Genomic DNA, 517,230 nt, shown 5'->3' with positions numbered 1-517,230 from the left:
GATAAGGGATTTCGCCATCTGGAACGGCTTCGGGTTTCTTTTCGGGTGCCTCCTCCCCTCTCGTGGCCTCCACTCGGGCTCCCCGCGGCTCCCCGAGAGCGGAGGCCGCCTCCTTTTGGCAATTAATCCGGGCACGCTTCATGCTAACGAGTCTCCCCACTTTAAATTATAAATGGCCCTCGGCGTGTGTGCACACAGACGCACGTGCGCACGCGGAGAATCCTTTAAGGCCATCATTAGCTGTAATTAGCGGGCTCTGTCACTCATCTTTGGCAGTTCACGACGAGCCCCGAGTCACAGGAATCCGGCGGCGGATAAAATAAACACGGTTTCAAACAGTTTGGAAATAACAAGCCCTCATTAATCAGACAAGCCCCAAAGGGGAGCGCTGGGAAGAGCGGCAGCCTCTCCGCCATCCCCATGAGCGGGGCTTTTGGGGCTCGGCTCCCCCCATCCCTCCCCTGCCCCGAAACGCGGGATGCGCTCTCCCTTCTGGGCTGTTTGAGCCTGAAACTGGGTGAAACCTCCCCAAAAGGGCTCCTGTATGGTTCTTCTCTAGGGGGGAAGCAGCTGAGGCGGCGCAGGGTTCGGGATCTGGCCCTGGATGCACATTAAGGGCATGGGGGAGGCAGTGGGAGCACCTGTAGGGTCCCACAGCATGGGGCAGGGCAGGATTTGGGGTCGGGGCTGGTGCGAGGGAAGTTTCCCGGGAGGCAGGGGGAAGCGGGGAGGTTTTCAGCTGTCACAGCTGCAGCTAAATCACCGCGAATAGGAGGGGAATGGGACACACGAGGCTGGATTACATTACAAAGGAGCAGTCCATCATGGGGTATTTAAAATAAGCCGCTTAGATGCACAGTAGCAGATTTGGAGTGCTAAGGGAATTGAAGGCGCTGTGGCTTTGCGAGGCTGGATCAGATCTGGTGAAGATGCCACTTAGGACAGCACATCCCGTCCTGCCTCGCTGCCCCGGGGGACACGCACGTGGCCCCGCAGCCCCGCCAGGCAGCCGCTGGGGACAAGCCCAAGGTGACCCTGGCTGCGCTGGGGTGGGTGACAACGTCCTGTGGCATTTTCCTGGGACGCACGGTGGGTTCAGCCCCTCTTCGGGTGGCGCTGAGCCCCGTGGATAGATGTACGGTGAAACAGCTCCGGGATGGGGATGCCCAGGAGGGAGCCGTGCCTGCGCTGCTCCTCTGAGCTGGGCTGCAAGCTCAGCCCAAGGGAAAGGGATTTCAGCCCAGGCAGGCATTTCCCAAAAGAGCATCCTTTTCAGAACAGGCATTTCCCACCCTGGTCCCACACCTCCGGGCTGCTCTTATCCCAAGGGTTCACCCGTGGTGGCCCCGCAGAGACAGCCCCCATGGCATTGCCCCATCACCGGCCGTGCCCCCGGCCGTCACGCTGCCCGTCCCTTTGCACCCAGCGAGGGCAGGGCACAGAAACATGCCCACAAAATCCGTGGCCACATGTCCGATTAGGCTGTGGGACCGCCTGCCCCTCTCCTTGCCCTTCGCCTGCGCCCTCTGTCCCCTCCTCACCCCGCTCCGGTGCTGCGCTCCGGTGCTGCGCTCCTGCGGGTTTACCCGCTGTCCCCAGCTCCCCCCAGCATTAATCCAGGGGAGGATTAAGGTTAACAAGCTCCTGGAGCCACCCAGCCCTCGTGCCTGCCTGGGCAGACCACTCTGCCCTGGTCCCAGGGAGGGCACGGCGCCCTGCTGTCCCCAGGGAGCCGCCTGATGTCCCCCAGATCCCCCCATCCCGTGTCCCCCAACCTCTCCTCCACCAGCATGCATCTCACCCACTTCGCACGGCGCGCACTCGTATCTCCCCTTACTGGTGCTCGTTGCCATCCCTGCGGGTTAGGGGCTCCAAAACCTCCCTGAGCATCTTCCCCCACCACCTGCAAGCCCAGGGAATGGAGATGGAGGGGGGGGTCTTGGCCTCTCCTCCCTCTTTCCCCCATCCCCTGGCTGCTCAGCCCCAGGTCTCTCGATCCTAGATAGCTCTGGGCTCCTGACAGCCAGTTTGCACACACAGAAAATATCTTAATCCCCTGATCCCTGCCTCACGCTGCCCACCAGAACCCCCGCTCTGGCCGTAATCCCCGGGGGGACGTGGCCGGGGGACTGGGGACCCTCTCTGGGACACCCACATGGTGCCGGGGCCAGCACCAGGGGACTGCATGGGTGAGGCTGAGCCCCAGGGAGTCCTGTCACCCGCGGGGAACAGCGGGGACAGGGTCCCGGGGGTGCTGCTGCTATGGGACGGGATGGTCCGGGCAGATCTGCCACCCTCCTGTGCCCACCTTAGTGCCAGCCCCCTTGGGAACAGGGCTTTTAGAGAGAAGCAGAGAGGTGGCGTATTTCTAGAGTAATTTTCTTAGTTTTATCTGGGATTCCTACATGCGTCACGCTGAGTGTAGCCCCCATCCCCTGCCCCATATCCCCCCGCAGCAGCTCACCCACGCAGGGGGCACGGCAATGGATCCTCCCCGGCGTGCGGGGTGGCGGAGCGCCCCGTCCCCAGCCCCAGCCCCATTTCCACGCTGCCTTCACCTGCGCTGACCCGCGAGCCGTAATCCCCCTCCTGCTGCACCTGCAGGACGCGGCCGGGTTATCTCAGCAGCTGGTCCCGGCCGGGTGAGCTGAGGCCACCGCCGGGGCCGGTGGCTGCGGGACGAGGGACGCGCGGTGTCAGCCCCGGCGGGGGAGCTGGGGAGGACGGGCTCCATCCTGCGCCAGCCCCCGGCTGCCAGCACCAAACCCATCCCCGAGGGAAGAGGGCACTGAGCATGGGGGAACCCGAATGGGACCCCATGGGGAGGAGGAGGAGGAAGGTGAGGGGCTCAGCACCACCTCTGGGGTCTGTAAATAGGCAAAAGGAACAAAAAAACGGCTGTTTGCAGCCGCGTCTCCTGTATTTATAAGAAGCAAAGAAGATGCTGGGATAGCGGCTGAGCTGAGCTTTTAACCAGGCAGATTACACTTAGCAGGAGCATTTACCTCTGCCTCTAATCCGCCTGCCACAAAGACTTGCTAACTCCTTCCCGTATTTAACCGGGAGGCTTTGAACTCTTCCTGCCACCGGTGCTCCCGGCACAGGGGTCCCGCAGCGCCCGGCACCCACCCAAGGGGGAAATCCCGCAGGAGCAGCCACTTCTGATTTTCCTGTGATTTTTGCTCCAGCTTCACAGGCTGGCAAATGGCTTTAGAGATGCTGAGGGTAAATCGTTCCCCGTTGGCCGCATAAGCATGGATTTGGGGTTGGTGCTGGCACCGCGGTGGCGTCCCCATGGGCACCAGCCCGGCGATGTCCGTGCAGGTGGCACCAGTTGGGGTGCACCCGGTGCTGGCTCTGCTGAGAGGGGCAGGGGAGCTGAAACCTGCAGGGGTAGCTGAGCCTCAGGGCAAGTAATAAATGTCCGCGAGGTCAGTGACAGGGGCTCAGGGACCTGACTGCCCCAGCTGGTGCTAACTGGGAGGACTGGTCCCCAGCGCCCGGGTGGGTGAGGTCCCCACGACATGGACGTGCTGTGGGTCAGGGCTAGAGGCACGAATCCAGCCCTCCTCTGACGAAGGGCTTGGCACATCTTTGTCGTTGCACGCTCCAACAGACCTTTCCCAAAATTCAGGGTGGGGAAAGGGGACGAAGCCACCACCCCACGGCCCCTGCTTGGGACATTTCCGATCAAAAAATCACCGCTGCTTAAACACAACCGAAAGGCATGAGGAGAGCCCTGCAAGTAGGTGTCTGGCAAGCAAGGGCGGGCTTATTTTCAGCTGGATTTCTTGCAAGAACAGAAAACGCTCGCGGGAGGGCAGGGATAGGCATGGGGGGGCTGCTGCCAGGGACAAACCCCTGCGAGGGACCGGCAGGGCCATGGGAGCCCGGCCGCGGTGCATGGCAAGCGTAAATCCCTGAGTGCCAGGTCTACGGGCTGCGACGGGAAGGAAGCGTGAGCCCAGAGAGCAGGGCCAGGGCTGAGACGTCCTCCGGCTTCTGGGAACCGTTAGCTGTTGGAAATTCCGGCTGCTCCCAGCCAGGTTTCGAGCCCACGTCCTGCTTTTGTCCCCAGCGGTGGCCGAGCTCTGCGGACGTCACCGGTGGGCGAAGGCACCGCAGCGTGCGCCGTGCCTGCAGGAGGGCTGTTGTTAGAGGATAGGAATGGGAGAAAATGCGATCTGGTCACCAAAGCTTTGGGGTTATGAAGACATCTCCCCTTGGGACTGGTGCCTTGTTAGTTGGTGCCTTGTTGAGATGAGCAGTGGTGCTCACGGGCAGGGGTGATGCTCCCAGGCAGCTCTGACCCAAACCCGTGCACCCTCTGACCATCAGAAGCTGCTCTCTGCCATTCCCACCAGCTGCTGCCTCACCCCAAAGCCCTGCCAGGGGAAAAACCTCCTGAATTTCCCCTTGGAAGCCAACAGCATGGCACACAGGGGAGGAGGAGGGGAAGGGAGGGCAGCTGCTGGACCACAGGTCAGCGACGCAGCCGGCTTTTCTTCCTCGTTGGCAGCCCGGGGTTCTCAGTGCCCCAGCTGCAATGCGAGCAGAAAACCGGACATATCCAACAGCAAGCTCCTTGGGGAGCAGCAGCAGCCTGTGCCCACGTCCCCATCCCCACCACCCAAAGGCTCAGATCAGGGCAAAAAGCCACATCGGGAGGCTGGGAGGGGGCAAGCACACCGGCACTTCTCTGCTGCTTATTCCCCTCCTGCAGCCTTTGTAACAAGAAAACCACAAAATTGCAACAAATTCCCCCCCCCCAAAAAAAACAGCAGCAGCCTCTAGGAAATGATTTTTCCCGATGGGGACAGGTGGGGTGAGCAGGGCTGGAGACGGCCGGCCACTGGTTATGGTGAAGATGAATGAGTTGTTTTGGGAGGAGCATCTGAAGTCCCTCGGGAGGAGCATCTGAAGTCCTACCGGCACCAAACTCGCCGTGTCCTCTTGTTACACTCCTATCCCTGCCCCCAGCACCTCCCCCTGGCAGCACACCCGTTCCCTTTCCCAGCACAGACACGTCCCGGTGCTGGGACCCCAGCAACCTTTCCGCCCCCAGCAGCATCGCCCCGCGGCGTGGGCGAGAGCAGCCCCAAGGCAACGGTGACGGGCAAGTTTCTATTCTGACCGACGGCTCGTTCAAGCACCCGTAACTCCCTCTAATGTGTTTTCCTTTTTCTCTCTCCTCTGGGGATGGAATTATTCTGGCTTTGTGCAAAAACGGCTCTGAAGTGCTTTGGAAGTGGAAACCTCCCATTACACTTTTGAAAAATAATATTAATCTTCCCTCTCCTTTTATGAAGTGCTCTCTCTCCCCAACGGCTCGGGACTGGAGGTAGGCATTTGATGTGGAAATAACCCTTGCTGGAGGAGCCCTTTTGATGTCTGTTTGTCACGGGGCTCGTGGGAGGCGTCCCTGCCCGTGGCACGGGGTTGGGATCGGGTGGCCTTCGAGGTCCCTTCCACCCAAAGCATTTTGTGATTCTGTGAGGTGGATACTCATCTCTTGGGACCCAGCATTGTTCAACCAACCCCGCGTCAGGTCTGGAAATATTCAGTAGGGCGAGGATCGTAATAAAGGACAGACGAAAAAAAAAAACTGAAAAAATCAACCTTAACCTCTCGTCCTACCCGGTGAGGGCATCGCAGCCCCGTGCTGGGTGTGAAGCCATGACCCAACGCCGCGTCGCTTGTTTTGTTTCTCCTCTTCGCGTTCAGAGGCTGCTCTCCCTGCGCTTATTTACCGTTAAGCAGAGAAAGGCAGGGAAAGCGATCTCCAAAGCAAACAGAGCCCTGTTTCCATCTGGGAAAAGTTGGAGGGCAGGCGCGTGTAGCTCGGCAGCCATGCGCGGTGGTAGAAGGGTCGTTTTCCAAGGCACGGGCTGCACGCGTGCAACTGCAAGGAAAAACCGTGCCAGCCAACGCGCCTTCCAGCTCCTGGCCTCGCCTGCTGATCACAAGTGAGATGGCTCCCCAACGCTCCCTGCTTTGGGTTGGGTTTTTTGCCTCTTGCTTTTGTTCTCCACCCAAAACCTGGGGTCAGAGCCACGGCGCACAGACCCGAAATGTAATGCTGGGCCCCGCCGCATCCCAGGGGTGGGCACAGGGACGTGGGGAACCACCGAGAAGCAACTGGAGGTGGCTCCGCTCTTACCCGCCCAGTGAAATCCGACAGGGGATGGCAGCAGGGCAGGGACGGGACCTCCGTTTTCCCGCATTTGCCACCGATTTCCCGGCGCTCGCATCACTGGCCGCGATTAAAACACGCGCTGCTCTGTGTATGAAAGAGGAAGAGTTATTGCAGGAAGGGGTCGGGATTATTTCGCTCCTCCGTGAATAACGTTGCACAGCTCCTCTTAAAATCGGACCTGAGGAATTTACAGAGCGGTTATTGTGCATTCCTTGGAAAAAAAAAAAATCTGAGCAAGTAGTGCCAGTGCACTAAAGCAACGAGCAGAGGAAGTGAAAAATATTTTAAATTCCTATACAGTGTTACATTTCAAAAACGTCCTGCTTTCAGAATTAGGAGGGGGTGGCTTTTTTCTCTCCTTTTTTTTTTTTTTTTTCCTAATTTCTCTGAACTTGTTACAAGTCTCCTTCCATTTTGCTCACCATTTCCGAGCGGCTAAAGAAAGGAAGGCCTGGCACGCCGACAGAGATGCGAAGTGCACAAAAGGGAGCAGAGTGTGGGCCGATAATTCTGTAATTGGAGCCGCTCGAGGCGAAATTTTTTTTCTTTTTTTTTTTTTTTTCGAGCCAGCCTAAATGGGGATCGCTGAAACCCTTCACAATCGCTCCGCCAGGGCTCTTCTTTAATGGATTGCTCCGTTTAACTCTCTCTGTTTGTCACTGGCAAGATGACAAGAGGAATTAGTGTGCTGGAAAATAGAAGGTGAATGGCAGCTCCCCGGCCCGGTTCCACGGCCCCGCGGTCCCCGGGGTGCCGTGGTGCCACAGCCGGCTTGCAGGCAGCTCTGCGGCCCCGACAGAGGAGGAGGGGAGCTCGCCTGCAAAAAAAAAAAACAGCAGCTCCAGCACTAAAACGAGCCTGTGGGGGGAAAAAGGGAGACTACATATTGGGCTGGGGGTCCTGGAGCACCACGCGTAGCTGCAGGCTGGGGTCAGGGTGGGGAGGACCTCAGTGTCCTGGCGAGGCCAAGTCCCAAACCTTTAATGGGCAGCAAACTGGTTTTGTATTTTGCTTTTACAGCCCGGAGGTTCGGTTTTTTTAAAGCACTGTGGATTAATGTCAGTCGGGGGCGCGGGGCGTCTCGGTGGGGGCACTCGCCGGCGGAGGAAACGCAGCATGGGCGCGTGCGGGCGCTGCTTTGGAGATGCTCGGACACCCCCATTGTCTGCAGCCAGCCTCCGAAATTTTGGCAGCGACGATGCCCCGAGGCTAGAGATGTACCTTTCGCTTTTCCCATGAAATTCCACTCCGGTTTGGCCGAGTTATAGAAAAAAAAAAAAAAAGTTTGAAAATCGCCATTTCCCTTCTGCTGCCTGCATTCCTCAGGAAGGCTTTGGCAGCCTGTCAGAACAATAACTGAACGTGAACTTTCTGAGGAGCTGGCCCTGCCAAAGCAGCGAGCCGGCGCGGCGTGTCCTTTCCCTCACCCCCACCCTGTGCCCACCCCTCGAGCACCCGTCCTGGGCACCCTTGGGTGCAGACGTGCCCGCTCCAGGCAGCAGCAGGCAGAGCGCGGCGGGGCAAAGCAAAGCTCAGGTCCTCTCCCCGTGCAGGAGAGCAGTGCTCAGCACCCATCCTGTCCCATTACTCCTGTGGATTTGGGGGCAAAACCCCCCCGGAGCAGCGAGGAAAGGCTGGGTCAGGTTTTGCCCAGGGATACAGTAGGTCCAGCTGCAATAACCTACATTGTAGAGATTTATTTAAAAGATCCCATTTTATTTTATTTTTAAAATGTTGTTATTTCCTATGTGAAAAGAATGTTGTTTACAATGCAAAGCCAAGTGCTTTTAAGTTAGGAAATGCCTGATGTATGATTCCTTGCAAGCTCAGCTCCGTGTGCGTGCACTGTGCTGCGACCCCCCCCGTACGTGCGCCCTTACTTCGGCCTCGTCCACTGTAACGCGGACAGCGAGGACACGAGCTGCTCGGGCGGCCGTAAATAAGACACTTCCTAGCACAGAAGCGTTCCGTTTTAATGTTTTTGCAGACCGCATATTATTCCTTAATACAGGTTTTTAACGCAGTGTGTAATTTTCAAACCAAAGCACCCTACTCGGGCACGCTTGCCGAGCTTTTCCTCACCACAGAAATGCAGCCACATCTGGGGTGGAGCAAGGCAACGCTTTCGCAGCCTGTGAGGACACAAACCGACCCCGTAAATCACAGGGGAGGAAGCCCGGTCCCCGTTATAAGCGGGCGGCTCCCTCCGGTCCCGCTTCCCGTGGAGCTGCAGGGGGACACGGGGAGGGGAACTGCTGTCGCCTCACCCCGTCACCTCAGCGCAGCGCAGGGGTTGATGCTCTTCATCTGCTGGCGAATGCTCCGCGGTCCCTTGGGTATTTTCGGGAATGGGACTGTCTAATCCCAGGGGAAGGTGGAGCTTGCACCATCCTCCATCACTTGCTGGAAGCGCCCGCCGGTTAGGGCAGATATTTCCCGATCCCCGGTGCCTGAGCAGCGCAAGCAATGCCATGGAGTGTTTTCTACCAGTCAGGGGGCATCCTTTACATCTGAAAAATCACCCTGCCTTGTGCCAGCTCCTTGCCAGCAGGCCCTGAGGTTGTGCTCTAACAGTGGTGGTCACATTCAGGTCTCAGGAGCGGCCAGGAGCCTCCAGCCTGCCCCAAAACCTCTTGTCGCGTTAGCACGTTTGGCTGGCAGCACTGCGGACTCGGCCCCCCCCCCCCTTCCTCCTGCAGTCCTCCGACTCTAAAAGCCTGTCACGGCCTACATTCGGCTGTCGGGTATCACGTTATCATGGCTCGGCAAAGAGGAGAGCGAGCAGTTTGGCACAAATGGCTTTTCTGTGTTCAGCCTCCTCCAGCGCGGGTCCGCTTGGCTCCGCCTGAGGCGCGCGGAAGCGCTCAGCGCTTCAATATTTAATCTTGACTTGGCATACAACCTGTCAGGTCGGGGTAAATGGAAGGGAGCGAACTTGGGGCTGTTGACACTGGGGTAGGAGATGCGTTGGAGGGAGAGCACACGAATGATGCTCGCCTTTTGGTCTCGGTTTGCAGCAGAGCGGGTGGCGAGGGCTGGTGCTGCTCTGCCATTTATTTTGCTGCGGTGCTTTGCCACACGTGGGGCAAGCTGGTGTCCAGCCAGACCCGGATCACCCCTAAGCGCTCAGTGCCCTCCCAGCTTCGTGTCTCTTCTCCGGAGAGTCGCGACGTGTTCTCTTGCACGCTTTGCACAAGCAGAGGGGCTGTGTAAGGCAGCACACGTGTGTGCCCCTCTGTCCTGGCACGCCGACGGCCGCTCGCCCCTGCTGCAAGGCAGTCGGCGTGCGGGGAAAGGGAGAGCCCCGTGCGTGTGTGCTGGGAGCCAAGTAATCCTGGGCATATTATAAGCTCAGTTTTGAGAAATAAAAACACATTAATATTCCGTTCTCTCAAGGCATTATCCTACTGTTTACCACTACACGCAATCCTCTGCCTTAAATTGCATCTTTGATTAAAGCAGCAATGAGAGAAACCAGGGCTAATAACAAAATGTATTCTGCTTTAAATCACTAAAGTGAAAACATCAATAAGCTGTAACCATCAGCGCCGCCATGAAAATGAAGGCAACCATCATGGGAAACAGCAAGAGTGAAATCCACTTTACCGGCATAAAAGCCAAATAATTAGGTCTTATGTGGGTGGAACTTGTAACGAGGTGCAGGAAGGGGGAAAATGAATTTCAGCCCTGGCCTCTCTCCTCCTCCAGAGCCGCTCATCAAACTTTGGGGTGGCAATGGGGCCGGCAGACCTGTTCTCAGCTCAGCGGGGTCTGCAACGGCCCCATCCCCTCCTGCACCCTCGGACGCCCCGCACCATCCGCGATGTCAACGTCTTGAGCGAGCTTGAGGCGGCACGGCGTGTTAGCACGAGAAATTTAATTTAAAAATTAGAAAGAGGAATCATATCTGGTTATCGCGGATTCATCAGAGTTTGTAGATGAGGATATGAAATTAATTTATCTGCAGCGGGCTGTCTGAACCAAAGCCCTGTGCTCCGGCAGAGCCCACCGGGCCCTCGAGGAGCCGTTACCGGAATGGGGCCTGCTGGGGAAGGTCGCTGAGAGGAAACCAGCAGCCCCCAGCCCCACGCACCCAGACCCCTGGTTCATTCGTGCAAGGAGAACCCTGCCAGGGGCCCTCCACCTTGGGCCGGTGTGTGAGGAATTAGTAATAACGAGCCCTCCACGCTTTAAAGCACAAAGGCGCTGGGTTTCTAACGCAGCCTGTGCCCAACCGCGGAGGATCCAAGCGTGCCTGTCCTTGCCAAAGGGTTTTTCCCTCATTTTCGTGTGGCTGCCCCCTTGGCCCTCCTCTGAGGCTGTTCTGCTGAGCCCGGGCCCCAGGACGAGACCCGAGACCCCAGGACTCCCCCCCCCCCCCCCCCCCCGCAGCACTGAGGGGCAGCGGGCAGGCCCGGTACCGGTGCCGAGCCCACCGCCAGCCGGTGCCGCGGGGCGCAGCACAGCCCCGTCCTTGCCCCGAGCCCGCCCGCGCCCCCTTTGTCCCCCCGCTCCCCCTCAGCGCCCTTCTCCCTTTGTCCCGCTTAGTAACCGGGGCTGCCGGCCAATCAGCACCGAGCCGGCCGGCTTCTCCGCCAGCCGATTGGCCAGCCGGTTCGGAGCCCTCCGCCAATCGGCGCGCTCGCCGCTCGCTCAGACAAAGGCAGCAGCTCTGGCAACGGGGCTCTGCTCCCCCCGCCCCCCGCGCGTGCCCCTTGGCGCCGGGCCAGCGGGGAGAGGCGGGAGGGGGGAGTGGGTCGTACCACCTCACGTCCTCCCCTCAGAGCGGAGGGGTGTCTGCGGGGGGGGGGGGGGGGGGGGGGGGGGGCGGAAAAAGGGGCCAGAAGAGAGGACAGCGGGAAAAATTGTAAAAGAGGAGCGAGCGATGCATGTTTAGAGAATTGTTTTTTTTAAGGGTGTATTTGGCGCAGATAAAGAGGACGCTGCCCGTTATGCTCAGAGAAACCCCCCCCCCTTTTGGTTTAATGGATCCGCCCTCCCTCCCTCCACCTGAAGCCTGCCCGAAGCGCCGCCCTCCCCGCGCTCAGGGAGAGGAGGGGAGGGAGCAGAGGAGGAGGACGGGGGGGGGGGGGCGTGGCATGGCGGCGGCCAAGAGGCGGCAGCCGGCGGCCGGGCCCCTCAGAGCCGCTTTAAAATGACGCCGAGCGGGGCCGGCGGCGGCGCGCACAGCCTGGGGCCGCCGCCCGAGCCACCCGCCCGCAGCCGCCGGCCCCGCAGCGGGATCTGAGGCCGCCGCTGCCGCCGCCGACGAGGGGCTTTCCCCCCCCCATTTTGGCCGTTTCCCCTTCGTTTTGTGTGGTATTTTATTTTTTTTAGTTTTTTTTTTGTTGTTGTTCGCCGGCCGGCGGTTTTTTGAAAATTCCCTGGAAAATGGCAAGGGCTGGGGGTTCAGGAAAGTGGCTTTTCTGTGGAAAGGTGTCTTTTTAAACAGAAAAAAAAAGCGTTTTAAACAAAAAAGAAGCACTCTATATTATATATATATATATCTCCATATATTTTATATATATATATATAAATACCTATTTCAGTTCCTGCAGGGCAGCTTCTGTGTGGCTTTTTTTTTTCTTTTTAATTTGAATTCCGCGATTTTATTTTCCGAGGGGGCGTGTTATCCTCAGAAGGCTCCCCCCCCTTTTTTATTTTTTTATTTTTTTTTTTTATTTTATTATCGATTAAGCTCGAAGGGAGGCAGGCTGCCGCCCGCGGAGCCGCCGGGAGCTGCCCGCCGCGATGTACAACACGGTGTGGGACATGGACCGCGATGACACGGACTGGAGGGAAGTGATGATGCCCTATTCCACCGAGCTGATATTTTATATAGAGATGGACCCCCCAGGTACGGAGCCGGGGCTGCCTGTGCCCGTCCCCTGCTGCTGCGTGCTGCTGCCTTTCTTTCCCCCTGCCCGGTGGAGGGGCGATCTGCAGAGGGAGAGCCAAACCGGGGGGGGGGGGGGTTCAACCAGCTACGAAGCCTGCTTGAACTTCTGGGTGACCCAAACCTGCTGGTTTTGGAGCAGAAGTGCTTAACGCCGGGGTTTTTGGGGAGCCGGGGGTTGGGGGGGGGCAGCAGCTGTTGGGGAGGTGGAAGAGCGCAGCAGGAGGAGAGCTGCGCCCAGCTCCTCTCCTGAGCATCTTGCTGGCCAAAAAAAACCCAACCACCTTCTATTGAAAACCGTGTATTTCAGCTGTGTTGGTTTCTGGAGCGGCGGTTTTATTAGCCTCTTCACCTGCGCGCCTTTATGTGCCTGTAACGCTTTGATGGCAGTGATCTACCTCGCTCGGTTCAGTTTCGGTTTAATAGTTTTTCCAGTTCCTGAGACCCTTTTTCTCTCCAGCTCTCTTCCAGCGCTGACAGATTAAGTGTGTGTTGTCTCTGGGTTTTGTTCTTGTGGGGGGGAGTGCTTGGGAAGAGGCTGGAATACTTTCCTTGAGGCAGCGTTATTGCATAGCATTTTATAACCTCCTTCAAAAGGTTTTGATGCAAGGTTGTTGCTTTTTTTTTTTTCTCATTGATTGCCTGTACTGGAAATGGAGAAATGCATTGTCTGTTGCCTGCCTGAAGTTTTTAGATGGGATAGAAAGTTTCCTTTGAGTCAGAGCGAGGGAAGACTGGCGAATGCAAGGAGAAGAGTTCGATTCTTTCTTTGGTAATGAATTAAAAAATGCACGTATAAATGGTGGTGGAACTATTTGTATACCTCTGAGAGTGTAACTGGCTGTGAGCAGTAAGGTAATGAAGGATCTTTATGTGCTTGGCTCTCTCATCTGTGTATTCAGGGTGTACAGCAAAATATGCACCCAAAATCCCAGCCTGTTAAGAAATTGATAGCAAATGAGTACTTGCAAGTGGTGTCTTCTGCGTAGCATGTGCCGCTGGAGTTTCAAAATGCGTTTCAATCTGTGCTTGAATTGTGGCTTGTGTCTCAAAGTGGGGTTTAGTCTCTTTGTTTCAGCCCGGCGGGCTCTTATGTGGGCCCTCTTAATTAAAAGGGGAAGGGGGATCGTCATACGATGTTCTTGGATCCCAAGGACCTGTAGTCACTTCCTCCGGTAACTCTGATGCTTTCAAAATTGGACAGATCTCTGCGATACTCAGTACTGGCCACTGCTCGTTAAATTCTTGCAGAGCTGACGCTGCCTATTTTTAGATGCTTCTCCTGAAAGCGTGAAGTTCAGTCAAATCTGTTTGCTCGCCTCTATGAATTTCAAAGAGTATCTTCTTTGTAAATGCTTTTAACTATTTGCACAGTTAATATTTGTTTCGACTTGTGTTGAGCAAACAAAAAAAAGAGTTCCATTGTAGGTGACTTTAAAGAATTAGCATTGGGCTTTTTCAATTAAAAAATTAAAGCCAGGACTTGGTGTAAGGAGGCTGCTGAAAGGGACTGGCCTAACTGGACTGGTCAGGAAACGCTTCTCAATATTTCTGCAGAAATTGCCATGCAGCTTTCAGAAGCTTACATTAAGAAGCAGTGCTTCTGTCACTAATAATATCAATATTTCCATCGTTGGAGCGGTATTGTCAGGGATCAAGGCTCTGCATGTCCCAAACGCCAGCTAGTAAAAGGACTTAATGTTGCACGCAGATCCCCCGAAGTGTTCGGTAACTTTATCCTTGATTTTTCTAAACGAGAAAAGTCAGAGCTGGAAATGATGCATGGGATGGTCCCCATGTGCACGTCCTGCTTTGGTAGAGCTGTAACTTCTAAACTGCAGGGGGAGGGAAGGGAATTGAGGCCAAGGTGGGCTGCTTTTTTTCCTCTTGATAGGGTGGAAAAGCGTTTTCTGGTGTGGGATGATAGGTCATCCCTAAGGGGAGCGTAGAGGAATTTGTTTGGAAGACTCAGACGCCGCATGCCTTGGGATAAAGTCACTGCGTTTGCACCCAGTAACAAGCGCAGCTCTGCCTGGCCTGCTTCCAAGAAAAATTCGTGAAGGTTTTCGGTACAGAATTCCCCCGCGCGGGGACTCGAGTTCCTGAGCAGCTGAATGGTGGCAATGTGTTTTCTCACCGGCGCGCGAGCGAACAATACACGGTGAATTTCCCCGCTGCCGGAGGAAGGCAGCGCGTTCTTTTGTTCGCAGGACTTGCGTGGAGAGTTCCCCGGTTGGTCTTTATGCTGCGGTACCGGGTGCTTACAGATGCTGGGAGCCGAGCGTCTCAGATCATGCATGGCTGCTCGTGATTACGCTTTTAGTGCCTGAACTTCAGGCAGAAGACAAAAGCAAGGTGAGCGTAATGCGCAGTGTCACCTGTAACCTCCAAGTCAAGGCTGCGGATACTGTTTCTTGTTAAGAGCCAGCAGAGCTTTAATTTGTCTTGGCAGGCTGTCTGAATACCCACCTTAGTGTTGCACAATAATAATGCAGAAGCTAAACCCTGGGATAGCAGGCAGGCTGAAGCCGTTCCTTCAGGCCTTGGTGCATCTGCAGCGGCTTATCGGCGTGCTGCGGCTTTCAGTCGGATGTTGTAGGTGTAAATGGATGCTCAGAGCAGGTCCTGAAGCACGTCTGCTAAAAGGCTTGCTCCAAAGTTTAAAACTAACAATCAGGTTGGTGCCTCTCCCACTCAGGAGTTTTCTCCAGCAGATGCAAGGTCGGGCAGCGAGCGGTTGTGTTGTGGTCTGGTCCCAGCAGGCAGCTCAGCACCACACAGCCACTTGCTCACTCCCCCCTGGTGTAGGATGGGGGAGAAAGTCAGGTCAGCAAAAGGGGGAAAGCTCGTGGGTTGAGATTGAGACGGTTTACCAGGTAATGCAAAAGCTGTGTGTGCAAGCAAAGCAAAATAAAGGATTATTTCACTCTTTCTCATTGGCAGGCAGATGCTCAGGCATTTCCAGGAAGGCAGGGCTCCATCTCAAGTAACAGCTCCTTGGGAAGACAGACTCCATCGCTCCAAATGTCCCTCCAGGTTTATTGCTGGGCATGGTGTCATGTAGTGTGGGATATCCCTGGGGTCAGTTGGGGCCAGCTGTCCTGGCTGCGTCCCCTCCCAGCCCCCTGTGCGCCCCCAGCCTACATAATAAAAGCAGAAACCGTCTTGGCTCTGTGTAAGCACTGCTCAGCAACAGCTACCACAGCGGTGTGTTATTAACACTGTTCTTCAGCACAAATCCAAAATAAAGTGCTGTATGAGCTACTATGAAGAAAATTAACAATCCCAGCCCAAAACAGTATAGTATCCACCACTTACTCCCAACTGTTCACATCATACACAAGGCCTGTGCTAGCTGCCAGCCTTCCCATCCTCTGGTTTGTACACAGGTTCATTCCCTTGGTCCAAGGGTCACCCACGTAAAATGTGCATTAAAAGTCCCCTGGGTTCATTTATTCCATGACTTAGGCTCTGTCTGTTACAGTGGCTACCCAGGACAGTTGAGGCAGCGTGCGTGGAGTTACTGGGTGCCAAAGCCAGCTCACATCAGGTCACTGCTGCACGTGCACTGCTTCTTGTGAGGCTCAGCCTCTGGTTTGAGTGGTTCCTGCCATAGCAATTCCTGTAACGTGCAACCTGGATTGTGGGTTACAACAGATTAAAGGTAGATCCGCTGCAGTCTCCATCCTGGTCCCTTTGAACTGAGCCACGGGGTTTAACGTTGCAGTGATCTCCTCCACCATGGCCTTGTCCGTGGGCCGCAATCCCTTGGGGGTGTGCCTGTGTCCCTCTGTGGCCTTACCTGGGGGCCACAGTCCCTTTAAAGTTCTGCCTCCTGTGGCCTTATCCATAGCCACAGACTCTTTGGGATATACGTGCACCCACAGGGACTTACCCACAGTCACTCTGACTCAGGTTCACGCTGGCTTTCCAGCCTGGCCAGGACAGCAGCAGTGCCCTGGCCAGCTGTCAGCCCAGGTGCCTGGCCATCGCTGTTACCAAACTGTTCCCAGCACAGCAGGGAAAGATGATAAAGACTACAGCAAAAGCAAAAAGCAGCTACTAACAAGCGCTGGGCTCTTGTATACAGTAAGGAAGCAAGCCCTGTGGCAAGCACAAGAGCCTGCCAATTAATAGCTAAACAGAGATAACATCTATAAACTCTGTCTAGCACACTCCAATTGAACCTGTCATTATCTCAAACCCTTCGAGCCCTACATTGGGTGCCAAGAAGGATTCGCTCGCTCTCTGCCAGAGTGGGATGGGGGAGCGAATCCAGAAGGTTAGGAAACTCGTGGGTTGAGATAAAGGTGGTTTAATAGGTGAAGCAAAAGCCATGCATGCGAGCAAAGCAGAATAGGGAGTGCACACAATCAGAGAATACCTTGAGTTGGAAAGCACCCATGAGGATTACTGAACCCAACTGACTCCACGGAGGACAACCTAAGAGTTAAACCACGTATCTAAGACTGTTGCCCAGTGCTTTGTGAAACCACACGGCTTGGGGCTGTGACCGCTTCCCTGGGGAGCCTGTTCCAGCACCTGCCTGCCCTCTCGGTGGTCAGGTGGTGAATTCAGCCGCTGCTCCCATCGGCAGGCAGATGTCCGGCTGTTTCCAGGAAGGCAGGGCTGATGGAGCACGAGGAACGGTTCCCAGGGAAGACAAACACTGTAAGCCAACGTCCCCCGGCTTTTATTGCTGAGCATGGTGTCCCGTGGAACATCCCTTTGGTCAGCCGGGGTCAGCTTTCCGCTCTGTCCCCTCCCGGCTTCCTGCACACCCCAGCCTCCTCCTGGCGGGGCGGCGTGAGAAGCGGAAAAGACCTTGACACCGCGCAAGGGCTGGTCAGCAGCAGCTAGCACATCGGGGCGTTAATCAACACTGGTTTTCATCACAAGTTCAAAACATAGCACCAGAGGAGCTACTAGGAAGAAAATTAACTCTGTCGCAGCCTAAAGCTCTACAAAAAAAGCTCTCTTTGTTAGCTTTCAATCCATCCTGAACATAGGAGTGGGGCAGTTTCCTACAAAGCGGAGTGGAACTGCAGATCCACGTCTGTCAGCTCTGCAAAACGTGCCTTAGAGCAGTACAGCTAGCACAGTGAGAAAAGCACTGACAACCAGCAGGGTGACTCCTGTTTCCTTAGAAGTACCTAATGCTTCTGCTTGTGCACCTTTTGGCATAATAAAAAGCATCACTGATAGAAGGTAGCATCTGCACGTAGGCAGCTAAATAACTTCCAGTGTCTACAATAAAAATGGGATCCATAGCTTGCAGGTAGCTGACATGGTAGCTTCTGAACTTTCTAATCAGGATTCCTTTAAAATATTGTGGCCAGAACAGCATCACAGGCTGGCGTTAGGAAACTGTCAGTGGCTTGTTCCCATGTCTGTTCTTGCTGTGGGACTTGTTGTCTGAAAAGACAAGGAAATAGGTTACTAGATATTTATTTTTTTTTATGACATCTGTTCAGGTCTGCAAAAAGCTGTTGCTGCCAGAAGTTAAGTTTTGGAACAGAGAATTGACTGCAAAAACTACCAGAGTACCTAAAGCATCACTGCCTAATTAGCAGGACTAAATCATGCCTTTCCCTTTCCCTCTGTAGATCTGGGGTGTATTATCAGTTGTGTTGATGATAAAATGCGTAATCACGGAATACATTTTGTCACAGTTGGATGAAAATCAGTGTGAGTGTTCCGCGGGGATTTCAGATAGAGATGTCGGCAAAGATATTTGGCTCAACTACAAATTAGAGGTTAGTTTCGTTTGTGTGGGTTATGAAGAGAACCGCAAGTTCAGAGTAGGCTTACTAATGCCAGATGGGCTCTGTCTGTTTGCGAGCAGGTGATAGAATAAGTGTTTGTCCTGAAGCTGTAGGAGAGCTACCTTGTTGAAGACTGTTGGGCCAAGTGTGGCTGACTGCGTTTATAACTTGACTCAGCTGGCTTTTTCAAGAATATTACTCTTCCTCATCTCCTGTTACAGCTCAGACCAGCTGTAACAATGCTGTTATTACAAAATCTTTTAATAATCAAGGTGGGGAGAGGGCAAGAATAATCTCCAGGCTGCTTAGGTTCATCTGCTTTGCAAAAGCAGCACTGCCGTTGTATGAGCGAGACGAGTATTCAAGGGAGAGCAAGTATTTATTCATTACAGTTCCTATTTTCTTCCCCTATATAATTTGACAACCCTTGTTTTAGGGGCCCGATACTATAATTGTAATTTGGAAAACACAGGACTCTGATGTGAAGGGCAGCGTTTGCGTGGATCTGAGTCGTGCTGTATCATTATCGATGTCAGAGCGGAGACTGAATGTGGCTTCTCAGATCGGGCTTGTGGTAGGCAGCAGCCAGATGTAGGTAACGCAGCGTGTCTATGCCTGACTAGTTTTCCAGTGGGAGAACAGATGCAAATTTTAATAGCGTTGTCAGTATTGTCCTTCAGCTTATCTGAGCTGACTCCAGAAGCTTATCAAAGAAAAGTTCAGCTCTCGCACGTCTTAAAAAACGGGAGTAGTTCTGCGAGTGCGTGCCATCAACACCGCAGCGCTCCAGCAGCAGCTGCCTTCACTGCAAACTGAAGTCCTGCTGAAGGTCAGGCTTCCAAAAGCATGGATGCAGGAGGGTGAGAGTTGCTTTATTGCAGGAAGGAAGTCTGTGGCGACTGTTTTGGGGTAGCAGAAGGAATCAATAAAGTTCAGTCACTTACATTCTGGAGGTCCTGGAAAACGGTTTGAAAGAGAATCTCAGCCCCTGTAGGGAAAGTGACATGAAATGTACAGATCCCATTTTAGTTATACCTAAATTTCTCTACTGGCCCTGTCATTTAATGACTGCTGTAAGATTTTTTAATTTCTGATTGCATTTTCAGGCTTGCTTTTACATTCTTTGTCTTTGGTTTTCATTTTGATGGCTCTAACTGTTAAAGAATATCACTCAGCAGCTTTCAATTAAAGACATGAATGCAAAAAAATAACATCATTAATATAAAGTGAAATGATTCCTTGCTTGAGATGGGAGAGAGCCTGCCTGTAAAGGCTGACATTTCGTTTATCAGTAGGCTTCCAGATGATACAGAAATGGTTGGAGAGGGGAAGGTTACTGAAGGGGGTTGTTTGACTGCACCTTCTGGAAAGTCGTAGATTTATGCAAACTGAAAAATGGAAGAATGTTCTGGGAAGAAACCAAGCTTTTCACCACTTGTTTGAAAGCAAAACCTGCTCTAGTCCCAGCAAATGTTATTTCTGCATTGTTCTGAACAATTCTATATCTCGTTACGAAGCCTGACAGGAGTTAATCACCGTGGTGCTTCCTTCTACCTCACCTGTTAAAAGGAGAAGGCCCTTCTTGGAGTTTCCTTTGGGGAATATCATTTTCCCAAGCAGCAGAGTTGAATTCTGTCTTCCCATTGCCTGCGTGATATCTTATTCCAGAATGAAGCTATTCAGGCTTATCTTTGCTCTACAGCTTGGGAAAACTGAGCGGCATAGTTGGTTGTACACATCTGCGCCCATTACTGAAAGCAGTTGGGTGCCTTACATCATCGCACGCTGATTGTTTAGTGAGTCACTTTTTGGGCAGAGAGCAGGAGAGCGCTGGAAACAGCAGCATAAAGAAAACTTTTATCAGCATTTCCCCCTAAATTTTAAAGGGTAGGTTTTACTATTGTCAAAAAGACTGTTTCTGTGTTGAAACAGGTTGCCCTACAACTCGGGGTCCATGAAAGCAATTGGTGTGCTCTAGCTGGATTTTTTGGGAACTCATTTTTGTGAAGTAGGTTGCTGAGTAATGCTTAAAGAGCAGGCTCTGCTTGTGTTCTAAATGCCCCTATGGAAATGAGTCAGATTTTCTTTTTTCTTCTGCTTTTTATCTCATTTCTTCTGACAGGTTAAAATCTGCACAATAGCTAAGTAAGCAAGAACTCCTTTCTCCACATAATCTAAACTACAGCATAGGAGCCGGTGCCAGGTCCCCAAACAATGTGAGCGGATGTTACCTCTTCTAAAGAGACTGTTCTAATTGTCCTTCATTTCTGCTATGCCCTCTGCTCAGTAGACAAAGGTTTTGCAGTGCTCTAGTGAATATATTCCAGTGCTTTAAGTTCCTCCAGTGCACTTTTGCAGAGAAGTGGCTGCATACGGGGAGTTTCAGAAAAATTCATACCATTCAAAAGGAGCAGAGACCAAGCGATTCCTGTTGGAGCCCTTTCCAGGAGGACCCCAGCTGCCCTGCTGGACATCCACCAGCTGCCTGGTGACTCCTGATGCCAAAGCCCTGTGTGCTCCAAAGCTTTTCTGTGGCTGATCAGGATCCCGGTTCTTCTCTGGCTTTGAGTCCAGCAGCACACTCGAGCTGGCTACCTTCCATCCAGTGCTCTTTTTGAAAGAGGAGACGAAATACTTCAAATACTTCAACCTGTGACTGCTTCCAGCGTTCGCCCTTTCATGAACTGGAAAAATGTTATTTTAATGATAGTTCATATGTGTGTTATTGCTTCTAAAATCAGATACCTCTCTAGCTGATACATGGTTATTTAGGAAAGGCTTGAAAAACGCCGTGTTTCTCAGCACAAAAATTTGTGGGTTTGGACAAATCAAAAACATCAATCTGTATTCCCTTCGTCTGTTTGTTCTTTCACTACGGAGTAACTTCAGCTTTGGGTTGGCATCACTTTGGGGCTCTTGTACTTCAGGTCAGGTTTCTCCTTCAAAGCATAAACTTCCTGTTTCCTCCTGCTAGCTACCACTCGCTCTCTGTTACTTTCCACATCTTCCCCATGAAAGGAAAAATCCACAGGAGCCATTTTTTTTCCTTTTTTTTTCTTTCTTTCCCTAACCTTATCTTAAGTTTTAGCCTCTGTGGTCCCTAAAATCCAATGCTACATGCGATCGTCTTTACTTTTGGAGGATTTTTTTCCTTCCTTTCATCCATCCCCTAAAAAAATATATTAAAAAAAGCCACTGCTCTGGAGAAAATTGTTTTAACAAAGAAACACAGGCCTTAAGTGTGGGCAATAAGGCTTGCACTCCATCCTGCCCCAGGAAAATATTTTAAAGGTGAGATGACGAGATGTTCATTGACGTACAGTGTATGTAAATTCTGTTGTCTATTACAGCAGGAATCTATACGTTGCAATTAAATTTCCAAGGTTGTCAGTACTCATGCTGCATCATCTCGTGGATGTTAGAGGAATCTAGATTGTTGGCCCTCTGGGGAACTACTCCCAAGTGTCAAATTAGTAGGCTGCATTTTGTGTCATCTTTACTGATTCATCTCCTGTCTTCTCAGTAGTCTCTTGAAGGATTTAAGGAAGCTTGAATCAATGAGACGAATGCTTAAACCTTTCTGTTTAGAAGGGTACGGTACAGTCTCACTGATCAGTTTGGGGAGAAGGAAAGAAGTCAGGCTGCTATTTCATTAAAATATTTTGAAGATCACGGTGTACTTGTATGAGGAGGTTGAATCCGTTTCTTCTGCTAGTCCTTGAGATCTCAGCGTGAGCAGTGACTGTGAGATCTGAGCTCTGCTGGGTAGGGATGGCAGCTTCGTGCCTTCTCTGAGTCGCAGCTTCTGCTGAGGGCACTGCACAGGACTCCTTGGGCTGGGACTTCTGCCTCGGTGCAAGTTTCTTCGGGAACAACATTCTTGGAAAAAAAATAATGGTGGTGTTGAAATCTCTCTGTTTTGGTAACTATAGAAAATAGTTTGACAGATGGCAAGGACAGGTACTGTATGAGAAACGTTTTTACATACTGCTGTCAAAGATCTAAGCTAGTGGTAAAGTGAAAAAAAATGCTGCTTAGAGCAGCAAGAGTCACATGTATTTACAGCTGTATTATTATTATTTTAAGGAGGCTCATGTGCAGCTAACTTCTCGCTAGCACCAAATTATTTCTGTTCTCCAATGAGAACCAATTTCTCCCCTTGGACCTGCCATCTGGATAGATGGTTGGTCTTTGAAGTAGCTGGGCATAACAGCCCCAGGCTTTGCTTTCATGTGAAATGACGTTTTCTTTGGGCTTTGGTAGGCCTTCTAGCTGTAGTGTGTCAATATAGGGCGACCTCATTGTCCATCATCCACCACGAAAGGCTGGTTCTTTGTTCTCTGTCCCTGTAGGTGTATGCTTATGCAAAAATGCTGCCCTTTCCTTACTCTTATCCAAAATCTATCTCTATGGAGTGACCGAATATTTTAATAGTTATTTGAAGGCCCTACCTGTGGAGGGATAGAAAACATGCTGTGGTGTTTCATCTGTGAAGACAGATGAGGAACTGCTTTAGTTAAGAAGCAATGAGGAGGATTTACTTGCTTCTTCATTTTCTATCTACTTTCCTACTGTAGTCTTCTAGATCTGACATTGGATACTATAAAGTACAGTTGTTTCTATCACACATTTCAGATTTTCGTGGACAATAAAATGTCTGCCACTGACTGACCCAAGGAGTTAGTAACTCCAAAGAGACCCGTAATGGTTAGCAGGTGACACTACTCCTTTCAGAAGTGAGCCAAGCATGTGATGCTGGGTAGCAACAATCCTTCCAAGTGACTGAAACATGGCAAAACTTCCAAAGCATTATTATTGATTTGGTATCCAGCTATTGATAATGTGCTAATTATGCTTGCTAAGTTAAAGAAGGCTTGTCCTTTTTATCCTCCTTATGTTGCCTTTGGGACTGTCATCTCAACCCTGTTGGTTATGGAACTCTTGACACTGCTGGAGCTTTGCAGCTGTTATGCAGTGGCTTGGGTTGAAAAGTAATCCATTTTTTCATTGAGCAGTGAAAATAATTGGGAAGTTGGGGCTTTTTTGGCATTGCAACTTCATGCAAAAGGTGGAATGAAAAGGAAATGCTGTGTTACTTTATAATAGAGAAGCCAAAGATCCTCAAGTCATTTATCTGACAATGAGCATCCTCCATTTCTTCCACGTGAGTAATGATAGTTGCTTATAAAATGCCAAGAGAGAATATTGAATTTGAGCCAGCCTCCTTTCCTTCACACCCCCTTGTTGTTTGCCATTCTGCAGGTGTCCCGTACCGGGTAATCTTTAACCTGTGCAGTAGCTGCGGATCCTCACAAAGAACCAAGTGCACCAGAAGTTTGGCAGGCTGTAGGAGGAGAAACTGTGGTTGGGAGGTGTGGGAGAGAACTGGATAGCTGGGGAGTTTTCAAACAAAACAGATCTTTATCAAAAAAGCCAACTAATCAAAACTGAAATATTTCTTAAAGGTGTTGGTTTTTATGAAAGTTCACAGAAACACAAGCAAAGCTATAATGGGAGTGTTTTTGTTGGAAACCTGCCTGGCTTTCTGCCAACTTGTCTGCTGTTTTCTGTAATGAGATATTGAAAGACTTCAGTTCTCTGAATATGTTTTAGTCTCTGGCGTCTTGCCTGTTTTGGGGGAGTAGAGCAAAAAATGCGAGCATGTATGAGGTTCTGTGGCCAGCAGTAATGTGATCAAGTAGCTGCCTTCTCTGTCCCTTGAGGAGTTTCCAGTGCGTGTTAGCTGCCCTTTGGGGAAGGGCAGCTCGGAAGGACACTGGGCTTGGAAAAAAGGGGTCTTGGCAGGAGAACTGACAAGCGGGGATGTGCAGCTGCCGAGATAAGGTACCTGTCAGCGGTGGAGGCTGAGCTGCTGTCAGCAGGTGCGCGTGGTCCTCCTCTTTGTCAGCTGGAAATCTCAACAAAAGCCCAGTGCCGTACTCTTGCTTGCGCTCAGAGTACACAATTTCACTGAAGTGAAGTGCAAAAAGCATCTTTGTTCAGCGTATGCTTTTATTCTCGAGTTGTAACTGTCTTGAGGGGACCTTGTGTAACAGTGGCGAGTACAGGACTGCTGAGGGAGAGAAAGATTTTGAGTCTTTGCCTTAAAATTGTCTGAGAAATTGAGTAAGACTAAAGAGAAAGGTTAAAGATTTGGGGGATTTTTACTTAAAAAATAATAAATACATTAAAAAGCTGGCCTTCATTTCACTCCAAGTCCTCATCTATACCTCCAAAGGGAAATCTTTGTCCTTGAGGAGTATGTCATTAAAATGTTAGCTGGTCTAACCATGGATTACTTGCACGTTTCCATAGTAATGACACTTTCCAGAGCTTTATATTACGATCTGTAGGGTATTTACTGTATGTCAGCCTTTCTGAAACCAGGTAACTGTCTTAAAAATCCTCTGATCTGTTACCTGCTTGTCACAATGTGTAGGGAGAGTAGATTGAACACTTCAGCAAGGTTACTAAACAATCTTGTGGAAGTGCTGAGTGACTTAAAATTGACTATATCACAGTGTTTGATGGTTGTGGTTATTTGTAACACTAAGATGGAGTTTATCCTGCATTTAAACCTGCTGTGCTTTTACTTATCTGGCCTGCAGCCCTTGGAAAATACTAGAAGAAAAGAGTTAAGTTATGGAGACATTCTTAGACTAAGTGGCATCTGTCTTAAAACTGCAGATGAGAGTTTAATTAACTGTCAGGTTTATCTTATACACAAATACTGCTTGACTCGCTGCTATTTGGGACGTAGCACTTGGAGACCCAAGGCATTCTTGTTTTTCATTCCTCCTGAATTAGTGCCATTGAAAACTCACACATAGGGCTCAGTGGCTCTTAAATCATGCACACTTGTGAAGTTTTTGATTAAAAGCCTAACTGGGAAAAGTACGTATCTCGTGGAAGTCACAGTGTACTTCACTGAAGTTAAAATCGGGATTGGTGTAGCTTGTTGTTTTCTACAAAAGACCTTAATTTAAAAAATAAAAATACACCAGTGCTAAACTTCAGACACTTGCCAGCTCCCTTTGTTGTCTCGGTGTTGGAGGTGGCTTGAACTTCAGGGAATCATGCCTGCTAAACCTTGAGTAGCTTTTTTTAAAGAAGGCAATTCTATGCAGCCAATAAAACATGAAAAACATTCCCTGGCCAAAGGCCAGTCGATCGGCCTGTCTCTCCAAGGACCCGCTGGGCTGAAGCTACCTGAGGAGCAGGCCCGGCGGCCATCTGGGCCTGACAGCATCAGGCGATGGCGGGCCCTGCCTCCATCCAGGCATCAGCTTGCTTGTTTCCCCCTTTTCAGTCACAATGATCTGGGATTGGGATTTAGCTTGAGCTAGGCTGCCTGGGGAAGCTGGAGAGAGGGGCTCGGGCTGCTAAAGAAAGACCAGAGGTGGTGGCTCACACATGAGAGGCCCTGTCATGGCTGCACACGCACCAGCCGTTGGGATTGCCCTGCGGCGCTGCGGGTGTCCCTGTGGCTGTTGCCTTTTGGGTTTTGGGAAGGTCCCTGTGGTAAAGCAGTCCTGAAGACATCGTTGAGGGCGGGATGTTTGTGTTTCTGGTGCTCACAGTCAGTTCTTTAATAGAACAAATAGGCCCATTGTGCTGTTAATCACTTCAGGTCAACGTTCTCTCCCAAGAAAAAGGAGAACCACCAGGATAGCTGGCGCTAATCACGGCTCGTTTGGAGACGTGTTGAGATTGTGCCTGTGACTAGATCACAGTTGGACCCGGCGACATGGAAAGAAACACGGCTGCTCTCAGAAGCATTTCTGTTGACTTCAGGCCAGCCTTCTTTATTGTAGGATTTTAGCTCTCTAATGTTCATCAAGCAGAGTACATCAAACTGCATTTTTAAAATTTAAATCAAAATATGGAGACTCTTTAAGGCTCTTCATCATTTCTCGTAGAAACATGTTGGGATTTTTACTAGCAGGGATGTGCACGTGTCAGAAACCCTGAAATGGATGGGCACGTTAGCTTATTGGGCAAAGCAATAAAGGGCCTGCTTCTGTAGCAGGGAGAGGAAAAAAACCTATTGCTATTCTAAGAGCTCAAAGTATTGAAAGTAAAGAATGATATCCGTGGCTCTCTGGAAACTGAGTATCCACCTTTTGTATTTTTAAAATGTGCAAGCTATTAAAGGCATTTTTTAAAAGTCTATTGTGAGAAGGAGACTGGCTTCCATGAGTCAGGTTTTACAGGAACTGGTCCAAGCCTTGTTCTTCTCCCTGAAGAATTTCCTTCCAGTTTCCTCTGCAGAATAAGGTTCTACAGGCAAATGGGATATCGAGAACTGATACCCACCTATTAAGGAAAAGAAGACCCGCCTGTAGTAAGGACACTTGCTGAAATGTCTAGTGCTCTGTGTCCGTGCACCAAGCGCTTGTTCCTTACCTGGCTTCTGGTCCTTGTTAGTTTGCTTTTCTGTGCCCAGTGCTTTGGAGTGAGCCCTAACAAAGCTGCTAAATAATTCCACAGTGTATAAAGGAGCAAGACTTAATCTTACAAGAAGGGCTAGAGAAGTATTCAAGTACCTTAGAGAATACTTGAAAGCCTCTTCTGGAAAGCTCCTATTACCAGCGTAAAACAGGCTCTTACACAGTAAAATACCTTGAGATTTTTGGTCCAAGCCTTAATTTGCAAGACCCAGTGAAATCATTGCTTCTGCTGGTATCATTTTTTAAGAAGTCTCTACACTGTTATATGTTTCTTTCACATAAACTTTCATGCACTTGCTGATGATTCAGAATCTACAAAAGATTCTGTAGCAAATAAAAATCTGAAGGTTTGTAAACTCAGATTTATGACCATGTGCAGATACTGATGAGACTCAGAACGACTGCTTGTCTTACTGCTTGCTTAGAGAGACAGACCCCAAAAGCGAGGTGGAGAGGAGGGAGGACTTGAAGACCCTTTTGATTCAGGAGCTTTGAGTGGGGAAAATGGAACAATACAGGGCACCATAAGTAAAATTACATGTATAGGCTGGGAGCTTCAAGCAAAGTAGGGTTAGACCTGTCTCCTGCTCTCAATGGCACTTTATACAAGTGCTTCAGTGCTGCACAAACAACTGCAGTAGTTGAGCTGGGAGTAAATGAAGCCTCCCGACCAGGAAGCGACTTCACTGAATCCGAAGGTTTTCACCTTCCTTTTATAACAAGCCCAGTTATTGCCTCACTAGATATGTGCACACCTGAAAGTTCCCAGCTCGCCCCATAAAAGGAACCTGTATGCTGGGCTTTAATGCCCCGTACCGCAGCATGAATGCTGCTATCTGAATCAGGTGTTTGGTCAGCAGCCCCAGGGTGCAAATGTCTGGGTCAAGGTTCAGATTTAGTTTAGATTGGCTCGATTAAAGTATCTACTGGTTTGTCTGAGAACAGTGAAGTTACTGTGTTGGATATTCAAGATGAAATGGTATTTGGAACTGCAGTTGAAGCGGTGTTTTCTCTTCTTTAATGTGGGAGGTGTGGCCGGGAGGTGAGCAGATGGCTGGTGCCAAGCAGCACACCTCTCGGTGCTAAGCCACTCTGCGCTGGGGCTGGAGATGAAACTCTTCTTTCTGCTCGTTTTATTTGTGTTTCTGCTTGTGCGCCGGGATTGCGTGCACCTGAAAGGTGGCTGTTGTCGGCGCACATCGGCCCTGCTCTCTGGTGCTGGTGTAGTCTGGTGGCTGGGCTGCAGAGCTGGGAGCGCAGATGTTCAGCATCTCACTTGGAACGTGTTGGCAAATCTCTCTGTGTAGCTGCTTGCCTTCTCTGAATTCAGATGCTACCTGTCCCTGCAAAACACCCCACTTGTCTCCTGAAATGCCTCAAAAACGCTTGGTTTCAGCGGTAGCGTTGGGAAGAGAACCTCAGCCTCTGCAGAGCAGAGGAGGGCACTCGAGATACCTTCCCTGAAGAAAATAGCGTAATGCGTTTCTGCTGACAAACACATCTCTGCCGATACATCAGCGTCCCTCTGGTTGATGAAATAATCCTGGTGTAAGGCTTATGATCATGATAAAGTTGTTTGCATAGCTGTGAAAATTGACCAGGTAGAAAGAGCTTTAGTGGGTTTTATGCCATTACGTTGTGTAACGTATTTTCAGAACAAAAGTAAAAGCTTGTTTGCATGGATCTCAGATAGGGGAATTTCAGGCAGGTATGCACTGGGCCTACACTGGGGGATTTGTAGCACCCTCTTTCCTGTGGCAAACATTTCCACTGTGTAAAGAGGTGCTGCCACTAATAATGCGCTGATGTCCCTTTTCCCATAAGTAGCTATTCAGAGAGTCACAGCTTCTGTTCCTAACGGGGAGCCTGAACAAATCCAGCAGGGAATACGAACCTCGGGCCTGAGATGGATGTGCTGCTGCCCAGCCACCACTTCTTTCAGCAGCAGCGTTTTGCCCCCTGATGGAGAGCTCACCTGTTTGCTCTTCTGGGTTGCCATAAGGATTTGTGATGCCTTAGCAACTGCAGCTTTTCCATAGCTGTGCACCGTGCCCTGCAGGCTGTGGCTGTCAAACACAATACGCCTTTGTAACTTGGTTTTGGAGGTTTAGGCAGGGATAGCACTTGTAGTTACGCCTGAGACAGTCTTCCTTTTCACAAAAACTCATGCTTCCCCTTACGCCTTCCCCTTATTCCTCAAGCACATTTGGTTTGAGTACTGGGAAATCTAGGATCACAGTGCAGCAGCTGACTTCAAAATTCCTTAAAATTTAAGAATTCCAAGTTCAAGATGCATATTTTGTGTCATTTTTTCACTGTCATGTAACATTGTAGTGATTGTTTCCCCCTGCTTACCTTTCTTTAATCTGTTCTTCATTTTCAGCTCTTCCTCCAAAGCCCCCCAAACCGATGACTCCGGTCAATACAAACGGAATAAAGGACAATTCCAGTTTCTCTCTGCAGGAAGCGGAGTGGTACTGGGGGGACATCTCAAGGTAAGTAATATTTATTACTAAAAATAGAATGAACCTGTTAGACATCAGGAGAAAAAGAACATGCCTATTTTAGACAGCATTTTGCAGGATGGAAGTGCTTCAGGACTATGCTTGGCAAAGCACCTAAATGCTAGAGCATTCAGCTGGACTCAAGACTTGTGTTTAAGTTACTATTGGTACAGATATTGTCAGTCCTGGTGACAGTTATTTTGGGTTTTTAACTTTCTGCAGATACACAAACTCTTTAAAAAAGAAAAAAAGAAAAAAGTACTTAAGAGTGTGCTGGCTAATAAGGTTTTCTAAGCCTGTGGTGCTGGGGTGCATGTAGTTCAGCAAACTTTCAGTAGGAGGCTTGTTCAGGATAAAAAGGCTAGCATTTTTATTTTTGGTTTCTTGAACATTTGGTTAAAATTGCATCTGTATTAATTTCTATTACATGGTAGTATAAAAATAGCTCTTAAAAGTGCTGTCACCAGCTATCCGTAGCAGATGGTACAGACACGTACCAAATAAATTAGGTTTTGCCTCTTAAGGAAACACCTTTCTGTGTGCTCGAGAACATAAATGGCTTGGGTTAGGTTCAGAAAATGAAGTGCAGGTTTTTATGTAATTAATTGTGTAAAAGAACTGCAGTGTTCAGTCAACTCTTTCCCTGTTAAGACGCTTCTGAAAAGTCTAGGATTTGGGACAGTAAGAGAAGACATGAGCAAGCTGGGATTGTGATCAGAAATTGCTCCAACTTGTGCACATAATACTTTGAAACGCTGTCAGATAAAGGCAAGAACAGCCTATTTGCCGCAGTAGTTCAATGAGGTTCTGAGAAGGGAAATAAAGTTTTCATATCTTTATTGTACCACCCTTATCTCTATAAAGCAAACCTGCATACATCTTGTTTTTGAAGGGCCTGAGCAATGATATTTTTCTGTTAAGATGAAATCAAAGCAGAGTGGCGAAACCTGATCACAAAACCCACTTGGCAGGGTTTGTTTACAACACCTCAATACTGGTAGTTCATTGACTCTGGATTTGTTCCTTGTTTACCAGTGCACGTGATGGCAGGAGCTAAGGCAGCACAAATCATTTGGAGTGGCTATATTGGATTAAAATGGGATACACACGCATAAAGCTGGTATTGTTCGTAGCCTTAATTTGGCAGCCACCAGGTACGGACTGCATTGGGCTGTCAGGTCAGGAACCACGTTCTTCAGTCCAGTACTGCCTTGAAAATTATGTTCTGAGCTCCAGGATACAAGTTGCAGGTATAAGCCCCAAGCCCTTAGACTGTATTTATCTATTCAAAGAGTCAGGCCTAATCTGTAAAACGTTCTGCGAGAAGTAAGCCGATACGCACACGACACTTAGCAGGAGCCAGGCTTACCAACAGAGTGGTTTTCTTCAGGTAGCCAAATCAAAACTGAGGCTGCTTGGTAAGAATACTTTTGTTCCTTAGTATTTGAACAAAAAAGCCACTGTTGGTTTTTCTTTGTAAAATTCAAATAGACTTCCTACCTCACTTAGATAGTGTTGAGGCTACCTGATAAACCCTAGTTTCCAAATGATTGTATTAAAAAGTGCTTAGTGCTCTTAAGAACCTGTGAGGGAGCTGTTACAAAGTGTGATATGTAATCTGGGTGAAATGTTCAAACCTGTCAGGACACTTAACTCTTCAACTGAAAGCATTTTCTTAGTGCTTATAGGGACTTGCTTTCACTACCAAGTTTCTCGATTTAGCGTAAAGCTCTGGGCTGAGTATTCCTTTTGCTTCAGCTGTAAATAAGTAAAAGTTGCACTGAAGCTAGCGAGGTTGTAGTGGTTTAAAACTGCTGTAAATAAGATCAAGGTTAAGCCAATAATGAGTCTCCTGAGACTAGAACTGTGCTAAACTCTGGGCACCTTTGAGAGATGGTGCTAGAGCCCATTTCTTAAGAGGTCAGGACTGGCTTCTCAAAGGGCACCTGTTTCCAGTGTGGACTTTAAAACCTGAGCAGATTACAGTGAAAGGTTGTGAACTCTGAGACACAGCTGCTACTGTTGCTTAAAAACAGACTCCTTCCTAAGCGGCAGTTGACTGCAGCTGCTATTTTTTACTGTAACTACACAAGTTCAAACTTCTTTTAGATGACCTAGAAGACTGGAGAGCCTGAGTGTGAAGAAAGACTGCCTGATATTTTGAAGACTGAACTCCTTATGCATGCTGGTGTTACTGGCCCCAGTATCGATACCCGTGGTGAAGATGATAATGTCCCTAACGCTTTCTATTTTACTTTCCATTCCCCAGGGAAGAAGTAAATGACAAATTACGAGACATGCCAGACGGAACATTCCTGGTGCGCGATGCATCGACCAAGATGCAGGGAGACTACACTCTGACGTTACGGTAAGCACTGGTTAGTTGTCATCCACGCAGTAAAACCCTGAGCAACTAACTAGTTGCTGTACCAGTGGCAGCCGTGCCTTCAGGTTGAGAGATGTTCCCCAGGTGTTGTGATCACAGAATGAGCACATGAATAGCCAGGTCCGACAGCCTGTTCTGCTCTGTGCACTGAATCCTGCCTCTCACTGAGCAGTACTGTAAGGATCTCTCCGTAGGTAGGACTTGGGGAAGGGAGCCCCTCAGTAAAGCTTCATCGTTTCAGAACTGTTAAGGTATAAGGTATTTATAAACTACGGCTTTAATTTATGGGAGTGAGTGGAGTATCCCATCAGCATGCAGCTCTGGAGATCTGAACACAGTGCCTTTGTAAAAAGAGTATCTCGTGCTTTCTGATCTAAAGTTTAGGAAATATTGAATTGGATCCATGTTCCTTTCTTCATTAAAATCGTCTACAGCAGTGAGGCAGCAGACCTCATGTGACTAGCTGCTGGGTCCTTGCCCAGCCGGTACAGCCACTTGCCTCTGCCAGGCTCTCAAGCCTGGCTGTTAGAGGCAAACAATCGAGACACATAAGCCACTGCAGCACGCCTTTGGGAGTTGCTGTGATATGGCAGATATTTGTTCTTGCCTTGAAATTCAGTTGACTTACGGCAAGTGTGACCCCCTACCAAGGGTGTAGTTTAAATTCTGCTCTGACTTCTGCTTTGACGTTCAAGACTTGTATGCTCAGGTCTGGCATGATTTGGTTATTTTGCTGAATGCAGGTGTCTTTGGGAACAAAAACTGAGAGTGCAAGAAGGACATAATATTGTCCAAACAATCTGTTGGGGAAAAAAATGAAGAAATGAGCAGTATTTGTGGGAACTGCTGGGATGTATAAGTCTGGATAATGTAAAGTCCTAAATTTACAACCATGTTGTAATCTTCAGAGGATTTTGTTTAGGTTCATGTATCCTGTATTAGCATCCATAACTCAAAAGACTTGTTAATCACCGTGTGACTGTATACTCAGAAGTATACTGTTAGTGACCCCAAATTGCAGGAAATTTTGATTTGGTTTCAATATGGCTCCTTCACTCAACCTTCGGCATCCATCCTTTCCTTTTCAAAAAGTCTGGCTAAGGTATGTCTTAAATATTGTAAGCTGACTCCAGAGTGAGCACAAAAAAAAAAAAGAATTACTTTGGGCTTTGCTCCCGTTCAAATAATAGCTGATGATAATTCTGTGTGCATTGACTCTTAAACTGCCTAATATCTGCTAGTATATAAAGAACCATTATAAAGGTGCACATGTTAAACTGTCCAGCTTCAAAGACTTGCCCAGGAACTTCACTGGTGTCATTGTTAGCAGCCCCAGTGTTGAAGGGGATGGGAGGTTTGCAGTAAAACCTCTAAATGACTGTACTGCTTTACAGGAAGGGTGGCAACAATAAACTGATAAAGATCTATCATCGGGATGGAAAATACGGCTTTTCTGATCCACTGACGTTTAATTCAGTTGTGGAACTGATTAACCACTACCGCAATGAGTCTCTTGCTCAGTATAACCCGAAGCTTGACGTGAAGTTGATGTATCCAGTGTCCCGGTACCAACAGGTAAGGTCTTTACAGGACACAAGTAACTATTAGTGCAGACAAGAAAAAAAGTGCAACTAGTATGTTATTCTGTTTTCTCTATGTAAAGATTTTTTTTCATACAAGGTTCTTTTTTTGAAAACTTGAAAAATGTGAGTTTTCATATTTGACTTCACTTTGCTCGTATTAATGGGTGTTCCATTTAAGCTGCCGCTTCATTTTATCAAGCAGTCCAGTAGAGAAGTGAAACCCAAGCAGGCAGCTGACTTGAGTCTCTGAGAAGTTTTTTATTTTTCCCCTTGAGCCCTTGTAGACCCAAAGGGTACTGTTCTAGACAGTGTTGCTCTTGAAGCACATATGAGCACATGCAGCTGCTTGTTCTATGCATAGCCATCTAGATTTTTCAAAAATATTTGAATATATGGTATTCCATAGGCTGAGATATTGTCCTGCTTTAAGGAAAAAGAATTGTGTTTAAAAAAAAAAAAAAAAGTGATCTTTAACTTTGGATTCCAAGCAATTCAATTCCTACTTTCTCCAAGAGTGAGGAATGCTAGCCTAGTATTTTGGTATAGTTCTTGGTGTCCCATAGTTCCAGTTCCCGCTGTCTGTAAACTGTGGAACTTAGTGTGTGGAGGAAGGGATTTACACGTGATGTTTGTGTGTTCTATAGAAACATGATGATAAAAAAGCTCCAATAGCTGTAAAATGCAAATACACATAAGTGGACAAATGAAAATTCTTAAGGAAAAGCTGCTTGTTTGAAGACTTAATAGATTTTTGTATGTACAGGATCAGTTGGTGAAGGAAGATAACATAGACGCAGTAGGTAAAAAGCTTCAAGAATACCATGCTCAGTATCAGGAAAAGAGTAAAGAGTACGACAAATTGTACGAAGAATACACCAGAACATCACAGGTTAGTTCCACTTCAGCTATCTATAGAGTCTGTTTCTTGTTACCTAAAAAGTAAAGAAAATGGTTTTAACTTGCTGTGGCTAGCAAAGTCAATCCAAGACCCGAAAATACAGGGAAGAAACTTCATAAATTGTGGAAATTTGTAAGGTGGTTTGAAGGTTGATAGAAGCACAGCGAATGTTTCTTTTTGCTGATAGCCAGAGAGCTGTGGTGTGGGGTGAGGTAGAAATAGGAGCTGAGCTTCCTAATGTAAGATAGAGCAATGGAGAAAGCCATCACCTGCAAGCCTTACACTGCAGACTTCTTCCTTGGCTGCTGAATATTTCCAGCTGCTCCATGCTGCAGAGAGAATTTTAGAAGGGTTTGTCCAGGTTCTGTGAGAAGTCAAGTTTAAATAAGATTCCAGATATTATGCATTAAGGAAGTGTGAATACAGTATTTGGACTGATTCTTGTAACATAAGATAGTTCATACATCAGGAGGTTTGCTGGCAGTCTTCCTGCATGCTAAGATGGAAAATATGACTAAAATATTTCTGAGGGGTTTGCAGCCTAACAGAGAGCATCTTCTGGAGGGGGGGTCACTAGACATGCAAGGAGCAAGTCTTCCCTGTACTTCTGTGATGCTGCTCAGGCATTTGTCTAAATTTAAAACTGATTAATCACGTTTTGACTCGGGGCTGACTGGTTCATCCTCCCAGTCAGTTTAGGGAACATAATAAGAGTCTTGTGTTGTCTGTTTCGTGAACAAATGATGAAGGACTCTTTCCTCACATAGGAAATTCAGATGAAGAGGACCGCAATTGAGGCGTTTAATGAAACTATTAAGATATTTGAGGAACAGTGCCACTCCCAAGAGCGATACAGCAAAGAATACATTGAGCGATTTCGCAGAGAGGGGAATGACAAAGAAATTGAACGGTAGGCTCTCAAGTCATGTTTGCTTACGAAGAAGACTTAGTGTCCACGCTGGCACTCCTGTGAAGTTCATCTGCATTGCATCTTATAAAACACTTTGTAAACTTAAGTATTGTCACTGAGACATTTCCCCAAGGTTTCTGAACCTTCAGTAAAGCCCTCTTCTCTTGGAAATTGCAGAGAGGAGATGTGAGAGATTTCTGGATTATTCTGTCTCTAACTTCACATTAATCGAGATACTGTGATCAGGACTAGAAAATAATAAGTTCATTTGCTTATCCCAGTTCTATTTGGATATGCTCAGAATAAAACTCAGAAAAATCTTTACTTGTAAACTGTGCAGCATTAAAATGAACATATATCTGGTAAATCTGATAGTCCATAATTGGTTTTAGTCACTTTTGAAGGAGCTCCATATTTAATTGCCACTACTTGATAGTAGATATTAATCACCTGCAAGAAATTCAGTGAGGACCTTGTTTGAATTTGCTGTTCTGTGAAGTTACTAGCAAAAAAAGGTTGTACCTGAACTTTTGAAGAAATGCCAAGTATAATGCCTAAGTAGACACAGTGCTTTATGAATATGGGTGGCCGTGGGGAGATTTTTAGGCTGGAAACATTTACCTGAAACAATCGTATTGTGCCACGGTGGTGCTTCATTCTGACTAAGGATCAATTAACAGGGGAAATATGTTATTTTCCTGAAGTGTAGAAACCTGCAAATTAATCTTGGATGAGGAGACATGCAGCTTTACTTCCTGGTAGCTCTTAAGCAGTAATTGGAGTCTGCATTTGAAAACTTGCTAGCAGTAATACCTGTGGAGGGATTGCATAACTGATATACCAAAAAGTAAACCTGAGGGTGGAGAAGAAGGAATCTGTTCTAGCTTACACTTCTTGAGATAATTTGTTCCTGTATCTCTGCCAGAAGGAAATAGTTTAAGGTAAACTGAAAGCTCAAACTTTGCAAAAGGGTGGCAGGCCTTCTGGCAAGTGGTCTCGCACTTTTCTGGCATTCTTCCAGTAATGTTCGTGTTAAGATGTGGCAGTCAAAGGGAGGAGGTGCTGCTACAGTATGGCTCGTGATACTCTTACATGCAGTGCTACTGGTAAGGTTCAGTCCCTTTTAGACTGGGTTGACCTCACCGCTCGAATACTACACTTATTTGCAGGATAATGATGAACTATGAAAAATTAAAATCACGCCTGGGTGAGATCCATGACAGTAAAATGCGTCTGGAACAGGATTTGAAGAAGCAAGCTCTGGACAACAGGGAGACTGATAAGAAAATGAACAGTATCAAGCCTGACCTAATCCAGCTCCGCAAAATCAGAGATCAGTATCTTGTGTAAGTAAGACTGACCTGTACCTCTGAATAGTGTCTCTGATGAACCTGGCTAATTACTGTTTCCATCAGGGTAGTGGGAATTCAATTTTCTTTTCATATCCAAAGTTCCGTTAGTGCTAAGGTACTTTACTATGCCAGTAAAGGGATCATCATAGAAGAGTATGGAGGGAAGCACAAGTTCTCTTAGAGAATCTGTGGTCATTCTGTGGCTCTTGCTACTGGTGAACAAACTAAGCTCCAGACTGTTTCTTTGTGGGATTTTTTGTCTGAACTTTAGCTTGCTCAATATGAAAACCCCCATGCGTACTCTGAAGTAACATACTAGTGCTCTCTTCTTCTGGCAGATGGCTCAATCACAAAGGGGTGAGACAGAAGCGAATAAACGACTGGCTGGGGATCAAAAATGAAAACATTGATGAGTAAGTGTCATACATATGATTTCACTGAGCAGTGTTCCATTAATAAATGGTATCTTTTGTGGAGGTTGGTAATACGAAGCACCGATTTCTCAGTAAAGGACTGCAGACAAAGGAGGGCATTCTGTAGGGGAGCTGTATGTCATGTGAGGCAGCAGCTCTGCTGAAGTGTTTAGGATCACAACTAAGTTGGAACAATGAGGTACTGAGTTGAAGCCTGTAGTATGAAAGGCTGTCAGCAGATACCAAACGATTGTTAGGAGCCTGGACTCCCAACTTGGGTGGCTTTATATTCCTTTGAATGATTTCCACAAAAATAAATCACTCAGTTTATTAACTCTTTACTATGCACTGGCTAAGTTAACAATTATTCCCTCTCTCAGCACATACTTTGTGAATGAAGAAGATGAGAACCTGCCACATCATGACGAGAAAACTTGGTTTGTTGGGGATCTCAACCGCATCCAAGCAGAAGACTTGCTCTGCGGGAAACCTGATGGAGCATTTTTAATTCGAGAGAGTAGCAAGAAAGGATGTTATGCTTGTTCTGTGGTGTAAGTCTATTTTCCCTTTTGTTAAAACTGTTCAAGTCACAAATCTCTACCACAGCTCTTTATTCCAGAGAACAAAAGCAAGGCTTACTCTAGCCCTACCATTGAAATGTGTGGCTTGTTTGCAGGATGTCTAGCATAGTAGAAACTTGGCTGCAGAAATCTGCCGTGAAAATGCAGTACCTGTAGTCCAAGCAGTCTCTTTGGACACCACAATTACCAGTATGAAATTCTGAAGTATCCTCACTTGAAGCTTTACAGTCACAAACAAATTAAGGCCAAATTCTCCCATGTTCTTCCCTGCCAAGGAGCACATGGGAAGAATTAAAAAGGGGCTGTAAGCTGTAACGTCTTCTGTTCTCATTTATAGACATGCCAAACTCCAGGTGTTTTCTGTGTTTAAGATAACAGCGATGCTTCAGAGGAGACATAATTCGTGAGCAGTAGTTTTTGACATTCACACAGCCTTGCATTGATTTCTTGCGTTTCGCTTTGTTTTATGCTGTTGTAATGGAGGTCAGAAATACTCTGCTTCCATTATCTAAAAATCCTTCAAGCCTGTTCTTGAGTGCAAAATGGCTTTCACTGATTTATTTCACATGAGGTTAATTGCATCTGAAAGCAAGTCTGGGAAAGGAATACGTGAAGGTTTGTCACCTCAAGGTAACTGAAGACTGTAGTACCTGCTGGGTTCAGGGTACCTGTTTGTCACAGTCACTGAAGTGACAGGTTCATCAGGCACTTTCACCTGGTCGGTATCATACTACAAGATAGCAAAGGGATGGCATAACGTAACCTGTTCCTACATGTGACTTGGATTGTAAAAGGCTCCAGTACAGGGATTACATAATACTTGATCTTTTTGGCAGATAAGTTATTCTAGCAGCTTTGGAAATACTGTGTTCCAGTAAATGCTTTGCCAAGTTAGGGACTCAGTCGCTATGACTTCAGATAATGAACCAGCTTGAACCCATGCCACGCTCAACATTAGAAAATGAACACTGAAGGTTAGTGCTGTATTTCACGAAATACTCTGTAGATCCTAAGGACGTGTGGGTTTTGGCTTTTGCGCTTAGTGGAAAGGTTTCCAAAGAAGCTGAGCACAAAGTCTGTTGCTGACTTCAGGTGCTTATCTTCACGGTTAAGCTCTTGACTTTTTTTCCAAGAAACGTTTGGAGAACAATGCAGCAGGGAATTGTACTGCTGGGATAGAAGAGCCTCCTTGTGTGGATATTATGCAAGAGTGTTTAATCACATGCCCTGAAGCACTGTTTCTTCGCAGACTGTTAATCTCCTCCGCTCGCATCTACTGGGTCCTCCATTATGTAATTTAGTGACTGGCAGGGTTGCTGCATTAGTTAATTGTTAATAGACTGTCACTTTGGGTTTGCTCTTTGATGTCAAACTCCCGTTTTCTTTCCTTGCAGAGCTGATGGAGAAGTGAAACACTGTGTGATCTACAGCACTCCAAGAGGTTACGGGTTTGCAGAACCATATAACCTGTACAGCACGCTTAAGGATTTGGTTCTTCATTACCAGCAGACGTCCCTCGTCCAACACAACGATTCCCTAAATGTCAGGCTTGCCTACCCTGTCTACGCACAGATGCCCCCCTCTCTTTGCAGATAAATTTTGGGGAGGAGGAAAGTGTTGGCTATCTTGGATTCTTTTCTACGATTTTTATTAGAACTTGGAGGGCATTCTTTCTCCTTAGACTGCTTGTTTTGCACAAGAAGTGATTCTGTGAATGTGAATCAAAAAGAGGCCTAGCAGCAACAAGACGACAACTTGGGTGTAGGTGTCCTGGTGCTACCTTAAAAGCTCAGCTGTGCTTTTACACTGATACTTGTGTTTCCTTATGAGGGGAATAAACTCAAGAAAATGCATACAAAAAATACTGGAAGCAAAACATTGTTTTCTGGAGATAATTTTTTGCCAGGCACCTTCAGTGGAACTTCTAATTGGATTTTGTTTTCTCTTGTTCTAGCAGAGGCGATTCGAAGCCTCTGCTCGAGGCATCAGTAACGTCTTTCAGTCTTAAACTCGCGAGAAACTAGGGGGAAAACTCTACCACAGCAATTCTTCTCTGTTAATTTTAGCAGCTTCACTGCGATTCAGCCGAACTTCCAAAAGAGGGCTTGTCTTGAGGTAGCGTGGAATTTGGTGAGAGAAGACCAAAGGAATTACAGGAAAGCTTCAGGTTTTTATTTAAATGGAAAAATGCTTGTAAAGAAAAGTCGCTTTATTTTTTTGCCAACAGTGACAAAGTTTTGGTTTCAATGGCACTACAGGTCTTCACTTAAAGGAAACGTTTATAACCAAATTGAACACACCAAAACTTTGTTTGTTGCTAGATCGAGCACTTACGGGGAAGGTTGCGTTAGCATCCGCACATACTTTCTACACCAAAACTTGAAACAAATAAAAGGAAAAGCTAAAACATTGTGTGGCTTCAAAACACTAAATTTGTCTGATCTGATGTAACTGCTCACTCTCCTCTTTTCCTCCTCCCCCCCCTTCCTCCCGTTCCTCAGCTTGGGATTCTGTTTCCAGTTTTTAAAGATGCTTCAGAATGTAAACTAGAACGAAGCTTGCACTCACATGTTGCTGTTCTCTTGCTGAACAACGACAGACTCTCGTAATGCTTGATTTTGATATAAAAGAGGTAGGTGCAATCTAATGCTTCTGGATGGCTTACTGTACCAAATTATTTCCTGAGGAGTAGCCGCTTCTGGCTGTATAGAAGTGTGTGAGCTAATTATAGATCTCCTCTGATTTGTTCTTTGCAAGCTAGACTCTGAACTTCCACACCACTGCCGCCAAGCAAGATTTTACACCGGTGTAATCTCAATTCCCTTGTGGTTGTTTTGGACATCGTGCAAAACGGGAAGGAAAGAGCGCTGTGCTCCTCGATTACTGGGTGTCTGGTACCATCCTTTGGCGAGGGCTGCTGTCAGGTACTGGAGCAGGTAGTCCTGGGCTTTGTCAAGTGTAACAATCATCCGATAAATCCCCTCCCTGGAAAGTATACAGAGCAGCTTATTTCCATTCCTTAAGCTTCTGAAATGAAAAAGAGCTAAGTTTGGCAAACTGAGCCGCTTGGCATCAAAGCGTAACTGGCAAATTAATTGTTCAGTGCGCAACCTTGAAAGTTACTTTTGTTCCCATTACTGGAAGCGGTTCCCTTGAAATGCACCCATTGTACAGGACAGGAAGCAGACAGTCGCGCGGATCTGAGAATGTTCTAGACCTGTTTCTGACCCTGTGGCTAATTTCCTGTTTAAATGTGGGTTTTCTGTAATGCCTGGGGAGGAATGCCAGGCTTGTTGGTGTCTAATGTTTACACTAGAAGTATTATTTAGCTGAATGTCATGAATTTGCAAGCAGGGAAACGACAAGCCTGGAGCACTGATAGCCATTGCAAGGAGGGGAGTCCAGGTGCCTGGCGTGCCCGTGAGATGTTTTATTTTGCACTAATGACCCCGACGCTTCCCAGGCACTTTCCGATCAGCCGGAGTGCAGTCTGCTGGTGAGGAGCTCTGTAGATGCCACTTTTCCATGAAATGAAACACCACAAGATTTAACCAAAGCTTGGAAAGCGAGAAGAAAGCTCGTGCAAGCTGCTGTGTCAGAGTGACCTGCATCTGCTCGTGTGTCCCTTCTGTCCCACTTGCACAAGAAAAGGAAAAAACAAAAACAGAGGTACCCTTTGCTTGTAGTGAAAATCTGGAATGGATTCCTCTGTTGTGTGTAGACGTGGAAATTTTTCTTTGTAAAGACCCTTGCCCTACCTCTTGGAGAATTTGCGGTTCTAATCTGGTAGCTGTGAAGCCATCGCTTTCGCACCCGTGGGCACCTGGCGTTCCCGTGGCGCTGGGCTCGGCCCAAATGCCCGGTGAGGGAAAGCAGTTCAGAGGCACAAGTGACAGCCAGGTGCCTGATTCCTGTGGAAAATCTGTGCGCGAGGAGCACCCGTTTCCTGTGCCTCTGGGACCTCCTCTTACCCTGTTAACATTTGAAGCTGGTGGGACACAAATTTCTGATCCCTGCTCTTGTGAGAGGGACGCTGGCTGAAGCGCTTCACATCTGCCACGTTTTTAGATAGCGATCGGGCTTGGCTTTGGTTTAGACAAGCACAGGTCTGCTTCCAAGCTCGTAAATCCCGGCACACCCTCGTGGTCCTGACAGCGGCGGGGTAGGGAAGCGGGGCTGGCTGAGGTTTCCCCGCAGAGGAATCCCACTGATCCTGTGAGGTCTCGGTGCAGGCTCCGGCCCCGGCCGTGCCAACGTAAACAGCGAGTAATTCCGCTGGCGTCTGGCGGTGCCTCGGCCGCGCAGTGGTGTGAGCGAGTTCAGGCTCTGGCCCCTCTCCCCGAGATCTCTCCCTTTATGGCAGGTGATGGATTCGCTGTGAACAACGTGCTCAGAGCCAAAAGCCATCCCGAAGTATTTCTGAGAGGCTGCTCTGCCCAGGCCTCCGAACCAGGGCAGGTGGAGCCCACGCTGCGCGCACTCGGCTCCTTTGCCCTCCGCAGCCTTGCCGAGGGTTTGTTTTGCCTCTGCACATTTCCGCATTTGCTTTAGGCACCTGAGGTCGCAGCCGCCGGCGTTGCTGCCCTCGACCCTCACGTGCCATTGCACAGACTCCTTTCGCGTCCTCTTTGCACTCGTATGGTATGTGAAATGGGCACAAAACCGCCCGGCACGGGCAGCTGCTGTCATCCGCAGGGCGAGGGCTGGGTCCTGCTGCTTCGGCGTGCTCAGCCCCCAGCAGCACCGGGACGGGGAGAAAACCCCTCGCGGCCCGCTGCGGGGTGCGGGATTACACCCTAGTGCAAAACCCAGCTGCTAAGCCTAGAACAAATACAGGAAATGTGAACGCAGAGGCAAAACAAAGGGACTCGAGGTCTGTTAGAGCAGGAAGGTGCAAGAACGCTTTGGTTTCAGGAGTCGAAATGTCGGGAGGAAAGGGGGGGAGAGCCCCGCTGGCGTGGCAGCCGCTTCGTGTCAGGCTGCGGGTCGCCCCTCGTTGTGTTAAATATATATGTAGAGTTAATTAAGTAACTTTTGCACAGTGTTAAAGGGGTTTTGGGGGGGGGGGGGGGGGGGGAATGCTGAAACTCTAATATGCACAGTTTCTTCTAATCTGTTTTGAAGTATATTTGCAGGGATCAGGGGTGAGTCAGTATTTTGTATTCGGATGGATGGGAAATCAGGTCGACTTCCACAGTTGCCATTGGCCCCGTTACGTCAGCCAAGAGTGCCATGTTTCTGAAGTTAGTAAGTCACAAATCTTTTCCCACTCGTTTCTTTACTGCTTGATCTTAGAACGGAAGGAGGCAGCCTGGAAGCAGAGGGGTGTCTCGGCAGACACTCGGGCTGCTGCGCGGCGCTGTGCGAAGCAGCAGCTGGTGGCTGCCCGCTGCCCGGATGCTCCAGATCTGGGGCTCGTAGTTCTTTTTTTTCTTCTTTTTTTTTAATATATAATTCTCAGCTGCTTTGCACCGCTGGTAGTTGCAGTCCAGAGTTCAGATCCGGTGCAGCCCTCTGTCTTAGGCCAAAACCAAAATGCTCTTCCCACCCCCAGCTCTCGGTGTGGCAGAGCAGCGAGAAGTTTTCCATTTAATGTGCTGGGCCTGAGCCTTTTCTCGCTGACACTCGTGTAAGCAAGAGTCCCACAGCAGAAAGCCACGGCCAGAAAAAGAGCTCCTATTTAATCCTACCCAAATTCATTGTAGCTGGGTGAAAAGCAGCCTTTGGCCCTTTGCAACGCCAGGCAACTGTAATGGGGACTGTGGCAGGGCTTGGTGACAGGGGGGTGCCCCTCGGGCGGCCGCAGCTGTGCCAGGCAGCAGCATCGCTGCAGCAGTGTCACAGCTTCAGTTTGGAAAAGCCCCTAATTTGGTACTTGAACAATCTCTTCTGGTTTTGAATGTCTGTTTCTTTTTTTTGTTTGTTTTTGTTTTTGTTACACTACCAGGGAATAAAGCTCTGAAACGTTAGTGAGTCTTGTACGTTCGCTGCGCTATGCAGACACAAAACAGGTACTGGTTGCGGGCAGGGAGGGGTACGAGGCAGGTTTAAGTGCAGCTTTACAAAGCACTACGATGCGGCCGGTTTGTTTTGTTTCAAATCAGACTTTTTGGTATGTGTAGTTCCCTCCTGTTCCTTCGCAACATCTGCTTTTGGACCAGCAAAGTGACAAAGCCTTCCCAAGGGCGAGCGGTGCAGGGGGGCAGCGGGTCAGGTGCCCCGATGCAGCACTCCAAGCACGGGGAGTGAGCCCTAAAAAGGGGAAGGGGAGGCACCCTGAAGCTTCAGGATGCGGTGACATCCCGAATCTCAGCGGCTGAGGCTTCTGCCAAAAGAAAGCGGCGATGCCAGAGCAGATCCGCACACGGTGCGCGGCTGGGAGGCGTTGGGTGAGCTGGTTGTGCTCCTGCGTGTGCAGGAGAGGCAGGCAGGAAATTAATAGAAGTCCGTACGGCCTCGCTCCGGCCTGGAAGGAAACTCGCCTCGCCGAGCCCCTGGTTTTCCTTGGCACACCTCGTGCTGCCAGCAGCAGGGCCCCGCGCCGCCTGCCCAGATAAACGCAGGCCTGTTCAGCTCGGCCGGCTCAGCACCGAGCGAGGAGCATGTTTGGATGGGGTGAGAGGAAGTTTGGCCAACATTTTTGTGAATCTTGCGTTCTGCGGGCAGAAATACTTTCCACCAAGTGGGAAGGGAAAAAGAAGGAAAAAAAAAAAATCTCTTTTGAAATCTTTTCAATTCCTTCCTGTTTGTTCACGGGGCAGATAGCGCGCGTTAGCCCCGTGCTGGTTAACGCCCTGGGTGACGGCAGTGCTGCGGGTGCTGCGCTTCGGGGCTGGCTCCATCCCATTAACGTGGAATTTGCAGTTTTTCTTGCCATCGGCAGAGACTCGCTGTGTTTTGAGACTCGAATTGCCATTTGTTCTAAAATTTGCCTTTACAAAAATGTAACGTGAGCATCAGAGGCAAAAAAAAAAAAAAAGAGAAGAAATGTACTTGTTATTGATAGAAAAAAAAAAAACAACAACCAGTGTTAGACAAAACAGCTTTAATTCGCCCCCCTCCCCAACCTTCATCGTGTATCGCTTCCGCAAGGCTGGCGGCCGCTTGCCTCCGGACCCAGCGGTGCTGTACCCGCGCCTGGTTTCAGAGCAGTCGGAGCAGGGGCTTAGGGATCACTTGGAAAAAAGGATTGTGTCCGGAGACAAGGCTGCCCGGGGGGACCTCGCCCCGGCATCGCTCTGGTGGCTTAGGAGGAGCCGGGCAGTGCTCGGGCTGGCCGCGGGCTCAAGCGCGGCTGCGGCGGGGACTCGGCTCGGTGGGCCGGGGGGGGTTGGGTCCCCCCTTGTTTTCCTGAGCGACTTCTGCGCCGAGCGAGGAGACGTTGGACTAAACCTGTTAATTTTGTATATCTGGCTGTTTATTGCACCACAGGATTGTAATGGTCTGCATCATCTGTGTGTGTGTGTGTGTGCGTGCGTGCGCGTGTCTCTGTGCTGTGTGTATATAGGTAGAGGTAAGCTGTAGTCACACGGTTATCGGCGTCAGCTGCAAGTGGCACTGCCCCGCGGAAAGGAACCAAAACTCACCGCTAGCACGGTCGGACATGCGTTTGGGCGAAGTTGGGCTTGTTGCAGTCAAACGACGAGGAGTTTGTTGCGCTCATCTCCAATCTGTGCTTCTGAACCCCCGGCCTGGGGGTTTCTGGGGGGGCGTTAGCACGCTGCTTTAACCTGCTCTGCACCTGGGCGTGCCAGGGATTTGCTCTGGGACAAAGCATTCACAGCCGCTGAAAGCAAAGGTTTAGGACAGGAAACCCTCTTGTTCCTCCGCGATGCAGTGAGCGCCTGCGGGTTCCCCATGAATCGTCCCGGCTCCAGCCAATGTGCGCGGGGTGCTGGTGCTGCTGGTTCTGGTGCTGGTGGTGCTGGTGGTGCTGGTGCTGGTGTGTGTCCCTTGTGAACGGGCTGCCCGTACAGGTGCGGTTCGTTGTACAGCGTGAGTGGGCGTGCGGTCTTGTAGCGAGGGCTGGCATAACAGCGCGCTCTTTGTACAACCTTTGCGTTCATGTTTCTTCTTTTTTTTTTTAACCTTGAATTCTATTTTCTTTAAGGGAAACTGCATCTGTTAGGAACCTGCTTCTCAAGAAGCTGTTGAATTATTTTCTTTCCGTATGAATTCCAGCATGTAACTTTGGTACTCTTGTTTGTTATTTGTGTAAAACCTGTTCTTCTGTCGTTTATGGTGTAGTCAAAAAAACAAAAAAGAAAAAAAAAAGGAATTCATGTAGTTTAACTTTTAAAAAAGAAACAAACTGCTTCATAAGGAAACCAATTGTATGTTAGTGTTTTCAGACAAGTCATACTGTAGTTTCTAGATCAGTAATGCAACACTGTACTTGTCACCAGATGTGTTTCGATTTTGCTGTACTTTCCTTTCATAGATGGTTGGGCTTTTAAATCCCAGACACTAAGCATCCTGGGCCTACTTGCTCTAGATCAAACATGCAATAAAGAGTTGCAATAAAGCACATTGACATGTAATGTTTTAGAAGGATGTACTGACAGCTGTTTCTAATAAATTCAGAAATGCAGCGTGGTCGGGCTCTCGTGGTGTTCGCTGCCTTCGTGCCTGCCGGCCGCGGTGCCGGGCCTCGCCTCCGGCAAACAGAAAGCACAGAGCTGGGACTGCCCGGGCTGGGGACAGGGGCACGGACCCCAGGGACAGCGGGGACCCCGAGGGCTGGCGGGGGCAAACGGGGGCAGACCCTCGGAGGGGACACGGGGAGCGGGGCCGGGCTGCGCCGCTGGGCGCGGGGAGGGCTGCAAAGCGCGGAGTCAGTGTTTTCTGCCCGCTGTTGAGTCAGCGTTTTCACAGACTGAGCTGATGGATCCCAAAAACGCCATGCCAGCGTTTCCTCAAACCGCTGAGTCGGCCTTCCCGAGTGCTGAGTCAGCATTTCTCCACTCCCCCACCCCACCGGCCCTCGGGGACGGAATTGGGCACCGGAGGCAGTGGGAAGAGGCTGGGGGACGCTCCTGGGGCCTCGCTCTTTTGTTTGTTTCACTCCTTAAATTTACTTTGTTGTACTAAAGGCTAATGAGGTAGAGCTACAGGAAAGATGTAAGCCGCTAATTGGCAACTCATTTTTTTCAGGGCTTTGCCAGCCGGGTTGTTTCATTAGGAAAACATCGCAGCCGGGAGCCAGGGTAGGAAATTTCCAAGCGGCCGCGCTGACTGGATGGAAAGAAAAACAGCACCCGGCTCGGGCAGCTTCTCGCGGAAAGGGCAGATCCCAGGATTTTTCCATCCTCAGCTGCACCGCGGAGCTTCCTGCAAGGCCCTGGGTTCGCCCCCAGTCCCTGGCAGGAGCTGGGACAAGGGGCCTGGTGTCCCCAGGCAGGGCAGGGGTGCAGGACGGACAGATGGGGATGCTGTCACAGGATGTTCCCCTTAGGGCCGGAGTGAGAGATTCCTGGGGATGCTCTTCCCCATATGGGGAGAAAGCCTGGAAACAAGGCCTTGGCCCAGCCTCGAGCCGCGATTCCTCCTGGCACCTCGCTGCCGGAGCTCCGGGGCCAGCCCGGGAGCAGGGGCCAGGCGCTTTCAAGTAAACGGGTGGATTAGGGTTGGATGCGGACGCAGAATCCCCACTGCAGGGGAAAGCTTCTTGTCTCACTCGATGGGTTCTGTCCAAATTGGAACAGAACGTTAAAATACAAAATTTGACGCTGGACACTATTTTGTGGGGAATAAAAGCAATAATTTGGGTTCAGCTGGGAGGGACTCGCTCCAGCCTCAGCCTTTCCCTACCTCCCCAAGTACAGCACGCAGGCAGGTTTGGACCAAGGCTTCACCCTCACCGAGATGAACCACTTCGGCTGTTACTTTCTCCCCGAAGTTCCACCAAAGCTGCCCTTTGTGACCACCAGGCTCCCTCCTGCTGCCCCCAGCCCCTTCTCTCTGAGCCCCCCCAGCCCTCTCCCCCTCAGCTCTCCCCTCGGGGCGCTGCAGTCCAGGAAAACGCAGGGGAGGGATCCCAGGCGAGGGGTCCGGAAGAAGAGCGCTAACTCCACGGACATGGCAAGGACGGAGCATCTCCTGCGGCCGGGACCGGCCCCAGAGAGCTTCCCCACCTTTTCCTTTCCTCCACTTTCAAACGGATCAGGGATTGGGATGAGCACAGCCCGCCCGACCGCCCCGGGCAGGTGCTGCACACGCTCCCGCGGCCGCTGTGCCAAAGGAAACACAAACATCCTACCCAAAGAAAGCACTTTTCATCGGCAACACAGTTCCCATTTTTGCACAGGGCCGGCCTGTTCTCGGCAGCTTTCCCCGCTGGGCTGAGCCAAAGCCCAGCCGAGATTTCCGGGCTGGGGCTCGGCCAGAGCCACCCAAACCAGCCCCAAACCAGCCCCGTGACCGCCTCGGAGACCTGGGGAGGATTTAAACTGGCCCGAAGGGAAATAAAGCTCACCCTGAGAGCCCCTCCAGGAGCTCGGGGCATGGGGCCAGGGGATGTGGGACAGTGGGGATGCAGGACCCAGGAGATTTGGGAGCTGGGGATGCAGGAGCTTGGGGCGGTGGCACCTGGGTACTTGGGACCTCGTGGTGTGGGACCTGGAGGATGCAGGACCCCAATTCTCCTTAGTTTTGGACAGGGGACTTTTGTCCAAACGTGGTTGTCCCCAGCACTGCAGAGACCAGGGGCCCTTGTACCTAGAAGCAGCTGTCAGGGAAATTCCACTTTCAGTGATGCATCTCGTGAAACAGGCCAAGTCAACAAAAATAGCTCTTAAAAAGAAAAAAAAAAGGAAAAAAAAAAAAAAAGAAAAAAAAATAAAGCACGTAACTTTGGCCTTAAGTTTGGGAAGAGATGAGAAGACAGGAATCGGGGCGGAAGAGGGGGCGAGCAGGAACGTCAGGGCACTTGGCCGCACATCACTCGCGGCATAAATAGCGCTGGGCGTTTGTACCTGACCTCAGCGGCGCGGGGAGCGGGCGGCGAGGAGCAAAGCGCTGCCGGGGGGCCAGGACCCCCGCCCTGGCACCTGCACCCGTGGCAGCTGGTGGTGAAATTGGCCCCCGTGGGGACCGAGCCCAGGGAGGCGAAGGCGAGGACGAGCTCGGGAACAAAGCGGCCGTTCAGTGCCGCCGCTTGGGCAAATAAACCCAGGCATATTCCTGTCGGAGAGCTTCCAGACGGCGCGGGGCTTTGATCCCGGGCACAGGGCGCTGGGGTTTGGGTGTTTTTTTTTCTTTCTTCCCCATGTCACGCTTGTGTTTTTTTTTCTTCCTGCTTCAAGGCATAATTTTCCTTGGTGTTTGTAATTTCTAGAAGGAATTTCTCGCCGCTGGGACAGGAGCTGGAGCTGCTCCGGGGTTGTGGATGCTCAGAGCCCAGGGCGGGGGGGGGGGGCAGCTCCTTCACCCCAAAGGCTCGAGCCACCAGCACCAGGTCCCCCCAAACCCACCCAAGGGGTGTAGGGCACATGTGGGAACCCCCCGGCGGGGCAAAGCCCGCTGCCCACATCCCGAATATTTTCCGGCAGGAAGCAAGGCTGCGCCGCCGCCAGCGGGAATGGGAGGAGACGTGGAGAAAGGGAGTCAGTGCTGCTGGCGTGCGAGCCGGCGGCCAAGGGAATAAACCCGCTGCTGCTGCTGCTGCTCCTCCTCCTCCTGGCCTGACGGATGTTGCCTTTGGCCGGGACCCTCTTGCAGCGCAGCTGCCGAAAAAATGCGCCGGGCTCCAGCGAGCTCCGTGCGCCCGCGTCGGCCCCGGCCAGCTGGAGCCCATCGCGGGCTGCGCACAGGGACGTAGCCAAGCCCTGGCACTCCCAAGGGAGCACCTGCGGGGAAACGGGGCCTTTCCCAAAGGGATGGGGACACGCAGGGCGTGGAGGATGCTCCTCGCCTGCAGGTGCTCCCCGGGGGGCGATAAGCCGCTTGCCCCTAGATTGGAGGTGCCGCAGGTCTGGGATATGCCACGCAGCATCCAGGAGGAGCATCCCCCAGCGCGCCGGGGCAGTCCAGCGGGGAAGTGGCAGGTCTGAGCCCCAAACCCTGCCGGCTCCAGGGGCTGGACAACGTTAAAAGGACTTCTTAATCTTCTCCCTCCCAAACCCGTCAAAGCGGATGCGGCTGTGTGCGGAAGAGAGGACAGGGACGGGGAGGAAATGGGCTTTTAATGCAGCCCTGTTTGCAGAAGGCGCGCGCTCGGCTTCGCTCTGTTTTTCTTGGGGACGGTGGTAGCTGCTCAAACAGCCTCCGAGGGGCCGGCAGCGCCAGCCCGGCCCGCTCCTGCTGCAGGTGTCTGCCCACGGGGCCAAAACTGGCAGCCGGGACACCACGCCTGATCCTGCTCCAGCCAAGAGGGTCCCAGCACCGATCCTGCTCCCGGCACCAGCCCCAGGACTCAGCACGGGCATGGGGAGTCGAGGCCGGGGGCAGCCTCTGGTAATGGAGGCCGTAACCTCCCGCTGCCCGCGACCCCGGGCTCTCTTTCCCAGAACCCTTCCCCTGTAGGATTAACGGGGTTTGCAAAACCCAGACCTCTTCCCAGCCTGGCCGGATGCGTGTCTTCCTTCGAAGGACCCCATAGGAAATAAGCCCCCAGATGAGACCCGGGGACGCTGCCAGCAGTGGGGATGCTGCTGAGCTCCGCGGGGGGAGGTTTGGGGCAGCCTCAGCCGCCGCACGCCCACAGGATTAGCGGGCAGACGGACGTGACTGCGAGGCCGTCGCCGGGGCTAATTGCAGACCGGGTATATTTAGGTGCCTGTTATCCTCTGCCTTTCGCTTATTTTTAGCCCTGGGGGGGCAGCACAGCCCCGTCCCTGCCCGGAGCTCCCCAGCGAGGGGCAGCGGGGACCTGGCCGTAAGCACGGGGCCAGATCCGGCGCTGAAGCAAACCAAATACCCAGAGACATCGAGCATCTTCCCCCCTGCGGCACCTCGCCCAGCCCTGCCCCACGCCAGATTCCAAACTCTGAGCTCAGCTGCAGCCTCAAACCATACAGGTGTGGGGTCAGGCTGTGTCCAGAGGAAGCCAGGTGAAATATACCAAATTTTGTCTTTTTTTTTCACATCTCTGGCTCCACCATGCCGGCAGCGGGCAGGGCCCTGGGGACCACAGGCTCTGTCACCTCGGCCACCCCCGGTCTGCCGCCCAGAAGCGTAAGGCAGCCCCTCCGAGCACTTGGTGACAATCATCCCGTAACTGGTTCGCTGACAGCGTGTCAGGCTGAGAAGACTGCCTGAGCCTTCGTTTGCTGAGCGCTAATTAGCTTAACATTCCTAATCCCTCATTAGCGACGATGAAGTAAGCTCTGAAATATGAGGTCAGCCCTAATCAGCGTTTAAAACCCAAAGCCCACTGGCACGGGATGGAGGCGGGGGCCGCCAGGGGCCAGCCCCAAGGGTTTCACCCCAAAACTCGGCTCCTCAGGCCCGTGCCCCCCCCACCCTGCAGACGCCCCCATGCCCGGTGCAGGTCCCAGCTCTGCGCCACCGGTGGGCGCAGGGGGTGGCATTCGGGGAGGTAGCACCCTAGGGGCACCCCAGGTCTCTCGGGGATCTCACCGTTAGCATCATGTCCTCTGGGATCGTGTCCATCTGAGAGCCTTCTGGGGCTCTCTCCCGAAGGCAGAGATGAGACGGGGTTTTAATAGGTCCCGGGTGCCCCCGCCCTGCCAGCAGGACGCTGTCGGTGCCACTTGTTGGGGCAGCACCCGGCTGCTCGCACCCGTACACGCGCCACGTACCTCCTGCCTCTGTGCCACGGCAGATGGCTCCTCTTCCTCCCTGGGGAAGGAAAAAATGCAAAGCAAAATGTATTGGCTCTTCTCGTTGTTTTTAACGCACACAAGGGCAGGACACTTCGCAGCCCCATTCCCCGCTTCAGCAGCTGCACCCGGTGCCCGGGCTGAAGTGTGCCTTGGCGCACGTCGCTCCTCGCAGCCCGGCCGTGGGGAAACGAGCACCATCGGGAGCAGGGGGCAAGGCTGAGCCCGATGCCCCCAGCACGAGCACGGCCCCAGCTCCTGATTTCCGAGGACAGGAACAAGCCTTAGAAGGCTTTTCACACGGAGCGCGCACGTGCTAACGTTAGGAGCAAAGGGCTGCTTTTGGAAAGCTTTGGGGTGGTGCGTTATCAAGAGAGCCTCAACAGCTGGGGGCACAGGGGGGCTGCAGGGGGCTGCTGGGCCAATCCAGGCCAACGCCGGACCTGCCACCGCTCCCCTGGGTGAGAAAACAAGCAAGCACCACGAGTTGGAACTTATGTAAAAAAAAAAAATTTATTTCGGAGGAGGATTTGAACATCGACATGCAGGTACAACATGAATAAAAATTATTGCACCGCTATTATGTGGCAATTGTTCAAGTTTCTAAAAACACAGAAATTCCACACACGTCCTCTTATCTAGCTAAGTGCTGAGTGACACGGCTTGGCAGAGCCCAGCTTCGGGGGTGCTCTCGCAGCCACCTGGATATGATATCGAACACAATGTAAACACACACTTCTGTCAAATCTTCTACTAGAAGTACAGAATTATCCTTCACATCCAGTAAGAGAAAACCAGAGAAAGACTTTATCCTCCCCTCTTCGGAAGAAAAAAAAAATAAAAATACTCCAAATCACACCTTAATGCAAGTGTGGCAACCAAAACCACTGGTCACTCCCACCCTTCCCCAGCAAGCGCTCTGTAGTACATTAGCAGCCAAAGGCCTCTGACATTCGGACCCAGGAGCGGCCGTTACAATGCTAACGTCTAATATTTACAATAAATATCATCCATCTCTCTTAGTCCGCAACAGTAAGAGACAAAGGGAAAAATAACACTGAAACGAGGCAGCGCGGGAAGGCGCTGGCCAGGGGCAGGAGCAGGGGAGAGCTGCGAGGGGAAATCAATCGGGAAAGCGATGTATGTTGGTGGTTGTATGCACGGCTCGTTCACCAGTGAATTCCTCCCACCTGTCTGACTCAGTGTCACTTACGGAGGCCACGTTCCCGGCTTGCTGCCTGCTCTGCTCGGGGCCGTGGGCCCCATCCTGCACTGGGAAGGGCTGCGCAGCGCGCCCGTGCGCATGGACACAGCATTCCCAACATCTCCTTCCCCTCCCCAGCACACGAATTTTGCAATCCGAGCAGGTATGTAAGTAATTCTTGGAAGAGCAAGGACTAATTCCTGGTCTCCACCTGGTTTGTTATCGCAATTTCACCAAAAAAATCTTTCCGCCTAAACTTTTTGCTAAGGTGCCCCAATAGGAGTTGGACAGGTGGTGGATGGGGAAGGTGGTGCACCTGGCACACGGAGGGGAACTGCAGGGTTGAGGAGGAGCAAGGGACCCAGGGTTTCACTAGGATGCTCTCCTGGTAATGCTGTTGGGCTTTGGCTTCCAAAAAAAGCAGGGTTTTGAAATTGCACTGATCACTTTCTGTACCTTAGCTACAAAAGAGGTGACTGAGCACATACCTCACCTCTTCTTTGGCCAGTTCAGGCAAAAGCAGCAAAAGCCGTGACACGACAAAGTTTCCACTCCTCTTTCTGTGCTCAAGAAAGGATAACTTCCCGATTCAGCACTGGAGGTACCGGCTGCAAAGAGAGGGAGTCAGCAGCTAATGGAGCTGGTACCTTCAGACGGTCACCTCCCAGCCTGCGTCTCCCACAGGAGGCCCTGTGACCCCGACGTACCTGGCACAGACATAACCCAGGCCCCCTTACCGGGCTCGGTCCGACAGGACCCTCAAGTACGCCGCTGGGAAGGGGTTCAGAAGTGCTATAGTACACCACAGATCAGGGAAAGCCAGCAGCTGCCTGCTCTCGCCGCTCCCCCTTAAAGCCACTGCAGCTAACGGCCTAGGCTGGCTGCTTCGAATGACCCCGGCTGCAAAGCCCCCTCCTGCTAGGGCAGTGGTTTGGTTTTCCCTTCAGGTTTTTTTAATGCAGACCCCTTTGTGGACGCCCCTGGGAGCACGCTCGCAGAGCAAGGTGCCTCACCACAGGAGATGCAAACAGGGACCTGCCACCGAGGGAACAGCAAGGCCAAAGCACGTCCTCCTGCACTCACTGCTCGATTTATACCGGGACGTCCGTCTCGCCAAGGTTAGGTGCTCCCTGGACGTAATCTTGAGCCTTCTCTTCACAGTTGCCACGGAATTATGATGCTGAATCAATTTCTCATCATTCCCAGGAACCTTGGTTTATGCTGTACTGCCAATTGAACGTTGTTGCTTCTCAGTAATTTTTTAGGAGATTTCAGTAGGGAGAAAACTAGCCAGATCAAGCACCGGATCCTGCCAAGTCTGTTCCTTATTTGCTACCGCTCCAAATCAGCACAGAATGATATCAACACGAGGGCTTTGCGAGGCTGGAGGCTCCCAGGCCCGACAGGGCAGTGGAAATGGGGTTTATAATCACCAGCCGAGTGCACACAGGTAGCCTACGAATTCCAGGAGGAAAGAGCAAAGAGACAGTACGGCAAGGCCCTGCTCTCAATACCGTCACAGCAAGATTTATTCAGGTGTTATCTGGGAGCTTTGAGGCTTTGGCTAGTGTATTAACAACACCATACATGTTCACACAGACACACAGAGTAAACACTCATTTAAACATGGTTAAAAAAAAAAAAAAAAAAAAGCTCAAACCAAACCAAAATTGGTCCAGAAATGAAGAAATGAAATCCAAGCAGCCAAAAATCACGCACATGATGGGGAAAAAATGGTTATACAGAAAGAATCAGGGCAAGATTACAGAGACTTTTGTGACTTGTGGATTAAGCTGAAATCAAGTTGAAAGAGATGAAGAAAATACATTCCTATATAAAAACATATTTACATTTAGGGACAGTGAATCAAAACTTCAAGTTCAGAAAAGGCCAAGACAATGAAAAAAGGCAGCAGTAGAATGAAACAGACCAACAGGTGCGGGTTTTAGCTTGAAATACTGTTGCACAGTCATTCTGCTTCTAACAGAGAAAGCCAGTGAGCAGGACACTAGATAGCGCGGGTGATCCGCAGGAGGATATACTCAGACAAGACTAGAATAAGAGCTGAGCACAATCTGGGACAAATGACGGGAGTGTTCACTGACGGTAACCTTTAACTGGATGAAGAAATGGCTTACAGTGCTATAGGTATCACCAGTCACAGTTATTGGTGTATTGGTATCTAATCCTCAGCAAAGAGCACTGGTACCCGGAGTCGGTCACACCTAAAGCAAAGCAATGTCTAAACCTAAGAGCCGAGAGTAATTTTTAATGGAACCAAGTGACCTCTGCAGTGGAAATGCTCTAGCTATCACAGCTGAAACCTTAAAATATCACATGTGTTTTGAAGTCTGCTTGCAGCTTGTCCACAGAACTCAAGGAGTCAGAACTCTTCATAGTTTTCTGGTTGGTTGTTTTTAAAATGGGCAGATATAGAAAACTCAGCGAGTTTCCCAAGCCCCAGTTCCGAAATGTTAAGGAACACCTTAAAATCCCTACCTATTTAGACTCACCAAGAGAAGGAAAAGTCTCCGAAGGTCATTTATCAATTGAGATATCTTCGCCCAAGACATACTAGAGAACACGTGACTACAAATTTCTCTACTTTAAAATCCACCTACAAGGCGCCCCTTTCCTGGGGTCATTTATTCTGAGGCAGGGCAAGTTACAAATTGAAACCAGACCAAGGAAGATAAAACATCATTAAAATTTTAAAAACAGAAGGAGAAGTTGCCACGTGTCCTATAAAGGATAAATAAAAACAATCCCTCCCAAAAAAAACAGCTTAGAGATTTCTCTGATTGAAACAAACAAACAAAAACACTTTTACTTGGTTTAAAGAGAAGATAGGGATATCTCTCTGTCCAACCCCTCCATCCAAGTCCCTTCTTTCATATCCTCTAAGGATGTGTGCAGAACTGTGAGTGCACACAGTGACAAAGAGACCTTACTTGTACTGAAGAAGATTTGCTCCCAAACTTGTGGACCAGAGAGTACTTTCTTCTCCTTGTCAAAGAAAACTACATTGTAAATTCAAAGACAATATTCAAGACCTGTGAATTTCAAAGACATTTGAAAGAAGTTTGAAAACCAGAGATTTTGAAGTAAGCTGCCTTTTTTTGTGTTGAGAGTTTTTGGGATCTTAAATAAATGCAGAATTGGAAGGAAGAGCACAACAATCCCTAAACTCAGGCAAAACAAAAGGTCAGGAAGGGAAAAATCAGCAAACTGTTTCCTAAGCCCTGTTTTAAAGATACCCTGTTCTAAAGAGACCTCAAACAGCAAGCATTACTGTGTACAAAAATAGAATAGCAAGGATGAAAAAACACAAAAAACAGTATGAAAAAAACCCTCCCAAAAATAGATGTACACAAGTTCTATTTTATATTAGTGTATATTACAAAATTCAAACATGCAGTCTCTATTCTGAATGCAGAATGCTCCAGTCCGTGTGTACCAGGGATGCTGCTATGTTTTCTTTACAGTACCATCATGTGACAGGGGAAAGTCTTGTATTTTTAACTGACTTCCAACCTCTTTGCTTTTTGCTTGTGTGAGAGTCCCTTCTTTACAGGGCCTCGTGCTGCCATCTGGCAGAGGAGAGGCTCTCAGAGGTGGCTGTCCAAGAGCATGCGACAGCTCCTTCGATGGAGCGATTTTGCAGCTACCTCCCAGTACTTCAGATGCTTTAGCACTGCAGAAAGTTGCCTCTTTTTTTGCCACCACAGGACACGTTGCCTCCCAAGGTTTTGCTGAGCTTAATGACTCTGTGCAGGATCCACTCCTCGTGGTCGGACTGTCTGTGCTAGATAGTTTGGCTTTCTCTTGACACGCTCCTGTTTGTGAAGTTTCCTGCCTTTTTTGCTTCAGATCTCTCTCTTCTTTACAGGAGGCACCCAAATGGGGGAATTCCTTTTTCTTTTCCACCTCTCCAGAACCAGGCATGCCGAGCTTCAAAGGGCCCAAGACACTCTGAGCTAGTGGCATTAACTGAGACATGGAGAGTGCCCTTTCGATGGCACTGGGGACGAGCAGTGTGGAGGACACAGTACCTGCTGGGCTGCCCTGGCTCGTTTTGCTTGCCGTTGAAGCACTCTCTGCCTGGGACGAGCTGGGTCGCTTTTCAGCGCTAGAACTTTTTTGGGATGTTTCACTCACACTTGCAGGACACAGAGATAAGGTGCTGTGCTGTTCTACGGGCTGAACTGTGCCCTTGTGATCCTTCTCACTGCGATCCACAGGGCTCACCAAGCGAGGAGTGCTCACACTTGCTGTGCAACAAGAAGAAAGTGCTAGCAGAGGTTTTGAATCTTGTTTTTTCTGGCTGATTTCTGTTAGTGGGGTGTCTTTCAGGTCAAGTTTACCACATGAGGCCCCTAAAGAGTCACTTTTTTCAAGTTCAGGGAGTTTGATAGACGGGCACGGTATACTTTCTGTGCAATCTGTAGGTTTTTGAGTACTAGTAGTTCCCCTTTGATCTCTGATTGCTTCAGAAGACTTGTCTTTTGGACCTAAACACTGAAAGGCTTTGTTTTCTGCCAATTTATGTTCCTTTGCAGTTGTTCCTGATCTTAGGAATGGCTTTTCTGAATCAGCTAAATTTTCTGGAGAAGTTCCTGGGAGGACCTCTGATGAGGAAGGGTGCACAGCAACTTGCAACGATTCTGAAACAGTCTTGGCTTGTTGAACATTTCCCTTCTGCAAATCTTCTGTACCTTTTGGATCTTCAGGTAGAAAGGCATCATCTTCAATACTATCCTTGCTTTCCAACTTAGAGGAAAACTTATTATCTTCATTAAAAGAATCTGAGCCTTGGTCTCCACTGTCAGGGGGCTTGTCCATTCTTCTCCCATCCTGACTATCCTCTGAACCATCATCTGTCTCATCTTCAGAAGAATCTACCTCTCTGATGGCCTCCTGCTTTTGCAGAGACTCTCTCCTCTCCACCCTGTCTTGTCGAATAGCACCCAACTTCCGGGAACCTGGCTTCTGCAACATTCCTTTTTCCGCTAGCCCAAGTTTGCCACCCGTTGTTTCATTCACAGATTCTTGTAAACTCTGTAGACTTGGGTCCCTCTGTAGCATCTCCTTCTTAAATTCAGAGTGAGAGATATCCAAGCTATGCTTACGTGAGGAAGCCAGCTTCTTCTCAGAAGAGGACAGCGAGGCAGCTAGTTTCTCAGCCGACTGTACTCTCTTTAGCAAAGGAGACCTAGGGGGCTCAGCACTTTTGGGGCGAGAAATTTGTCTCACCAGTGGTGGAGAGGAGTGTAGTTTTACTGGGAAAGACTGAATAATACTGGAGCTGCCAACTGAGTGTCCTGGTAAAGGAGAGGGGGAGCGTTGTGGTGACGTGGACTGTGGGGTTGGTGATGGAGTGTGAGCTAGTGGTGACAGAGGAATATTTCCTGCAGACTTGCGCCTTGGAGATCTATACTGTCTTTGAAGCTTTGGTGCTAGTCCATGCAGAGAGCTGGGTCGGATGTGTCCAGAGCTGGCTGGAGAATTGGGAACACTGGAACTGGGAGAGCTGCTCTGGGAAGAATTGCCACCAACTTAGAAGAGATGAAAAGAAAAAATACCACGAAGATTATTACATGTGATCATTAAAACAAGTTACTGAAAATAAGACATGCAAAAGCAAGACAAAATGCCATATTACCACAAAGCACTGCAGTAATATTATGAGATAATATTCCATGGCTTCTGATTGAAAAATCACACCATTGTCACAACACCAGAATACAGTAAGAAACATTCTGCTATCAGAGCATTTTTTTGCAAAAACAACAACAAAAACAAGTTAAATAAGCCATGTGTTCCAATGCTATTCTTGTGAGGCAAATCTCTATTGTCAGCTAATTCAATTTTCAAATATGACTTTTCCACACTGTTTTGATTCCTTTTCTCTGAACTAATAGAGAAAATGTCTCAAATGGCTACAAAACCACTGCAACTTACAATGTACTTTTGCATCAAAGTGAAAGGATGCTACTGTTCAGTAACTGCATTCTTAAAAGGGTGTATGGATCTTCATTTTTAAATGAATATATGAATGAGAATACATCCATCCTTAAGGTAATCAACATTATAGCTGTCATTTTACTCCAAAAACAGATCTACTATCTGCATTTATCAATGCAAAAATCTTTCCCAAGTTTTTCTGTTTGCTTGTTGTTTTGTTTTCTTTTGTTTTGTTTTTTTACCTGAGTGTACAGACTCTGGAGTGGATCTGTAACTCTGTGTAGGTGACCGAGGAGACAGGTTGTGGGTTGGAGAGCCAGGCACACTTTCTCCAGAAGACAGAGAGCGGTTCAGCGAAGATAAACTACGGCTGGTGTGAAGCAGTGATGCCTGTTTAGTGATCTTCCTCAACAAAGAACTCTTCTTCTTACTGTGGAAAAGTATTGAAAGTTGTTCAGAAGCCCAAATGATTTATTTACCTTTATTGGCATATTTCAGTCAATTTTATGACACAATTAAAGAGAAAAAGAAAACAAAAAGAAAAGAAAAAACACAGTATGTGCAGGCTGATACACACATTATCTGCAAATTGCTCTGACAAGATCTCTCTCACATTATCCTGGTTACTGCTTAATTTTCACAGAGAAACAACAAAACAAACCTTTCCTGACCATCCTTAGTTTTGCTCTTCTTGTTCCTACGAGCCATCTTGGATTTGTAGCTGGCCTTTCGAGCTGGTCCAACTTTTATGGATGTGTTCTCAAATGGCGTAGTGGAGATAGACACTTTATTTCCACTCTGTCAGAAACAAGACACAGACACTGCTGAAAACATGGCTTTTTGAAGCAAATCTGCAGGCTAAGCAGGTAGGCTGCTAGTTTATTACTGACTGCCATTTTGTAATCCTTTGTCAAACTCCATTTCCCTCTTTGCATTTCCACCTATCATTTATTAAGGAATTGCTGAGAGAGAGCTCTCTTTAGTCAGGCTTTCACAAATGATTAGATCAGATCCCAGCTGGTAGGTAAAGCTTCCCAGAGCAGAGAGAACACAGCATCTGACCTCTCCCATTGAGATCCCAAATGCCTCCATTTAATACTCGTAATGCTTGGAAGCTTGAACAAAGTGATATTCTGTCACCAATCCTATTCCCTTTGCTCTGAATGATGACAGGTGTGAGCATATCAGGCATCTATCATGATGAATCTGCAACACACAGCATGTCTCGTCTAACTCATCTTAAAAAATATATATAAATAAATTTTAAAAAATCCTGATTGCTCCTTTGTTTGCAGTCCCAAAGATTTCTGTCTATTGGAACAGTCCAAAACTTTGGATTTTATTTCCATAAATGGATTCAGCTCAGAAGGAGGTACCAAAATGCAAGTCATTTAACTGGATAATTTTAAGACCAACCATTACAAAGCTGCTTTTAAATACCACTGGGAATAATCCTTGAGAAAGCAGTATTAAGAGATAATAACATTAGCACAGCCTAAAGGCAAAAAATAAAAGTAATTTGGACTTTTTTAAGGTATTTTTCCTAAAGTGTTGTTTGAGGAAAGGTATACTTGAATCTTATTAATCTTTGTCTTTAATACTGATAAAAATGTATCTGACAAGCCCTTATTTCTCAAATAGAGCATCTGAGTTCAGCCTAAATTACATGCAGACAATTTTGGAGATTTAGGAATTAAGCTACAGCAATGAGTTTTGGCAAAACAAAGGCCAGGTGCTGTGTACATACTTGTATTTCAGACAATGCCAATTAGATATCTGCAACGTTTTAAACAAGCTGTCTCATAGTCTGCATATTACCTATTTTCCAATATCTAACAGTGCCGAGTCCCTACCTTCAGAATTAGCTCCACCACTTCGGTGTGCACCAGCCCGTTGACCGGCTCCCCGTTGACGTGGGTTATCAGATCCCCTTCACGCAGACCTGCTTCGTTCGCTGGACCGCCTTCCTCCACATGCTGCCAATGAGAAGGGGATGACTGATTTGAGAAGAGGAATGTACGAGATAGCTGGCCAGATCAGACACAAAGCCAGCTCATCTCTCGCTGCAGCCAGCATTAGCTGCTTCAAAAGAGGGTGAAAGGAACCACTGACTGGCACAGCCAAGCACAAAAATTTGCACTCTTCCACTCCTCCCCCAGCTCCTGACAGTCTTCTCCTGATCCAAGGCAGACAGCCAGGATGGTTAAGCTGATTGAGAGACCAGCTCTTCCCAAAGCCAGAGACTTAATACTCTTCCAAAATTTTTCAGCACTTGGGTATGTTAACTAGATGCTCTTGATTTTCAGGCAAGACTTTAATCTCTTTCAATTTCTTTGCCATCCCAACTGCAACATCCTACCATGTACATGCTGGTACCCAGGAAGGCCAACAGACTTTTAAATTAGATTCTGCCATGCGTTTAGGTTGCCTATGCTGCATCTAATTCCAAACAGAGTTTCTTTTTCTACTTTCCATCCTTCATTGACCTATCCAACGTCACATCTTTTCCCATGAACACACTGCCCTTCCCCATCGCTGTTCAGAAAGGTAACCTCCTTTCCAGTGAGGCGACATTCATGCTCAAGAACTCTGCAACTCTCCCTCTAACCAGAAAAAATTACCAAGCAGTATCTTGGTAAATTTAGCATTTTTCAAGGACAGCAGAGAAGTGCAAGGGAAAAAGGCAACTTCAGATTATTTTTCTAAGTAAGAATGAGCGTTAAATTATGACCAAAACATATGAAGTCCAAAATGTCTAATGAACACATGGATATTCACAGGAAAGGAATAAACCATCTTTACTCTCTGTTCTCTCTAACTACACAATTCAAATTACCCTGCTTCAGGGAATGGATCATTCCTAGAAGTCACACGTTAAGAAAAAAAGGAACACGGAGATCAAGTACCAGCACTAAAGGGAAGGAATAGATACAGGCATGGAAACCAGACCTTTTAGCACAGCACACAACTAAGCCAACAGCTAAATCCCTAGGCAGACAGCATAGCAGCAGTGATGCTTTAAGGCTTGTAATCAATTCCAAGCAACTGCTTGGAAAATCCCAGCAGAATGAACTGATCCAAAGCAGGCTACAATCACTAACACTGGTCCGAACAAATTAGCTATAACTCGCTCTCATGCAACAACCCTAATATAGAGAAAGACAGTATGTACACAGAAACATGCTTTAAAGTATGTGTTAAAGGTGGAAGGAGTGGATTCATGTAAGCAGGGAAGAAAGAAAGAAGAAAGGTTGCTGTGGTTCTGTGATGGGCTTGAAAATTGCTATAGTTAAAACACAAAATGCTGTTACTTGTTTTTAAAGGGCTTCCCCCACCCAAAAAAAAAGATAACTTTGGGTCCAAGGAAGGAGAGAGAAAACAGGGCAGCAAATTTATATATTTATATTACAATTTATATAAAGCTAAATCCCACAGTCCCAGCTAAATGCATTTCTGGACCCAAGGGGTACTCTGTTTAGAAAAGCGGAGACATACCCAGACCATGTGATGCACAGTGTAGATATCACTGTCACCCATATAGACGCGAATGGCACGGAGAGTGAAACCGTATTTCTTTCCAGCCCGATGGATGATGATTGGTGGTTTCAGGTTTGCGATAGCAGGAGAAAAGTCACGGCTGGGTGAGGAGTCCCTCGAAGATGGGTTTGAGGATAGAGAATGAGGTGACATTGGACTAGCCAATGGGGAACACGTGTGGTGATCTACAGTGATGACACAAAGGTGAGCAAAAATTAGGAAACCAGGCCTCAAAAGAGAAAAATTCTTGTTAGAGAACAGCTAGGAAACCATCCTGCCCCATGCTCTTAAAGCTGGTCTTCACCAGAACAGAGCTTGTCCTGCAGCTTCAACTAATTCATGCTTCAGCATGCAAAAACCAATGGAGTTTCCAGAAAGCATATTTGGTAACGTGTACATTGTTCGCCTAGAATTAGAGTTGATTCACACTGCTTATTTCTCCTGTTTCAGGGATTTATAACCCATCACAGGTATTTGTTCTAGGCACAAGCCAGGGACACTCCGTTTCAAGGTTATGATCTAGTACCACCCTCCAGAAGATCAGATAATTTCTAGATCTTGGTACAAGTTACATATTGGTGTTGTGATAAATCAAAAACAGTATTTTTGAAAGAAAAATCAGTTATCGGTCAGACAGCTACATGCAGATAATTTCAGTAGTGTTTTAAATTCAGAGGGGCAAAAATACTTAACTCTAAAAAGCAGCCACTGCAGGAACTTTGGTACTGGAGAACATCACAAGTGTATTTTAGAGTGCGTTTCCCAAACCAACAGCCTCAGAGCTAAATTCTCACTTATGTGGCTGTGACTTAGCTGGGCAACTGGCTAAAATACCTGACTGCTCACAAGTGTAACAATATCTGCTTCTAAAAATACAAAGCAAATACAGAACTCTCATTTTAAAGTGAAGCTGGTCAACATCAGTAAAATAATCCCAAAAAGTAGGAATATTAAATGCAGCTGTAAAAGGTAATCCCCTAAGAAACACCTGCTGAGTTACCCAGCATATATTTACCTGGAAGATGAGAACAGCTCTGGAAGAACCTTTGCTGGGTGATTAAATACACATTTTAGAGATTTTCATGAGGGTGTTTGTGGTTCAACAAGCAACCAACAGGCAAGGCAGAAGAAATGAAATGTGCATCACCATGATGGTGCCAAGAAGCATTTCCATACGTGCCTCCAGCTCCCCAGCTGAGACGGGCAGACCGGTAATGCTCTGCCAGCAGGTTCTGCTGGGTCAGCACCCACGGCCCAGATACAATTTCCTGCTCCAATCTAGGCAGGAATGGGAACAGCCCTGGAAGTACAGCAAGGCCTTATCCTCTGGAAAGAGGGACAAAGTCCTCGCAGGGAGAGCCTCCTGCCAAACCGGTCTGTCGTAGCTCTGCCTGGTTGGGCTGTTCACTAGAAGTCAGCCACCTGGCATTAAGAATTGTCAGGGTATGGCTCTACACAGAGACAGAGCTGGGCCAGCAATGTAAGATGTTCTGCAGTAACTACCTTTGTTAGCTATTTACACTACTGAATTCTTGAACTCTCAGTCTCAACCAAGTTATTTGAGTTACTGAAACTTTCTGGTGCACAGACGCACCAGACACAAACAGTTCCCAAACAACACAGAAGTCAGTATGTGGAAAAATAAATAAAATAAAACAAAATAAAATAAAAGCAGCATCTTGAGGGTTAACAAATGTTCTGTGTCGATATACCTCCTTGCTGCACCATTGTCTAGAGAGCAGCTTATGCTCCAGGAGCCAATTTAAACAGAACAACTCACGGAAAGCTGCCACTTACAGAAGCTGCAGTCTGACCACACACAATACTCCTGTCCGGGGCAAAGCAATACTATTATCCTGGTGAGCTGTAAACATTCACCAATTGTAAAAGCTACATCGGTCCCTTCCTGCCAGCTAAGGCATTATTCCAGGAGAGCGAAAGGGGGAGGATCTGTCTGCAAATCTTCTGTTTAGTGCTTGCAGATTCTCACAATGCCTAACACAAGGCATTTCTTACCTGAGGGAATCATGAGAGACAAGGCAGTAGCGGATGCTGATTTAATCACTTTATTGACAGGTCTTGAGGTACGTTTCTCCCCGGATTCCCCAGAGAGCAACCTGTGTCGTGCCCGCCGCACTGCCAAATCGCTGATGGCTTTTGGAGTGGTAAAGTCTGGGCCTTCATTGCTATTACTGCGAGCGCGTGGATCAGAGAAATCTGCAGTGCTCCCAGCTACAGTTTAAATTAAAACAGATTAGAACCACAGGGAATTCCTAACAGTCTATTCCCCTACAGGCAAAATACATTAAATCAAAGTCATGTTTACATGAAGTCCAAGAGTAAATTTTCCTAAGAAGAAACCCCAGGGCTTGAATTTTTATTTACAGAAATGGTGTTATTCTGAATACAGAAAATTAGCAGTTTCTATTCTGTTGGAAAAGCTTTCTAATGAAATCACATTGCTCAGTAGCAGAGTTGCACGAATCCTACATCTGTGCTGCAGTTCTGAAAGCAAGCAAGCCTTTTCAATGGAATTGTTCATAGAAGTAAACATGTTTATGGAAAGTGCTCCACTTTTACAACCAGCAAGAATCGTCAATCTTTGAGTTAAAACCTGCCACTAATAGAAGAGACAGGTTTTATTGGAGTCATACATAAAAAAGCCACTTTAAGAGAATATTAAGGTACTAAAGTCAGAGAAAGCAAAAATGTGGTTGGAAAGACAACCTCAATTTGCCCCCTTCTGTGCACCATTGCAATTTAGGCTTGAATTACCTAACCTTCTATAATTATATATAAAATGCAAAGTAATCTTGAAAATCAGCCTGGGCATAAAGCATTAGCAGATGCTGGGGCATAGGGGGTGTACACAAGCTCTGTGCCTCAGTTCCCCATCAATACCTTAAAGGGGCACTGTGAAAATACATTAATTAGAATTTACAAGGTGCTCAGAAATTAAAGGGGTAAGCATCACAGCAAGTCCACATGGGAAATTAATCATTCTGTCTTCAAAAGCAAATTTTGAGCAGCATGCAATAAATAAAGCCTAAGGGCCACATTTTGAACAATGAGGACAGAACAAAACATTGATCATTGTTATTTAAGTGGGCACCACGGCTCTGCATACTAAGTAAAGCAGGAAGTACCAGGAAAATAAAAATTCAGAGCACCGGTCTCAAAGACTTCATTACCAGATGCCAGTTCAACATTTAACAGCCACAGAGTCTCAAATAAAGCTTCCAGACAATAAGGAACCCAGAATCAGAGGCTGCACATGAAAAGGCTGTGATATGCATTAGAAGAGCACTCTGAGGCAGCAAGTTGAATGAAAATCTTTTCCTACAGCCCCCTGTCTCTAACTTAACTTCCCAGGTTGGGGACACTGAAGCAATGGTACCCCTGAATTCCACGCACTGTATTAAGTCTAATACATCAAGCTCATTGAGCAGCCTGCCCACCAAAGCTTCGGCTTTACATATTTCAACTTGTAGTTGCTCAAATTTACAGTGAAAATGTTCTTGCAATTTCATTGGCACATGTCTAAGCTTTCAGTACGAATTCTAGAAGCTGAGATTTCTGTCCCATGGTTTCACTATGGCACCAATGTCATCCAAGTCCGTGGTAAATTACTTCCTTCATTCCCACACGTTTTTACATGGGTTAATGGAGCAGTGATAGCTGTACTGGGCCTCTTTTGGGAGGATAACCCTTGGAGGGGAATGGGACAACTTTGGAGTAAATTTCACAGACTGGATTGCAGAAGAGGAATAATGAGACATGGAAATCTTGGGCTTCACTACAGTCTGGAGACAAATTTGCTCTAAGACCTTTCTTTCCACCTCCAAACAATCCAACATCCCATCTAAGCAGTGCCCTTCATCTCGTCCTTGTCCAGTCTCACTGCCACTCTGACTCCTTGCTCATTACCCCTTTCCTTTCCATCCACAACCTCTTTGCCTTTACTCTGTTTCCCCCATCAATGGTTTCTTACTTTGTTACCCCACTAGTCCTTATTCTTATTCTACGCTCTAGCTCTTCCCCCAGCTGTACCTCCCTTCTCAAATATTATTTTGCCAGCCTTCATTTCAACTTCCCTGCTCCCCTCATTGGCCCAAATTTACTTTCTCCCCCAATCCTTCCTCCTCGCTACTTTCCACCAGTTCCCAGCTCTGGCCAACTCTGTACCCAGAACAGGAGAGCTGGAGCCTCCCCAGCACTGCAGCAGCCCAGGGCACCACTGCAGGAAAAGTTCTGCTCAGCCCAGTGTTGGAAAATGACCCCACGAAAGACACTGCTTCTGGGAAGTCAGACACTGAGTTCTAACACCACTCCACTACACCTATGCAAGATGCATTTTTAAGGACTGTAACTTGGCTAAATTTAGATATATTTGGCTGAGATATCAAGTAGCAGGTCCTTGACACAAACCACACACCCTATTAAATATCAAGTCTCTACTCAAAACTAGAGCTTTCAGATAAATAAAATCATAGGAAGTGGCTATCTTTTAGTATGGCTAAACAACCATATTCTCTATCCCCACCTCAGCAGTGATCTGCTCTGAACTAATGCTTAAAACATACGCATAATGGTTTTAAGTAGACATAGATCACATGGGTTTTAAGCATAAGACCTTTAGTTTGAAATAAAAGATGTAATTTTGAAGAGATTAAACTACTGATGCTATTTCAAAGGCAAGCACAGCCACAAAACTATGCTAGAAAAACTATTTAGCAAGAGACATCCACTTCACCTGACATCTAAACCCAGTTTTATGCAGTTTCTATCTGTAAGCTAACACAGCTTTCTTGCAGAGCACGACATCATGAGGCTGAGCACATACCTGCCAGTGTCGAGGTGCTGCTGACAGCTGTGGAGGGGGTGGTGGATCCGGCATCACCTTCCAGCTGCAGCTCCTGCTCCACGGGCTGTTCTGGAATGGGCACCGGCAGCCCCTCCCGGGACTGCACAGCAGATAGCAGCATCCCCTCCGACTGCGGCCTTTTGAGTACAGTTCCCTCGTCCTCGGTGGAGATGGCAAAACGGGGCATGTCGAGAAGCCCTGAGCAGCGTCGGCGGACTGTCAAGGGTGGACTGGAGTCGCTCTCTGTGTGCGAGGACTCAGACATGGACAAGCGCTTACGCAATCTGAAAGAGAAAACAAGACATAGCCCCTCAGTTAAGTTAGCAGAATGATGAACTTTAAAGGACAAAAAGAGTGCACAGACCCAACTCGCACATCTGAAGCCAATTTAAGGTGAAGATATGAGACCAAGCTACATCACTAGGAGCTAAAACAGCAAAGCTTGGGGATATCACCTGAGCTTAGATTTCCAGCATATCCCTTCTAAGAAAGAAATAGAACAAAAGAAAATAGATATAGTGCAATAAATATGATACTAAATATTATAAAAATCACAATTACAAAATGCAAATCACCATCCACTTTTGGCATTAATTTCTCTTTCAAAGCGGCTGTAAATTTCAAGCCAGGAAGGCCTGATTCAAGAAGAAGAGAACATCAGTTGAAAGCATAATCTATAAAATGTTTTTTGAATGGAGTCATACAGACTAGATCACAACCACATTTTATGATCTTTCCAATGTCAAATTTTAGTGTAAAAGCTTTACAGGAGTTGCACAAAATGAGAGAGCGCCCTTTTTGAAGACAAGTTTGACAATTATTTCAGTTATGCTGGAAACATGGTAGTTATCCAAATTCTGGGCATTTGTATATTTTCCTGATGTTTTTTATTAGAACAAAAGATTTGGGGGGAATATTCTGAACTTTGGAAACTTTGTACTGTCCTAATGGTTTCTCTAATTTGTGACAAATGGCAAAAAGACCAGACTTTGGATTCTCTGATGTTGAAGAAAATACTGCTGTTGGTACATGTCCAGCAGAACTAGCTTTTCCACAAATGGAAAGCTTTACTGAAGGTTAAAATTCCTTTAAATTAATTTAACGTATTTGCTACAAATTTAGGAGAAATTAGTACTTAACTGGATACATTTAAGGACTATATAATTTCTACACATTTGTTTTCAGCTATCTCTTCCACTTGTCAGGTCTCACCTGTGGAAATACCACATGAAGCATTCCTGACCTAAAAGCGGACATGGAACATTTTGGAACAGATCAGCCCTTCTCATATGCTTTGAGAAAACAAAAAATTTAGTTCTACTTAACTTACATTTCAGGAGACCCAATCACCCAGCTGCGGTCTCGGCTTTTCAAGCCACCAAGGCTGTCCAGTCGGTCATCTTTTTCTTCACTCAGACTCCGTTTAGTTGGTGGTGGAGTTTTCCTCTCTTCGTGGATGGAAAGACGTTCCATGCTGCTGTACACCTGCGTACAGCAAAAGATTCTTCTGTACAGAGAAAACAAACCTACATGGCCTCTTCTGACCAAGGGGCACAATCTCTTCTCAAGATGGAAGATATTCCCTGAAAGTATGAACTTGGCAATGCTCTTTGACTAAATAACACAGTGCAGATGTGACATGCTCAAAGAGTACCAGGGAGAAAAGGAAACAGGTAAAATTCAGAAACATTGAATATGCTTTTCTACAACAGCACTCAACACCTGTCCTCTGAAAACAGCCCAACACACCACAGAAATACTAAGATTTTTCTAGAAACTAATTACTATTTTATGATTATCATTATTATTTTAACAATTCTCATATCTAAGAAGAGATATTGCTAAAGCAGACTCCACAAGTCTTGAAGGCTGGCATCTGAATCTTGAAATCTTACTATACAAATTCAATTCAGTGATAGGCATCATGCTCATGACCCCATTTCATTATCATCAGTCTATCAGCATTGCCCCAAGCTTATTTCAGAACAAAAAAGTCCTGCCCTCCTCAAGGAATCTACTATAATGCTGACAGCTTAATGAAAGTGCCTTTCTTGGTTTTACAGCCGTCTTTAAATAATTAAATGATTAAGCAAAAAAATCCATCCTTTTAAAACTACACTTGACTGTGGACCTAATTTACATAAGAAGAGATTAATGAAAATAATGTTATTAAAAATTCAGAGCATCAACAAGATAACTATTAATAAATCATATGGCTGAATTGTCAGGCAAGAATTTCAAAATATAATGAGTCTTTTATGCCTCCCACATTACAAATGCTGTATAATTTTCCAGATCTTAAAATAAATTCATTAAAAGTGAACTTTTTCTCTTTGTGGCAAAAACATTGAACCCTAAAGAAAAGCTTCAGTCTAACAGAAGAATAATACTCATGGTGAGAAAAGACAGAAGAAAAGAAACCCTTACATACTCATGAGAACTTTTTCAAAATCCCAACTAATTGTCAGGTCCAATTTTAAGCATACTTTTGGTGATTCAAATCAGGAGCAAATCCATAAAATTCATAGTAACTGTTACTTAAGCTACTGTAGCCCATCTAAGGACAAAGAAGAATGAACTGGTGCTTCAAAACTGACTTCAGTAGAGGAAACCTAGAGGAACTGTCATGAAAAAATAAATCTTTCAGCAGCTCTATATAAAATGCATACTCCCTTCTCAACAAGACGTGGGAAATATGCTCTACTGTTCATAGAGAGGGCTGACCTCAAAAGAGCGATTCTTCTCCCTTCTGCCTTTCTTCTCTCTTCTGCCTCTCCCTCAAACATACTTCATTTAATCTAAGCTAATAGTGGAGTTGTACAATTTTGAAATGTCTGGAATAGCAGTTTATTTCAGATCACCTGAATCAGAATTAAGAGACCTGCACAGGCCTGAGTTAAGGCATATTGAATCCAGAAAGTGCACCACTGCCTAATTAATTTTCAGAATTGGAAACTTCTTCTTACCATCTAATCGATAACTCCTTTTTGCTGATGTTTCCATACCTATTTTGGGTAGAACAGGAAGAGCAACATATACTCCCTTCTCTCTAACAGATATGTATTTGGAAATCTTTTAGGTTTTACACTTTGTAGATCTCAGATCACTTTTTTTTGCTTTCCTCTCTTTTACTGTTCCACGTTTACTTTCAAGAACATTGCCCAGAACAGGACAGAGTACTCCAGCTAAACCCCATCTACTGTTAAAACAGACGGAAGGGATTTCTTCATTTACCTTGCAGAACATATCCTTGCTTGCTCTCTATGATAATTGCCTTTTTGCCTCAATAATCAGGCGTATTTACCTCATGGTGCACGATGTACCCCAATGTGCTATGATCCTTCTCTTTCAAACTGCCATGTCACCTTTTGTTAAAAACAATGAATAGCAGAGGTGTAGAACTTTGCATTTGCTCTTACTGCATGGGATCCCCTTGAGTTTAGACCATTTTTCCAAAATGTCAAAATCAATTTTCATCCTAATACCATCTTGTCACCTACTGGAATATCTTTTTCAGAATGACAGTGCTCAAATCAAACAATCTTTGGGCACTCCCTATGCCAGCATCAAAGTCATTAGTAAAAACATCAGGCTATCAGATGCAGGAGAGACCTCGGCAGTAACTTGCGTATTAGTGAAACACTGAGAAATACAAAACGTCATTCTCCTATTAACCTTGCACCCACCTTCTAACAGGACATAAACTATCACAGAGCAAACATATGTCCATAGTTCTTTCTTTCCTTAGTCAATAGTAAACATCATGCAATTCCCACATATCATCTGCATGAGTAAAATCTACCTCATATGAAGCATTGAAGGCCTCTGAAATGGTGTTCCTCTCTAGACTTTTTTCTTCCAACAAGCTAGCATGCTCCTACCTTGCTGAACCTTGGTGAGCATGAGGAGAACTGACGTATTTCCACATGATCATCATCATTAGTGTCCTCCTCCTCTTCTGAATCCAGGTGTTGGTACCGTTCTGAGCGGGCTGTAAACAACACATAGCAGATTTCACCAGTGCACTGAGCTTTGATAGCTCTTACACCTCAAGCAGTGCATGCTTACCCCAGAACAGCCTTTACACCAATTCCTACTTGTCTACCTACAAAGAACTTGGAGCATTCATACATCATAAAATGTATTTTCTTTAATATTGAAACACATTCATCTAGTTTTGCTCATCCTGTACAATTAGCAGTGAAGAATACCTCCTTCCAACTGAATTTATCTTATATCATCAGCCATACTCTAAATGCTGATACTCAGCACAAATTTTATGTGTGTCTAATTCTGCAGACCCTTTGTAGTAAGAATATTTCTTCCCTAAGGCATACCAATCCAATGGAAGGAGACAAGGAAACAATTCACTGCCCCAATTTCCAATCAACAGCTTTATGATTGTACAAAGTCTGCCCTGCATACATAGATACAAGCCCTCTTTAAAAAATAAAAATATTTACCCCCCAAAATATTTCCTCTTTTCCCTCCCACAACTAGAAAAGGATTAGGTTTTGTGAAAGAAAATGGGCAAGCAGCCAATATGCAAAGCTATTTTTAATGCAAAAATCTAAACTGCTTCCAAAGAGATTTTGTGCTATGAGATTTGCAGCACTGTAATTCTAAGCCAGCCACATTAGATTTTGCAGAAGGGGATGTTAATAAATTTGGCTACAGAAAGCCGATTGCTACGCTGAGCCAAATTTGCTGTACTGTATCAGCCAGAAAGATACTTTTATAAATTCTAAAATTTTCGGCATTATAACAGCAACGCCAACCCTTATCAACGCCTACGTGAGATACTTCTGGATGTGAGAATTCCAGTCCTTACATAGGGCTTGCATTAAAGTCATCCTGATAACGTGCTGAGCATGCCTGGATAACTGGGGAGTTTGTTGTTCCCACATGATAGACCCACTGACATGCACTGCTGAACATCATGTGGTGCTTCTACCCAACAGGATGCATTCAGAGCTGCTGTACTGGGTCTCTCTTATCTGGAAATGCCACGAATCTTGCATAGTATTCATACCATGGCAATTCACATTTGTCTTCAAGGTTTGGGTGGTGGGTTTTTTGTTTTGTTTTGGTTTTGTTTTTTAGAAAAGAAACATTTACTGGCTGAAAACAGTCACTAGGGAAATATTCCTCCATTCCTCAGAAACTCAAGGAAGTTGGATACACCAAATGCTTTGGAAGACCTGTAATAAAGCCAGCATAACAAATACAGCATCTCTCACTGCAGGGTCGAGGCTGGCAAGTCCACAGGCACCAGTGAAAGGCCAATTGACTTTAACAGACACATTTTTTTCATTTAAAATTCATTTGCTTTCAAAGAAACCTTATTTGGCATTCAACAGAAACTTTTAAAAGGAATTTCCATCAAGCGTTCTATTCAATTTCTAACAATGACTTATCTTTGACAACTTCAGAAATGAAGTACACACAAAACACACAATGCAGTTTATGCCTAATCTTTAGTCTTACTGTCAAAATAGCTTGTGTCATCCTCAGATTCCAACTGTGGGATGAATTCAGCTTTCTGCCGAAGTAATCCATTCCAGTCCAAATCTTTAAAGAACCGATGCTGTTTCACTTCAAAGGCACTACCTGAAATAAGCATCATTTATCGCAGAGTATTTCTTTCAGCATTTGCATTAACAAGAAAAGCAAACCCTAAAAATATCAAGAGTCTGTAAGAATGTACCCAAGTACATTTAAATCACACCTTTTCCAGGAATTTTGAGAAACAACTCATCCTTTTACCAAAGTGGTGATATAGGATAAAATCTGACCAAGATTTACTCCTTCCTACCTCTTCTTCATATTTAATGACAACACATGACTAAACTGGCTGGAAGACAGCATCTGCTATTACATTCCACAGCAAATTGCAAGATTAAGAACTAATTAACATCTTAATTTAAAATTTCCAAATTCTAAATACCACCTTGTTGATAGCTAAATAAAGAGAGCAAACTAAGAAAGGTACTCTGCATGTGAGTGGCTCCACTCTCATGAATAAACTCATCCATTTGTTTAAATCAAGGTAGAGGCTTACATACCTTCCTGAATTAGTATCTTTTAACTAATATATTATGAGTTACCAACCTCATGGGTACCCAGAAGGAAAAACTAAGGATTATCTGTCTGCTAGCATGTGGGATTTTTTTTCAGATGAAATTAATATTCATAAAAGATGTTACTGTCATTATAATAATAATAACAAAAAGAGCATAGCGGAGGAAAAGAGATAAAAGGTTTGCTGACTGCCCGTAGCAGTAAGAGATGCCAAGTGGAACAGCAGTCTCAGCATTACACGTATGTAAGGAATCAAAAAATCAGTCCATCAACTCATTTTATAAGGCAAAAAACTCTACCTCTTTTCCATGACAGCAACACCTTTCAAGTACGTGGATTTGAGATAGACAAGAAACATGTGAAGATCATCTGATTATATTATTAATTTATGTTCCATTCATCACCCTCGTATGTACATATGTTAAGTTTGCTAAATACTTGCTTTTGGAAATTGTTAAATAGTTTTAATTTTATCTTTTTTTTTTTTTTAATTTTATCCTTATCAATTGAAAATCCAAATTTAAATCAAACAAATGATATCTATGAAACAGACAACCAGTCCTGTGAAGCCACAGTGTTGGAAAAATTACTTTAAAACAGGAGGGCAGCTAAAGATTATTTCATTGTGTTTTTGTTTTTACTATCAGGAAATGAGAAGTGTTGGCTTGTAAAACTCTAAATCTGACATTGTAATACAAAAAAATTGGCATACACATCTGACTTTGCCAAAGGGATTGTATCAAGAATTTGTTGTATGTTTGGAGAATTCTACAGTACAGGTCCCTATGAATGGGAAAGTTTTCATTTATTTTATCATACCAATGAGTTCACTTCATTGTAGGGGATTAAGCCCAGAGTTGAAGGGAACTGAAAAGAAATCTGATTATACACTTCTCAAATCAAGGCACAACCCTCAAGCCTTAACTAGAATAGCACAAATTTGAGAAGTTTTTACAAACCTGATTGTGTCTCTTGTTTTCCAAACAAAACAGTAGTACCTGTCTGACACATGTACAGTCTACACTAATTTTCAGAGCTTCATAAAACCCAGCACAAACATTTTCTCAGCTCTAGACCAATATTTTTCAACAGGGATTGGTGTGTCTTACAGGCAAGGTAGCCTCTTTTACTGCTTCTGGCTAGTACTTTGCCTCAGAGGCAAGGTAGCCTCTTTTACTGCTTCTGGCTAGTACTTTCCTATTCACAAGTTTCCTACCTGTTCCCATTCTTTCCAGAGGATTTTGGCGAAGAAGCTTAGAAATGAGATCCTGGGCATCTGGTGGCAGTGCATCATCACCTTCTGGCCAGGCAATTTCATCTGGGGACAAAAAAAGACTTGACATTTTCTACCTGCTTCACAACCAATTTGAATAACCATTCACATTCCTACACTGTAAAATGCAGTGCTCAGTCCTTCCCCAGAATTGCAAATACCTTAAATTCAGCAGCTTGCATACTTAATATAATTCAAGCACTGACATTTTCCAAAATGCATAAAATTCAGCCTCAGCTAGAGCTGCTGTCAATCCAAGCACTGCTTGTGGAGGAAAAAAAGCATTAAGAACTCTATTAATAAAGTCTGAAATTGGACTTCCATGACAATCCATAAACAATGACACTGACAATACTGTAGCTGTATCTTGTGCCCGCACATTCCACACTAGTTATACTTGGAACAATTCATAGGTAAGCATTTCATGCATCAAATTTAGTTCTTCACTGAAATCTGCTTTTTGCTAGGGATATTTGCCAAGTGTGTTAAAAATTTACTGTTTCAGAAAGCATTCCCAACAGGAAATGTTTTCACTAGCATATTCACTGAGAGAACACAAAGCAATTGTTCGTCCAGCTCCAAGCAGGAGTTTTAAAAATCCACAAGACATAAAGGTACCAAGTACAATGGCATCAATTTCTTTTGCTTAGAATTTCCTTTTTACTTCATTTCTACAACAATTTCTAATTGGCTGACATTTACACCTACAGAAGAAACAACCCAAATCGGAGTGAATTAGACTAGTTGGCAGCTGCTCCATTCATATTCTCCACCATTTACGTTAAAAGAGAACAGAAAAAAATCCTCAAATATTCTTCCCCAGTCCTACAGGGACTTGCATAACTCTCACGCCATGCGTACTGGCAGAACTATCTAGAAAGATAGTACTCAACAACGTTCAATGGCTGGAATCAGATGAACGCTACTTTGACGCAAAGATAAATACCTAAAAATTTAGAAAGAAAGAAACGTTGCCTAATATATCGCCTATCTTGAGTAAACTACAGATCCTCAATACTTTTAAAGCTATACTTCAGGGCACACTTTGACATCCCTCGAGGACCAGAACAGAAACATACCACTGATCACTTGTCCGAACAGCTCTTCAGGCGTGTCACCAAAGAAAGGAACACAGCCAACTAGAAACTCATACAGGATAACGCCCATGGCCCACCAATCCACGGGCTTCCCATAACCCTGGCGCAGGATCACTTCTGGCGCAATGTATTCTGGAGTCCCACAGACCTGAAGAGAAACATACAAGAAAGCAATCAGCCTACAGAGTGCCAAATTCACATCAAAGTTGATTTAAGTGTATGTGTTAGGTTTTCTTTTGGTGTGTTTTTTTTTCATTTGATTTGTTTTAACCTCAGAGCTTTGAAAGAAGCTTAATGTTTTGTCACTAATCACTCTAGGCTGTAAAGTATTTCCATGTAGCAAGAGTCTGTAGAGGGAACACATTACCTGCACAGAAATGATACAGAATCATAGAATATCCCGAGTTGGAAGGGACCCATAAGGATCATCAAGTCCAACTCCTGGCACCGCACAGGTCTGCCCAAAAGTTTAGACCATGTGACTAAGTGCACAGTCCAATCTCTTCTTAAATTCAGACAGGCTTGGTGCAGTGACTACTTCACTGGGGAGCCTGTTCCAGTGTGCAACCACCCTTTCAGTGAAGAACCTCTTCCTGACGTTTAGCCTAAACTTCCCGTGCCTCAGCTTGACACCGTTCCCTCGGGTCCTGTCACTGGTGATAACAGAGAATAGGTCACCTGCCTCTCCACTCCCCCTCGCGAGGAAGTTGTAGATTGCGATGAGGTCCCCCCTCAGCCTCCTCTTCTCCAGGCTGAACAGGCCCAGTGACCTCAGCCACTCCTCATATGTCTTCCCCTCTAGGCCCTTCACCATCTTCGTCACCCTCCTCTGGACACTCTCCAACAGTTTAATGTCCTTTTTGTACTGTGGTGCCCAGAACTGCACACAGTACTCGAGGTGAGGCCGCACCAGCACATATCATATACTGTGAAGTGTTCCTAGTGTGGATGTACCAGCTAAGTCGTTCTCTGGAGCACTAAGGCATATGGAAAAAATGCAGATTCTGTCTGAATATGTCTGTCTGCCTGATGGATTTCTACTGGCACAGCTACAGCTATCAGGGACTGAATTCTGACAAAACTCTTACATCTCTGCACTAGCAGAATTAGCAACACAGTATGATGACACACTTCAGCATTTAAACTTGAGATGTACAGCTGGCACAGGCAATGGCTGAGGACGTCAGGTTGGAAGAACTAGGTTGCCTTGGGCTTGGAAGCAACAACAATAACAAAGTAGCTGTAAAAATATAATGCTGCAAAATGCAAGACCATGATCTAGTGACCAAGGAGAGCTCCTGCTGCAAAAAACATTATGACTCAGAAGCAAAAGAAGACAATCCCTTGTGTGCTCTTAGTTTATCATAGGATGATTATGAATTAACACTTGGCACAGCTAAAAAAGAAAATTCAGCTGTGATCCTAAGTATTTTCAGAAGAGATAAGAATTTTATAATCCCATTATACATGGCACTTGTGAGCCTGTATCCAGAATACAGTATATAGTTCCTGTCAACTATGCCCAGGAAAAATCATCTCAAGCTGAAACAGGTGCATGAAAGAGCTATTAATTCATCAACGTAAAATTTATCTCTTTACCTAAAAGAAAGTAACTGGTCAAGCCTAGCAAAATGAAGACTAGAGAGGAAAGTAACCTTTAGGAAATACCATGGTGATGAAAATCAATGTTTAAGCCAGCATACAAAATTATAAGAAGAAAAATATTGGAACTTGCCATGAACTTTCTAAGCACCAGAAGGGGGAGACTGTGGAATAACCTTCCAGAAAAAGCAGTGTTACATCCCTAAAAAAACCTGTTCATGCCTGCACTGTGGTCAAGGACACCTTTGATATCCTGAACTAAGAGCTCAAGTGCATCACTTCAAAATGAGAAACTGAAAAAAAGAAAAAAAAAAAGAAAAAAGAAAAACATAGAAATTTGTGTGCAAATATGAGAATGGACTCGTATCATTTCCTCCAATTATAAAGCACACAGCACAGCATCAAGGTAGACAGGGAGTGCTACAAACTCTGATTGAAACCCAAGACAGAATCCTGGACTGGATCCCACATCAACAGACAAAATTATCCAAGCTTACCTGCTTGTCCAGAAATTCCCTGGTATCCTTCTCAATGTGTCCCTCATAAAGATTAGTTGTAAGACTCATTAACCCTATTTTAGACAGTCCAAAGTCTGTAAGTTTAATGTGACCCATGGAAGTTATCAGGAGACTAGAAGAAAGAGGAGAAGCAAAATAATGCAACACTCAATTGTTTCCCAAAAGGAACTAAAAATAAAAAAAAAAGAAGAATACAAGATAATGCTAAGCACATTCTCAGCATTACAGCTCCATCAAACACCTGCAACCTCCCATGCAACTGAACCTCACAGAGCTGCTAAGGCAGCCAGAAATCAGGCTGCCTTCTGCCATATTTCACCAATGCAGCAATAGCGTCAAGATAATATTTGAAAATATTCTTCCTACTCTTTCTCAGTGCCTGTCTGGTTCTGTATATCAGTAGCAAATCCCTAAAACTTCCTGCATGTTAGATACCATCGAAAATCTCCACTGTCTCTAGCCCCCACATCCTCCTGCCCATGTAGAGAGCCTCCAAAGAACTGTCTCTCTTCCTCTAGCTTCTGAAGAGCTGAAGACTTACTTATCAGGTTTTAGGTCACGGTGAACGATCCCGTAATTGTGTAGGTACTCCAATGCTAGAACAGTTTCAGCAAAATACATCCTCGCCATGTCAACAGGTAGGGCACCAATGTTCTTGAGAAGTGTAGCACAATCACCTCCTAGAAAAAAGTTGCAAATATGGCACAGTGAAATAGCAAATACCAGTAACAAAGAACAGCTATGGAACTACAATACTAGGTGACTAGATTGAGTTTCCTAAAGGCTTTGTATCTCTACCCCATTACCCCAAATCCTAAAACTGTCTCTCAACTCTGTCTTGAGCTTCAAATAAACATCAAAATCTTAGGAAAACTGAGATGCAGGTATGCTTGGTATGCCTGTTCTCCTCCAAAATGGCTCAACACAAAAAACACCAATGAGTGTTGAACAGCTGAAAAAATAAACTGTGATTGAAGAGTAGAACTGAGATTCCTCTGGCCTCATCTTCATTATCAGTAAAACACATCAGGATAAACCTTCTCTCCAGTGCACTTCTGTTAATTTCTGTATGGCTCAGGAAAGCAAGAAATATTTATCTCAACAATTGTACAGATGCCGTTTCCCAACTGTAAGCAAGCCTTGAAGGAAGGACTGTTCATGACCATTTTGCCTCTGTATAAATTTCTTTGCTTTCCACCACTGTGACAGACACTACTTCTGATATACAAGCTTCTTAAAGTAGTAAGCAAATACTAAGACTACTACCTGGCTCTTCCCATGCATGGAGAAGCAGCCACACCATTGGACACAATGGTACCCATGAAAATAAGTTTGTGAGTCCTCAATTCAAGTTTCTGAAGGAATACTGCCCACACATTTCATTCAACCTTCATCTCTACTTGTAAACAGGAATTAATATTTTTTTTTATGTCAATACATCTGTTGTCGTTGCATTAATTTATCTGAAAGAGCGCTAACACGATAACTACAAGTTTGCTTCCCACAAACATTCAGTCAAGCAAGCCAGGCATAAGAAATTAGTTCTGTTCACCAGAGGAAATAAATCACTTGCAATAAAAAATTTTAATAAATAAATAAATAAATAAATAAAATAAATCAAAACAAATCAAATCAAATCCAGTAAGTAAGGAAAAAAAGCAAACAACAAAGCAGCACAGTATTTTTAAAAGGCTGGTAAGGAACAAAGACTGTGTCACTTGGTGATGTTTCTTAACTACCTTTCTCTAATGCCAAGCAAGCATGCAATGAATCTTGCCATGCCATCACACAGGAGAGCAGGAGAATGTCTTTCCAGTGAGGACTGGAAAGCTCACGATGACTTCTGACCCCTACAACTTTTCTACATGTGGCTTTATGTTTCCTCAGTTCCACTGCAATCATGCTGTGTTAGTCACAGAGATTCACAACTGGAGTATCTCCTTATACAAAACCATACTAGGGGCAGAATGACTCACATCTCTCCAGCTCAGCCCAAGCAGTCCATATACTCCTCCCTAAAAGGGCATCATGATCTCCCCTGCTGCTGCAGGGCCGACTGACCTCACTCGACACGAAGAAAGAAATAGCACACACAAGTTGTTCTTCCTCCCTATTGCATTCAGAGCAGTGTGCTCATCAATGTTACACCCAAAAGTACACATCTTATAAGTCGCTTAGAAACTGCATCTTTTATAATGAGACTCATTACATGTATGTGCTTTGCAGGTGTAGATGGTGATAAACATACCTTCCACGTACTCCATAACCATGCACAGATGGCGCTTGGTCTCAAAGGAGCAGAACATGCTGACTACAAAGGGGTTCTCAGCAAATGTTAAGATATCTCTCTCGACAAAAGCCTGCTGGATCTGGTTTCTCAAAATTAGGTTCTGTTTGTTGATCTTCTTCATGGCAAAACGTTGACGGGTGGTCTTGTGTCGCACCAAATACACCGCTCTAGAAAACCACATACCAAGAGCAAAAGTTCCATTTTCAGTTTGAACTATTTAAAAAACAAAAAACAAACAGTTGATGGTATCTGTTTTGAATGGATCCTGATAAGACATACCTGTGACTCTATAAAATCCCATCTCATTGCCAAACTCCCCTCAAAAAGGAGACCTATCATGCTTCCTTCCAAAAGCTACTCTGCCTTTTTGAATTCAGGAGCATTTTTGTTGATGTGACTAACAAGGAGATAATTCAGGCACAAATGTCACAGATTTCCTTAAGTGTCAACGCAATGAGGCTTGTATTGTTCAATACTATAGTCACTATTTCACTAAAAAACATCCAAAATATATGAAATCAGCATAATTTCTTTCCAAGCTCCATAAAGTTAATTGATGCAACACTGTCACGAGGGATTTCCTTCAGTATCTCTTACATTTCTATCATTTGCAGATCATTAGATTCCTGCACATTAGTAACACAGTTCGCAAATGAAATTTTCATCCGGTTTGCCTGTGTTTCTGAATCAATGCTTGCTTCCTTCTCTCTGGAGTATATTGCATTTAACATGGTATTGTGTCTCACAAGCAGCTGACTGTGAAATACACCCAAATATAAAGACAGGAATGAGTAACAGGAGAACTACAACATCTCCCCACATTTTACAAAGTTATTTTTAAATCACGGGGGCTGTGCAGAAATGTGACTGAAAACATAAAAAGCTTCTTGTCTAACAATACAGTGCTTCAAACCTGCTCCATTGTGTCTTCATAGACTGAAAAATACACCTACACTTTTTCCACAATTTAAAATAAAAAACAAGTTGCTGTTAACTAAGCACCCACTTCTACAAAACACTCAAGCACATGCTGGCTTAAGTTTTGTTGTTATGACCTACTGAATCACTATTCATAGTTATGGCCTAATCAAAATAATTCACAATGATTTATGAACTGCAAGGAGTTCAGGAATCATCTTTAAAATTCAGGATAGGTTTGGATGATCAGTTACAATTTTAACTGACCAGCTTCATTCTGTTTTCTTCAATGAATAAAATCTAATAGCACTCTTACCTTATTACTTCTCACATTTGCCCCAATATAATTTTAGCATTTATCTTGGTATTTCAAGTGCTCACAAACAGCCATGTTACATATATAATCTGAACACATGGAAGAATGCAAAACTATAAACAACTTCTTTCTCAACATTCCTGCTGCTTGAATGAGTCATCAAAAACATCTGCAACTACAGAATTTTACCCTCACTCAGTTAGGTAGCCTTTATACAAACAGAAATCACAGGACTTAAACACTCAGCATGAAAGGAACTGCAGGTAGGGTGCCTTGATATACAATAAAGAAAGGGGTACAAAATAATTTTCTAAGACTCAAAACAAACTATTGTTTAGGAAATTCCAAAATAAACTAAGTGACGATATTTCTCCTAGAAACAATGTTTTGGGAAAACATTTTTGTCATCTCAAGCCAAGGTACTGAAGTGTCTATATTTTACCTACCTACCACAAAAAGATGCTGCAGGAATAATTACTACAAGAACAGATTTGAGGCCACAGCTTGGAAGGGCTTCAGCAAATTTGTGCCACAAAGGGATTAGGAATACAATATTCTGAAAGCTTTAACGTGGGGCAATTTATTTTTACAAGCAACCAATAATCTGGAAGCTGGGTGCCAGTTCAGCACAACGTTAAGACCTTCACAGCCAGGAAATACTTCCAGGTACAGGGGGTACTGCCTAAGAAACCCTGAGAACATGAAAGAAATGGCATCTCTCACAAGAATGCAGAAGACATCACAAGTATGGAACCAAGACCTAGGCAAAATTCTTTATACTTTGGACCCAACAGAAAACAGTAATTTGTCTAACTTTGTAATAACCCTTTACTGGGTAGAATGATAATAGTATTTTCTTTTAAAGCAAAGCCTAAAAAGCCCTACCCATAAGCACCGTTACTGATCAGTTTAATAGTTTCAAACTCTTCTTCAGATGGAGTTTTCTTTGACTGGACAGAGGCTCCACGGCTCTGGGGAAAGAAGAAAAAAAAAAAAAGAAGGGAAATTGAGAACAGAAGCGACTTCATTCTATACTTCACTCTTTTGTCCTTTTCTTCTTTAAGCAGCATTTACCCAAACTCAAACCATTTCTAAAGCTCTGGAGTCCTCAGTTTCAGGATAATCATCTGTATCCCTAGCAGCCTTGCAGATTTCCTCTGCAAGTACTTGCACAGAAAATCACCGGACTATAAGATTCAGACCTTTCCATAACTACATATTTAAAATACCGATAAACTAAAAAACTAGGAATCTTTGAAACCTATTGAGTTGTATAACTACATTTTTCCAGCAGTTGTAAGTAAATTCATCTCTTTTCAATTCCCATCATGTTTTACAAATGCAAATGTAAAGAGTTTCTCCAAACGATTTTTGTTTGCAACGCCAAAGAAACATCAACAAAATTTGATGATAAACGTCTGTTTGCATCTTTTATGCATTTCACCTCCACAGTAAAGATTTGCACGTTGTTATGAGTGTATACTTTAGTGCTTTTGAATGTCAGCGCTTTTTTTTTTAAATTAAAATTCCACTGTGTTATAATTAATTCTTTATTGTAGACTACTTCTTTCCAGGGGAAAAAAAATGTGCTAGACAGTATGAGTGTATTACTGCTTTACCTCGACTGAATCATCTGTCTCAGGAGTGTCTGGGCTGTCATAGCTATTCAGCTGGGCCATTTCTGAAAAGAAAGGGGAGAGATTACTCCTAATGATCTCAATCAAACACTATTCTCTTTGTTTGTACAAGACAAACAGGATTTTAAGAGGTGCTTGTAGATTATGAAGGACATACTTCCCCCCTGTAAAAAGTCACCCCAATTATACAGTGCTAACCTTTAACATCTTGTAAATTGTAAGCGGCATTTTATATAAAGATGAATATAATTAATTGTCCTAATCTCAGCATCACTTACTGTAGATGGTTTCTACAATAAGTAAAAGCAACAAATGCAAGTTTAAGGAAACTGCCTGCTAGTTAATGTTAAAACCTACTCCATGCAAAAAGATGGTGGCACCTCTGTACTCCAGAAAAGAAAAAGAATTACATTTCAAACAACCTCTCCCCATGAAATGTATACGATTCTGCAAAATGCTGAGCAGCAGCAAACTGTGAGAAATTCAGTTAGTTTAGGCTACTCAGCTGTCTTAGGAGATGCTATAAACTTTGCAGAACCAAATCCTACATTAACTACTAGTCTCTGAACAGACATCATTGACATTTCTGGGTGCCCTCCTTACAGAAAGGAAATAAGGCACCTTGACATCTCCACACATTTCTAAAGAAAATTTGACTTTAGTAAGGGGAATTAGTGATGGAAAGGTTCTCTCCCATGACAGGGATCAAAGGAAAATTTCCCTTTAATGTCAGATTTCAACAAATGCTATTAAATTGCATTTAGCAATCTTTGGTAGAAATTTTCCCGAAGAGCTCTTCACTTGAAGTCAACCTGTCACTGTCATTCGAGTAAACACCGTAGAAGTTAAACTAGTCCTATCCAGACTACTAATTTATGGTAAAATTATGCTCTCTAGGGAAAACAAAAAGTACAGTTCAATCACTGAAATATTCTGCAGCAATCTCCAATCTCTGTCACACTTTCTATTGTTGCTGAGCAAGCCATGCATGCTCGTAAAACTTGTCATAGGAGAAGAGAGTAAGCTAGCAGAGTGCCAGACAAAAATATTAACTCACGAATTCCAAAGTCGGGATCTTCTGGGGCTCTGTACATTTACAGCATATTCATTTTACTATATATAATTCTGGGACCTAGCAGAAAAGCTGCTACTTTCTTCTAAACTTTACTCATACAGGGCCTAAAAAGCACTGTAATTTCATAGACCATATCCAACTTTGTAACAGGTAGAAAGCAAATGTTTATGGCCCCTTAAAAATGTATCAAATGTTTAAGTGCAATATCCAACATTTCTAAAACCCATAAAGTGTAAAATAAATCCTCTTCATCACAAACTAGATTTTCTCTGAGTATAAACTTGTGTTAATTATCATAAACTGTTTGGAAAAATATCTTTTGGGAGCAGAAATAAAAAATTTTATATCCAAGTGAACTACTCATTAACTGACATTATGTTTATAATGCATCTACTTTAGAAAATTGAAAATATATGCACTCTTCAGTGAATCATGCACCAATATTGTTGCTATTTTCACATGAAGTATTCAGTTATCAGGCAGTGCAACAAGGCACTCCTCCTCCTACTCTGATGACATACTGTGCTGGTTATAATTCACTCTTTTTTGGTTTCACTGCTATGCAAGATGTAAAAATACAGGCATCTCCACTTAAAAAAAAAATCATACTAGTCCTGGTTTCATGGTCCTGGTCCCTGGGAAGTCACAACTTTTCCCAGTGAGGCCAACAAATGGGATGACCAAATCCTTTCCAACCAACCCACTAGTAGTCAGTCAGGCAGTGGCTGAACAGAAATAACAAGTGACCTTACTTTTACTGTCCAGCAGCACAGAGAAAGCAGTTAAACCATAAAGCCATTTTCTAACATTTTTTCAGCTATAATACAGGGAGACATTATTAACACTATAAGTAAAGAACTGTCACTGTTGATGTGTGATCCTTACCCCAGCAATGCTCCTTTGAGACAAGGGGCTGGAAAAGACAATCTAGAATTTGACAACAAACAGGAAGATAAGGACAAATGGCTTAGAAATTAAACCAATAAAATAAAAGCTTTCTTTAGCTATGTAGTGGCCAGGAGTTAGTATCTGGAGATTTGGTTATCGTTTCAGTAGTTTGGAGAGTACAAAACAGGAGTTCTCACCCTCCAGGGGATCCCTGGTAAGTCCCAGCTGGCTGATAATATAACGAGGAATGTCACATTTAATTCCTTGCCCTTCCTTGGCATGGCCTTCTGCAGCTTCTAACAAATGGTAGAACTCCTCAGGATCAAACTCCTGCAGAAAGGTGGAGAGAAAGGGGTAGGGGGTGTAAATGGTACAGCTTTACAGTTATGAAAGGTTTCTCTGACATTGGAGAGAAAGAGCACGGGTTGAATCATCTGGATTCCTCAAAAACATCCAAAGCTAATTCTGGGTTGAGCTGCAACGCTAAACATTTATAGTACAACAAGCAAGTCAATGCATTCCAACCTGTTCTGCAAAAATGCTGTGCCTTTACAGCCTGGTGGACATCCACTGGCTTAGATTTGCCATTCAAAACATGAGGAGGATTGTAGCAATTTTATGAACCAAAACCAGATTATCGGATAATGAGGTCATAAAAATGCAAACATTAACCTGGATCCACCTCCTAATTTTGTCTCTGAGCTGTGCCATGAAAGGTGATGAGGACTGAGGTGCCCTCTTCTGCTGCCTCTGTCTGACAGAGGAGTTAAGCCAATACGAACCTCGCCTGCTTTCAAATATCACTTCTGATCAAACCATTCACCTGTCCACCTCACTTTTAACTGTCCCAACCTTAGAAATAACTAATAGAATTGTTAATAAAATAGTAATTATTAATCTACCAGCAGAGAAGATTTCACTTTCTACGTAAGAAATACTATTAAAGGGTAAAGAGTAGATTATATCAGCTCAGGTTTGGTGTACTGGATCTCTAAGGAAAGCAAAGGTTATAAGCAGGTATGATCATTTTTACTACACATTTTACTTTACATTTACATTTACTACAATAGATACAATTGGAAATAAAAGACAATATCTAGATGCAAGAGCACTGCTGCTTAGAAGTAAGATCACTAAATAACCTTATTTCTGCCCTACAAACTTTATTATTTATCAATGAGCAAAACTCAATGAGCAAAAATTTTCTTGTGAAATGTGAGGGGAAAAAGAGAAGCAGCGAAGGTTATCAGAAAAGAATGGATGTGAGTATGGTCAGCGGTATGACAGAAAAGAGAGTACAGAACTGTGAGCAAGAAAAAAAATCAGAGAAAATGATGATATAAAGATATTTGAATGGCTAGAGAAACAGAGAAGATGCTTTTTCATGATTACTCTAAGCAATGCTGCTTCGATACGTCCATCAACCAAAGACAGTAACAATGCAAGAAACAAAGTTCTCTTCTAAATTATCTAGAAAAGAATTAGTCAACTATCTGAGAGGCGGAAGACAGCAGGGATCACAGAGGACTGTGAGAGAGATGTGATAACAGCACTGCAATATAATTTAGAGAACAAGGTGGGAGGGAAGGTGGAGTCAGGGAAGGATTTTTCAAGATACAACTGTAGGGCATTCATTGGTGAGTAAAGGACAGAAGAAAATAAATGTCTGGTGACAAAAAAAAATCAAGCGTACAAAAATGAAGTAAATTCCACTTCTGCCTTCTTTGTAGTACATTTATTTTATTATCTGTGTACAGTTTTAGTTAAATGGAGAAGAATGGTCCCTACTAAGGGGGGGGAAGTGCTATCGAAAAACAATATGAAAAAAACAACAGATTACATACTTTTCCCAAAAGGTGGTTTCAATGATGCACAAAACACACGATTTTCTTGAAGCCCCAGAGACTCATTCCATAAACAAACATTTCACTGTCCAACATGTAACACAAAGACTGAAGCCAAGTAGCTGAAGTTTAAAATAATTACATGCCTTCACTCCCATCACAACAATCACATCCATCCCAACCACTGCCTATGTGGTCAGTCACTTCATTTACAAGGCAGAATTAAGAACAAGCTGTGTTACTGAAGTTAACATTAATAGTAATTCTTAGAACATGTGTCTATAAATTCACAAACAATGAAGTTAAAGACTAGATTACAAAAAAATTATGCTACAAAATAAAAATAAAATGTAGTTCACAAGCTATTTAAATGGTAGACAATCCATTGCTATAGTTGTTGCTCTTTTATAGGATAAAAGGAACATTAATGCTTAAGTCTTCATGTCAGCAGAATTACATATATGGAAAAAATTGCTAGAAAGCCAATAAAGCTTAAAAAAATTTAAAGACTAATATATAAAGCCAAACATTATTTTTACACTTTAAAGACCAGCCACTGCATTTTCAAGGTTGTTACTACGTGCTTTGGAGTTCATTACTCAAATCTCAATGACTTTACTGCTCCCACCTGCTCTCCTGCACTTTGCAGAACATGGGGTACAGAAGATAGTGGATGACCCTGGAGACCTATTGATCTGCAGCTAGAAGCTGACTTGAGTTTGAAAGTGGTTCCAGATATAAAGATGAGTTCACAAAACTTACCAAGGCTTCCTGCCTTCCTTGCACTATAGGGTTCCCAGCAAAGCAATCGCTCTGATGGCCATGGGTCAGGGCAGAGGAATTAGGGAACTCTCTGAAGTCTACCGGTTCACAGAACCTCAGCAGGTGTTTACAACAACTGGTATCACTGGAAAGGTTGGCCCACTCCGGTCCAACTTGCCAAAGAAAGCTCTGCAAAACTCATTTATCTTCTAGTGACGCCAGTGAGAAATGTCAACTGCGGGCACACTGCTGCCCTCAACCTGTTAACTACACATCTATACCAGCCACAGATTCCTAATTCAGCCACCTTGTGTAATGTCTCAGTTGGATGTAGCTTCCCTGTCGTTTTCATGTCCAGAAAAAACAACTAGATTGTGCGCTTGTACCTCTCACATAATGCAGACCAGGGAATTTCATCCTGCTAGTTCACAAATTTCAACTGTAGGTTTGTGATACCTCCTCCAGCCCTCAAAAAATTTTTTTGTGACTCTTCCCTACACTCTCACCAATTTTTCAGCATCCTCGTGAAATGCAGACACAGAACTGAGCTCTATAATCAATAATCACAACAATGTTGTCTACACAAACCATACACTTATACACTCTTCACTGTACCTACTAACACCCTGAGGAATATCAGGTGGTGTGATGCTGCATGAAATGATGCCAAAAGCTACATCTGGCCCCTCAGACATAACCTTTACACTAAAACCCTACTAGCCACTGTTGCAGCTGACACTCCAATGCGAAGATAATTCCATATTAATGCAAAAGACGGGACTTTTTTTTTAAAAAAAAACTTATTTATTTTTCATCAATATTTTCATCAGAATTTAAAGTTTTCTCTTGAAGATCTTGTGTTCCTTATCTCCCCAGACACACACCAGACTTCAGATCACACGCGTGCTCTCCTGAGAACCACACTTACCAGGCACTCCAGCAGCCGAGCGGGTCGTGCAATAATAATCATCAGCTTCTTCACAAGTTGGGTAACAAAGGCAACCTCTGAGCTCTCCGATCGCTCGTGGGCCTGTGGAGAGCAAAGGATCCCATTATGGTCCTAGCAGTGAACTCTTCATTTTTATATGTCAAATGCTGATCACAGAGGAATAAGTAACAATAATAATTGTAATAAGTAACACAGTAACTGCAATTCAGCAGCGAAGGCATGGCCGAGTCAGGTCAGGCTGCAATCTCAGCTCATTCAAGGATACCAAGTTACATACAGCTTTGCCATTACAACTGACTGTTTTTATCACGCAAGAGAAATTTCAAAGGCTCTATTTGCATTATATCACCCATCAGTTACATTAGATATGATGTGGTTTTTGTTTTTTTAAAAATGAAAACAGGAATACTGATTCTTCCAATTTTACCATCCATATGATACCAAAATCTAGAAAATGACCAACAGCTACACATTTTTAGGGTGTGCTTTCAGATGGAATTTGTACTACTTTCGTTCATATTCATGAAAATCCTAAATTTATTTTCTTTTGATTTAATTTCATAAATCCTGCTGAACAACTACAGCATTGTATTGAATGCTCTGTTGTACCAAGCACACAAACAAAGCAAAGAACATATAGAAAGCTAATTCAGAGAATTTATTCTCACCCACTCTTTTTAATTTACTGGACTTCAGTACAAATTCAATGCTTAGCTTCAAGGTTAATGTGTGTGTGCGTGCACAAAGAAGGGATGTCTTTTTTATAACAAAAAATGCATTAAAATGGGTAATGTAAGAAACATGGGCAAATTTGACCAACAATAGCCACCCACCCTTCAAATTACTCTTTTTTGCTCAAAAACAATATTGTTACAAGTCCTGGAACACAAGTAAAATGGTATTTTGTTATAGGGTGATAAAAGATAGTTCCAATGACATGAAAAAAATTCTGAAATGAAGTAGAGCTATTGCTTTCCAAGGTCAAAAAATTAGGCTTTAGCACAGACACAAATGTAAAGTTCTGAACTTCACCAATGTGTTTATACTGGCAATGAGCCAGTAGCTGCTTGTAGGAATGATATTTTATCAACATGAATGCAAGCAGCAAGAAACTTAAAGGTTCATTTAGCATTGTTCATTAAACCATCTAAGAAAAAGAAATATATTGTTGAGAAACCAAAACACAGTCAGTCACCTAAAAGAACAATAAAAACACAGAAGCTAGAAAAAGGCAGCATTTTTAAATATATGCCAATTTTGTCACCAAACCAACAAAATTATTATTTCTCATTTTGACAAAGGTCAGAACAAGAAACATTACTTCAGCGGTGATAAGGTAGTGCTAGAATTTTAACCTTGAAGAAAACTACATAAGTGCTAGTTCATCATCTACAAACAGTATCAGAGATGCTTCCCGGTTATAAAAGTCTTACCAAGAATATTTTGAAAACACTGAAATAAGTTGAGATTTTTTTCTAAACAGTATTTTCTCATTATAAAATAGAAAATGATGAAAATGAAGGTGATTAGTATTCACTCTGTGCCCCTTAATGCATTACCCAAACTTACGAGCTAAAATATGAATTCTATAAAGAAATTAATGCTTTCATAGCTGAAAAGCCATTCCAGATCACCAGGGGTTAGCTGCTTTGCCATGAATAAATAAAACATCAACAACTTTGTATTATTTGAAATATGAGCCATGCAATTGGAACGTCCTCTTTCTCCCCCACATAGTATGCAAAAAATAATATTTTTATTTATTGCATCTGTTTATACTGTTGAAGCAAACTTATCCTTTTAAATCAAGTCCTTTTGCTTTCTCTCTTTCTCATCTTCTGCAATTTAGGCAAATAATTTAAAAATTGAACTAACTTAATCAGGTGTCTGTTTTGAAAATGAAAAGCTAGACCATGGCTGCCAAATGAGAAAGAAAAGCAAAAGAAAAGGAAAAAAAAAAAGAGCAGAGTAGAGGATTACAAAAATCAAACACAACTTGTAACAGCCACTCAGCCATCATCTCTGCACAGCGCTGCTCTTCCAAGATCCTCAGCAACACTGCCTCTTCTTGTTTCCTCCCCTCACAGGATAGTCCGGACATCTCTACAGACGTCTTGTTTACCATCTGTCCCGATGACAGTATCTCGAAAGCAGACGGGGTTATATAGCACGGCTCTGCCCGCCGCTTCCATGTGCCTTGGGATGATGCGTGCCACCTAATTAGCAGTTCCCAATGACGACATGCTTGTCTGAAGGTTGCTGGTGTCATTTCAGGGTTCCCCCCCCCCCCCCCCCCCCCCCCGCCGCCTCCAGAGGGGAGGAGGGAGAAGCTATGGGGTTGTGGGTAGAGGCTGATGCCATTCCTCCACACATTGCCAGTGACACATGTACAGGAGGTAGCAACGGGTAATTTACAAACCGATTCCCTTATCTGAAAGACCCATCCGTCACTAACTGGAGCTACTGGGGCATGAAATTAAAATCACTGTCCTCCCCTGGGGTTCAGCAGGACCAATAACTGGGATATGCAAGTCACAACACTGTAATTGAGCTAATATACTGATGGAAACCAAAACAATAGACCTGCAATGCCAAGAACCAATAAATTTACGCTCAGGCTCATATTAAGAAAGCAATTCCAATCAGAATATCAATTTTCCAATGTGCTGTATCAGTCAACATAGTACAATACTAATTCCCTCCTCTTTGCTTTTGTTCCATGCACAGAAACACACCTGTAATTCTTCATTTCCTTACCTCCAACTGGCTTAACCTACACAAAAGCCATTCAACTTTTGGCTAGTTTTACCTTGTCTTTGTCATTTAGTCAATGGAGCCAAGTAAACAACTGACTATAACCTTTTACTTCAAAGGAGCTTGAGCTCCTGTTCCATCCCCTAACCCAACCCCTAAGGTAACAGATAAAGAATCAAATGCCCTGTTCTTTTTCATAAGTACTTTCTGTTATTTTTTCAGTATCTTTTCTTTAAATGTGAAGTGTGGCATCCAAGTTCACGCTTTCCAAAATAAAGAAAATCTATTAAATTCATTTTTACTTCAGGATCATTTCAGTGATGCAATAAGCAATAGGTTTCTCTGGCTAAAAGACAATATTTCACACTCCAAACGAGAAAATATCTCATTTGCCAGAACTAATGAGATTTGTTGGTATTTTATTACAAAAGCCAGGATCTAAAAACTTTAAAAGCTCTGTGGTTTGGTATATTTAAACAGCTCATTATTTACATACCCAATTACTCTATTTTATGAATACATTTTTACAACATAAAGTAGCCTCAAACTGCAACACATTAAATAGTTTTTTCTTTCTGTGGCTTGAAATTCCTGTGTGAATTTCACAGTAAAACTCTATGAAAATCCATGGATATTCCTGCCAGTTCCTGGCCCAGTGCTGCTTGTTTCCTTAGTGACCAATAAATCATCTTCCCAGTCTTTCTGTATCTTGTAAAAATATAGCATAAAACTATACATCCTACTGGAAAGGCCAAAACCTATATATCCTACTGCAAAGGCCATACTACTGGCCAAGTGAAAGAGATTTTTTTTTTTTTTTGAGATTCCAGATGGTCTTATTTATATAAAGTACTGCTCTGCGTGGTACCTTAACAAGATAATCACAGCTAAGGACCCTGCCCTAAGTTTGGGATACTCTAATTTCAACTCCAAGCTTCTGGTGTTTTAGGTGAGTCCTCAAAAAAAGTTTCTTGGGGTGTGGGGGATGGATTTTAAAGTATTAGAATATAACCAAAAGACAAGAAAATATGCACAGGAAAAAAAAAGACATGGAAGGAAATCATGGACCTTCCTGTGCTGGCGTTCATTTCTCTCTCCTTCTTCCTGCCCTGTTTTGCCTCCTTTGTCTCTCCAAGCTTTCCTTTCAATCATCCCTAGTCCCCCTTAGTTCCTAAAGTAAATTAATTACACTTGAGAACAGGCCCTTCTCTCACCCACACCCTGAAGAAGATGTTGAGGAGGAAGAGGTCAGAGCAGCCCCGCTGTCGATTACTGAGCAAGCAGAGGGATGACTGCTGTACCTCACGCAGTAACCGTTCGGTGTCCTTCTCCCCTGTGCTTGGGAGTAGCAGAATAATGAATACAGCACCAAAGGGAAAAGGCCACTTAAGAAGGTGTATATTGAGGACTTGTTCTGAAGGAGAGGAAAGGAAAAAGCATGTTTACCTGACCCACACCTTCTCTGAAATCCTGATCAACCTCTTCAGGCCAGAAGACAGGCCTGAAAGGGCTGAGTGGAGTGGCCAGACCTAACCTATCACTCTCTCAATTTCTTAGAGTATAATAAATCACAGTCCACATACAAAGGAGGGAGAAAAGTCTGGGAGCAGGAGAATTTCAAGCTTAAACGATCTGTTATCAGAAGATACTTTAAAAGACACTGTAAAATGCTCTGTGGACCCTTTGCACCCCTTGAAATGTAAGCTATTTTGCAAAACATACACGTCCACTTCTAGTGAAAGCTTTCCAACTTACAGACCACTGACCAAAGGTGCCTGGATTCCTTATTTCATAGCTTGTGTGCACAGGTACCCTGCTTCCAGATGCTGGAGATACAACATGGACCTAATGACACATGCTCATCTGGCTGCAGGAAACCCCTGCACCCTGCTTCCAGCTCCTCCACAGCAGCTTCAAGTCTTGTCAGCAACATGCAGCAGTGCTCACGTGCCTCTGTCAGCCCCTGCGCCAGCCAGCCCTGGATCCAGCAGCAGTGCCTGCGTGCTGCTTATGCTGTCCGAAAAGGCTCTGCTGCCACGCTTTCAGACTCTAGAAAGATTTTCCTCCTTTAAAAACCATGAATCCTGAACAATTTCTTTGACTAGATGCAATTTCTCCAGCCCTGTATGCTCGAAGCTACGGTCAAACTCCCGCACCGCATCCAAAGAACTCTATTTTTACTAGGAAACACATTTTTTACTATAGAAATGCATCCGCAGTGGTTACTGATATGCCACAGGCAGACAACCATGCAGGTCCTTGAAATATATTCTCTTCCTCTCTTGATCTGTCAAAATCATTCCTCATTCAGGCTTAGCACCACAGGAACAAACAAGAGTAATTTCTTTTTTCCCATGCATAACAAGTATCAGGGAAATTGCAGCCACACTCATATAAATGTGGTAGCTAAAAACTTTAGATAAAACAAAGGAAGATTCTGCAGTTTTCACAAAGCTTTTAAATACAGTAGTAGTATATTAAAACAGTATTTTAATCTACCTACCACTTTCTAATGTCTGGAAAGAATGGCAGAGGTGCACAGACTAGTGCAATTCATACTGGAAAACTGATCAACGACATGTAAACACATCTTCATTAAAAAGATTAAGAATCATCACAGAAAAATTATTTCAGGGTCTGCGTTTCTTGGTATCTCAGTGATATTTGTTATCTGAGCCTGTGATCTTTATAAATCTTGTACTTTCAACTTGCTGTCTACTTAAATCAAAGCAGAGGATTAGGAAGATGATCCCAAACAGAGGTCTGGACCCAGCAGTAAGTAATAGCACCAACTCTTCACAACAGCTATAGCATAAATTCTAAGAGATTTTTTGAAGTTAATATTATTTTAAAGGAAAAGAGTGATTTTAATGAGTAGCTGAAGCATACTGAGCACGCATTAAAATTGTGCCCCCTTGTGTATTTTCAAATGCTTTGAACACCACAAAACACATCGAAGTAGTAAAAAAAAAAAAAAACAACCCCACAACTGGATTAGTTCAGCTCAAGAAAATCTTTTATGAAAAATTTATAGCAACACTACAAACTATGGTGTTTTCACTCCTTGAAGGCACTATTGTAATTAATAAGTCATTCAGAGTCTTGAAGTACATGAAAGAAAAGTTCAGTAATTTCCTTCATCTGTATGAACCCAATTTTCATAAATGGCAAAGACTGCCTTTGACTTACTCATATGCATATTTAACTTTCATACAAATGAAGTACACAGGTGAGGTGACTTGCTCAAATCTGCCCATGGTAGATCAACGACTCAGGTCTCCTGATACCCCCACCTGCTGCCCTTCCTCTGGAATTCATCCTGCCTCTCCTGAAATCAAAGCTCTGCCTTATTTTTTCAAGTTTCAATCAAAGTAATATATTCTACTTCTAGAGTGCACTTACATCCTGGAGAAGTTTCTCCAAGTTTTCCTGCAGCTCATAAAAGTACCGAGAAGTAATGAGACCTTCACGTGATTTATCTAGGCAATCTCTGGCCAGCTCAATAACTTGATGATGGATGAAACTTAGGACCCCATCTGCTAATTGCAGCACGTTCTCTGGAGCATTAGAGGCAATAAACTCAGCCAGCCGTTCTTCCATCTGCGCTGTGGCCTAAGAGTACAGAATAAACAAATTATTCTTAAAATTTTACTATCCCAAAATCTAAACATGAACAAGTAGGGTACTAAAGTAATATATTCTCAATCCCAAAATGCACTGGATTTAGAAAATAGTCCAAAATACATTGATGGTGTTTTGCCTAGAATAAAATTATTATACCATAGGCAAGAATTATGTCCACAAGAACAAACAGCAACATTTAATCAGGACACACTTTTTGAAAATGGAAATGACTATAAAAATAACTTGATTCTGAGGCTGCATTCCTCCCTGGGTCTCCACAATAAGGATGTAAGATCCAAGGCAGCTCTCATAACTTGTAGGCAAGACCATGAAATCTGAAAATCATTGCCCCAAGCAATAGACAGACGTCATTTCTTTCAGCATAAGCCCCGATATCCTGCCACCAGAGAAACATCTATTTTTACTAGTGGTAAAGCAGAAAGGAATGACTTTATCGACAGCTCTGGGATAAACAAATATCTATGTTCATTGCAGTGAAATGTTAACTCTCAGAACTTGATTCCAAAGATTTTAATATTCAGCTTTAAAACAAACAAACAAACAATTGGAAATCAGAGGTGAGACATGAGATCCTTCTCAGTAAGTACTACAAATAAATACCGAGCATTCTCACAAGTTCATTGAATGCATTATTCAAAAAGTGATTCCTTACCTTTGGAAACCTTTCTTTGTACACATGATTCATCATTATTATTTCACTGTCAAAGGAAATTGGGGAGCGACCCGGGCTAGAGAAGAAAAGAAAGTACATCATCATTTACAGATATCACATCAAAACCCTCAAAAATCCAGTGCTGGTCACTGCCACACTGACTGTAGCCCTTTGACTTCCTTTCAGTAATGGCTATATGTAGAACTTCAGAGGAAATCTTACCAAGCAATGGCCGTTCAAAGCCCCCTAGAAGTGACAGCTAACTCATCTGAAAACTGCTCACCCTCCTGTCTGCACAAGAACTCAGGCAGACAACCCACCTATTTCCCTGAAAGCAAGCCCTAACACACTAGCATGTTTAAAAAAAAAAGTGCATTCGTTAAAGGTGCTGTCACTGCCCATGTTCTCTTACTGCCCTCCACGGTAATGGCAGCAGACCTGTACAGGAAGAAATCCCTATTACCTCCAGAGTCTCTAGTGCTGGAAAGGAGCGGAGTAAAATGCAACAAGGACCTTGAGAAGACTCGCTTTCCTTTGTCTGAAGAACACCATGCTACTGGAGGGATGCACGAACAGTGTTATTCAGCTAAATCTTATATATAAATACCACAAGCAGGAGGAACAGAATACTTTCATGAGAACTGCACTCCCTTGGGCACGTTACACCATGGATGCATATGCATGTATGCATAGGTTAGCAAGCAACTTCAAGGCACACACACACGCACACACAAAAAGGACAGTAAATCTTGACAAACTGCATTTATATCACTGTTTGGGTGGTTTTTAAAGAAGAGTTGCATCTCATTTCATCACATCTGATGGTATGCAATGCTCTGACTCATTCCACCACTGAGGACAGCCGGAGTGAGGTAATGCAGATAATCCCCAGCTACAGGATCGCCTACAGCATCTCATTTTTCTGGTGATGTTGTTTTAACATTCAAGACAAGCAAGAGCTTCAATTATTTGGACCAATAATACGATTATTGTCTTCATGATTTTAAGAGCACCACATATTGCGAAAAATATTTTCTCTCTCTATATATAAAAAAATGCAATTTTATTTTGAATCAGTTCAAACATTTTAAACTTTCTTGTGAAAGATGAAATGGATCTCTCTAAATGGAATAAATGCATTTTAAACTCTGAATGCATTACAGTTACTACCTTGCCGCTAACCTATTTAAAGGAAAAGCATTCTTTTGGGAATATATATTTACAATTCAGAGAAAATTTAACTCACTGGCTCACAGAATATAGCAACACCAATCTCTTTTTCATGCCTGGCACTGGAATTCCATGAATTAGATTGTGTCTTGTTTTTATTAAGGTTTATCCCTCAGCTTGGGAAAATGCACTTCAAACTAAATGTCTCACTGAACTCACATTACACGAGAAAAACTGACTTGGATGTTCAGTGGTTACTCATAACAAGTAAAAACACATTTTTATTGTTATTTTTTTCAACAAGAATATATCCTCTTTGATAAAGAAAAAAATTCTGTATAAAGAAACTTACATTTGTATTTGCACAGAATGTGTGACAATAAAAGCAAGGGTAAGAGCTTTCAAAGAGTGACATAAAAAAGTGTCATACTTAGGAGCAAATCTCCCTACATCTAGCTAACTATGTTTCTTCTTCTTTCTCCAAGACTAAACACATCGGTACAAGCACATGACACCTTTTTACTGGCAGTTCATCGGGAACTAAAGATTTGGTGAACATATTTCTCAAATAATTTATTTTTCTATAATGAATTGTTGCTCTGTGTGATTTAAGTGAGGTATAAATTACAAGGATACATAAGCCTTTTTGATACTAACTACAGAACTATGTAGGCACATATATATCTCATTTTAACTCTAAAGTAGTCTTACGAAAATTTGTGCATGCTTAAGTGTTTGGTGTCTTAGCACTACAACAAAACGTGAATATTTTTTCGTGAATATTTTTTCCTTTTACTTTCAAAACACTTTATTCGTACAAATATAGGAAGTTAATAGCTATACAGAAGACATGCTTCTTGACCTGTCCTGCCAGCAGCTGGAGTATTTCCTTAAGAACAGCCAAAATTATTTGAGTGTGATAGTGGGTTTTGTTTGTTTTTGTTTTTGTTTGTTTTTTACAATTCTGAAACAAAACAATTCTTATTTTCTTTGTAGAAGAGTCTACTGACTGGCAAGTAAACTCTTATAATTCCTTAGCCTTCTTGGGCGCTGGCAGTTTTCGCTCATTTTATTTTAAATTTTTTACCACCTAGAATGAAAGAGCATTCATGCAACTGAGAACAGAACACAGGATGAAGGTTCAAATTGTCATTCTAAATAAAATTCACCTTAAATAACATGTTAAATTAAATGTCTAGCTGACTACAGCAAGAAGTGCAACATAATATAATGCACCATAACTTTTTAAACGTTGAGCTTTAACCTAGGAAACTACAGAAAAAAATATGTGGGTAAGTGACTAACTAACCAAAGGCTGGCTACCAGGCACTTCTGATTACTGATTTTATAGCATACTGAAGACATAACCAGATGAAAAAAAAAAAAAGAAAAAAAAAACAAATCAGGACTGGGCAGATAACTGAATGCTACCAATGGAGAATGTAAGAGAATTTTTAAGGAAAAAAAAAAAAGATCTAATATATTTTATTGGCATGACAGCTTTTCAAATGCAAAAGCTTCGCACATCTACACAGCACAAAAAAATCATATTTGGTACAAAACCAGTCTAACATTTCAAGCCTCACAAAGGAACAGATACTTTTCTGTAGAACAGGACACATACTGTGCACGTGCATAACATTTCAAGACAAAAAGCAGGCTTCTTCTCTCTTCCTGGTGTAGATGGGTAGGTCAAAGAAATTATTATTGTCAGTGAGTTTTTCATTTCAGCAGAGCAGACATTAGAAGAATAATATCTGTCCCCTTAAGCTTAACAGCAAAATGAAAAACTACTCTGTTCTTCCCCTTCCCTCCACTTCATGAAATGATGTGGTAGTAGACTTCCAGTGACATCTTTCTCCCACAAAGGCTTCTAGACTTCAGCTTGTCAAAACTCACGTGTCTGTATCTGATACTAGAAAGTAAAAAGAGCTAATAGACAGCTATCTCAAGAAGTAGTGTATTAATAAATTAAATCTTACAAAAAGCCAGCTGAGCAGTGACTAAATAAAACTGAGCTGTTTATAAATAGGTATTTTTCCTTCACGGTGACAGCTGTATTTACTAGAAAAATGCAGAGAAGTTAAAAGCTCTGTTCTCCTCTCTGCTTTAACCCCACATGGAGGTTTATTTAGGATGAATGTATACCATATTATAGAAGCCAATGTCCACAGGAAAATTAAAATCATAGGCCTTATACTTTTGTCATTTCCAGACACAAAAAACAAGTAATTGTAAAACTAGAGAGCTGAAGTTGTATGAAGTAGAAACTATAAATGTTTTGCTGAAGCTCAGCAGTGCCAGCCTCCATCTTCCCCCAAGAATTAAATACATAAACATTTGTCCTCAAAGAAATTACATTAATATTAGATGCCAGAAAAGTCCCCCTGGAAAAAAAAAAAAAAAAAAAAAAAAAAAGAGAGAAGGTAAAGCAGAATCAAATATGGCCAATCCCCATCTGCTGGTCGAACTTCAGAGCAGAAAACTCTGATTCAGCACCTCACACAGACCACAGCAACTAGGCCTTGGGGCCTAGTCCTGTTCCCGGACGAGCCAAGGAGCAACAGAGAACTGAACTCAGTAGAGCAGAAATCATCTACTGGAGTCTGAATTTAAACAACACACATGGTAACTGTGAAATACAGTTTTCCTGAGAGTGAAAATCTATACTGCAGAGGAAGAAACTGCAGAAAGTTAAACGTCCAACTTTACATTATTTGTCAGTGTTTTTTCAAGAATCCTTCTTTCTGCATAACCAAAACCAAACAGCACAGAAAGTCCATGCTGGGCAGTTATTCTAGTGCTGTTAGCAAAAAGGAAAACTGAGGCAAAGTAAAATAAACAGCAATCAGTCTTTTTAAGGAACAGGCGAGTGATGAAACAAAGCAGTAAGAACCTTTCTCACAGAGCGCTTTGAAAAGTCATTTCTGAGCTTGCAAAAGGATGAAATTGTTTACACACTTTCTGAATCATTCTTTTTTAATTAATTTTACAAACACTGAGCTTCTAGCTACCTTTAGTCTGGGGACAAATGCTATTTGCAGCTGTTTTTGTATTGCAGAACTGTTTTCCACAAGCCTTTAGTTATACTAGGAGTGCCTTATGAGTGTAAGGGATGGGTGCGTGAGAGTGAAAATTAGGGGACAGAGAACACATTTCAATCTCAATCACTTTGAAAGCAAGGACTAATGATTTTTTTCTACAGTCTTACACAGGAACTGCAACTAGCTCTCTTTCCAACACACATTTTTTTCCAAACCTTTTTTTTTTTTTTCATTTCTTCTGTGCATGCCAACAAAGACTGGAACTGCTTTAGACAGAAAAGACTATAAAGTAAAGTAAAAAGCAGCACAGAGGTCAAGTAAAAATACCCACTTTTCCTCCCAAGAGGAGACCATAAAGACACAGAGTGAAACCCAGTTAAATTTAAAACTGATCACCGCTCTGAACAACTTCAAGTTCACAAAATTCACTGTCTTGAGAGAGAAAACAAATGGGCCAACATCGTCTTTAACACAGTTAGAACGCATTTGGGTAAGAAATACATGCCTTAGTCTTAGGAATATAAAACTATTATCTTTCTGTGGTGAATCAGTGGCTGCGTGAACCCCTGCTCTGCGTGGAGCACCGCCTTCTCCTCTGTAGCTTGTGGCATTGGGCACTTTGTGAAAGCAGCAGCATCAAGTGCTGAAACCACGCAGATTACTCACATGGTTCAAGCTGGTGCTTCAGAGATGAGAGAACTTTATATCCTGAAAGATCAATTCTTAAGACAAAAAATGGACTGTATGGGCCACCAGTGTGGTGTTGCAACTTTGTTCCCATCTTTGTTCCCATCTTGGATACTTTTTGTCAGAAGCTTCTCCCAGTAACTGGCATTTTCTAAGAATTGTCTCTGTATATTCTCAGTGGCAGGATCTAGCACATTGAAAGTCAGACTGGAGGACTGCATTTAAACAGCACTGCCCAGCAAACTGATGAAGGAGCACATTTGATTAAGGGTGATCTCATCTACTTCAACTATATAAAGATTCACTGCTGCAATCTTCGATCTTTTTTCCCTAGACAGCATTACACTGAAATATGAAATGAGATCAAGGAAAACGGGCAGATTGGGGGGCAGAGTGAATGCACAAAAGCAGCTGTTGAAAGACTTATTAGTCAGCCCGACTTTTAACTCCAACATTTCCCACTTGTTAGCAACTGTTGAACGATGACAAGTAAAAAGAACTGGGAAAAGATGGAGTGCAGCACCTCTCTAACTTAAAAAGAGTAATGATGCCAAGTTTGTGAATTCTCACACTCTCCATGCATTTTACTCCTGGGAAAAAAAGATCTCCTTCAGGTAAAGCCCAGGATTGTTTTAAAAGAAGTGAACATAGTTCTATCTAGTGAAAAGTTCTATCTAGGCAATACTCTAGCTAGGACCATAAAAGGATGATTTGATACTTCTAGAAAAATTCTGGGGTTACAGAGGCCCTCAAAAACAAAACAAAACAAAACAAACAAACAAAACAACAACAACAACAAAAACAGTCCCAGCATTTGACAGCGGCTACCCCCTGCCAAATGGAGTACTAAACTCATGCAAACACTGATACACCAATACAATTAATTGGAGCAATTTTCCTTTGAGGTGCAAGGGCCAGTATGGATGTTTGGTAGTAGTAAAGGTGCTTTGGAGTCACACAGCATCACAGTACTAGCAATAAGCAAAATGAAAAACAAATCTGGAACAGTAAGCTTAAAAAAAAATTTGACTCTAAAATTTGGAATACCAAAAGGGTTGGCCATTATCACACTGAAAACCCAAGAAAGCTAGAGAAAGCATTCGAGAAACGAATATTAATCACAGTCATATGACATGCTGAATTAATCTTGTCACAAATTGTAAACTTGATAACTCTGCTTTTAAATTGGCTCACAGAGGAAAAAATCTCAAAAAGCTGATAATTCATAATAACAAGAAAAAAACAGAATTAGGCTCTTCATGTCTTTGTTTACGTCATTCTTGCATTAGGAATAGTGTTTTATACTTCATTATTCCAACAGCAATATGTCTGTGTTAGGACAATAAATACTTCAGTGATGGGTTGTCTACCTATAGTAGCTGTCTTATCTACGACAAATTAGTACTACCACAGCTACACTGATCAGTGATAGCGTTAAGAGTGACAGCAGCAAGACTGAAGTAGGACTACCGTTCAGAGACTTGAACAATTTAGTACAAATCATACAGCTACTCTTTTTACTACATGGCAATTTGTAGAGATCACAGGCTAAGTGCGCTACTACTACCTACAGTACTTACCTGCTCTTGTAGATTACTGTGTAACTGCACTTAGCAGTTCCATATGCAATTACCATGCAGCCTGCACTGCAGTTTAGAACACACAAATAATTATGAATAATCATGAGGGGTCAGCTCTGCCATGACACAATACTCACCAGGCATTTTGTCTTGGACTATTTGACTTCTATTACAAACCCCAGCATAAGTCCTGAGCTGGGCACACTGATTCAGTGTTTCCAGCTGACAGCTACTCAATTGTGTCCATTGATTTAAAAGTGATATCTGAGAGTGTCAGATGATGAGAGCATAAAGGATACTTCACCTCTTTGTTCCCTGCTTGTAGAAATCCTTTTTGTTTCATAACAAAAGGTTATGTAGATGCTGTGGAAGGTAGGCATCCCTTGATTTTTATTTACTTGGTCCAGCACCAAATACATAAAAAACTTATGGCTTGTGGATTTTTGTATATATTTTTTTCAAATAATTGTTAGAGAACTGGAACAAAGCTTGCCCAGAGAGTTTGTGGAATACTCAAAAGCTTCCTGAACATTTTGCCTAAGGCAATCTGCCCGAGCAGGGGTTCGGACAAGACCTCCAGAGGTCCTTTCCAACCTCCATCATTCTGTAATTCTGTGAAAGATTAGGTTCTAGTTGCTTCTATTTTTAAGTATGGAAAAAAGTCAACTGCAGAAATAACCACTGGATTGCTATCTTTGAAGAACCAATTCTCTGAAGCAACAGTAAAAATTATTCAACTGCTAATGCAGAAGAAATGTTTTCAGTGCTATTACAACACTGCTCTGGGTGCAATTCTGTTTGAGGTTTTGACTTCATCGACTCCCGTTTTCATACTCTTTTAGAAGCACTGCTGGAAAAGTTATTAACTGTGACTGTAATAGCTTCCTTATATGACTGCAGCAAAATTCTGAGAAGAAACTTCACTAAAGGAAATCTACATCCTACAGGCTTAGTCTGTGATGCTTCTGGATCACATTTTCACAGAGTTATGGTGAAGATACAAAGCAGACTACACTAACCATTTTGCAACTCAAATCCTTAGTGTTAAATGCAAAATAAAAAAACATTTCTTTCTGATTAGGTGAGGTGGAGTCAATGCTCAGTAAAGTCAAGAACATGCAACAAAAAAAACAAAACCACTTTTTCTTACTCTTCTTAGAGCTGAAAGCACACATGGAAATGCAATACTTGTGTCCAACATCTTAAATATTCAATAAACATAACCTGAAGCTCACCTGAGACTGCGAGATCGAGGTCTCAAGGCTGGAGAATGGCGCCCTTCTTCATCAGTGATGCTCTCAGTACTGAAATGCTTTGTCAGGAAATGAAGTTCATCTGCCGTGGGCTGAAAGGGCAGCTGGTGCAGCTTCTCCTGAGATGAGCATGATGACTGAGTACAGAAAAAAATACAGAAAAGAAATGCACTAAACGCATGCATAGGGGTCAGCTAATGAATGGAGGAGGAACGGATTCTGCCAGACACTGCACACTCCAGCGGAAAAGAAAGCTACTTATCAGACCAGGTGCCTCTTTTTAAATGTTCTCTTTAGGCTAAGCCAAACCTTGTGTACAATGACAGAGCTGGTGAGATCAGGACAACTTTGGGAACAGGCTAGGGAAGCAATACATCTAATTCTGGAACTGTTACATTTGATCACGAAGGTAATTTACTCTTAGGAGACAGAACGGAATATACATGAACAACAGTGCTACTCTGGAAAGGACAAGGAGGTTCCTGGAGTGGTGAGCAACTTTCCTTTTCACTCATGCTCTCTTAGCTCAGGAGTTTCACTGGCATGCAGAATGCTATGGAGCTGTGTAGACACAGGAGTTTTTACTGATTATTGGCTCTCAATTGAAATTGCTACTGTAAATGGTCTGGATTTTATTTCTCCATGATCTCAATTTTATTTCTCCTTTTCTTTACCCATCAGGCTTCTTTTCTAACCAGGTAGGAAATAATAAAATGAAAGCAGCTGACTTTGTAGAGTTACAAGATTAATAGTTTCCTTTTACAAACAGTAAAGCAGCTCATTCATTTTTAAATAAGTCGATAAATTTATATGACGTGTCCTGTGATAATGATAGACATGAAAAAGATTTAATTCTTGAACCTAAAGAAACCTGAGCTCAAAACAAGATTTGTGGGAAGTGTTAATAACATCAAATGTTGGATGTTCCAGGGGAAAAAGCTGTGGGTCAACTAAAAAATGCACTTTTTTGTCTGATTATTTTCAATGTCCCTTTCCATTTTTCAAAAATAAGTAAATATATATGTAAGGACAAATTTAAAATCCTCTGAAGTGCTAAATAACCAGAGCAGCACTGAATAACACCAATGGGCCTTATGAAAAACACCATACTAACCTAAGTTCTGAGGCTTCTTATCAGTCTGATGAAATCATTTGTGCACGTTTTTCCAATGGAAGAACTTCTCCTTTTGCTACAACGATCCTCACTCTAACTAGTAAGCAAAGCATCCTAATACCAGAAGTATTGGTAATAAGGAATTATGCATCACGTGATATGTATGACCCAAGTTTTAACTCACCTAGTTTGCTTTTCTAGACTTATTTGCTGTTGATGGTTTTTGGAAAAGAAAGCTAACAAGCATGGCTGAGCAGTGAAAGCCAAACGCTAACAAGGCTGCTCATTGAGTCCTGCACGTTTGTACAGCTGATAAGGAAAATATTCTGAGATCACCTAAACCAGGTGCATCCAAATTTGCCGACAGAGTTACAGTTACACTTGAACTGAAGAAAAACTAAACAAGATTGTTGCAGATCCAACACTCTTATCTGTAGAGAATTCTAGCCAAGACTGAGATGAAGAACTCAATGTGAGAACGTATAAACCTAAAGATCTTATTCTTTGATAACAATATAATTTGCTCCAGAGCCCAGATCCACTCCCTCTGCATTGCACAAAAAAGAACCTGCCTGAAAGCCTCAGGGAATCCCCAAGCACAGCTGGAACAGGGAGCCACAAGTTCCAACTTCAGGCAGGTCTAGAAGGACCATGGTGGGAAGTCACACCCAGCAGTGTCCGCCTGGTGACAATTACCCAGATGGTGCATCACCTTACACTCGTCTAATCCACACTGAAGCCAAAACAGAATCTGAGTAATTGACAGCCCTTTGCCCACAGCAATTCTGCTGCGCACTCTGCTTATGCCTATCTGGCAGGAAAGATTCTCTCTCTGTATTACAGAATTATGCAAGCCCTTCTTGCCTTTCAGAGCTTTCTTTGATCACCTGTCTTACACAATACAAACAGTGGGAAGAAGCACCTGCTTATGCAAAAACAGCAGCACTTCTCAAAGAAAAGGTGTGTGTCAGATGACATCCTATTTGTGATGAGTAAAACCAATCCTGCAGAAGAGCAGGAAGTACTAAAGACACTGGCTAATGAAGTGCTGCATTAACAGGTACTCGAGCTCTGGCATTATGAGTGCATCTCTTATTCAAAACAAAATTAAACTAAAACTCTAACATTAGGAAAATTAGCACATATCAAGTTATTAGTTACTAGAGTTAGAAGAGAAAAATCAAACCTGAAATTCTAGAAAAAAACACATTTCCCAACAGCAAAGTCACTGGGGAAGCTGTGTTACTCAACTCATGGATGACCCACCAAAATCCTCCTTCCACTTTCTCTCCTTAAAAGCAATTAGATCGTAAAGTTTGTAATTCCAAGGAATAATTAAGGACAGCTCTGAAGATAATTTCAGAAATAAATTATTCAGAAAAAATAATTTTGGAAGAAATTCTTTACTTTGGAAGAAGTTCTTTACTCAAAGGGTGGTGAGGAACAGGTTGCCCAGAGAAGCTGTGGATGCCCCAGCTCTGAAGTGTTGGCTGGATGGGGCTTTGTGCAACCTGGTCTAGTGGGAGGTGGCAGGGGGGCTGGAATTAGATGATCTTCAAGGCTCCTTCCAACCCAAAGCATTCTCTGATTCTACGAAGACCATGCCGAGAAACCGACTTTCTTCTGCCAAGGGCTTTCTCTAGCAACCTTAAGGCATACAACTTTTCAGTGAGAAAGCACAAGAGCAAAACTAAACACTTCTGAATTATTGATTTTTATGTAATCACATCAGTGTACTCAATATTTACAGCAGCCTAACACTGCTGGTGTCTTAATTACAAATGCAGAATTAGCTAACTCTTCTTCAGTAAAAATAAAAAATACAATTAAGCTAATAATAATATAGTATACATTTACTCTGCATCTAGAAAATTAATAGCAAACTAGATGCTTAAAAATCATTGTATATGGGCCCATTCAACTGACTATTCCATATACATCTTACTTGAAAGGTTTTCTCCAGCTTTTTCAGTGTCGGCCTGATGTATGTGGTCTTTATGATTGATATGAAGTATGTATTTTTTTAAGAAGTGTCATCCATCAATTGGAATCAAAAAATAAAGCAGAATCTACAAGTTTCCACTGACCTTAAAACAAGTGTGTGCCTTGGTTTGTTCAGCTGGTTGGTTGGTTGGTAGAATAGCTGATCTATGACCACAGAGATGCAAGTCAGTTCTAACTGGCAGACCGAAACTCAGGCCAGCAGAACGCAGAAGAAAAGAAACATGATCTAGAGGACTTTATCACACCTAACAGAAGCCCAAATTTCTGTTATGTTCTCACCCATGGCATTAATTCACTGTGCGCTTCTGAAAAACCCCTTGCATCTTCTTACTTCAGTTTTAAAGTCTACATAGGAATAATTCTGCTTATCAATTTCAGAATTGTTATTAAGATCAATTCAAATTAATTCTAATCTAAGAAATACTCTGACAATAAGCAGTATTACATTTCTAAGCCTATCCTAAGTTTAAAGCCTCCAAGACTGCTTCGGAACTTACTAAACAGCACATTTCAATGTCTTTCTGAGAGTGTAAAACTGAATCAGGAAAAGGAAAAGAGAGTAAAGATTCATCCATTTAGGAAAAAAAAAGTCTTGGAATACAGGTTTTATTCCTTTCCCTGCAGGAAGGTGAATTTAGCTCCACATCCAACTATCACCACATGTTTCTCATTACCGTCCTGCTTTCTGTTTACAGCTTTACAAGACTTACAGAATTTGGACTGATGATTTCTATGTGACATGTCTAAGTTGTTTTTTGTTTTTTTTCCTGGAAAGGTTCAATCAAAATGATCTAGCTGTTTCTGGGAACACGACAAGACAGGAATATTCTTTCTTTCCCATGTCAGAAAACTGAGAACTTTCTAAAAGTAGCTTTCATGTTCCCATTTCAAAACGAGGACTGATATTTCCAATAGATTTCTTTTGTTAGTTTTGCTCTCTCCATGGACATATACCCCAAGGCTGGTCAAACTATAATTTCTTGAAAAACTCAACACACCAGGAGATAAAGACTTGGACACTGCAGGCAGCTTGGTCTCCAAAGGTGTCATCTTCACAAGCATCTGGGAAGCTCTCACAGTGATTATCAATCATCTGACTATTTGGATGCTACCCATTCTGAAAGTAACAATACTTGCTCCATGCTCTAATAGCATGGTGCTTGTACCCAGACAAGAACACAACCATGGCTTCTGCTGATAGAGATTTAACCTACGACTCCAAAGGCAAAAGCAGAGGTCCAAAAGCTGTTCTCAGGTGCTTGATAAATAAGACTGCTTGGCAGTGAAACCAGGACCGTCCTTTTCCTGTGTTGCTATTGAAATTTTCTCCCACATTTTTCTGTTCTCACACCTACCGATCTGTACACACCCTTCTCCTACATGGGGAGACAGAAATCAAGTCACCTGCTTTCTAAGGAGGCAAAAAATAAGAAAATCCTGTCCTGAAGGACAAAAGATAACAAGTTGTCGAAATAGTGTGAACTAGAGTCTAAAGGAATGTCTGAACATATGAAGCAATACAGACAATATTCATGTTGCAAAAAACAGATTTTAATCATGTCAATTTATACCTAAGAATTTTGACTCCAATTTCTTCACCTATCTAGAATGATTTTAACACTCATGTCCCAAGGAACTGTGAAGATAAAATTGCATTTCAGAGGCACTAAAAAGTTTATGGATGAATTTAATAGAACATCTCAGAATTAAAATAATGATGCTGCATTCAGAGTAAGATTATTACTCATTCAGATTTATTGCTTAGTAAGATTAATACTCATGGAATACTGAGTCCTAATTAAAGCAGGTATTACAATTATTAAGAACATAATCTAAACAGTAGGTATAAAACAAATGATCAGTAGAAATATTATGGAAAGAGGCAATGGTATTTGACCACACAGTTTAAGACACTCACGGTAACATAAAAAAGCATGTTAAATTACGTCTGTACAGGCAGCCTTAGTGTTTCTAGTCTCTTTGTAGGATTGCTTTGTGGATAACCACAACTACTAATTTGCATAAACTAAAGAATAGGATTCATTGTAAAAAGTATCTGAGTTATAAGGGTTAAAATGGTGTTAGTGCCTTACTGATATTAACAACGTTAGCCTTTTCAAAGCACTGAAGAAGTCATGTAAACTGCAGCCAACCTTTCTAATGACAAGTGAGAAATTCAAAGCATCACTGGGAGATTCAAATTATTGAAGTTGAGTAACAGATGTGGATTATCAGTTTTTCCTCCCGCTAGCCTGTTAGCAGGTTTTAACACAGAACTTGAACGCAGACAAGAATTTCATTTCCCAGTTACAAAAAAGCTGAGTGCTTGCTAGTAATTATGCACTGTCTCAGAGTCCTGACACATTGTGCCTCTCAACTGATCAGTCGAGCCAAGTGCTGCACTGGGATTTCACCAATGCAAAAGGCAAAGTGCAAGATGATAGGAGCTGGGAAATGGAGGAAAAAGCAGCAGAACCAATAATTAAAATAATTTTAAAATAATTAGTATATTTAATAATGTTAGCAAAACAATGAAGAAAGATCAGATATTTTAGTAAAGACTCAGAAGCTGATTTGTTAGGGTGTGTTCATACAAACTGAATTGCTTGGAAAAATCTGGGGCACTTACTGAAACTGTTGAACTGGGAGTGTTCGTTCCATATCCTGATGAGGGAAGGGAGGCCAAGGACCAGCGGCGTCCATCCGTTCTATGGAAAGGAAGCAAAGGAAATTACTGTGATAGATATATTGTGGTCACTACTTGGGGGAAATATATCTTTCCCCCAAATCTCTTAACTGCACATTTTTATTCCAGTCTTAAAATACTCAGGTAAACCAGGTATCCTATTTAGAATCGTCTTTGTGAAAAAGCAGCTAGGGTAAGTTTTAAGAGCAAAATTAAGGGACCTTGGAAAAGACAAAGCAAATGGGCATCAGATTCCTGCATTAAGCATATGCTTTGCAAATATTGCCAGTTGAGCAAAAACTGAAGTTTCAGGAACAGACAAATGAAATCAGCTCATTTCAAACTTCTTTGAAAAGAGTCTCGCCTAAAATTATTATACCTATGCAGTTCCTTGTCTCCCAAATAATGCTGAAAATTGTAGAAAAAAGTTTTCAGATCAAGAATCAAGTGAAAGCAGACTCATTTGTTTACCTAGTTTAGTGAGTTTGGCCCAGCTCAGCCACTGACACAGCTGTGAGTCAAATCCACTACAGCAGATCAGAACAGAGCCGACAGATGCATTTGAAATACAGAAGAGACAGAAATAACACCCAGGGTCTCTTTCTCCTCTGAACAGTATAATGTTAGTAGTTATTTACTTATCATAGCCAAAGAAACATGACTATCAGGGAAAATAGCCAAAACATCCCTGAGATATTGCAGAACAGATCGTGTTTTTACCAACATCAGATGCTTGGTGAAGAACCCGTACTATCCTCCTTGAAGCCCTCTCCTACCCCTAAAATCCACCTCAGTGAGGTTGGAAATTGTACTCAGTTCTGCTCAGTCTATTGTGCTTTTTCTGCCTCTGATTTCACCTCAATCTTGAATGCATTTTGTTTCCTATAATTAAAAAACATACCCTGTTACATGTCAGGATGAGCATTAAAGAAGTCTCCCTCACGTCAGTTTCCCCTTGCTTGTTTGTTTTAGTAGGGCAGATCATCAGTAACTGGTCATAAAGTGAAACTGAATTAGAACAGTTCATTGTTCTAACTGGCTTTGGAAAAATTTGGGGGTTTTGTTGTAATTTCATCATTCCATTTACGCAGAGCATTATAAAATAGGATGCTTGGTACAGGTTTTACATAGTGCTAATAAAAAACTTGTTATCATCTTCACAGTAGTATTTCTCATCCTGCTATGAACAATGAACACACAAAGCCTCAATCTTCAGAAAAAAGTTCACTGCACACCCACAGATCTGTTTATATTTTTTCCAGATCTTGTTCCTTTTATTATCAGGTACTCATATACCTGAAAATACCTATACCCTTCCTCTTTGCCACCTATTTTAGAACAATAGGGAAATAAACCCACTGTACTATATTACTAAAAGAATATTATACCAAGAGTGTTGTTAAAAAGATTCATGCTTCATGCATAAAATATATCAAGCTGTAATGCAGATTTCTATGCATGCATTCATTATAGCTAAACCCCATTTAGCCACAGGTGATGTTTTCCTTGTTAAGACAAATATGTGTAAAAGAACAATCTCAAAAAATTCCAAGAGAAATGAAATTCCTTTCTTAACCCTGAAAAACAACAAAGGCCAGCATTACAAAGTCACTGTGTCCTGCATTCAGGGACTAAAAACCAGCTGTCAGCTACAGAGATCTTCATTCAGCTTCTTCTAATGCACAGGGGTACTGGGGAGATCTTCTGGTCAATGATTCGACCTCAGTTTGGACCCTGAGTCCCAAGGCAGGACAGTATGTTCCCATCTTCTCAAAGAGTAGACAGGAATGTATAAATCACTCATTTTTTGTGAAAGGAACGCCTAACCCCTCTTTTACTGAGTAGCCTAAGTTGTGCATTGAAAATACTTCAGTATTTTCATTTTGACAATGTTGAAAAAAAATCCTTCTCCCTTAGAAAATTACAGCGCACCTCTTCATGCTTGGGCTATTTTCTACTGATGCAATCTAGGCAAGAAATGTGCTAAGCAGTCAGGACAATGGATATCAACTCTGTATCTAGCAGAAGGAAGTGGGACAAGAGAAGAAATCTTGCAAATCAAAGGCAGTGGGAAAAAGACTTACTTTAAAAGAAAAGTCCTCCTTCATTTATCCAAAACATTTAAAAGCTACTTCAGTGTTTTGTTAATAAAAATTTATTTTTAGAGAGACCTTATGCAATATTGCTTCAGGAAAAGATACTTGGAAAGAAAATTTTTGGTCTTTTATTATTTATTGTAAAATAAACTTAGCTAGAACAACAAAAGCATGGGAACAATGTGTTTTGCCTTTAAAATGCCATTTTAATAAGTTAATTAACAAGGTATTTTTATGGCAGCTATAATGCTATTTAATGAACATAAATTCATTTCCAAACAAGGTGATAGAAGAACAAAGCATCTTCTCCCAGAGCACTACCTGTTTAACATTTTAGGTCAAAATAAAAAGATTTTCTGTTTTGATTACCAAAGAATAAAAACTGAATGCCTAAATGGGGTTATTACAGCATGAACTTGTTAGGAACACAAGCTAGCGCTCAGCTGCACAGAAGCTTAGCTCACAAACACACATACGCCAGCAATATGATACACGTTACCTGTCTGCTCTGTGTCCGTGGCTGTATGGAAGAAATTGTACAATGACAGTGAGGGAGGGAGAAGTAAAAGATGCACATGTGATTTTGGAAAATAGAAACAAACTCATATTCTGTTACTAGTATTTCAGTGAGATCGCTTTTACTGAATATGGACAAAATCAGTGATACATTACCTTAATAATACAAGAGGATTTCTGAACATGCTAATTTTGTGGAGACCAAATAGTCATTGAAAGGGTATCTAGTAAGAGATTTATTATGAAGCACTAGCTAAACTAAGGACAATCTTGCACAGTCTATTGTAGCGAAATTGGTTTTAAAATAAAACGAGTTTTCCAAATGTGATCCCTACTGCTTCGCAAGAATCAACTCATGACAGGGCTATAATCAAAGAACGAAAATCACAAGAGATATCCAAACAGGATAACAAAGGAAGAAATTGCAACAAATACAAAAGGCAGAAAACCAGCAACAAATCATTTATTTGATGGCAATGGAAGAAATCAGGTAAGAACTCTGTTAAGACCCAAACAATGCTTATCAAAAGGGTACAGCAAAATATTTGTTTGTCTGGGGTAACAGAGCAAAACATTTTAAATTACTTAATACCATACTTGAAACAGAAGTTATTCTGATACTACAGCTTGATAATATAATAGGTATGTATTGTTACTGCTGGCATAGCTATTCAGGGTGTAATACAAGTAGAAAATAGAAAAAAGGTTCTAAAACAAGCTGTGCTTACGTGTTCTTTTCAGTGACAGATAAAGTATACAGAGTAGCATGCACGCTGTAAAATGAACCACACCACTTATTAGGACAGGCTTAACCTGTATTTGTCTATTTCTTTAAAATCAGGTAAGAAAATGGGAAAAGTAGGAAAGGGCACTCTTCAGAGTTCTAGTATTAAAACTTATTTTTTGTTTGAAAATTTAGAATGCAGTAATACTGAAGTAGCTGAAACAGCCAACAAATGATGTTAAGCTTTGACAACGGTTTCAGCTGCAATTTTCTTCCTCTAATCCATTGTCCAGAACACTCCAGAAACTGAGAAAACTGGTAAAAATTCAGTTGACTTCAGCAGAACACAGAGAATACACCCAAATCAGGCCCAGATACCTCTTTAAAAATAAAAGTGGATGTAGTGAGTCCATTTGAATTATTCTAACACCACCTATAACTGATTTTTTCCCCTCCAAGGCAACATGAAAATACATACCCAGCTCTTCACATTTTACATGATTTTATAAAGTTCTTCTAATAATGTGAAGACCAAAGTCTACTTCAAAGAGTATTCAAAGACACCAGGTCTTCTAGCAATCACCTAGCTGGAAAACACTCCAGGATTTACCTGCCTTCCCGACAAAGTGTATACCTGCAGCTTCTCTCTTCATTTCATAAACCCAGCATGCTTCCAAATCCTAACCCTTCATTATTCTTTAAAGTTTTGAGACCTACCCTTTCTCTAACTAGTACTTGAGCTAAATTTGTCTTTCTCAGAAAACTTACTTCCTCTGAGAACGACACTTCCTCGGGTAATCTTAACCCAGGTAAGAAACTTCGGCTGAAGGAGAGTTTAGCAATTCTAAAATATCTTCCCCACACTTGAATCTAGCAATCCTGCTTCCTGCCCAAATACTGTTTGGGATCACTTTGTTGTTGTTCTTTATTTCTCAACTAAATTTAACTTTCTGTATCACTATCCACTTCTGCCTACCTGCTAGGATACGAAATTCAATACTCCATTTGTTTGCTTCTCTCAGCTGTCTTTATTCTTTCTATCCTATTCCTTATACTAAATTGGTCACTAACAGTATCAGATTTCTTTCCACCAGTTTGATATACAGTGTGACCAGCATTTGTCTAACATTCGCTACTGGACAGATGATAGCTTTGCATTCAGGTCTTTCAATACTGCTCTTCTTTTAGCAGTTCTTATAGACTTGCAATTTCAATTATCAGCTATTTTCCTCATTAGAGCAGTAATGTACCCTTGACACCAATGCCCAAGACAGCAGAGAAAACTAAGAAGTTGTTACCACTCAGAAAGCAGTGAATGAATGCAGTAGTGCATGCCTAATTTAGGTATTTTTGCTAGGTCTGCACAAAGACAAACAAGATCAGCACACTTACAATACACCTCAGTTACTCAGTGTGAAGAGGATCTAGGATTACCACTGAGATACAGTTATTTTAATCATACTTGGCTTTTACATCATTATGACTAAACTGCTTGTTATCTTACATGGCCTGTATGTCATCTTCCTGGGAGAACACTGCCTTCTCCCTAGAAACAGTATTTACTACTTTATATACTTTATCATCTTCTATGTCTGAAAAGCTCCTGATATGTTCCAAGTGTTGCCAAGACCTAAACAAAAAAGAATAAAATAGAACTGGAAACATCAGAGAAAGTAAAACACAGCCCAAAAACTTGTAACCTGTAGGCAATTTTTAAGTTATACACTATTTTCCTGCCAATCCAGACTGAGTATATCCTCACCTACCTTCGGGCAGGAACAAAGGAAAAATGAGCAGGTGCATTTGGTGAGAAGTTTCTGGGACTGTCCAAAGGGCTGCTGCCTGTTTGAGAAAGCAAACAAAAATTAATTCACACTTGCAATAGAGTAACTTCAGAGTAACCATGCAGAAACACTTTCAATTGCAAGTTGTAGCTATAAATAACTGACAATGTGCTCCTTGAGCTCTTCATCATTTACACATTAGTTTGCTAAAGAAATATTATGGTATAAATGTATCAGTAGTCTCCCTCCTTTTAAAATAAGTTAAGGTGTACATTTTCTTACTTGTTTTTAAATAAGTAGTGCATCATGTATACACACAATCAATATGTATTTTACATATTTTGTAATAATTCCCACACACAATCGTTACCTGACACTTCTCAATGAAAAACCTAGGTTAGAAATGGCATTGACAACACTTCCAGGAATAATAAATAGTAAGAAAGCATCTTCATGCTTAAAGTGTTTATTACTGCTGAACGTAAAATTCACTGAGGAAAAAAGACATACCAAAGGAACTACACATGATAATAAAAGGAGTAGACACTCAAGGAAGGTAATCAGGCCACAATGTATAGCCTTAAACCTAACCACCAGTTTGTTGAGATAATGTTTCTACTACGAAAATGAAAGTTCTGTTGAATTCATACACTGAGGAAAAACGAATGCTTGATTTTTACTTTGCACAAGAATCTTTTCTCCTGGCTTTGTTCTATGATGTGTAAGCATACGGTTGGTAAGTAGTATAAGCAATGTCTTTTATTTCTAAGTAAAAAGCAACAACCTTATAAAAGCCCTCCTGAAAGCCAGAGTCATTTACAGACTAGCTGCAGAAACCTTTGAAATTTAGAAGATAAATTAGTAGCTTCATGTCAATGAGTTTACTGCTTCTATCAGGCACATTCTTAAGTGGTTTGCTCTTTCAGATCCTTAATACAAGCACAAAAGAGAAACTATCCATAGTAAACATACGCCAACAGTGATTTCTTTGAGTACAGACAATAAAATAACATCAAAACGTGAGCAGGAAAACAAGCAGATACTGGACAAACAATGCACCGCACGGTACATAACTGTCATCATCAGAAATGTCTTCGGGCTTAGATCCCACATAAAATGCATTTATTCTAAAAGTCACGTTAGACATGAGCAATAGGTCAAACATCAGTGATGAGTCACCTGCAGAGGACTTGCCTCCACTTCAGGAGAAGCACTAGGTGCCCAGCTCGCCCCCCCGGCCAGCGCTGTGTGTGAGGTTGTTTCCATCCTGCACTGTGCTTGAGCTTACACTTAACTTGCATTCATTTCACCACAAGTTATTCAGGTACCTTAACCGTTATGCTGAGCAGAAACTGAAGACAAGCACCGTGCTCATTCGAAGGTTTGCATTCTCTCACACTTCAGCCACAACCGTGGTTCACAAAAAACCTGCAGCAACATCACTCCACAACCTCTCACGAGCGAGGTGTGTGCAGGCAGGGAAGGGGAGAGGGAGAAGGAGACGATGCCTTCTGCGGCGTGGGGATGGCCGCGGCACCGGCCAGCACGCTCCATCTGGCCTCCAAGTGTACAGGGGAAAAAGAGCAGCTGGTTGAGATTAAAGCAGTCCCTAGCTGATCTAGCACGTGCCAAGGGGCGATGAGAGAACTGGAGAGGGAAGAGAAATCCAGAGCACTGCACAATCTGCTTCAGCAACTAAATTAAAAACAAAGGGTTTGAGCAACAAGTTTGCTCTCCTTTAGGTTGGTTTTGTTTTGTGTTTTAATGCATTGTTATAAATTATTAGTTAAGAACTACCAATAGTTGAGCGTAGTAAGACACAACGCAAGTCTTCACCCAAAAGTGAACACCACCAAACCCATTCCCAGTATATCCCGGGTGGCAGGGGGAGAACAGCCATCAGAAATTAGTAACAAGATGATTTTTGGTGCTTCATTTATCAAGCTTGGACTCACTCTCTCTAATTCTTATGGGCACAGTGGAAAACCAGAGACATACTGCTGCCGAACAGAGAGAAGGCTGAGCGGTTTTCACAGTCTAGATGGCACTGCAAGCTAACAAGAAAGATGGAAAAAAGCTAAGAGAGCAACAAAACAACTCAACAGTGCATAAACACACATCCCAGCAGCAGCACACAGCTAGGGTTAGGGTTGCCATTTACTTGCTAGCAGAGCAGAAAGCTGAAGGAACAATTTAGATCAGAAGGGGGTGCAGTAGTAGCAACATCTTTAAGCAATAAAGCAGATATTCTGACATAGCAAGGAAGTCTGCCAGGCTTGGTAGGACCTGGGTGTTTGCGTGCACACCAAACCTTTGCTGCTGATGAATCCTGCTGTGTCAAGACAATTTTTCTGAACAAAAAGCTTGTTGCCCAATGCTGTTATGAACAGGCAATGAACTGTCATCGCCTTCTTAATATCTTCATCAATCTTTTGCAAACTTTCCAGATTATGATCAAAATAGGATTTCAGAATAACTGAACAAATTGGGTAATGACAGTTTTTAAGTTTTGAAATTAACTATGTGGGTGTTCGAAGTCTTCTGAGCCTGCACAATCTGGTACAGAGATACTATTAATTTTTAAGCAACAACTTTTTCAGATTTATATAGCATATTTCCTTCCAGACACTGGAATTTTAATTAGATCCCCCGTGATTTGCTTCAAGTTTTAAAATGAAAAGCAATTAGTTTTTCTACTCAATTCAAGTCTGGGTAAAGCTTTTAAAACAACAACAGGGAGAAGGGGAATTACTACTTTCCCTAAAATTTCCCAGTACTGCTGCATCTGCTATAGCTGAAGGAATTTTAATAAGGAAAGCCATAGTGCAGTGGTCTCATTCACCAAGACTGATCGAAAGACGATTTATTCTGTTAGCAAAGGTAAATTCCCCTGTTGCTCAAGGGTTATAGTTGGCTACTATTGAACCTGAAACGACTCTGTCTGAAGGGAGGTTGTTACACAGAATGATTACCCATTAGGTAAATCAACACAGTTACATGAATGTTAACAATTCAGGCATGAACCCTCCCTTTTCCTGGACACACTGAAAGGATGCAGCCAAAGCATCTGTACATCCGCTACCCTGAAAATACAAGAACGGACCTTACAGGCGAGAGATAGGCCAAAGTCTCAGCTGTCATCTACAAACATGATATTCATCAGACAGGTTAATAAGTCCAAAAGCTCAGACTAGAATCCTTTTGTAAAGCCTGCTTCTGAGATTTGTAAAAATAAATAAATACAAAGTTGTTGTGGTCTTCTACAAACAATATGCTAACATTATTTGCTGAATATTAACAGAAGCAGCTAAGGATCTTATTGCATGATACAGAACTATCTGCCTTCTAGCACACACAAATCTTAGAATAACCACAATCATTTTAAGAAACCTGTGTACCACCTCTCTCAAACAAAGCGAATGCCGTGGCTCTGTCACAGCATCCGAGCATCACTTACACAAAATGGAAATGAACGACAGCTTTGATAACCAGGGCAGGATCTGGAGTGGTACATGACACACTCTGCTCACTCTGTACAAGATTTACCTTCTCTTCACAACATTGCCTGGTCACTGCATAGATCCACAGCCCAGGCCCTTCGAAACAGACATCCCCAGCTGCACGCTTGGTTCAGGAAGCTGGAGAATCTTGCCCTTCTGTATAGCACTGAACTTTTCTACTGATACAGGGAAAACGGATACATAAATGGGACTCTGAAAAATATCTTTTTTTTTCTTTTTAGCCAGAAGGAAGAACTGAACTTGCAGTGAAAAGAGCAGAATAATTTAATTCAGTACTACAGAGCTGCCTGCGAGCAGCTCCCTCCACATGTTATTATAGATGGGCGCAGAGACAAGTATCTGCACTGGAAGTCAGCAGTGTGGAAAGTAAACTTTAAAATAGTCTGACCTTTCTTATCCAGCTTTAAGAATCGCTCTTTCCTACTGAATTATAAAGATTATGTTGCTTGTCTGATTGATTTTAAGCTTCACATTTAAAAATACAATCTAACAGTAACTTAGTAATCCATCTCACAATGTGCACACCTTCTCTGTACCACGCACACCTTCTCTGTAATTTTCAGATTTTTTTAAAAATGATTCAAAGAAATACAAACAAACATAGGGAAAATATGTATGCATATAGACATACCTTATATATGTGTGTGTGTATAATAAATGTCTGTGTACATATAGGGAACCTGTTTTGGCAGTGGGGTTGGACCCGATGATCTCTGGAGGTCCCTTCCAACCCCTACAATTCTGTGATATATAATAAATGTATATATACATATATATATACACAATAAATTTAAATTTCTAATTTTAAAAGAAAAAAAATAGAATAAATGGAAGGTTTGCAAACCTGTATTCCTAAAGTTCTCCCCTTCAATCCAAGTTTGAGTGACTAAATAAGAAGGGTGATTTTCCCATGAAGTTAACAAGCTGTGGCTTTCTATAACGAGGTCCCAGGTAATTTTGGAAAACATTATTTCATACAGCTTGAAAAGTGAATTAGCACACTTCAAATACACTAAGAGTTCTTGAATCAGAAGTGATTCCACACCCGAGTTAAAAATTGTTTTGATATACTTCCATCTCAAATGTTTAGATTTCTTAAGTATTACTTTTCCTCTCAATTTTCTAGGATATGAAATTGCTTCACATCCTATCTCGATGCTGCTTCAGATATTAAAATGTGTATTTTTCCAGGATCAGTGTTCATTAGGAGCTAGGTCTGCCTGATGGACTGTCAGCTGTGATACATCACATCCCCTGACTTTTACATTACATACAGAAGAATAACTCCTGCAGCAAGTGCCATAAGGAACTCCATTTTATAGTGGTTTTTGAACAGCGGTTTTGAACTTTTTAGAAAGCCTCCCTTATATTTCTGCATGCTTGCTGCTCTTTTGACTGTAAAAGAGGTTCAGAATGGCCATGAAGAGGAGCATGTTCAAGACACAAGAAGCCAGGAAGAGGCTGCAGCTTTTCCTAGTAACTTATCAGTGTATGTGTCTGAACAAACAGATTGATCGATTCTGTTCAAATACTAAACAAATATCACAGCCTGTTCTCAAATTCACATCTCATATATGATATTTCTTAAGAAAATATTTGTGATTCTACTCTAAATTTCATCTACTTTTGTCTTTTGAATAAATAATTATTCTCAGGTAAAACTAAATATAGTACTGGCAGAGAATTCAGCTTACAAGTAATTTATCTTCCTGCTCCCCATTTGCAACTCTTGGAGGTCACAAAGGATGTCCTTTTTAATTAATAGTTTTAAATCCCATGTGACACATTAGAACAAAAAGTAAAAATATTTGATGAATTCTGCTAAAGAAAGATGCCATACCACTGATTAGCTACTCTAGTTCTCTAGACAGTCACATATTTCTAATAAAAGGTAAGCTTGTAAAGCCTGAGACAGCATCAAAAATGCTAAGACCAATTTTTCATTTTTGAATCAGACAGTGGGGAAAAGCAAATCAAAAGAAAATACAGGTGTTTTTGTTGTGAACATTTCTGCCTTTGTTTTCTGAGAATGACATCAACATCTTGTTGCAATTTGCCAATCACAGATACTTCTTTCATATTCTGAGGAGCATCTTTCTGTATCATTTTAGTTAAATGTAGAGCTGATTTAGAATTTTCTAAATCCAACATAAGTATCAATTCTAAGAACAAGTAAAAAGCACAACGTAACTAAGCAGAGAATCCCTACCATGAAAAATGCCTTCTTCGGGCCACATTTTACGAAGCTATCACTATCATATTCACACACGACAGAACCAAGGGAGTTAGAAGTGAAATGGAATTCCTCTAGCAAATGCAAGCTTTTGGTCCTGTAAATTCAAACAAGCTACAGCTTTGAGCAAATTTTCATAAAAACTTGAGTGGTTGAGGCTTTCTCAGGTATCCCTGAACGACTTTTGTCTTCTTTTTCCTTTCAATTGGCTGGATGTTCCCTCTCCAGACGCAATGCTCTGCGAACAGAAGCAGATGGCTCCTTCTTGCCGAGCTCCTACCAATTTGCTGTACTTTCTCAGCATTTCCTTAGTTTCAGTCTCCCGAAAGTATTTACAGAACATACTGCCATGTAGGAGAAGGAAAGTCCGATTCTAATGAAAACAACTGTTACTTGTCTTAAACACAACTGTGATGTGCTTCCAGACAGGCTCCACTGTGGATGGGTATGTGCCACAACTGTTCAAGCTGTTTTAAGCTATACACTTGAACCCAATTATGGCCATACTTGAAACACAACCGTCTTTCCTGGTGTTCTGAAATATTGAAAGCTACATAGTCGTACTTCACCTACCTCCCTCAGCAATAAAAACATCAAGGGCAAGCTGTTAAATCCTCATGCATGACCCTTTCTAAAAATCTGTGGCTACCACAGGTTGAATAAACATTCTTTCTTTTTCTTTCAAAAGAACATCTCCACGCACTTCCCCCTGATGACTAACAAGCAGTTGCCCATTTGCTTTGAAATAAGCATTTCATCGCTGCTGACATGATAAAACTGGCAGAAAATTATAATTTTTTTTTTAAACATCTCATGTTGCTCTAAGTAGGAGATAAGAGACCATAGATGGCACACTGCACAGCTGATGGTCTGCCAGAGGCACAGAGACACAAATAAGGATGTTTCTTCTCATGAGAACTACGGATAAACCACTGGCACAAATAAACTGTACTAGGAGACTCAAAATAAGATATCTGCTAAAAGGTATACATTTAACTTTATTTGACGTTGCTCTTCCTCTGTTTCTTTTGCTGGACATAAGAGGACTGAAACCCCAAGAAAGAGTGGAGGTCAGATACAGTAGAGAAGGAGAAAGACAGCACAGAACAGATGAGGAACAGAGTCCCAGATTTTAAGCACGAAAAACATTCATTTTGAAACTGTACGAACCCTGTTATGAGTTAGAAACGATGAAAAACTGTGTTCAGATTAAGTTTCAAAGCACATATCTTGATGTCGATACGTTCAAACTCACTGCAATGTTTTTGTTAATGATTCCCAAGCAAACTAGTCACCAGGATTTACCTGCATGTCCATGAAGAGGGGAATGTGGTCGCGGGAGAGTTGGAGATGTGCTGGATGTTACAATCAAACTCTTTCTGTTGCTTGTCCGACAGCTGAAAGAAAGAGATATAAATTATAAGGCATAACCAGACAAAGAAAAGCACCTCAAGGCAGGTTCTGGAGATTGGCTTTTAGCTAAAGAGAAATCTCTCATATTTAGGTCGATATTTCCTCACACACTCTATTTCAGTATTGACTGCTGGGAAGTAAACACGCAGGGCCAAAAGGTACTTTGTCAGCAACAAATGTTTTAATATGCTAGAAGCAACATAAAACCTGTATCTCACAGGCCACTCATGGGCCGCTAGAGATAGCCCACAAAACATTCCTGATTCACAAAATATGCGCAATTTGCACTTTACAAATCACACAAAAAGCAGAAAACAGTGAAACACTCCAGTGCTTCAGATATTCTTACCAACATCCAACACAGCAAATAAATCTGTTACAACTATGGGCTATCACTATGAGAAACCAGAGCATATTCTTTAGGGCAGAGCTAAAATTACAAAGTAAAGCGTTAGCACAACTCAGCAGATGAGCAAGATTTTATTAATAAAACTTAAACCCTGAGACTGAAGAATCTTCACAAACACATGCAGCAACACCTATCAAAAACCATGCAGAGCGAGTTCCCAACAAGCCCTCTGCTGACTTCACGCCACTCACTGCCATGACTTTGCTCCATCCTTCTTTGTGAGCGAAGCTCAGGCTTTTTTTTGCACTGGCGTTTCAGAATTTAGCCAAAGGAAGAGAACAATGTGTACCTCCATTTGCTTCCCAGCCTGCAATTGTTAGTAGCAAACATTTTGGTCTAAAGGTGATAAAAGTTAATTGTAATGAACAAGTGAATTATTTTCAAATCATGGGAGCCATGAACGAGATCAACTGGATATTAAATTCATTTCTCATCACCCCTTTTCCCTGTCGGAAAAGTGCATACAAAATACAGAATAAACAGCCCAAATTCCGTAGCAAAATCTCACAACTAAATATTAACAGTGCTGTCATTTACTCATCGTACTTCTGACTTGCTTTCTCATTTCTGCTTACTCCAGCAATTGTCAAAGCGGGTGCTAAAATCGTGTTGCTCTTGACATGGGGTGGGAGCAGGCAGGAGCAGGACGGCCGAGCAAGGAGCCGCGCTGAGCAGCTCCACGCCGGGTCCCTGCAGTCGCAGACGAGGCGCCTTCGCTTGCAAGGCTCCCGGTGCTGACATCTGCCTCCGTCCCTCCTGCACCGCCTGAGCTGGAGCAGCCAAGGATAAATGCACTCGGACTGCCAAGAACTGCAATTTAATGCAAAGCTATTTTGCTGCCACAGGATACTGTGTATCTGACTATTATTATTTGTAAGCCTTTTTATTGTTGTTCTATAGGAAACTGGAGAACTCAAAGCAGAGGAAAAAAAAAACACAACTAAACTGCCAACCATAATAAACAGTAATAAAGTTGAAGCCCCATTAACTGCTATTCAGGCTCTCTGGTGTACTTAAAGCATTCCTCAAAATTATCCAACTGATTCCATACAATCTTCATTTACATTCATGTATTATTCAACAACAGTCCGTCCAAAAACTGATTGCCATTGTGTACATCCTATGGTAAAACTAACAGCCTGATGTTAAGAGGCTTAAAATCTCAGTTTATGGATTTCTTTTTTTGTCCTCAGTCAGTCTATTCCAGTAACTGTTGAAAAAACAGAACACTTGATTCCAGTATGAGTAGCAGATAATCATTATGTTGACATTACTGGACAACATCACAATACAAAAATGCCGAGTGTTCTAATATCATAGACATGAGTATTTCAGAAATTAAAAAATCCTGAGTTTTTTAATATAAATTGCTACATAAAAATTTTAGATCTTGTCAATATGAAACAGTAGTACTCTGAGAAAAGAGAGCTCCATCCTCTACAGTCATGTTCTTTTGCTAAAAACTGTTCCTAAAATACACTTTACCACAGCAATGTCTGGAGCTTGCCATGGAAACTCGGTGTATTTAAATCGCGGCATAATGGGGAACACGAACTGTCCCAAACTCAGCTTTTTAACTGCTTGCCTGCATCTGCCAGATTGGACCCATTTTAGAAACCCATTTTCTACGGTATACTTGCAGAGATAAGGAACCACAAGAGAAAGGGTTAAGTGGCTGGAGAGCAAGCACAGCTGAGGCCCATTAAAATAGGTCAGGTTTACCCAGAAGAGGGAATGGCTTTTGAGTGAAAGCCTAGCCCCAAGTTGGGAATAAAACATTATTCTTTTTACAGCCCCCAAATTTGATACTTTCAATTTCACTGGATCTCTAACCAGGGGAGGAGGAACATCACTGAGGCCCGCTCAGCCATGTACACGATCCATGTGTGCTGGCAGTAAGGCAAAGCTTAAACACAGAGGCTAAGCCCAGAATTTCTGATTTCCCAAATCCACGTTACAGATACAGCCATACTCTCTACTGGTTGAAGAGAGCTCTCTCGATAGATATATAAAACTTTTTAAGAGGCCTTGGAATCACAGAGGAATTACAGAACAGCAGCGATGAAGTCCCGGTAGTCGCAAAAATACAAAAAAAAGAGGAGAGGAAGGGTGAGGTAATGTGCAGATCTCAGTTGGGCAACTAGCCCCAGGAAGCCACTATGACAGCATTTGAGCACCTCCTCAGGAAAAACAGTTAAATTATTGAAGTAGTAAAGCTAGCTTCAACTAGAAATTTGTGCCAAAGAAATCCAAGTAAGTCGTATTAAGTGTTGGCACAAAGTTCACACAAAGACAAAATACTTTCCTGGAAGATGCACTTCAGCCAGACGCACGGTACTGGGCCCAATGCTGAGCCACAAGGCCAAGAGTAGAGAGGAGATCGTATTATTCACTTCTTATACTGCATTATTGCTCATTACTGGTCGCGAATTCTGCAAACAGTTCGCTAAAAATAATTCCTTTTACATAAAAACAGGAGTAGAAGGAGAAAATAGAAAAGGTTACCTATACCTCTGAGTACTTTAATAAGAAAAAAAATCTTAACCAGTCCAGAGAGATTGCAAGCATTATTGTTTGTTTATAAGCCAAAGTTTTGCTATGTTCATTAAATGCAAGGCGAGCCTGACCCTGACCCTCCCTTCCTCTCCCAATTTGGTAAGGGTCTCATTAACGTGTTGTTGTGTTTTTTTTTCTCAGATCCCACTTCATAATTTTAGAAGAGCAAACCCCCTGCAGGTCCTCCCAGTTTAGGCAAAACCTGATCTCGACCTGGGGGGTTTTGGTTCTGCCCCGGCGCTGCAGGGCAGATCCCCAGGCGTGGGGCTGCAAACACCTCTGTGCTCCCCTGTGCCACCCAGCTCGCCCCCGGCAGCCTGCCAAACCCCGGGCTGCGAACCCAGAATCCAGAAATCTAGGAAGGAGTTACAGCAACTTGATTTAATTCTGACCAAGAACAGCAAAACGGATAGTTTATGTTGAAATATTTGAAACAATGCCTCTGCCATCACTACGGAAATAGCGCTTTTACTATCGCTAGAGTTAACTTCTCTCCCGGCAGTAAAAATAACGTTTGTTACGTGTACCGAAGTGTTCCAAGTGCATTCTTGAAACTGAACACTGCAGGACATCGGACGTGGAGCTGGTAACTGGACACTGTTTTTGGACCCACTGAAATGTCCTCTGGAGCCAGCACCCTCGTCCAGACGTATTTACAAGAACATTTGGGAGAGTACCTGCGAGCTGCACGCAGCTTCAGCACTCCTCATCTCCCTCCTGACAAACCTTCGGCTAGAGACCGACAGATGATCCAGTGCTGAGCCTCTAAACAAGTAGTTCACCTTCTTTTGTATTCATGTTCAGTCTGAGAGTGTTTTGGTTCGAGCGTAAATCAGTGTTTCATTCTTCATTTTAACAGTGTGCTCACAGAGGTGTCAGTTTGGACATCTCTGACTCTCACTGCTGCACGTCTATCATGTGTTCGTGTAATGAAAGCAAGAGCCACAGAAAAAAAAATAATTAAAAATAACCAGCCCCCGATTTCTAGTAATATCACAGCATTGCTGGTTATTAGAAATGAATAATAAGGAAGTTTCTCAAAATTTAGCTAAATTTATTGGCCTAGAGAAAATTCTCATAGCCAAAAAATCTGCATATGCAAGTAAACAAGATGCACTGAAAAATCCTAGCTTAAACCACTTTTTCTTTTGGTACTCATTCATTTATATGATTTCTATTTGTGACTTCTAATAGAATTTTAGTTTTGTAAACTACTCCAGGTTGTCAGTGCCAGACTAACCCTTGCATTAACTAAAAACTCTTTCCAAAGCAAAATTTCAGAGGTCAGATGTGCTCCAGATGTGATGTTTAATTCAGTGATCCCAAAGCCATGCCTACAAAATGGGACCCACAGCTTAGTGACCACACCTACAAAAGGTATCAGCGATAACTTATTCTCCCCAAATGTCCTATCACCTAACCAAATTTAACAAGATTTTCCTCTGATGTTACAGGAGTTTAGTTTCGCTTGATTTGATTTACAAAGACTTCTTTATGAGAAACAGACATTTTGGAAATGAAAATAAGTATTTAAAATTTTTATTCACAATGGCAGAAAATTTAAAAAATCCAAAATCTGCATGTCAATGAATGCACCAGCTGCACAGCAATGTTAACTAGATGTGGAAGTTATCGTCTTAATTATAGTAATTCAAAGATGGAAGCAATTTTGTAAGCTTTAGCACTACCAACAACAGGAATAATTAGTTCTCTAAAATAGATAAGAATAAGTAAGCATCTGGTTCAACTGATATTTTTTTTTCCACATTCAGAATAGTTTAAAAGTTATTCATCCTAGAATAACTGGAAAAAATGTATTATTATTCATGGTGTAGGTTTGGTAGTTCACACATTCCTACAATAACCACTTCTTGTCTCTTAAGGAAACACAATTATGCCGGTTTAACAGATGAAGGATGGAAGCACAGGGCCAACAACACACTTTTAAAATATCACAGATTCTCCATTACAAGAGGCACAGAACTTTTGTCTTCCCAGCACCACCTTCAATCAGTGACGCAGCGTGCGCTGCCTGCCACCAATGTGGATCCCTTCCTGGGTTCCCCTCTCAGCTGCTCCACCACCCTCATCCCTAATCTTCACAAATACAAACATTTATAGTAATCCAAAGTGCTACTACATTTTTTTAGTGTTCCTTGAAAAAAAGCCTTAGGTGTAACTCCTTTATAGAGTCAAACTTGTGTGACCCGTGCATGTTCCCAGTCTCACTCTGGTACCAGTGAATTAAAGTCACTGCGCACATGATGGGGGAAGACATGAATTCTGCACAACAAGGAGCATCGGGATGAAAGATGCAGTCCATTGCAAAGCACCAGCTATATTTCTGTACAGATATCTAGAAGGAGCACGGGGAGTAAACATGAAGAACATCTCATTCCATAACACCACGGGTTTCAGCACACTAACAAACACAGCAGCTGAGTGGATGAAGTGCTGAGCAATGCACATCGTAACTTGGATGTAGACTGCTTCTGTTGTTTTAAGGAAAATTAACACCTAAATTTTAGGTGTTATTTTAACTTATTGTGTGAAAGTAGTTCCATTTCATCTCAGATGAGCTATTTGTTAGATAAATCATTTTACTTCTTTATTTACAGCTCAAATTTAAGCAGCAGCATCACCTCAAGTTAAGAAATTGTGAAAGAAAAGGCTGAAATTGCCAGTTAACATCTAATTCACGTTTAACTTGCCTAATGTTTGTGGCTGTTGCACACCTGCTTACACCCTGCTGTATAGTCCAGACCTTTTGTATTATTAACAACACAGAACCATGGGAACAACTGCAAAGCCAAACAAAATGAAATGTCACAACGAATTACAATGACTGGCACAGCCATTCCCAACTAAATCAAACCACTTTATTCTGAAACGTTCCTCCCTCCCAAATATGCTCCAAAGCTATTTTCATCCTTATATGAAGAGGAAAAAAAAAAAAGCAAAATGTCTCTGATTACAGAAGACACTTCCCAGAAGAAAAACAGGCAGTATTTAATGGGAGAAAACATACACGGACCTTCTCAAGCATTACTGTCTCCGACTTCAGTTGTGTTATGCATTATACTTCCATGAAGTTACATCACCAAGTGTGAAAGGATGATTTAACGAAAACTAAACATAACTGCATACTTTCATTTTCCATTTCCTCTGACTCCATTATTAAATGCTTCACATAGCATAACTGCTTTTTAAATAGGTGCCTCCATTGCAGTTGTCACAGAAGATAGATTATCACATTTTTTGCTTGCAAAAATTCAAGCAAACAAATTCAAGAATGAAATGACAAAGTGAATTTATATCATTTGAAACATTTTTTACCGTGTAACTTCTAACGATATATAGGTATGTAATAAAACAAACCCATTCTAAACATGCTCCCTAAAGATGCATCCTGAAAACTAAGCATATGAGCCAAAAATGAAAAGAAACATTTTCTGAGATTCCAAAGCGTAGGGTTTAATGGAAATCCCGTGTACCAGAATAGGAAGAGGCACTCAGTTGCTATGTAGCACTCAACATGAACAGTTCCCTTTGTTTCAGAGCATTTTCTTAATTTAAGTATCGAAAAATGTTCCAAATTATCTCTTTATCAGCTAATTGCAGTTTCAAACCGCAGGGTGACAATAAATTACATATCTAATTTTAAAACCATTCTAACAGTACATTATTGTGGAAATAATCTCCATATCAGACTGTCTCAGTGGAGTTGCCTTTTCTGCAGAGAGCAGAGAGATTCACACAGTTGTATGGTTGTGTTCTGCACACACAAAAACGGGGGGAAAAAATACAAGTCACCCACGTGAGTGCTAAGGTAGGCTGATAATAGTCTAACAGAGGTATTAGGACAATAACGAGGCAGAACTTCCAGCACCCCCTCAGGACTAAGCTACCTCAGAAAGGCACATGCCTTCGCCCATCTCGACCCACTAGGGGCCGAACAGAGCTGGTCCTGACCAGACCAGGATAAAGGCGAGATGTGTGTGGGAGCAGGTATTTCAGGCAAAGCACTGAGAAAGACCAGATTCTGCTCCATTTGTTCTTACCAGCCTTGCTAAAGAAATGCCACCTAAGACCCCTGTCATCAATACACTCGCATCCAACAGTGGAGAGGGAAACACAGCCAGGTAAGAATTTGCTCCAAGTGTGATAGAAGGTGACAGGCAAGAGCCGGAGTTCTGTGGGCACAGAAAATGCTCGGTGTAGCAAGTAAAACTGGTGAAAACTCACGTACAGAAGTACACTGCACTGTTGCAAATCAAGTGTTCAGCTATTTGGGCTTCTCTTGTTTACATGGCAGGTCTGTGGACAAACCTTTGTTTCAGATAAACACAACAAACTTGGAAAAATACATTAAATAACTACAGTGCAGCATGTATAAGACCAAAGAAGCAACCTTCTGTAAATAAAGACAAGCCTCCAGAAGCCATTTCATGCTAAGGAAGCCCTGAGGCCGTGACAAGAGACCCCAGACCCACAGCAACGTGAAATTTCTGCAGCAGCCCAGCCAGACTACAAGCACCACATCATTCTGCTGTGTAAAGCTGAGTTGCTGCCTGAGCCAATTGTTCATTACCCAGTTGCTATTAATTTTTCATACAAGTAAGGTTGCTCCGGTTTAATAAATATACAAGCACATGCTACAAATAGACACATGCAAACTGTTTTGAAATTTTAGGAGCTTGCAGCTGAAACAATCTTTCACAAAACCAAGCAGAATAAAATACAAACATTAAAAGCCAAGAGCTAAGAATTAAAGCACGCTGCACCGCATGCCAAAGGCAATGCAGTTTGGTCATCGTCTGAGAAGCGTCCTTGTTTTAAAGGCTATTCTACCTAAGAAGGATGAAAATTAAAATCAATTCTAGTTACAGTAAGATCATTAAGAGCAGCATGTATGACTAGACGAATGTATCAAAAATAAACGGATGGTAACAGTGATGACAAGAAGGAATCAAAAGAAAATAGGAAAAACTAAATCCTAGTAAAATCATAGACACAATTTACATAATTGTTAAAAACACTGATATCTAACAAAAATACCTGTTCTAAAATTGGACTGGAATATAAATTCAGAAACCACTAAAAGCTTTTTGAATGCTCAGTGTGCTTATTCATAATTAAAGGAACTAGAAACAGATAAGTTTTTATTTTTATTTTTTTAAAAGTGATGTGCAACAAACTTTACTACAAACTCACAAGTACAGGCACATATGGCCCAAAGTTTCTCCGAGACAAAGAAGGAGAACATGGGACTGTTAAAATTAAATAAAATTAGCCTATCACTGTGTAAGTAATAGATTGCAATAAAATACGCTTCTGGGAACCACATATCACCATCTCCCAGCTTTCTTGCCTTCTCAGTTTTGTTCCACCGTGAAGTCTGAAACCAACATGGCCACCATGAAAAGAAACAAGACCTGAAAAAATTGCAGGAAGTACAGAAATGAAGACACAGAGGAAGACAAATGCAAATACCTACAAAAGTCAGGTCTTCAAGTTCCATAGCAATCACGCTTAATTTAAATTAAGATTGCTAATTGAAGCTGATAATAATTTATGATGCAATTAAGACTAGAACAAAACTGAAAGACAGGAAAACATGCAATATCCTGGAAATAAATCATCTCAAATGCCATGTCAGGACTCAAGCTAGATTCCTTAGAGATCAAATATTCAGGGAAAGACCATTCTTGTACGTGCTTGCAGAACATCTCCGTCTTCAGAGGCTCACTTCTCTTTGGGTGCAGGGGGCTCTCCAGTAGTACATGCTCCCAGACATTATCTTATGATAGCAAAAGTAACTTTTTCAGCATGAAATAAACCATGTGAAGCACCATTTATATCTTCTGTTAACTCTGAAGTAGTTTAAAAGATATGCTTAGTATAGCAGGCAGATAAGGGAAGAATAACGTCAGCACCGTATCTCTATGTAAGCGGAACATTTGCTTAGATTTTCAACACATTCTTAAGCTTTGTCTTCATATAAAATATCACAGTGGAAAACCTCTTCAACTTGAGGCATCCTGTGGAAAAGATCACAATGTATTAAGCCTACAGCCCAAGAACACGTCCAATTTACTGGACAGTATTGCCAAGAGGCTGGTATCAAGTGGCTTGGGTTTCACCTCTGCTCTAAGATTTCCCCTCACAGGACCAGTAAGCATTGTTCTCCTAAATGCTGCTTCTCTGGATCCTTCTGCCTTCAGTCCATGAAGTATCTAGAGCCAGCAAGCCAGCCCAGGCAGAGGGGTGAAGCTGGAACCATGAGTGCTTTTTTTTAACATCTTCCACTAACGATGGAAGGGGAAAAAAAATATAAGAGAAGGGATAAGAGAAGGGATTAAAATGAAAGGAAGTAGAAACAGAAGATGGAAGAGAAAATGACTGAAGTATTCAGACAAAAAGGGCAAAAGGTACCACCTCTCTGCAGGCCTCTCACCCTACTGAACAGCTGGGAGAGTCAACGGTATAGTTCATGCAACATGAGACAAGCTGCAGAATTTAATACAGAAACAATACATGTATCTGGATATGGCTGGCATGTTGGTTAAGTCCCTAAAACCAAAATCAACTTCTAAGACTCTTGGAATAAACGGGGAGCTTTCATTACTGAAGTGCTTATTATTTTAACTGCAAATCTACTCTAAAGAGCATTTAGATAGGTATTACTCTGCAGTCCTGAAAATAATAGCAAAAAGATTAAAAATAGGTCAGGCTATGGACTGGGAAAAACAATGCAGGGAATACCTGATAATTAGGTACAAGCACGGAATCAAAACACTTCAAAGGTGTTTTCCTTATGCTTTGAAAAAAAAAGTATACTTTCTTACTCGGATAAATGAGATGGTTGCCAGAACTATGTGTTCAGCACCTGACCAAAAGCTAAGTCATTTGCCTCCAGGAAGGTATAAGGTCATAGAAGATGACAAATCATATACTGTTCCTCTCAGTTCTTTAAATAAGGTCTTTTTTATACCAACATCTTGCCCTAAGGTGTTTACCATTCCTTGTTAACATCGGCATTCAGCTGCCACTGAAATACCAGGAATCCCGAGTGCACCGGCAAGCACATCTCGTGGTTTGCTCCTTACCCCAGCCCGACGTCTCTTCAGAAAGCAGGCGCATGGATCTGCAAGGAGGAACGTCACCGCACAGCTAAAGCTGCCTCACAACTGGATATATCTATAAGGTGTGCTGTTTACACCCCAACACATTAAAAGTCCATGTAATGCCTCGCATGCACTGCCACCTCGGCCTCTCCAGCCCCTTCCCTAGCACAGCCTGTTAACCCTTCACAGAAGCAAGGCCTGAAGAGCCAACCATGGAGCTGCCCAAAAACCCAGCGTGGCCCAGCCTCAAACCATCACTCTCCAGCTGTTAATCATGAGCTATTCCTGAGCTTTAAGCTGATGGACACTCTGGATTTAAAATTCACTTGTCAGAGACAAACAACAGTTGAAATAAGCAGATGCACAGACTTTGTAAGGATTCCAAAACCCCAATGTGTCTCCTTCAATTAAACACGAGAACTGCACATTTCCAGGCCAAGCGCACGCCAACGTGTGCTCCTGCTGCCTGGCCCTGCGTAGCGCTGCTCCCCCAGTGCCCGCTGCCCACCTCAGAGCCTCCCTTCTCTTCCAGTCCCTTCTGAAACCAGACTCTTCCCAACAGCCATTTTTCTGCTCTCTTAAAACGTCAGCTTAAAATTATGTTACTTTCAGCTGTCTCCTTCACGAGAAGGATCCAAGCGCTTCACAAAACCGTCCATAATTTGTGCGTTGCACGGTTTCCGCTCCACAAAAGTTGTGACTTGAAAAACTGGTTTGTTCTGGGCAATAGCCAAGAGGTTGTACAAGAGGTTTCCATCTGAACAAAGGGCTTCCAGGGCTTAAAAGTTCAGTGTTAACCCTGTAGGAAACGTTGGATTTTAGTCTGACAGAGAAACAAGCAAGTCTATCAGACAGAATCCCAAATAAACTACAAATTAGGGTGCATAGCCTTTATTATTACACTTATTTTTGGATAGCAGAAGAACCTTTGTTCTGTTCATGGGATCCCAGTGTCTTCCAGTGCACTGAAGCAGCCCAAACATCCCACAGGCACTCCCCCAGGCCCCGCGGGCACTCTCACCTTCCTCACCAGCAGCACGAAGCGCCCAGCTCTCACCCAGTGACCGCAACGCCCGTTACATCTTCGCCCAATGCAAAAATCGATTCTCAAAGAGCTTTTCAGGAGATAAGGTTGATTTTTTTTCTCCCCCAAACGCTGTCAGTGCTTTTGTCCCAAGGCCATTCGGAAATACTAGCAGAAGTAATTGAAATGAAATTTCCTCTCCTATTAGGAGTGTCAGTTGGAGGCCATTTAATACACTGGGCTAAGTACAAATTGGACCTAAATATTATCAAAAGCATCACATTTCCAGGTCTTTCACATCCTTCCCAACACAAGGGAAACGTTTCTTATTTTACACATTTGAGCAAGGAAATTTGTGGCGTGACAGCTGTCACTTTACAGCTAATTATAGCACAGACTCACATTTTTAAGCTTAGCTTTATGTTACCACAAAAAAGTAAGTATCCTGCTAGTGTCAAACTAATCGTTTTCCTTCAGAGTGACAATGTATATACGGAGGAGGTGGCATCCCTCTGACACACACAGCTTTTAATGTCAATCTAGATGAGTCAGCATTAAAAAAAAAACAAATACAGTTAAAAGGACCCAGCCTCACAATCCAGCACAGCCCTTTAACAGCAGCCCCGCAGCTACCAGGAGCACACCAGTGCATCAAACCTCGCTCCTGGTCACCGGAGTATTTTCCCATCACTGGTTTACACCCCAGGAGAGGTGGTTTCTCTTAGAGCTGTGAATCTTTAAATAGTTAGGAGCATTTTGTTAGTTACCAAGGAAACGTTTACAATGAAATATGATGATTTTTAGAGAATCACTGATTTTAGAGGGGTCTTGCTACTTAAGGATTGCTTCACACACTGATGATGCTTAATTCCAGTGGGTTTAACCGATTATGAAATCCCTGAGAGCCCTTCATCACAAAGAAATAAGTTTAGAGCATCAGTGGCTATCCTATGAAACATGACATGAAAACAGCACAACTTTCCTAACAGAAATCCACCTTTGTGATCCCCCAGGCAGCTTTCAAGACACTTCAATACACCTGCCCAAATACTTCCCTGCCCAAACTTAGTCAAAAAAAAAAAAAAAGTCACTAAACAAAAGTCAAGATCCTAAGATCCATAGCCACAGCCTGTCCATCCAAAGAGGATTAAACATTGCTGAAAAAAGAAAAAAAAAAATAGAAATCATCATCCTAAGTCAATCTTTCAAAAACCAGCGCACAGCCGCTTGCGCAATGATGCTCCACTGCTGTTGCTACACAACAAATTTTAAGAGCACATCCACGAAAAGTTATTCCCAAAGCACAAAGAAACAAAAGGATTTAAAAACAGAGACATTTAATTTAAATATGTCAAAATAACGCTTTATCTTTCCATAATCCAACTTCAATAGGCAATGCTTCAGTACAGCCGATACGACAATACCTCCCCACGTGCCCTTTGAACCAAGGAATTCTCGTATTTATTCTGTAGCTTAAAATCATAAATATTTATACAGAACAGGTTTGACGGGTAAATCTGATTTATGTTTATGTCACCCCTCCCATGACAAACTCTTATGTATTTAGTTTGCTCTTGACTTTTTCTATCCTTCCGGGAATAGGCTCAAGAAGAAACAAGGCAGCTACTTTGACCACAGGAGCAGATGGCTCGCTTTCGCAGTGCCATTAGCTGCACCGAGAATCCCACCAGCTGCACGAGAGAGCTCGTTTCAACATAATGTACCGCGGAGAAAGAGGAGCCCTTCTCAACATTTGCCTCCTAATGTAGGGAAAGCCATCTGGGAGTGAAGCCCTTTAGGATGTTTAGTACATATCAGAAGGCATCATTACGGAGCACAATGGCCAGAATACCGCCAGTGGCCCCTTCTGCGATGCCCCGAACGAAGAGCACACAAGATGTCATAAATGCAGTAGGACTGTCCAAAAGTTTTACAGACCGATCACAGGAAAACTGTGTCAAATATTTCATACAGCAAAATATTCTCTGGCTATAATTTCAACTCGATAGAAGAAATTTAAATTGCAAGAACAATTTTTAAAAGTAAGAAGTTTACTAAAAAGTACTTGGGTACGATGGGAGGACAATGAAAATGGAGAAATATTTATTCACTTAATAATATACTTCCTTCAAAGTGTATAGATGCCATTATTCAGAGAACATTAACACACAGGAACGTGATGGCCCTGACACCACACAGACCTGGATGTCCAGTGGCTTCTCCCATAGCCCAGATGCTCCTGGGAGCAAAGTCACCGCATGTGTACGCATGTTTTCAGGACCCATGCCCTAACAAGAATCACAATCCTACAGTGTGCTGTCGTATGAACTAGCCGATTTATTACAATCCACACAGCACCGATCCAACCTGCCTCCCCATCTCCCACAAGACGGTAGTCAAAGAGCTGGGCAGGCTGCCAGCGGAGCATGGCAGAAGGTGATATTCCCAGCAAACTGTCACACATGCTCAAATATTTTATTTCTGAGGCTGACTGAAGCCTGTGGTTTCTGTGCTGTGCGAAATAGGATTTCTACCACATGACTGGGTGCAGCACCTCTCTGCTGTGAATTCTCATACAGCTGTTTGATCATTTTGAAAAATCTAATATTCATTTGTGTGATTAAATCAATAAAAAGTAATCTCTTTTCCATCTAGACGCGCAGCAGATTTACAGATCAATTTCTTTCTTTTTGTACTTCAAATACTAACAAATAAATGGAATTGTAAATTTTGAGGGGGAGTTTTCTGACAAAATATTGCACCTGAAACCTTGGTAGTATCTCTGAAATTGTGTCAGTACTTCACGTCTAATTTTAAATTCATAATAGCACACCAACAAGGTATTAAAAAATAAAAATATCTTATTCTTGTTATGCAGAAACACTGTAGACATCTATTCAGTATGGAAGTCCGCTATTGTTGAATTTTCATTAAAAAAACGTACCTTTTTGCATGCAGAACACCATCCAGAACGGAGCAAGCTTTCCAAAAGCAAAGTTTGGCAAGCAGGGGGAATAAACAGGTTGCTCCAGAAGAGCTGGTGTAAGAAAAGTTAAGTTCTTACAGAGCAGTGTCCTCCTGCACCAATGCCTCCTCTCCCTCACCTGCACCAGCCCAGCAAGGCAAGGCTCACTGCACCTTGCTGCTGACATGCTCACCAGTTGCCCAAACAACACGAAAGCCAAGTCCTACCTACCTTGTCTTTAGCGAAACAGAGGCACAGGACATTATTTACATCCCTTTCCTCTCCGTAGCTCAAGAAACTCACATGGAAATAATGAGCGCTACCTCTGACACCCCTGTTCCTCCTGCAGGCTACTGGTGCCATTGCTCAGTGAGTTTGAAAGTTACTGCTGGGAGCAAACAGATCAACAAACAACTTGAGATCTAAATTTTTTAAGCGAAATCCTTCTTTGTCCCCAGAAAAAAAAATAAATCTAAAAATCATTGTTACACGGAAAACAACTTTAACGAAATTTAAACCACAAAAAGGGAATCATAGCAGGGTTAATCCTCCCTGCCCCTGCCCCCCATCCAGTATATTTGTATGTAGGAGCAGCAATCTCCTAAAAAAGATAAATTCCATTTCTGATAGCTCATAAACAAAATTCACCCTAAAATCAAGTCAAAGTTTATATTCTGAGTCTTACATAGATTTTTAGCTCTATCAGCCAATCAATGAAAAATTCTGATTCTAGCTCCAACCACTTACTCATAAACCCAAATATACTGAATTAGTCAGTCAGGATTACCCACCTACCTTACTCACCCAGTCTATTCCTCCAGTAAGTTTTCAGGTTACCTGAGTTAAGCTCCACAGAACACCTGATGAGCAGTAACTATGTTGATATTTCCCGATCTTGAAGGGATATCACTGTACTGCATCAGATCCGATACCGTTTATTAGGTCACAGAATTCAATGTAATTTTATCAAAATCCGAGGAGTGGTGTAAGAACAGCCATCCTACTAATGACTACAGTAGCATATTTACATCTCCAAGAAAAAAAATGCTAGAACTATTAAAAACAATTTTAAACGTAAGGTTATGCATATCCCTATGAAAATCACGTACTATACGTCAAAATATTTGCAAGCCCTGCCCAGTGCTGCCTATATCATCATAATACTGTTTTGCTACTTTGAATACTGAAGCAGCTTGTTCTTAGTAAGGCATCAATCCATCATTTTGTAGAAACAAACCCTTATCACATTCACATACTATGAGAAGGGAGGAACAATGCATTTAAATAAATATCTGTGAAAAGAACGAAGCATGGATCTGCACAGTATGATTTTTACAAGGAACACAACTACAAATCATTAAGGAATTAAGAAATCATACCTAACATACTACAAATATGATTTAATCTGTTAATAAAGGAAGAAAGCAAGCTCAAAGAGTATTAAAACAAGTAACTTGGAAAAACATCATAAGAAATACTCGCAAAATCCTTAGATTACCTTTTGGATCGTCTCAACATGCTGGTAGCAGGCAGAGAGAAATTGGACAGCACAGTCCAAAAGGAGTCAGACATGATCTTTAAAAGCTTTCATTGCTGGGAAAATACAGCACAATCAAGCCACTAGCAATAAATAAGGAACTAAATAATACCAGTGACAGAGCCAATGCAAATTCCCTGTAGACCTTGCAAGCTGTTCCATTAATGCGAGACAGGCAGGCAAGCGTACATATTGCTGCTGTTTCCACTGCCTCCGTTTTCTCCTGCCTCCATCCCTGCCTGCCTCTCTCTACCTTAGGAGGCAGTGCAAAATGAGAAATTTATTCCCTTCCCACCATATACACTTTAAAACGGGAGCTTCTGTAAACATAACAAACATGATTTCTGTACGCTTCTCCACGTTCATCCAACTACAATCAGAAGATTTTCAAGCAAAACCATAAGCAGGGCTCTATTCATAATCCTGAATAACACACTGCTTTTAGGCTGTGTCTGCAGAGAACACCACTAACTGCCTAGTTTGTGGTTTTATTTTGAAATGGAGGCCCTTCTGCTTTGTAACCACACGAGGGGCATTTCCTTTATTTTTTACATTAATCTTCAGTCTTTAAATGAATCCTACCTTTGTCTTTTAAATGTCCCAAGTGGATTTTAGATAATTTTTTTAAAAAAGAAGCACGCTTACAATGCCACCTAAGATCAGCTTAAAACCAGATCGTGCCTCATAGACGTCATTCACAGTAAACACAAACTCCTACACTGCACCTGGTGCCCACAAAACAACTCGAGCGGCTGAATTGTGACAACAAAACACAAGCGGGGAATCACGCGTGATGAACATCAGAGGTTTCCCACACACACCCTTGCACATCAGCCACAGGTTCACGCTTTTCCCTTTGTGCCTGTAGAAGCTCCTTGCCACGTTTTTGCTTTTTCCAAGGGCTAAACAAACCCTCGCTGTAGCTGCCTTTTTTTTTTTTTTAATTTCAATATGCAATCTATTTTCTTTCTATTGTGGCTTTTTTAAGCACTTCTGCCAGTAGGAAAGCTAATGACGTTCTCATATTTCAGCCTTCTTGAGTGGCTTTTTATCACAGACATGAGAAAGATGACAATCAACAGCTGGCACTGCCTTCCATGCACAATACATAAAAATACTTTAAAATACACAGAAATGCCTGGGAGAAAGAAATCCCAGTAGGTACCCTTTTATTTTCCACAGAATCATGAAAGAATTAGATGACCTTCATGACTTCCCATAAAAATGTACCATGTTTAATATATACATTTATCAAAAATCACAGTATCTGATTCAGCAAAGCATCCCCTTCCATTTGAGCTTCAAACACAGAAATGTGATTTTGCATGCTGCAGGAACCAGATTTCTGTTCCATACAGCCAACCCTTGCAGCGCTTTTAAACATTTGTATCAAATGATCTACATCACATTCTGGTTTGATTTCACAAAGTTAATTTAGAGTGCAACCAGACAAAACTCTGCCACTATCTGCTAACTGATCAGAAACATTAATTTATGTATCTACATAATAGCATATACCAGTCAAGTCTAGAAGCCAAAGAAGAGCACTGTAGCATTATATTCAGGGTATTGTGTGACCTTCCAATTCCAATAAACCCTGCTTTTGAAAAGGTATAAAAATATTCAGATTTACTCTGTCAACTGAAACATGAATTGAAATTCCCAAGCAATAACAGGGTAAAAGTGCTTAGTTAACTATCAAAATAAACCTTACAACAAAAATAAATTCCAGACTGCTTACAGTTAGCAAATAAGCCAAAACCTGCTAAAACCCCCAATTTTATATTGTGTGGTGCTTGTTTGTGTGTTTTTTTTCCTGAAAGTGACCGAAAAATGAGCAGCTGAAGACACAGCCCTCAATAAGATCACACTCAACACCATCGCTTTTACATCCCTTACAGAAAGGATGCAAAAAGGAGAAGCCATTTTAGGAGCCTATTCTCTAAGGACACCAACGACTGACTGCTCGAGGGCAGCGTTAACCAGATGAAACACTGCCCATCCTCGGCTGCTCTTGGGGAACACCGAGCACCCCAGCTGCACTAGGGGACTGGATACTCGCCATCATCTGAAACCCAAAGGCCCATCCTGCTGTTGTTTAGCACGGTTCCGCAGAGCACTTACCCAAAAATTGTGAAAATGTTTTGGGAATTATGTAACACTGGTTCACAAACAGCGGAAATTTCTTTAACACTTCATATGCCTGCTTTTCAAAATGCATGTTCCACGTGCCAACAGCAAAACCTAGCCTTGGAAAACATCATCTGCAAAGTGTGTATTTTGGGACAGTCCCCAAACATTAAATACAGATAAGTTCAAAGTATTCTGAAAAATACAGGAATGCCATACTCAAGATGCAGTGTTCTTACAAGAATAGCAAAAGAACACAATGAAGCCATCAAACATCTTTTAAAAATATGTCATGTCCTAAAATACAATGTCAACATTTGAAGGACTTGCTATAGTAATACAAAATAAAAAGCGTAAGGATGTTCAGTTCTACAATGACAAATGAAATCCCTCTAAGTAACTATATTACTGTCTCCACATGATAAGCAAAACACTGTACAGAATTCAGTCTAGAAATTTCTCACTTGTTCAAGACTATAGCCTTCTGCATGTCAGAAAGCATGTCAACAAAAATGCCACATACACAAATGTGTTACAAGAGCAACTTTCTATTATATTTAGCCCACAAATCAGTTAATATGTTTTTGTGAATTCCCAGTCCTGTTGGGATTCCCACACAAAAGAAACCACCTTCCTTAAAACTCATCCACTTGCCTTTCAGGGTATTCAGTCTCCATCAGTCTTCGTCACTCACTTCACGTCCAGCTTGTCCTCGGAAAAGACCACCTGCAGAAACGTTCTGCAGCTCCTGCGATGATGGAGTATTTCTCTGCTGACCAAATCTGTAGTTTCCAGGGCCCTCCCAATGACACTGCATCCTCTGGGCAGTTATAAATAGCCATGTCAAAGACCTCCTTAATTTCCCATATTTACCATTACCTAAGTGGGACATTAATTAAGCCTGACATTAACTGAGAATACAGTTAGGCAAACAGTCCACGTGAAATCCATGACTTTCTGGACTTTTTTTCCTAGCAGCTACACTTCTCATTTGTAAACAATCAATGAATTCGCTGAGAATAAGACCATCTTCTTTTAAATAAAACCTGCCGTTTTAAAAGTAAGCTGAACTCCTTATAAAGTTTAAAGTGGTACCATGGAGATCACTGATGTCATTTTGAAAAAGAACATCACAAAGGTCAAAACTCTTGTGACAGACTAGATTTTGACTATTGTTCAAGAATAGTTCCCACAATATTTTTTATTATTATTTTTCACTATATTTTTGAGATATTTCAGCCAGGATGAAACATGTAGTAGTCCAATAGTTTTCAAGTGAGAATAACTCTTGAATTGTACCATGGTAAAGGAAAACTGTATCACAAGAACCAGTTGCAATACTTCTCGGGAAAAAAACTACCTAATTATTCAATCACTTGAATAGTTACATGGTATTAAGTGTCACATAAATAAGTGGTACTTTCAGACTTAACATTTTTGAGTAGCTATATAACTCAAATACACAAATTAGCCACTAGAAATACCTGAAAATTAAAGCTGTTTTACTAGCAAAGCTGAATTGTTCGGAGGAGTCATAAATCAGAAAATACATAAAGAGAATATCAGTTTTATTTTAAACTTTAAATGGCATATTTGACAAGAAAATTACTGCCATATAAATAAATATAACTTAACACAAATAAAACTGATAATGAACTGAAGAAGTAACTGCTGTATATCACCAACAATGTAGTCAAAACTTTGTAACGTGAAAACTCCAGTGGAAAACTTTGAGCTTTCAACATGAAGAAAGGAAAAAAGTTCTTCCTATAAGCTTCCAAAAAAAAAAAAAAAAAGCAGGGCATGGTTCCTTTAAAAAGAAAAAAGAAAAAATTACATAGAAGATGTGTGAGCTATTTGGGGCATCATTATTATTTGAACAGTGACCTACGCAAATGCAGAACAGACTGAGCTGACTGCCATCTCAAGCCATGTAAGTAGCAGTGAGAGAGAGGACATGAAGTTGAATTTATCTTTAAGGTTCACTTTTCTATCATTCGTCACTTCCTTTCACAATCTTACCTTTCTCATTTCTTTTATTTATTTATTTCCAGAGACCAACCAAGCTCCATGCGCCCCAGCTCCAAGTCAATACAGAACCAGAGCCCTGCACTCTTCTAACTGCCATGGCTCGGCCAGATTTCAAGTACTGGCTCTGTATAAAAGGACTCCAAAGGACACATTTGCTTAAGATTAAACTAAAAAACGATAGCCAGGTTTTCTGGGGTGAAAAATAACCAAACGTCCCTCTGGTGAGCATTTCCCATGCAGATAACAGCCCAGTGACTGCATTAGTTTAGATAATGATTCAAAGGATCAGCAACATTTACTGAAGTGAAGCTGAATTAGCTATAAGGCATTGTACACTCATATACTAGAAGAAAAGCTGCCAACTTCTCATGTAACTTTAATCTGGCACAGTTACTGAACTAACTGGGGTTGTCATCATAGCAAATAGCCTGAAATGCTATCTAATTCACTACAGTATCACAGCCCAGGTTAAGCATAAGCAGCTGCCCTGATACCTTAGTCCTAAAACAATTCTTAGGAAATTGTACTCACTTAGATATAGAGGATGCTACCTACAGCTCTGTTGTCATAATTTGTATTTTCTATATGAAAACTCTACTGAAGAGTGATAATAAGCCAACATTGCTAAACGCCAAGTTAGTTGTGCTGCAAATCCTACAAATATTCAATGAAAATCTCTCTTTGGATTTCTATTTATAAAAATACTAATTAGTTTGCTAATATTCCTTACAACATTATTCACAAATAGCACTAGTAAGATATTGGCAACTTCAGTACAACATACATTTAACATGATTTCAAGTTCACCAAATTGATGACTGGGCTCAAATGCCATGGAAAGGTCAAGTAGCCTCTTTAAATAAGTTACTAGATCTCGCATTCTTTCCCTGGCCTGTTTTCTTCATATATGATTCAAATGTCAGTTATCTTATTTAATCAAATGTCCCCTTGGTATGTGATTCAAATGCCATACAAATGAGAAGACATTTGAAAAATAAAAATACTGATCAGTTTTGAAAATCTCACTTCGCATTCATACAAAATCCTTTAATGCTTTATCCAAAATGTTCTTGAAACCACTCAGTAGCGCTTGTGAGAACACAGCATGAGATGCTATAACCTCGGCATCCTTCTGCCAAGCTCTTCCCTCTCTACCAGCCAAAACTCAGCCGAAGGAAAACATAAATTGAGCCTGCTGTCACCACCATGGCATTTCGTCATCGTAATCATGAATTATTTATCATGCTGCACTTAAAAGATGCACTTAAAAATTTATTCCTAACCTGTAGTACAGTGTTAATGAATTAACTATGCAGCCATACTTGCAAACAGGAAGACATCTTCATCTCTTCTCCGGCCACTCCACCCTGCGTCAGGCTCTCCACAAAGCAGCACAGCTATTGCTAAACGCTCCCGTAATGGGGTTTTCGTATTTTGCACCACGTCGAGGACCCAAATGGAGCACTGAGGCTTGGGGCTACCCTTGGCAGCCAGCTAGCAGGGATCGCATCGTCTGGGTGGCAGGATGGTACCCAGAAGAGCAACTCAAGCCTGAGCTCCAAACTAAGCAGTGGCGTCTGATTTGTTCCTAGGTATAATTCCAGCTGTTTGCTCCGACCTGCGTGTTCAGAGCCGGCACTTCCACCCTGCAGCTCATTTCCTCATTGCTTGTTTAACTCATGAAGGATACCGTAAAGCCCCTGCATTTACCATGCCTTTTCTGAGACAAAAGGCTTATTTTGTAGGATTGTTGGCTACAAAGTTATTCTGGGAGCAAGGGGAATGCTAATGTAGTGAACAGACTAAGAGGATGAATTTTACATTTTCAAGCATAAATTCTTAATGAAGTTAGAGCATGGGATAAGAATAGACTTTACAAAATAAGCCATGGTACAGACAAGACATGAGAAATCAAAACCATGCTAGGGAACATCATGAGTGCTGGTATTAAAAAAAATAACAAAAAAAAGAAAAAAAGGATAACAAGTTCATCTAGTTCTAAAGACGGAATTAAATCCTAATTTGGCCATGAATTTTAACAGAAACTGGTCCCTATTTTAGTTATTCCTTTGGAATAATGTGAATCTTCACAGCACAAGCTTAGCTTTTAATCTTAAAGTCTGGGAAAGCAGTGATAACATATCATCAACCAGCAGGCAAACAAACTACTCAAACTTGTGTGCCTCAGAGAAACACAAAATGTACAGGACAGAATGAACATGAGAACAAGCCTGGAACACTGATTTTTATATAATTACAGATTGATACATCTCTATAAACTGTTTTACAGTAATTCTGGGGAACCCATAAAGCTGATATATTACTAAAGCAACATTTCCTAAAATTTACATCATGCTTACAGGCTCTTCTATGTTCTACATATGACTTCTAACATGTATGTCCCCCTGTAAGTGTGTATATATTTCTATGTCTGTGTATATATATATATATACACACATATATATAAATAAAAGTAAACAGGGAAATACATGTTATAATTTTGGAACACTGAAGCAGATTGAATAATTTATGATAAATTGTCCCAAACTGAATTCCCTGCTTTGAAATAAAGTACTGAACAGACACGGAACTCTCAACCATTTCTGCAGTCTCCAGTGAAAAATGTATTTCAAAATACTAAAAACGGTATTTAAAATTTTGCACTGCTAAATTGTATTATACTCTACTGTAGCACATTACAAAAGGGCATAAAAAAACTAACCGAATATAACTAGCAGCAAAAATATAAAACAACACTGCTCAGACATTTTAAAAATAAATATAGCCACTTTTAAAATACCTCAGATAGAAAGAAAAAAGAAAATGTAGATAAATAGGAATATTCACCTCGTACTTTACTTTCTTATTTTCTAAATTTTGACTAGCAGAGGCAGCATTATGCAGATTTGGTATATCAAAAAAAATGTGAGCACATTTTGGACTTTTGATATTTTCAAATGAAAATAATTTAGGTTTCTGTCCTACCTATAAAAATAAAACTAATAAGAAACACAAATAACAATTTTCAGCTCTTCACGTTGTTTTGTACAACATTAAACTACTTCACAAACACGCCAAGACAGCACAAATCACACACGCAAATGAACACCACCTGCATGTCCAAAGAATGTAATTTCTGCAGAGAAAACAGAACCTGCAAAGCTATTTAATCAAGTACTTCTCACAACTTTGATCACTTACAACAACAGTATGTAAAAAGCAGATTGTGACGTCCTACGGCGTACTCTGCATCTGCTCTTATATCTAATAAGAAGGGAGAAGTTGCAGAAGCGACAGGTCACGGTTTTATGATCCATCTTGGTGTCAGAGGAGGCTGCGCACATGAAGCCATGGGCTGCAGGCTGGAACACGTCCCCTTGGGCTGCTCCTCTATATCGAAAATAAGTGCAGCTGCAATCATCTCCATTTTGTTCAAACTAATAGCAAGTTCTCTGTGAGTGAAATGAAGACACTTGTGACTTAAAGTAACACTTCTGGTAAATATTTTTGTGTTGATTCACTTGGAAAATTGGGCATTTAATGATTTTGGAACGTTCCAGTATCTCAGAAGCAGAATGGACAGTCATATTGAAGTGACACACGGAGGAAAGTTGATGTGGATTTTTGCCACATTTATTTTGGATTAACTTCTTTGGTGCTAAAAATTTGCTGAGAATTATAACCTGACCTGCTCTGTTATTTTAAATTTCTCATCTATTGTCAAATAAAAATGAGGCTCATTTTTAAATTCTCATTTTAGATCTAGAACACAAACTAGAACATAACAGGACAAAAAATATTGTCCACCTTCTCAGACAATACAACCCATTATATCACTTGTACTTGTGCAGCAGATCTTCTAAAAGAAATGAAGTATTATTTCCACAACTGTTTTTTTTTTTTTTTAAATGTAAATAAATACCAACTCCAGGCCAGAGATGTGCTAATGCGACTGTCACTGCACAGCAAGTCTTTTCCTGACAGCGAGATCAGTAACATACCTACTGTAAAGAGCTGGGGCTCTAAAGAAAGGAAAGGCCAGCGAGGGGAGGAAGGAATACAAAGGCACACAGAGCTCTTTCACCACTGCAAAGATTACGGTTTGAAGACTTTATTTTAGAACGTTAATAATTCATACTGACAGTGTAATGTAAACTAGGTTAGAAGATTGTGCTCTCAAGTACCACGCCAGGGATTGAATGACAGAATAATAAACGCTAGCCAAAATAGCAAAATTTTAGTAGAAAAATGAGGGTAAGAGAGAACTTGGAGGATGAGAACAAGTGTATTTCAGATGAAAAAATAACAAAAGGAAAAGAGAGATGTTGAAAAAATGAAGATACAGGCGCAGCCTGTGGAAAACAGAGTATGAAAGGATATATTGTAGATGGTGAAGCTGTATTGCAGACCTTCTGGCATGGTATTCAAACAAGAGCTTAACTTTGACACAGAAGTTCAATGTAGATCAGGGTGGCTAGACACAGCTGAAATCTGATACAATTTTAAAAACCGATGCAATGTCTCCTTGAAATGATTTAGAATATAAAAAAGGAAAAACTTTCTGTAAGCTTTCAGGTTAATATTGATCTCCTAAATGGCTCATCCATCTAAATCAGAAATTGCAACTCATGGCTTCAAACGGTAATTTTTAAAGAAAACAAATCCAAAAGGAATCTCCTGGTCATGGGCAGGAATAATCCCATGCAAATGCAAGCAGCTGTGTCATATAATCTCTGTTTCTCTCTAGCTCATCTGTTAAATTGACACTGGGTACTTGCTATTAGTACTTGTCTACTATTAGCTCTTTGGTACGGGATGTAAACAGGCCTGTTTGCACGTTCACAGATTTCCAAGTCAAAACAAAGTAGAACCTGGCTGCCTCACAGTGCAATTAAAAACCAAGTTGTGGAAGATGCATGGAATTGTCTACAGAGACTTCAACGGTAATAAACACATGACTGCCTGGTTAAGAATATATTTGTCTTTCTCAGAATGATTCCCTTGCCAGGAGTCTTTCCGTGTCCATGTTGTTTCTGTATCTGCATTCAAGATCAAAAGGAAGAGGCTATACGGAAGGAAGGATCTTGCACAGACTGAGCACACTACAATTTCTTGGAGGAAATCACTGTCATCTGAGGATGAAAACAGAAAAAGTAAAAACTCAGTTTTTACTACAGCATTTTAAGAACCTTCTGAGCTTGTAGTTTTTCACTGGAAGTTGCTAGCTTGCTCCCAGCCATGTCAAACTCTTTGGATACTTCAGGGGCAGTAAACAAGCCGACTCATATGCCTGTGTGTGAGCAGATCAGAGCCTTCAAACACAATTACATAGAAAAAAAGTTATGAATCACTCAGTTTATAGGTGAAAAGGCTAGCAAACATTAAAGCACTCCAACTTCTCAAGTCAGAGGTACATACTCCCCTCTGGGAGCCTCTGACTCGCCAGGTCAAACCACCAGGTTATGCTTTACAAGTGGTTATGGAGGGCAGCCTGCACGGTGAGCCTGGAACCGGACAAGAATTCACACCTCGTGCTCCAAACCCCAGTGTTTAACTCTTCCACTGCTGCAAACCCAAGCAGGATGTGGTGATTTTAGCATTTACATAATGTCTCGACATGAAAAAAATTATACAGCCAGACTGGGAAAAAGATGAGCAATGCTCCTCCTGACTATCGTAAGGGAAGCCACGCACCTCCTCTACTGACACCACCAACCCAAAGGGGCAACCCTCAGGGCACAAGAGGAGAGAGTTAAGAGAGATGCCAGAAAATCAGAATGTTTCACTGGAGCGATCAGAGGCTATGTCTGGGGTCCTACTTCTTAACCACGATGCAGCCAATGCTACAGACATTGCCATACAACACGATACAACTCACTGAAATTGCCAGTTTCACAGTTCAGCCCTCAGCTGCACATTGGTGTAAGAAGGCTACGGGGCCACAAGCAAGGCAAATGAACTCTGCACACAAGACTCCATACCAAAGGCCACCATGCCTGAATATTTCCAACCACGTGGCAAACAAACCGTTTCCAATCAGCATGAGAAATCTGAGCCAGGTGAGTTCTAGGCATCACCAATATGTCTCTTCCCTGTAGTCTCCATCTCCTAGCTGTAGCCTCTGTCTCCATCTCCTATTCCCAAGAATAACAACTGATACAGAAGAAAAGGAATAAAGAGAAAAATTTCCATTAGAAAAGAAATGAATTCTGGGAAGCTCATTCATTCAAAGTGAGATGTAGATTACAATTCAGTTGCCAAAAGATTCCCTACTCAAAATTCACCATTTCATATTATGCATAATGACATATTCACAAAGTTGTTCTGTTATTCATTATAACTGAATTGCTTATCTCCATTGCTTCCAAAAGTGTCATTACACTGTATTGCAGTAAAGGCTGACCAATTATTTAGCACAGTTAAGAAAGGAGAACCTGTACCAAATCAAGCACTAAAGCAGGAAGGTATCACTTGCTACAAAAACAGAACAGTTTCCAGATGTCATTCAATCTGAATACAGCCCTTTTCATTAATCCTCTGCCATCTGTCAAATAAGATACTAACCAAAATAAACTTTTAAAAGCTGTATCAAGTGACTTTAAACTAAGAGGAAGTTTAAGTAGAGAAAGGAAACTATCACCACGTCTTGACATACTTGGAGATATTCCAAAAATAAGAATATAAAGAATCTCATCAAGTTTGAATTCTGAAATGTTTTTCACCTTCTCTAAAAATATGGAACTTCTGTTTACAGGTGCTGCCCTGCTGTTGTAAAATACATGTACGCTTCAAAACAAAAGCTTCACTGTGAATATTAAATGAATTTTGTTTTCCTAAGAGACTTCGCAATAAGGGAACTATGGTGCTGAAGGTCTTTCGTGTTGTTATTGTATAATCCAAGCAGCTTCTTTGTTCAGGTATCTACATACTATATACACAGCCATCAGCTCTGCGCTAGTTATGTTAACAGAAGTACTGACACATTTTAACCAACATAGTTTTAGGCAATCTAATTAAGGCAGGTTTATTTAAGTGTTTTGGTGGTTCTGCTGAGGGTATGAGTTACAACTGGGACTGATTAAGTTTATATACTTAAGATGTTTATTATCAGTTTTTTAGCTAAGCTAGACACGTGGCATTTTAAGCTGATTAGCGAATCCTATTCAGCATACCATTAAATTAACTCTGGTGCAGATACCCAGTCAAAACCCAGAACACAGGTACTGGGGGCAGGGAGAGGCACAGACACACAACACCAAGAACACATCCTTATACCATGGGAGGGATTTCTACACCTGCCTTGAAGTAAAGGACTGGAGTTACACAACCTTCACCAAGACACACCAGCAATCCCAGCACATAAAATGAGAGAAAGAACCAGGCTCACACGAGATCCCACTCAACAAAGGCAGGTTTCTCCATCCCCACGCTCTGGTGAAGCTGAGCTGATGGGCACACTGCAAAGCCCGGGAAGCCCATCTGGTCACGGCAACAGAAGAGACTGGCTGGGACTGCGCTCATACACCCGAACAAGCCGTAGCTCTAAATATAGGTGTCCCCTCATCCACTGCAAGAGCTTATACGAGAAAGGCTTTAAATAAAGGCAGGCAATCCTCCCAGCACATTTGTTAAAAGACTACGTATAATATATTCTTGTTGCTTAGCACAGTTACTGATTAAATGTTTCTAAGAATAAAGTTCTTAAGTAAGTAAATTAATATATTCTTAAATTATATCACAGATGTCCATAAAATCCTAATTATTTGAACTCATAACATAGTAATTACACACTGATTGAGTAATTATGTACTGTGCTCAGACACAAAGTATTCTGGAGCAACATCAGGTTTCCCGTTTTGTTTTACTGAAGACAGCTAGGATCTGAGCACCAGCACATTCAGAAATGGTGACCAGATTTCATACAGGCTAAAAAAAAAAATCTGTAAAGCTATTCTGCAGAGCTATAAAAAATGAATAGCTATTATCAATAAACTTTATCAAGGCTAGAACCTCCAAGAGAAAACATTCCTATAAAAATCATCTCTACCATATATCCCTATATCAATATGTTCCACAATTGGCACGAGTTCACGAAATCAAAATAGCACAAGAAAGCATCCCTGGAATAATGCAACTGAACTCAACTCTTCCCTTGACTGGTTAGGATAAAGGAAATTTCTGCTGAGATTTCACCTCACCTGCAGTACCCAGAGAGGCCAGAACTAAGAGACCTGAACACTTTCACCCTTGTTACCACCGACAAATGAATCCATTTCTAGAAGTATTGAAACTAATTTATCTCTTGCTGAGGGAGTTACAGGGTGTAATAATCTGTGAAACGGGGGGAAAGTTCATGTTGCTTTAGTCTCAAGGCCCCACACTTCTAAGAGCAACTAATTCGTGGCATCTTTTAAGCAACTTAATATCAAGAACTGCAGTAAATCCATGTTTTGATTAAATTAAAGGCCAAATCTGGGTGTACAAAGACTCACCCATATTTACTCAACTCATAAAGAGGACCAGCTGTGAAACACGGCCTCATATTCTTCAGTAATTTGACTTCCTTGCTACCCCCAGAAGTACACAAGCCAGAACCCAAATATGAGACCCACTCCTTGAGTTTAATTTTGGACATCATTCTCTTTTGTTCCTAAAGATACACAAACTGAATTCCAACCCATGGTTGTATCAACTATAGCAATCTTCTTTCACCCGCTATCCATTTATTTTTGTTGTAATCGTGCCACCTCACATCTTTTATTCTTAAAATGATTTACATTATTTCCAATTTTGCAGAGATTAGTATAAAACATTTTTGTTCTCAACTAGATTATTTCTTTCAGAAGCCAGGAACTTGTATGCTAGCTGTAGAACACACCTGATACCAGATGCACGAACAGCTGTTCATTTGTCCATTGAAAAATACCAAACACACCATGCAAAAGACGCAAGAAGGAGGAAAACTATACAGATAATTGAAATGCAACACACTGATGATGAAAAATGAGAAAGTTAACTTGAAGGCATACACCTTTTAGTTATGTTTCCCACCAGTTCCTAGTATCATTTGCACAGCGATGGAAATGAACCACTGCCTGGCTAACCTGAGGGTGTTAAGCCTTGTAGATCAATGACAGCAATAGCTTGCCAAGATGAACCTTTGCTCTAAGCAAGCAGGAATGGCTGTCGCTGGTACTGTAACCAAGTAAACACAGCTACAACAAAGAAAGGCAGCATAAACCAGGATCAAGAGCTGCACAGGTGAAAGCAACAAGGACAAAAATAAAAAGTTATTATAGTAGACCTAAGCTCTTACAGAGAACCACGTCTCTGTGAATCATCAACCATTCAGCATTTAAAGAGCAGATGGCTGGAAGGTCCCCATATGTGAAAAATATCATCATCAAGAAGAGTCCATAGTAACAGCGAAACATAACTCGATATCATGTCTTTTATATGAACTATTCTTAAAGGTAAAATTATTCAATGACCCATGTCAAAAGTCTGAAGACTGGAGCATTCTCAGAGGAAAAAAAAAAAAACAGTACCAAAAAGGCTTTGGAAAATCAGTAATCATTAGATTCCCTCTCAAAAAGAGCTGTTCTCAACCTACTTTAACAGTGATCTAATTCTGATAATTAATTACTACTTACCAGACCGTTAATTAGCCCCAGCGCTAAACAGCATTAAACCACATTTAATAACCCTTGTACAGGAACATTACCCAATACCAGCTTTTAAATAACAAAAATTCCTTTTAAATGATATTGGTGGCAATGACATTAAAACGTTACGAGACGGCTCTTTAGTCAGTGCCCTTCCCCTCACTGCACGTGCTGCCAAAGTGAGCAGCACACCAAGAATTTTCATCACCTGTTGCCCAACTTGCAGGGGAAGCAGCAGCATGCTGGGTGACCACCTCTCTCTGTGACAATGCACAAGAAGCCAAGTACAGACACACACAATGTCTCTATCCTTTGCTGACAGCCTGATTTCCACTCAACTGATGCAATATACTTTACTCTCCATTAGAGGGAGAGGTGCCTAAAATAGCTAAACTTCACATTTTCTTGTTCCTCCTACTAGAGCTGGCCAGCAAGAGCACTCTCCCTCTGAAATAACAGCCTGCAATCAGGGGCGATTGCATTACCACCTGATGAGTAACTGAAATTTGACCAGCTACATCCACACTGCAGTATGCGAACTTCAAAACCAGCCCTCTGGCTCAAGTTTTAAGTAGGCACCTTTTAGCTCAAGTTTCATAACTGCACACACAAAGATCTCTACCTTGCGCTAGGCTTTGTGACAATCTCAGTAGGTATCATGAGTGAATAAACCAGAGGTTTCCACCGGGGTCTTGCATGTTCCATAACAGCACAGTGTAGAGCAAGAGCTGCTCCTGAACATGAAAGATGCCAGCCAGGCTCTCAAGCACCTTAGTACAAACTGAGCTGTTTTGGAATTTTTTTTCAGTTTATGAACTCCTGTAGCCCATATCTAAGCACACTACCAACAAACTTAAACTTACTCGTTATCCTTTGTGGACCCTGTGTTGCAGACAGACCTCAGACTGTTAGCTTCAGTAAGAAACTAACGAGGATTTGCAGTGAAAAGAACAGAGTGCAGTAGGTTAGCACAGACCCACAATTCAGTCAGGGCTTCTTAAGGACCAGACTCCAAGCTGTTTCACTTTCAAGTTGGTTTTCTTGACATCAGTGATCCCTGTGAGGCACCATACAAGTTGCACACGCATACAGAAGCCACCAAAAGGTTTAGCCAGGAATGTGCATGCACACTCAGGTAGACAGGACTCCATTCTTCCCTCTGCAGGGCCTTCAACTACAAATGAACTAAAAAATGTGTACAAACAAGCAACACCAACCAACACTACAAGGTTGGAGGTAAATTACACGTTACTAGGCTCCCACTTCTGTTACATATTATTCTCCTGAACTAAAAAGCTGTTAAGTTCATAAATGGTTACACCAACACCACACTGTTAGAAATTCCTGGTTGATACCTCTCCTTACCTCCACTGAAAAGGATGGCTGTAGCATGGACTAGACGGATTGCTCTGGACTTGTGAGTTCAGGTAAAATACTAGAGGAGAAGTAACAAGTGCACAGTCAGCACTAAATGGGAATTTAAGGTGCTGCAGACCTGGAGCAGATGTAGGAGAGAACATGTGCTGATGAACATCACTTCCTCGGCAGTGGGAGAACAAAGGAGAGGAGATTCTGACAAGGTACCACGGTAGAAAAAAAAAAATAAATCAGGGTCAATATCACATCTTCTATTTATCACATCAATACAAAGAAAAACAGCTTTCAAAGCATATCTTCTTAATAAATGTAGTGAACTAAGTGGACAGAAGTCACTCAATTATCATCCAAACCAAAACATAATTTGTCAGTCAATACAGTACCTATTAAACGTTATTTTTCCACTATGAAAAATCTTCTCATCTGGAATTATCCAAATCCTTTTTTTTTTTAATTATTTTTTTTACAGTGATTCCCAAGGTTTCTGGATCACACACCATTGTCAAACTTTTAGTTGGGAAAAATTAACAAAGATGCCAATGGTGCCACCAGTGACTGACATGAGCCATTCGTATCACAGCCTTCACAGGTTCCAATTTGGGAGCCCTGGTTCCATACCACAGCTACGGCAACGACAAAAATACTCAGTGAAAACATGAATTACATGAACCATTAACTAGAGAACATCTAGCACTGAGAATATCTTAAAACATCAACTAAATTAAGCGTGAAAGCAGCACTGCAAAATGGGTTGATTCTAATTTAGCAGTGGGGAAACTGAGGCACAAAGAGGTTAAGTGACCCATCCACAGCACATCCATGGTAGCATTAGGATTACAGCTGAGAAAACTGATTCCCAGCTCTGTGCTCAGCTCTGCAAACTATCCTGCTTTTGTAGAGTTAGCAGCCAACAAGTACTCTTACAAGCAGAGAGCACAGAAAATTTCTCTAAGTAGCTGCTTTTCAAGAAGCTGCAGGCAGACTTGTATATAAACGTAAAAAAGTTTTAACACCTACTGTATTGAACTATACACGATGAGATGTCCTTCACTAGAAATAAAGTAAAAGTTAACTTACAAATATTGGTATTATAAAGAAATCATGGGTAGCCAAAATAATGTATCGTGAAATAAATACACATTATGAAAGCCTTTTGCCCAGATTCTTATACAGGGATAAGAAAATAGGTTTTGAGTTCTCAGATAAGAAAATCATATACTGAATATACTCCTATGTTGAACTGTATCAGGTGGACATATCAGCTCTAAATACAAAACTTGAGGCCGTCACCAAGTTTTAGGGCAGTGTTGCATCACTGATGAGCTCAACCCTTCAAGGGGTTATTTGAAAAAAATTAAACCAAGTGTTTTAGTACAACCATCCCTCTGGAAAAATTATACAGCTTATTACCTGGTTTGCCTGACAAGTGACATTTTCCTTCCTAAGTGGTGACATAACAACTTTTGTTTTTTCTGTATAGGGAATCCAAATAGAACAATCAATTTGACTCACAAATACATCACCTCCAGTTGAAGTCCTTTGGACTTTGCACGTAACTACTATGTTCCAACCATGCAATTTTACAGAAATTGCAAAAGGAAATATATTAAGTATTTAACATCTTACGATTCACCTACGATCAGTACCAGAAAATGCAAAGTTCCTTACATCTAATCCTCAAAACTCAATGCTTAAATGTAACGTGTACATCCCTATACTTTGCGTAGGGAGTCACGAACTGCACAGGGTATTGTCCACATGTATGCTCTCTGGTATCACTGTACATTCAGCCTTTTCCTTTTTAAAATTTGGACAATGCTTAACAATGCAGTCCCACGCTATGCTTACCGTGCTTGTGTTTTAAAACACAATCTAGTGCCACCATATTTTTACAACTATAACTGAATTTGATGGAGGGATGAAAGTTGTTTCTATTTATTGTACTTAAACATAAGCTTTCCTAGCAAAAGGTAAATCTGGGATGTGCTTCAGCTTTTGTTTGGTATTCAGACATGCTATATTGGAAGTCCTGAAGTCAAGCATGTTTGTTAATGTTCCCTGCTTTTAATTTCCTACTGAATCCAAATACTTCTTATCAGTAAGCAACCTTTACATATTGGAAATCCTCCCCACTAGCAACCTCTGCTTAAACAGCTGATGAGCTTTACAGTCTGCAGACACAAAAGGTTAAGCCTGCCTCTTACCCTGCTCCTCCCTTCACTGTGTGACAGATTCATTTAACTTCCCCTATTTATTATCCACATAGCATTAAATATACAGCTTCCTTCATTTTAACCAATAGAAATAATAACGTCATTACCAACATCAGAAAGAGCAATTTTCTATAGCAGATTTCAAAGCATTTCTAAAGACTACAGTATTAAAAAGGAATTTTTGATATTTCAGTTGTAGAAATATGTGGCGATGTAAATAGCGACTTTTTTTTGCTTAAAATTTAAATTAAGAACACATTTGAAAACCTTAAGAAGATGGCAAAGGTAGTAAAGGTTTCGTTACAGTGGAGCCCTGTGACAGTTTTCTGGCAGATTATTAGAAGCACTTTTTATATTTAAAAGAGTGATCTAACTAGAAAGACAGTTACAAACATTTAGTTTCACTATATTAATTAATGCTAGGTATAAAACTTAACCACAATGTACCCCATTTAAAAACATTTAAATATTGCTCTTTTTTGGCTATGCTTTATGGTAAATGCTCCACAGAAACAAAACATTAAAGTTCTCAAAATGAAATTTTGTGTACAGCCACATAAGCATGACAGATAAAGTTCTAACAAATAAAAGCAATGTTTATTAGCACAGAATATTCTAGCTTGTTTTCTTCATAGTTTCCATTTGAAATGTTTAAGTGCAATTTATTTTTCACAACAGTCCTTACTGGATCCGCAGAGATGGGGCTCCAAGCCTCTGTTTCCTCCGTTTCATCATTGTGCTGATGATACACTATGTTCCTTCCCAGAATAAGAGGCTTAAAGCCAGAAAGGAGAGCCCACTCTTATCACTCCAACACAGAGCAGAGAACAATCAGTGCAATCCCAAGCTCTTCGCGTACCCCCAGTGTCACAGAGACCTTAGGAGTTCAGTAATGGTCCAGATTAATCACACGGCTCGTGTCAAAAACGTCATTATTTATATATTTAAAAAAAAAAAAATCTTCTACAAGTCTATTTATAGCATCCAGAGAAAGGAAACGAAGCCCACCAGTACGCAACGAAGGCACAGAAAAGTCAGAGAGACAAACCAACGACCTGACCTGCCAGGCAGACAGCAGCGTGCTCCGGACACGCTCGGGCTTAGCGCTCAGCAAATCAGAGACAAACTTTTCCTGGGCTTCAAGGAGCAGGAGCAGTCACTCTCACCAAATCAAAAGGAAAGCGTAAAAGCCAACGGGAGCGATGGCACACTTGAAAGGATTCTGGCAGAAATCTCACATAGCAGCTGGCAACCTCACACTGCGATAGGAATAGAGTCACCGCTTCCACCCAAAGCCCTTGCAGAGTCATCCGCGGCGCACGGAGCAGCTGTTCTCGACCGCTGAGCAAACACGTGAACCGGCCCTTTTCGGAAATCAATCCACTTAAGAACACGCACAACTTTATTCTCAAAACATCCTCAGGCAGCTACCGGGCCATGTTTCAGCTGCAAATTTCATGGATTCTGGCACTGAAACGAGAGCAGCACAGAAGCAGTCGCTGCGGCCAGGTGCTGGAGGAGGGCAGGGGGCAGGGAATCGCCTTCCGTAGGATACAATGTTCCTGGTACAATGCAAGTCTTGCAGTTTTGTTTGCAAATGGTAATTGCAATCACCTCCAAATCAATACCACGCTATTACGGAAACCACCATAAAATAATGACAAGTGTTCCTAAAATGTGTTATTTGTCAAAAAGTTAGCTTTCCAAATAAAATTTCCAAATATGTAACTCTTTAAAGTCTCTCCAAAATACAGCAATTTTCTTAAAGACCCTATTTAGGTATGTGAAGCCCGCTGCTGCTCTGAAGCACTCGTCAATCAAGCCAGATTGCAGATGACAACCCTTATCTACAGCCCCTCCCATGATTCACATCGCAGCAGGAGTGCCCCACACAAGCTCACAACCTCTCGACAGCCACGTCCCACCCGGGAAACAAATTGTCGGACTCAAAAGCCAACCCCAGGGTGCCCGAGTGACTTTCCTTTCTTGGGTGGTTGTTCCTTCAACAGCCAGTGCCGCCCCCCCCACACACTGCCTCCAAGGTAAGAAAGCGCAGCAAGCAGCCAAAAGTATGAACACAAATTTGATGTTTGTTATGTATAATTTTATTATACTTACTAAATGAAAATCTGGATTAAAGAGTGGAAATTTGATAACAAAAGCTGCACAAAAAAACTTTTCTCGCTTTTAAATCCTTGGCAAAAACCCTCCCTAACCTCATCTCTGAGATTACAACATATACAGAACACTAAAATCCTCCTTATTCACTAAATCACTTCTTTTATAAAAAACGACGCTTCCAAATTATTTTTAAAGCCTAACATACAAACAGCAGTGTTCCTACAGAGTCCTGCAGGAGGAATTCAGCACGTTCCTCCTCCAGAGCCAGCCCCACATATCAGTTTAGGAGCACCGGGTTATTTTTGATCTACTGCCTGTGAGCTGCTCCAGTGCAGCTCAGAGGATGGAGCAGTTGGAATATACCACCTCTCTCTCTCCTCAGCTATAAAGATATCGCAGGCAGAAAGCACTCAGAGAAGGCATTATTTCTTACTCTGTTTCCAGAGCCAAGACAGTACACTGTGCAGAAGTAGCTTAACTCCTTTCCAGAACCATTTCTTTCCCCATTTCTTGTCCTCACTCGAGGCACAGTGCTTGCTCCTAGCAGGGAAATGACATCGATCCCCAGCAGAAATGCTTACCCTCCAAGATGAACAGCAACTGAATGATATACTCCATTTCTCCGCAGATAGGGAGGAAATTCCCATGGCACCTGAGCACGGCAGGATAAAGGACATAAACCAGCATTAAAGCTCGGGGTGTTTTGTTTTTTTTTTTTCCTGCTATTTGTTGTTGTTTCCAAGGTCCCAGCATTACAGTTTAAAAAGAAATTGATATAAACTTGTATTCAGCACATCCTCCCAATGAAATGCCTTGGTGTGTTTATGCGTTATTTCACCATCAAGAAGCTGCGGGAAGTTTAACAAATTATTATGAAGAATTGCTTAATGAAACTCTACAAAAGTTCTACAGCCGCAGGGACTTGGTACCTTTGGATGGGGCGGAGAGCATGAGCCCCACAGTAGGCATAAATTGCCTTAAAGATCGATTAAAAGGAATAAAGACCACCATAAAAGCCTTCCACATGTCTTTATCAAACACTATTATTTTGCTTACCATATTTCATAAAGACAGACACAAAAACTTACAGTGAATACTATTTCATATCAGCACCTACCACCACCAAAACAGCAATCTGTAATAGTTCAATTTGTTATTCCCCCCCATCTAACTGTAATTTATTTTATATAACAACATAAGCATTTGGTCTTTGATGCCACAGATATCTTTATGACCATCAAAAACGTGGGATTTTTTGGTGAAACAACTATTTTCACTGGATATGTTCTAAATTATAATTATTTTTAATGCTTCTTACATCGCCAAGTTCTTTCTCCCTCAGGCATGCACTCTAAAAGAAGAACTGTATTTAATACAGATGTTTGATGACAGGAAAAAAAAATCAAAAAAAATCTTGCATCTGAAATTAAAACCAGTGTCACAAGTTTACTTTGCTGAGGAAATTACTATTGATGTAGATATAAACTGGGAAAGCGATATTTTCTTTTTATAAAATTTTATGTTTGGACAGTACAAAGATCACAGCAATCCAATCTAGTAAACCTACCTCAGAAAACATGAGGAGTTCAAACAAACCTACGCTGTTCATAAGAAACCTTTATTGAGCAGGTCAATAAAGTTCATGTTATATACAAGTGGGTTTATTAAAAATGGGATACTGAACAAGAAACCAGATGGCTCAAATGCATCCCCAACTAGATTTAGTGACTGATGATTAGCTGGGAGGCAATCAGAAGAAATAGTGAGCTGCACTATTGTGTTGTGTATCCTGAAACCACAAAGAAAACCTGCACTTTACAGCCTGCTTTCTTGGAAGCGGCGTTGCTGTTATGCACATGAACACGAGCGCTTCAGCGCGAGCCTCGTCTTGCTGCGCGGCCCTCACCTTTGTCTTTCAAGCCTGGAATGTCTCTAGTGCACTTCACGTGCAGGTGCACATCAAAACCATTTGAAAGCTGAATCCATCGGTACAAAAACCCATCTCTGTACACACCGTGGCACCAAAAGAACAGAACAGGGTAATGGCTGCAAGTAATTAAACCGCTTCCGCTAATAGGAAGGAGATCAAAGTTTGGGTCTATCACTTTGCATTCGCTGTTTGATATTAAAGAAAATATTCATAAATGGTAATTATTTTTTGTGAACAAAGCATGAGAAAACATAGCCAATACATTTATATGCATAATTTATTAAAGAAAACTTTGAACTCAGATTATTGAGCCACACCAGAGACAGAATGCAACTACTTGTTCCTCTTCTAATACTTGTATTATTCAACCTCTTTGCAGCCTACAGCTCAGTTGGGTATAATTTCTTGTAGTGTTTTAAACGTGCTTAAAGTCTGTGTGTTTCTGTGGAAGGTTATACTGACAACAAATTGGTATCTAGATAATCAGGCAATGTCACCCTGTGTACAGTTCCCCCATCTTACTCACCCTGTGATGATTATTTTAAGATTAGACTGCAAGACCTCCAAGGGCAAAACCATCTTTTTATGTTGGGTTTGTGTTGCCTTCTGCTAATATGGAAGAGGAACTGCTAATCAAGGGACTTCACAGGCTCCATCCAACCATTCATTTGGTTCTGCTTTTACACATAACCTTCTTTATGTGGGAAAATTCCTCATTCTCTCCTGCCAAAATACTGAGATATCTCACTCCTCTTCCTTTGTGCGAGCGAGAGTAGGAACATTGTCCACGCCTACAATCAATTCCTGCACAAAAACAGAGTCAACTAATACAGACCCAGATAAACATGAAGCCACAAGTCAAATAAAGAAAAAGAAGTGTTGTCACGAAGAGCTTGCTACTTTGCATTGGTGAGGCCACACCTGGAGTACTGCATCCAGTTCTAGGCTCCCCAGTACAAGAGAGAGACATACGCACACTGGAGAGAGTCCGACACAGGGCCACCAAGATGGCAAAAAGACTGGAGCACGTCTCCTGTGACAAGAGGCTGAGCGAGATGGGACTGCTCAGCCTGGAGAAGGCTCAGGGGGATCTTATCAATGTCTATAAATACCTGAAGGGAGGGGGCAAAGAAGACAGAGTCTTCTTTCTTCTGCTCTCATCTGTAGTTCCCAGTGCCAGGACAAGAGATAATGGGAACAAACTGGAACACAGGAGGCTCTGTCTACACATCAGGAAGCACTTCTTCATTATGTGAGTGAGGAAGCACTGGCACAGGTTGCCCAGAGAGGCTGTGGAGTCTCCATCCTTGGAGATCTTCAAAAGCTACCCAGACGTGGTCCTGGGCAGCCTGCTCTGAGTCGCCCTGCTTGAGCAGGGGGTTGGACCACCCAGCCTCCAGGGGTCCAACCTCAACCCTTCTGTGATTCTGTGAATAATCAAGTCTTCCTTCCACTTCTGGTTTGCTGGGAAATAATGACTTCCTCCCCAGATGTGATCTTTTTACAGTAGTTAATGTATCCCAGCCTCCTGACTAGCACACAGAGAAATGCTGAGTGCCTATATATTTCTATATAATACAATTAGTCCTGAACTGCTACAAAGGCTGGAGTTTGTGCAGAAAATGGATGCACCTCTTGAGGATTTCTGGCTCCAAGCCAGAGGCTCCATCCATCTGTCAATTCCTGCTTCTCCTCCTGTCAGTGAAGCAAAGTCAATGAACGGCAGTCAATGACTCAGGACCTAGCTACATCCATAAATATCCCTACTCATTAGCCACAGTAGAATACCTTTCCAAAATAAATTTTGATTTCAGAATTTATTTTTCATATGATGTTCATTGTTAAGTTGATTCAAGCAGAAGAAAAGCCTCCAAAAGAACGGAGAAATGCCTACAGTATGTATTTAAGTGCACATTATTAGGCCACCCTTTTTGACAGAATGGTTTAATACATTCATAAATATGTTTATTTATATATATTTATATACACACTATAATTATTGCATTTCTTGATATAATTTTCTCCAATTCCTGATTCAAAGACTAACAGCGGATTTTATTTTTTTTTAAAATCAAGTAAGTACTCTGATACTGGAATATCTGAATCATCTCCACAGGATCTACTTCAATGAGCCTATATGCTTATCAATATATGACATCAACACAAATATACATAAGCTGCAATGCACTACTGACTTCTTAAATAGTTATACTTTTCAAACAAACAAAAAAAATCATTTGGTAGAATTGACAACAGAATCTATAATTCTAGAAAATATAAATAATCAACTAGATAACAAATTCAACTAACGGAATACATTTCAATTCTCCCTAGACTTTTAGTCTCACTAGTCGCTGCAACCTCGTTTAAAATTTATAGCCTGGATCTTCTCAACACAGGTTGCTGAATTTCTTCACATAATGCTCGCTTAAAAGGCACTCACTTGTGGAAGAAAACGAAAGTAATAAAAACTAAAGGTGTTAAATCAGTGTAGAAACAAACATTCAGTCATTCAGTTTAGTTACAACTAAATAAAATGTTACACATTTGAAGGATTTCATTTACATCTCAAATATTTCAAAGGTAAGCGTATGAGTAGTTTTGTGTCATACCCACCTCCACACTTGACTGAGGGAAGGGAAAATCTCTGGCATCGTCAATTTCAATTCCAAAACTTTTGTTACACAAAAATCTATGTTACATTAAACAAACAAACAAAAAACCCTGTTGGTAACTCTCTACTCCAGCAATTTTTCAAAGCAACAATCTTAAACTCCTGAACATCACCATTCTTACAAATCTAGCAAATATAGCTAAACTAGCCTTTAAGGCATGCTGATAAATAAATAAATAAATAAAAGCTGTCAGAGTTTCATGTTCTTCTTTACATAACTCACTGAGTGTTTCACCACTGTCATGTGAACTAAGTAAAAAGGTTTGGTCATACCCCATTTAAAAGAAAAAAAAAAAAAAGCCCTTTTGATCCCTTGTATTGTTCAGCACTGAATTACTGGCACTACACAGCATTTTCCAAATGCTGCCTCTTATACAAAGGAGAGAGCTCACATTAAAAGATTGAAAGTTTTTTCTCATTAAAACCAGAAACCTGAGGAAGAAAGGTTATATGCTTTTGTGAGCTTTGTCTAGTATACAAGCTTTGGGAAGCAATTTTAAATCATAATGCAACAGCAGCCAGTTCAAATGCCTTCTCTTTTATACAATGCAATCAATAATTCAATTTGTTCCACCACAAATCTGTAAGTATAGTAAAAGCTAAGTTCTCCTACTATCACTGAAACATTTGCTAAAATTTTTAAGCACCATGTACTAAAAAAGAAAAGAATATACATATTTGTTTAAACTTAATTTTAAAAGCCTACTTTTTCCAACATTTGCTACTTTATTAAAATATCTCTATTACACTGACTGCTCCACAAACACCTGACTCAGGAACTGTGTATGGGGATTTCTGTCCTCTCAGAGCGTTTGAAGAGCAGTGATCGAAGTTGTCCTTATCACATAAATAATAAGTGACTGCTGTGGAGTCACTTGAGGGATGTCAGTGCAAGCAACACTCAACACCACAGCTACTTCCATATGGGGGTCAGCTGAAGCTGGTAATTAGAAGTAAGCTTACACTACTACTGTCTTTCCTACTACACTTAAGGAAATGAATAGGGGTTTAACCTCAGAGAAATGCAAGCTGTTTCCATGTGTATGACTGACTCTGTCAGAGAAAAGAGAGTTAGCTGTCTGTTTATACGACTTCCACAAGGGAACAGCTATATGTGCTCAAAACAAAGAAGCATCAAATAAAGAATAGCTGTACTTACAAGCTTCCTCTTCTAGGTAGACTGAGCTCCTTCTGGAAAACAGAATGAAAACACAGAGTTAATTTTCTGTGCCAGTACGTATTACCCACCTACGTATCAGCGAATGGCCAAGGCCGTGAGAAAACAGCGGTTTGCACCCAAGCAGCAGAAGTGAGGGAAGCCTGGGGCTTTCAAGGCAAGGGTTTCACTTTGTGCTGTGATTCTGTGTTAGCCAGCGACCCGTCTGTAACCCGGGTCAGCCAGCAGGCCGCAGCAGGCCGCAGCAGCCGGGCAGGCGCAGGAGCAGGCCGCGGCCCGGCGCCACCAGGTGGCAGCAGGCGGCCGCGGGCAGCGGGAGCGCGGCGGGGTCCCGGGGCCCTCCCGTCAGCCAAAGCCGGGGGGACGACAAAATCGGTCCTTCTCCTCGCCAGTCTGCCCGGCAAGCCAGTGCAGGCTTTGCCTGGGCCGCGCTAGTGGTGGGCGGAGGACAGGACGCCTGAACGAGGCCTCACAAACATACCCAGGCAGGTTCTGGGGCTGCTGAATTTCGGCTTTTCACACCAAAATGACAAGTACGTGGCCAGGTTCAGTTCCTGACTTTCAGGGTACTGACCTAACTGATGCGTTTTTCTTCCCCCGGAAGAAAAAAACTCATTTTTTTCCCACTGAATATTGAAGAAAGTCAATGGAAAAAAAAAATCCATAAAATCTGGTAACCACTTTTCCATGTTTGGATACGGCGTACATGCTGATCTAAATGATTAACAAGGTTCCTGACAAACCGGCAGTGACTGCTTTGCTAAGTCATACCCGGGACATCAGTTCAAGTTGTTGTAAGGTACCAAAAATTCGCAGCTACTAGAACTAAAAAAAAATCAAGTCCAAAAACATGCTCCTCTTATTTTCAAGTATGAGTTCTCTAAAGTTTGAGATTTCGTTACAGCTTAACAGCACCGAGCAAATTTCATGTGTGAATTATCACAAGCCTGACAGCTTACAGCATCAAGAAATAAATTCCTGTCATCAGACAAACTTGTCAAGATCTAATCAAAACATTTCAAGTATGTAAGATAATAAATCATTAGCATCGATAACAGGTTGTATGTTTTATATTCTGAAAGGTACTTCTTCCACTCTCATTTGCTCAAAAGAATTAAAGTTTCCAACTGTGAAGTCTACATAGCAATGACTGCTCTCTGCCACTACAAATGGAGAGATACGTATAATTATTATGTGCCGTATCCTATGCTGTGTTTATGTACAACAGACATGCATATATATATGTATCATCTCTCCTGTGTTTTTTTCATTTATCCCCTTTAAAGAAGACCTAACAGAACAAAGGTGCTTAGCAGGGTGTGCCTTCTCTAGCCAAATGCTGTGCTTCCATTTCTTCCCAAACAACCTGCCCCAGAAATTCTCCAAATGGATGCACTAAGCTCTGAAATTTCACGGTACTGGCTGAAAAAGGAAAACAGCGACTTTTAAGTCTCTTTATCTACCTTCTAATTTTTGAGCCTTTAGGTTCACGTTTACAAGCTGTGCTCTGGTCATGAGGGCTGAAAGAGATAACACTTCTTTGTAGCAGCAAGGCTCCAGTAATTGAGACTCTGACATACAGACAAAATACCACGGGAATCATGATCCAGTAATAGGAGTGGACGAGCCATTTCTTTCCTCTACTGGACATTTGTTTTACTCGCATAATAAAAGCTTTAATGCTCCTTATATTGTAGCTGTTTCTGGAATAAATATACACAGGGTTAAAAGAAGGATTTGGGCTTTGTTCATGAAATTAGCTTTTTGAAATCTGTGATCAACTCAGTTTCCAAATAAACAAGAAAAAGTACTACCAGATGACATCTCAATGCGGTTGAACTATTATTCTATCCATGTAGCAATCGTTTTCACTCCGTACCTCCACCTTGACAAATACAGTGCAGCTGTGGGATCAATAGGCAGTAGTTCAAATTTAATACCTCTGTGCTCTAGACAACAAACAGCACAATCAAAGCAATCCATTTTTATACCTGTTGTTCCACTATGCCTCATCTCCTATTAGTCTGAAAATCCCCTTCAAAAGCCCTGTCAGCCATGCACCAAGCCGTGCCCCCACTCCCCCAGCACTTTCCCTTCCCTCTGGAGAACCACCAAGCTTCCACCCTCCCAACTCTTCACCTCCTTCTGCTTCTCCAAAGCAGAACTGGTAGCAACACCGCTTATAATCCTCTGAATTAAATCGTGAATGGTGGAGCCGAGGCCAGAGCATCAGAGCTGGAGATTACGTGATCGTGAGCACCAGAATTATCAGCTTTGCTCCTCCTGAGTCACCAGTGAGTAGGTGTCTACAAAAGTCACTTCTCAGCAAAGATGACAACAGACAATGCCCAGAGGTGGCAGCACGGAGGGAGCAGACCGCAGTCAGAACTGATGCCCTGTTTCAGGAAGCTTACTAGGGGCTGCCGCCTCTCAGGAGAACATTGCAGATCTCCAAGGGATGGAGTGAGCAATGAAAATGCATACCAGGGATGGGGACGTGTTCACAGGGGGGAGACTCAGCTGGATCTTAAAATGGCTTAACAGTTTAATGCGTGCAACGGGACCAACTGAGAGCTGAAATCTAAAAATGATAGGGTAATTTCAAATATATGAAGTAACTCTACAAAAACGCTGATTAAATAATTACGCAAAATATAACAGAAAAGTACAACAGCATTTCACAACTACCCTATAAAAGCAAAATTCTGCTCAGAACCAGTTTTATAATACAGACTAACTGTTTTAGATACTAAATGATGAGGGAGGAGGTGTGATTTGACTGGCTTCCACCCACTCCACAGAGGAGTCTGGCATTACATGTCCATGCATCCTTTAAAAATAAATCCTATTTAAAGACGTAAGATAGCCAATAAAAGAGTGTTGAGCTGTGACTGCTTGGTCCGAAAAACTATTTACAAGGTGCAGATGTAACCCCTTAAGTAAACATGCTATTTTATCCTAAAAGGCATTCCCATACTGGAGCACCCTTCCAGTGAGAACAACACATGAACATTGGGGATTTCAGCTGTCCTTTTCCAACAGCACTCCTGCTTCCCTCAGCACTTCAGGTGCCTGCACCTATACACATCACCAATATTACTCCAGCCAGCCTCCTTGCTGCCTGCTCTCTAGGTTAACAAAATAACCCTCTAAGTAGAGCCTTACTTCTTACATTTGACTTACGTGAAGTGATATATACCGTAGGAACATTTTAAAACATTGTTCCACATTATTCACAAGGAAGTTTTGGAAGTGGAAACAAACAACCACTTTCACAGACCCTACGTCACTAAAAAATAAGAAGCATATTAAATCTTGCAGTGCCCAAACGACAACAACAGGCTGTTCTGAAAGTTAATCTTTGCATCAGTTCTGTATTTCAAGGCATAGTTATTAAACACGCAACCTGATCTCTACATGACAAAAGAAGCAGAAGATTTTCCGATGACTAGTTAAAAATGAATCTTGGGAAAGAAATAAAGCATCATAGAATTATCAAAAGCTGGGTCTGATGCCCTCCTTCAAAGGAGTTCTTTATATTTGTTTCCTCCTATCTTACCATCTCAAATAATGTAGATATAAAATCTGTTAGAGGCTGTAACACACTAGAGTTCAGGTTTCACAATAAAACTAGATCCTCACTGGCCCTGTTATTTTTCAGGCAGCAAGCCTGAAGCAAAAAAGAGAAAATATATTCGCCATTTTAAGCATTTTTTGTTTACATAATATATAGTTTAGTGAATATATCCTGAAAATTTATTCTATAGTGACCTCTTGTATACAGAAACTGTTTTAAAACAAAATTGTTTCACGGAACAGAACGAGTGCTGGCTTTTTGCATACATATATATATACACCACGTAAATGGAACTAAAGTCTGGAAATCTATTTGTTCATTGACCTACAAGACAACCCATATCTTTTAAACAGATATGTTATAAAAGTGTGAAGAAAACAGGAGCCCATCACTCAAAATTGTCACTTTCTCTCAATCTTGTAATTTGTCCTTGAATATGTAACTGCACATATGGCACAGACCCACAGGCAAAGTTGGATGCTAGAGCCTGCACTGATGGCAGCTTAAATGTAGTCCTTTCAAATTACAGTGAGGCCCATCACTACCTTCAGGATGTTCCACATTTTTGCCAGAGCAGACAGCATGATTCCTGAGATTCCCTTTGACCTTGGCTTTCTTGCATGGTAGCTCACTATCATACCAGTTGGGACAATAGGCAAATATTTTTACAGCTATAACAGTAAATACATTTCAGTTAATAAGTTAATATTTCACAGATGATGAAATTCCACTGACACTCATTGACCTAGTACCATGCACTCATGTTTTAATTTTTTTTTTCCTTTGCTGACTATGTTTGCTTTAGGGTATCTACCAACCAGCAGGGGATTAATTAAATCTCTTTCTATACATAACCATTTGCATTACAGAAATGATATAATGAGGGTTAGAATCTCCAGTTCTGATGGAAAATACAACCTGGCCAGGCAAGGACAAACTGTAATCCATCCATCAGATTAACAGGAAAGAATTTTTCATGGTGATTAAAAATAAACCACCCCACACTAAGCTTCTCTTTCTCCTATCAGAATCTGTCAAGAAAAATAATTTCCTTCCTTTTACCATATCATTGTAAATGGTTATTAAAACCAGTACTTCTCAGTTTCTCTCTCAAGTAATGATTACATCTAAAATTGTTTGCCAAACTCATCGGCAAAGAATTTCAAACAGTAACACTAAAACCATATCTGTACTGAATGTCAGATTAACCTATGAAGTATACTGCAGATATTTTCTATCATATATTGTCTTTTTAGAAACTAAATTCAGAATCATGTTGTTAAATCATCTGCTTAACTACAGAGATATTTAAAATACAGAAAACGAATACCCAAACACTTTCCACTGTCATTCAAAATATAGGGAGGACGCTGAGTTTAATTCCCAGATCCTTTTCAACACAGTACAGGATTTATACCTGGAATTGCACAAATCCTGAACTGCCAAGCCAGTGGTACACATCTTCCCATATTCCCAGTACTAGCCAAACTGCCTGGAACAGACCTTTCCTAAGAAATCTCACCTTCATGGCCACAGATGCCAGATCCTTCAGGACAATGTGCACGGCACTAGAACAGTTACTGGTATACCTGTTCACCCAGGGTTATTCTAAAATACCCTACAAATTCAAAGCAAACAATGTATTCTTTGGATTAGTTCTCTACCTCAACAGAAGTTACCCGTCGGTAGAAATATCATTTGCAAAGCACATTAACACATAAAAACAACTGTGGGGAAAAAAAAACACACAGCTGTGTGGCTGACAGATGACACCCCATTTCTCTAAATAAACTCTTTATATCAGTCTTCAGACCAGTGGGTCAAGAATCAGCCAATGATGCATTTAATGTCTGCAGCATCTTCTGGCCTTTTCCTCTCTTCAGGTAGAAATCCCTTGCTAGGCAGCAAAAAAAGCCATTGGGTTTATTTCAAATTATAGCTAGTGCAGAGGAAAATAAAGCTAAAAGCTCCTTTAAACATTAAGAAAATTCTCAAATACAGCAAATTATTTCCTCATCCCCATGAGCCCCCCTGCCTGGGTAACACAAAGTTCTTCCTTTGTAGGTAAAGCTAAGGGTCCAGGTCACATCTGTGCATTAACCTCTCAAGAATATATGGCTCCAAAAGTTGCCCCCTAACCTTTCAGATCATTTAACCTCAGGGCTTTTCATAAGATTAAGACTATTGGTTACTTGACCTAAAGTAATTACAGAATACATCTCAAAATAGACAAGAATTCACACTTTTCTCAGAATATTTTCAGTGTCTCCCCTCCTCTCCTGTGCGGGTGTGTGTATATGTATATAAATAGTTATTTTTTAAGTGAGCTGGAGTGTCTACTCCATCTTATGTACATTACATCATGTTTTGAAGCCCAAAATATAACATTGCACAGTACACCACAGACCTGACTGAACCCACTCATGGCAACAAACACGTCTGAAACCACACATCATGGCCTGGATAGGCAGATGACAATAAAAATGATGCATGCAAACCACATTCCCAAGTGGGTGAGCTGCCCAACCCCAGGAAGAGGGCAGCTGCCACAGCTGAGCTGCAGATAATGTGCAGAGTAGGCGTTTTCAGCCAAGGACAGGGTGGTACACATCACTCGCTAAGCAGAACAATGAATGACTTGCAATTCTCCAAGTCTCATTTCCTCCGCAGGATTCATTCCTATCTCTTATTTGGGACTAAGACCATGGGGTCAGTCTAATTTCATGCTATCAATAAAGCAGCAGCCTTTCTTTTCACTCTAAAGAAAATAGCCAGTTTCATATTTGATCCCAAGCTTTTCATCTGAGGTTAAACAGTGAATGGTTTCTGAAAATCAAAGACACCTGAGAACCCTGGTCAAATTAAGAAGAGCGGGTACAGTAACTCAGCTGTTCAGCCCTAAGATGTCAGCAAACTAATTTACTATCAACCTCATTGTTTTCCTCAAGGCTAAAAAAACCACCAACAAAAAGCCACTACAGCAGCAGCTCTCTTCAACTACATTTGCCAAAGTTACTTTCAAACAGCATGTAGCACATAAAAGATCATGTTTTCAAGTGTAACTTCATTTGCAGCAAAAAGTAAATTTAAAGATTTAAATTTTGTAGCCCAGAGAATTGTAGATGATGCAAAAGCATGAAACAACAGCAGAGTAGAAGGCATATTTGCTGTCATAACAGTCAATATATAAATTGCAACAGCAATAGATTCAGAAAACCATGATGGTAATGAACAAGCCACCCAAAACGTATGGATGAACTACATAAAAGGCGAGATGCAAGGTAGTCCCATGTAAATAAAAGGCAGGTTATACTTTAAAATCTGAGAAATAACATACTTAACAAATGGTTTGTTATATACATTACATTTTTGCACAAATTAGCCTGAGGAAGAGGCAATAATAAGAGGGAATAAAGCACACAGCTCCGACAGCTCATTAATCTTCCTCATTACTTAATTCTGCTTTTCCAAGGCCACAGAGCAGATTACTGATCTACCCGGTGTGTGGAACAGGCTGCCCAGCACTGAACAGACGTCCAAAACAAGGGGAGCAACTGTTCAAAATCCTCTTTCTTTTTGCCAGACTACACCAGTTCCAGAAATTTAAGTCAAAAGGTCATGCTCTACAAAATTTTGGAAAATGCAGAAAAGAAAACAGTGTCATTTCAGAGACATACAGGACTGCAGTTGTAACACTATTGTTAGAAACTGCTCTTTAAATTACTCTGTCTTGACTTGCACCAAAAATTCCTTCAAGACTGGGCATGCAATGATCACAAGGAAACAGCCACAGCTGCTAAAAATGCCAAGAGCATTACAAATAAACAAATCCGCTTTTATTCTCTCCCTTGTTGGCTCGTACTAATATTAATCTATGATTAAGTCAATTGTCATTTCTACTACACACACATCTACTCCTTAAAAGGTTGTTTCTAGAAGAACTGACAGCTGACATCAAGGCTACTGACCACTAATTTTACTTAAAATCTTTAAGCATCTTTTATTGATTTTAAAACTCAGTATACTCAAGCCCAGCATAATTTTGGTGAGTTGAAGGTTTACCCTCCATAAAAGTTGTATAAAACAATGGGCATCTCATCAGAAAACCGGACCTACTCACCAGCTCTTATCAATTCAGTGCACTGGTAATAATACATGCTGTGAACAAAGACCAAAGGTTACAAAGAAAATTATATTGAAATACGTAGGTTGAGAGAATCTCTGACAGTAACTAGAAAGAAAAGGCACATTGTCAGCTCCATACCAACGTTATCATCAGGCATCTCATAACAGTCATGAGCCCTGTTTATTCTGTCGGGTTTCTCGCTGACTCCCCAGTCACAGAGTATTTGGGAAGCAGACAGGCAGAAATTAAGTTAGTCTTTTTTTCTTGAGAGGCGTTCTGCACGTCTCCATTTGCTTTGTCAAGTTAAGCTAAGACTTTTGACACATCACCAGAACTTTATCTTTACAACAGCATATTCCTCAACTAATTTAGACAAAAAGGAAATCTGTATTGGATCAATCTCCCAGCTTAGCAGCCCTGAAAGCAAGTTTCTTAACGGCAAACCTCTGAGAGAAAGTCCTAGAGAAGAGAAACTTCTCCGTTCCTCAAAAAGCCTCCACAATGGAGGCGTCTCCCATCCTGCCCTAAAGCTGCACCAAGTCTGTTCCATATAGATCATGTGAAAACACTCTCAGAAATTGGAAGCATAAGCAATCAATTTTAAAGATATTTAGTAATTAGCCCTAAAAGGAATTCCAAGCATATAAAACTCCCTTGCCTTCATCCAGTGTATGACTGATAGCATCTGTAACCTCACGAGGCATCCATTAAGTTTAGTAGTTAATTACATCTGCTCTGAATGGACATTATTTACAGAACAAGCAGATGTAATTTTTCATTGCTTAGCTAGTCGACACGAGGCCCTTCAGCTTACCCCTCTCGAATCACTGCTTCTCAACAGAAGCTGGGAAGGAGGGACAGGCAAAAGGACTTGTGATTGTTTTTGCGAAGGACCAGTTACGGACAAACATCAGCTTTATGAAGAAACCCATGTACTGGGCACCATAAGAAAATTTGGAATAGGCAGGTGCCTGCAAGTATTTATTTGTGTCTTTGTAAGAAGCCAACAGAAGTCTAACTTCTCCTTTTGCCCTCATTAGTGAATGGCACAATACTGCTCATGTCCACTGGGCTTCAAATTGCAGCCAAACTGAAACGTAAATCCTTCACAGAAGCGATGAAAGAAAGGGCTCTATTGCTTCATTCCCAGATAATATTTACAGCAAAAGCAAATAGCCACAGAAGTTTTGTATTTGGATTATGTATATAGGAAGAGATTAATCCCCCTGGAAATATGAGGTGGTTGTATGCTTACTGTGACTCACTTCAGAGTTACAACATGAAGCATTTCCACAATGACTTTCTTAAAATTAATTCTGGAAAACAATATTTTCAGTGAAAAACAAAGATTAAAGTGAAACAGGCTCTCCTATCAGCTTTCACATGTACTTTTAAACAGATGTTTAATTCGCTTAGGAACACAAATTACCATAAAGATTTTTTTTTTAATGGCAATTAACTACTCTTCTTAATTTTGATCAAGTAAATAACTGTAGCAACCACCAACCTTATCCTAATTTTAAAATGACAATCTCGAGCTACCTTAATTTCAAGGGAACAACACTCCCTGTCATGTTCATATGTGACAAGACTCTGAAGGTGAAAGATAAAATGCAAACCTGCAAAGTAGAGCTAGGCCAAACCCGAGATTAATTCACGGATCAAACTGAGTGTGGTGAAAGGTTTGTACTGGTGTAGGTAAGACAATCTTCAGGCTTAGAGGGGGCAAAACACATCTTGGGAAAGCAACAGCTACTGCTTTCAAAATGAAAGCCAGCAGAGCTGGGAATCATAGGCACTGGCTGACCACATCCCTCAGTGTATTTTTAAATGACCACATGCAGGCCTGTCCTTCAGGAATATCACAAATTGCGTCAATGTCATGTGAATTCAGGTTTTTGGATCTCTGATTTCTTGTATGAAAACCCATTTGATCTTTCATAAATTTGTTTCTGAACAACTTTACATTTAATACAGTTGGATATTTCAGACCTACTCGGTGCCAAGAGATCTGTTTCAGAGCAAAGGAAAATTCATCCCCAATTACAGGACTGGTAAAATACAGACATGCACTCCCAAAGCACAGATTTGAGAAACTGCAGACTGTGCCTAATGACTTTTAGTTCTGATGGGTGATTAGTGGGCTCTGTAATGGACTGACAGAAACAGCTGATTCTATTACGAGGACATGTTCTGGCCAGGATTTTCTCTCTGTTGCTTTTAAATTATAAATATGGACTCTCTTGAAAATAAATGAGGACAAAAGATATTAATCAGTCTCTAAAACTTCTGTCTTCTGTCCTTTACAATACTTCAAATTAAAACAAACAATGACTTCATCACTGGGAAAAGACTCTTAGGTATTCTGGACGGTCTGTACTGCCATTACTCTTCCATACTATGAAGCACACAGGTCTCTTCATCTTTAAGCCTACAAGCCTTTTGGATGAAATTGCAAGGTTTTGGCTCATCCAGATGTTGGCTTCAAAGGCAGAATTTAAGGAATATTCCAGTTTGTACCTATGGGCAAGCAAGGGATTTGCAACACTTGCACATTCATCAGAAATTGTCACTGAACAGTTCTTTTCTCCAAACAGGACTGAGAATGGGATTTTGCCTGAAACTGATAGATTAAATACTAGCTGATCTCATCAATGTCCCTGTTGATGCTTTTGGGTTCAATTCAATATATGCTTAAAGCATTCAGCTTATAATAGCTTCTGGGTAGTGAGCACACAATGGCTTTATTTCAAAAAGTCTTTAATGCACTGTTTTCAATTCAATGTCTTTAAGATACTGTGGAAACACTGGAATACCAGAGCCTACACCCATGCTTCTCTGGTACACACCTCACGTAACCCACAAAAAGAGATATGCACCGGAAAGAAAAGTAGCATGTCAAGTGTACACCACAATACAGGCCAACTTCTAGGACATCTAAAATATGAGCTACCGAAGTGGTGCAAACACCAAAAAACCAGCCATGTATCTCTGTATAAGCTTTCCCACAGCTGTTTTTCAGCAATTTTCTTGCATTTTTCTTTTACCTATCCCATTCCATCAGCCCAATCCAATAGCTTTTCTCAGAGTGGAAGTTACAGTTCTGATGTGCTTACCTCATATGTTAGAGGATGTTTTGTACAAAAAGTATTTGTTATAGATCTTTAAACTCTTAATTTTCATTATCTCCCCATTAACAAAATAAGAACATTCATAAAACTTTTTGTATTTTTGATTGAGAGGAACCACACTACACAGAAAAAGCTAAAAAGCTGTAAGTTTAGTGACCATCTGTGAAGAAATATCCTGAATAGCTTGCAAAGAAAGACTCAAGATTTAACTTTTCAATAGCCACCTTCTACCTATATGCTGTTTGGCATAACGCACTTTCTCCATCAAGAAAATTCTTACTTATTTGTTTAAATGTTTAACTCCTTAATCTGTATTTAGATATTAATGTTTGCTCTCAGCCACCCTGGCCACGACACACCTGCAGGCTGCGTGACTCACCGAAGTCTCACAAGAGAAATGCAACCTCAGCAGCCAGAACAAAGGATTATTAAAAGAATTAAAAGCGAGCCTGTAAAATCACTCATTGCCTACAAAAGCACACCTGAGTTCGGCTCATTAATTTCCCTCTAAGTTTACAAGCCCAAAGTAATCCTAGCGCAGCTTCCAGTGTTATTGCAGATTTACATGCGTTAAGTGGCATTCTGGACTCAATATCTGAGTCTTTCCTCATTTATTTGAAAAAAAAAAAAAAGATCTTATTAATTCTCCACCATCTTCTCAAATAATGAATTAGACCATTTTTTCCTGCCCATCATTTACTTTGATAGGAGTATTCATCTTTAAAACAATTTAAAACATTAGCTTGACATTTAAGAGAAAAACTGAGAGAGCTCACACAGACAAGAAGTATCAGAGAAAGAACACAATATGTATCTTCAGAGGAAAAAGCAGGTTTTCTGATGTAGCGTGTCCTCTGTCTCGCTAGTAGATGAGCTCCTGTGAAAGCTCATTGCTTTGTAAAGGTGGTGTTGGCAGATACTTCAGTGGGAGGTAAAGCACCTCAAATCACGCTCCCCCCCTCTCCTGAGGCTACCCAGCATTTATGCCTACTCAGTTTAAATTGTAATGGCACAACTTGCATAAAAAAATCAATAGACATTACGTCTATTTATTTAAAAATCAATATGTGTAATAGATTAATAAAATATTCTATTAGAGATTAATAAAATATTATTTAAATTTTCCCAGTAATTATAACCAATATTTATAGGCCTCTTTCTACTCAAGTTTAACAACAAATGCAGATGTACACAGAGCATTTGGATGTATTCTGCTGCTAGGAAGCAGAAGTTACAATGTAAACAAACTATAGAGAATCCATTTGCAAAACACCTACTTAAGAGTACTAAACTTTATTTTTCAGTCTAAATACTTTGATTTTTGCTAATTTCAGTATAATTAAATATACTCAAATATGTAATTCCACTGCCTGTTCAGTCTTAGAAAGAAAATGAACAGGACATAAAACTGACAAAGCAAATGACTGACAAAAAGAAGATAATACTTCCAAAACAATACAGGGACTTCAACGTCTGCCCTTAATTTCAATGAAGAAAGTGGGAAATCAAGTTCACTGCACTGTCTGAAAATGTCCATCTGTGTTTTTCTTCATACAAGTCAGGATTTTGCCTTCATGGATTCAGGACTCCCTACTGAGGTCAGTCAGTCTCTGGAGCCTGAGGGATGCAGGAGGCAAGAAAGAGCAGGGGAGGAAGGGAAAAAAAAAAAAGAGAGAGAAAAAGAACAAAACTAGTTAAGAGCAAGAGATACAGAAACGGCAGTTGAGACTGCCTACAATACCAGTTACCTGTGATGTCAATGCTGAGCAACAGTGCAAGACGGAACCTAGAAGTGCTTCCACATTAATTGTAGAAGCTTGAAAAACAAACCAAGTTATACTTGGCATCAAATAACCACCCTCACATAGCAGGCATCCCAAACACCTGCCCAAAGGAGGACAACCTACGGGAAACAGCACCATCAGTATAAACTTTCCAGGAATAATGAAATAAGATACATGGGTAGAGAGGTGGCTCCATACACGTTTATCAGGATGAAAAATATTACAGCAGAGAAGTATTGTTGAATCTCTGTGGTTGGAAAAGCCAAAGCGTAATAGTAAAAATGCAGTCTTAGCACTGTGTTACCAAGCCCCTGAGCAGGACAGTGACAGCAATCAAGAAATACTAAATAAAGTTAGGGAAGCTGTGAAGTCATAAGAATGGAAGATTTTAGTTGCCCACACAGCCTGGGCCCACACCTCATTAGGATACGGCAGAGAGAGAATGTTTTGGGCACAATAAATTATTGTTTCCTGCAAGACTACTCTGAATTCCAAGAAGCAATGCTCTTTTGGATTTGTCCTCTGCATTTGTCCTCGAGTACTCTACGTTCTTTTTAATGTTTAGTGCCCTCAGTATGATTCAGTTGCGAGGTGCAGCATTCCTCCTAGGCAGATGCCGTCAGGTCCAAAAGGCTGATCAGTTCCCATCACATCCAATCCCTCCTTTTCACACCATCATCCTGTCTGCACATTCGGGCTGCCCATCTCTGCTGGTCTGCAGAGCCCCACATGTGGAGCTGCCAAGTTTTACGAAGTGGTATCACAGACATTGTGGATCTCAGTGTCCTGCTTGGCAACCTGAGTTCAGCCTCAAGAGCACCCTTCCTCTAACATCCCACACCACAAATCCAGCTAACTGCATCTGCTAGCAGAATCTCCAGCTATTACAGTCCACTTTCCTTAACCTTTTGGATCACCTCTGCTGCAGAAGCCTCCTCAGTAGAAGATGCAGCTACATCGCCTGGAGAATGGGTCTTGTCTAAAAGACTGGATCCGTGCTTCTGAGCAGGTCTGCCCTCTTTTTCTCAAATGCACGTCCTCTTCAGCAGCACAACCACAGCTAAGATGGGAATACCCTATAATGTCCCTATAGGTCTCGTCTAAAAACCTCTCTACTCCTTAAATTGCTCCAGTTCAGATACTCTCAGCTTAAATGAACAAACCTGTTCTCTTAGTGCTGGAAGCTCCATGAACTGCATGCACACACAGAAGGCCTACTCCTAGATCACGTAATCCTATACATTTTGAATTTTCTTTAATAGCCAGAAAACCCCCTACTTGGCCACTAGATTTCTACACGTAGATATCCAAAAGCAAGGGTATTGTTCGTGTTGTTTAAAACGATGACTTGAGGCACTCTCTCTCTCTCTCCTGTGCCAGCCAATCTTTTTGGTGTCCCTTGTTCCCTGTATAAATTAGAGAATTCTGCTACTTCAACTCTTGTGTCTCTGAACAGGCTCAGCATTCACCATATCCCATATGGTAGACAAAGCTGGGTAATGTTTTAAGTGTATGATATGTGTCAAACTAACAAGTTTAAAAAATGCAGAAGATCAGAAGTAAATAATTGATTTTATTACAGCAAAATGCTAGACAGGAGACTTGAATGTTTTCCATTAATTCCAGCATACAGTACATTAGCATATACTGCACAAGAGCAAACATGTAGATTTTCTATACTTCCGTGGCAATTTGAGAAATGTATTAGGTGAGTGGTCAACACAATGCCAGCACCAATATATACACAACTAACTTCTCATAAACCTATCTAAGGCCAAACTAACACTAATTTCAAAAAGAAAAGGTGAAAACCTGTGAACAGTTCGCTGAAGACAATGTACAGCTGGAGCTTGGAAAAAATGCAAGCAAGCTGTTAGGCAGCATCAAGGACAGGATGGAGCATAATATGGAAATTACCATAATGCCATTAACTCAGTCAGAAACACAGCAGCAGCCATGCCTGGTTCTGGTCATGCCATTCACAAAGACAAATCCCAGGCTTGTAGCTGAGACAGCTTGCTACTATTCTGAAAATTAATTTTGCTGTGTAATATATAATTGAGCCTGAAACTAGAAAAAATGGGACAAAACTATCTTCAGGGCTCCAAGCGCTGAATTTAAGGAACGGCTTTTTAGAAGAGAGTAAATAATTTGTCTTTCTAGACAAAAGAACAGAGGGATCTTCGAAGGCCTGCAGTGTGACAGCACAGGCAGTGCTTTCCATAGCCCAGCACCGGAGTTTCTGCAGTACAGCAAAAAGAAATCAAATTCCAAATGCTGGCAGCCCGCATTCCAGCTAGTAGTCTCCGAAAGTAGTCTTTGGCTGCAGTGATGACAGTCTCTTGGATTCATTGAGTAAAATCATATGAAAATTCCCATGGAAGGAAAGCTACTCAGAACAAAGGACAATGCTGGCACGAGAACTGATTCATAAAATGGGTGCATTTAAATGTGCTGGAAATCGAAATAAAAAGTTTCTGATTGTCAGCTGACCACATTTCTGAAACTATAGCAATACAGATTATGAAGTACCAACACTCCCTATGGTCCTAAGGAGACCAAATGATAAAATTGGACAATATATACATTATTCCATGCGCGTGTGTACACACACAACACACACACAATTTCTATGAATAAACATGCATAATACAAAGAAATTCTATTTCCTAGGGGTATATGGAAAGTTCACACACTTTAACTTGGACATATGCAAGCTTCAATGAAACAAGAAGAGCAAATCTTGTTCCAATGCACTGATGCAGGACAGACTGTTGTATTATTTAAAACACACCTTCTTTTACAGCTGACTATTTTCTTTGGAAAACAAAAGACTTCAAAGCCACAGGTTTCTGGAATGCGATTTTTAGATATGCGATCTATGGAGGCATTCAAAACTGGCCTACAATATATTTAGCAAATTGTTAAATCTCAGTACAGAAGGAATTCTCCTAATCTTCTTAAGGACAGGATTTTTTCAGAGTCAACATGGCCGCTGCTTTATGCCTGTGTTTCTCTGCATTAAGCCTGTTTATTTTTTGTTTTCTGTTTAGTTTGATTCTCTGGGGGGGATTAATTGTTTTTTTCTTTTTTGTCCTCATGATAGGATCGCTTTATCATCTGATTTTACGGCTGCCATCGCCATTTTCTGTTGGGGCACTTTTTTGTTTGTTTTGTGGCTCATCTTCAGTGAATCCTCTCTAGCCAAGTACAACCTTTATGGCTTTTGACTCCACTTAATACACTACAGGATATCTTATGAGAGAGAAGCTGCAAGAGTATCAGCCCCTATTTTCACCATGTGAAGACTACAGGAGGATCCGCCTGCTGCTGACAGAGCAAGGTCCAGGTGAAATACTTCTTAAGCCACAAATGTGTCATTTGGGATAGATGAAGGTAAATCACCACGTCTTTTTACTCTAGGACTAGGAATCAAACTGTTGGAGAAAACACAGTGGATGGATCAGGATTTTCTTCCAGAAAATCCAGAGGATTTTTCATCTGACTGATTCCACCAGCAATTACTATCAATGATTATTTAGGGTTTTTGCATCTCTAAATAAAAAGGCTTTCATTATTAAAAAAGAAAAAAAGAAAGAAAAAAGAATTAGCACCTCCATGTTAATTAATTAAAATATTTCATTTAATTTTGGCTTGGTTATTAAACTTTGGATTACACTTTTACGATACAGACCTTGGAAATACACTGGTTGATTAATCTCCACTATTAGAGCTGCAGTAAAAGGAGAGTGGCAGATCTCTCCTGATCAGCTTCCAGACGTGAAGATGCAAGCTCCATAAACTGAGAAGGGATTATTTCAGATCTTCTAACACTGATTGCTGGGTGTATTGTTAATATATTATCATCTCATATTACTCCTAAAAATTACAATTCTATGTACTCTGGAATAAAAAAAATCCATGTTGCCTACCATCGAGGACAAAGGGAATCTATACAATATGTGGCAGTTCTTTTAGCATCAGGTTGGAATTACATCAAATTTGTATCTATGTCTCTAATCTTCCAGACCAAAATAGGCTCTATGATTTTTTACCTAGACTAAAAACAAAAGACCTTATTAACACTAGTAATGTTAGCACTTCTCTTCTAATGTTTGCATTAATGCTTGTATTTTTCATCTTGAGTTAATGCTGGCTACTGTCCCCTTGTGATAGCTCTACTTTGTTTATAGTCAATCCTGTGGCATTAGGTGCTTTAAGTATGATAAATGTTCTGTTGCTTACTTGAGACTCATATTTTTAGTTTAAAATTTTCATGAGCTGAGCTCTGTATTATGATTTTATATTTCTACTCAGATAGCTATTACACAAGTTCTTTAAGGAATTATAATTCACATTCTGATCTCTCTTACACTATTTAACATGTGTCAAAATAAATAGTAGAAAAATCCTTTTGAATTCAAAAGAGTATCTGCATGGATATTGCACAAACCTTTATCAAGTAAAATACTATTTGAAGATTTCCATTCCAAAGCAATTACCACTCCTGCAGAAGAAAGCAGCTGATGAAACAGGGGGCAGAAAAGATCAGTACTTAATCCATTATCACATTGCAGTAATGCTAATCTAGGTGTAAGATTAATTTGGACTTCAAACGTATTAGAGCAGCAAAATAAGATTTGCTTCCAGAAATGTTCAAAAGACAGTATATCCATATGATCAGATTCAACATTTATTGCAACCTTTCTTCCATAATATGCATTTCAAACCAATTCATTCAGTTTATAATTTCTCTTGGAAGGTAAGTAAGAGATAATACCAATAGATGGTCTTTGGAAGCATTTTGAAGACCCAAACATGGATTTTAAGGTGTGAAACAGAACTATTAACTAGATCTTCTCTGGTGGGGCAATTAAAAGACAAGGAATACATTTCCAAAGCAACCCCTTCAAGTGTTTCTCTCATATAAACTTATAAAATGATTATAAATAAAACGGTTTTTCTGTTCTTTTCAATTCTCTTTATCATGCCTTCACTGGCTTTGAATTTTGCTCAGTTTATACAGGCAAAAACTGCTTAGCAGGTTCTGACAAATATCTTTCTTATTTGGGATTTCAAACTGCTCAACTGACCTACCATTGAACCAAGACAGAACTCATTTCAGTGTCAGAAGAATTAACACCGAGTATGAAGATTCAGAGTTGAAGGCACCGTGAGAATCTCGTCTTCCATGTCCTTCTGAGTTCTTACAGTACCTACTAAGCCTCACAGCTTCCAGTAGTCATCTCCCAGCCTGCTGAAGGTTTCCATCACTTACCAGAGCTCTCATCTCACCTGGCCAACATTGGAACACAGGTTCTGACATACACCTGTTTGTTTTTATTTTTAAACACTACACATATTAGAAGTCTTATTCACTATATTGCTAATGATTTGCTTGAGTTTGGTTTACTTTCTACTCCTTGTGTTTAATAAAGATGCAACTTGTTGATGTTTTCAGGGTTAGCAATGAGTGGCTGGGTGGTCTGTTTTCTTCCTAAAACTAGCTGCTAGGTGCTCTTGGTTTTACATTTCAATGCTCTCATTATTCTATTAACTCATTACCTCATTTTTAATTAAATCAGATTTTCTCTGAATTTCATTTAAAATTTTAAACTTTTAAAAAAAGAATATTGATTTTGTGAATGTTTATCTCTGCATTATTGCTCCCCCAGCAATCTTTTATGATTTTTGAGTTACTTTGACTGTCTTGCCTGCATTTTCCAAGCAGTCATTAAGTTATCCCATTTGGGAAATCTTTACCCTAGTCAAGGAATTAAGAAGAGTCTTCTCCTACAACTTCAAATACATTTACAGATATTTCTATACTTTGTCTGCATCGTTTCTCATTTTCTGTTTCTAAGTGGTTTTCTGGCTGCTATGAAGCACACAACAGTTTAGCACTAGACAAGTAATCAACAACACATATCCCAAACAGAAGATTCAGAAGCGGGGAAAAAAAAAAAGGAATAAAAATTCACCAATAAAGTGGACATTACTTCAAACTGACCAAAAAAATATCTTGTCCAAATTCCAGTGTTTGCATGGTTAAAAGACAGTGAGAAAGGGTAAATACAAGGAGATTTGTAAGAGAAAATAAGAGCCTACAGTGTTGCTCTGTACTCTTCCAAACTGTTCCAAAATGTTGTGTTTAAAAGCAATTTTTAGCCATAACATCAGCTATCAATCACTGTTATGCTAATAAAAGGATTTCATTCTATTTTTCCTTTTTTGAAATTGACATGCATCCAAGACAAAGTGGCAGAGAATGTGGGACATAGCTGACATTTAGGAAAGAATCCCCATTCATTTCAAGAATTATAGAAGTTTTTTTCTTGTACTTATACAGGATAATACAGTTCCTAAAGCTGCTTGCTACACAAGCATTAGAGAGGAATTTAATTTTTTTTCTCGAGAGTTCTATTAGAACCAACAACACATCTCAAGCTGTTTGAGCATTTACAGTTTTCACGTACCAGGGACAGGGAAGAAACAGACCCCCAGACAACCATTTGTTTCATACAAGACAACAACAAATTTATGCCAGTCTTTGGTTCTAGCAAAGTGTTAATTTTTTTCTCTTTTAACAAAATAAAAAAGAGCCCAATCAATTAACTTCATAAAAACACTCAGCAAACACCCAAAAACCCAGCCCACATACAAGGGTAGCCTATTTTTATTTTTAAAGCTAAACGTCTTTACCTGTTTTGGGTGGGTTTTTTTGTTTGTTTTTTTTCTTCCACTTCAGGAGAGCAGGGATGCTCTTGAAATACCTAACCGAATTATTTTAATGCTTTCTCAAATCTGCCTCCCTGAAGTTTAGGAGCACCAATCCTTCACCATGAATACTTGGGGAGAAATTGAGTTGACTAGCTAAGAAAAAAAAATATATGCAACAGTGTCATTTAAAACATCACTTCTCCTCTCAAGTGGTCAGGTTTCATTTGCAAGCTGCACCCTGCTGCCAATAATTTAGCAGCCCTCTAATCAAGCCGTCTTCCTGAAACATCAGTAACGAATGTTGAAATTATTGTTGTTAAACTCCAAAGTTTTCAAGTCTTAGCACATCAGAAACCAGAACAAACGCAAGTATGAAGCCTCTCTTCAAGTCTGTTACATATATAGTCCCTCAACAGACACTACTTTAAGATGCTATTCAATCTCACCTGTAGAATACCAGCATCTGCACATCATGGCCTACAAATAAATGAAAATAAATGGAGACACAGCCCTCATCAAAAGGCTCTAGCTTGCCTACAGTGTGAAATTTTTGTAAATTCAAAAATAAAATAATAAACGAAACATGTTTCTTGATATACTCACTTTCACCTAATGCTAGTAACCTGTGCAAAAGAGACCCAAGAAAACAGAAGTTCCAAGAACACAAGACACCAATACTCAAACGATTTGTTTAAAGTGTTGGTGTCTACACTAAGGGTATTTAAAAATAATTTTACTTTAGGAAGAAACTGGGTCACCTGAGAATTAAGGAGAGAAATGAATGAAAGAAACACCAACTTTTTAAATCATTAAGAACACAAAGCTGTTTCCAGTTGAAAGATGAAGGTAGTAAAAGTGTTTGTTAGCATCATATCAACTTTAAAAAAAAAAACAAAAAACACAAGGAATGGAAATCAATTCATCCAGTAATTCACCTAATAAAGACCTAGTAAAGAGAATTCCCCTAGTAAGGAGAATTATTGCCTATCAGAGAAGTCCAAAGGTTCCATGCTATGCAGTAACTGAACTAACCTCCCAAAAAGTTATTGCGAGTTCTACTTTACCACAAGTGCTCTCTTGTTTGTTTGTTTTTAAAGCAGGAAAAATTTGTTCATCTTGTGGTACAAAAATGCTATGTAAAAAGATCAAGTTATTTGTGTGAGTGATACAAGGAAAGTTTTACCCCAAAATTCTCTTATGCCAGTAAATGTCTGCTTCAATTCTAGGCAAGTAATGTGAGGACTAACTTTCAAGAAACTTATCTTTTTAAAAAGTACAACAAGTTAAGAACATGGAAAATTGGCAGTTCCCAGCAACAGCACATGAAGTATCTCTCAGCTCCCCATTTAGACATCTAACTGGATTTTATTTTTTTATTCTACCTAGCTACAATCATCTCCCCATCTCTATCAAAAAGAAGGAATTCTCTTGCTGTCCCATTTTTAGGTAACTCATTTCACTAAGATTGCTGCAATCCATACAACCAGGCAAGGTAAAAGCTATTTCTCTTGATTCATGGTAAATCAATATTATGTTTCCAGCACCACACAACTAAATTACATCTATTGCGTCTGCTGCTGAAAGCTAGATGTAAGGGCATGGTTTTTCTTTAGTATTTCATTTTTATCAGTCCCAATGGTACTACATTGCATTCTATGTTATATTATGCCTTAACAGAAATGATTTTACTACATCACTCCATCATCTGTCTAAACTTAATCAAGCACAACATTGCTTTCTGAAAGTCCACAGGAGTCCCATCTCCCTGAGGGGCTTTCTTTGTGGTAGCCACTTTGGAAGAAAAATATCAGCTCAGCACTGTCAAACTATTAAAATTTACAAGGAAGCAATCAGAAGCACACAGAAAAGCTGTTCCCTAACACGCAGCTTTTAAAAAAATGAAATCTTTAGTATTTGCTGATTTAGGTACAACAAGTTTTGGATGCTATTTATGAAATACATGTTCTGAGACACCAAGTGCAACGGAACTGATGGGGTTAAATTTGGCCCTCAGAGTTTTACAGTAGGGCCAACCAAAACAGTCAACAAGAGAAGAACGCGAAGGTGCACAGCATTCACATTTGAGAAGTGAAGATAAAAGTGAGAAAAATAAATAGTTAATAGCTGGAAACTGTTAGAGAGAATAAACTCCTAGTCCACACTCCCTGTAATCCTCGCACCCACCTGAAATGTAAAACCACTTATCTTCCTGCTTAACTCATATCCAATCTTTTCCTTGTCCTTAGCTCCCTGCAATCCACTCTTCTGGCCTTTAAACGTATCCTGGTTAAGATACTAATCCCCTCCCAACTGGTACCCAACAACCAGTGGGGCTCTCTTTTCTAGTCAGTGCACTTTCTGCCACTTCAGCCAAACCATTCAGTATGATTATGAGAAATAAAGCTCAATTACACACATTTTGGCAGAGAAGGAGATCGCTACATATACCTCAAGACAAAAGCTGGCATAACATTGGAAATACTTTCTTATAGGTTTGAGTCCCCCCAGATTTGCTGTGGAGGAGAAGGCCATGGACTTGGCTTGTTCTGTTTCAGACCAACATAGCCTACAGTCATTGCCAGCATGTGCAAGCCACAGCTCACAGGACAACTGGAGCAGAAAGGACCTCATTCATGGAGTATGCTAACCTACCTCAATGATATCTGATATCATTTCATTTTTTTGGCTGCCAATACAAGTGACATTTACTAGCCTATGCTGATATAAAACAAGTGATAAATGTCAAAGTCAATTAATACGTTCATATTTGATGAAAGTACTTTAAAAGTAATTATATGAGGTTTAAGCTATGCCATACAATAGGCAGTAATTATATTCATTCTCATTCCAAACATGATTTTATCACACTAATATCCAAGAGCATTTTGGAAAGAGAAATCTTCGGCTACAAAAGCATCTGTTGTGCTAAAATGATCTGAATTAAAAGGAGCATTGCCATTAGCAAAATGAGTCATTTATAGATTTGACCAAAGACAGGTAAAAACAAAATTGAACCACTTTCCATCCAGAGAATTCCTTGTCGGTATTGGTAGACAAAGTGCTGCTAACTCCAAAGCCCCTGTTTTAATGATATATCTCACCTCCAAAGAGAAGCAAGAAAAAAAAAATGAAATCATTATTAAATAAAAGAACATATCCCTTAGAAGGACAGCAAGGAATATTGCTATAAGCGGCATGAAAGTGGAAGACTTAAACTATTTATTCACTGTAGTATAGAAAGCCTGCAGAAGAACACTCCACTCAAAGGCCCACAGCAGAAAACACAACGGGATATGTGGGAGAATGGCCCTTATTATCTTCCAGACATAACTATTCTACCACATTTATTGGTAAGGACAGCGAGGTTGAATGTTAGACAATCAAATGTTAGAACCATCACATATTAGAACATAGATCATCAAAATCTGAAACAACTTAATACTTTTTATTGGATATTATTCTTGATCCTTAAAGCAAAAAAGAGAAACTTCAAAGTTTAATCATATAGAAGCATTTATGGAAAATGTCATTTAATAGATATTTATGATATAGTGCAATAATTGAATTCAAACTGAAACTAGCTTTCTAATATGGAATGACTACGACTAACAAATTCAAATGAATAGCTGCATAAACCTACCAGTCTTTTTTTAAGCTCTGAATCACAAAACTACAAAAAGTGATTTGTCATAAATTTTCCAAATAGAGATTATGATTTCAAAGCTCATAAGCCAAGTTTAAGGAAGTCTGCACTGCATTATTTACAGTACAAATGCAATGTTTTCACAAAACATGAGTAAAGTGAAAATGCATATTTCTAAAGCATGCCTGGCTCCATTAAACCTAATCAAATAAATCATTTCCGTACCACTTGAATTTCCTGCATTCTTGGTGCTTTTTACTTTGTGTATCAATTTTTTTCAAATGTGCCACTAACAGACAGACAGAAGTTACACTATTCACCTGCTCAATAAGAAAAACCTCTAACAAGCTGAAACACGACCACTCATAGCTAGCAAGGTCTCAGTAGGTCGACCAAAGCCAACTCCGTCTCTTTGATTCCTGAAGGAGTACATAAACTTTAGACAGTTTACTTTTCCTCACAGTTCGTTCCCGTAAGGAAAAAGGCTGCTAAGGTGTATCCACAGGCTTAAAAATTCCGAGTTTATCCAGACAGCTGAACACCATCTATGAGGAACACCTGAACTGCCTTAGATGTTAAGAGCACAGTAGTTGTACTTCCAGAGTGCTCTGGCAGGTAAAAAGACCCTGCTCTTTGCATAGCTGCTGAGTAAAGTAACCCAGACACCTACATCTCACATTTGCGTCAAGTATGCCTGTGAAAAACATCTAGGAGATGCAACTCTTAAAAATAACCCCCATTTGAAGATTCAATATCATATACTTCAGAGACTAACATAAGAATAGCACAGAGGCATTTTGCAGAGGCATTTTGGTGTCTACCAATTACTTCATATTTTCTCAGTAATGGCTTCTAGATATCAACATCCGTCAGAAGCCTATTGTGTCTTGATCCCAGAAATGTCAAGATCCCACCAACTTCTAGAACTCCCATAAATACTAATGGCTTCTGTAAAGCAATTTAATTTAAAGTAAAATAGGAACAACTACTAAATTGTACAGGAAATTCTGTCACATGTTTACAACTGACTGTAAATGTCTCTTGATATTTAAGAGAGTGTTTTCTAGGTTCTATTAAGACACCACAATTGATAATATACTTTTGTCATTTATTTGACCAGTAGCCAGAATTTATAAGTATTCAAAATGCAAAGATATTTCATATTTATTCCTTGAAAATAGTAGAAGACTACCTGCCCCCAATCAATACTGATAGATTTTCAAAATTAGATTTTCACTTGGCATGTTTTAATTAGGTTTCCTTTTACAACAACCACTATCTTTTAATGCATTAGAGAAACTGAAGAGGCAACCATAATCAGCAGAACTGACAGGAAAATAAAAAAGTGCTTTAACCAATTTCAATTCCTAGGCTGATGACATAAGCCTAGAAGCAAAATACATGCTGCCTCACTGCAGGACATATCTTCTCATTAAAGAGGTAAGTGGGTCTGTGTAAGCAGCGAAGACTGTTAAAGATAAGCAGATTAAACACTAGTCTTGCAGCACAGTAGCAGCATGTTATGTAGCTAGGTTGGAGAACAGTTTGTTTTGTTTTGTATTGTGTTTTTGGTTTTGTTCTTAAGATTTGGGATTTATCATTAAGCAAGAACAAAATGAAGTGATATTAACCCAAGTGAGCACACTGAGCGGCTAATGGTTAGGGAAAGAAACAAAAGCAATGGCAATCCCTGCAACTATCATCAGCAGCAAAAACTTCACAGCCTCCCGGCAACAAACAAGTCCATCAAGAAGGCAGTTTCAAGACAATGAAATGTATGAAAAGATGTCACCATTTATCTTTGGGAATAACTCCTTAGTCCAACACCTACTTGTACTCAGATGCACGCGCATAGAACCGTTCTTTCATACAGTCACCTGCTAACAAAATCTTTCTTCCTGAAGCTGTAGAATTAATTACTGGCATTTCACCTTTTCACACAAGCTGAAAATAAAAAGTTTAGTTCAGCTATACAAGCATTCATGAAGTCCTTACTGACAAACTGAAAGCACTTATTTAAGCATAACTATAGCAAATTATCAGAGCAATTTAACAATACCCTGAAGACAGCAGCTAAATACTATCTTTTCTGCCTGAGCAAACCATTTAACCTTTTATCCTTGTCCATATCTCAAGGATTTTTTGTTCTGACAAGCTTTCACATTTTTCCCCTTGGTATATTTTCTATGTGTTCAGAGCGAACGCCATAAGCATATGCTTCTCAAACTCAGTACCATTTCCTACTGCACTGCAAAGCAGACCACAAGCACCAGTCCTGAAAAATCAAACCAGTGTGCAAGCTCATGTGCCAGGCAGATAACCACCAAAATTAGTGATGTTTCTTACCTCTCCAACCATGCATCCTCAGTTCTACAATGAGATGCAGTACACTCACACATCATAATGATCCATTTTCCTATGGTCTAACATATGGCATCCACACACAAGATTAGAGCAGACCTGCATAACAGAACTTCACAATTCATTTCTGCAGAACGAGTTTAATCAAAACAAGTTGCTTTTGACTAACCTAGCTAATGAATTCTGGTAGACCATGAATATATTGTCAGTGTTTCCCAGTCCCCCTCCTCATGCAAGTCTCTTCAGACACTCCACCTGAGCAAAAGACAGTGTACGCTGTCCAGCTAGTCTGGAAACAGCCAGGTAGTGACCAGCCAACCGATGTGTAACAGGAGGTTCATCTGGTCTTACCTGCTGTGCTGACACTAACGTAGGTCTCTGTCCTTTTGTCAGCTGCTGATTTTCACAGAGGTTAAAGACATTAAACTACCTTTTGAACACTTCGTACAGTCCAAATTTTTATTAATTTACCATGTAGAAAATTTATTGGGAGAATAGGAACTACATCCAAGCAAAAAAAGCTTGGTTCTTTTGGGAATCAGCCTAAAAATAAGATTTTTTTAAAACATCTTTTTAAAAAAAAAAACACAGCATGGAATTTCCTGTATCCTAAAATAAGCCCATAATTTCAGTATCTACATAAATTGTTTTTATTTATCTTCTTGCATTACCACCTCTTCTTCAGATGTCAGTAAAACTCATGACTGCCTACATCACCACAGTTGGAAGCCCTTCAGCAGACATCTGACCTGAGGATTCAGTTATGTTCTCGGTAAATCTGTAAGCAGTATAAAATAAATCTTATCAAAGCAAAGAACCTAAATTAATGTGATTATGTTCCATAGGACATTTGTTTATTCTTTCAGTCTTGAATTCTTCAAGTACCTAAAACAAGTTAACTACAGAAAACCACCCAAAAATGTTCGACTTCAAATGTAGAACTTCAAGTTTCTAATGTTATCTTTCAGAAGTAACTCACCTAACTCAAAGCAATATCCATGTTTTTTCTAGACATAATTTCAATATTTTTTTTTCTTTTCAAACCTAAGCTTGAGCTTTCAAATCAGAACTGTCAGCTTTGCTTTGATACAAACATAACACTGTCATTCTTCTGTTGTCTTGCATCAAGAACAAGGCAAAGCCATTATGCCACATATACAAAAAAGCACTACTGGTAAATACAAGAAGCCACTATGCAGACCAGTATTTGGACTGAGGATGAGAATTTTTATCCAATTTATAACATTATTCAAAGTTTTTAGAAGAATGCTATCTAAAACAATCCCTTCAAAGATTATGAGGAGATATGCTCAAACTTTTCTCTCTCAATTTATGAGTTTTTTTTTTTTTCTTTCTTTTATACAGATCCTATGTATCCCAAAAGAATATAAATCTCCAGGATGGGAGTGAAACCAATCTCCTTCATAACCCAAAATTCTCTTTAGTTTCAATGTGCATTCCGTTGTCTCCCACCAGAAGCACAAAGAAAATGATACAGTCCAGGCCAAACCCCAAAGCAACGTGAACAACATCCGTGACCAGTCCAAATTTTGTGTGTGGAATTTAGAAGTGAGGACCTGGGGGAGTGGAAGGAGTTTAAAGGAGGGTGCAGAATTACCAAAAGTGTTCAGATGGTTTGCACAGCTCAGCACAGCACTAGAAAACACATAAATCAAGAAAAATATGAGAACCAAAGGAGTAAGGATGAGAGCAATCTATGATTTCAAAAAGCTGCTCAAAGTCTAATTCCTTTTAAATGCTTCTTTTAAATTTTAAATTTTAAAAGCAAAGCCAGATTTCTCCTGCAAGTAGGTGCCAGTATTTCCCATGGCAACATACATTCTAGCAGGCAGTTCCAAAACCACAAATCCAATAGACCCAAAATATCTGAAAATGTTCACATGTGCATGTATGCATGTATCTCCACTGTAAATTTGAAGTAAACTGTTAAGCTTAATTTAGGTATTAACTATTCAGTTCAAATGTATTTCACAAGTTTGAAACAAGCAAAAAAAATTGAACTTGAGTGCCATTTACAGTCTTCCCTTACTGTAAACAGATTCTTTTTCTTTATAGAAAACAATTTCCACTTTTAGATTTTTACAAAAATACTGTAAAAAGCAACATTCTTCTGTCCAAAGGTGTCCCAGAGAAGGTTTAAACTGTACCGAAAACTGAATGGTAAAATTAGCATTTTCTTGTTAAATATAATGATGCCTAAAACAGAATGAGATTGTGTATCCACTGATTCCCTTTCTCCATAAAACAAAACAAGTGCTCAGGCCTTAGGGTAAAATAAGCAAGCTCAAAAGTAAGTCCACCAAATATTCTGAGATGGTATTTTCCATGCCCATTTTTTTTCCCCCAGGAAGAAAACAAAATTTATCTTTAGAATAAGAAATATAATTCTTCTGGGTTTTGTTTGTTTGTTTTTTGTTTTTGTTTTTTACATTTACATAGATTATAGTCAAACATGCAGTGTGGTAGAAAACACACACCAAGATAAATACATTCTAGTACTGTGATGCGCTTTGTGTTTCACATCTCTACTGAAACCAGGACAAAAAGGGTCGAATAAAGTAAATTAACAAGTTGAACTTAACCCAGATTTAAGCAAAAAAATAATAATAATAAGTGGGGGCTAGCAGTATGTAGGAAAACAGAGATGCAGAGAACTTTGTTGATGATAACATCCAACCACCTCTGAATACCACAGATACAGAAAATAAGCTCCATGACAAGTATCTGAAATTTGGCATATCACTTTCTCCATTACTTTCCTTATTTACACTTCCTAGCAAGGATTTTTAGGATAGAAACTCTAATTTCTTGCACATATGAGAAGAGTAAAAGCATATCCACAGCAGCTAGTGTAATGCAAAAAAAATGCCATTTTCTAGTACAAGACGATGTTGAAGATAACAGCTCATTTTCACTGGGGCTCGTGGGATACTACTATTCACCTGTAGAGAACTAACAGGGAAAAGCGAATGATACACGTATAGGAGGAACTGCAACAAACCCAGATAACCTCATAGCATCTGTAGTGTATCTACACTGCACATGTATCACAACATACATCATGATCTATTTCACATCATGATATATACACCAAATAATAAAAAAGATCTCTTCCCAAAACAGTAGAAGCAGCTCCACACCTGCGTTACCACTTGTCCCTAGGCAGTAAGTTTTGTCAATAGTCCAAGTTCATTAGTCAAAGTGAAAGTGTACAAATTAAAAGAATATTCCATTATTAGAAGCACTTGCCCATTCCTCTGTCAGTATTACTGCACAACTATGTCAAACTGTGTGCATGTTATGTGTATGTACATAAGTACACACACACACATATACATACATACACCAAGAAAATCCGATTTGCCCCTCCTAGATCTTCATTTCCACATTATTTCACTGTTACTAATTAGCAGTTAGCCTTCACTGTTTGAGACCAAACAGGATGCAACAGACCGAAGACATGAGGAAGGTGATATAGACAGGTCACACCCCAATATATTGATTTAGCCTATAGGAGCAATTCCTGACTCTTTAGGTCATCTGCTTACACAAAATGTGGCTATTTACTGCACGGATCACAGCAGAAGAGGGTCCCTAGAGAAGGGACAAAGTACACAGCAGGGATCTCAAGTGTATTTCAGGGAATGGAAGTAACAAGAAGCATGAGGGAAAAGTATGTATGCCTTCGTCAGAACTGGGTGAGCTAGTGATAGTGAATGGCTTGTTTAACTGGGCAGAAAAGAACAGGATTTGAAAAGAATAAGCTGCCTGTGAGAGATGAGCACGAGGAAACTTGAAAGTCATGCAACCCAGGTCCTTGAACAGGTAACCGCTGAAAACGAGAAAGGAACAGATCAACAGTATTTTCAAAACAGTGAGATAAAGCAAAGTGAAAGAAACTTCAGAAGCATTAGAGAAGAAGAGTAACAGTCTAATTTAAAAATTCTGTTGATTTGAACAAAGAGCAGGGAGATAGGAAAAGCACCTGGTAATTCAGATTACAGGCTTATGAATAGTGCTCTCAGTAGTGACAGAAAAAAAGGAAAATAAGAAATCAGTTTGCTTTTGTTAGCCAGCAGGAGGAATTTTGTTAGCCAGCCAGCAGGAATAACACACACCAGAGGTATATTCATCACATTTATGCTGAGATCTCAGCTACAGGAAGCAGTGGGGAAGTAGACAGAAGGAAAGGAAGACAAACACCACCAAAAAATAAAAAAGAATTCCACCAACTAAGATGTCAAATGAGCAGGAAGAGATGAAAACAAAAAGAAGAACAAAACCCCCAAAACATGGAAGTATCAGGGAAGCCAGTTCAGTACGAGTCTAAATCAACTCTGTTAAATAGTCAGAAGTTATCAAGATAAGACAGAAATACTGGTTAAGATAATTCTGGTGAGGACGATTCATTTGTTCATCACAATCAATCTTCAAAAGTTGATTTCTGCATGAAACAGTATCAGCAGGTTGAGGAAAGCATTCTTCTAGATCAACTACATATAAAGGAAACAATATTTTTCTCAGTGCAAGTGGTTAAGTACCAGAACAGGTGCCAAGAAAGGCTGCAAATTCTCCATCCCTAGAAATACTCAAAACCAGTCTGAACAAGACCTTGAGTAACCTGATCTCACTTTGGAATCAGCACTGCTTTGAGTGGGGACTTGGATTAGAGGGCCCAATTTAGTCTATGATGGTTATTTTAAAAGCCATTGACATCCAGTTTGAAATTGGAAAGTAATTTATTTTCTTCAGTGGCTTTCCAACAGCAAACTATCGGCACCCAGTCCCTCCAAAAGTAATCATCATGTGTTGCTTTGGTACTGCCAACATAAACCAACAACCTCTTATTTTTTCCTAGGGACCATTAAACTAGAAATTTTCCATAAAATAGTCACTTCTCTGAGTCACAATTTCTTCTAAAAACCATCCACTTCACAATACAGGGGAAAAACAACAAAACCATTACCATGTTTTCGGAGTTGCACATCTGCCTTACTACTTCCTGATGTCCTTTTCCTAGTTCCCCAAGCATTTTTGGTGTCGCTGTCAATAATACCTACATAAATGCACATGCATTTTACACATAGCTACCCAACTACATACAGACACTACACCACATATGGATGGAAAATACTGAAGACTACTAAAATTATCAAATTCTAACACACTACACATGTTAAATGAGGGAAATGCATTCCCAGTCTCAGCACGTCTTTTGCTGCCACTGGTAGACATTTGGACTTTTCCAGCTTCACATCCTTTTTCAGTAACCCCCTGAAGCATCATCATGAAATTCACAAAGGAAGAGCCCTGTCTCTCCAGCTGTCACACCGCCATCTATGTTATCAAGGAGGAAGGATACACTATTTATGTTCGAGGATGCTTCACCTGGAATTCATCATCGGAATTATTTTAAAATCCATTAATACGAGGACTTCTTTTTCTCTTTTATTTCCTCTCTTCCCCCCCCCCCCCTTTTTTGTTTTGTTAATGACATAGTGAAGAATTCTTTTTGATCACTAACTGTCTTTAGAACCTTCTCTGTGAAGCTTTTAGGATTATTTTGGAAACTAATTCACATAATCATTGGCATAGTATGAAATCCTTTGCATTACATTTGCTCCTCGTTATTATTATTATGAAGATGACTGGTTTTGCCAATAAGGTGCTAGCGTGCTAAACCTGTCTAGCACAAGTGAATGCTGAATTCACTTTTATCGTCTCTTCCTTCGCTTTAAGAAGACATTAACCTCAACTTACATGTGAAAGGTTGATAACAGGAGAAGCTAAACATCACTTGTAGCACTAGAAACTCCAGAGAAGCCAAGGGGATCTTAAGTCTAACATAGTGGTATTCTCCTCTTCCCAGTACCTGCCATATTCACCTCCACCTGAACAGGACACTAACACAATAATCACTCTTCAAGAGCAACAGAAATAAGGGTTTGGGTGAGTCAGATATTAGAAAAGTTGGGGCCTTTATCTGATTTGTGAGTGGGGCAGAGATAAAGGACAAGTGGCACATTAACTCAAATTCTTCATTAGACTTGCAAAATCCATGGGTCAGTTCTACGCTTACTGCTTATCACAAAAATCCTCATACTGGGACAGTCCACAGGTAGCAACTACATCCAGAAGCATAACAAGCTGGCCTAGAAGATGAAAGGAACTAGAAAAAGAAAAGTGGTGTTCTCCAAGAGCTTTATTTGAAAAAAAATAAACTACCCAAACCTAATACAATACTCTATTTGATACTTTAACTAAATAACATCATACTCTACCTTCAAGAAACAGCATGACCTATACGAGTTTTTTTTTTTTGTTTTTTTTTTTAAAGGTTGCTCTCCACATTCAAAAGTTCTGGTTGTGCTCCAACTAGCTTTCCTTAAAAAACGTTGGACAAACTCGTTTACTCAACTTTAATGTTTTTCTCTCCATGTTACAAAAATAAAGATTTGAGTAAAACCATTACTTTTGCAATTAACACTATTCTACAATTCAGTTTCTATCTACATTGTCAAAATATCCTCTTATTATATAAATATTTCTTCCCAACTCTGTGGTATCATATAGTGAAGTACAAAAGCGAAGCAGAAACATAATAGACTAAGTCTTTCATATTTCCTGAATGGATCCCATTTCTTAGATAGCATTTATTATTTGGGAAGTTATGAAACGTTCATTTTCGGTAGGAAAAATACCCCCAAAACAAGCCCCCACAGGCCACACAATTGCAACATCTCAGTCATTCTAGGTTCAGAAAAGCTCTAAAGACTCAGCATATAGAACTTGAATAAATTCCTGTGGTCAGAAATAATTTTCTTAGTTACTAAGTTCCAACTAGTTAACATATCATCACTGAAAACAAGTATCTTAATCCTATATTTAATTTTTCATTAACTGAAGTATATAACTAATTTTATGATGAGCAAACAAACGAGCATATCATACCAGCACCATGTTAGATGCAGCACACTATGTCAAACTAAATTTCAAAAATATTAATAAGCTGGCATAGAGAAAAATCAAGACATACAATTACTAAAGAGGTGAGACAAAGCACGTTCAGATAATGCAACAGTAATACCCTAATTACCCTAAAGCGTGAGTAAGGTATGAACAGTGGTATGTTAAAATGGAAAATTTATTTTCCTCAAAGGAAGTTAAATTAACCATGCTTGTCATCTGGTTTGTTTATTGTTTAATGGGCAAGATTCATGGTTTATAAACAATTATTTATGCTAGTAAATATGTAACAGGCTATATCACATTACAATGTAAAAAAAGGAATATGATGCTTTCAAGCAAAAAACGATTCAACTTCCAGATAGCACAAGATTTGAGAGCTCTCTCACTTCCAGCTGTTTTACTCAGCAAGAATCAGCTCAGTCGTCACACGCCATTGACACTAACACAGATTACCATACTTGTCATACCACTGCAATTTAATAAAACTTCCACAGCACCACTACGAAATAAAACTTCTCTAGTATGTTAAACAAAGCTTAGAAAGAAAATGCAGGAGTATCTGTTTCAACTTAACTACAATTGTTGAAAAAAAAATCTATATTATTTGCATTGAAGAATTTAATTTCTGTTGCATTGCATCTGCTTTCGGATTATTGTGCATTTGAAGTAATAAATAAGCATAGCACTAAAATAAATTACTCTGTTTTCACATTTATTTTTTAAATAATGCTTAGCTAAAATGGCTACTCTAAGGCAAGTCAGAAAAGTCACTTAAAAGATTTTACAAATATCTGTAAAACTGAAGTTTCAAAAATAAGGTAAGCTTTATAGTTTGGGCATCACTTCTTTCCATAAGAATATTTGTAAAGGCTTCCACAAGCCTATTGGATTTAAATCAGAAACTAACAAGATGTATTTTATTACTTTATACAAAATCCTACTTATAATTAATAAAATATATATTAGGTGAAAACAAAACTCAAATTCTAGCATCACTGTTATGTACTCGGTCAACTTGATTTCATTTGAAAGACTGTCATTTTTAAGAGACTGTCGACATTGCGAGCGTAGGAAAAAAAAGATTGAAGTTACACTTACCTGCAGCCCTCTTCTTCGAAGAATACTTGAATCATCCATATCTTGACTCTGCTGATCACAAATTCCTGCTAAAGCTCACTTGCTTCTGGCTAGCTTTGCTCTCTAACTGTTAAAGAAGTCCATTATTTTCAAACTTTTTCTCCCCCCTCCACCCCTCCTCCATCCACTCTAAAAATAGGACATGGTCTTTCACTTGCCTGTCATGAAGAACTGCAGCCAGGGTTTCTGACTATTTGTACGTAATTTTGCCTGCCTCTTTTGTGACAGATTTAGCAGGTCACATTGGAAAAAATCTGTTCGACTTTCCTAAATCTTTTCAAGGTTGGATGTCTCATTCCCCTCATACACACAACTGTCTAGAAATATAATAATCCACGCCTCCACATACAACCAAAGACTGGAATTTAATTCAGATCCCCCACACACTTATTTTTGCTTTATTTCCATTTACTTGAGCTACATAAGGGATCAGCAAACTACAGCAGCTGCTTTCATTTACTGTTCATAATAAGCTCAAAATCCAGGTCACATTTCCTTTAAAAAACACATGCTCACACTTAACTAAAAATCAATTCTGTAGACAGACGGGGAACAGTACTATTTAAAATTAGAAAAAAAAACTCACTATGAAACAATAGAAATTTTATTTCTCCAAATTCTGAAAAATTCCTTTACTTCTCTGTATGACAAAGCAAATGTCAGACTCTTCAGATACTGTCGCACATTCTTTTGTTTCTGCTATCTCTGAGGTATGCTGGTCTCCTTCTCATATGCAGCAGACACGGCACATTCTTTAGTTCATTGCTGAGATCTTGCGACTCTTACGTGCTGAAGGGTCTGGAACACATGTTGCAAGTTCTGAACATATAAGAAATCATTCATCTATTCATCACTGACAGAGCTGTCTGTAGCAGCCCTTCCCTCTTCGTCATCCATGGCAAAAAGGCAAAAAAAAAAAAAACAGTTCAGCTGAGGCTTTTGCAGTCTGTCCTGCAGTTTCTGTTTGCCAGCTACCACCTTCGCACAGACAACTCCAGCAAGGTCAAAGGAGGCTTTGCCCCTTTACGTATATTATTGCAATCACGTTTTAAAATATGAGCTGTTAGCCTGTGTTGAAAAACAAATGATGATAACACTTCTAGCTATACGAAACACCATTTCAATAAAAATCTAGTTACATTCATCCCAGCATTATTTAAATTACTGAGCATCTGACGGAATCTTTGTTCTATGCACGTCCTTTCTACGTTAGAAAGGAAAAAAAAGAAATATTGTAAATATAATCAACAACCTACAGCAGCAACAGCCTACAGTTTCTTAGCAGAAAGCTAAAGCAACAGATTTCATCTCCTGATAAAAGCTTAGGAAGAACCTATTTATAACTTCTGAATATAAATACCATATCTAAAAAGAACCTAAGTTCAGCCTCTAAAGGATTTCACTAGATACATAAAAGAAACCAAACTTCATGAAGAGCTGTGTTTATGAGGGGATTTCAGCCAGACATCCTGAAGTGTGCAAATGCAGCAACAAGGAGAGCCCAGACCATCGGCTGCCTACCACAGCTTGATGAAATGTTCCTGTTCCCACAGTTATGACAGCTGCAAGCCAAAAAAGTCTCCATAAAAGCACACAGGTTGACGGTGCTTAGAGGAATAGATATTTACATGGAAATCTTTAGCTGATCTTCACGCTAAGTGACCGAGTCACATGAGCTAAACACATCATTGTAAAGTCAGCTGAAAGCAGATACAACTCAATCCCATTCACCAGGCTTTTTCTGATCCTCTGCAGAGCCAGTGTGGTCTTTTATTGTGAGTAGCTAATAAATCCTCATCTTGCCGATACCTCCTTCCATCTGCCGTTTTAAACAACTGAATGCTGAATTAGGTCTGCAGAGTCTTTGTGAGCTCCCCAACAGGGCAGGCAGCCACACAGCGGCTGAGCAGGCAGCTCATTTGCATGGAGTATACTGTACCATATAAAAAGCAGGGCGCTACTGAAAACAACTCAATGAGCCACTTGATTTTAAAGGCACAGGATCTTCTTTGGCGAATCGAAGGGGGGAAACATCAAGCTGCACACAAAACTCCGCGTGCCAACTTGAGAACATGGCACCGGGAAGAAGAGCAGCATAAAAACACAGGTAAAGCTCTGGTTAAAAGCAGACCGAACCATAAGATGATCGTATTTCTCCACTGCAGTATTTTTGATGGATTTCTGCATTACTTCCTGCATTTTGCCACCAAATAAGCTTCTTCGGAAAAGGAATCCTAACACTATGACTTCACTTACCAGAAATTAGTGTCAAACAAATTTTAGTTTTACTAGAAATCCCATAGAAATGAAAAATTCTGGCATGCATACTCACCTATATTACATGCATTTTGCCATTTATATTTAGTCTATAATACATTTTAGGAATATTCACATTAAAACACGCACTAGCTGGATCGTTGATTTTACCTCTAAGGCCACCAGCATTAAATAACATATACTGTGAGAGGAACCAAGTAATCTTATGAATTAGGTGATACCTTTCACATGGTATTTTCTTCCTATATCAACCACTACATGAAACGATTTAAGCCTGATAACACAATAGTATACAGTTCCAATTATTTCTATAATTGAAAACATTTCCATTAGCACATATAAATCTAACCCTTTGTGGGTTATTTACCTTAATATTCAGGCATTGGCAATTCTCAAAATGTCTTCACAAGTGACTTATAATTGATTGAGGCTGGCACAAGTCTCAGAATACCAGGAGAATCATCTGTTCTCTTCCAAATTTCAAGCTTTCTTGGGGAGAATGCTTTCAAATTGGCTGCCTGCCACACTTACCCAGTTTCTGGGGTTGAGAAGCCAATCGGAGCTACTGCAAAAAAACAGGCATGGTTTTTCCTCCAGCTTCCCTCTCTCCTTCCCTTCTTCTGAGCAAACAATCCTTATTGAAATGGCAGATCAAAAACTATCACAAAAAAAATCCCAAATGTGATGACTACCATTTTCTTCCCTCCTATTTGACTATTAACAGTCATCCACTCTCCCTTTTCATTCCTTCAACAAAATCTACCCTTCAAAAGCAATCACGAAAATGGGTGGGAGAGAATACTCAGTACCAAACCGAATCAAGTGAAGGACAAATGGAATTTAAAAGCAATTCTCTCACACTGATTTTTTTCCTCATGAAACATTACCTTTAGAAATTAATCTGAAATTTTGTCAGGCGACTACTCCATCCTTTAACACTCAGTTGAGCATCTTAAGAGATCTGCAGGGTAAGTTTCCAATCAAAGACGAGAATGTATGTGTATAAAAGATTTCACTAGGAGATATAGTACTGAAGTATATTAAAGAAACTGAAGTACATAAAACAGAATTTTATCATTTATATAAGAAGTCATAAAACAGATTTTCCAACCGTTCTCAGATGCAGTCACTATTTATAAAGGGTCTAATAAAATATCTGTTTATCAGAAGAAAAATTCAAGATAAGGAGTCATGTAATCTTTGAATTCTTTAAGAATCACAGTATCTACCTTAGCATTCAGCCTCGCTAAGGAAAAATGGAATTAGAAAGGGGGATAAAAAGAGGGAGACTGATGTTACCAGTGAACAAACTGACAAGCTCCTAACTCAATTCTTCCTTCTTCCATCAAACGAAAAGAAACCTGAGGTAGACTTTGTTTTCTCCTCAGCAAGGAGAGAAGAAGAAAAGGGGCAGTGTGATACTGGATCATTTGGACATAATCTAACCAATTCCACTGCAGAGCCTTCCTACCCTCACGCTAAAATCCAAACTAAGGCACAGCTAAAAAAAAAAAAAAAAAAAACAAACACACAAAGTACGAAGTCCATGTAGGATGATTTACATTCTTTGAGACACTGTATAAAACAGACGTACGCTTGCATTCCCCTGTTGTCCTTCAGGAAGGAAAGGCATAGTTGTGCCAAAGGCTTAATTCTCATCATTCTGTAACTTTTCAACTAATTAAGAAAAAAAGTGCTTAAAAAGAAAACAAAACTTACACATATATTTTCTACCACAGTCTGAAATAGCTGTCATGTGTCTTTCTGTATACACAGAAAGTTTTCTCCAGTGACCTTTTACATAGAGCCCCAAATAAAGTATTTGGCTGCAGCACTCTCTGAGAAGCTATTCAATCTTGACTTGAAGGCATCAAAAATGGAAAAAGTCTGGAACTTCCAGTAAATGTGTTCCTGCAATTGATGAGTAGGGAAGGACAGCTTATAAGCTTGCCAATACCAGAATGAATTACATGGGGCTATCAGCAATTTCCAAACAAACAAAAGGAGGTACTGCTCTGCACAACAGTCACATTGTGACATTTGTTACTGTAAAAGGCTAAAAAACATTCACATAAACATGGCTAAAAGTTTTCGGCAAATTCACTGAAGATTCATGAAGAAATACAAAGAATTCTCAAAACAGAAAAACACACTGAAGACAACTCCAAACCACAAATAGCTGCAAGTATTCAGGAAAAGGATTCTGCCTTAGGCACCTGCAATCAGCTGCTATCAGAGTGAAGCTAACCCAGTATAATCATTCTATCTTCTTATTCATGTAGAAAGAGCAAAAGTAGTCCTTGGTGAAGACTGCATCCTAAAAGACGAACTCTACAAAGGAGCTAGGGGTAACAGAAAAGTTAGAAACTGAAAAATAGTTCTAAAAAGCATGTGATAGCTCTGACAGTTCATGTAAGCCTTGAACAGACTAAAAGAACTTAATGTCATAAATGAGCGGTATGAGTATCATGGTATTGTCTCTGTATACAACACTGATGAGACCATTACAGAAAATCATGTCAGGTCCTACATTTCAAGATGAGCATTGATAAAATGGAAAGATCTAAAATAAATGTTTTCAGGGCAGAAAACCAGATCAGAGTTGGACTTCAGGAACATTCCTTATCAGGAACTTTACAGGAAAGTCAGTAAGTATGACAAGACATTCAAAAACATTATGAGGACGTGCAATTTTACTCCATACAGGCTAGGCAGCATCCAACCCTACCCAACAGTGAAAAAAGGTGAAACATCTCGTTGGTTGGTGCAACCACTTTCTACTCATGTGCCAAAAGGCAAATAAACTCTAAGAAGGATCTTGCATTCAGGTTTCAGTCAGAACCTTCACTTCACTTTACATAATATGGATATACTTCAAGAGCCTTTCATTTCTGTTGGTAAAAAGAAATCTTTTCTCAACCATGCTGATTCAGACCTCACCCTACTGACTGCTACCAAACTCTATTACACTTCTGTCTTGTAGAAAAAGAATCTGAAAGGTTAGAACAGTTGCAGTAACTACATCTGAAGATTACTAGAGTTTTCCATGTTAACTTCAGTATAATCAAAGCAACAATTCTTTCAGTTGTTCTGTAACCCAGTGGTATTTGAGTAGCGTCAGTAAAAGAAGACCAAAGGCATACCATTTTCACTGATCGGAAAGCAATGACCACAAAAGACACCATAAAGTAGTTCCTATGTACAATGCATCTTGCAAGAAAACAATTGAGAAATTGTGAACAAGCTTTTATCCTATTACTCACATTTTCTAATCACCAAAGAAACTGAAAACAAGGGAGATAATCAAGAAAGGAGTCTGCATCTACTATATTGGAGTGTGCATGTTCAGATGCACAGTGAATCATCTGTACAGAATCACATGGTTCATATTTTAGCTGTGTTCAGTTAGTTTGTTATATTATCTATGCTGAACATAAAATACCTTTTATATATCCTAAACTGTAATTGAAAGTGGAGGCAAATTTCAGGAATCGCTCAATATTCACTCAAAAAGTTTCATCCAGCTTATTCAAAATGAACTAACACATGAAGAGCAATTCGTTTTGCTATGACTTTGTGGTTCTTTCAGGTCACTGCATCCTGCCATCTTCTGCGGTCTGTACCGTCGTATCAGAATGGAGAACTGCCCCTACCATAAAAGCAAAACCACTAAAGGCTATCTTGGCAATCAAATCATTACACTGTGGATCAAAGCTTTGTGTACTCTCCAGGGTAGTTTAAGTGAATTCAATAAATAGCTGCACACCTTACACTCGTAAGGCTAGATGTCTAAGTCCATCGACACTGACAGCTTATACAACATATAACGCAGCTGCTTGTGATATTTAGTATTTGCTACAGAAACACCAGAAATCCTCTCAACACAACTTGGACCCTACTTATGGGGAGATGTGGTGTGAAGAAAGTCCACGATACACAATAGGATGATCCAATGATGAAGATCAATTTATGGATCATTTTCCACACAACAAGAGCACTCACATTCAAAATCAGGCTACAACAACCACAGCTTTTCAGTTATCATCAACATGATGTAATGCTTTTATCACGTTTTTATTATCAAGGAACTTTGAAAAGAACAATACCTTAACCTAGCATACCGAGATTCAAAACTCACACTTTTCATGAGTCAAAACTCATTATTTTTCTTACTCTATTTAGCAACAAATAAAAACAACAGGACATCAGTTTGCAGCAATCTTTAAAGATACAACACTTCCTTACATAACACATCATCTGCTGGGGAAAAAAAGATCACTTTCCGGAAGATTATTAGCTGACAATTTCAATGGAATGTTTTTCTTAAATCTTTGGTAACATTTGTCTGTGCAACCAAATGAGCCAAATGTTTCACTGTCAATCTGAAACTGAAGTATTTGGGGATTTTTATTTATTTATTTTGATCAAGCTATGTTTATCCAGAGATTTATAAACCTGTCCCTTTGAGACAAACTGACAGACTACGGAAACAAGGAAGGTTGATGAGGTAACTTGTTTAAAAACACACACACACACACACAACTTGGCAGTCAACCTAAGGAAACTTGCCTGACAGCTTGACTGAATTTCTTCTGGATTTCCTGCCTCTTTGCAGCATTCAATTTGAGAAACTAAGACCTGCAGAGCAAAGCTGTGCGTTGACAATGAATTGTAATAGGAACTCATTCTGAACCACAACAAATGCTGCTTATGAGACTTGGTCCTAAGGAGAAAAATGCTAAGAAAATGCCTAAAATCCTCCAGTTTTCCACAAAACTCGAGCTTTCACAGTGAATTTTCTGTTTCCAGTTTGTTAGGTTTAGATTCCTGTGCAGAAATGCCCCATCCCCCAAACCCAATCCACTATGGAAGGCGGCTCACCCACTCCTCTGCCATACAAATGTAAATTTGCTGTCGATAAGGGTGGAGGAAAGGGCTCATTCGACTACAGCCCAACTGTTTTCATACTGTACCATAGAAGGTATATTCAGATGAGACACCAGCTTCCAGGCAGAAACAAGTTCCTTGGCTCAAGCCACCTAGAAAGCTAACATCTTTGGAAAGGAATCTTCAATTAAACTTTAATATTTACATAAGCTGTTGTATTCACTATGTAAACATTCTTGTTCTGAAGTTAAAACTGGCATTAGAACAGAATGGAAACTAGCTTCTCTGATGTTACATTTCAAATACAATTCCATGTTTAAAGGAAACACTTGTTCTGATAGGTGGAAAAGTTATTGCTGCAAATCTAAACCTGAAGGAACAACTGTTTAGTATGTGTTTAGATGACATGGCCAAAATCAGGATTCTGTTACTTGATTCTGGGATAGGTCTCATGCTTTAGAGACATTTGGACTTGAACATCAGTAATGAATACCTTTAATGGGAACGTGAACAAAGCCAAAACTCAAGGACCTAATACCAACTCCTGTCCCATTTCCCTAATGAAAGGTATTCATATTTACTGAAAAGGTGATAGAAACAACAAAATCTGTAGTTTCAAGAATCCCCACAGAAAAGAACGCTTTAAAGCCAGTTAGCCTGTGATCTATTTAGCCGCAGAAACTGGTTCTACAGAACGGAAAACTTGGGATGGATCTCATATCTCACGCAGGCACACCCTGAGAAAACTTTACTATGCAGAAGGCTTCCTCAACTGTCCTCTTCAGTTCTTCCACATTCCTGGCTAATGGCACTTCTTCTGCAGCCCCCCACAGCAGCAGTGGTTCTCACATACTTACTTCCCCTATCTGCAAACTCTTCCTAAACTTCTGCTTCTGATCTTTACTTCATCATGAAAGCCACATTTGACTTTCAAGACCAAGCAAGACAAGTATTTGCATAGCAATGGTGCTTTCTTCCCAGAGTTGAAGAGTTATAAGGACAAGAAATCACAGAGGTATACGACTATACCAAGCTGTATTTCACTTATTTTTGTCATTGTGAACACTAAATTCTTCAGAACAAAAATGTGATGCTTGGCAAAATAGCCCCTTCTCTTATATCACTAACTTAACATCTACAAATAAGGAATTAAACTGTTGACATACCCATTCGGAAAAAAAAAAATCAGTTAACTTATTTTTCTTTGATCACTCCACTCAGAACAGAGTCTACAGCACTGAATATATTCTTCCAACTTAATCCACACACAGTTCATTTCAACATACCTTAAATACGTGCATGGTTTTACCCTCATTTCCAGCTGACGTTTAAAGTGCTTAGACATGTCTCCATGTCATTAAATCATATCATTTTGTCTGCTTAAGACCAATGACATCGATTCAAACACTGTCTCTGAAAGAAATACTTGAAGATAAGCCAACACATTTGAGGCTAGAGGATTTTACTCTCCCCTGCTGTCCTTGTCCACACTGGACTAAGCGTACATTGATATGCAGGGAAATGCCTAACAGGCAGGTTCTTGGCTGATGGCTTGTCACAGATTTTTATTCTTCTCTTTTTGCTGCTATAGAAAAACTTCTGCTATCCATTTCCCAAAATTTTGTCATCCTCCCTTAAAATGCTAGATGACTTAAAAGTTTGTTGTTTTGTTTTGGTTTTTTTTTTTGCAAATAGAAATCCTTTTTCCCAACATTTATTCAGTACACACACACACACACAAAAAAAAAGCACTGATAAAGCAATGAATTCATTCACAATTTCAAAGGTTTGCAAGTGCAATGACGATTTTTTTCTTCTTTTCCGCCAGGATCTGTGTCAGACCTCCCATTTTTAAGAGTTGTGTGTATTTTTCTTCGAAAGCTATTTTTCTCAAAAAATCCTAGATGCATAAAAATTCGGCACTCTCTCACACTTTATTTTTTTACTTTTGCTCAACAGAACCTATTGCATTTAGTCATGGGAGAGGAAACAAAAAAAAGAGAGAGATGTTGACTTAGTGCCCCAAAGCATTTTCTCAGAGGAAAAGTGTGACATTCATTATTTTAAAAGGTGTGCGAAGACAATCTCTTTCCATAAAATTAGCAGGAAAAAGAAATTGTAGGGCTTCATGTCAAAAAGAAAAAAAATATTTTACATTTATTGCAAGTTACAGTTACATTGTATTCCAAATTCAAGCATACAGTCATTATGCATGACGTTACAATACTGCCACGTCCAGCAACCAACACTTGATAAAAAACAAACGTGCTTTATTTCAACAGCAACATATTCACAATATATGATCTTTAAAGTGTTCAGACATCCTACTGAATTAATGCAACATTGAGCTTTGTAGTTACAATCTTTCGTTCTTTGTTTAAAAAAGTAAATAAATCAAAGCTCACCAGTACAAAATTAAAATATGACATTCAGGCATCGTTTGAATTGTCACCTGGGCTTTTGTCTCAAGAACTGACAGGGAATATCAATGTGTTAATTGAAACAAGCAGTATGCAATCCACAGGACATCTTTAGCATATGTTTCCTTCTAAGGGCTGACAAGAGCTTTCTTGAATTTTTCAGCACTAGAGACTAAGGTTTCCATTTTCAAGCTAAAAATACGAACAAAAATGTTGCGTATTTACATAAATATATATTTTCTCAGCAGTATCTTTCCACAGAAATCACAGACAATATTGTATCTGTTTTAAGATCTCAAAAAAGAAAACAGGAGTATGGCAACAGTTGCATGAAAGTGTTGAAAAAAATCTTTAAAACTGTATTTCTCTCTGTAATTCAAAAGGCCCAGAAAAATAAATCAAATCAGAAACCTAGCTCCATAATGGAACGTTCTTACTGATGAAGGAGAATGAGCTACTGGATGTAACAAGGCAAAGCTCAATACTCAAAGCTATCATAATTTAAAATTAGATATAATTATCCTTAACAAAACCAGGCACTGTGGAAAGGGGCTTTGGAACAGCTGCTCCTCTTCAATTTAAATGCTCATTTGTTTTACATTGACCTAGAAATCAGTATCCTCCTAACCAAAAGCCAATTAGATAATAGTCTCTCTTTGAAGCTTGTAGAATGCAATTTTTTTAAATGTCTTTAATACTAAAAAGCAAAGAAATAAAACCACAGATGATGCCACAAGTACGCTCTGCTTCATGATGCACAACCAAAACCTGAGGGTTCCCCTCCTCGTGCTTTCTTAAAGGTCAGATTTACAGCCCAGGAAAGACAGTCATCACTTCCTTGTGCTAACCTTTCAGTGCAGTCTCAGGCTGGGACAGTCACAGAACGCTGTGAAGAGGACACATGGAAAGACCTTCTGTTTGCTGCATCAGCTTCCCATCGTTCCCTCCACAGATAAGAAGTAGTACGCCAAACTGACAGCAAGGAAGTATTACGAGAAGTGTTTCAAAAGCTGTCCTTCCAACCTTGTCAGAGTTAGGTCACTAACATCTGTGCTTCTAGAGACAAAAGGATGTCAGATTCTTTCAGGACTACAATACAAATAAGTTGCTCCTCAAGCAACAGAATTAAAAACACCTGGTTTCCTACAGACTCAATTTTGCCTTTTGTCATCTTGCTACCTCCTGTGTTCTTTAAAAGCAGCTTCAGCTCTCCTATTTTGCCTGCACCCAAAGGAGACAGCATGTCCCCCAGCTAATCAGCGAGCTGTGTGCTCTGCGATATTTGTGTCAGCCAGCGCTATCAAGCCACAATAAACAATGAACTGCGTCTCTCTCAGAGAGAACTTGCGGGGGTGTCTCCTACTCGGCTCCAATTCTTATGAAATTGCAATTACAATTATTTTTGACATTTCTTCCTCTTTTCAAGCCTGGATAAAATTGGCCAGAGGCTTGGAAGTTGCCAGGAAAGAAGGAACAATTGCGCTAACTTTGATTCCCTACCACTGTTCAATGTTTCTTGCAATCATAATCATTTACGCCATTACTTTCAAATTTGGCTAAAGCCAGTGCCAAAAATACATGTGCACCCATAGATCTCTTCCAGCTCTGGAGAGACAAAATGATGTTGAGAGACAGTTTGATTACAGTCAAATACAAAGCCATAATTTCTTGGTCATGATTTCTTGGTCTTCTGAGTCTTGGCACCATCCAAATTCTTTCCATGAAAAAGAAGGAGAGCCTTTTCTCTATGCATCAAAAAGAAAAGCTTCTCAAAAAGCTGGTAACGTACCGAGTCTGACAGGATCCAGGACAAAACTAATTACGGTAGGAAACTACATTAGAAAACAGAGAATTCAATTCTACCACAACATTAGGACTTCAGAGAAGAAAACCGGCAACCACCAGTAGCAATCCACAGTTGCATGCTGAAAAATTATCCGCTAATGTCAAAGGCTTAATATTGAAAGGAAACTTCAAAAATAGCCAATATTGTCAAGTAAAAAAAGCTTATATTGGCAGCATGATCTCATACCAGAATGCAAATCAGTACAGTCAAGGTAGAATTCAAGGGAAGGAGACACTCTTTCCAAAACAGGTGGTGAAGCTGAAACCTCACTCTCCTAAGGTTTCCTTCTGAAGACACTGAAATGGAAAGCAACCAAACAGAAGCGTGAAGTGGGATGAAAAAAACCTCAAGTGTGACAATAGCAGCATGATTCTAAATATATCTCAAAGTTATCTGGCATCAGCATCAGTTTATTGTAGAAATTTGCTCTGTTCCATGCTACATGGAAGAGCCTTGCTCCTGAACTTCCCACACTAGCAGTCCAGTTTCCTTCTCAGTACTGCCTTCAAAGCTCTTCTTGTAACAGAAAGAAGAGTGGAAAAGTCCAAAAAAACCATTCCTGCCCAGCCAAGCTAGAGTTAAGGAGTAAACAGACTACCCAGGAGGTTTCAGTGCAACCAGCACAATGTCAAACCCAGGCAAAATAATTATTTTAATCCTGTATCAACTTTTCCAAGTAAAGTGCAAAAGTAGAAATAACATCAATTGTTGAGACTGTTATGGAAAATAAGGTTCCAAATAAATCGCTGCCATTTCTGGGAAGAGTTCTTAGGTGCTTTTGGATAGGGGGAGCGAGGGAGGATTAAATTACTGCCTCTGCTGATGAAGTAAACATGTAAACATCAGACTTAGAATTCTTTGGAGCCTTTAACTTGCCAACAAACTACATTTCTAAAAAATGTATCTCTGGGAAACAGCAAAACTGTCTGGATTAAGAACCAGCCAGTCAATTGAATTTTAAAAAGTAGCTGTCAGAAGAAGAATCAGTACTGAATAGGACCGTTTTGTGTCGACAGAACAGTCATGCATATAAGACTATTCAGCATTTTAATTGATGACCTAGAAATAAATATAAAACCACTGATGAAAAACTTACTGTAAGAGCAGAGTATAAACAGTGAGATCAGCACTGTCAGGGTTATCTGAATGACTCGGTAAGGCTGATCTATTCAAATGCTGTTTAGATACAACCAAATGGTTAATTGCACTAGTAACAGGCAACTGTAGCACAAAGGGAACACCTGCATGTCTAACTCCACAGATCTCTTCTTTTTAAACATTGGTACCACCTTTGCCAGTTTCCAGTCCTCAACTACTGAAACTATTTTAAGCAATAGGTTACACAGCACAATTAGTGGTTCACGTTTCATCCCTGAATTGTGTCGAAAGCTGTGTCATTATCTCCTTTTATTCACTGAATTAACAACCTCCTTTATCCTGTTTTTAACCACTCCACTTTCCTTTTAACCATTCTTAACTCTCCTTTGCAGGTGGGAAGAGGAAACAGCATTTCTCTGTGCCTCTAACAGGAGGTTCTTAACTAACTTCCCTAGAGACTATAAATGAGCAGGTCTCTTTGCTGAGGTTCCTCACTCTTTCACAAGCTTTCTCCTAAATCAGTTCGTCTTCTTGAAACTGAAAGCAACTTTAATAGGTTTTTCTGATTATTTTTAGTTCTGCCTGCATATATTTATTTCAGCTGCTATTAAAGGGTGGCTTTTTGACTTACATTTTGAACTAGAACTGAGCGCTGCTAAGGATAAAAGCAATGCTACCTGTATCTCTGGTCTACACACAAGTAACAAATCTCCTCCCACTAAGATTTCATTCTACAGTGCCCAAGTCTCCTCAGCACACTGCCGTTGGCACCGCTTACCCTGGTCACGTAGTGGGTAAGACAGACCCCAGATTACTACTACTTAATCAGATCCAGGTTTCAACCCTGATGCAGCTGGGATTGGGGGTTCCTTTAAACATGCAGCACCACTCAGCCACAACCCCAACACATTTCATCTTTCCCACTTACTTTTCTTTGGGGACAAAATACTTGGACACAAGAACTTGATGTAAATGAAACAGTCAGTCCTCAGCATAAAATGCTCAAATTCTGACATGGTTATGTGATTAAAGTAATTACCCAAAAAACAGATAGCAAAAAATATAATTTTACTTAAGGCTAGTGAGCATTATTATACACTTCCCGCTCCTCTGGACTGAGGTATTCAGCACAGAGCAACAGCTCCGAACAAAAAGGCTGAGCTCAATTATGTAGCTTGGGTGGAATCAAGTTAAATCAACTTCCTCCATTTTAGTTAACACAAAACAGAGTTTAATCATCCATTCACTACTTGCTCCAGAATGTGAAACTGTGATTACCTACTTTTAAACCCTCAACCAACCAGAGAAGTTTCCTGATGAGCAAAGAAAAACGGAGCTAAAAATTACTTAAGGTTGTCCACAACCATTCTCAGATGGAGATTTCACACAATACAGGCAAAGCTTGATGCTAAAAGCCTTGGTTAATAATGGGACAAAAAAAAGAAATCAGATAGCAGATGGAAGGTCATGCATCATTAACGTACTTAATTGAAGAAGATATGCACCACAATTCTTTTCTCTTGAAATTACTATAATTTATAGTATAGTAAGCCAATCTTGTACCTGTGTTTTAAATTCAAAGCACCCTACATTTTAGTTTAGTTTGAAAGTCAAATTATTTGGGTGAATTAAAGCAAAACAACAAGAACTTACCTAAAACAACCAAATGGTTACTTAAATTTATGTTGCGAATGGTCATTTGAGCAGAATTGAAGAGCTCATGGATGAAAAGCTCATGATTCAGAACACTTCATTTAGCAAGAAAATACTACAGAAACAAAGGTTGTACGAGAACTAGTTACTGTATGATAAAAAAAAGTTTGGTGCAAATTTTGACCAACAATAGATCTGTAATATAGGATACATCACTATAGCTTTCACCTTAAGATCTCCAGACCAGTAGCCCACAGCCCAAAGAATGTAGAGTGGAGAAGAATTAAGGTCACAGAAGAAGTGTACTTGTACACAAAGCAGTCTAACTCATAACTTTTCTAGCTACTGTCAAATAATGAAAATGAATATTTGCTGGGGAGAGTTTTCTTCCTGTTTTCTGGAGATAGGGGAAGCCACAGAGAAAAATAAATATTTATGGGAGAACATAGTAGGAACACAAACTTAGGGACATCAAAATAGTCAGGAGTCTTTAAAAGGATCCGGCTCTCACTAGAGATAGCACAGTATACAAAGCTGCAGACAGGCAACCAAGGTTGGCAACCCTGATGAAATGAAAGCAGTAATGAACACTTTGACCTTTGCCTCCGACCCCTGGATTCTTGACACAGTGATAAACACACTATGTATTTTCCTTGGCAACACTCATTAAGTAAATTAGTTCAATTATCAATATTCAGAAAATTCAAGATGCAAATTTGCCAAAAGTATCTCTGCAGAGTTACCTGGTTACATTTGCTTCTACTAGAAGCCAGTGTGAAAACTTTAGTGTGTGCAGTGTAACCATATCTGTGTAAACTAACAACATAGCTGCATACCTTTAACATAAGACTACCAAATACTTCCTTCTAATTGTGAGTGAAGACAAATACAGAAACCACCTTAGATTTAAAGTTGCATGTTTTATTTAAAATCCAAGGCAGAGAATTTTAATTTCAAGTTTCACACAATACTTTGCTTCCATGGGCAAATTATGCAACTCTGCAATAGGGGTTCATCGTGTAACTATTTTTTATTGTTGCTATACCATATGACCTCATTAAAATAATGAGGTTTGAACATTTGTATCTTCAATTAGAGCTTTGTGGCTTCAAGCAGTTAAAGAACAAATGCTGCCATTAACCTAGACAATACCCCTCAAATACACACCAAATATATTAACAACGTTACTGAATCATGAGGTCATTGCGAAAATGTAAGTCTCAGTGGATTCCATCACAAAGCAAAATCTTGAGGATTTTAATAGGATATTATTTAAGGTATAAAATTAAAATCTCTCATTAAGTTATCTCAACAGCTCATTTAATTTATCAGGCTCAAAAATATTTTAAAGGTTATTTTAGGTTAATTACATTTCACATCCTTTCATGACAGATCTGAAACCCTGTACTTCTTTCAGTCCTCTATTATAAACATTTTCCCCTTGCCAATAACTTAAAGTTCACACTGACATACATTTTTGCATACTTGCACTACAGTTTCAACATGACATATTCATGATGTACGCAGAATCCATTTTTATTTTTTTCCCAAATGGAAACTTGGTCACTGAAATAAACTACAAAAGCAAGAAGCAAACAAAGCTTCAGAAGAAGCACAATAAATTTTGCTTTTACATTCTTAGCCAGCCACAACTGCTTTTCAGTGAACAAAATTTGGATCAGTCCAAAATGTTGCAATACAGTAATCTTCCTCGTGTATTCCCAATAATAAATGACGCTTTGAAAAAACACCCTGGTAATTACTCCTAGTCTGTAAAGGAAAGAACTATATGGACTCCAAATCAAGACTGCAAGTGTAATGGTTATTCTGATTTTAAAGCTCATATTCTCACAGACCAAGGACTCTGCAGTTCCCACCTTTGAAGAGTTAAAAACTGCAGAAATGCTCAGGTTAGCAATAACAATGAAGTAAAGCCCAGAAAAAAGACCAAGGCATTTCCTGCTTTGAATAATTGACTTCAGAATCTGAACAGTACCTTTAACAGAATCAGTAATAGGTGAGTGATACAGGTACACTATCTATAAAGTGACTGCAGGAATAAGTTATTTCATAGCCCTGTCCATCTGAGTTTTCCTAACATTAATAAACTGAGCTTCACAGAAAGTCTGTGAGGTATGCTTTCCTCCCAGTTTTACTGATGACCAAGTGATTTAACCTCTCTGTATCTCAGTTTATCAAAGTTCAGATATCAGGATTGTTGCATAAGCCTCAGGCTTTAGTACTGTTTCAGTTACAAGGCTGAACTTATCTCTGCCAAGTGATAACACCTCTCCCCCTCTAGTAATCTCAAGGTAATAAGGACTGTAGATTAACTCTTAGGCAAGATTCCGAGCTACAGCTGTCCAGAGATGAAGCATATAAACAACTGTATTCCCATTTTCCTCAAAGCTGTAAAATAAGCAATCACCGAGTCTCTAGAGCTGTAACTGTTTTGCTGGGAAGATGCACTGCATGGCTTGGATAAACCAAAATAACACAGTACAGTTAAAACACACCAAACAACAAAATAGCTGCCAAACACAGGGGATTACGCTACTAATTTCTAGAGCATTTCCAAAGCTTTTGTTAGTCACAGACTTATGAGGGTTTTTTTATAGATAACTTAAAGCTCAAAACAGTGTGTATTACTGGAACAAAGTAGCTTGAAACTCAGGCAACCTAACTATCTCATGCTTGAAGACTGACCTTCTTAGTACCTACCGCATCCTAGGAAATAGTTACCAGATGCAGAAAGCAGCTACATTAAAATACTAAACATGGACATCTCATGCTGCCTACAGTAATACCTACCAAAAAAAATAAAATAAAAATCAAAATATATAAGGAAACTTCTGAATACTTTAGATTTTTCAAGTTTGTTTGTTTTTACTGTCTACATCCGTATATTCTTATATAAAGGCCAAAAGGAATCACAGAACACTCTTATGGAACAAAGCATCGTTCCAGTGACAATGTATATTCAAGACTGTCTGAATAACTCTTTGTATTGTCTTAAGTTCCTCACACCTCCCCAAGAAAAAAAAAAAAAAGCTAATTTTCCATGCACACTACAGCAGTTTCTCACTTTACACCTACAATAGTGCTGCTGTCAGGAGCAGAACTGACTGCATGTGCCAAAAATCAATTCAACATATTCATAGACAAAAAGTAACACACAGCATCTGAAGATAATGAGAACTGCAATCATTCAAACTGACAGTCTAGTGCCTAACAATTATCACAAGGCAAGTTTTATGAATTCATATTTCCTATGATGACAAGCCTCAGGTTACACAGAAGGGTGTTCAAATCTTCTTTCCAGTATGAAAACCTCCTTTGAGCCAATGAGTCCACTCCAAAATGAAATTCACTTAACTGAAGTTAAAAAAATGCTGACCTGAAAAGACTTCATAGCAAGATGCTGACTGTGTTCAAGTACTATGCACTATATATTAAGCATAACTTTGGTACAGAATTTGTCACAATTATTTGCTGTTCTTTATTCAGATACACATTCATTATTTAGAATGAAATTCCATAATGAAAATCCTAACAGGACTATCAGTTTTGAATGCCATTGTGAAGCATATGTTCCTGAATATATCATGAAAATATGCAGAATTATAGCATATGCATTTTACTTTTCCCACCAGAGATGCCTTAAAGCTGTGACAAAGGTAAATCTCTGAAAGCACTCTAGGCACTGCCTAGTGCTCAAATACTCAATTATGTTCAAAGAAGCTCTTCTGCAATTTGCTTATAATGGCATTTACTCCTCTGCAAAAGGCCTGATTCTCCCCTTCTCCACATTATCAGATCCTTGTCCTCACTTTCAAGTCTTATCACTCAGCCCGTGCCAGTATGTCCAACCCTCCACCCAGAACTTGCTCCCCACCTCTCCCTCAAATCCAGTCCCTTCAAGAAAACACAAGTCTGGACAGTGCTTTAGTTCTTCAGGCAACACTTACCTTCTATCTCATCTCCTCAGTGCCGCATCTTCCAAAATCCGTAATTTACCCAAACTCTCAAAGATTCGCTCACAGACTTCACAGTATAAGCAAATGTAAATTTTTAATTAGTATGCATAAACTTAGGCTTCACGTGATCTTAATCTGGAAATCCATTTACTTCCCAACTCAGGCTATTACTGCTATTTTAAAACACAATTTCCATGACTTCATGCAGTAATAAATTTCATTCATATAACCATAGTCCTCTTCTACTTTTCTAATAATATGAGACTCGTGAAGTCAAGTATTAAAAGTTCTTTACACCCCAGAACAAGTATATGGTCTTCATGAGCTGTAACTTTAATTATTTTTTATTATTTTAATATTTTTGATCATTTTTCAGTTAAAAATATTTTCAAATGTCTTTAGCAACATTTAAACAGTCAACACCTTATCTCCTAAAACACAAGCAAAAAGTAAGGTTACCTATAACAAAACATTTTAGAAAAAGAGCAGCTGCATGTTTCAGAACACACAAATGTAAATGAAGTTTTCTCATCAGACTCAAATGTCTGCTCCTGTGATAAGTACGCAATCAATCAGCAGGAGGTAGCTCTACACACAACTGGCATTAATGACTTGTCCCCCAACTACTGCTGTATTTTTCAGTAAAAAGACAGAGATTACATCTAATTCTTTTGCAAGGAGGTAGAAGTCTAAGCTCTGTGCACTCACATCACTGTGAGCATTCATATCAAGCAGCAAGCTAGAGAGTGTAGTGGAAGACCAGCTTTGCAAGCTAATGCTTAATTTGTTAATCAGATACCTGCAACTCACCACAAACTCCATTCCTTCCAAGGCCTCATCACTGTGAAATTAGTGAATAATCCTAAATAATACACAGCGAGTCTGTTAAAGCACTGCAAACCAAGTAGGAGACCCAGATATAGAATTTCCTTTCAAAACTAATAGGGTTTTGGAAGCAGAACATAAAAAAATGGAACTTCTAACTACGCTGCATTTCAGCTGGATTTTTCAATTGTTAATTTCTGTAGCAAATTTGCAAACAACACAGCATTAATGTCTCCTCCTAGCTGCACTATACAGGAAAACATCTCGCTCTCTTCTTTAGGTTGGCCCTGTAGCAATGGTGTCATTTTGTGTTGAAAATGCAATTCACTATGCTGAGATGAAACCTTCAGTGCTTCAGCACCACCTAGCAGGTTATAGACCAAAACACAGTTAGGCAACACAGCTTTTGACCCCAAAAAAATGCAAAAAACAATGATTGATCTACTTGTCTCAAAAAAAAAAAATCTTATTTTCTTCTTAACTATCCTAATCACCAACTTTCTGTTACCAGAAAACCACTGTTGCAAGCCATGGTACATTAAAATATGAAGCTAATTCATACTCCAGCTAAAGAAGAAGCCAGATTATTAGCAAGTGGTTACTGTAGAACAAAATCACACAAATAGCATTCTTGTGCTGCAAAATCACAAACAATTAATTACCAGGATCTCTGAAAACCTTTTACTAAAAGTTACTTAGATCTCAGGGTTAAATTATTTCTCTCCATTGCTACATGCCCACCAGCAGATGGCAGAACACCACCGCAAATTCCTCACCAGGCTTTACAGACATCAGCAATTGGTTTTAGCCTTAACATGAATGTAAAAGGAATTATCTAAATTGTGTCATTACAAACCCAAACCTGTAGCCAACTAGCCACTCTCTCTGGTAGCCAAGAACGATACAGAGGTGAAGTACAACATTTTGTAATAAAGAGCAGAAAGAGCAAACTGCACAGGGGCAATACACTGCCACAGGTTTATATATTGGGTACAACTGATTCTATTTCTAATACAGCTAAACTAAATCAAAAGCAGAGGAATAAAAACTTAGAAAATCAACAGTGAATATTCTCTCCTAAAAAGCACACCTCAACTTGAACATCAAAACTCATATGCCACAGTGTGAAGTCTGTCTCAATTACCACGTTTCCAGCACAGGCTCCCTCCCTGCCCCAAGGATGACTGCTTGCCCCGTTCTGCTCAGAATAACCTAATCAACACAGCTGTAGGTAACTGAACGGTCAGAATAGATGAGGCTGAATGGGGGCTGTCACTGGCTTAGTGTAATTCAACACAGGAAGTTCTTCAGCGTGTGAATAATTTCAAGGCCTTGCATCTGAGACATTCTGTCCTCCGGATTGTTATTCAAAATCTAAGAGGTTTTGTTGTGTGTGTTTTTTTTTAACTACTTCTTGTAGAACAAGACCAGGGAAAGGCAAACTTTCTGATGCACTCTACAACATGATTGTCTCATTTTAACCATTACCTTGCAAAGCGGATGTAAAACCATAAGTCATTTGAAATTATTCTCTGAACAGGACATCGATTCTGGAAGGAAACCTTAGAAGTCTGGCATCAGGATTAACAAAGCACCAACAGAGTCACCAGACTTCATCTCTGAAAACAAAAAAATGACCCAGACCATATGTTGTGTGGTACAGAATACAAGGAAGAAAGTTTATGCCAACAAGAGACCTGCCGCTAAACTAGAATCCTCAACTTTATTTTCGAAAATGATGCTCAGTTTTCGGTTCAAGGAGTACAGGGAGCAGTTCAGAAAACTTAAGTTTTTAAGAAGGAAAGGGAAAAAAAAGGTTCAAAATTTCTTTCACAAAAGTATCAAATTTTCCAATGACAGGCTTCCTTCAAGTGTTTTCCCATCACCACAGCTGGCAACAGGAACATGCATGGTTTCTTATTCTTGGACCATCCCTAATTTTTCCAGGCACTAGATAGTGAGCAATGCATGAGAGATGTAGCCCAGGAGTTGGGCTCGATGATCCTTGCAGGTCCCTTCCAACTTGGGATATTCTGTGATTCTAATTTATGGGTAGCACACTATCGGATGTTCTTTCACAAAAAGCTGGAGACAGTGCTTGAGATGTGCTATGTGCAAAGGGAACACGCACGCACGCACACTCCTCCTTCTCCACAAATGTAAATACATATTTGGCGATGGTGTGGTACTCCAGTTGAGCAGCCTATCCTTAACAATAAAAATTAAGGAAAAATCATCCCTTGTCCACCCATACACACTCCAACCCTGGAATATTAACTCTTGGTGGCATTGAAGTAAATTGCTTTCGGCAATGAAATTCACTCTATGAATTTTGTCAGAATAACTGTTTGCAAGAAAGACCCTCCCAATCCGCCTCCTCTACAATAGTGTTCTCTTCTCAAGCTTTTTCCTTTCTAAAATTAACAAGCCCTGACGCTTTTCATGTCTTTTTTTCAAAAGAGAATGCATCCTTATCCCCAATCATTCTCATCAGTTGTCTTCAAAGCACAATCCAAATCCTAACTCCTTTAAGACAGGGAGTCTGCAAGCCAAGTTTTCAGATAAATGAATCCCCAAACTAAGTCATGAAAGATTTTCCACATTATTATCCTTCTGTTCCTTATATACAGTTTTTCTATCCACCACCCTGTATTTTTTTTCCTTCATTTTTACTACATTTGAGTCTTGACAGCAGAAAATATCAGAGATGCCCAGAACAAAGCCTGTGTCTTTATTCCCCCCAATTACTTTTTTCAGCACCACCTTAGGGAATTAAATTCTTAAATATGGAATAAAAATCATAGGACACTCCTCACCAGAAGTCCATCTACTACAATCACAGACGTGTCTTAGAGTTCATGATGAACTGAAGGTCACGGCATGAAGTCCTCACATATTTAGAAGGCACACAGATCTGATCAACATCACAAGAGCACTCGGCATTCAGGCTATGATGGCTTCCTTCTCAAGTCAAGGATCTAGTGGCAAGTGCTATGCAGGCACATTAAACCAGATTATCACACATGTAAAGAGCTGAAACGTTCTAACAATAAATTATGCTTATGAAGTTTAGCATGTTACAATGTCATTTCCAATTTGTGAGCTGTTGCTAGTAAGTAGCCTGGCTATCAGTCTTGTTTCAGAAGCTACAAACTAATTTCTAAGGAGTTGCTACCATTAATTTATTGTTTCACTTTGTAAACAAAGTTGAAAAAAATCAATTTAAGCACAGAAAAAAAAAAAAAACACCACCGCTGAATACCAACAAAGCAATTTGGCAAAGGAAAATACACTGATACCTACAGTACCATAAAGTGGAAGCAGAAATAACGCACGTAGCTCTGAGTATTATGCCTTCCCAGTACCACACTCTCATTTCTCCCTAGCTATCCTTCTATTGTATTAGTAACGAATAATAGGAGAATTAAATGCTCTAACAATCAAGGCTGGCACATTAAAATGACACTCTGCATTACTGAACCTACTCATCTCTTAATAGAGCTATTCTTCTAAGAAGATTAATTATACTGGCAAGAAACCCTTTGCTGTTCTAATTTGTGAAACATATTTCAATACCACAAGCATATTAGAAGAGCTGCAAACACGTAACTAGCTCTGAGATCCCAGGACTCACTGCATTTAATTAGGTGTTCATCCTGTGACCAGCTCTTTAGTCATTGCTTTAGAAGCCCATTTCATATAAAAAAATTTAATTTCTAGGCTTAATTAACTGCAACTGCAATTAACATACAGCCCACCATAAACCATACAGAGGTAGGAAAACGACCATATACTTCAGTACCTAGCAACAACACAAAAGGACAAATACTGGATTTATAGCTGAATTTGTCTGCTTTAATTAGAAAGATGATTATTTTAAAATAAATTATTGACATTGCATTTCATATCAGAGCATTTGATAGACAGCACAAACACTGCCATGACAAACTGAAAATACATCACATTAATATGCAGCACTACCATGCAAACACATCTGCAGCCCACTGAATTGTGCAAAGCTGTTAAACAACAAAGCAGGATTCCAAATTAAATATCTGAGAACTAGTGCTTTGGTTTAAAGCACAGCTATTTTCATTAAGCTATAAAACTTCAAGGTATTTGCCTACCACCAGGCAATAAATCTGTATTTCAATGTTTTGCTTTTTCCCTTTTTCCTCTTTTTTTTTTCCTTAAGTCCCCACCAGATATGTACTCGGATGCCATGTACATGTGCCAATTTTTATTTCTATTCATACAGAGAAATTACAACCACTGCTAAGAATAAATATTTAAGACCAAAACCGATAGAAGAGTATCTACTGACAGGCACCAAAGACAAGACAATACAATTACATCAAATCAATGTAGTAGCACATCTAAAAATGCTAAGACTACAAACACTTCATTGTGAAATCAAAACACAAACACATGGATTTTTTAATATCAAAGATTTTAATTTCTTTTCAAATCCTGGTGGTACCATACTGCCAAGGATTCCCAAAAAAAGTCTAACAGGTAGCAATCTAAGGGCTACTACATACAAGGTACACCATTTAACCTAAGGGGTCATTGCTTCAATAAACTAGAAGCATTAGAAGGGGTCATTGCTTCTTACAATATAAGAAACATTTACCCAGTTCCTTACAGCCCTATAAGATGGTGCAGTTGACACACCGAAATTTCCTCATTTCAGTAACACTTGCTATAGGGACAACACTACGGAAACTCGGCAAAAAAAATAAGCTTCTAGCTTTGCTTTTAGTTTACCATTTATGTACAATTTATGTTGCATGTAAGACTGCTCACAAATAGCTGATAGCTGTCTTTTCCTACTCTTAAACTTCTCTTCTCCTTGCACTTCAAAAATTTAAAATAGTTAGAGGGAATAAGGAACATCAAAAAACAGAAGTTATGTTCCTTTTGGTTTGCAATTCCATCTTGACTATAGCCAGTTGAATTTCTTTCCCACATATAACATTCTCTTCTTAGAGAATGCTAATTTAACAGATGCAACATTCTGCAAAAATATATTCATTTCTACTAAAACCGTTTGACAGAAACCATGCAGAACAGCAGATGTCAGTTCCAGCTTTTCAATTCCATGGACAGTTATTCCTTTCAGCTTCATCCCCCTAGCTGCTCTCTGGGGAAATAGGCCAAGGTAGCTACTCAGAAAGCTGCTTCCCAATTAAACTTGTTTCAGACGGTCAGGTTCCCATACTCACATCTCTCTAGACTTCCAGTGATATTTTTTTTCTTTCGGGAATCAGGCAGCTTAAGTAGCATCAAAAAAGAGCTTCCCACAAAAAGAAATAATTCTTTGTACGCACAATTTTTTCCTTTTCATTTTTTTTTGTCAAAAAACAGGATGAATACATTCTCCTCTTAATTCTCCTCCAACCCAAAAAAAATGGGCACAAAATGCAGCTTTCAGTGAGAGGGAGGAGAGAAAGCAAGGTAAAAACCATAGCACGGGATCACACCACTCTTGATTTATAGCATGAAATCATCAAGATTATTGCCAGACTTACTCACCAAGCCAGCAGTAAGTGAAGGAGCAGATTGTCCTAGAGACTGATTTCTCATGCGGACCAGGTTTGAGGTATCTCCAGGTGGCTGCCATATTGTCTGTCCCACTCCACTGTGGACACTATTTGATAAGGGAAGTAGCTGTTTTCCTTTAAAAACAAAACCAAAATACTATCAACTTGTTTTTAAACAAGTCTGCAAGTTCATAATACCATGCTGATAACAAATGTTGCATATGTAGAAGAAATTGCTCATAAAAAAGCAATTTAAAAGTTTTGATTGGTTATAACTTGTAAAAGTATACTACCTGTGAATTCATTCCCTTTATAATTAAATATTTTAAAATTATTTACTTTCATTATTAGGTAATGGACAAATCAAAAATCTTATAGAAATTGACTTTCATCCCTTCATACCTTTCTGTAATTTGCACTGCTTAAAAAGAAAACAGCATTTGCTGCCAATTAAACCCTTTATTGCCCTACAGAGAGGAAATGTTCATGTTACAAAATCTTTGAAGTATAACTTTAAAAATTCTCATGAAAATACACTCAATTTTACAATATTACCTCTTCTCAATAACTTAGCCAATCTGACATCCCTGCTTTCCCATACTACTGCAACATTCAGCAGCAGATTTCGTTCAGCTCTGGTCAGAAAATAGTGTATGTTTAACCATTGTTTTGCTTTGAGCCAGGGATCAATATTTTCTCTTTAAGAGAAAATTCACTGATCAGCAGCATCACAGTATCCTAAAACTACGTTCTGTATTTTTTCTAAGCCTCCTCTGCATCATATTAGTACAGATGCTGATCTCCCATGCTGCACACACAGCGAGAAGAGTAGTTCCTATCTCAACAAGCTCACACCATTGTGCCTTACTACAGGAAGTATACAATAATCATTTAAGAGGATCTGCTCAGTACATTTTTTTCTAGTCAATATAAAACTGTTTTGAAAATGACAAACAGTAAATTTCCAGAACAAGAAAGAAACAAAATAAGTCCAATTTTGACTGTATCAGGCTTGACAGTGTCCTTTTACGTACGTCATTCACAATAAAAAGAGAAGACAGTCTAGCAGTTAAAACACAAGTGAAAAAGCATTTAAATCCTGATTCCACTATTAGCTTCCAAATGACTTCCTCTGTAACTCCAGTCAGACTCTGTAATTTAATTTCACCATCTGCAAAGTGGGAGCAAATAATACCTCTTTTCTTTAAAAATTAAGATTGTCAAATTAAATTATTTCAATGTCCAAAGCTCAAAAATGAAATATGGACTGTTAACAGTAAACTATCCTAGACACTACCTCCCACATTAAAACAGTGCAAAGCACTTATTTATATATGGGAAAAGGAAATAACGGTGTGTGCCCTCCCCTCCTTCTCCTTCCAAGCACAGTGAACATGGTTGCATTCAAGAGATTACTACATGCTCAGATTCTACAACAGGAATTACAGGAGGCTAAGAGATTCGTTGCAATCAGTAGCAGGAAGAAGTCTGCATCTTTCATCATATATACTGCAGAAAATACTTTTTCTCAGCAGGCTATTCTTTTGCTAATTCTTCAACTTGACCTTAGAATTAAACGTGGAATATTACATTTGTTATATAAAAGCAGTTACAAGATTTGGAAAACTGTCAATGAGATCATCCACGATTCCATGTGGGTGATGGTGGGGTGTTTCTGGTTTGTTTTTTGTTTTTGTACCTTGTACAAATTTTGTACAAAATTTTGTTTTTGTACCTTGGTTATGTTAATTTTCAGTAAAAGTTAAAAGTAATGTACTAACCATACAGTAACAGAATGAGGCAAAGTATGAGAGATGAGAAGGCTCAACTTTGGCAAGCAAATAAAGATCCAACATATTAGTACCTTTTTCTCAGTCCCATTCAAGCTGCTTGCAGCTATGGACATGATTTTTGTGGTTTGTTCATTTTCAAATTATGTGTAAATACAATGACTGCTTCTCTGCAGAGGTCTAAAACTACAGAAACGTACAATGCTGTATTTATCTCAGTAAAGCACTAGCAAAGTATCCTATAATAGCAATTCAAAGCATGTAATTATCTGCCCATTCAAAATGCCAGTACTCAAGAGCAAGAATAACATATGATATAGTTATCAATATCTCTTTTTAGTTCCACAAAAACAGCTCACATTTAAGCAAAATACTTCTTTCAGGGAATCAAGAAGTTACCTACTGCGTAATCTGAATCCAGGAAGACAGTTTTCCATCAATAGTCAAATCTCAGCCATCCAGTTTGCATGCACAACCATCTATTTCATCTATAAGCATGTATTACTCAAATTGATTTGCTGCTGTCACTAAAATAAGGTGGAATTATTTTCAGGATGGAGCTTGAAGCTAAAGCCTTTCCCTAACCATGCCTCGAATCCTGCATATGTTCCCAACACCTGCATTTAAAATATATATCTAAACATCTACATTTCCTTTATCCAATTGAGTTAAAATTATCTGGCTGGGGCTCTTTTCCCCTTCCTGTATCAGGTTATAGCAGATTGAAAATTCACTAAGATGCAGCAACTAATTATGGAGGACATTATCATTTCAGACACAAAATTTACAAGAATTTTATATCCAAACAGAAAAACATATATTTTTAAAAAACCATAAAACTTCTCATTTTCCTGCTTCCTCTTGCTTACTTCTTCTTTTATTCTCCTCTAGTGATTAACCTACCCTAAAGAATAACCTTACTTGCATACAAAACATGAGTGAGTTTCCATTTTTCAAAAACAACCCTTTTATTACAAATAAAACTTTAAGACAAGGCCAACCCAAAATAAAATGTGCATACTTTACTGCTTATTTAATTCCATTACACCCAGCACCTCAAACATTAGTATATTTATCTTTCTCCAGATAAAGGACGGAGGGAACAAAGCTTTTTGTATTTTCACAATCATATAAGTCAAGCCCATGCTACTGCCAAAATGAGTGGTTCCGCTCTCTTCCCCTCCCACCTGAGAATTTCAAGCCCTTCTTGTTCTTGCTCTAACATGCAAATAGTCAAACAGTCAGCCTAATTAGGGAGGAAATGGGCTGAAAGTTAACCCTACAGAAGAACAGTGGTATTCAGGCAGATCAGCTATTTCATTCTAGACTGATCATGCAGCTAGCTCTGTATGGTCCAATGCTGGTATCACAAACTGATACAAGATCTAAATAATTGTGCAAGCATCCCCTTGTCCACGTATGAAGTGTCTGAAAAAGCAAACTACTGAACTTGGTCCAACATTTTTGACTCGTTAGTAGATTATGCTCACTCCATGGTTCTAGTAGTCATGAACTAAATTTTCTGATAGAGCTGAAGACTGTGTTCAGAAGAAAAAAATTATATAAACTGAAAAAATATTTTTTTTTCAAAGCAGCATTTTTACTTTGAATCACAAACGTTTACAGGGCTTTTGAATCCAAAAATATATGAAATAATTTCAACATGATATAAAAGTCAGGTTCCCAATAAGAAACAATATGGCAAAGTAGGCAAGCTTACAGTCAGTGATGACTTTAGAAGCAAAAGAGGTAAGAATATATCACTGTATTGCCTGAAGTCCCACCACTCCCTTCTTTTAATTTTGCACATCAAATCTTAGCTTTTAACTTTTCACTCTGGCCAATATGCAGAATTTCATGCCAAATACAGCTCTCTTTTTCATTCTTTTCTATTAATACCTCTTTCTGAATCTTCCTCTTATATAAAAACTTGTACGCCTTCCCAACAAGAGGTTGCCTCTGGTTTTAAAGAAATGTCCTATCAGTATCTTTTATCACAACTGCTATGCCAACAACACAGAGTATTTTAATAGTAATGAATTGTCATATGGTCTTTACAAAATGGCATACCTGACAAAGAACTTGCCAAACTACCTCTGCGTAGCTTGCAGTCATCTTGACTTAGCTGACGATGGAGCTTAGTTTTCCCAGCAGATGAAAAGATGTCAGGATTGCTGAGCTTTCTGCAACGCAACGGAGTGGACTCTGTTACTGTTTCCTGTACAATGAAGAACAATTAGAAACCTGTAAGTGAAACCTATTGTATCAATTTCTGAAATATACTATCTCCAAGTATAAATGAGACCTGATTATTTACGTTTTATTATTATTATTAAGCAGACTACTTAAAAATGTAAATCCCCCTCTTTTGTGCCACTTTTCTGTGCTGAAAGCACATCACAAGACCCCAGTCAAATATGCTTCTTGAACATTATTGTTGTAAGGCTTACCATTAATATGAGTCAGAAAACGGCAATTAGGCTACAGAAATTATTAGCAGTTACAGTATGTAGGTAAAGAGGCCAATGAAAAATCATGTTCAGCTTTGATTTAATCTATTTCCGACTAAAGCAAAGAGGATTATCTCTGGATTTCTTGAATATTGAATATTTGAATATTGAATATTTGTTCCTTCTAGTCTACGAGTAATATACATACAAAGAAACAGTTCAGATGTCTAATTGCAACCCAAATCTCCTAATATAAGTTACAGTTCAGCAGCTCTACTACAAGAACATATGTATCACTATATAATAATTCATTAGGATAGAGATCATTCTTTGTGGAATGTCTTTGTTATTACTACAAACAGAATTAGACATGTATTTGTCAGAAACACTCCCACACATGTAAATTCCTTTCACAGCATACAGCAAACTTTCAATCAAAATGGAAATAGGTAGAAGAACAGCGGTGAACACAACCACAGCTTTTCCCTCATGCATTTAATTGTTCTGGAGGTGTCAAAGTAACTCACATCATGTGCCTAAAGAAAAAGTACAAGCATAGCTATCATATGTGGTTTTGAAGAAAATGTGACACTTTCCATTATAGGCTACATAGATGCACTTGGTCCAGTCTTCCCTTCTCTGCAGCTGTGCAACACATTCCACATGTCTTAATGGATTGCTCCATTTTATTTCAAATGCCTCTCATTAGCTACTTCAGGTCATGCTTATCCTTACAAAATCTCATCTGAGGCAGAAAATAAGCTGCAAAGAACAATTTCCCTGCATGATACATCACCACATAGCTTAGCAGTTTTAAATCATGTCTTTTAAGTCATGTTTAAATCAAAAAATTCATCTATCATTAGTGGCTTTTAATTAAGATTTGCAGATTGCAATCAAAATCAATTTCTGAAGTCATTAATTCAAACCTGTTCAGTCTACAGTTATGCCTCAAACTGTCAAATCCAAACCAGGACTGCACACTCTAAAAGCTTCAAGAATTTTTGTGGAGAAAGGGAAAAAAAGGCATGAGTAAAGTGGTTTTACATGAAAAAGAAAACTGAATGCGGACTTGAAATTGTATCCTCACTTAGCTCTGACTCACTCATTCTTGACCTTTCTTAAACCCCATCTCTTTTTGGCACCTCATAACAGTAACTTGGCTATTTGTTTGAGGAGCAGGAATGCTTTGCTCTACATTTGCTTCAGCGGTGAACATTTCATAGGTTGAGAAGTACTGCTCTAAAACAATTTCTTCCTCCAGTTACAGTTAGCCATTCACAGCTGCCACACCGTCTAAACCAAATCAAGAATGAGACCTGGGTAACTTAGAGTAGACCAGCTCACTCATCCAGTTCATCACACAGCTGCAAGCTGTTGTGTTGGTGCAAGAGGGGGGAGAGGCACAAAAACAAGTGACCTGGGGTAAGCTGCGTGACCTGAAAACTGCTTTAATCATACCTTCGGGTTCTTCACATCTTGAAGCAGAGATGCTCACATTTTCATCTGCCTCTGAACTTTTCCACAAAGGTACTGAACACCTTTGTGTGCAGCAGCCTATACTTCTGTTTTTCTGTCATTTGGAGAGCTGAAAAGACACCTACGTTCATGCTACCACACTTTCTGGTTGTACTTAGGAGTAAGCTAAGTAATTTTAAATTGCAACATTAGCAGTCTGCTAGCACATCTCTGAAAGCTGCAGAGGCCCAGGGGAGAAAGAGAAAGTCTTTGCTGTTTCTATTTGGGATGGCAGAAAGTGGTTACACATACATACATGTCTGTAAATAGATAGAGATATACACAACTCTTTTAATATGACCTGTCCTAAATGCCTGTAACTTCTAAAAACTGTCATGTTTTTCCCAACAATGACAATCAGAAACTAATGTACACTCACCCCCACAAAAAAAACAAGGACATTCCAACTTACAAGCAGGTTCATTAAAATTTCACCCAGCCTACCCCCTCACAGTCCATATGCTTCAGTTCCACCAAATATTCCCAGCATTCTACAATATGTAGAATACATATAGAATATGAAATATTCTATTTCACTGAACCTAGTCATAACCCTGGTGAAAGGCCCTACAAACAAGATGCTACTGGTCTCCTTCTCAGTCCATGTACTGTGCGCTGTTAAATACATCCTTCGAAGAGACAACTTTTTAAGCACCCTCACCCTGCACAGGCCATTATCCTGCCTTCACCAGCACAGGAAGGGGAAGCACAGTCCTGCTTGTAAGGCTGATGCAGCAACTGTCGTTGCTCTTCTGCCAAGTCCAGCCGCGTTTGGATGGTTGGAGGAAGAATGCAGCCAGAAGACACGCGGCAGCCAGCAACAGGAGCAAGGGACCCTGCCCGTCACCACCCAAATACTCCCCACACCCAGAATATAGAATACACCCCCTCCTGAGCTGGGGCTCCGAGACACCTCCTTTGCACCCCGTTCCTCCCACCCAGTATAGACACCAGAAAAGAGGATTTGGGGAAGACAACCCGGGAAAGAGCACCAGGGATATACAGCTACATGGAATTTCCTCAGCTGCTGCTTTTACTTCACTTTCATAAACATCTCACACATTTTGATGATGGCTTAGTGTGACATCCTTAGTTTGGAAGGTATACCTTACAACATTACTAGATTTATTGGACATTAGTTAATTTAACTCCAAGTCAACTGTTAATTTAACATTCAAATCAACAAAAGGAACAAGAATCAGCACGTGAGAGAATAGAGGACTGTTTCAGGAAGAAAGACAGGTATTACTTTGTCTGCAAAAGATTTCAGCAGAACATTACTGTACAAAAACAATCTTAGGATTATTGCATTAGCAAGAATACCCATCAGCAGGGCAAATTAAAATTTTCAGATTAACATGAAGAAGTGTGCCCTGACCAGAGATTCTCTGTTCACGGTTTGCCTGGGGTGCACGCTCCCACACAACACCCACATCTTTCTCAGTGAACTGCAACTAAAAAAAGAACATTCATTCATTCACAGCACCAAAGTAAGGAAAGGCTTTAAAAACAGAAATTAAAGAACCGTAAGACAAGCCCTTTTAAAAGTAATTTCTCTGTATATTTTAAGTCTTTTTTTCACCCAATATATAGACACGCACATAGCCCTACAGCCCCAAGGAAGTGCTTACTTCCCTACCCTTCCCCTTCCCCCTCTACACAGAGTCTCTTCTTATTGGTAAAAATAATTAAAAGTTCTTATCATTCCTTCCCGAGTTGCAGTACACAAACTTTTTACATTTGGTAATATCCAAATCAAAAGCTCCCCACTGAAGGAGCGCACAGAGCACCTACTTCTACTACAATACCCGTTGAGCCGCGGCATCCTGCCTACGCACACTTTCCAGCCTGAGGTGACCCCTATGGCACCTGCCACCCACCAGGATGCCATTCCACACGCATTTCTCCAGCAGCCCCCCCAGCTTAAGCAACTCCTCCCCACCAGACGCTTGTACTACAAAGACAGGAAAGGAACAGTGGAAAGGAAGCAGCTTCCCACACTCGGTAATGAACCTAGGCTGTCTTCTACAGCAGACAGGCTTCGCACATACCTACAGCAAATTCTTCATAAGCCCTGTTTTGTTAAGCACATTAAGCACTTGGGCAATATTCAGAAGACTACAAAACTGGTGAATGGTTTGAAGAAAGGGATCCCAGTCGCACTCTGCAGGTTTATACAGCTGTCAAACTCACTTTTCAAATAATAATAAAAAAATCCAGAGCCCTGCTCTCAGACAGCATATTAATGTTTTAAAATGCAGAACTACAACACGGCCAGTTTAAAACTTCATTTTCTAAGAGCTATGCATATATTTGGTCAGCAAAACAATGAAGAGGGGAAGTATTAACTTCACAACAATAGAGTTGTCTTTCATAAGACCAGAATTTCTCACTTTTCCATCAAAATCCAGCCTTGGTATTGCAGTTCATAGATGAAATAGAGAGAAATACCAGTGTTATGTGAACCATCTTAATACAACCAAGGGAAAACCAGAACATCACAGGAAGAGTTTTTTCCTTGTCCTTGTCCCAAAGCAAGATGCAATACACATGAAGGACAAAGATTTTACACAACATTTCAAATCCATGAGTAAGGAAAACTCTTTGCAGTGACAGAGCATAATTTTGCTTACATGCTTTCAAATTACTAGCCAAACCACCAAAGTCAGTGGCTGAAGAATTCATTACATAGCACAGGCTGCCAGAATTTTAAGGGCTCAACCTCTACTTTTGAAAAGAAAAAAAATCTTGCAGTTTTAGAAATAAAAGCGTTAGCAAGCACCTTAGAGAAACACTGCTCACACAGTGTGGAAAAGACTGTGGGCATCTCTCCTTTAAATTCTTTTCAAAGGTGATTAAAAAAAAAAAAAGAGCATTAATATACTCTGGCATTGGGGCTTTTGGCAGAAGCAAAATATCAGGCTTATGCACCCTGCAGAACTCTTCAAAACTTAGAACTTGAGATAAGAGCAAAAACCACATCTTGATTTGCTAGGCTGAGATTATTCCTACCAGTCCCTTCAAAGGTATACAAAACGTTTGCTCACGTAACACGAAACAGGAGGATATGAAGAAGAATGGAAATGGGTGTTCTTCAGCAGTGAGGAACACTTGCACAGAAAACCAGTTAAACAGTTGGGGCACTGGGGTTATTGCACTCAGCAAGGAGAATCAGACAGATTGCAGCAGGAGCTATAGACAAAAGACAAGAAACCAAATGCTCTTCCTGATGGGTAAGATTACACTAACATGCCGTGTTAACGTTCTGATTTGGTAATTTCAGAATATAACTACAAAGAACCTGCTCCATCATCTTTTCCATTCCATTGCAGTGCTCCTCAAACCATTCAAGCAAGAAAAGGCACATACACCATTGCAATGATTTTCAGCAACCTAATTTAATTGCTTACTTTTTTTTTTTTGAAAGGCCAGTAGCATAGCACAGATCCTTAACCTACAAATGGCATGTGAATGCTGCAAGTGTGGATGCATGTCAAGGTAGTGATTCCTTGAACTGCTAGGTGTAAGGAAATTAACCAATGAGAATGCACATCGACTGTAATCTGAAACTTTCTGATTTTTTTTTTAAATGTAAGCAATTCTTACTGCTTAATTTCTTCTCTATTTTTTAATCCAGTACTGTTTGTCCTTTAAAAGAAAAAAGGCTGTTTTCTCAGGATTGTGATCATATATCTAAGCATTTCTCTCTCTTCTTAGCCTTTCTTCCCTATGTAATATGTATACATACCCTTAACAAAAGATAAATTTGATTCTGCCATTAGATTTACCATAGTGTACTTTAAAACACACCAGGAAAGAAAATTAGAGCCTAGAAAACAGACTGCAAAGCAAATATCTTATTAGCACTTAAAGCAATGTAAGCATCATATTTATGCTTCAGTATTTAGCACTGAAATTCACCTTAACGTTGTAGCCTTAGTGAGTAGGTAGGAAGGGGACCAACAGAAGAAGCTGAGGTGAGCCCAAACGTCACAAAAAGTGTAGGCTGAATATGAACTTGCAACTAAGACTCTTCTTAACTGCATCTGCTTAACTCATGTACTTGCCAGCAGAATGCTGAAGTGTCAGAGACAGCAGAACCAAGGAAAATTAAATTAAATCAACATAGCCTCTTAGAGGCTATAATATATTGGTTTATTACATCAACAAGATAGAAAAGCTTTACAGAATATATTACAGAATATACAAATATCTGCATTTTAAAGACAAAAAAAGATCTTTACAGTATTTTTCTCTTTAATAATTTGAAGAGCCTTGCAATAAATCCCAACATTTCCAAAGGTAAATATATAACTTTATTTACTGTTGGTTTGAAGTTTGCAAATGACTTGAAAGCTAAGCATTATTGCCACAATGATGTTTTCAGTACAGTTATACAGTGTAACACACATTTAACATATTGCAAATACGTATAGCTTCCCATATACACTCATCTGCAGTTATAATGCAGATTACAAAAAAGTAACAGGCAAAACAAACTGTAATGCTTCTGTAAAAATAGAAATATAAAAATACAGTAGTTAAAAAACAAGCAAGTGCTTCTAAAAAGGATCAGAAACTGGCACAAGGAGATACACCCTCCTTATCTTGTTCCTCTGATGGCAAGATTTTTTTTTCTTGTTAACTCTTCAGGAAACAACTCCAAGGCATGTTTGATTAGAACTAATGAATTAGAAGCTTCAGTGTTGTTTCACCAGGGAAGTTCAAGTTGTTAACTTTGTAGCTACGTGTTCCCAGCTGCAGGAATGCATTAAAAAGCTTGTTAAAAAGCAAAAGTAAATATTTACAACTATGTACACTATTACATTCTTTTTGAGGCTCATCAAGATGCAGAAACATTTTACTCCTAATGGAGCCAACCACAGCCTAGAAGACAGGGTAAATTGTGATTAAATTGTTTCAGCTTGAATGTTTGGTCCTTATATGAAAATATAAATAGCACCACAACCGTTTACTCGAAGTATTTGATCCTACATATTTGATTTAGGATCTCCCTAACAAGAGGAATAAGCATAGTGTGATTCTTGAATTCAGCTTGTAAATGCATAAACCTGAGAAAAATTCCACCTAGGAACGAAAGAGCAACAGACCCTCTAATTAAAGGCTGTGTCAACCTTCTCAGAACTTAAAGAAACCACTATCAAGAGTGCTTTATATAAAGGCTCAAAACATGCTCGCTAGCTATACTGAAAACAAAACCAGTCTGAACAAAGACAGTGAACATTAAAGGCTTCCTCCTCACCCCAGTCATCCCTTTACCATTAGTATTCAAACATGAATGTTTCAAACATAAAAGGTTCCAGTTGTACAGAGAAGGGAAATTAACTCCTGGCCTGATAAACACATGAACAACTCCGTAGTCCATCACCTCTACATTATAATCCCATCTGCTCTAAAGATTAAAAGAGTTATGACAAAAAATGTGATTTGTACTAAAACGTGATGTTATAAGATATCAATTATGCCTTCTTTATGAAGGCTTTCTTCCACTAAATTCAGAGGATGTGCCATGCATGTGATGTGTCCCAACATTACTGACTTGTAAGTTACCTTTATTAATACATTTGATTCTCAACACAAAATAATCTAGAATTTTCTAAGGCTAAGGTACAAATAAAATATATTTAAAAATAAAATACTAGCTGAAATTAAGTTTGGCAAATGAACAATAACAGTGCGCAAAATGTGCATGCTATATAAAAATGGCTTATTTACAAGTGCAGAGTTCTAATCTTGTTTTGAAAAATGCACTTTCCAAAGAAAAAAATGTTAGAAGTTGTAAGTGTGAAGCACAGTCTCAAATAGAAGTATCTCAAATAGAAGTCTCTGTAGATCCTAAAAAAGCCCCTAAAAAAATATCCCTAGGCCAAGGGGGCAAGAAGGGAAAAATCCATAACCAACTGCTGTTCCAAGACTTGTTTCAAAGGAAGCTGCCTACAAAGAAAAGAAAAACGTCACTCATGAAACAAATTTTGGCAGGGAACAGGTCAGATGACAAAGGGACTTTTCTAATTAGACATTCAATAACTATAGACAGGTGTGCAACAATTTTAAGATGTGATCTTAATTTATAAGCTCACTTAAATAGTGCACACTGCGCAGGAAAAAAGTATAGAAACAAAAAACACTACTGGAATCTCTTTAACCAAACTACATTTCTTGCCCAGGATGCTTTAATATTTTATACTGCAGGTATCACCCAAATAGTAGTAGCAGTGGAACCATTAGATACCACTAATTTAATGTAACTAAATTATTAATGACCACTAATGAGAGTCACTATTTGCAACAGGAAAAAAAATTAAATACTCGCTTTTGTCTGTAAAAATGAGAGTGCCGGTCCCTTGGCAACAATATTTTTTGTCTCCACAAACCATCTGGAATCTTCTCACTTCCTTCCACAGATGAGGAGCATGCCAATGCACCGCAAAAATAATAAGCATGATGCAGTTTTCCTGAGAATAATTTTTGCCTGAAAATCAACAGCAGATATACACACATGGTATGGGGGGCGGGGGGGAGTTGTCCTTTGACTGTAAGACTGTAAATAAAGAAGACCTTAGACCCAAAGGAAATAAGACATTATAACGGTTAACCTTTGGAAAAAAATGCTTAGCTTTTCTTAACAGAAATCACATAAAATAGCAGGCAAAGATAAACTAATTCACAATTTTATCAATGTCTGCACAAAGAAATGGAGTCTCTATAGGTTGACACAAAAGCTTCTCCTCACCAAGCAGCATAATCCAGTTCCATCCCAAAGAAACAACAGTCGAGGTTTGCTTTTGTTTTTTAAGGACAAGCCATCTATTTCTTCGCTTCTGCTTGAGAACAAAAACAATGCCCAGTTGTCAGGTTTCTGCACATCAACGAGGCTGGAGCACAAACTGGAAGCCTAGAGTCAGCAGACACTTAAGCAGAAGTGTCTAATAAACTGGCAAAAGAGAGCTGTAAACAGATTCTCCTCTGTCCTAAAAGCAAGGATCAATGCAAGGGCCAAAGAACATCCAAATAATTATGTATTAGATATTATATATTCAGTTATATATAATAACTGAATGCATAATTTAACTTTCATGGTTACTTATTTCTGCCATCATCGTGATACTGCACTGGTCCAATATAAGTCATTTGATTTGTTCATCACACAAACAGAGAAAGAGGCTACTTGTAGGTCACTGCCACCAGCTACATGTCAATGTTTAAATGCCAAAAACCTACGGTCACTGCATTAACTTTGCAACTTGTTTACAGCTTCTCCTCTAAAATAGTGACCATAATTTATTTATTTGGACACTTCACATCAGTTCTGACCACTTGGTTCAAATTTATTCAAATAAATAATACTCAAATAACTTATTTTGGCGTTATACTGTTAAAAATGTTTATGGTGCATTACTTGTGACAACGTATAGTAAAAACTGTTAGAGCAAATGTTCCTATACAGACTGTTCGTGAAGATGGGTATATTGAAAGTAAACCAGAAATAAAATGTCAAAAATTCCTGAATTTCCCACAGCCCAACATTTATCTCAGCAGCCTAATCTTATCAGCGGTATCTGCTTCTGGAAATTTAAACAGCTACATGGAATGAAGTTTTAAAACTTCATCTTGCTCTTTACATCTATGAAAATCCACACCAACCAATGTCTTCAGAAAATATTTTGTTAGGTTTTTTACTATATGTATAATAATGAATACGTAACTATATATGATAGGTATAGCATAACAAAAAGTAAAAGCATTTACTACACAATTCTAATAGCAGAAGAAAAAAAAAAAGTTTGTTTTGCCTGTTAATTTTCTTTTTCCTGAAAAGAAAAAGAGCATTAGCCTATTTTCCATATAATGAACTCCCACTAATTTCAGAGTGATTCCAAACAGCAAAAAAAATAAAAATTTACAAGCTAGACAGCCATTTTATTATGCTATTATTAATATTGGGTTTTCAGCCATCAGCTCTCTTCCCTCACTGCAATGTAGCATGTATTTATAACAGAATATTTGAAAATAATTTCTGATTGACTACTAGATTTAGGGTTCATGAAACCTAAGCTTAAGTCAGACAACACACTATCACAAAAACACAGCTTGTAGAAACAGCAAATAAAAAGCAACATGTTTTAAAGCAGGTTTTATAGGCAACAACACAGCTACTTCATTACAAACCAAACAAGGCCTTTGGAGCTTTTTAATACACTGAGATAACACAGAGCATCAATTTCCTATAGCCAAAGAGTGGCACTTAGCAAGGCATCAAAAAAAAAAAAAGATGTTGAATTCTCCTCAGTTGAAACAGATTTCTGTACTTCCTCACAAAAAAAGGCAGGTTTCTGAGTGGCCATGGACTCAGTTTCTTCCTCTAAAGATCAGCATTTTGATCAGGCTTCCAACAGTACTACATCACCACAAAAAGACTAATCACAGCACAACATAATTTGATGTGGAAATCAAGTTGTGTAAGACTATATGACTTGTCTACTTAGCTGCTGTGGTTATTGAGGAACAAGCTTTTGATGGGTGATAAAGGTTTTTGGTTTAGTCTCATACAGCTCACTAGGCCGGCAGTCTTCAATGCTTCCTGAGCTTTGGCTACTCAGGCTCCGTGAATAGAAATTAAAGAAGAGTAAAAAGAAAAAAAAAAATACAACTCATACATACATAGTTTAAATAAGCACCTATCATCATATCATATAATAATTCACTGCATCTCTTAAAAGCACCAAAGCTATCTTGGCTGATGGAGCACAACAGGCAATATTTATTGCCCAAGCTGTCTATTGGGGAAATATTAAGAACTGCCTCTTCTAGAGACTCTAAGAACTACCTTGTCAGGCAGGACAACACTGAAATTGTTCGTGCTGCAAGAAGACACGTGAGCTTGCGCAACAAACAAGCCAACTTCTAAGCATACAGTTAATAACAAATACCTATTCCTTCAACACAAAACATATGGATGTTACCTGGTTTCTCAAAACATGCAGTCAAGAATATTTCCACAATCTTTCTGAGGCTTTTGTAGATGCCTAATCCTAGCCTTGGACATCATCTCACTTAACTTCAGCTGCTCTGTACCAAATATTAAGTAGCAGCAGCTTTTCCCTTCAAGCTAATAATTGCTTATGATTGCAAAGACAAGTAGTCCCACAAGAAAACCAGCCACTACTGATAGAAGTCTTCTCTTGACTCCTTCACTTGTATACTCTTTTGGACAAGGAATACAAGGACCTGCTGAATTCGGAGGCAAATCATCAACAGTGTGAACATCGAGTGTGAACATATATTCATAAGTCTCTCCACTTAGCTATAAGTCTGTCCACTTAGCTATTCTAATATGCAAGATATTAATGCAGATAGTGCACAATATTTGTTCTTATTCTTCAGCAGTGACAGGCAATTTAAACCTCACACGGGCAAGCTGAATCATCTGTGCTGATGATGCAATGTCTACCTACTTATCGATTACAGAAACAGATTAGGTTTGTCCATTAATATGCAACTTTGAGGGACATTATGTTTTTATGGCACCAGACCAGAGAGGTGCCGTATGCCCTTTGGCTCCATTTTGCTATTATCTAACAAGCCCATTGCAGAACCAGGCCCTTTACAACGTTACTTTTTGCCTCCTTTTAGATGAGTCTTTTCTTCAATCACTTTCTTCTCCTTGCTTCCAGACATTAGCATGAACACACAAGTGAACTCAGAGTGCTATGTTGCCAGCTGCTGCTATTGCTGCCTGACCAAAATACAAAAAAGCAAAAAAATGGCTAACGAAGACACTGAGCAGGAGTAGCTGTGGCATCAACAAGAATCTGAAGAAGGTTCAACACGAATCAGCTGGTGGAAGGCGGTGACACATACCTACAGAACACAGCAGGGGTTTGTTTTCTGACTTTTCTCGCTTCCTCAGAAAACAGGAGAGAAGAAAACAAACAGAATCATACATACTGCAGGGAAGAGCTCCCTCTTCTCCTGCTATGCTCTGGCTTCTTCACCACCTTTATTTTCTGACCGAGAAGGGGATAAATTCAAGAAATTAAACTCTGAGATGAGTAAGAACACCCGCCAAGCAACCGTACAAAGAAGCTGCAGTCTGGTTCACCATATTAGAAGCTTTATGGGATAGAACTTGGCATGTTCTCAGATCAAAAACAAAACCAAAGAAAAAAAACTTTTTTGTTCTCCTACTAAAATGAAAAAAAGTTCTGTAAGACAGCAAAGAAAGGAAGATGGGAAGAGGAAGTCTGAGGTCTAGAAAAAACAGCTCTGAGCTTTTAATGGTAAGTCATGTCGACAGCTCATAATTTGGGAGTCTTTACCAATGTCTTCTGAAAGTATTTTCTTTAGCTTCTTTGATGAAACAGACACAGAACAGAATCGCCCTAAAATCAGCCCTAAGCAGCAGGAACATCCCAAAATTTGCAGCTAGGGGTATTTCTGTAAACAGATGGTTTCTGATCTTCTAGAATTCAGCAAACACCATCCCTCCTTTGATAAGCTGGGGCAATAATGTTCATGGAACTGGCTATTTTTAATCTATATTTGCCTTTATGGTATTTGCAACGTGCATAATAAAAACTGAATTGCTAGTGATATGTCCACTTGATTCTGTTTGCTTGCTTGAATTTTGGAAACAAACTTTCATCTTCTTCACATCAGTTTCATCCCGCTTTTACGTTTCGATATGAAATTAGAATTCAGCGTGTTGTGAGCTGTTAACCACTGGGTCCATGGCTGACAGAGCAGAACAGCAGCTGCAACAGAGCCCTTAGCAGCAGCCTGAGAGACAGAGGAGTACAGAAAACTTGGAAGCAAAGCGCCTACCGAACTCCAAAAGCTTGCTTCTTCACCTAGCAAGCAAAATGGAAGACCAATAGCAAAAATAACCAAAGAATCCTAAACTGTTATGCAGTCTGTATAGGGCTCATCACAACAGAGGTACTGCCTTTAATAGCACTGATGGTACCTAGAAGGGAAAGAAAGAAAGAAAAGAGAGCAAAACACTTATGTCTGAAGCACAGTTTCTCATTAGGAGAAGAAAGAAAGATCTCTTCCATTTCCAGGCTTGCCACACAACAGGGAAAGCATGGTAACAGCTTATTTGCAGCTGTGGAGGCAAAACAAATCTGACTAGGGCTCTGGGGTTTGGCCAGTTTATCCCTGCTGGTTACTGATTGCTTTCCAAAGAAATGAACAGGATAAGAAGTCAGTGGAAAAGATCCTTTGCTGTTCCTTATTAAAAAGAAAAAAAAGAAAGAGAGACAACATGAAAGGCGGGGGAATAAGTTTTCCAACTTATTGTTTCTAAGTAGTCTTGGACCATTTTGCACAATGTCCTGAATACAGGGAGTAGAAATATCCACATAGGCATAACGTTACAAAACTTTCTCTCGTGTGACACACCCAACTGTGGTAATGCAATCCCTGAACTGTAAAAAGACAAGTATCAAACAGTAGTTGAGAAGTAACCTCGCCTGCGATCGCAGTATTCCAAGCTGCTACCAGACTTTGCCTACTTCTGGTGCACATGCTCCAAGATCAAATAGGGGGAAAGCAAAAGAACTCTTCTTCTGTTCCAACTTAAGCTAGATTTTATATTTCAAATACTTATACATGGAAAAGATATCAGATAGTAGAAACTTTTTACTGCCTGTGCTAGCACAGGCATATTCCACCACCGAAAGTTGGATGTTAGACAAAACAAGCCTTGAAATAAGATGTGGTTTAGTTTCCTAACTGCAGGAATAATTAAACATTGGCAGAGCTATCCAGAAGAGGTGACAGACACACCATGATCTAAGCTTAAGATAAGATCAATTTCTAAGAGACATTTTTAAATTTCTCTCTCGGGAAAGTTCCATTGCCTGGGCATGTGGAGAAATCACACTCGATAGCCACAATAACCCACGTGGGCTTTGGGACCTATAAAACTACAAAGTTGCAAAGATGTGGAGAGAAAGGAATACTTCTGCTTCTCTCAAAAGGTTGGTAGTGTTACAGGTCCAAATGACTGTAACAGTTAAAAGACTTGACCTTGTTCAGAGGTCAAGAAACACCTTCCCTCCAATGCAGAAGTGACAAAATGGGTTGTCTGGGGAACACGCAAGGTCTCAGTTTCTTCGGTCACATCAAAATTTACAGCTAGAGATAGTCTATTACACGGACTGCCCTATAGAAAGGAATCTCAGAACATAAAGCTAACCAGGAGTAAGGAGGTTTTTCATCTTTCTCTATTATGTATGTAGCTTGCCTAGTGGCATCAGCTGAACATCTCCCATACAACGAATGCAGACGCAGCAGAGGAGCCTCAAGCTTTAGCAACATTTCTGTCTGACTCCTGGTCAGCAGCAGCCAAGTTAAACTGCATACAAGACCAAGGGTCTACCTAACACAGAAGGCTCTCCACAACTTGCAGTCCCTCTACCAGCCCCTTGAACTATTTGTTCAGATTTTGCTGCTGTACTCCCCTTCATCTCTTTATTATCCTACCAGGCCACATAAAGTCGTGGAATCTACTCATAAATCTCCTGGCCATGGTCATCCGGAGTACCAGAAGGAAGCTTGACAGAAGTGAGCGTGCAGCACTGACAAGCATGGGATCTGCTTCTGTTCCCTTATCCCCCCATATCTCCAAGCCAAGCACCACCAGCTCCCTGGATACATTTAGACAGCAGTGCACACTCTTCGTGGATGCTCACTACCCTGCATCCTTGATTTTTATTCTTCCAATGCTCAACCTCCATCCCTTCACACCCTTCACAATACTTCAGCTTTCCTCATACCTGTTTATCCTCCCCCTGCTTTCAGAGCAAGACAGGACTTAGTTTTGTTAAGGACAGGCTAATGCCCATTCCTCATGGAAATAAAACATATACAAATAGCGACAGTCATTCCCAAGTAAAAGTCAAGTAAAAGGAGGCATCCTGTGCTTGCTCTATTCTAAAGTTCTCCCAGACTCTAGTTAATTTCAGCTCAGTTTTCCTCACTAGGATGCAGTCTACCTATTTAGTGATCTTCACTACACCCTTCCCCCAGCACTTGAACTCTGAATGCTTTTTGCATCCATAATTTCCACTGGCAAACATAAAAAATCATACGCCCACTACCTCTTGCATGAAGATCCACCTCTTTTTTTTTTTTTAAACTCTGACTAGCTTAATACTAGTGGAAGCATTCAGCTGCTGCATGCTACCTACCCGCTACGTACCAACCATGATCTTGTACACCTTCATCATTAGCCCCTCAAGTCCTATCTTCTAGACACCGAAGACTCCTCTATGAGAACTTTAACCTTTGACTTCTACCTGAAGTAGAAAACAACAACAAAAGCAACACTGACAAACACTGACTACAGTTCACAGAGGATCTTTGACAATTAATATCACAGTGTCTCAAAGTAATTATGTAAGCATGATATAGAAGCAATTTAATGCTTGTAATATGCCTCTGGATGGAGGTGACTGTCATCGTTCTTAAACGACAATAATTTTTACTTCAACTTTCTATTTTTCCCATTCAATGTAGTCAGTAAACATACGATGAGTAAGCTGATACAGCCCACTTGCATTTCTAGTCTTTGACAAAAATGCCTTCACTCAATGAAACAAAACTGTCACTGGATAGGAAGGGCAATTCAACTACAAATTGACTGATTAACAGATAAAAAATAAGAGGTTGGAACAACTAGCCTTCTTCACAAAAGAGGATTGCCAGTGGAACTCCACAAGGATCTGTTCCAAGTTCAATACCTTCAGTATTTTAAAGCAAGATCTAGCAAATACGCTTAATATTTACATGACATAGTTTGCTGATAATGCTTAGTTATTCAAGGTTGCAAAAGTGACGGTCAAAGATCTGAAGATGACCTTAATGATAGTGTTTAAGTAGGCTGTAAAATAGCAGGTAAGATTAAACATAGATAAATACAGTTAAGCAAATAAAAAAAAAATCTACACTAGATTTATGTACACAATGAGAAAGTCTGAACCAGCTATTACCACTTAAAGAAGGAGTGTTTGTGGAATTATAGTAATTCCCCGGAAGTGCCCACTCAATAGTCAAAGATTGTCAACAAAAAGAAAAAAAAAAAAAAAAGGGCAGACAGAAGAGTAAAGAATAGAACCCAACAAACTATATAAATGTACAGGGTTTCATATGCTGAAATACTGTATCAGTCATGGTTATTGTTCCCCAACCCTGCTCCTCTGATCTCTGCATCACTGTCTCCAAGAAGGAACAGACCTGCAAAAGATGCAGAATACACAGGACACTGAAAAGGACAGAGTCACCTCTTTCTAGAACTCCTCTGGAAACAAGTAACTAGTAAATAAGAGTTATCAAGCCATAAGCCACACAGAAGAACACGGATTCTTTTTTTTTCCACTGCCTCTTCCAATACAAGAACTAAACAAGGGATGAAACAAACAGGTAGGAAGTTGGAAAACAAACAAAAAGAGGATGGTTTTTCCCCACACGAGTTGTGCCTAAGCCATACAACAGTCAGCCACCGGATGCTGTGGATGCTACAAGTATACATGGCTTCAACTACTGATTGGACAAATTCACAGAAGAAGAAACCCACTGGGGGCACTAAAAACAAATATCACCTCCAGTTCCGGAAATCTGAGAGCCACAAATTACTGCAGGCTGGGAAAGGTATTTCCTCAACATACGCTATACTCTTCTCTAAGCATCTGCTTTTGGCAGCTCAGAAAGGCAGGTTACTGGGCTAGTGGGATTGGTAACTTGACCAAGTACAGTCATTTTAATGTTCTTACGTAACACCTTAAAAAAAAAAGTGAAAACATTAATTGTATGTACATGTCAGATCTATAAGTGCAGCACATTAAAGGATCAGATTTTCCAAGGCCCAAAGGTCAGTACAGCGATTAACTACCATGGTCACAGTCTGATAAGTACTTTTTCCAACACTAGAGTAGCTTAGTCTTCCCCAGCCACAAACTTGTGAAACTGTATGGCAAACAAACGGTGAAATCTGAATTTAATCCCCAGCAGCTCCCTGCAGCTGTGCACACTGTTGCTTTGGTCCTGGCTCCAGACAGGGACTACTTAAAACAGAAGTGGCCCCCAAAGGAAAGATTTGTCGAGCTGCAAGTTGCATCAGTGGAAAGAGTATCAAGCTTCCTTTTGCATCTCCAAAGACCCTTTCCACCACCCTGTGCACTAGCAGCTCCTGACCTTTAAAGAAATAATGAGTTATTGAGATTAAAGACAGATTCTGTGAGAGGGATCATTTGCCCTGTATATTGAAGTTGCCCAACACGTCTACTTATTCCCAGTTGTTTACTGCATGTACAAAACTTCTACTACTTCAAATGGAAGACCAAAGGGAGAGGGGCTGAGACGTTCTCCTTTGAAGTTTAGGGGTTTCTTGCACAGACCAAGTAGAAGGTTTCCAAGTTTTAGCTGCTCATCTCCTCAAAGTCTGCATCCCACCAAATATTTGCCAGCACAGAGATCTTGATCCTACAAGTCATATCGGTATGAATGTTTAGTCAGAGTACCTGAGCTAAAAACACGCTGCCAGCATCTCCCATTTAAAAGGCTTGTGAACCTCAAATATTGGCGTTTCTGAATTTGCAGCCTTTCCTGTTTTGCAATAATAATGTTGTTCTGATGAAGCTCCCTAAGCGCTCGATAGAACATGATACAGTACGTAGCACATTCTGTATCCATGGTTTGGAACAAGTCTGGTTCTCAACTACCAAGAATAGAAGCAATTTCCTCCAATTTCCACGTCAATATACCATACACACTGTGTCATAACAGTACAGCAAGCACCTTGCTGTTGCCTACAAGAGTTCTACCAGCCGCTATTTTAATGGGCAGTTTGGAAGAGAAACAGTCACCTCTTCTGTTTTTAAGACTTTTTATGGCCTGAATAAGCACATTAGCATTCTTCAATTGTTTCAGAAAGAGATAAGCATCAAAAGCAGCAGCACCTCTGCCCTCTTAAGTACCTGGTTTTATAAGGCACTAGAGAATAATATTAAATGGGGAAAGAAAAAATCACTACACTAGAGGTCCCTTCTTCCAGATCCCAGTCCAAGGAGTCTATATTCAAGACACCCACCAGTCAAAACCAAAATGCAAGTCCACTATCGCTGAAGGCAGTGTCTGATTTCCAAGACTCCCAACAACATTTTGTCTTCTGGAAGGTCAAGACAGGTTCTGAGCTCAGCAAGACTGCATACATCACTGGGGCTTCTAGAGCAGCCTTCCATCTGCATACCTCTCGCAGCTAGTAGATCCCTGATAACCAGTTAAATCCAGAGGAAGGCTCACAGTTTAACAACTAAAATATAACATTTTCAAATAACACTAAGCAAGTATTCATATTTCTGACTCAGAACTCAACAATGGTCATTTCTGTTCTGAAATAAAGTTTCTCCAAGTATCCAAATGAAAACACCTTTCCCACCCTTCCCAATTTAAATACACCCAAGTACAACTTTCAGATAGCTAGCAGTGGGAGAACAAGCATCGACAAATGGCCTAACTTAGAGACCAGTAAGTTAGGGAAGTTGTCCTGTACAACAGTTACTAATACATAATCTTCCCAAGTCTTCGCAGTAATTCCAAATGAACCAATGGTGTTTAGTATTATTTCCAGCACTTATGTTTATAGTGCTGTACAGACATGAAGTCACCTTCATGCGCATAATGCAGCTCTTCTGAAATAACCTAAGAAGTTGTTTTTAAAAGCTGCAGAGTAAATCTGAGCATCTGCAATAACGATGCAAACTTAAGACACCTTTTTGACAGGAAATGTCAAAGAACAGTTCTTCTCTTTGCTCCTAAAAATGGCAAAACAAAGCAATGAATTACTGCATCTTGGGAACCTTTCTACTTGTGATACTTTCTTCTCAAAAAAAAAAAAAAAAGCATCGGTTGTCACCTGCATTTTTAAACTGCTAAGTCTCACCTCACATTTTTCTTTCATGTAAAACTAGGAATATTAAAATGTATCCGAACCAAAGGTTAAGATCTGTTGGGTCTCTCATCCCTGCAATCTTAAGTAGCAACCAGGAGATCCTCTTCTACAGGGGTGAAATACGTGAGTGTACGCACTGAACATAAATGCTCTTATTTTTAACAAGCCTACATATTTTTAATAGCTACAAAATTTAAACTTCCCAAATAAATCATTTCTTGTGTTAAGAATGAAGACAAAAACGCTAAGATATGTGTCACAAACAGTGTTACGATGAGGAGTGACCTGCGGGAGGTTCCCAGGAAGGATTCTGCACTTAACAGCAGCCAGCACATAACACCAGCTAGATGTCACCGCATCCTCCCTCCCTCCATCAGCACGCAGGCAGGACTCCGGGCACGGGAAGCCTCGGGGCAGCCCACCACCACTTCCTCCGCCTGCCTGACAGCCCCCAGCCAGCCGGCGAGCGCCAGCTTCACCCTTTTTCCCCCTCCCCGGGCCGAGGAAATGCGCTCCACGTGGGGGGATGCCGGCAGCACGCCGTCCCCACGGAGAGCTCAGCCTCCCCTCAGCACCTCGACCCCCGGCCTCAGCTCTCAGCGACCCCCCGGCCCCCAGCCCCCCTCACTGCCATGCCAATGCCTCCCCCTCCCCCGCCGTTACCCTCTCCGGCGCCCCCGCGGCCTCCGGCTCCTTCCTGCCGCCCCCCAGCAGGGTGGCTCTGCGCTCCGCCGCGCTGGCGGCCACCGCCCGGCCGCCTTCCCTCCGCGGCGGCGGCGGCGGAGGAGGAGGAGGAGGAGGCGCCGCCGCTTTGTCCCCCCGGGAGCGGCCCTTCCTCATCGCGGCGGCGCCTTCTCCTCAGCGGCGGCTGCGGCGCGGCTCGGGCCCCATGGAGAGTCACGGAGAGCCGGGGCGGCGCCGCCGCCACCGCCACCACCACCGCCGCCGCCACCACCTGCGTGCGGGGCGGAGGGACATGCCCGGCCCCCGGCCGCCTGTCACGGAGCGCGGGCGCAGCGGCTGCCGCGGCGCCGCCCCCCCCCGGCGGCGGCCGCCTCCTCCTCCTCCTCCTCCTCCGCCTCCTCACAGCCCGCCCGCCGCCGCCGCCTATCGCGAGAGCAGCTCCCTCAGAGCGGGAACAGGCGCGGGATTTGGGGGGGGAGCGGGAAGGGAATGAGCGCGAGACTCGGCCACGAGGGGCGGGCGGGAAGGTGCGAGGCGGGAAAGGCGCCTCGCTGAGGGGAGCCCCCGGGGGTCGCTGCGCAGGGGCTGGTGCCGGGGACAATAAAGACATTTAGAATCATAGAATCATTACGGTTGGAAAAGACCACCAAGATCATGTGGTCCAACCATCCCCCTACCACCACCCACTAACCCATGTCCCTAAGCACCATGTCCAACCTCTCCATGGACATCCCCAGGGACGGTGATGCCACCACCTCCTATTTACTCAAAGGCAACAACGTCTCCATCTGGTCCTTCCATGCACTTTTTAGTTGGAATGAGATCCCATCAAGGAGCAGATTAAGGTGTAATTCACCGTCTCCTCAGTAGAGGAAGACAAACCTACAGAGATTCATTACCTCAAGGAGTAATCAGCATGTATCATCATCTTGTGTTTCATCTCAGTAATTCACACCCTTTCTGCATTTTTGCCTTTGCAAATTATTTCCTGAGGGTGTAAATTACCAGTTTCTGCATCCATTTTTCACAAAATAACTTCAGAGTTGCCTTTTTCCTGACTGCGTAACAAGAGAGAAACTTTGCCGCTCCTGCAGGGAAAAAAAAAAATGTTTACCAAGACGAAAAGGTTCATACATCAGTCAAGCAGAAAGTCTGATTTTATAAATTATTTATTCATTTTGTACAAACAAAGAAAACAAAACTACCCTTTTAAATGATTTTTTGATGTACATGATTGGGAGCATTTTAAAATAATTATTAAGAAAATTTAAATTCTTGCTGAAAACCATTTGATGCTGGATTAGTCACAGAGATCTTTTTCGGTTATAATTGTATATGAGGGAGATGGACAACCATGTGGAATTTCCCAGCTGGGAATCCTGCCCTAAGTAAATGTAAATAATGCAAATTTATGGAATCTTGGCATCCGCGATAATGTCAGTCTATTAGGATGGCACAGTGCCTCGTCATAATTTGGCTGGATCTTTTCCCTGTTGCAACATAGATGCCAATTAGTTATGTGTTGGTTGTGGCCTGTGGGCCACCTTGCACTGGCTCACACCTGTTTTCTTCATGTGCCAAAAAAAGAATTCAGAGGAAGAGAAGTCGCAATGAGAATTTGAATAACGCAACCTGCCTTTGAAACATATTAAAAACAAATCTTCACTTGTGACTTTTAGATAGAATTATAAATAATTGCCTTCTGGTCCAGTATTTTTCTCAAAACAATTTTAAAATATTTTGTATCATCCTGAATCAAAAAGCCACTTGGGGTTTGATAGGACATTTTGCTTGTAAAAGATTGTGTTCAGTTTGCTTCGGGATGATTTACTTCTCAGCTTAATCCCTGTTTAGTATGTTGGACTCAAGATGGCTTTTCAATATTTTTGAAACAAAAGAACTGAGGTTTCATGTTGAATGAGTAGGAAAAATACTCATTGTACCGATTTTCTCATATTTTTTCAATTTAAACTCTTCACTGAATATGGCCTGAATCTGCAGACCAAGCTGATTGACCTGACGTTTCTTTTCCGTATGAGCTTTGTCTGAACTTTCTTCTTCCAACTTTGAGTAAAATTTTGAGGCATAGCATGGAAAAAGGGTAAGGATGAATGAGGCAGAGCATGGTGCATACCCACCTATGCACACAGTTTTCGTCTCCAGCGATACTTCATCATATACAAAAAGATAGAAGAGTAATTAATGAAGGCTTATAAAGGGGCTGATTCTTCACATTATCCACTGCCTAACATAGAGCAAAAGCAGGGGACCACAGAGAGCCAGCATGGCTTACTTACAGATACTCACCTAATTAATTCTGTTTCTCTCTGCAGTTCCAGATTCTTCCTTGCCCTGGCTTCCACCTCCCTTTTCAACCATACAAAGAATGTCTGAGCATGATTTTCCAATTCAGAAGGTAGCTGGAACAGTGCTATCCAGGAAGAATTCCCTTATGTTCTCCCCTTGATGGTTTAAAGGGACTTTGGTATGACAGAACACAAAATCTAGTCCAGCTTATTTCCTAATATTTTCGGAAAGGACAGAAATCTATCTGGAGCAATTTTATTACTGCTGAGCAGTAATAATTCCTGGAGCTGGAGTAGAAATACACAGTTTGAAGCTGCAAGGTTAAAACCTCTTTATTCCAAACAGAATAGAAAATGCAAAATAGTAGTGTTATTAGGGTGCTGCTGAGCAAGAGAATTTCCTCTGCAAAATGAAATACTTTACCTGATCATTTGGATTCCTATTAAAGCGAATTCCAATGTTTAGCAAAACCAGTGCAGCACAACAGCCAGCTGATCACCTATTTTCACTGTTTCCAAGGCAGAACTGCATCACTAATGCCACCAAACGAGTATATTGCTAAGGCTTGTCATTTGTCATTCTCCTCACGCAACATCCATAATCTTCACTCTCAGTATTTCTGCTCTGTGTGAGATGGAGGAAATGGCTTTAGCCGTTCTGCCTGTTAAGCTATCACGCACCTTCTGTTAGTGACCCAGTTCTAATGGTATTCACAGTGAAGTTTTGGTCTTCACGCTGGAATACTAATGTTTGGCAATTGGCAATAAGCTGCCAGCCCTGAAGACAGCACAGTACTGTGGGATATGTTGTACTAGACCTGCATAGAATGTCTGTAATGACAAGTAATTATGCAGCCTGCATGTCGTCAACGTGACTCCTGGCTATTTCCTTAACTTCACCTCTGTGACAACATTCTTTTTTCAAGATTCACTAGAAAAACAGCATGATATAACTACAGACCAGTTGTGAGCAAACCAAAAAAAATAAGGATAAAAAAATATAGTTATGTAGACCGCAGGAAGAGTAAGAGTTGCTAGGAAAAGGTTTGACTAAGGCTAATCAGTCTTTATAGAATGATGCTCCACTTTGTTCAGCAAAAAGCAAGACGCCAGCCCCAGCTCTGCCAGGGTGGCCAAGCTCTGCATGCTGCCTGCACAGCTGAGAACTGCAGCCAGAGTACAGCTCCCCACCACCAACCCCAAACTCCAGAAAAATGGTAAAAAATATAGGATTTTCCAAAATAATGCAGGAGAATTTTTAGGTATAGGACTTTGACACACTCTAGTCAAAATTTATTCATGATCTGGATCTAGTAAGGTCTGCTATTTGAGAAGTTCTGCGTTAGACTTTTGTGTAATTAATAATTCTCATAATTACATGCAGACTGTTTTTACAGGAAAGATATAAACACTCATGTTTTAAGGCAGAAGTTAATCACTGAACTAAGGAAGAGTAGGAAGGAATTTCTTACAGGCAGGTTATTCCATAAGATTATATTATATATATTCTGTGTCTTTACTGGAAACTAATACTATTATTTGGTCCCTGAGACTGACTGATAAAGTAAACCGACTGACAACCTGGTCCAGGATGGCAATTGCTGGATCTATATATAGCAGAAGTCGGGTCATAACACAATATGATTTCCTTTCCAATTGTTATTTTCCTTCTTTATATACTGTGAAGGACATTCATCCTTGTTTACAGTGATGCAATATGTCATAGTGACAGCTTTGCACTGCTGTAACCTTGTTCTAGATATCATATTTACATCTGATAAGGAGGTAGAAGATGCAAATACACAAAACCCGTGAGGTTTCGGGAGAGCTCAGTGCAGTAGCTAAATTAACAGCACTTCTTAGCAACAAAAACTCAGCAAACACATCATAGCTTTAAGGAGACAGATAGAGTCCAGCGAATACGCTGCCTTTGCAGTCAGCTTGGACTTGATCGTACAGCAATTGCCACAGTGGAGCTGTTACCCCTAGGGCTAACAGGGTACAAATTCCATATGTGTATAAATACGTATACTTGTGGGTATTTCTAGAAGGTCCAGAAAAGGAAGCACATGGGGAACAGAGAGATGCTGGCCAGCAGGAGTAGCGTCAGATCCTATCTGTTGTCACCTTCTCTTTGTGCACCCAAACAAAGATGAGTTTTAAGGAGGGCTGGTGGAGGATGACACAAGGTGATACTGCTGTTTATGGAAATGCCTCCCAAATATGAGATGACACATACAAGAAAGCAAGCCATTGAAATCCAACAAGTGTGCAGTGGAAACTGGCGCTGCAACACTTCTAGGGACTTAACCTGTCTGTATTGAAAGAGAAGAGAGAGAAAGGTTGTAGATAAACTACGAAGGGATTGGAAATGAAAGAAGCTTTTGACTGATAGAACAGAGAGAGGAGCCATTTGAGAGATGCAGAGAGAGAGGTGACAATGTAAAGAAACGAACTGTGAAAAAAATACCTTTTCTAGGAGTGCTGTGGTCAATTTTCTAACCAGAGATTCACCACAAGGCAATGAATGAGCAAAGCTTTCTAGAACTAATAAGTGCATGGGACTCATTCCTCACAGAAGTCAGCAGAGACACTACAATGACCTCAACTGCGTCCTACTTAAAACTCATCCCTGCTCTGATGCTAACAGGAAAAGCTCAGCAATGATTAATCTGGTGGTTTCCTGCCATCGCCTTTAATATGCTGACCAGTATGAGCTCGCTGTTACCTTGTGTTTGCATTGTTTTCTTTATAGACCTGTCGGCTCTAAATTTTGATTACAAGGTGTTCAATGTACCAATGAAGAAAAAACAGAACACTCACACAATGGGGCTCAGAGGCTGGCAGTTCTGACTTAAAGTACTGCCAGTCCTACCCTGCACCGTTTGTCTCTCTCATTGTGATATACCGCCCTTTCCCTCACAGCAACACAACTGTTCCTACAGCTGTGCTATAAACTGGACTGGGAAATTGATTTGGCTAGAAACACTGGAGGCAGGGAATTGCTGGATTTTTATTTTTTTTCTGGATCAGTTCCCCCATCTGCTTGGGAGCACAACCCTATCTGGGTTGTGCCAGCACAGTGAAGGGAATGGGGCAGCACAGGGTGAAGGCACAAAAGGGGGCTGTGGGGATGTGGCCATCCATCACCCAGTATTGGCACCAAATATTTCCAAACACTACGTCACAACTTTACTCAGGGACATCTATTATTACCTCTTTACACTCATAATTACAAACACTTATAATTAAGTGTAAATTTTAAAAATAGTATTCATACTCTTCTGAAAAGAAATACATCATAAGTAATTGTAGACAATTCAATCAAATAGTAACAGTCTAAACCAGGGACAAGATTGCAATTGGTTAATTCTGGAGTGTAGGTCAAGCTGGACCCACATTTTCTTTGTCACTTGTGAGAGCCCACATCACAGCACACAGTCAGTCAGTAGCTATCCAAACCAGAGCCTATTCTTTGTAAAAAAAAAAAAAAAAAAAGCAATAATTGCTAGTGGTTCAAGGAACCTCACAGTAACAGACTAGCAGAACATGAAAGGCAAATGAAAGACTAGGGCAAAGGAAGAGCATTCAGTTATGCTTTCAAGAGGTTCTCTCAGCTCAGCAATACGGTAAAATAAGTAGATTTTTGTCCCCTTTAATTTTGAAAAAACTAACATGGGGCTTAAAGTAACATTTTTGTAAAGACGATTTTGTTGTTTGGGTTGTGATTGGTTTTTCAGCCTACTATTCATTAAAATCTCTACTTTTTTTTTGCCCTTTTTTTTCCCCCACTGACTCATTCTCTTGGTTACATAAAATTACTGGTGCTTTTGTCATTTCTGTGCTCTTTTGGAGAACTAGCACAACAACATTTGTGTACTCAAAATAAAACAAAGCAAGTAAGCCTTACTTCATACCATAATATAATTCTTACACAGGCAAAATGAAAGGAGAAATACTGGCCCCACTGAAGTGAACAGAAACAAGATGCACCTTGAATTCAGCAGCGTTAAGATTTGACCTCAGCTTTTTGTTTCAAGTCAGGAGTGCCAGACTGAGTCCATCTGGAGTGTCTCCTTTGGCATTCAGCTCGACTTGTGACATGATGCGTTCAGCAGAGACTTGTGAATATGAACTCACGGTTCTGAAGTCTAACAAAATAAAAGTCAATAATGTACGCTTAACTGGTCAGCAAGTAATATGCCACTTATTGCAATTTTAAATGCAGTTCTGCAAAGGAGCTTCAGGAATGACATTAAATTAGATAACAACCTGTGTTCCTCATTACATTTCTTGTCGCAGTTAATGAGAAAAACACTTCCATCTTCTGAGTGTGCAGGCTCATACTGAGATATGAGGAACAAGCAGATTCATTTCATTAATACCCACTGCATCTATAATAAATTTGTAACAGGCCAAATACTCTCATTTATGCTCCTGAAACTCCATCTCACTCCAGTCACTGTGTTGTTGCACTTTCAGGATGCCAAAGAGGGAAACAGATCTGGCAATTGTCACAGGATAGATGTGCAAACAATTTTCCCCTTAACCACATAAACTTTGCAGAGTTAACAAGAATATAAAACCGTAAAAGCTTACTTCAGTCATTAAAGAGATCTGACTCATAAAAAAGGAATCGCTCTGTTGAGTTAGGAGACGTCAGTTGACATAGTTACTAAATTGATAGCCAGAAGCTGGAAAGTTAGCAACTAGCTAGAGTTGCTTTATTTCTTATACTCTTTTAACCTAACGGCCCACGAGACTCTTGCCAGAAGAAATTTACTCAGGTAGATGGCTCCTGAGCCCTTGCATAGCAGTGTTGTGATTTTGGAATAAATACATGCTTCTACTAGTGTCACAGGCCATTATAAATCAGATCATCAGTTCATAACGTAATAATAATTTAATGTAGTGATGCCAGGATTACTGTCTGTGGTGATATCTGTAACATCATACATGCTTTAACTCTATATAGAAACTTTGAAAAGATTAATAGAAGTTCACAGGGCAATAATATTAACATTAAAATTAAATGGTAATAGAAATAACCCATTCAAGTATGTGAAGGTATACGAAATTTCCTTTAACAAATTTCTTGGTATAATACATCACACAAAACTGCCCAGAGAGTACTTTAAGAAAAAAGAATCAAGATTCGTTTCTCAGGTGATGGAGATGTATAGTTGAGATCTCTAAAAGCTCCTGAGCCTGAGCCTGCTTACATGAATTGCTAACCAAAGCCAAGTCTGAGAAATCACAAACATATGACAATTTTCCTTCCTGCTGCTAGAAACTCTGCCTAATCTCCCAGCAAGTGGTCCCATTTGGCTCATATTCCAAGCCTGAAAAAGATCCCAGTTTCCTATAGTTTAATATAATTTCTATGTCAATTCTGTAAACAGAGGCATTACAAGAAACCTCTGGCATGCTAACACCTTTACAAGTGTGCATGCATTTCAGGCAAACCAAGGAGAAAGGCACAGAATATGTACTATTTCTGTGCCTTTTACCAGGCTGGCGAGCCCATCCACTCATCCCAGTGTTTAAAGTGAATGTTTATATCGCACAGTGGTCTTCCTTTTTTACGAAGACACAGAACAAAGTACCAAGAAGGATGCACAAGTCCTTTACATTACAAATCAGCAAGGAGCTCATTTAATTTCAGCCAACACAAGGTCAAGCCACTTGAGGTGAAGGCATAGGTAATAAGGTAGTAGATTTACTTCAGTTTCTTCTTTACTTACTTTATGCCCCTTTAAACTTAAGTGAATTAATTCTTTAAACTTGTCTTAATTAATTTAATTAATTCCAGGGGAAAAAAAAAAAGTTTCAACTGATCTGAAAATAGCTTTTTTAAGCCGGCAGCATTTTTGCTTCAAGGCTAGAGCCAGAATAGGAATCAATGCTTATAGTTTAATAGAGATTGGTTTATTATCATACTCAGTAAGTTTGCTCAATGAGATTCACACCACACTACCACTGTGCCAATGTTTGCTTTTTTTCAAGCAAAAAAGGTTTGTAAATACTGACCCCAGAGTATTACCTGACAAACCACTGTTGTGTTTTAAACACAGAAACAAGAGACGCTATTTTCCTTACGCACCTAAATAATTGCAGGGTAGTCAGTGGCGTTGCTTGTTAGAGAACTCAGTGAGATTTGATCCATCAAAGTACAACTATTCATAATCACCATGTCTACCTCCTGTGATGGTTTATGTCCAGATGCAGAATCCTCCCTGCAGAAAGCACACCTTGCAGTGACATCCAGTGAGGAATCACTGTCAATGGGACAAGCGACAGTTTCTTCCAGTGCTTGTGACACCACCTGGAAGGTTATACATAAGGCAGGTAGAGCAAGTGGAGCAAACAGTGGCAGGTTAAAAACAGAATCTTTTGAACAAAGAGCAAAGACCTGGGAATCAGGAGATATGGATTCTCTTCCAGGGGCTGCAGTAAAATTACTGTGTAACCCAAAGCAAGCTGCTGTATCTATAGTTAAAATTAAGCCAGTCAGGCTGAAATATGACATGTTTTTTGCAATGTCTCTAATTCAGTGAAATCTGTGATAAGAGCCTAATGAAACTGGTGTAAAATGAATCTAATAATTAATCACAAATCATTGCAAAATCAGACGGGGGATAATTGTATTTGGTATACAGGAGAGCCGTTGTTTTTCTAATGCAAACCTATGTTTGTACTTTTCTGTTTATCATGTCCACATTTGCAAGCAATAAAAGGGCATTATGTGCTGGTCATTCCATCTGCTTTTGAGATAAATCTATGTTAGCATTTCAAAGGGTCAAGGAACTCTCCAGGGCAAACAAATTCTGGAGCACTGATGCCAGATGGTGTGTATATAAAGCAGAAAATGAGAAAAGCAATTTACTCTGTTTCTGTTCCGGGGAGAAGTGTCACCCAGAAGGACAGCAAAAGAGGTGAGAAACTACTGAGGAACTGTACAGGCAGTTTCCTTCTTCTGTATCATGCTGTTTTCTTTACATCTGAAAAGTTTAGGTACATACAGAAGCTGTGGTTCTTATTCAAGCAAAACTTCCAAAAAGATACTAGGAATATGTAACTATAAAATTAAGGGTTAAACTAATAAGTTGTATAAAGAATTATGTATGCATTAAATTATGTCGCATGTTCTAGATTTATCTGTATAACTAACTCAATGTGTAGTCTGTTAGAGAAATTTTAGTCTCACAGACAAAATGGTTTTTATCTTCCATTTTTGACTGAACTCTACAGAGAGTAGAGAGAAAATAATTGACCAGATTCGTAAGAATAAATTAGCATAGCCTCAATGAAGGTAAGGTGGAGTTTATCCAACTCAGGTGCTGGCCACCATCTCATAGTCCACTGTTAGCTCATTTGTGGCTGTATTAAATGTAATGTCCCAGTGAGCAACAGAACTCTGCAAGTTTTAGGACTAATCAATCTTTTCTTCAAATCTAGTGAAGCACTGGAATGTCTCTTGGAAGATAAATTCATCAGTATAAGAAATTTAAAATCATTTTCTTAAATGCTGAAAATAATAATATAGTTTTATTAATAGCCTGAACTAATGCTTTTTTTCATTGGCCACCAAATGCCAAAAATATGTAGTAGAAGTTTTTAGACATGAGCAAAGGAAAGGGAGAATGAGTGTCCTAATATTTGTATGTGCATCTCTGCTGAGTATATTTTAGTTGTTTATATACGTGGCTTTTCTTAAAGCAGACTTTTGACTTTCCCTAGAAATAAAAGACACCAGTAAAGACTTCCCTCCATACAGGAAAAGAACTGAAAAATGATGCTGAGGTTTGCTGTCACCATCTTCGCTGTCATAACATCATCTACCTGCCAAAAATACGGATGTCTGGAAGGGGACACCCACAAACTGAAGCCAAGTCCTGAGCCAGATATGCATGAATGCACGCTGTATTCTGAATGTAAGAGTGGAAATGTTTTTGCTGAAGCTAGCCTGGAAGTCCAGCTTCATACACGCTAATTGTTCTGGCCATTCTTGTAGTTTCTTAAAAGACATTTAAGATGCAGTATAAATTGCATTTGAAAAACCTCCCTCAATGGCATTTTGCTGCATGCAAGTCAAGAATAAGATTCTGGTTCTTAACAAAGTCAGCTGCAAAACTCCCAGTGGCTTTCTTTATCATCTTTTAAAAAAACTGATGCAGTTTACTTTTTTTATATCTCCATCTGCTTGAAAAGCTTTACAGCAAAGACGGCCCATTGTCATTAAGTGAAAGAATATAAATTAATTTAAATATATTAATTTAAATGTATTTCCCTCCTGATTGTACTAGTGAATTAACTACTGTCCCTATTAAATAATTAAAAACAGCACTCTTTAATTAACTGTAGCAAATTACAATTTTTAGTTTTCCACACAAATTGGAAACAGTTAAACTTCTATAGTGAGCAAAGTACGGTAAGCATGTTTAGTACATTTCTTCAACTCTTTTTTTCTGTTTGGTAACTTTTAAAACGAGTATCCCTCAGCATATACCATCTGGCAGAATACTAGTAGGCTTCGTGGGGCTGCCTGGGCACCCCTTTACAAAGCAGTGTTGATGCCAGTCCCTCTCACTTCTCATTTACACTGCTGCTTCCAAAACCAAAAATGTAAGAGCCTGGGTGCATCTGGTTAGTACCAAGAGACTTTATCATGTTATGGACCAAAAAGATTCACCTTACATTTTTAGTCTTCCAAACATAGTGTTAAAGAAAATCCTTACTGTAAGATCTTTGTTTCATTCCTAACAGCTTCCTGTTGCTATGCAAACTTCACAGAGCAATTGGCTCATTCCCCAGTAATTAAAGTAAACAACAGCTACTGGAACAGATGTGGGCAGCTCAGTAAATCGTAAGTCAGCTTTGATGTTGTCTATGTCCTGGTTCAACAGAGCTGTGCTGTGGCAGCCACACAACGAACGTTAACTCCCTGCAGATGGACTGTCCCTAGGTTGCCCTAGAGAGAATGCCACCCAGTCCCCTTCCCATCATCTCCCCGCTGTATCTGACCAACATCGAGCTCTTCTTTTTCTCCTCTCACAAAGCCTGTCAATCCCTAAGTACACACTGTTTGCGCAGAGGGATTTATGCCTTTTTATCAATAAAAGGTTACGTTTTTTAAAGTTTGCTTTCAGTGTAGAACCAGATCTGGCAATGCAAAGCAGTCGTAAACGCAGCAGGTAACAAGCACGCCGCGCCTCTGTACCACTACAAAGCAACCAGCACACAGCAGCAAGTGTGAACCCTCCTCAGCACAGGCCAGGTTCCTCTCTTTTTTGGGAAAGCTGATCAACTAGATGATTAAATCTTCCAAACAAAATTCACAAGAGGACAGAAATAAAACTTCTGAATATTTAGAATAAAAATTCTTGTAGTCCTGTGGGTTTTGTAGCCATGAAGAATGTCTTCATAATTAAGATTTTTAGTACCCTGTTAAATGTTAGAGCTGTGAAACATGGCAAGATACAGAAATGAAAGAATGAAAGTACAAAACAATTAAGCAAAAACAGATGTGCAAAAGTCACAGCTATTGCCTGCCACTCCCAGAAGAGCTGTGTTTTTAAGTAACTTCAGCTGGCTGTGGGAAAATCTAAAGATTAGTGAAACCATTAGACTACGACAGAAAAAAATATATTATACTATAGTTTTAAAATATTTTATTATTGCCTTGAATCATCCATGCCAGGAAAACTCAAGGCCTCGAAAGTTTATGGAAAGCTTACACAAATAGGGCTGAAATATGCATGGAAACATTTGTGCAGCCTTTAGTTGGCTACGGTAATTGCACGGTCAGAGTCTGTACACAATGCCAAAAGAATGAGTTTGGAACCTAGCTACAGACACGACAAAACGATGCTTTTCTGTGTTTTTCTCCTAATCTGTAGTATTGTATCCACATCAAAGCAGGTCTAGAAAATTGAAGTTATAGCCCTGATGCTGAGAAATGTGTTTATTTGTGGCTTTTCTCACCCACCACAGCTGTGAAGATTTCACAAAGAAAATCGAGTGCTTTTACCGGTGTTCTCCACATGCTGCTCGCTGGATCCATCCCAGCTACACTGCTGCTATCCAGGCTGTTCCACTGTGTAAAAGCTTCTGTGATGACTGGTAGGTTCACCTTGTTATCGAAGTATCTTTATTTAGTTTTAATATGCCTGTGTTACTCAGGTGTCAGAAAGCACAGGTGCATGAAGCACAGACTTCCTGAGCAAGCAGCAATAACATTTTATAGTGCTGCAACACCTTTCTGGCTTTTCACTTGTTTTTCCTGTTTGTTTCTTGTTTGCCATCTCTACCTTTTCCTCTGTTAAGCTACTGCCTCCAAAGCAATAACGTCACAGGCTGAATGCAGGATGGAGTCATTTTTTGTCACAGCTTAGTGACTCAGACAGCACTGCCCTGCTCTCCGTGAGGAAGAGTGATGCAGTGGCATCAGAAATGCATGACATGAGAGAGCATTCCCCACGTGCACAGGCACTAAGAGCAGTAAGGGCCCATCCACCCTTTGAAATACCCATGTCTGTGAGTTAGCATTTATTCAGTTAGCATTTCAAGTCTAAATACTCGACCATGAAATGGCACGTTTCTTTTTGTGTATAAAAATGCACTGCAAAATCACGAAAGCAGCCAGTTCATGTATATTTTAATTTTTAAAATATAATTTAATTATATTTAGCCTTTTCTCTTTCCTTCCATCATCCCTGTCTCCAAAGCCACTTCTAAAAGCTTGAATATCGGAGGAACTTGCAGACAAATGATGCTAATAATAATAACAGTAATGAGCAAGCGTAATAGCATTTAATTTTGTTTCCCAAAATACAGCATGAGGGAATCATATTACTTTTTGAGTGCAAGACATGTACTGGGACAATGCAGCACCCCCATCTGTCCTTAGTCTTGGAGCAGGAGCATCATATCCAGGTGGAGTACTGAGATTTTTTCAGTGGCCCATATCCAGCATGTATCTCTCCCTCCCTCCCTGAGATGTTCCATCATAAATAATGTCATTGTGCCTCATTCAAGTCCCAACATCATATTCGTGTTGTGCCTAGTAACTACAGTAACTTGTCTGTGTGGTTAAATCGGTGTGAAGCATGGCACGAGCAGCACAGGCTGTGATCGCACTATAGGCTTATAACTGCTAGTGTCCCTTGAAGGTAGTGAACTGTGAATGTCTGAATCCTTTAGGATGCCCTGAAAATCATGGAAAACTGTTTTCATACTTTAAAAATGTTACCAAAGACTTCTTCTTGGAAGCACAGAACATAACAGAACACATGGTAATATACAGCCACGTTCTCTTTCGTGCAGCTCTGTAGTAAAGCTTATGCAACTTCAATATTATTGATGCATGGATCCATTTTCACTTTCATCTCCTCTCCAAGGGGAAAGTCATGCATGCAACGCAGTATTTTGGTACAATTTGTCTTTAAATATGTCTACATCGCCTTTTGCCAAGGAAGGAAACAAGAAGCATGGCTTGTAGTTGTAATGGAAGATAGTGAGAATGTCTGGTCTATTTCTCAGCTTCCCTAGAGTTTCCTCTAGTGATGAATTTCATTTCTGTTAGGAAATTCCATGTGCCTCAGTAACAGATGCGTCATGTGCAGTCTTCCTGCCTACATTTCTGGTAACCTTCTGAACTAAATCCGGATTATTGACCTCCTTGAAGATAAAAGACTGACACCCTGAATTTGCCTCAGTGCTCAGAATCTCAAACCTCAGAACTAAATATCACTGAAACGTGAATGCATTTGGATATCAAAGCATCAGAGGTGCCAGTGGGCTTTAAAGCACACCTAACAGGTGAAGTGATAGAACACCAGAATCTAAACCAGATGTATCCTAAGATAATATAAGTAGAATCCACATCAGTAACACACAAAATCATCAAATTGTTACATTCAGTGAAAATATGATGATGAAAGAAAATAGACCCTGTAAGTTTAGTTCGCATCCATTCAAAATCCTTTTCACAATGAACTGGTTTAAGCCAGCCTTAGTATAAATGAGATCTATACCCAAAGTGTATATGGTGGGTGAGTATTACGTCATAAAATCCTCAGTGTCCCCTGGATATTACCAGAACATCCAGGTAAACAGCATTTTTAACTCTCATTGTTGAAAAGTATGTGTGTATGTGATTGGGAGCTGCTGCACAGGGAAAAGCAGTTAATTTGCCAGAATAGAGAGCCTCCTGGTAGAGAATAGGCTCTGCTCAAAGCAAATACTGAACAATGATCTATTGCCCTTGCTGGCGTCACAGGCGCCTGGCCTGAATCAAAAATGTAAAGATGACCCATTACTGCGCATGCTGTAATGCGCTACGCCTGCCTAATGCCAATGTCAAACCTACTCCCTCACCCTGCTTAAGGCCTGAGGCTAGAGAGGAGCTTGGACAGAATTCCTACCCTTTCTGGTGATTTAAAGTACCATTTTTTTTCATGTTCTATTCATTGGAGTCCCTTTAGCATGCCGTAGCACTGTTAGGGATGTGACCTACTTTCTCTACATGCCGCGAGTGTGCCTGCTGCATACTGTATGTCTTTGTGGCCAGAAATGTGCAGAGGACTCTGAATGAGCAGTGACTTCATTTAAAAGAAATTCATCTGACTGGCTTGAGGCCTTCTTTTTCTTCCTATTGTCTTAGAATTCCTTGCTCCCTCTAGTCCTAAAACTATTGCTTTTAAAAGAGCCTGAGGTACAAGCCATTTTCTGACCCACCTGTGAAATGGCCCTGTGCCATTTAACAGAGAAACAGCTGATTATAAAGAAAAAAAAAAAAAAAAAAAACAGCTTTAATATAAAAATATCCTATCCACTGTGCATAGGGTGCTGGTATGTTTGGAGAGGATCTTTTAAGTATTTATGTCCATGTTTCTCACGGGTTGTAATTAATGTTTGAAGAAACCACTCATGGATTTCTGGACAGCAGTAATCAGACTTTTCAGAAGTCATGATTTTTCATAAACTTAGCTTCCTAATTACTTCCATAGGGAAAGAAAAACCAATGAAAATAGAATTATCCCTTGCTACCTACTTATATAACAAACTGCAGAGTCAGGCAATAATCATAATTAGGAAACATCTCATCTGACAATTCTGTAGGTAACAGTGAATAAAAATTCTTTAATAATCATGTTTTATTCAGATTCCCAAGGAAGACAGAGGTATAATATGAATACCCCAGTTCAGTAAAACTCTGAAATACATACTCCTAAATTTGAAAAGTACAACTGAATGTGACACTAATTAGAAAGAAGAAAAAAAAGAAAGAAAAAAAAAAACAGTTCTGCCCTCCCCTAAACCCCAAGGGCTGCTCATTCTTTTCCCATACCCTATCCCCATCCATGTGCCAGGAGCACTTTTGAGAGGCCATGAAACGTTCCTAGTCAGGGAACCCACAGGGCTGAAAAATACTTAGCTAAATAAAGGAAGAAAACAAAAAAAGTAAATAAATAAATAAGTAACAGGAAGCCCATGGGAAGGGCACAACTGCTTTTAGTGGAAGTGTTAATATTAGGCAGCTTGTAGTAGATATTGATCTACTTTGACGAAAAGCAATGGATTTAAGTGCATGATTAAAGTGAAGGACATGCCTACATGGCTTGGAGAATCGAGGGCTAATTGTTGAAGCTGATGCTGATATGTGGAGGGTCCATAGATGGTGATTAACAAAAAGTTTGCATTGCTGCTCAGAACTGTGGCGTGCATTCAAGCAGGTGAAGTGACCAGCACTAGAGAAACAGCTGGCACTGGGGAGTTGCCTCCCTCTGTCTTCCTCAGTCAGGCTACCCACATCAGCTAGCAACAAGCCAAAAATTCTAACAGTCCCTAATTGCTCATCCAGTCATGGCACAACCTGGTAGGATCTGCCTAGTGGTATCGTATTATATTAATTTAACAAATTGCAGCCTGTATTTCCAGCAGAGCTCCTAGATCTGGCAGCAGATTCATGGATAAACACATCTGAGCGTTCGAGTCTCCTGCCCCAGAGACTTCAATGTGAAAACGAGAAGCAGGAATATTTTAATCCTAATATATGGTTTCTGTATGCACTGCAAATATGCTTAAAGTCACTTCAGCCACCACTGCAATAAAAGCACTAACAGTTAAGTTCAAATGTGCCTGCACCGGTCTACACTCTTGTAATTAGTACTTGTACTTGAGCAACACCTGAAGTCCTGGTGCTGGCTGTGACCTAATTTTCCAGGCACTATGCAGTGAAGGTTCTGCAGATGTACACATCGTCACCTTTCTGCAACTGTAAATGTGCTGCAACGTCTAGTTCCTGCAATTCTGTGACTGTGTGACAACCTCGTATGTCACTGTAAAATATAAGTCTGCTGTCCTTGTGATATCAAAGTAGTTTTGGAAACATGACCCTGAAGATTAAAAAAGACAAATGGAAAATATGTCCAAAAACATTTGTTATAAATGTTATGTTGAGCAACTCTTATTTTTTGAAAGACGTGCCTCATTGGTTTTGGCACTCCCAATTACTGGTGTGAATAGTCTGCCTGAAGTCATTGAGACTAAATTTAAGTAGATGTTAACTGATCTGCAGGAAGTGATCCTTAGGAAAGGTAAGAGCCAAAAAGTAGAACATAAAAGAAGTGGAAGGAAGGAAGGAAATGTTGTAGGATAATGGTAAATCATGAGGACTCTCATCACATAGACCAGCCAGATGCATACGTTACTGGTTCCAGGCCACTTACAGGCTTTTCTTTATATTAATGCTTACGACTTAAAAATCACTTAAAATTTAAAATTTTAGACCTTATACCTTACAAGTCTCTTATTTTTCCTCCTGCACATCAAGTTTAACTTCTTTGAAAGTGTTCTTAGCTTATAAGATTTTGTTGTTTCCAGTTTTTCCCTCTGTCAATGAGCAATCCTCATAGTAATCTGATGCCCAGGAATTATCATTCATCCTTTCCAATATCAATTCATAAATATGAACTTTCCCTACTTCCCTCTCAGGTGACAGTTCACTCTTAGGGTACCTGCACTGTGCCACGATAATGACAATGAGCATTCATGAAACTCCCTCCCACACAGTACTTTCTCACTTGGTAACATCACCAAACTTACCCAAGCAGAAAATAGTGTTGCTCCTCAGAATGTGAGCCCTTTACTTAAATCTGTGAGTATGAAATGCAGTGGGTGAAGTGTTTAGTTTTCACTGGGATTTAGGTCTTCCTGTCCAGTTCAGAGTTTATGTACATGTCAAGCTAAGGTAATGTGCACATTTCTTGCAGATCAGTTGCTAAGATGCACTGTGACCATATCATATTGCTAGCATAGCCCCCAGACTTTTTGAGCTGAATCTCTATTCTATAGTCCACTGAAAAACAGTCAGGAAAATAACTGTGTCTTCCACACCGATCTCCATGAAGGTTTGAAGCCTGCAGAGATGATTCTACATGTGTTCATAACTGGCTGATGGACTGGGAATGGAATGAAAATGGAGAAAACCACTGTAAGGATAAATGTATCCCATACAGTGAGGTAAGAAAATATGGTCGATTGGGGCAGAAGAAAAATGACATTGAGTTCTTTTCCTGAATACTTGGGTGTAAAATGCAATATGAAAATTATTTTTACTTCAGAAGTTTCAAGCTATACCTACATCAGACTTTTCAAATATATACATTTTAAAGCATTTATATTTATGTAGATCTCTCATTAAATATACATACACTTAGTTAATCACCATACATACCACTTGTGATACAAGAATAAATGTTCAAGCAGCACTGATATGTTAACCACAGTGGGGGTTGGACCATAAAAGATAAATGAACCTTGGTCGTACAATAGAAAAAGACATCGAGATGCATTTTATAAGATTCCTTACATGATGTAGGGCTTTACGTGCCCCTGTCTTTTTTGATTGGGATGTAAGTTCCCAAGTCACTAGGAATTTTTAAGGCTTTCTTACTTTTTAGACTTCCTTGCCCTTTTCTCTAGTTCAAGTCCTTCTCCATAGTCCAAATCCTTAAGTCCTTGCATTCTTCTAATTGTCTCCCTTTTATTCTCCATAGACCTGTCGTATCTCTGATGAGTGTTCTGTGTCTGTCAACAGCTAGACAGAGCTAAGTTTGTTTTGTTTAACACTGGAAGTTAATAAGCAGCACTGAAAAGCTTTCTGGGAGCTCATCCCATCTTTCTGAGAATGTTTGATAGTTAGGATAAATAATTTTATGAAGAAAAATGTATAAAAAGAGAAATTGCAAGACTTATAGGAGCAAAGTTGCCTGGAACCTGATCCACAGACTTTCAAGAGTCAGGAAGGATTTTTTTCAAGTGACTCAAGTAAGTTTAGGATCAGGGCAAGATTATACAGCTCAAAACTGCTACATTTTTGGAATATTATTAACATTTGAACTTCACTGAGTATATAAAAACTGTCCAAACTGAAGAAGTGAAGAGAACTTATGTGCAGTGCTTAGGGACTGGTAATAAGGCTTGCAGAGATCCCACATTCATTGTTTTGAAATCCGTTCAAGTGCATGTGCTTCCAGAAGTCAGTTCAGTAACTGATATAAGTGGGAAGTCACAGTCCAGTTAGTGCAGGATTGGTGTCTGCCCTGTAGAATTGGCACTAAAAAGTAACAGTGACACTAATCAGCAGGCTCAGGAAGGTGGCCAAAAAACAAATGGGTTGAAGAAAGTTACAGCTTAATTTCCCAGATACGCTAAATCATCAGTAGTTTCAGATGAAGTGAAAGCAAAATGATAATCTCCATAAATAATCTCCAGTCCCTTTTCAAACTGTCCCTAGTCCAGAGACAGAAGGGTTCAACCATAAATTCCCTGGTACTTATTTCTTGAAGAAAACATACCATCTGCTGGGAAAAACATGCAGCCAGTGCAGAGGTCTTATCACTTAAAGCCAGATGCAGCTCTTCCTAAAATAAGTGGAACCACACCCCACATTGCCCATGTTTTTTACCAAACATAGGCTTGCATGCTAAGTAAGAATAAAGATGAAGCTGCTTCAGATCAATTAAAAAAACACATTTCCCATATGAAAAAGAGATGATATACAAACACTGGAGTAACGGGGTTTGCACCCAACTCATGGAAAAGAAAGTTACTGTTATCTGGAAGGCACAAAAGGCTCTCCAATGTCAGAGCACAATGGACAGACCCTTGCTTTCTTTTGATGCTCTCAGTTCACGCAGAGGAGCAATCAGCAGCCCTACATATGACATATGCATGTGGTTGTAAGGACTATTTGGAACAAATGATGAATATTAAGAATGTACAATGGATCGTAGCCAGTTTTAGCCTGGCTAAAGTGAAGCACATTTGATCATTGCTCTCCCGGCGGAGTGCTTCCCAAGTGCTGTTAATGCACAGACTAGAACACTTCAAGAAGCTGAAGAATCAGAAGCCTTTGCAGTAAATTAGGGACACGTTTGTTAAATGGGCTGTGAGCACTGTTTGTTTGCTGCAACATTCTGGCTATGCTCTCATCTTTACACAGTTAGGAGGAAGGCCAAAATTAAATTTAACAAGTAGAAGAGCATGAGTACACATTACAGAACCTGTGGGAAATAAGAATAGGATGTAGCCATGACTCTTGCATATGGACCTAAGGAAACTCACATGACAGATTTATATTTTAAGTGTGATTAGGTGAGAGCAGGTAGAAATCCAGAAACTGGACAGGAACTGGAAGAAAATGTCTCATGCTGCATAGAAGCACAGGAATGGCTGGAGAGAAAAAGCTCAGATCCAGCTGCCCTAAGAACACGAGAAGAGAACTAGATGCAGCAACCTTTCCATTTCTGACCCTGCATTGCTCCCAGCTGGCAGTACACTAACCAACCTCCACAGTCCTCCTCCAGCAAATGTAGCATCCACAGAGCAAGCCCTTGCCAGGGCTGGAGTGAACTGAAAAGATGTATTACAGACTAGAGCTTTTGTGGCTTTTTGGAATGGATTCTCCATTATTTGCACAGGATATATTTCTAAATCAAAAGCAGTGATTATATTTCATCTCATCTGCCTTCCTGCACAGTCCAAGTCAGCAGAGTTTTGCATGTGGAGAGATGAGGAGACATCTCGTAAGGAGAACTTGCAGAAAATCTGTGGAGCAGAAGCTGCAGGACTACAGATGATCAGTCCCACTTCCAGATGACAGATTTAACCGTGTAATCACCAACTGTTTGCACACAGAACACCTTCCATGCAGAAGTCTCCTGACAAAGATAGGGCACCTTCTCCTAGATTCAGTGTCAGATCTTTGTATGCACTGCTGCTGGTGATAAACCAGCACACCATCCAGAAATCACAGCACAAAGAGAAATGCTGTCACAATACTGAACCAGTGTCATGTGCAAGGACTGCTTGTGCTATCACAGATGAAACATGTCTTCCTGGGAGAGATCCTGGTGACACAGTCAAGGTGACAAAGTGAATCAGTGACAGTCCTGCTGCCTGGTCCCCTGCTTCAGTCATGAACAGTCTCTCTCCTTAACTCCCAAGGCTTCTACTCCTGCCATCTACATCCTTCCATCCCCAACTTCATTCTTAGCTTTGCTTGGGAAGTATCTAAAGCTTCTTTTAGAAACGTAAAAGATTGAACTTCAACAACAAACACATGAGAGAAAAGCAGGCAAGATAAAGTGTGTATTGGGCCTGCTCTGCGCCTGGACATGATAACTCCTAAGCTAATATTCTTTAGGCAAGCTCAAGCTGGGAGGACAGAAAGTTGTCACAATGGGGGCCTGGCAAACAAGAAATATCTTTGTTGTATGGCTGCATGGGTTCTGTGACGGAGAGGCCTTACAAAATGATATAGCATCAAGAACAGGAGAAAATCACTTGCAGAGTGTTCAAGAAGCTGCAGTTTGCAATTTCTTGAGCCAGAAAGCCCTTTGCACCACTGGATAAAGCACTTCAGAGGCAGACTGGGGGCCCAAAGTTGTATGTCTTCTTTTCATCAAGCAGTTTCTGAGTTATGTCCCTTCTCTTTGTGAGGTTCTGCCTGGTCATGATGTACACTGCAGCAGGCACAGTGTGATCCCACAGAGCTGTGACTCCACTGGGCTGTCTCAAGCCTGTAAATAAAGAGATTCCAGTTTTCAAAACACTCAGTCTGGCACTTTCAACACTACTCAGAGCCTGAGACATGTCAGAGTGCCCTGACACGCTGCAAGTCATACAGCCTCTTGTACGCAGCTTTAGTCTGTCAGCCCCAGAAAGCTAGCTGGGCCGGCAGCCCCACGATGGAAACAAAGGGCTGGCTGTTCATCACATTGCGCTTCGTGTAATCACTCGCTCTCACAACAGGCAAATCTCTTTTGCCAGTGGTGGGACTGGATAATATTTTAAAGTGATGAAGTATGGCACAGAACATGACAGTGGATGACTGCAGACTGCTTTTTTATAATGTTGTGCCATTTTTTTAAAATTGATGTTTACCAAATTGATACTAATTGATTTAACTCAATTATTTGTAAAAGTAATTGATGCGTTTCTTATTTGACACACAGATGTATGCAAATGGAACCGACATGTGTCAGAATATGTGGGGGGAATCATTCAAGGTGAGCGAATCCTCCTGCCTTTGCTTGCAAATGAACAAGAAGGACATGATGGCAGTCAAGTATCTCCTCTCTGAAAGCTCAGAGGAAAGCTCCAGTATCAGCAGCAGTGAGGAGCATGCCTGCCAAAAGAAACTCCTGAAGTTTGAGAAAATACACGGAGAGGAAGGGGAAGAGGCAAGATGAATGTTGGTGGATGCATGTCAGCAGGAGAGAAATCATTGTGGAGGCTGGGCTCAGGGCATCATGCCAGCCTGCCTTATCCCTCACTTCCGAGAACATAATAAATCAATGGTTGGTTATATTAATCCTTCTCTGATTTTTTTGCATCTGCATCACAAAGCTCCCAGGCAAGTTAGCGCAGGTGTAATCTTGTGACTTGAACTGGAAGCCTGGAGGTAACATCAACGGGTTGATTTTCAAAGATGAGAAAGCACAGGCAGCTCCTGATGACTTAAGGTGGAACAGTGAAAACTAGAGACCTCTGGAAGGCCGTGCTAGTAATGTACTAAATCTTCAACCCAAACCCTTCGTTAGTGTAGGGACAATCACTCATGTCACAAATTCCTGTGTGCCAAATGCTGCTCAGACAAAGAAGAAGTGCTGAAGGCAGAAATAGGTCAGTAAGCCTGGATACTGGCAACTGAAAATGTATTTATTTTGTATTTAAAAAGAAAAAAAAAACTTGCATAATGGGGGATTGTGATGTATTAGGTAAATCCCTGGATCCATATATGGCCAGTATACAGTTGGTCTGGGCCTTTACCTGAAACAATAGCAGTACCAAAATCTCCTAAAATATGAATTTGAGCCATAATTTTGAGTGCAGTTAATCCCATGGAACAACTACAAACAGAATGAGCTCTGACAAACAGAAGCATCGGGGAGGGCCCAGATCAGGTTTTTCCCATCAGTGTTTCTGCTTGCCATCATCACTGATACCATCAAAGTAAAACCGAGATCTGCACCAGTCCCAGGAGGACTTATCAGGTAAAGATGAATGAAATCCTGCTTTCACTATGCTTGCATACCTCCTCTGACACTGCTGGAGAGCAGAAAGGCCCATGCCATTCTGTACAGCCTTTCACTGGGGTATTACCAGGGCAGTCACGAAAGGATTTAATTCTGGGGGTCAGATTATCATCATGTGAAAACCAGCATCCTCTCAGTGCTTGCTGTGGAGTGAGACACCTTACAACATTTAAGGATCTGGCCCGCAGTTGAAACAATGACTTGGCACGCCCTGTTGAACTAGGAAAATGTTAAAAATCCATCACACTCTTCACTGGGCTGTTTGTTTACTTTAGTGGTTTCACACAACTGCAATGGTAATGCTAGACCCATGAGGTCACGCTCTACTTCTAACCAGCTTCTCGGTATATTTAACAATGGAATAATTCCTACCAGTATTGCATTGTTTTTAGAATGATGCTTTGTCACATCTGTATTTTACGCCTACTCAGTTTGTTAGTTCTACAGCCTGAAAAGTAAGAACAAGAATTTAGCCTTCTGTAAAGCTCTGCCAGCCCTTTTTCCCCTTTCACCTTGTTCTTTCCTGCCCTTCTTGATTGTAGAGGCACCTGAGTCAGAGCAGAAACTTTCCTTTCTGTTTTGCTGTGCAAAATTAATTCAATAATTAATCATCCCCTTTCACTAGCATAACAACAGCTTCTTCTGTACCACCACTGCCAAAGATTTCCTTTATATTCTGTTAAATTTAGCACAATTGTCTCTGCCTGCATCTCTGCTCTGTTTTTCCCATCCCCCTTTATTCTCTTTGCTCTAGCTAGCTAAGTCACCCTTGAAACCACTCTCAACAAAGTTCTTCCATGCTTAGTTTCAGGATGACCCATGAGACTGGCTATGCATGCTCTTGAACAGCACAGGATCCTACAGCAGCTAAGAGAGCAAGACCATTTAGCTCCCATTCATAACTTTCCCACTGACTCATGACGTACCCTGAGCAAGCCATTTAACTCTTCTGTGACCCCGGTGATTTTGCAGGGCGACCGTATTTCTTATTAGCCATCTCTTTTCTAAGCCAAACAGTCAAGACCTACCCAGTTGTCCCTAACACAGAAACTGTCCCCTATGCTTTGGTCACTCTGATTGATTCAGATATGTTTTGTTCAAATACAAGTTATCTTCCAGAAAGAGTTTTAGTCTTGATTTAAAACTGCAAACAATGAAGAGATTGCACTTGACAACTTGTTTCCTCAGTGTTAAAGATTATCCTAATTTAATATTTGTCATGTTTCAACTTTCAGCCACTGTTTTTTGCTAAACCCTTTTGTATTACAGGGTTCTTCAATATCCAGCACTGCTTTCCCACTCAGCAGCATATACGCTTGACCAAATTGCTTCTCAGTCTTCATTCTGAACAGCTCATTCCATTCAGTTTACAGATCATTATAAGACATTCCCTCTGCCTTCAGAGCATACTTACATTTCTTCTCTGTACCTGCTCCAGTCACGAATATACACCCTAAATTGTACACATCAAAACCATACTCTATGGCAGCACCAAGGGTGAGCTACAGAGAGAGGACCACATCCCTGCATCTCCACACGCTTCCCAAATTGCACTGCCCATGTCTACAAGAGCCTTGTTCTGATTATTTGCATGCCTCCAGTGTCTCTGTATTATGATTTTTTGGCATTATTCTCTTCCAGCTCCCTGATCCCAGAAGTCTGAACAGTGATCCTACCTCTCAGGTGTATTGCTTTGAACTAGGCTGTACTACAAACCCTTTGTGTGAACGGACCAACCTTCCTAAGCCACCATTTGCTCTATCTACCGTGCGCTTTCAGTAACTTACCTCTTAGACAATCTCTGTGTCCCTCAGAAATGTTATCAGTGGTAATTTTAGATTTACAAAAAGGTTAGCATAAAGGGAAAAAAATAACACAAACCACTAAAAAACAAACTACAAAAGCATGCAGTGAAGGTTAACCAGGGAAAAGAAAGATCCAAGCTACTGATGACTGCAGACATCCCCAGCTAATGCTGACTTTATTTGGTGCCTGCTATGCATCACAGCAGAAAAGCACATGCCCTCCTTCCGTACCCACACTAGCCCAGGCAACTGAAACATCTCTGTTTTTAATGACACTACGCTCAACTAAGATCTTTATCAAAAAGTCACAATGGAAGATCAAATGCTTTGTGAAACATGTTGTGAAATACGTTTCTACAGTAACCTGTTGGAACAAGTCCTACAAACTTTATCAATAAATTAACTTTCAACATGACAGTGTTGATAACAATAAAAGCTAGCGCCAATTATTGACTTATCTGCTACCTGGCCATGCATCAGCTTTTGTACAGTGCTGCTTGGTGTCATGTTAACCATAATACAGCTAACTGGGTCACCCTGCTTGCTCCATTTATTTAGTTTTCTTTCCTTAAATATTAACACAATACTATGAGTCTTCTGAAATTTCACTGAAATGCCAGGAGTTATTACAGATGAGATCTCTCTGGACAAATCCATTAGAGCTCTTTAGTATAGGTTATCTGGGCCTGCTGATTAAAAATTATTAGTGTTACTCATGATGATGAACCTCATCTTTAACTACTCAGTGACTGAAAAGAAATTCATCATCCTTCTGCAATGCAAATACTTAATCCTACATTTATTTCAGTACTAGGCATTATTAACAAAACCTGCCCTCTGCATCTTGTGCCAGCGGAAGGCTTTCTTCGTCAATTGTTTTCATGTTCAGTTTAGTTGTGCCAGCCACAATTTCCTGTATTGTCTCTAGAGTCCCCAGTCTATTTTAGAGTTCATAATTCTCCATTGATGTTGATTGCAATATAGCTTCCCTTTTAAAAAATAATAAGCATCGATAATGATGACATTTTCAACTTCTGTTGCATTTTTCATGTGCAGGTTTCACTAAGAGCATTTTATAAATATTAATTAATCTTCAAAATATACCTGAGAGGAAGATAAGTAGTGAGAAGCAAACTGAGTCACTGAGAGAGAGTCAGTAAGAAACTTATCTGATCACTGCAAGTATTGCAGAACTAGGACTAGCACGAACAAGTTGTTTCAGAGCCTTATTTCACCCTGCAAATTAAGTTGTGCTTTATAAGGTATTCCTTAGACAAAAGTTTTTATGTAAAAATTATAAGAGATATTTTATGAAATAAAATATCACAAAAAAACTCACAGTACAACTAACTATTGAACAAAGTATTTCCGTGCAACTTGAATGATAACAAAATGATAAAAAATTATCATTGTGAGTTTATTTCAGACAAATAATGTCAAAACAGGCTAATTTCCTTTACTGAGATACAACAGCCTGATAAAAAATAAAAGAAAGGTGTAGATGGGATATAGCCTTTTAAATGTTTTGATAGCATTTTTATAACATTCGATGTGACATCCTGATAAGGAAACAGAGAAAACCAAAGTGCAAACAAAATCAGCATAACAGAGGCACACAACTGGCTACAAATATATTAGAATATTACTGTGAGCATGTTGTCATTACATTCTTTTGCTAGGAATTCCAAAGGCTCTGTTCTGATTCTAGTCAATGCTTTTGTTCATGTGGACAATGAAGCAGATATTTTGCAAGCACTTTTCAGGACAAGATTAGAGTAAAAATGACCAGAGAACTAGTCCAAGCCCCCCAGGGTGAAATTCTGTAAAGGAAAATGAAGAATGTTTGCACTGAAAAAGGCAAATCAAGGAAAAATATAATCAGGGAAATAAATGGCAAGGGAACAGCAGAACGGCCAAGGAACTGGGATGAGTATTAGCCACCTTTGCCATTTACAGTTGAAATGTTACACTGTGGAAGTTTTTATCTTTTAAGGCTTCAGTATACGCAGAGTCCTGGATGTCCTGACTCACAGAGCAAGCAAATTCAGGACCTGCAGCCATCCTACTAACAGTTACAGAGTTCGTGACATATCTCACGTTCCACGGAGGCACTGCTTCTGGAATGACCCCACTACATGCGCAGGCCGTGGAACGTGATGGGTATCTTGCAGAGTTTAACTCTATCCATCTTCTCAATGAAATCAGCTCACAAGCTCTGTCAATACAAGTGCAATACTTCCTAGGAGAATGACTATATAAAATAAAGGGAATAAAACTAGCGGACTTTGTGCACATTTTATGGTTATTTTCCTCCCTTTATTTTCTGTTCAAAAGTTTTGCATAACTGGGATTCTATTTAAAATTTGTCACATGCTCTGGACAGCTCAGAGGTCTGTTGTGTGTTTGCTTTACTTTATTATCCTAGGGAACACGGTGATTTAGACAAGAAGAGTCCAAAAAGCATTAGGATTTGGATTACAATTTGAAACATGGCCAAACCTTACTAATGGCAAGACTAAAAGTCCCGTGTTCCTGAAGACTGACAATCCTCTAGCACAACTCATTTTTCCTTTTGATAAAAAAAGACTTGCACCTTCAATAAAGTCACCTTAGTGAGCAGGTCAGTGTGAAGCTGCAGGACAACTCTAGATAGACAGTGAAAAAAAAAGCCAAGCTATGAAATCAATCATCTACTTCAGGTAAGTGTAAGGACACAGTGAGGATCAGACCCCAACATCAAGCACCTTCCAACACCTCCAAGAAAAGGTTGCAGAGATCCCTTCCTACTAAGATTTAACATCTCAGAGAAATGAGAGAAGGAAACTCTCCCTGCTGCACAGTTTTGCTTCCCTTTAGCTACTAAAAACATATCTCTATGGCCTCTGTTTTGATCACCAACTGCTCTCCGAGTCTTAGTATTCTTTTGGCCTCCTTCCTTAGAAATGCAGCGAGCTCTCTGTGGAGTTTGCCTTGGTTCCCCTCTCAGACAGCTGTGATTAATTCAATGTTCATGCTCTTGAGTTAATTCTCTCATTAGATCACTTTCCTTCTTCATGAAATGATTATTCCCACAGGAGAAATGAGAAAGACTAAAACAATATTGTGCTAGTATCTGACACACTACATCCAGGATGTTTACTTTAAATCAAGTTGCCTGGAATTGCTCCAGACCGATGGCTTAAACAAGGATCTTCGAACCACCGGGGAACTAGAGCCACGCATGTTGCACAACATTCCCATTTCACTGGAATTCCTCCAAGCTTCCTGCTAGGTAAGTGTACCCAGAACACAAACCTCTCCACACAAGTAGGTCAGATGACACCATCCTTTCATTGCTAGAGCATACTTTAAGACTGAAAAGGTGTTTTTTTTTTGGGGGGGGGGGTTATTTTGTATTATACACCAATCACCACCTTTCTACCCAACACTACTTGTGAAGGTGAACCCTGCAGCACAGCGCTGAAATACTGCCAGTGCTCCTGAAACCACAAGCCATTATCTGTGTGTTACTCACCAGGACTGTCACATTCTCTCTGGAGGCTCCTGCAGCTCATACGTGCTCCCCAATTCTGCTGTCTGCCAGGTGGCTCTGCTGGGCATGGCTGGGCATCTAAGGGCATCGCCCCATCCAACTGGACTCCAGCACAGCCTGCTACTCAGTACCTGTAGTGCAAAGTGGATGCTCGTGAGAGTTTCTCAATAACCACTTTAAGAATGCTGAATCTGTCTGGACTGACAACTGTGATATCAGGCAGTTACTCCAGTGTCACCTTTACCTGAAGCCATGTTACAGTAAGAGTAAGAAAAGCACTTAATTACTAATTCCACAATAGACAAAAGCATTCACAAAGGCGTCTAAAGATGAAAAGGACAGGAGAGGGAAGGCACTTCAATAAGCTTGACAATTTCTTTTAACTAACTGTTCAGCTGATAAATGGGCAGAGACATCACCACCTTGCTGGTCAGGTGAAAACTTAGGTTTCATGTAGCAATACATCATGGGGCTACCTGTGCAGAAAGGCTAGCTTTGAAGGCCCCTCGTGCTCTCCATCTTTGATCAACTCTAGTTCAGATCTCTACCCTACACACACACAAATAATTGTCAGGGTTCATTAATTCTCAGGGGAAGAAAGGTAATAGCTCTTGGGCGTGGCCCAAACCTGCCAAGAGAGTCTTCTCGTATCTGGCATAAGTCTGGACAACGCGTTATTTCACTGTAAAGCACAACACCTTTTCCCACTAAGACAGGAAACATCCAGACCCTGAAGGGAAGCTTCTTCAGCCACTAAAGCTTACGTACACCTAAGCAGACAACAGGTTTGTGCAGGTATCTAATTAGAATCTAGTGCCTGTGGCTTATTAGAGGCTTTTGACTGAGAGTACACAAGACGATAACCAGTCCCATTGGGGTGATAAGGGGTTATCCACCACTCTGTCTTTCAAGAAAAACCTTGAGAGTAGCCAGGGAGCCTCTTCGTTTGTCCATGTAGCATGAAAGTGAACTCCAGCAGCCTCTCCCATCTTACCCAGCCAGAGGCAGCAGACTCAGGTAACTCCACTCCTCCACTAAAAAAATCCCGCATCGGCAGAGACTGCTGATCTGCGTCATTGCCCTGTGCATGCAATGACATCCAGGGTAAATGTGACACGTGGGAAAGTTTAGTCCTTAACAGAGAGAAGATATTTTGGAAGTGTAAGAAGTGTAGCTTAGTGCACTACAAATATCTCTAGTCCTCGTAAACTCTTGGTGGTTCTGTACTTCTGCAACATTGGCTTCCCTGGGAGAAGTTTGAGTTCAGGTTCTCATGAAATGTAAGGAAGTGGAACAAAAATGGTTGTACCTTATGAGGGTTTTGTGACCTGGACACCAAAGCATAAAGTAAGCTTCTTTCCTTTGTAGTGAGGCTGCCCAACACCTCTCATCAGATAGGTCAAGTGCATTAAAATACAGCCAACTACATTAAAATACAAGTAGTAGCTACAGTGGGTAACAAAAGAACAGCAGAAAAACAGTAACTGAAAAGGCAGATTGCAACTGGCCATACCAACAAAAGATTACAACAGATGCATTGGCACAGAGGACAAAGTGCAGATATACTCTGCAGTTTGGTACAGGAAGTGAAGAGTTCATTCCCATTGGAAATGGGGGAGGAATTTGACCTGGCAAATTCTGATTGACTTGCATGGAAAGGGATTCCCTATCACAAAACATCCCACAGGGTTTGTCATACCTGCAAATAGCCAAGGTATGAGTTTCATGTCTCCTCTGCAACAGAGAAATTTAGCAGACAACCCTCATAAGGATCACTTTGGGGATACTGCTTGAATGCTATGTCAAAATGATCCCTAAAGCTATAGGTATAATGGAGAGGCTTTTCACTGGAGGCAGAAAGGCAACATTTCAAATCAATTATTTTTTCTTGTAGGTTTTTTGAGACTAAAAGCTTTCCATCTTTATGGAGTTCTGAAAAAATAATAATAATCTTATCTAACAAAGACCTTCCTGTGACAGAGAACTGCAACACCCGCACAAGTAATACCTTTTAGCCACCCATTTTTGCTGTATGTTCAGAAAGTACCATCCTGTAGAGATAGCACCATCTGCAGGATTTGAGAGATGGAGCACAGACACCTTACTCAGCAGAACACTGCCCAGGCATCTGGAAAGGTTTTCCAGAGAAGTCTTCAGCCAGGGAAATCTGAGCAGCCACAGGACTCTGCAGGATAACGCAAGAAGGACTGCAATCCTTCCTGGTGCTCTGGCACAGCACAGGTTTGTTTTTTTTTTTTTAAGAGAAAGCCTGAGTAGCTTGTCTGTCAGATTATTCCCACTGAGGGGTCTTGGTACCATGACGGCAGCAATTCTATGCAAGCATGGGCAGTGGTGCACATGGAGGAGCAGTGAGCATGCCTTTTGTGTCACCTGTCCCATATGTCAGTCAGCATTCAGCTGGTTTATTGACAAATGTCATGTTAGGAGTCTATTAAATTAAAATTGAAGACATTTTAACTCCTTCACTGCAATAAGTTGTCATTCTTTGGTGTGTGTTAATCAAAAGGCTCCTCGTTACACAGTATAATTTCACACTGTCAAATGTACTTTCAGACTTATTCCTGAAAATCTACAGCTTGTTTTAGGAGATACATAATAGTATACAGGAGCATTAGCTCCATCTTGTATGGCTTCTGTGTGGTTATTAAAAAAATACGCTGAAGCAGTGCCCTCTTCAGGATGTAGAACCATCCAGCCACGTTAATGTAGTATAGGACAGGCCTTCGGGGCAAAATCAGCAGTCTCAGCAAAGTATTCTGTGTCTGTAAATTTGGCGCTATGGTGTGAAATCCTAGTGCTGGCTAAGTGTCTAACAGCTGACATCAGCCTGCAACTGAGCCACTGGCATTTAGGAGAATTCTAAGCCTTTTACTCACAGGCCACTTCCGATGAATAAAATGTCAGCACAAAGAGGGGTCTGGTTTCTTTTACCGATTCATCAATGAAAGAAAAATCTCAAAGTATTTATTAGCCGAGATCCAAATGTATGTTGCCTCATACCAGCACGCATCCATCTGTGTGTGCTTGCAAAAACCTTATTTTTCTATCTAGGTCTATATTTTCTATGAGTATTTTTTTAAGGCCAGCTTGAAAGGTAATTTTACCATTCTAATGTCAAGAATGAAATGCTGATGAATGGAGGAACCAACAGTCCCCAGGGAGTATCACAGTTCAGATTCCTTCTAGAAGCACATTTAAAAGTTATTACAATGAAATGCAGAATCATGAGAAAAGCCTGAGGGGCCATGACCATTGTAACTGTAAGCAGACATGTTTTTCTTTCCCATTCTCACAATAAATAGATATGGAAGTGTTCCAAGAGGCTCTCTGATTGCTTTTTGCTTTGGCTGCATGTCACGTTGCTCGAATGGCTGTGGAAAACTCAGGAGGGATGCTTTTGTCTCTGAATCAGTGCTGGCTTTGCCGGACCCACTGACTGTGTGCGTGTAACTTAGTTTGTGCTGCTCTTCCCTCAGTCAGTGCCCAGACACGCAATGACTCAGTGAATTACACAAAGATGGAAGCGTGCCGTGCCTCAGGATCAGCTCTGACCCCAGGGACCCACACAGTACTTACTACAGGGTGCTGTGATGGAGCATCTATTCCGGCTTGAAGAGGAAGGTCCAAACACAGCATGATGCCACACAGAAAGCAGTGTATGGGCTGGCTGTGCCTTCAGTCAGCGAGCTAAGGACAAGCAATTCCCTGGGCAGGTGCCAGCTGTGGTCTCCCCCCAGCACTGCCATGTTTTTCCCTCACAAGCACACCTTAAACTGGCTGGGAAAGGCAAGCCTGAGGGAAATATGACTGAGGTCAGCGCACATCTGCTGCTCCCCTTCAGCACTACAGGCAGGGAGCGAAGCAGATGAAACCTCACACAAGAAATCTTCTGACAGAGCTGACAGCGCGCCCACCGGGCAACCAGGCTCCAGAGAGCCAAGTGACAGGGACATCACACAGCCGAGGGGGCAGACGGACCGACAGACACACCCCAACACCCGCTGAGGGATCAGGACGCTGAGCAACACAGCCCCTCAGGGAGCAGGGGGCGCCGCCGCCATTTTGCGCATGCACCGGGGCCGCCCCTCAGGGCGGCGGGCGGCGGTGCCGCCTCAGCCAGCGCCATGGCGGCTGCCGGGGCGGTGAGGAGCAGCGGGAGCAGCAGCAGTTCCTTCTGCGACCGGCACGCCCGCCTGCTCCTGGCCCAGATCAACCGGCTCCGCGCCGGGCAGAGCTTCTGCGATGTGCGGCTGGAGGTGGGCCCGGAGGCGTTCGCCGTGCACCGCCTGGTGCTGGCGGCCAGCAGCCCCTACTTCGCGGCGCTGCTGGCGGGCGGCATGAAGGAGAGCGGCCGCGACGTGGTGCGCATCGCGGGCGTCGAGGCGGACATCTTCGGTACGCTGCTGGACTTCATCTACACGGGTAACGGCGGGGACGGGACGGGGTGGGACGGGGCCGCCGAGGGGGACGGGGCGGCCTCCCGACGGGGGTCGTCGCCCCCCACACGTCCCCACAGCGGGGCCCCGGCGCCGTGTGCCTGCCCGCAGGGGTGGTGAGCATCGGGGAGCACAACGTGCAGGAGCTGATCGTCGCCGCGGACATGCTGCAGCTGAGCGAGGTGGTGGAGCTGTGCTGCGAGTTCCTCAAGGGGCAGATCGACCCCCTGAACTGCATCGGCCTCTTCCAGTTCGCCGAGCAGATCGCCTGCCACGACCTGCTGGAGTTCACCGAGAGCTACATCCACGCGCACTTCTTGGAGGTGCAGGGCGGCGAGGAGTTCCTGGCGCTGACGAAGGAGCAGCTGGTGAAGATCTTGCGGAGCGAGGACCTGAGCATCGAGGATGAGTACCAGGTGTTCGTAGCTGCCATGCAGTGGATTTTGAAGGATCTGGGGAAAAGAAGGAAGTACGTGGTGGAAGTGCTGGAGCCTGTTCGATTCCCTCTCCTACCAGCGCAAAGGCTTTTAAAATACATAGAAGGTAAGTGAAGAAAAGCAAGAAGGAATATCAGATGTTTGAACAACGCATGCCTCGCTCAAATACAGAGCTGCTATATTGTGATAGATTTTGCTAGATTAATATCACAAGGAGTGAAAAGATTGACTTTATACCAGATGAGTTGTGTCTTTTAACAAATGAGCACAGCTTACTTTAAATACATGTTTTTGAAAAAGTTTTACAAAACTATGCAATCTTAATTGGGCTGCTGTTTTGAGGAGAATGTGGTAACTTTTCTACAGCTGAGTTACTTACTGTATATAACTTTTCACCATGCCTTTTTTAATATCCTTTTTTCCTCAAGGTATTCCAGATTTCAGCCTTCGGGTGGCCCTTCAAACTCTGTTGAAAGAATATTGTGAAGTCTGTAAATCTCCCAAAGAAAACAAGGTCAGCAGTTTTCTGCAAGCTTCTAAAGGTCGTCCCCGGAGGAAAGCCAGGAAGTACCTTTATGCAGTAGGTTAGAATGTGGCTGTTTGAACCTTGTAAAACAAATGATGTAGTAGTATCTCACATTACAGTACTGAAAGAGATACTGAACTATTTTTATGTAATGAGAAGATACAAAAATAGCAATATTATAGATTCGTAGAATGGTTTGGGTTGGAAGACACCTTAAAGATCATCTAGTTACAACTCCCCTGCCATGAGCAGGGCTTACCTGCTTTCTGTTTAGAATTAGAGCGGGAGCGTTCACATTTCATGTCGTTATGACATGTTATTCAAAGCCTAGATCTGCCTTTAGACGTTACTTGCCATGGGTGGAAAGCTGTAAATCAGCAGAGGGTTTGTCTGTTGTTCCCTATTGGAAGCACATTCTGGCAAATGCAGTTTCATTTCACTTCTTGTTCTCCTGAAGTTTGAAGTTTTCTCCGTCTAGAACTTTATGGTTCATTTGATGGGATACATGCAATTTAGAAGTTTTCACCAGTGCTATAGTTTTGTATTGGAAGGGTGTTCTCTTGTTTCACCCTGTGGGAAGTAACAAAATCTTAAGATAGCAAAAGCTGTTGGCTGCTCTCTGCGTTTCGCTGAGAACATGAACAGTCATGTCAGTAGTGATGCAATGAAGTGTAGTAGCCCAAGTTACGTGACCTACAAGGTGACCATTGTGTGTTGGAGGAGTCATGCAACTTGGAAAAGTCTGAATCCTGCTAGAAGTAGCTAATGGCTGTTGCTGCTGTGCTTTTTGTGTGTGGTTGTTTTGTTTTGTTTATGGTTTAGCTATAGGAGCATGGGATTGAGCAGGAAGCTCTTACTCAGCCATGACCTTTCTACTTGCTTTCTAGGGGGTTACACCCGACTGCAAGGAGGACGCTGGAGTGACAGCAGAGCCCTCAGCTGTGTGGAGCGATTTGACACTTTCAGCCACTACTGGACCACGGTGTCCTCTCTCCATCAGGCCCGGAGTGGGCTGGGTGTGGCTGTTGTCGGAGGAATGGTCTATGCCATTGGAGGTAACAGCTGAAACAAACACGTGCCTTGGGAACCTTCATTATGCTAATAGTAGGGCCCTGGCCTCCTATGTAAGGCATTTGTCTACTTCTGAAAAGAAGTGACTGCTAAGAGAAACTGGCTGAAGAATTGGTATGCATCAGAGGCACTGTCCTCTGTGCAGCGATTTCAGAAAGCTAAGTTGATTGTGCTTATTTTAGTAGTACTTGCCCTGTAGTGGTATACAGTAGATTCCGGTTCCTTAACTACAGTATCAGAGTAGGATTTTTGTTATCATTCTGATGGTGTTTAGGCAAGAGTTGTTAGATGCAGCAGTTTATTTACTCACAAAAAGTACCCAAGAAAATTGGTAAGCAGTGTCCCTTACTGACTTACTAAATTAGTAGGGATTAGTGTTGTGTGCTTTGGTTCCAGATGAGTTTATTCTTGGGAATGGACTTTTTCTTTGAAGAAAAACTTGCAGTATTGCATGGGCCTAACATTATGCAGTCCAAAATCCACTTCTAGATGTTTTCCTGACTGAATTTAGGGCCTTCAGAGACACAGGGCTTTGTTTGTTACATGGATACTGGAGAAATTGTAGATGGAGTTTTTCAAAACTGTTTTTCCTGTAAGTAGTATTGAGGAAGCTGGCAGTAGGTAATATAACTTCTGCCTTTGGTAACAACTGAGTTAGGGCTCCTTGGTTCTCTGCCATCGCTGCTCTGAGTGTGCTGGTTAGGATTCCTGTTGGCAATTTAGTGAACATCTTTTCCCTCGTGGTATAGCAAGTCACTGGTAAGCATGTGGACATCCTCAGATGTACAAAGAGGTGTTGAGTATTCTGCAGGCTTTGTGTACTACCAGTAATAGCATCTCTTTCCTCACTTGTAATCGAGTAGAAGCCTACAGCATGAGAAGCAATAGTACAAGACAGTCCACTTGTCTGCCTACCTGGAAAGGCTTGTTATATACGTTTGCACAAGGATGTGACGTGTAGCTCTACCTGGCAATCGTTAAAGAATGCTTGTGTATACTGTTTTTGTCACCACAAAACACATTCTTTGGTCTCGAAAACCCTGCCATTTGTGCTATAGAACAAACTGTGTATAGCACTGTGGTTGTTCACTCTGTTTTCAGTAGTGTTTCAGAGAACTGTTGACGAAGGCTGTTCCTCGTGATGGTTCAATTCTGAGTAAAATTGAAGTTTTCGCTACTTTGGCTGTTTGGCTAGCTGAAAGAAAAATCATATTTTAACATTGTTTGTCTAGGAAGGAGTTGAATGCTTCTACGTCTGCAGTGCTAAACATTGTGATTCCCCTCTCTCTGTGCTTGCTGTTCATATGCAGGTGAGAAGGACTCAATGATTTTTGACTGTACTGAATGTTATGATCCCGTCACTAAGCAGTGGACCACTGTGGCTTCCATGAACCATCCTCGTTGTGGACTGGGAGTGTGCACGTGCTATGGTGCTATCTATGCTTTAGGTAACTTTTTTTTTCTAGGTGAAGTTGATTTTAAGTGTTCATTCGTGGAACTCATGAATCGATTTATCTTAAACATTACATCTTGGTGTTGCAAACGTGCAGATTTAAAGTTTTGAAAAAGAGCTGCTTAAATGACTGTTAGTGCACCAAATATTTGTGGAATAGTTATTGTTCAGTTATAACTTGTCGCCCTAGTAGAATACATGCTGGTTTCTGAATTACTGTTGCAGGACACACTGTGTCTAAAAATGCAGCTAACATAGTTTCATACCGTTAAATTTTTCCCCGTGTTTATTGTCATTTGCAGGAGGTTGGGTTGGAGCAGAGATTGGCAACACAATTGAAAGATTTGATCCTGAAGAAAATAGCTGGGATGTGGTGGGAAGCATGGCTGTGCCCCGTTACTACTTTGGGTGCTGTGAAATGCAAGGTGAGTACTGGTAACTTGTGTCCAAAAACAGTGGTGAGAGATGTTAGATTTTAAAGCTTTGTGTTTCAGTCATGAATTTCTTACCCTTGTCTTGTCCTGAGCTGTCAGTTGCACAAGCTTGTGCCTCACTTATTTGTCCTTCTACTACCTATTTCTACAGAAATTAAAGACCGTAAAGTTCTTCCTGTTTTCTGCCATTTACCTCATGAAAGTAGTTTCCATGTGACTGTCAGTATGGTTATCCACCTAATCTATTAACAGTTGATTGTCCTTCTTGGTATTGCTTTTATTTATCTCCCATATTTGTGTTTGTGTCTTTGTGACAATCTGAAAAATTACCACAGGTTATCCTAGGACAACCATGTCTAAAGACTTGATCTGTAAATGTGCTTATTAAGCGTTTGATCCAGGCCTGGTCAGCAATTGCAGCCTTCTGAATTCTCCACCCTGCACTTGATTAATGACTGCTTTCATCAGAGCTTCTAGTGCTTAAGCCTCATAGCTACTTGTTTGAAGACTTCATGTATGCTACTTCTGGACAGATGGAGGGTTTTATTTGGGGTTTGTAATGCCAGACTGAAATGGGTGTTGTGGAAAGAATTTTCTGTCTTTCAAACTGTTTTATTTTGAACCTAATAGGGAAAAAACTTTGTTTCCACAGGTTTGATTTATGTTGTTGGCGGTATCAGCAATGAAGGAGTAGAGTTACGTTCTGTTGAAGTCTATGACCCAATATCTAAACGTTGGTCTGAGCTTCCTCCCATGGGCACCCGAAGAGCGTATCTTGGTGTAGTTGCTCTCAACGATTCTATCTATGCTGTGGGAGGCTGGAACGAATCTCAAGATGCTCTTGCTACTGTAGAAAGATACTCCTTTGAAGAGGTATGGTAGATTCCCTACACTGAATCAACTTTGTGTAAGATGCTATAGAGAGAGGCTGCTTCCTTTCTTTAAAAAGATAAGAAACAAAATTAAATTTCCAGTTTTCCTTTTCACTGCTGGTTGGTAGTACGAGTCAAATAAAGCTTCAGTGACCTCAGGGTCTGTCTGTCCTAACCAGTCTGCAGAATTTTGCTAATCTGACTCCGAGTGGAGTGTTTATGAAGGTTGTATGCATGCTTTTCAGAAACTGAAAGCTAACTAAGCATGGATATTCTGTAGCTTGATAAATACTTGGTAGGGTTAAGGTAGGGAGATAGATTTCCCCCCTAGCAGAATGGTTGTCCTTTGACTAGAGAGAAAAAACACTCTGAAAAAGTAAGAGCTGCCCTTTACTGCAAAACTTGAGGATGTGTCTTCTGCATCAAAATCATAATGGTGTTTCACTGTGTGAAAAATCACTTTGAACACAAAATTAGTCTTGTCTGTTACTGCTCATGTTTATATGATGTTCTTTGGAACAGTAGCCAGTGTTAAAAGAAACACATACTCTAGTGTGGCTTTTTTTTTTTTTTTGGAGACAGACCGCATTATGCAGTGACAGAAGAAAAGAAAGGGTGTTGCATGTAGACAGTACGTGATCTGTTCTTTAGCAACTAGCATGATGTGCTAGCATTTTCACTGTGAAAATGTTGTCATTGCAGTATTGATGATCCTCTTCATGCTGTACACATACTGTATTTGAGCCTGTGATGTGTTTGCTTAGTGTTCTTTGCATATGTTTCAATCTTTAGGCTTAAAAAACTACTTTTATCAGAATCGGGGCATACTCTAAAACTACTTGTTGACTCTTTCACGTTCTCGTTAGGAGAAGTGGGTTGAAGTTGCACCAATGAAGATACCAAGAGCTGGTGTCTGTGTTGTGGCTGTGAATGGATTTCTTTATGCCTCGGGAGGCCGAGCTCCCAGTCACGATTTCGCTGCTCCAGTAACCTCTGACTCTGTTGAAGTTTATAACCCACATATGGACAGTTGGACTGAAATTGCCAACATGATCACCAGCCGCTGTGAAGGAGGTGTAGCTGTGCTGTAAAGCACAAGGAAGAAACTTCATCCAAGGAATGAGTGAACATGTGTCTCCTCAGATTTCCAGTTTCATTGTCCAGAAACCTTCTGGCAGCAGAAGCTTCAGTAAAGACAGTGGAGAATTAGATGAGAGGGCTTTTCCTAGGCAAAAGGAAATATTAAAACTCTTGCCCATCAAAGTAAATTGGCTTATCCAAAGTCTGTTTCAGGAAGTACTCTGTTAAAGGTAGGAATGTCTCTTATGACTGGATTAAGTTCACTTAAATGGCAAATTTGCCCTGTAAAAAATCTGAAGAAATCATTCCAGCATGCTAGAGACATTAATCATATTAATTCCCTAAGATGCACTAAAGTTAGTGTCTTTAGCTGGTCGTACAAGCTGGCAGAAGGCTGCTATGGATGGTGGGAGTCATCTGATAATAAGAGCAGACTGGCTACTTGGTTAGCATTAGTTTTCCTTTTCTGGGAGAAAACAAAGAGGAAAAGATGAGAGGCAGGGAAGACTTGGTACCTCTACTTGTGACCCAGCTGCATTTGAGCCTCTCCTTCTGCTGCTGGGCATAGGCATTAAATGTGGGTTAGATGTTTACTTCCCTGCCACCCAACTAACTGTGATGGTAAGCGGCTGAGGATTTCCTGTTCTCTAGTTTTTTCTTGCAGTTCTAATAATGTCATTCCACTTCAGCACAGGCTTTTTTTTTTTCCGTCAGTGGTGTCAGCAATGAGAGTAGAGCTCCTTTTTTGTGTAAACTTTGATTTTAAATGGAAATGCTGTTCATTAGATTAGCTGTCCTGCAGTTAGGACTCTTCTTAAACTGAAAATCCAGGGAAAGCATTTTGCCCATTTTTATTTTTCCTTACTTGTGTTTTACCCTGTGTGACGCATGCCAAGATTTGGCATTGGAATACATGCAAGGTGCACATGTTCATCCTTGCTACATCTTGTGTCCTGCCTCTTCCAAACTTTGAGTGGTTGGAGCTTTCTGTGATAGAATTAGCTGTGTTCAGCATTGGAGTGATGCTATCAGCGTGTCTTGTCTTAATGAGTTTGCATTTAGCGTGGATACACTTAGTAGAACAGTTCTTGCAGGAGTTTGGAGTTATTTCTAGATTCATCTAAGTAACGTTGTACTTGAAGCTGCTTTTTGCACAACACGATTGCATCGTCTGCACAGCTATAGATGACTCTGAAATAAGGCTGCTCGAACTTTGATAGACAGTGTTACTCTAGAACACAAAACCACAACTGGAATGTTACAAAACAGGAAGCCTGCACTATGGAGACAAAGAGGCATTCATGCTGTCTAAGTCAATATCCCGTTTGTGCAATTAACAAATTAATATACGAGCAAAAGCCTCCAGAATGAGTGTTTCAGGTACTTTAAGAATCAAGGGTTTACATTCTAACACAGAACTGGGAGCTTGCCAGCCTAAAACGTGCTAGACAATGGAGTATTTGTTTCTCGGATCACTCAAGTTTTGTATGTTTTATTTCAAAATGATTTCTTAGGTGTGTCTATTCTGTCTTTTTTCAAGTTTAAGCTTGTTTTAAACAGTTTTTCATAATAAAATGCATTTTTGTAACTTAGTGTGGAATGCTCTTGAATAGGGTGCTTTCCCATTGTAATCATTGTTGTATCATTGCTACTTTCACCTAATAGGTTATTTTGTTTGTTTATTTTAACTGGAAATCCCCCTGGTTATAAATGTGGACTACTTTAAAGCTGCAAATAACATACTTCTGTAGTTAAACACTCCTGTGTTTTTGTTCAGTTTTGTGCAGCCATCTCTGGGATCAAAGGATAGGTAATATTTCTTAAGCTTTTCTTATTTAGGTTTCAGGATCCTTCACAAGCCATTTGAGAAACGTTACCTTCAGTGTATTTTATAAGGGAACTACACGTTCACTTCTCATCCCTTTCACTAAACTTTCTGGCTTAGAGCAGCTTGAGGGAATCTGCTGTTGGTATGAAGTTACCTTCTCCAGTTTTTATGGTCAGTTTTATGATGTTTCAGTGAGGCGTGGAACTCAGTTGATTACAGTCTCCGATATTCATCACGTCTTTCCCTGACTCAGGCCAAAGACAGTAAGTACTCTTGTCTGGATCCATTTAAAAAAAAAAATACTGTGTCTAAGTAAGAAAGAATAAAAGAACTGTTTTTATTCACAAACTCACTTTTACTTTGTTTATATTCAGAGAACATCTAACTGTATTGCCAATTCGGAGATATGATGCTGTTAGCATGTACAAGTCAACAGGGTATGCAAGTCAGATGCTCACATACCAAGCTGCTCTTTCAGCAACAAGAAGGCATCTCTATCTTGAGGATAGGCAGGTTTCTTAAACCGTTCTTTTGCAGAATGACAAATTTTAAGTTATGGTAGGTGATTCATTCTTCATTGAACAGCTATGAAGAACGGTGCTCTAAGACAGCTATGAGGATTAACTAAATTGGTCCTAAGAACATGTAGAGATGTCACATTTCAGCTTTTTTCTTTTATCTTACACTGTACTTAATACTTCGGATAAAAAAGCTACAGTAAATAAATTCACAGAAGGTATAGTTGGCTTCTGAGGTAGCTGAAGCTGGAAAAGGAAATGAGCATGACTGATGCTGTTGATTTTTCCCCTAAATGATGTTAGGAAGAGAATACCCTCCTGCAGTCTGTTTCAATAATCAGTCAATCACAAAGGGATCACAGGGTACAATTCTATTTGTACCTGCCCAGGTTCCTCAAGTAAAACGAGTTGAGGAGGGAGGATGCACAAGCTTTTTTTCAATTGTATTGTCTGATCTCTTAGTGCTAGCAAGAGTCCTTGTGTCATATCATACCAAGCATCATCTGACAGTAGGAATACGATGGTTCTTCATGACTGTGTGCAACTTCCTCACTTAAGTAACCCTCAGTCCAAACAAAATCTAGGAACTAACCTTTTGTCTCTTGTGGAGCTTGAAAACAGTTTTCTAGCTGTCCCTGCTAAATCACAGCATCTGAATGACGTTTTAGGGGAATGCTGACCTTGACTTCCCACCACAAACAAACCTTGCCTATGCCTTGCATATTCCTTCTTATCTGACTAGTGCTTAATCACACAGCATTTAAAACATCTCAGTTGAAATAAGGTAGAGAAGTTTTGCCTCTCTTTTCTTGCATTTCCACAAAATAGGAATTGAAAGCTTATGTATTTCTGCACAATTCCACTTCTTTAAATGCTAAACTTACTGCATTCATCTTGTTATTGTTTGGAACACATTTATGACTATATGGTTGTTCTCCCTACCACAGAACATCAGCACGTTATAGTTAAACCAGATACTTTAATCATTCAGAATAGAGCAGTTCATACCTGTATTACATGAATCTCCATATTAAATTAATATGACAGTGACATCTTAACTCATTCAAGAGTGATGCTTTGTTCTACAGGCAATAGCAGATTCATGCCTGCCTTGGAAGCGATCAGTATTTGCAATCCTTCCTTCCTAAATTTGCTATGAACTTACTTGCTTCAAAATAAGCATCTCGATTAATGCCATCTTATGACATCTAAGCATGAATCTTTATTTTCCCTGGACCTCAATACAAATACCTTATTAGCAGATAAACAGCTTTTTCCTCTTGCTTTATTGTTTTGGGTCCTGCTATTTATTTCTGCTGATAATTAGGTTCTTCTCTGAGTAAGCTTTCATTGCTACAGTAGCTAACAGTGATAACGCTGCCACCACTGTTGCCACTATTCTCAATCCTTTAAACCAAATAGGATAAGTAGGAAGAAGGGAAAGGTCATAATGTAGTGCTATCCCTAAGCCCATTACCAGCATTATTGCACCATCAGTGATATCTTTAAAAAGCAAGGCTTGCCAGGCAATTAGAGGAGGAACCATACTGTTAGCCAGGTTCATCCAGTCTGGCTTGGCTGGGCTGTTTTCCGGGACAGCAAACCCCCACCTCATTCCTCCTAGGAAAGAGAGGATTACAGCACCGTAGGTAACCTGAGCGAACGCCAGCTCTGGGTAGTAGGTCCCTTGGACGACCATTGACAGCGGCACAGAAACAAACGGAATCAGCCCCGCCAGGCTTAAGTAAAGGGCTGGCTTTGGAGAATCCTTCAGCGATTTCATACTTTGTCGAAACAGGCCCAAGTCTTTGGTCTCAGATTCTTGGGGGGGCTTTTTCTTTAAGAGAGGAAGAGAGGTGTGAAAAGCCCGGAGCTTGACTGCATACACAGATGCTCTGTTGAGGCTTGGACATCTGGAGAGAAGACAAACATCTCTCTGCAGACAGAGGCTAGGAGAACGGCAAGTTGTCTTATTCTTTCCATGCAGTAGTAGTCTGGGGCCGGTTATCTTCTGGAGCTGCAATTATAAAATTTGTTCTGAACACCTTACAACATACGCTTCCTGTCCTACAGTTAGAGTATATATGAAGTACTGTGCTGAGCAAGTAGTTTTTCTGCTCAGAGAACATCACTGATGCCCTTCTTCTTTGGCTTTCAAATGTTTTTTAATTTAACAGATCAAGCTGATATAGCTTTCACAACCTAGCTGACAAAGAGCAGCTAGGCTCTTCAGTGAACAAGCAGACCTTACTCACTGTGAAAGGTGTATATATCCACTTATTCTTCCACCCACGCAAGCATTCTTTAAGCATTTTTAACTTAACTTGTCAGGCCTTTTCAGAAAATATGATTTCAGAAGTAGAACAATGTGACCCCAGAAAACTGCTACTATCCCCTCACTACTCTGTAACAATAATAATAATAGGAGAAAGGGAATTTAGACACCAAAATTTTATTTTTAAGAAGTTCGCTTTGGCCAAAGCCATTCTGAAAATTAGGAATGTGCTTGAAACATGTAACTGTGATAAACATGTGACTACTCTAACTTGTAAGTCACTTTTTTTCCCCAATGCTCCAACCATGCAGTTTGTTATTCTAGAAAAAAAGAGAGAGCAAAGAAAGCTTCAGAAACTTACTCTGAAGGGTGTGCGGAAGCAGCATCGTTGCATGAGGTGAAACATATTTGCTTTACTGAGGCCCTAAAAGAGACAAGCACAGGTGACGGCCTGAAGCTGATGAGCAGCCGAGCTCATGCTGTCCCCGGTAAGGGCCCGGGCTGCTCTGTCACCCGGCCGCCAGCCCCTTACCGCGGGACGTTTCGGAGCAAGCACCCCGGGCGCTCTCCCACCCCTCACCCGCCGCAGGACATCGCCTCAGGCCGCCGCCACCACGGCTCCCAGGGCAGCCGCCGGATATCCTGCGGCCCGGGGCAGCGCTCCGCTGGGGCTCGGCCCCGGCCGGGAACGGGAACGGGGCGGTTCGTTCCGCCGGGCGGGGAAGGGCCCGGGCGTGCGTGGCAGCGGCCGAGGCGGGGAGCCCGGTACGTGCGGGGCCGGAGGCGGCCGGGCCCGCCCGGCGGGGCAGGGGGGGGACGGGCGGCGGCTGCGGGCCGGGCCGGGGCAGGCCGGGGGGCGGCCCCGTGAGGGGAGCAGCGAGCCGGGCCTCAGGCGGCGGCGGGGCCGGGCACAGCTCGGTGCGGCCGCGCTGCCCCGCTGCTCCCGGCGGGGAGGGAGGCGGAGGAGGGAGCGGGGCGGCTGCTGCCGCCCTGGCGGTGCCGACATTTTGTCAACGCGCCGCGGCGAGGTGCGGCGGGCTGGGACTACAACCCCCAGCGTGCCCCGCGGGCACGGGGTGGCGGCGCGCTGCCTTGTGGGTCTCGTAGTTTCCCGCCCGGTGCGGCGGGGAGCGTTAGAAGCGCTCCGCGTGGCCGGCGGCGGAGCCGGGGGGGGGGGGGGCGTGTCCCTTCCGCCTCGCCGGCCCCGCCCCCCGCGCTTGCGAGCCCCGCCCCCTCCGGCCCCCGGCCGGGCAGGGCCGGGCAGCCATTTTGGGCAGAGCTTTGTTATGGTTCTGGGGCCGCAGCAGGCAGCGAGAGGGGCCCGGCCGGTGAGTGCGCCGCCAGCCCGACCCCCCCCCTCCTCCCACCGCTCCCGGTTCCCCCTCACATCCCCGGGCCCTTCCCCGAGCCCCGACCCGACCCCTCCGTACCCCCCCAGCACCGCCTCGGAGCGGGCCGGGCTCGGCCTCCCGTGGGCCGGGCCCCCGCTGGCGGCGGGGAGCGGGGAGCGGGGCGGGCCGGGGGGGGGGGGGGCGGCTCCGGGCAGCGGGACCCCGCTGGGCTCCGTCCCCGAGCCCTCAGCGAGGGGCTCCCCGCCGGGCAGGGCCGCCCGGCCGGGCCGGGGCAGGGCCGAGGCTCCGTGGTTATTGTTTCCTGCTCGGCCGGAAAGTTTGCGGCGCCTGACACGTCCCCCCCCCCCACCTCCCGGCCGCGCTGAGGGGGTGGCTCCGGGCTGGCAGTAAGGGGGCTGCGGGGCCGGGGGGGGTAAAGTCCCCGTGGGGCCGGGCTCGGGGCTTCCTGCTGGGCGGAGCGCCCGGGGCTGCCGCTGTTTTGGTGGCGAGTTGGAAACGAAACTGGGCGAGCCGTGCTTCGGGGGGGGGGGGGGCGGGGGGGAGGGAAAATGGGGGGGGGGGTCCTCGGGCTGTCCCCGGCCTTTCTGTAGGGCTGGTGGATGAGGTTTGCCGCCCCCCCCCCCCCCCCCCCCCCGCGGCTTCACGCAGCCACCCGCGTGCTCCGGGCAGCCCGGGCCGGGTGTCCCCGGCTCGCTGCGGGCTGGGGAAGCCGTCAGGTGTCGGTGGGGCCCCTCGGGAGCGCGGCTCCAGGAGCCAGCAGCGAGCAGGAGGCAGCTTTTCTCGGCGTCCTCCGCCCGGAAAGTTATTTCTGGGAGCCTGGTGCGTGCCCAGGTAGCCTGAAGTCTTGGTGGTTTCACGTAAACAGCAGTGCTTGGGCTCGATCAGAATAGCTGTGCTCTCGCCTGGCTTTTCAGACATTTATTTAAGGCTTTAAGCTGAATTTGGTTTAATAACGAGCCATGTTGGAGCAACTTCAGCGGTTCTTGGCTTTCTGTACGAGCCGTGGGTTCTTAAACAGCTCTAGCCGAGCAGTCGCTGTTGAAATCCTTGTAAGCAATGGCAGAATCTTTTAAAAGCATTGCTGCAAAATCGTTTTATGTTAATGCGACCAGGTAAGTCAGCGTTTCCTTCCCAGCCCCCAAGGTGTGAGTGACACAGGTGTTAGTAATGCTGATAATATTCTGGAAGGTTGGAAGTGGCTGAGTGAAGTATGTAAACAGCAGAGGGGGCGGGAGGCACGGAGGTGAGAAAACACCTGAGATAATTGAAGAGCCATCACGGATGAGTTTACCGGGGAGTTACATCGCTGCTGTAAAAATCTGAGATGTTTATGAAAAAGACTTGTGCAAATGTTACTTCGTGAATGAATATATGGGTGGTATTTCAAGCGAAAGGTTCCCTGTGCTCACATATTTGGAGTCTGGTGTTTTCAAACTTCCAGTCTCTGACTCAGGAAAGAAACAGGTGTAGAGCCCTGGAAAGAGGAAATAAAATTACTGAATTTAAGAAGAGTAGTTTTTCCTTTCGCATTAGTTCAGAGTATTTCTAGAGAAAACCACCATAAAATAACTTTTTAAAGTTTTGTGTTTAGAATAGAAAAGCTTTAGGTGATACTTTCCTTATTTTTTTTTTAGCAGCTATTTGTAAGGAAGCACAACCTCTGCATATTTTATACATCTGGTTTGTAGTCTTAATCCTATATGACACAGAAGTTTCCATTGCAGATATTATACTAGGACTTGAAGTGAAAATATGCAGGGAACAGATGGCATTTAAAAAAAAAAAAGCCCCTTTTTGTTTCTACAAATGTCTCTGAAATAAGAAAGAGGAGTAGAATGCAGATGTGATAAGTATCACAAGCCAAGTGCAAATGGACACTTTCTGAGTTACTAGAAAAAATATGTTACTTTGAGAACATTTTTGCAGGTTACGGTCACCTTGTCTTAACAGATGTGAGTGCTTTGTACTTGGAGTTAGTGCCTCCTGACTTTCATGTTTTAAACTAGGAAATCAAGTCACTGAAGAAAAATAATCTTGGCTAGCATTTTTACAAAATGTTAGAAACATTTCAAGAACTGTGGATTTCTTTTTTAATAGCGAAAAATATTGTGGTTAGATCTGTGAATTTTCTCAGTGTGGGATGTCAGTGAAATTCTTGTCTTCACTAAAGAAAAAAAAACTTTATTGAACAAAAACTATTGAATCAAGAGTTAGAAGTAGCTTTTTTTAATTTAATGTTTTGTTACAGGATGTTTGAAGTTAGCTGTGTAGCTGCTGAATTGGTTTGGTTGTGAAGAGTACTTCAGGGCATGCTTTATTCATTTGCCTGAGCAGATTGGAAAAGAGCTGGTTATGTTAAGCAGAGCTAAAACATAAAGCACCTCTCTTCAGCAGAGCGCTGCTGCTCCTTGCATGGGTACAGCTTTTTCTCATGGCTTTGTAAAAAACACAAACACGGGACGATTGTTGCTGTAACTTAAACAGAGCAAGGTCATAGTTACTGAATCCTGCAGTTGGTGAAGCAATCTGTGTAGCAGGGAGTTTCTTTGGGATTTTTTTTAACTTATTCATTTGGAATTCATGGCTTTCTTGATGAGGCAGGGGTGGTTTCGATTTTGCTCTGCTAACACAGCAGCGTAAGTAGCTGTGCCAGTGTCACTTCTGTAGTGACCAGGATACCGGCTTGGTAGTACGTGTCTTTCATTTCCGTAAGGGCAGTGGAAGCGCGGGTTCTCTTTACCTGTCAGATTTGATGAAAGGCAGCGAAGTTGGCAGAAACGTGGTTCTGCTCAGAACCCTTCACGAATGCCAGGATGTTGTTTAACTTGTGTTCTGCAAGGTGGCGTGTTCCTGTTAAAATGTGCCAAACTTCAATGAGTTATTGTATGGTCAGGAGATAAATTTACATTTTTGGGAGTGGATTTAGATAGAGACTGATAGCGGCTAAGCACCCACCGTCCCATGCATGTGTGTGCAGTGTGCAGACCTAAAAAATTCAGGTTGAGTCAAGGCCATTAGCATAACAGCAAGCAGGAAGGGAAGTCTGTCGGTTAAATTAATCATATATACTAGCAATCGGACTGGGTTACCCTAAATTGGAATTTTTTGATTAAAGTGTACTTAACTTTTTTCAGTTCCTGCCATCTCTAGCTGGGCTTCAGAAGTGCCTGGCAAAGAGAAGAATTTTAATACTTTATACTTCTTAGACCTTTCTGTAATTAGGCAGCAAAAAGACTTTGTAAAATGTTGGTGTATGCAGTTCCCTAAAATGACTAATCTGAAATAGTTGCACTCCCAAGGTCTGGCTTAACAAAAATCCTTTGAACCAGTGCATCCAGACATAACTGAGGTTTTATACAGTAAATGATGATCAAAACGTTTTTGTTTTTTTTTTTGCAGTGTATGACCCCGTGCCTCTGGGGCTGTTGTACACTAGGGGGCTCACCCGGAGCTATCGAAGTTCTAGGACTTAGGGTTGTTCCAGCAAAAATGCTAGCATATTTTTCTTTTTTTTTCTTGGTTCTCTCCTTGAATCATGTGATCCCTTCAAATTTGGGGGTTTTGTAGCCTTATCTTCCACCTTAAAAGAAGCATCTCAGCTTCATGGTGTGTTGTTGGTGGCTCTCAATGAGCAAAGGTATGTGCACCTACTGTGTGTTTATGATGTTGCCTTTAATTAATGTCCTTGGTTTTAGGAAGAAGTGAAGTATTTTGAATGAACTTCCCATGGAAATCTATTTCCAGCATCTGTTCTGTGTTCAGGTAGGCAGTGTCGGGGGGGATAATGGTGTGGCCAAGAAAGACTGACAGGGGGCAGAGGCTTAGTGTGGCACAGGCTGCGTTCCTGGATCGCTGTGACTCTCATGGCATAGTTGCAGCATACGGAGCATGTGACGGTGACCATTGTGCTCTGGAACTTTGTCATCCTTCATGTGTGATGAGCAACTCTCCTGTAAATAAAGGGCTGAGCCTGCCGTGGAGGTGTGTGGTGTTATGATGGGCACGGAGATTATTGTTCTCCACAAAGTTGCTGGTGCACTTATGGCAAAGCTTACAACAGGTCTCCAGCCTCTCAGCAGAAAGGAGTGTTTTGCCATTGTGTTCCAGTGCCCCGTCCATCATGGAGGGATTAATCAGTATTCACATGAGGTGGTCTGAAAAGGCCTTTGATGCTAGTCTTTAAAAACTCGGTGGGGCAACTCTGTTACCCTGCAAATGTTGAATTTATTATGATCTTCACTTTTTGTACTGGAAAACCTTCCTCTACTTTGAACTCAGTTTAAGCAGAGAAAAAGGTTAAAGATGACTTAAACGTCTTCAGATTGGCTGGGCCTGTTGGAGTGTGTCCTACAGCATTTAGGGAACCGAGAGCCTGCAGGGAGGGGAAAAGTTGCAGAGTACTGAAAAGCAGTGAGTAGCGCATCCACTCGCAACGTTTAGAAAAAGGCAGGGCTTGGGTATGTTCAGCTTATCCTCATCACAGAGGGGCAAAAGCAGAGCATGCACATCAGAGTCTCTCCTGGGTCAGAAAACGTTTGGTGTTTTCACTTTTGTGTGTTGAGATAATACTCTTACTAAACACACGGATTGTATGCTCTTGACAAATTCAAGAAGTCTGAAATCAATACAAGGCATTTTAGTGTAGATGGGGTTCGGATTGTGTTTGGGAATATTACCTTACACGGAATGAACAGCTGGCTAGGCAGCGGTCCTGTGAGAGTATCTAGGGGTTGTAGTGCTTCCTAAATCGTCATGAATCAGCAGCACCGCTGTCGTGAAAATTCACTTGTCATACTGGAATATGTAAAAGAGTTGTAAATATGGTAATGAAGCAGTTTTCCCGTTCTGCTGGGGAATGGTTGGTCTCCAGCTGAAAGTGTCTTGTTCAGTTTGCGATATTGTCATGCTCTGAGTAAGTTATGGCTAGGTAAAAAGGTCTGTAGAGAAGATAAGGTCTGGAAAGATATCACCTGCGTGAAGGTTGAAAAATGAGATTGTTTAGCTCTGGAATGGTTTTGTATAACTTGCGTTTCATCAGACGCTAGCAAGTAAGCTATAAAACAGCTTAAAGTTACCTGCAGGTGCAAGCAGGAGCCAGCTCTGACATCCTGGCACTGTCTGCAAGCTGTCAGGCTAGGTAGCTGGGTCACATTAGTTTTTATCATCTTCAGTACTTTGAACCTAAAAGCTTATAGCTTCAGCAATAAAATTGGAGTGTTTGTGCCATTTTTTGTTTGTTTTTGGAAAATGTGTCTATGTTTGATCCCAGAATGTGCTGTTAACATCCTTTTTCTGCTGCCAAGCAGCGCTAGGATATGGGGTGGTCTGTGGGGCTTTCCCAGCTTCCCCTAAAAAAACTATTAGGATCACCTTTAAGTCAGGGAACAATGAAGTCCTGACCTGGAGAAAGATGATTTCAAAGGTAGCTGCAGAGAGAGGTTCAGCAGCTTGCCCTACCTGTGGTGAATAGGACAAGCAGCTGGGAGCAGAAATGGCAACCAAAGATATTTAGGTTAGGCATTGGGTGCGGGGACTGGCTTTCAAACCTTAAGAATAACCAAAACAGATCGTAGAGATACACTTGGAGAGTGCTGATATGGTAATCTTTCATGATTTACAGCTCCCCAAAATATGCCAGTGGAGGTGTGAATACCTGCATAATGGATTCCAGCCCACTGATAACAAACTTGTTTTTCTGATGCTTATTGAGACATTTCAGGATCAATTTTTGGACCTCTGCAGACTGAAGATGACTGTACAAATTCTTTTGGGGGATGTTGCTTAATTTATTTTCAAAGTCATCTGATGGGAGAGGGTAGAACTAAGGTCTTTTAAACCTCAGGAGAAGGGGATGATCTATGAAACCTCTCAAGTTTTTTTTTCCAGATGTTTTCCTAGTATTCCCTAGTTTATTGTAGGACACTAGGACAGAGGAATGACATTGCTTAACTCTTTAACTTGCACGCTGTACCTGCAGCGGACCAAGACAGTAATTCTCTGCAATATCTAAAGACAAAGCTCAAACCCAGTGGGCAATGTGTTGTCCATAACTCCTTGATTTATTTTGCTGAACGTCTCTCAGAGCTTCACTGCCTAGATCATAGAGCTCCAGCACAACAGCCCGAACATCCTAAGAGGATCTCTCTGCCAGCTGCAGCAAATCATCTCATCACAAGGTTAGGGATCACTCGTTCTCCTTTTTTGTTTTGGAGGCCAAGACCAAACAAATGGAATATTTATTCATGCGATTTATTTTAGATGTGTAGGCCTTGTTTTAAACTGGACTGTTTTCAATGACATTTTTGCATCGATGTTTGATATTTTCCTTATTAGAGTGCTGAAAATGTTAAGCTAGTGGAAGGAAAAATGATAGCCGAGTGTAAACTTCACAAACTGTAACGCAGGTGTTGTACACATGCTGGGAGGTGCTGAGTGAACGTGTCTTTGTCATGTCGTAGTCACAGATGAATAAATATTGGATTTCTTCATATTGTCCTGGACTTGAGGTAAAATAGCTTGGAAGTAATCCAAAGGGAGGGAGGGGTGGAGATGGTATGATTAGTCCCGCAGTCTTGGGCAGGAAGTAACAATAGCTGGAATGTACTGCCTGGCCCACTTGGTAGTGCCGGCCTTGTAGGGCTGGGGTAATGGTACTGGGGGGAAGTAGTACTGTAATTTTGTTTGGGAGAATGGCCCTTTACTTCTGGATGTCCTTCTCTGTTTGTTTTGTTGACTCTTTTTCTTTCTCAGTTTGCAAGTGACATGCCTTCTTTTCTTATCCTTCATCTGGAATGCAGGTTGTACCTCTCTGTACTGGATATATAGCCTGTTTTGCCTTGAAACAAATGTTTGGTATAGCCTGGTTGTATTTAATAATCTTTAACAAAGGAAATACGTTTTTCTCAGGTCTGAAATGAATATATTTAAATGTAAATGTTCTGTAGTAGTAATAACAGCACCGATAAAATACTGGGTTGTAAAAGTACTGGCTTTCCTTTAGTAGGAAATGCTCATCCAGTTTTTTTTAAGGTACAGGAGAACTTCGTTTCATTTCTGCTTACAGCCTCCGTCTCTGGAAGACAGGTAGGCAGGAGGTATGCGGTGTGCAGCAGGGATAAGCCAGTAATTACATACTTGCCATTCTTTCCTTATGATGGGGAACATTATCCTGGTGCATGCTGCTAAGAGGTAGAAGTGACTTGGGTCAGGAAGGCTTTGGGCAGGCCACGCAGATGTGCTTGCTGTTCTTTGCTATTTCACTTGGTCTGGTGCGAGGTTTGGGGGGGATGGTGGTACCTTTAGAGGCAGCAATGACAAGGCGTTGTGCTTCGCAAGGTTCGGGGCAGAGCCCTGCCTTGACCTCACATACTTTACAAAGCTCTGTAGATCAAAGTGCACTGCAGAATAGATTTTTGATTCTCTTCTCTTGAAGAGCTAAATAGGTCTTTGGAATTGATTAAAACTAGCAGAATACCTTCTCCAGGTTTTAAAATAAATACCTCACTTCACAAAGTGCTAAAACTGCTGGAAAGTTCAGAACATTGTTCACATTTAAACACTACTTAATGCTCTTTAAATTAAGGGGGGCGGGGTGTTACTTCTTATCAGTAGTGCCAACGTATACACTTGCTTAATAGAGGTGTATGCAATACCTGGCATCCTGTTCCTTGCAGTAGGGGACAGCAGTGAGCAGGTTTTAGTATTTCAAGTGAACACTACAGTTCTCTAACAAACTACCGCAGACTGCTAAGGGGGCATTGGGAGGCAGTAGACTGAAGTGGCACAGGAGAGGTCCGTAAGGGATCATACTATTGTCAGTGGCTGTATGGTATCAAAGCTCCAGGAGTAATTGTTTGTAGGCACGGTATCTAGACAGTCTGTGCTCTCCCATTCTGTGCTTACAAGATGTTGAGTCTTCTGGTTCTCGCATGTTTAACATAGCGCTATCTTTGTGCTCAGAGTAAACTCTTCAAAACCCACTGGAATGATTCAGTTGCAAATGCCAAGCTGCAAGTTCTCACTTGCTCACTGAGGTTCTGAGCCTTATCTTGCACAGGCTATTGTCAAGGTTCCCCAGAAGCCAGCTTTTCCAAAATGTGTGTTGGGCTTTTGTGCAAAACATAACTTGCTTTCACAGCTGAGCTTGCAGGCTCTGTCCTAGAAATCTCTTTTTCTCTGTGATTTGGTTGTGGTACTCCTGTATGTCCTTGTGTCTTGGGTTGTTGTGAAGAAAGAAAGAAAACATCTCCTTTCGCCAGACCTCACTGTGTTCTAAAATATCTGTAAGTATTCACGAGACCAGGTCGTTAAAGGCTTTGCAAGGTATGTGGTTGGATGTGTGTAACTTTGAGGGAGGTAGGATTTGGTCAGTGTGACCTTCGAGAAATGGGAAGCAAGCAGGTAAATGGAGAGGGTGTTTGTCAAACAGTACTGCACAGGGCACCGGGGGAGGACTGTCAGTACAGCAGAGTTTGAGGGTATAGCTATGGCCATGTGGACCTTTCTTAATCTGGTTTCACTTTGCTGAAGTTAGCCATCTGATTTGCGAAAGTGGTCAGACACATAACAGTTGATGATTTTCCCCCATCCCTTACCTGCTACTCTGCAAAAACTTTTGCAGGGACAAGCTTCTGGCGTGTTTTCATCTGGGAGCGTATGCATCTGCAGTGTTGTTTCTAGAACACAAAACAGTTTTGATGATTCTGCAGGATGGATTAATTTGCTTTAACGTGAAAAACAAGGTGTTAATCTTTCAGTAATCGTTTTCACAAAAACCTTTAATACCTGCGTGTACTCGGGAAGATTTTTCAATACACAATTAACATTTTAATTCATCATTTAGTGTTCTAATGGGCTCGTACTTCCATAATTCTATAAAATCCAGTTTGAGTGCTGGGCATTTTTAGATGTTAGATTTTTTTTTCAGCAGCCAGATGCAATTCAAACAACACTTTTCACAGTATTTTTAATTAATACAACTGTCATTTGTATTTGAGTAACCTGTTGGGGGTCTAGCTATGATAGAACAGGGACAAGTAGCAGGGGCAGATCAGTGTTAGAGTTACTCTGGCACACACCACCTCGGGCTTGTGAGCACTACCTGTCGTACGTGTCCTTCTGGAACATCTACATTTGTCCTCTGAAAACGCAGCCGGATTTCAGTAGTGAGACAGACTGAAGGTGTGTCTAGACAATTGTATTAATGGATACTGAGAGCAAAATGAAAGAAAGTTTGTTTTGCAGATACTTTATGTAGGTGAACCTGCCATTATCTGCAGATACATGAGCTCAACTTGAGAAGACTCAGCTCAACAGTTGTTATGACAACTATTGAACTAGTAATGCTGCAGTTGTCTTTTATAGGAAGGCCTAATAATATATGCGAGGTTGAATCAAGATTTATAATCACGTTATTCTAAAAGGGCTATGTGCACAAATATGATTATCCTATTAAATAAAATGTTTCTCATAATACCAAGCCGTGTTCTGGGGTTGGTTTTTTAGTTTGTTTTGGTTTGTATTTTTTGTGGGGAGAATAGGATAATGAAATGTCATGGTTTTTTTATATGCTTAAGGAAATCAGAAGCATGCTTTGGACTCCTGCTAGGTTGGGCTGCAGGTTGTGACTCGCTCTTTCTGTGCATGTACTGCATGAATCAAGACCTGTCATATTCTGGTGAAAACATAGGGAATTAATTCTTTGCCATAAACTAGCATACACCTGTTAAATGACACTCCACTCTGCAGAATGGCAAAGTAGAAAGCTCTGTTGTGTGTGTTCAGGCATATCTGCTTGATTTAAAAATGAAAAGAGCTGCACAGAAAGAAAAGTGATGAGGGAAGTAAATTCTGTTCTGCCTTATGCGCCCATTAAATTGTTCACTAATTTTTCTGAATGCTTTTGCAACCCAGCTGACATCTGATCTTTAGGAATATTGCTGAAATCCCAGTTGAGTTTATAAAGATGGCCAGTTAGAAAAACAAATCTTTACTTTTAAGTAAACATGTTCTAGTTAGAGAAATACATAGAAATGCAGCGAAGTGAACAGGGATTGTGGCAGGGATTGACAGATCCTGTCTGTCTGACCTTCTGTAGTGCTGTTTGCTGGATTGATAAATGTATAATGAAGGGTAAACGTTTAATTTTACCCTGTTTTTCAGCAGAGGCTCCAAGGCTTTGATTTGCTGCTGCAAGAGAGGAGAAATGGAATTAGGGGCTGTAATTAATAGGATGCTCTGTAGATAGCAGAGTTGAAGGGGGACCTGAGGAGGTTCACAGGGAACACAGAGGCAGAAAAAACATCCAATCAAACTTGTCTGTTTTGGAAATGTGTGCTGAAACATTTAGTGTGAGCAAAGGTTCGAAGCTCTGATTTCAGGGCATCCCTGTTCAGAGGGTGCGCGCTAGGATGGTACGGTGCAGCGGGACACCTCGTGTCTGTCCAGCCACTTGGGGCTGCTCTTGCTTCCCAGCAGGCAATTATTTTGTGGGTCAAGGCACACATGGAAGCAGAAGTAATAGGAACAACAACGCTGCTGATCAGGCTGATTTGGGTTTTAGGAACATCAGCCATTTCTGATTAGCTTGTTTCTCCTGTGTTCCGTTCTGGTTGGTGTAGGTCGTGGCATAACCTCCTTGGTTCATGCTGCCAGGTATATATGGAAGGCTCAGCTTGAGAATCAAAGCTTCAGAAACTCTCTGGTATCCAGATTAACTCTGGTCACACCCGTGTTAGGACTAAAGTGAAAGTTAACAGAAGGATTAAAACAACTGGACATCTATAATGAACAGTAACACAGCAAGAACACTTTGTGAATGGTGTATTAGAGGATGTTTTTGACCTTGATGTGTGTTTCCTTACCATAATCTTTGTGTCGCTTTTAAATTGAGTATGCCTGTATGTTCCTTCCATTTTCATGTTAAGCTTGTAATATTTATTTAGACAAATACACAGTGAAATTTTGTTATATAAAAAAGCATCTGTAATGTTCACTGATTTTGGACTACAGTGGTAGTAGTTTTATAGCAACAAAAGCAGGAAAAGATGTTGCTATGAAAAAAACAGATGAAACTTTAAACGCAACAAGTGAAAATAGATCACTTAAATGGTTTTTAAAAAGATTAATTAAAACTGTTAGCAAGCAGAAGCCAAGTGCTAATACAGAGTTAAATATTTTATGTTCTTATATTACTTGTCAGAAACTTCTGTCTTATGATCAATGAAAGAATATTTTGGAGTGGTTGATAGACAACCTTTTTTCTTCACTAAAGCTTATTACAGGAGGTTTAATTGTTCTGAAAGAGGTATGGCTTTATAAAGTGTCTCATTTAGTGATATTCTCATTTTCTGCTTTGTATTTGCAGAAATATTTCAAAATTGAACACCAAGAGAGAATAAAAATGGATTAAATTTGCATTGACGAGCACCTTTGTTTGATTTCTTTGCTTGGAAATGGGAGTGGCTACCAGGGATGATCTTTGGCCTTGCTGTTTTCCATAGTGAAGCAATTGTAGACCAGATTGGCTGAACCATAAGTGCAGTATGGGAAGGTTTGGGAGCTCAGCCTTCAGAGTTTGTGTTTGTTCCACGCACGTGTTCACGTGTGTGATCAAAGAGAGGCAGACCCATATGTACTGTGAGGAATCTTTGCTGTATTCATTACTGAATAGCTGGCAAAGGTCATTTCAGTTCTGTGTGTAGTCAACAAGAGAAACAATATTAGATAATAGGAAGAAAGGATAAAAAATGCAGAATTTTGCCAGCATATAAATCCTAGATCTTGAACGTTTTGTGCGGTTTTGGTGACCTGTATCTAAAAGATACGGTAAAGGTTAGTGGGGATGATTAGAGATGTTCAGAAAGTTTCCACAAGTAGTCTGACTTAGCTTGGAATACAAATGGCTTGATGAGTATGTATATCATATATAAATTCATAAGTATCATGAAAAAGTGAATGTGGTGTAGTCAGGCATTTTGATAACACAAGAGAGCATCCAGTTGAACTGAGAGATGTTTTTATCGCCTCAAACTGAAATTTACACAAAGTACAAGGAAACTCTGTCTCATCTCATTTGGGAGACAAAAATGTATACATGTGTTTAAAATATAAAGCAATTCAGCAAATTGGCCCTGACTGACAATTAACTAATACAAACTGCCTTAAAATTCTGCAGAACTCAGAAAGTATGCTCTAACCTCTGTTGCTACTCATGCTTGTCCTTGCACTTCTTTCTTAAGAATTTACTGTAAGTTGCTATCAGAGAATGTTATTGATAGACTTTGGGTCTTGCCCATTATTATTTTGTGATATAGCTGATGTCAGTTATATGGTAGGTTATAAAAGTGGTCTGTTGGCCAGGGTTCAGCGTGTGTGAGGAGGCTGTGAAATGTAGCATATGGGCTAGTCCTGGAGACGAAAATGTTTCAGGAGTAGTATTTACAGCAAGTTTTTGCTTTAACAAAAAGAAAACATTGCGTTTTAATGTCATATACCTTATTCTTTTAGTGATATTACATGCAAAGGAAGATGATGACTGACAAGCAGTTTGTTGGAATAAGGAGCCATCTACAGGCTGTTATTGGCATACAGCTGTCAGGATGTTGCTTATGCCAGAAAATACAATTTTGGAAGGGCTCAAGACAAAACTTTGAAGTTTCTATCTGAAGCATGTCTTCTGTGTGCTACTTGAAGAGAAATGGGTGGAGATTAAGCATCTCGCTTTAATCTGCAGCAACTTCTATGCAGATTTTCTTAAGCCTCCCAGTAACTGCAACATCCACAAGTGAGATTGTTTCAGAGTAAAAGTTATATCAAAAGTATAGAAGTATCAAAACACTTGATAAAAGGTTTGAGAAGATGTGGAGGTTATTCCTTTAGCAAGTGTCAAGTTTTCGGATAGAGCAGCGCTTGTCTGTGGGAACAAGAGCATGAGGTTTGTAAATGTAGGCAGCAGCCCGAAGTACCGTGTCTACAAGTTGCACCAGGCCGTATACGTGCATGTTGAGATGTTGCTCCTTAATGAACTGCCCTGGTCACTGATAATCCTAAGGATATCAAAATAGCAGGTTAAGAGGCCTGAATCTTCTACATTGGTGGTGGGAATTTTGCACTGGAGTTTCACCCTGGGTTTGACTGTGCTGAGATAGCAAAACAGAAGTTTTGCTAAGTGCTGATAGGCTTTCCTTTTCCATTTCTGAAAAGCAATGGAAACCTTTTTGTGAAGGTGAACCTGGGTATTGTACTTCTATGGTGGTTTTATTTTTGTTGTGTATTTTGACCTAGTTCTTACTTCAAAATTGCAATTCTGTGGTGTACGTTTATTTAGGTACCTTTTAAATGCAGGAGACAGTTCTGTGTGAGTTTTGCTCTGTTTTGGTCCCGTCTTTCAGTTCAGTGTGAATCATTCCTGAGGTTCATTAAATCAACATCTTAATGATATGACTTTCTTCTGTCAGTAGTTTGACAGAGCTTAATTGCTCTGCAGTTTGTTCTGAAAAGCATATTTATTCAGAGGGCGAAGTGATTAATCTTATTTAAATACATCTACCTCTGCATTGCCCGTGTCCCTGTTTTCTTCTGCTTACTACTGAAACGTTTGGTAGCAGCCTCAGGAGGTCACATCTGAAGGAGCTCTGTACCTGTGCTGAGTTCAGCGTGGTAGGAGAATTGTTTTGTCTGCAGCAGGTGTTTCACACATCCCTGTACACACTGAAAAATTACCCATTAATGTAATGTCCTGAGAGGTTAGCACTTCTGTTGTTGGCAGTGTTGTGACACTTACTAGCTTGTGGTATTAGATGCAACGTTCAGAAAGCTTCCAGGTCAGCGTTGCGTATGGCCACACGTAATCTGTTCTTTCTTCATCTCTGCTGGTGCTCTGTAGGGGTTGTGAGGCTTCTTGTTTCCATTCTGCTTCCAGAAACGTGATCATGGCTCACATCTGAAGTGCCAAAATCCTTCCCTTCTCCAAACTCTCCTACACAACAGTAACATCTATTTCCAGAAAGAAAAAAATGATAGGGTGAGGATGAAAAGGTGATGATTCTTACAGTATCACCTGTGTATGTTTATTTTGAGCTTCTATCAAACCAGTCTTAAACTTGCACCAAAAAAAAAGCATGCTTAGCAGAGTAAAGAATGGCATAACGAGTGCAAGGAAAACCAAAATTGTTCAAAGAACGGAACCACATCCAAACAAGGAAAACCAGCTCTGACAAATCAAACATAAAGGCATATAAGGCATGCCTGAAGGGATCCTGAGAAATGTCTGATGGCATAAAAACAGCAATAGAACCTCTCAGATGTTTCAGGAGCAGTAAACCTTTCAGAGTTGGCTGGGTTTGATAAGATGGTTGGAGGATAAAGAGACCACAGCAGGAAAAAGCATTTTTTGTTGGTGGTGATATTTTCAGTGGAGCAACTCGGGGAATTTCCCAGTCTGGAGGCTCACCTTACAAAGAAGTTGGACTGCCTCAAACTGATGTTTAGAGATTCAGAATAATCAATAGTAAAAAATTGCTAGTGCCATGTAGCATTCAGTAAAAAAATATTAAAGGAACTTGTACACAAAATTTCAGAATGACTGCGGTGTCAGCCTTGGTGGCAGAGGAGCGGGAGATGGTGAACACGCCCCTTGGTTTTGACAACAGGAAACCAAAGGCAGGGCTTTAATAAATAATAATAATTTTTAAAAAAATATATTTTACTTGGGGGCAAATACTGGGATTGTTGTGGGACTCCTCTGTACAAGTGTCATATTATTGCTCAGTTGTGATTAAATAGTGTTAAGATTAATAAGAAGGGAAAAAAGCTTTAGTGTTTTGATGTGTTCTGTTAGAAATTTGCAGTCTGTCCATATCTTGAACCTTGCCTACCATCACAAAAGGGTTGAGTTCAAAGATGTGGAGAAAGATGACAAGGATTAGTTAGATTACGGAATAGCATCTGTTCAAGGGAGCAAGAGTAGGCTAGCTTTTTGGCTTTGGAAGAAGAATGACTGGACATAATGCTGTGTGTGACATGGAGAGGATGAGTTGGACCTGAGTATCTGTTCCTTCTGCTATTTAGAAAGAGGCCAGATGGATCTCTAGTCTTAGCCAATACATCCATTCTTCACAGTCCTTACAGATGTTGGTTTTGCTGCTTTAGACTTTCTGGCAAGGCACTGTTATAAAAGGGATTTTATTAAATAAATTGATAGTTTGTGAGACTGACTTTGAGATTGGACTAAGGTTTCCTATCCTGTCTTAGCACTTCTGTGTCCTCTTGAGGCATCCAAGACAAAGAGTATGGGTAAAGGGATTTATATTTTAGGTGATTTAGTTTTATATGGCTAGATGATTTCAGTTTGGGTTGCGATTGGAGATCAAATAGCTTTTACACTAGCACTACAGCTGCTCTGTTTCTCCTTCTGTTTTCCTCTCATCACAATTTGTCATGTTTCTGTTACTTGCATTGATGGTGTTTTTTTGTGTTTTTTTTTAGTGACTACAGTTCCTGTCTTACCTCTTTGATGGAAGAGGACTATGACCCAGAAGTGAACTTTCCACTGTAGAACAAGAAGCTGTTGTGGAATAATTTGTTTCCTTTTAAAAGCAGTACCCAGTCTACAAAAAAATAGAGTAGAAGAGATTATTTTTACACCTGGCATTTTTCAGTTCTTGTGACCTATGTTTCAGCATGTAAATGGTGAAAAACGGGGATATAAACATTTGTGCCTGCTTTTGAGCTTTACATCAAGTAGTGATTAGTTCTGTGGAGCATTAACCAAGCTACGTGAAGTCCAGAGTATATCCTGACATTCATTTTTCAAAAAGAAAAAAAATATATACTTTTTTTTTAGAAAGTTTATCTGATAAAAATGAAGATTATCTTTTAAGAGCACGTGGTCAGATGCTTCTTGTTTAGATCTCAGCATTTGGGGCAAACATTTTTCTATAACGTGGTCCTTTTTCTAGAGTGTTCAGATTGATCTGCAGACCATGAACTATCCAGCGGAGTTGGGTGTATCTGTTCAGTATTAATGATGGTATGGTTCTGAATGTTGTCATACAGACCTGGCAAACCTTTTTCTAATGTAAAAGCTGACTTCTGTAGTACCACGACTAGAGGATATTTAATGAGGTGAACGTGGTCGTGGCTTTTTTTAAATACAAATTACCTTCTTAGGTATTTTTTTTGTAGTGAGAGTGCAAAAAGAGGTTAAAATGAGCAGCTGAGGGGGTGAAGGGCACAGTTGGCACGAAGTGCGGCCTCTCGTGCTCTGCTTCGAGACGCACTATTGCCTCAAGGCTGGCCTGACGGTATACTGGAGAAGAAAGGAACCAGAAGGTCAGTGAAGCAGAGAAGAAAGTGAGGACATTGGACTGCAGAGGCCGAACTCTGGGTGAGTGATCATATGTACTTTTTTTCCTTGCCTATGCAGTATTGACTTTTTCAACTTTAATTCAGCCATGAACAAATAAAGCAAAATGGAAAGCTGAAGAACCTTCCACAAAAAGGCAGAATTCCATTATACAGAGTAGTAATGGAATTCTTACCGCCTTGACTAGTGGAAATTGCTATGACAAGTTGAAAAGAACAATTCAGTTTCATGTTCCTCAGTGAGACATCTGCTGGTCTTCAGTTGAACTTGCATTAAGATACAGGTCTTTCAACCAGCTTGTGGTCTTTAAGTTGAGGGGTGCAGGAACTGGCATATGGTTGTCTTTCAGGTCTCTGATCTGCTCTTAGTGTCTCAATATCATCATTGGTTTGGTCATTATTTAATTTACGATTATTTAATTTACATTATTTAATTTCCCTGGAATAAAATCTGCAGTGGTCGCTCCTTTGTAGATCATGAAACAGAGCAGTGAAGGAATGTACCCCAAATTCTGGCATGTCTTAGTTCGGTGCATTGTATGGCTTATGTGTGCTTTTTGTTCTGTTTTTTTTTTTCCCATCTCCAGGCCTATCCTATCATGAATTTCATAGGTGTGTTTTTAGAATGGAATTGTAAATGGAAGCTAACTGGGAATGTTTAAGTTACTACCTGTTCTGGTCAGAGGAATAAAGCAGGAAAAAATAATGTTAGTGTAAACAACTACAGTGCTTTTCCCGTCCTGATAATATAGACCAGGCTTTGGGAATTAATTTGTATGATTATTTCAGTTTGGAAAAGATAAGTCAGGGAATGGTCTTTTCATTTACAGATCCTGGCCATGAGGTTTGATGCCTCATTTTATTGAAGGGAGACACTGGACCTAAATGGCGCAGCATGACTTTGTTCCTGCCTGGCTTAACTTCTCAACACCACAGTCAACCAAGGTAACTGATACAGATCACTTGTTCTTACAGCTATGACAGTTTTAAAAGGGCAAAAAATTACCCCAGTGTTTTTTTGAACTTCAAATGTTTAATTTTAACTTCTGGTGTTTTTAAGAAAGGCTTTTGGAAACATAAAGGTAAAAATCATTTTTGTTGGTTTTGTTTCAACATTTTTTTTATTTCAGAGGAGGAAAGATCTGTTGCATTCAGACATGAAAGTAGTTCAGTGTATTTATGCTGAGACTTGAATGGAATCCCAAATAGAAAATAATTAAAGAAGTGTCCCCTAATCTGGGGGTCAAGTCTTGAGCTGCCACTTACTACTCAGGATATAATTCTTCGGTTTTCATTTATGAAAATAATATGGCCTTTGCTATAGTACATTGACAAAGCCCTTGGTCTCTAACTCCAAATTCAGAAATACTCATTTTTTTTACAAGTTTAAAATTAAGGCGCCTTCTTTCTAAAAATGTTTTCAGAAGAAGCTTAGGTTGGCCCAGGAAGTCTGTTTTAGGACTTGAAAAACTTGCATTACTTGCATAGGGCAGTGTTTAAAAATACTTCAGTGGCAAACCAGATCACAATGGACAATATTAAGTGAAAATACAGCTTTCATTTCTATGCTTAAATACAAGGAGACAAAAGTAACTTCAGGATGTTTGCATCGTTTAAAATGAGCCCCTGCATTTTTATAAATGAGGGGAAGTGAAGAGTAATAAGTTATCTGGAATTTTAACCCTAGAAGTATTAATGTCTTCTACAGAGTCTTTGTCATTTCAACACAAAAGTGCTCTAGCTTGAGTATTTCTGAATTTTAGTCAGACTGATAAGATCCTCCATTGCTGTCTGTTCTTTTGACTTTAGGGAGGAGTAGGTGAATGAGCACTTCTGTAATGTAAAATTTCTTAAATGAACTCTGCAGAAAGTATGTATTTGCAAGGAGTGCTGGTGAGATTATTGTATTAGGTTCTCTCTGACTCTTTGTAGGCTATGTGGAGTTGTGTGCCGTTCAGGTGACTAATGTCACTGGCTAGACAATGCAGATGTGGATGCTGTATTGAAAGCACAGGAATGTGGATTTTGGGGTGGTTTTCTTCAGTTGACAAAACATCACTGTTGGACACAGGCTCCTGGGTAGCCCTAAGGAGAGTTTTATTACATAACCTTTGTCTTTCTGCAGTCCCCTGCAGCCACCTTTGAGAAACATGGAGAGCATCTTCCACGGGGAGAGGGACGCTTTGGGGTGAGCCGTAGGAGACACAACTCTTCTGATGGATTTTTCAATAACGGGCCCCTCCGAACTGCAGGAGGTGAGTAGGATGGATTGGAATGCATTCTGAGAGCAAACATTCTGGAGTATTGTATGGAAAGAAGAATTCTGCAGAATATAAACATTTTCCCAAAATGCACCTTTTCAAAACATCCTGTAAGAAATTTGTGCTATTCTCTTCTCTCATGCCATGTGCCCAGGCCTTACGGGGTTTCTGTGGTAGCTGTATATGCCTTGTGTAGCTTGGTTTATTTTTTGAGATAATCACACGGTTTATTAAGTTTGGCCTCATAGTTACTGAGTAATCACTGATGTAACAAGAAAAACAGCCTGTTATTTCCAGTATTCTGCATGCAGTGTTGACGTTTTTTTTATTTGCATACTTATCTCCTTTTGTTTAGACTGCTGGCATCAGCCGTCCCTTCTCCGCCATGATTCTGTAGATTCTGGTGTTTCTAAAGGAGCTCATGTTGGGCTTTCTGGCAGTCAGCCTGGCTGGCATGGTCCCTCACGGGGCCATGATGGTGTGAACCAGCGTGGTGGAGGAGGAACTGGAGTTCATCGCCACTGGAATGGCAACTTCCATTCTCGGAAAAGTTCCGCCTTTCAAGAAAAGCTGCCTGTTGAAGCCAGGGAAGAGAAGAAGGAAGACAAAGAGCAGTTACAATTTGAGGAAGAAGACTTTGTAAGTGTGTAGCTTCTCACTAGAAGTGGCAGCTGTGAGAAGTAGCTTTTCAGATCTCATTTTTATTAGCGTTGATAGGTGGCAAGGATCTAGAGTTGCATTCCATTCCATGTTTCAGATCACTACAGATTTTAACAATGATTCCAGTGCTTGCAGGATGCTAATTGATACCCAGAGTCCTGGAGACTTGATGACCTTGCTGGATTATGGGTTTTGGCATGTTGTTATATTTTGCCAAATGATTATTAACTGAAGACAGCATTGTACCTCACAAGTCAGATCTTCAGTGCTCAAAAAGTGACACTCTGAAGGTGACAGTTTGATCTGCAACAAGAACAGTAGCTGTATTTCCTTTGTGGCTTTGCTTACAAAGCCTTTTTTGCTCCGAAGTACATCTATTCAGTGTATCTTCACTCTGACTGCTGTTCCTTTCTTCTGCATTCTGGTACCTGTCAGTGTACATGATAACCACCCCAAGCTTTCATGACATGTGCCCAGACCTTTGCAATCATCTGTCTTGAGTCATCTGGAATAGTATTTTCTTGTCAGAATTTTTTTTCTTATCTCTGTAAATCTATGCATCAGTGTTTCTTCAGCCATTTCTTCCATTGATATCTACAGTTCATCAGCCATCTTCTTCTTTCTCCAGTATTCCGATTTACCTGGTATTGTCAGTTACAATAGTCTCATTTATCCTGGCTCTATTTTTACTGGAACATCTTTAGTTTTCACAACTTTGCTAAACTGTACTCAGACTTAGGGCTTTTATTCTTACCACATGCATTTCTTAATATTCATGCTTTAGGATGTAAGCAACAGTTCTACTTTTTTTCCAATTTAGTTATTTTTTTCTCCCTTTTGACAAAGATCTTATTCTTAGCAGATGATGCATTTTGTTTTGTGCATCTTGTTTCTCACTTTCTCCAGGCTCTTATTGACCATTGTAATAAAGTTGATGTTATCTGTAAAGTACTGGTAACTCAGTCCCTCCACTTAATGTGATTCCTCTGACTTAATCTTCAGTGCTAAAGCCATTGCTGTCTCCAGTACTGAGAGTTCTGGTGACAGTGTGCACACTTGTGTGTATCATCTTCAGCTTTTTGCTCTCTTACTCAGCTTTTATTTCTGGAAGGCTGTTTAAAGCTGAAATTATCATGGCATTTTAATGTTGCCACTTCTGTTTGGAAGGTTAGGAGTTGGAGTGAAATATGAGTGAAAACATAGCTGCTTCAGGCCAGAATCTGGTGATTCCACTTAAATTGCTACAGAAGCCAGTTTGATTTAAACTGCTGGGTTTTTCAGCGGAGTGCATGGGGAGTAATTGCATGCTCTTGTTCGGCTGCTTCTGCTGTGGGAGTGGTAGCCTGCCTCAGTGGTTGGTTAACACCTGGAGAGCAGTGATTAAGCTTACATGTAGATTACTGTTGATCTGATTTCTCAAGAATACTCTAATTCAGGATTTCTATAAGCTGGTTCTACAGACTGTCAAAAGCCTGTTGAAATGTAGAAAGCTATTGTAATGATAGCGACCGTGCTGCTGTAGTCTGTCTTAGCCTAAATCGTTCTTCTAGGTGCTCCTCCTTTGTTCTCTTTTTTAGTGCCTATAAATCCCTTTTCCCAGCTACATTGCTGTGTCTTCTCTAATTACTAATTACTTCCCCCATCCCCACACTTTTTTTTTAAAGGTGATAATATCATACAGCTATACTGTCTGGTAGCAACCTTTGCTAAATAACTCTTGTATTGTCTTTGCCATAGTGGAGAAACTGTTTTCTGTGGTTAAGCATGTAGCTGTTAGGGCCTCATGGCCAACAAAACGAGAACACTTTTCCTGAAAGGTCTGCAAAACAGGCTGTTGTTCTAAGTTCTCCTGTAGTGTGAGCACCACTGCTATCAAACTGACCTGTAACTGAAAAATGAAGCACTGAAACAGAGGAATTTCTAGGGTCTGAGGCAGTAATTTATGCTATGGTGTAACATTTTTTTCCGAACTCATATAGAACAGGAATGCCTATTATTTCAGAAACTCGTTATTAGAGACTTATGTGGTAGTCATAGTAACTAACATATGAATGATTCATTAAAAAGAGGAAAAAGATGACTTTATTTTGAACTGAAGTTATTTGGGATGGGGGAAGAGGAATAGCTAATCAGGATCACTTTTCTTTGAATGGTTGGATTTTCTGTACTCTGCTTTGAGCTTGGGACATGTACTTAGTTGCTCCACTGAGTTCTGATACTGAATCAAAGGTAAGTCTGTGGAAAACACTGAGCCTGCGTGCAGTATTGCCCTGGAAAATGGACTCTGAAACTTAACTTACATTTAGCTTTTTTGTCTATAAATATGTGACTTGATTTTTTCATTATTCCTTAATATAAGGAGCCTAGTGTAGTTCTTTTGTTGGTTGAACTGTTAATGTAGAATTACTGTAAAAAAAAAAAGGGGGGGGGGGGAATGAGACTAGATATTCCATATACTGATGATGTGAATTCTGTTTTATTTTTTGAGCTGCCAATCAAATACCTAAATCTTTTATGGGTGTGTAAATTTGTGGAATCTGTTTATTGCATAGTAGAAGACTGAAGGGCCTATTGTAAACTTGCTGATAGTTCTGTTGGAAATACAGCAGAAGCCAAGGAGAATAAGAACGTGAGATTTTTAGATGTCTTGTGACAGAGCGCTCTCTTGTTCTAATTCAGATGATGTTCAGAGAAATCTACCTATACTGTGGTTTCCTAGAAGCATGTTACACTAATACAGAATCTTTTTTGTTATGAATGAATATGCTCAATTGCATTGGTTTTTTTGTTTTTTATTTTTTTCTAGCCATCTTTGAATCCAGAAGCTGGAAGACACAACAGCCAGAACAAACCTTTAGGGACACCGTCTGGAGTATGGGGTAGGTAAAGGTGTTTACATTGCTGTATGGAATGCTCATGCTGAAGCAGCAAGTTGCAAGTATTATTAACTGTAAATACCTATATAAAAACTATTATTAACTGTAAATAATTTTTAAATGCTAGCTTTTTGCTCAGAGAAGATCTCGAAGTCTTAAGCAGACAAGTTGCAGCTACCTCTCCTTTGTTGTTTTCCTCCCACAATTGTTACTAATCTCTTGGCCTTTTTGTCTGCTTGAAACCTGTACTTGTCATAAAAAAAAAATGCTTGTGGCAGCAATGTCAGTTTTCTGCATTTGCTTCGTGTCTTACTGCAGTTACAATTTCATGCAGGCATTGCTTGAAGGGCAGAGCAGATTTGAGTGAACTAGACATCAGTTCCTGAGTTGAGATCTTCATATTAGAAAAACAACAAAATTGTTGTTATTCGGTGGTTTAGATTTATTTGCTTTAAACTCAGAAAAAAACTGGTTTGCTTTTGATTGTGATATGATATGGGAATCTATGCCTTTAAAAAAAAAGGGGGGGAAATGACTTTACAGTTCCATCAACTAAATGTAGATTTGTTAATCTCTAATTAGAATGTAATTAGATCAGTGGGGTTAAGCACTGTAAATAATAAAAATACCAGAAAGAAACAAACAAAAAGAATACTTGTGAAAGGAATGCAATCTGGTCCTGGAACAAGTTTGTCAGGTACTTGCTGTTCTGCTCAAAAAATAACTGGCATTTGTGGATTTTTTAGGTGTTTATGCTAATACTTAAATTACTGTGCTCCTGAAAACGTGTTGGTGAGAAATATTAATTGTGGTTCTTTGCAAAAACACTGCATCTTCTATGGTATAAATTATGCAAAATATTTTTCTGTTAGTGAATTAACAACTGATCCATGGTTGCTCAAAGAACTGCTCTCATCTGTCCTGATTTCTGTAGTATGGTAGAAGGCTGTTAGCTGATGTCACTGTAGGTTTTTCCCTGCAGAGTCAAGGGAGCTGTTGTGGTTAAACAGAGGAAAAAAAATGGACTTTGACATCCTTATCTTTCTGCTCAAAGCTGAAACAAAAGAACAGCTGATAGCAATCTCGGAATTAGACATATAGTTTCTAAGGTTTAGAGGGGAGAAGCTGGAGCAGTGCACTGAACCTGTTATGGAACAGAACATTTGTATTTTAGGATCTTTCCTGTTTTGTTTTTACAGAAAACCCCCCTAGTGCCAAGCAACCTACCAAGATGCTGGTCATCAAAAAGGTTTCAAAAGAGGATCCTGCTGCTGCCTTCTCAGCTGCATTTACATCACCCGTTTCTCACCTGGCAAATGGCAACAAAGCCACCACCATTGTCCCAAGTGTCTACAAAAATCTGGTTCCTAAACCTGCAGCTCCTCCTTCCAAGGTATGGGGGTTTCCAACCAAGTTAGTGAACGAGGGAAAAGCCTCTCCCTTGATATCAGAATCAACCATCTAAATAAGAGTTGGAATATAGTAGTTTCTAGGGTAGTTGCCTTTACATTAGAGGCCTGTTTATTACTACAGTAGTTTTTCCCTGTTTAAAAGTATCATTTGGTTTTGTCCACGTAGAGAATTAATCTCTGTTCTGGCTATACTGGTGTCTGGCTTAGTGTGCGATGTTCTGATACATTAGACAAATCCATATCTTAATTGGACAAAAATAAGCAACACTAGAGAATAAGAATGTGTACTGAGGTGTGCTTGAATTGCTCACATGACTACCTTAAAAATATTTATTGGGTTACAATAGTTTGTGTTTAAAACACAATTGAAGTTAAGATCAGATTAGACTGTAGCATTCTGCAGTTTATGAGCCTTAAAGGCAACCTGGAAAAGTAATCGATTTCTTGCTTTCTTTCACTGCAAGAGAGTGTTGATAGTTCAGGTATTTTAGAAGTTAAAATTATTAGTGAAACTGTTCTTTAAAAAGTTATGCAAATATTCAAGAGTATTTGCACACCTTTTTAAAGAACAATCTCGCTAAAATTTGTTAATTGCTAATGCTGGCTGCTGCATTCCAACAGAAACTTCTGTGATAAGAGTAGAATAGTTCTACACACTTCAAAGATAAAAGCAAAGTGAGAGAGTTTAACCGAACTTTTTCTATGAGAAAGCAAGTTTAGAGCTTCTTTCCACTTTGTAAGTTTTTCTTGATTCAGACCAAATTCTGCCAACTGCAGGAAAAACCTTAATAATTAAAATGATTATCTAATAAGCTAATACAGAAGTTTACTTTGAAAACTGGTCCCTTTCTAGATGATATGGGATAAATTGGCCTATTATAAAGGGTTATTAGTAAGAGTTTTCTGTTCACTGAATCAACCCATTAAGTATTTCAGTCTAGGTACGTACTTGGTTAGAATAGCTAAATAAGATGGAGCTGTTGTGCAGTGAGCCTAATGCGGCTTTTATTTGTGTATGTACAGCTTGGTTGATATGTGTAATACAGTCTTAGCTATTTTTAGCCTGGATGTTTTGATTCCTGTTTGAAACAAAAAGACAAAGATACAGTTTGTCCAAGCCATCAGATTGTCTCTCTGCTTCAAAGCAAATAGTATTGTAGTGAAAAGGAGTGCACACAGCTTTTCTGTCTCAGCTGCTGTTGTGTCCAAAGATAGTCACAGATAGAATAACTCGGGATATTATCTGTGCTCACAGTTGAAATAAACCTTCTCATTTTTATAGATAACTTGAAAAATATGATCAGGCTTTTTGAGACAGCCTTGTGACTGTGGTATGGAAGTTCGGTTTATGTCAAAATACAGGGTTGTTTGTTTTGGTTGTGTTTTGTTTTTTTAATCTTGTTTTACATAGTTTTCACTTGCATTCTAGATTATGTATCTATATATAAACTGGAATTATGGCAATATGTAGTGGTAGCTGACTATGTTGCCTTTCAGTGAAGGATATTCTGTACTGAACCAGTTACTACGCCTGGATTACACTTGGATTCATTCAGGTGTGACAGCACTGTTAACACATGAAAAGCTATAGGCCTAGTGGAGAAGGTATAGACTTGGAATATGTGGGAGCTCCCAAGAGATCATGGTCATGTTAACTGTAATATAAATGCATATTTAGTCATTTTTAAGTAGGTTTGTATTGACATGGTGCTGTGATTACAGGGGCAGCATGGTGCTCCTCATCGGTGAGGACTGCAGTAATTAAGAATTATCTGTCTCATCAGCAGCTCTTTTGTTAATGAATCGTGACCATTAGTAGAGCGAAAGGTGGGAGATCAGCATGCCCTTAGAAAAACTATGTGCATGAATGATGATGCCTTTTTGAAAGGTACAAAACGTGAAGCAGGGATGGTAGGATGCATTTTTCTGAAGACTCCAGAAAGTTGCGTGGAATTTGTAGTGCATAACGTGATAGGGGGATCAAAACACTCCCTTTGACCACGTCACCAGTATTAGAAAGCTGCCACAGGCAAACTGAATGAAATACGTTTTTGTTTCTTTCTTTAGATAAGGATAATTCCTCACAGCTGAGCAATGCGTGAAGGGCATAATCTGCAAATGATTCCTTTTGATTCTCATCTGTAACTGTTGTGCTTCAGTCTAGTGGTCTCTCAGAAAGTAACCGTAGTCTGTCGTTAAATTTGTCTAAGCTGCCACTTTGTGGACGGTGGGAGAATAACAACTAGCAGCCAAGAGTTAGGTACCTAAACAAGTGCAACGATGTGCATATGCAGAGGAAAAGTCCTTGTCAAAGTAATTCTCCACTCTAATTGTACTACCAGGCAATATTAAGTTGGAGTAGAAGCCTATTAATGTGAGAGAACATACTGAAATAATGACTTCTGCTTTCATTGTTCACAGAATACAAAATCCAATTACTCTCAGATTTAACTTAATCCCACTGTGCATTAGTTAATTTGCTATGACTTGAAATTTACTTCAGAAATCTATCGGTTCAAAGGGACCAGTATGCTTTAATGCCCTGACAGGTATATTTCTCATGCTACTTGATACAAACCTCTTGTTAGAATCCTTGTAGTGAAGACTGTCACTTCAGTGTTTGTTCTTCGTTGATGAGAGGTCCGTCAATAACATACTGAGTAACAAGTTATCTTGAAGTCTTCGCTTTTCAACAAATCACCATTGTATCTGAAGGGATACTTCAGAGAGTATCCAGACCAAAACGATAGGTGCTCATGCACCTACTAGAAGGGTGAACTGCCTGCTTTTCTTTTTTCCCCTCAATTGGTGCAGTGATGGACACTTTCAGAGCCCTAGGAAGTAAATAATTGGCATCCTCAGTCTGGATAGAAACATTCCTTGATGTTTCTTCCTTGCATGGGAGGAGCTCCTGTCAGATGATGCAAACCCTTTCTGTGTGGCACACAGTGTTCCCATATGAAATGTGAATTTAATTGGGATCTTTTACTTCCCATCTGTGTGTAGCTCCAAGATGCATTGCATCACTTGGTGGTGATTCCAACTGATGAAGAGCAACACTAGATTTTCTCCATGAGCTCTAACAGTGTTTTATTAAAGGGTGGTGCCTGTGAAGCAGAATCGTGTGTGGCTTGGGCAAAACAGAAGATGACAGGAAAAAACTAATGGATTTAGGAGTAAACTTTTTGAGAAAGTTCTTGTAGAGGGAGGAAAAAAAAATCCATACAACAGGCAATTTCAGTCAATGCAATGTTTGTTTTACTGCTTGCAAGCAACCCACTCTAGTGCTTTACCATTTATTGTTTTCTGTATATTTTGTGTTCTTTTCAATATAGCCAAGTCCATGGAAAGCCAACAGAAATGAACATAAACCAGGCTCGCTTTCCTCCAGCCGTGACTCTGCCTTTACCAGTCCAGTGTCTGTAACCAAACCAGCGGTACTGGCAAGTGGCTCAGTCCTTACATCTCCCAAAGAGGTAAGGGATTGGGTCTGGGGATATGATGGGAACTTTATCACTGTCACCTACTATAGCTTAAACGTAAGGTCCTTCCTGCATGTGCTACCTAGCTTTGTACCCCTGAATAATGACTTGCCTTGTGTGTTCTTAGTACATCCTGTGACATCTCTGATACACTAAAAGAAAAATGTGGTTTACCAGGATGTAAAGACAATGCCATTGGTGTTTGTCCAAATGTATTAGGACTCCCCCTCAGATTTAAAAAAGAAATTAAAAAAAAATTTGACTAGTGTTGCATAGCTAAACATACATAGATTTGGTGTGCTATTGGAGTGCAGATACCAAGAACAGATGTGAAGCGTATGGTAAACTGATTCCCATATGGGAAAAGAAAGTGGAGGAGAAGGATCTGCCTTACTTTCTGTAGGAGAACAACAGCATATAAGCAGTGAGCTTTGAAGGGATTCAACATGTCTACGTCTTCATCTAGGTGTCTGTTTTTAACGCTGGTAGGAGGTGATCTGCTGAGGTTAACGCTGACTTACCTCCACTTTTGGTATGAAGTGTGGAGAAAATTTCTGAATGTAAATTTCTTAACACTTCAGCAGTAAGTGGGACTTGACGTGTTTTGGCCAGCATTTCTGTGGTTCATTTTTTAGCTTGTATGCAAAATGCTGTTCTGGAGCTTGAAATTCCACAAAAGTTAGTAGAAAAATGTCATTGAATAACTTTGAACACTTAGAATACTTTTTTTTTCTTTGAATATGTTGGGGACATGCAGTATGGAAAGCACAGGACCATGGCAGTTCTGTATAGTACTGGTAAAAAGGCTACTTCTACCAAAAATCTCAAGTGGTTTTAGCAGAGTATTCCAAATTACCAGGAGACATCTAGTTCTAAGTCTCCTTTGTCGATGGTTACTTTGTGTTGCTTACAGTCAAACTAATTACCAAGTTTAAAGCTTTAATGTTTAAGTACTATGCCAGCTTTTCATCCTAATATTAAGACACTTATGCCTTGTACAATTGCTGATTTGTGCATGACGGTGTTGAATGAGGCAAAATCTGAAAAGGCTAGCTGAGAAGTGTTCACCATAAGGCATTACTTTCAGCACACACTTACCTCACAGGCATTATTGCATGCCGGTGTTTCATGTGAAATAGGCATGAGAAGCATAAGCAGCAGTTGCTGCCTGTTTTTGCTTTGCTAAGTATTTTAGTTCCCTTAATCTTTGCTTAGAGCACTATGTGGTATGATAAAAACACTTTGTAAAGGAGGTTTATTTTGAAGAGCCTAAATTTGCAACTCTCCCACCCTAGTTTTGTTTTTTGTTTTCTGTTGTTTTTTTTTTTAATTAAAAAAAGGCAGGAGGGGAAGCTACACGCTTTAGGAAATTGAACTCTGCTTTTGTATTGAGAAAAAGATAACCAAAGCAAGTGAAGAAAAAGAATGGCTTTGCATGCAAGATTCTGGGTCAGGCAGGTATTTATACAAGTGGCTGAATTCCTCATCTTAGAGTAGCCAGATACAAGGTCTGTATATGATATGGGGAACTTTCACACAACATGTTCTTAGATTTCTTTCCCATGTCCACTCAAAATGATGAAACATTAAATTGAAATTCATCTTGGCTAGCAGTGTTTTAATTGTACTGTCATGGCTGAGGCACTGCTTATGTGCAAACTGTTGTGCCTTATGCCTGGTTCAAAGATGGAAATTAAGAAAGCAAAGCACTGTTGAAGAGCGTGGGAGGTTACCTTGGGTTCAGGAATTCAGCTGAGCAGATTTACCACAGGGTCAAGGGCTGTCTGTGATTGGCTAGGCACAGAATTATCTGGGTTGTGAGTGTTCGTAGGCAAGAATCAGCAGCATGCTCACCAGGAGAGGATACGAAGGCTGTGGCTACCTGTTTCACATCCAGTTGGTTGAAGATGTACCACTCCCTGAAAAGAGATTACCACCCCGAAGCTTAATTTCAGAGTAGAGGCAGCCAGAATGGCTTAAGACACAAATTTGAACTGAGTCTAATCTCCCCGATTTTTTTAATTTTGTGGGATGAGTCCTGCAAAAAGTTTTTTGCCTCCATATTCTGTTGTAGCCTCCAGCATTACTTGAGAGAGTTACGTTGCCAAGGAACAAAATAAATGTATTCATGGCCACATGAATTGACACCTAGAGGAAGAAGAAATTAGAGCTGGTAGTGATAGGTGGGAACATGCTGGTAAGGGAAGAAGTGGGTACACACCGCCATTCAGTATTTTGATGAGCATTTGAAATTAGATTTCTTAAGGGTTTAAGAGCTAGTCCAGGAGCTGATGAGCATTTGAAGGTACAGACCCTGAAGAGGGCCTCGTCTTTGTAGCAGTACAGTTTAAAGTCTCCGTATTCTTCCTTCTTTGTCTAGAGTCCTTCCAGCACCACCCCTCCCATCGAGATCTGCTCTTCGCGCTTGACAAAACTGATGCGCCGCACCACCGATAAAAAGAGCGAATTCCTGAAGGCACTGAAAGATGATAGGAATGGGGAGATAACAGAGAACAGAGAATGCGACAAGCTGGATGATGTAAGATCACTGCTCCCCTGTCCCGTGTTGTCCACCTGTCCTCCCCCTTCTCTCCTCATACATATATCATCATGATGTATTTAAAGAGTTGGGTACTGAAAAAAAGCAGCGTATATAATTCAGTCTGTGGTGGAGCAAACGAATGACTTCCATCGGTCTGATATGCATGTTAGCAGAGGTAGCGCACAGCACTGTGGTGAAAGGAGATACGTAACATGATGAAATGTTGGTTTCAAAAGGGTAGGTAATAAATGAGGTGGAAGGGAAGGAGAAGATAGAGAAGTTAATCTAGAGTCTTGCAAGGATTCTCTCAGGGGTTGAACAATTCCATGTTTTAAAGTCTTAGTTTCCTTTCAAACTTCCTTGTCAAACTGCATTCATAGGAAAGCTGAATTCAGTGCTTGTAAAAAGTGCAGGATAGTGGCTTAAGCCTCAGGCTTGGACCAGAACCCTGAATGTGGAAGTCTGTGTCTTAACGTGTATGTAAAGGACATCTTTAAGAGAGGGGTTTTCTTGGTATTCTCTTTCTGAAGCCACTGATTACAGCTGTGTAATGCCAACACTTACTCCCTTTACATCAAAGTGCAGTCTACCAAGTGACATACATATCGTGTTGTCTTGTCACAGGTAGGTAGAAGTTGCTTTTAAACCACTGTCAGCCCAGGCTCTGTTGAAAGCACTGACTTGAGGTGAAAAGGCTTTGATTTACCCCCAAGAGCAGAAGCTTGAACTTCAAACTGTGCTGTCAGCATGGTCTGTACACACTTTGCTTCTTTTTTTTTTTTCTTTAGATGGAGAGCAACAGCACACCAGAACCAAAGGAAAATTGGGAAGAGAATTGCCATCAAAATGGCCTTTCTCTTCCTTTGCCAGAGGAGGGGGAAAACCTCTCTCACTCATTGGAAGCAGAACACAGGTGAGGAAATGGAAAAACAAGGTGTCTGAAGTAAAGGAGGGTGAGTCCTTGGACTGTGTGAGGAGAAAAACTATTCCAAAAAAAATTTCTGGGAAGTACACAAAGCTAGACTAGAGGTGTGGGCTTCATTACTAGTGCTGGGCTGGGTGGAGTCTTACTGAAAGTAAAACAAGACGCTGACAGCTGAGCCAAGACTTTGCCATGGTCTGTAATTAAGTTCCTGTACTTCTCTAATGCCACATCCTTGCGTGTTAACACTGCCTAGATATTTACCTGCCTGCATGGTGAGGCAGTGCAAACCTAGCGTGATTCTGGTTAATTTGTAAGTGGATGTCCTACCTGTAATGATCTGGAGTATGGAGATACACCCTCACTCTTCTTTTACTGTCTGTACTTGGAATACTCTTTTGCTGCTTTAAAGGCTGTAAACATGGGAGAGAGTTAAGAAAGTATTTGCTTAGTATCTCAGCTTGTATCTTGCTTCAGTGATTAAGCAGTGTGTGAGTATCTGGTATGAGCGGATAGTAACTTTTAGAAGATCCTGAGCTAAGGTGCTGGTTTGATTGCGTCACATCCTCCTTCAGTGTCCTTGGGTAGAATTTCAAATCTCTGCTTTTATTTTCCTTCTGCCAGACTAGTTATTTACCCATTGTACAGGACTGCTGGTGATTAAATATTTGTAAAAGACATTGAATATGAAAAATGTTGGGTAAACACTAAGCATTGTTGAAGTGGTCTGTGATACAGAAGATTCCCTGGTGAATTTGAAGTAATGCAGTACAGAACCTTGTGCTTCATGGACAAACCGTTCTCTCCTTTGCCTTTGTTCCCTTGCTTTAATTCCTATGCCCTTTTTCCACAAATCAGGTTATTGAAAGAAATGGGATGGCAGGAATATCCTGAAAATGATGAGAATTACCTTCCCCTCACGGAGGATGAGCTCAAAGAGTTCCAAATTAAATCAGAGCAGGTATGTTTCAAACTCCGGCTACTTGTGACTGTTCTTCACCCTTTCCCTTCTTACACATCTCCTGTAGTGTAGAAGACAACTAATGAAATTGTAGTCCAATTGATGACTAAATTATCCATACAGAGCATGTGTATATACAGTTAAACATATAACTGATGTCCACAGATGGCATGGGACAGTTATTCTCCATACTTGTGCTTATTTTAAAACTTGCTTTCATTCCTACAGCGAAGAAGAAACGGATTTGGGAAGAATGGATTTCTTCAGGGCCGCGGCTCCAGCCTGTTGTTCCACTGGAGAAGCACTTTTAAGACAAAGATTGAGGACTCAGACACAGAAACTAGTAGCAGTGAAACTTCAGATGACGATGCCTGAGACTGGGCACAAGAAAATTGAAATAAATAAAATCAACCCAATAAACTCAGTTCATAGTTCAACATGTGTTTGGGGTTGTATAAACTAAACAGAGTTTATTCTGTCTCCAGTCTGTTCAGTTTTTTCTTCTGTTGTTGATACTTCATGCACAAGGGAAATAATTGTATCCCAAAGAAGAGAGAAATTGGCTTCTTTAGCTTTTTCTTTTGGTTTTGCCCTAATGCTTATAGAAGTTTGTGCAGCTAGCAAAATTTTGACAAAAATCCCTTGTGGGGCAGTGCACAAGTTCAGTCTTGTAAGCAGGATACCAGTGACTGACTGATCTTTGCAACAACAAGCTTCTAACAGTGCCGCCTGCATTACATAATGTCGTGCGGTAACAATGTGCTAAAACAATCATTGTCAATGACAAAATGGCTATTGAAGTTCTAATTATGTTAAATTAATGCTAATAACATGAATTTTTTATTTTATTTTTTTTTGGCGGCTCGGGGAGCTTCATCACTTAACCAGGCGTTTGTGGTTTTCTTTTTTTGGGTACAGCTGTAAAATATTTGGATATAGGAATTGTTTGTGTTCTTCTTCTTGCAGCCTTGATATTCAGGGTGGATTGTAAAATATAAATTTTTTGTGAGATTTCAAAGATTAAGATTATTTTGATAACATTATTTACAGATTTAAAAAAGTGACTATCACATTGAGTCTGTATGAGGGGGAAAAACTACTGCATCAAAAATAACTAACTTGGAATAAATATTTTGCATCAGTTTGCCAATTCTAATTGTCTTTCTTATGTAAGAAAAGCTTTCCTCTAAAGGGACTTGCAACTTTGGGGTTCTAATAGTACTGGGGTTAAATAGCTGCTTCTCCCACTGTATTTTTTCCACTTGGCAAACATTGCTGTAGCGCTCAGACTGCAGAAGCTAAATTCTTCCTTTAAAAGGGGAGAGGGAAGACAATGGTGAGATGATAGCCCATATTTGGTTTTGTCTTTTTTTACAAAAAAGAAATTAAAATAATTTGAATTATCTTCCACTAAAGCAGTTTGCTTTTTTTTCCGCTTCATACAAAATAGTGAAGCTCGACTGGTCGGTGTCACTTCCTGTTCCTAGTGCAATGCTGCTGTTTATGTTCACAACATGGCAAGGGTATGTCTGAATCCAAAGCTGTTTTCATTGAAATCTTTTTTAAAAATTCATGAAAACATTTCTATTAGATTAAAAAGGATTTTACAAACAACTCAGTTGTGGCCTAAGCTATTTCACTGTCTGTTTTAAGTTCAGCTTGTACACAAACATTTTGGATCGGAAAGTATTCGCATGGTTGTCCACTGTTTGCAGGTTGGTTGGATGGAGTTGCACATCAAATAAGAAATCCTGGTCTCACCGAACTGAGGGGGACAGTCTGCCTTCAGCAGGGGCAGGATTTCACCATTGGTCTTGTTTTTCAATCCACTCCTGCTGGTCAGGCAGAAAGGATAGATGTGTAATGAAATTATGGTGCTTAGCCATGTCTCCGCATCGGTACTCGAGGGAACATTTCTAGCAGATGTATGCTGTTCTAGCTGTGCTTTTAGCTCACATTCTTACTTGGACACTGATGTTAACCTCCTGCCTGTGAGGAGGGCTGGCAGCAGGTATTTCTTCATCCCTGCTGGCTGGAAGCTGCTCTCAAGTCACTGGGTCTGCTGGGGAGTGCTCTCGGGCTCCTGTAAGACATTTCACAGATCATCTGATTCTTTTTAAAGGTCGTACCACTCGGCTCCTTTCAAATGTGACCTGTCTGTAAAAGCTGTATGGGTTTAGTTCAATGTGCTGCTGCTGCCCCCTCCCTGATGTAGGAAGTTAGGTGTAAAAATTACAAGAACGGATTATTGTCAATAAGCTAGGTAAGTTTAAAACAAGTCCACGTGTAATGGGCTGTTGAAAAGCAGCAGGGGATTGCTCTGATTCCTGGCTCACATCAGGGCTCTGCCTGGGGCGGGGACACCAAAGCCTGAGGTGCCTCATGGGCCCTTGAGGCCCGGCTCCTTTCAGCTTCCCTGCCTCTGTCCTCTGACAGGCCTTGTGGGGTTCAAACACTGGTGAAAGTACTGCCAAGGTACGGGCTTGCTTTGGGGAACATCAGGCAGCAGAGTGGGTTTTTCTGAAGCGAATTGCTGAGGGCCTGTGCCTGGTGTCAGGGGTGAGGCGGGAGGGAGGCCGCCAGCACTGAGAAGAGCCAGCGGGCGCTCCTCGCCTCAGGGCTCGTAAAGCAGGGCCGGGACTGAGGGCGGTGCTGAGGGGAACATGGCTGAGGAACCCCTGGGAGCTAAGTTATGGAGGTGGCAGCTGAAGAGCCAGCCAGCAGGGGATGGCTGCAGGGCGAAGCACGGGAAGGCTGGGTGCGAGGCAGGGCGCTTCACGGGGTGGGGAAAGGTCTGAAACCGGCCAAGACGGAAGGGGCTGAGGCTGATGGGGCTGTTAACTGCAGGTGAGGGTGGTTTCTGCAGCGGGTTGGGGTGGGACAAGGCCAGGGGCTCCAGCCCCACAGAGGCAGCACCGTAATGGTCCTGACAGGCTCTGGGAGCTGTTGGCCCTGCCAGCCCTGCACCACCGCCCTCACTGCCAGCCTGGGCAGGGCCTGCCCAGCACCTCAGCACCTCCCGTCCCACCTTGGCAACCAAACACCGCCACAGCCCGCAGCCACCTCACCCCGAGCAGGTCAGTGCGGCAGCCCCGGCCAGAGGAGGGACCCTGACCCGGGCTGGGCTCACACAGGTGCGATTTGGGTGTTCTTTCTGCAGGGTGCCCAATGCCGGGCGCAGGAGCCTTCACCTGCCCCAGCTGCCGCATGGCGTTCAGCTCCCGGCCGCTGCTGCGGGCACACCAGGAGCGGCTCTGCGTTGGGACACCGAGGGACAGCAGCTCCCATGGCCCCAGGGGGGACCCGGGCACGGCCAGGAGGCTTCAGGACCCCTCGGTACCGCGAGGTTGGGTCAGGCGTGGGGATGGGGACGTGGGTGAGGAAATGGGGTGTCCTGCTGGCGTCAGCTGGATGCATCCCACTCTGAGGTGGGGGATGCTGCAACCGTCGGTACTTAGTTTGGGAAAGTCAGAAAAGTTTATGGTATTCAGCTTTTTTTTTTTTTTTTTTTTTGCCTTCTTGTTTACCTCCCTGAGGTTGGGATGTCCCAGAATGGAGACCATGCCGAGCAACACCATCTCCTCCTGCTTTCTGGGCTCCCTCCGGCCATGCTGGGACCACGGGGGCCGAGACGAGCCCGGGGGGCGCCCCTGGGGGACATCCTCACACCCCGCGAGAGAGCCCTGCTCCGTGCCACTGAGCCTGGTGGCCACAGCACTCAGCAGCCTGCTGCCAGCGGGCTGACAAAGCAGGTACGCCCACCTCACCAGCTCCACTCACCCACAGCGGGGTGCAGGCTTTGTCCCCAGCCCTGTGGGGCTCGTGCCTCCTGCCCACCGCCTCCCCCTGTGCCGCAGGGAGAGCCCAGCCAGCGGCCGGCCCTGCCACAGGGGCACCTGCGGGCACCGGAGCTGCTGGAAGCCCACAAGCAGCACGTGGCTGAAATCCGGGCGAGGACCCAGCAGCTGGAGCAGCAGAGAGCAGGTAGGCACTGGCAGAGGTTTTGGGGTGACGGGGCTGTGCTTCCTGGGGGGGGGGGGGGGGAGTAACACGTTTTGCCACCCCGCAGGGCTGTGCCGGCGCCTGGCGGTGCTGGCGGATGAGCAGCTGCGGCCGAAGCCCAGGCGATCCCCAGAGGCACTGCGGGGTGAGGCCGGACACCCACACGGAGGGTGAGTCCCAGCAAGGGCGAGCAGGGCTCAGCACCCCTCTGGGGGAAGTGCCCAGGCTGCTCCCCAAAAAAGGGCCTTTGCCCCCAGATGGCCCATTTCCATCCCAGGACCGCCCTACACCTCAGCGCCCTCCTGCCACCCGCTGGGCCGCTCGCTGCTGAGGCCAGGTGAGAGCTGAGGGTGGGTGGGCACCCAGGTGCCCAGCAGAGCACCCCCCCCCCCCCCCCCCCCCCACGTCCTGCAGCTGACACTGCTGCCATGGCAGGGCCCTGATGCTGTCCTACCTGCGCAGTGGTGGTCATGATGTGGCCATCCTGGCTCAGCTGCTCGACCTCCAGGTGGAGGCCACGGCGCTGGAGAAAAGGGCAGCGCGGCGGACGGGTAAGTGGCAGCCCCAGTGCAGATCCCAGCCTGGGGTCGTGGCCCCCTGTCCCCACTGAGGCGCCCCCGGCCGTGCCATCAGAGCGCCCCAGGGCCAGCACGCAGGACCTTGACGCAGTGCTGCTGGCCGTGGAGCTGGAGAACCAGCGGCTGGAGGACGAGCTCCTGGCACTGAAGGTCCGGAAGGCGAGGCGAGCTGATGCCAGTAGGTGACTGGGAGACGGGGCACCCACTGACTGCCTCCCCACAGCACCCTGCTGCCTCTGGGCTGGCAGCCAGATGAGCACCACGGTGACGAGCCACCATCCCCAGGCTCGCTGGCGGCCCAGCAGCACGCGGAGGACCTGGCCCAGCTGCAGGCAGAGGTGGGGATGCTGAGACGCCAGGCGGAGGGGACGGGGCCGCGGGCGATCCCCCCGGTCCTCCCATGCCCCCAGCTCCCACCAGCCCGGTCTCTGCCAGGGTTTGTCACGGTAAGAGCGTCGTCCCTGGGTGCAGAGGAGCCCCTCGCCTCGGGAGGGGGATTTCCAGGGTACTGGTTCAGCATTTGCTTCCTTGGCTGCAGCAGGATGTATTCCCCCCCCCCCCCAGGTGCTGAACTGTGGGCATGATATGCTCTGTGACCACAGCCCCTCTTCCCAGTCCCATTAACGCCAGGTTTCTCCTTCCCCAGGAGCCTCCGGGACCAGCCCTGGGGCCAGGCAGCCCCCCAGCCCCCAGCCGCCTGCCCGCCGCCCCCAGCCTCCCTGGCATCCCCATGGCAGCCCTGGAGGACCCCCCTCCTGCTCGGGAGCCGCCAGCAGAGCACGACCCCCCCCGGAGGTGAGATGGGGACGGGCTGGAGCAGGAAATCGGGGCGTTACTAATCACCAGAGTGATAACGGGATGGCAAAAGCTGTTACAGCTGCAGGCTTGGGGCCAGCTGGGGAGTGGTGGTGGTTGAGGGATGTGCGCCACGGAGGCGCTGGGAATTTTGGCAGCAGGGGCGGGGTGGCATGCATTGTCATTGCCCACACACCGGGGTCATTTTGTCCTGGTCAGCCTGGGGAACAGCAGGCAGGAAAGAGAAGCACAACTTTTCTTCTCCCCTCCTTTCCCTGCTGCTTACCCCACCAGACACATCCCCAGCCACTTTTAGAAGCTTCACAGGCTGTACCCACGGCTCAAGCCAGGAAGCAGCAAAAACCACGGCAAGATTTCCTCCCCATACTGGAGGCCCTGTGCTGGGTGTTTAATAAACGGCTTCCCCTGCTGCTCTTCACTTCTCAGCCTTCTTTTTCGACAAATGTACCTGTCCCCCCACGACAGGCAGAGGGCTGGGGGCACACGCCCCCTCCACCACCAGGTCCTGCAAGTGCAGGTGGGCAGAGCAGGGCCCCTGCCCCAGCCCTGATGCAGAAATTCACGCCCAGCACTGAAACTGCAAAACTTCGGGTCTAAATTGTGGCCACCTCTGTGCTCTCGTCCCAGCCACCATGAACGTGGCCAATGCAGCAATTTGCCCAACGCAAGCCAGAAGGGAGGCAGGGAACACAACCTCCAGCACAAACACCCCTGGGAAGGGCTTCAGGACAAGGGAAGCACCACCAAAGTGCTTGCAAGGTGCCACCAACCCCTGCTCCTGTGTGAACACATGTTCTGGCAGAGCAGAAGGGCACACGTGGAGGTTGAGCAGGCCAGGCTGAAAACCAGCACTGGCTGCAGGGGCCAGACAAGCTCTTATCACACCTCCCCAACACCCCCAGGGCCCAGGGAGGTGCCACAGCAGCGGGCCAGGCTTTGCCCAGGAGCAGGGAGCCCAGCAGCGGTCAGGGGGGAAGATCTGCACCCCCAGGGCCATGAGGAGCAAAGCAGGGAGCTTTTAATGGGAAGGGTAAAACAAGGAACATTTGCTTACAATCTTTATTGAAGTCATACAAAAGTTGCCAAAAAGTGAAAAAATACACTATATACAAAACCATTTTCCTTGTAAGGAGAGGAGTGTCCAAGGTTAAAGAATTATCATACTGTGCTTTCAACTGTAGCCCCTGATTCTGCTTGTGGCCTCTTCTCTGTCTAAAAGAAAAGAGAAAGATTTGATTTAAGAAACAAAACAAAACACCGCATTACAGCATCAATTCATGCAGCAGTTCACCGTTTTTGCAGTTTGAAAACAAAACTAGGCATGCTTTGCTGGTCTTCAGAGCCCAGAACTACAACAGACGTTAACAATTGTAGCCCAGGTGAGCAATATTAAAACCCTGGAGCACTCTGCTGCAGTAACAGGCCCTGTGCTGTAGTTCAGCCCAACAAACCCCAGAGCCCCAGCACACGTTCCTGTCCCACCCGTCAGCTGCGCAGCCTGTTATCTGCCCAGCTCAGTTGGTGTCAGACACCCCAGCACAACATGCATCCCGTCAGCTTGGAATACTCCCCGTCGTGCAGGAAGCCCCGTGAAGACCAGCAGGCAATAAAACCACCCAGGCACAAAACCACTCCTTAACAGAAGGGGAAGGAGAAAAAAAAACACAAGGCACCAACTCCTGACTCTACTGCCCACCTCCTCTTCCATTTTTTCTGCAACCTCATTTCCACTGGGGGCAGCATCACCACCACCACCATTGACAGCCGGTTCTGGTTTAGATTTCTTAGCTTCATTGTCTCCCTGGTGAGTCTCCTCCTCTGGTTTCCTCTGAGGACAAAATTGTTTAGTCTTCACTATGGACAAATTTAAGTGTTTTTAGAAAGTTAGCATCTAGATGTCATTGCACGTTATCTACTCAACCTCTACTTGCCAGGTTCAAGATAAATACTTAAGTATTAGGATTTAAACAAAGCTCTGAAGCTTTGGAACAAAGGTCTCAATCACAAAGTATAACCAGTAGGATATTACTCAAGTGCTAGTATCTATAATGCAGAATTATCCTTAGTTAGAGTTTGGCAGGGGAGCATGTTACTGCTGCGATTGTAAAAATCACTCCAGGCAAACCTGAACTCTCACACAGGCTAATGTAACTGACAAGGCTGCGCCACAACACTACACAATATAATAAACAAGATTCCATATGGGATAATTTTAGCAATATCAGCAATATCAGTTCTGGGGGCAAAAAAAATAACACTATACATTGAGCACTAGGTTCTTTTAAAAGTATCTTATTTTTCTCATTAAGAGGCAATTTAGCATGGCTATACATTAGATTGGCTTTGGTATTTTTCAAGTCCAATTCTCCATTTCCACTTGGAAAGAAGGGAATCCAATTCAGCCTGGTTAATTGCCTTTTTTTTTTTTTTTTATTTATTTTCAAGATCTATACACTGCCCTGCTCTTCTTGCATGCTCTCAGCAGAGCAGGGCGTTTGTTCAGAACACCTCCACAAGCCACACAATTCAGCTCTGAAGTTAAACCAGTGTGGGTCAGGCAGAGCGCTGAACCATCACCAACTAGTCTCCTGAAGGCTGGATGGTTCCCAGACTGATTAGCTCCCAGTGGAAAGGAGTTTCACACACAATCTCTTCTTACTTTTAGAGTGTTTTTCTTTTTCCAGGTGTTACAGAACTAAGTTGAGGAAAAGCCTTAAGCTAAGAAATCCAATTAGGTTGTTAAAGTACCACTGGCTTAACCTCCCTGTTTGTTCAGCTGGTCATTTCTGAACTCACCTTTTTCCTGACCAGGTGAGAGATGTCTGTAACGCACTGAGATGCTCCATCTGCTGCTTTTCTTACTGGAATCTATTACAAAACAGACAATGACACATCACTAACAGCAAACAGCAATTTTTAAAGCAGACATGAATTCTTCAACATCTATCTTTGTTCGACTTACTGTGGAAACCGAACCACTGTCTTCACTTTGTGCAAAGCCAGACGTAGTTCCAACCTGAAGGAAAGCAGAAGAACACCAGCTAAGCAGCACGTTCTGCCATCTATTCACATAAGGCCAATGTACTGGTTTCGAAAGTGGAAGAAAACCCAACTCCATGTCTTAACTTTACATTCTGCTTCTACACTTACATACAGGATAGACAGAAGAAAGGTTCACGTAATGATGTAACACTCATTTAAGTCTCACATTTGACTTAACTATCATTTCTAGCCTTTATATATTTAATTACTCTAGTAGCCTACCAAAGTCCAGTTTAGTTTGGAGCAATTAATTTCAGCGTATTTACTATTAATCTTTTCAGACGTCAGCTGCCTTAATTCTCTTCTTGATCTGAACTGGTTTACTTCAAATCTCACTGGAAGAATGTTTACTTGAAAGGAAACAGCGGGATGTACTAACCAGAGTTGCTTTCAGTGCCAGCTCAGCTACTCTTGCACTCTTTTGAGACTCCTTTGAATCCTCTATCTTTTCTTTGATTTCAGGGAGAAGTCCTTTTAGTTCTTCAATCTCCTTCTCATCTTCAGGGGACCCGCTTTCTGCCTTCTTTATTCGTTCAGTAAGCATTGCTAGAACAACATCGTTATGATGGCAAAACACCCTCCACACAAAGTCACTGTCCAGTTACCAATTCCCAGAGGCAAGTGCCCACCAACAGGAGCTGTTTGGCTGTTCAGATGTTAGTATAGGCTGTTACCAAACATCTGCACGACAAGGTAATAAGCACACGTAATTGCTTTCAGGGCAATTAACAAAGTCAGTTTTGATTTGTGAAAGCTCTCTGTTTTGCGAGGCCATTTCAGACATCTACTCACCCATTCTCTTGTCAATGACTTCTACGGATTTGCCAAACTGCAGAACTGCCTCGTCGAACTGGCTGTTGTAGTGGTAGGCCAGCGCCAGCTGGTAGTGGCTTTCGGCAAGCAGGCGGTCGTGAGCCTCCAGGTATTTCTGCTGCAGGGCCAGACAGGCCTGAAACTCCTCTATAGCCTGCACATAGTTTTCTATAGGAGCAAGCCATACGGTCTTTACAAACAACACGCATTTATCTAAGCATCATCTACACCCTTATTCAGTTACTACATATTTTATTCCACTTCATACAGTCCAAGAAGAGAAGTACCAGGGAACGTAAGTTAAGCTCAGCGACAGGCTGCTCTATTAGCAGGTGACAGCGCTCACAGTCCAACGCTGCCTTCCCCTCAGAAAAAGATTGAGTCCATTTCCTCTAGGTGCTTTGTCTATTTACAATACCACAATAAACTAAACAGCCAAGTCAAAACCAGGCACACTAATCCTGCTATTTTCCCTATCGTGAGTTGAATATAACCGGTCAGAACTGCAGCTGACCTGGAGGTGAGTAGTCCCCTGCTACCTTCTCCAGTCCAGCACCCCACTGAGTGCTCTAGTGACACAAAACACAACCCTCACTTCGTAACCCTTGTCCAGAAGCCTGTCACATTATTTCCAATGCTTACTGTAGAGGAAGATGACACCCCTACTTTGATTTAATAAGATAAAAAAAAAAAAAAACACGTTTTCAAGTGAAGGGCAGGCAGACATGTTAGAAGGCACAAACCAGAGGCTTGCTGCCTATGCTTTCCTGGTGCATCAGGGTCTTTCCCAGCTGTACCACACTATTGGACTTTCTAAAATAGTATCAGCCATTTTTTATTTGCAGTCTTTATGTTCCAGAAGTGGCTTGGCACCTGACACTTCCCTCTGAGCTCAGTGACTGAGTACTTCCATAAGGAAAGAGTCTTTCCCAATTTCTGAAGCTAACCAAACCCTGTCTATGAAACAGCCTCGTGCTCTGCTCTAACACCAGCTCTTTCTTACTCATCTCTTCCTCCTGCTCTTCGGGAATAGCATGGAATATCCTGTTTAAGGAACTCACTTGTTCATCCATCGATTAAAAAAGCTTCTCATAAGGCTGTACTATTATAATTAGAAAAAATATGTGCCCCTCCATCTTATCAGACTGCAGTTACCTCTACTCATTCTGAAGTACGAAATAGGAAGTGACAAAATGAAACCCAGCGCTTTAAACATAAGAATTAGCACTGCTTACCGGATTCAATGCTGACTTCTCCTAGCTTTAGATGAGCCTGAGCTGCATGGAGCTGAGCTTCTTTCGTTTCTTTTCTAAATCAAGGAAAAAAAGCCATTTCCATGAGAACACCTAAATACCTAGCATTATGCCTACACCACCTCCCAACTCCCTCCCACTCTCTCGCAGACAACCAAATTACAGCTTGATTTTTTACCTCTTGTAGATGACTTTCGCTAACTCCAGCATGTCCCAGGCTAGCTCAAGATTCCCAATTTCTTCCTCCTCACTTTCCTGTAAAGACTAAAAATGCACATTTATGTCATCAGTTGATGCAGCGTTCCCCTCCGCCTTCCCCAGAAATAACAGGGCACCAAACACCAGTATTATCCTGAGAATAAGACAGGGGCTTACATTACTATTAAGATAAGCTAATCACTGAAGGAGTTAATGTTCCTTTTTAAAAAAAAATAGACATTGATGTTCTTTTATTTTTTTTAAATAGGCTTTTGAGCTCCATTAGAGTAGTCTAAGGCAGAGGTATTCTAGTTAAGACAGGTGTCTATCATGCTTAGCAACATGCAGATAGGGCTCAGATTTCTTCCAGTACAAACTGCTCCATCAAGCTAACTCCTCAGATTTAAGCAGCATGACACTTTCCATAAATTCCCCATCCTAATCATTACTTACTGGACTGGGTGCACTCAGTGTGTACAGTGAGACAACAACAACCAACCAAGAACTGTTTCAAATAAGTAACTGTAGTGACAAGCTAAAGCAGCCCTCCCTGCTGAAGCCCACCCCTGCATTTACCAGGGCGCGTTACCAGCCTATAGACTGTAGGCATTTGTTTCAGTGTTAGCTAAATAAACACAAGATCACAGAAAGAAAAAACACAAGAAGGTCCTACAATACAGACTATGCATAATGATGTCCCTTCCTTCGGCAATGCTGATTTCTAAACAGAAGTAATTTCCTATGCAGGACTAAATGAAACACAAGCGAGCTTTTACAAACTTAAAGGGACATTTAGACAGACATTACACTCCTGCAAGAGCGCCAATATCAGAGCTCAGCAGTCTCACCTTGTCTTCCACTGTCAATTCATTCTCCTTATCATCTTCAGCTTTATCATTTTCTTTATCTTCCTCTTCAGATTCTTCTGTTTCTAGAAGGAAAGTAGTTGAATGAGAACACTTGCTGTTACGATGCTTCCTTCACATGGAGCCAGGCAAAATATTTTATCCAGCCCTTATCCTTCCAGGGAGAGGTTAAAGGTGGGATGTGAGAAGGGCACAGGTAACATTAGATTCCCAGCAGCAGCCATCTTGCTGAAATTGTTAGCGCTGTAGACTAAGGTAGTTCAAGGCAACCTTAGTCCTTGATTTAAGTTTAACTTCATACTAGAACAGAAACTTACCTAGAAGTCAGATCTCACAAATGCATTGTGAACCCCCACTGAAGCCGTGGGATCCTGAGCAGCCCTGGAGGCACTGGTCAGTTGTTGGACTTCATGCTACAGATAACAAGCGTTTCCAGCAAGATAGCTGCCAAGCTGTGTACAGATAAGACCATTTCTGAATTCACATTCCTCATTTCAGTCCTTTCGCAGGACAAGAAAGTGTGGGTAACTATTCTCTTGGTTTGCATTTCAGTCACTGTGGCCAGACACCTCTCTAGGCACTGCTTTACCCCTCGGCGTTCACTGTGCTGAGCGGCACGAGCCCTCTCAGCACACAGAACTGTTCGGTCTGAAGACTTGCCACTCCTCAACAAGGCTCTTCCCGTGCAGCTGAGCTGCTGACAAGCCAAGCCGCAATTATCAGTTTATTGATTAACTTGTCCCACAGAAGGCAATGGCCTTCTAAGACCACGCACGTACTACGTTAGCAAAGCGTACACGTTCTGCCAGGCAACTTAACGTAATCCTGACAACAGCCATAATGAAGCAGGGAAGCAGAATGGCAGAAAAAGCTAGGTAGCTGGAAGACTGCACTAGATGCAATAAGCCTTCAAGTCCCAGGGCAAATTATGTTTAGGTTCTCCAGCCAAATTGTCACTTTTAATTACTACCAGAAAGACTCTAATGGAAAGTTCCTTCCCTGCCCCCTGAAAAGTAAATTTACCATCTTATTTTTGCTTTCAACTGTTCTTATTTTCCTGCTCCACTGTTTTAAAATACGGTTATAACCAGAGGCAACGTGTGCTTCAAGTTATTTGGAGGTTAGTGCAGTAAACCCAGACGCATGCAAGTGAACATCCATTCAGGATTCTCCACCAGCCTAGCCATTACTTACAGATCTCACAGGGCTGTAAGTTTGCTTTAAAGCAAGATTTGCTTTGCAGTTAGTTAAGCGTTAGTCTAGAGAAAACTGAGACTATTCACTGTTCCTTGAAACTTTACCAAAACCAGTTACTTGGATATAAAATCCCCAAGAGCCCCTTTACAGTGCCTTTTCCTTATTCTAAGGCAAACAGAAAATTCTGAATGGAACACTTTACCCATTGTTAGCCAAATCCATCAAGTCATCCACCCACAAGTACTTTTCTCCTCACTGTTACCTTCTCCCTCTTCCATCAGGTCATCTTTCTCTTCTTTTTCTACCTTAGCACCTTCTCCCTCTTCCATCAGGTCATCTTTCTTTTCCTCTTTCTCTACCTTAGCTGCTACTTCAGCCTTTTCTTCCACGTCATTAGATGGTTCGTTGCCCTCTGTGGGCACTGGTTCCTTTGAGGACTCTGTCTCTTTAGATTCAGCTGGTTTCTCTTCTGTAGCTGTCTCTACCGGCTCTTTCTCCTCCACCTTCTTCTGCTCAGCTGCCTCTGCCTGCCCTTCTGCAGCTTCTTTCTGCTCCGCAGTGACGGCTGCCTGCCCTTCCGCTGTCACTTCTTGTGACAATGCCTTCTCTTCCATGGCTGCCTCTGCCTGCCCTTCTATAGCCTCTCCTTTTTTGACAGCTGCCTCTTTTTCTGTTGCTTCTGTTGTCTGCTCTCCTGCCTCTCCCTTCTCTTCCACAGGTGCTTCTGTGGACTTAGCCTCTTCCACAGCCGCCTTTGGTTCCTTGTCCGACACTTCTGTCATTCTGTCCTTCTCCTCAGTTGCCTCTGCTACCTCTTCTTCATGCTTTGTATTCTGCTCTTTATCCACTGCCTTCTCTTCCACAGCTGCCTCCTCTTTTGTAGTCGTCTTTTCCACAGCCATCTGCTGCTTTTGCTCTTCTGAAATTAATTCTTTTTCCACAGAAGCCTCTGCCTTCTCTTTAGCCTCTTCAACCTTTACGTCCATGTCAGCAGTTGCTTCTTCCTTTGGCTTTTCTTCCGTCCCATCTTCCATTTCCACATCCTCCGTTTTGACTTCCTTCTCGGTTAGTACTGGAGTTCCTTCTGTAGACTTTTTGGCCTCTTCTTTTTCCCCCATGGCGTTATATACCTGTTCTCTCAACTCCTCCCTTGCTTCTTCTACATGATTGAGGAAGCATAAACATTTCTTCGAGTTTAGTGATAAAGACATTAACGGGCACTGACAACACCACCCTCAGACCCTCAGCCAGCGTGTTGGTTTGTCATCAAGTTAAATGACGCTCCTAAAAACCTCCTTTTCAGAACACAAGCTATTAGGATGCAACCAACATAGTTGTACTAAGCAAATCCCTTCCCCTTCCCCAGACTGAATTATTGCAAGCGGCCGCTCAAGCAGTGTGCAGTTTTGCGCGCTAGCATTTTTTAGTCACAGCTAAGCAAGAGATGCCAGTGCTTTAAGAGTCTGGATCGACAGGAATTCCTGTATTACCTCCAGCTGCAGGTAGGATAAAATAGTTACCATCCTTGGACTTTATTTACAGACTGACCTGTCCTACTACAGACACTGTACTGCCACAAGGTTACGAAGCAGTTCAAGTTGACTGAAGCTCAAGAAAGCAAGTCTGAACGCAGTGTTTCAGGACACAGACATCTGGTGACCCTTCACACATGCTTATGCAATCAGTTCCTCGTAGAAGTTTGGGAGGTTTTGTTCAACCTTTAAGCAAGATTAGAAGAACAAAATAGTCCATTCTGGCTGCTAGGAGTTTTAACAGAATGCTTCTGACTACTTGGGATTTCAACATTCAGGACTTGGACCATTTAGACAAGAAAATGCAGCTCGGTACCTCCATGGCACGACCGACCGCTTTACATACCATCAGCAGCCGGTAAGGCGGAATCGTCTTCAGCTTTCTCTCCTTCCTCTTCAACCTGCACCCCTTCTAAGGCATTTCCCAATACACCATTTTCCATTCTAAAGGGAATAAGAGTTTGTTATCCCTTGGCTCTTGTAATTACACCACTTTAACCACAGAAGCTACAACACCACAGCCTGTTCCACCCAGCGTAACTCTGTGCATACGAGGCTCTAGCACAACCCTGCCTATACGAGGACAAAACTCTGTTACCCCAGCCAGACTCTTGATCTGGATGCCTGACACACTGCATGCTTCCTTGACAGTAACAGGTGCTTAGAAGACAAACCTACTTACTAACATTGTAAATAACATTTCCCTCCAGAGAAGTATGGATATTTGTCAAATGGTTCCTAAAAAATGCAGCTACTACAAAGCATTGCTTAAATAACAGTGAACAAGCCACAGCAGATAGTACCTACGCTACTTTGGAATGTTTTTCTGCCAGAAGCTTTATTTCTGATACCATTTTTCACTCTCAGAAATTGAGTGTTACAGCCTCTTAAGACAGTCACTCCTATTTCTTTGGAAAAGATGCACACCCATTACTTACTGTTCAGCTATAAACCACCTGAAGGAAGCGTACCATACATTTAAGGACAGGCACCGTAAACGAGCAACTGTTAGCATACCTTGCCAACTCCAGGAGAGATTTTCCATAATAAAAAAAAGCTTCTGCACACTCATCCGCTGTCTCACCATATTTTTTACCCCTACAAAAGTAATGAAGCATTATTTGCCTCTGTTGGTTTTGGAGGTTTTGATACCTGAACTTTAAAGCTAAGAGTTCCTGGACACGAAGAATCAGTTTCCTAAGCTTGTCTTCCATTTTCGAACAATGGACGAATGTCCCTCTCACTTATTTAGAGCTGTATCTCAGAAGCATCCAGCAAAGCAAGTTAAACTAAAAACCCAAAACGTATCACCCTTGGGGACTGATCAAGAGTAGCGAAGAATGGGCAAGTTACACGACTCCTTTATTTTCACATTAACAGACTACATGAGAACTATGTGAGGCAAAATAAAATTTCAAATCCTTTTTGCTTCCTACAGAACTGCACTAACAATTATCATTACAAAAGCTGTCCACATTACACAGCAACTACAGTATTGTCCTACACCTAAGCACTCTCCTCAGTTGCATTATAAATATGGCAACATACATAATGTAAAAACCTAAATCTTGTATGAACCACATCAGCGTAGTCAAGCTGAAAGCCAGTCCTTACAAAAATACACAAAACATTTTACTACTTACAGTAAGCTTGCAGCTTCCTGGAATGCATTAACAGCAGCTGGAATATTCCCCATTACCAAGTGTTTCTGTCCTAAACCCAATAGTTTCTTGGATTCTCCATCCACATCCATACTAGGAGAAAATCAAATGCAGAATTGTTAGTTTCCATAGTAATCAGAAAAGTACGTGTCAGATTCATACCCAGATCTCAAGACCTAGTCAGCTCAATTTAAGTGAGCTGCAGACATTAAAGCGAGTGCCACTACCACGATTTTATTTTAAAGTCTGGAGCAGCTTTTAGTTTTGATGCCCAAGGCCAAATAGGTTAATTCTAACAACTGCTGCACGAAGAGGGTGTCAGACTTGGGCATGACAAAGGATGCTCAATAGAATCTACCAGGGGCTGCACAGCAATGTAACACAGTGGTGCACAGGGCTTTGCCAGCTGAAAGAAGAGAAGAGTAAGTGCAAGTTACGGCTTCTGACGATGCACCTGAGGAGACGGATGGACGTGAGCCTTGGTATCAGTTCAGTGCACCTCAAGCAGGGTGCTGCAGAGGGCACGTTCCCACCCCGTACCTCAGGACGGGACATGAGCAGATGCCCACAGGACAGCAGGACAAGGAGAGCCCCACACCTGTCCCAGGTGAGGGCCCCCCAGCGCCACCTCCCTCATCAAGATCCCAGCAGCACCCGGAGCCCCGCTCACCCGTCTGCTTTGTCGGCGGAGGTGGAGGGGGCGGCCAGTTCCTCTTCCATCCTGCAAGGGAGAGGAGCAGCAGGGCGTGAGCGTCGTCACAGCGCGGGCGGAGGCGCGAGGCCAGGGGCCGTAGCGGGTTACCCGTGCCCAGCCACCGCCGCCAGTCCTCAGCGTTTTGGGGAGAGCGACAAGGTGGGGGGTTAGTCAGTTAGTTGTGCACGCGGGGGTTATTTATCGATTTATTTACGTGTGTTAACTCAAAGAGGGAGGGTTATGTATTTATTTATGTTAGGTCAGAGACTGAGGAGTATTTACTCATTTATTTATGTGTGTTACGTCAAAGAGAGAGGGTTATTTACTTATTTATGTGTGTTAAGTCAAAGAGTGAGGGTTGTTTATGTATTTACGTGTGTTAAGTCAAAGACCGAGGGCTATTTACTCATTTGTTTGTGCTAAATCAAAGACTGAGGGTTGTTTATTCGCGTTAAACCGAAGTCTGAGGGCTGTTTTCTGATCTGTTTGCGTTAAGTCGAAGTCTGAGGGCTGTTTATTCATTTACACGCGTTAAACCAGGGTCTGGGGGTTATTTGTTTGTTTATTTACGCTAGAACAGAGGCCGAGCCGCGGACGCCGTGCCCGTGACAGGCCCGGCGGCCCCTCACAGACAATGGCCCCTTCCCGCCTCGCCGCCGCCCCGCCCCCGCCCTTGGCGCCAAACCCCGCCGGCGGCTCCTCACGGGCTGACGGCCCCGCGCCACGTGACCGCTCCCCCCCACCCTCTCCGGGCAGGTTCGGCGGTGGCGTCGGCTGCCCCCAACAAAGATGGCAGCAGCCGCGCAGGGGTCACGTGGTGGCTCGGCGCGAGCCGAGCGGGCCCAGCTGGCCGCGGCGGAGCGGGGCGGCACGTACCACCGCCCGCGGGGGGAGGGGGGTGGAAGTGAGGGGGCACCGAGCCCAGTCAGCGCCCCCCGGCCCCCACGCTCCCCCCCCTCGTCCCAAGGAAGCCCGCCCGCTGCCCCCAACCCCCCCGTTCCCAGTCAGCCGTACGGGAAGCGGCCCCCTCACCCCCACCGCCCCCCCCCCCCAGGGCACCACACGCACACAGCGGGCCCGGGGCCGGCCCCGCGCCGCCCCTACCTAGTCGGGGAGGCCGACGCGGGCTCGACGCAGGGGGCAGCGGCGACGGCCGAGGATTGCATAGAAGCTGCTGGAGACAGGGGCGGCGGCGGCAGAGTGCAGACCCCTACCCCTCCGGCCGCCTATATACCCCCCAGGACACGCCCCGGCCCGCCTCGCGGCGCGCGCACGCAGCCGCCGGACTACAGCTCCCAGCATGCCGCGCGCAGGCACGCCGCCCGGCACTCAAGGCGCCGCCGCGCGGAGCTCCCTGGGAAGTGTAGTCCCGAGAGGCGGCTCCTGCCGCCGCACCGCGCTGCCGCTGGGAAGTGTAGTGCCAAGCGAGGCGCGGAGGAGAGAGGAAACGGGGTTCCGGCTGCCGCGGGGCGTGCTGGGAATTGTAGTCCGGAGCGCTGCGCCAGGACTCCCCGCCGGGTCGGGGCGGGCGGCCGGGCCGCGGGGCGGACATCTTGTGAGGGCTCCGCCGTGAGGGGGGCCCGGCCTCGGCTGCCCCCCGCGCGGCTCCCACATAACGCTGCGGAGCTTCACGGGACCGCCCCCCTCCCGTCCAGGGACATAACCCCCAAAAGTGCCCCGGGCCCCCGCCGCGGTAAGGCGAGGGGCAATAAAAGCTCGAATAAAATTATTTCAGGAAAAGCAAAGCAGGGATTGCACTTCTCTTAGGGTGAAAATGCCCATTTCTGCGCTGAGGAGAACCCAGCAGGAATTAGGAGACACTTCACAGGCACAGAAACTTTTTACATTTCACATAAGGATTACAACAAGCAATAAACAGACTTGGTCCAGTTCAACTGCATATTATAAGGCCCAGGAGAGAAAATACTCGCAAAGACATTACACTTGAGATGGATACCCAGTTGTAATACTGACCTAGAGTAAAAGAGGTTATCAAAACTAAAACAATCAAATTCTTTCATTTTTTTAAGCTATTTAAATACAGAGGATTATTCTTCCAGTTCTATTTGTTATTGCTATGGGAAACATAACAAATAATTGCTCTTTATTTCACTTACAGTCAGTTAAGCTTTCTTTGTCCAGCAGCAAAACAGAAGTCATGCCTATGACTATCTCTGACTGGCATCAGATCTAAAAGAGTCCCTTTGTTTCAATTCTGAGAGGCCTTTAGAAACCGTGCCTTGCTGCCATGCCTGCACCAAGGCAGGCGAGCATTCATCATATTTTACAGGTAGAGAAAACCAAAACAAAGTATTAAATAACACTGCTAAGGCCACAGATGGTATCACTATTGGGGCACTGGTACATACTAAGACTTCATGCTCTTTGTGCTCTGATGGTATGACAATTCATTAAGGAACTGAAACAAAATAAAACATTGCTAGTGGCTGAGCTCCAGTCCTGCACAATAGTGTATCAGCACTCTGGAAATTAGTCCTGCCCCAGAGTAACACAGAGACTTGGCGAGTAGGAAAGTTGACGCACAGAAAAGGCAAATTCCTTGTCCAGCGTTACCAGCACGCCAGCAGTGGAACAAGAAGCAGAACGAGCTCTCCCATATGCCAGCCCAAACAGCAGTCAAAAAAAGAGACATTAAAAGGGAAGGGGCCCTCTGACACTTTGTTGTTATTTTTTTCTTTTATTGTATAATCAGGAACAAAATCTGTGATGTTCCAGAACTTGAACTGGACATCTTTGGTAAAGAGACATTGGACAACCTTATGGGAAAGGCAGGATGGATTCCTATAGGACTTGCTAAAAAGTTATTGAGGCTTTTGTGAGAGGATAATTAGAGTTATTCCAGAGCTAGAACGTATCCCTGTGACAAGCAATACGAATGATTGCCCTGAAGGCCTGCTTCAGGTTATGCATTTATTCTCCTCAAATCAACAGAAATTAAAAGAAAAAGAAAATAAAGAGGAGAGAGTTTAAGTCCCATGAGTACTCCAAAGGGGATAAAAAGCACTCAGCATGGATGGTAACTTGGGTTTTAATGAATGCTTTATAGACACAGTGCAACCATAGCACATTTCACTTAATTCCCTGTATAAAATATTAATGAAAATATTGAAGTTGATAGCTGGGTAGTTTAGTCTGAAAATGCTTTCATGCCTTCCCCTCTTTTTCCCCCTCATGGTAATAAAGATTTCAAAACCGTTCAACAGACAGAAAACATGAAGTATTGCCCTAGCCTGATAATGATGTGTGGAACTTCATTTAGAATCTCCCACTCTTTATCTAATGCCAAAAGATATTATGTTTCCCAAGGCAAGCTGGTGGATTCATTACAATGACTGCAAATGCTGATAGGGAAGCTACAGGACCCCCAGAAGGAAGGTCAATTAAAAGCAGTACATTGTAAGTAATCCTACTCAGGAAGGAAGGTTTTATTTAGACTTTTTTTTGTTTTGTTTTTTGACAAATTGTGGCACTCATTACTTTGTGGAAAAGTATGCAGAGGAGCATGTTATTCTAACACCTTATTTCGTAGTTAATAGGGGTCATTGAAGGGGTAATGGGGGTGTCCAGCATCTCTTGGTACTGGCTTCCCATTCACCTGTGAAGTAAACAGACAGATGCATGTCAGGAAGATATAGATCCATTCTTTTTCAAGTTCTTCATGGTTTCAACTTGTAAATCTTCATATCCCAAACATCTGGGAGCATCTTCCTGAGTTTAATCAAGAGCTGTTCCCTCCACCCCTAAGTCCTCTTAGCACTTCTTGAAAGATTTTTTTTTGTAGCCTAAAGCAAGAGTCTTTCTTCCAGCTACTTAGACTTTAAGAATTGAATTAAGAATAGTTGAGCCTTTTGCCTTGTAGCCATTCCTGAATAAATGTTGCAACATGCACACTTCAAAACACTTTGCAGAAGTAAGCGCCCTTGCCCATCTTTTCACAACAGAGTTGTTGGGCTGCCAATTTTACAGATGGATATAATGAATCAACTGTAATAATTTGTTCAGGGCCATACACTGAAGCATTTATAGCGTCACTGAAACAAGAAGTGCTACAAAGGAGTTAAGAACACGCTTCTTGTTTAAGAACACTCATGGCCAACCAGTTTCTCCAGCTGTAAAATGGGAGTACTGAAACTAACGTTCATTGACAGGAAACAAAGGCTCCTGATGGCCCAAAAGCAGATGTAGCCAAGCAAAAGTCTCAGTTCCTATGGCCCACCTCCAGGCATTCACATGCATAAACTGCATTCCTAGATGCATCAAGTCCACTGCAACACCCCCATTTACTAGGAGCTGGGGTAAAACCTTGTTCTGCAACCTGTAATGTTTGAGGAAACTTAGATGCGGCATCAGCAAGAAAATAAACCTCCCCTGGTGACAAACTAGCATCATTCAGCTAAAACTTTTACTCAGTCATTAGGTGCTTAATATAAGTCATGTTAAACAAATCATTGATTTTTATGCATTTAAGATTTTTGTATTATTGCGATGTTAGATATCACTCAAAATGTTATGGGGGCAGAGGGAATCACAGGTAATTTGAAACCAAGTATCCACTAGCAAGTCTTTCTATTAGCTTTTAGAATAAATCATGCATTTAAAAGCAACAACTGGAACCCCTAGTTTACAATGAGAACTAGGGTAGAGTGAAAACAGTCACTTGGGGGCACTATAGAGCAGAAAACTAAGATGTCAAGGTTTAGTATTTGGTGCTCGGATTAAAATAAAAGCTGAAATGAAGCTGTTATTTGAAGGCAATCCTTAAAACAGTGGACAAAACTAACACAGTATCTTCACATTTCCTCATAGTTTGAGGAAAAGTTGAAAGCCAACAACTGCAAATTCCCACAATTCACATTTCTCACCACCCCATTTCTTTCCCCTGCATATTTTCCCTACAAAAAACAGTTCCTCAGGTAAGCATTCTTGTTAGCAACATGTCAAAACAGCAGCTGCCAGAAGCAATGTTGCATATAGCTGCTTCCAGTCTACCCCAGGAATCTGAAGGAGGAAGGGGGGCAAATCAGCAGTGAACACATTGATAGTCAGCTACCGTTAATCTGCAAAAAGAGAGATCATGTGTACAACACCGCCAGTCCTCCTGTTCTGGCTTGCTAGTCATTCAAGTTTTGCTGAAGTATATTCTTTAAACAATTATGTTTCCAAAAGTTTGACTTTTCAGGCTGGTACATGGTACAGTTGAACAATTTCCAGCCTCTACCCAGATAATGATCTGTTAAAATATAAAGCATCTTAAATTGTCTATATGCAATAGCTTCAACTCGGACTTAGAGCAAAATAACAACACGGAGAAGAGTGGCACAACTGCAAGACCTTGTGGTTATATACAAGCGAGGTAAAGCAAGGAAAAACTGTCTCGTCAGTTATGATAGGAGTGCTGCCACATCCCACTTTGAAACCCAGACACTATAAATTAGATTCATAGAGGAGATAGGCATGAAAGGTTAGACAGGAATTTTAATTTACAGATGATGAAAATTCTTTCTGATAAGCCCAGAAGGGACGGGCAGGAGACAAAAGGTTCTGCTAGAGATATTACAGCTACAGCCGCATTTTAATTCTCCTCATCTTGCTTCTTCCTGCCTTGTTATCTGACAATATGGCAATATCTTTGAAGCCCAGCTGCGTCACATTCACACCTTTTTCTAGCTGGATAGGCTAGTGCTTTGAACTGTACTTCGTTTCTTCTTTGTGAGTCATTGATCAGAACACATCTCCCATGTATCAAAAGCACATGAATTATCCCTGGATAGTCCAAGCCAGGCTACGTTCTAAATGTATTCTGCAGCTTCACTACCAAAACAACTTTGTTTGCAGCACAAGTAGCAAAACACTTGAAACACAGCCGGCAGCAGGTGTGTTTGTCGCTACCACGTTCACATGCGAGAGCAGCCAAACTGGCAGCTTGGAGTACAGACTCCTGATGCATAAGCAAAGAGATAATTCTGATTGCAGGGATGTGGGGGGTTATATTTACACACACACACACTGAAGCAACCCTACAGTTAAAAGCATGGCCTTGAAGCTTTCACAAGACCCAGCACTGGGAACAGAGAAGCTGTAACAAGTATCTACCTACCCTTGGTACAAGACAATCGTTCACACAGGCTCACAATTTCTCTTTTCAAATTGTTAGATCACTGATCTCAAGCACTCAAGAAACCTCAACAACAAATCCTGGAGAAATGCTTTCTCCAAAGAATTCTTAACCAGTAGCACAGGGTAATGAAGAATTTACAGGCAAACTGCTGGAGAGGCAAATTCCAAATTTGCAGAGACCTACTGTACCACACACTACCCTGTATGATAGAGAAGGGACAAATCACTTCAAATTCATTCTAGTACAGTTGCAATATTTTGGTCAGCGACCACCAGGGAACATCAACAACTCTGTCATACAAGAGTTGTTGTCGTAGAAGCAGGACAATAAATATATAAGAAATGAGGAACACTACAACAGGAGGCCGTAAGGCTTCTTTTATTCCCCTTCCCGTGAGGGGAAAGGAATAAGATTAGATTCTTTAATAAAAGGAAAGAAAAAGCCTAAAATGACAACCTTTAAGGCACGAGTTTCTCTAAGAACAGACTGGCATCTAATAGCACACAAGGTAAGGGTTCATGTGACAGTGGAAACTGATGATTCTGTAAGACGCTGCAGCTAATGGATTTGCAAAGAAAAATAATACAACCTAAATCAAACCCCTTACAATGGTGGAAAGTTGTTACAACAGGTGCTGAAAGAGAACATCCAGTGGAGTGAAGTGGGCAAATTCCCTCATATGGCTTCTGTGACAAGCAGAGAGCTAACAGCACCTTGAGTTTTCTGTGAATTTAGAGGTTTATGGTAAAAAGCAGATGTGGACAGGTGGAATAAGGAGAACTTCTGGAAGAGTGGCACAGACCTTAGCCTGCTTGTCGTTGAGAGGAACAGATCAGCATGAGTTTGATGAGGTTTGAAGCAAGAAGGGACTCTGGCTAAAGGCCCATGGACAGGTCCGTAATGAGGACCCATGAGAATCAACAGAGGAGAAAAGGTTTCAAAAAGCTACCTGTATCCAACTTTTGAAAACTTCTTTCAGCTTAAGACACCCTGAAAAGTTGTAGTGCTCTTAGTCATAAGTAGTTCTGACAGGGACAGCAAGAGAAAACGAAAGCCACAGAAACCCCAAGTTGTGGTCAAATTCACATAATCAAAACTATTAGAAATACGAGAAATTTACCGTAAGCATTGGCACAATGTAACGCCAGTTTTTGTTCAGGCTTCCAATGTGGTTCATCTCCTCTTCTGTGAGGCTGAAATCAAACACCTAGGACCAAAAGCAAGAGACTTGGTTTAATAACCATAGTTTTTTCCATATTTAATTCTGTTGAATTCTGCCTCTTGGCTTTATTTTCTTAGAGTCAAACATCTCTTGGAGATGTTTTTAAAACAAGAAAATTTGTGCGCCATATTAGAATTGCAAGATCCTAGTGTTAAAACCCGAATAAAAATAAACGTATTGCTAGTTGTAATATTTTAAACATCTTTGGAATCTTCATTAAATATCATTAATTAAATAAATAAATAATGATAAATAATTAAATATCATTAAAAGACTCCTTTGTTCAATAAAATTTCTCAAATATCAGTAAAGATTTTTCATTTAAACTTCCATGAAGAACATTTTTCCCTTTTGATAACAAGACCGTGCACGCGCACACAGTTGCTAGAAACTTTTGTATCCCAAAAATCTTTCCTTTCTGAGCGCACAAGTATGAACCAAGTGCCTCAGATCACTGTAGCAGGACAGCATATTACTCATGTGAAAGGGCATTGCTGGAACTCCTGTCCTCCATCTCAACTTACCTGGAGATTCTGCAGAATGCGAGCAGGAGTGACGCTCTTGGGAATGGTAACCACTTTACGCTGCACTTGCCATCTGTTGAGAGGGAAGAGAAAAGTCTTCTGTGCTGGCAGCACAAGAATCCCCACTGATGTGGGGAAAAAAACACACACCCCAAGTAAATCCCTTCAAGCTTGCTTGTTTTGCTTTATTTAAGGCCAGGTCCCAAATGCCACCCCTCCTCAACTGTTCTGTACCTGAGGATGATCTGCGCAGGTGACTTGCTGTATTTTTCTGCCAGTTTTTTGATCCCAGGTTCCTCTAGAAGCACAGGCTCATCTGGGTGTTTCCACATGCGATCTGGAGAACCCAGGGGACTGTAGGCAGTAACAACCAGTCCTTTTTTCTGGCAGTGAGCTATCAGCTCATTCTGAGCTAGGTACGGATGACATTCTACCTATTAAAATGACCCACAGTGAATGGCCAGAGAAAAAATTACCAAGCACAAAACTCTAAACAAACAGGAGGTCAAAAGCATAATAATAAAAAAAGGCAGAATCAAGCACATCAGAAGAGGTCATTCCAGCTTTTGGGAAACCTTGCGAAGCTATAGCGTACTACCACGAAAATTAAAAACTGGCATGTAGGCTAAAATTACAGAAAACAGCTTGCTTAAGTTTATAATGCTGGATTTTCTCCATGCGTCCAACAAATCATCCAACATGCAAGAAAGCTGTTTATAGGAAGGATTTAAGTTAGTCCCTCTTGATATTTTTTTCTTGTAGACTAAATTGTTCTTCTCAGGGAAGACAAACTTTTTTTTTTTTTTTACAGAGAAGCATTGACTAGGCATAGGGGGCCACAAAACATGGACACAGGTCTCCCCACTGAATTCATCTGTCTGGAAAGACACCCTCTGTGTACCTACTCCCACAGACAGGGCTATACTTCTCTCTGTACATCAGAAGCTGCACTCCTTGTTCTTCACATGTAGTATAGGTTTGCACATTCTTCACTCCCATGGACAAACAGAAAGAGCACTCCTCCTCTCCTTTATTCATCTTACCTGGAGCACAGCTGGTTTGACAGTAGCCACACTTAATATATCATCAATCTGACGACTGTTGAAGTTTGACAGCCCAATGGCTTTTGCAAGACCTTTTTCTACCAGCTTCTCCATAGCCTTCCAGGTATCCTTGTAATCAGTGTAATCATACCGCATCGTTCCATCAGGATTCTTTGGGAAGAGATTGTCCCCTCGTCTACGGCATCAAAGGCAAAGCGTAAGTATACATGCCACGTGATTTCTATTACAGTAGTTCTTTGAAGGAAGTTTCTTTTAGTGGAGTATTCTTAAAAGCTTATGCACAGTTTGTAAGCTAGAGAACAAACTGAGCAAATTTCCCTGTTGAATTCTATTATGAAGACTTAGCCTACAAGAAATTATTTTACACACAGTCCTTCCTATGTAAACTTGTTATACAGTGCTTGGAACTTACTTGCCTATAGGGCTATACCTACCTATAACACGCTACTTACCTATGGCAACTACCTAAAGCTGATCACCCATTGTATATACAACAACAGCGCTTTGATCCTAGCAAAACAGGTGATTTAGAGAGCAGCAACTCAGAAGGCAGCTTTGGTTTTTCAATTTGTTTCTGAGGGAGGACTGATAGTCTATTTGGACGTTTTACCAACGGGACCTTGGTTTAGGAGCTATCTAGCAGGCACTGCGTTCAAAGCAATCTGGTTTTCCCACTCTCTTTGAATTCTCTAGCAGAGTCAGCACTGGGTGCAAGCACAGATTCTCAGAGAAGTCTAAACATGTACGTGTTGCTTGTAGGTTGGGTGTGTTTCCAGTTAGTCATACCAACCCATTTAAAAATAAAAATAAAATACAAACAAAGAAACCAACCAAAACCACACGCAGGAAGAACCTGGTTATGTCAGGTGACACCACCACACTACCCAAGGGCTACGAGCAGTCTCTGAGCAGTCCACGCTTGGAGGGGTTCCAGAGATCTCACTGGAAGAGTGCTGCTTCGTAACCACCGCAGGACACTGCTAACCCAGATCTCTGAGACTGTCTGACATTGCCCTAACTAAGCAGTAAATGCTGTGCAAGATAACAGCAGCTGGGGACATGGCTCTTGTGCACATCATTTTTGGTTCTAGATCTATCAATAACTTTGAAAACGTTATGAGTGAGCTCCCAACTCTGAAAAGCAGTCTCGTGTCAAGAGTAGAAAATTAATCCCTCACTTAATACACAAGACCTAGGGTCACTGTGATTTTCATCTGGAAATCTATTTTAATTTCCATTTAAATAACATTTTTCTGATTAGCTTCCCAAAACACTGCAGGCACTGTGGGTAATCAGGCACTAAAACAGTTAAAGTAGAGCTGATAGAACACTAAGAATGAATTGTTTCCAGTGAGAAAGCATGGAGATTGTAACGTCAGTTTTGTCAACGTTTTCTACAACAACGAGCAGTTTAAATAACATTAATAATAACTAAATATACATCCTTGTTTGTGTTCCATGTTACTATCAAAGCAGTGTTTAAATGTTGTGTCCCCCAACCCCCCCCCCCCAACCAACTGAAAAGCAAATTATTTCAAAACAGGGGGAATTTTTAACAGAAGTTCTTCCTCCAAACTGGCCCTAGCTGAAAACATTTCCTCATTCTGTTACGCTGAGGGATAGTTAGAATTTGACTGTCTTTCATATCACTGTTGTATGCTTTGCAAAACTCCGTTCATGTGACTAGAACGGGAAAAGTGTTTTTAAGTTTGTAGAACAGGCTGAGGTCCCTCTGAATCTTACAGGGTTTCCCCCATTTAGTGAAGTGCCCATGCAAACAGCTGGGCAGGAGACTTTTTTTCCTCCTCTTTTTGCTGATTGCTTAAGCAGGAAAAGGAACTGCATCCACAGTTATGATAAAATAAACTAAGTAACTCTGCGTCTGGTAGGGTTGTAGGATAAATAAATCTAGCATTTAACTGGAGAACCTTCTCTTCCCATATTTCTTCAAATCTTAGAATTACTGCAACTAAAGTGTCATGAGATCATGGTCATTTCCTTTTCATACAGACACCGATGTAATACTGTATGTGCTTGACCACTCCAGCAGCTTATAAGTACTAGTGAAAAGCGTTTTTTGTTTTTTTTTTTTTTTAACAAAGCACTTAATTTTCATTTTACAGATAAGTACAACTCAGGCACAAATAACAGCAGGATTTCCCCAAGATCACCAAGTACTTCTATGGCAGAACCAAGAATAACAGCATGTTTTCCCAGTGCTGAGGTGAATAGGCTAAACTACTTTTAAGCTTCAGATGCATGTTAAACTTGACAAAGATTTTACCTCACAGCAAGACAAGTTTTCAGCTGGTATAAGATGACAAGCCTCAGAAGAGAAACTCACTCAATAAAGTTTGTTTACTTTCTCCCAGTCAGACTACTTTCAGTTACCTAACTTTGGCACCCATGCCAAACCGTCATGCATTTAGTGATCTTAATTTCATTACCAAGTTGTTTTCACTATTAAAAAAATCAGCAGCTACTTAAGGATTTTAAATTAAGACCTAATACCCATTTTTGCAGCCTCATGACTTCTAAGTAATAACAGCAATTATCCCTTTTCTATTTATAATCTCTGTACAGTACCAGAAATTGTCTCCTCTACTGTTTCCATACCTGCTACAAATCTAAATAAATTCAGAGCCAATTCAAAGAAGAATTAAATGGGAACAACTGTTTTTGCAAACATATCCATGAAATACAAATGAATGTACAGGTTACAAGTAGAGAAATGTCTACACCACAGCCTGTAGGACTACGCTTTATATCACTCTTAAAAATATCTTGCAGGCAGTTTACACAGAAAGAAATTTACAGCTCAAAAAGAAGCTCCTCAGGACACACCACCAGCCACTTACATAAAGCTGGGGTTTCTGCATTCTGTGCCCTTTCCATATAGGACTTACTCAAAGGCATGAGGCCAGTGCATGAGGTACAGGTCCAAGTAATCCAGTTTCAAATCTCCAAGTGTTTTCCTTAGTGCTGGCTCTACATCTTCTGGGTGGTGCTTGGTGTTCCAGAGCTTTGATGTTACAAACAGGTCCTCCCTTTTAATAACCTTTAAGAAAGGAAGGAGAGCACAATTTACTGGACCAAGCTCGGAAAGAGAACTGCAGCAACCCCCGAGCTAGATTTAAAATAAAAAAAATTCAAGGTTTAAAAAAAAAAGTTAACACATGGAACCTACAAATTAAACCTTCCAAAAATGTGCTGGATAGAGAACAGCAAGAGAAATACACACTTCTATTGACCCATCCTAAAGTACACCAAAAACTTTGCAATTCACTAGAAACTTTGGGGAAGAAAAAAAAAAAACAGTAAACAAAAAACAAAACCCACCACTCTTCCAAACTCCAATGCCAGGGTTAAAGCCACTACTAAATGTAATACGGCCAAATAAATTATTACTGAGTTCATTCATTGACAAGTTTTGCGATTTCTGTCAAGGTACAACCAGCTAACTTACTACACCCATCACGTTATAAACTGTTTGTCATAGAAAGAATGCAGGAAAATAAACCAAAGAAGCTTCACCGAACCTCTGCACTTGAATTTCTAAGTTCTGGGAGGAATGCATTAAGAATTGAGCACCATGTATCGGAAGGGTAAGACCCAGAAATTAAACAAATATAAATGTAGGTATTTATGAAGTATAAAATGTAAGAGAGATCATAATTGGCATGCTGAAGCATGGAACACTATCAGAAGGCAATTCTCATTGACATAAGCAGTACCAAATTTCACTCAAGTCTACACCTTCTGGTAGCTGGAATGATTAATTTCTCCAGCCATTCAGTTATTTGTGTTTCGCATGCTAGCTGTTGTGTTCAAAGAGAAAAATGTTCTAAAAAATCTTGTTATAAGTTAGTTAGCCAACACAAGCTGAATAAAAATAGTCCTACGCTTCCCCATATTAGTTGCCAGTAGCTAAACAGTGCGAAGGAATCCCTGGGGCGAGCTGAAAACAGCCTCTCTCGAGCTAATCACATAACAAAGAGATTGCCCTACAGCAAAGGAGAGGAGAGCAGAAAAGCAGGAACATGTGAGCTTTCTTTCCAGGGTCTCTGAGGCCATACACCTAATTCTTCTGCCCCCTTGGGCCAACCAGAACAAGGGGATGAATTTAAGATTACACCTGAGGTCATCCACAGGAATGTCTGTTATGTTACATTAAGGCCATGAACTGTCAGTGCAAACCCTAGTCACAGTTACAAAACCTTCAAACTCAATCACTGTTTAATAAAAGAGCATGCATTTACTCACTCACTCATATTTAATCTATCACTAAAAAAAATACAGTTGCTGAATTTGCTGTGAGTACCCAACACTGCATACCATTCTAGACTTGCAAACTAGAGTAACTTTTCATATAAATCATGGAATATATTTTCCATTATAACTAGCGACTCCGGCAACCTCTAACTTTTGAATACCCAAATTAGGATATTGGCTGGGGGGTGTTTAAGAAGGAATTCATAAAAGCATTTTCTGTAGCTTCCACGCAACTGTTCCATGCAATCTTTTCTCCTCCTGACAGTCAGGATGGTTCCAGAGGAGAGAAAGCCTTCTTTCATGCCTGGTCCTGATTAATAACAAACAGCTGGGATTGATAGAAGGAAAAACCACATGTTAATTTACAGCCCACTTTCAAGTCACAGTTGTAAATTCTGTTGCAAGATACAGTTAGCATAGCAGTTCTTGTGGTTTTACCTTGTTGGGTCCAACGCTTTCCTGGAAAGCCTCACCGATCTCAGCTTCATTGCTGTAAGCTGCTGCACAATCAATGTGGCGATAACCCACACTAAGGGCGTATTTCACAGCTTCTTTCACCTGTAGTCAGAAACAGATTACACAATGAAATCAGTGGAAAGAGACAACTGAAAAAGTTGCTATGTGCTTAATGAGGAACACTGCCAAAGTACAGACTTAGATAAGGTCAGGATACCCAAGAAGAGCAGAAACCAATCCTCCATTGTACAGCGTTCAAGAGCAAAGAGCTAAGTGCTAGCAGGCACTCCAAGAGTAACATGAAAACAGACCATGCACACAGGCCAAGTATGCAAGAACTCACTAGACAGAATAGAAATTCCTTTTTAACTACAGTTGCTGTGCTTTTCTTGAATATAAGATGAGCTGTAAGAAATAAATCATGGTTTAGGAAGACAAATTTAGTGGAACTAACTGTCCAATCAATCAATGTTAGCCAAGCCTGGAAGACACAACCTCTCCCCCAGTAAAAGAAAAGCCAAGTTTCTAATGTCATACTTGCCAGAGTTCAGGTTTGGTTCAACTGTTCACGTTACATTTTTATGATAAGGATATTTTATGGCACATTTTTCCTTCACGTCTCATTCTCACTGATTGCACAACAGCAGCAGTATAGTGACAAGAAAGTCACTCTACTGGTGATTATTAACCCACAGCCTGCTGGGGATCTCCTGATGATGCTCAGGATTTCACATTTTGCTTCCCACATTTCTGACAAAGAAGGTACTGCCAACAGCAAACGTCCCTCGCCCCATGCTGTTACACAAGCCAGAATGGCTGGGAACCAAGGCACTATACTTTGCATCTGTTTCTGCTTTTGAAAGCTTTACTGAAGCACAAGCACAGCACATATAGCCACATGCTGGCATTAGACATGGGGCAAGTCTAGAAACCATCGAGGGAAACACAGAATGGTGTCTCTTCCAGAATTCTTAAGTGGCTTTTGAATAAAGACTTACCATAACTGATTGTATAAGAACAAAGAAATTACCAGACTTCAGCATCACCACCTTCCATTAGATGGTTGGGCATCAAGTAAAATCCATTTTATTTAACTTCCAGTGGTCAGTGAGCACAAAGTCTCTGTCCATCTCTTAAGTGCTACAGTCAGAGCAACATCTCTGTACAGTGATTTCTGTACATTGCTCTTCACTGACTTGTCTCGTGAGACCTCGGGAGATTAAGTTACTCCTTGTCTGAGGTTTGATGCAATAAGGCCCTAATCTATTTGGAGATTATGTCTCTCTTGTTAAGAGATTAAAAACCGTGTCAACAGAGGCTAGAGAGTGATTGAATTCTTTCAACTTAAGTACCAGCATTTTCAAATTTAAAGCTGACAAAATGATTAACACCAATTAAAGACATGTACAGTCTTGCTTTCAGATGGGACAGAAAAAGAGGGAATCAAATGTGAAAGAGATGTCTCTTCTGCTGCTGAATTTCATTTGTTTCTCCTGTCAAGAACTGCAGTAAAAGCAAACACAGAATATTCTGACTGCATTCTTTGGCATTTTGAAAGGAAAACTGGAACTCAGACCAGTTCCCCTTAGCCAGAATGACAAAGCACTTCTATTACAACAGTGAAATAAGGTCTTCCTTTCAACAGCAGGATGGTATTTACAATCCTCATTTCACTTTGAGGAAAGGCATTTCTCAGAAGGTTGCTATGAAGTCAAGGTCATAGTGATTTTGAAATCACTTGAGACACATTTAACATTTTTAAGGCTGAATATCCACCCTCCAAAAAGGTGGCAGTTGAGGAGCAGAAGCACATTCTCCTTTCTTTTTAAAGCATAGCAGAAGAAAAGAAAGCAAACGTGGTGTTTGTCTGAACTAATCTCCCATTTCCTCTATCAGGATTTTTTTTTTAAATCCAAACACGCACAAAAATTGCCATAAAATGGAAGTAAGCACCACTTGCAGAAAAATAGGGATAAGGCACTCCAAACACATTTCTGCAAAGTGATAAAATAAAAGTCCATATTTGTTTATCAGAGTGCTTACATATATTTCTAGCACTGAAAAACTAGGACTGATCATTTAAAGTTCAGATTCAGGCAAAATTCTCAGCCTACTAAGACATTCCAAGGTGAATTGAGAGATCCTGTTCCATGCAAAAGGCAAATAACCAAGAGAAAAACATGCAAATAAGGATTTCTTGGAGGCAAAAAAAAAAACCCTAACAGGCAGATGTAAATACAAGAAGAGTACTTTGCTTCAGGTGAGAGTTGTATTTTTGACATTACGTTCAGACAGGTACATGCATTTTCTGGGGTGAGGAGGGAAGACTCAACACAAGCAGTTGGATATTTAAATGCCTTGGGAAATTTGGTGTTATATAGTAAAAACTGCCAAAGGATCCTTCAAATTTTCCATATATTTTTTAGTTTAGCCTGTCAACGCTGCTGTGGAAGGAGCAATTACCAAGTTACTGAGTTAATTTTCCATTGGTCAAGTTGAGTCAGACAGCTTAAATAATTAACCTAGCATCGTATAATTCCAGAAAGTAGGTCTGAAAGAATCTTCAGAAATCATTTAGTCTATTCTCATGCCCCATAGCAAGGCCAACTAAGTCTAAACCACTCCCACACACATTTGCCAAAACCCTTTTTTATAAGTAACAGGCAGTCTACTCCAATGCTTAGATATCTTTATGTGCAAAGCCTTTTTAGAAGTCTAACCAAGATGCAAGACCCTGATACCACATCCTATTCCTCACAGACGTGAAATTCAAAAACCCTTTGAAAAGGGTTTTTACACCTTTAGTCGTCAGCATACCTCTCCTGGTTTTGGCTGGGATAGAGTTAATTTTCTTCACAGTGGCTGGTATGTTCTGTGTTTTGAATTTCGGAGAAAAATAACGCTGATACCACACCAATGTTTCAGTCATCGCAAAGCACTGCTTGCACAGAGCCAAGGCCTTCCCAGCTTCTCACAGCGCCCTGCCAGCGAGGGGCTGGGGGTGCCCGAGGAGCTGGGAGGGGACACAGCTGGGACAGCTGGCCCAGGCTGGCCAGAGGGATGTCCCATACCGCGTGTGCCATGTGGAACAGTAAAAATGGGGAGGTTTGGCTGGGGATGGGGGCAACTTCTGCTTAGGGACTAGCTGTGCATCAGTTAGCTGGTGGTGAGTAATTGTGCATATATATATACACGCATATGTACACACACACACACACCAATTACTATTACTAGTTTAGCAGGACAGAAAAGGAAGGGAAAATAATGTCTTTATCTCAACCCATGAGTTTTACCTTCCCCCCCCCCCCCCCGATTTTCTTCCCCATCCCACTGGGTGGGGTGAGTGAGCAAACAGCTGTGTGGTGCTGAGCTGCCTGCTGGGTTAATGTCGATGCTTTGGTCTTTCACCACAACTCATCTTTACCAGAACTTGCATCATTGTTGCTGCTGTCTCGTCAGTTCATGCTTTTTTTGAAATAGTTTGCCCTAAAACAGACAGCATTGCAGCTGAAGCCTTACTCTCTATTATAGCAAAGTGCTAGGATATACATTCACATTTATATATACTAACAAGGACTTTTGCCTGTCCCCATCCCCACCCCCCTTTTTCCCCTTCTAAGGTTCTTCAATTTGCTCATCACAAGGTGAAAAACTAACAAGCTATCTTTATACTTCCAAGCAACACAGAGTCTAAATGACTAGGAAGCCTCTTCTGCACGGCCCCAAGCCATTATGAACAGGCTTTCAAAGTAAAAAATAATAATAAAAAAAAAAATCACAGACAAAGAAACATCTGCTTTCCTACATCATCATTCTAACACTGCCAGCCAATAACACCGGGAAAGAAAGAGAGGCTGGAGATGACAGCTTTGACAAATTGACAACCTCCCTTTTAGCCTGAGAGTTGGTCACAGTTAAGCAGTCCAGGTACACTTGCTGATGGGAAGCAGGAAAAAAAACAGACCGTCAGGCCACATGATATTCAGATGCAGTATGAGCAGAACACATGTTGCTGTATCGCAGCTTCTATATAATGCACTAAAATAGTTTGCTGTAGAGGAAGGAGCTCAGACCACCATATAAACAGTAACTTACAGTTAATATTCCTAAAAAAACAAGCTTTGCCTCCTATCCTTCAGACGTTGAATTCATGTTCTTCCCATTACATGTCAGTAATAGCGCATTTTTGTTCACATTGTCAGACAATCTAGAGAATCCTGGCTAAGTTTTCATGGCTTAGTCCCCTCCATAGCTGCAGTCCTATCACAAGGCACCCAGTCTGATTGGTTTTCCAAGGCACATATTTCCTCTTCCATCTTTCCTGAACGTTCGCACAGAAGTACAGCTTCCCTCAGCTCCCCATGTCTCTTCCCCAAAGAACCAGCCTCTGCCACAGCAGGTTAGACTGTTCATCTGATAGGGATCAATCCTCCAGTTTGAAAGCATGAAGCATGGCCCACTTGAGAGAGAAGAACAAAGCATTAAAGGATCACAGCTCCAATACTAAAAGCTCATGCTACTGATACTCTTGATGCTCTTGTCTGAACGGACTTTTGTCTTTGAACCCATTCATGCTACCAGCTCATGAGCTCCTGTACTGTATTCGCTTCCTCTCAATAGCCCTCCATCATGTTCCTATGGTAACATGTAAACCTAATTTATCTTCTAGCGTTTGATCATGTAAGGCAGAAAACATCATGTTATTCTAAATTACCTGCCAATGAGGGTTTAGATTCAGTAATTCTTTTTTCTCTATCCTTACCTCCCACGAAACTAGGGCTGCAATGGCACCTTTGTACTGGCCTGCTGAGATCTGGCTACAAGTCAAAGGCTTGTTTAGGATCGGAAATAAGAATGGCAATAATAAAGAAATTATTCAGACTAAGGTCAAGACTGAAGAACAGCTTGGCAACAATAACTACAACTTGTGAAGTATTTACCTGCAATAATTGAAAAGCAGTCCACATCTACTCTTGCTTCTAATGTAGCCCTTGATGAAGGGGCTTTTGATAAATAGCCTGTATTTGGGAAGCAGCTACATTAAACATGGTCAATGATTATTATTCCACTTGTCTAGGTCTTTAGTCCCTGGCTTTTAATTTGTAATTAGTTATTCTCCCTGAACAACATTATGCCCTTTTAAGGGTAAATTATTTGGATGCTCTGCCAAAGTGCTGCTATGCCTCTGAATCTGATAAATCTCCACAATTGTTTGCATCTTTTGCGTTTTTTAACGAAGAGTGATAAATATGAATTTATTTATTCCACAGGAACAGCAGCAATTTCTGTAATGCTGGCTGTTTTTCAAAATCATGTCTTCAAAACAGTCAAGGAACATTGTCTTTAAAGAAAGTGATTGTTCCACCGAGATTGACTTCTGTGGGACCCCACCTAGACCTGAAGTAAGATCCATGCTGGGTTCAGCTGCTCGAAGTGCTGCAGACTACGGCAAAATCCATCTGAAATAGGTTTCCAGGTTATAAAACCGCACTTTCCTCAGGACAGTTAGTGCACAAAATAAACAATGCACTGATATTTTGTTTGTTCATTTCAAGCGTTTTAGTACAACGTGCATTAAACTGCCCTGGGTCTGCAGAAATCCATTAATTACGTTCCTGCATATTAATAAACCTAATTCAGTGGGCAGATGATGTTTCAAGTGACAGAGCTGAATGTTCACCCTTGTCCTCAGTTACAAGGTTGACTGAGCTCTCACACCAGCTTAGCTTCCACATTAGTATAGCTTCTGTTCCCAACACATCTACTGTCCTGACAACAAGGAAGCCTAACAAGAAAATAACAATGGATAGATTTTGTTTGCATAGCTTATTTCTCACCTTTTCTTCCACCTGACAAGAAAGAACAGGGTCATCTCAAGAAAGGTTTTTTAAACTTTCCCCTCGGTCACAAGCACAATTTCATCTGACTTACTCCCACATAACTATCATGAAGCTAATGCCAGAATAGCAGCAAGACACACTTACTGACGTGCAGCGGTACACAAAGTCCAAAAGGCATTAAAACAAGAATACCAATTAAGAATTCCACCAAAAAGAGGACACTCCTGCTGGACAGTGCATGTACCTGCTGCGAAAGGCAATCTCTGCACTCAGGAATTTATCTTTTCACTAAACAAAAGGGAAAGGAAGAGATAGACAAGGGGGAAAGTATTACAACAGGAGGCACAGTCCATAGCATGCAAATATTCCCACAGTCTGTAGTAAAATGCAGAATTGTTTCCTAGGCTGGCATTTGCCAATGCATTACATTTAGAACCAGAGTGCATCTCCAATGACACATCAGGCATTCCGGTCTAAAAGAAAGGTAACTCAAACAAGTTCTTCGTTTCTCTGCTAAACATAGGCCAACCAGAGGAACAGGACTTATTACAACTAGAGCTCTTGCCTCCCAAAATAATCCTTTCAGCCAAGTCATCAGTTCAAGCCAGCGGGATGCTTGGTCAGACTTGCAGCCTGAAGATTACTCGTTGGAAGAGTCATGTGCAAAATAATAACACCATTTTCACTGTCTGAGCTCTTCACCTCACTAATTGGTCTCTTCATGGATTCCTCTCCCAGAGCACCATTGCCTGAGGCCTGGAGTAACGAGTCCTAGGTGATCTGCTGCTGCTGCTGCTGCTGCTTGTCTTAAGCCTCAGTCACACTTCTGTGGACCTAAGACCAAATCCATGCAAATGGATCCATCCAAGTCTCAGATCTAGGACTTTCAGAAAAGGCTTAAAAAATGCAAATACTAGGTGAGAGCACAGAAGAGTGTCGGATAGTTTGCTCCTTACTTACCTGGCCAGGTTCACTTTTCCAGGTTCCCAGTCCTATGAGAGGCATCTTCTGCCCAGTGCAGAGTGTAACGAAGTCACATGCTGCAGACATTTTTGCCTGAAGAAGAAAAAGAGCAGAGTTTCTGCAACAATTCAGTAGAATGGGGAAAAAAAAAAAGAAAAAAAAACCTTTTCTATGCAAAAATAGATAAACAAAACCATAAAAGTAATGAGAATACTTTTCTTGTTACACTGGAATAAAGCTGAAGCAAGGTCTTTGCAACTTTTAGTGGTATGAAGCAGATTTATAGCTTTACAGCTATAGAAGAGACTAGAAAAGGAGCTCTTCTTCCTCTTCCTTCTTATTCTCTTTTCCTTCACAATGCATAGGTTTAAGTTTTTGCAGAGTTGAGACATACAAAAAGCAGCAGCCTCCAATAACATACAATTAATACAGCAACTCAGGTGAAAACGTTTTTGTTTTTTTGTTTGTTTTTTGTTTGTTTGTTTTTACCCCCTTCAAGTCAGCTGTAAGTATTGATGAAATGGAAAGAAGCAAGTCCTTTGGACTACTGCACTAGCTCTTCCTCTTTTACAGACTTTCTACTAGCTGGCTTAGGAACCAATGCTCTAATTACTGCGGCAGGTGGGGATAAACACATTTTCATCAAAAACAGCTGCTGCCCATGGAGGTTTGACGATGTGATACAGGCAGACTTTTGATTAGGAGTGAACAGCAAAAGCATTTATGAGGGCAGCCCAGAGACACAAAAGACAGAAAATAATACTCTAAAGAACTTCACCTCTAGAGGATCAGTTCCACCTCTATGAGACAGGTACTTTATCACCCTTGATCTCCAATATTTACTAACTGAGAGTTTAACTACAGCTCATTATCAAGGCTAACTCGGTCTGACACTGTGAAGAAAACTAAGAATTTTTCTGGCTTTCTTTGCAACTAGTATATTTCTTTATTAATTACTATACATCAAAGGGCAAATGCTGCTCATTGAGAATACCACCTTTTTCCTTTTTTTTTTTTTTTTTAAAAAAAAAGCACTGCTGTGAAGTGAGGGCTAAAGGAAAGGACAAAATGGAGGCACTTATAAAGGCGGACACTACAAAATATACCTCATAATACAGATCATATAAAACTGTTAAATATATATATATATTTTTAAATCATTCTGATATAGAACTATAGATAACCACGTGAAAAAAATAAAAGTGCAGACAATGTAATAACTAATATTGCTATCACAGAAGGTGTAATACACCTGATTTTGCACAAATTCACAGATTAGCAGCATTCTTCTGTTACTAAAGGAAGAATGCAAAAAATATTACGCAAAGTAAAGGTCACTTTGAGCCTGGGCTTCTGTCTTATAATTAATGCTATGATATACACGCGTTTTCCATGTGAAATCCAACAGAACAAAGGTCCAGCAGGATCTTCCACTACCTGTTGCTGGCTTTATAGCTGCTGCAAACAGTAAACCGCTCACAGTGGCAAAGGAATGGTTGCCAAAAAAAAAAAAAAAAGCCTTACAGTGTGTCTCAACATCCTCACAACCTATTTTCCTGGGCAAACTATTAAAAACAAACCACGTTCAGGATGAGCTCCAAAGCCAGCTAGCTGATTTCAGCAAAAGATGAGGAAGTTACTTCCCAAGCTCAGCTGTGTCCAAACTCATGAGTTATTTTTAAAAAGAAAGAAAAAAAAACACACACACAAACAAGAGTGAAAGCATGCAATGTTGGTTAAATGGCTGAATATGTAGGAGGAATGTATATTTTCAAAGTAGAGCCTTCAGGCAGCATATTGTCCCAAAACAGTTCTGCTTTCTTCACAACATTGTTATCATTTTCCTCCTATAAATAAGTGCCTACTGATGGATGTGTTCACACAGAAAGTTTATAGTTTCAATTTCTCACACCATATTTTTGTAGATTTACAGCAGACAGCACACTTGTTTTACATAGAGACATTAACACAGCAGTTGGAGTGATCCTGACTAGGCCATTACACACCAACGAGCTGGAGGTCCCCAGAACAGTTAACGTGAGTAGGTCCAGGCTGGTGCTGTGCTGTACTTCACATACTGCGTGGCCTTCAGGCCTGGGATGTGCACATTGCATGGCTGCAGGATAAGCTCAGCAACTAACTGACTAGAGCAGTGAGCGTGCAGGCAGCTCCCACCTGGTACCTGTGATTAGGCCACCTGCATGTCCTTGCTTTTATCTAAAAGAGCAGGAAGTTCTCATGTGAGCATCCTCTCTGTTTGGCAGTAGAAGTGATGAATACAGTTGTTTTCCTGCAAGAGAGTCCAATAATAGCTCAAGTGACCAAAATAGGGTAACCCTTTCTAACTGGCCGGGTCTACACAGCACACCACTTGTGCTACAGAGCTCTGTTTGATGCTGTACAACTTAGGGTCCACAGCACGTGAAGGGATGTGTGATTACCTACACTATTCTCTTTCTTTATAGGGCTAGCTGTAATAAATAACATTCGAGATGATGCTCTACAGACTCTGAGTGTCTTTCTTGCTGGGATTGCAATGGTCCAGCACCTCCCAGTACAAAACAGCAGTTAAATAAATTGTTCTGGATTTGCACTGAGATACACTAAGTCCACATGTTGGTGCTGAAGGCAATCTTCAGTGAACTGAACTGTGGGTGTACATCCATTTTGGGGTAGGGTGCTAAGAAAGGCAGAATATGATCCAGAATATGATCCTGACAACAGCATTCTCTTCTGAGGTTTGCATAGCAATTTTCTTGCCAGCTTCATGCAAGTGGGTGCAATTTACCTGGACTAAGTCGTCTAAATAAAGGTATCTTGTTACATCATGAGGTACAACTAAAGAATTAGGGTTTTTTCACTCACGCTGGCCTACAACACCAACCAGCCGCATGCTTCACACAGCCGTGTTACACAATAATCTTAACGCGACACTTCGGTCCAGAAGACAAGGTACACACCATTTAATCGATAACTAGCGTTTGGTAAGAAGTACCTTAGTTCGTATGATCCTGTTGTATATTAACGTTGCAGTGAGCAGAACGACAGACTCTGTTGGAATGGAAACACACGAGAATTAGGGACGCTGGAAAAAAACACACTAATTCATACTTTCCACTCAGACTCTTCCCTTAAGGAGGAGGTGTAAGAAAACTGGTGTCCACTAGCTGTTAAGTTTGCTCATTAAAAAGCAGCAAGGCTCTTTTTGGAAGGGCAAAAACAAAAATTAACATCAAAGCAACGTAATCCCTGACAAGTAAGACGCGGCTTTGAGTTCACAACGCCCACCCTCCTACCGCCACGCTCACAGGGAAGAGCGGAGCTCGGGCTAACAGGCAGCGTTAGCAGCCTGCCTGGGAGGATGCATCAGCGCTCAGAGAGGCGCCCACACACACCACACCTGTCCGCCAAGCCACAGCCCATCCTCAGCCCACAGCAACGAGCCGTGCACCCGTAAAACGCGCATTAAATTAACGCGTGCGGGCATACCGAAGCCCAAGCAGGGGCAGCGGCTGCTCCTGCCCGCAGCTCTGCACTCACCACACGCCGCCAGCCGCTGCTGCTCGCCCCGGTGGCTCCGTCCCTCGATGTTTCCGCTTCCGGAGGCGGGCAGCGGGCCCCGGTGGCTCCGTCCCGTGGCCGGTGCCCTGCGGGAAGGGCTCGGGGTCAGCCCCGCTCCTCACGGCTCCATCGGGACCGCGGAGCGCTGAGGGGGCCGGCGCGGCGGGCGGGCGAGGAAATGGCGGGCCCGCCTCACGGCTGCTGGGGCCTCCGCGCTCGGGTCGGAGGTTGTCCGCGGAAGGCTGTGTTCCTGCGAGAAGGGAAACGGCGTTTTCTCTGCTTTATGTGCAGCCCTAAATAGCAGGAATCAAGGGAATGCGCAGTTAGGCTTGTCCGGCCCTAGCTATTGTGCCAAAAGGTGTGTGGAGAAGTGGTGGCTCCTGAGGAGACCGAGCAGGTGTGCAGGAATGCACCTCCTCACTGGCACAAAAACTAAGGCTGTACAAGAAGATCAAATGTGCCATTAAAGCAGTTATTTCAGGACAGGGATCTGGGTGCAGCCAGCCAGGCACCGCTTTTGGAGGTAACAGAACTGTGCCAGTGACTGAGACGAAAACTCAAGGCTGGTGGGATGTGTACCTCATTATAACCACACCTAAAGAAAGCTGTAACCAGCTTTGTCTTTAACTTCAGGCCTCCATTTATAAAGTATGTAAATACAAAGATTTTTTTAACATTGTGTCAGCAATTAGGGAAAGTACATATCTGACAAGGCTTCGAAGAGCCTCCTGTTTATATTTCCAGAAAGATCATCCTGCCGCAGACTCTTTCATTGCTGTTCTGATTTCAGCTGCTCAGGAGGTTTATAGGCACAAAGGTTAATTAATCTCTTGGGCGTTCACATGACCAGATTTTTCTGTGGTGTAGCCTGTTCTGACAAAACGCAGGAACGTAGAAAGAGAGCACATGGAAAACACAAGGCAATAAAAATGACAGGAAATACAAAATTGTGAAGAGGAAAGAATAAAGGAGAAGGAAAAACTGCTGGGTTTGATTTATTTTTGGAGCCCTTGCCAATCAAAAATCCCATTGGAAATCAGCAATCTTAATGAAATAGAAAATGCCTGATTTATATTAATGTCACATATGAAAACTTAAACCTTAGTTTCCAATGATGTAACGGGGAGTAAAGGGAAAAGGTAAGGAAGAGTGAAATGTTTTGTCATCAAAAAGTAGTGATTATCCAGACATACAGTAATGAAGTTTCTTCATAAAAAGGTGTGTAAGAAGGAAGAGGTTATGCAGGACATTTTGACCTAGAAACATAGTCTTCACTTGAGCAAAGCAATGAAAACCAAATATGTGCCCTGTATATTTAAATGATATGTAATTGTTTTCATTAAAACTACTGTGCACCAGCTGTTTAAGCATAAATGCCCCAGGGCCTGGGAACATCTCAGTTGTTGACTTTTGAGTTGTCTTTTTGCATATGTTATATTGAAATGTCCTCACGTGGTCAGGACTTCACTCTTACTATGTCCCTGACGGCAATGTGTGTATACAGTAAGTTCAGTATGTTCGGGATTCAGCTGGCTTTCTGCATGTGCAGAGATCAGCTCTACAGAACATACACGATGATGTCCCAATGTGCTGGCTTTAGAGGGCATTCAGGGATTTTCTCTGCTGCAGAACTGACTTTTATCTTCTTGGGGGGCATGCCCAGGGCAGCCACCACCCAAGCCCAGCTCCCAGTACTGTTCTGGCTAGATTCATCTTACTCCTGGATACACTTATATAAAAAACTCAAATTCTGCCCCAACAAAATAGATGGAAACTCAGATGTGGTTGTGTCCTGAAATAGGACCAATGCCTTTATTTTTACAGTTCTCGGCACACCAAGGTCCAATTACTAACCAAGATGTCTGGGAGATACTGTGATCAAAAAGATAGATGTAAAATCTGTTGCAGTTACTGATTTGGAAATCTTTGGGTAGCTTCAGTGCTCCAACATGGCAGGGCCAGCCATCTCTGCTTTGCTAATGCATAGACTACTTATTATGGCCATAGCCGTATGGATGGGCGCAAAGTGGCTCCTGATGCTCTGTGCTAATCAGGTATGGGCTGATCCTGTCTAGCAGCTATTTTAACAGAGCACAACATCAGGGCTAATCCAGAGCAGAGCGTGGAGAAACAAAGTGTCCTCCCAGCACCTGTTTGGGTAGACATGCCCTTTCCTTCTTGAAAAACTACTATTTTTTTTTTTTTTTCTAAATAGCATCATGTACCTAAATACCGAAACAGGCCACAGAAACCTATCTGCTCACTGAACAAGGAGCAGCCCTGACAATTTCTCTCTCCCAAACATCCAGAAACTGATGTTTGGAAAGATTAGTTCAGAAACTAATCAAAAAATAATGAGGCCATGGACATATGAATGGAAATGCAATGCTAAAGGCACAAACCCGGAACAAACTGCATTGCAGTAGCTAAGCAAAATGGGTATGTTATGCATCTGAAAGTGTGAGAAATGAGCATAGCAAGCACTGAAACCATGAGAAAGTCATTACTGCGTTGTCCACTGGTTAATATGCTAGAGTTGCAGGGAGACTACATTCTTGTAGAGGTATTAATTAGGACAGCCTGACCTTTCAGGGGTTAACCTGTTCACAGGTACATGGCCTGAGCTGATACCAAGTTATATACACATCTCAATTTATAGACCCCAATTGTCCTCAAAATATTGATATTAAGAAAGTGACAAACTTCTTTCTTGAAAAGATTAAGCATGCTGTAACAACAGAAATAGCAGTAGATATATTATTTGAATTAAGGTGAGCTCTTTTTTTTTTTATTGAGCACACATATTAATGTTACATTGCTTTTATTATTTGAGGGAGTAACTTCATCTGGTACTGAAACCAGTCATCTCTTGGGTGATTCACTACACAGGTATAGTCACCCAGCAACACTGCACATTGTTGTAGATTGTAAACAATTAAAGTTTGCTAATCCTTTGTGGTTTTCTCCTCATTACAATTTATAATCAAGTTTTAACCGGTATAAGAAACACAACTGTAAAATGGAAGACAGACAAGGAGTAAAAATCAGTTGGTAAACAAGTTTATCACTTTTGACTAAAGTGAGCAGTTTTGTCATTGACCCTTTTGTCATGGGCCCTTTATAGCCTTTAGCATTCATTATTTAATAAAACTTTTATGTGTACACTCAGGTTTTGGTCCTCAATCAAAAAGTAAAAGGACTGTTTCAGCTCTCTTGGATGCAAACACGATGCACGTGGGAATTCACTCAGGCTAAACATCCCTCAGAGAGGCTTCACAGAACTCTCTGAAATGAGTGAGTGTGTTGACCAAGAGTTTCCATCCTAACCCCGAAGCTTCGAGGTTACAGTTAATGGAGTTTTCAGCTTTTTTCATGACTTGTATGACTTGGATCGGTCTTGCCATTAACAGGGAAGTATCACTGGAAGCCCCGAGAATTAGAACCAGGTTGAGGAGGCGGTTGATAATACAGGGGAAGAAGATAGAAGATTTGACCCCGCACCTATACAATACTGCGAACGCATTTTGCTTTGTTGAAAAGGTCAGATTTTATTGATGTTGAAGTCAATGGCAAACTCCCATTCACCTAAACGGCATGCCAGCCACGTCTCACTTTTCCTCAACACCCAGTGCATTCTCTGCTTCTCTTATGTCTCCTAACAATTACGACTTGCTTCTACTGAGGTATTAAAAAGCCACTTCTTGCAGCGAGCCACCTGAATCACCTTCTGAATATCCCCACACCGAGCATTCCCCCGGCACCTCCCAGGACGCTATCCAACCACCTCCATTTATTCATATATATATATATTTTTCTGCTTTCAGCAGCCGGGGGCCGTGTCCCCGCTCAGATAAGGCTATCAAGCGGGGGGAGCCGGCCAGCATTGTGCCGAGTCATGCTGCCCTTGCAAGCCTCCCGCTCGGCCCCGGCGGCCCGTGAGGGGCGGGCGGAGGCCGTGAGGGGAGGCCGGGCGGAGGGCGGGAAGGAGGCCGGGAGGGCCTCGCCCGTCTCCTCGCGAGATCGGGGCCGCTATAAAGCGGCGGGGCGGCGGGGGCTGCCGCATTCGCGGCTTCCTGCTGGGGTCGGGCCTGGTTCGGGGTCTCGTCGAGCTGAGGAGGTCTTTTGGTGAGTGCTGGGGGAGCTGCGTGGGGCTGCGCTTGCAGCGACTGGGGTGGTCGTGATTTTTTTTTTTTCGGAGGGAGTTTTTTTTCCTTTTTTTTTCCTTTTTTTTTTTTAATTTGGTTTTGTTCTCCCCTCCCCCTCTGCGCAGATGGGGTCGCTTTCTTCATCTCTTCCCTTTTTTCTTCTCCCTTTTCCCTCCCCCTCCTTCTAACGGAGGGATGGCAAGGACCTCCCCCGCCCCCCTCACCGCCGGTGCTGGGCTCGGCCGCTGCCTCCCGTCCCCGCTCCGCAGTCGCTCCGGAGTCACTCCGGAGCCCGCCCTACGCGAAGCGGCGTCGGGCGGTGTGCGAGCAGCCGGCTGCGGCGTGCTGCAGCCCGGCGGGTCGGTCTCCTCTGACCGCAGCTCGGAGGCTTTAACCGCAGTGCTGGGGGTAGCGGGGAGGAAGGCTGGGGTGTTGTGCAACGGCCTTAGGTGTCCTAAAGGTATGAATTCTTCGCTAGAGCGCAGGCCTGGCTTGGTGTAACTGCAATTTAAAGATAATTGAGGCTGCGCCGTAGCTGTGAGCAACTGGAAGGTGCTCTGAGTCCATTAAACTGCGCTGCATTTGCAGCGCCTGCTCGCCTTTCCTCTCGAGGGAAAGGAACTGCCGTGCTGAGGCTGTGGTCTGTGCCTCTGCGGGTTAGGAAACGCTGCGGCTAAAATCCAGGCAGAAGGTGGGAATGCGTGCTGCTCTCGCCAAGAAGAGCAGGCGGCGGCAGGTTGCAGTGGAAAGCAGTTGGATTGCAGTGCAATGCAACTAAACCTCCTAATCTGATGTTAAAGACCTTCGAGTTACCTAAAAAGGGGACAATAACCCCCTGCTTTAGAAAGGAGAAGTGCCAGAGAGCAGTCTGACAGTGTTTATTTGACACTGAATCCCCAGTAATACACTCCAGGGACTGTCGGTGGAACAAATATAGAAGGATTGGCATCGTACTGAGTAAAAGGATGACCTTGAGCTTGAGTACTGTAAAATAATGTAATTCAGTGACGAACTGTGGGGTCATGCACTCCGGATAAAACACAGGTATTGTTCAGAAGACAAAATTCATTAGTTGGCAGTATCTCAGAGAAATATTGTGCAATGGTTGTCCCCTTGTCCCCTCTCACAGAACTGCAGTTTCAGGATTGTATCTGTATTCATGGCTACGTGAAGAGTTCAGAGGGTTTATTAATGTCATCCTACTAGGCTGTTTCAGTACAATCTTATGAATGCCTGGCAGTTTTGGCCACCATCATTCATAAGATTACTTCCTAGCCTGCTGAATTTGAAGACAAATCCCTTGGATGAACACAGGGATGAAGAAGAGCTTGCTTGTGGCACAAGGCAGTTAGAAACACTGAGTAAGGTGGTGCTTTTCAAACCAAACTGAGGTAGCAGGTTATTGTTTCTGTATTCTCAGGGTGTGTAGGAGGAGCCTTCAAATGTAAAACTTATAATGAAAAGGTTCTAAACTGATAAGTTTAAATTTGACTGAAAGGTAAATACTTCTTACAGCTTCTGGACTAGTTCTCCAGAAAGTATGTGGCAAGGAGGAAGGAGCCAAGAAGTAAGGTGTTTCTGACCTGTTCTGGAATGGACTTTGTGCCTTGCAGGCAGAATTTATAAAGATCTTTGAATCTTACCTTTCTTTAGCGATATGAGACTCGTACTAACCTTACAGAGGTTTGTATCTCCAAGTCAGCTAGTGCCTGTACAGTATATAGAATGTCTTCAGTGAGATCACGTCAAAAAGACTGAGCCAAAGAAACAAGGTTCACAAGCTGTCTGAAAAATTATGCTCTGAAAGTGAAAGTAACTGGAATTCAAGAAGTGATGCACAAATTCTGCATTCCCAGACAGAGCAAAAATACTCTCCAGGACATGTTGCAAATGACTTGGTGTTAGGCCAGGCAGCCAGAAGTTAAGCTCTGTTGTCCTTGTGTACCCTCTTACTCTTTTTTAGTAGACTGAAGTATTCAGGGGGAACAACCTGGCCTTACTGGTTTAAGACATGGTGAAATTTTACTTGCTAACATAAAATGTGATTACCAAGTATACCATGAGTCTTCTGTTCACAAATGAAACAAGGTGGCTTTGTTTGCAAGGCTAAAGTGTAATTATGTAGAGAACTTCTCCATTGTTATCTTGGGAGATGAACAAAACCCTGCTTGAATAACCAAGAAAAGGTTTGAGGTCTTAAATTCTCTTGTAAACTTAAAAAAGGGTTTCCTCATCAAAAGGTAGGAAGAGATTCTCTAACTTACCTAATTAGTGGAACTAGAAGTCTTACTGACTACTGCTAAAACTCGAGAAGGCTAGCTCTTTTCTGTAATAAGCTGTTACTAGTCAAAGATAACAATTACTTTTCATTAGGAGACTAATGAGCTGTAGATCTCAGTGTTAGGCATCTGCTTAGTACCTTGGTTTGGATACCTGACTACCCAGGTAACAAACTTGAAACTAATCTTACTCTTAAGCCTTGTGTTGCAAGACCAAATGGTGATGAACTGTTCCTATTGATGCTTGATGTAAATGGGTGAGGTCTTTTGAATAGTTATTTCTGGGTGCAAACATACTGTTACCTAAGCTGTACTGTTTACTCTTTTCTAGAGGAAATCAAGATGTCTTCAGGAAAGGCTTTCATTGGAAAACCAGCCCCTGACTTCACTGCCACAGCTGTGATGCCAGATGGGCAATTCAAAGACATCAAACTCTCTGACTATAAAGGTAAGTTTGTGCTTCTCTAATTACACAAATGCAATCTGGCCATATGTGGGAGTCAGAGGGCATCTAAGTAGAAGTCTTTAGTTTGGTTTCAAAGTAATAGTGACCACCTGATGGTAGACTCTACTAGACAACTTGTATTTTTGTCAGTTGATGGCTGGAGTATGCTTGGGAAGCTGTTGGCAGTATGGCTGAATGTTCTGGCTATGATAATTGTTGGTTATCAGCCTAAAATTCCTCTGAAGTATAATCTGGGGTCAGGCTTATTTGTTCTCTCAGTTTGAGACTGATGTAACATCTCCAATGTGCTACACGGAACAGCAAAATCTTGCCATGTAGTGTTTTTTTCCTGTCAGTGGAAAGTAGACTTTCCTATAGGCAGTGAAGTTCCTTTCTCTAGAGTATTAGCAAAATGTTCTCTTCTGTTGATACTTGAATGTTTGATACTGAATATTACAACTACTATAAAACCTAAGGTAAAAGACTTTAACTGGTGACACTGCTCTTCTAGGAAAATACGTTGTGTTCTTCTTCTACCCTCTGGACTTCACTTTTGTCTGTCCAACTGAAATTATTGCGTACAGTGACAGAGCTGATGAATTCAAGAAAATCAACTGTGAAATAATTGGAGCTTCTGTTGACTCTCACTTCTGTCACCTTGCATGGTAAGAATCAGCCTTTTATTTTAATCAAATAGAATGTTCTGCCTGTCCTTACAGGAACTGAATCCTGAGTATTCAAACTATCTTTACTGAAGAACTAAAGGTGCTTAGGAAGTACTGGTAGTGTCAGGTACTTCTGAACAGAATGGAGAATATTGGTCAGTTCCTTTGTTCCTTCATGGTAGACTAAGTGCAATGCTACACTTAAGATCAGCTTCTGTTGTACTTCATGCTTTGAACTGTCCATTTTTCTTAAATATTTAACTTCTGCTTTTTAGGATCAACACTCCCAAGAAACAAGGTGGTTTGGGAACTATGAAAATTCCATTGGTTTCTGACACAAAACGTGTCATTGCCAAAGACTATGGAGTGCTTAAAGAGGATGAAGGTATTGCGTACAGGTAATATGCAGTAAGGTGAACTCCTTGTTAAGGTTGTATGTTGCAGTACAGATTAACACAGAACATGTGTGTACTTGAACACTTAAAACAAACTGAAGTTCTTAGCTATTCTACATGTAAACTGCTTTAAGCTATCAAACACTCCTACCAGAGGAGATGTTACTTGGTCTCCTTAGTGTTTAGACTTCTTATGGTTTTGGTAAGCTAGATAAAGGCCTGCTGCTTCCCTTTGATAACTGTATTACTTGGAGTGTTACATATCTACATGAAGCAGGAGTCTCATGCAGGTGAGCTTATATAAACATGGCTAATGCAAGTCCTACCTTGTCATGAAAGTGATTACAGGTAATTGGTGATTAAAGTACAGTAGAATTAAAAAGCAAGCCTTATCTTTCAGTCAACTGTTCAGTTAAAGTTGCTGAGGGAGCTGAACTTCTGTTAACTCTTAGTTCGACTTCAGCAGTGGCCAGTTAGTCTGCAGTATTTTTAAGAACTGCATATATTTTTCTCTGAATACAGCAATGTCTCTTAGTTCCCTTTTTCTTTGTTTCTCTTCCATTTCGTCTTTCCACTACTGTCTTCTTTAAATCAAAACAAATGCAGGAAAGCAAGTTACCTCCTGTCTCCTAGCTACTGTTGAATGTAAGGATTTCAACTGTTAATGCATCAGTACTGAGTATACACAAGGTTTTCCCTTTTGGGGAAAGGAAGAGATCAGTAATACTACGTTACACAACTTATTGGTGTGATAGAATATTCAGCTTGGTTTTGCAACTCACTTCAGACAAATCTTTCAGAACCTGTTTAACCCAGGTCTGTCTTTGTAGGGGTCTGTTCATAATTGATGAGAAGGGGATCTTGAGACAGATAACAATCAACGATCTTCCTGTTGGCCGTTCTGTTGATGAAACCCTCAGGCTTGTGCAGGCTTTCCAATTTACAGACAAACATGGAGAAGGTAAGGGTTCTTGCATCTAATCCTAAATAGCTCTCAAGAAAAGAGTATTAACTAAACAGGTTTAATAAGTTTACTGAAAGGTACTAAGTACATGTATAGATTTGTTCACAGTAAGTGATTGATTGTGCCTCTTGTAGTGAAGCTGGTTCTGTAAAGCTATTTGTCACTGCATAATCCTACTCCAATTCATGGTCCATTGAGTATTTGTCAAATGTTGAAGGGGAAGGGTGGAGGTTGCTACTTCTCTGGAGTAGTCAGAAGCTGGCAGAAGCTTTTCCTGCAGAACTAGGGCTGCTGTCTCATCTAAACCAGGCTAGACCAGAAGTGTATAATGGCACTCAGAAGCTGAGATGTCACAGCTTTAATGGCCAGGTGTGCGTAAAGCAAGCATCAAGCCTTCCTTAGCTGCGTAAAAGGAAGACTCCAAAGAATGCTGCTTGAGTGTCACTGCAGTTTTGAGGCTGTGCTACCTCTGCATTGTGGTTGTCTCCTGATGCCCACAGAGTGGGATTAGAGACAGTTTAACTCTTCTTCCCCTTCCTCCATTAAACTGGAGGATGGGAGCAGGATTGATTGATTAAGGTGGGGGAGAAGTAGGCTTGATTGGCTCCAGGGAAGTACATTGTAGTAGTTGTAAAGATGCCTCCTGACCCAGACTGCTGGAGTTGATGTTCCCTTGCTGTGAAACTTCCATGAAAGATGGGAAGGTGTGCATGTGTAGAGGGCCCACTGTTGCATGGACAGACGTTGGGTTCCTTGGGTGCTTCTACCTAGTAAGCAAATGAAAAGGATTAAAAATAACTGATGTGATGAAACTGATTGATGTACGTTGCGAAATTGTTACAGGTTTTGAGTTGTTAGTATGCTTTGTATGAAACACTAACTACTTCTGTGGAATAAGACTTGCATGTTCTTATCATTTCAGTGTGCCCAGCTGGCTGGAAGCCTGGCAGTGACACAATCAAGCCTGATGTTCAGAAAAGCAAAGAATATTTCTCCAAGCAGAAGTAAACTTTCAGTCTGAGTGGAAACTAGTATGCCTTACAGAAAGAGCAAGTATCAGTTACTGAACTTTGACTAAATCATTGCGTTTGAGTCAAGGGATCATGCTATAGGTATAAACAGTAACTTTTTTACTTGAAGGAAAGTGTGTTCTGTTGATAGTACCTTCATAGAAAATCCTAATGATCAATATCTGTACATCATGCCCTATTGACTTTAGTGACAATGCATTGTATGTGGTTAGCCATGTGTTGCATATAGAGCAGTGGTATTCTTTTGTAACTATTAAACTTGTGGAAAAAGCATGCTGTGTATTGGTCTTGTGTAGTCAACGAGCTGAAAGTGCTTCCATTTTGCTGGTCAGTAGTGGTCAGATTCATTCACTAGAATATAAAATCTGTGTTGATCCCTGTAGAGGGGACAATGGGAACAATAACATGAGCTGTGGTGTAATCCTCTGGTTCAGTAACACAACTTTTAAATAGCAGCAAAGATTGCTAGTTAAAAGCTCGGTCTGCTGAGCTGCCTGTAGATGACTCAATTCCCAGAGTCCTTAGACAGCTCCATTAGATTGGAGGTACTAACACTTTAGATTGGAGGTACTAACAGTTCTTATGTTGCAGTAGTGAAGTTCTTGTTAGAGGAGTCTTGAATATAGGTAGAGGAACATGGCTGGATCAGATTCTGTCAGACTTTAGCAGTAATGCAGTGTCCAGATCATGAAACACAAATATGACTGAAGGCTAGGTGTGTTTTCATATGTAGTGTAAACTTGTTTCTGCATCTCTTTTAGTCAAAACTGATTGCATATGCAAACCTTCTAGGAACCTTAACATCCAATTTGGAAACTCTAGAGAAGACTGGGCCTTCTGGAAAGCAAAATTCCTTGGATACACAAGATTCATTCCTAACCTCTCCCATTATGTGGAGTGGGAGTCTTGGGAGGATTGAGAATATGCCAGTTGATCATAAGACTTAAAGCTAATGGATAAGATCAAAAGGGTGGCACTATAAACCATGGTACTCTGATTTGCTCAGCCTTGCCTTTCATCTTTGTACTACAATTTATTATGTGCAAACTGTGAAACTCAAAACATATGGCTATGGCCTTAAGTTACATTACAGCTGTGTAGCTTCATGGTTATAGGTGCCTTGTAATAAAGTCGTGACCTTCAGATTTGGGGAAGGTGCTATTGCTTTGTGATACAAGTATGTTAGAGCTTTGTGATCTTTATGAACCTGTAAAGGTTAATATAAACTTTAAAAAGCATAAATGCCTAAAAGCCTGCCTTTAACTCCTCAATTAGTAAACAAGTTCTATCCTGTTAAAATGAATAGTAGCAAAGTTGAGGCCCAGGGCTATTTAGATGAGTCAAGAGTGAATGTCACATGCCTTGAGTAGTAAACCTGTGAAGTGTGTGTGGTGAAACAGGTTTCTTGCAGAAGGCTTACTGCACTAAATATTAAAAAAAAAAAGTTAATCTCTTGGTCTTGCTTAACTCTAACAAATATTCCTGAGGAATTGTGGAAGTGATGCTTAGTTAAAATCATTTTGCTTAGTGATTAAAATCCATGTTCTTCTCATGAAGATAACAAATTAGGTTAACATCCTGGGGTTGTTGGATCAGTAACAGGAGTGTCAGGATGCTTCCAGGCCCTAAGCAAACCCTTGCAAATAACCCCGTGGTTATATGGGAGTTGCATATAAATAACTGATTCAAGATAAGTGAATGAATACTAATGCAATGTGGTTGAACATGAAGTTATCTGATATCAAACTTTCTTATCCTAGCATATGAAAAGGAGGAAAGTCAGGGCTAGTCTATTGTAAAACTTACTTTAGTTGTAGCTAGCTCCATTCACTTTGAAATGTCACAGAAATGACAACAGCACTTCCTAGGTGGTCTCTGTGTGGTCTACTCCAGTGGAATGTGCATCTCTTTTCTTGCTGTGACTAGAATGTTTTCTGCTCTTATTCAGAAGTGAAATGGGACCTGTGGCCAAGTGTTGGAATGGGCTGCCTGGGGGGTGGTGGAGTCCCCATCCCTGCAGACATTTCAGAGATATGTGGATGTGGCACTGGGGAATGTGCTTTAGGGATGACACACAGCTGGTCAGGTTGATGGTTGGGCTTGATGATCTTGAAGGTCTTTCCCAATGCAACTGCTTCTACACTTGGCCATTATATCATACAGTACTATATGAAGTCCTGATAATGTGACAAATAAGCCTGCTCTGTGCCCAGACTAAGAGCCTTTGTGTTAATAACTACTCTCTGCACCTCACCATGACATAAAGAGCCTTTCATAACTTCATTTGGTGTATTATTCGAAAGTTAAAATGGCATTTTGGAGGGGAAAGACTTGCTGGGTGCAATTTTGATCATGGAGCTGCCTCCAGGGAGGCAGAGGGAGCCCTCGCTCCTCACGGCATGCCCTCGGGAGGAAGAAGCCGCCGGCTCCTTGCGGCCGCTCCTCCTCCGTCAGGCGGAAGCCCTGAGCCCGGCGGCCCCGCTCCTCAGCCGCCCGGGCCGGGCTCTCTCGCCCCGCCAGGAGGCGCCGCGCCGCCCGCGCTTTTCTGAGGGCGGGCGCCCGGGGCCGCATGGTGGCGGGCGGGCGTCGTGAGGCGGGGAGAGCTGCGGGATCGCCTCCGCGGAAAGTCGTGTGGGGAAATCCCGTGAAATGCCCCTTGTGACTTGCTTAGCCTGCTCGTCTGACGTTTACGGGCTGCGTTAGGTACGGTATTTCCTTTGAATTCCAGTCATGCGGAGGCTCGGGTTCTGACAGGAAGGTTTTATTAACCTTTGCTGTTTACCCTCCCTGCTCATACGGTTACATATTCGCTTCTGCTTTTAATGATCTCTGATACTGTACTAAAATGTAGTTATAAATACCTCCTTTCTTCAGGTGTACCAGTAACAGTAGTTGTTTTCGTGTGTTAATTTCCTCATTTTGAAAAGTAAGTAGTTAATCTCAGTGGCTACCTAATTAGCTACCATTTTTAAATCTGTGATGGAGAAAAATGTTTCATTTGCAATTGGCCTGTTGCCATTCACTTGCAGTTGGCAAACTAAGACAATACAAAGTGTGTATTTAAACATCATAGTGACTCGCCAGACAACGATGACAAGCAGAAGCTCAAAAAAGCCCAGAAATAAAATACCAGTGGGGCAGGAACTTGTATTATATATTTACTGCTATTATACATTTGTACCAAATGCATAACTGAGGGAATTAATGCAATTAAATCATTTTTTATTCATTCTTTGGCCATGTGACACATTCGTGGGAGCACTTGCCACACTCATTTGAATATCTCTGTGTAACACAAAAATGGTGGTCAGACCCAAACTTCTCCAAATCAAGAAGACTCTGAGTTTGTTTCTGTGCTCAAACTCGATATTGTTTCAGATATAGCTTGGAATTTCCAAGTCAGACATCTACTGGCAATATAATGAAGTTAGCTGTATTTTAATGTATTTACATTATTGTTTTTGAGGGCTGAACTTTTGTGCACCGGTTTTCAACAAGAATGACATCTGTGTAAGAACATCAATGACGATTTTTTTGGTATATATAATTCTATACGTTATATGTTTTTAGTTAAATATATATATTTTTATATTAGACATACAAAACCTAACCTTTAGTAGATTTTGTACATTTTAATGTTTGTTATCTCAAAATTAACAATTGAGTATTTATTTTCAGATGTGTATAAGATATTTTGATAGCTAAAGAATATCTAAAGAATTAGCACTTTGTTAGAAAATGAGCTTCTCATTGTTTTTGAAAAATACTCTTTAAAAGTTACTAAATTTTAAAAGTATGTTTTTCTTAACAAGTGCTCCAGCCTTTTTTTCAGGCATTTGATTAATTTTTTATCAGCTTCTCCAACAAATCAATATAGACAGTTCAAAGAACTTACAAGCCAGTAGGTTACGTCTCATGGGTATTGCAAAACAATGCACTTTGGTTAGAAAATTATGTTTACAAAAGCCCCATGATTGTACTGTTTAGTAATATACATCAAAACATCAGTTTTGTGAAGATTTTGTTAAAATACTTGGGTTTTACCATATTCGTAGTTCGAAAAATATGTTCTCTATGAGGTGTTCAGCAAGTCTGATGTTCAGTATTATGTTACAATCTGTATAAATACATATTCTGAAGTATCTTGATACAGATAAGCTACAGAGAAGTTAAACTTTCTTGGTTCTTCTTTGCAAAGGGAAAATAGAAGTGGCTGCAGTTAGACGTCTCTGTCCAGCCAGTACCAGCAGGAATACAGCACATTTAGATACCAGTTCAGAAACTGTGCTAAAGCTGTCATGGTCTTTTTTGGATACAAATTAATAGCACATAATAAACACTGTGCTCGGAAATCAAAAAAAAAAAACCTGTTCTTCTTAATTACAAGTACATAGCTTCTACTTTTAATATTATAAGATAAAACATAGTAGATTTTCACTTTAAAGTACAGTTAGAACTGAATTTACTTTGACTGTCCATATTTCTGTCTTTATCTCAGGTCACTAGCCAGTGTCTTCTCCTCTACATAGATATAATTTAAACACCTCACAGAATATAGGAGTATGATATTACAGACACTAATGGGTAAGTGCTAGTGAAGAACATAATAAAGACACACAAAAAAGTTTTAATACAATCAGAATTTGAACTAACACAGTTTTAGAACTTGAACAAGCAGGGGCTGTAGATAAATGTATTGATAAATACTGAAAAGTACGTTCATAGTCTGTGTAGAATCAGCACTTTACAGGCCAAAGTCTGTGCATGTGGAAGGGCTTTGCGATCACACAGCTAATCTGCGCTGCACATTCGGTGGCTGCAGGAGAGCAGGTTGTGATCACGCTGTGAATTGCTTGCTTTGTTTCTGCACAAGCGGAGTGCCTGTGGTAAGCTCGTCTCACCACACCTAGAGATGGGTTTGGACTTCAATGTGAAACTTGGCTCTTTTACCTGAAACTGAAGTCATTAAATATATCGTGGGACATGTGATTGAGTTCGTAATGTTTCTGTGCAAGATACCACTTGACCATATATCTATATGAAGTCTTTTTTTAATATTATGTCTGTACTGCCCTCTGAAACTGATAGTCCATAAGGATTGTGTTCTGTGTTCTATAGCAACATATGTTTGAGTTATCTACACTGACAAATAAGATTAATGTCCTTTGTCAGGAGAAAGAAGAGTCTTTAATCTACAATTAATACAATTTAATGTAATTTAAAGTTAAAACTTAATCAAATTCACTTTTCACAAATACAGGGTGAATTTCTTTTTCATTTTTATTCCTGTAGTTTTTGATGTTTTAGAAAAGCCTGTTAAAAACTTTGAAGTAACAGGGAATGATTCAGAAAGACTAGTCATAACGATACTGGAAAAAAAGGTTATGACATGAAATGAGAATTTTAAACTATTTTTTCTAAAAGAAATGAGTTTTTATGCAAACATTGAAAAACTTTTCAGCATGAATTTAAGGTTGTGTGAGGTATTTTTCAACCCAGACATCCTCCTCCCCCTCCAGCTTTAATTTAGCTACAGGAAGTTGCCCATCTGATGCTTCGTTTTGCATGAGAAAAAAATACAGGGTAACTTAGTGTAGAGGTGCATGATTTCTAGAAACTTTGGAGACTTAAAAAATTCTAATTCTCTTTTAAATTTTCTTTTAGAAAGTATTTTGGGAAAATAAATATCTTCAGTTATTAAAAATGAAATTCTGTTCAATGAATTACCTATGAGCATCCACAAAATAAAATGAGAAATGTAATAGTGGATATATAATGTCAGTGAATAGTACTTATGTATTTTTTCAGGCTATTTTTGTCTGACACATTAGCACTGCAAAATGGCAAACTGTCTATAGTCTTCCATGATTTAGAGGAAGACCGATCCTGTTCATAGAAGGAAATAAAGCAACCTAAGGAAGTTCATACCCCAGTCAAACATGAGTGTCTATTCTTGCACCACTGAGATCAAGGACAGGTAATTGGTGTAGCTGGTAGGAAAAAAACAGGCCCTCAAGGGTTTTTCCCTTTCTGAACAATAATCATAATGGTTGCTTGTCACCAGATTAGATAGTACTTGGCATCTAATCAGTATTTTGTGTCACATCTTTTAATACAAATGTCAGTTATTTTTAAGGTTAATGATGAAGTAAAAACGAAAGTGTAAAAATTGAAAGTGTCACAGAAGGAAGGGTTAAATGATAAGCGTTAGAGGCATGAAAACATCACAGAACTGTTATTTCCCCACAAAATCTTTTATGAGCTTGAAATATATGGAATATCTTGCTAAAACTGAATTCAAATTCAAGTAGCTTCTAATTTTCTTTACTGCTCAGCTCTTGCATACTCACCCTACTGGTTATATTGAGGAAAAATGGTACTTAATAAACGTTTAAAAATTAGGATTTAGCGAAAATGTGTGTAAAATGTAGTAGCTGAAAAAATACTCTACCCAAAGATTTGTAATTACTTGCATGATACTTGCAACTGCCTAAGATAAGAATGTCTTCATGATGCCTCAGTATCCAAGAATGATCCATTTCTGACCATGTCTGGTCTTGTCTCAAGAAGTGAGAAGTTAAACAGGTTCTCAAACTCTCTTTTTATAACACAGACCAGTAGGGAAAGCAAACTACTAGCTGCAGCTCTGGCGATTAGTGACCTGGCTAAAAGAAAGTATATATACTATGTATATATACACCAGCTCTGAGGTAACTGCTAGAAGCACAAAGAACACAGATTTGCCTTTATCTGAGTCAGTATTTATATGTTTTAACATATAAGAATTTCAGTAATTGCAAGTTACTGAGGGAAAATCCCTCAAGCATGAGTTATGTATTGCTGGACACCTTGAACTTTTGTGACTGCTAGAATAGAGGAAGAAAATCAAAGTGCCTCGTCATGTGCTTGTTGTTAAATAATCTTGCTCAAATGACCTACTGAAGATAAACATTTTTAGACTTAATTCCTACTACACTGTGTGTTTTATGTTGCAGTATCCCAGGTGAGCCTGCCTTAATAGTTTACAAGCTTCTGCTAAGATCACTAAGTTTTTCTTTTGTTTTCAAATGCTGGCTTTTGTCTGTCCTAGGTAGATCAATACTTTCAGTATGTTAAAAACATGGTGATCAATTCTCACTTTAACATCCTCAGCTCTCCACAAATTAATCATTGCCTAGCTTAAATAAAAATACTCAGTTCTCAGGATTACTTACAAATTTATTGTACATTTTATTAACCAAAATACCATATGAAGAGAAATAAATTACAAAAAAATTGTAATGAAATGACTATGGTAATATTTAAGGCGTGAACTAAGACAAAATACTAAATATTTGTAAGAAATCAACCCCCAATTTTACTTTAAATTGTCATGTGAAAAGAAAAATCCAATTCTGTTTTGTATTTATCCTTCTAAGAGATTCAGTACTCTAAGAGATTCTAAGATACTTCTAAGAGATTCAGTACTTTTTTTCTAAGAGATTCAGTACTTTGTAATGATTTTTGGAAGTTCTGGAAGGTTAACCAACATTTCAACCAGCAGTAATTCTATAATGAACAGAATTTAAACAATTTAATTATTTTAAACAATAATTTAAACAATTAATTTGTCTGACTTAAAAATCACAATACCACTATCACGCAGTAAGGCAGCTGCATGCCTTAGCCAGTTGCGGTGAACAAAGCATGGAAAATAACAAACATTTTTGTAACAGCAAATACACTGAACAATCGGTGATCACATGCTCACTACTCTGTTTAGAGAAAAACAAACTTGTTATGCTGAATCTTGATTTTGAATCAAGCAGCGATTTACTGTTAGGGCAACTTCAGCGTTTGGGTCTCCAAAAGGGATGAAGAACCACAACACAAAATAGAAAGAAAGGGCTCAGTTCTGCGAAGTGAATAGTTTTCTATAATTATGTTGGTATCAGGGAAAGGGAAAAAGTGCTTAGCAATTTGCAACACTGCACTACAGTCAAGTAACAGAACTTCCACAAAACATTCTTTTCATTTATTATAATGCATTATTTTAATGAGGTGTAAGCCTCAAAGTGCATGCTAAAAGGTAAATTAATTCCCAAACTCCCCTGCCACTGTGACCTATGAACAAATTTAACAGAACAGTCATCTAAAGAAGTTGTTGCTCTCTGAAGCTGTATTAACCAGCAATGTATGTAATGTGAAAGTCATGAATATTTTCCCCTTTTATCTGCTTGTCTCTGAGCGCAACAATGCTTTGTGCAGCGGCTTTCAGATGTGTGCAAGTTTATGATCTCCTTCATATAGAAACTACAACAGGAAACTAGAGCTTTAAAACTGTGGTGTTGCTGGCATAGCACTGGAAAATATTTTAAATTCAAGCCTCATCTACCTTAGGAAAAGGTCATGAGAACTGACTTTTTCAGTTAGTTATCTTAATGTGAGTAAAAATTCCACTCATAGCCATTATTCAGTATCTTTTCCAGGTTTTTAGTAGGCTGTTGTATGGTAAGTGCTTCAAAATTGACCTAAGGACTCCACCTTGTTCTGAGAAGCTGACCCTGAGTGAAGAGGAAATGTATCAGACTCAAGCTACGACCTTTACACTGTCCCTTTCCCTTTCATAACTACGTGAAAAAGGAGGCTGCTGTTGGCTGTGTTTTGCTTACTTCTGCTTCCTGCACAGGACCATGCCACTCAGTGAAACTATCTCTGGAGAATTTTCTTTCCAGGTTAAGGAATTCAGAAAAGTTTTCTTAACTGAATTAAGCCAGATTCATTACAAGTGAAAGAATGTAGAAAAAAAACTTTTTTTCTGAGGACTGAACAGGTATTCTCTAGGGAGAGATATGACACAGGGTAAGAAAATCCTGGATGCATCTAAAAGTATCTGCTCTGTGTTCAGACCAAAAGAAATAATTTTATTCGTTGTGTTCTGAAATAAACTTTTTCACTCTTATACAGAGTAAAACCAAAATATTAGGAAAGAAAATTCTTGAGAAAATCATAACTTTTCCAATGAGCGGCATGAGTTTCCTAATTGCCAAGGTTTCTGAACTTTGCCCAACGAACGACTAGTGGGTATCTTAACCAGGCTCCCAAAAATACCTACCAACTCAGCAACAGCAGGGAACAGACTGCTTCCACCTTCCTTGAGACCTTAAGAGCTACGATGCAGTGCTCCCTCTCAACTCTGAGAAGCTGATGTTTGGACTGAGACACGGTCTGCAATGCTTGGATTTGCACTCTCTGTATCAGCACACCTTCCTCCTCAGCACCACGGATAAGTAGGTGCTGGGGAGTTACGCTTTGCTCGTGCCCAGCCCCTTCGTGGAACCGTTTTACTCTGTGAAATGTGTCAGCCCTAGCAGTCTGAATCTCTCTGCTGGGGGAGTGGCAAAGTAGGCTTTCTGCTCCTCTGAGTACCTTTCCTTCACTTCAATTATGTCCCTGTAGCAGCCGTCCTGCCAGTGGAAATTGAACTGCTCCAGCAATTCAGTTCTCTTCTCCTCTGTGCTCACACAGTCAACAGGGGCAGACTGTTGCAGGAATGGGACCTGAATATCTGGGAACAGGAGGAGACCTCGGATAGCAAACCAACCGCCATACTTGGGATGAATACACACGCCATAGATCTTCTGAAAGTAAAAAAGAAAGATCTAGCATGTTTCACGTGGTCTCTAGTAATGGTTGGAGTTCAAACATCAAGTTTTGACGCAATTTCTCACTCCTAGCCCCCTACTGGAGTGCTATAAAGGCAAGAAAGGAAAGCTCTTTCCTGAACGTTTGGCACTGAATTTCCATTTTCCTGTGCCCCCCTGTAATGTAGAGGGGTTTCTTTTTGAAACTTTAACATAGGAATTAACTACAGCGTGTTTTTTTCCCCTATTTATAATGTTACAACCAATAGGTCTTTTACATTGAACTTTATTCACCTAAGAAGATTTAAGAGATCAAGATATTCCTCTCTGTTTATCTGCAGGAAGAACTAGTGGGTAAAAAAATGTTGTACAGTTCAGTGATTGCATTTTGGTGTTTTTTTCTTCCCAGACTGTGATTTTGCCTCACCTTTTTCCCCCAAGGATCAAGCTTCACATCCTTTCTCTGGTAGTAATATGCAGCTCCAGCAACATGGGCAGCTGTTTGTGCCAAGAACTTGGGCTTTCGGCTCGGCAGGATCTCATAATCAAAGATGATATCCACTTTCTGGTCAGGGAATTTCTGTGAAAAGACAAAAACATCAGCCCAGACTCATGGGAAACGACTTGCCACCACGGAAATGCTAGATCCTAGCAAATCAGGCACTGTGAGAAGCCTGTAAATTTCCACATCCTGCTACTGAAATCTTATCAGCATGCTTGCAGCCTTGGATTTTCAAATTGTGACTGTAAAGCACTCCACATAGCTACAGCTTGTAATGGCAGAGACAGAATACGAATAATGCTTCATCCTTCTAAGGAGAAAGTGCAGGGACCTGGAAGGCTTTGCCTACTGCTCAATCCACCTGTTTGTTTATATGCCACAGTAGTAAAAAGAGTATTTCAGGCTCTTACCTCCTTCACACCTGACAAATGATGAGAAACACACTGATCCACAGGATCCCGGATTATTTTTAACCGTTCTTTGTTCACAAAAGGTTTAAGGGCTTTGTCAAACATCGAAGGCGTGCTGAGGACAACGAAGGCCAGCGTGTCATCTGGGTAGGGGAGATGAAAGGCCGGCTGGAGAACAGCATTGTACCATCCAACCTTTGGCAAAGAAAAACAAATCTCCATTAAAACAGGGACCCCATGCTTTTGCTAGTGGGCATGCAGGAATTTAAAATGCTAGAAAGAAGTGTAGCCACCTTCATTTGCAACCCAGATATGCAGCCTGCCTGAGTGCCTTCCATTCAAACCAGGTTCTTTTGCATACTGGGATTTAGAGTTTCTGAAAGGTGTACTTGATGTGAGAGATAAGAGTGATCTCCCACATTCAGCTCAAGACTGCCCTTTATCCAGCTCTGCTCAGAAACCACAGACGGAAGTACCAGCAACCAGCCTTGCCAATGCAAATCAGATGTTTGGGTTTAGATAAAGCTTTTACAGTTGTTTTCTCTGCTTCTCCCTTGGATCCTTCCTTAGACAAGTTTCCTACTACTTGTGTTGCTTCTTAGTAGGAGTTAGTCAGGTCACAGCCCCGCTGTCACCTGAAACCTCAGTGATCTGATTTAACATGACTCACTTTCACAGCAAGTGCCTGTTGTGCCAGTGGAAGCAGGTTCATTATGAATTAAAATCCCGCATACAAATGTCCCTGCCTATAACAAAGAACTCACAGAACCTATATGCCAGAAAAGCAGACCTCTCTGACTAGACAAAGATGCAAAAGACCTCAAAGGGCTTTTAACTGCAGGAGACCACACAGGAAATAAAGCACAGACTACAGTTTATAATCAGCTCAAGAGCTGAAGCATCCAAAGTCTTTTTCTGCTTAAAGCCAGTGTACTGGAGTGAGGTGGTGCAAGTCACAATTAGCTGTGTCACGTGGAGGAGGGGCATCCAGCTGTCACTGACACAGCAGAAAGCTGAATAGCGGCGTGCTCTGAAATCTTCCCTGTATCAGTTTAATGCTCTTTTCCAAGAGCACATTCACTCCTCAGTTATTCCTGGTGCAGAGCCATTCGCTGGAGTTCACTGACTGAAAGTAAGGTCCTTATAAGACCCTGTAATCTGTCCCTGTGCTACTTCGTGCCTTCTGGTTTTGCTGATCAGTTGATTCTTGTGATGCCTCTCACTAGTTGGAAGAAGTCTATCATTTTGTGAGTTTATTTCTTATGTTTTGTTTAAATTTTCTGTCTCAGCCAGGAAGAAACTGGTACTTCTGTTTTGCTCATATGACAAGCTGCATGATATACCGCTTCAGCAGGAAACATTTCTGTGTGAAAATGAAGGATGTGAAGCTCCTAGCAGCACTAGAATCCCTCAGAACATCAGCTGTAGTGCATGGATCGTGACATAGCCACAGTCTGAAGCTGTTTTTCAGGGCTGGATGTAACACAGTCCAGAGGGGTCATGCCAGGGTGGCAGGAGGACATGACCAGGAGGACAGGGACAAGACCAGCAACTGCCGAACACGAGGAGGTAATGACTGAAAGCCTCACGCTCCACCACTAAGGGATTGCACAGTAACACCAGTCTCTGGGTTATGACGACTCCCACTCTCCTGGGATGCCCTAAGGACCAAGTCTAACACTCAGAAAGATGTCTGGTGTAACGCTAATATTTAGCCTGAAGGTGCGAGGTACTGATCACCTCTAAGTATCAGTGAAATTAATGTGAAAGTGACTTTAGAGGTGACAGTAGCAGCCAGACCCGCACATACGTAAGCAAGAGTAAACTCAGTTTACTATAAAGATGCATTCTTACGTCAACCCCAAAGTGTAATCAGTTTTGTGGCTCTTGTTGAAGATGCTGAATTGAGATGCTAAAGAAATTACAGAGATGTGAATCTAAGGTTTGCTAATTTCCCGTTTTACATCAGTCAATACACCAGGGCAAGCTGTAAGAAAATTCAATCTAGAAAGACACAGTGCCATAAGCTTTCCCTCTGGCAGCTGCAGCCTTTTTTTTTTGTCTGGGTTCTGCCTATAATTCTGCTGCCATGCGTTGCGAAAGCAGTATTATTAAATTCTCCTCCACATTTTGGACATTTCCTTTCTCTCAGAGCCTCATTCCCTTTTACTTTCCGCCAGATAACGAATACACCACGGAAGATACTATTATTTTGGGTGACAAATACGACTTTCCCTGAGGAGGGGAAGGTAATGTTTGTTCTAGATAGATTATAATTTTTTCATTGAAGGTCTCTTTCCTACTAGATTAATGTTGACAACGAAATCTTCCCCTTGTAATGGCCGAATAATACAGAGGAGCAGTGGCCTGTCATCATGGAAAACCCAAGCATCACGGATAAGCAGAATAAGGCAGCAGCAACGACCTTTTTGAGGCAAGAGCAGTGACCTTGTACAGCTGACTCAATGTCTTGACTGGCTGACGGCTGAGGAAACAAACCAGTATTTGATTTAATAACGGTGCGAGAGGTTTGAAAGACTTTTAAGCAGGGGCAAAGAGGGTTCGTGGGTTAATCAAGGAACAGCCCCACCGTGGAGCACACAAGGGGCCGAAATTGGCGCTGAAATGCGGAGCCGGCTCAGCGTTTAGATTAAATTTTAAACCCGCTGGAGGGTTTTTTTAAAGAGGACTTTACTCTCCCCGGGGCCACACGTACCCTTCTTTAGCCCCCTTCCTCAGCCGGGCCGGACGGGCTGCCCGGGGCACCTTTACCCCAGCGCCCCCCTCAGCCCCGTGCCCTTCCTCCCCCCCCCCCCCCCCCCCCCTCTCCTTCTCCTCCTCCTCCTCCTCCTCACGGCTCCCGGTCTGGCGGCGCCCCCTGCCGCCGAGCAGCCGCCGGGTGGTGACGTCACCGCGGGTGACGTCACGACGGTCCCCCCCTCCCTCCCGGCATGACGTCAGTACCTTGAAGGCGTGCACCTCGAAGCCGAAAGGGCCCAGCGCGCCGCGGAGCCGCTCCGCCACGCGGCCCTCCATGCCGCCCGCCGCGCGGGGCCTCACGGGAAGGGTAGTTCTGGCCGCCGGGAACGCGAGGCGCCGCGTCTCCTAGGAGACGGGCCGCCCCTCAAAGCATCATGGGAGTTGTAGTGCGCGCCTCCATCCCCGCCGCGCTGGGTTACCCGGCGTAGACTCCATGTCCCAGGGTTCCGCGCGCGGGGCGGGGCAGGGGCTCCGTGTCTTAGTGGCGGTTGGGTTACCGCCTCAGCAGGGACCCGCCATTTCTGCCCGGTGTGTGCCGTTGTGCGTCCAAGAGGGGCATTGCCTCTGTTTAGAGCTAATTTTCCTCACAGTCGCACCGTGTGTCCACCCATACTATAACACGCTGTATTGTGCGCTTGTTTTTCATCGTGCGCTGTTTGAAAGCCCCCTGTCACTGTGTGGTGAACGATGCTTACTAAAACAGTTAACAAAGCCTCCACGTTAAAACTTTCCCTATCTGAAAGCACATATTCTTTGCAGCTCCCTATAACCTGTCAGCACATTTGCCACATCAGAGACCAAGCCTCAGATTTGGACTTTTTTACCATAACCTATATAGCAGCTTGCCATAATCTTTATGGTTAGTTCTGCAACCTTTTCCCACTGTTAATCATGAGTTTTGTGAAGTGTCAGGACATCAGACCTGCCAGTTCTTTAGGACAGAACTGCTTCGGATTTACAAATTTCCTTCCTTCTGGAGTTCCCTTTACCTTCTAGAACCCCAAAAGCTGTTTCTTATTGTATCCATGCCCTCTGTAGGAGGAGGACAGAAGGATCGCATCTTTTTTTTTTTTTTTCCTCTATATACTTCTTTCTGTATTTCCAGCTTCTGAAATTGAACCAGCTTACAACCTGTGTTCTTTCCTGGACTAAGTTATTTTCATACAAAATAAGTTCCTGCCCTTCCCCTCAGATCATCAATTCAGTCTGTGAATTGACTGAGCAGGAGCAGGACTTCCAGCAGCTGGATAATAAGCTAGAAAGTAGTGAAGGTAAAGGCACTGCAACCACTGCAACTGAAGCAGTATGGGATGGTACAGAACCTGTAAACCTCTTACACAGATCACTTCTTGTCTAGGTTGCTGAAATCCCAGTGAAGAAACAGCAGCCTGTGAATATAGCCTGGCACAATGCAGCTCCATCTCTGTGCTAAACAACTGAGCACAATGTGCTGGACACGAGGCAGAAAGGGCTTTTTGAGTTTGTGATTTCTTCCTTTGCCTTTTCTTTAGTGATCCAAAACTCTGAGAAGTACATCTACTTCTCAGGAGAGGAAATGGACAATGGAAAACAAAATTAAAATGATTTTCCAGAGGTCCGTGACCAGCCTTGTTTTCGAGTTGGGTGTCCTCACACGAAGTCCTTTGCTGAAGCCCTTTTAACTCACCACATTTAGTCAGCTCACCAAGTTGCCTTTGTAGGTGCAGATATTAGTTCAGATATTTGAATTCTTAATGTGCATCTTGCCTACTTTTCTATCCAAATATATTGGCTGTCCCAATTGGACCAGGAGGACAGGGCTTCTGTAGTCTGCAGAGCATACAGCATGGTAGCAGAGGGGAATTCATGCGTTAGTGCTGTGCTCTGCCTGTCGGGGATTGGTATGGGACAACTTTGAAACCATCTTACCGGGTGTTCCTTGATCCTGTTCTTATTCCTTGTGTCCTAGCACCTGAAGGGCTAGGTTGGGACCTTAACACCTTCTGCCTTTCCCGTTTGCTGTTACAGAGGACATTCTGTGATTGGCACTCTCTGTAGCTTGGAGGCCTTGCCAAGGAGGACAGAGGGGTTGAAATGTGAATGCCATAACTTGCAATTGCTTCACTAGCTGTGTGGTGATTATTCATCTTATCTGCATCCCAGATCTAAGACCTTTGTAGATTCAGGGATAGTGCAGGGAAGGTACTCAAGGAAAACCCGTAACTTGTCACCCTTTCTTTAAGCAGCAAAAAGCTACAAAATAATGACTGTTTGAGGAAAGAGTTGGAGCAACTGCAGCATAAAGTCAGTGAGTGTTGTCGTGTTCTGCTCCTGGCAGTGGTCTGAAATCCGAATCTGAGTTTAACAACTTCTTACTGCCCAAATGGTCTACCAGAAACAGCCCTCAGTAGGAAGCACTGTAATGTTTTAGTTGTGAATCTCTGTTCATGCCAATGAAACCAGGGAACAGTGGTGAACAGACAGCACTTGAGGAGAAGTAGAGAAGGATACACAGGGCTGGTGATTTGTGACTCCATGCTGTGCTCTGGGAGAGCTGTGGGAGGAGAAAAGGCAGCTTGCCTGCACCCTTGAGTCCATCCCTTGCCTTGGGAGAGCTGTGGGTGGATATAGTTTTGTAAGGTTTTGCAAGGTTTTGCCTGGCAACAGAGACAGAAAATCAGATACAGAATTTAGTTTAGCCTTGGCCTTTTTCTTGGTCTGTGTGAAGTCAAGTTGCTTTGCTGCACAGGTCAACTACAGGAAGAACTATTGAACCAGATGTCTACGACTGGTGAAATGAAGAGAAGTCAAAGTTGACACTGCAAAGTGTGCTGCTTTATAGTCATGCCTTCCATCCAAAATGTAGCACTGGACGGTTTGATGACCTCTGGCAGACCTACTGTTGGGATGGGCTAGCTTTGCAAGTGCGATCTGTGGAGAAGAACTGAGTGTTGAAACTTATCTATGGAGAGTTTACTGTAAATAGTAGCCAGGCTGCAAATGCTGTTGCTGCTGGCAGAAGAGGAAGTATTTTTATTAAATGCTGTAGTGCTACCAGAAGGCTGTGATTGAGAAAGCTGGTGTGCAAGGTGTTCTACAGGCAACTTTCTTGCTTAACAAGCTTGCTGAAACAGCAAGAAGAAGCCTTCCCTTTCCATTGTTGAATGATGGAGGGCAGTTAAAAAGGCGTGTCTTCAAAACATGTATAACTGGGGAAAAAATAAACACGTGTATGTACTCTGATACAACAGTTCCTACTGCAGCCACAATGAAGCAGGTATTGTTGCAGAAGTGGATGACCTTTGAAAAAGGAAGAATCAGAAAAGACGTGATGGGAGAAGAATAGGGAAAGGACAGCTGGGGGCCAACAGTTGGACGGTATCTTTTGCACCAAGCAGCAGGTTACTATTCCTTTGGAAATCTCCTGCTGCAGGAGGATATTTGCACAGCCAGGGCTTGTAATTTGCTTTCCAAGGGGAGATGAAGGCATGCCCTCAAATTCTCTGTAGAGTAAGGTGATCACTGTGGGCAGAACACTGCTTTTCTGCATGTAGCAAAACTTAATTCCTGCTGAGGAGGGCTAGCATGAAGAAAAGATTACAGATTATGGCAGGTAGGGTGCTATTGTGGACTGAACCCAGAAGACAAGAAGAAAAAGAGGTGCTGGGAAAGTGTTCACTAATGGTGTCATGTTATATGTCCAGCTGTCTACTTTTCTCATTCGTTCCAGCCTCATCTGGACACGATTTTTATGCAGAGTTTAATAGCACGGATCATAGGCTGCCATGTGCTGCAGGCACAAAACACAGTCTTCTAGTTCAGACAAACTCAGGATGGAAGTGTGGAGCACCCAGCAGAAGCTTGGCACGTCAGATAGAGGGGCTACACCTTCAGGGAATTTTTGGGGATGCTCAAATTTGTGCTTGCCATGAAAACTGCTGCAGGGGCAAGTGGAGCTCTGGGGTTTGAAGGGGAGTAATGGGAGCTGCAGGAGTGTGTCACAGGAGGGTGCTACTGGCTGGTTGTTGTTCACAGCTAGCAGCTAGCTCTCACAGGGCCTGCACTGGCAAGCTGAGAGATGGTGGGGACTGATCTCTCATCATATTGTTCTTGTTCTCTGTCTTTCCATATGCTGTCCTTTGTACCTGCTTGGATATAGTGTTTGTCTTGTGGGCACAATTTATTTCCATAGAACCATTTTTGCTGATGCTGAAGGTGGTAGATTCATCAGCCTTGTGAGGGAAGGTCTTCCTGAACTGGCAAAGCTTGAAGCAGGTATGAATGAAGTGTCTGTCCTGTCCTGGAGAGGACCTCTGGCTAGATGCAGGCAATGTATTTGGTCCTGGGACAGCTAGTGAAGGGGGTGAAATGTCAGACCGTCACCAACAGAGGCATTTGTGTCCTGAGAGTCAGCACCTTCAGCTAATCCCATGTGGGTGTTGTGAATGAGTACCTGCTGTTCCCTTCCCGGCTGTCCTTGGAACCGAGCTGACAGGCTCTGAGTTAGCTCCCTGCTTCCCTGAGCCCCCTGATCCTCCTTGCTTAATCAGGAGTGCTGCTGCCTCCTCCCCGAGCCCTCTGTCAGGGCAGTAGCTGACTCCACACGCTCTCCTGGTTGCTAGTTAGACAGTATCTGACTTTTTGCTGAAATGACAGCAAGAAGAGGTGCTCATGTGAATTGCCTATGCTCTAACTTTTTCCCGGTACCCCAGCCCCCCTTCACTTTCCTTTCTCACCATGCTCTGCTGCTGGGAACTAGATTTGTTCGTGCCTCTAGCCCCTGCTAGCTTGGCTCTGACCTGCTCCCTGGAGAGAAGAGACGTCGGAGCTTCCCTGCTGAGGATCCTTAGATCTTTCTGGCTCTGTTTCACTGTCTCCTTCTCTGTCCAACCCCAGCTGCCCTGGGACAGCTGCCAGATGTCCTAACTGTCACAGGTTTAGCTGGAGGTTCGTGTCACTGTCCCCAGCCTTTGCTTTCCCATACAGCCCTGTGTTACAGTAAAACAGCAGCCAGAGAACATGCATCAGTCCTCAGGGGGAAAGCAGTGATGTCCTTTTGAGGTGTCCGGGGCACAGATGTGTGTGCGTGTATATATATTTATTTATTTATTAGGAAAACCACAGCCACCCATTCATCTCCCTCAGGCTAGTGCTGACACCACACGGCCTACAGCACGATTTTTTGTCATCATGAAATGCTCACACAGCACACAGAAGGATCTTTCATTCTCTGTGTTCTCCGGAACAGTAAATAAATATCACCAAGCCCCAGTATTGTATTGCCTGTAACGTAAGGGATTTTCCTTCTGCTTTCCATCCAGAGCTCTTGAAACCTTTTCTGACCTGGTTAAGGGACCATTGCCCTGCATTAGGTAGGGGCACAAGGCAGACAGACACACAAAGTGTTTGAAGACTCATGGCGGTTTCATGCTTGAAATGGAGTTAAAGAGTATCTTAGTTCCTTGTCTGCTCTTCTGATCTTTCTCACTCTTGACCACAGGCATATTAATGTCTGTCTTTATTAGTAGGGAAGTACACTGAGTGTGGAGGTCAGCACAGCTCTATTATTATTAGGTTTTCTTCAATAAAGGGTATTGTATCAACTTGGTGAGATGTTTCCAATAACGGAAACTTCATCGCAGTTCTCCTATAATTAAATATTGATTCCCTGTATCTTTCTAGAAAAGCCTAAGGCCTTCCCTGATTGTGTCACTCTCCTACCTACTGTCAGGCTATGATGGGTCTTTGCTGTCAATATCGGCATAAAATGTGCCCACTCCTCTGCTTTTTCCTGCACTGGCCTCACAGCACACTGCCTCGTGAGATTCTGCCCCTGAAGTTGTGCTGTAAATCCGATCAGGGAGCCTAACAAGTGCATCATTGTGTTTTGTTTTGTATTTTTGTTAATTGTTATTATTTTAAGCGGTGTGTCTTACAGCGTTGCTGCAGGAAAAAAATTGTGCTGGCACAACTGAGATGACAGGGCTAGGTGGGGAGGCAGATGTTCTGCTGCTTGACACTTGATCTGCTGAAAACACGAGTTGCTCAGCAGCAGTGCCTTCTGCTGCTGCGTGGCATGAATTTGTCAGAAATCCTGTCAAAGATGTTCTCTCACCATCTCTACGCCCAGTAATAGTTGTTCCAGTAGGCTGAGCTTAAGGAACCGTTAGCGCTACCCTTTTGCTTCAATCAAATCTACCATCTGAAAGATGAATTGAAAAGTCTCTTCTTGAAGGAGGTACCGCTCATTGAGTCTGTACGGAAAGGCAGAGGTCGTTGGAGTACGTGAGGAATAGTTTCTATGTCACTAACATTTTGGGATGTGGTATTCCAGCCTCCTTTTGGCTTATAGATCTGGCGGTCAGGTGAGGCGTCCCGTTGTCCCTTCCAACCCAGACCTACCCCTGCACTGGGAGGGTTTGGCGTTGTGGCTGTGGCTTTGAGCAGAAATGAGCTGGCCACTCTGTATGTTTTAATCCCGCGTGATTTAGTGTTGGTTGGAGCCATGGTTGTCAAAGAACATACGAAATCCAATGCCTGAACGAGGTTTGTGTATCATAGAACCTCCTACCTTATGCCACTGCTTGAATTCCTGAAAGAATAAATAAAATGATATTAAATAAGAATAGCAGCAGTTTTTCCATGAAGTAAGAGGTATCACAAAAGCTGGTGGAGGCTTAGGCTCAGCAACTTCATTCCTGAACTTTTGACCTAACCTGATGGTTGCTTCATTTCTTTTAGAGAGAAGCAGGAACTTGTTGAGAGAGGCAGAGTGGTTTTCTCCATCTCTGGGTGAGGATTTCTACCTCAGGGTTCAATCTCAAAGGCGTCAGATCCCATAAAGCTTCTAGCACCACAGAGACCAAAGCGCCTGAAGGTAATTAGTGAAGTGTGGCTGGTTCCTGTGCCCTCAGGATCTGAAGAGCCTAGCTAGGCTTTCCACGATAATGCAAATGGTAGAGTCTGCAGAACCTATTTATGTCTGCTGTTCAGGCCACTCCAGAGTTCATACCGATAATTTGATCAGAGACACTTGCTGTGCCCAGTTTTTCTGATCGGGGTGAGTAAAAGGCATGTAAAGGTGTGGAGGCAGTAGGATTTGGAGCACTTAGGCCACAGTTAAAACTTTGCTCTGAGAGCACTATTGCTATGCAAACGACAGAGTTAATGTGTGTGTGCCTGCCTGCTCTTTCATCCTCCCCCCCGTCTGGTGTCAGGGTAATGTAAAGCTGCATGTGAGGGCCAATTATGATACTTATCACTTCCCCTGACAGCGCCAAGATACCCCCTTTTTAATGTGGCTCCATCTTTGTTTTGGTGCTGACACACAGCCAGCGAGATTAGGCAGGTGAAAATTGCTCACTTCAAGAAGGTTCATCTCTCAGCCTCTTTATCCTTTTGGATTTCTGCCTTGCTTTTAGGATACAAAAAAACCCTTGCGTTTGCATTAACACTTAGCATTAAAGGAAATCGGGAACAAAGGGCTAATGTTCCTTTAAAAGAAAAAATTCATGCCCTACTTTAGTAAGATGCTTAAGATTCTTGTGAATGGAGGCTGTAAGGCATATTAAACTGCCCTGTATTCTGTTCTTCCAGTTCACAAATCCTGCTGATTCAGACTTTACTAGCAAACCTGCTACAATTTGTAGGTGCCGTTGTAACATGTCAGGTCGTTGTTGGGACAACTCCTAAGGAGCCTTCATGTCCCATTAAGGGGTTAAGTTCTTCTCTTTAACATTTTATTCTGAGGCATGTGCCAGGTATGGTCTCCTATATAGATCTTTGCCAAACAGATGCCGATGCAGTGTCCTTCATTTAACAAGAACCTAGTTATCTGTCACTTAGCATTAGCAGTAAATATTTATATCATAGTAGCATCAGAAACCCTGACCAATACGAGAGCAGGAACACCCAGGAGCTGTGTTGACAGATGGGCACCTATTTTAATTTGAACTTGTATAGCTTGTGAGGATGCTTTTTGGTATTTCTCTGCTTCAGTATGATGGATGAGGATGTTTTTGTATTAGAATTTTACATGAATTGCAGTCCACAGTGAACCAGCAGTGCTGGAGAGGCTAGACATAGGCTGTCATTTGTTCTTAGGGCTGGCGTATGGGGTAAGGAGTCTGGGGAAGGCCAATTCCTTGTTCTGACGCAGTAAAGATATCTCCACACTGTGTTTTGAGCTGGAGGAGAGTAATACTGGGAAAGAGGACAGAAATATGCTGAAGCAAATGACCTCAGCAGTGACCTAACAGCCTGCCTGAACTAAATCTGCATGACCTTTTATGTTAATCAAAAGATGCCCTCTTTACTGCAGGGAACAAATAACACATGTAGAGAATATTGACTTCCCAAAGCAGGCAAGCTCTTCTTCTGGACTTGCTTGGTTTCTTGGACTTACCAGAACTGGAAGCCATGAGGTGTGGGGCAGACCTAAGGGAGGCAATTCAAGGAAGAGAAACAGGCATTTTGATAACAGTCATCACAGACCCACCAGGTCTCCCTACCTGTACCTGAGACCTAAAATGTTAACGTTCTTTAGCTTAGACCTATACCCTATACATTTACAGCACAGCTCTGTGTATTCTCTTCTCTCACCCCAGGTGACACACTGGTGGAGGGCCTGATTTCTGGTGCATTGATCTGCTTTTGCAGTTGCCTACTGGCTTGCAGAGGGAGAGATGCTGTGGTGCCTGTTTGCAGTGGGGGGTTTCCTCCAAGGTCAGAGAATTCCTTCTGCAGCCTTTTGCTTCAGCCCTCTCCCCTGTCATGGGGTGGGATATATGATCCTGTCTTCTGACCTCCCACTCGCTGAGCCAGAACAAATTGAGAGAATTTTGTGTGCTGCCTCTTCTAGTGCCTTCAAATGCTTTTTTTTCCAAAATATATTGCAAATTTTGAATTAGATTGGGTCTTGTTTAAATGGGATTCATAGATTGTGCCATTTAGGGATACTGTACGTAGCAAGAACAGAACAGATACAAACTGATCTTAAATTTACCCTGTCTGACAAGACCCAATATGGAATAACTGACTTGACAGGTGTTGGTAAATTCCTTCCTCTTCTGTGTCTCAAAATAGGCTCAGAAATCTTATTCTTTGAACAGAAACTTCCATGAGCACCATAAAGGAGGGACTGATAAGTTTGTTTTATATGAAGAGAGTGCAATAGTGGGGAGAAAAAAATAAAAAAAGGGCCTTGTGAAATTTCTTAATACGGTTTGAATTTATTCGCCCGTTTTCTTCTGAGAGAATTTAATTTTAGAATTGCTGGCTGGTGAACGAGAAGGGAAGAGACAAAGGATGACACTTCAAAAAGCCTTAGAAGATGGGGAGGGGGGAGAACTGCCTATTTAACGGTGAAAGCTGCGTAGTCTAGCACATGGGATAATGCCGGAGACAGATCTGTAGCATTCGCTTTGATGTATACTTCTCAGTCAATATAAAGGACCTTGGGATGTGGCACAGATTTCGGAATCCTGCGAAGGGGACACAGCAGAGCCTGGTTAGGACTGGTCTGAAGAGCAGGCAGAGAATGGTGGTGCTAGTCTGAGAGCAGCAGCAGTAGTAGTCGTCGAGTGGGGGCTTGAGCACAGACCAAGACTGGACACAGAGGCAGAGGCTGCTCCTGTGATCTTCATCTCAGTCAGCTCTATGAGCTGTGGCTTTTGCTTTGAAGGTTAATCTGAGATCAGTTAGTTTTCCCTCATCAGGGAACAGCTGCTTCCCAGAGTTCGACTCCGCATCTTATGGCGGATCTGAATGTGTGAACAGCCATTAGCAGATCATGGTCAGGGTATAAAGGCCCGCTTGGATGGCTTGAATGTAAGTAAGTGAACAATTCTCTGTCACTCGGTGTGGGCCACCAGGTGAGACTCTAAAACAAAGGGAGCTGTTTTCCCAATGCTTCTCTCAGCCCTTTTTGAAAAAAAAAAAAAAAAAAAAGAAGAGAGGTTCTGCTAGCCAGCCACAAATAACATTGTGCACAATTCCACCGAAAAGACTTGAGATCCTTTAAAAAAAAAGGTGAAAACACTTATCCTTCACCCAAGCTCATCAGTAAGGAAATGGAAGAAATGATCAGGCTTGGTCCCCTTGGGTGATCAGATGGCATAGTCAGGATCAGCACAAAGGAAAACTGCTAATTTTGCAGTGGTCTCCAGCAAAACCCTTCTCAGTCTGAATTAAATGAATCCCTAAGTCTGGCTGAAAGGCATGTTCCAGAAACCATGAGCCTTGTCTTGTTCCAAGCAGAACCTATAATTTAGCATCGAGAGCTTCTGTTACTCGGATATAACAGCAAGATTTTAAAGAAAATACCAAGGAGGCCTAGCTGCTCATCCCTCTCGTTGCAGCTCTCGGGAAAGACCAGTGTGAAGGAAACACTTTCATGCTTGTGAGAGCCGTTCTGTGGCAACTGATGTGTCTAATTTCAGAGCAAAAGTACTTCTGAAGGAGAGAGGATTAAAACAGGGGAGGGGAGAAGTTACCCTGCGGGAGATTGTCAACAGATGTTCCATTATAGTTCAAAGAGCGTTAGCAAAAGGCTTCTGCTGCAGGGATGTATTAATTCTGGGCAGTTCATCACAGGGAGACCTGTTTTATGGCTGGGAGGATACCTCTGGTAACTTACTTAGCTCTTTCTTTATTTGAACTGTGGGTGGGGGATTGGGTCTACCTGTAAACAGAGAGGGAGTTGAACAGTAGGAACAAAAACACGCTTATTTTCTTGCAGCTGTGACCACTGCCCCTCTGATCAAGATCATGCTGGTTTTGTGGTTCAGGGAGTTATTTGGCTGATGGGTCTTTCAAAAGAAAAATTATTACAGAGGAACTGAGGCTAACCATTGTTAAACTGCTAGTGCATGAGAAGCAGACCTGCGTTAAGGATGCCTTTCAAGTGCATTTATTAGACAGGAAGTGGGAATAACTCCACAGAAGGCTGTGCAGGCTGCCATGCAGATAAGTACATTGATCCCTTTGTCTTCAAAATGCACAAATCTATCAAGTTTGACACTGGCTAGCATCCTCTCTATGTTTCCTTCATATAATAGTTAATGACTGCTTATAAGAGCTTACTGATGTTACAGAATCTGATATGGCACAGGATCTAGTTTGCAACCTATGCATCCCCAGCCACAATTGAAAAGTCCCCTCCAGGGCAGATTTAAGTGCTTTACTTTCTGAGACTGGTCTGAAGTTGTGCTTTGCGTAAGAGCTGATTTTTCTCAGATCTGTGAGGAAACAGCATTGGTGTGTGGAAGTGTCTTCATTCAAACGTGATTTGATGGAGAATTTTGAAGACCTTGATCATCTTACAAAATTCTGGGGAATTAAACAAACAAACAAACAGTTTTGGAGGCCTAATACTGACAGAGACTTTTGTTAGCAGTCATGGTCCTCCAGCTTTGCCTGTCACTTGGCGACATATCAGTAGGACCACATATTTGGCTCTTTCATGGCTGGGAAATGCATGACTTCTTTTTTCTTTGTGGGTGATGGGAGGGAAGATTGGAGAGAAGATCCCTATCTCACTTTCTGCTGTGCAATAATGCAGAGGTAGCAATTAGACGTGAGCATCCCTGGCAGAGGTTCAGGAGGTACAATAAGAAAAAACTTTCCCTCTTCTCCCATGAGAAATCTGTATTTTTACAGAATTGAATATAGTCATCGGAAATTAAATATGAATAATTTGGAGACATGTAGCCTCCTGTTTCCTTCCTAGGTATCTGGAAAATGACAGTAGGCATTCTCTGTTCTCCCCTACGTATGAGAAGGTATGAGAAGAACATTGCTTGGCTACTGGCTAAAAGTTTCAAAGGTTATATATAATTTCATAGCCTTCATTACTGAAAGTTTTCTGCTGTGCTTCTCTGGCTTGCTTCTGCACTCCTGCTCCCTGGATCAGTGCGATGCTTCCTGCATTCTGCTTTAAATGGCCGCAAGCACAGGACTGATATCCGTGGGAGAACTTCATGGTGTTATTGGTCTTACCGGTTCCACATGCTGCCTTGTCCACTTCAGAGCTTTTCATAGCGGTTTCTCTGCCTCTCTGCACACTGTAGCCTTATGTACAGACTTGCAGTGTGACATGGTGGAGAAGATACACATTGTCAAAACTAAACCGGGACAACCGAGTGGGTAGAGAACTGGTACGTGGCACAGGTAGTCCTGCGTGTGGTGCAGGAGCTCTAATACTGTCATTCTTCAGCTGCTCAACTCAGCTTCCCTTCAAAACAGCTGCTCAAATCCCCTTCCCTTCAAAACATGAACCTAGAGAGGGAAAGAGGGCAGGGTAGAGAAAACAGGTGGGTCTCAAACTCTGCTTTCTTTTATCTGGGTTTCTTTCCCTCCCATTTAGCTTCAAATGTAAGTGATTTGATTGATTCTTGTCCCTGTACTAATTAATTATAATTGTGCCTTAGCCTAGGAGGCATTAAAACTAAGCACCAAGGGACCACCAAAAGCAAGTGCTGTGTTCAAGGGGACATGTGGAAATTGGCAACAGTTTTTTTTCTGGTTCTGACAAAGTCTGCTTTGCTGGATTGGGAAGATGAAGCCCACGCAACTGGCCCACGGTCCACCTGCAAACCTGGCTGCCTCAGAGATTGCACCACCTGGCTGGGAGGTCAAACCGGGCTGGGCAAAGGCAGTAAGCTTCGTTCCTCCTGAGGGTGGCTGCCTGCAGAATCCTGTCCTGCTGCTGCATCTCCAGCTAATGCAGATCTGCTCTGTGCTAGCTCTCCAACAGGGCAGCTCACCAGTTTGCTCTGAGAACGAACTGGCTCCAAGCAATGTCAGTGATAGAACAGAGGAAACTCCAACATAAACCACAAGCATAATGCTGACTTCAGACTTGAAAAGACTGGCTTAGTTGTAGCATGTTTGTTCCGTTACTTAGTTCTTCTGTTCTGTACAGTTGTATTGTTGGGACAGTACTGAAATCTCTGCAGGCTTGGGTGTTCAGCCCTGAGTCTATTCAGATTACTCAGCAAGCACTTTGCTGACCTAAGAAGTGTTTGTTATCTCCCCACATCCTCTAGATCTTCCAGGGGTTTGCTTTTCTAGATTTGCTGTGGGAACTCTTTCAGAAACCACGTAAGCCCGATGACCAAGTATTTTTACCTACCATATTTTGCTTTTCCAGGAGAAGCTCCTGTAGCATAGAGTCTGTGGCACAAGCTGGATGATTTTGCACAATTACTATAACAGTTAGAGGAGACTATTAGCTGGGGAGGGACTCTGTCAGTTCTGCAGCAAGATTAGGACTTTTGGAACCAACCCTGAGCGCTTGCCTCCCTGGGGGTCTGAGCTCCCAAGGGGCTCAGACAGCTAGGAAGCTAAACAAGAAGTATGTTCATTTCAGTTTGCTTTGATTTCTGTACTATAGAAAGAAGTATGACAGATGATGCTACTTAGGCTTGGATTAGACTGGCTTTGAAAATATTTCTGTAAATAGAGTTCAGGGTTGCAGTTGACAACAGATGACAATAAGGGTAGCTTCAGTTAGAGGCAAGGGACAGTCTAAAAGAGCTTATGTTAGATTATTTGGTCTAGTGTGTCCCTCTAAGACAGATTATAACTAATTTGACCATATGAAAATATGAGAACCAGGGGCACCTTTGGCATTTGTAACTTTATTGCAGAAAAAAAAATCCACTATAAACATATTTTACAAAGAAAGTTGCACTTTGGTGTTGGGTGAGTTTTCCTCCTCACCCCTTTCCCCTGGACAGCAACCTGTGGGAAGCCAGAACAGCCAGCCCCTGCCCTTTTGGTTTTGTGCAGAGACAATTTCCAGCTATGCCAGCCTGCACCAGTTCCAGCCAGGATGGAGTTCTATTTTCCACCACTAACTTGCCTCTCTTTGTGCGAAAAACCAGTAGCACCCTGCCCTCCGGCAGGGGAAACAAGTCTGTAGCTAGGGAGATTGCTCTGTGCAGACAATGCTTGATACAAAAGCTTTGGAGCTGTGACAATTGCCCTTTAGTTTTCATGCAATAATAGTAGGGAGAGAACCAACCGTTCTTCCCTATTGTACTGGGCATCCTTACAATAAACAGATGCAAGGCCAAAGCCAACAGCTGAATCTGAAATGCTCCGCAGCCACTTGTCAGCCACTTCGGAAGTAGTACCGCAGGAAGGAGGAACTGCTGCTTTACCCAGTTCATCTATTTGGCCCAGACCAGTTCTGCTCCACCTTTGAGCCTTGCAGATAATTTGAGCCCTGCTGATGGGCAAATTCCCCTTTCCCTGCTAAGAAAAGCAATAACAGAACTGGAAAAAAATAGGTACTTTGTGAGTCTATCCGTCCTTTGTGGGGTCCACGTGTTGCTACTGAAAGGAGAGGAGAGACAGAGGCTTCTAAGAGCAATGTGGTAGATAACTTCTAGTCCTTGCTGTATCCCAAGGGAACAACTACCTTAGTCAAAAATCAAACACTCTAGAGAAGGCATGTGTTTCTCTTTACCTGCAGTCACATGTGAATTAAAAAACAGGAGCAGGTACTAATTGCATGAATACTTCCATGTCATGCACTATCAGGTCTTTTTGAAGTGAGGGCATCTGAAGATCCTGACTTGCACTCAGAGGCTCTGGTCTCTGGGTTTCTTTGAAGGACCTTAAAAGTCTTGCAGTTTACAGCAGTGATATTTTGAGGCAAAAATGCAGAATCTAATCAGCCTAACAGCTAGAAAGGGAAGGGGAAGAAGGCACCTACATCCAGCATATGTCCTCATGACACTAACTGGCTCAAAAAACAACATTAAAAGGTAAAGAAGCTTTGGCCTTGCACTGACAGAGGAGGGACAGTGCAGAGCTAGATTTGTACAACAATTTTCAGAAACCAGATGCTAGCAGCAAAATGGCAGGTACCTGAGGAAAGGCACGTGTCAATCCAGACAGGAAAGTGGACTAAAGCACTTACGGAGCCTGAGCAAGGAGTTATGCATATGCTAAAAATGTCAAGTATGGGAGACCCAGTTTCCTAAGTTTGGTGAGACCAAATTAGTGTGTCTAGTTGGCAATAGACTGAGTTCTGTCAAGCCCTGTTGAGCTAAAATCATGCTCGTTTCCTTCCAGCGACTTCAAAGCAACATAGGTAGCGAGGGTGCTTCTCTAGTGGCCACACAACTGTTTTCCCTAAAAGAGAAAAGGTGTGCATGTAGGAAGGAAGCAGAGTAGTCTGTCACGCTCCCAGCAGGTGTTTCAGGATGTGCAGTGTCAAGCCCAGGACTAAAGCTGAAACAGGAGCAAAAAAAAGTGCAAGAAAAAAAAATACTTAAAAACACAGAACAAGAGGGAGCCTAAGAGAACTGATCTTCTCATCCTTGGATCCCTCAGAAAACAGCAGTCTCCTTTGCTAGCACTTTGCTGACCCCATCAGTGTAACAGCTTTTGCATGGATCACTTGCCCATCTCCTTTGAAAGCAGCAGCTGCAAAGATGGACAGAAGAACTCCATGCAGAATGTGATGGTCAAAGTTGTCTTGGCTAATCGGTCACCACACAAAAAGGAGGAGGCACCTCTTCGGGGCGCCTTTTTGAGGAGAGCCTGGAGGAGTAAGCCAGACCTGGGCTCTGATTCCCAACATAAAAACTTCAACAACAAACTATTTAAAAAATCTAAAACCAAAAGCCGCCTGAAAAAAAAATATTCTTTCAGTTGTGTGCAAGTCAGAGCCCCCTCATTCGTCAGCAGATTGTCTGGGACCAAGTCCTCAAGGCCTTCTCCTCTGGGAAGTTCAGCCTGCCAGGCGGAGGACAGCCTGGGTGCCTAGTAGCTGTAGAGTGAGAGGGGAGTGTCCTCCATCATGTCATCCTGGAAGCAGAGAAAAGCGTGTTTTAACGTGCCTGATGGCATACAGCCCCAGCCTCGCCATCCACACTGTCACAGCAGGGATATTTGCCCAGCCATCAACACAAATGTTGTCCCTGTGCAGTTCCCGGGTCTTTGGACAGTCACTCTTCCCTTTTAATGAAGCTCTGGGAGAGAAGAGGTGCATGCAGGGAGAGGATGTGGAAAACCCTGGCTGTGGAGAACTCTACTCAAGCTGTGACAGCATCAGCTTGCTTGCTAGCTGCAGGACAGCAGCAGTAAACCTGTCCCACCCCTGGAGCAGAGCACAGAGCCTGCTTCGTCATAGTCACAAGGCAAATACATCAGAACACAGGGGAAGAGGCTAGGAAGGTGTTTCAGGGGAAGTTTGGATGGTGCTCCCCTTCCTCTCTGTTTAACCTCTTAGTGTTCTCCTGCAGAGTGAGGGGAAGGCAGATTGCTTCGTTAGCTGTCACCCTTGAGATCTATCACCTCAAAGCAAACCCTGGTGGGAAGGAGAGGGACCTAAGAGGGAGCAGGGGTTGTGATCAGCATCCTTTCCCCAAATACCCCAAAACATTGCTAATAGGGGAACTGCTTAGAAGACAAAAGCCAGTACAAAGCCAGACCACGCCAGGCTGCGCTGAAGGCATCGCTCACCATGGGGAGGTCCTGGAGGCGCCGGAACTCCATGCGGCTGTTGTGCTGGCGGTATCGCAGGAAGCCCACCAGGCCGAGGATGCCCACCATGACGATGAAGACGGAGATCACTGCGATTACCAAGGGATCAGCCCTCGTTGTATCAGCCAAAGGAGAACTAGGTAGCTCTGCAAGGACACCAAGGCAATGAGGCCAAAGGAAAGCCTTCACAGGCCGGAGTAGCAAAGCCCTCTCTTTTCTCGTTCTGCTCAGTGCGACTGAGAGGAAATCTGAGGTACGCCCAACCCTTTGCCGTGTTTTGTGAGAGCAGGGACAAAAGCAGAGCATTTACCTGGGTTTTCATCATCACCAACATCCAACACAGAAGCTTTCTCATGCATGGGCTCTAAGGGGTGCTCCGGTGGAGATGTGCTGGTGGGGCTGGCGGCTATGCTTGTGGCGGAGCTGGTCACAGGGGGTCTCGCTGTGACAGTACCAGAGGCAGTCGCAGAGGATGTACTCTCTACAGTGGAGACGGGAGCAGAGGAGGTTCTGGGCTCCACGGTGCTCACCTCTGTGGCACCCACAGGGCTTGTTCCTGGCCTGGTTTCAGACCTTGCCTCTGTGGGCCCCACGGTCTGTCTGTCTGAAGGCCCCAGCTGACAGCTGTTGGTGGTTGCTGCAAAACAGGGAAAAACAAAATAGGGACAAATGATCATTTCAAAGGATAGACTACAAGTGCTGTGGGACTGGACAAAACAGAAGCAAGGCTGTAAAGAAGGCAGATGGGGACTATAGGAAAAGCAGCTTTCTGACAACCCTTCAGAAAACAAGCAGACACAGAGTGCAGACACAGCAGAGCCACACTGTGGGGCACAGTGCTAGAAAGTTCTCTTGGTTTTCCTATGTGCCAGTCTGCAATGTCAGCCAACCTCAGCCGGCCCCGCTAGTCCTGTCCTCTGTAGACAAAGGACAAGTAGGGAAACCTCTAACAGTTCTGCACAGAGCTGGAGATCACCCCGGAGCAAGAAACCGGGAAATGTCTGTCATCCCTCCTTATGGGGAGCACAAAGGGGCTGCCCAGCAACTGGGTAGCAGCATCCCCTGAGGCTGTGCCACAGCGCAGGGGGACCCCGTGACACAACCAGGGCGAAGGATACCCTTGCGCACAAACACCATGCAAATCAATGGTCAATCGATATGTGCCATGCATCGGGGGGGTGACAACCCCGAAGTGGCTGAGAATGGGATCCCAGCCCCTCGGAGCCAACCCTCAGGCTGCCCAGGGAGATCTGAATTTAAAGTATGGGTTCCCATGATAGCCCAGGGAGGGTGGGCTGCCGTTCGTGCCTGCCCATCTCCATGCCTTATGACAGAGGAGGCAGCAGGGAAGGCTCCTGTCAGGCCCCCAGCCCAGCTGAGGAGCACTGGTCAGGAAGAGATATACAAAGGCCTTCCCCACACACCATCAACATCCTCATCAGCAAGCAGCCAACAGAATTAATGCCACAAGTAACAGGGTTTGCAAGGAGGATGCTGAACTCACAGCAACTCTGCAAGTCAGTCCCGCTGAACGGGACAGGCCTAATGGCTCTTCCCAATTCCGCCCCCCTCTCCAGTTCCCACAAGAGTTCATTCACAGAAGCAGAAGGACGTTCAGCACCGTAAGCTCCTGGGTTGTGCATCTTTGGGGCAGGACTTTCTGCACAGTCAGGAAAGGCAAAACCTCACCGAGCACGTTGTTCAGAGGCGTCGTTGGGGTTGCACTGCTGGCATCATCCATTTCTTCGGTTGTGCTGAAAGGCTCCGTCACTTCACGGTCAGGCTGATTTTCTTCCAGAGTACTGGCTGTCGGGGCAGGGGAGGGGATTTCAGTGCTGCTGTTATCTGACGAGCTCACGTTGTGGTGCTCATGTTGCGTAACTGGGATGTCTGCGGGGCTGGCAGTAGCGGAAGCCTGCAGTCTCTCTCCCTCGGTTCCTGCCACGGTGGTGGCAGAGATAGAGGCATCCTCCGCCTCCGCATTGGTGACTCCAGTGACATTGAGTGTTGCAGCAGTCACGTTTTTCCCCAAACTTGTCTCTGGAACAGCAGTAGTGTCTGGACTGAGGTCAGAGGTTTCCCTGAGCTGATGAGAGGTTGGTGTGGTGCTAAGAAAAGGTGTTGTCACCGAGGTCTCTGTTGTGTTCTCTCCTTCTCCTAGGGAAGAGAGTTAAGAAATGCTGAGAAGTGTTACAGAGATCCCACACTGAAAGAAGAAACAGAGGGGGTAGCCAGGGACTGAATCTTTCCGTGTTGTTAACTCCAAATCCAGCACAGATTTGTACTTGGGGAAGGGGTTCAAAGAGCCTCCCTGCCCTCCTGGCCTCCCTGCTCTAGGGAACCTGTCTTTACCCTCCTCCCTCTCCATCCTGTGTTCCCGCTCTGTGGGGTCACCATCTCTACCCCTTCTGCCCCAGAGCACATTTGGAACCTTTTTAGAGGATTTGATTGAGAAAGTAAAGACGAGTCAGAAGTGGTGTAGAAAAAATACAAATGGGGAAAAAGTAGAAGTAGATCCTCTATCTCCCCTTGCTAGAGGAATTGTAGAAAACTGATGTTTAAAAAGTTTGTGTCTGGCGAGGGTAAGGAGTATATTGCTAGTCATCTGAGTAGAAGTGTGGGCTTGCTGTTGGAGGGAAAGGTAAAATGCAGAGCTAAAGAGTACTACAGAGCTGTAAAGCAGCTGGTGGTGTGCTTTGGGAGCTGCCTTCACGAGCTATTTATGAACGTATCAACACCATAAAGTGTGACAGTGTTCTGCTGTCACAGGGCTGGGGAGCTGCTCAGCCTCCCCCTACAGCAGGCAGGGACCTGCAGCGAGCAAGGATCCCCTAGACGGGGTGACAGCACGCCGGAGGAGGGAAGCCACAAAGCTCTTACACTGCCGTTCACAAACATGGACCCTGTGAGGGTTTTTGAGGCGTGTAAACAGGAAAAAAAACACACAGAGGAATACAGTCACATCAGGATGGACTTTCCAGACCAGTTAAGAACATCGCATGGCCGATATTTTCACTATTTCTGTCCCATGTTTCTACCTAAGCCACTGAGGCGCGATGAGCCAACTGCAGAAAAATGTAAGGGTACTGAAGGAAATCTACCTTTGTGCCCATGCTCTCCATTGCGGAGAAGCATCCGAGGCAGATGCCGTAACCAAGAGACGTTCACCCACGGACAAAGCAGCCCACTCTAGTACAAAGGCCTTGCGAAAACCACAGCAGTTTTTAAAAGCTCTTCAGAACGGACACAGTTATCAGAGCTCTTCTCCAGCTCCAGCACTTAACAGGCCCTAAAAAAAGACACAATGCATCTCGAGAGAGAGAGGCTTTCGCAGTACCCCAACCAGCTGGAGAATTCAAAACCTAGGAGCAGCCTGACAGAGCTGCGCTTCCCCGGCCCGGGCCCCAGTCCCATGAGGGCTCCCGCGGGGGAAGCACGAGGAGCTCGGCCCCGCTCGGCACATTCGGAGAACAGGCTCTCGAGAGGAGCCCCAGTTGGGGCAACTTGAACATGAAGGGCCAAAGGTGTAAGTGACGCTCCCTTTGGTGTTGCCTGTTGGCCGTGGCCGGCCGGAACACGCTCCTAAACAAAGCGAGCTGCTCTCTGAAATGGAGGAAGGTATAGGACATAGTAACACCCGGAAAGAAAAGAGCTGGGCACCGCATGCCCCGGGATCACAGCTCTTCATGTGACAATTTCCAGCCCGAAAGCCAGCACTGCTTATTCGGTGAGCTGCCAACTAGGCGAGATCCCAGCAGCTCCGGAGCCCGGGCTGGGCAGCGCTGAAGGCCCTTGGCCGGGCAGAGGCAGATGCTCAGTAAACACGTGGCTACCTGCTCCCGGGCGGCGAGGCGCACACAGAGCTGTGCTGTTGCTGCGGGGTAAACAGGAAAGGCGGTGGCCAGGTGCCCAGCCAGCAGCGAGCCTGGCTACATGCTGCTTTGAATCGCTGGCCTGTGCCTGGGCCAGCCTCCCACGGGGTGGGCAAGCTGCGATCGGGGTCATGCAGAGGAAGGATCTGGGGAGAGCTGTCTTGGACAAGAGCAAGCAACTCTGAAATGGCTGTGCTGCTTTTCTGGCTCAGAAAAGAAAAGCAGGGGGAAGGAGGATGAGTCTGGGCCCTGTGCAGGAGCTGGCATCCCTGCCGGGAGGTGCTGCGGGGCAGGAGGGTTTGTGGGGCCAAGCAGCTCCCCTCATCCTGCTAACAACACTACCCTGGTCCTGCTGTAACACAGCTCCCTGCTGTCTGTGACAAGAAATGCTGATGGGAGGAATATTTCCCTAAACTTTTCTCCACAAGGAGCCACACGGCTCCTTCTCACGGAATTGCCCGGTGCCCGTGACTGCCAGGGAAGTGGTGCCCAGTAGCACACACTGCTCCAGCCCCGCATCCAACAGGAACGTAGCGGGACCCTTTCAGGAAGGTTTGTGCTATAGCAGCAGCCTGAATGGGTGCGCTGTAACACCACAACATGTAAAACCCAGTTTGCAGAGAATTGCGGTAGAAATGTTAAAATTGGCAGGTATGGAACAGGAATGGGAACAGCTTGGGCAGCAGGGATGCCCTCGGGGGCCTTTGAGCACCGCAGGAGTTGATGGCACCTGGATTAGCATGTCACCGAGCCCAGCACAAATCAGCACACCAGTTCAGGAAACAAAGGAGAGCCTGAAAAAAAAGGAGAGCCTAAACCAAGCTAACACAAAAACTCAAGCCATTAGGAGATGACAGTGAGAAGATAGTGAACAAGGCAAAAGCCATAATATGGACAAACAGACAAAAGACAGGGAGTAAATCCTGGTCACTCAGGGACAGACAGACAAAAGATCGCCATCACTGTCTATCAGCTTCTAAGAGTAAGGGCACATCCAAAGCCAGCACAAGCCACCAAGCCAAACACCAGGGGAAGTACCTGGTACCTGCAATTCGGAGCTTGTCAGCACGTGGATGCTAAAGAGCACAAGCACCAGTGTGTTTTTCTTTAGTTTTGTTTTAAATTAAAAATACCCCTCCAGGGTTTTGCATCAAGATTTGCGACGTTGTTGGTTTGATGTCCCAGCTTCGATTCCCCCAGTTTTATCATGGAAACAGGCACCAACTGCAACCCACTCCCCCCCAGCTCTGGCGCAAAGCGTGCAGTGCAGCGGGGCAGAGCACGGCTCTGCTGCGAAGCCACAGAGGCTGGCTGCGCTGGATGAGACCCAGCAAACTCCACGCCAGCTGTGATCCTCCGGGATCCAACCACTGCTCCGCTCTGGATCCTCGGTGCCCTCTAATTCTGAAAATCCCCAGCTCCAGCAGCGTGGCTGCTGCTCCAGTCGCTAAGTGATGATGATTTCAGATGTTTATTAGCTACTTACAGGGATGCAGGTCAGAGCTCGTTACTCTGGCATCTTCCTGGAGGAGCTCTGCTTCCTGCACCAGATGCCAGGGAGGCTGCGGCTGCATTGCCTACGGCATCGTCCTCATCACCTCCTGCGGACGAGGGAACCAGGCCCTTCTCTCAGATGGGAAGGGAAGGAGTTAGTGCAGACACTTCACCCTCCCTGGGATCCTCCAAGGCCCCACAGTTGCAGCACACCAAGACAGCTGGTGAAGGCGCAGTCACCCTCGGATCATAACGAAGCAACAACAGCCGCACTGCGAGTGAAGAAGCCAGACCAGCTGCGCGAGCTCCGATAATAACAGCATCTCTGTTTCCCTGATGGGGAACCACGGGGAGGTTTGCTTCGGTCATGCTGCAGTTCCTGCTAACACAGAGCTGGCTGGCTGGCCTCTGGCTGTCCTGCCCCTGCGTCTGTGCTCACCACCAGGCTCAGTGTGTTTGGTGAGAACCAGCGATCTCAGACCACATCGGGGCAGGGCTGGTGGAAACGGAGCGGCAGCTCCCATCAGATAGTGCTGACTGCAGTGACCTCTGTCTGGGAACCGAGAGGGGCGAAGGAAGAGAGAGGCCCTGAGGGAGGAGGGCTGCAGCCAGCCAAGAAGCCCCCGTCTTGGAGAGGGGTGGGAAACGCTCCCTGCTTTGCAAGGGAAGGGAGGGCTCTGAGCATCAGCCCCCAGCTCCAGCCCCTCTCCAGGGCTGCAACGACAACACTGACGGACCTCCACACATCAGCCGTGCTCCCACCAGCTCTGCAGCAGACGTGGTATAAATATGCCAGAGTGAAGGAAGCCAGCTCTGCAGGAGACGGGGCTGTTCCTGCTTTGCACTCCCTGCCCGAGCTTCGGGGCTGGGGCCAAGCAAGGGGCCGAGGAAGGTTTGTACGAGCACATACAACCAGGACAGGGCACCGCTGCTCTCAGGGCAGCGCGCAGAGCGGGGATGTCTCCTCCGTCCAGCCAGGTCTCACCTCTGCCACGGCAGCCACCCCACCCTGTATTTGTCTCTCAGAATAAAACAGGGCAGCGAGACAGAGCGGGGACCACAGCTGGACCAGCCTGTGGACAAGCGTGTCCACAAACCTGTCCAAGTCTCAGAGGTGTCTTCTGCACCCTCCTCTCAGCCAGAAACAGCAGCCTGAGCTCCCCAAGGGTCAACATAAATCCAGCTCCAATTCACAGGCTTTACCACCGTTTCTAAAATCCCTCTTAGAGCGAGCCCAGGGTGAGATGTAGGAGTCGCGTAGGGTAGGGAAGCCAGTGGCAGGCTGGTTGCAGGGGCTTGAGAGGGCAGAGCACCGGGGTGCAGCCCGCAGTCACCGCTGGAAGGGGCCCACGGAGACACAGACAAGAGCCGAGAGCAAAGAAGAGAAAGGATCCACCCAGGATTTGACTAAAAGTGCCGATCGGAGCAGGGCTCCCTGGTGCTGATGTATCTATCCCCCCACGCAGGCTGTCACTGCGGATGGCACTCACTTGAATCAGCTTCCTACGGAATGACTGTCAAACCACTACTCTGATTCACAGAGAAGGCACCCAAAACCTTCCAAAACGCTATTTTTGTGCACTAACTGAATCCAGTTTCCATTTAAGCGTAACAGCTCAGGTCACAAACGATATAGTAAAATGCAAAATTAAGATAATATTTAAAGAGTAACAGCCTAAGCTGTAACCTATATGTATTTAAGCAATTATATCTTCTTGCTTAGCAAAGTACTCCATTAAGTGCAGAAATTATCTTTTGTTGCCAGTTATTACATCTTGATGGTTACCAACCAAGGGTAATTAAACAACCTCTTCAAGGAAAAGGAGCTTAAGCATAAATGCACATAAAGCCATATAAGTGGGATTTAAAACCAAGGCTCTTAATTTCATTTAAAAGCAGAACCAGAGCGTCTGCTGATCAGATAGCAGCCCAGCCTGACCTCAGAGCCCAGAATTAAGGAACCCGGGTGGCGGAGGTGTCGGGAGCCCTTCGGGTGGGTGCCGGATGCGCCCAGGGATGCTGCAGAGCAAACACCCTCCCCATGGCAACACGAGGCTCACGGACACAGACCCGGAGCAAAGGGCAGCTGCTTTGTACGCTCGGTCCCAGTCTGATCCCCCGCAGGACCTCGGTGGAGGTGGGACGCCACCAGGCTGAATTTGCAGCAGGTTCCAGCAGGATCCCTACCAGGGCTGATGCCGGGACTGTCCCTGTCTGTGTCGCAGCAGAGAGGGGCTGAACAGGCTCTGGGTGCCGCAGGGAGTCCAGGCGTGGGGCACAGGGACGGATCCGTCCTTGCAGCCCACCTGGGGACCGCAGAGGCGCCCTTGCACATCACAAGTTAATTCACACCACCCACAGGGCCCCTGCGAGCTGAGCCGTGCCGTGCCGTGCCCCGTTGCGCAGGCAGCAGAACCGAGGGAGCTCAGCTAGAGGTGCTGAGCGCCCAGCGCGGCTCTGGAAGCTGGCCAGGCCAGGCGCGTTGCAAAACGAGGGCTGTGGTGTAAGGGACAGGAATAGAAACCAGGTCTCCTGACCGAGAAGCTCCTTCCAGCCCGATAGGCAGACGGCCTCGAGCTGAGCACGAGACGGGGCTCAGATTAGATACAGGGTGCTGAGCGAGTGCGGCGCCGGGGAAGGACAGCTCAGCGCCCAACCTGCCTGGGCAGGCAGGAGGATGCTTCCCCAGGGCATCTGTAGATGCCGGGCCTGAGGTGTGAGCCCCTGGGGAGCAAAAAGGGGAGGCAGGAGCGTGGTGGCACCGCATTTGGGATGGGGGCACCGGACCACGGTGGCACGGCAGAGATGGGCAGAGGGAGAGCTGCGAGAGCAGAGATGAGCAGACCTGGGAACAGCAACAAAAATGCCAAGCGCGAGTTCTTCAATACCAGGAAAAGCCAAAAAAAAAAAAAAACAAAAAACCCACGGCACAGACATGCCCAGGGCATGCAGCAGTGCCGGAGCCTGTGCCGGGGAGGTGCAAGTCGTGGCTTTGCCTGGCCACCACCATCTCCCCAGCCAGTTATTTTCCACTGGCCACATGCAGCTACAGAGCACCCTGCTTGGCAGGAAGGTGTCCGGGAGGCTCCCACGCTGGTTGCTCCGTACCCGAGGACGAGGACTGAGCTGCGATGAAGATGCCTTTGCCCAGGACTGCTGGGAGCACGGCCAGCACCCAACGCCTGCCCTCATCTGGGGCTGCAGACCCCAATAAACACAGCAACAGCAGGGAGATCTGGCATCAGCCGGCCCCAGCCCTGATTACTTCAGGAGCCACAGCTGCAGTGGAGGAAGCACTCATGTCATTAGGAGAAAATTAATTAGCCGGTTGCCTTAATAGCAGCCCCATGTCAGCAGGGAGCCTAGACAGCGTGCTATGAGCTGGAGGAGAGCCTGCAGGGCTGCTTGGGCCCCAGACCTTACGAGAGCTGCCCTGCAGAGCACGGCATCGCCGCGTGGCAGCCCCACAGAAACCCCAGCAGTGACTGTGTCCGTCCTTCGGCTCTTCCCAGCTCTCCTTGGCGTGGAGGGATGGGGCCAAGGGAGCTGAAGGAGGCGAGTGCTTCAAGCATGTGCCATCAGGGTCCTGATGGATGGGGAGGAGAGAGCACGTGTGTAAATGGCACCCACGGCACGTCTGCGGGGCACGTTGCCTGCACGCACAACCCCAGGCACCCACAAGCGGGGCTCCCTCCACTTGTGCTGCCCGCAGCCCTGCGCTGTCCCCTCCGCTCGCGAGGCAGCTCAGCGTGAAGAGGGGAGGCAGCAAAATGCCCAGCCCAAAGCTACGCCAGGGGTTTATTTTTAAGGCTAATGGTGCCGGAGGAAGTGGATTTCCGCAGGCAGCAAAGAAAGGCTGCATTGAGAGCTGGGGTGGGCAGAGCACAGGGGACACGGCAGCACCAGCCCCTGCCTGGCCCCACGGCAAACACGGCCAGAGGGGGGCAAAGAGGATCGGCACTGGGAGCAGGGCAGAGACCCGTCTGGGTGCCTGGTTTTGGGCAGGTTTGTGGGGTGGCTGCTGGCTTTGGGGCCAACCTCACCGTGACCCCTTTCCACCATCACTGTCCTGTTGGGATTCTCTGCTGTCTCGTTGAGGACTGAGTTTGCCATGTGGTTTTCGTTACTGGTGGCAGCTCTTCCGTGCCATCTATTTCACAAAATATTTGCTCTCCCAAGCTGGGGCTGGGACTAGCTAGCAGATCCAAAAGCTGCGAGGATGAGGGCCAGGCCAGCCGCATAGGTGCCATTTCCTGAGGCCACCAAGGGACACTGGGATTGGGATATTAGGCACGAAACAACCCAGGAAAAGTCCAGCGCAATGTTAATTCTGGCACGTCCCAGCGCTTTGAGTCTTGGACGTTGCAGCAAGAGGGCTCCTACGAGCCAGCAGAGGAAGGCAGCTCCCTGGGGTACCCCGGCGTGCGAGACGGGGCCAGCTCAGGCAGCAGCAGCCCCGAGCTCCTGCACTGCTGCACCCCGTAACGGCACGGCCGCCCTCGCACGGGCAGCACGGCATTACCCAGGGCTTTGCCAACATAACGGGGTCCAGTTTGGGACCGCTTCACCGTGCTCAGCCTCAAACCCAGACAAACCGCATCCGGGGTGCGAAACCTCAGCCTGAGCTCCTGCTCAAAACCTCAGCCGCTCCCAGTGCCGGGCACCCACGGGGGGGCTCCTACCAGCCGGCTGGTTATTAGAGGCAGAAATGCATCAAAAAAAAAATAAAAATAGCGTCTCCCTTCATCCCCAACCGCTGCCCTTCGCCGCGCTGTGACCCGATCGGGGTCTGGCTGAGTTTTTTTTTCGTTTTCCTTTTCTCTTAGCAGCAAAGCACAGGGACCACGCTTGCTCGCCGAGACCCCCCCCCCCCCCCCCCCGCCCGCTTTGTCACTGCCACGGCCAGGGGATGGCGACGGCTCCTGCCCCGCCGCGTGGCCGCCAGCGCGACGCTGCGAGCCCACGTGGGGACGGGGCTACCGGGGGGGGGGGCTCGGGCTACCGGCGGGGCTCCCCCCATGCGGCTCCGGGGGTCGCCGCCACCTCCCCTCCCGCTTTGTCCCCGGTCCCCTCGGTGCCGGCTCCGAGGCTCGGGCCGGGGACCGGAGCTCGGCTCCTCGGGGCGACCCCCCCCCCGGGCACCCCCTCCTCGCCCCCCCTCCCCCCAGCTCTCGGGGTTTGCCCAAATTTCGGGGCGCGCCCCGCAGGGTCCCGGCTGCGGGCGGCGGAGCCCCCAGCCCCGACGGCGCCCCCCAGCACCCCCCGGTGCTGCGAGCCCGGCGGGACCCCCCTCATCCTCCCCCTTTATTTCTCCCCCCCCCGCCCCATCCCGGTGGCTGCCCCCGGTACCTGGCAGGGCGCAGAGCAGGCAGCAGGCGGCGGCGAGGCGGAGCAGGGCGCCCCGCGTCCCCTCCATGCTGGGCCGAGCCGCGCTGCCTCCGCCGGCGGCACCGGGGCGGGAGCGGGGCGGGACCGGCGGCGGGGCCGGGGCGGGGCGGGCCGGTAAGCGGGGCGGCCCCGGTGGTGGGTGTGCGGGGAGGGGGGATGCTGACACCCACCCCGTGCTTGAACCGGCCCCGTTTGGGTCTTGGCACCCCCGAGCCCGGGCGTCCCCGTCCCGGGCATCCCCTGCCTTGTCCCGTGTTCCCCCCCCCGCCCCCGGTGCGGTCCAGGTACCCCCGGTCCGGTCCCTCCTCAGCATCCCCCACTCTGGTTCCTCATCCCCTCTGGTACCCCCCGTTGAGCCCAACACCCCCGTTTCTGCCCCATGCGTTGTTGATGGCCAAGCACAACAGGCAGCGTCCCCCTGGGGTCCCTGTGCCACTTTGGGGTGCCTGGGCTGGGAGCGGGGTGCCCCAGGTGTCCCTGGATGCTGCCCTGGGTGGGCAGTGGGGGTGCCACGACTGGTTCCTCGGGGCACCCCGCAGCCCTGTCCCACCCGGCCTCTTGGGGTCTGGCCAGCCCCGTCTGGGCACTGCAAAGGCCAGGCCCTTTCCCCAGATACTTGCTGGGTGAAGGAAATCCCAGCCTGAGCGCAAACCCAGACAGCGGCTGGGTCGGCCTTTCCTTCCTTTGGCAAGTCTGACCGTGTTCGTCTGGTTGGCATTTCTGAAGAAGCAGCCCCAGTACGAAGCCGGCTGTGGCGAGGCACCCTGCAACCTGGGCTGTTTTCTGGAAGGACCAAAAATCCCCCTGCAAATCCCTCGGCCACTCTGCTTCCCCTCCAGCCCCAGCTGGTGCGAGCCCTCCCGTCCTGCCCGTCTGCACTCACAGAAACCAGTAAGGAAGGTTTTGGGCTCCTCTGATTTGGGAAGGTGACTTTTGGCCACGGCACTGTCCTTGCTGACCCTTTCTTGGGCTGCCTTGCTGGAGGGGGGCTTTGGGTCCCTTCCCCCACCTGGGTACATGTGCCTGCAGCACTGTGGTGCAGGAGAGGAAGGTGGAAATAGGTCATTTTGTTCCGCCAGCGGTCACCTTCCCCCTCCAACACGGCTTCTCAGTAGCTCTGCCTCCATTTTGGGGGCAGGCAGAAGAGAGCGGGGGCGATCTGACTGTGCCAGAGCAGTGCTGATCGCGGTCTTCTATGGGCTCTTTCAAAAAGCCCATGAAATCTCCCACCACTTCTTGGAAATGTATTTCTAACCTCTTACTGCCACCCAAAGTAGACGCGCTGTTTTCTGGCATCCCGTTAAGGCAGAAGTAATCGGGCCTTTACATACTTCCCAGTCCTTAAGGGGAATTATTTGAAGCGCATTTACAACATTTTGGAAAGTTGCAGGAGCCTTCTGCTGCCCGGCACTGGGCACCACCCAGCCCCGTGTGCGGGGCCGGGGCACCTCCGCTCCTCGCGGTGCGCACCCCGGGGACCTCGGCTGGATGCGACCCACGCACACGTCCAACGCCCGCGTGCTTCTGACTCACGTCGCTTCTCTGGTCTCTCTCCGGAGACACCGAAGCTATATCTGTCTCAGCTGGCTTCTAGACAGCGGCTCTCAGTCGTCAAGGTTGTGGGTCCCTCCGCTTTAATTAAGCGTGTGTATGTGACACGGGGGATTTTCAACAGCTGGGTGACAAGGAGAGCGTTGGGCTGGCGTTCCCCAAAGGGGTTGGTGAGCAGCACGATAAACCCGTGCAGATGAGCCCCCCTGCAGGCCAACGCTATTACTTTAGCTGATCTCGGCACTCCTCATTAGGGTTATGATTAACACATTAATGAGACACCTTGGGCTCCCCATAGCAGGGATGGGGCGGCTGGGAGCGAGAAATGTGTCAGTGTCGGCGTGATGCTTTCCCCACCGCAGAGAGGGGAACAAAACGAGGGAGCACTTTGTAATGTCCTGCTGGAGCACTGCCGATTTCTCATGAACGGAGAGAAATATTCCCCTTAGACGGCGGGTGGCAGTCCTCTGCGCGTGGATCACGCAGGGGCTGTGGTTTGCTCAGGGTTAGTCCCCTGGGATGTTCTCAAGGATCAAAGACACTCGTGCAAAACTGATCAGCACGTAGAGCAGCCAGGTCTGAGTAGCAAAGAGAGCTGAGGACTTGGAATATTTCCTGAATGAAAGTTTCACGCCCAAAACCCGCGGCACTGATTTCTGCCCCCGTCTCACTCTCTTTGCAGAGGCTTCATTTAGTTCCTGTCCTTTTGCTTCTGGCTGGCGGCCAAGGCAGGGAGCAGGCCAGGGATGGTAACTCTGATTATCTTCATTCAATAGGAAGAAGAGGGTAACAGAAAATAAGTGAGTACAAAATAGTGGGAGCAAAGGGGCTGGGGGGAGGCAAGGGCACGGGGAGGAGGAGGAGGAGAGATGCTGGCCTGGGAGAGAGGCACCAGCTCGGTGCTGGGGCTGGGTCTCTGTGGGGCACTAATGGTGCACATCTTGTGCTGGCCTTGCCCTGTGTCACCTGGCAAACCTGCTTTTTGGGGATGGTTGGGCATGATTGGTGTTGGGCTGGGGTAGAGGGACCGGAGCAGCAGCCCTGGATGGCTGCTCCCCGCTCCAGAAGTGCTGCGGGGCTGAGAGGGGCTGCTCCCAAAGGGAAATGACCCTTAAGGGAGCGGGTTTCAGCTCGCTGGGAGCTGACTGCCTGGTGCAGAAGAGAGAAGCCGAGGTGAGTCACTCCTCCTCTCCAAGCCTGAAACATTAAAACCGCTTTTTTTTAATCAAAGGAAAATTAAATCTCATGAGTCAGAGAAAAAAAAAAAAAAAGAATTTGCCAGAGCAGAAGATGCTGCTGGGTGACTCGCAGGCAGACAGAAGGAGCATTTGCTTGGCAGCCCAGGAGAGTACATCTCCTCTGCCACTCCTCCGCTGCACAGAGCGCTGCCATTCATCTATTTTTAATAACAGTGACACAGGCAGTGAACCTGACTTCAAGGCTGGGAGCTTTTTGTCCTTCCCCTGCGCATCTGTCCTGACTCATCTCCTCTCCGACGGCCCTGCGCTGCTCCGCACCCCGGCAGAGGAAGAAGGGGGAAGCAAAATGGGTACAAAAAAGTAGATCGGAGAGCAAAGCTCCAGAGATAGAGAACTGTTTGGGGAGAGGAATGATAAACAGTGGGACTTTGCTGGCTCGGGGCTTGCTGAGCTGAGCGGCATGTAAGGGAGCTGAGCAGGGGTCTGGATGCATGCACATTGTGGAGCTCTGCAGGAAGCTCAGGCAGGGGGAACAAGGAGGTGCCTGAGCCCGGGGACCGGGGGTGATGAACTGAAGAGCTCTGCCCTGCCCTTGGTGCTTACCGGGCCTTTGTGGTCTCTTTGGGACCCCACCACAGAGCAACCTAAAATTTAAGCCTGTATTTTTGCAAGGTCTGAGGGGCTCTCCCAGGCTCGGGGTCGGTCTTGTCCCCCCGCCCCGTTGTTTGCACGTCCTTGTGGCCATCCAGCTCAGCGCCACTCCATAACCTCAGCACCACCGGCAGCTTGGCTGGAGCCCTGCTACGGCACTGCCGCAACGTGACGGGCCCTGAGCCCCAGCCAAGGCAGCAGATGGCCACGACGAGCAGGCTGGGAGGACAAGGCTGCGGCACCGGTCACAGCACGGCATCTGCCTAGCAGGGAGTACCCATCTGTCCCAAAACGAGCTCTCTTCGGTTCCTTGTGCTGCTGTCAGCCTCCTGTGCTGGCAGCCTCGTGGAAGAGAAGAGTGGAGGATGCTCTGACAGGGGATGCTGCAGCACGGCTTTGTACATGAGGATGTGCTGGTTGCCTTGTCCTCATGGGCGGTGGGACAGCATCACTGTACTCTTCTTTACCACACATTTAAATCCTCGTGCAGAGGACAGCGTGCAAGCATCCCCACAGAGCCCTCCCTGCAGCCATGAGGATGGCTGGGACACGGTGAGGAGTGCATGGTCCAAACACATCCCCTGCCGCACGCTGCCCTGCTCGGAGCGGTGGGAAATGCCCTCTCATCCATGAAGGAGCCTCGCCTCGGTCTGCAAAGGCCATCTGCAAGGCAGGGAAGGGTGGGAGGATGCTCCTGCAGGGCAGCCGGTTGGGATGCTTTTTGAAATCTCAGGGGTTTGGTGTGTGACTGTGAGCCTACGGGGTTCGTTACTTGCGGCTGTCCCATGAAATGTCCGCCTAGCACAGGGCAGGAAAAGGGACAGTGTTGACATTAGGCAAGGGGCAAATTCCAGGCAGTCCCTCTGGGACTCTCTCATCTGGCTCCCATGAAATGACTTCAGATTTCTGCTGGTGTCTAAAGAGGATGTTATTCCTTGAGGGGCTTCATCACATAAAATGCTTCATGGGTTAAGTCACTAAAATGCCTGCTCTCATCACAGTGCTGTGAAGTTACCCACTACCTTGTTCCTCTGGGAAGGCAGAAAGGCAGTCCCCTTTGCTTGATACTTCTTTCATTTTGCCCCCCGCAAAACCTCCCTGCTGGGGACAACACCTGCTCTGCTGCCGTGGAAGCAAACTTGTGTGGCTTCATTGCAACATCTTTCTCCTTGGGAAGGAGAAACCTCCCAAACTTCTCTGCCTCCGGGGCATTTCCAAAGCCCAGTGGAAGGGAATTCCCCCTCCCATGCTCTCATCCACCTCTGATGCCTGTTTTTATTGCCACCCTGTGAGTGGCAGTAAAATCCTTGGCTGTTCTTTTGCCAAACCGGTTATATTTATAAGGCCAAAGTGATCTGTCTGAGGAAGAGTCAGACCGAGAAAGCAGTGGAGCAAACCGCAAGCCACAGAGCTGCTTTTTGGCATAGCTGATCTCCGCGTGGGGCAGCCAGCCCAGGGCAGGGGGAGGAGAGAGGAATACCTGCTCGGAGCTGAGCTTCCTGCCCTGTTCCCAGGCTGTGCGACCCTTCGATGCAAGAGAGAGGTGATTAGATCGAAGTACACCGCAACATCCGCAAGACTTTTCCTTTGATATGTCCCTTTGAAGTGTCTTTTAATACGACGTTCATTTTTCTCTCTCCAGGAAACAGAAGGAGACTAAAAAAGCCACCCATCTTCTCCAGATATTGAAGCTACGGATTTGTTGGGTATTTCTGCCAGCTGCAAGGAAGGACAGGGGGACTTTCTTAGACAAAGTTTCTGCTGTTGCTGTACATGCACATGTGGTCATCAGCAAAACCCATTCTTTTCCGCTTTCAAAACACAAGCGTTGCCTTTGAGATAAGGTGGTAGCAGTGTTCATAAGACTATCCCATCTCCCAGGCCTTCTCAAAACATGGATTGTTTGTGATATAAATCACAGGACCTCATGCAGTGTTATGCGTTTCCAGTTGCGATTTAACTTTACTGAATCACACTGGCATATATTAATGCTGCAACTTTGCGCCAGCCCATGAGATAAATGTTTATTTATTGCTTATTACCAATAAGACATTTGTAGACCGAAAGCAGAAGCAACTAGTATCTTGTCTGGAAAGCAGGAAAGAGATGAAATTTATGACAGGGAATTGGGGAAAGATGATTCACTTGCTTTAGTTCTGCGATTAGATCCCAAAAGGAGAAGTAATAAAAACCTGCCACCAGATGTCATCTTGCAGCTAACTAATAGCTTCCAACACAGCCAGGACTAGGGGCACAGGGAGATGAAACTGGAAGGCACTGATACTTAAACAGGGTGCAGAGCAGCAGGGACAGCTGCGCTCTGACTTAGAGAATGGCCAAGGAAACCGAGATATTTCGGCGTGTGCTGCGTGAAGTCTTTTCAACTGGCTTGGTCAAACCCCAGCAAAATGTAAAGAGCTGAAATTTAACTCTAAATAATAAGTCCTAAAAGATTGGTCTTACTGAAAAGCCCCATTCTGGAGCTCAGTTCTCCTGGAGTGTCAGAGAGCAGACTGACAGATCCGAGTAGTTCCACCTGTTCAGTCACAGATTAAAATATGATGGATATGCTAATCATTGTTTAATGGCTTAATTACAAAAGCTTCACTGCACCCTGTGCTTGAGCTGTCATTAGAATAGACATTTGCACATACTTGGTATTTAGCATTTGGGAGTGTGGGAAAATCACTGTTAGCAAGGGAAATCCAGGAGGAAAATGAAACAAATGATCAAAAAAAAAAAAAAGACTATCTTTTTTTCCACACAAAGCACTTTTAATCTGTTACCTGTGCAGAATTACTTTTATTTTTTTATTTTTTATTTTTTCAGTTAAACTTACAGAGAACATCTCACTGTAAATTTGGGTGGAAATTCTAAGACTAAATTCAGTCGGTAAAACGCAGATTAGGGATTTTATCCCAGCTGTAAGAGTAAAACTCTGTTCACTGTTATCTGTAGAACTGGTGCTGATGTTTCCAACACGAAAGTCCCCCGAGCGTGTTTTGGATCAAGCTGAAAAGCTTAGATACAAAATTAATGATGAAGGGTAATGAGAAAACAGGACATATTGCTAATATCGCAAGGTTGAGCACCGCGTTCTTGTCTGAGAACATTTTCGGTTATAATTCCTGCAGTTTGAATTGCTTGGGATTCGTTTTTTTGAATACAATACTCTACAACAGATGAACTTTTTTATTTATTTTTTATTTTTTGAGTTTCAGTAAAAATAGCTCAGATATTGCCAAGGATGAGGTCAGGGAAGAAAACATCAGTTTGGGTTAAACGCCGGGGCAGGAGGAGGCCGTGAGGCGCCAGGGCAATGGAAACCCCCCCTGCCCCGTGCCCAGGCCGCGGGGCCTCCATGAGCACCTGGGCCCGCTGACAGCTTCACGCCCACCGCTGCCTATAAACACGCGGGGATTGGCTCTCCTGCCCGTCCGTCAGAACGTGCGCCGCGCTCTTACTGGCTAACTCTCTTATTTATAACCCGCCCTCAAAGGCTGGCCAATGAGAGTGAGGCGCCCCTAGCAACGCCCCTCTCTCTTTCCTGCCGCTGGCTCCCGCTATCGTCCTGGGAGTTGTCATCCCTGCTCCCGTTGGCCGAGCTGCCTGCTTCTCAAGCTCCCCTCAGCCAATTAGAAAAGGGCACTCACGTGGATTACCTGCGAACCCCTCCGCGCCTGCCTTCCCCTCCTCCATTGGCCGCACCCCGCCGTCCATCAACCCTCTCCGGACTCCGATTGGTTACGCGGGAGGGCGGTGGGTGTCGGGGTGCCGCCCCGGCTCTGGGGGCGGCTCAGTGGCGGTGGCGGTGGCGGCGGAGGCGGACGCAGAGGGAGGAGCCGCGACGCTCCCTGGCCCCCGGGTCCCGCAGCCGGGCTCGCTCCTCACATGGGGCCCCCTCGCCTCCCCTCGGCGGGCCGCTGAGGAGCCGGGCAGGCCGCCATGACAGCCCCCGTCGGCCGCAGGCCCCGCTGGCGCCGCCGCCGCTGCTCAGGTAACGGCCGGGGGCGGCCCCGCAGCTCCGCGGGGGGTGCCTGGGCAGGGTGGCGGCGGGGGAGGCCTGGCTCCGGGGCGCTGCCCCGTGAGGAGGCGTGAGAGGAGGCTGAGGGTTGGGGGGGAGCTGCCCGGGGGCCTGCAGGGTCCGGGTGGGTCGCCGCGTTGAGGGGGGAGCTGCCCTGCTCTGAGGTGGGGGGCTCGCCCCTGGGGTCCCCTGACAGGAGGTGCCTGGGGAGCTGGAAGCTGAGCCTTCGGGAGCACCGCGCTGAGTTCTAGTCACGTTTATGGCCTCCTAAAAACCCTTACAGCTGATGTCGAGGCTGGCTTTTGGGCAGCCTTCGTGCTCCAGATGAAATAATTTCTTCAAAACTAACCTTCTAGTAGGGATCGGAGGCGTAGGGTGTCTTCGTGGGCTGCAAAATCACCAGATGCACAGTTCCACGGGGTTAGTGAGGCGGTGGAATTTACAGCCGAAGATAAGGTGTTTTACGAGGAGCTCTGATATGCCCAGTGGGTTAGTCGTAAGGGTTTCTATTTAGTCATCAACTCTGGAAATTATTGTTGCATGCTGCGTTCTGACAGGCCAATAAAAGTGTCATTTTTGGACTTGTGCAGGACTGCACTGTGCAGCTGTAGACACGGCTGTGTTACTTTGTTGTCCATTTTGTTTTGTTTTCACATAAAACTTGTACACAGAGCACGATTAGCTAGAACTGAAAGTACCTGGGTGTGCTCCTGTACCTGCTGCCAAGTGTCTGCCCTCCTGCGTTGGGTTTTCTGTTTTTATTCCCCCCCTCGCTTAGATCTTTCCCGCTCTTCTGTTAGGATGAACAGCTGGCGGTGGGAGCGGAGCAGAAGACAGGGACAGGCTGTGGAAGGAGAAAACTGGTGCAAATGCAGTGTTCTGGTGGTGTGGGCCTGTTGTAACCGAGCTGTACCCTCCACGTTCGTACGTGTGCTTTTGCCATTGTGATTCTTTATGCAAGTGACTTTGCAAACGCATGAAAGAAATGCAGGGCTAAGGGAGAGGGATGTTGCTTCTGTGCCTGCTGCAGGAAAGAGTGAAGCTTGTGGTTCCCTCGCGTCATAGGTTTCCTTTTTTTCCTGTAGCCAAAAACCATGCATTTGCACAATGGCAACGCTTCTTATTTTATCCTTGTAGCGTGGTATCTTGCAGCCTGGTACAAAAAAAGTGCTCTTCTAGGCAAGATCGAAAATGATCAACATTTATAATTATTATTTTTTTTTTAGCCATTTTCCTCCTTATTAGCTCCTTAGTGTATTCATTTCATGTTGTGTATTTATCAGTAAGTACATCTGATAATCAGCCGCTGTGTCCTGGTGGCTCCATCTGTTGTCTGCTGCCAAGTCCTCTTTTTGACTTAGTTAGTAAGCTTCTTTTCATATGGCCCTGTCACTTTTTCTTAAGTTGAACACATTTCTGGTAGTGGCTAGGCCACTTTTTTATGTGGTTGTCCCCTCGCCTGCACTGGAGAGCTGTGACAGCGTTTGCAACCAGCAGGGGATTTGCTTGAAATAACTTTGCTTTTGAAGCCCGACTTCATACACTCCGGGTCTGTGGCTCACAGCTGTGAGCTATAGATTTCCTCTCGGTACCCGAGGTGCTTCAGGTTGATGTGTAAATACCACTGGTGTCTCCAATAACACAGCAGCAGATTTGGGATGCCCCGTTCTCCAAAAGGTCACAGAGGAGTTATCAGGGACCCTGTTACTGTTGTGTTTGTGCTGCCAGTACCTGGCGTAGACACGGTACTGGGTGTCTTAGGGAGGCTTGAACCCAGGAACACGGGCTGGAGCTTCAGCTGTATTCGAATGATGCATTTTAAATATCTGTGGTGATTACACTTTTAGATGGAAGGTGCAAATGCTGTCTGTCTTTTGTGATGCCGTATAAATCATCAGTCAGATATGAAACCCAGCCTGCTTTCTTTAGTTTCACCCCGCTTTCAAGCATTCTTGTTCTCTCTCCTCGCCTTTGCCGTGCTGGGTTTTCTCGCCGGCTGCACCGAAACAACGGAGAGTTGCTTCCTGCCTGCCGTGAGAACCCTGCAGACAGCTCTCAGCCCTCAGCTATAAACCTGGCGGGGCGGCTGGGGGGATCCCTTGATTACAGAGGTGTTAAAATAGAAAGGCTTCGATTCCCTTTGTTTTGGTCGGGAGCTAAGCAAACGTCAGCCTGCTGCTTCTTGGCGTCTTTACCAAGCCCTGTAGAAGCATAGGGAAGGCCACTGCCTTCGGGATGTCGTGCAATTTTCATGTTTTCTTAGGCAAACAGAATATATTAAGGTTGTCTGTTTGAAGCAGCAGCTGTGTACTGTGTGTGATCTACCTGAGTGTGATGGTTTGACTCTGCCACTACGTTAGAGGCTGCCCTGTGCGTTGGTGTGACTACAGCCAGGCGAGGAGACAAACAGATTTTTGCAAGGCCCGTCTGTACAGGTTCACTTTTGTTTTTTATTTGGACTCGAGAAGCTGTTGGCAATTCCTTACTGTGGGCATAAGGATCGAGTGGTTTTTTTTTTGTTGTTTGTATGTTTTCCAATTATCTGCCTTCTCAGTGTGTGCCAGGCTTTATGCCCGTGCTTTATACGAGTATTTTTAAACCTACAGCGTTGGTCTCAAAGCCCAGGCTTTGCAGTAAGTTAATGTCTCGTCTCTTTCTGGTTTCAAACTTGGCTGCAGTCACAAAATAAGTGAACTGTTTGTTTCAGCTCAGCCTCTTGCGAGGTTTGTTTGCATTACAAAACCGTGGTGCGGCTTAGCAGGCTCCCAGTTTCTGGGCTGGTGTCGCCGTCCCTGGGCTAAGGCAGGTCTCTCCTGCGTAGTGCCACCCCTAGCCGTGTGAGGTATATGTTGTGGAGGTGCTGGTCAGAGCTAAGAACTATCCCCAGCAGGGGAGAGGCGATTAAAGCAAAATATTACCGAAATGAAAGTAGGAAATGTTGGGGTTTTCACGTTCAAGTGTCGTGTTGTGACTAAGACGTAAGGCTGGACCCGGTGACTTCCCCCAATAAGCAGGCAGAAAAGATTTCAGCCTCAGGATGAGCTGGGCCAAGCGCAGTGCGAGCCCTGGTGCTGGTAGCTACCCTGTCTGTAAATATTTGATGTTACCTTTCTCCCAAAGACAGGAAGCCAAGTTAGGGACAAACCAAATACCTTTCCTCTGTTAGGACAGTGAATTACTGCAGTTAGGAACTGTGGAGAGCTTGGCTCTCCTTACCTATTTAGTTTGATTTCTTATGTTTTGCTCCCCCCTTTTTTCCCCTCTCCTCCAGGCTAATGACCTCAAAGTCAATTCAGTCTCTGGAAGATTTTGTTCTTTACGATCCTTTGAAGCTTTTCTGAAATTTGCAAGTTACTAGAGGGAGTTCTCCCCCCTCGCCTCCCAGCTATGCTGTTGAGTGGCACTTGCCAGCATAATTCCTCCCTGTTTTTGTAGTGCTGGGCTTTTAAACTCCATCAGACTATGGGTTTAAATAGTTAACTCTTGGCAAATGTCTTATGTCAAAGCTTTGGCATCTTGCTCTTCAGAAAACCTTTTCAAATTAATAACATGCATCCACCAGATTTATGGCTTTCCAGGCTGAATGCCTAGCGACAGTCTTCTGTGTCTAAAAATGGTTGTTGTTAGGGCCATCTTTTAGGAAACTTTGACTTTTAAGTGCAAATATGCACGTGTTATGAAGATACCGGGGACAAAAAAAAGTGTCGGTAATGAGTTGAAACCGTTTTGGAGGGATCTTGTTTTGCACCCTGAGGCATTAAAGGGATGCTGCTGAAGCTGAGAAGCTCGCTCTGTTTTTATGTCTACGAACGGTATGAAATGCTAAGCACTGGCTAATGTATCTCACTTGTTCATTCTGCGTTGATGTGCGGGATATAACTTGATGTGCTGTTGTGGGGTTTCCATCTTCACATGTTTTCAGGCTTAGACATTGGGTTTGTAAGTCAACCCCCTCATTAACCAAGTAAATGCTGGTAGTATTTGTAGTCAGTTCCACAACTCAAAACCCAATGTGTTCATGCAGCGGAGAAACTGATCTTAATGTACTCTTAACTTGGCTTGTTTGTTTCTTGCTTCAAGGTTTGTTTTTAGACCGAGAAATTAAAATGTGGTAGAGTATGAAACCTACAATTGTGCTTTTCAGCAATATAGCGAATGGATGAGCGGGGCAGGTTCCGCGTTTTGACAAATGTGTTTCTAAAACATCTTGGCTTGGCAGAGTGGGGTGCATTTTTGTTGTGGTAAGGATGTCAAAAAAAGCGGTCTGGAAGCTGGAAAATTTATCGGGAAATGTTTTTAGAGTGCTCGGTGTCTTTTCTTAGCTGGTCCTTGAGCACAGCTGAAGAATCTTTGAGCTGAACTTTAGTATTAAAGAACAAGCAAACAAACCCAACAGCCTTTAGATCTGCAGCAGGTCGGTCTTGCATTCTGCTCAGTGCACTTTAATTAATCATACAAGGTAGTAAATTAAAGTACCTCAGACTGATTTGACAGTCAATTAAACCTTGGTTGATTTGACTGAGAATGTGATCATTAGTGTAATTGGCCAAAATGACAGGAGGCCCGCTTGGAAGTGTGCCCACTTGAAATTTTCCTCTAATTCTGTGTATGCAGTCCTGGGCAGAAAGTTGGACAAATGGAGCTCTATCCTAATAATTTCCAAGGATTTCGTGTGGCTGTCTGGAAATAAGGCAAGCTTTAGCAGGCAGAAATTGAAGGGACGGGTTACTTGGGAATCCAGATGGCAAAGCCTTTTGGGATTTATGTTGTGTGAAGTGCTTTGAATCTCTTCTTTCATTGTGAGATTTGTACGGAGTTTTGCGGAGTTTGCCATGTGATTTCAATCAGAAGGATGTGTATGTGTGAGGGTGTTTTTTTTTTTTTAGTAGATTAAGCAGAGTATATGGGGAGCTGATCTTCTGTTAATGGTATCTGGATGCTTAAGACAGAGGTAGGTTTTTCTTCCTGTTTAATATCACTTACCTGAGTTGGTGTCTTCCTCTAGCTAGAAAACAGCAGTCTTATTGTCTCATTTTTTGGATATATCTTGATATAGCTCTGATTTGTTTGCTGGGTCGCAATGCAGATGGGTTGTTTCACTAAGTTTTGGGGGGGGGTGTGTGTCTGCAAAAACTTCAGGGTGCACCTCATGGGAGTCATGGCACTGAGTGTCAGACTGGGCGCTACTGGGGCAAAACCTTGCTCCTTCCCTTAGGAAGTGCCTAGTGCAGGAGGGTGCTGCTCTGCTAAGTGCTAAAACATTGCTTCTTCAAGTCCAGCAGGCTTCTTGGTCAGTCTCCAACCATACTTGTCTTTTGTTCCAGAAAACGACTTGTTAACACCATTGTTTCCTGCCTCTCCTCCTTCCACAGCTAGTTCTTTCTTCATCTCCTTGAAAAGCAACCAAATGTTAGTTCGCTGCTCTCAGATCAAAAAGAATTATTAGAGTACGCTTGGAAGATCCTGGGCACTTTCTCTGCAGCTGAGGAGCTTCCCTGGGTTATTTCTTCTCTCCGGGAAGAGCGAGCGGGCTTTGTCGTCCCGTGGTGCTCCTGTACCGTTTCCAGACCTTCAGGGCTCGTGGGGCAGGAATATGAGGTCAGAAATTGGATCCTGATCTTCTCTGTGGCAGTCGGCCACGCTATAACGTTAGATGATGTAGTACTAGCATCTGAGAAGTGCAGGAAGCTCACGCACGGGGGAGTCTGCACATAAAGTTTTGTAGGAATGCCGCAATGTGGGATTTGGTAGAGATTAAATTTTCTTAACCAGGTCCTCATAAGGCTCTCCTATACCGTCCCCCCCAACCCAACCCTCATTCAGAGAGGTGAGTTTTAAGATACTTGAAATAAACACCAGCACAGGCCTTGGGGGGGAAAAGTTTTTGTTTCTTCTCGGAGAGGACAACCTCAAATTAATTCCATGCAATCCAACAGAGCTAATTCTGAAGGCAGGGAAGGGCTGTGCGTCTTTCTGACGGGTTGGCACAGCATCTCTGAAGGATACGCTGCGTACAAGATGTGTATAGCAGGGCTGCTGTGTATTCAGAAGACAGCTGGTGTGCCTCTGTTTTTGAGATGCTCTTCAAATTTAGTGTATTGTTCAGGTTTTGTACATCTGTGTACATACAAGTATAAGTGCCTCATCTGCTCCCTGCTTTGTGATTATTTTGTCTACCACTTTATATAAAAAAAAAAAGTTTGCCTTCCCCTTCAAGTTTTTCATTCACCCTCAAAAAAAAAAAATCCTCCTTGTGAGTGCCCACTTTGTTCAGGTTTTGCAGGGGCTTCACTGAATTGCTGTAAATGAACAGTTAAGTGTGGAAAAGATGAATAACCTCCTGACTCTAAGGTTTAAAGGGGAAAAAAAAAAAGTAGGCCACCTGTCAGGTTTGCCAATCCAAGTTGGATTTGATGGGCTCCAGAGTCATCCTGATTACTTCATCATCCTCTTACACAGAGAAAAAAAATTCCCTCAGTGTTGTTTTTTCTCTTTTTTCCCCCTTCGTACTTGGCAAATGTATCTTATTTCCTGTGTTTGCAGTTGAACTGAAATTAATATAGCTTTAAAATTGTGTGCGTAGAGAATTGTTCTGGCAGTTTCGTACAAGAAGCCTTTGTTTTTGTAGCAGGATTGTTGATCATTTTCACAAATTTGGGGACTAGATCTTTAGCGGGTATAGACTTGTGTTTTTACTAGTTAAGAAATTGGTCTTGGAACATTCATAGGTGGAAGTTTAAAAAAAAAACAAACACAAAGCTTTGGGTGCTTCAGCTACTGTTATTGACAGCTAATAAGTCAACTGAAAGTTGATCTGTTTTTTATAGTGAGGCATCTTTTGTTCAGCCCCTAATGTTGAATGGTTTCTTGCAATAGCACTAGATTGGTCACCAGCTGCTACCGAAGTAGCATAGAAAATAACATTTTGTGGATTTCCTACTGCTTAATTGTTTGCTATAGCAACCAGAACTTAAATAGTGTGTGTGTGAAAGCCCTTTGTTATCATTTAAAGTTTTGAGCTCGAAACCTATAGATTTCTTAATAGCCAGACTATAGAATATTTCCAGGACTCTAAAGGAAAAATTCATTGGATTGTCTATCTTTTTTAGTGCTACTGAGTGGTTGGTCGTGTGTGTGTTTTGTTTTTTTTTTTTTACACCAAAGATATCTTCTGCTTTTCTTATTCCCTTACACTGGTTGTGTTGGAGTCCTATCAAACATGATTAGATATTTTTATAATAATGACCATCTCAATTTCTTGTGTTTTAGCTTCCAACAAGAGTAGAGAAGACAGCAAAGTACCTAAGATGTGAGAAGTCCTCCCTTAGCAGAAGAAAAGCCTGTTTTCAAAATGGACCGAAGTAAGCGGAATTCAATAGCAGGATTTCCACCACGCTTGGAGCGCGCTGAGGACTTTGACGGTGGCACTGGAGGAGATGGGACTGTATCCCAGATCGGAAGAGTTTGGACCTCTTCGTACAGAGCCCTGATAAGTGCCTTTTCCAGACTAACCCGTCTTGATGACTTCACATGTGAGAAAATCGGCTCTGGTTTCTTCTCGGAGGTGTTCAAGGTGTGTGTTTTGTTCTTCCCTTCATGTTGATTGTTTTGTGTTTGGTGCTGAGAAGTATAAGAGCATCAACAGAAGTGCTTCTTTCACTGAAGTTAGCTGTTATTGTATTGGCTTTACTTAAGTGATGAAGAACTTGCAGGACTCCAGTTATTTCCTTTGTCCCTCTTCCAGCTGTTTTTTTATCATTTGTAAGTTACTTGGGGAGTTGCAGAGGCTATTTGTGAGAAATAACATGAGCTAGAAAATAACTGGTTTATCTTTGGTCCCTGCCACATATTTCTGTGTTTGTGTAGTGTATTAAACCCCAGTGGCTATTTGGTTCCCTCATATTTAAGTTTGGATGTCTTTAATGTAGCTCAATTATTAAGTTTGTGAGATTGTTCTTACTCCTTTGCCAGTTTTTTGACTCAACTCAAGATGTGCCAGTGTTAGGAGATCTACACGTAGTTACTGAGTTTGAAACAACAAAATGTGTTGCACTGCAGCTACAATACATTCAGCTACTGTTCTCTATTTCCTTTGCTTCTTGTTATGCCATACCTCTAACTCAAATAGTCAGAGATTGCTTCATAGTAAATAATAGGAATAAGAAACTCAGAGATTGTCAGTGACTTGCTGCTACAATATCTGAAAAGTGGTTAAGGACACGGAAAAGCAATTTGTGACACCGTACAGGAAGTTCCAGTTTTACAGTAGCATTTCTTATGTCTTGACTGTTCTGGTAAGGTCTATTGTAGAGGAGCTGAGTCAACATTGAGTTGACTTCTAGGCTTTCAGGCACTGCAAAAAATAACTTGTTTCCTTGCCTTAGTTCCTGGCTTTAAATGAACTCGCTCTCCAACTTATTTCCATTTCAGTGAAATGCCAGAAAATATCTCACGGTATATTCTGTCCATTCCATGATACTTAATGTGATCTTTAAGAATTTAAACTAAGAAACGTTTTATCCAGCTTTACTGCTGTGAATAGATATGTGAATTAGAAAAGGAAAATTATTTTTGCTGTTCTAATGCTCAAAGGCATTCCCATCTCTGTATGTATATGTCCTCTTGTGTGAAGGCAAGTTACTCCAAAAATTTTTTTCTTTACCTAGATATATGGAAATTTAATTTCCCCTAACACAAGTTTTTATTTCTGAAGTCCCTTTTCTTTCTTTTGAAAGAAAGTTTTGTATGTTGGGACTTCAGAAAGTGTTGTAGTCAAACAGCTGCATGTGTGAACAGATTTACTGGGTGAAATAAGTAACTTTCTACCGTACATTGGTGAGGAACATCATGGAAAAGTGCCCTGAGGCAAGATGCTTGCATATCCAGCAGAAAGGTACGGTATTGCCGATCATTAGGAAATGAAAGTGAGTGAGTGGGTGGGGAAATGGTTAAAAGAGAATATAACTTTCTATCATACATAGTTATTGATTTATTAAGAATATCTTATTTTAAGAGAGCACTTGTTTCAGTTAGGTAGTGGCATACAGAGGTACACATTTATTTGAGAACTGTTGGTTGAGAGAAATCCTTGATACCTGATTTACCTTCCTGTGCATAAAGGAGTCCGCTAACTTTTGAACAGCTTTCCCCTGCCATTCCCATTTTCAGCAGAACTAAGCTAGGCACCTTTTGGGGTGAGTCAGCAATCAGCGGCATTACTCTAAGAGCTGGTAGTAATCTGGGTGTTTAGTGTTTGTTTTTCTAGAAACAGCTACAGACCTCCTGCAGGGAAACAACGAGTGATAAAGCCTTTTCTTTCACATCAGTTTCAAAAAAAGGTTCTCCCTTCGCTTTTGGCACAAACGGGTGAGAATGCATTACAACCTTGTCTTAGATGTGGTTCCACACTTATTTAGGCAGGTTTCTGTTTTGCTAGTTTATCAGCCTGACCACTTCTGTCATTAATCTGACTGTGCTGATGATCAGATTTCATGCAAGAACCTTGATGTGCTTCCAGGAAAGGAAGCCTCGTGGTTTGACACAGTCAAAGTTCAGTCTGATCTGCAGGCTCCCTGGTAAGCGATTGAACTTGAGAAGAATCCTTGATAGTTCTAAACTCGCTGCATAAGTAACTTTGCAAAGCAATGAAGCTTTCCCTTTAAATTAGTGAAAGGTATCTCAGAAAAAAATGTCACCAGAGCTTTTTCAATTATGTATTTGTCTATTGTTTAGTGAGCATCATGCATCAGGTTTGCTCATGTGATTTAACAAAGAATACTTGCACTGTTTTGAGGGTTTGGGATTTTTCTTTTGCTACACAACTGACAATTGTTTTCAGTGATTTGTTCCCTTCAATCCTTTTCTGCGGAGACTCCTTTTTTAATACAATCTTTCAGAGTGGATAGAAATTGCCTTCTCTTAATTTGGGAATATGAATACATTATAGCATCGGTGTGTGTATATGTTAATGGTTGCATATCCTATGAATGTTTTTATAGCATTTCTAGGGCACCTTTACTCACACAAACGAAGCTTTGTGGTTTATTCAGCATGAAATATTACACTAGCCTTTTGAATTTGTTTGCTGTCATCGTAGCAATTTGAATTCACCTGAATGCTGAATATTGTAGAAATGACTTTAGAAAAGCGGAACTTTATCAAACACCAGTAGCCTAGTTTAAGTCAGCCAACTGACTGTTTCCTGTTGTAGTTTTCGATGGCAAGTGCAGAACATTGATGTTTGCTCTTAGATTGAACTAGGCAAAGGTTGTTTTTGTAAATGTTCATTTCCCAGCCGTGATCCAAAAGCTTTAAATTCTTAGCTGGGAAGACTAGTAAAGACTGATGGAGCTATAAGTAATTGTGGGGGAGATCGTGCTGAAACTAAATACAGTGTAAGGAGATATTTTATAATAAATGTTAACCGCATGTGTAGGAACAGCAGTCAGACTAAAATCTGTGATCCTCCATTCACATAGATCTTCTGCTTCAAAGCCAGTAATAAATATTCAAGTTCCTTCAGGGGTTCTTGTTAGCTCTGTATTCCGTAGCTGAACTTCTGAGAGAGACTGGAAATACTTTTGGTACTTTGAATGCTAAAAGAGGACTTTTTTGCAGTTTATTTTTTGTCTGTACAGGGATCATAGATCCAGCAGAGAATTGTACAGGTTCAAGGTTGCTTGTGTTTGCATGTTGGGAAGTTTGTGTTGCTGTACAGGTGTGGTCACTGGAGAATTTGAGTTTTTTGACTGTTACAAGAAGCATGGTGAAGTCTTCTGATGTCCAGGGAAGAACGCTTGGTTTTGTCCTGGGCAGTCCTGGATACTAAAGTTATTTCACTGCGGATAGTTCTCCTGTTTTAAGTATGCTTGGCCATCTAATTAGCAGTATTATCAGAAGATAATTCCAAAAACAGGAGCAAAATAATCTGTGTCACTCTAATTCTGTTGTGCGGGGCTACTTCACTGCTGTCATAATGATGGGCTTGCCTGTTGAAAGCTCCCCCTTCCAATAGCCAGGGAGATAGCATATAACAGGGAGAAAAGTAATTTGTTTTTGTCAGGGAACGCGCTCTGAGAAAACTGTTGAAGCTAGTCTAACCTCTGATTATCTTTGGGATAAGCAGAGAGCAAAGTTGAAGACAGAACTCAGGTCAACCAGGCCACAGTCTTGACCACCTTGAATCATGCTTTTAACCTCGTAGGAGTTGAGTGAGCTACTATTAGAAATTAATTGTCAGAGAAAAAATAATCTGATCTTATGAAATATTCAAAGCAATTAAGTCAGTATCATTTGTATCTTAAGCATATGCCTGGGAAAGTTGTTCATGTGAGCAGTGGAAAAGGTGCATAATACCTTTTTAAAAAAGTTGTTTAATAGTGTATGAGCAAAGAAAAGTATGCGAATATAAAATGTATGAGATGTAATGCAAAATTAACGACCTTTTAGAGCTGAAACATTAAGCAGATGAGCATGGGTGTCTCCAAAAAATGTTTGAGATGGAAATCAGCCCTCCTGTTTTGGCTTACATACTGTGGCCTTCCCGGGCTGTTACTGAAAGCACCAAGCAATGGGTTTTGTGCTCCCCTATAACTCGAGATCCTTTCTGCAGAACTTCAGGCTACACAATTTTCCCATTTTTGCATTTGTGCAGCAGATTTCACCTACTAATCCCCACAGGGTTAAATGCCTTTTTGTGCTTCAGGGTTGTGAAGAACACTCATATATAATTCTTTTTTATAAAATACTAACTAGCATGGTAATGTACTCAGCTGGTAGTTCTGTTACCTCTGATGCACGTTACCCAGTACAATTCATGTTTTGTAGCACTTTGGATGCTATGGCTGTAAGGCATGTCGTCATGCTGGTGGGCTTGGACTCTGGAACATGACTATGGTAAATCTGAGAGATCCTACTATATGGCTTTCCCAAAAGTGAGATTCAGAGCTGTATTTTTTTTTGTGTTTTATGACTTGATTGCTATTTTTCTTGATTGACATCTGTCTATAATTTTCAGGCCGTGAGGAAGAGTCCAGTGCAGAAATGTTTGATGGTGAGCAGTAGTCACTTTCCTCTTTTGGCCTTTGAACTAAGTTTGACAGAACTTGCTATCTAGAATAAACAATGCAAAGTAAGAACTGTAGAATGGGGTGAATGATGGATTTACTCGTAGGACTTCAGAAACAAAGGTTGAGAGACAAAGGTTACAGGCCGCTTGACCAAAAAAAAAGTCTGTTTTGTCTGACATGAATATCTATTTTCATGTTAGGCTTTACCCATTATGTCTTATGGTTAAACTGGATGTTTGAAAATGAAGGAAGGCATCATGTACTTCTCAGGCAGTTAAAGCTTAGAAAAGATATTAGATGATCTACACCTACTGCCACGTAATCAAAGGTCATTATATTTTAGCAGTAACTGGTATTTTGTCTAAAGCACGCTGGCGTGACATACAATACAGGGTTTGTTTTTCTTCAATTCCGAACTGAAAACCTCAAAAGCAGTATCAATGATTCCAGTGCTTAGTGTTTAATCTCCCTGTTGTGAAGTCTCTTGGGCCTGTTAGTCTGCCCAGTCATTGTTAGTGTTTCTTGGCTGGGCTGGAGTCTTTAGTACCTCTACCTTCCTCACTGTAAAAAAAAAATATGTGCGTTATCAAGTTATATTTTGACCCTTTTGATGTGTTACGTAGTCCAAATTTGTGGTTTTTTTTCCTGCCCTGAGATTAACCTTGCTTTTGCAATAGAGGTTTAAGTCTTTCCAACATCTTCTCCAACATCTTTTTCTTTTTAAAGTGGGCATAAAACTGAGTGCCCTAGTTTTGTTCTTAACAATGACATGTCCGAACTAGCCTTTTGCTTTGCCACACTCTTTACAACACGAACGCTTGTTATCGTAACACAAAACTTACGTTGTATTTTTTGTTTTATGGGACTCCTACATACATCTTCATGTTGCTGCTCACTGGACATGGATCTCCTGCTCTGTACGTACAGCCTTCAGTCTTTGTTTCTAGTGAAATTTTTTATTTGGGTGTTGGTTTTTGCTCAGATGCGCCTGAGGCGTGACATGGCCTTCCCTACGTAGTGAAATAACGAGAACAGGACAATGCTACAAACTTAGGATTTGAATTTATCTCAGTGGTAGCTGTCATCAGTGAGCTGGAAGTGAACACAGCATTGAGTAACACGAGGCCTAGCTCAGTTCCTCTGGAAGCTCGGTAGAAACTTCCCCATTTCATGCTGCTTTGTTGTGCACGGCTGTAGCTTGAGCTATCACTCATATTTAACCTACTTACAGCAGCTTATGGCACAAAGTCGGATGTCTTGCAGAAGTCTGTGTGTTTATGTATATAGCTATTGTAAGACTTGTCATTTTATACAATGACTTTAATAAATTGGATCACCAAATTTTAAATTAACATCCTTTCCGAGCTCTATTTATTAGAACTACTGTAGTCTCCTTAGCTGAGCCATGCTCAAGTACATGTGCTCTGTTCTTGGCAGATATTTTCAGCCTGTCCTTAAAACTTCCATTATAGGGGATTCTGGAACCTCCTTTGGTGTAGCCAGGCCATGTTTTTGTTATTATTTAATATTATTATTATTAAACTATCCTTTTATAGCTAGGACTTCCTAGTTTCAGTTGTTTCTACAGCTGGTCATGTCTGTTTGCTTCTTGGCTCTAAAAGCAACTCCTTACTGACAGAGGGTTCAGTTTTCCTGTGGCATTTAATGGTTTATCATGTCAACAGAGGCCTTCTTCCAAGACTAAAATGTCTGTGAATGTGTGGAAGGAAGAAGGGAGCTATTTGAGTAGTTTTATAAATGAGTCTGTGGAAAAGAGAACGCCAATTTAGATTAAAAGGAGAGGATGACTATTAAAAAAAAAAAAAGACATGAAGAAAGGGCAGAAAAAACGGGCAACAGAAGCTGAATTCATAACGAAGGTGCTGCCGGTTGGCTGTCAGCCCATGCTCAGACAAACTCTGTTGGAGAAGGGATTGGAAACCAGTGGCTCAGAGTCTGCAGGTAACACTCTCCAGAACCGGAGTCTTCATTAACTCAGGTTTTGACAGATTATCAGACATGCAATATATGAATTGTCAGCATGTTTTAAATCTAAATGCAGGTCTGTGTGTTATTGCCAGGCTCAGCAGGATGGCCAGGAATAGAGCTGGTACAGAGCTCCCTCCCATTGCTGGAGGGGGTCCCCTGCTGCAGGACAAGTCCCCAGCACGCTCCCAGGACCCATTGAGCTGCTCCCTGCTGCCTCTGTGTGCACCTGTTTGCTGCGTAAAAGGGATGTCAGGTCTTCAGGGCTGTCAAACCAATACCTTTCGGTAGCCCTGAATTCTTTTAAGGGGGGAAGTGAATTAAATGTCAGCATAAATCAAGGAGGTTCTGAGCATTCCAGCCACAGGAGTTTTTTTAGTCCTAACACACCCTGTTGGTTATTATTTCAGAACTTTCAACATAAACACTGGCAATGCAAAAAGGGTTATTTATTTGTTAATATACCAAGTGAAAGGTTGAATTTGGCTCTTAGTACAACTCTGGCTTTTACTTTTGAACAATTTTAGTGACTTTGAGGCTTTGCTACCAGACTTCAAGCCAAAGTTACATTCTTCAAGTTGGCATTAGTATCTCCAGGAACTTAACTGTGCAGAATGCTTTTTTATTTTTTATTCTATGTAGAGGGAGACAGGAAGAATTCTTATGTAGAGGAAGACAGGAAGTCTGTTGGTTTTCTTTATGGTAGCTGTTGTAAGTAAAGTATGAAGAAAGCTCATACAGATGATGGAAAGCAGGTCTCCCAGCTGCTTTTTCACTTCCTCTGTAGGTTTTTACCATCCCTCTGCCAAGGACTCCTGCTCTCCCAGCTCAACCAGTTGAAGGAGGTGTTATGTGCATGTCTTCATGGGAAACCGGAGTAGCTTAATCTACTTCTGGAAGTTTTTCAGTCCGGTGTGGCTTGTGATGCAACCATTCCTCTCTCGCTTCAATTAAATTAGTTCTTCAGATACCTGTGAGTTAGCATCTTCTGTTGCAGTAGTCTCTACTATCAGCTTTAAAGAGTGGTTTAAGCAGATGTCCATGAGGAATGACAGGCGAAGCTCTTTTTGGCCTGGGATATAGAGGGATGAAGAACTAGATGGCATGAAGTCTTTTCCAACCCTATGCTTTTGATTTCACAAATGCAAAGAAAAACATGAAGATGTACAGCATAGGAGGAAGGTCTAAATAGCAATATAAATGCCAAGCTTGACATAAGCCAAATATGCAGAGAGGAATTATGCCTAATAGACAAAAATTAGTTTCTAGGAAAAATTAAGTGCAATTATCTCCAGTATGTTGCTGATGACAAAAAGAAAACTTATTATGGCACTGCAAGTCTAGAGATGTATTACAAGTTCACATATGCACTGTGTTAACAGAGTTATGACTGTAGCAACACTAAACGTCATATAAATGGGTCTCTAAGACTTACTTTCTGTCATCTGTAGGAACTTTCTTCATGCTCTACTTAAAATGATTGCCACTTTGTATTAAGGATTGAAATAGTAACGCTGTCAATTTAAAAGTTAGAATATCTTTCTGGATTAATAGGCTGTAGAAACCCTGCAAGCTTGAATATGTATCTTGCACAGTTAATTTGTTGCCTAGGTTGGCTTTTTTTTTCTGAAACTGAATCATAAGGAAGCATTTCTGGTATTCAGGATAAAAATATTCTGAAGCGGCAGCATTGGCATAGAAGTCAGCTGATAATGGGAAATTTCACAAGATACCTCAAATCTATCTCATGCTTTGTCCTTTTTACTTCAGTTTCAAAGTTCTCTCATTTTCCAATACGCTGTTTTGAGCATTCAGTGTAAGGTTTGTACTAAGAAGGGATCCTCTTCAGTTGCCTCTGGAATTACCAGCCTGTTCGGAGCCCTGAGCCAAACGTAGGTGCTCTTCAAAAGCTGCGTAAAATACTAGAGGTGAGATCACACAGTATTCTTGATATTTGTGGGACCATTTGATAGGCTTAAAAGGTATTTTATTTTAGTTACCCTATAAAGTACTTGTAGGAAACTGCCTAGTTGTATGTAAATACTTTTTCAGCATCAGATATTTGAGTTTTCTTAAGCTGGGGAACTGTAGAACATGGTGCCAATACATCGGGTGAAAAGAATATAAACAGTGTCTAATAACTGGAAAAGTGGTTCAATTAATCATTTCAAGCTTAACCTAGTCAGTGTATAAAAATGTCATTACGGTGCATAAACAGTCTTATAATGAGAAAACAGATTTCTCAAACAATGCCTTTTTCTTATCCCTTTGTTTGAGGAAAAAGGCATAACAAGGCCCAATGGCTATTAGCTGTAATGAGAATTATGCCTATTCTGAAATGTTAAGTGGCTGTGGGAACAGTCTCGCCTAACCAGAATTGTCTGCTCTCTCCTGTTAGATTCGTTGGTGATGTTTGGAGCCATCCTCGTTTTTAAGAGTGTTCTTGATTAAGCATGGCCAAGAGTTGAGATGCTTACAGCTACCAACAGTCTGTGGTCACCAAATTTGGAAGCTACTGGTCTAAACAAATCTTTTTAATATATTTTTCTTCCTCTAGATTGGTGTTGCTACATCAGGCAAAATGAGATTTTTCTGGGTCTGCTTATGCCATGTAGCGTCAGAAGTCCTTGTATATTGGAAAATGAGTACAGAAATAAGGAAACAAGTAGGAAACTCAGATCTAATCCTTGTGTTTGTAGGCATGAGGAGTATACCTTGTGAGTTTTGAGAAGTGACATCCATTTGAGCAGTACCTCACTCAGGTGTGGTATTCCTCTTCTAAATTTCTTCCTTCATTCTGTCACAGTGAGTTAGAGACATTGCAGTTGCTGCCTCCCGCCCTGGGCGATGTGATACCTCTTAGTAAAACAGCAGATCTTGTCCACACATGCCTCGTGGTCTTGCTTCTTATTTCAGAAGGATTTAGATTTAAGCTAAAAAATCTTCCCCTTTTGATCAGTGGAGGAAACTCTTAGGATGACAGAAGCAAGATAAATGGGGCTTAAGGCCTCTTATGTGAAACTATAGTGTTAAAACACACCACTAATCGTTTGCTTGGGAATACAGTCACTATATTACGTGAACTGGCCAAGATGGCTAGAGTAACCTTGAAACCTCAAGCTCTTGAATTGTATCAGCTGGGTGCCTCTAATCATTCTCTTCCTACTCTGATATTTGTCAGGAGTAGGAAGAAGCACCATTCTGGAACTGAGATGAGGCATAAATACTGAGAAGGATTATTTGTCTCATGCTGTGTGAAGTATCAGCCTTTGGGAAACCTTTTAGCAACTGCCAAGATGTTTTGTGTGGTAACCACGCAGACAGTTGCCTTCCTCTTGCTAGTGATTTTTTGATTATTGAGCTGCCAAGATGCTGTCATCCCAGTCCTTCTCACTTAATTAGCCAATGCTTTTAGCACATAGGCAGGGTGAAGTAAATAGGCCTTACTCTGATGGATCACTAATGTATCACTTAAAAACCTCACCTGCATAATTATTCCCTAGGGATTACAAAAATGGGCAAAATACTCAAGAGCCTTCATCTCTGTTCAGGTGTGAGTATCATTAATTTTAGAATTTCCTGTCTCACTTGCAGGGCACTCATGCTCTTATGTTTGTTAAAATTGAGATTGCTTTGAAAGGCTAAAAACAGAGGGCTAGTTCATGTTTGACTTGTCTGACATAAGCCTTGTTTTGATTGATTGATTCATCTATTTTATGACTAGAAGTCTTAAGATATATATATATATATGTAACAATCATATATATGTTACAATAACATTTTAATAACCTCAAAGATGTCACTGGGTAGTAGACCTAATGTAAGCCTTGCCTTTTGTAGTGCTGTTGGAAAATTCTAAGAAATTTTTGAAAATATTATTTCTATAATACTCTTTCCTGCAGTCCTACTTGGCATCACTACAAGTAAGGTCTAAAATTGTACCAAGTGAAGCAAATTAACAAACGTGGGGGGAAAAGAGTTTGCATACACTACATTTCATCTTCCCTGCTTTGATCAGCCAACTTCTCTATTGAAGAAAAAAGTCTTTGAAAAATATAGCGGAATATCATAATTTCTCCAGCGCAGTTAAATGGTCTGTTTAGTTTTCTGTTCTGTACGGAGATGTGCTGGGTTGGCAGCTCTGGGATTTTCTGTTTTGCCAGCTGGCAAACATGCACGTTTGTGTAAGCTCATTCATTGCTGATACCAGGAGACAGGTGCTGATTTACTGTTCTTCAAATAACTGCGCTGGCCTGTGTCCAGCCTTAACATGGCTGAGCCTAGGGAACGGGCTGCATCCCCTACGACTGTTGTGACACACCTCTCTGAACGCTTATTTTCCTGGCATTGGGTGGGTGGTGGGGTGGAGTTAAACACTTCACAGGAGTGATGGATGTCGCTGTGTGTGATGGCGATCCATCTGTGCTGTGTGTGTGAGCTGCTTCTGGCTGGGGCGTGGGCGCCTGCTGTTTGCTGCTCTTAGTGGACGAGGTCAGGGCGTGAGGAGAGGACAGAGCTGTGGAACATTGCTTTGAGTAGTCAGTATGGAGATATTGTTTTGTTAACTGATCCATGGCTGACAGTATGGATAACATAGTACCTTTCACATCAGCTGGCTTGATTTGAGTCCTGCAAATCCAGTTCCTGTGATTCTTAGCCATTGCCGACAACGAGGAGACACTTAAGAAATTGCCTGGAATATTTAATTATTTTTTTTTCCTTTTCTAAGAGAACTTAATGCTTGAGAAAAGCAGTTCCATGAAGGCTGAAGTAACAAGAAATTACTAAGAGCTCTAATTTTTTGGCTATGGCCTCAGAGTTGTAGCAATTTATAAAACCGTAAGTATCTTCAAGTAAGCAAAATGTAGCTCCTTTATACTCCGTCCTCTCTTATTTGTGATCAAGTCCTAGTGCTGTGACTGATTATAGCAGCAATAGCTGCATCCAAGCAGGCTCTGCACAAATGTGAGACTGACCTCCTTACTCATGCATGAGTAACATTTATTTGACAGATTTATGAAGGAAGTGTAAGGAAGCTATTTCTGACCATAATAAAACTTTCTCTCAAGGTTCCCATGCAGATTTTTAAAACAAAATCAACAAATGCATTTGAATGGTGATGATGATATCCCTGGTACAGTGGGGGATTGCATGTTTGGTACCAAACTGTTAATATATTAGAAAATACTTAAGGTGCAGTTACATGCCAGGAGAACTTAACGTGAAGTGTTCTTGCTTAAAAATCATCTGCAGATCATGCAAATATCGTCACATTTTGCACAGGATAAAACCATAGTAACACAGGAAATATTTAATCATCAGTATTAAAAAAAGAAATAGGAGAATAAGGACACACAGATACAGTATCTCATTATGTATTATCTTTGGATGTTTGACATTTGCAGATGTCAGATTTCCCTGGCTCATAAATAGCTTTATCACCTCCATATTATAGACTTAAAGAGCTAAAGAGGGAATGTACGTATGGAATTTAAGTTGCATGCTCAGGGTTATTCAATGAGCTGACAAGGTAGCTGACGTTAAAAATGAAGAAGAATGAGCTCCTCGGTCTGTGCTTCTAACTCAGTATTTCTTTTTCTGACATTGACTTTGTACTTGGTATGGAACTACGTATGTGAACTACATAGTCAGGTTGTGGTATAGCTTAAAAAAAAATTAAAATTAAGGCTCTTCTGTTTTTTGTCCAGCAATTAAGCAATGGGTCCATGAATGAGCTTTGTTCTGGATTGCGAAGGGAATTTTATATGGTTACATTCTGCTGAACGGGCCACAAAATCAGTCAGTTTCTCCACCCTGGCTGTGCCTGTTTACATCTGATCTCAAACCGTGGAACAATAGTCCTCAGATTCATTTGTGCTTTCTCTCAAAATAAGACTGTGGTTTCTTTTTTGCCTTTGATTTGCTTGAGATCAAGTTAGTGGCAGAGATACAGGCAGATTCCTATCAGCAAATGGTTTGTTTAAAATAAATGAACGCTGTATTCTGGGCCCTGGTTCTACATTACAGCGGGCAATGAAGTAAGACAAAATACAAAAGAAAAATGAAGGGGTTTTGGCACACACAAATGGATTTATAAAGTAACAGCTGTACTACTTACTAATTATAAGTTCACTTTTGTTTGGCAAAAAAATGGAGAACTCATTTGGCCGTAGGTGTGGAATATGCTGTAGTAATTGATCTTGTTACTCTGCTGAATCGGTGATGTTAGAAGTTACTGAAGTTACAGGATCTTTGTTTAATGACCAATTCCAAGCCTTTGTACTAAAGGGAAATGGTAAAAGCTGCAACCTTCTGTGTGTCTCATTTTTTTTTTCTCATACTAAAAATGAATGTAGTTACAATTACCATCAGGCTTTTAGAATGTATTGATTTATTTTTTGTGTAGTTCCTCTCTATCTTCTGAACCTGTGCTAAACTCATGTAACACATGTCGACTAGTTTTGTTTGGCAAGGCTTTGTTACACTTGGCGTGTTTCTCTCTTGCTACAAGAAGTTAGTGTAGTGACATGCTATACCACTATGAAAAGAGCCACAACCCAGTCTTGGTCCCTAGCATCAACACAGCAGCTTAATGTTATCTAGACTGATGTATTTCTTTAAGCTTCTATCTGTCACTACAGATTTTTCTACTGATGTGAGACTTGACATGATATTGCCATCACTAACATGAGGATATGAGTGAGATCTGACCTGAAGAACAGGTTTATCTTCTCAATTAAAGGGAATTTTCCTCAATCAGAGTTTATGCATTTTTGTAATACATTCATCTCCAAGGTATGACTATATGTCCATGGGAAGGTGGTGACTTGATGGCTTGACTGTGGGTCTTGAATAAAATGCAGCTGACCCTAACTTTTTCAAGGTTCCTTCTGCTGTCACAGCAAGGAAGTCAATTATTCTTGAGATAGGTCTTGCATGAGGGCCAAATGCTGGTCTGCTTCAGGACTGTTTCCCTGTCATTTAATGTCCTATGATGTATTCTCTTTTTAATAATAATTTTTATAGTCTCCTGTATCTCACCAGCTTTTTTGTGAACTTGGTCAATCACAGTTATACTGTATAGCATAGGAAGTGCAAATGACCTAAAAGGCTAACCAAGGTAATACCTTCATCTCCTGGCACTGCAAGAGAAAATGGAGGCAAATCAGGTGAAGACACTTAAAGACTGTTAGAGAAAAGAGAACAACTCACATAGCTTTTTATATGTCTACACCACCTGCTATCATCTATCATTAATGTGAAGGTTGAGTGTGCAGGAAACATTTGAATTGGTGAACAGAAGGATGGTGAGTCAGTGTAAGTAATAAGAACGTGTGCAGGATTCTTGTGGGTAATACAACGAGTTCAAACAGGAAGCAAGCTCAGGGAATGTCATATATATGGACGAGAGAAGGTTACTGTAGTAAAATGGTTAGTAAAGTGGTACTTCAGACATGTGGCAAGAAAGGTGAAGATGAAATGGCCAGGTGAAGGTTAAGGTGTGTAACAGGATGTTTGAAAAATTGTTGTGGGTGATAGACTGGGGGAAGCAACCTGATTCTGGGTAATAGACTGTGTAAGTAAAGGTCTGTAAATGTAATTAAGCGATGAGGCTGGATACCAGAGGAGAGGAGGGTAAGGAAAAACTGGAAAACAAATAAATGCACTTTTGGAAAGTAACAGTGATAAAGTACTTCCAGATCAATGTTATATGGCTGAAAAATAATGAAAATACAGTGGAAAACTAAGGACAAACCTTAAAGTTGTATTGGCATATTTGTAACCTCAATATTGGGAAATGATCTTCAGAAACTCATTCTAAGGACAGCTGGAAGCGTACAGTTATTAGTAAATGTCACAAAAGCCTTGAGAAAGATGAAATCAGTCTTTCCCACAGCTTCAGCACAGGCAAAGAGTGGAAGTAATATAAATGTTTGGATTTTAAGAAAGCTCTGGTATACCTATTAGCTAATAAACAGTTATTTAAGTGATATTTAGGGTTTATTAATAACAAAGAACCTTGTAGCAAGCAGAAAATTAAAAATCCCAACTTTTGCAGGATAATTCCCTGTGTGAACTGGGTAGAACATCTACATAGTGACTAATTCCTTTGCATGTGAGCCCTGCTCAATCACTCTTATGATTCTTTCAAGTATGTTCCCGTTTCTCTACCTGGAGCTGTGACTTCCTCTACCTACCTCATTTCTTCAGAGGAAGATAAAAAGGTCCAAGACTAGAACGTGGTTTGAAGACGGAGAGACCAGGCAGGCCATGCAGCTAGCTGTAGCCGGGTCCAAGTACTTACAAAACACTTTGCACTCTGATTCTCCGAGGATCAAAGGGACACTTTAACTGCCTGACAGCAATGAAAGAGGGAGGCAATATCTGGTTACTGTGACCTCTGAGATGGAGGCATATAGGTAAGCAGGCTGGAGTCAGAACAGGGTGCAGAGCAACATGGGAAGGCAGCTGTAGGATTGTTAGAATATTTCCAAGCACAGACACGATCATCCAGACATCACTGAAAGGTTACTTGATCTCATATGCAAGGAACTCTAATTAATAATAATGTCAACAGCTTTGACAGTTTTACAGCAAACCGCTAGGGATCCCTGCTTATGTTGAGGGTACAGACATGCACTGAGGCAAAATGCCCTATAAACAAATACTAAATTTGATCGGTAACACTTCTAAAATCTTTACGAGTTTCCCTTCTGGAGCTGTCTTGTGGGTGAAATACCATTTCCATGCTTTCATGCACACAGAAGAGGCCTGACAGGAGATAAAAGATTAAAGATTGTTTGGTGGGGTTTTGGCAAGGAATGCCAATAGAGACCCAAATTTTGTCTAGAGTATGACTGACAGGTAAGTAGGTGCACGGGGTAGTGTACCTGACAGCTGCTGTAAAGAAGAGCTGACAGCTCAGATGATCTGGAGTGTGTCCTTAGAGGTAGGACCTGCCTGTTCCTCTTGGCAGTCCGTTCGTGCTGTGCAAATGCTGTTTGCCAGCTCTGCTTCAGAACAGAGAACACAATTATCCTCATGTGTATTCTAAGTGACTAATAGTGTGTTCCATGATGTATAAACTGTCATCTGATTTTTATTCACTGTATTGGGTATTGACCTCTTGAGAAGAAGCGTTTCTGCCTTCAGGTCTGCTTTTCCCTCCTAACTCAAATGGTAGCTAGTGTGAGAGGACGAGTCCCTGCTCTCCCACGTTCAGCACAGTGTAGGGTGCCTCTCAGAAATCTGTTAACATGCTCAGATGCTAGTAATCTGAGCTATTCTGAGCGTGGTCAAATTGATTTTACAAAAAGAAAATTCCTCCAAGCTCACTACAGAACCCAGTTCAGTCTATCAAGACTGAAAAGACTTCAGGAATATCCTTCCGAAGTGAAGGATGAAAAATGTCCTTTGCAAAAACTGCTCGGTTTTCTCTGGGCAAGGCATTAGTGCTGCGGACAGCCGGTCCTTTGAGAAGCAATTGCTGACCACTTCCTCTTGCCTGTCAGACCTGAAAATCCAGGAAGCACGCAGGACAGTGCTCCAAAAACTTACCCATCCCCTTTTCTGAGGTTTCCCTAGCTCAAGAAGAGGCCAAACCAAGGAAAAGGCAAAGAACAAGGAAGAAGGTCCTGCTATAGGATAGGCTCTACTTTTACCTAAGAGCAGAGGCGAAAGGACTTGACGTTTTGGCAGGGAATGGAGTGAATTATAGAAATGGGCAAGAAATTAAGAGGTAGCTAGTGGAGTAAATGAGAAGGCAAATATTGTTCGAGACCACATTCCGTCCAAGTTCCTGCTCACCTTCTACCTCTATTCATTCCTTGTTGGCAGACCCTGAAGCTTCTGTGTTAGTGGAAAGCTGATTTCTGAAGGAGTCCTGTTCCGAATAGCTCCCTGCCCATAGGAGTTAAGCTCCTTCAAATTCTTTCCCATTCACTGCAAACCCAAATTGCTCTACCACAACACTCAGGATTCCTCACCCTCCTCCCAGAGGAAGTGTTCCTTGAGCTGATAGAGCTGTTATGTATAGATTGAAAGCTTTTAAATTGTCCTTATTCTAATTTGTTTGCATCGATAGAACAAATCTTCCTTTCTTAAGTCCGTGCAAGCTTTTTTTTCATTTTTGTTCCCCAGCCAAAGCATTACAGCTCATAAAACTAAAGTATAACTAAAATAGGTATTTAAAAATGTCTGCATAAAGAAGTTGACCTCTCCGGCTCAGCTTGTTCATTCAGACTGGCTCAGTATGCAAAAGCTGCATAAAATTAAAAATAAATGAAAGCACACAATAGACACAAGAAACCTGACCAGTAACACTAACCCGCATCAACTTAACATGCAATCATCCTGCTTAAAACTAACAAGAATGCCAAACAGGCAGGACAGGTTATACACAGAAGAATTCTGGATTATCTTGTTATAACACACTAAAGCTGTAGTTTAACCAGGTTTTTTTTAAAGCCGGTATTGCCACTGAAAGGAAAAGCCCCATGCTCGTGAACTTGCTGCTGGTTTCTGCTCTTGGTGCTGGTTTCTACATCCTTTTCCCCCTCCTTTCTCTGATCCTTATTACCCTGGGATTACTGTGTGGCTGTGGGTGAGCTAGCTGAGAAGCTCGTGTGCATGGGCAGGGGAGAAGCAGGAGAAAAAGCCTGTGGGCTGTTTTTCAGCTTGCGCAGTCTTTGCTGTTTGCCTTACGCTATCATGACAAGTTCTTTCTAATAGTAGCACATCTACATAACGTTTGCCTGTTTGCTGGTGACGAATAGGCTGGTTTGAGGGTACCAGGTTAGAAGTGGCTGCATTCATGCATTTCTGACTGGGGAAGCTGACTCTGAATGGTGTGCTGGTTCTGCACAGCTGCTAGAGAAACCTTTTTTGTGTTGGCACTCCGCAGCCACTACTGAACGTCCTAGACTAGGTGATACCATGTCCAGTAACATCTCTGCTTTGCAGTGCAGGTTGGTGTGAATGCCTTCTCTCCACTGAGTGTATAATCTGGCTCGTGGTCCTAGTCAAGAAGTAAACCTTGACTGCCTCTGAAATCGGCCCTGTAGCTGTATGTAAGGCAGGGCCTCCACATTCTGTGAGCAATGAAGCTAGACACTGCTATGGGAAAAGAAGGATATGGACGGGAAGGAGGTGAGATTCATAGGACTTGGAGTAGGGAACTTTCTTTCCCTGAGCAAGTAAATGGCTTCCTTCACATGTACTATGATGATGAGGTGCTGCCTTATAAAGGCAATGTCCAATTTCCTGTTGCTAGGATATGTTCTTAACATTTTTTGCTTGTATCTTGCAGGTAAGACACAGAACTTCAGACCAGGTCATGGCTTTGAAGATGAACACACTGAACAGCAACAGAGCAAACATGCTGAAAGAGGTTCAACTTATGAATAGACTCTCACATCCCAACATCTTAAGGTATACTGCTTTTTCTGAATTGTGTGGAGATAGGTTGTCTTTAGCAGAGCTTTTCTATTTCCATTTTTTTTGTATATCTGTATCTATGAATGTGTTAGGAACAGTTTCTAACAGCTGCTATCCTAATGGGAGAAGTGGGAGTAGGAAGAAGAGAGAAAGAAAAGACTCGAGCAAACAGAAAATTCACGTGATTTTGGTATCTTGAGTTTACTAGTGATAAGTAACTTCAGAGAAAAACAAGTTTCCACGTTATTTTCTGATGAAACAGTACAATGATATGAAGAGTGAAATGGACTTCTCTTCATGAACTTAAATGATTGCAAATTTATCACCATTCACATGGTTTGTGGTTACGTTGATAGTCCAGGCAGTACAGCTTTCTGAAAACTTTTGGAGACACAGTGAACTTCAATTTCTTCTTTTTTACAAGACTGTTAAATAGTACAGATATAGTACTGATTCCTAAAACATCTTTATAATTAGCTTCTCTGATCCTTGAAATTTTGGCTCAGTCTTCATCAACTGATGTGTAATAACTTGTTTCCTTCCTTCAGTATTTATGAGTCTGTTCTGTTTTTTCTAAAAACAAACAAAAAACCCTGAGAAGGTAGAGAGTTTTTACTCATCGTAAAACTGTAGTGATTTTACTGGTCACAGTATATAGTGATCTGAGTGTTGTAGTAATCTGCCTCTAATCAGAAATTTCTCTGTTTTTTCTGCTCCAAAGTGAGATGAGTTCTCAGCAACTATCCTTGCTCTTCTATTTATTTTTTTTAATGATGTGAGATAACTGGAATTTTAGTTTTCAGGTTCTTTACTTTTCTTATATCTATCCACCACTCCTTTTCTCTCAGAACCCTTAGATACACGATGTATAATCCTGGTGGGCTGATACAAGTGTTCTTTAGTAAGCTTTGTGGAAAGAACTTCATTGGATTGGCATTGTCAGAATCATAAATTCAGTACATTTCAAAGTTGCTTTATCAACTTAGTGGTTTGTAGATCTTTATTTAAAAAAACAAAACAAAACAACACTTTACTACTCTATTCAAAATAAAATATTTAATTTAATTTAGGCTGGGATGAAGGAAGGTAGGAAAGGGATGGTTTAACAGGCAAAAACGCATTCACTTGCAGCTTAATTTAGCCCTGTCCCCCTTGAATGAAGTTACAAAGGTGTTGCTGAGAACAAGAGTTAAGAGTACTCAGTTCTGAGTAATTGTTGAAATTTAAAGGCCTTACCTCTAAGAGATCATATTGATGGTATACTGGTGTCTTCTGGCCTCAGAGTCTCTGAATAATTTGAAATCAGTGGTGTTGCACAGATGGTCCTGAAGAAAGACCACTAATGTATCGATTTATGGGTGAAGCTGAAAAGGAATTCTATTTGATCTCTCAGTTATTACACAGGATTATCTGTGTTCAACTAAGCAGTTGTGAGTGAATGCATAAGAAATAAATGTCATATGTTGAAAGGTATGTCTTATTGTGGCATAACTGTTTTGAAGCATAAACAGCACTTGCTTTGTGAATTGCCTGATCTGAGGCTTCTTCAAGGAGAGTTGATTCTCAAGTATTTAAAAAAAAAAATTGTCTAATGTAAGTATGCTCCTTGCAGGCAGCAAGGACATTGCTACAGAAAATGCAAATGAGAACTTAGTTTTATTCTTCTATTGAATAATAATAATACACAGTAAAAACCTTCCTCTATCACATAACTTGGTGTTTTCTGTTTTTAGTTATGTTTCACTTTATTTTTTGGTTTAAAATCACTCGCTGTAGTATTTCCAGTCCCTTCATGTTAGTTGACAGTTTCTCCCTTTCTAAATATTATCTGCCTCTGTATGCGTGTGCATATGTGTGTATGTATGTACATCTGTGTGTATGTTTCAGGAACCTGTAAATTATTGGTGCTTCTTCTAGTTTTATAAAAAATAGCTTAGGACCCATTTCCCACCTTAAAAACATTAAAAATATTTCATAATCATGTACTTGCATAGTAAAGTGCTGAAAGCTAAAACCATGGTGTTATCAAGTAAGAGCAGTATAGTACTGCTAAGAGGTCACTGGGAAAATGGTCTGTAACGGCATGTTTCTTTATTATTTTTAGAAATTATAAACTTGTGTTAGTTTTAAAGGGAATGATCCTCTTCCAAGAAGTTCTAATGCATAAATTCCACTTTCTACTGGATCTCCTCCACTTGCATTGAGTGTGATCTCTGATTTTATGTAATATTTACTTGGGAGCTTCTTCATCTTCTGTAAGCTCTAGGACTACTTACTGCTAACTTACGCTGTGAACAAGTTACTTTCCATCAGTCCTGCTGCTCTTTGCCAGTCAGGGTACTGGTGGATTCTTAGACTGAAATGTTTAGGTCACATTGAGCAATGGTTCACTCCAGCAGGCCAGAGAGCTGTGAGACTCTCTCCTACCAAATGTCTTGTCAGATTACGAAGCGGGATAGATACTGGCTTTATGGTATCTAAAATCTGCTTTCAGCCTATTTCGACACGCGTGGTTCAGTCAGTTAATACTTTAGAAAGTAAGTGTCAGATTTGGCAATGATTTGTTTATTTTGGTGTACTGAAACCTTCCTTAAACTGGGTGGGGTTATGTTTTTGAACATCCTGATGGTTTAGTACCTTAAAATCTGTAAACGAATCTGTCTTTGACATAGAATTCTTCTCTGCTTTATAAGAGCGAAGTGATATGGCATAAAGATTCCTCGTTCTAGTGTTATTTGGTAGCCAAGGATCATTATTATCCATTGTGTAATAAAAATAAAATAAAAATCCCCTTTGGCAGTGCTCCATAATGCATTGCAAACTTTTACTAGCTATCCATTCCAATGTGCCTGCAATTAATTTCAAGCTGTTACTGCAAAGATTCTTGTGTTTTTGCCATTAATTGCACTGAAGTGAATAATTAATACTGCTGATTATTTGAGACTGCTTTTGCTTCTGTGCTATCTATATCATCCCATTTTCGCAGTTCCAGATGCCTTTTGAGCTTTTTCGTTTTCCCAGCCTACAAGCACCAGTCTGGCATCTGAATTAGTCTGACTTTTTTCCATTCCTTAGCACTACGGAGACTGGCTAGAGGTAGGATTGTGTTTTACCTTAGTGACCTAGACACTTTTGTACTTCTTTAGGAGGCAGAGTTGTGTCAAGGTATTCCAGTTCCTCTGCTTCTAATACTTGATGAAATATTGGTCTGGTTATTTAAGCTTTAAAAATAACTTGTGTTGCTTGGCACAGAGTTGGAAGGCTAACTTTCAGTATCGCCACTCTCATTTCAATGTTTTTGCGCTCAAATTCTACATTTGGCCAGCCATTCTTCTTCTTCAGCCAGTCGTCTTCTTCAGAAGACAGTGAGGAGCTTAGTTTTCACTTAGTTTTCACTTCCAAGTTCCTGTAAGTGTATCATCCCTGTGGTTGCATCACAAAGGTTCTTGTGGTCAAATATATATATATAGAGAGAGTAAATCTGTTAAAAAAATTCTTGATGCAAAGTACATTAGAAAAAGGGAGAAACTAGCCTCCGCTAACGGGTTTATTTTGGCAAAAATGGAACCTCTTTGTGAAGGATGTTTTGGAATAGAAGCTCTCGCAGCTGCACTGAATGGTAAAAAGTAAGGGGATTTGGAGGTTTTCTGGTCTCCCTCTTTGTTGCTTCCTATTTCTATTAGTAGATGTGATTACAGAGGGAGAGTAGATGTTAACTGTAGTATTGTATTTCTTATTCAGTCATCGTCTTGGCGATCAGAAACTAAGTAAGAAAGAGCTGCTTTTCTTGTTCTTTGTTTCCCCCAGGGATCAAATTAAGGACATTTTAGGAGTGGATGGAGCAAAAGCAGACTAGTGGTGTTCATGGGGTGCTCTGAACTGTTTCTACTGTCAGCCCCATCTTGCATCATCTCCTTTCTCCATCTCATTCCTGCATGCAAGCTGAAGGACTAAAAAGCTTTTTTGTCTCTGCTCAGCACCTCTCCTTCCCCTGGGTGTGGGGATGTGCTGCTTTCTGGCAGCCTGGCTTATCACATCTTACCTCAAAACAGATGGTAAGAGCAGGAATGGAAGAGTGAGCTGGAGTTCTGGTTTTACACCATGTGATGTTTACTACAGCCACGTTAATATGGAGCGGCTGATGCATGATAGGGCTGTAATAGCTGGGGGTAGGGGAACCAGAGCATTTCTTCACTTCCTTATTCGTTTGTGTCCCACTTAGAGTGCAATGCTGTACAAGGCTTGAGTTAGATTTGCTACCAAGGCTGATGTATGTAAAAGCTTTTCAGCACATTGCTGCTTCTCTGAATGCTGGTGCTGCTCCGTGGTCATGAGTTTTTAGCTAAACCAAAAGAAGAAAAGAGGGCTGGAAAGGACTCCAGAAATCTGCCCTTGTCTCCTAGGCTTCAGACTGGGAGACCTGATACCTTTTCATTCTGATACTAATACCTTTACATTCTGATAATGTCTTACAGGTGTGTTTTCCTCGTTTTCAGAAACGAAGTGGTGTGCTAACAGATTCTCTGTCCCCTGTGCTGTCTCTTAAATTAGCGTATCTTCAGCTTTGAGATAGAATTTCAGTTTTTAATATCACTACTGTTTTCCTGAAAAAATGCTTCTTTATTTAAGCTGTACCGTAGGGACCTCATTTAAAACAGTCTGTATGCAGAAAGCCTTAGCTCATGGCTAAAGTGCTCTCGTGGGAGCACTTGGAGATATCGCTGCGTTTGGCAGTGAGCGTGCAGGCAGATTGACTCATTGATTAAATCTACTTTCTGTGCACGCACGCAAACAAAACAAAATAAGAAGGTAGTGCGCATATTATGCGGACTTCCTTCAAGGAGAATTTTCTGTTAGCTACTTTCAGACAGATCTAGCACTCTGGGAAAACAATACCCTTTTCTGATGCAATTTCCCCCTGTCAAACCCTCCTTTTTGTGAAATAGTGATTGACTTTGTTCCAATAGGTAGAAGAATGGCTTTTGTCTTTTAGCATCATTTGTCTTGTATCAAACAGCAGTGTAACAGAAAGGAAAAAATATTTTTACTTTTCTCTATGCGATGCAGGTATCACAAAAGAGTATTTTAGAAATGCTGTACACGACAGAAGAGAACCTTTGTTGTGTGTAATAGAATAAACAGAGAGCCTGTGTTGTGTGTAATAGATGAAACGCCTTACCTCTGTCTTAAATCAAAACGCAAGTGTAGAAAACCTGAATTATATTTGCTGACTAAAATGGTGCATAAAACATTAAGGAAGGTTTTAATACATAATTAATATTCTTACTTACTCTTCCTTCTTCATCAATAGTATAGTGAAGGAAGCATCTGTCTCTTGACCTTATTTCTCTCTATATTACTGATTTTGTATGAGAGACTTTTGCATTGGTGTGTTTGGTTTGTTTCTTATTTATAATGTTATCCTGAACTCCCTGAATTCTTTCACCTGGGCATCAGTTTATGTTCGACTGTCGCTGATCTAGGTTTATCCACAGAGCAGGTACATGTCTCGGTGAAGTTCTTTTAATGGAAAGCACATGTTTGACGTCTAGATGTCCATAACGGCTGTTTAATCTGGATATTAGTTTTATTTGATTTCCCAAGGAGGCAAAGGTTGGACACAGGCTACAGTTTTTTGTCTCCCCCATCTGTCTAGAATTTTCTCCCCTGCAGTCTGACTGAGTGGGAAGCCCTTCAGGTAACTGCCCTAACAGACTGAAAAATGTCCAGGACACTGCTTTGTTCCTCCTGTCTAGGAGGACAGGTACTGCAGATTGAGGAATAACCTTGCTTTCAGAAGCAGAGCTTTCCAACGTGGGAACATCACTGACACTTGTTAGAAAGCTTTTCGTGGTGGAAATGTTCTGCACTGTACTTAGGGTGGACTCGAATAGCATCCTTCATGTATTTGCAGCTTCTGGGGGAACTTTTCCAACTGCTAGTTATGACTTTGGAAGTGATTCAGCTTCTCTGATAAGGCCAGATGTTCTGTCTTGAAAATAAGCTTCCTTATATCTGCAAGTGATCTCCTCTTCTGCGGATAGCTGGCTCATTGAAGCTGCTTCCAGCTAGAAATGTTTATAGGAAGTGTAACCCTTGGCCGACAAGACAGCATGCTGAAGTTCACCTACAAGCACATTTTGGCTCTGGAGACAGTGCGTCTAGCCAACAGGAATAATCTCAGCTGTACCGGGCCAGCATGTCAGCTTCCTACCCGCAGAACTTGGAATCTCACCTGGGACGAGCTCAGAAATGGGAATCTTATGTTCAATCTTACTTGGTAATTGTATTTCCTGGTAGCTGCTGCGTATATTACCTTTTAGTGAAAAAGCTTTCCAACACTATTTTGTAGCAGTACTTGGCGTAACCAGGAGGCTTATTATTGCTTGATAGGGCAGTTAAGAAGAAGTTTTCCAGGAATTTGGATCGCTAGAGGTCTGTTCTATCAATCTATTTTCCAGAGTAGGAAAACTGAGATTCTCGACACAGTGTTTTAATGGTTTCAGTATGTTGCTGTAAACTCATTAATTCTGTCTTTATCAGCGTATCTGGTTTCTCTTTTCCTGGCTAATAACTTCTAAAGATGTGGGTTTTATGAATATATCTCTGTCCTGCGTTTTTCATGTGATCGTGATATTGAGCTTTGTTTTACTGTCTGATGTAAAGTCAGAAATGTATGTCTGCTTCCCAGTAGAAAACCTAGATGTTTAAGTATTTGTGAACTCTTAGTAACTTGGGCCAATGTATCTTTTCTGCCTTAAGTGTAGGTTCACAAAGGTAATGAACATGTTTCTATTGAGACTTCCTTTGACCAAAACAGGTCATCAGAAAAAGTTAAGTTCTACCAGGATTTTGATGACGGTGTTGTTTATCCTGTCTGGTAAAAATGAGAAATTTAATTTTACCAAATTTTGATAAGTTCTTCGCTGCATTTAAATTCTCAAATTAAGTCAAATAGAATGAATTCCTAATTTGAAAGTAACATAATATGCCTTTGTAAAGGAAGAGTTGATATACAGACGGAAATAATATTATTTTTGTCTCCATTGTTGAATGAAAATACTGCAGTACTGGATTGACCTTGTGTCATTACCATGCTTCATAGAAGAGAAAACACTTGAAATTTGTGTAATACTGGAACTGGTATCTCTCTTTCTGCTTCTGCTTGTCAATAAACTAACACCATGCCTTACAAGACTTTCAGAATACATGAAGGTAAAAACAGAGCTTTGCTTTGGAGGGGCCTGGATTTCCTAGTTTTAGGAAGATTAATCTGTAAACAGGTTTACAAAATTGTTTATGTGCAGTTACTGTATGAATTGAAACACAGGAACAGCAATGTTTTGTGTAGATAGTATATCTAAACCCATCTCCCCCTTTCCCTCAACGCTTCGTTGTGCCTTATTGCTCTTCACTAAGCAAGAGGAGTTGTAATTTCACTTGCAAATAAAAATTTGAATATTTAATTTGGGGAAGATATTACTTGAGGTGAGGGCAGGCAATAGTCTTTAAAGTACAAGTCCTGCTTCTCTTTCTGGTTATAAAAACAGATTTCCACAGTTCAGCTTATCCAAAGAACCTTATCTATATTATTTCTTTGGCTGCTTGTAATTTACTAGTCAGCTGTTAGGTGAGAGAACAGTAAGGATCATTCATTAGTTCAAAAGCAGCTTAGCTTAACTAGTACTGCATGTCTTGCATCATTTTGGTTTTAAATTTGCAAGGTTTTGAGGATATAAAAGGACCTTTTCCTTCAACCCACACAATTCTTCTGTCACATTTAATGAAATCACGCATTTCTACACCTTGCTTGTGAAGTGGAAATTTCTAAATATTGTGGAAATAACAGGTGATGTGTTTCTGTGTGTTGAGACCAAAGTCATTCTCTGTCATACATTCTCTGTCACTGTGCAGAAAAATCAAGGGTGACAGTCATTGTTGTTAACTGCAGGAGTCTGAACCTTGTGCAGCGTAGGAAATATAGTGGTAAGTGTGTATAGAGGGTACCATTGAAACTTGCTTCCATGGAAGTGTTGAAAATAAAAGCGGGTGGCAGGAAGGGAGAATAAAAGTATGCTGCTCGCACGTGCTCTCATATTCTTTAGTGGTTAGGAATGAGACAGAAAGGAACATTTTTGTACTTAATCAGCAAAATGCAAAGGGAAGTAATTTGCTGTTTGTGCAGACCAACACTGGATAACTTGGCTTCCTTAAAACAGGGAACTCTCCGAGACTCTTCCTTTCTGCATAAAACATTATATGCTGTCCTTTGCTTATAGTCAAATCACTAACTTTCCATCTTGTTTGAGCTGTCTCCTGTGCTCTCTTGGAACTGCTTATTGTAGTGCAGGCACATGATTTTGTTTTGTGCTGAGACTTTTAAATAATCATCCTTGAGGTATGCATTGTCTGAGAGGCTGGTTTTTTTCCTTCTTTCTTGGCATAGCCAGTACCTTATTATCTTAGTTTCGTTTTTAAAAACAAAGCAAAACAAAAATAGAGGGGGGGAAAAAAGCCCAAACCACTTTTCTTTTCTTGTTTCTTGTAGGTTTATGGGTGTCTGTGTGCATCAAGGACAGCTGCACGCACTAACTGAGGTAAGACTATTTAATGATATACATGCTCAATATGAAACTGTTCTCAGGCCAGATTCTGCAACTGCTGTTCACCTAGAGTCAGTGTCCTTTACAGGGACTCGTTAGTTAATCACGTGCTGCTTGCTATGCAGTGGGAAGGTTGCAGCATCAGGCCTCAGAACAGTACTTTGCTTATAGCCCTGGAATGTCTTTTATCGTTAGAAGCTCTCATTAAGATGAAAAAAATCACAGTGGGAACAAAATTCCACTGATACTATTCTAAATAAGAGATGTGGTTTACCACTGAGGCGCCCCTAAGTAATATTTGTGCGAGACATTGCTTTGCATTTAACTCTCATTTATACTCTGCTTGCATGTGCATTTCACAGGTGAATCAGGGATGTTTCAGCTGGGTGATATTAGTGGATTCAGTCCCTGCCATCTTTTTATTGGGAATAACATGAACATCTGAGCTTAATCTGGGTTCCATACAGAGGAACTATTCCATTGCCCAAGTACCCTGCCAAGGTCCATTTATCAAATGAGAAACTGAAATTCCAATTCATGTGAGTCTTCACCAAATTTCACTCGATTGTGTGCTTAATCCCACCTCCTCAGGGAAAAAACCGGGAGGGAGTGTTCTCTTGCTAGGAATAGCATTACCTCTTTTGTGTCAAAATCTATAAAAAGTTTATCCTGCTGTTTTAGAGTAGAGGTTGAAGGGACATGCATGTTTGGTAAATTTCGTGTTTATTATTTAGTCTTATTTTGTAGGAACTGCTCAATAAAAGTTTACCCCTTTCCTCTCCTACTTAAAAATTGCGGTAACATGTATGTTATTAATTAGCAATTAAAATGGGTTCCCAGTATGCTTGCCAAAGAATTACTGTAAAATTGGAAGAGTGGATGGGTGTACAGAGTCATCAGGGTGGTACTGTGTGGCCATCGCTTCCTGCAGCTGTCATGTGGAACTTTGAGGCAAAGGTGCGCATATGTGGGCAGTGACTTTCTTCACCTTTGTGGTGACAATTCAGCAATGATAGTTCTAGCTGCTGTTAATGATGCACAGTAGTTCGTGGCGGCTGCATTTCTCATGTAAGAGCAAGGTAAAGACGCTCTCAGAGATTTTAAGGTACAGCGTGTATATGAGGAATTCTTTGATTCCAAATAAACTGCCCCTCGCCTATTTTCCGTTTCTTCCCTTCCACGCCCTGTGCTCAGAAAAGAAAAATTCTTTAAGATTTGGCATTGGGTGGCTGGTCAAGTCCTGCAGGCAGGTTTTGCTAACTTTATTGCTTATTTCTTGTGGACCTCTGATCAGTTAAAACGGAGATTTCAGGTCCTCCCCCTCCTGTGACATATCCTAGAAGAGGTGGAGCTCTATAATGCTTCGTTTTTACTAAATATTGGCAGATCCTCCTCAGTGTGTTGTTGGTTTTTTTCTTCATGTCACTTGCTTGCCATTTAAACATCCTTCCCCACCCAGAAAGCCAAGAAAATGAAGCTTCAGCACACGTGCTTCCTCATGGAGCACTAACTTGTAGCTGCCTGCTTTCTTCAGCTATTTTTGAGTTCTTGGCAAGCAAATAAATCCAAGAAAGGCTTCAAAGAATAACTTTTTATAGTTATATAACTTTTTATAGTTACAATTCAGAATAACAGAAGAGATTCCTGAAACATTATTTTGAGATCAAAGAGGAAAAATTTTAGGCTGAAGAAGGCCTCTGCAAAATTTTGAGGAACAGAATAGCTTTAGGAGCAGGTTATAAAAATATATGTAGTGATTCCTGCTTTGCTTTTGTGGACCAAGGTGGACATTTAATGCCTTCAACAGGAAAAACTGCAACCGAAGGCCGTCATAATTTGATGTTGTAGGGGAATGCACATGCTTTGTCCAATACAATAGTTATTTGGTTTTACAGAGCTTTTAAAACTCAAGAGCTGAGTACGTCCCAGGTGGTGAAATTAGTTATTTCTGCTGACAGTGGTGGTGTTTTTCATCTTGGTGTGTGTGTAGAGTAGTAATTGAGTGCTGATGACTTCTGGAGGTTAGAGGAAGGAGGTGAAATGGCCAGCTGAAGGAATAACAAGCAAGGCACGCTTGGTGAGTCACCAGTTCAAATATAGCCCAGGAGGATAAACAAGTTACCCACTGTCTTGTGTCTTTTCTCAGCTCGTGGTCCAAAAATGTGGTCTCCTAGCTTCTAGTGCTCAACATAACTGATACTAGCCTGACACTACTAGCACTCAGAGAACTTCTGCCAAGGTTTCACTTCTTTGGAGGTGAAACTCTTGATTCATCAGCCCGTTCCTCAGTAGACATCTGAGTCGCTGCAAGGAGAATCCTTTCTCACTAGCCTATGCTGGACCTGTTCTGAAAGGAGCTTAATTATCACTTGTTGACGTGGAATGTGCATAGTAAGAAAAGTCATGTTTTGATAATGTGGTTGATGGTATTTCTAAGCAGAAGGGATACAGCATCACTTAGAGCTTATATCTGGGGGGGGGGAGATGGGAAATCATGTTTATTTGTACATATGTTTCAATGGGATAAGAAATTGAACTCTGGAGGCAAATACTTGGTGAATGGATTTAGATGGCTTGTGCTCAATAGCCCCCAGACTACTAGCAGGAAGGACAATAGCCACAAATGATGTTAGAGGAGCCTTGAAGAATTTTAGTCAATTAAAGGAATGCATTAGTAGCATGTAGTACTTCACTATTGGAAGGCAGCCTGAAGTGTCACTGATTTCTCCTCTTGCGTATTTAAACACAGGGAAAGCTAAACACAGCGAGCACACCAAGCAAGTTTTTTTTGCTTGAGGAAGATGTCGGTGGTATGTAGGCTTTGGGTTTTTCCCTGTTGGCAGCATTTTATATTGTTTTAATTGTTCTGTGTCTTAAGTGGCTTTTGGTTTTAAAACCATTACTCAAGAAGCAGTTTCTGTTTGTTTTGATTTGATTTTTTTTTTGCGAAAAGAATGAGATTGTTTAATTATAGATTGCACTGGAACTTTGGCCTTGTTTTAAATCTACAATTTTAACAGCTTTGAAAATCCAATACCATTTTTGAAGCTCTACTCAAACCAGAAACTATGGCATATTCTTCTGAAGTAGTTCAGTATCTCTTCTTAGAGTCACAGGATGATTTAGGCTGGCATGGACCTCTCTCCTTGCACACAGTTAAACATTTAAGGAAGGTGAAGTAGAGGCTTCGATAGGTGTGCAGCTCAGATGAGTTGGCCAGTGTTAGGCTGTCTCATTAGCTTTGAGCTGCTGGGCATGGATTTGCTGTGCTCACTTTCTATAAACCTAGGAACTGGATGTTTTTTTTAGTATTCAGCTGTAATCTGTGGCTAGTGGTTTGGTTCCATAGCTACGTGAATCTGCAGTGCTTGCTGCATGCATATACATACTCAGGTGCCTCTCCAGCCTAGTTCCAGTTTCTCTGTCTGACCACCTTCCTAATCTGGCAACTCTGTTAGCTTCCATTTCTTAATCTCCTGGCACACAACATCCTCAGGTTTTGAGAATCTTGCACAGAAGTGCAGGCTCTGGCGTCAGTTAGCGTGAGATGCTGCTGAGCTTTCAGAGACCGGGTACAAGCCACTGCTGGAGGTCAGCAGACACTTCGTGCGCTACATGCTGTATAGGCCTATGTTATTACATGGAAGGCAGTAACATAGCATACAGTCTAGCATCTAGCCACTCAGGAACTCTTTGCTGATCTTAAATTATTCGTTGAACTCTGTTAAGCAAATTCATCTGAATTGCCAAGAGGTCAGGCTAAAATCTTGGTATAACTTGATGGATATGTATGTACAGGAAGAGTTGTACAGCTTGATAATTCCTTCTCGGAGGAAACGAAAGCCTTGACACCTGCGTGTAAATAGATGAGGAAGGGAGAGTTGTGTGTTGATTGGGTTATCTTGAAATTGCAGTGCTTTGCAAACAATAGCTGATTGTTGCTACAAAAGTTTTATGGCTATTATTCATATTGGTTGATAGCTTAAAAAAAAAAAGTGTACAAATTCTCTGCTGCCACAATTTGAAGTTATAGCTTTACGTGCCCTGGGCAAGATCTGACGTGCACTGGAGCTTTCTCAGGCTGTGGACGGGGCTGTGGCAGTGTGATAGGAGCACGTGCTCAGCGGTGGAGGGCTGGACAATGTTCTTTCAGCCAGTAGCTGGACGTGCTGTCTGCCCAACTTGCCTCCCTGGCAGCCTTTCAGTCTTTCTCCTTGTTGGTGTACTACCCAGTCAGTCCTTCCGATTCCACCCCAAGCGTCTGGTGTGTTATTAGGTGTTTCCTGGGTCCAAGATTATACTTGAGCAGCCTTGCTTTTAAGAAGCTGTATATGTGGCATTTGGGTAATTGTGAAATAGTTATAAAGGGCAAGCCAGCCGTTCTGTGCACCTGGCTCCTTCAGTGGCTTCTGTAGCCACGTTTGGTGAGTCCTTATCAACTGCTTCACGCATCTCATTGTATAGATGCTGAATGCAGACATGCACGAAGGTGCCTTGAAGCCTAAAATGCTTCCTGTGTGCTCAGAGCAGTGATGCCTGCAATAATGCATGCTGGAGATGCGGGTGCTAAAAAGCGCTGTAAGAAAAATATCTTGACTGCTGCTTTAGCCCTTTATTTTAAGAGAATCCAAAGAAATTCTTTGAACTATTGCACATTTTCAGCTCAATTAATTTTTTATAGCTGTGTTGGAAACCCTGGGAAAAAAATTTACTACGGAAATCCTTCCAGACGTGTTAATTTTCATCTTGGGCAAGATAATTGCTATTGGACAATTTTGACATGTCTGTAATGGCTTATTGAATCTGGCAGTGCTGTTTTTACCATCAACCACAATTAATTGTTTAGAGACAAGAATGCTGTTATGTAGCAGTTAGAAAAACACTTTTCTTCCTCGCACGGTGTCCTTTTGCACTCCTAAACTCATATTAATGAAAACCTGTGGCTTTGGAAGAGATTTTTTTCAAAAGTTCTTCTGTGATAGCTGAAAACTTTCCTTCTCTGCTTTTCCTCCCGACAGCAATAGTTTCGGCAAACTGTAAATGCAGTGAGTGGAGGTTCAGGCTGTTGGAGACCTTCCTATTTGTAGTATTTTTGGCTTTTGGCGATGATTAGGAAGAAAAGATATGAATAGCTTAAAATTCTCAGAACTGTAACAATTGTACTGTTATACTTGTACAAGGAAGAGAAAATAAATTCTTTAAGAGGAGAAAGGTGCTTCTGGCATACAGCTTTCACAAGCAGAGTCTATCATTAGTAAGGTCTTATTGAAACTTCTCCCTATTCCTTGCCTCTTTTTTCCTCCTCAGTTCTTAGGCACCTTTCTGTGGAAAAACCCTTGACCCTAGAATGGGAAAAAAGATAGACATCACTTAGGTTTCCTCTTCTAAACCTTTACAGCAAATATCATGGGCATACAATTCCTTCCAGATAGCAACTGCACACTCAGAGTTTTAAAAAGCCCAGGAACGCCATTCCTCCTCGCACCACCTCCTGTAACACATGCTAAATCCCTGGTGTTATTACAAGTGTGACTTGTATTGTTTGGATAGCTTCAGTTTTACTCCCGTAGCACTGCAAATATTTAACTGTTTTGGTGTTCACAGTAGGCTATAGCCCATCAACCTGAAAGAACTTAGTGTCTTCAGAGCTCTGCTTCCTGTTACCAATCATTCTGCAAATATTCTGTACTGCACAGGAGTTGCTGCCCGTTTAGGTATCGCCTCTTTTCCAGCTCTTATTCTTGATAAGAAAGCTCTGGTGGTTGTCCCGCAAAAAAGGGAATAGCCGCAGTGATCAGTTGGTTAGCCTGGGCTTTGAGGTAACTGAAGAGGAGATGAAAGGTGTGCTAAAGGTGGCAATAAGTAGAAGATTAAAAGAGATAAAAATACTCTACTGCTGTTGGAAAATAATAATTCAGTAATGATAATATTAAAATAATATCATACAGCAAGGCAGAGTAAATAGAGCTCTAAATATATTTTTGCATGTAGTCTGTAAAGTTATTTTTAGTAGCTGCCCAAACTATTTAAGAGAGGAATCTGGTGCTGGCATGCGTTCTTTGCAAATAATGGAAGAATTCTGTTACTTCGTATGTGGTACTCAGTCTCAGCACTGAAGAGACTGCACAGCCAATCCATACTGATAAAAGGCTTTCAGGTCAGCTTGTGTTCCTTAGTATCTTGTGTTTTACATCAGCTACCTGTGCTTACTGAAATTTTCCTTAATGTCTAGGCACCTGCTACTTCTGACGGTAGTACTGGAAAAAGAAGACTCATGAGGGTGAACGAAAAAAGCAGGGGGCAGGGAAGCTATAGAGATGTTTTGGTCCTCTGTCTCTCCTTGGATTTGGTCTCTAGCTCTGGTCTAGTTTGGTCTCACGTGCATACATAAAACATCTCGAGCATATCGGAGGTTTCAGGCACCGTCAAGTTATCTTGTGGTTGCATGGAACCGGCAACTGCGGTGACTTTCTGGAGGAATGAAGTGAGCAACCGTGAGGCTTTCTCTCGGGTGTTTTTGCTAACAGCTCTGAGAATATACCTGTTACTTCTAAGAGCCTTTGTTTTAGAGGAATTAATCTTGATACAGAGTAGTGTAAAAAGATGGGATTTACCTCAAAATTTCATTTTTTTGTAAAAAGGATTAACATGCTTCAATGACAAAGGGTATCTTTCAGCTGACTTTCAGCAGCCAGCAGCTGGCATTAAAAGTGTTCAAGGTCTAGGATGCTGCAGAAGGTCTGTTGTTTAAACTTTGTAAGAACTCTAAGTATGTGTGAAATTCTGCAGATTAAATTGATCCTTATGACCTCTCAACCAATGAGTAGTGTGACCTGTGGATTAATACTGTAGTAAATCTCTGCTTGCATGCCTTATTCTTTTTGTCCTTAGTTCAGATACTTTTTGTAGCATTCGTTATAGCTACAGCTTCATTTTACATCCTTTGCTGCGTGAATGGGAAGATGAGTTGTTACTGTGGGGCTGCAATGAGGCCGGTGCTCAAAAATGCAACGTGCAGAGGCAATCTGGGCCTTTGCAGTTATAAAAACCTAAGTACCAGAAATGTAAACTTAGCCTTAACAGAAAGAATTTCAGAGGCATCAGGCCCTCTGTTAAACTATGGGTACTTTATACCCCTCCTGGATTTGGTATCAGAAGTAAATGTATTCAGTTCCAGGAAGGTACGCTCTAATGACAACAATGGTTATATGCTGTAAAACTGGAGTACCTTTTGGTATTACTTCCTTGATTCTTCTGTTCCTTTTGGTGTAGGACTGGAAGTGCAGGCAGCGCACATCTGTGTTATTTCCTCTGTTAATTTGGTTGTTTGGGTTCATTAGCTTTTCCCCTACAGGAGTCATTAAGAGTCAGGCCTTGTGTATGCTAGCTTCGGGGTCAAGAGAAAACCATTCATCTGGGCCCCGGGGATTTGACCTGTAGAGAAAAGTAATGGTAACCTTGTCTGATACAGAAGTAGTTGTACTCTGCCTTAATGACTGGGGACTCTATGAGAAGTTCTCTGTAGAACCTGAGGAGAAGAGTAAGGGTCATGGCAGCACAAGCAGAGGTTAAAGCAGATTGGGAAATAACCCTAGTGTTAAGAAGACAAGGCTAGTCTGTAATATATAAGGTGAGAAATCATTCCATTTCATTGCAACTGTTTTTTTTCCCAGCACAGAAATAGAATGACTGCATCACACGATGTCTGTTAGGACTGTTCTCTGTCTGCATAGTGCTTTATGTTTCTGTTCTTGAGAAACAGCCCTCATTATCTCACTGCAGAAAAATTGTTGCAAACACATAGGTGCCTTGAAATATTTTGTTCATTCTACTGTCATCTATTTTTAAATGTATAGAGCTGGAGTATTTTACTTTCCACTTCAGGGAGAGAGTTCAAGTGAACCTAAAAGATGCAAAATCTGTTATTATGTGCCTGCTTACTGGTACCTGTGAATATGGGCTTAACCTTTTTCAGCTGAAAAAGCCCCCAGAAACAGAATGTGTACAGAAAGACAGGTCTACTGACTGTGCTTTCTACTTCATTGTGCCTGGACGCCAGAGCTAAGTTATGAAGAACTGAAAGCATCACCTTTGTCGTTTAGCGGCTGTCTTGCTGAAAGGAAACAGACGTAGGTAATGGGGACTTCTCTGAGAGCCAAAAAGTTAGGAAGTTGCTGTTTATGTTCTGAGATGAATGTGTTTATAACATGGCAAACCAAGTCTCTGGCAATATCTTTTTGAAACTTTAAAGAAACTTTAAAGACCCTGTGTTTTTAAAGTCCTAAGCCTTGGGATGTGCTTCAGATTTCTTGTATCAAAGTATCATCGTTAACTTTTGCTTAAGTTACTATCATAAAAAAAAAAATATCTAAATCTGACTTAGGTACTTGTATGTATGTAAATTAAATCTATTATTTCAGTAGTTTTGTCCAGGACTGTGTAGACCTTGTGCTTTTGCTTGTTCCTACGCAGCTTGCAAAATGTTTTCTAGTGCATCTTTAATCATTTCAAAAGGAAGTTTTTTTATAAACTTACTGTAGTGCAGGCGCACCTCCCTTCATCTCTTTTGATCACAACAGAATTTTAAAAACACTCATCAACACATGAGCTATATTCGGTCTTAGTTTTTCAGTCTTCACAGTATGTGGACTGTCAGTTTCAGTTTTGCCATAACAGTTTACTTAGATTCTCAGTTTAATTTATAAAAAGGTGCTGCGAGTGCGTTCAGCCAATGTGGATTGATGCTTGTTGACCAGCTCTATCTCATGCTTTCCCTGTGCTGTGCAAGGCATCACACTGTTTCATGTTCAAAGCTGGGTCCTTTTTCCCATGGATTCATTCTGTTAAGAGGAGTACAGCATGTCTCTCTTCAACTTGAGAGATTCACATCTGAAAGGCTTAATGTATCTGACACTTCCCGGCTTGCAGAATTGAAGAGACCCATTCCTGTGCCATTGATCCTTGTCAAGAAGCATGGGTAGCTCTGTGAGCAACCGTAACGTTATGCAGTATTAGCTGGAGAGCGGTAGATTAACCAACTGTATTGCTGGGGAGGACGGGTGTCTGCCTCAACTGTATTTTTGGAGAGGTTGCATGAAAAAGAAGAAAAAAAATCTACTGATTAAAGGTAGAAGTAAACCTGGCTCCTCTGTACGTGTCAGTGGATGCAAAATTACATATACCATGTTCAGATTTAATAAGTAAATTAATTATCAGACTGCTCTAAGTAAGACATTAAAAAGTTTGTAAACAAGGGAGGGTAGTGCTGGTATTTGGAAAATATCACACTGTTTAAACCTTACGCACTAACTTTGAGTCCATGAATTATTTTGTAACACAAAAAAACCTCTGAGACTGCAAAGTTATTTCACAGAAGACAAAGTACATATTCTTTACTTTGTTTATATTGTTTTCCTTGGGAACCGAATATTTTTGTGAATTAGTTAGAAGGAAAAAAGAGTTCAGTCCCAAACACAGCTTGATGTTCTGCACATACCAATAAAGTCCATTTAAAATCACACGAGGGGGCCTGGCTTTCAATGATAGGAGGCAGGAAATTTTAAATTCCATCTCCAGTTCATACTCGTGTACCCTGATGTTGTGGCATGCGTGGTGTGCTTGACCATTTAATTCTTTCTCCACCAGAATTGTTACAGGCCTCCACAGGAGTTTCAGCTAAGTGTTTGATCTGTAGTTTGGCAATTTTGAGTGTTTAAATGTCATAAGCCAGGTTCTTGAAAAACATGTAAAGGACTTTATTTAAGTTTAGTGGCATTTCATTTTTTTTTTCCTGCATCTGATAGCTATTTACCTTTTCATGAATGCGGTCAGACAAGATGGTTAGCTTTCAATGATCAAAGACCTAGAGTTTCCAGAAAAATACTAACCAACAGGGGATTTTGACCTTAATTTTTGGGATGCTTATACCAAGGTAGTCCTATAGACTGCAGTCTTCTGTGGTGCAGCTACAGTTTGACTGGAAGTTGAATGCAGCTGTACCTGGTTGCAGTACTGCTCCTGAGAACAGGAGGAAGATTTAGTTAACTAATTTTTGACTGGAGGAAGCTTTAGTTAATGAATTTGTGCATTTTCCTGCAGCTGTATGCCTGCTATGGTTAGACCAGTTCCCCAAGATGCGTCTTTTAAGGATTAATATCTTACCATGTAGACATGCAGAATTAGAATAGTAAGTAGCGGACATTCAGGTGGGTCCTTGCTTTACAGAAGGGTGGAATTGATTTTAAAAAGCTCAGCTGCAGAAAATAGAGCTGATAAAAACATTGGCTTCTCAAGGACACAAGCTGGCTTTGTGAGCTCTTCCTCGGGAAGGAAGTGCTTGCAGGCAGATGGGTTAAAGGAAAAACCTGCTTGGGTTGGTGGTGGCCAGGTAAGCTAAGCACACTGGGGACAGCTCTCCAGAGAATGCCAGTCCTTTTTGCAGTTCTGGCTGACCAAGGACAGAAGAGTGGGTCTCAAAAGTTCAGAAGTAAAAGTGCTATAATCGGAAACGCTAAAGAAATCCTCATCTAAAGACAGAAGCCAAGACTTTGAAAATATGAATCTAACTTTAGGTACCCAGTCTGTATTTATGCGTGCAGGTGGCTAGATCAGAAGTGTTGAGCAACCGGTTGTTTCACTGAGAACTTGTGAACGTGCAAGCTTTTGAATTCCAGTCATTTTCTTAAATGCCTGTGTATGAGGTTAAGAGCTCATGGTTAAACCCTTGCTTTCAGCAACGCAGGCTTCAAGTTGTTTTTTTTTTTTACACTCATAGGAAGATGATTGACTTGTTTTGTCACTTCGGAGCCTGTAATAGTGCATGATGAACCTCTTTTATTTATTATTTTGAGATAGATGCCTCTAAATATCCTGTGTTCTGAGGAAGGCTTGCTAAATATCCTGCTGGTGGTAACCTCTTCCTTCTTCTTAGAATGTTTCAGGGATAGGAGAAAATAAGATAAGAGGCAGATAAATACTAAACTGGAAACAGCAAGCTCCATTGTCTCTTTCCCTTTCTCCCTTCCCTTCCCTGTAAGTGTGTGCACTTTTGTGTGTGTGTGGGGGGGTTGTATCAGTGTTTTAACACTAATTTTAAAAACACTAATTTTAAACCTACTGGTCCATTTACCATTGTCTCAAGCGAAAAATCAAAAAAGCATTCTTGAACTGCAACCCCTGCAATTCCTGTATTGTTACTTTCTGCTATCTTGGAAATATGTTTAGGTTAATACATGAAGCTTGCATATTCTCACTCTCATCATGGGGGAGGAGAACTGAATATTGTATTGAGGACTAGATTTTCCTGTTATATGTGCATATAAAGACATGAAGTTCAATTAAATATTGTAATGCTGGCTCTTTAACCTTTTGCCTGGGATTTTTTTTCCTTGTATATTTTTAGTAAGTTCAGTTTCTAGTGCTTTCTCTTCCTTTCCTTCCTCTCTCACCCTGGACCCCAGGAAGCATACTCTTGAATTAACAAGTGTTTTGTAATTTCACTTCCTTCATTGCACTTCACTTGTCAGTGATTGGGACCATTCAGAAACAGGGTTGTATGAGAAAGTTTTTAAGGCTTGCCTTTGCACAACCCTGTTTGTAGGGGATCCTGATGCATTTTATAATTGCCAATGAAGTGTCCGTTTACATTTGAAGGTGCTCATTGTGGCACAGCTGGAGCGTTGAGGCTGGGAAAAGCACTCTGAAACAGCTCAAAACCAGTATTTTGGGGCAGAATTCAAACTAAGTTTGCACCATGAGAGGTGGTTGTGTACAGTAACTTGGAGTCAGTAGCTCCTTGGAGCTATTTTTACAGACTTACGTAAAGCAAACAGGTTATTTATCTGGAATTTTGCAGGCATATATTCCATGGGCTGATGCTGCTCGTATCTTTGTGGGGAAGGTGAGAAAAAGTTTATTTAAGTAAGAGGCTCCTCGTCAGGGGCTGCAACATGTTTCCAGGCAGAACGGAGCGTGTAGTGTGTTCGGTGCGGGGCGAGCTTTCTGCTCTTGAACACAAGTGTTACTGTCAAGATGGCGTTTCTCTTGCCGGTGTCAGCAGTAAGGTGCCTTCTCTTCTGTGCCTGTGAGATAATTTATGCCGTTGCTAGCTCACCATATCACAGATTGTCATTTGCATTGAAACCAGGCTCTGCTTAGGAGCCGAGTGGTGTGACTTCAGCTTGCAAACGTGCTGTTCTGCGTTAGGCCTTCTTTGCTTTCTGTTTTTCCTACTAATATAATTGCAGGAAAAAGTGGTTATCGAGGTCGGTTTGCATAGATATACTGGGAGTGTTTTCCGGTTCCAACAAAATAAACTTAGTTCCTGAAGTGTTTCAAACATGGGTATGAGTAAGTGAATGCCCATAAACCTGACTTCATTTGTAGGGGTTGAGTAGTGCCTTGTTGCAATGTGCCTGCAGTTGAAGCCTTACTGTAATCTGTTTCTAGAAGCAGGCAAGCAAATGAGTGTTCAGCATTGATTGAAAGGAACGACAGGAAAGGGGTAAATTGTGCCTGCTGACCATGAGAGCTGCTGGATAGAGCAGAGAGTTAAAGGAGGACAGACCTTGCCATGTTTGTTTTCCTGCTAGCACTTAAACCTTTGGAACGCCACAAATGGGTTTTGTTAACGCTCCTTCCCGAGTGGTGCATGTTAATTCTTGCTTGCCCTATAAAATGAGCCGTGCCTGTACAAGCCTTTGTAGGAGGAGGTGACAGCGGATCAATCGCTGCAGCACCTGACACAGCACAAGACATGGCGTTAGGTCTGCTGTGCTTCTTGGCTTCTGGGCCCAAGCTCTGGTGGTAACCGTGCTGTGGCAGTTGCATGAAGAAGCTTGCCCTCTCTCCGAAGAATAGCTGACACCTCTTAAAGCAAGCTTATTTTTATCCTGTAACTGTTAACACTTTTAAAGAAAAAGCAATTCAGTTCTTTAGTCAAAATATGTACGGGTTGGAAAGCAGAAGAGAATTTTACTTCAGGCTACAGATTGTTTTTCCTTCAGTTTTCAGCAACTGAGAAGTGGGAAGGAAAAGTGGCCTTTAGAAGAAGACATTTGTTTTTCTATTCTTTTAATCAGGCTGTTCTGCCTAGCCACTTGAGCCCTTCTGGTCTCATTAAAAAGCCTGAGCTTTGTTCTGAAATGTGCTCGCTTCACCTGCATGTTCTGACTGTGTCCGTACTGTGTTTTTTCCCCTGGCAACATCAGTTCACCTGCTGTCCAAGAATACAGCCCAAATTAAACATCCAACTTGTTCTGCTTTAACATTTATTTTGTTTGGTGCCATCAGTGTGTTAGGTGATCAGTGGAAATGGAAGGTTACTGCTCAGAGGCGGTTGGGTGAGGTGGTTTTTTAGACCTTTGAACTGTCCACTTCCTAACAAGAAGAGGGATATAAACAGGCATCAAAAACAATTAAATTGAATCTGGTAAGCAGTCTCAGCGTACCAGCTTGTATCTCATACGGGAGTCCTGAACATACCGATACTGTTCTGGTTCCAGTTTCGTACAGTTGAAGCTGATGAGACCAGATGGGGGAAATTAGGAAATTTCCAGGCCTCCCCCTCGAGCTGATGTAGCTGATTATGGCAGCTGGCGCAGAAGGGACATGATGGCTTGTCTTAGAGCCAGAAGCCTCCCAAGTAGTTGCTTGGGCTGCTGGGTCTGACAGATGACTGTTTAAACATACGAAAACTGAAGACTGGATTGTGTCCTCCTTGAAACATGTGGTTTAAAACCTTTGTATGAAGCTGAGTGACAAGATCTGGATGTTATTAGGCACGAGAGTTACCTTTTCACTTCCAGCATCAGACATGATACAAAAATGCAAGCTTTGTCCCCTTTGAGGTCTGCTTCAATACCTTCGCTGATGTCTGCGCTGCTGTTACTTTGCTTGCTGGGTGTCCCTTTGGAGTCAAGCTATGTAGTCTGGCCTTTGCTCTGACATCTCCTTCCCTCTCTCCCCTCCATGCTGAAGGTGTTACACAACTCTAGTTTCTCTTTATTCCTGTTTCTCTGCCTGCTTTCTTCACTGAGCTTCTCCACCATATTTGCCCTTTGTCTCAGCATTTGTCTTGCAGAGTTCAGTTCCCCAGAACTCGTATTCTTTACTTAACCTCATTTGATTTGTCATCTTGAATGCACTCTCCACACCTACTTTTCTTAACCACTTAATGTGTTGCCTTTGTCAACATTTGGGCCACCATAGAGGGGTGTCTTGTGGTTATTTGTTGCTTTTTAAACAGAAAACAGTGACATTTAAAGCAGAGTAAATAGTAGGCCAACTTTTTCTGGCTTTCCTGTGCAGTATCTGGTGACTTATGTTAGACCTACATATTGAAACAGCATCGTTTTTCAAAATAGTGTTTAAAACTCTTTTCAGCTCACTTCTTTCTTCCCCCTCAGACTTGGTGATATTTGGAGTCTTTGGTTTTGAGCTCTAACTGCTGGAACCATGTGGATTTGATGTCTTTTCTTTGCAAGCTTCTAATTGTCCTATTAGTGTGTTCAAGACTTTATTTTGAAGGCTAAAACCTGAAAGCTGAAGGTTCAATATTAATCTCTTGAGGTTAAACATGTAATGCCATGTGCAAATACCATTATATGTTGAATTTCATTCCCTTTCTCATGCTTGAGTCTGATAACATGACTGCAAGTGTTTGCAAGGAAGCAGTCCTAGCAAGGAAGTAGCCCTATTATCCTATCCCTAGGTGAAAATAATGTTTCCAATGACAGTTGTGTGGGAAAGGGTTATACTGCTGCTTTTGCCTTTTGTTGCATTAAGCTATAATACCTGAAGCCTCTACAAAGCTGTCTGATCTGGAAAGCACCCGTGCTTGGCTAAGCATCTGGGTAACTTGTCCTTCAAAGACGCTACTGGCCTCTTTCCTCATAAGGTTCGGGAGAGATGTAACATACAGCTTTGCTGAACTTCCATTCTAGCAATGAAAGCACATAGCTCATACCATGGATAATCTTGAAGAGAGAGAATATTTTTGTGAGCTAAAATGCCAGTCTTTTAAGCCATAGTTCAATCTGCTATGCAGACTTCTAGTAAATACAAAAATAACCTGAAGTGGTTACTTTTAGACTCTGGCAACCAAATAACATGACTGTTGGTCTCCTGTTGCAGGACAAAAAGCTAGCAGTAAGAATAATGGGTAGCTGTGTCACTGCAACTTGATAATACAGAGTCTGAAAAGGTCTGAACACTGTTCCATTTAGCTGTGAGGTCTCTCTATGACAAGCAGCGTCCTTTGCTTTCATTCTTGTAGCCTGATCAGATCTCTCCTCCAATTGCTTGTGCGCTTACGCAATGCCTGTTGTTGTAGCGGAACAATGCTTTGAGATGGTGTGTGTGCTGTAACCTTACTGGGTTTTGTCTGAAAGTACCAGCCCTGAAATGTCTCAGGGACGAAATAGAATCCAGTATTCTCTAAGGGAGAGGTGCCCTTACTATCCTTTAGGATATTCTTACCACGCAGAGCTGGTTTGAGATTGAGAACAAGTATTTTTCTTTCAGTTGCACTGGCAAATAAAAAATAATCTTTGCAATTTTGTGTCTATGCCGAAAAGGCATTGTCGAAGGGCTCTGAATAAAACAGGCCATCAGGCTGGCTGTGTGCATTACCAGCCCGAACGATTGGAGGAATTGGATTACTTCTGTGACACCGGGGGAACACTGAACTCTGTGTGGCACTTGCCTTACGGACAATTCAGGACTCCGTATGCAAAGGTTACCTGCTGGCCAGCCACCATCTGAGATCAAGTCTTCAGGTTGCCTATAGGAAAATCTTAGATTGGTTGCTCACTTGATGATTAGCCTGCTATGCATCGTAGAAGTAATTAGAGCCCGAACTGGAGCTCTCATCTCTAGTAAATGAGCTCTGAGCGCTTGCCAGGAGATAGGGCCTCCTGTCAGAAACTACTGGGTTGTGTCTGTGCTAGAATCAGGTTTGGTGCTGACTTCTGCAGCTCGTCTGTGTCCTCTGTGTATCTGTTGTTTTCAGCCAGCCTGTGCTAGAATGCAGTCCTTGCGGTTAAGACGGGTGAATGACCTTGCAAGCTAATTTGCCTGGAAAAGTACTGGGGGAATAGATATTAGATGTACTTAACTAATATGGGAGCAATGGGTCGAATCAATAGGTTTACTTAATTGAAAAGGAGAGCATGAGCATACTCAAAATAGCAGGTAGCTATCATTGTCATATCTCGGTATGTATTTCAATACTCTTATGGAGTGCTCGTTTTATTTATTAGCACTTCTGGAGCACTTACTGTGGTATTGTATAGCCCTAACCGAAACAAAAAGCCAGGTCAGTGATCCCATTCACCCTTGCATTTTCTTGCTGATGAATTTGAATATGGCAGTGTTAAATGTATGGTCTGTTACTGCCCAGTCAGAAAGGTGAACTGGTCCGAGGTGGTTGGGAAGTGTCACTTTAGAATTGGGGTTACTGAGCGAGGTGTTTTTAGGCCTTTCATTCCAACTTGGCCAATATTGTTCTGGTTTGAGCATAACTGCCTGAGAAGTACCACTTGCACCCTTCAAAGGAAAGCCGATTTATATGAGATTAATGTAGAAATCTCTTATTCTCTATTCTTTTCCTTAAGTGTGCACAAAATGCTATTTTGTGATTTTAAAAATAAATTTGAAATTATATTGAGCAATGTTTTTTTCTTGAGTACTGTAAGGTCATCTGGCTCCCTTAGGGGTTCAAGTAAAAGCACTGAGAAAGATCAAAGCTGGAAAAGCTCAAAGCAGTATTGTTTCCAGCACTAGGTCAGGTTGGCTGCGGCTATGTCTAGTTGAATCTTGAATATCTCCACGGATGGCGATTGCATAGCCCTGAGTGGCCTGTTCCAGACCTGCTCCACTCTCCTGACACGCGACCTCGCAGCACGAGAGCCAGGTTGTTTTGGGTCTCTGCCTTGAGCCAGCCTGCGATTTCTTGGTCCAAGTGTATTCGTGCAATCAATGCCCTCTCCCAAACTGCAGTGCCTGGGCTAAAGCTGTGCCAAACGTTTGATGTTTATCGTTAGTGTGTGAAGTCTTGTTTGCTTTGATTGCGGAGAGGGGCCGAGAAGGCATTTTATTTTGCAAAATGATATGCACTGAGCACAAATTTCTGAGCAATTATCTCTACTTTAGCACAAAAGAGATTAGTTTGATAGAAAGTTAATGCTACTTAAGGACAGGATGGTACATTTCAAAATATCCGTCAGATTCTCTAGAATCCAATAGTTTTCCTTGCACCCTTTCTCCTGCTGTTGGGCTAATGCAAAAGATATGAAACTGTCTTGAAGTGGTAACAAGAAGCTAAAATTGCTAAATATTGGAGCATTTCCTAGACCCGTGCCCCTTTTATCAGATTGCCTCCTTTGGTATGAGAAAGTAGTTGATATCTGCTTGAGAATCTGGCCCAGGTTGGAGCTGTCAGCTGCCTTTGAAGAACATTTGAATGTGTGGAAGTATGTCTTCTACTTGCCCTTTGCCTGGATGGTTGCTCAAGGGCGAAACGTAGACGCACAGCACTGTGATCAGGCCAAAGGGTTGTATCTAGAAGGAGAAAAATGCTGAGGGAGAGGATGCCTTGTGCCGCCTGTCCCCATGCGCTCAGCGTGTGCTTCCCAGCTTGTCCAGCGAGGGCTGTGAAAGCACTCGGCGGAGCTTCTGCGGGAGAAGGAGGGAGCGGTTGTGTCCTGGGTTACCGGTGAGATGTGCAGCTCGTGGGCTCGGGTGAACCTGGTTCCCAGGGGATGTGTGGGGTAGCTGTGAGGGGAGTGTGGAGCCCCCCACTGCTTCGTGGTGCCCCCTCCCGGCGAGCTTTGTGACAGGTGACATTGCTGGCGCATCACCTACCTGAACAACTTGGCCTTGTTAAATAGTTACCTGGGGAACTGGTGCGTCTGTTGGGAAAGGATTTCAGAATTAACCGCTGAGCTCAAAAAAGACGGGGCTTGGCTGTAAGGAAGGGGTTTTTCTGTCAGCTGTTCGGGAGGTGAGTCTTGACCCACACGCCAGCAGAGGCTGGGCCTGCGCGTGCCCTTTCCTGCCTAGCGTGGTCTGGGGAGCTCAGCTACATCCAGGCTGCACGGAGCGTGGTTCCTGTTTGCCTTCTGGATCTGAGACACAAAGAAGTCCAGCAAAATACAACTGAATTTGAAGTTTCAGAAATAACAGGCTGCATTTACAGTTTCTATTTTAACAAGATGATGGTGGCACATGCAAAGCCTCTTAAGGGAGTGTTGGAGAACTGCCTGCGACAGAGGAGCAAAGTAGGTGCAGCCAGCCTCAGTGCTCTGTGCTTCGACCAGGCTTGGGAGCAAACTATCCTGGCTGCCTCGCTTGGATTTTCTTGAGAGAACTGACTGCGTTGCTGCCAGGTTTCCCTTCTGGCCTGACCTAGTCTCTGCTTTGTGGCTAATGAGGGGGTTGGGAGCGAAACCAGAAGCTGTTAAAACACAGCATAGAAGGTATTGTGGCGTAAGGGATCTATACGTGAAGCACAAGTCCAGTGTTGCTTTAATGATTATTTGAGAAGCAGCGGAGCTGCTGTGCCTTAACCTAGGATTATATTACTTAGCACTGCTTGGCTGAGGATTCGTTTCACAGTCTCTTACAGCATTTATCTTACAGTTAGTGCATGTTCCTTCTCGTGAGGGTTTCCATTTGATGGAGCTGATGTAGTACCGAACGCAGCGGGAATCGGGTCCCTGACTAGGGCTTGCAGATACAGCAATAAAAAAGTGTAACTTACAGTAACATATTGTGATATTTTTCTTTGCTGCTGCTTCAGTTTAGGGAAAAGATATCTGGGAGCTTGATCAGGCTCCATGACCTACATTTGGATACTTAGCCCTCTCCTTGTTTTGTTCTGCCCGAGAGCCAGCTCTTCATCTTTTTTTCATTTATGTTCATCACGCTGAAATGAGAGGGTAGTATTATGTTGTAGGTGTTTCTGAAAGGTCTATTTCAATACCAGCATTTAAGTATTGTTAGTTGATGCAGTGGTGGCTGTTGCATGCATCTTTAACATGAATGTAGTGGTAGAGGTGGGGAAGGGAGATGTTTTCAGCCTCTCGTGGTCTGCAAACTTCCTGCCTGCTTAGCCTTAAGGGGAAAAAAATTTTTAATGTATAGTTGAGCTAAAGATGCTTGTGTAGTGATGAATCTTACATTCCTGATGATATCTGAAGTGAATTAATTACAAATGTTGTTTTGTCTTTTCAGTACATCAACTGTGGTAACCTGGAGCAGCTATTAGACAGTAACCAGCATTTGCCCTGGACAGTGAGGGTGAAATTGGCTTATGACATTGCTATGGGAATCAGTTATCTTCACTATAAAGGCATTTTTCATCGAGACCTTACATCCAAGGTACTGTCTATAAAATGAAGGGAAATTTTAAATGAAGGTACTATAACTGATTGTTTGGTTCTTTCTTCTCCTTCCAGCAGAGAAGTACTGTTATATAAAGTGTGATCTAAGACACTGTAAGAAACAAATTCAAATACAGTTTATAGGTTTAAAATCTTTCCCAAAACATGCTGATAGTTTTCATGGGAACTGAAGAAATAATTACGCTGAAGGAAGGTCATTCCTTAAATGAGTTCAGGTTAGGATTTCTCAGAAACCAGCTGCAGAGTTCTTAGTTTTTTGTTCTGAATTATGGTTCAGTAATGTATTACAATCCCTGGATAATTTAGCATAACAATCTAATACTTGCAACAGAACAATCATACAAAGATCCCAAGTTGAGATTATTACAAATGCACTTTAAATTTTATTTTTGTTCTATTTCCCAATACATTTCACAAATCTTCCTTCAACAGGAAGAGTGGCTGTTCTTTACTAATTCACAGTACTGTTTTATATTTCTTCCATTTCTATGGTCAGTAAGACCAAACCAGTTTACCTATGTTTTTTCGGTGGTCTTACAAGGATTGAAAAAGAAAAAAAAGGTTAGTTAGGAAAGAAGGAATCCATACGGAGACTGGAATGAAGGAATCTTGTATGGGAAGGGAAAGAATTAAAAAAGAACTCCTAGAATCTCTGGTGGGCTGGTTTGGAATTCCAGTTCTTGAATAGACTAATTCAGCAATGTAACTATTATATCATACAAGTTAAATTCCATGTGATGAAAATTCAAACTGCCCTAATTCGTTGCTCAAACACTAATGTTGAAATGAAGCTTTCATTTTTCTGAAGTTTGATCTTAGAAATATTTAATGAGTTCCTAGTAATCTGTTGAGCTCTTTTCTCCTGTTTGTTTTAATGATCGCATCACAAACAAAGACTTCTCCATTGCTTCGGCGTACGGGCAAGGTACCTGTATTGTTTATGACTGCTAACGTTAAGTCTGTCACCTCTCGGTGAATTTATTAACTATCCTCCAGAACGGTATTTCAGTGGCAGAGTTTTCAATGGACTTAGATCGGTCTGAACTGCTTTGGTGACAGCTTGTATGGATTTACTTGGCTGAAGTAGCTAGCTAATTCAAACTCAGCTAGAAGTATTGACTGCTTCTAGTTTCATAGAGCACTAAGCTCTGGGAACAAATTGCCCCAGTATTCACACTGGATCCTGCCATCCATTGCAGCCTGTGATGACTGCTGTCCTGTCTGCTAATGACCCTATTTAAGCTTACTCAGGACTTGTAATATGAAAATACCCCAAAAACTGTCTTGGGAAGACTTTATAATGTCACTTCAGCCAAAAGCATCCAGAAAAAACATAATCTTAACCTAAGGGGAACCATTTTTTTTTTGAAGATTAGAAGCAGCTTTTATAAATAAAAACTCAGTACAGCGTGTTTGAAAATCCAAGTGACTACTAGCCTTCCATCCACTTTTTTTTGAAGTTATCTCGGCATATTGTTAAGCAGATGAAGGACATGCATTTAGCCAAGGGAAAAAATGTTCAACTGGTAGGCGAAAGAAGTATTTCACTGAAGCAGTAAAATATTTCTTCGGATGGCCTTTCAAATGAAAGGTGCTGAATTCAAGAGCGTCAAACTTATGACAAATGCCCGGACTTGAAGACATGTCGGTTTGTGATAGGCTCAGAAAGCTCCATTTAGGTCACCTTGGAGTGTGCAGATAAGTGCATAAAAATAACTGAAAAGATAACTTAGTGGTCCCCCCTTTTTTTCAGTTCATGATGAATTTTAGCGCATTTGAGAGTGGGGAAGTAGAGTTACTGGAAGGAACCAAAGTAACTAAGGAGATCGCCTGCAGTATTTACCATAAACACATGCTGTGGTGGCTAGTCCTATGAAAATCCATTTCCTGAGCGTGAATGCCTTTATTCAGAGCTTTGCATGATTACGTATCATTCTCTGGAGCTGCCCTAACAGCGCTTCAATGTTATCTATTGCTCAATTGGTGTAAGCCATTGTTTAGAAAACGCAGGGTGAGTGCGTGGTTTCAGTGTACCAGCAAGCACATCAGTGGCCACAGGAAGTAGTAAGGGTTATTAAAAAATAATAATAAACTAAAGAGTCCACATTTAACACCACCACCAGCCCCAGCAAGAATTTACAAGTGGTTATGCTGTGTTTGGGTGGGTCTTAGCACTAAGGGTAGTGTGTGTGGATAAAAGTTTGTCGTCAGCTGCCTTCCGGGTAGCTGGTTGTACTGTAATGTTTTCCAGTTCCTCAGTTTTACTTATTTATTTGTTGAAGTGATGTATGCACTTGCCTGTTTTCTTCTTAGGAGGTGAAGTAGATGAAACACCAGACTTTAAGCACTAGGGTACTTTTGAATTTTACTAGTGGAAATGTATTTTGTATTTTACCAGGTTTGTACTGCTGATGGGTTGAGTCGCCTTCCATTCTTACTATTAAATAGTCAACGTATGAGCGAGGTGAAGGAAGATTTGAGAGGCTCAATCCATAGGGAAGAGCTTGTGATCTGGGTGGGATAAGGGTAGATTCAGTAGTGTTCTGTACTGTGCTTCTTTGGTGAGCTTTGGGACTTGATGTGAGGACTTCATTAATTACCTGAGGGTGAAGACAAGGATTTAGACAAAAGTCAGAACAGATGCTGAGTTTGCTGGGATGAAGAGGAAGGTATTTTTTCTAGAAACTTACCTGCCTTGACTGAACTATAAACTGAGACTTTCTGTGCAGGAGTGTCAACGTATGTGTATGTGTGCTGGATGCATAAAGGCTTAAAGAAAAAGTAACCATCCTCTGTCAATCTAGGATTGAAAATTAGTTGTTCCTGACAATTAGTATATGGCAGGATGATCTCTCCCTGCCTAATTGCACCACGTGGCAGAGCAGTGTTACTGCAGAAAGCCAGAGGGAAGGAACAGTAGCGAGGAGCAGATGTAGGTCAGTATAGTCGATGTGGCAGCCCCCGGGGGATGTCGTGCCTGACACCCCTCTTGTGCCCTTCCTGCTGCCCCGCTGTCGCAGCGGGAGAGCTTGCTGGAGGACAGGGCTGGCCGGAGAGCTGGCATTCACCCGTGTTGTGAGCAGCTCTGCCCTCGGGCCCTGCGCACGGGCTTCTGTAGCTGATCAGGTTGGTCTGCCCTGAGTGACAGCAACAGCCCAGCTTGGATCTGTCAGAGGTTCAGGAGGGTTGGATTGGCTCTTCCCAGCCTGCAGATCATAGGTGTGTGCCTTCTGGTTTTCCAGAATTGGGTGCGATTGAAAACGAGGTCTTACAATCAATAGTAGGTGGTGAGCAGCTTTAGGTAAGCTCCATTGGTGGTAAAATCTATGGAGGAATTCTGATCTCTTGGCCAATATATGTGTATATGTGTGTGTATTCCTGCCAACATGGGCTTTCACTTCACAGTAAATGTGGAATGGCTTGCCCTTCTTTCACGGAGAGATGAGTGGTCTCAGTTACAGAATCACGCACGCGAGCAGTCACTGTGGACTACCTGATGTAAGGTAAACTCCCTGCCTTCGGGCTTGAGAGTGACATCCCCTCACTCCCTACCTTGTGTGTTGTTTTTTTTGGTCAAAACAAAATAAACCCCAAGCAATGAACAGAACCTTTGTCTGATCAGTCTTCTACTTGCTGCTGCTTCTGTAAGGTCCCCTTTGTGCTAGGCTGAGCTCTTGCCTGGATATTTTGCACAGCACAGGAGGGTTTGCACTGAAAAAAAAAAAAAAAAAGCAAGCTGTTACAGTTTATTTCTAATGATAACACTAAACTTTTACTGGTACTTTGAGACCAAAATGGAGCCTGTCCCTTAAACATATTGGTTTTAGTTTTAAAAACATGTACAGTATTGTAAACTTCCTGTTGCACATTAAATTGTCAATTGTGTTTCTGCTAAGGGATGGCACTTTAAACACAGATGATGCATTTAAGTATTTTAATTCAGTAACAGTCATCAGAGGATTGCAAATGACACATCAGGAGTACATCAGGAGTACGTCTGTTTTCTAGAGTGCAATAAAATCTCTGAGGAGTTTAGCTTGTATGTCATAAAACAAAATGATGAGGTTTCTTCATCTGAGCAACTTATTTTTAACTCTGAAACTTTTCAGTCTATTTTCGGGTTTTGTTTGTGTAAAAGGGAGAGTAGAATATTGCATTCATCTTAGCAGGATTATGCTGTGCAAAGCAGATGTTAAGCTGCTGTAACACACAAAGGGGGCTTTATGTTCTTTCACATCTGTCTCTGCATAAACAGCTCCGTTAACTCTTTAGGACTCGTGTACAGAACTCCCTGCTTTTATTAAGAGACTGCCTCAGGAAGGACCGATGGGGTCCCCGTTTTGGGGGGGAGAAAGCATCAAGAACCCAACTGCAGTCAAATACTGCCCTCTGTGACCGTGTGAGCTGCCAAAGGAAAGAATATCCCTCTTTATGTAGAGGTCCAAGGAGAAAGCTTGAGAAGGTCTTCGTGTTTTATTGCCTTGCAGCTTATACAAACAGTGCACTAGTAAGTCAGACAAGTTTTCTTAAAGCCCATGTTGTAAAGCTGCTTGACATTTCGTCTCACTGGCAGTTTTTGAAGCTGTCCTTTATGCTAGAGAGGAAGTTGAACTCCTGTGTCTCTGTGCCAAATTCCAGTAATTAAACTAATTACCAAATTAATGCATATTTTTTCTTTTTTGTATAAACTGGGAAGTGTAAATTTGTCAGCAGAAACAACGCATTATGCTCTGTACTTTTCCTACTAAAATATCACCTCTAGCTTAAATTTTAAAGTTATTTTCAACCTTTCACTCTCTAATGGAGCTCTGTGCCTGTTTTGATCCTGATTTATCTTGGTAGCGGAATGTGAATGCTTAAAAATGTCTCGCTGTTTGCACATAACTACTAGTTACCACCTGCTCTAGGCTGTATAAGTCTCCTTTTTCATGAATTGCATTTTAAATCTGGTAACGAAACTGTCCATGCCGTGAATTTGGTGCAATGCTGGGTAACAGCTTTACAAGGATTGGAAGGCTGGTGGAGGAGTGCGGCGATGCTGGCAGCCATCCTTAGAGCACTTGGAGAGACTCAGCACAGTGAAGCATCGCCCCCTGCAAAACTTTCTCCTGAATGAGCAGTATGGGCGTAAAGGTGACATCTGATCATGCTAGTATCCACAGCAAGGCTGTCCTACTGATTTTGGTAGAAACAGGCTTCTATTCTTCCTGGGTTCCAAGAAATTGATATTTAGCTACATCAAAATTTGCACCAGTTGAATTAAATTGGTTTAATCTCACTACAGTGAGCACTTGCAGTGACACTGGCTTTTTTTTCTGGTGCATGTCACCTGCTCACAGCTGATTTAATTGTAGGTAAAAAGTCATTCCTGTACTTACCCTAATGAATTCAAACTCACAGTCAGTACTTTTCATAAGCAGAAAAAAGCCAGGCTTCCACTAATGGAAGCAAATAGTTCAGCTTCCTTATTTACATCATTTAACATAGCGCAGCCCCCTGCAGCAGAACAATTGAGTATTTATAAAATGTAGCCCTGGGCTTTTCCCCGTTGCCTTGTGGGGGTGTCCTGGCCTCGCTGGCAGAACCTTTGGAGCAGAAGGGGTCGTCAGGTGGGGTGGGATGTCCGTGTCAGTTCTGCTTGATTTCCCCAAAGGTCTGCACTGAAGGGGAGCCTGGCCCTACAGCATGCAGCTCCTGCTCAGCTGGGAAGGAGCTCAGAGCTGTCAGGCAGCATTACGTGGCAGCTAGATTGCCTGCTCTATTGGTTTAATTTATGTTTTATCCAGGAATAATCTACTTGGGTAACGGTTCTGTGCTGCACCTGAGTGCTGGGGCTGCCTGGGGCTTGGGGGGGAATAGGATTGCTCGTCTTCAGTTGGCAATGTGTGAATGTCAAATGGGATGTGATCGTGTGCCGCTGAGGAGGAAAATTGTCTGTCAGGCTTGTGTTGTGTTTAAGCCGCCCCTTGGTATCAAAGCAGCCCTGTAGATTATTGTGAGTCTTACACTCAGTAGAACTGTTTCTACAGCTTTTTGGTTATGAAAATAGTTTTTGATCTGAATTAAAATATTTCTCTGAAATCTTTGCAAAACAGGCCTTATTGGAGAAATAACCCTAATACACCAAACTCAGGTGGTAAAAAGAAATACTGTGTTCTTGCTACTCAAAATGAACAAAATGTAAACAATTAATGCAAGATGGGAAGCTAGATTTTAAAAGTAAATTTCTTTTGAATCAAAATTTTTTAAATGACAAATTATGAATCATCTTTAATTGTTGAACAACTCGTGTCATAAAATAAACTGGTTTATGCAGTGGAGTATCAGGGTTGGCATTCCAGTACGCTATGAAAACTCTGCTGTCCTCAGACTTGTTTCTGTGGTACGCAACGAAATGCCCAATGGCTGAATCATTTGAGTAAGATTTTTACAAAAAAAGTTTTATCCTTCTCAGTTTTAAGTCCACTTACAGCAAGCAAATGTTTAAACAGAGGCGAGCTGAATGAATGTGCTCTTTGATAGAAGATAACAAAGCCCATAACTGAGAAGCTTTACTGCTCTTTGGGCAAGCACGGTTGATTTAACTTTGTCCAAGTTTATGAATCCCCAAAGTAACTGCACTTATTACACTTGAGTCATGCTAAACAAATAGAACTTTGCACCTCGGGAGGCTTGGATGCCTTTTCTTTATGTGATTGCAAGTACGTCTCTCTTAACCTTTTAATTGGCAGGAAGAAAACTCACTGCGTGGCCTGAGCCGCAGTCATCTCTGAATCTGTAAACAGCGATGACCTGGACTTGATCTTTTAGACAAGGGACTCTCTTTCCTTGGTAGCTGCATTGTACAGACAAGCCAATACGCTGGGGTCAGCGAGGGGCTTTTGTACGTCCAAGCACAATAAAGCTAGAAAGTGTGTTTCCTGCTGTTCAGCTAATTAATGCAGGGTACCGCTCTGTAGGAGTCAGCAGTGGCTTTGCCGCCTGTCACTGCTGTTGTACCGCCCGCAGAAGGCTGTGGAGTAAGGCGTGTGTAAGGGAGTGAATTCTGTCTTGCCCCACTTTTTGTAGGACAGAAAAACTTAGGAAGTCAGTTTTTAATTCATTCGGTCAGAGGGGAAAAGATGTGGTACTGGAATGGTCAAATCATACGTCTGAGTTGTAAATAAAAGCAACAAATATAGATTGATAATACCCTGCATGTGATGTGAGGCTGCCAAACCAGAATTATTGGTGTGTGTCCTTAAATTGCCCTTCCTCCTGACACTGGAAAGGGCATATGAAAGGAAAAGATTGACACCTTTTTCCTATTATCCTTTTCCCTTAAATCAGGTTTATGGTGTACTGTAGAATAAAGAATTTGATTCGAGTCTTTAAAAGCATGTGTGACTCTGCAACATCTTGCATTTTCTGATGGTAATCTGTTGTAAAGCAGAGTTCCTTTTAAGTAATTAATATAGCAAAATATACAAAACCGTTGTTCTGATAACCTTGTATCCTGGTCAGGTTCAGGACCTGAAAGAAAACTTAAGGTGTCATAGCAAACAGCACGTACTGCGTACTTGAACAGTAGGGGAATTAAATCATCTTAATTCTTGCTAGGACCTAGCTGGGTATGTGCTGCCTATGACTGCCTGCTTTCTCAGCAAGTTTTTAAGTGGATTATTAACTAAGTGTAAGACTGTTTGCAGCATCTTAAGTTTGACAGACATGTGATTGTGCGGGGGGGGGGGGTAGGGGAAAAGGGTGGTTGCTTTCAGAGAAAAGCTTCTCATAGGCAAATGTCTTCCAAACAATACCTTGTAATCTTGTTCCAGATTTAAAATAAGTAAAACAAATGCTATAAGGGTTTTCATGCACAGACAATAACTCTTCTTTTTTTTTTCCCCACTCAGAATTGCTTAATAAAACACGATGAGAACGGATACTCAGCAATAGTGGGAGACTTCGGTTTAGCAGAGAAAATTCCAGATCACAGGTACGTGAACTAATCAAAATGTAGTGAGAGTTGCGGTGTGGTTGCAGGTCAGAAGCTCTATTGAGCTGAGTCCCCAAGGCCGTTACTGCATTCTGATATAGAACTTGCGACAAGCATACTCAGTCTTTGATCTAGAACTGCAGGCTGGATGACCAGTGTTCTAGTTATTGTCTGTTCTGTTTTAGTGGTGTCATTTATTTTTAAAAACTGCTCCAGTGAGTAAAGGATTTACTCAAGTTTTTCAGTAGATCTTCCAAGCAGGTATTTGGTAGTTTTGTTATTTAAAACAAAAAACAAAACAAACAAACAAAAAATCTGGATGGGGATCATTTTTATAATAAATGTCCTCTACTGATCCCAAACAACTCTAGCTCCTTTCCATTTTTCTAAACAACATTCAGTGGCATTCCATTATTTTTCTCTTTAACCTCTGTGTTAGTTAAGATTCAGGTCGATAAAGGAGAGAGATTAAAATTACTGTTTAACAGTAGCTCAGCATTTTTCTCTCCGTGGGATGAAACTATGAATTTCACTCATTTGAGGAGTGCACAGGTGAGGTGACTGTCGCAAACTATTGTCATGATTTGAAATAGTCCTCTTGTCATCCCTCTGTTAGGGAGGTCGAGGACAAGGATTTAATTGTCCTCTCATCTTTATATTGACTTGTCTTTCAGGGAATTCTGACTGTTAAATGTGCAGTCAAATTTTCTCCAGTGTGTGCTTCACCATAAAATAAAAAAAAAAAAAAATCCTTCTGGCTCTTCTGACTGCAAAGAAAACAAAAGTTGATCCCAGCTATGCACTGTTTTTAAACTGCGTGTATCCTGAAACAGTAGCTTGGGAGGTCTGAAGGCTTGTGTTAATGTCGGTGAAATATTGATCTGAAAGCTTAACAAAGCGAACACTTTAATTCCAAACTACTGATAAGCACAGTCAATGTGCATCTTGTACGCTCCTGTGGAATCTCTACCTTTTAAGGTTCTTCTGAAAGCTTCAACTGTATCAATAGGAAGCCATGACAGAATCAGGAAGACATCAGTGTGGTTTTAATATCCAATTTTGAGATGTCCTGAAAACTGAGAGTATAGTAATAGCTAAATCAAGTATCTTGATACTAATTATATAAGATAATGAAAGTGTTGCTGTAGCCACCATTTCAGTTCTGTCTAGCCTTATCTAGCCTTACCATCATTTTCAAATGCAGTTATATTGTTTCCGGTTTTCTGTCTAGGAACCCATGGTTTTAGAGGCCTTCAGAGGCCTTTTTGTGGGTGTTCATTCGAGGACAGCTGGGGGACAAGCTTGATGCCTTTATTAAGACCATAGTCTTCAGCCATATTGGAAACATTGTAGAGATGTCAAATCAGCTCTATTCTAAAATCAGTTCTATTCTACTTACTTTTAACTTTTCCCTACTAAAAGATGTATCTGGTGAATCTTGGCTTTTTTTTGTTTGACAAAATGTGCAAGCAGGCTGTGCTGAATACTTTGGGAGCTGCCTGTAGGTATGCATGTAGGGGTAATTGCATGTCCTGCTGAATGAATAGAGAATTTGACATCTAGCCAGAAACTGATCTCCACAAGCCTTTTTAAACATAGATGAAGGAATCCACTCTGCCAAGAGTTTGGAAAACAAAGCTATTGAAATATGTGACCTGAAGATAAAACAATTGAGGGGGGGGGGGGGGGAAGGAAGGAACGGCGGGGGGCTCAGGCACTTATGAACTGGAAATACAATATGTTGAGTAATTGACCTAGGCTTTCTTTCTCTTTCACCTTCCCTTGCTATTGAATGTTCCAGTAACTACAGTAGGAAATTAGAGTAAAATGCAGTATATTATGGATCCCACTTGTATAGACTTCCCTACGGTGAAAGTTTCTACAGATGCTTGCAGTTACAGAAAGTTTATAGCAATGTGTGAATCGGACCAATTCATTAATGATTATTCTTTTCTCTCCTCCTCTATGCCTACACATAGTGAAAAGTTACCAGTGGTGGGGTCACCCTTCTGGATGGCACCAGAAGTTCTCAGAGATGAACCGTACAATGAAAAGGTTGGTACATGTAAATAGACTTTAGTTGTCACTTGTTTCTTTTCAGTATCTGTATAGAAGACTTAAGATTTCCATAATATTATTGTTATTTTTTCATTTGTCACATTCCTATACTAGGTAGGTCATTCAGACTGAGGGAGAGTGTGAGTTGAACAGCTAATAATTTTAATTCATGGAATAGTTTCTTAAGCAGAAATAGAAGTGCCTTTAGCATAATTCACTGTTATGCTGTTTTCCATTTTGAAACACCCCATGTGCAGAAATGTGATAATGACTTGTCTACCTGACACAGCTTGATTTAACCAGGTCTTGCTAGAAATGTCTGGTGATACTTGGTGGTGGTTATTTTCCTGACAATGGGTTAGTGATCTCTTCTTAAAAATAAGAGGTCTGTAAATTTGTACAATTACTTGAATTAAAAAAAAATTAAAAAAAATCAACAGTACTCAAAGGTGATGTGCCTGGATAAAAAATGTTCTCCAAAGGCATTTCTTACATTTTTTTCTATTGGTGGTACTGGAAAATGCTTCTTTTAGTGGAGCATCAGATCACACTAGGCTCTAGAAATAGTATTTTTTCTATCAGGTTGTTCTTTACACAGGGTTTCCTCTGTCATGTGCAAAGATGTTCTCTAAAACACAGTGTAGTTCAGCCCTGCAAGAGCAACTTTTCATGATAAAGCCCACATCCTGTACCTTTTTTTAGCTAGTACTCAATATCTGTTCAATTGTTGGTACTTTAAACGTAGAGGAAAGCAGTAGCAACTTCAGTAATAAATGTGATCATTACTATTTCAAAGCTTTGAGAGTTCCAGTTGACCTAAATTAATAATAAAGTACCCAGATGTGGTGCCACATTCTTCACTAACCCTAGGGCATGGGAGACTAAAGAGGAAGCAGGTCTCTATCAGTGTGAAAGGTTAACATATAAGCCTGCCTTATACCTGAGGGCTGAGGGATGCCAGTTTCTGCTCTGTAGACCCTTATTGAATGCTTTCCCAAATTTTATTACTTGGTAAGTTCAGGTGGGTGGAAATCTGAGGAACTGTGCAGCTCCAGGGATGCTCAGATAAGTGATTACTAAGCAGCATGGAAATTTCAATGGAAAAGGAGGCGGGTGTACAATGTTATTAGGTATCTCAAGCTTTGGGAGATTCTTTTCTCCAGAGGTGCTGAACTGTGAGAAAAGGGGGGAAAAAATTTACATTTTTTCTGAAGAACAGCATTAATATTCTGGATAAGCTGTGTGCACGTGTATTCTAAACCCCTCTTTCTAACCACAGTGATATATAGGCATGTCATATTTTGGCTATGTTTTTAATTACTCCCATCTGTAAGACATCAAATGCAACTTTACTATTCTTTATGCAAGGAAAGATTTTTTTTATGTTGCTGATTTAATAGTGGCTTTTTTTTTGAAAGAGTTTTAAAATCATCATTGCTTTTTGTGCTGCAGTAGGGTTTTACTGTGAGCATATGTTTCTTCACATGGAAAATATTAGTTATAGTGCAGTTGCTTCGTGGTTGCAAGGCTGTGGTGTTGGTTTAGTTGTTCTCGATAACCAGTTGGGGGTAAGGAGAAACTCAGTAGCAGATAAGAGTAGTGTATTCATAGCTGAACCATGTAGCTATTTATTTTTTCCTCCTAGGCGGATGTGTTCTCCTATGGTATAATTCTGTGTGAGATTATAGCAAGAATACAGGCAGATCCAGACTATCTCCCTCGCACAGAGGTAAGTGGTTACGTTCATAATGTTGGTGGGAGGCGGTAAATATGCCATGATAATGGCTGGCCTTTAGGTCTTCTGGCACTGCTGCCAAAGATAGGATGAATAGTTGTTACACTAAAAAGAGCCTGTAAAAGGCCTTTGTATTCTACGCTGTTGTTGTAAGAAGCTCCATCGAAGATGTTTTGACACAGACTTTGTGCAGCAGCAGTCATCAGGGGAAGTCCTTTCAGAAGCTCCAGACCTGTCCCTAGTAACCCTCAGAACATTGAGGGTGTTGCAGGACTTCAGTTTTGTAGTGTGATAGCTCACACAGGTTTCTTGCCAGCTTCAGAACTGAGCACTTCTGACATTCTGCATCCTCTAAGTAGCCCTGCCTCATGAAAGGGGCAGGAGCTAAAATAAGCTCACCCTTATTTTTACATACACTGTGCTAAGTGTCGTTGATCTGAGCTAAAAATGACTAATCAGAGGAGATGCTTCTTCTTTCTTCAGTTGCCTTTTGGCTGAGTCTCATCTGCAAGGCAGCTTTTGGCCCTCCATAGGGGTCTTCCAAATTGCCTGTCCACCTCCAGTTCTGAAAATGCTTGTCTTGAGCCACTATATGTAAGAAAGAGATCTTTTTGTTTTTCTGTCCTTCAGATCTTCTTATAGAAGTGCATTTAAGGAACTGGATAATTTGTAACACCGGCCTAGTGGTACCATGCATTGAAAAATTAACTACTTGGTGAATTTTCATCATAGTGAAACCTCTGGTTTTACAGCAGGCTGTTAATTTACACTATGAAAATCACTGTGGTGAAACTTGATAGTGTAGGATATTGCTTCCAGATCCTCACGGGCAACACTTCAAGTGCAATGAATTGCAGTTGAATCCAGGAAGAAGGATGGGCTTTGAAGTCAGCTCATTCTCTTACAGGTATCTTGTATCAAATAAATCCCAATGGGAACGCTAGTTTGGAGTGTGCATGAAGTTTTCTCAAAACCCACTGTATGTGGCTGTTCAGGGATGGTGTTCATGGTTATTCCATGTAGGGACACCCTGAAAAAGCAGATATTTTGGGCCAGACCTCACTTACAACTGTACTCTCTATGCTGTGTTCTTGTTTGTGCAGAATTTTGGATTGGATTATGATGCCTTCCAGCACATGGTGGGAGACTGTCCCCCTGACTTCCTCCAGCTGGCCTTCAACTGCTGTAATGTGAGTATCTTACCTGAAGGGGACAGGCCAAAACTGTAGTTAAATCCCTGTGGCTTTTGAAGATAGAGCTTAAAGTGTGTACAGAAGAGACTTAAGCAGTGCACATTCTGAGAACCCAGAGAGTCCCTTGCATTTTTTTGTATCCCTTTCTTTCCCCTTGCAAAAGGGTCTGACTTCTGCTTTTGCTGTTCCGTGTTCTGTCATGCCAAACAAACAGGTCTGGCACACTGAACAGCTTCTTGCAGGCTGCTCAGGCTGATCATAACCAGTTGTATGTTATTGACACTGGCTGGCCCTCAGGCTGACAAAATCCAGCTGTTATTGTGTACAGACCTACTGAGCTGTGAAGAAAGAATTCTGAGTTGTTCTCATAAACAGAGGGGACAAAATGGGGACAGGCAAATAAAGAGCAGGCACTAAACTACTCTGAAGTTTCTATATGCTGCCTTATGAAAAGAGGGATAACCCTGTAAATCCCAAGATTGTATTAAAAAAAAAAAACAACACAACCCAACAAAACCAACAAAACAGAAACAAAACTAACTTGAACCCAAGAACCCAAGTGACTTAATATCAGTATGGCTATAGACAGTGTGCAGTATGGAGTAAATTTCTGCTTGTTATTTGAGTAAAAGGATGATAACGCTGGATAACCTTTGTGGCTCATCAGCATGAAAATTTCAAGGAAGTCGATCCCTTTTGTGAATTATCTTATAATAGAGGTTACTGTTTCCTTTGGTAAACTGCTTAATCTGAAGTAAGAGAACCTGAGCTTCCAGAAACTCAGATGAAGCTAGAAATGTCACTTGTCTCACCTGAAGCTGAGACACCTTCTAGAATACTTATTGCACAAAGCTCTGCTCAGGACACCACAACCAAGCCATGCTGTAACTAGCAATAGCACCATGTCCTAGTGAGCGTTTGTAAGAAAACTCTCAGAACAGGCTTTTTATTCCTGTCTGTTACTGATTTTCAGGCTGTTTTCATGTCAGTGCTGCTGCTGAAAGAAGCAGTCTCATCTCTCCATTCTTTTAATAGTTGTCTTTGCCCCAAGCTCTCTCTTTGCAGTGTATTAGTACAAGTGCACATACTCGAAGGGAGAATGGCATTCAGGTGAGAATATGGGTGAGGGGGTGACTTCTGCTCTTGACACAAGGTGGCATAAATTAATCCTAGATGTGTTTGTGGAACTTAGTCTGGACAAGCTATTTTGCTCCTCTAATTTCACCTTAGTACAGTGGTGCTTACTTCACTAGGACAGTGGTATGCTTGACTCATGTTTCTGAATTGTTTTGACTATGTGAGCACTATAGGGTTTGGGTGGAAGTAGCGTTTGACTGTGGAAACCTCAGCTCCCAGCTGTAGTCCCCAGAAATTGTACAGCATCCAACACATGGTGCTTGATTCAAAGCAATTTTTCAGCACAAATTCAGAGTAGAACTGTACTCGCGAAGAAAGGGGAAGTGACTGGTCTTATATTCTCATGTAAGAATTTGTTGTGTTCGGAGAAAAATGATTTTCTCCTGCTGATTATCATCAAATGCTGTCTCCTGCATAATAAACGTCCATTCCCTGAACTGAAACTGGAAATGACTGTCTTGTGATCGAGCCATTAGTATGCTGATTTCACTGCAAAGCATATTGCCATTCCATTACCACTTGCCTAGTGGATTGAAAAGGTAGCAAATAGATAAGGCTGTCTTATATCTTCCTAAGCATGCTGTACTCCAGTATTAAGTGATCTGTGTGATAATTTTTATATAGCTTTTTATTATTTAATGGCTCGACAATCACTGTAAGCTGTATAGCTCAGCTGATTAGCTGAACTAATATGCAAAGCCCTGGAGTTTTCTACAGCCAGGAAACATGTTTAGGGCAGCCTAAGAAAACCAGTAAAAACAGATGTGTGTGAGTAGTGGATTAAAAATTCTTTAGTTTGTTGTTACAAAGCGTTTTTAAAAATGAGTACATGCAAGGAAGTCTGAAACGTACAGCTCCCCCAGCAAATTATAAGCCCTCTTGCAGGAATGCTTATAAATGTAATCACGTATGATCATGCAGAAGGCTTATGAGCATGAGCTAAGCGGTGGGGAACTGCAGCTTTGAGGAAGAGCCTTCTATTCCATTTGAGCCGGAACTGAGTGATCAGGATGGAAGAGGCAAATGTTGCTCTGAGTCACTTTTTCATTGCTGCTGTTGTTCTGGATCTTCCCTAGCACAAACTAAAATAGCCAGAGACCCGTTCTTACTTTCTGCAGCATGCAACAGCCCTCTAATTTTTCCACATTAAGTTTGCCAGAGTACAGAGGATATGCTTTGGTGTTTTACCGTGCCCTACCCTGTCAGTAAAATAGGGAAAGCAGAAAGATGCCAGGAAATCGCAGTTCTTGAATTCAAAGCAGGTGTGATTTTGTTTTATTATGTAGGAATTTGCAGCCCTTTACCCTGTGTTGCTAGAAGGTGTTCTAGCATTGCCAGTCGTACCAGTTCTCTTTGCAAAGATCCATCTCAGGACCTGCAGGACAGTATCAGGGAGGTCTGTGCGGTTTGTTATTTACAAAGCACCGCTGTTTCCTTTGCACGGTGGTGATACCTGTCAAGGCTTGTCTGCTCTGAAAAAGCCTTTAGGGAGCTGGAGACAGTCAGGTCAAGCGGAATCTCTTTAATAGTATAATGAGGTTAACTTTTGACTGCATAATTAGACAGTGCTACCTACGGTAGTTAAACCTGTAACATATATACAGGGCGAGTGTTCAGAATGATTAAATGCCATCTAAATTACTACTTAAATTAAGCTGCTTGCTTTCTATTCCAGTTGTCATGTTTGGCTTTGTTTAGAGATGCATTTATATTAGGGTGAAAAAATACGTACTGATAAATACATACTGATGGCTGAGGCAGAGGAAAGAATATTTTACTTGGGCTAAAATAGTCTTTTCTGTTGTATTACTTTTGTCATGTAATTTGTCAATCTTGCTTCCTCACAAGACAGACTGGTACACTGAGTAGTATGGAAAATTAACAGATGCAAAGATAAAAGATTTGAAAGTTTAAAATCAGCAATGCCATTTGGTGAGCTTTAATTAAAGCCACAAGAGATGATGGAAGAATTACAAACTTTTAAAGAATAACATGACCAAGTTGCTCTATTTTAATTCTTATTGTTTCACACAGACTTTGAAATTACATTGTTCTATAATCTCTGGCTGATAACTGGGGTACAGAAAGACATCTTTGAACTGTGGAAAATGTTTAAAACAAATAAAATCCTCTCTCAAGTCCTGAGTCAAATAGCTCGCCACCTTTTCTTTATAAGATATGTCCTCATCATAGAATCTTTCCAACTTGAAAATTAAATGAGCAGTATAATAGTGTTCTGTTCTAGTTCATGTCTACTTTTCCCCTGCTTTAGATTTTTTTTCCAATGGTAACACACTTCTTAAAACAGTATTGAATTGCTTCGGTTCCTTCAAGTTTTCCTTCTGTCTGTCAACATTAAGTAGGATAATATGGACAAACCCACATGAAATGATCTGATTTCTGTGCATTCACAGATGGATCCGAAGTTACGTCCTTCATTTGCTGATATTGTCAAAACACTGGAGGAGACTTTGAACCGGCTGAGAAATGAGGACTGTGAGAGAGACAGAAAGTTTTTGAATCTTGACAACAATGAAAGAAAACCCAAAGGTAAACGTCTGTATTTGCACAAAAATTGCTGCAGGCTAATAGTGAGAGAGTACAGTGTTTTGTATTTTGAATACTGAGATTTCAGATAAACGTGGTGTTATATACAGTTTGAGTTATTTTGCCTAAAGCCTGAAAATGATTTTGGAACAATGGTGCACTGTTCAGTGTCATTTGGGAAAGAACAGCTTTTCCTTAAAGTGCCTCAAAAGGTTGTGCCCACAAGCTCTTGAAGTAAAATTTAGAGTTCTTTAGGGAATGTAAGTAGCTAAAAGTACATGAAAATTCATCAACTTTTGCTTTGCCCCTACTACTTCTTAGTGCATATACATAATTTCTTTGGTATATAATTTCGTTGGTATATATTATATGTAGCACTTAGAAGCTACTTATATTCCCTCAGGAGGAAGAGCAGAGAAGATGCATTGTATTATAAAGTACCTTAGAAGTATTGTGAACTGAGGAGAAGACGAATCCCCGATCTCCTTGGGAATGCTGGCCTTGAAGGGCTTTTTCTAAAGCTGTGTAGTGCCCCCTGGTGTGAGGAGCGAACTGCAATCAGTTCTTTGTGGGGGCATGTTCTGACTGAGATTTCTTCTCTATTAGTAGATTTCTGGTGTTGGAAACTTAGAGTACAGTAAAACATATTACACAGACAATATAGGTGCATATATGAAACTGTATATTTTTTAAAATCAGTTATTTCAAACCACGTGGAGCATGCACATGTCATAGTTCTTCCCTACCTGGAAAGCATCTGAGAGGCATGAGTGAAAAAAACAATGTTCTTTTTGGTTTTCCTGGCATTATCCCTTTGGAGCAAGGCTCAGATTTGCATCTTCCTGGAGAAGTGTTACGTGCAGTTCTTTGACTTGCATAGTCTTTCCTCAGTGGAGCACCTATAGACTAAACTGTGGCAGTATTTAAAGGGAAAAGCAGAAGTCCATGTGCTCATTCTGGAAATTGTAATCAAAAGGAAATATCATTTCATTACATCCACTCAGTTGTTATTACTCTACCACAGCTTTTCAGAGGCACCTTGAAAGCCAGTGGCAGCTGCATGTCCCAAACACTCAAGAAGTTAATGTCTTCTCCAAAACAACTGTTAATTTCCCATCCTGTTGTAGTGATAAACTTTGATTTTATTCATGTGTGTGCATACTTATTTGCATGCATACACATACATATGTAGAAGTTTTTTAACTCCTACTCATTGCAGTTAAATTCTCAGGTATCCCTAATTTCTGTACTGGATAATGTACTGAGTCAAGGCTGGAATGATTTTAACTCTTGGTATCAGGAGGGCATTTATTTTAGTCTTAGGCTTTTCCCATCACATTGAAAATGTCACAATTTCTTTGGTGACTGTTTTGTATTTGCTTTCTTTTATGGTCAGTATCATCAACAGATCTTGGGCGATCTCGTCTGGAAACCACAATGATAAGTATAGAAACATGCAAATTGTTCTTCTCCAAGACCACTCTATGAACTTTCTGCTGTGTCAGCGTACAGAAAGCAAAGAGGTTTGAAGGAGCCCTAAAAAACAGGGTTTGCATAGAAGACTGAAAGGACTTTCTCATTCCTTTCAGATTTTTGTACAGTTTCCTTCCCTTTTTTTATCCTGAAGACAGTGTTGGCATGCTAAATTAGCATCCCCCATAATGTGTGTGGCAAATTTGATTATAAAATAGAGAAGCAGTCCAGTTTCACTGTCTAGTCAAGTAAGATGGCATTAACTGAATTTGAGTTTGCTCAGTTCTTCAAGGTGACATTTAATCGGTCTGAGGTATGAATGAAGAGCAGAGAACGTTTTAAATGTAGCTTTGACTGGCTTTACATTTAAAAGGTCCTGTGGACAGGGATGCCAAATCTCCAAGTTTGAAACCAGTGGTACACTGGGGAGAAGACTGGTGTCATTGTGTATGTGCAGGAACTTGTAAGTAACTAGCAAATGTGTTTGTGGAAGATGCTTTGGAACACCAGAAGTGCACCTTTTTCTTCTACAGTTATTGTGAAGGCTCTGTGAGGGAGCAGACATGCGGGCATATTGCTCCTTTAAGCTAAAGGTGTTTCTCTTCTTCCACTCAGGGTCAATTGAAAAAGGACCAGGAGTAAAACGTTTGAGTTCCCTGGACGATAAGATCCCACCCAAGTCACCCCGTCCGCGTCGGAATATCTGGTTATCACGCAGTCAGTCGGATATCTTCTCCCGCAAGCCTTCCAGGAAGATAAATGTACAGGACCCCTACTATACGCCAAGCAAAGGTTTAGGCCGGAAAGTTAATCCCTTCAGTGCACGGGAGGACCTCAAGGGTGGAAAGATAAAATTCTTTGACATGCCAAGCAAGTCTGTGATCTCTCTTGTGTTTGACTTGCATTCTCCAGAGGCAGGAGGTGGCCTGAAAGCCAGTCAGTCCCAGGTCCGGCAGGCATATAGCACAGACTGGCAGGAATTTTCCCTCCCTCCCGGGAGGAAATGCAGATCACTTCCAGTCTCCCCTGAACTGCCACACAAAGAGTATGGCCTGTTTGGTGGACTGTCTTCAACCGTCAGCAGATGTGACCCAACCCAGCTAAGTGCAGAGGTTCGGCAAAAACTGCTGAGTAGCAGTAAATACGGTGTGTCAGAGATTCCTCCCTTTCAAGCCAAGCCTCACAGGTCAGAATTTCTTCCTGTACCAGGACAAGAGGAAGATATGGACTGTTCAGATGGGCCAGTGTCTCAGGAGGAAAATGGGTTTTACCCTGTTGAGAACACGTGTGAAGATCCAGCATGTAACCAACCATTAGCGCTGGCCCAGCCTGAGCCACTATCTTACAAAAGGCTCCCAGCTGAGAATTCAGTGAACTCTGAGGGACATTCCTCACAGGTCTTTGCCGGTTGTCTCCCTTCTGAAGAGATGGAGGTGGAAGATGACCTACTGAAAAATACACTGCTGGAGTCTCCAAAGTCTCTGTTCAGTGTTAGTCCTTCCACGGCGCCGAGGAGAGAGGCACGGCCGTTCAGGGAGCACGATGGGGACAGCACTGCCCCATTGTCTCAGACCTCCAACAATTCAGCAAGTGGCAGCACGCAGTCGACCTGTGGCATATGAAGAGAGGGCTCAAACGGAACACATCCTGGAGTTGTTCCCAGTCACTTAAACTCTGTTTCTCTGTGGTGCTGGGTTTCATACTCAAGAGACCCAGCAGATGGTAAGAATGGGCTGTCAAACAGCTGCGGACAGCATCTGGAGAGACTGATTATTTTAACTTTATTTCAAGCTATGCTTCCTTCCTGATTTACTTTAGGAGGGGGAACTACTCCAGCCAGAATGTCCATGCGGGCCCCGAAGTCCCTTCCAAGCGGTAGTAGTGAGAAGCAGGCACCACGTAAAGAGTTTGACCTGGATTCCAGCATGGAGCATTTCAAGGCCTTAAGTTCCACATTGGGTAGAAAGAGCAAACTGTAGGTTTTCCCTTTTCCTCTGTCTGACCAGCTGCTCTAAGCTACTGCAGGTTTTGCATTAGCATTCTGCAAGCAGTACACGCGAATCAGAGCCTCTGTTCTGGAAATGGGCACAGAGATCTTTTAGAACTGTGCTGAGCAGAGCTGTGCTGCAGCATTAAACAAGCTCTTCTTTCAGAAACAAAAGCCCTCACGCTGGTTGCCGTCTGCAGGCTGAGTCACATGATAAGTACTTTCCAATTAACAAGAACAACCTGTTCCCTGGTGTTTCTTGTTTCCCTTGGGATTTATTAATGATGCATTAGTGCAGGGAAGCAGGACACTGAGCACCGCTTTCTCGCACAGCTCTTCGTGTGTCTTGACCCAGATGTGGAGGAAGATTTGCCCAGGGCACAAGAGAGGGGAGCCATATTCCAGGTGCTGACATTTCTGGGCTTCTTGAGAAACTGCCAGTGAAAGTGCCAGTTGTACTGAGCTCTGGGGCTCTTATCTCTGAAGAGCTGAATGGACACCATGATCTCTTTCTGCAGAATAGATAAATACAGCATCTAGATTAACAGCTGACTATCATCACTAAGATAGAAGGGACACATTCACTTCCCTTTCTGATAGGACATCCTATTTCATTGGTGCCAGCGCAGTAATTAGGGTTTCTTATTTAAAACCAGACTGCTTGGTGGAGGACAGGAATCCCCTGCTCAAGGGAAGCTGCCAGCAGTGTTGCAGCCACGAGTGCTTTTGCAGAAGACTTACAGAAGGGCTTTGAGTTGTCAAATTAAAAAAAAAAAATAGCTTGTCCCCAATTATTTTTCTTCTACAGAAAGAATCTGTTATCTTCATTCATTTCTCCTGTCACTAAACAGGATTGTCTACTTATTTCTTTTTCTTCTTCCATCCACCAGCAGGTAGCTGTAGGAGCAGCAGCAGCATGCGCTTCAAAGCTGCTTGCTGGAACCAGTTTCAGAGATCCCCACTCTGGGATGAGATGCATGGGAAAGCTTGTTCTGTGTTGATGTGTTCCACATCCTGCCCTTCTGCTATCATTGCCTACAACGATGTGGGGTTTTTGTTGTTTTTTTTTTAACCTATATTATCATTCCTAACTGAGGTTTCATTGCCTGATCACTGAGCAGGTGATACAGTAGGCTCTGAGGGGTTGGAAGTCCAGTTTCATCCAGGTAGTCTGTTACACTCTTTCTGCTTTCATGTAAGGATGGAAAATGTAAGCTGGTACTCCCTGATGGAAGCAAGACTTTTCCTACTCTTCCCATTTCAGGGAACGGATGAAGAAGAAAGCCTAAGCTCTTTCTTGGCTGAGATACTGAGCTTTTTGGAGGTGTAGGTAACTATTCTGTGAGTTATGACTTTCTCTTGTGAAGTCTCTCAGTTTAAGTGGCAGTTATCCCTTTGTAACGGCTGCAAAGAATTAAATGAGAAAGTGTCCTTTAGTTACTTAGCACAGTCTCTGCTGCATTAGGCAGCTGTCAGCAGTTTAAAAAATGCCCATCCTTACCAAGATCACCTCCTGTGGCTCACACCTCTCTGCCTCTTGAAGGTGCTGATGTGTAGGGTAGCTTGTCTTGTGTATCCCGTCTGCAGAGTGCAGAGCAGCTTGAAGGGCTGGCACCGTGTGCGTGTAATTTCCTTTGAGGACAGGGAACTGGCCAGCACAACTCAACTGACAGCTGGCTGCCTGCCTTGTGCCTGCTTTTTTTTCCTCTTTTTCTTTTATACAACTGTAATCTTTCAGGAGGGAAACCACCAGCACCAGCTTCTGTTGTCACAAAATGCATGTAGGTGTGTGACTTCAGACAAACAAGCAATAATAAGGAATGGTTTACTTCTGGATCCCCAGGCTACAAGGAAGCTGTCCCGCAGCCTGTAACCGTGCGCAGCCTCGGCAGAGCACAGGTGCGTGCCTCTGGCTTGCATTACCCTGGTCATCAGAGCTGACACCTCACTGGGAAGCCTGTTGCCCTCTGACAGAGTGCAAAATGTCTAAAACAGCTGTCACAGTGACCTCACCTGTCTCTTATAGCACTGTCTCTTAAAGCGTTTCCCCTGCCCTGAATGGCTCTTTTACAAAGCAACACGGCTAAATTTTTATTTCCCTAAGCATCTACTCTGAGTGCAGCCAGCTGACACAGGGCACATCTATCAACTTTTCTAGCTCTTTGTACCGAGGGGGAGATGTCAGAAAGAGAAATACCAAGGGATACCAAAGGCTCAGGCCTTTCCTGCATTCTTGGTCTGCATGGGAAAAGAGGCACGTGCATGAAACTGGAGTAAAAGGCCGTCTTAAAATAGCTAAATGCCTGCTCTAACACGGCGTTTCCAAGGGTCTGGATGCAGTTGGCACTCTCAAAGTCTCATCCCTTTGGTTGTGCAAAGCTGAATCCAGGTTGCACCTAGCGAGTACTCCTAGGTTTTCTGCCCATCTGAAGGTGCTTTTCTACTGGGGGCCATTTTCTGACAGCTACTGATGAACGTAAATACCAACGTGTGGTCAGCAAACTCCGTGTTTTATAGTGATGTGACAAAGTTTTATCGTGATTGGATTTTATCATGGTTTTTGACTTTCTTAGAGGAGCCATTCTTGCTCTTTTAAAAGACTTTCTACACGTTGCTAGGTTCCCTGAAGAGATCAAAAATGTTTTTAATTCACTTTAAATCTTTCTACGTTGAATTCATTTACATGTCTGTTATAAGCTATTTTTGGTGTGGTTGCAGGTTGATAAAATGCAACTAAGAGGATGCATGTGAATTGCTGCCCCTCAGAAGCAGTGCAGACAAGGGGCTTTAGTAGACTTCTACTTGCTGGAAAGGCATCAATGTGTTGTGTAACAGAACATTGGTATTTTTTGCCAGTACGACTAAAGACACTTGAATAATTCCTGTTTGCACTTAATGCTATTGTTTATATTGCATGTCACTACATTTCTATGCAAAACAAGTAACCTTTTTTTTGGGAGGAGGGGCAGCCAGATATTTGATTAAGTATAAAGATCTTTGCAAGATGATCTATTTTCGTATTTATGAAGGAGTTTTACGTCTTAATATTTTGCAGACTGTAAATAGCTGAACTTGTAATTAAAGGCTTAGGAAGAAGTTTGTAGCTTGTGTATAATAGTAAGTTAACACTGCCAGAAAAAAAATCTTTGCAAAACAACTTTTCTAATATTGTGGATATTTATGAATATGTAAAGAAAGCATGTCTTGTTTTTATGTTGATTGACCTTCTGACTTTTTTTTTTGAACTATAGAAATGGTGTATGTTTTATTGGAACTGCAATAAGAAGTAACCAAAGATGAATCCAGTTAAATATTTTCATAATTTTTTCTTGGTCAGGTTTTGTAAACTTTCCCATCTTGCTTTCAAAATAAAAATAAAATCAAGGGTGGAGTCTTGTGATTAAGAGGACACTTCTGGGTTAAACAAACAAACAAAAAGTTGATTCAAATGCTTACTTAAGCTATGGATGATATTAATGGTTGTCTTGAGATGGTATCATTACTTGGTGCTGAGTTATAAACAAGGACAACTGTCATCCTTGTTGTGTTATTTCTCTCCCGCATCTTCCTGAAGTGTTAACACTACTCAATCCATGAGACTCAAAGCCTTTTTTCTACTCTGCCTTAGAGTGCTCAGAAGAGTAGGCAGCAACTCGTGACCTACAAGACAAGATGCTTTTGGTAGCTCTCAGCCTGCAGGGAGATGGCCATTGTGACTGCAGTGTCCTAGCCCTACAGCCTAGCTTCAGTAAGCAGGGGAAGTACGCACCAGGGTTTAAGAGGACCACATCTGGCTTTAGGTCCCACTGTATCTTCCCCTCTTTAGGAAGTGTAAAAGATCTGCCATTGTTTAGAATCAGCTAGCCCAGCACAGCTTTCTACTTTTTTTTTCCTGTAGAAGCAAAGGTTTCATTTATGTTGTAACCAAAATTAAAGTACAAATATTAGGTGGAACAGCTCTCTCACTTTTTAAACAACAACAGAAATAAACACTTTTTTCCTTCTCAACTTCATTAGAAAGACAGGGAATAATTATGAGTGTCATAATGAATTGCCCTACCAGCAGTGACTGAAGGCAGTGTATCGCTTGCCTAAAGATTCATGAAAATACGTGCTTTGCCTGAGGAACTAGCCTGCTTTCTTCTGGTGTGTGACAGAAGCATCACATCTTCCTCCCCTGACTGTTTAATAGCATTTTCTATCAAACTAATTGCATGTGACAACTGGGCCCTCCCACACCTTTTTGTAAGGTAGATTTTGACCTTTAGCACCTGATCCTTTCGGAAAGGTCTGTCTTCCTCTAAACTAGGTTAGTTGGCAGTGAGTAGTAAGGACAAAGGCAAGATCTGGGAGGATGTTTAAGTGGGGTGCTCTGGCCTCTCTCTCCTCTTATGTTAAATGGATTGCCCTTCTTCTGCAAGTGAAACCTGTGCTGAAGTAGTTATCATAAGGTCTTAGCAGAAAGATGACCCTAGGCTTTTTTTTTCCTTTTTAAACCCAATTTAAGTGCAGATCACTACTGCCACTTGCAGCCCTGGGTGCAGCTGAAGTGCGCTTCTCCTCCCTCCAACCTTACCTGTGCCTTTACCACCCATTGTGCTGCTAAGGTGTACCAGGGAGAACTCTAACTGAGAGCAATTTAATTAGTCAAGAAGTTAAAACAAAACCCCAGATAAGAAGTTTGCTCCCTTTCTGGTCAACTTTTGATAGAATAAAGAACTTCAACACTTGGGGGGGAAAAAAGCCCAGTTCAGCCAGGAGTCCCCTAGCTTTATGTGCTGTCCCAGGCTAACTTCATCTTCCGGCTGTGAGCTTTGGAAGATTTAGAAAAGGAGCTCTTCACTATTTGAAGTGGCACTGATTTCCCGCTCAGGTACAGTTTATTATGACAGTCCGGACACCAGGGCTCTGTGCTACCATCTGTGCTTTTTCTTTTCTTGAGCATCCAGACGTAAGCCATGATGTAGCCAGTCATGAAGGCATCAAAACCAGCTCGGTGGATGCCCCCCTGCGAAGGGAGCTCCTGGGACTCCTTTTGCTTTCCTGCAGCACACGCTGCTTCAGTCTTGGGGCTGTCTGGGGGACTGGCTGAGGCTGCTCCTGAAGGGATCTCTGACTTCCCTTCCACTTGGTCACTGTCAGAGGTGTTTCCCTTGGCAGAAGGGCTCATGTCAGCACATTCTTCAGTGCTCCCCAGATCCTCTTCCCATCTAGCATGTGTGCTGGTGTCTGAGCTGGCCTCTGGTGCCATGGCAGTGGCGTTTTCCTCCTCCAGTGGCCAGTCATCATCGTTGGGTGTCATCTCCGCCGCCTCTGTAGCAGCTTCATAGCAGCTCTGCTTTCGCGGCGGTCCCTCCTCCCCATTCTGAACTATCTCCATTTCTTTCCCTAAGCTTTCCTGTTCAAGCACCTTTGCAGGTTCTTCCACGTTCTTCCGCCGCTTCCATTTGTGTTTGCGTTTCTTCCGCTTCTCTGAAAGCTTGTCGTCCTCGTCAATTATGAGGTCGATGTTATGCGACTGGGGACACTTCACCCCATTTGGACACCAGCCGTAGGCCTAAGGAGAAAGAGAGAAGTCTGCAGCCACTGGCCTCCTGGTTACAGCAGCCTATCACCGTAACACGGAGCAGAGGTCATTTTCCACTCTACTCGAGGGCTCGTGAGGCTGTGCCTGGAGCACCGTGTCCGGAGCACCGTGTCCAGTTACAGCCCCACGGCGCAGGAAAGGAATTGACAGACTGCACTGAGCGCAGCGGGGAGCTGTCACGATGGAGCACACAATGTACGAGAGGCCAAGGAAGGCCTTGGGTTTGCTCACCTGTAAAAGATGAGGCTAAAGGGACAGGACGTACCTGATTGCTGGCAGCAGCTACCTAAAGCAGAGGTTATGGACAAGATGGGGCTGAGGAAGTGGTAATGGGAAATTCTGACGATCAAGCAGTGGAACAGGGGCCTGGAGGGTTTTGTAATCTGTCCCTAAACATGCTGAAAATTCACCAAACTCTGTCGCAACTCTGAGAGGCCGCGAGCAACTCTGAGGTGGTGATTCAGTAAGAAAATTCCAGAGGTTTTCCCAACTGATGCTGTTCTGTGACAGTAATGTCAGCGGGAAGAGCTCCTTTTTCCCCTGAAGCATCTGAAACCAGCTGTGACGGGCTTTTTGCTAACTGCTGTCACAGCGCTTGGACCTGAGGTGCTGTGGGTCACACCGTGCTACGGTCCCAGAGGCTGCGCACAGGTAATGCTTTCTGTATCTGGGATATGGGAGAGGGAAGAGGAGGCATTTCTTGCTCAGAAGACGAACCAAACTCGCTTAGAACTTACAGCCCTTCCAAGACAGCAGGGGGTACTGTAACACACCATCTGTTTATTTAAGGCTGCATTATCTTTTTGAATCTTGGCTTCTAATGTAACCTGTGAAATTCACTGCCTCACAACAGAGCGTGCTGTTGCCTTTTCAGTTCCAAAGCCACACAAAGCCTGAAAATCTTCCCTGTATCGTGAAGCAAGCAAGTAGAAGCTCCCAGGTGCCCTCCTACCACCTGCTCTGGCCACGTGTGGCTTTTTCCACAGAGCCAGGTAGGAAGCAGGGATTCACGTTACCTACCGAAAATTTCTCACAGACAGGCACGTTATTTGCCCCTCCCACACTGTGGCTTGCTTCTTCCAGAGAGCAGTGCCGATAGTCAATGTAGTGGGACATGTTCTCAGGGTAGTTGCAGAACTCAACGGTGAGGTGCTGGCTGCTGGAGTCCCTCAGCTTGCAGTTCTCCCGCTTGCTGGAACACACAAGAGCACGCAGGTAACTCAAAGATACCCCAGGGCAGAGCTGGTGCAAACACGTTGCTCTGCACCAACTTTCAGCTCCTCTCGTTTCTTGCTCTTGAGCTCTAGCTCTGGTCTGACAGCCTGCTGCAAAGAAAGTCAGCCCAGGGAACAGAAATTTAGTAAGTCGTCCCATCTGTGCTGATTTAAATGCTGTTTCCCTTCATGCCTAAATGCAGGCAGGGACAACAGTGTCCTTGGTGAAGCTATGGGAGAGGGGGACACCTCTCCTGGTGTTAAATATTAAGGGCAGTAAGATGTGTTAGTCCTGGTGATGTTAATGGACAAAGAGGAAATGCCCGAGGAGTTGCAGTGTACCTAGCAACCACCACCCAGACACATCAAACCTGGGCAACGTAGACAACAGAGAAATGCTTTCCATCTCATGAAAAAACAACTATTTTGTCCCAACGGCTGGCTAAAAGGCCCAAAAGCTTTGGAGGTAACTAGATCTGCAGGTTAAAACATTTTTAAGAGACCCATTTTAAAAGTGTTTTCATCCTGTCAGGAAAAAAAAAAAGAAAAGTATTTTTATGTTTGAGAAGAACCATCTTGAATATTTTCGGACCTATCAAAATGGCATTTCCTGATACAAAACAGCCACTAAAATACCATTTCTGCTCTGCACACGGTGTGACTTTGGTTTAGCAGATTCAAGGGGTTGTACCACTGCCAGGGCCTTGTTAAACTGTGCGCTGAGTGCAGAACCGGGGCCCAGACTGACACACAGAACAGACGCTGCTGCTTCTAACTTGTTCACCTGGAAGATACCCTCGGAGCTGAGGGCAGGAAGCAAGACAAGAGCCTTGGAACAAGAGCAAACCTTTGCTTGGAAGCAAGTGATGGGAGTTGGAGCCTGCTGCAAGTGAGAGTCTCACACGAAGGACTTGTGGCAGGGCTAGTCAGCGTCAGGAGACAGGGAGGACCCCCCTTGCTACGTAACCTGACTTACAGAAGGCTCTGCAGGCACAGCCCTGCTCCCTCGCTGAGTTAATAGGGAATCTGCTCTGTTCTGCCTGTGTCCCTGCTGGCATCCCTGTGGCAATGCTGGACCAGGGCCACACGGTGAATCAACTTGTTTTCAGTCAAATAAGGTTAAATGAGGTCACTGTGGTTTAAACTACTGCCAGCAGAACACTGAAATCCTCTTTCCACTGCTGCCCACTGAACAGTGAGTTACCAGCTGCACCTGTACGCACTCAGCACCCATCCTAGAAATGGGAAGCACAGAAGGGCAGTCTTCAGTCAGTGAGAAAACACAAATACTTAAATCCTTTGCCTGGAAAAAATAAACCGAGCGCTGACCCCCTCTTTCACCCCAAAGCTTTAAGTACTGGTGTGCCACTCACCACTTCTTGAAAGCATACTCCAAGTAGGATGCCACAAAGCGGGTCTCAAACTCCGAAGCATATTTGGTGTCGTATATTCCTGCTGGAAACATTTCCGAGAGGTCAGCAGTAAAAGTGCCGAGGTTGTCTGGGAGGTGAGCGTAGAAGCACTGGTACAGGAAGACCAGGTCAATCAGGCCGTTATGGAGAACGAGAGGCTTTTTCGCTCGTATGAGTTCCAGGAAAAAAGTCCGAACGCTCTGGCTCTGGTTCTCATTGCCCTGAAAGAAGAGGGATTAGTCAACAAGCCTTAGCACACTGACGTGCTTTCACACCAGAAATCCTCAGGGCCTGTCATAGCAGTGTAGTGCCTACAGCCGTGACCTGCTCTGACTAAAGAAACGCACAAATAATTGAAAGAGCAGCTGCAACAAGTGAGACTGGATATAAAACAGGAGAGAGGTAAGAAGGATACGCTGCATTCAAGTTCCTTTTTTGGGCCTAACTTCACATAACAGACATGGAAATGAGGCTCCTGGGGAACCAGAACCTCCCCAGAAGCCTGGAGGAGAGCATGCTGAGGCATACGAAGGCGAGTCAGCTGCGGAGCAGGGACACACAGGAAGGATGAGGACGAGGGCGTGCGCCCTGGCCGCGGTTCCGTACCTTGTCGTTGCCCTTGTGGTAGGGGATGCCCTGCGAGTACTGCTTGTTGAAGTCGAAGCCGTGCTGCACCAGGAACTGCACCGACTGCGGCTCCACGACGTACTCCTCCGTGCAGAGCAGCGTCAGGTTGTACACCTGGCACAGGTACGTGTGCTCGGGCTGCGGAGGGAGCAGAGGCTCAGAGCCCCCCGCACGCACCCAGGGGAGCCGGGGGCGGCTCGGAGGGGCCGCGCACAGCGCCGGGCCCCGGCCCCGCTCCCGGTGCCCAGCGGCCGCCCCCGTTACCTTGCCGGGGAGCTGCCTGAAGCAGGCGACGCCCAGGGAGAGCACGGAGCGCGTCCGGGCGGCGCTGCACACGGCTCGGTACCGCTCCTCGATGCACCTGCGGGCGGCGGGAGGCTACTGCCGGGGCCCGGCGCCCCGAAACCCCGCCGGGGGGGGGCCGGGCGGCGCCCCGGGGGGAGGGAACCGGGCCCAGGCCCACCCCCGATACCCCCCAGTATCTCCCCGGAACCCCCCGGAACCTTCCCGGTACCCCCCGAAGATCCCCCGGAGCCCCCCCGTACCCTCCGGAGCCCTTTTATCCTCCCGGTACTCTCCCGAATCCCCCCGGTGCTTTCCCGGTGCCCCCCGAACCCCCCCGGTGCCCTCCCAGAACCCTCCAGAGCCTCCCCGGTGCCCTCCGGTACCCTCCCCTGAAGCCCCCCTGGAGCTCCCCCGGTACCCCCCGAGCCCGCCCGGGACCCCCCCGGTGCCCTTCGTAGCCTCCCCGGTACCCCCCAGAGCCCCTCAGTACCCTCCCGGTGCCCCTCGGTAACCCCCGGAGCCCCCCCGGTGCCCCCCCGGCCCCACTCACGGGCTCAGCAGCGCCTTCCTGGCGCCCAGGCCGCTCAGCTCCTGCGGGGACACAGCCGTCAGCGGGCCCGGCCGCCCACCGGAGCCCTCCCGCCGCCTCCCCCCCCTCCCCTCACCGTGTCCACGGCGACGAAGGTGGCGGAGCGCAGCGCCAGCACCATGCAGGGCCACAGCTCCGCGAAGTTGTCGCTCTGCACGTCCACCACCGGCACCCGCCGCGACATGGCCGCCGCCATCACGGCCGCCCTGGGGCCTGGCCCGTTGAGGCTGTCCAGGTGCCGCCCGCTCCCGCCGCTCGCCTCGCTCGGCGCCGCGCCCCGTGCTGGGACCCCTTTAATATACCCCCTTTCCTTCTAACGCCTTCTTTTTTTTTTTCTCCGCTTTCCAAAGCCGAATTTTGCCTTAAATTTAGTTTTTGAACTGACAGGCGTTTAGCTGGGGCAGCCCCGCAGGGCCTTGTGGTGCGGCCTCTAGGACCCGTGGGAGAAGGGGCGGGGATAACCTCCCCCTCCTCCCGCTCCGCTCTCTGATTGGCTCCGCCGCGCCATGAGGCCACGCCCCCTCCCCGCAGCCTCCTGTAGACGGGAGGGCGCGAAGCCTCTCCCCCGCGCCCGGCTGCGATTGGCTGCGGCGGGGCAGGCGGGGCTCTGATTCGTCCCCGCGCGGGGGCGGGGCTGGGGGGTGTTTTCCCGGGAAAAACGCACGTGGAGCCCCCCGGCCCCGCCATGGGCCCGCTGCGGGCCGCGGCCGCCCGGGGGCTCCGGAGGGGCGGTGGCGGCGGCAGGGGGGCGGCCCCCGCGGCCCGGGAGGGCACCAAGGGCTCAGCGGCCCGCGGAGGTGCCTGCACGGCGGGGAGGCTGCGGGGAGCCGGGGGTGGCTGGGGGCGGGTAGCCCGGTTTGTGCCCGCTGTCCCCTCCGGGGCTCGGTGTGGCCGCGCCCCGCGGTGGTTTGTGGGGGGGGTCCCGGGGGTGCTGTGCCGGTACACGCACACACACACCCCGGTCTTTTCTCGCGGCCCTGCTGCGCCCTGATCCCGCGGTGCTCTCCCAACAGGGCGCCCAGCTCCGCCAGCCGCGCTGCATCTCTTCGGGGACCCCGCTGAGGTGGAGGCGCTGCGGGGCAGCCTGCTGGCTTGGTACGACGAGTGCAAGCGGGACCTGCCCTGGAGGGTGCTGGTAAGGGCAGGCAGAGCTGCCGTAGCGGGGAACCCATCCCTTTGCCCCGAGGGAGTGATGCTGACTGCGGTGTCTTTGTCGAGGCGATGCTTTCCTCAACTGCATGAAGGTTGGGGGGGGGGGGGGTGGGGGGTGGAGATGGGATCGTGCTCCAGCTGTCCCGGTAGTTTTGTGATGGGTTGTCTGTGGTCAGGTACCCAAGTGTGAACGGTAACGTGGGGCATAAGGTGGTAGGAGCCATGCTTCTTAGTCTCTGAGCCTGAGCACTTCTCACTTGATCCAGCTGTCTTCTGAACACTTTTTACTCCTGCCTTTGGTATCCTACAGCAGTCAAAAGGGTTTTCTGCTGTTGCTTTAAGCCTGCCAAGTGCTTTTGTTACAGCTCTTACCGGCTCTGTGCTAGGCCTGGCGAAAGGTGGTTTGACAGCGATCGGGGGGCCAGGGGTGGGCGTCAGCTTTACAGCAGCGTCTGTCTGAGTAGTGCTGGGAGCTGCAAGGCTCTCCTGTGACGTTTAAATCTGACGTTGCTTGATTAACCGCAAATCAGAACTTCTGGGCACTTAGGGAGAAAGATTTTTTTAGGCTCCTATATAGCATTCAAAACACGCCATAGGCAATTTTATTCCCTATGCAGCCCCCCCCCGTGGTGTGGTGCTGTGTCCCTGTTTCTTACACTCATTTTGTTCCCCTTTCAGGCTGTAACTGAGCCAGATGTCAACAGACGGGCATATGCAGGTAAGGAGCAGGGGCTGCACCCTGTGTTATTACTGACCTGGGTGTACAACATGGCCTTCTGAAGGTCTGTGGCTTCAGCTCCCATCCTTACAACAAGCTGCTTGGGCCCCTGATGTGGCCACAGGAGCCACCAAGCCCCACTCGCGTGGCTCTGGGGAGTCTGAGAGCCAGCCTTGGGCCTGAGGGAGCTCCTGTGGGACAGCACGTGGGGATGGGGCCTGGTGGGCTGGATGCTGCTGCGGTGCTTGTAACTGGTACTAGTACTAGGGTGGCCGCAGCCCGTGCTGTGAGGGGTGCGGGTGGCGTTGGCACCTCTGCTCTGACCCCTGCATGCTCCCGGCAGTGTGGGTGTCGGAGATCATGCTCCAGCAGACGCAGGTGGCTACGGTGATCGACTACTACAACCGCTGGATGCAGGTGAGTGCTCCTCACGGAGTGCCCACAGGTCCCTGACTTGGAGCCCCTCTCCTCTGCCTGTGGCAGACCCCCAGGGGCAGAGCACGGCTGCGCTCGTCCCTCACTTGCCACCTTCCCCCTGCTCTGCAGAAGTGGCCGACGCTGCAGGCGCTGGCAGAGGCGTCGCTGGAGGTGAGCAGCGCTGGGGCTGGGTTCTCTCCCTGCCCTCGTGGCTCTTTCCATGCCCAACCTAACACTGCTCTGTGTCTCTTGGGGCAGGAGGTGAATGAGCTGTGGGCAGGACTCGGCTACTACTCACGAGGAAAGCGCCTGCAGGAGGCAGCGAGGAAGGTGCTGGGGCATTGGGCATTTGGGTGGGTGCTGGCTCGTGCCTGCTTTGCCTCACTGGGGCTGTGAGCTGCTGGCACGAGGCTACGTGGCTGGGATCCCTTGTTATCGTGGGACACGTGTGCGCACTCTGCTCAACTGCCCCTGGCTGCCCTGTCTCCCAGGTGGTGTCCGAGCTGGCTGGCCAAATGCCCAGGACAGCTGAGGACCTGCAGAAGCTTCTGCCAGGGGTGGGCCGATACACGGCAGGAGCCATCACTTCCATCTCCTACGGGCAGGTGAGAGCTGCCGGTGTCCGGCGGGGACACATCTCCCCTCGCTGCCACCCGGCCCCGCTCCTGGCCAGGTCCTGCTGCTGGGCCTGGCGAGCTGGAGGCTCCCTCAGCTTTGTTCCTGGCTCTCCGTGGCTTTGTGATGCAAGTGGTAACCCCTGCCTCTGGTTGCAGGCGACCGGCGTCGTGGATGGGAACGTGATCCGCGTCCTCTGCCGCCTGCGCTGCATCGGCGCTGACTCCAGCAGCCCACCCGTCATCGACCGCCTCTGGTAGGGGAACACTGAGGGATGTGTGGTTGTGCTTCTTGGTGGCCGAGGGCAGGATTTTTTGGGAGCTCAGCCTGCAACAGGGGGAGGCCAGGGGTGCAGGAGCTCTTGGGAAGCTCAGGAGAAAGGACCTGCGTGGCCTCTGCCTACATGGGAGCATCCTCCCTTGCAGGCAGGAGCTGCAACTCCTGCAGTTTTTGGGGGGGCCCCTGCACGCAGAGCCCCGTGCCCCTCACTGCTGTTTCTTGCAGGGCCATGGCCAATGCCTTGGTAGACAGGAGCCGCCCGGGGGATTTTAACCAAGCCCTGATGGAGCTGGGGGCGACCGTGTGCACGCCCAAGGCGCCGCTGTGCGGGGAGTGCCCCGTGAAGCAGCACTGCCGAGCGAGGCTCAGGGTAGGTACGGCACCAAAAACTGTTCCCTCGCAGCCTGCTGGGGGCTGCCAGCTGTGTCCCCTCCCTGCAGGTGGAGAAGGAGCTGGCCTTGGCCTCTCGGAAGTTATTGGGAAAACTCCCCGTGGTGCCTGATGTCGAGGACTGCGGTAAGCTCCTGGGTCGATCCTGGTGGTGGCTCCGGGCCTGGGCCCCACGGCGACCTTTGTGTTGGTGTTTGCAGGTGTCGGGGGCTGTCCCTTGTGCCCCTCAGCCGCAGAGCCGTGGGACAGCAGCCTGGGGGTGACCAACTTCCCCCGCAAAGCAGCAAAGAAGCAGCCGCGGGTGGAGCAAACGGCCACGTGCGTGCTGGAGCGTAGGGGCCGCCGCGGGGCCCTGGAGTACCTGATCGTGCAGAGACCCAGCTCGGGTACCCAGACCGGTGGGAGGGGGACAAAGGCACTTGGGCAGAGCAGCCTGGGAGCGCTGGGGCCGGGAAAGGAGCCTTGTGGGCTGTGAGAGGCTCAGCACCCCTGGATGCGCCTCCTGCTGGCTCATGTCCCTGTTGTCCCCTCTCCCCAGGGCTCCTGGCCGGGCTCTGGGAGTTCCCCAGCGTCCCGCTGGCTCCGGGTCTGCAGCAGGAGCAGCAGAGGGAGGTGCTGGTGGATCACCTCCAGGCGTGGGCAGGGCAGCCTGTGGCAGCGGGGAGCTTGCGGTTCATCGGGGAGGTGAGCGTGGGGTATGGGGCAAGCCCCACATGCTCAGCCATGGGACATGTAGCACGGGAGGAGGGTTCCTGTCCCCTGCTGTCACCCCTCCCAAGCCCTGCCCGGCTCTTCAGGGCCCTGGCAGTGTGCTTGTGAGGCAGCTGAGCAAGTGGTGCGTCCCCTGCACGCTGCCAGTTTGCGTCTTCCCATCCCCTTGCAGGTTGTCCACGTCTTCTCTCACATCCACCAGACCTATGTGGTCTACTCCCTGTCCCTGGACGGGGACGTGACCCTGGACCTTGCCTCCTCCCCGTCCCGCTGGGTCACAGAGGAGGAATTCCGTGCCTCGGCTGTGTCCACGGCCATGAAGAAGGTGTTTGGGGAGAGCTGGGACTTTCCTCCCCTCCATCTCCTGGGGTCCTGAGAGCACCTCTGGTACCCCACTAACCCCTGCAGGGACATCCCAGCTCGTTGACGTGGGTGCTGATCAGCTCTGGGCTCTCGTGTGCTCCTTTCAGGTGCTGAGAGCGTGTGAGCGGCAGCGCGGGGAGGAGAGTGGCCCTGCCAAGGTGGGTGTGTAGGAGCCATCCTGTGCTGCTGTGGGCAGGGGGGATTTGCCTGGCTGGCTTTGTCCCTGGAGGCCCCCGACATCAGGATCCCCCCCCCGCCTTGTTCCCTGCCACTTACCCCAGAGGGGTCCCCTGGGGGTCCCTGGGGTTTGGCTCAGCCCCGGCACCTCTCCTGCAGGGCTCCAAGCGGAAGCGGGGGGCGAAGCCAGGGGCAGCGGGCAGCACCCGCCCTGGGACACAGCTCTCCCTCCGCACCTTCCTCCGGGCTCCGAACCCGCCGTGATGCCTTCCGCGATAGCTGGGACCACCCGGCACCCACACCGTGGTGAGTCTGCAGGGGGGTGTAGGGTGGCAGCCTCCACGCTGCTGCGGGTCCCACCGTGGCCCTGTAGAGGTCTCCTGTGCTTCCTTCCAGCCCCACGGCCACCAGCACGTCACCCTGCCTTCACAAGGGGACCAGCGTGCTGCTGGATGTGACCCGGAGCCGGGCTCGCCTTCCCTGCTCGGCTGAAGCCCTCGTGAGCAGAGGAAGGATGCGGCCACAGCTGCCCCCACGCCCTGGCACACGTCTGCAACTGGGCCACCAGCCAGCGCCTGGGGCTGCTGCTGTACCCTCATGCCTCCCGTAGCCCTTTCGATATTTGTTTTTACTGAATCTAAGCCACGGGCTTTCTAATAAATCTCAAAAGGTGGTGTTTTTAAATTTTTAAGTGATTTTCTGCCTCTGCTGCAGTGTGGCTCTGCTACGCTGAGGCTGCTGGTGGTTGGATACGCAGGTGGCTGGCAGGACCCGTGTCTGGGCTGCGAGAGAGCGGTGTCCTGGCTATTGCACCCATGCCCCTGGGTGCCACCAGCCCCTCCACTCCCAGATAAGGCACCCAGAGCACCTCTCCTGGGAGGTCAGCCCTCCCGCAGCAGGACACCCCCTGGGTCCTGGGGGATGTATGAGAGGGGCAGGTGGCCTCATCCTAAGGGACCACAGGACTGGGGACAGACTCCTTTGGGCACTGGGAAGGGCCCTTTCATCCTCACCTGGCACTGAGCAAATCTTAAATAGGAGAAGAAAAAGTTATGATCATCTCTCAGGTTAACTCTTTAATTTAGGTGACAAAGAGGCAGTCGCTTTCCCTGTTCGGGGGCTGACGATGCTCTGGGTGGTAAGTGGTGGTGAGCTGCAGTGTCCATAGCGCTCTCCTCATCCCCCCACGTGGGGTTGTTGTGCCAGCAGTGCTCGCAGCCATGCTGCAGGCACAGGTCTCATTAGATTCACATGAAATTAAGGCAGAATGCTATTAATGTAAGGCTGATAAATCAGTGGGAGCCCAAGGAAGGGGAGGAAACCTCCATCCCGGGGAGTGCTCAGAGCCCCACTGGACCTGGCCCCAAGCAACCTGCTGCTGCACTGGTGTTGTTGGCGCGGGCTTGTGCTGGAGACCTCCCTTGGTCCCTGCCAACCTGGGCTGTGCCAGGTGCCCGCTGGAAGCCCTACAGCGGCGTATTGGCCCAGGGCTGGGATGGAGAGAAGGGGAGCTGCTGGAGGAAGGCTGCCTCTACTGCCGCTGGTCCATATAGACCTGCACAGCTTTCCACAGCGCCCGAATATTGCCTTCCCCGAAGCCAGGAGCTCCCCGCCGGTCAATGAGCTCCAGGAAGAAGGTTTCCTCGGAGAAGATGGGATGGGTGAAGATCTGCATCAAGTAATTCCGGGAAGGGCTCTCTGTGGCGTCAGTGCCCGGCCTCTCATTCTCCCCGGGCACCGTGGTGTCCAGCAGGATGCCCAGCTCTGCCAGCGTGCAGGGGTCTTGCCCGGCCCCTCGGATCTCTTCCTCCTTGCCCACCTGGCTGTAATAGGTGGCGGGGGGCATGAAGAACCGCACGCCGGCCTGCCGCAGGGCCCTGGTGGCGGAAACAATATCCGGCGTGCGGAGGCCGACGTGCTGGATCCCGGCCCCGCCGTGCTGCGCTAGGAAGGTGTCGACTTGGTTCGGGCTGTCCTCGGAGAGGGACTCGGCGAGGACAAGCTTGCAGCTGGGGGCCGAGGAGCCCTGGGCGCTCTGCAGGGCGAGGAGGAGCATGCCGACCCCCTGCCCGCCCAGCACGTAGCCCTCGGCCAGCCTCTCCTGCGGGCTCAGCAGGAAGCGCTGGAAGCCGAAGCAGCGCTGGTACCAGTCCAGAGCTGCCCGCGCGCCGCCCCGCGGGCAGACGTAGGTGATGTGGTCGAAATCGGTGATCTCCACCCTGTCCCCCGCCTCGCGGGGTGCTCCCCGCACGGTCTGGAAGCCGGGCAGGAAGGGTCCCCGGTAGCGGGATCGGTCCAGCAGGGTATGGCTGATGTTGCCCACCACGGACCTCACCACGCCGTAGGTGACGGAGCCGCCGTCATCGCTCACCTCGGTGGGGGGCACGGGCACGGAGCACCCCCGGCCCTGCAGCCGCTCGCAGAGCCCCGGCACGTCCTCCACCTCGAAGCAGACGTTGGAGGCCGTGCCCAAAGCGGGCTGGGGGTCCACATCATAGAGGAAATCTCGAGAGGAGGCCCCGGATGGTGCCAGATGCTGGTTGAGGAGGAAGACGGCGGCTCCCCGGCGCAGTGCCAGCTGCCTCACCCGCGGCGTCTCCCGCACGGCCACGGGCTGGAAGCGAAAGGAGGCAGCCAGGTCCTGGGCCCAGCCCTGCCTGTAGGGCACGTGGAGGGAGACGAAGCACGGGCGGCTCAGGGAGGCTGCCATGGCCTGGGCATGCTGCGGGAGGATGGCGGGGGTTAGCGGGGGCTCGCCAGCCGCGGGAAGGGGCTGTTCCCCCACCGTGCACGGAGCCCAAGTGCACTTGCGTGCATCCCTCTGCAGCCGTGTGTCCCTCAGGGGTGTCGCAGGGAGGCTGGGAGGGTTTCGGGGGGACAGCCTGTACCAGCGGCTGGAAATGCAGCGGGCAGATGGGGGGACACGGGACGGGGCAGGCTCCATCTGAAAGGCTCCTGCTCCAGGCGTGGGGCAGTGACCTTGCCCTAAAGTCACGGCGGGGGGCAGGCATGGGGCGCTGCGGAGAGCAGCCTGTGAGACTGGGGGGAAGTGGGGGGTAGGGGATGAAAGATGTGCCCCCACAGCGGCACACAGCACGAGCACCCCGCTCCTAACCCCGGGGGCTGTGCGGTGCGCTGGGGAGACCCGCGCGCATATTCCTCCCCCCCCAAAAAATAAAGGGGTTTTTCCCCAGAGATCCCCCACCCCGATTCCCCGCTGGGGCTGACATGCGGAGCCCCCAACCCCGGGCTGAGCCCCCTCTTTAACCCCCCCCCCAAGCCCTCCCCGGGGCCAGCCCCGGCTCTCCCCGCGCACGCCGCCGGCTCACCGGGCTCCGAGCGAAGGGGACGCCGGGGCAGCGGCCTGGCCCGCCCCGGGGCGGTGCGGGGAGCCGGGCCCTCCTCCCCCGCCGGGGCTGTCCCCGTTCCGCCGCCCCCCTGCCGTGCCCTGTCCCCTCGGCACCGGGTGGCTGCTGACAGCCCCGATCCTCCCCGGCCCCCCCGTTTTGTCCCGGGGTCGCCCCCCCCCCCCCCCCCCCCAGCGCCGTCCCTCCCAAGCCCGTTCCCCACGTCCCGATGTCCGCGCGGCGCTGCCCCAGCTGTGTTTATGTCTGCTGCCCTTCCCCGGCTTATCGTGTTTTTGTACAGATCCCCCGGACGATAAACTGCTCAAATATTTGCGGAGATGTCAGTGTGGGGCCGAGGCGGCGAGCAATGCGGTGTGGGGTTTTTTTTAGCGGGGGGGGGACGCTCCGGCTCCGTACACCCCTGGGCAGGAGGTGCTTGGGGCTGCTACACTGGGGGACCCTGGTGGCCCTACACAGCTTGATGGTCAATATGCGACACGAGAGTGGCCACAGCCCAACGGGGTGGCCCCCCCAAAGCAAGGCGAGGAGCCCCGGCACCCCCAGGATGCAGGGCAGGCTTTTTGGGGCCCCCGTGGTGCCAGCGGGGCGAGCGGTGCCCTTGGCAGTGCCACCCAGCCCCGTTTGGCACGGCAGTGGTTTTGGAGCCGCGTGCCTGGCTTTTTGCTGTGGCACCCGCTGTGTGAGCTGAGCACCAGGCACCGCTTTGCCCTGGCACGGCTGGGGCTCAGCTGCGGCAGCAGGGCCTGGTGGGGACAGAGCGCGCCTTGTTGCTGTCCCCAGGCAGGCGGCGGGGGCCGGGGAGCATCCCCCCTGCTGCAGCCGGGCGCTTCTCCTCCCTCCTGGGCGGAGAGAGTGGTCAGGAGATAAAAGGGAGGAAGGGGCCAGCTGGGCACTGCCGAGAGCTGGGAGCTGAGGTCTGGCCAAAGGACAGCAGCGAGGACAACTGCGGTATTGAGGGCTCGTTCTCGGGGGGGGGAGACGGCTGGGGATTAGGGACATCCCTCCCATCAGGACCCCATGTCCCCCCCACCCCTTCCCCAGGCTGTCCCCGGAGCCCCACATCCTCCCCCTGCCCATAATACATGCTGGATCGTGGTGGGATGGGGCACACTGTGGTGAGGGCAGGGCTAGGGGGCTGCAGGAGGAAGGGTGAGTAGGGCAGATACTGGGGGGCAGAGGAGTTAAAGGGTCTGTGTAACCCCTCCGCCCTTGGTGGGGTGCCAAGAACCTTCAAGGAGGCCTGAAGGTTAAACCGTCCCCCTCCCTGCGGCTGGGGTGAGGGGGCTGCCTGGCTCCCCAAACCAGCCCCCGGCTTGGCTTTTAGGGTCAGCAAGGCAGAGGAGGTCTCTGGGGGAAGCGGGGCAGTCCCCACATGCAGGCACAGCCCCGGCGTGGGGGCACTGACACCCTGTTCCCCCCCCCCCCAGCTCCCCGCCAGCGCCGGCATGGGGCTGCTGGTGCTGGCCCTGGCCTCCTGGCTGGGGCTGGCCTTGGCCTCCGAGGGAGCGACCAACGGCAGCCGGCTGTGCCGGGAGGCCCCGGCATGGCAGATCAACGGCTCCAGCCCCATGGCGGAGGCGGCGGGGCAGGTGACGGTGGTGGCCCTGCTCAAGGCCAGCTGACACTTCTGCCTGCGGCAGGCCCACAGGTGAGGCCCGCTTCCCCCCCCGCCAGCCCCGCCATTTCGGGCCACGGTATGGCGGCCTCCCCTCAGCTCCTCCTTCCCCGCAGCCTCGGGGGCCTGCAGGAGAGGCTGTCGCGGCAGGGCATGGCCGACGTCCGCTACATGATCGTCAACGAGCAGGCGCCGCTCTCCCGCGCCATGTTCGGGGAGCTGCAGCGCCAGGCGCCCCCGGGTGTCCCCGTCTTCCAGCAGCAGCCGCAGGAGCCCGACGTCTGGCAGCTGCTGGGGGGGGACAAGGACGACTTCCTCGTCTACGACCGGTGAGCCCCCCCATCCCCTGGCTGGGCGTCAGGAGGGCTCCCCCGCAGGAAGGAGGCCTTGTGGGGTTGGGTTCACCGCCCCTGCCCGTCCCTGGGTCTCCCTCCTGTGCAGCCCCCATAGCTCGTCCCCTGCTCTGCCCCGCAGCTGTGGCCGCCTGGCTTTCCACATCCAGCTGCCCTACAGCTTCCTGCACTTCCCCTACGTCGAGTCGGCCATCCGCTTCACCCACAGCAAGGACTTCTGCGGCAACTGCTCCCTCTACCCCAACAGCACCCACGAGGTACGGAGCCGTGGGTGCCACAGGTCTTCATCGCCAGCTGGGAGGAAAGCTTGCTGCAGGGAGCAGGGGGCTGGTGGGGGCTGAAAGCTGGAGAGGTGCAGAGGGGCACTGCGTGAGGAGGAGGGGGCTCGTGGGGTTGTGGCAGAGGTCTGTAACAGCTGGCCTGGAAGAGCTAACTCGGGCTATTGGCCTGAAAAAAGAAAGGGGCAGGCAGTGGATGCAGAGGTGGCATGCTCGCAGCAAAGCACATAGCTTTGGGCTCAGCAGCGGGTGATCAGTCCCTTCCTAGAGGAAAAATCCACCCAGAAACATTGAATGCAAAGCCCCTTTTCTGGCTCAGGAACTCCCTTGAGCACAGCCAGCTTGAACCAAGGGATGTATGTAAAGAGATTTGTTCCCCGTGGGCTCCGGTCTCCCCTGCCTGCCCTGGGTCCTGGCTAGAGAGCCATGGATCTATCCCATGCCCATTTCTGCAGGGTGGGTGCTGTTCTGCTTTCACACCGTCTCTCAGGTATGCTTGCAGGCTTGCTGCGGGGCTGTGTGTGCATTCCCATAACACACCAGCCCTTGTGTTATTTTCCCCAGGCTAACAGTACCATGGAGGTCCCTGCAACCCCAAGCCCGCTTCCTGAACAGGAGGAGAAGGAGTCAGAGGCCCCCATCCACCACCAGCACAAACCCCTCCATCCTCACCACCACGCAGGCAGCAGCGAGAGAGCCCCAGACCCCAGCAGGGACCGCAGGCCTGCTGCCCATGCTCACCACCACCACGGAGATCATGGCCAGCCCCATCCCAAGGGGCAGAAGCAGGAGGGACGCGATCCCTAAGCCAGGCTGGGCAGATCCCTAAGCCAGGCTTGGCAGCCTTGCAGAACCCAGTAGCGTGCACAGCGTGCCAGCTCGCTTCCCAAAGAGGCGTTAAAGGACTCGCTTCAGGCCACTGGTCACCAGCAGCGCTGGTGTGACAGCCCCCTCCAGCATCCCCCCTGTGGGTCATGTTTCCACCCTGTGACCAGGGATGAAAATCCCCCTCTGACACCCAAAGGTGCTGCGCTCTTGGCCACGGGACTCAGTTCTGACCCTTCCTCTGCCGCCTGCCTCTCCGTGCTCAATGAAGCCCGTGGTGCAAACCGGGACGTCCCCGGTCACGGCGGGCCGACACCGCACGGAGCAGCAGGGCAGGGCTGGAGGGACCAGAGCTGGGTGCTGCCTGCCCGACCTGGCACCCATGGGTGCCCGTGGAGGGCCGGGGTGAGCCCAGAGGAGGGGGGCACTAGGAGTGGGCGCTGCTGGGTGGCTCCCCATGGCCCAAACCCCGTACCCCCATCGCTGTCGCACCCTGGGGACCCTCCGGGCCTTGCACACGGGTATGTGCAGTGGTGGTGGGCGGCCGCAAGATGGTGGCCTTGTCCCCTCTCAGAAAGCGAGGGGCTGCGACCAGGGTCCACAGCCCTGGGAGGACGGGGGTGAGGGTCCTGGGGGAGAAGCGGGGATGGGGACATCCAGGTTGTGAATAAAGCCTCTGTGAAGCGGACCCTGTCCGGTCTGGTCTCTGGGGGTGCCCCAAAAGGGTGGGGGGTCTTGCCCAGTGCTGGGGTGGCCCCAAGGCTTTCTCCCAGGACAGGAAGGAATTTGGGCCCCATAAAGTAGCGGCTGGTGGAGATTTGCGTTCCCCTGTGCTGACAAGGGGAGGTAAAGGGGCTGAAGACAGGAGAGCCCCATCTCCCCAACCCTCCTGGCTACCTCCTGCCCTGGGGCAGCAGGGTGGGAGCCCAGAGCTTAGTCCCCCCAAGGCAGGGCATTAACCACAGAGCCCTGCCCAATGCCCCCCCTCCAGCTCTCCATCTCCCCTCCAGGCCCCGCAGCCTGACTGGGGAGCGAAGGGGTGGCTTTTCTGCTTACATGGCTCCATGGAGCAAGAGCTGGGGTGGACAAGAGGTGCATTGGGGGCAGGTGGGTCAGGATCAGTCCATCTGTGAGGTCCCTGCTCCCTGGCTCTGTGTCACCCCCTCCCTTTTTCCTCCTCGTCCTCCCCCTTCCTCCTCTACCTGCTCCCAAGCAGCCCACAAGGGCACCTCTGTCTGCTGCTCCTGCCATCAATATCAAGGTTATCTTTTTCTTCTGGCAGCTGCTGTAATTGAAACAAAGCAGGCCGGGCCTCACGGGCTCCACTTCTCTCGCTCATTTTGCCGGTGCTGCTGAGACAACTAATTCATCTTATCGATGCCTGCTTGGCCTCTTTTCCACGAGATGAGGCAGAGCCCTCTCCCCACCGTGAGCATCCCGGGCAGCAAGGCAGCAGCAAAGCTCTCACTATCGACACACTTCGGCCTGGGGACGGGGCAGCAGCTCACTGCTTGGGTGACGTCCTGCGTGTCTGAGGAACGACCAGGGTGACACCGATGCTGCTCCACGTATTTTTGTCATCGAGGGCTGGGCCGTGGTGCCCCGGTGTCCGCGACTGGTCAGCCTGCTGCCTCGGCCCCGTGTGCTGCTCCTGCCTGGGATGGGCAGATCCTCTCGGGAGAGGGGGGAACAGCCAGTCCTAATGTCAACAGAGGCCTCTTGTGCAGCGATGCCGTGTCAAGAAGAGGAGTGGGTCCCTCCTCCTCCGCCCATTCATCTGGCAGCCGGGGCTGGCGTGCCGCCAGGCCGGGCTGCTTTGGAAACATTTCATTGAGGAGGCAGCTGAGCCTAGGAAAACAGAGCGAAAATACACAGAGAGATCGCTGTTGTTAGGGAAAATAAATGCAGGCCGACGCGTTTCTGACCCCCAAAGTCCAGCCCGGCCGGGCCCCGCTTGCCTCTACGGACTGGGGCTGCTGCTGCTGTGCGGGGATGGCATCTGCATGCCTCCATCGTGGGTTGGGAGCTGGGGAATGAGGGATGGAGCTTGCCCTGGCTTTGGCCAACTTGCTGACGTCCTTGGTGAGTGTGTCCAGGCTTGTTTCATTGTGGTGTTGCCCAAGGATTTGGGACAGAGCAGAGAAACAGCCGCAGAGAGAAGCCGGCCCTGGTGACCCATGTCCCTTGCATCACAATGGTGCTGGGGACTGATGAAGATGGAGCTGAGGACGTGTCAGACATGGCCCCCTGTGTCTGCCCCTAGCAGCACAGCACGGGTCCTGGCTGGGCTTGAAGCCACCAGCAGGATGGAGCCCAGTGCTGGGATTTCACAGGCCAGTAGCTCAGCATGCCCTGTCCCTTGTCTGCTGGCAGAGGGACAGCAGAGCCACCCCAAAATGTGGAGGCACTGCTCTGGCTTTTGGACAAAGGTGCATCCAGCAGACCTGCTGTTTCCCCCATAGCCTCTCTCCACCCTCCAAAGGCCTCCAAGTTTCTCCCCTGGCTGCTTGGTGCCCTACAGAAAACCCATCCCAGACATACCCTGCCAGCCACGCATGAGGTCTAACATACATGGGTTGGCAGCACTGAGCTGGGGTGGGTTGCTTCTGCTGTTGGATGAAAATCACACAATTACATGACTTTATTATTTTTGTTCTTAGCCACCCAGCCAACTAGTGTGCAGGATGCAGCCACCCAGCCCATCAGGCAATGCACCCATCGCAGGAGGCAGCAGTCGGTGCACGGGTGTCATGCCCCAACCTTCATGCAGGATGTGCTCCGCCACAGCTGGGAGAATTGTTCCCTGGTTAATTGCACCCCATCGTTAGCATTTTGGGGCTTCTCTTCAAGTCTGAATTTGGCCAGCATTCAGCCTCTTCTGCATTGTCTGCTAGCTTGCAGAATTTGTACAGATCTTCTCTCCTTTAAGGGTCTTTTTCTTCTCATCTTGAAAAAGTGAAGTTTGTTCAGTGTGTTCCCCACCCATTTAATTTTTCCCTTCTCTGCTCACCCAGAGTTATCTACATTTTAATTACCATTTGCAAAGTGTGTTAAAATGCAGAGGTTAAAAGGCTGGAGCAGGGCAAATGGGTTCTCGTGTGACCCATCTCCTGCTTTCTGCATGGGGAGAGATGGGGGCCCTGGAAAAACAGCTGTGACCAGGATGGGGTGCTGGTCCCTGTCTGCTGCATCCCTGCATCACGTTCATTTATTCGTGCTCATGTAGACACAAAATAATTTCTCGGTTATTTTAGCATTTCTAATTAACGGGAGGGAGCTTCAGCCATGGAGAGGGGGGGCAGTGTGAGGGGGTTGCTTTGTGCTGAGCTCGGTGGGGTTGGGGCCGGCAGCTGCGTGGGGCTGAGTAACTTTTTGGAGCGCTCAGTGCTTTTAGAACCTGCTGCGGCAGGCGAGCGTGTCTCCTGGAAGCAGAGGGTCTTCGCCCAGTGCCTCTCACGCACTTAATCGCTGGCCAACGCAGTAAATGCATTTGTTGGAAAGGTACAGAATCCTCCATGGTAAGGCAAAGGCTCAGCACTTCGCTGATCTTATGGGAACTGTGTAACGTTGGGGCGTGGAGAGGGAAAAACAGCTCCCCAAGAGCCAGAGCTCCCTGCTGGGGTATGGGGGGAGCTGAGGGCTGCAGGAACAGCCACACGTGTGAGCGGAGTCATTTCTGTGCCTAAATGAGTGTGAGAGCAGCCATCCCACACCTGATCTGAGACTTTGGCCCGTGTATGGGGAGAGGAGAGGGACCTTTCAGTCCTTGCACTTCTCTTTCGACTGCAGGGACAACTGCACTCACATCTAAAGGAGGTCCCTGAGGTTGTCGGTGCTAGAAAGTTTCATAAAATAGGTGGCTGGGTTGTGAAAACCGGCTTTATTAGAGTCCCTGCTGAAAGAGGAGCATAGCAATAACCCAACGCTAATGAGTCTGCGGAGAATCCACGGGGGATTCAAACAGTTTGATGGCAAAAGGCTCCAGCTCCAGCTTATACTTCGCTGGAGACCTTGCTAGGCAATGGAGAATCTAAAAATAGGGCTCAACCCCACGGGCAGCCACACCAAGGTATTGCTCCCCTCGCTTGTAGGGCCAATTATTTTGTGAAGCGAAGGTCTCTGCCCCTCCCTGGGCATCGGATCCGCAGGGATGTGAAGGGATAAATACCTGGGGCGATAGACCCTGCTGCTCCCAAGTGCATGGAGGCAGGGAGCCGTGGCTGGGTCGCTGCCCGTGTCCTTGCCCTCGCTGCCTCTGCTCCGAGCAGCACAGCATGGGAAGGGCAGAGGCTGCTCCCTTCCAGCGAGTGCTGGAGGCTGCGGCATGGAGCTTGGCTGCCGATAAACCCGGCCTTGGCTGCTTCGGAGCAGCAAATCCTCTGGGTGGCCTGAGCTGGAGCTTGGTAGCCGCCCGCACTCTGCTATCTAGCTCCTTTCCAGTCATTAATTGGCCATAAAGCTTCTGCTGCGCTTGCATCTCTTCATCTGTCGGCAGGGACTTTCCTGGTGCTCGCTGGGTCCTGCGAAGCGCTGCTCTTATCTCTGCAAAGCTCAGCCGGCGTTATCCATGTTACCGAGGGCACCACGTTAACTGTTCAGAGTCAAAGCAATGTCAAAGGGGCTCGGGAGCGTCACACAGAGGGAAAAACGCCCAGGGAAAGGCGGCGTTTGGGCTGGCGGCGGGGTTGGGATGTGGTGGGGAGGGAGGAGAGCAGCCACCCCAGGGGGTGCGTGTGCTGATGTGGGACTTCCCAGCGCTTGTCCTTGCCCGCCACAAAGCAGGCAGAAGTGTCAAAAGCCTGCAGGGAGCAGTGGGCATCTCGGCAGGATGCTGTGTTGGGGCTCAAATTCAGTTTGTGGCAGATTTCTTGCCCTGCAGCGCCTGCAGCTTAACCTGGACCTGTGACTGAGCTGACACCTAGAGACATTCCTGTGACACCCAGCAGGGCTCCAGCCCCTGCGGCTGTACATTTTCTAGCTGGGGACTCAAGCTAAAATGCTCTGCACGAGCAGTCAGTGTGTTGTTAATGACACCAACACCCAGCCCACAGCAGCTGGAGTCAGTGCATCATGGCATGGGGCACCCTTCCCAAATAACCTCAAACCCGGGAGGGAAACCGGGGCTGTTTGTGGCAGAGGCTCCGCAAAAGGCCAGGCTCATGAAAGTGTGGGGTGAATTCTTGATGTTGCTGGTTCCAGGCCTGTGAGCAGCATCAGGGACTGGGCGGGAGGCTGAGGTTTAGCCACGAGAAGACATCTGTCCGTGTTCTCCAGGGCAGGAGAAATCCCCTCT

General features: G+C 43.0%; 17 protein-coding genes and 3 long non-coding RNA genes across 51 annotated transcripts in view; 10 read left to right on the top strand and 10 right to left on the bottom strand.

Annotated features, from left to right (window-relative positions):
- PIK3R3 (phosphoinositide-3-kinase regulatory subunit 3) overlaps positions 1 to 45,529 on the top strand; it is a 63,563-nt gene extending 18,034 nt beyond the window's left edge. For 2 of the 3 annotated variants that reach the window (XM_067001386.1, XM_067001385.1), the window contains exons 8-16: positions 28,691 to 28,802; positions 31,081 to 31,179; positions 32,592 to 32,772; positions 33,544 to 33,669; positions 34,446 to 34,588; positions 35,758 to 35,934; positions 36,279 to 36,353; positions 36,734 to 36,904; positions 38,329 to 45,529. In XM_067001386.1, the coding sequence (XP_066857487.1) occupies positions 28,691 to 28,802; positions 31,081 to 31,179; positions 32,592 to 32,772; positions 33,544 to 33,669; positions 34,446 to 34,588; positions 35,758 to 35,934; positions 36,279 to 36,353; positions 36,734 to 36,904; positions 38,329 to 38,530 (1,286 nt within the window). In that variant the 3' untranslated portion in view covers positions 38,531 to 45,529. Of the gene's footprint in view, positions 1 to 11,314; positions 11,516 to 11,894; positions 12,054 to 28,690; positions 28,803 to 31,080; positions 31,180 to 32,591; positions 32,773 to 33,543; positions 33,670 to 34,445; positions 34,589 to 35,757; positions 35,935 to 36,278; positions 36,354 to 36,733; positions 36,905 to 38,328 lie in introns of those variants that run through there. The other variant, XM_048058895.2, reaches the window with a different exon arrangement.
- A 5,673-nt stretch (positions 45,530 to 51,202) lies between these two features.
- On the bottom strand, positions 51,203 to 243,100 carry MAST2 (microtubule associated serine/threonine kinase 2). 12 transcript variants are annotated; one of them, XM_048058876.2, is made up of 32 exons: positions 242,738 to 243,100; positions 223,202 to 223,349; positions 219,334 to 219,476; positions 161,329 to 161,360; positions 151,220 to 151,426; positions 120,303 to 120,394; positions 113,226 to 113,301; positions 110,719 to 110,739; positions 108,067 to 108,145; positions 102,302 to 102,456; positions 101,067 to 101,132; positions 94,586 to 94,661; positions 93,691 to 93,900; positions 87,514 to 87,615; positions 84,177 to 84,309; positions 81,999 to 82,060; positions 81,265 to 81,350; positions 79,104 to 79,312; positions 77,397 to 77,535; positions 76,835 to 76,967; positions 74,718 to 74,883; positions 73,582 to 73,683; positions 71,772 to 71,894; positions 70,166 to 70,275; positions 67,615 to 67,769; positions 66,264 to 66,568; positions 63,437 to 63,652; positions 61,379 to 61,605; positions 59,737 to 59,859; positions 58,545 to 58,681; positions 58,126 to 58,313; positions 51,203 to 57,474 (listed from the first exon to the last, which is right to left on the bottom strand). In XM_048058876.2, exons 1-32 carry the CDS (start codon positions 242,912 to 242,914, stop codon positions 55,388 to 55,390), a joined length of 6,285 nt encoding a protein of 2,094 aa, XP_047914833.2. In that variant the 5' UTR covers positions 242,915 to 243,100; the 3' UTR covers positions 51,203 to 55,387. The 12 variants fall into 12 exon arrangements, with proteins under 12 accessions (XP_047914833.2, XP_066857481.1, XP_047914839.2 ...); XM_067001380.1 differs by lacking the exon at positions 151,220 to 151,426 and having other exon boundaries at positions 102,302 to 102,438; positions 242,738 to 243,099; XM_048058882.2 differs by lacking the exon at positions 151,220 to 151,426 and having other exon boundaries at positions 242,738 to 243,098.
- Positions 243,101 to 246,848: 3,748 nt separating this feature from the next.
- On the bottom strand, positions 246,849 to 274,127 carry LOC136791352 (uncharacterized). Its single transcript, XR_010833152.1, has 3 exons — positions 270,990 to 274,127; positions 251,264 to 251,389; positions 246,849 to 249,215 (listed from the first exon to the last, which is right to left on the bottom strand). It is a non-coding gene; the product is annotated as an uncharacterized lncRNA (long non-coding RNA).
- On the top strand, positions 251,606 to 265,793 carry LOC106033105 (riboflavin-binding protein). 3 transcript variants are annotated; one of them, XM_013176441.3, is made up of 6 exons: positions 251,606 to 251,999; positions 252,842 to 252,998; positions 253,831 to 253,930; positions 255,058 to 255,186; positions 260,478 to 260,589; positions 264,588 to 265,793. In XM_013176441.3, the coding sequence occupies exons 2-6, from the start codon at positions 252,857 to 252,859 to the stop codon at positions 264,822 to 264,824; spliced, it is 720 nt and encodes a 239-aa protein (XP_013031895.3). In that variant the 5' UTR covers positions 251,606 to 251,999; positions 252,842 to 252,856; the 3' UTR covers positions 264,825 to 265,793. The 3 variants fall into 3 exon arrangements, with proteins under 3 accessions (XP_013031895.3, XP_066857499.1, XP_013031896.3); XM_067001398.1 differs by having other exon boundaries at positions 251,635 to 251,999; positions 252,787 to 252,998; positions 264,588 to 265,792; XM_013176442.3 differs by having other exon boundaries at positions 251,636 to 251,999; positions 252,805 to 252,998; positions 264,588 to 265,792.
- Positions 274,128 to 275,009: 882 nt separating the features above from the next.
- IPP (intracisternal A particle-promoted polypeptide) lies at positions 275,010 to 283,517 on the top strand. 2 transcript variants are annotated; one of them, XM_067001390.1, is made up of 8 exons: positions 275,010 to 275,450; positions 275,576 to 276,007; positions 276,330 to 276,485; positions 277,315 to 277,482; positions 278,809 to 278,946; positions 279,254 to 279,376; positions 280,038 to 280,258; positions 281,050 to 281,170. In XM_067001390.1, the coding sequence occupies exons 1-8, from the start codon at positions 275,153 to 275,155 to the stop codon at positions 281,053 to 281,055; spliced, it is 1,542 nt and encodes a 513-aa protein (XP_066857491.1). In that variant the 5' UTR covers positions 275,010 to 275,152; the 3' UTR covers positions 281,056 to 281,170. The 2 variants fall into 2 exon arrangements, with proteins under 2 accessions (XP_066857491.1, XP_047915106.2); XM_048059149.2 differs by having other exon boundaries at positions 275,070 to 275,450; positions 281,124 to 283,517.
- Positions 283,518 to 284,642: 1,125 nt separating this feature from the next.
- Positions 284,643 to 286,671, bottom strand: TMEM69 (transmembrane protein 69). 2 transcript variants are annotated; one of them, XM_048058907.2, is made up of 3 exons: positions 286,539 to 286,671; positions 286,320 to 286,382; positions 284,643 to 285,700 (listed from the first exon to the last, which is right to left on the bottom strand). In XM_048058907.2, exons 2-3 carry the CDS (start codon positions 286,362 to 286,364, stop codon positions 284,987 to 284,989), a joined length of 759 nt encoding a protein of 252 aa, XP_047914864.1. In that variant the 5' UTR covers positions 286,365 to 286,382; positions 286,539 to 286,671; the 3' UTR covers positions 284,643 to 284,986. The 2 variants fall into 2 exon arrangements, with proteins under 2 accessions (XP_047914864.1, XP_013031850.1); XM_013176396.3 differs by having other exon boundaries at positions 286,491 to 286,628.
- On the top strand, positions 286,610 to 319,941 carry GPBP1L1 (GC-rich promoter binding protein 1 like 1). Of its 2 annotated transcripts, none has more exons than XM_048058903.2 (12): positions 286,610 to 286,723; positions 302,797 to 303,697; positions 304,506 to 304,620; positions 305,801 to 305,930; positions 306,292 to 306,575; positions 309,403 to 309,475; positions 310,672 to 310,865; positions 314,220 to 314,360; positions 316,747 to 316,905; positions 317,697 to 317,821; positions 318,689 to 318,791; positions 319,020 to 319,941. In XM_048058903.2, the coding sequence occupies exons 3-12, from the start codon at positions 304,561 to 304,563 to the stop codon at positions 319,164 to 319,166; spliced, it is 1,416 nt and encodes a 471-aa protein (XP_047914860.1). In that variant the 5' UTR covers positions 286,610 to 286,723; positions 302,797 to 303,697; positions 304,506 to 304,560; the 3' UTR covers positions 319,167 to 319,941. The 2 variants fall into 2 exon arrangements, with proteins under 2 accessions (XP_047914860.1, XP_066857492.1); XM_067001391.1 differs by lacking the exon at positions 286,610 to 286,723 and adding an exon at positions 287,150 to 287,286.
- Positions 319,942 to 320,096: 155 nt separating this feature from the next.
- Positions 320,097 to 324,565, top strand: CCDC17 (coiled-coil domain containing 17). 2 transcript variants are annotated; one of them, XM_067001393.1, is made up of 12 exons: positions 320,097 to 321,638; positions 321,725 to 321,868; positions 321,952 to 322,127; positions 322,328 to 322,543; positions 322,649 to 322,775; positions 322,861 to 322,963; positions 323,071 to 323,130; positions 323,256 to 323,344; positions 323,427 to 323,549; positions 323,657 to 323,817; positions 324,018 to 324,166; positions 324,461 to 324,565. In XM_067001393.1, exons 1-12 carry the CDS (start codon positions 321,620 to 321,622, stop codon positions 324,480 to 324,482), a joined length of 1,389 nt encoding a protein of 462 aa, XP_066857494.1. In that variant the 5' UTR covers positions 320,097 to 321,619; the 3' UTR covers positions 324,483 to 324,565. The 2 variants fall into 2 exon arrangements, with proteins under 2 accessions (XP_066857494.1, XP_047914859.2); XM_048058902.2 differs by having other exon boundaries at positions 323,229 to 323,344.
- Positions 324,566 to 325,232: 667 nt separating this feature from the next.
- Positions 325,233 to 336,705, bottom strand: NASP (nuclear autoantigenic sperm protein). 2 transcript variants are annotated; one of them, XM_048058896.2, is made up of 15 exons: positions 336,548 to 336,705; positions 335,420 to 335,470; positions 334,732 to 334,842; positions 334,106 to 334,186; positions 333,435 to 333,532; positions 331,819 to 332,715; positions 330,342 to 330,424; positions 329,474 to 329,559; positions 329,278 to 329,351; positions 328,022 to 328,210; positions 327,609 to 327,775; positions 327,150 to 327,203; positions 326,984 to 327,055; positions 325,884 to 326,015; positions 325,233 to 325,399 (listed from the first exon to the last, which is right to left on the bottom strand). In XM_048058896.2, the coding sequence occupies exons 1-15, from the start codon at positions 336,607 to 336,609 to the stop codon at positions 325,346 to 325,348; spliced, it is 2,211 nt and encodes a 736-aa protein (XP_047914853.2). In that variant the 5' UTR covers positions 336,610 to 336,705; the 3' UTR covers positions 325,233 to 325,345. The 2 variants fall into 2 exon arrangements, with proteins under 2 accessions (XP_047914853.2, XP_047914855.2); XM_048058898.2 differs by lacking the exon at positions 325,884 to 326,015.
- Positions 336,706 to 337,264: 559 nt separating this feature from the next.
- On the bottom strand, positions 337,265 to 359,763 carry AKR1A1 (aldo-keto reductase family 1 member A1). Of its 4 annotated transcripts, XM_067001395.1 has the most exons (11): positions 359,464 to 359,763; positions 358,919 to 358,974; positions 358,106 to 358,213; positions 355,921 to 356,016; positions 349,103 to 349,222; positions 347,299 to 347,450; positions 344,372 to 344,567; positions 343,563 to 343,762; positions 343,329 to 343,401; positions 342,703 to 342,789; positions 337,265 to 339,059 (listed from the first exon to the last, which is right to left on the bottom strand). In XM_067001395.1, exons 4-11 carry the CDS (start codon positions 356,008 to 356,010, stop codon positions 338,994 to 338,996), a joined length of 984 nt encoding a protein of 327 aa, XP_066857496.1. In that variant the 5' UTR covers positions 356,011 to 356,016; positions 358,106 to 358,213; positions 358,919 to 358,974; positions 359,464 to 359,763; the 3' UTR covers positions 337,265 to 338,993. The 4 variants fall into 4 exon arrangements, with proteins under 4 accessions (XP_066857496.1, XP_047914862.2, XP_047914861.2 ...); XM_048058905.2 differs by lacking the exon at positions 358,106 to 358,213 and having other exon boundaries at positions 359,413 to 359,755; XM_048058904.2 differs by lacking the exon at positions 358,106 to 358,213 and having other exon boundaries at positions 359,464 to 359,753.
- Positions 359,764 to 363,454: 3,691 nt separating this feature from the next.
- Positions 363,455 to 369,681, top strand: PRDX1 (peroxiredoxin 1). The gene is made up of 6 exons (XM_048058910.2): positions 363,455 to 363,609; positions 366,240 to 366,356; positions 366,865 to 367,018; positions 367,294 to 367,416; positions 368,244 to 368,374; positions 369,300 to 369,681. Exons 2-6 carry the CDS (start codon positions 366,251 to 366,253, stop codon positions 369,383 to 369,385), a joined length of 600 nt encoding a protein of 199 aa, XP_047914867.1. The 5' UTR covers positions 363,455 to 363,609; positions 366,240 to 366,250; the 3' UTR covers positions 369,386 to 369,681.
- Positions 369,682 to 373,905: 4,224 nt separating this feature from the next.
- Positions 373,906 to 383,053, bottom strand: MMACHC (metabolism of cobalamin associated C). Its single transcript, XM_048058909.2, has 4 exons — positions 382,908 to 383,053; positions 379,944 to 380,138; positions 379,459 to 379,611; positions 373,906 to 379,028 (listed from the first exon to the last, which is right to left on the bottom strand). The coding sequence occupies exons 1-4, from the start codon at positions 382,977 to 382,979 to the stop codon at positions 378,732 to 378,734; spliced, it is 717 nt and encodes a 238-aa protein (XP_047914866.2). The 5' UTR covers positions 382,980 to 383,053; the 3' UTR covers positions 373,906 to 378,731.
- Positions 383,054 to 396,302: 13,249 nt separating this feature from the next.
- Positions 396,303 to 410,051, bottom strand: LOC106033057 (uncharacterized). Of its 2 annotated transcripts, none has more exons than XM_067001387.1 (5): positions 409,898 to 410,051; positions 400,872 to 401,339; positions 399,493 to 399,819; positions 399,162 to 399,328; positions 396,303 to 398,504 (listed from the first exon to the last, which is right to left on the bottom strand). In XM_067001387.1, the coding sequence occupies exons 1-5, from the start codon at positions 409,962 to 409,964 to the stop codon at positions 398,460 to 398,462; spliced, it is 1,074 nt and encodes a 357-aa protein (XP_066857488.1). In that variant the 5' UTR covers positions 409,965 to 410,051; the 3' UTR covers positions 396,303 to 398,459. The 2 variants fall into 2 exon arrangements, with proteins under 2 accessions (XP_066857488.1, XP_047914929.2); XM_048058972.2 differs by lacking the exon at positions 409,898 to 410,051 and adding an exon at positions 402,284 to 402,481.
- A 748-nt stretch (positions 410,052 to 410,799) lies between these two features.
- Positions 410,800 to 415,733, top strand: LOC136791353 (uncharacterized). Its single transcript, XR_010833153.1, has 2 exons — positions 410,800 to 412,287; positions 414,980 to 415,733. It is a non-coding gene; the product is annotated as an uncharacterized lncRNA (long non-coding RNA).
- Positions 415,734 to 417,120: 1,387 nt separating this feature from the next.
- Positions 417,121 to 494,351, top strand: TESK2 (testis associated actin remodelling kinase 2). Of its 2 annotated transcripts, none has more exons than XM_048058966.2 (11): positions 417,121 to 417,334; positions 424,631 to 424,934; positions 442,724 to 442,845; positions 451,400 to 451,448; positions 470,688 to 470,834; positions 478,750 to 478,832; positions 480,812 to 480,887; positions 482,536 to 482,619; positions 483,729 to 483,815; positions 487,370 to 487,505; positions 489,591 to 494,351. In XM_048058966.2, the coding sequence occupies exons 2-11, from the start codon at positions 424,713 to 424,715 to the stop codon at positions 490,595 to 490,597; spliced, it is 2,013 nt and encodes a 670-aa protein (XP_047914923.1). In that variant the 5' UTR covers positions 417,121 to 417,334; positions 424,631 to 424,712; the 3' UTR covers positions 490,598 to 494,351. The 2 variants fall into 2 exon arrangements, with proteins under 2 accessions (XP_047914923.1, XP_013031817.2); XM_013176363.3 differs by lacking the exon at positions 417,121 to 417,334 and adding an exon at positions 422,801 to 422,959.
- On the bottom strand, positions 432,358 to 440,513 carry LOC125182207 (uncharacterized). The gene is made up of 3 exons (XR_007161447.2): positions 440,307 to 440,513; positions 439,614 to 439,771; positions 432,358 to 432,487 (listed from the first exon to the last, which is right to left on the bottom strand). It is a non-coding gene; the product is annotated as an uncharacterized lncRNA (long non-coding RNA).
- Positions 494,352 to 495,585: 1,234 nt separating the features above from the next.
- Positions 495,586 to 500,985, bottom strand: TOE1 (target of EGR1, exonuclease). The gene is made up of 7 exons (XM_048058970.2): positions 500,753 to 500,985; positions 500,638 to 500,678; positions 500,067 to 500,163; positions 499,782 to 499,940; positions 499,137 to 499,396; positions 497,570 to 497,741; positions 495,586 to 496,519 (listed from the first exon to the last, which is right to left on the bottom strand). The coding sequence occupies exons 1-7, from the start codon at positions 500,870 to 500,872 to the stop codon at positions 495,734 to 495,736; spliced, it is 1,635 nt and encodes a 544-aa protein (XP_047914927.2). The 5' UTR covers positions 500,873 to 500,985; the 3' UTR covers positions 495,586 to 495,733.
- Positions 500,986 to 501,313: 328 nt separating this feature from the next.
- MUTYH (mutY DNA glycosylase) lies at positions 501,314 to 506,182 on the top strand. Of its 6 annotated transcripts, XM_013176175.3 has the most exons (16): positions 501,314 to 501,473; positions 501,690 to 501,811; positions 502,507 to 502,546; positions 502,890 to 502,963; positions 503,093 to 503,134; positions 503,222 to 503,293; positions 503,455 to 503,568; positions 503,737 to 503,834; positions 504,083 to 504,227; positions 504,298 to 504,373; positions 504,448 to 504,633; positions 504,786 to 504,931; positions 505,131 to 505,283; positions 505,429 to 505,479; positions 505,658 to 505,804; positions 505,895 to 506,182. In XM_013176175.3, exons 1-15 carry the CDS (start codon positions 501,362 to 501,364, stop codon positions 505,760 to 505,762), a joined length of 1,536 nt encoding a protein of 511 aa, XP_013031629.3. In that variant the 5' UTR covers positions 501,314 to 501,361; the 3' UTR covers positions 505,763 to 505,804; positions 505,895 to 506,182. The 6 variants fall into 6 exon arrangements, with proteins under 6 accessions (XP_013031629.3, XP_066857489.1, XP_066857490.1 ...); XM_067001388.1 differs by lacking the exon at positions 503,093 to 503,134; XM_067001389.1 differs by lacking the exon at positions 504,448 to 504,633.
- Positions 506,183 to 506,548: 366 nt separating this feature from the next.
- HPDL (4-hydroxyphenylpyruvate dioxygenase like) lies at positions 506,549 to 508,973 on the bottom strand. The gene is made up of 2 exons (XM_067001394.1): positions 508,828 to 508,973; positions 506,549 to 508,220 (listed from the first exon to the last, which is right to left on the bottom strand). The coding sequence occupies exon 2, from the start codon at positions 508,206 to 508,208 to the stop codon at positions 507,030 to 507,032; it is 1,179 nt and encodes a 392-aa protein (XP_066857495.1). The 5' UTR covers positions 508,209 to 508,220; positions 508,828 to 508,973; the 3' UTR covers positions 506,549 to 507,029.
- Positions 507,495 to 512,623, top strand: LOC106032917 (selenoprotein Pb-like). Of its 2 annotated transcripts, none has more exons than XM_067001397.1 (5): positions 507,495 to 507,499; positions 510,294 to 510,514; positions 510,598 to 510,810; positions 510,956 to 511,091; positions 511,677 to 512,623. In XM_067001397.1, exons 2-5 carry the CDS (start codon positions 510,312 to 510,314, stop codon positions 511,917 to 511,919), a joined length of 795 nt encoding a protein of 264 aa, XP_066857498.1. In that variant the 5' UTR covers positions 507,495 to 507,499; positions 510,294 to 510,311; the 3' UTR covers positions 511,920 to 512,623. The 2 variants fall into 2 exon arrangements, with proteins under 2 accessions (XP_066857498.1, XP_047914874.2); XM_048058917.2 differs by lacking the exon at positions 507,495 to 507,499 and adding an exon at positions 509,665 to 509,814.
- The last annotated feature ends 4,607 nt before the right edge of the window (positions 512,624 to 517,230 follow it).

This window comes from Anser cygnoides, chromosome 8 (genome assembly GCF_040182565.1).
Source record: "Anser cygnoides isolate HZ-2024a breed goose chromosome 8, Taihu_goose_T2T_genome, whole genome shotgun sequence".
Lineage (NCBI taxonomy): Eukaryota > Metazoa > Chordata > Aves > Anseriformes > Anatidae > Anser > Anser cygnoides.
Note: the sequence above shows the minus strand (reverse complement) of the source record. Positions and strands in the feature narration are given on the sequence as shown.

Bases quoted from the DNA above. Each gene is read 5' to 3' on its own strand.
- MAST2 (XM_048058876.2), bottom strand. From the start codon at position 242,914: ATGAGGAAGGGCCGCTCCCGGGGGGACAAAGCGGCGGCGCCTCCTCCT. The intron at 63,653-66,263 runs GTATGTGCTCAG...TTTAAACTGTAG, and splicing joins CAGCACCTCGACACTGGCAG to CTGGGAGCACTGCAGATTTC. The intron at 58,682-59,736 runs GTAGGGACTCGG...TGTTTCTGACAG, and splicing joins TGGTGGAGCTAATTCTGAAG to AGTGGAAATAAAGTGTCTAT.
- LOC106033105 (XM_013176441.3), top strand. From the start codon at position 252,857: ATGATGCTGAGGTTTGCTGTCACCATCTTCGCTGTCATAACATCATCT. The intron at 252,999-253,830 runs GTAAGAGTGGAA...CATTCCTAACAG, and splicing joins ATGCACGCTGTATTCTGAAT to CTTCCTGTTGCTATGCAAAC. The intron at 255,187-260,477 runs GTAGGTTCACCT...ATCTCCATGAAG, and splicing joins AAAAGCTTCTGTGATGACTG to GTTTGAAGCCTGCAGAGATG.
- IPP (XM_048059149.2), top strand. From the start codon at position 275,153: ATGGCGGCTGCCGGGGCGGTGAGGAGCAGCGGGAGCAGCAGCAGTTCC. The intron at 275,451-275,575 runs GTAACGGCGGGG...GCCTGCCCGCAG, and splicing joins GCTGGACTTCATCTACACGG to GGGTGGTGAGCATCGGGGAG. The intron at 277,483-278,808 runs GTAACAGCTGAA...GTTCATATGCAG, and splicing joins AATGGTCTATGCCATTGGAG to GTGAGAAGGACTCAATGATT.
- TMEM69 (XM_048058907.2), bottom strand. From the start codon at position 286,364: ATGTTTCACCTCATGCAACGATGCTGCTTCCGCACACCCTTCAGA. The intron at 285,701-286,319 runs GTAAGTTTCTGA...TTATAATTGCAG, and splicing joins GCTTCCGCACACCCTTCAGA to CTCCAGAAGATAACCGGCCC.
- GPBP1L1 (XM_048058903.2), top strand. From the start codon at position 304,561: ATGGCGCAGCATGACTTTGTTCCTGCCTGGCTTAACTTCTCAACACCA. The intron at 309,476-310,671 runs GTAGGTAAAGGT...TTGTTTTTACAG, and splicing joins GACACCGTCTGGAGTATGGG to AAAACCCCCCTAGTGCCAAG. The intron at 314,361-316,746 runs GTAAGGGATTGG...TTCTTTGTCTAG, and splicing joins TCCTTACATCTCCCAAAGAG to AGTCCTTCCAGCACCACCCC.
- CCDC17 (XM_048058902.2), top strand. The intron at 321,869-321,951 runs GTCAGTGCGGCA...TTCTTTCTGCAG, and splicing joins AGCCACCTCACCCCGAGCAG to GGTGCCCAATGCCGGGCGCA. The intron at 322,128-322,327 runs GTACCGCGAGGT...TACCTCCCTGAG, and splicing joins GGAGGCTTCAGGACCCCTCG to GTTGGGATGTCCCAGAATGG.
- NASP (XM_048058896.2), bottom strand. From the start codon at position 336,609: ATGCAATCCTCGGCCGTCGCCGCTGCCCCCTGCGTCGAGCCCGCGTCG. The intron at 327,776-328,021 runs GTGAGTAGATGT...ATGTTGTTCTAG, and splicing joins AGTCATTGACAAGAGAATGG to CAATGCTTACTGAACGAATA. The intron at 327,056-327,149 runs GTAAGTCGAACA...GTTTTGTAATAG, and splicing joins ACAGTGGTTCGGTTTCCACA to ATTCCAGTAAGAAAAGCAGC.
- AKR1A1 (XM_067001395.1), bottom strand. From the start codon at position 356,010: ATGTCTGCAGCATGTGACTTCGTTACACTCTGCACTGGGCAGAAGATG. The intron at 347,451-349,102 runs GTAAAACCACAA...CCTTTCTTAAAG, and splicing joins AAAGCGTTGGACCCAACAAG to GTTATTAAAAGGGAGGACCT. The intron at 344,568-347,298 runs GTAAGTCCTATA...TTGATGCCGTAG, and splicing joins CACTGGCCTCATGCCTTTGA to ACGAGGGGACAATCTCTTCC.
- PRDX1 (XM_048058910.2), top strand. From the start codon at position 366,251: ATGTCTTCAGGAAAGGCTTTCATTGGAAAACCAGCCCCTGACTTCACT. The intron at 367,019-367,293 runs GTAAGAATCAGC...TCTGCTTTTTAG, and splicing joins CACTTCTGTCACCTTGCATG to GATCAACACTCCCAAGAAAC. The intron at 368,375-369,299 runs GTAAGGGTTCTT...TTATCATTTCAG, and splicing joins TACAGACAAACATGGAGAAG to TGTGCCCAGCTGGCTGGAAG.
- MMACHC (XM_048058909.2), bottom strand. From the start codon at position 382,979: ATGGAGGGCCGCGTGGCGGAGCGGCTCCGCGGCGCGCTGGGCCCTTTC. The intron at 380,139-382,907 runs GTACTGACGTCA...TCTTTGCCAAAG, and splicing joins TCGAGGTGCACGCCTTCAAG to GTTGGATGGTACAATGCTGT. The intron at 379,029-379,458 runs GTGAGGCAAAAT...TTTTACTTTCAG, and splicing joins TTGATCCTTGGGGGAAAAAG to AAGATCTATGGCGTGTGTAT.
- LOC106033057 (XM_067001387.1), bottom strand. From the start codon at position 409,964: ATGGAGGGGACGCGGGGCGCCCTGCTCCGCCTCGCCGCCGCCTGCTGC. The intron at 401,340-409,897 runs GTACCGGGGGCA...TCTCTTCCCTAG, and splicing joins CCTGCTCTGCGCCCTGCCAG to GAGAAGGAGAGAACACAACA. The intron at 398,505-399,161 runs GTGAGCGATGCC...CTCTGCTTCCAG, and splicing joins GCCTCCAGGACCTCCCCATG to GATGACATGATGGAGGACAC.
- TESK2 (XM_048058966.2), top strand. From the start codon at position 424,713: ATGGACCGAAGTAAGCGGAATTCAATAGCAGGATTTCCACCACGCTTG. The intron at 470,835-478,749 runs GTACTGTCTATA...TTCCCCACTCAG, and splicing joins ATCGAGACCTTACATCCAAG to AATTGCTTAATAAAACACGA. The intron at 487,506-489,590 runs GTAAACGTCTGT...TCTTCCACTCAG, and splicing joins CAATGAAAGAAAACCCAAAG to GGTCAATTGAAAAAGGACCA.
- TOE1 (XM_048058970.2), bottom strand. From the start codon at position 500,872: ATGGCGGCGGCCATGTCGCGGCGGGTGCCGGTGGTGGACGTGCAGAGC. The intron at 500,679-500,752 runs GTGAGGGGAGGG...GTGTCCCCGCAG, and splicing joins CCTTCGTCGCCGTGGACACG to GAGCTGAGCGGCCTGGGCGC. The intron at 497,742-499,136 runs GTGAGTGGCACA...TGTGTGTTCCAG, and splicing joins GAGTATGCTTTCAAGAAGTG to CAAGCGGGAGAACTGCAAGC.
- MUTYH (XM_048058967.2), top strand. From the start codon at position 501,362: ATGGGCCCGCTGCGGGCCGCGGCCGCCCGGGGGCTCCGGAGGGGCGGT. The intron at 502,547-502,889 runs GTAAGGAGCAGG...TGCTCCCGGCAG, and splicing joins CAACAGACGGGCATATGCAG to TGTGGGTGTCGGAGATCATG. The intron at 503,294-503,454 runs GTGCTGGGGCAT...CCTGTCTCCCAG, and splicing joins TGCAGGAGGCAGCGAGGAAG to GTGGTGTCCGAGCTGGCTGG.
- HPDL (XM_067001394.1), bottom strand. From the start codon at position 508,208: ATGGCAGCCTCCCTGAGCCGCCCGTGCTTCGTCTCCCTCCACGTGCCC.